We start from the raw sequence: 575,011 nt of genomic DNA on the forward strand, positions 1-575,011 counted from the left end.
AGATGCAATAGAGTTGCCTTAGTTAAATGAATATTACATGAGGTGAGAGGCAGCAATATACCCAAAAACACACTCACTCTCTTGTACCAGCTAGTGTTTCCCTGCTATAAATATGTTTGGAGGCTAAAATTATTTTATAGCTCTAGAAATAAAACTTGGAAAGACCAGATTCCATTTATTCTGCTGTGGGTGTAAATAAGTGCAGGGGCACTGAAGCCTAGAGAAGCACCTGCAGCCTCCTGAGCAGGTGATAGTGCTCACAGGTGCTGCAGGGGCCCTTGCTTTGGCTCATGAGTTAACAGGGGCTGCCAGTGTGGGAACTGAGCTGAGCCCCCTTCATAACCCATGTGTGAGCTGTAGGGAAAGTTAATGAGGCTGGTCTGTAGCTCAGAGGTTCCTCAGCCCAGAGGAGAGCTCTGGAAAGGTGATTTCTTGGAGAAAAAGATGCCTTGGGCTAAGATGGGAGGAAGATGGAGGAATTGGATACCTACGCATGGAATTCTGCCTTGCGTGGAGCATCTGTATGAGGTATGTGCCTGGTTACTTTATGTTGGCAATCAACAGTGCCTCACTGTGGTCTCACCAGTTTTAAAATGTTTGCTTTTTCTGACAACCCTGGAGGAGGATGAGGTGGTTTTGAGTCTGATGCATTTTGGAGTTCCCAAGAACATCTGTTGTGCTACAGTTGTTCAGAAGCTGAAGCGGTGGCTGTGTTTCTCCTGCCCCTGCAGGAGCAAACCTGCATAGCAATTTTATTTCAAGATGCCTCTAGTGCAAGCTCTGCTGGCCCAGCTGGCTGTGACTTTAGTGCCCAGGCAGTGCCAAGGAAGGCAGCAACTAAGGAGGGGGTACAGAAGCAGTGAGCCATTCTTACAGAAGGGTGGATATATCTTACACATCTTGGGGTCCCCTCAGGAGCCCAAATTTTGTGAGGCAGGGTCCTGCTTCATTAGTAATGTCACCAATGGCTAGAGACTGATTTGGTCCAGGTTTATTTTTTTCTAAGGCCATTTATCTCAGCTGCGCAGAGTGAAGGTTGGTGAAGCTCTTCCCTGTCTACTGCACATGGAGCCTTGGCCACTCCCTTACCACAAAGTGCTGCCTCCCGTCTCCTGCTGACACGTGTCAGCCTCAGACCTCCCCTGGGCAGGGAACATGGTGACAGCTGATGCACAGCACATGGTCCCTGTGGTGCCTTCTGCAGGGAGCTCACTTCTCCTTCTGGCAGGAGAAGTGGCTCCCGGAAGGACATATTTGAGTTTTTACCTTTTAGCATTTTCTGGAAAAAGCAGCACCTAGCTCACCAAGGCTGATGGGTCCATTTCTAGTATTTGGTATCTTTGCTCCTCACAATGAAAGCTTTTAAATTATTCTCAGCCAAATTATTCTTCTTTCCCATTTGCTCTGACCCATTTGCTTCACAGGAAATCCTCTGCTTTGTCCTGTGGGCTTTTTAAAAGAACTTGGCTAATGTTTATTTGGTCATTTGGCTTTGCAGTATTGTTGCACTGCAGTGTTGCAAACCATCTAAAAAAGGAGGTGTGATATAGAAGGGTTTGGAGAGTTGTTAAAAACCTCTGAGGAGCAAACACAAGGACATAACTGTCCTGGAGATGAACTTCCAAGAACCAGGTTGTGGCTGGCAGCAGTGGGTTGATAAATGCTGATGCAGCACGCAGGAGTGGAGGCCTGACTGTCCAAGTTAATCAGCCTTGGTCTTGGCACTCTTAAACCCTAAGGGAAGTCAGTGCTCAGTGTTCCTAGAACATGACAGAAAAGGGTCAGTCCAGGGGACTTCAAAGTTTTCCTAGATGTCTAAATGCTGCCTTCTAACATCGAGTTGATTTTTGGTTTGAAACCTGATGTCTTGATGGAGCATACTGGCCACAGGCAGGAGCCAGATGCGATGGTAGGCAGAGCTCCTGGGTCAGCAGCTGTTATTTGCTGGGAGCACGTTGTGTCATAAATTTAAGCGCTCAGAACTTACGTGGAAATGTCCCATATTTAGGTTGTGAGCTTTCCCTTAGCTGCAGGAAGCAAGGCAAAGGCATGTAGGCATTTCCTGGCCGCTGACTTTAACACTTTTATACAGACCTTCTGGATGGGAAAAACTTTATAGGAGGCTTATGTTCTTTGTTTTTCCTAAGCAAAATGCAAAGCTCTTCCCCATGCAAGGAGTCACACTGACTGTGAATCAGGAATTTCTTGTGGGAAACAGCCTGCAGCAGCTTTTTTCATCCCTAGAAGAGATACAGCAGCAGGTTTCTGTGAGCTGGCTGCTCTCAGGGTGACTGGAGGGCCATGGCAGCAGACTGCACAGCTCTCACTGTCACCATTCAGCAGTTCTGGGTTGCTTCCCACATTCCACAGAGCAGGATAAGACCAGAATTGCAGACAGAGCCCTTGTCTGCTTCCCTGTTTTTTAGGGTTTTAAGCCTTAAGCAATTTTTACCTCCATATCTGTAGATTAAAAAGTTCCTTTGCAAAATAGAGGTAGCTAAAAGGATTTACTCTAAAGTACCTACAGGTTAGGTGTACACTTAGGAAGGATGTTGCTGGATGACCCTTTGATGACCCATCTGTTATGGTTGGACACTGGTGTAATGTTAGCGTCTTTATGAAAATGTACTTTTTTAAAATAAATGTTGTGAGATGTTATGAGGAACAGAGTAGAGCAGGTCTAAGCTTAATAATAAAGGAAAAAAAACTTTATTAAACTATTACTAATACAGAAAACACATAAACTAAATCTAGGATGAAGACTCTTTAAAACACCCTTCCTCTTCCTAATTTCTAAAAACATTTAGTATGAAACATTACTTGGGATTCTTGATTAAATTACTACTCTTTAGATAATCAATACTCAAACTATCAAGAGAGAGAGAAGTCTCTCTTGTACCACAGACCCCCCAGGAAACACAGCTGCCCCCCTGTGTTTCCCTGTCACACATGGTAACCGCCCGGAGAAAATCTGCCAGTGTGACACTCTTCATTCTATGTCACAGTGCTCTCACTACTGTGCATGGACAGACTGCTCATAGGGCTCTTTTAAGGATGCTTTGCCACAGACCCAAAGATATAACAGTTCAGTTTCTCATCTTGGGACTACAGTCCCCCCCCATTTTCCCCTGGGGCCGAGGGGTCCAAACAGGACTCATCTTCTTCCTGAAGACAGAGGGTATCACTATTCTTTCTTTAGCTTTCTTTGTTTCTTGCTATTCTTGTGTTGTTTAAAGCTGAAACAGGTCTCCCTGGGTCACTACTGCATCTCTCTAAAATGTAGTTTCTATTGCAGGAGATTTTGGTTTAGTCTATGGTTAACAAGAAAAGTTTAGCTAAAAGCTACTTCATTATCTTTTTTTACTTAAATATTTCTTCTTCTAACATTTCAGGTTCTGGACTATCTCTTTTCTACTACAAATTAAGGAGGAGTAATACTTTTAAAAAGCCTTCATTTTTTGGAAAGGGTTAAACGTTCAGACTCCTTGGATGGCTGATATCTCGGTCCGGTGTTCCGCCTCCCACGCTGGCCATTCCCCCCCTTCTCCTCTGCCGGCAAATTTCCAGGTGCCGCCAGGCTCTCTGTCTCTTTCCCTCTTGGTGGGGGGAGGGGGCGGGCAAAGGCATCTCCACTTCTCTCCACCCTTCCGTCCACAGGAGCTGGCTGGGTTCCAGACCCTCAGCCCCTCGGCCTACCTGGACAAGGCCGCGTGGCTTCCCCTCCCCCACCCAGCCCGTGGCTGGGCAGGGGAGGTCTGCACTCTCTGACGACTGGAACTAAAAAAGAGAGTTCTCTTGGGAGTTCTTGCTTTTAACCTCCTGTGTTCTCAGAGGCGTGTCCATACTTTCAGTGGTCACTCTAGGTGCCAATATCTAAACTTGACTACTGATTGGTTTGACCTAACTTCTTGGAAAAAATTCACTTCTATGTCAAACCATGACACCATCCTTCTGGCCATCTCATAACCCTCCACAATCAGGTGTTCCCAGCTTGAAGGATGTCCAAATGTCTATCAGGTGTGTGAAAGGCCTCATTTAAAAAGGAAAGAAAATGGAATGTGCACAGACCTGAACTGCAACATTGCTCAAACTTCATGTGAAAACACAGGGAACACTAGGGTCTCAGAGCACTTTCCCACCAGATTTGAGGGAGTGGCCTTCAGGGAAGCTCTTCCTTCAGACTCCTTACTTCCTTGTCCATAGCCAAGAGAGGCTGCCTTGCAGCTGAGTGGTCACTTTGCCTCCCCCCATTCCTGTTGCCTGAAGTTCTCAGCAGGCTCCCACAAAAGCCACTCATACGTGCCTGGCTGGGCACCTTGGTACTCTGGCACACCCTCCTTTGGGGGAACCTTAACTTGATCCCTTCAACTGCACAGCTGTTGTTCCTTTTACCGACCAAGGGCGCTGGGAGCTGGAGGAGTGTGGACTAGAGAGAATGGGAAATGGGGAAGGACAGAGATGAGACAACAGATGGAGGAGTGAATCACCACTGGAGGCTCTCCACATTGTCCTGTGTGTCTGGTGACATATCTTGCCCATGCCTGGAAAAGCTTCTTGGCTGAAAGTTATATAGGAAGATAAAAATACAAGAGAGCTTAGCTTTAAAATACTGCCAAGAGGAGAGGAAGAAGAGGTTGACTTACAGATCACCTGTGGATGTTTTGGTGGGTGAGAGTGAATTTACTTACTTTCTAGGCTCAGAGATGCATGATATGGTAGTGAATATATTCCTTAGATAAAATGGAATGTGAAGGACTTGGATTAAAAAAATGCAGCCTGATGGATGAGTGCTAGAGACCAGGACAAAAGTCAAACAAGACAGAAATAAGCCAGTAAACTGGAGAAAACAGCCTGCCAGGTCTCTTGCTTAGAACGTGCCACAGGATGGAAATTAGGCCCTGAAGTATAAATGTGAGACCCTCCAAGTGTCCTTTTCAGAGCACTCCTGGATCAGGGCCTGAACACGAGCCCAGCTCTGCTGAACTGGAGTAGCTGTGAAATGGAATTGCACAGATCCAGTGGAGAAGGTCCCTGCAGAGTCCATCCCACTCTGACCCCGGGGGATGGCAGGAGTACCGTGGCTTCATGCCAGCCCTTCCTGTGCCACCATCTGCATTTCTCCCGCCACCAACTTTTTTAGAAAATTTTCAGGAATTTCTTCTTTTCAAAACCATGTCTATACAACCTGACCCTGCTCACTCATGAGAGCCCTATTTGTGCGCTCTCTGTCCCTGCTCTTTCCTTCTTCACGCTGTGACCAGTGCAGTTCCAACTTCAGCCTCAGTTTCTTCACTTCCTTCTTCTAAAGAGCTGAAATAATGCTGTACTTCACCATGGTTGTCCATAGACACCTCAGAAAAAACATGTTTAAAGTGTCTCAGAGGCCCTGTGTGATTGGGAGAGATACAAAACATTTCAGCAGCAGCATAAAAAATTAATTTGGACAACTTCAATGGGAAGAGTAAGGATACGCCTTGAAAGATAATCCCGGTGACATCTTTCTGCAATGGAATCAATGTAAATGAAAGGGTTTAAAATTCAATATCCAGATTTTCTGGATTTAATATAGACTGTGAGAAGTCTCTAATTGTTCAGCAAAGCCAAAATGGATTCTCCCTTCTGTATCTCAGACACTCATTTTAAACTGCATACTGAAAAAAACCCTCTAAATTAATTTTGAGTTAATATATTATGGAAGTTATTAAGACACTTTTAAATGACTGTTCCCTTTATAAAACCCCAAACTGAACAGACCAACAAAAGAAATAAATAACAAAAATCCCCCCGAAACAAACCCAGACAAAAGAATTGTTCCAGCTATTTCCTTTTGCCTTTCTCTTGGCTTAGACAAGGTGTCTCTCAAGTTCCACTCTGACTCATGGGTCCCCAGATTTCTATCCTGGTTTCCAGCATCAATGATTTCCATTTTCCCCTCATTTCAGAGAACCTTGGTGCTTAAGTTGTTTCTCAAACTGCTGGCAGGGCATCCAGCTTCACAATCCCGGCACTTGAGTGCTGCAAAAAAACTTCAGAGCTGCATTGGTCCTGCAGATCACCTGTAACAAATGTGAGATTTATTCAGTACTGAAATACACCTGCCAATGATGGCTGAGGGCTGTGTTTCACCCTACTGATGCTGTACAAGGGGTGTCAGGGATGCATGGGGCAAGGGAGAGCAGTGGTGGTTTGGGAGCCTTTGAAGGGAACAGATTACAGGCTGTGTTTTCCAAACTTTCTAGCAAGGGAAAGGGAATATGGTGTGATAATACTTAGCAGTCTTGCAAGGAAAATAACAATTGACTTTTAAAATATTTCCATTAAGAAGAGCCCACAACCCTTGAATGTTATCCTTACTTACACATAAGGAGCTGAGCCGTAAGGAGATGACGGGACTCCCTGGAGATAAGTAAGCACATTTTATAATGTGAGAGGGGATGGGGAGCGCTGGAATGAAGAAGCAGCAGGGGAGGGGGGATTTTGGGGGTGGATCAAAGTGTTAAAGTGGAACATTTGCAGTTGCCATTTCCCGCATGGATGGTGCTGAGAATTGCATTGCAGCAAAGAGGCTCCAACGCTGCCTCAGACCATATCCTAGAAAATAGGAGGATAATTTCCTCATGAGCAGCCAGGCCTTCTGACTGAGCAGGGAGAGCCATACCCAGTGTAAGACTTCAACAGACCCTTCGTGACTCCAATCCTAAGTGATGTTTTTGAAAAAGAGTCAGAAAGGTGCCTCTTCCACACACAACACTTCAGTACTCTCATCTCTGTCATTATTTTGTCTTTATTTGTAAAAGTTGTATAAAATGCCCTTCAAAATTGGTCTGGTGAAACAGGAAGGCTTTTCCAATGCCAGACAGGTTTCTGTACAGGAATAACATAGCAAGACATAGATACAAACCAAAGCAACCAAGCCAGACAGCCAGGAAAGGCTGCCAACACAACACTGACACCATGAAACCGTGCAGTGACATGAGCTCACTGCTGTCCACACACTCTATCACAGAACTTCAGTATCACAACTCAGTAACCAGCCTCTTCACAGTGAAAAACAAAAATTCAGGAAAATTTACAAAAGCTACACTTCAAAATTTAAACACTTTTACAAAGGAGGAATGATGTGATACCAAAACCAGAAGCTGCCAGCTTCGCCTATTGCTACATATTGATACTAAGCACTTCCAGACTCCAAACTTTGCACCAGGCAAATCTATTTCTAGAATGAAGAATGGAAGTTTAATGGCACCTACTGCTTTGCAAAAAAGGTGATGCAGGTGTTCAAGTAAAGCAAAAAGGCCTGTGGTAGTGTTTAGAGCTACAGAGTGGTAAAAGAGTCTGGCCCTGCAGGCATGGCATTTTGTGGCAAAACTGTGACTAGCACAGCCTCTTCGTTTTGAGGCTGCATTATGCACATGCACTTTGATTGTAAGATGCTACTACTGGGGGAGGATGCAAACCACTTTGCTTATGTAAAAGTCATGGGAGAAAGGCAAGGATCTCTCCTGTCAGAATAAAATCAGTTCAAACTTGTTCTTTTCTTAAAGAAATGTCCCTTTTGCATACCCCAGGGTCAGCAAAGTGAGCCAGATTTTTCCACAGTGTAGCTCAAATGATTTCTGCCCAGTTTACTCCAAAGACAGCTTTTGACTGTAATCCTTGGCTTGACTTCAGTCATGTGTGACTTTCTTGCTGTTTCTGGCAAAGGAGCCAAAACCTGGAGCACACGTGCGGAACTGACTGCAAATGGTTCCTGTCAGGCTGCTGCAACAGCTCTGTGTCTGCTCTGCACAGCTCTAAAACAAAGCTGGGCAGGTGAAGTCACTAGTGATCAAACTAAACAGCCTGAAGGAGGAAAGGAGAGAAAACACCATACAGAGGCTGAATGGCTTTCAGCTCCTGAACAATACTGACAACACAAAATTAAGGCTGCTGCAAGCAGTTCTAAGTTCCTGCCTTGAAAATAACTAAATTTAGTAAATTTATGCTTGTTGAATGCATTTTCCTTTTTGCAGCAGTCAGCCAGCCACTGCAAACAATCTGCAATAGTATCTGAAAGAGGCAGCTGCTTTTAGGGGATTATTCGTAAACCTTCAGACCTCTTAGCCAACTGTCACCTTTTCCTCACAGATTGTCCTATGGATTAGAAAACATATTCTCAAGATTTTACTGAGCATAATGTCTGGTAATGTCCTGGTGTAAAACAAGGTGGGAGAGTTATTGCATTTGTTACATTAAAGAACAGGATCAGAGGGGAGGTATACTGTGGCTCAGGTCCATGTAAATGTGGTGTGGAGGAAACCATGGCTCCATCTACTCACCTCATCCCATGCCAGGCCTGTTACCAGTGGGCAAAAGCAGCAGGATAAGAAAGGGCAGAAGTCCTGTCCCAAGGCTCCCATTAGTTTCTGCCCAGCCTCTCTGACCACAGCTGCTTCCCAGGGACTCAGAGGAGCCCTTGTAAAATTCTGTCTACTAAAACAAAACCCTTTGTCAGAATACTTTGACTCACCAATTCTATAATACTCCACAATCAGAAAATGTTGCTTATGTAGTAAGTTCTCCTGCATCATCTAAGTTATTAATCATGTGACTAGAGAAAGCTCTTTGCTGCAAGGAGCTTTCTTTCCTTAGTCCTGGATATAGCACCAGCAGTTAAAACAGAGGTAAAGTTGCTCCAGAGTGGTGCAGCACTTCTGTTGGAACACAGGAATAGGGCACTTGAGAGTCATCTTCTCTCCCCCAGTCACACCTTGTTTCTGAAATGAGCTCTGCAAGCTCAAGCTTCCTATAGTGTGGTCAAAAATGTGACCTGGTCCTCTGTAGGCTCAGGTGATCCAAAGAAGGAGTGTTGCCTGCTGTGCTGGATCATGGCCCTGTGTTCCTGAATTTATTTAGAACCATAGGTCATGGAATCACAGTTTTGCTCGATCCTCCTTCCAAAACACTGCCATGCTGACTTTCCTAGACATGCTCTGCTTGTCCTCAAAGGAGGGAGGCCCTTCCCAGAATTCAGCTTACTGAAACATGTACTATACACATAAAGATGTAGAATGGTGTAACTTTTTGAGGGAATTAAGGGAAAAGCTTTGCTACCCACTTACAATCATTAAATCAGCACTACCTACCTTTTCTCTCTTTTTCAAACGCTAATCCTCTCACTAAAAAAAACCCTGAAATGTTTTGTAATGTTACAGACTTCAATCCTGTGGCACAAAGACCTGCTTCTGTGCACTGTTTTAAAACTTTCTGTTTTCACTGCAATGATGACTAAATGGGAAAGTTATGCAGACAGCAATGCAGCATAATCTACAGCAGTTGTATTGCTATGAACCGTGACAGCTATGACCACAGATAAGGCAAACAAAAATGAACTAAGGGGGAATTTCTCCTCTGTCTCCTTTTATCCACCTCTAAACCTGGGTGGGAAAAGGCAATATATTACAAGAGACAGCACTGAGCACTATACCAAGCATACAAAACAGAGTAGATAGTTAGACAGATCACTGCAGAGGAATTTCTAAGCCAAATTTTACAAAATGCACAATCCCTTTAAAAAATAATCAGTATAGAATCACAATGCAAGAAGACATAAAGGGGCTTTTTCTGAATTCCACATATTCTGGCCACTCTTCCCTCCCATTCCTTGTAAGTCCCTTTTTTGCAAGCTCTAGGAAGTCCAGTTCTACATCCTGACACAGTAAGTGAATGGATGTCTAATACTGTTAATTTATGAGATCTTGGAGCTCCTCGTCAGTCAGCTCATTGACTTCCATGATCTTTTTCAAGTGTTCCATGTACCGGGCGTGGTCTTGCAAAAAGTGTGGCACCCTCATGTTCTCAATCACAGCTAAATCTTTCAGGCGATCCACATCCTCATATGAGATCTGTAAGGAAAGGTATGGGTCAATTTAGCAGTACAGTCCCATTGCCTCTCTGCTACTGCTGCTACAAATTCTCTCCTGTAAATGAGAAAATATGTCAGAGCAGGAGAATTTCAAACCTTAGAGAACTGTTTGAAAACATGAGCAACTGTGTGCTTCAGTGGAAGATGCAAAAGCAGTGTAAATTTAGCAAATGCCTTCATAATTCCTGATTCTGCTTTTGATTCAATCAGTGAACAGACTTGTAGGAATGTGAATGAGAATCATCTATAGCAGCTGCAGGAATAGAAAGGGAAAGGATGGAGCATATGTGAGTCCTGGAATGTCTTCTCAACAAGGCAGAAAGATTTACATGAGAATGGAAAAAACACTGTGCAAAAGACTAAGGAACTAGAAAGGGAGGGCAGCACAGATATGGCACAGGAAACAATTTGGGAAATGCATGGTGCCAGCTGACCTGAACTCTGCTGTTTAATTTTCACTAGTAAATGTGCTTATGCAAAGCTAAATTAAAATGCACCTCTAGTAACTAACTACAGCATGAACAATACCTAAGCATCCCAATTTTAGTGGTTTTGTTTTCTCCATTTAATAGCAGAATGCAGACTGGGTTTGCCTCGTGGCATCAGAGCCTTCTGGGTATTGGTGTTGAACTCTCATTTCACAGCTATTAGGGGATATGATAGTTTTTTTTCCTAAGGAAAATGGATATTTCTATCTTCACAGTCTTATGATTCTAAAAGCTAGGACTTCTAAACAGTAGCTCAAGATGCTGTGAATGCTAGTTCAGAAAGGATGACTGCTGTGGCTGGGCACAAGCTGCCATGGGAGCACAGAGCAGGACTCCTTGGGCAGCTGTCCAGTGTGATGAAATTTGTGTGGTTGTTGCTTTGTCTCCAAGCTCTGTGTTCTGGGCACCCTGCAGACAGCAGCATGTGCTCTGGCAAAGCCCACCAGCCTCGCTGTGCTTCACACAAGGTTTGTGCCAGGTGGCTTGAGTGGAGCCTGCTCCTTCCAACCTTTTTGCCTCATGTTTCCTTTAAGGAGTCGAGCCCTGTACAGTCTCATTTCCCTGGAAGCAGCCTGCCCTCTTGGCATGTGATGGTTTCTACTCGGCAGTGATTGAAGTGCAGATGAAGGATTCACCAATGTGCAAGGGGCATGGAAGGGCTTCCTGAAAAGACGGGACAGTGCAATCCAGATTGCTACACCTGATCCATAGGGACAGGTGCATATCTCAGTGATGATAATTGGAACAAAGCCCACAAAGAAGATCAATTTGTATCTGAGTACACAAATGTGCTTTTCTAGTTGCAAGGACAAGATGCACCCAATTAAAAAAACAGACACCCATGCCCAGGCTTATTCAAGTTATCAAGATATTACTGTTTGAAGATTGTGTGGCATTACACCTAATTAACTTAAAAGTGGATAGAAAGGAGCTCTACAAAACCATACCATCTCCCAGTCTGGAGACGCAGCATCACATGCAATCAAATTATACCTCTTTTCCTGCCTAAAGAAAGAAGAAGGATCCTTCCCCCCTCATATTTATGTTCAGAGGTTTCTGTTACTGCTGCAAACAAGAAACATGTATCTATAATCTGAGATATGGTTTGAATGGGATGCATTTCCTCAGTCCTTGCAATTGCTAAAAAATTACCAAAGTTGATATCCTGAGGAGATCAAAAACAATCCCATCCTATGGTGGAAACAAGTTGTCTTCCTTACCACATTTTATTAGTCGTTGCACTAGAGAAAAAAGACTGAAGCTAAAACAGGCTTCCTTATGCTCTTCATAATGTGCTCATCTGTTTCTTGGAAAGCACAACAGTAAGTGATATTTTGCTGCTTTTACTTTTTCAGACTCTGGTAGTTATGCTATACTCAAGTGCACCCAATATCTGCATTCTATTTCCCTTTGGCAATATTTGCATGCAATTACCACATGAATATTTTGCAGTGCTTCCTGTATTTGATTCTTTCCTGTGACGTTCTAAAACTGCTCCTTTTAAGAAGCACCTCTTCTCAGGTTTCAAGTGTTTTCCTTAGTCACTTCTAGGTATGTTGAACAGCTTGCATGTATCCACACCACACTCTTCTACGCTGTAAGTAATGTCAGAAGCAACAGGAAGGCAAGACCTGGAAAATGTGCCAGCCCTTAATACTCCCTTTGGAACAACCTGATCCTCCCATTCCACCCTAAAAAACCAAGTAAATCCCCCATTTAAAGTGGTGATAAACCACTAGGCTAGATCCCAGTGCAAGTTTTATGCTTCTCTCGTTCCTGAGAAGATATATTGGAGTGGGCCCAATGAAGGGTCACTAAGATGATTAAAGCATTGGACCACCTCTCCTGTGAGGAAAGGCTGAGAGAGCTGCAACTGTTTAGCCTGGAGAAAAGCAAGCTCACGGGAATCATCAGTGTGTATAAACACGGGAATGGGGCTCTTCTCACCAGCACACTGGCAGGGCAAGAGGCAGTGGGCACCAATTAAAATGCGCAAAATTCCTCTGAACAAAAAACCTTTTTGTACAATGAGGGTGGAAAAACACTGGCACAGGCCACCCAGAGGGGTTGTCGAGTCACCATCAGTGGAGATATTCAAAGCCCAACTGGACATGGTCCAGGGCAAACCGTTCTAGCCGACACTGCTTAAGCATGGAAGTTGGACTAGATGATGTTGAGACATCTCTGCAGAGCTCAACTAATCTGTGATGCTGAGAGCAGACATTGGTCTGATAAACAAAATTCCAGCTTGACTGCAGATGTCTGAAGTTAAACCATTCAGAATACATTTTAAGATCCCTTGATTTTAAAAGTTGTAAAGTCAAGCACTTATAAATTATCATACTGCTAGAAATAAATTGCTTGTAGACCTTTAATGTGGGTGACATGAAATGTGGATCACAGTGGAATCTATAATTTTAGGAGGAATGACTTAGTGTGTTTTTCAAGTGGTCTCAACCTGCAGACTCCCTGAAGAGAGACAGGCATAAAGCAGTAAAGGAACTGTGTGTTCAGTGGTTTAGCAGGCAGAAGCCATGTGGAGTTAAGCAGGCTTAAAGCAAAAGGAAATTTCAGACAGAAAGTTCCAGACTTATGTGACAGTGTGATTTTATTTTCAATGCTTCCTAACTTGGTTCAGTTACCTAAATAGCTCTTGCTTATCAATAAGGAAGATTCTGACAGTAAAGAGAAAACTCAAATGTGGACCAAAACCCTCTGTCATAATATGCCCTTTCCCTTTATCACCCATTGATTGCTAAGTAGGCAGAAATGTTGGTATACCAGCTCTAAATTCAAGCTCAAGTCATTTTGACTCTCTGTTTATGTGAGTATGAACCCTGTTTAATGAACTGTGAAAGCTCAGCAACCCAAGGATTTGGTTCAGGAAATGTGACAAAATTTCTGCACTTTTTAGGATGAGCTGAGAACAAACAAGCCATGACAGTTAGAATGCACCTAAAACTCACTCACATTCTATGAATATAGAAATACCATTTTTCTGGAGGAAAAAAACCCTCATTTTTTAAAAAAACACCTACCATCAGTGAGAGAACTTTGAGATTAAATACTCTTTGTGGTAGAAGGGGGTGCATTAATATCAAATGGTTCCTTTTGTCATCTTCTAGGACCACTGCCTTTTCTAGTACCTGTTGTGTTTGGCCAAGGCAATCTGTTGTACTGCAAGTCAGGTGGTACCCCATAAAGGGAGGAAAGTCTGAGAAATATGACCATAAAATCTTAATCTGATAAGTGAAGAATGAGGACAAGCTGGTAGAAATTTTTAGGACCTCAAAATACTTGCAACTTGCACAGTGTAACTGAAGGTGCTGTACAGAGCAGAGAATTCTAGATCAAAGTAAAAGCACAATGACTAATAGTTCATTACAGGCAGGCTTGCTGAAATGATAAAACTGTACCCTTGGGAATAATGAGTTCAGTCACCTTTCCAAGGGCTGTCAGAAGATGGAAATCAATGGACTCCCTGTATCTCAGGATTCGGAGGATGCCATCCAAGTACACCTGGTCCTTATTGAAACAGCCTGAAAGGAATGGAGATACATTGCACTCTATAAGTGTTCAGTCAAGGCATGTTCTCAGAAGCCATTATGAGCAGAACAATTTTATTTTTAAAAACTAGATATTTATATCCCTGACTTTGAACAGCTTTCCAAAAACTAGCTAGAAGGCAAAACCCACTAGCCAGAAAAAGAAATCAAACATAGAAGATAGGGCCTGTGAATAACCACAGGCAACATTACATCTGTGGAAAGCAGGTCAAACTGTGAGTATGAATTTTTTCAAAGTTTTGTATTTATGGCCCACTTCCACCAAAAAAAAAAAAAAAAAAATCCTTTACTGATTCAGCTTGAAGGTCTCACTCAAGAGCATTTTCAGCCTTGTTTTCCATAGCAGAATTCTTGAGACCCCATTTCAGAAAGTGTGGAGTCCGATTTCTCCCTTTTGCAAAGGTTTTACTGTGTGACATGATTAAAGGAGCTCTGTGCATGTTCTGAAAACCCCCCTGAAGTACAAAAGAGGAGACAAATAGGGAACTCACCTGGTTGTGAGGTGTCAGTCCACCCTCTCTTGGCCCGTACGCAGTAATCCCACCTAGTATTGGGGTCCTTGACAAATTTCCCCACATCCTGGAAAAGCTGACTGAAGGACATTTGGCTGGCCTGGTACACCGTGTAGTAGAGCAAGGCAGCTCTCCAAAGAAAAGGGTCTTTGCGGAACAGGACGCTGTGAATGCTCGCTAGCCCCTCTTCTGTAGGGTTGATTGGTTTTAACCCGTGTTTTCTACGGCCATTGCGGTTGCACCAAGGCTGGCTGTTGTTGTTAAAACCCCGAAAGTAATGAGTTCCTGAAAAAAAAAAAAAAAAAAACCCAGAATCTGGCACTTAGAACAGTAGCATCCAATGATTAACAAAAAGTTATAAGATATATAAGGAGATGCCCATTTCAGAACTCTGAGCTGGTAAGACTGGGCACTGGGAAAAGCGATGACTTTAGCCTTGTCTACAACAGACAATTTTGTCAGAGATATATACACCATGCAAATATTCACCTGCTGACTGCAAGTGAAATTCCTGAAAATGCTTAAGGAATGCAACTATCAGGAGGACTTGACTTTCTAAATCTGTGGAAAGGAATTTTCTGAACTCTTACAAGCTGAATTGTCTCTGGCATAGGCTAGGCATTGTAGGGAACAGCAGGAAGGGAAATCAAAGTAAAAGGGCAGAAATGTTGCCTCCTGAAGGTGATTAAACAGCACTCCTGCAGCCTTGGAAGATGCTACGTCCCCTAAAATGTGAGTAACAGTGGTTCTAGGCAATTGCAAGGCTTATTCTTCAGCTGCTATTCAGGCATTAGCCAAGTTTATCCAATTTTCATGTATTTAGTTGAAACAGATGCACTGAAAATTTTGTAGAAATTTTCCACAGGGCTGGGCCAACCTTGTGTAACGCAAAACCATAGCAAGTTTATACCAGTTTAGGGATCACTGGGTAAATTCTTCATACCTAAAGCATGCCTACATCTGCAAGCAGTGCAGTGTGACAGGAGCAGGTCTGTAAAGTGATGTGGCTGGAGCTGAGGCTGAACAGTCACACTATTTTTATTTCCCCCTTTTTTTTTTTTTAACTCCAGAATAGTTAAAAAAAAATTGCTCTCATGAGCAAAATGGCCCTGAGCAGTGACAGCACAGAAGGTATGGCCTGAGGCAGAGCCTCTGGCCTAGCACCATCTGAAAGGATTACTCTTTGCCTACTCCAAGATTCCTTTGGCATGGTAACCTCAGTGTTAGAAGTGGGACTGGCTGGTCGGCTTACTTCAAAAGCTTGCTCTGGATCTGACCTAAAATGCTAATGTCCATGAACCCTAGGAATCCTTTTACTGCATGCTGCAGTAACAAAAAGGTTTCTCCTTCCCTTTAGCACATCTGTAGCACAGGTTCTTTGGATAGGGATGTTCCCTCTTTCTGTACCTGTCCAGTGCCTGGCCCACCATTGTGCCATAAGTAAGAATGCATGCAAGTACTCCCCTTTGCCTGCAGAAGGGATGCGATGCTCATACCAATTTCGTGTCTCAGCATCCCCTCCAGCCAGTGCTCTCGTGCAGTGGAGACATTGATGGTGAGAGTGGGGCGGCCGTTCACCACGGTCATGGAGGCTCGGGACAGCAGGTCCTCTGTGAGATGGACCACAATCTGAAGAGGAGAGAGTTCAGGTAGGACTGAAAGAGCTCTCTTCTCGCTCCTGATCCTGCTTTTTCCTCTGGCTCTTCCATGATTTCATTTCTCTTTGGTCCCTTGCCCTCCACAACTCTGTCTTGTGATCAGCAATCACCTGAGAGAGCCTTCGGAATGAGTTCATCCTATTCACCTGTGCTACTGATAGAAGATGAGTAGGATAAACTCATTCAGAAGGCTCTCTCAGGTGATTGAGAGAGCAATCACTGAAAAAATTAGTATGGTAACACTGATTAGACTCGGAGGGCAGGGAGCAAGCAATTGCATGCACAGTAAAGTAGAGAAAATACCAGTTTTTGAACTGTGTTGAATTATCTTAGTATTACTGAAAACTGAAAAATACAAGATAAGAACATATAAAGTGACTAGACATCTCTATAATTAGCTGTCTGAAAGCATTTCAGTTGCAATTCTGAAGTCACTTGAATGAGAGGGGGAAGTACTGTGTACTTTTTCTCCTGCTACATGATGCAGACTTGAAATATTGAAATACTGGTATTGTTTTGTTCTACACAGCAAAATAGTTCTTACTTTCCTGTTCTCTCTTGGAAAACCGGTAATCAAAACAAAAACTGGCAGAGAAGGAAACTAGTGCATATTGATATATTGTATTATTTGACTTCAAAAAGCCTTTTTAAACAAGTGACTGAGAGAGAAAAGTGAAACTCTGTTGAAGACTAAGCACCTTTCCTTCTTCATGTAAAGCCTAACGAAACAGTACTGCTCAGAAGAGTACAAGGGAGACCACTTTAAAGAAAGATTACTTTTTTAGTATCCAAAAAAAAGGACCCAGGGATCAAAGGTGTGAATATAACACTTCCCTGTACTCAAAACTCACCCTCAGCTTCAAGTTCAACAGCAAACCATCAGTCCCATAAAACTTGCATTTTAGAGGCAGTAAAAACAGGTAAATCCCAAAGCATTTAGATTGAAAGAACAGGTGCCACTTAGCTTTATTAACACCTTTTCAGCTGGAGAGAGTATTTTCATATTTTAGACCATCCTAAGCATGATGTATTAACCCTATTTTCAAAGAAAAAGTGAAGGATTTCATTAAGAAGGACATGGGTTGCTGGACGAAGATGTAGAATCCAGCTGCCATGAAATCAAACCAAGCCAAAAATGAAGAGGGAGATAAAAGCACAGGAAAAGATAAAACATACAAATGTTTCCTGCTTGCTCTAAACTGTAGTTTATTAATCCCACTCTTAGAAACACTGGTAAAGTTTGGTTATCAGTGTCAAATCTGGTTATCAGTGTCTCACAAAAATGTGTGGTGAGTTTAGCAGTTTCTCCTAATAATATTATGTTTACCAATTAAACCTAGTTTCTGGGAAATTATTTTTTGTCTCATGATTCCAGACTCCTCTTGCTCAGTGCCAGTGATCTCATCCAAGTCTTTGACTCTGTCATCTGGTGATTTCATTTGGATTAATCCCTTTTTTATACATTCAATTTCATCTGACTTTTCCAAGCAATTTCATGTAACTTCATCAAACTGGTCTTCTAAAACGCTAAAATTCTGAATAAAGAAAATAAGTTTTTTTCGCAGGGCTCTAAAAATCAAATGGTTAAAGCCAGGAAAAAACAGCACTCAAACCAACTCAACAAGCTCTTTCAGACATTTTTATTCACTTATGTCACTTTCATTTGTGTTGCTTCTTATAAATCACTCTCTTGGGTTGCTGCTTATTTTTCTTGGCCTTTTCTTAACTCTTTCCTTTGGTGTAAATAATTTGATACAGGATAACAGATGGCAGAACTGATGAATAAATGGAAATGTGCTGGTCTCCATGTAGCTGAAAAAAGGAGGGAAGGAAGGGTGTCGTTCTTGGGTACTCCCAAAAGAAGAGAATTTAAGAACAAGCATATATGAATCAGGAAACAGGCTCAGAGAGATGACTGAAGCCTTCACAATGAATGTGTGTCGTTTCAATTGTTCAAACATTAGACTGGGCTTAGCCATGAGAAAAGTATGACGTAAGGAATATTCTTGTAATTATGGAGGAAGGGCCTCCCAGATGGTCTCCTAGGTCCATCCATGTGTAATGTCTAAGGTCTACACGAGTGTTTCTTTCCTGATCAGTGCAGGACTTACCTCACCAAGACAGCCTTCTTTCACCATGTACTTCCTGACGTGATTCCAAATACGACTTTTGGTCAGCAGGCTGCCTCCAGTGGCCTGTTCAAATTTTTCATAGCTTCCATATTTCTGCAATGTCCGCTTCATGATATTAATGGACTATAAAATGGAAAAGCATAGCAAATATCAGGGTAGTAAGATCCCCATGTCAGACTGACACTTGTATACTTTCTCTCCCTTTCAATCTCTCTTTTTTTCTTAGTTTAAAATCCTCCTTTTCTTAACTCACTGGCAGTCACTAACAGTAACTGTAACTAACTATACTCATTTAATACATGCTGAAACACTCTGCAATAAATTTATACCATCTTCAGATGTACATTAATGCCAAAGTACTGAAAAAAGATTCTGATCAACTCAGACCCACATACATCAGTGTGATGATTAGATGATTATCAGTCCCATCTTCTCTTTAATTTTGGCAATGTTGTACAACTGCCTTGTAAAATAGATTTAACAGGTCTCCAGGACATTCGCAGTTTGACAGCATGTTTCTTTTTATGTTTTTCCAAAGAATTTGAAAAATATCAACTATTACTGTCATCTCACTTCATTTCTTGGCATTTTCTAATTTAGGAACACTGATTAAGCAGATGTGTAACTATAATTTTAACAACACTTCTACCAAAAATGTCTCCTTACAATGAAATCTCTTGTACCATGGGTGTCTGTCTGAGAAAGGAGGAGAGAGAGCAGGAACTTTTATTTACAGAACTTTCATTTAAACTTTTCATTTAAACCACAGTACTTCTTTAAAACCCTCCAAAATGAAGGCCTATTTCAGGAGATAAATACAGTAGTATCAATAATTCTTCTATGAATTGCTGCTAGGAGAAGTCCCTTAAGCAAAGCTCAGCACAATGCCCATAACCATGATCTGAACTATGCATACTGAAGATTTTATTGATGGGTTGAGAAATTCTCATCCCTAGCTATCTTCTTTCCAGCAAGTCATTTCACACCCTTAGAAGAAAATGTGGTATGGAATAACTTCTTTGTCAGCAACAAGTCCAGCTACAGGGAATAGCTTTTTGTCATAGACTTGATAACAGAAGCTCCTGGCACTACCTTAAAAAATTAATGCTCTTGCTAAGAAAATACCACTAACAATAAAAGGTGAAAATCCTGCAGACTGAATTTCTTTTTGCATTATATACTTATATCCCTTCACGAACACGTTTGTCTTCAGCTATGTAATTCAGACATTGGCAGGTTGACTGATTTTCCACAAAAATTGGATTAATTTTTTATCTCTCACAGCTATCAACAATCCTTCTCTAATGTTTTTCAAGCTAAAACTAATCAAACCTGAGAGAGTTGCTACTGAAACCCATAAATGACAGGTAGACATGTCCTTAAAGTCTAATAGCTCTTTGATGAAGGAAATGTCACTTACCTGAATGCCAAAGAAATATTGCACCTAATGTTCAGTATTTCTTCATCTTGTATATTTTTCCAAACCATTTTTTCCTTTTTTAAAATTACCTATGAATTTTAACATCTAAAAACATTGTCTGTTTTATAATTTTTTTAGTGTCTGCACATTCTGAGGCATTTGCCTGTCTCATACAAAATCCTTGGTTAAAGAAGCGACCTAAATATTCCCACCCTTTTCCCAGGTAGTTTATTCTCAGCCAGCAGCCGGAATAATTCATGGTAACAGCTCTTCAGTCTCCTTTGCCAAGTGCCAGATCCTTAAGATATTTATGTCACCTACTAGTTGTTTGGTATATCGGGTTTCTATGAACAATTAATTAACTTTATTTGTTCACTCTGGAAGAAGTCATCTGTCAAGCAATCTTCTAGCATGAAATTTGTCTTCACAACTTGTTGATATTAAATTTCAATTACATCTATAAAACTAAGTACCCACTTAAATTCTAGGCTGCCTAAGTTCATTTGAAATGAAATCCCAGAAGACTCTCCGACCTTAGCTGGCATGCAGGCATTTTCTAAAATCACCTCATCACAACGAGCAGTGAGAAAATGAGCACTGAACACATCAAACCTCCTGCTTGGCTGTCTGTAACAGCAAACTCCCTGGAGCTGAGACCTCCATGCTACAGAAAGCAGCATGATTTTGGGAGTCAAGAGACCCAAGTTCTTACTGTACCTTCCTGGGCTGTTGAAGACTTTCTTAAATGCTGTGAGACACTTGAATCAACAGCACAATACAAACAGCAGGTTTGCAGACACAGGTCCTCCTCAATAAACACAGACCCACTCCAATCTCTCCTACCTCAACCTGATAAGAGTTCACAGCTTCAAGGGGAAACTTATTTCTGTGCCACCCTAGGTAACCCACATCCTGGCATTCCATCCACATCCAGATAGGTGTTGCAAGTTTGAACTCCTGCATACTGAGAAGTCATTAAGCTTAAGCCTCCTCACTGCTGAACAGATATTCAGAAATTACTAAGAAGGGTGCTCACCACTATCACCTCTCTTGACTCTGTTTCAAGTGAAACAGAAGAAAGTCCTGAAAATTCTTTCCAACTGAGCAGGTGTATCTCTGGAAACACTGAAACAACAGGGAGAGCCATCACACACAGACACATTGCACCCAAATCCCTGGGGACTGGCAGATGGCCCTGACACTGGGATGAGCCCCATCCCCAGGGATGTTCCTGGTTTGGACGCTTCTTGCCACAACCACTCCGGCTGGGGGTGGTTCCTGAAGGAAAAAGGTTTGGGAAATGTTTGGTTTCCAGGCACTGACTACAACACCAGGCCCTTAATTTGGGATTCTGCACCTGCCTCCAAGGTGAGATGACTCAGTGTTGCAAGAACTTGCTGGAAAAGGGGAAAATCCAGACCAGCATGCCAGCTGCTGCCTACTGCAGCATCCAACTATGAGCTTATTTTCCAGCCTCCAGGCCAGCAGAACACTGGTAGTGCTGCAGTTCCTAAGGTAAACTCTTCAGCAACAAGTGAAAAAAAAAAAAAAAAAAGGAAGAAGAATTGTCTGGCTGTACTAGGTTACTGGTTAGGAGTAACAATTCCTGTTCTTTTCAATATTAGCTAAAATGTCTGCTTATCCCTCTGATCACTACCAAAGAGTGCCAAAAGAAGTAGCAATCCCAAGGCAAGCCCCCTTGCACAGCGAACACTCCTGATGCTCAAGAAAGCAATGACACAGAAGCACTAATGAGAGCAAGGCAAGGCTGTTTAATTGACTGGTTTAGGTTATGGTGGTGTTGCTTTTTAAAACAAATTATTTACAGCCAAGTAGGTCTCTGAATCTCAAGTCACTGGTGTCCAGCAACTCAGCTCAGTGGTTGAGCATTATTGTAGGAATATGTACTGATAAGACTTCTTATGAGTAGTGTGAGGCAAGCAAGTCAGACAAGGGTCTCAGTGATCTAGGAGTCAGCCCCCTATCTGAGTCAGCTCATCCTATATTCAGAAGCAGCTCTGCTGCAAAGGGGTTGCAGTCTCTGCTGAGATTTGTAAGACAGACAAGGTAGATACACACCACTGCTCTTCTTCCTGCATAACTTATCAGCTAGGGGGAAAAAAGCTTCCATGGTGCATCATTAGGTAACACTTAGTATCAGGCAGAGCTTGTTAGTCTAATCAACAGCCATAAAATGGTGGCTGTTTGGGTCAAGAGGAATGGAGGGAGGAAGGTAAGTATACATTTCTGAGGCTAGTCCACTCAGGCAGTAGTATTTGGAGTTTTGTTCAGTGTTTATAGAAGCTTTTTTTTTGCATGCTTGTTCTTAATGGTATAAAGGTCACATTTAAGTAATTTAGAGCTGGTAAAAATATTTTTAATTAAAAACTTTTAAGTTACTTTGTAAAGAATTTGAAGTTAATACTCACTGGGTTTTTGTATGAGACTCTGCTCTGAAGTAAAGCTATCTTCCTACTGTGGTATCGCCAGAAGTGATCTGTTAGTCCCTTCTAGGGGACGAGAGATATTTGTGCCAGACCCTGAGAACCTGTGCCCCTTGGATGGCCTGACATGCTCTGTGTTATGTATTAGCACACCTTATCTAAAAATCCTGGTTAGCAAGGGAATTTGTTACTAGTGCAGTATGAAGTGTTTAACAATTAAGTGCTTTATACAGTGTCATGTCCTTGAATCTTCCACATGCCTAAGCTGTGACATCACTTGGACATAGCAAAGGATTACTCAGTGTTGACTGCCACGTTGTTTAGCCTTCCAACTCCACCTATTTTTTTTTCCCAACATCTGATAAATTTGCTAATTGTAGGCTACTTTTATTATTGCCTTAAAAGGTGTCACACAAACACTTGTAATGTGGCATAACTGGTTTATTTATGAACTCAAAACTGCTATACTCTTATGAGTACAAGTGAAGAGGATGTATAACTATGGAGGATCACTCATTTGACAAAATGGTTGGGGTTTTTTTGGTTTTTTTTTTTTTAATGTATATAGAAATAGAATTTTTGTTGCCTTGTACAATTCAAAGAAACAGGGTACCTAAAATTGCAACTTGCTGATTTTGGTTCAGCAAATTGCAACTGTTAAGTTCATCTGCTCTGCAAACACCGGGAACAACTATTTCTAAGCAAATATTGCCATCTCTAGCATCTAAGCAAAAATAACAACACTTTGAGTGCTAAGAAACTTCACAATGAGGAATAAATAGTTTGAGCCAGAAAACTTTTAGAGCACAAAGCTGCTGCAGTGACCTTGAAACACAATGGTAAGAAAATTAACTTCTGTAATATCAGACATGTTAATCCTTGTGAAGAGTGCAAATCTGCATGCTATTTTCTATTCTCCAGTTTACTTCCCTAAAGGCACTTTACTGTGTGACTCATGAAAAAAACTTATTATGAAGAAAATATAATGTAGGTATGAAGAGAAAAACAAACAGAAGAGAGTATGAGAAGGAAGACACTATAATCAGCATTTTTCAAAGGCATTAATAACTCAAAAATGTTCTCTCTATGTCTGTGAAAAGTCAATCAATAAAAGTGTTGGGCTGTGCCCAAGGTTTAAAAGCTCTGATTTAAGTAGAGGCATGGGGTAAAGTGGGTGGTCATAAGCCTGTGTGTTCCCCACTACAGCATTGCTGGGTTAAGGTTTGCAAACCTTCAGTGCTCTCTGCCTTTAAAAAAGTAAATAAATGAGGCAGAGTGTAATTTGTCTTCCAGACATATTTCAGTAATGCTATATTAACCAATTTCATAGACGTGCACAAATGCAGAAAGGGCAATAAGAAAACACAATCTGTTTTAATGTCCTAGCAGGCTATGCACAGCTGTGGGTAAAAAGATTTTTGACATGACTGAAAAATTCTCTAAAATTCTGAAATGTCAGGTTTTGAGCTCATTTCACTTAAGTATCCTAAAAGCCCCCTATAAACATGGTGGGTTCAGTTAGTAAGAGCTGGGTTTATAGCTTTTTACTCATAAAAGAGCAGGCAAGTGTAAGTTGCCATGAGCATCTTTTGTAGAAAAAAACAGGAATAACTGTTCACAGTTACCAAGGCTTTCTAAAATAAGTGGAGCAATAAACAGAAGCCAAAAATGCTTAAAAAAAAAAAACCAACAAAACTGAACTGAACCTTCTTGTAGCAAAAAGGATGACTACACACAGTTGCATTTTTATTGCAGACCCAGCTCTTGATACTGTGAGTACTTTTTTCTCAACTGAAGTCATCCTTTCTGAACTTCCTGTAAGATACCTACGTGTTTCTTCTGACAAGTAAAATCTGCGTGAAAAAAAAAGTAGCAATGAGGAAAAGCAAGTGCTCCCACAATACTTCCTGATTAAAATTTTTGATTAATGCTGCTTTTTCTGGATAGTAAATTTGCATGAAATTAAATTCAAATTTATGTGGAGCTGAAAATTTCTAAAGCTAGTTGTAGATAAAAGAGAGAGAGTGACACCTGCTGGGCTTGGAGCTATGTTAAAGCTGTTGGTTTGGGCATTTTTAAGTGCAAGGTATTTTTGTTTGGTATTTTTAGGAGCTGAATTTAGAATACATGCTTTTCTAGACTCAAACTAAATCTTGTGAAACAATTTATATATTCCTTGTTAATTGACAGAAATATACTTCCTTGAATATTAAATCCTTTACTGCCTTTTATGAAGTTGTTACAGGGCCTTTATTTTCCCTTACTTTTTATGGACAGGGAAAAAGGTAGAGTTACAAATCAGAAAAATATTGAGGAATCATTCGTTATTAAAATATTCAGTATTTACGCTTATGGGCCTTTGTTAAAAGAAGGTTAAACCAAAGACAGGTTTGCTCCAGAAAATCATCATGCATAAAAAGACTTTTAAGGCTCTACTAGCCCATACTAAAAGGGATAATTTGTATTAAATTTGGTTTCTCAAATCAGTAGTTGTGGATTTGCTGCCATCTATGTTGCTAATATTGCTAAAAAAATCAAAGGAAAGCCTATTAAAAAGCTCTAGTCAAGGGGCAATTTTATTTGGTGTCATTATGATTTAGTTCATTGTTTGGAAGTATTGAAGAAGATTTTGAGAATAGAACAGCTGTTCCCTTTTCTCATAAAGAAAATAAATTTTTAATGAAAACCCAGAAACTGAGTTGTTAAAATATACAGATGCTTTCAGTGTGAGAATGGAGACTATCAACACAATGATGTAACGGGTAATAACACTTTTGTACATTCTTGGATTTAGAAAAAGAAAAAAAAAATCAGTCTGTTCACAAGTCTGGGATCAGTTCTTACAATCCCTAATCCTTTTAATTAATGTATCTTTGCCACCAGGAATTTTAGTTTTAAGTGAAATATTTATATCGCAAAGTGAAACTCATGGAATGGCAGGTTGTCTTCGCAAGTCAAGTATCACTTGAATACATAAGAGTCCATGTTTAGAAAAGCTTGTCAGATCTAAATAAGACCCAAATCACTTTAATATTAAAAAAAAATCTTCTAAACCATTTAAAAATAGCAAAAGTGGGAAGAATACTGCTTCTACTGTACAGATAAGCACTCGGTTTTGTCACTTAGGTCAAAGTTGAAAGCAGGGCTTTTGTTGTTTAGGTTTTTTGCAACTCAGGTAGGAAGCCAAGGCAGTTGCACAGAATGGGAATGTCTGTAGCTATATTACCAGTGTGGCTGCAAGTTATGAAAAACCAAAATTGTCTCCTTAAAATTTACTGCGGCGGCGGTTTTTTCTCTCCCCGGCTGCACGCAGCTCTTGGGAGCCCGGCTGTGGCGTAGCTTCCACGTGCTGCCGGGGTTTGCTGCCGCGGGTTCCCGGACACGGCTCCGTGTCTCGGGCGCGTGGGCTGGCCAGTCTCTGTTACCGTGCGCTAGGGACCCGGCAAAGAGGAAGGAATTTGTCCATTTACTCCGTGCTTGGCAGGAACGGTTTATTGGTCACGTGGCGCGGTTCGATGGAAAGACGCGACCGCTCCCGGCACTCGCATGGGAGCAAATGGCGCCTGACTGCCGGCGGGATAGGGCTTTATAGAGGGGCGGGGCGAGAGGATCCACGGCCTGCCGGCCAATAGGGGCGGCTGCCGTGGCGGTGACGCCAGCAACAGCGACCAACCAGAGAACCCCGCAGGGGCGGGCACCGAGCCTTGGGCTGAGCGGGACCGTGTGGCTCGGGGTGGCCAGCACGGGGTTTCCCGGGGCCGGACGGCAGGGTGGTTACAGGAGCGGCACAGGGGTAAGGATCCGGCAGCAGGCAGCATGGGGCCAGAAACCGCGGCGGGGAACAACACGGGGGAAACGCGGGATTACAGCACTTGACTTATTTTAACATAAATTAAAAACCCTCATCTAAACCCAAACTCCGGGATGCAACAATTTACCTCTCTCTGGAATGGATTTTGGCTGCTGCTTGACTGAGTCTAATGTATATCCAAATACCCTTTCAAAGCTGATTAAAACAAGGAACATCAACATATACTTATCCAATAACTACAAACTCAAATAATTGCTATCCCCTCTCAATCCCTGTGTCACCAAGAGGATTGGCAGGATTTCTGTGCTGCCTTATTCCTCTCCCTGTTTAGGCACTGTATTTTTCCTCTACTGGACCCTGCTTCATTGCATAAAAAGCTTTCTTGCTTTAAATTATGTGTCATGTAAACCCATTTAGAAGGAACTGTGCCTTTATCCCTTAAAATCCTGTAAATTTCAGAAAGATTTTAATTAAAAATATTTCATTTCAGTTCTCTAATGCATTCTCATCTTTGATGCATTTTTCAAACAGCAGGGGAGAATAAGGAGAAAATACTTGCTAGAAACAAACCCAAATACCACGTAGGTATAGGAAGAAATAATCACTGGAAACGGAGGGGAATAAAAGCAACTATACCTGCTTAAGAAATCTGTCAGACGCATGGCTGTGCTTAGCTAACACATTTGGCAGAGCAGGGTTTTCATATTCAAACTGAGGATTGTACGTGAAATCTGAGTTGAAAAACTTAACCTTCTCTTTCTCCACGTTGGACGGCTTGATCGCAGTCAGTAAACAGAGCTTCTGGCCAGCGGCATCGCCTTCCTGCCCATGGCTTCTTGAGGACGGGGACTGCTTTGGCTTTGCGAGACTAGAATGCTTTTTAGCTCTGCTCCTGGGCCGCGGCGGCGGTGCCGGGGCGCTGCCCGCAGCCAAGGCGCCGCTGCCGAAGCGGAGGCCGGTGGCCGCGGGGCCCGCGCCGAGGAGCGGCGGCTGCCGGGGGCCACAGCGCCGCCCGCCCAGCAAGGGAAGCGGCACCTTCCCCCGGCGGTGCTCGCTGCCCCGCGGGCTGGAGGAGCGCTTGGTGGTGGTCTTCCTGTGTTTCTTGTGGTGGGAGGAGGACTGCTTCTGAGAGTGGTGTTTTTTCTCCTCTTTGCTCTGCAGAAGGACGTTGTAGCTGCTGGTTCCTGTTGTGAAAATGTCCTTAAGGATCCCAGAAGGCGGATGCTGGAGGCTGTTTTCATTATTAATGTTCAGCTTATGTACTTCCAGACTCAGGACTGATTTCCTAGAAAGCTCTGTCTTAGGCCAGTGAAGTTTTTCTGCATTTAGAGGGGAAAAAAAAAAAAGGAAATAGTGAGGACAAACTTGATTTTCACACAGTGATACTAATCTCAAGGACTCAAAACTGCAACATAAAGGAAACACAAAATGTCTTAACTGCAGTCACATCACATTAATCTTGACTTCTAGGTATGGAGGAGAACTGAGCGCGTATATCACTTTTGGACAATTAGACTGGGACTTGTAAGATCCAGCTAAACGAGTGTTTTATGCTTGCATCTCCATGCACAACTACACTGCTGGCAGCTAAGAACTTAGTTGTTTAAAAAAAGACTCTGCAGGACTTCATGAACATTTCCTGCTACATTAACAAATGTGTCATTTTGAGCTGATTGATCTTCACCAAGGGTAAAGAAGGAAGGCCTTTTAGAAAGGAAGGCTTTCTGTAAGGATAAAGAATAACTTAAAAAAGAGGAAACTGTATAGGAGCATGTGAGCAGTGTTTACAGTGAAGTCCCACAGGGATCTGTGCTGCGATACAAGCAGTCTGGTGTGATCTCCTCTGCAAAATCTGATTCACGGAATTTACTCCCAGAAAAGGGTGAGAACATTGGAAAGGGCCAACCACTGTGAACAATTTACAACAGCATATGGGTAGTAATATATGTTTAAAAGACTTCAGTTTCATGTGTTCACTCTTAATACAGGCAATAAGCTATATTTAAAAAGGCAAGAGAGATCAGCTAATTACACTCCTGAAATACCTTAACAGTGGGTATTTCATCTAATCAAAACTGTTCTACCACAACAGCTGTCTTAAAATAAACATTTGAGAAGAAACATTGTAAACTAAACTAAGTGCAAAAAGCAAATAAAGTTTTTTTAATGAGTGAGCCCTCCTTTCTTGCTCTGACCCCTGGCATAGCCTTCGGGGGAGTCTGGTCCCTGGTGCAGAGCAGCTGCACGGAAAAGTCACTGAGGATTAAAGCTGAATTTAACATTTGTGCTGGTTTGTTAGAGAGAAGTGACCTCACTTCACTGGTTCTAACCATCCCCTCCTCTCGACAACCAGTTTCTCCTAGAACATTAGGCGAGCTGAAACTACATGTACAAATAAATTGTGCCACAGTTTAAATGTTTCCTATTTCTGTACCTAAAATAAAAGGATTCACAGTACACGAGATATGGCTGTGGCATGATTAAAGACTGCAAAAGGGATTTGAGCTTCATCCCATAGTTATATGTAGTTGAGCTGTAATTACTTTACATACAGTAATTATAGTCTGAATGTAACAGCAGCAAGAGATCATTAAATGCCTCCAAGGCAGAAAAAAAAAATCAACAGTGGCTTAATTTCAGCTTTATTTTCACAGGAAAATTCAGTTTTGCTCCCATGACAACGTATTTCATGCTATCGGACCTCTGTCAGTTCCATATCAACCTGTGTTCCTCAGTTCTCCCGAACATCCTGTCCTAAAAACAAGAAGACCAAAGGTCCTATTTCCATGAACATATGATGGGTAATCTGCAGCCAGGGTGTCTTCTCCACTGGAAAGAAGAGAGGTAGAAGCATTAGATTATTACCCTTCACTAAAGCATGTGTATCCTATGCAAACTCAGTTTTCTTCCATCATAAGTCTGTGAATCCTCTTTCTATGGTTGGCACAGGAGCGTGCTCCTTGGCATTCCTGTTCAAATTCTGTCAGATCATTCTCATCACATACGTGACAACCTGCCTACATGGCTTATCTTGCTCTCCCATGAGCTGTCGTGGTGAGAAACCACAGTTCCCCATCACAAGGAGAACAACATCAAACTAAATACATAAGAGAGATGCATTTTTTGGGTGCAACAGAATAGGATGACCACTCTTAAATTTCTGGTATTTGAGACTGACTTCAGACCTGTATCAACTATTACAGTATAAGAATCCTTACTTTTAAGAAGGGTAAGTGAAAACCAAGGTTTCCAGAATGTTTGAACACATATTAAATTTCAGAGCATGACTTTGCTTAGGTAGACAAAATTGGAGTTGGAATTCACACAGCTACTTCTTAAAATATACACAAAGAAATAACATGATACTAGAGGCATTAATGCTTCACCTTCTCTACTAACCAGCTCTTAAAAGCCACAAAGAATATAGAAGCCTTAAAATGCTGCTATAATGGAACAAATAGAACTAATATTACACATGTATCTAGGAAGTGATAAATAGAAAAGAAAAAAACCAGAAATTTAATTCAAGGAAACAATTCAAAATGACCCTAAACCACCCATTCCTTCCCTCTCCCAATGCTTGTGTCTGTCTAATACCAAAAACTCATGACAGCAAGCTGTTAGAGCTAAGAGGTACAGCTGGCCATTAATAAATGCTTTTATATGTAGACAATCGCTGAACGCTGTAAATCAGAATTCTCCTGGAAGTGTCACAAATGGTGGCTGAGTGCTGAACATGCACTGGCAGGTTTCAGATGCACATGGCTGATATCAAAAATAGTTGTTCCCCATCTGTAGTTACTTTATAAGTGCAACCTCATAGCAAAGTGATTTTTCAGCTGCCAAACTAAGTGTGGCTGTCCTTAATTTTCTTCTGACTAAAGGACACTGTTCCATGCCTGTTTGTGCTGGAAACCTAGAATCAACAGGTAATCTGGCACATTTGAAATATTATAATAGATAACAAAGCAGTTTTCACAGAAGTAATTTAACTGCTATTCTAAAATTTTGTATAGGTCTTCTAAACATCATTATTAAATAAATTAGAAAATAATATCTGAGATTATGTCAAAATCATGTTGCAAAGCACCAAATTTAAAATTCTTTCTCTAGTACGTTTGTTTAAGCTATAACATATTTTAAACTCACATCTGTAAATCAGACAGCATCAACCAAATTAAGAATGTACTGTCTTCTAGGAAACTTGTCTTACTACATTCAAGAGTTTGCAATTATTAGCAATACCTGGTGATTGAAAAAGAGGTCTAGTATTCTGAATATAAAACAAATTCATTGCACAGCCTGCCTCCTGAAATTTGTTTCAGTATTTCAGTACCGAGATACTGTGCTGCTATAAAGTAGACAGCGGGAATGGATTATCAACCCAGATTAATTGCTTGAATTGCTTAGCAGATTCCCAGCTTTTAAATTCTGGATACCATTGGACAGATTACTTCTAAAAGATATGAAAAAGGCAAATTGAAAACCACCATGCTATAGTGTAATGCTACCCTGCATACCAGAATACAGATACCATGCTACAGATCTCATAGGTTTTATCTTTTGTATCTCATTCACATGTGCTACATGTGTTCTGAGAGGTACAAATCTGAATTTCCTGACTTGACTTATTTCTATTTTTGCAGTACAAAACTGTCAAAGAACATATGCCCAGAGCTCCAGTTACCTTTGAGAACCTCCCTCATGTGATTTATGTTACCAGGATTCTTTTCATTGTTTTCACTTCCAAACACTTAACAGTCACAAAGCCACAAGCCCTTTAGCAATTAAAAAAACCCCAAAACCCACAACAAAACTAATACAGTCTCTTCCTAAAATATTCTCCATCATGTTTACTTCCATTTATTTATATCTTGTTCCTTTCTGCAACAACGCATTAATAAAAACATGGTCCTAGAGACACAGGTGAAACATGCAACATGCAACAATCTGCCACATTTGGGGTGCAAGGTGATGGCAAGGGATAACCAAGGAGGGGACAGAAGGACTGCCTGTCCCTGTTTTGTCATAATTTAGGGTACGAAAGAACAGGAAATCCTCCTGTTAATGGCAACTTGGGCCAGAGTAGGGCTCTACCCCTCTTGAGTGCCATGTTGTTCGGCGTCTGCTGTCCCATAAGCTGGGCTAGCAGGGCAGCCAGCCAGCCAAAGGCAACCACCCTGTGAGTCTAAAGAAGCTCACAAGACAGCAGGTTGTGCCCTAGCCAAAATCCCAACATTGTCAAGACATCAGCTGGACCTGGCAGTACTGGACTTACTCCATCCTGCAGACACAAGTGTACTATGTGCCACAGAACAATTCAAAACACCACAGGCTTGATTTTGCACAAAGAAGAGGATCTCTAACTTCCATTTATACACAAGTAGCTATTCCAGTGTCACAGCAGTACTGGAAAAGGATGGAGTCCATGAAGGGTTAACAGAATATGTGAGAACCACAAATGTCATGACGATTCTGCACTAATGAAACACGTTCACGTATAAATTGTATCCCAGTCACTAGCCTGGAACCTTGCACCACTGCAGACACTGCCTAATCTTGTCAGAGGTTATTTGTTAAAAAAAATGTTAGATTTTATGTTATGTTCAGGACCCAGTTTATATTATTGGTCTCTGTCCTTTAGAAACTGATGGATTCAGCTAATAAGTCAATAATATGCATGGTGAAATCCCAGTGCAATAATTTTCCTAGCCTTTGGAGTGTGTTGTATAAATAATGCCTTCCTCTAGGCCACAGGGCAGCTGCTATCCAAGCAGCTTCTTAAATACCTGTTCCATAGGTGGAATGAGGTTAATGACAGGTATTTGTGGGCATGGATATCTCTGTCTGGTTAGCCTTGCTCTAAAATAGCAGAGAACTCCTGCGATTTTTTGAGCAGCTGTCACTCAGGTTATATAAGCACAATGGACAAATCCTCTCCAAACTGCAAGTGTGACTAAGGTGCTTAGCAAACATGTTCATGGAGCACTTCCTTCTGTCCTAGGGATGTAATGGTCTGAGGCACTACTTTTGTTTTTAAGATTACCATTACCATGTTAGAATAGCGCTGAGTTTCTTTTTGCTCAAAATCAGAAATCATTCCAAGGCTGACTTCAAGTTTCAAATTTATAGGAATGCAAATAATGTATGTGATCTCTCTACAAGCAATAGTTAAGTTTGAAACTGTGAGATGAGAAGGAACTACACAGATGTGACAAGTAAGATTCTTCCTTTGACACACTGTGCAAAGGTACAATTTCATTAAAAAGAAATGTTTATCTCCAATATTCAGAAAATTTGAATAGAACCACAACACCCTGTAGTTTATGGGCTCTAGACTGTATGGTTCGTGTGTGCAGAGAAAGAATATTCTGAAAAAAAAAAAAAAGCAGGCAACATAGAGTGTTATATATGAGCCTGTAATGTTCCACTGCCTCTCAAACACTACATGCTTGTATTTGTGGCGTTAAGTGATTCTGACCACAATCTTATATTCTATTTCCTCACCACTGGAAACCCCTTTAAAGTTTAAAAACACTCCAGTTTTGAACAGAAGCTGTCAGGCAACTTGAACTAAAATGCACTGGAAGCTCTGTCTATAATGATTGAACATGGTTTAAGAGCAGAATTAGGCAATGAGTTTCTGTAAAAACACTGACATTGAGTTACCTTCTATTTTCACAAGTATCTTAGTTATTAACTAGAGCCTGTATGATATTGGGATCTTTTACATTTAACCTAAGACTCTTTTTTTTTTTTTTTTCCACCAAATAATATCCACCTATTTCACCTATTTACTTTTCTCCTGCAAAGGTGTTATCTGTCATCCAGCTTTTAATTCTGAGCTTCAAAACCAAGGGCAGGTTTCAGCTATCAGCCAACTTGTATATCTGATTCATTAGCTGCCAGTGTTTGTAAGTAACTCTGCATTTTTAGGGATGATTGGCAGTGTGGTTTTTCGTCTTCAAAATGACAATGCTATTTGAGGCTTTCTAAAAAAAAAAATGGACTGACTAGCAAGCAGTTTCCTGCACTTTTACTTCTGTATTGAAATACAGTATTATGTAACTGACTCCAAATTTGGGCCCTTCAAATTAAATTACATAGGCACAGTAATAATAAAAGTGAAGGCTTGGCTCTAATGAAATCAAGCAACAAACTCCTACTAATGTAATAAACTCAGGATATAATCACAGAACATGGGTTCATAGGCAGACCTGCATAGGATGAAACTCATCCAAGCAGGTCTCTGGCTTCTTCTACTGCAACACAGAGTGCAGTCAGGAATATTTGATGGAGGGATATGGACTCAAAATAACTATTCTTCACAAAATCTCATCCTTTAAGACTGCAGTGGCTATTGCACATCTCCAGGGATACTCTGATCAAACCCATGAACTTTATTTCTGTTCCCATTATCAAAAGTAACACTCTATAGTCATATTCATGCACAGATGGAACAGCATATCAATTATGCAGAAAAAGAGCAGCTGTAAGAGATCTTAGTTATGATTGCAAGGGTATTGAATGAGGGCACACTAAGACACCTCCAGCAGATTTCTTGTAGATAGATTTCCCCATGGACAAGTAACATTGGCTTGAGCACCTGAAGTAATGACACATGAAAGGATGTCAAATTTAAACAAGGAAAACAACTGTTTTCAAGCAGCAACTGTATTGTACACAGCACAAGAAGACAGTTTTGTGTGGCACCTGTCTATATTATCGTTATATAGTCGTAATACAGTCTTTGTATACACACATACTATACGGATTTGTTAACTTCTCTGAGAACACAGCGAAGGGTAGAAGCAAAACGTGTGAGCCACTAGATATTATCAGCAGTAGTTTTACTAGCATTCTTCCTTGCATGGTCTGTCCCTGGCTCCAGCGGAGGGGGTGTCACCTCCGCACTCCCCCGTGTCCCGGGGCAGGGCCCGCAGGTGACACGCTCACCCCATTCACCGGGGGGCTCCTGCTCCTGGAGCCAGGCAGGTGTGGAGCCCCTTCCCCCGTCCCCAGGGGACACCCCACCGACACCCGCGGCGCCGCCCGGGCGATGCTTCCTCCTTCGGCGGGGAAGAGCTGGCGGCCCGCCGGCTGCCCCGGGCGCGGCGAGGACCGCGCCGCCCCCGCTCCCGCTCCTCACCGGTGACACAGATGGACTCCAGCATGGTGCTCCGCCGGGCAGCGCCGCCGCTCTGCCCCGCCGGCTGCCCCCCGCACGGCGGGCTCCCGGCTGCTGGGCGGGAAGCCCAGAGGGGAGGCGGCGGGGAGGCAGCGCCCGGCGCCGCGGGATGTGCCCACCTCGCCGCTTCGGCGGATCCGGGGAGCGCGGCTGGCCCCGGGCCGGCAGGCGGGAGCCGCGCCGGCAAAGCCCCCGCCCGCCCGCCTCTGCAGACTACAAGTCCCGGCGGGCTCCGCGGGACTCGAACGCTGAGGGGGCGGGGCGCGGGCGCGCTGCACCCTGGGATCTGTAGTGCAGTAGTCTGTGTCCCGGAGTGCCGCCCCACCGACGCCACCCGGGAACATCAGCCCGCTGTATCCTACCGGCACGGCTGGTCCCAGGCGTCAGCAGCATAGGCGAGGCTTTAGTGTCATCCTTTGCAGGAATCTATCGAGCATAGCTCACGCAGAGACCAGTGCTGCAGTCCTCTGATAATCATCAGCTACCATCATCGCTGCAATTGGTAATAATTGGTGTGATTGGTAATTTTCTACTGGATCTGTGGCAGGCAGAGGAAGGACTGCATGGGGCAAAGGTGCTCAGCAGGATATGTGCCACCCTGGGAGACGGGTCTAGTGCTTGGTAATGTCCCATGTAAAGAGAATGGAAGAATTGCATCAGGGCAACGGTTTAGGGCTGTAACTGATGGTTATCATACACCGATAAGTAGTAAATAGAATTTAAAGCAGAAGGCGACACCCTCCTGTCGCCTTACTTGTTGTGCAATCTGTTGCTTTGCTTGTGAAACCGTTCACTCCTTGAAATACAATCTGTGCGTTTTAAAATTGAACATCAAATAGGAACAAGTTATTTTATCTTAACAATCACGGTTGTGTAACACATTAATGTAGGCATGGTGTAGGAAGGTTTTATACTTTTCATGAAGACTTAAGGGGACTACTGAAGTCAGGTTACACCTCGATACATTTTACTGTGTTAATAATGTGTTCACTTTTCTTAAATGGTCCACATTTATTGGCGAGAGCAATTTAATTGAAAGTGACTTACCAGCACAATAGTGCTTAACATAGATTATGGGAGTGTAGTGTTCTCCCAGGGAGAGGAGAGCTGGGAAGTTGTGTGGCGCTTTAGCTGAGTATCTTAAATATCTGCCACATTCCATCTTATCAATAAATTAATATCTGCAATGTGCTCTACAAAGAGATTCCCTCCATAGCACTGTCCAATAAGACCTGGCTGTATCATCAGGGAGCAGTGGAGGAAATTCTACAGAACACAGCTTGTTGATACTTCAGAGAATCCCTTTCTGCCTCTTACCTGGAAGTTTTACTGAGTTTCATGAATCCTTCTTAGACAGACATACATACTTGCAAGTATGCAATCACAAGACTGAGTAAATACTGCTCAGAGAGCTCTGTCTGCTTTCATATCAGTCTTCACAGGCAATTATTAAAAAAAACAAAAACAAGAGTTTAAAGCAAATGTTTTAATTGTATTTTCTAATGCCTCACACACAGTCAAACCTAGGTACTCTTAAGACCAGTTATGAAAAGACTGAGGTGTCATTTTTCTCAGTTGGCTAATGAGGAGCCAGTGCTGAAACACACTTCTACCTAGCTGACAAATTTGATGTCTCTTTTAACTTAAATTCTTTGAAGATCTGAAAAGATATATGCTCTGTCAACATGTCCAAGTTTAACCTAAAATACCCTCTAAACTATTTTGCTAACAATGTAGCATCTGGAACTGGCAGGCTTGTCTCCAAATCTCAAATTGCAGGAACTGAATAAACATTTTTAAATTTAGAGAGACAAAGCTACCCCTAATTGGTTAGAGTTTGCTTCTGATACATGGCAGTTACAGGAAAAAAACCCAAAAAACAGTGAATCTGTTCAAGCACTACAAATAATTAGCACAGCTGATAAAGAAATGATAGACAACTGCTAAAATATAAAGTCAATGTACCATTTTAATGAAACTTCCCAGTGGTTTAGCTGCATAGACCCTAATTCTCCTTCTAGAGATGCTATTTTATATATACTTAGATGCCATAGCAATGAAATCAATAACTATCCAGCTATTTATGTGTATTTTACACATCTACCTCCTCTCCTTGCTCCATCCAGTGGATGCCTTCTCTCCATCTCTCTCATCTCCTGTCTGCTTCTCCCTGGTGTCCACGAGACCCTTTTCCCTGTGTGCTTGGGTAGTCAGTCACCCCTGAATCTGCTGCTTCCACTTTGTTTTTTTCTCTTTCCCCACTAGCCATTTCATTTGCAGGATGGCATGAAGGTTTTTTTAGGTCATACTAGCTCCCGGCTGTTGCAAGAGGATGCCAAAAGCAATAGCAGCAGAAGGCACAGAGGAGGGATGCTAAAAGGCCACCTGTCCCAGCTTTCTGCTTCATCTCCAAGCAAGATTTGTCACATTTGTTGATTAAAAGCATAACATGGAAAAGGCAGTTGAGAAAAACATTACTGAGCATCTCATTACAAAAATGCTACACACACACACACATATACATATATAATTTTATAATTATTTTAACATATATATATACAGTGTACCTCTAGCAGTTCTGACCTTAAAGACATCTTAGCTTGTAAGTCTGTCTGGAAAGACAGCAGGGGAAAAGACAAGCTACCCTGTCATGAAAAAATTTCTGGAGGCTATCAGTGCAGCTGGCACTGATCACATTGTAGCAAGATGAGGGAACATAGGGACAAATTGTGATGTTTAGATGAACAACACTGTGGAATACAGCTTAAATGACACAGTTCCACAGTCCAAATGGATCTATACTCATGGTTAGGAGCCAGAATTAAAGGTGACGTGCATCTTGTATTTCAACTTTAACGTAACATTACTTTCACAGATACTTTCAGATTTACCTGGTCATGTCTTCAGAGGCAATGTCATAGTGACTTAGTCAAAAATACTGCAGTGTCTGCACACAGAGGAGTATCTTTATAAAAACATTAGCATCAACAAGCTCTGCAATGTGTACAGTCTGGAAGAGTAGTGACACATTTTATTGATCTCTGTATCTGTCAGAAGCTAACACTGCAAAATTCTGACACATACACACATATATAAATGCACATACATATAGATGCATATATAAATAGATATAAATATATATCTACACACATTCCAACACATACACACATATATAAATGCACATACATATAGATGCATATATAAATATATATGCATGTATCTGCATTTGGATTTTAAATATATATATATACACACTTGTTTTAACATTGGTTTTATTTGGTTCCTCTCGCATATTCACACTATCTTTCCACCACTTCTCTATGACAACAAAGAATCACTGATGAACTATGAAAGCTGAGAACGAGAATCCTTAACTAACTCTGCATAATTTGGCACAGCTTCAGGCCCTTCAGAGTGACAAGGTCAGCCTTTCCTCCCTGCTTAATGACTCTCAGCTGGCTGAGTATCTCCTGACCAAACAATTTCACTGACCAGGTGACTCCAACTGACCACCCTTTCAGACATATTCTTTCTAGAAGCTCCTTCAGAAATGTCCAACATTGCCTTCTGATTCCATCTGGGTCCTACACTCCTAGTACCCAGCAAATGCAGCACATGCTTATGGGAGCTGCTTACTCCTAGACTTATTCAATGGGACTGCTATTTTAAGATGCACAACTCGATACAGCTCCAGTATTCAGACTGATTTATCCACTGAATTTGTACACACTTTATGCTAAGGAAGCTCAAAACCATACACTCAATGCAACAAGGGCAAACAAAACATAGGCAAACGTTGCAGTAAAGAATAGAGAAGTGAAAGCAATGTAAGATCCTTGTGATGTGAACCTATGAGTGCGTCTGACTGTTGTCTGCTATTATATGAGGAAAGAAATCTAAGACATTTATTGTACACTCACAATTGCACTTATACCTATTAATAAAAAAGAGGCTGCTTTCCTATGGCAGAGAAGTGGGTTATAAAAATATAATAGTCACAGTAAAGCGTTCACCTCTTTCAGTGTGGACTGATGGACCAACTCACCCCTCTTGACCTTTCCTCCTCTAACCATCTGTCCACTTGTGCAGCAATACCTTGTCACTATAGGGGTCCTTTTCAGAAAGGCAGGGTGTTGCCTTTGGCAGTGGCAGGCAGGACTGGCAGGCAGAACTGGCAAGCAGCCAAGCACAAGCTGCCTGCTGAACTGCAAACACCAGCAGATAAATCACAGGTGCCTTGCTGTGGCAACACAAATACCAGGTGAGGCAGCACAAGAGAATCTGCCCTGTGCTGATTCTGGCTGGGGTAGAGTTAATTTTCTTCACGGTGGCTGGTGTGGGGCTGTGTTTTGGATTTGTGGTGAACACATGGTTGATAATATAGAGTGGTTTTCTTATTGCTGAGCTGGGCTCACACAGAGCCAAGACCTTTTCTGCTTTTCCTACTGCCACGCTGGCCAGGAAGTGCATGGGAGATTAGGAGGAGATGGAACCAGGAAAGGTGACTCACACTGACCAAAGGGACATTCCAGACCATGTGACATCATGCTCAGTATATAAAGTGGGGGGAAGAAGGAGGAAAAGAGGGATGTGTGGAGTGATGGTGTTTGTCTTCCCAAGTCACTTCTGTGTGTGATGGGGCCCTGCTCTGCTGGAGATGACTGAACACCTGCCTGCCTATGGGAAGCACTGAATTAATCCTTTGCTTTGCTTTGCTTGTGCATGCAGCTTTTGGATTTTTTATCAAGCTGTCTTTATCTCAACCCACAAGTTTTTCTAGCTTTTGTATTTCCCATTCTCTCCGTGATCCCGTTGGTGGGGGAGTGAGTGACCAGCTGCATGGGGCTTGGCTGCTGGCTGGGGTTAAACCAGAGGCCCCAAAAAATGACAATCTGTTACACATTGTACTTTGTGCCTTTTGAAGTTGGTCAACTCTTTTGTGGTGCTAGGATAATTCAGTTGAAAACCAAAGTTTTCCTAGTAGTGCATCATCTTTTTGGCTTCTCAGATAAGCAGTTCACTTATTTCTTAACCAACCTGAAAAAAAGCCCAGTGTTCCTCTGTCTATTGTCATTCGTTTCCTTATCTTTCCCTTTTCCGCTTTATTTGATCCCCTATTTTTTGCTAGTCCAAGCTATACAACAGACTTATAAAATGAGAAGGGGATATCAAAAAAACACAAAACATCTCCTTAGCAGATTTTTACAAGAAACAAACTTACTGCTTGTGCAGTAGTAAGTGTGAGTACATGGAGTTTTGGAGGTATCTCTCACCTACATGCTGGGTCCAGCACCCTCCTGCAGCAGGAGCTCCAGTGCTGGGAGCAGGAGACCCATCACAGCTAACATTAGGGGACAGTGATGCAATAGCTGTGGAAAGAGTGATGATGTACTTCTTCATCAAATCATTTCATTTTGTGGGACATCCAAATTCTCACAGTTAGGACAGGATCTGTAGAGCAGAAGGGACTTTTCCTGGCCTGGAGAAGGTGGTCTTCCGGTAAAACCTGTTTTCAAAGAGAAACACTGACTCAGTGAGGGACAGAACCCAAAGTATAAACTCACTCTCTTTTTCTAGTTTCCAAGTACATGCCTAGCACTGCTACTGAGCTTTACTTTGCAGATTCCCACATAATTTGTGAGGTTAAATGGGGCTATAAAACAGCTGAGGCTATTTTATTTACTCTGTGAGGAATAACACTGATACCAAGTGGTATCAGTGACAAATTCAGCCAATGGAAAGTGTTCAGTAGTGTTGGGGAAAAGAGTAAACCAAACCACAGGTATTTTCAGACTTTACTCACCTCCACCTCCTGGCTCGTTTTGGAGATTCCCTAGCTACCTCTTCATCATGGTGTTAATGGAGTCCTAGAGTTGGAGCTGTAGTGTCTCTGAGACGGGGACAGAGGAGGGAAAACACTGTCTTACCTTATTACAGACCTGCCGAGTTCAAAAGAGATTTTGGATTAGACATATAAGAAGATAAGCTGCCCATACCAACCTGCTTGCAAACAGCTGCTAGGGAGCAGCAGCTATCTTCATGGCCCAAGATCTGCACCGTCTCCATGTGGGCTCTGACTTGAGGCAGCCAAAGGCCCTGGAGATGTAGAGAGACACATTCAGAGTTCTCTCATTTCTCATCACTACGGGAAGAATTAAAGAAGAATTGTTTAAAATAACCTCTTGGCCATTTCCATTCCCTTTGCCTTTGTCATAGACTGCTAATTTAGGTTTTACTCTGTCAGATGCTTCTGTCCTTCTCATTAACAAAATCCATGGTCTTATTTTTATATTCCTTTAGTTAGTCTCTTTTCTGTGTCATAGCAGTTTGTTAAGCAGAAGCAGATTGAAATATTAAGGATATTTACTCATCTCTAACACATCCTCAGTGTAATTATATATGTAGTTTGTACTGAAGCTGAGATGATATAAGGGACCAGTGTCCCTTTTGGGTATGTGTGTGTAAAATAAAATTTGAGTTATGTTTATTTATATTTCAGTAGAATTTGTCCCATAAGAAACATCTGTTTCTTATTTCAGATGTGCATTTTCCCCAAATGTTGAAAAAGGGATCTCCAAAGCAAGACACTGAGCAGCCGAAAATCCTGTCCAAGTAGCACCCTCTAGTGTAAATAAGCTACTTCTGCAGAAAGGATTTCATTATACTGTATGGCTGTTTTTTTTCTAAAGAACTGACATAGAAAGTGAAAAAAACTATCGTGAACTCACGTAAAACCCATTTTGTATCCTTATCATATCCTTTCCCTATTTAGCAAAGCATCTAGACTACATTTAATTTGAAGCACCTATTTTGGTTTTAAAAACTTCCAGGTGATTTCGTAGGTAACATTCTTGGCCTTCCTTAGAAATAAATTATTTTATGTGTGTCCTGTAGTTTCATTTATTTATAATATGATGGCAAGAGGTCAGAAAATTATCACCTGTTAAGCTTAGAGCCTTAGAAAAAAAACCTAGAGCTGATACAATTTTTTTTTTTGTTAGTGAAAAATGGTTTCTCAACAAGAATGTCCTAATTTTTCCATTGTTCAGAAAAAATTCAAAAACAAAAAATGCAATACAATTTGGCTGGTGAAATTGCTAATATGATTATGTGATTACTCCATTTGCACTATGTTGTAGTTGCAAGCAAGTCTCAAGTACTGAGAGTGATATCCTGGTCTAAATTAACATAGCAGCACTTAAGTACTCTCATGCCCTCTGCTTAATTTCAGAATTTTTATGTCAGCAAATGGTACATCTGTACCATATAGATAAAGAAAGAAAAGGGGGTATTTTACCTTGAGACACAATAGAAAGGAGTCTAATTCTCCTTCTCCTGTGTAAATGAGTTAGGAGACATAAATGAACAGCCCTGAGAAACTTTCTGTGATTTAGTGATACAAATGCAATATTATACTGACTGAAGACAATAAATCTTTTGAGAATACATGAAATGCAAACATTTCTTAACTCCCACAGCCTTGTAAAAAAGTAGAGTTCAACCACCCAGAAATCTTTTTCTGAAACTGAGTCCACTTGACAACTGTCTTTTGCTGTTAATGAAATATGATTTTTATCTCATTCCTTGTTTCACTACTTCTCCATTTTAGTGTATCTTCTTTCTTTTCCCCTGTTTCTTTGTTATCCTCCCTTGTTGTCTGTCATTTTTCACTCATCTTGTTTTAGTTCTTTATCCCCATAATCATAGAATCATTAAGGTTGAAAAATACCACTAAGATCATTGAGTCCAGCCATTAACCTATAATGTTCCTTGTTTTTCCCTCCAGCTTTGACTTCTGTGAGATTTTTTCCTTCAGTTGCTCCTCATAAGAGAGCTTCTGTAATATTTTCTCCCAAAAAGCATCCACTTTAAGGATTTTCCTCTCAACTACACTTGTCAAGGCAGAGTAATGAATGAATCCTTTTGGTAACAGAAAACAAAGTCCCAGGTAAAAGTTACACTGTAATGGCTAAGGGGTCTCTCATTGTTTTAGTCTGGGTGAGCTGGTTATGTGTTTCCCATTCGGACTACTAGGAGAGAGACCTGTGCTCTGAGCATTGCTAATTTAAATCCATGTCACACGTTGGGTTACTCGCTCACGAAACCTGTCTTGTTCCTGCCATAAATATATTCCTTTACTGGATAATGTCAGTCTAAATTGCCTCTGTGATTATCATAGGAGCTGACAAAAGCAGTATAATCACCTTTGGCTTGGCTTAGAGAACATATCCTAAATGCTGCCCATCAAAATGTTTTTGATTATGTAACATTTGTAATAGAAAATACAGATTAATCCAAACAGCAACGTTTTGCCAGATTACAGATCTGCCCTTCTATTCACTGTTTGGAGGTGAAATTACCTTTTTCCAGGCCAGCTCTCTGGCATACTAGGATATTCAAGAGGATCTGAGGGCACAATTTGCTCTTAATTTCAGAATCACTGAAAGGATGGATATTATATTCCTGTTGCTCTTGTGTAGTGCAGGAATCCCTTATTACAGGGGTCTTGCTGGGGAGCCTGGGAAGAGAGGAATTTCCTACAGAATGACTTCAACTCAGACATAGCCAAAACACTGAGAGTCAGACCTGTGCCAGACATGCTCCAGGATCCAAGAGAGGCAAAAAAGAAGGTGGGCTAGGGGAAGGAGATAACCTCAAGAAGCTCTGAAAGGGCTGTCACCTTGTTTCTTCCCCAAGGTTATTCTTCCCTCTTTGTCTGAAGTCATGGGGAAGAATTAATTCCAATTGGAACTATACCCCAGAAATTATGCTGCATACCATCATGTGCTAGGCCATACATTTGCTTCTCCTCTCTGTGGATTCCCCTGAAATCCTACTACTAGGTGGGAAATGGCTTTCAGAATACTGACAGCTCTCCAGCTGACTTTGAAATGCTTTGGAAATGACCAACTGTGAGGCCACTCCCCAGAGTAAACTTCATTCAAGTGTTAGCCAGTGGATTTTTTCTGGTAAAAAACACCTTTTGAAAGGAAATCTACACTACAAAGAATACTACTCTACTGTATTCTAATTTCCATGCTACAAATTGAATCTGCTTGCAAGTGCTGGATGGGTGAGCATCAACTTTTGAGTTATTAAACAATGAATAAAAGGAAATTACAAGACAGAAAGTAGTGATTTTATCTAATTGACAGGATTTTTCTGTGCATCAAGGAAGCACTTTGCTAATTTTTCCTTTGGAATCAGAATTATGAACTCAGTTTCTCAGCAGAAAGTAAGTTTTAGGAAATATTCTCTGACAATTACATAATGGAGCTACACAGTGGACTACAGTGGGATTAGCATTTTCAATGTCAATATTTTACATTTCTGATTGTATTGATATTGTAAGGAAGCCAAAGATATAAAACACTTTGACAAGTGTTCTCCTTATTAGTTAAGAAGTGCTCCAGTCTTATTAAAAAGTGCTAGTGCATTGATAACCTTCTGAAAATGTATCCCTGAAAACAGTCATTATGCTTTAAAACTTTTTGAAGGAAAAACTGGGAAAGTAAAGATGTTCTACTTGCCATGTTAAGAGAAAAATGACTAGTTCCAGTGCCTAAGTTCTCAACTCCCATGAAAACTGCAAGCCAGCAAAAACTGTTCCCCCACTGCTTTGTATTGTGTTATTTATTGTTACAGAAAGAATTTCTTTTCATTAGCTTATGCCTGGCAAGAAGACATCTTAAACCACATCATGTAAGGGGAGGAGACAGTGAAGGGTGTGAGTCATAATTTTTGAATCCAAAAGTCTGGCATAAAATATAAAGCTGTTAAACAGGCAGAGCTGGCTCATTGTTCTGGTTTCACATGCTGGTTTCACATGGCATTCTTTTCTCTCCCTCTCTTATTCTTTGTGCCTTCACACTGTGAAAGACCAGTTGATTTTTCTTCCCATAAGTTGCTGCAGAAATAGTTTTACTTATTTATTAAGAAAAATATAATGCCAACTGAAAATTCCATTGCTAAAAGCTGTACCCCCACCACTATGCAGACAACAGGCCTCATTTTTATATCACATTTCCTGAAAAGGATTGACTTTCTTTGGCTCCTTAGAGTGGTAAAAGGATAAGATATATTCACTATCCACTGGTTCCTGGAAGACAGATATAATTCCTTGACAAGATGACAAACTAAGTATTCTATTTATTTCTAGCAGGACCTTGATGAGTCTGGATCAAAAATATGAAGAAATTAGTGGCTTTTTAGAGAGCAAAAGGGAAGGACATTTGTCACATATATACTGCATTGATTTAAGCAGTTATACACTCCTAGGAATCTCCATTTTGCTTTTCAGAATACACATTTTACAAGAAATTTATTGCACAGATTAAGAATCATGATTTTCCTCTTTTTAATAATAGTAATTAGCATATGTCAGTATTATTTACACATCCTTACATACACTAACACTGCAGCCACCCCCGTTCTGTTGGCCCCCAGGCTGAGCATCACGTGCTATGCTGTGTCATTTGAAAGACACCAGCAATGGATGGAGCCACATTTTCCAAATGCACCAAGGACAGATGGAGCTGCACCATATAGATCTCACAGACCCACAAGTAAAGCAGAAAGCATGTTTAGATTGCACTAATTCTGTAATATTTAAAGGGTTCAAATTGTACATGACTTTTCTTCCTTTGGGATGGCAGGGAAAAGAAAGGACTTAATGGTAATTCTCTCAATTTTCTGCCAATGACTTTGAGCTCCATATTGGCTATTTTGTCTTCTGGGGTTTTCCTGCATTCTCTACTGCTCCATTAAAGGAATTTTTCTGTTGTTCACCAGTGATAGGTAAACCTAGTTTCTCTTGAAGGAAATAAAGTCTGTTCTTTCTAACCACTGAACAGACTGGTTCATAGATAATGAATGAGTGACAAGTCCCATCTAATAAGTCCTAATTTTCTGCCTGGTGTGTGAGCAAGTTCTGATGCTGGACCTCAGACTGCTCCAACCCACGTTTATCTGAGAACAGTGCAGAGATGTTTGTTTGCCAGAGTGTCCAATCTTGACCATTTCTTCAGAAAAATATTATTTGATATTGTATTTTTGGATTCTGCTGAATGCTGATGCCATAGTGTTTGCAAATAAGACACTGGAAAGATTTTTTTTTAATGGGGACAATTAGAAGAGTGTTGGTTTGTTTAGCAAAGCAAGATAAAGGCTGAAAGAAGACTGCTGCCTATAAATAATCGAAGAGGCAAGAAGCACAGCACTAGTGAAGAAAAGCATTCATGCAAGGTAATGAACACTATTTGCATAGGAGCAAAAAGGTCTAAAGGGGTGCCAGTATGTTTGGACAGACAGGAAAATTGACAAGACTTATTCATTTGGGCAGGCAAGCCTATAGTAGCCTCCCAATGGGAATGGCAGATATGAAAAGGACAAGCTACATTATACTGAAAACATGTATGTGACGGGTGTTTGGGGTGGTGCATGGATAGCAAGGAGTGAACCTCAGCAACCAGTGGGTCTCTGCTAATTCCACATTCACTGAGAAAAGTGAAATGGTGCAGGGGACAGCTGTAGGAAGTGGTGGGTGAGGTTTCATGAGACCCACTTCATGCTAGGCTGTAGCATGAGGAGATACTCAAGAATCATGAAAAGGATCCACACATTTCACAGCTGCATTTACTGTGCATTTGCTTTGTCACAAAAATAATGTTTTCTGCTGTCATGTCAATGCCAGGTGAAAAATTAATCTTCCAGTGAAAAAGGGTCAGGGCACATTCCTACTGAGAAGCTGCAGCAAGATGTGTGACCAACCAGGCACCTGCCTGTAAAGGAGGTAAAAGCATCTTAATTTTAAGAGGGGCTGTCAGTGAGGATGAGCGGGAAGGACGAGAGGACATCATAGCCTTTAAGCTGTGCCAGGGGAGGTTTAGGCTGGATATTAGGATGAATTTTTTCACAGAAGAAGTGACTAGCCATTGGAATGTGCAGTCCGCGGAGGTGGCAGAGTCACCATCCCTGGAAGTGTTAAAGACTGGACGTGGCACTCACTGCCACGGCATGGTTGGCAGTGTTGTTCCCCCACAGGTTGGGACTCCCTGATCTCAGAGGTATTTTCCGAACAAATTCTGTGACAGGGCAGCCATGGCGGGGTGGACTCCGGGCACACAACACAAGGAAGCCCTGGGCGGCAGGGCCGCAGAGAGCGTCACACGCAGAACCCGCGGTGCCTACACGAACCCAGCCGACATTCCCAGGCCGGGAACGCGGGCTCCCGCTCCCGGGCCGCCGCCAGGCCCCTCAGTTTCCCTGGGCGAGCGCGCGCGCTGCTGCCGGATTGGGCGGCGCTCCTGTCAATCAGCGCCCGCGTGCGGGCACCGCCCCCTCTTCCCGTGGTGCCTGCGCGCGGCTGGCGCTGAAATTCAAATCCCGGCAGCGGTTGGGGTGGAGGTTCGGCCGCTCGTGGTGGCCCTGGCGAGCGGACCCTGCGCGGGCACCGGCACAGCGATGGACCCGTTCACCGAGGTGAGGGGTCGGCCTGGCCCAGCACGCCCGGGTCGTCAGCTGGGGAGGGGGCGCAGCCGGCGAATTGTCAGTGTCGGGGACCTGGGGCAGGGAAGGGGCCGGTTTGGGTCTGAAGGGAAGGAGCTGCTCCTTGCGCCGCGCTCTTGAGACGGGATAGTTGCTCTTGGCTGAGCCCTGTCAGCCACCCTCGTCCCCGCTCGCCGGGGGATTTGCGGGCTTGCAGCGACCCTCTTTAAAAGCTCTGCAGCGGGGTGACCCTCGCCGCCCCGCCCCTGGATCCTTGCTCCTGCGGGTGCCTCCGCTCCTGGAGCCGCCCGGGTTGTGTCAGATCCTGCCGGGAGAGGACAGAGCACGGGTCCTTGGCGCAAGGGTTTGCGGAGGAGAGGCTCTTTCCCAAGCCGGGAGTTTGTCTTCCATGCGCGTCTGGCAGATAAGGGGGACGGAAGGGACCCCGGCAGCAGACGGGAGCGCTGTTGACACTGTGCCTGCCATACCTGAAGGTCGAATCATAAGTCTGTCCAAAGAGGAGACCATCTGATAAAAAAAATGCATCCTATTTGGCACGATTGCTACCTGCGATTGGTCACTTTCTTTGGCAGGCCCAATTCCTTTTTTTTTTTTTAAAAAAAAAAAAAGGGCTGTTAGTTGTTAGAGTGAATTAGCTGTGTACTTAAGTTTTGCAGAAGCAAAACTGTAATGAAATGAAGACTTGACTGCCTTGAATCTGTATGAAGGTTGAAAGTTTCTTAAAGATGCTATGCTGTACTCTGATTTCATGTTAGAGGTGTAGTTTTAAAGCTGTCTTGTGACTGCTTTGAGAAATGTAATAGTAAAAAGGGCCTTCAATCCACAGCCTGTGTAAATAAAACCTGAACTAATTGAAAAAAAAATTCAAATCAGACACACTGATTAAATACTCTCTCCTCCCCTTGTAAACAGTCTGTTTATCAAACTGACATTCTTTAGATAATTTGAGTGCCCAGAACAGGTAACTGCACAGACCTGATTTTAAAAAAATGAACGTAAGGTGTTGATCTGAACAGATTTACTAAATGTGTTATGCTAAGGCGGTCCTACCCTATCCCCATGTAAAGTCTTGCTAAGTGTAAACATCTAAAACCTCCTTCCTTAATTGGTAGTGAGTGACATGATCCAGCTCGTCTTAAATAAACTTTAAGTACAGACTATTGAATCAACTTTAAAATGGTTTTGCATGCTGGGAGATATTCCAACCTGTACACGCCCTTCTTGTACATAGCTGATTTTGGAATACTTTGAAAATGACCAATAATGAGGCCACTCCCCAGAGTAAACTTCATTCAAGTGTTAGCCAGTATTGCAGAGTGCATAAAAAGTCACCCTATCAAGAATATTTCTGCTGTGGAGGACATTCCACTGTTGCGTAAATTCTGACCAGTATTAGTGTCCTAGTATTGAAGTTTAGTAACTTTTCCCAAATTTCTGTGAAAAGAAATTTTACCGCATATTTTTAAGTATTTATGTTCTGTGGCTTGTGTTGCTATTTTTTTTTCCTTTTTATATAACCTTCCTTTAGGTTAACTGCTTTAAAATAATCTTTGTCTACACATTGCCATACTCTGTTACTTGCAGGGACCTGGTGAGGCACTGTAAGTGTTGATTATGTAAAATGTAATAATTTGAGCCTTAACTGGACAAAGCATACTGTTAATTCAGTGTCTTCTGATCACTTTGCAGTGGCAAATTTTGTCTGTGTTTAATGAATTTAAGCTCAAATAAATGTTGGCGTAAGATTCAGTGAAATGCTTTCAAAACAGTTCTGAAATAATGTTTCTTTTGGTTAATCTTGCAAAAAAAAAAGGCGATAACCTTCTGAATCGCAACCAAATTATTAATACAGAGTGCACTGAGGAGATGGTACAGTGGGTACTTTCTCAGGATCACAACAAACATACTATTTGTGACTTTGCATTCATAGCTGATTTTATAACTGAACTTTCTTGCACAAAAGGGTTTATGTTTGTTACTATGGGATGTTAGAAATAGTCTAGGTTATTTTGTACTTTGATGTAGTTTTTACCATTCATAGAGGCAAGGATGATTTCCTAGCATGGAGGATGAGCAAAGAGAAATAAGTGATGCAGTTGTTTGGGGAAGATTTGCAAATATGAGGTCTGAAGTTAACTGTTCCTTCAATTGCTCCCTTCGCTCTATTCTGCTAGTAAAGCAGCAGTTAGAACAAATTCTTGTTTAAGACCATAGTCATATATGATTATATATGGGCCTAAGTATCTTCTCTAATGTGTACTTTAAAACATACTTTTGAAAAACTGCCCATTAACATTTGAGGTAGGAAAGTTTTTTTCTGATTTTTAGAAAGTGCTTTTGTAATCATTAATCCACTTAATCTGAGGACTTTGTAGTCCTCAGATTCCTTGATGTAATAAAATAGGTGATGGTCTCGCACACGCTGTATGATTCTTGGGGCTGTTCTGTGCAGGGTCAGGAGCTGGACTTCTAGTGGGTCCCTTCCAACTCAATATACTCTAGGATTTTAAACTTCTATGATATTCTGAAACTTTGTCATCAGAACAGTTGTAGAATGTACTTGTGGAAAATACCCCGTTGATGAACTTAGAAAGTAAGCCTCAAGTTGCGGAGTGTGGCTTACTCATCGTGTGTAACAGCACCGTTGGAATTATGGCAGTTGAATGGAAAATTTGAGATGCAAGAAGCCAATAGGAGCTGGAGCTGAACAACAGAGGCGTGCATTCTTGGGAAGTGACATCTTATATGTAACAACTGAAACTCTATTTTGCTCAACTAACAAAAGAGAAAGGAATATGCCTCTATTTAAATAGAACTGTAGGAATACTGTTGTAAGACATATTCAACTTTTTGCAAGAAGCTGTTAATTACCTTTAGGATTTTTTAAATGTGAGTACTACATGTGCTTTGAATCTCTCTCTTTGCATTTTGGAAATAAGGAAAGTTGACTTGTGGACACAACTAGCATGGAACCTGCATTGAAGGCATTAAAGGCATTTCGTGCATTTTGGTTTTGGTTTTTTTTTTTCCAAATTCCTCCTCTTCTGTGAAAGTTAGCAAAGCTGAGATTTGTTTCCACAAAAAAACTGTTGAGATTGACATTCTATTTGTCCTGTGTTGCCCTACAATAGAACATTGTTTAAGACTTCAGCCTTAGACAGTTAAAAATGTGAAATGTGTATTTAATTGCTGTGCAACAGGACAGATAATGGCTGGCACAGTTCTCAGAATAATTTATGTACCACCAAACAAGTGCAGTTTATATGCTTCCCTTTAAAGGCAATTAGTTCAATTGCACAATTTCTTGTCTCAACCTTAAAGCCTGTATCAAAAGAGTCATTAAGTATCCTTTAGATGTGATTAAACTGAATGATAATGACTTACAAATGCTGTATTTAAAACCAACAAACCAGAACCTATTTTAAACCTGAGTACTGTAAGGAATCACTTTGTACTAGTGTGAAACATTTACTAAAACAGCTATTTTATATGGAATATAATCAGGGTACTCAAATTTCCAATGAGAAGGAAATTAAAAAGAATGTTATATAGCTTAATTGATATCTCTTTGTATGTTTTTCTCTATGGAGATATGTTAATAAACAAGCTATTTACAATAATATAGCTAGGTATAATATCAGTCTATTCTTAAAATTTAAGCTTGAGGCAGAAATTCACTTTTTGATTTAGGTGTAATAGGATTTTTTTTTTTTTCATATTGACAGCCACGCATTTATTTGTTGAACTTTTTTATGACCTCTTGACAATTGCCTCAATGTTGTTTATTTTGTTAGAGGGCTAGTGCCAGTCAGGTGACTTGACCAGATGCTTTAGCAATGTGTCAGAAAACCCTGCTATCAAGGCTTGACAGATCAAGACTGTCACGTGATGATTCAGGACAAAAAAAAAAATTACTTTCAAACATTTCTGATGACTTTGGGGTCTATAGGAGCCCCTCTTATTTAATTTTGTCACTGCTCATGTCTCTTTAGCCTGATTTTTCTTTCAGCACCAAGCTAGTTGGAGACAATAGTTGATTTAATGACTGAAATTTGGAACCTACTGGCTATCTATGCTACACAGAATTCTGTCATCTTTTACTCTGAGCTGTTACCAGTTAACACACTGCAATGTCTGGTAACACGTGACTTATTGACCACTCAGAAACTCCTTGAGAGAACCCGTGCCAGGCGAGAGAACCTGCAGAGGAAAATGGCAGAACGGCCGAAGATGGGGGCGAGACCCACAATGCAGACCAAGAGGGCCAGAGAGCCTTTGGCAGAAAGTGGTAACCAGGCACCTCTTCCCAGTGATGAAGGTATTTAGTGGCATGTTTAATAAAGATTGTTTTGATACCAGTCCTTTTTTTCCCAAAGGGAAAGTGAAAACACTGAGCATTTCTCTTAAACTAAACAGTGATGGATGTAGTTATTTGGCTGCTAGGACTAGCTCATGTTTAGCTAGTCCTGAGAGCAGATGTGCCAAGTCATTTAAGCTATTTAGAAATAATTGCATAATGTCAGAGAGATTACCTTGTGCTTGGTAGATTTGGGAAGGGCATTTTTTTGGCAAGCATATCAGTGCATTCATAAATCATAGCTTTATTTGTACTACAATTTTATGTTGTTGGAAAATATTTCAGATTGTTTGAATACTAATTTGTTTGAATACTCTGACCTATCCAGTAAAATCAGATACAAAGCCATCACCATCAAAAAGACTCTGCCCTAATGATATAGAGACTCAAGCTTCTAGTTCAGAGAATGTACAGCCAGCTCCTTCAAGTTCCACAAGCCATGATTCTCCTCAGATGACTTCAGAATCACACGAAAATGCTTCTAACAGAGCTTTGTTGGTTCAGCATCTTGAGAAAGTAAAACCAAACACCAAGTCAGAAACTCCTGCGGCCCTTTCAGTGTCAGTCAAAACACGAATGCAGAAGTTGGCAGAACAACGGCGCTGCTGGGATAGTGAGGGTATGTTTCACTTGCTAAGCATCATTGGTGTCTCTGTGTTTGCATTGATGATTATGTTGGCTAGAAGAAGATAATGTTGTGTGTGGGAAGTTTAATGTTTTGTTAAAGAATTCTAAGGCAATACTAGGGCAGGCCTAAAATATTGAAGCTGTTATCTACAGCTTAATTTTAAACTTTTCTCTACTACTCTCGTGCCTTGCTCTTCACAACACTGACCAAAAATTAGTAAACTGCTTGATTAAAAATGTTTAATTTCCTTAGTCTCAAAGCCTCCGGGGCTAGTAGTTTGATTCTGTTGATGGCAGAAACATCTGATTGTTGAGAATCTCAATATATAGTATAATGTAAAAGGTACAGCTGTATCTCAATATAATTTGTTAGCAAAATAAATGTGTTTGCTTTTTTTCCAGATCCCTCTGAATGTGTTCCTCTGTCTCCTCTCCAGTCAAAAGACCTGTCTGTTTCTCCACCTAAGCAGACATCCAATGCCCTGGCAAGCGAAACCCCTATTGGGAGAAGAGGCCGTTTAGCTAACCTTGCTGCTACAATTGGTTCCTGGGAAGATGACCTAAGTCATCCATCTGCAAAGCAAAACAATGCACAAGAACAGCCTGGTACTACTTGTTTATCCAAATTGTCCACTACAAGTGGAGCATCTGCTAGAATCAATAGTAGCAGTGTAAAGCAGGAAGCTGCATCCTGTTCTCAAAGGCTTGTTGAGGCTTCTATTAATAAACCAGCAAACTCAAAGAGAGCGGTGAGTGTCTAATATAGTTGATGATTAAAAATTGATTTGAGTATTGTTTTGGGGCAGGCAAATGTTAGCACATAACTGTTTAATCTGAATTTAAAGATTTGGTGTGAGCAGTCTTAGTCTATTTACAGCTTTTGCTTTATTGCAATCCCACATGCTTTTTTTTTAATAGCAGATCTGAAACAGCTTAGAATTCCTTTTACTGCGACTTAAAGATGAGAGTAGTTATGTGTTTTGTTGATGTCAATGTACTTGATTGCTGGTCTTGACCATCAGAAGGGGGGCTTGTCACAGAGATAGTGGGTTTCACTCTGTAACTTCTTATAGTTGATTTACTGAAATTGTGAATGTTACTGCTGTACGAAGACTCAATCAGAATGATGAAATAAGTAGTACCAGACACTTATTGATCAAATTATGCAATTTCTGCAATGACAATATCTGCCATGTGCATTCTTGTTTAGGGAAATGTGAGATAATATTTGAAATAGCTGGCAAGAGCATCTGGAATAATGAAACAATTTGAAATACTGGATAAAAAGAAGTACTAAAAGCTTAACACTTCTTCTTGACTTTTTCTTTTGTTGAAGGAGTGGGTGTATTAGATGCTATGCAGAGTGCTTTCATTCTTTTTCCTCTTGAGAGAATAAGAACGTAAGTCTCATCTTTTATTTTTTTCTTTTTCCCTCATTAAGGATCTAAATAATTTTTTAACGCAATCTTCAAGAGTCACTGCTCCCCATTCTAAAGAATCTGAAGTACAACAACAGCCAGCAGAGAATCCCTGCAGCCCTCAGAAAATTGAAGAGGGTACACAAACAGCGAAGTCAACTTTGCCTCAACCAGTTCAGTCCAAAGCAGAGCCAGTCAAAGGAACACATGTGCAACTTGAACCTAAGGGTAAACCCACAACACCAGGTAGGCTGATTTTTAGCTTCAGTAAATATTCATTCAAATTAGGCCTATATGTGCTGTGTTGAAAACATCATACTAGTTAATAATTTAAGGTACCATACCAGATAATGCCTATTTCCACCTGTAACTTGAATAAAATGCTGTTGAGTTCTGTGATCATTATTTTAAGTTATACAGCTTCTGTATTTTGCAAGGGATGTTTTCTTGGACATGGTTTTAGTAATTCTTAAGAGCAAAAGCAGCCTAACATGTTGAGATTATTCAAAATTTATTTCAGATTGTTTGGTATTGTATGTATCCATTTGATATAACGTTAAGAGCCTGCATATTTAGAAGACATCAAAGCTTGTTGCCACATAGATGCTCTAACTTTGCAGTGTCTTTATTTTCAGTGATAGTATTATTGTCAAAACAAGTGAACATCCTCAGTTTTACATTCAACTGCTTGTTGTGTTAGAAACCTGGACTAACAGCTTGAACTCTTAAAAATGATGGCCAGAAAAGCAAGTTTTAGATATGCTGACAGTTAAAGATAAGCTCAAAAATGTGCTTACCACACTCAATCAAGCAGGGTGGGTGCCAAACGACATATCCTCCTCATGTACTAGAATACTTATTTCTGTGAAAGATCTAAGTGGGGCTGGTTGTAGAAGAAATTTGGAAAAAGCAAACCAGTTTAAATAACTGGTGTATTACATACGGACTGTAGTAAGAGAGAGACATCTACTTGCTTTGATTTACTCTTCTATTAACATCACTGTTATGATTTACATTTCAGGTTCAGTTTGTACAAAGTATAATGGAGTAAGGGCTGCTGTAAAGGAGACAGCTTAATTCCTTCACTGGGAACCTTCATCAGGGTACAAAATTGCAGTGATTTCTTTAATTTTGAGAGTTTCTTTCAAGGCAAAACAATTGTTCTTGTAGGGGGATCTGGAATTAAGCCCTTCCTGGAACGTTTTGGGGAGCGCTGTCAAGAGCGTAGTGCACACAGCCCTGCTACGAATACTTCAGGGTGCAGAACACCCACTGTTACCCCAAATACAAGGACAATCCAGGAGAGGCTTCTCAAACAAAATGGAAATTCCTCTACTGCCAGTTTAGCACTTCAGCTTAAACAGGTATGACTTGTTATGTTCATAGCTAGCTTATACACTTGGAGAAGGTTATTACTGTTTGCCCCTTCCTGAGGAATATGAAGTGTTGTGACATCTTAAGGATATCAGTTTTTCTCCCATTTCCCTTCATTTGTTTAGGAACGTGAACGAGAACTTGCATGCCTTCGTGGCCGATTTGATAAGGGCAATCTGTGGAGTGCGGAGAAAAGTGACAGTTCAAAGAGGAAGCTTCCAGAAGCTAAAATGGTAATGTGTTACCTCATCAATCAAAATATGATACTTTGAACTGCTTTATATTCTGAATACAGAGTTAGACGTGGAAATGTATATAAGGGATGAAAACCTATGCTTTGGGAGTGCTTGGGCTGTGCAAGACCATTTGTCTAGTGATTTGTATGATTATTAACAAATTATTAGTTTATTTACCTCTTGTAGAATCAACTAAGACAAGTGATACTGCTTTGAGCCAAGTGATTTTTTTACTTTTTGATGATAATTGTGGGGGGTTTTATGTTCTATAACTGCAAAAGCAAAAGAGCTCCTCATGCAAACATTTAGTATTTACTACTTCAGTTAAATATCTTGGGTAAATAAATAGGGTACTGGATAGGCAACCTCTTTTTCCTAGCAGATGTTAAAATGTATTTTGTTCTGGTAGTTTTTTAGTTGCTTTTAACATTACCTCCTGAATGCATTCTGATTTTATTCTTGCCAGGAAAGCCAATCTCGGGCCAGTCCAAAACATCCTCCTAGTTCAGATTCCTCTGCTCTTGGATCGTCAGAAGATACATCAACAGGTGACAGGCCACCAAAGTCTCCTAGCATGGAGTCTTCGGGTGAGAACTGTCACAGTTTGCCTGTGACTAGTGCTGGACAGGAGCACTGCACTTGATATTCTTGAGCAGAGAATGAGGCCAGTAACACTGATGTGGAACTGGACCTCTCCTTTGGTTACTGGTTATCTTATCTAAATCTTCTTGTATGATAGTAGTACTCTGCACTCCTACACCACTTGGAAGGATGGCAAGGCAAGACTGTCTTTTTGTTTTTCAATGGGTATACCTGTGTTTCAAACGTTAATGGAGGCTAAGTGCAGGGAAGTGAATGAGAATAGTCAGTTACATATTTAGTCTATCCTGTACCTGAGTAACCAGATTTCCACAAGAAGCTAAGGGGAGGGAATTCTTCCCTTGTCAGTGTCCCTTTGTGATATTAATTCTTATGGTAGGATACCTGAAAAGAATTGTGAGGTGCTCCTGGCATCCTTTCTGGTGCTTACTGAGCAGAAGAGTCTTCATATCTTTGTGAAAAAAGTGTGAACTTAGTTAACGCTCTTGGTAGACTGTTCGCTTGAAAGATCTATCAAATGTCCTTCTAGAGAAATTGCATTTGCGTGCAGTGGTTTGTGTAGTGGATTTTTTTGTTTGTCTTTTTAAAATTTTCCCTTTTGCTCTTGAGTGTCTGCACTCTGCTATGGTTTCAGCATTGTTTCTTGTGGTGCCAGTTTTCTGATAAGATAGAAGTCTAGATGTACAGGTTGTAGAGCGTATTCTAAGGGTTTTTTTTGACATGTGGCTAACTGGAATATTTAATCTAGTAGTCTTTTTGTTAGTAAGACTTCTAAAATTCAATAACTAAAATAAAGGCTAGACATAATACTACTTTTCTTTATAAACCCTTTAGATACTTCTAAATATGAAGAGACTGATAAACCCAGTCCTCTGAAGACTGCCGAGTCAAAGAGCCCTGTAAAAGCAATGTCTGTCTCAAAACTTGAACAACTAGATGAAAAACCAAAAGGTTTGTATTGAGTAGACTTATATTAATGACTCAGCTCTCTATGACCCCTTGTCTTGGACAGTGTTAATAGCCTTCAAGTCTGAACAATGAATTCACCATCCATTTGCTGAACTCCATGTGTTTTGTAATGAGAGTTATATAAAACAAATTAGGAAACTTGTATTATCATACATAACCCTTCTCTCTTGACATTCAAGTCTTCAAGGAATACTAAAAAGCTGATATTAAAAGCTCAGTGTAAAAGGACAGAAATTACTGCCCTACTGTTTGACTTGCAGTTAAGTTTCAGATGTATTTGAATTAAATGGTTGAAATTTGTCTAAAATGTGCATTTTTCATTCCCCTTCTGCTTTGATTATGCAGTCTGTGTAAAAACAGTATGTTAAAATAGCCATGGAAGTGTACATTCAGGTTCTGTATGCCCGACTGCAAGAAGTGCTTTTTAACCAAGCTTGCTTGAAAGCAAAACAAGTTTGCTTCTGTTTGTTTAATGAGAGCCTTGATGGTACTAATATATTTTAAAATGTCACCCTTCAGATGAAGTATACAAAGGCAAAATGCATGTGGATGATGAGATGAATAGCTCAAAAGTGATAAATGAGATTTTTGAAATTCTTCAAGAAGATGGTCCAGACATAGAAAAGCTGAAGAAAGAAATGAGCATGAGCCTGGAAGGTGAAAGTGATGAGGATGAGCAAGAAGAGTCACTGAACATTTCATCAATGTCTCTGTTAACCCCTCTAGTGGAATCTGTTGGTTCAGAGGTGAGAATTCAGAGAGAGTGGGGAAGGGCTTTTTTATTACACAGAAATGTCCAATTGGCTTGGGAGCTGTGATGTTTTGTAGTATTAGGATATCTGGACAAATAAAGAAGTTACAAATAGTATTTTGCTAATGAAAGCATAATGGGGCCAAGTTATTTTTCTCTGAAAATAGTGTAGCATATTGGATGCTCTGCTAAACAAGTGGTCTGTGAAATCAAACCTGTTACTAGTACTGGACTTGAAGTGGTATACATGCATTCAGTGGAGTGACTTCTGATGAAAAAATCTGATTATGTAACTGTACTGATTTGGAAGCTAAAGGTGGCATCTCATTGAGTTCAATAATCTGTTAGTGTCCTTAAATAAATAAACTTGCTCTATGTCCATATTTGTAAAATATCATCTGTTAAATAGTATTAAGCAAATTAACTGTTTATATTAAAACAAGTAAAGGAGAGAGAAAACAGATTATTATTATTATGCTAACAGATAGCTGTAATATCATATTTTCTTTTCCTCAGGCCTTTGGTTCTCCTTCTAAGTCAACTGGGGAAGGCAGCAGTATCAGTGATGTCAGTCTGAAGTCCGAGAAGTTCCAAAGGACCAGAGTTCCCAGAGCAGAATCTGGAGACAGTATTGGCTCTATGTCAGAAGATCGCAATCTTCCTTACAGGTAATAAATGCAACCCCCCTGACCCCTGATTCTCTAAGTGTTCAAGTTAAAACACTGGCTTTTTTAACTCTTCTAATGATGCATACTGCTCAAACTACAAATTAAGCTTTTTTTTTGTAAGATCTCAGCCTTTGTCAAAGATTGTGTAATCTTTTATGTTGCTTAAACTTAAAATCAGCTGATAGAATGCTTTCTTTAAAGCCATTTAGGCAAGCTGGAAGGCTTCAATGTATGATACATGTCTATGTATGTATTAAAAAGAGCTTGGCACACCTGTGAAACATTTTGTGGGGTTTCCTTTTTTACAAGTGTTGATGCGTACAGATCCCAAAGATTTAAGGAAACCGATCGTCCTTCAATAAAGCAAATAATTGTTCGCAAAGAAGATGTGGCTTCCAGACTAGAAATGAGAAGAAATGGCCCATCTGATCAAGTCAACATCAAAAAGAAAATGCAGGTACCTAATATGCTTCTTAAAATTCTTTTTCTAATCTACTGTTTCCAAATTTAATTGCCCCTGTGAATGTCCAGGACATTAACATACTGCTTAGAACTGTAAAATTAGGTGGTTAGGTTATCTATATAGTGCATAAATATCTAATGGTAGGGAATGATGATGCATAATTTGAACAGCTAATGCTTCTCTTATAAGGATCATGTTACAGATTAAGTTTGGAAAGAAGAAGCCCTTTTCTTAAGGAGACAGAGAATCTGTGTCTTAGCACTGCCTTTGAATTAGGGAGAATTTGTAACTACCTACTTTCAGTAGGTAATAGTCTGATCTTTACTAGTGTTTTGTTCATCTATATTGCTGAATTTCTGGTTAGTGCTGCTTCCCCTGGTGGAGGGAAGACTATACGGGATCTGGAATATAAAATATTGGAGTCTTTCACTCTCCACCATACCTCTGAGATAAAAAAAAAGATGTTCTTTTTGCCAAAGTAACAATAAACTGTAAGGCTTTTGTAGTTTGCTATCTAAAGGATCTGATTTTTTTTGTAGCCTTGCCCCCCAAAAATGCTCATCTAGTCACATTTCCTTGTTTGAACACAGCACTAGATCTCTCTTCTTGGTAAATATTTTTACTATTGATTTACTCTAGGAACTGAACAATGAGATCAACATGCAACAGACAGTGATTTATCAAGCCAGTCAAGCTCTGAACTGCTGTTTTGATGAGGAACATGGAAAAGGGTCACAAGAAGAAGCAGAAGCAGAGAGACTTCTTCTCTTTGCAAGTAGGTTTTTATACTCAAGTTCAATTCTTTGTAATGAACATTTCAACAGGGTTCATAATTTCCTCCCCATGCATTTATTGTGTTGCATTGTGACCATTTTTTAATAGTTTTTTACCTGGAAAAAAGAACAGGATAGTATCTGTTCTGTCTCAGCTCATTTTAGAGGCAAGATGACATTTTTAGTATCTTTCTTGACCCTTATATTTCTCTTACACTGTAAAATTATTAATATTTAAGTTGCATTTTACACACTTAAGGCAGAAAAAAATTGTTCAGTACTTTTTCTTCTGTAGAATTGTAATTCATTTCTTTGCACAGCTGAGAAGAGAACTGCTTTATTGGAAAAACTGAATAAACTGAAGAGTGAGGGACCACATAATAAAAGAAATAAAGCTGCTTCTACATCCTCTGAATTTGCTCCCTCCAGGGGATCTGTTTCCATTTCAGAAATGCGTCTACCTCTAAAAGCAGACTTTGTATGTGGTACAGCTCAAAAGCCAGGTAAAACTAGCAAAAGCTTATTTCTTTTCTCCTCCTTCCTCATTCTCCCAACATGTATTTCTGGTTCATTCTCCTTGAATTTTGGGGGTTTTTTTTTGGGTTTTTTTTGGGTTTTTTTTGTTTTTTTTTTTTTGCTTTTTTTTGTGGGTTTTTTTTTTTTTTTTTCTTCTGCTTTGATGTTCTCAGAAATCTAGGGGTAATGAAAATTTAGCTATTGCATTCAGTTAATCTGCTTCTGACAAATTTTTCAAGGTTTCAGTGAAAGCTGATATGTGGTTAAGCTGGAAGACCTAAGGAGTATAAAGAACTAAGATTATCTGCTGATCTGACTGAAAGTTCCTGTTCCCTTTCACACGCTTAGTGTAGTTCTGGCCTGAGATGCCCCAGGCAATAAAGCGGTTGCTGTGAATCCTGTGGAGACAACTTTACTAGTACACCCAGCATAAAGAAAATAAAATTGTTTCAAGCTTATAAGCAAGTCTCAAATGTAACTAAATGTTTTAAGTAGGGTGAAACAGAGATGTGGTTAATAGCAATGCAGTACTTGGGGATTTTTTTAGATACTTGGCATCCTCTGGCTAACCCAACCATCTGATGTGTACTTACAGAAGCAGGAAATTACTACTATGTAATAATACTGAGATCTGGAGCAGAAAACATGGTTGCAACTCCATTAGCAAGTACTGCCAGTTCCCTGAATGGAGATGCTCTTACTTTTACTACGACATTTACTATGTAAGTCTAAAAAAACTCTTGAACCAGTTTTAACTCTGGTGGAGCATGCATAAAAACATTTAAAGCCTTAGTTATACGACTGTTATATTCTGCAACAAAGTATGGAGAGATTTTGTGGGCTTCTTCAAAAAATAGCTGGAAGGCACTTCTCTCAAAAGAGCAACCTAGACTTATTCAACCATCCATCACCTATTTTATCTCTTGCATTTTCTGCATTTTGTTCCTTCCTGGAACACCTGCAATGACAGATGGATTGCTGTGCCTGAGATGTGGTTTTCTCTTTTGCAACAACTAACATTTTATATAGCTATTTGGTTTTGGTATCTGGAAAAATAGTGCTATTACAACTATAACTTCAGTTCTCACATGTCAGCTAAATAGGCATTGTGAGTTTAAATGGCTGTTTGCTAGTAAGTCTTAAAAATAAATAAACTCTGTTTTTGAAGTTCAGTTGTAATGGAATTTTCAATTAAAATTATTTACTCAAAAAACCCAATCTGTGACAGGGGAGGATGCAATCTGAGAAATTGTAGATGCACATTATCTGCCCCTTGTCCTCCCCTCCCCTTTTCTTTTCTGAGTTCCAGAAAATATTTTTAAATAGTAATACACTAAAATCTTCTTGCTCCTTGGACAGTTATAAGGAGCAAAAAGAGGGAAGAAGTGAAGAGTAGCTTAAAACACAACAAAACCAACCAAAACAAAAAAAAAATCCCCAAAATTTTGCCACAAACCAAAACAAAAGCCTTTTTGCTTCACTTTATTTAACTTGTTTTTTTCTTTTTCCCTTTTAGGCATGATGTGTCAAATGACTTTGAAATAAATATAGAAGTTTACAGTTGGGTATGTATCAGTTCATGTGAAGAGGAGGTGTAAAGGAGAATGATTTGCTGTACTTTCTCAATACCTTCTTGCCTTACAGGTGCAGAGAAAAGAAGCTACAAGCACTGATAAAAGGAAAAAGACAAATAAGTCTAAGGTAAATGAAACCTGAAAATCACTGTGTAATGTTTCAACAGAAGATGCACTAGGAAAACTGACTGATAGTCTTAGACAATCTGTTGCTTGCTTTTACTCCCTTCTCAGAACATCTGCCATGACAGATGGATTATGGAGACCTACAGCAATTAGTAGATTGGACATGCAGCACTTAGTTGAGTCTGAAATATATTGGTGGGGAAGAAGTCTTACTAATGCTGCAAAATGCTATGCTTTGCAGACCTTTATTTATTAGGTGTGGGGCATCCAATAGTGATTTATTGCCCTTTTTCTCCACTTCAGTTAAACTATGCCAGTCAATATGCTCTACCCTGGAGCTGGATTTGTCTTAAAGGTTTTATTGATCAACTAAAAACTCTTTCTCCCCAATATTAAGTATAAGCACTAGATGCTTACTTTTTAAAGCAAACATTATTTTAATAAGGGTGCACATATCAAGTGTTTGTGCTTTTTAAGGATATGTAAAGATATGTAACCCTAAACCAGCTTTCTGGAGGTAGTTTGGGGTTTTTTTTTGTGGTGCTTTGTTTATTTTGGTTTGCTTTTGGGGCGTGTGTATGTATTTTTCTTTTCATTCTAATAGAGCACACAGTGAATTAATGGCATCAGGACTGATTTCCTCCTTGACAGGATATCTGTCACTTGGCAAAAACAAGAAACTTGAGTGTCTTTCAGAACAGTTGGAATGTGTATTTAAGTCCTGTGTCTGCAAGCAGAAATAGGAAATTTCTTTATTCTTTGATTTGGCACAGTGAAAGCTTCCACCTATTCTATAATAAAAGTTTCAAGTCCCAGTGTTTACATCTCTCCTGTGCTGTACTTTAAAGGAATTTTTACTTAAAACTGAATGATTTGATGCTACTGTAGGTATGTTGCTGATAGGAGGTTATAGGTTTTCCAATGGCATCCTCTGTCTGCTTTTTAACAAGCTGCTTAGACTTGTCTTTCAACCACAATAAGAGTACATAACTCCAGTTTGTGTTTAATATACACAATATGTTTAAGTCTCACTTAAACTTTGAGATTTTAATTTTAAAATAATTATGTATAACAACAGTATATTGAACATATCCTTACATTTATTGTTAACTCTTACCTTTAGTTAAGCAAATGTAACTTTGAAATCCCAATATATAGGTAAAAAGGCCTACTAAGACTGGTTGTCTGCTTTAACTTTCCTGCAGTAATTATTTCTTTGCGATGTAGCATTTCTCCCACTGAGATATATTATGTCTAGTCAAAATCCAAGACTTACTCATAGTAATGAGTACCCATTCAAAATTTGAAATAAGTAGCTCACTTCAGTAGTTTCACTGTCTAGTTTTCATGGGAATGTGCTGGACAAATTCAGTAGCAAATGCATTTATCTGCTTGTTGTCTTTTGTAGGTTATTACTCCAAAGAGATTATTAACATCTATTACCTCTGTAAGTATGAATGTAGTATTGTAACAAGATCTGACTATGACCCCTTCCAAAGGGCCTGTTCTCACAGATTAAGATTGTGCCCATAACAGGTTCTTTCTGTTCCTTATGTAAGGCTCTATAAATTGTCCAGTTTTCTGCCAAATTTTTAAGTCATCAGCTCAAGAAACAGCTCTGTTACCTATGTAATGCTGGAAATACGCATTTATTTGGACTTTCTTTTTGATTTTTTTCTTCAATTTGATTGGGTTTTTTAAAGTACTTCAAATCTAATTTCTTTTTACCTTGGCTTTGTCTTCAGTAGAAACTCAGAAGTACTCTTTCACTAAGCTTTTATTTCTCTCTCTTTCTAGAAAAGCAACCTCCTTACTCCAGGTAAGTAAAGTCTAAACATCTTATGCCAGGATGAATAATCTACACTTGCTCTCAAAACTACTATATCAATAAATAATACTTGTAACAGATGACAATTTGTGAGTAATAAACATTAAATTTTCCAGCCCAGAAACTGGCCCTGTGCTTATTATGTTACCATTATGTTCAACAGAAGATATCTTTACAAAATCAGAACTAAAATCTGGTATCAGATACCCATGGTTTACATTTTTTTCCAAAAGTATGAATTCAAACTACTTGAATGATTTTAAAAGTAGATAGAGTCTGCTGTCAACAAAGTAATACAGCATAATTTGAAAATATGAACAGATACTGAAATATTGCTTGTGTGTAGTTTTTTTATATATATTTATACATTAAAAATATATATAAATTTGTTTATATATTTCTGGCTCTTGTCAGGGAAAACCAGCACCTCTAAATGTTTTTCTAAGTATCTAAAAACATTATACACTTATCTGACTAAAGTATGAGATACTTGAGCTAGCTTTGGCAGAAATTGCAGCAATAAGGAGCTCATGAACTAAATCTGGAATGTGTATCATGCTACTGCAACTAGTAAGATTCCTGAGCTACAGTGTGTGTTTCTCATGATATGAGTGCAAAGGAAAGGCGTACAAGTTCTGGAAGATTGCAGTGTGTCACTTGAGAAGAGGTTAAGAGATAGAAAAGTCATGTTCCTACTGCAGGGTATGTGTGCTTTGTAGTGTGCCCCAGCATGCTCTCCATCCCCCTGAGATTTAAAATGCTTTGTTTTCTCCTTTGTGGAGGTTTTCAAACCCTGTTTCTGAAAGAAAAGATTTGCTGAGGAGGAATGGTGTGTATCAAGATTCTCTCTGAATGCGTGACTGGGCTGCACTGCAAAGAGTGCTTCTCTTGGAGTACTGAGCAGGGCATGCATACAGTAGTGCAAATAAAGTACTTTTTTTTTAAGTCTTGCAGCATCCTGATTGTGTGTTTTGGTACAACTTCACTTTAACTTTTCTCCACAGCCATGGCCAGTCCAGGTGGCCCAAATGCCATACGCAGTACGAATTTCATCCTTGTTGGATCCCACAAGTTATCGCTGTCTTCTGTGGGAAATACCAAATTTGCACTGGACAAGGTAACGGAAATTACTGGTAGCTAATCCAAGGGTAATTGCATGCTACTAGAAAAATAAGAGTCTGGGTTTACTTTTCAGGTGGAAGTACCATCCTAGAAATGAAACATATATAATGGTTTATAGATAGGTTATTTATATAGACATTAAAAATTACACAAAAAATTTTACTTACATATAATTTCATATTAATTAAATGTAGTTTTGAGATAAACAGGGAGACTTTCATTACTGTGCCATGTGCTCTTTCCTTTCTGTAGCTCAGTATAAGATATGGTTGTGCACAGGAATTTGATTACTGATTTGCTTTTGCTGGCAAAAAATTGAAGTATACAGTTGACATTTCTATACATGGTTTTCATATTATTGCCCCTAGTCTTGCAGTTATCACTAAAGAAGGCATTAAGTTTATATTAATGATAATGAAGTATTTGAATTTTTCTGCACTTAATTGACCTAAAAAATGCCGCTTGAATATATTTAGGAGCATGAGTTTTTCCTTTCATATCCAAATTTTTCTATCTAAATTTATAGAAGCAAATTATCTTAAGCTTTTCTGGAGAGCTCTTATTGAGTTTTATCCATTAGTTCCTTGTCTAAACAGAATGTTTATTGGCTTTTGCTATGAGAAATTTAAAAAATGCATTCTTACATTCATTGTAATCTCTAACCTTGTAATATCGAATACCTAAAACTTATTTTAATAGGTGTTTATGCCAGTAGCTATGCTAAGCTAGTTTAAATTAATTCAAAAGTTACTACAGTTTATGGTAGTACTAAATCACAGCTTTAGCTACCCAAACAGCAGCATAAGAGTAATTGTCTTTTTTTTTGGCTAATCAAGTCTTATGGTGATGATAGTATTATTAAAATTACAGCTTCTGATGAGACATGAGAAAACAAGAACTAGTTGTGTTTGTGTATAAGCCTTAAACCAAAATATCTCAATAATCCCAACTTGTATTTTGGAAGTTTTACTTTTTGTAGCTAGAAGCAGATTCCTTTACTGAAACAGCTGGCAGAACAATGGTTAAATTGCACTGTTGTTACTGACTATGTGAATTTCAGAAGTAGCAACTTTGGTTCTTTAGCATAAATGTTCCTTTTAACCAGAACTATATATAGAAATCTTTGTGTGTAGCTTCCTTTTTGGAAACCCCTTGTTTTTGGAGTTAATGGAATCAGCTTTTGCATTATATTCAGCAGTTCAGGTGTGGACTTCATTGGTTTGCATTGTATGACAGGACACTGGACTGGACTAGTGAAATATAGCAAAAGCACAATGTTCAAAGAGAATTCTGGGGAAACTATCACTTGGTTAATTTTTTGCAGATGCAGTCTTACAGTTATCTGGCAAAAAGGGGAATTCTTATTCATTATTTGTTTCAGTTTTTTTGTTAAATTACTACCTCAGTAAAATTTCAGTTTTGACTTGGCCTGCGGCTGTACCAAACAGCTGCTTGCTTCATGTATTTCTAATATGGAACAAACTGATGCCACAGTGGCTTTTTTGAGTGTCATTCCTCTCTTTTACCTATGTACTGTTAAAATGCAGGGGATAAAGGACCAAAGTATACTCATGTATAATTGTGTCCTTTTTTCTTCTAGACCATAACTTTATATTAATTGCATTGAGCATGTTTCTTTTTTCCCTAGATAAACTTTGAAGGGGAGGAAAAAGAACTGTTGGGCTATATGTTCCAGGACAAGGTTGCTATGATCCTGTAGTTTCTAACTTAAAATAGGAAAATGCTTTCTAGTGCATGTTGCTTATTTCTGTCTGGCCTTTTTTGCAGCTTTTTTTTTTTTAATTCTTCTGAGAAAATGCTTACAAATATTTACTAAGAAAACACAAGATGATAGAAGCCTTTAAGACTTGCAGAATTCTACCCCTTGTCTTTCACAATAATAAGCATGCTGCTAGAACTCGTTTTTTTATGTTGCCTAGGGTTTTTCCTTAATTAGCATGTTTTTTCTTTTCTTCCTTGATCATTAGAGGAGGGTGTTTCTTGCTTCAGAGCAAAACTATGTGTTTCCTAAAGAGTTCTAGTCAGGAAATTTGAGCCATCTTCTTGATGAACTACATAGAATCAGCTGCTGTGCTGATAAGAGAACCAGAGAAAAATGTCTGCCAGCCTAAATGTTGGTTTAACTCAACTTGTTGCTGCTGAAGAAAATTAAAATATCTCAGGACCTAATAATCTTGCTTCTTATTCTAACCTTGTTCTGGCAAGACATTTGTTTTTTCTTAAGCAAAAAGTATTGAAAATAAAGTCAAATAAATGAGGTCTTTATTTGTACACAAATGTGCACTTAAAATATTTTACTTGGTGTATCTGTTTTTGGCTTTAGAAATTATGTGTATTGATATCCTTAACAGAAACAATTTGTCTTTAACCTATGAAAAGTTTTGTCTAGTTAATAGTTTACTTGAGTCCTGCAGTGTTTTAGATGAATTTACATCATTTGAGTTTTCTCTCAAAATTAAGCAAGTGATAATTTTAGTACCCATTATCTCCTATTTTTAATCAAAAGTCTCCTAAGAAACCAGTTTTTCAAATGCTGGAGTTCTTGAGACCCACTACAGATAATCTTCTATGACAGTAAGCTGTGTTCCTATGGCAAATAGGTGAGTGAGCACACCAGGACTGCAAGATAGCCTAGTCATGGGCTTTAGTTTTCTTTCTATCTAGTTGGGTATTTGTTAAACTGCTTTCTTTCCATATCCTTTAACCCTTTGAAAGAGATATATTGTTAACTAGAAATTTAACTAACTCAATATTTTCTCATTATGTGTACAAGAGGGTGTTTTGAGACCTGTTTTAGTCATTAGTAATGGTATTGTAGGCTCTGCAAAACTGTGTTGTTTGTTATACAACCTTTGTGCTTTGTCTGTCACACAGTTCCTCACGGGTAAACTTCATAAACCGAATTCTTCTTTTCCAGCATAAAGCTTAAAGGAGATGCAAAACCCATAAACTTGAAGTGGGGAATAGCCAAATATTCTTGAAGTGCTCATTCAGAAATGGGTTTTACTGTGCTTTATTAGGGTTATATGCCATTATTCCTTGGTGTAGCATGTAGGGTTATAGTTGTCTTTGTGGATAAGATGCATCAGTTGCATCAGGATTTTTTATTTTTGTTACGTGGAAGTGTTTCACTATTTTTTTCTTCTCAAGTGGTCATGGAGACTCCTACCTAATGCTTAGAATTTTTCTGTGCTATACTGTTCGTGTTGAGTACAGGAGCAAGCCATGCAAACTGTGTTACTTGAGTAGATCTGACATATGGAAATTATTTGATCACCTGCTTGTGTATGTGTGTCTTATATGTGGGAGGAAGCTGCAGGATGTCTGCTATTCAAAGGTGATCAATTTCTAACCACAAGACCTATTTTGGTGTTCTTCACGACTCACTGAGGCCCACAGATGAGCACTTTTAACTACTGAGGGGTACTCCTGTTCATCTTAACTACTAGCAAAATTTAGTTCCATTTGAATGGTGTTGATTCCATAGTTCTGAAAGCTTTTTGTTACTGTGTAGACATGCCTGTGCCTATTCCCTGGAAACAGTTATTTGTATTTGATTGGCAGCATTGACCTTCTTGGTTTTTCTAGTAATACAGAAGATGAGTGTTTCTGATTTTTTTTGTCAATTTCTTTTCAAGATTCTTAGCAGTGTTGCTTCTTCAGATTAGCAATAAAATATGGCCTGTAGAATGCCATGCAGGTCATCATTTGCTTGTTGAATTGGCAGTTTGCCTCATTTTCCTTGTGAGGGGGGGAAGAAAAAGAAGGGATGTGATTTCATGGGAGTAGTGAAGATTGTGAGGCATTATGTGTGGAGGGATTGGGGAAAGCTCAAAGGTAGACCTTTGTTGCATGCTCTTCCTCAAAAATCTTGACTATCAAATGACTGTTTCACTGACCTCTGGTACAGTAATCAAGCTACTATTATTTTTCCAGTGGCAAAAATAGGACTGGGAACTTTTCTGTTAGAAATTACTTAACACATGTCTTTAACACCTCGAGTGCCAGTTGAGAACTGTTTTCATTACTTTTCCCCTTTCTAGGTTTTCTTTTATACAAAGATTTATGAGTAGGCACTACTATATCAGTATCTGCGAAAAATGCTTATGGTATCTAAGTACCATTCCTGTTTAAGCTCACTTTGGTATTTTCCAAACAACTTGGTGTCAAACTGAGGCAGAAGCTTGAAAGGTGTGGAGTGGTGCCTTCTGTTGTTTCTAACCATGCTTGAAGAGCCTGTTTTCATATCTAGAGTGCATGTTTATATATATCCTGATGAGCAAACTAATAAATAATTCTTGGAAAGCTTCTAAATGAACTTGAAACCAAAAGTGATTATTACTATCTTGCTTGACTCTGACTTACTGCTTCTTTCCGGCTGAAGGTCCTAAGAACAAGACAGTGCTAACATCTTGGTGCAGGTGGCTTGCTTGAACTGGTAAAACTTAGTTGAGAGGTATCAAAATTAAATGATTCTTTTACATTTTGCAGGTTCCCTTTTTGTCTCCTTTGGAAGGTCATATATATCTGAAGTTGAAATGCCAAGTGGACTCTTTGGTGGAGGAGAAAGGGTTCTTGGTAAGGTACTTACTGTATTCACTTCAAACTCCTGCCTTGGAAATTACAGGTTGTATTAAATATAGTAATTTTTTGTCACACCTGTGTTTGAAGCTTAAACCTGGCTCTTTTTTTTTTTTAATCTGAATGAGATCATAAATGGTTTTTAGTTTCTCTTCTGAACATGTCTAAGTTAAGAATTTGTGTATCTCTCTTCTAAACACCTGATTATTAGTTATTTTGAACTTCAGTTAACCTTCTCTTGCTAAAATCTGTGATGTTAGATGAGATTTTAATTTCAATGGCAGAAATTTTTACAGGACTCTTTTTCTGTGTGTCTAATTAAAACAAAATATTTGGTCTTTTTCCACTGTGTTCACAGCTTTTCTAAATGGCAAAGAAACAACAGTACTTTTTTTGAGAAAAATCTTGTGCCATTCTCTCTAAAACTGGACCTAAAAAATGCAGCTGATACTTGGGCCTAGGAGCTGGAACTGTTGAAATGTCCACAAGATGGCAGTAAATGTGCTATGAAAATGAAACATTAACATTTGCTGTTATTTTGGTGTTTCCAGAAATCACGATTTCTTCAGACTCTTTTCAAACACTGCTTTCTGTCTCCTTTCCCTTTACTTAACTGAAGTCGAACAGATTTCATTAGATGCAAACATTTCACATGCTTATGGTATTTGCTGTCCCATGTTTCTATGTACTAATTTGAGAAAGTCCATATTTGCTTCTACTATACAATATGTAAAACCTGAAGAATGATGTACATGCATACTGGATTTGTTCAGAGTAAGGGTTTGGAAACTCCCTGCACCATTGAAAATTATAATCTGAATTGTGAAGAGTGAGAATCACAATACACACCTTAACTGGGAAAAAACTTCTGTATAAGTTCAAGAGGTATCAGGAATAGAAGTCAGATACTAAACTCTCCATTCCAGTTCGGAGGAAATGGGGCTTGAAATTTATGAAATCCAGCATCCAATAAAAGAACTGCCAACACAAACATTTAAAAATCAATTTCTAATTTCTTTTGAACGGACTAAACTTTCTTGAGTCTGGCCTCTTGAATAGCTGCATGTTTTTTTCATCCTGATTTGTAAGTCAAAAATTACTCAAATATCTAATAATAAATTGGATTTTGAACATGTTTTGTGAACCATTCATACTGTATATACTAGAAATAACTGTTCTTTACCTTGAAATCAATGGGAATGCTTGTCATCATCAACATGAAAATCTCGTAATTTTAAACAGCAATGATAGGTGCCTTTTAGCAAAAGGCTGCAAACCTGAGAATGATAGTGTGAGCTAATTTTCTATGCCATCTGGAAAACAAATACACTGTCTGAGTAGAAGCCTCTCTCAGTATAATTATTTTCCTTCTCTTTCATTTAGTCCTATGAGGGGTTGCAGTTACAGAACCATTCTGGTAGAAAAATAGTCAAATACAGACCAAGCTCAAGGTACAAAGTTACCCCATTTAAGTTTTTGTTTTTAAGACCATGTTTGAAGATGTCAGTGGATTTGGAGCGTGGCATAGGCGCTGGTGTGTGCTGTCTGGAAATTGTATCTCCTATTGGACATACCCAGATGATGAGAAACGAAAGGTAATGCTGTTTTGTAAAGCTTAAGTCTAAAGTTCTGTAATAGCCTACACAAGTAGTTGTTCATTTTTAAGGACAGTAATGTTTAGGCTTTAGACTGGTAAAGCATAGGATTCAAGTTCCTAAAGCTTCATTGGAAAATTGAGGGGACTTGTCTTCATAAAGCTGACCTAAATCATGGCAAACTTAGAAACTGACTTCCCTATCTAGTAGGAAAGAGGGAAAAGTGATGGAAGATCCATATTTAATTTCCCCTTTAATTTTAAGGCCTTCCATTGTGCTCATCAAATCACTAATTATTTAAGTGAAATTTGATTGGACTTGTACAGCTTAATAAGCAGACTGTATCTCGTTGCCTTAAGTTTTAGACAAAATGATGACTAACACTAAATATGGCAAAAAATTAGAGTGGGCAATCCTTGTATATTGCAGAAGCATAGCTGTAATTGTGGACTGTCTTATTTGAAGTCCTTGTCTTCTTGCAGCTCCACATTGTAGCTGGAACTGGTGCTTCTTAAATGGTTTTCACAGAAAACTAAGTTCTTGTTGGGCTAACAAGACAAATCAGAGGTTCCTCTGTCACTGAGGTGAACCTTCTTGTCTCCTTAGTGTCTTCCTACAGTGTACTAAAATGTTTCCACATTCTTTTAAAGACTGCTTTCAAGAGGGTTTTTCTGATTCACTGAAGTTATTTACCATTAAACACTTGCTTGTTTAGTGGCAGAACATTTTCTTTCCCAAACTCTGTGGCAAACTCTGGTCCTTTTGGGACTTTTATGTGAATCCAGATGCCTGAGTTTAGTTTCTTCCCTGCTAACAGAGGAACACCATATGCTGATAGTTGACATTGCCAAAATACATCAATGTACTTTCTTTCCTTGCCAGGAGAGAGGGAAAAATCTCTGCCTACTCTTAAGACAAGATAGTAAAAAAAAAAAAAGTTAAGCAAGAAGAAGGTTCTTATTTTGCTTTTGTCTGCAAGCAAGAAGCTTTGGTTTGTTTTGCAGGTTCTGTTCTGGAAAATCTTCTAGACTTGTTTCACTACTTTTCAGAGAGAGAGAGTCAGCTGTATTTTGGTGATCTACAAAAATATTAAACTTACTAAATGCATCCCCTCACCCCTATTATATCTGTTCCCTTGTGCAGAGATAGACATCATCCAGAAATATCAGTATTAGTCCATGATTACTTTAAATCATGGGATGTTTTTTTAAATAAATTTCTTACAGCTGCACATATATCACCTTTTTGTATGGAGTAACTCACTGAGGGAAGGTGTGTTCACTTAATATCATCGAAGTTGTCAAAGCATATGTTGTTCAGAATTACTCTTGATTGCAGTGTTCTTGACGGATGAACTGATTTCACTTTCAGCATCCTTTCGGCCGGATAAACTTGGCTAACTGCACTAATCATCAGATTGAACCTGCCAACAGGGAGTTTTGTGCCCGTCCCAACACTTTTGAACTAATAACTGTCCGACCTCAGAGAGAAGATGACCGAGAGACCCTTGTCAGCCAATGCAGAGACACACTCTGTGTTACAAAGTGAGTGCATAAAATCATGGAGGTTGTGGGGAGGGTATTTTACCTCATGTCATAGTTGTAGTAATGTAGGAGCTTTACGGCTTTGTCATAATGATGCAAAGGTCATTTAAATGCTGAGGTTTTGGGTGGCACTTGGAACTGCTTTGTTTGCTTTTAGTCCTAACTGCTTTCTAGAATTGGAAATGAGAGGTGGCTTGGTAGCAGGATTGTGGAATGTTTGACTTAATTTTTAACCCTACTATATCTTCTGGGCTTCTGTGGTTGATCAGCTTGACATTTGTCACAATAAATAATTGGAGGTGGAGAATAATCCATAGGGTTCATTGCCTTCTAGGAACTGGCTGTCTGCTGATACTAAAGAAGAGCGTAACCTTTGGATGCAAAAGCTCAACCAAGTCCTTATTGACCTTCGCATGTGGCAGCCTGACGCCTGCTACAAACCTACTGGGAAGCTTTAAACTCGGGAAGGGAACTATACAAGAAAAGAATTTAAATGAAAATGTGGGAAGTCCTCTGGGTCACTTATGCTTTAAGTTTGAGAGAGTATTTAACATTATACAGGACTATTGTTATGCAGTATTTTTATTTCACTTTAAAAATTTCAAAACCTTCTTGCTTTCTAGTTTTGAGTATGGTAGGAAGCAATTAGCTGTTTATAAATGTGCTAAATATTTATATAACTCCTTTTTTGGAAGTCTTCTAGCTAGGCGCATTCTCTTTTAAACAACTGAATTATTGCAGGAAATCACACTTCAGAGCAGGAAGGGGGGCACTAGCTAGTGAAAGACCTTTCTAGATAACTCAGCTCCCTGAAAGAAACAATAGTTCAAAATACAAGAATGCTGCTAAAGCATAAGATTTAATGTTGTAGCATTTGTTGGGGTTCTTTTGTAATGATCAGGCATAAAAGTAACTAGTCAATTTTATTCTACAACATGCAGTATAGATAATTCTGCTTGTCCAGTGTCCTTGTGGTCAGAACAAGACATGCACAACATATTCATACTACTTTTTGCAATTTCTTATACAAACTAGTGTGGATAAGTGCATGGCATGTACACTATGTGATTTGCAGGTGGGGAATTAAGTATGCAGTACATTGCACTTTGATAGAAATAGAAGGTCTTGAATATTTTTGTTAGGACTGCTATATAAAAAATAATCAGACAGAAAAATTTAGGTTTATGGTTGTATATGTCAGTATTTCCTGAGACTTGTGGTTTTTACAAGCTAGAATTCTCCATTTGAGAACCAGGAATAGGTTAATAGGTAGTAAAAGTGCCCTTTTTTTGTTTTGTTTAATAATAAGACTTTACAAAGCTGCTGTGTACTAACTAATACTCCTCTAGCTGAAAGAATGGGTCTTCCTTCCCTTGATAGACATGTGCACCAATGCATATAAAAGCAGTACTTCAGACCCATCATGAGAATGGCAACATTTCTCAGTTAAAACTTGCAGTTTTCACAGCTTTTCACTGAGCTTATTGAAATACCGGCTCATTACTTCACTAGGAATGCAGTAGTGGAAAACTTAAGATTGTTATTGCAGTTATATATTCACACTTGAAACACTAAATTCTGTTACCTTATACTGTTTTCATCCTGCCCCTTTTGTACTTGTTTCTAAATCGAATTTTCTCTTCTGATGTCTGTCTTTAAATATTTCCAAACTGTGTATTGAGATTTATTTTATTCCTTTAAAATAAAAAGTAAAACCCTTCCTGCTTTTTTCATCTATGCAATTTGAGGTACTCCTTTGTAGGCTGAAGAAAAGCTGGACTCCACACAGTGTTTAAGGAAGGATTCTATTCTGTACATGTATCCCAGAATTCCACTTGATAATGTGAAGACTTGGACATAGCTAGCTGAATTTTGTAGTGGGAAGCCAGATTGTCCATGTGCAGCAGCTCATCAAATATGAAGAGTAGAGACGGGTGGCTTTTTTGTGACAGAGACATGGCAACAGAATAACAACAACATGGACAGTGCAAGAGCAAATTTCAGCAGTGGATGTGTGGTAGGCTGTCTTCTTAAACTCCCAAGTGAGTGTTAAAAACCATTGATTTTTGAATTATGAAATAAGTCCACAGAAAGGGGTTAAGAACAGAACTGGATGACATTCAAGGAAACATTTTTTTAGGCTAATTGTACTACATATTATCCCTTATAGAAACCGATCTGTTTGTTCATTGCCCAAGAAGTTCTCCTCATAAAGGAAAAGGTGTAAGTGCAACAGGTGGTGTTAAGTTAGAAAAGCTGACCTGTGTAGTGACTTTTGGGCTCATGAGTAGTGAGCACATGGGCTCCTGCAGCCAGCAGACACATGGGATGCAAGCTTAGCGGGAAGCCTGCGCTTATGGCTTTCCTGGCTGGCGCTGCTGGGTGCTGCCTCCTGCCCTCCAATGTTAATCTGCTGTTTTAAGGCTTTTTGGTGAAACTTTGCAACAGTGGTTACGTAGTTTTTCTATGTTTGGAGCAGATTTTTTGTGAAGAGGCCAGACTCTGAATTCAAATAGCTTCAGGTAGGTTTAGATGTTCTATACCTCAAAATGAGTTCCTACTGTCTGATTTGAAGCAAGAGAACCTTCCAGCGTGCAGGACAATGGACCCAGCCAGTGACATAATCCCTCCTGAATTCAGTCACAGGCTCTGACTCTCCTCAAAAAAAGACCTTGAAGACCATTTTTTTCTAGAACTACATACTGCTAACAAACTTTGAATTGCACGGAATTGTAATAAGCTTTCAAATAGAAACTGTATTCCCATTAATCTTTTCCCCATGCATTTTTCAACTTCAAACAACCTAACCACCAGGAGACAGTTAACCCACTGGAATCAGGACCAATTCCCTTTCTCCTGGAGCTGCTGCGTCAACTTCTGCAGCCATGCTTTGCTCCAGCTCCCTCTTACTCTGTCTGATGGCCAGCTTCCTGCATGTCAAGGAAGGCCAGGCTCAGACTCTCCCAGCTGTCCTGCTGGGCTGAGTCTAACTGAGCCTGGGTGCAGCCGGGGCTGGAAGCAGGGGCAGAGATCGGGACCAATTCCTTCTCCTGGAGCTGCTGAATTCTGCAGCCACAATTTGCTCCAGCTCCCTCTTCCTCTGGCTGCTTGCCAGCTTCCTGCATGTCAGGGAAGGCCAGGCTCAGACTCTCACAGCTCTTCTGCTGTTTAATTCAATCTTATCCCAGCTGCTGCCTAATTTGTCACTGCTTTAGCAGAAGTAAGCCTTTTCAGCAGTGTTTTTTAAATATAGGACATGTATTTTTATAGTGGTATGGGTAAGTGATTGATGTTTGGGGGTGCAGATCTTCAGCTGTTTTTTGCATTTGAAATAATTGATACATAGTGGTTGTTAAAGCTGATGTCTTATTTGTCCCAAAATTCATCATTCTTTGATAAAGGTAGATAGTTAATACATTAGTGACATATAAGGTTTCTGCATGCAGCTGGATTTCAAGGTGCAGAGCTCACCTTGAGGCACAAGGGTATGTGCTTTGTGTAGTGTGCCTTCAGCCAGGGGCAAGCCTATTCCTTGTTGTCCCTCAGAGACCCTGTATCCAGCATGGAGCAGTTGTACTGGGCAAACTTTTGAGAGGCCTTTGCTTTGGGATTTGGCTATGGAGGTTTCAGATTGTCTTTGAAAAGATGTTCTAATTTTATAAGAAATCTTTTTTTCCCCACAGTTCAGAAATTCAGTAAGTTCACAAGTAAGAAAGTCTGTAAGAGAAAAATGCTTTCCTCTGGGAAATGTAGCTTATTTTAGTTGAGGAAATTTCAGTTTTACTATTTAGCAAAACTCCTAATTGGTGTTATTAAATCCCAACCTCAAATGAAATACAATAATTTGCAAAGAAATTGCCTTGAAAATTAGGCTTCCAAACATGACTCCCTTCCTGCTTTTAATTGCTACACTTCTGTGTGTTGATGTAGAGAAAATAATCTGATATTTTGTAATTATTGCCTGTGCTGTACTTGGGCTGTAGTAAAAATGTGTGGATGCGCATGTTTCTGTCCTCGTGTTGTATTTAATGAAAGATAAGAGTCCTGAATAAGTAATACAAAAATAGGAGGTGCTTTACCTGGCCAGGGTACATGGAATGTTATGTTGTTTGAAGAGAATTTCTACAGGAAGCAAGGGGATTTCCTTCTAATGCTAAACAATCTTCCCCAGGTGTGCCTCTCTGGAGTTGAAACTATTCCTTGGGAGACTGGATATTTTGGCAACATCTAAATGCCTTTAATGAATTGGGGCCTTATTAACAAGTATCATTCAATTAAGGAATGTATTCCCTTCTGGTTTCCTAAAGTAGGTGACTTGAATATTTGCTTAAGTGTTAGCAGTCATCCCAAAGGAATTTATATCTTAATTTCTATCTTAATACCTTAATAAAAGACCCAGCATTGACTGTACCCTATAAAAAGTATCAGGATCTAGGAAAGCAATAATACATGCTTCAGTCAAAGTAGTATTAGCCAAGTCATCCCCTGCCTGTTCAAAATGCTGAGTGGGTGCATGTCCTACAGCCAGGTTTTGGGTTTGGACCACAGCCCAAGAGCTGCCTCACGTGTGACAGCCTTGTGTAAGGGCTTTGCTCAGAACAAGGAGCAGAGCAACTACCTGAGCTTTGGGCTGTTGGGGTGGGTTTTAGTCATGTCATGTTAATGCTTGCTATTTGCTGGATCTTTTCCACCTGTAATTAATGCCGTTTTATGCTCTCTGATCCCTCCATCCTCAGTAAGGTTGTAAGTAGGGTAGAGCTGTCTCTCGTTTTTAAATTTCTTTATTTGGCTAAAAGCATTGGATAAGCTGGTGAAAAAACAGTCATTCTCCAACTTCAAGTGTGCCTTTTAAGTAAGGGCTGCCCAATATTTTCAGTGATTCCCTTGGTCATGCCTGTAAAAGACACAGGATTGGGCATATTATTTTTCTTAGGAGGCAAAAAAAAGCATAGATATATTACAGGTTGAAAAAGGGACCTGTTTTTTAAATACATTAAATGTTGTCAACTTAATATCTTATTAATGGAGGAAGAGAACCTGTGCTCAGTCAGTCTGTGCTGATGCTGCCAGACACATTAAAATTGTAGTGCCTTGTTATTCCTGGCACACTTTAATAAGCAAATAGCAGCTAAAGAATGTATTGACAGTCAAGGCAATTACATGCACACAATTTATAGCAAAATAACGAGTTTTGGGTCTCCCCCTCTCCTTTTTGGATCAGATTAACTATTGAAACACTACAAATAAAAAACCTAGAAATGTTCTGTAGAAGGAAAAGAAATTAGGTAGGGGTAGGAGTTTGCTGTATATGGAAAAAAGAAATATGGATTTCCAAAGTGATTTTCAAACAATAAATGGTCTAGCTGGCAGCTATCCTTTGATTTTTATTTTTGTAGCTCCACAGAAAAAGCATAACCTACTTGTGCAGGTGAGATACAAACTGAAAAGAATGCTCTTGTGTTATGTCCCCTGCTACTGGCTCTGATAACTTCCTCTCCCCCCTTTTTTGTGTGTATCTTTAATCATCTTGACTTGTAGAAGCACCACTATAAATCACGTGCGGGTGTTCCAGCAGTTGGGAAGTCAGTGTCCACCTTGATCTTTGAATATGGCTTCAATCTGATCGTTGAATGGATTCTCCTTGCCAAGCACTTGAGGCCACTCGTGTAGCGCCTTCTGCCAGGTAATGCCTGTTCCAAGGGCTGCAGCAATCTGCAAACCACAAATGCTATCAATTTCTTGTGCCTCTATAATGTCAGAGGTTAGAAGACCCCCACCATAATGCATTCCAGCTGCTTGTGCAGGGCTAAATCCTTCTGAACAGTAAAAATAGGGTGAGGGCCATATATCTGCAACTCCCTGACCTGTCATTTGTCTAATAATGATAGTCTGTCTCCAACCATTTTGAGATGCCTATGGTGTCTAGCCCATAAACTACTATTTAAAAGCCCTGAAGTCTGATTTTTATTTTTTTTCTCCAGTGAAACATTTTGAAAGTATGTCAAAAGCACTGCCTGGGTATAATGCGTAAAACTCTTGCAAGTCCAAAGGAATTCATGCTCCCAAATGCCTTTGGTACTTCTAATAAATGTTCTCTGTGCTCTCCTGGGAGGAAACCACAGGTGTTGAGGAAAAAGAGGCCCAATTATTTCTAGTTTCATAACTAACTGTGTCTGATGCTCTAAGTTTGCACCTGCTACTGGGTTGTCTTTAGAGTTTTTTTTTCCCCATGAGACCCGCAGAAATGACAGAATAGCTTTTCTCCTCAATATCAGTCTCCCTCCATCTTTCACAGAGGTTTTTGCCCTAGAAGTTATATACCAAAGAAAAATGTTATCTGCTGTATTTCCAGGGTGAAAAACATCAGTGGTTGCAGAAAGGGACAGAGAGAAAAGCCTGAGTCTTGCTTGGCCAAGTTTTTATACCCTTCTAAGGCATTTTTGTTATATTCCTGACCTGCAGTAATATTTGGCCTATATGGGAACTTTATTTTCAACCCAAACTTTTCAACACACTGATACTGATTGCAATTATGAGGTTTAAATAAGGCTAACAAAGCCTTTTTTTTTTTTTTTAAGGACCAAGGTGGGTTTATGAAATCAAACTATTTGAGTACTCTTGTTTTGGAGTTTGGGAAGATACTGGAGCCTGTGGGGAATTTTTATGTGCTACTTTTTAAATCCAGCACTTTAAAAGAAGCTCTAATGATGGGATGGAAGACAAAAGTCTTTCTTTTAATTAAGGGCTCATGTTCAAAGAATAACATTTGTGGGGTGGAGGCTCTTAGACTCTGGTCACTCAAAGTCTTGTTAAGCTAATGAAGGAATTGGGGCAGGGAAGAGGGATAGTGGAGATTTGTTCATTAGAGGGTTTTCTCCTGGTTGAAGTTTCTATTGTGACCAAATGTTATTCTAGGACACCCTACGGCAGCCAGGGGTCTGAGACCAGTCCCTGTCAGAGTGGTCCATTCTGGCATGGTAGTCTCCAAACCTCCTTCACAAACCTCCCTAAGCCTTCCATGTGGGTTTTTTAGTGGGAAAGGTGGGGTTGGTTAATTGGTTGGGTGGATGGGTAGTTTAAAAAACCCTACTGTCTTTGCATGGTACACCCTTTGCAAAGGTATCACTGAAGGTATGCTCTACAGTGTTCAGACTAATGCTGACTCTAATTTAAGGTATATGTGCTTAGACTGTCCTAAATTGAATTAGGTTCTGCACACACATAATTTCTTGATGTCCCAATGATTTCAATAATTAATTCTGTATGAGCAGTTTAGCACAGAGAAGGGTTTGTGACTCTGGAAATTGTTTTCTTGCAGGTCTTTTTTAAATTCCAGAGTCCTTGTACTTTGAGATGTGGTATAATTTTTATAAGCTTTGCAATTTTTTTTTTTTTTTTTGTGAAGATGACAACCCCTAAGCAAGTTTTTAAAAGGAAGTATTACCCATTCCTCACAGAGCCTTGGGTGGCTGCAACTTGGAGGCAGCTGTGGTTTTTCAGCAGCTTCTGGCTAACTGTTTTCCCCTTATGCATCAAACAGGTGATAGGCATGATTCTCAGCCAAGTGTAAATACCCAACTCATCTAATATGCGTCACTTCAGCTTTTCCTCTTTATTTCTGGCTGGAACATGCTTTGCTATGACTTAAGGAAGAAAAAGGGAGAAACTAATCACACTCAAGCTATGCTTTCCTGCCTGTACATAAATGTTAAGAATCTTCCAAGCATCTCTGGTTCTAGTTTGTGATGCTCAGGGCTTTTGCATTCTCCCTGGAAACATCATAAAAGCAAGAAATGAAGCTGTTTATCCAGGATCCTGTTGAAATGCATGGCCCTGTCATCCAAACAAAGCAATCGACTGTTCTAGAGGGAAGTGGTGTCCTTGAAGCCATCTGGCATTCACAAGGATTTGTAGTGAAATTCTGTAGTAAGGAAGAGATCCTGAAGAAAATCCCTGGGGTCCCTCTATAGTCACTAGGAAGAGAAAGTCAGATTTTTTCCAGGGACAACCAAGCTGGACTTTGGGAAATGGTGTCTCAAAAAACAACTCTAGAGGGAACTTGGGAGGACTGAGTGAATCACTTTGCTTTTCGGTTAAAAGTTAATAGTGTGAATTTCCTCCACCTCCATGCTGAGCTGCGTGCTTTGGAAAAAACTTTATGGAGGCAAATTTTAGCTTTGAAACTTTAATGTAATGCAGTTATGCCAATTATGAATGTTTTGTTTGCTCCTTCCTCTTTTGCAACTTAAAAAAAAAAAAAAAAACATGCAGGAAAACCCTCTTCCCACAAGAAATTTACAGGAAGAGAATGTGTTTCTGGGCCCAGCTCAGCAAATCAGTACTTGGTGTTTATTCCATCTTTCATGATTTTTTCACATAAAATATTGCTTGGAGTGGGGACCATGGGGGCTAGTTTTTCCTGCAGGAGTGCCTAACCTAGCCCTTCTCCAATGCATGAAAAACTGCACTAACTTTGATGGGACAGGGCAAGTGTGGCCTTTTTTCTTATTTGCTTTTCCTTCTCCTTGCAAGGTATGCAAGCTTTAGTTAGTAAGGTTCAATTCCCTCCCATATCCCTCCAGAATGTTTGGAAGACCTCTGGACTCCTGGATATATGTGCTGACACCTGCTTCTGCCATGCTGCCACATTCTGCCCATTGCTGTAGCACATTGATTAGGGATCACCTAATGATCACACTGCCAGCTCAACCTTGGGTTGAAAGGGGCACAGAGAGTGGTTCCTTCATCCCAAACTTCAAAATTTCTTTGCATTGAAGGCAAGAGCTAAGGTGTTTATGCTTTCTTTGGAGTGCTTCTCAATCCAAAAATTGGGAAATATTTGTCAGGTGCTTCGATATCTACAGAGAGGGAAAATTCAGCAGAAATGTGCTGGCTAGGTATCTTATCTGTTGTATTTATCAAGCTGCCTGTGAGGTGTGGGGAATAGCTGCAGGGATGGAAGCAAGAGCCTCTTGACGAGCTGCATGGAATCAATCCTCTCCCGCTAGGCACCTCTGTACGCTACCAAAACCATACCTGGCTAGAGGCAGTTGTGTCAGGAGAAAGTAAAACTTTAAATAGAACTTGTATGAGGAGTGAGTGAATTTTTTATCATTTTCCTTAAGAATGCTCTAAAATAGCTGTCTCTGCTCACACTTCCCCTTCTATTTATGAAGAGAGTTACTCTTTTGGGGCAGAGTGCTACGTCTCAGTCCAAATAGTGGTATGTTGATAACAGACTTCTCTAACAGGAAAAGAAAAATGGATTTACAATGGTGGATGTTTGGATAAGGCCAATTAATAAAACCTAGGAGGACAATAACTCACTTGAAGCAAGGCATATCTACAGCTGGCACCTTGACTGTAAGGAAAATGTACCTATAAAAGCATTAATGTCATCCTAACAGCAGGAGGGAGAGATCATAATCACTGCAGGAGCCAGGTCCAGAGGAAGTGAAATATGGCAGCGCTTGACTGCATCCTGTAGCTCAGCACTCTGGGGGCTGCAAGCATGTTTGTAGCTGCCCTTTAATGTCCTTTTGTAATTTTCTTGTGGCATAGGAAGTATCCTGTTAAATAGTTGTTGCCTTCAACTCTGTGCTACCTTGCAGCTGCTGGTAGGATACAGGATGTGGGCAGGAGGCTGGATGAAAAGCTGTGATAAGACAAGCCTGGCTGCAACTGTGGCCTGGTGCTGGGGGTTATAAGAAACCTCAGGCCAGCCTTAGGCAAGGGAAAGACAAGAAAATAATGCAAAGAAGATAATGCAAAAGTTTCCATTGCACTCCAGACTTCATATTGCAGTTTCCCCAGATGGCAGGATTGTGAATGGGGTTTGTTTCATCACTGTTTTCACTCTCATGTCATTTGCCAGGTTTTCTCTAATTGCTTCCTTGCAAAAGGCCTGCAGCAAAAAATCAAGGCACACTTTCTCCATATCCCCAGGCTGTGAGTTCATACTTTCATGCAGCTGTCTCCTGGTACTTGTAAGGTAGAGAGGCAGGAATGTCCCTCTTCAAATAGGAGGATCTTGTAATTTGGCAGTGCTAAGCATGGCACTGTATGGCCCTGAGTGATTAACGTAGTGTAAAAGATAGTACCTAAAGCATCTATTTTGCCTTTGTACTTCCCCCTGCAGGTCTCCCTAGCTTAATTGACAGAACAGTCAATGGAGAAGCTGCTGAAATGCTGGAATCCAACAGTGCTTGCAGCTCACTCCCGTGGAAGTGCTTCTTCATGGACTGCTCTTTCCCAGTATGGAAAGCAGCATCACATTGGGTCATATGGAGGTGGGGTTGTTGGAGTCAACACATGCAGGGCATTATTCCACAACATAAAACTGGCCCATAAAATTCCCCCATGATTCTGAGCAGGGGGAGCTAGCACGTGGCTGGGCAGTGTGGTGGGGTTTGCTTGCAAAGGAGACTGCTGCTTTGCTCTGCACCTGTGTTTGAGACCTTCAGGTAGTGTATAGAAAACCAACCAGCTTTGTTTGCAGCTGACTGCAGAACATGGTCTCTCCATGTGTTTTTGTCAGAAAAAAACTAATTTGAAGTGAGCATGGTGGGAAGAAGGCAACCCCACTCTGGATCATCAAACCCAAGCAAGGACTTACAGCGGAGCAGCTGATTCTCCTTCCCTTTTGTTTATTTCTGTAATAAACACACTGTAAACCTTCTCCTTCCACCTATCCTAGGAGACCAAGGAAGCAAGTGAAAAAGTAGTAAGATGTAGCTGCTGACCAGAAGCAATTTAAATTTATAATTTCAAAAAGAATCTTTGTTCCAGACTGTAACAAGCAAACCTTCAGCCTCAGAGGCTGCAGGGCAGCAGCAGGGCTGGAGGGGGCCTGTCTATTTTCTGCAGTGCTGCCTTATTGTCCTGATCCTGCAAAACTCCCATGGGTGTTTGGGCAGGCGGCTGGCCAGCTTAAGTGGCAAGGATCAGTTTTTGTGCATTAAGACCTGTTTGGCCACTGGTTAGTGAGGGAAAGAGCAGAAGACCTAGCAGGAGTCAGAGTGGAGTGCAGCCATCAGAAATAGCAGAGATATCAGCTCTGGGGCTGCAGCCGTCATTTAGATTGGCCAAAGAAGGCACCCTGGCTTCTATCAGCAGTAGTGTGGCCAGCAGGACCAGGGCAGTGATTGTCCTCCTGCACTCAACACTTGTGAGGCTGCACCTCCAATCCAGTGGTCAGTTTTGAGCCCCTCTCAACAAGAAAGACATTGAAGTGCTGGAGCTTGTCCAGAGAAGAGCAACAGAGCTGGGGAAGGGTTTGGAGTACAAAACTTATTCAGGAGCAGCTCAATAAGGGAACAGAAGTTTTTAACCTGGAGAAAAGGAGGCTGATGGGAGATCTTAGTGCTCACAACATCCTAAAAAGATGTGATGAAGTGGGGGTTGGTTTCTTCTCCAATGAAACAATTAACAGGACAAAAGGAAATGGCCTCAAACTACACGGGAGAGGGATTAGATTGGATATTAGGAAAAATTATTTCAGAGAAAGGGTTGCCAAGCATTGGAACAGGCTGCCAAAGGAAGTGGGTGCACTACTATCCCTGGAGGTATTTAACATGTGCTGCTTTGGGACAGGGTTTACTGGTGGACCTGGCAGTGTTAGGTTAATGGTTGGCCTCCATGGTCTTAGAGGTCTTTCCAACCTAAATGATTCTATGACTTTCTCTCCTTTAAAATAGACAGATTCCCCAAATCTGCATCCCTGTGACATGCCAGCTGGATGCCTTGGGCAGCAATAGGCACCGGAATCCCACATGCTCCCGCATCCCACCTGATCCCACCCATCTCCTGGGGCCAGGTTTTTACCTGGCTGGGGTGGAAGCCATCAACTGGTTCAATCAGCTGCCAGGGCTCACCTCCCATCTTGCGCCACTCCTCGGCTGCTGCAAAGAGCACAAGCAGAGGGGTTTATCACCCACGAGCATGGAGACACCCACCCAGAGAGGAACCCCCTCCTCCTCAAAGCATCGCTGGTATTTTTAGGCACATGACAGCTCTGTGTGAAGATTATGATAATTCACATAGAGTTGTCAGAGCCTATAGTGTGTACAATCCCCTCTCCTTGGGGCAGTATTTAAGCCTTTATTGTTATTTTTTTTCCTCTGCGATATTTATGCAAGGAAGTGCTTTGAACATAAATGATTGTAAAACAATTCACTTTCCCTCCCAACTAAGATGGATGCTGAACCAAGTAAAGCTGTAAATTATTTAATACTGACTTAATACTTTTGCATTTCCCATGTTAGTTGCATCTTCAGCAGTGCAAAAGAAAAAACAGAGATTAAGAAAACAGCACATTTTAGAGAAAGAGATGGTAACAGCATATTCACATGGGCTGAAGTCTGCATGAACAGACTGTCATTTTTGGTTACTTATCTTCCAAGTGGTCTTTTTCAACTCCAACAAAATAACATTTTGAATTACATAAGCATGACATTCAATGCAAATGATGCTGTGCTGTAAGCCCTGGAGCCATTAGAGAAGTAAAAAGCTTTCTCTCTTCAAAAGGGCTGCAGAGTGATCAAACATGGGACTAGTGGATATGGCATTAACAGACTGTAAATTCAATAATTCCCTTCATAATGACAGATTAAGAGTTCTTAATAGCATTATGCAAGCATCCTGTCAGGAGGAAAATGTTCTCCATTCAAGTGCCACAGTTTGATCTGGGCTCACTGCTGGTTTTCGGACCCTGGCTATTGTGTCAAAAAGTGATTTCTGGGTCCCTATGCTAACTCTAATTCACAGAAAGGTGATATTCCTGCTTTGACTGTAGAAACCCACTTGTGATGCTTGAGGCAGTGCCCAATGTAACCTGTTTCAAGACATGGGGCTTGTAGGTTTGTTTCAAATTTGCAGTATGTTGGGCATAACACATATTTATCTTAGATTCCATCATGCAGTGCACATACAGATGCACAGTGAATTTACCTAACCCCTTATATATGATATTGTACATGGAGTACAAGGCTATGTACTGTGTTTTAGTACATTTGTAGTTCATTTGTAGAGAGACTACTGTTCCAGTGCCAGAAACAGCAGAGGAAAAAGTAAGATATGTATCAAGATAGGTCAATTTATACTATTATACCTCACCTCCAAAAATCCTAGAGCAGTCGAGCAAATACCCACCAGTTGAGTATGTCCAGAGCTTGTCTTAGAAATGCCTGTTGCCTTGGCTGGACTAGACTAGAGCTTGCTCCCATCAACACCAAGGAAAAGGGATAATAAGCAATCCCTCTCCCCCTCTTTATTGCACTGCTTCATAAAGAAACCACTAGTTTCTTCAGTCAAGGTCAACATGTGAGCTTGAGTGCCCACTTAAATCTAGAATAAATGCTAATACACTCAAATTTTACTTGGAGAAAACTGGGAGCTGCTATGTACATATATATGCCCAGGCCAGCCTGAAATCTATGTACTCAGTGTGTAACCACTGCTAAATATTTGATGTCTGGAGAGTTTAGGGGAGGATTTGCTGCTTCCTTCAGAAAGAGACCAGAAAAGTAGGTCAGCAGCCTTAGCTGGCTTTTGAGCACACTCACAATCTGACAGCTTTCCTGATGGCAAGCTCAAATCCTTGGCTGCAGGGCTGCAGGAAATTTTGAAAAGTGTCTTTCAAAGCTGATGTTTGTATATGCATGTGTGATTTTGTTTACTTCATTTATTGAACATGATGTAATCAAGAACAGCAAATTATATTAAGATGTTTCCTTTTGTGAAAGCAAATAAATTAACTAAAGTTAGTAATTTAACTTATTAAAGTAATTTGCCTACCCAGCAGGTAGTTAATTCCAAATCCTAATGACTTGTTAAATATTAAGAAGCTGAGGCAAAAGCCACCAGGAGGCTTGGACACCCTTGAAACTCTGTGCTAAGAGAATGAACTTGACAGTGGAGCCACCTCTCTGACAGAAACTTTTGGACAGGAAGACTGCCTCTCCCACCCTCACTTTTTTACCTCCTCATCCTCCATATGGTCTTCATGAGACCCAGAACCAGCTTCCTGAATTGGGTCGTGTAGGGTAAAGTAAGTTTGTGAATTTTGATAGGATTTGGCTGCAAAAGGAGATTTTTTAATATATAATAATCTTAGGTGCTGTGGCAGCTTCATGCTTTCAAGGACTGCCAAGCACTAATGGGGGGAAGCATTAGAGAAGTACACTTTAAAATACTGACAGGTTGCTTCTGTCCCTTTGTGGCTTTGGATTTAGATGTTTGCATGCTGGGATTTAAAATATGGTCCCCAGACAAAATTTTTCAATAAGGACTACATGGAACTACCTCTCTATGTGGATATAAAAACAAGGAAATGCAGATCAAGTTTTTTTCCTAATTATTATATACTACTTTCTGAATGTAAACATTCAGGCTATCTGAGAGAGACCCCAAGGTGGCAAGGGCTGGAGCTCCTGCCTGGTGAACAGAGGCTGAGGAACAGGGACAGAACATTCCAGGGAAGAGCCTGTGGGAAGACAATGAGGGTGGGGCCAGACTCTTTACAGCAGTGCACACTGGGAGAGGGAGAGACAAGTTGTAACATGGGAGATTCAGGCTGGATATAGAAATAAAAAGCTGTTTTCTGACTTTCCCTTCACTGTCTAACTACTTGTAATATGTTGCCTAACTCAAGCCCTCATCTCATGCTGATCCTTATTTTTAAAAAGGAATGTGTTTCTCCTTGTGATGAATCTGAGCTGATGCCTGGGTGTTGTCTCAAGCTGGACCCCTGTGCATCTTGCGACGCAAACAGAGCTGAGAGGGATTCAGGGACAGGTGTTGGTCCCCAGCCCCACAGGGACACTGTCTACTCACGCTCATGTGTAATGACAAAAGTTTCCTGGGTGTTTTAATTTATTTTTAAGTGTCAGTTTCAGAGGAAAGTGATTTAGGTAATGTGTTTACCTAATGTCACTAAGGATCACAGAAGGACGAGTTTTGTAAACTCTTCAAGTCAAAAGTTACAGTAGTATGCAGGTGTTTAAAGAAACATAGGAAATATGCCAGTTATTCCTGACAGAGCTGCTTCTGCTTTTGGAAGCAGTGAGAGGGTGGCTGTGTTATCGAGGCAGGAGAATGGCTGATGAAAGATCTCCTTCCCAAGGCACTGCTCAGCCTAGAGGATGCAACATGAAGCCCAGTCAGTGATGAAGTAAACTACATCTCATGAAGACCACTTTGACCACTACAGGTATGCATCTTCGGCCTATATAACCCACTATAAAAGCAATGTTCAAAAATAAAACCAAACCTTACTGACCAATATGGTTTGAGATTTTTTTTTTTTCCCTTCATCAGCCTGAGAAGCTGCAGTGGACAAGCAGGAGGCCTTCTTAGCAGAGGCACATCTCTTGTCCTTGTCACTTTGCTACCCTAAAGAAAGTGGCCAGTTTGCTGTGCATCACTGGGTGGTGGGTGCCAGCAGCTGGGACCAGCAGGGACGCTGTGGTTGCCAAGGCAGTGGTGGGATCTTGTCTCAGGAAAGGTGCCTGGTTACTCCAGCCATGGAAGCCAGGAGAAGCTGGCATTAAGGATACTTCCTTGGCTACAGCCCTGACAGCAGGGTCACCTAGGCTGACTGACTGTAATGCCCTTCTCCTGATACAGAGCCAAAATATGAGGAGCATATCAGCAGGCCAGAACTTGAGTAAATGCTTTGTGAGAAAGACAGGGTAAAAACCAACTTACTTTGTCTCAGTGGGAAATCCATGTAGAAAATATCAAAGTTGGCAAATTTCTCAGATCTTGCTATTTCTTTCAGGACACTGGAAAGTTGTAATGCTCTCTGCAAAAATCAAATGGTTTAATGTCTTCATTGCTATTCATGTTGCTTTGCATGGATTCAGCTTTTGTCACTGATGTGCAGGCAGGAATTTGAAAGCTAATGTTGCCCTTTCTTCTGGGAGACCGGAGGTGAAATGAGGCTCTTCATCAGAACATGGACTTGCATGAGCACCACCAGCCTTTGGACTACCCAGTTCATCCTCACAGACTGCACTGAGGCCTCAGCTGATTTCGTGAGTTTATTACAGCATATGATTATTTCACTGGAGACCTCTTTAAGTAGTGCCCCTACACTTATATAAAAATTCTAAGTTTCTCACTTTTGGAGCTGTTTCTTAAATAAATGCAAAACTTTTCTACAAGAGAAATGTCCTCTTTTCCTATTATCCTTGCCACTACTAAGATGGGGGTGATAACGCTTATCTACGCAGACCAAATTCCACCCTTACTTTCAGAAGACTAAATTAGCACCACTGAGTGTCTGCCTGATACATCCAGTGTAATTTCTGCAGCCATAACAGAGATCAGGATCTCCTAAATATTTAAATTGTGCAGTTTGGATAATAACATAGACAATTAGTTTCAGACAGGGGCTCAGAATGATTAATTCATACCCTGCAGACATATGCATTGTTCATGGACAGAAGTTACATGTACTCTATGTTCTGTATTGTTGATATGAATATATAAGCTGCAATCCTGCAAAGGTTTAGGAATGTACTTAATGGCCCCTTCTGAAGTCAAGATGGACATGGCATAAAATGAAATACGTATCTAAGCTTTGGTGAAATTAAGGTCATATTTTGTTGTTTAGTGAATGCAAACATTAATATAACCTACACAGAGATGACACCTTTGATAATATTTGGTTACTGTCTCCCTTTATGTGGCTGCAGGGGACTGCTGGGATTAAAAATCAGCTTGGTACCATAAGAAAATAAATGTCTGGTTTTATGTGTCATTCACTTCTGCAGCCAGATATTTAGGATGAGTTTTAAGACATCTCTGTTCTGTCCATTCCCATTCCTGCACTGAGCCTGGATGCTCCCTGGTCACACCATCTGGTGATTAAGTCCACAGAAACGTGTCTGAGGATGATTAGCACAAATCCCAGATGAAAACAGGGTAAGACTCTTGCTCTCAGGACCTGATCCCACAGCCAGAAAAATCTATGCAGCTGGCTTGTCATACCAACAGTTCACTTGATTCAAAAGCCTTTCCTTTCTTAGCAGGCACATTTTCTTCTTAAAGAACATGAACCTGAACAGTTCTGTCTTGGGGAGATCACATCCCTTGAGCATAAATTTGGGTAGCTGAGCAATACCTTTACAAATCCTTTAACTTGAGCATGCTGCCTCCCAGAGCCTGAGAGGCATTTGAAAGAATAAGTGTGGATGTTTCCACAACTTCTCCTTGCATTTGGAAGAAAAAAAATGTTCTGACATCTTGCCTCTGAGGCAATTGGGCTTCTCTCCACAGACACAGGGCAGCATCTGAGCACTGGGGTGATCCCATTGCAGCCCCATTGCGACTTACCTCGGAGGTCAGATTCCTGAGGGTCTCATTGGGGGTCAACCAGCCGCTGCAGGGGCTCACCTGGCAGGCATGAGGAGAGGGGCTTTAGCAGCAGACCAAGATGAAAGGGGGGCTCCTAAGGTACATCAGCAGACCTTACCTGGAGGCAGTCAAGGAAAGAGTAGAGTTGACTGTACATGACATCCTTGTTCAGTTGTCCTGCAAAGCACAGAGAGCGAAATATCGTGTGCCCGATGGTCAAATGTGACTTCATTCTGCACATCTGTGCATTCCTGTGCCTTACACCCCTGGGTGGGAAGAGGCACCCCAAGAGCCTCATCACACCCTCAACCCCCAGGGTACCCTCCCACCACCAGAGCCGAGGTGCAACAGAGGTAGCAGCATCAAGGCATCCTCCTCCTAAGATGCCCATGTCCCCTCAGTGTGCAGAGACCCACACCTGCTTTTCCCACATCCCTCTCCTACCTTTCATAGGTGATTTGTCTCACATGTGGAGTTAGTCATCACAGCCTATGCCAACCTCCAAAGTGCATGACTGATATTTTCCCATTAACCTGTCTCTCACCCGCCAAAGAAATGCAGGGTTTGCAAAGCTGAAGGGTGCCTGTATACACTCTGAGTTTCGCATTTACTTCGCAGAGGTTGGCCTTAAAAGGGAGAAACAATTTTGCTGTCATAGAGGGAAGTGGATATGCTTGTGTGGGTGAGGAAATTCGAGCACCAAGTCAAGCACCCAGCTAATATTCTGTAAAATTCACTGTGCTATGCAATAGCCTGCCTTGCTGAGGAAATGATCAATTTTCTCAGTCTTTTCACTTCTTTGGTAACTACAACTAAGATGGGAATTAAATGGCCGCATTTTTTTGTATTAGTTGTTTTATTGTTTGTAGTACACTGATCATCCCATCAGGATTTGATACTTTTGCAGTACTGAAATAGGAATTTCTTATTGTTGTTTTTAGGAACTGCAAAGTATAATCTCTCCCAAGTGAAATGGGGTTCTCAGGTTGCCTTGCAGTGTCTCCCTGATACAGATGTGTTTCCTGCCTTTCACACAGCTGCCCAGGAAGCAAAAGGTGGGGAGTTCAAAGATCTAGGAACACTTCTGGCTATTTGGATGTTCCAGATTCCTGTAGCTTGAAGCATCAGGCCTTGGGATGGGCTGTTGTGGGGACCAGGGATTTGGCAGAAAGACAGACTGATGTCTGGTCACAGCTGACTGGCAGCCAAATGGGGAAAACTGCTCATAGTCTGTTGAAGGATGCACCAGAAGGGATCCCTTGCTGCAAAACGTGTTGCTTAGGATTAATTAGGCCCCTCCAAGGCAAATCAGCCCCTCTGAAAATTTTCCAACTGATCCTATAGTTAATCACTCCTGATTTGGCTACGTGTTGTCTGTGATAATTAGATACCTAGTCAGAGGAACTGTTGCTCTGTTGTGATAAACATGCACTCACAGGAAGAAATGTATTTATGTGACTAAAAATTAATTATGACAGGTTTCCCCTGCCTTGAAAGGAGTAAGATTTTTCTCTTTTTTTTTTCCTTAATTTTTTTATCAGTACTACTATAGTGGTTATAGAGAAAAATATAGGAATAGAAATGGGAAAGATGTGAGCCCATTGGTAATTACTAGGGGATCTTGGGGAAACCACAACACAGCTGCAAGCTGTGTTACCCAGTGGTTGCCAAAATCATCTGAAGTTGTAATCTACCATTTTAATGATGTGATTTAGCTTCTCTCTCTCTTTGCTGGTGAGAACTATTATGACAACAACTTCCTGCTTGTCAGATGCAAAAAAGATTCTTTTACTCCAATACAAGTAAGTACATGCTTTTGGTCTAGAAAGCCAAGGAATGAGTGGTCTGTTAGTGGTCAGAGGTACTGTGCCATTCACACCCTGAGATGATAGGATCCCAAAGGCAGCCTCCAAATCTCTGAAAAAAAATGCCCCAAAGCACTTTACACTCTGAGGGAATGTCCCAAAACGTGCCTGCACACAGTATGAGGTTTCAATCATCACATATAGCTAGTGTAGGAGGTGCCAGGCACCCAGCACTGGCAGAAAATTTATTTCTCTAATATAAAAAGTGTCTTTTGCAACCCTCTGACTTAATCTTCTGCCTTGGTCCACAACATCCACTGGTCAGTGAGTGTAAACCAAATGCCCATCTCCACCTGTAACAAAAATCAGGATGAAGTGCAGGCAGTCTCGCCACAATTTTGGGCCAAGACTGAGGTAGAACAGCTTGTTTATATCACCACAACATGTGTTGAGTCTGGTTTAGAGCTGGGTGAGTATGGTTTGTGAGGGAACCAGGCAGAATAAGGGTCTAACCTGTCCTGCACTAGGAATGGTAAGAGCTGTCATTCCTACTTCTGCAGCACAGCCAATATCTGCCTCATATTTCTCAGATCTCCACTCAGTCAGGTTTGCTTGAAGTCATCAATGGATTGATAGATTTTTAAGGGAGAGAAGCCAACATGAACGGGCAGTTATCCAGGAGGCACTCCACAACACTTCAAATTTACCTAGAGGATGGAATCTATCATGCAGGTTATCCCAGAGGAAGCGGCCGTCTACCAAGCCTGTTAAAATCACATGGCTGCCATTTGGAAGACGGGAGTCCAGGTATCGCAGAGCTTGCACCACATTGGAGAGCATTTCTTTGGGTGTGGTCATGTGGGCCAGTGTGTCACGTTCCCTAAAGAAGAAGATGCCAATATGACATTGTGTCAGGAATACTGTGTCCCCAAAAGGGTGCCTGAAACAGTGTCATTTTCTCTGTTTGCTGCTCTTCCACATTAAGTCAGCTGAATAAAACATCAGGAAAATGCTGTGATGTCTCTCAGTTGTCATTGCCAAAATCAGATATGATATAAAACCCCCCCTGTCTCAGCGTACCCCATCTCTCTGCTAAAAACAGACAAATGAATCCCTTTCTTATAGAGTGGACTCCTGTTGTGGGTTAACCCCAGTGGACAGCTAAGCATCACACCGCTGCTCACCTGCTTTCCTTCCTCCACTTCCTCCCCAGTGAGACAGGGGAAGAAGAGAGAGTAAAAGCAGGAAAACTTGGGGGTCAAGATGAAAAACCAAACCAAAGCAGTTATTGTTCAATAAGTGAGGAAGATATAGAAGAAGAGAGAAAGCAAGCAAAGAAGTAATGCAAAACCAATCCCTCATCACAGCTGGGTGAAAGTAGGACTTCTTTCCCCATGGGCTCCTGTGCATACCTTACCTTCAACATGCTCTCTGATTATGCAAGGTAGGAATATCTAAGGTAGCTTTTTCTCCCACATGTCTTACACCTCTTACTACAGCTCTCCAGGAGGGCAGGAGAGGGTTTTGGACAAATATGTGAGCCTGAAGAGAGGTGATACCTAAGATTAAAATAGTCCATTGGGGTACAGGAGCTGTGTCAGTGTTCCACATGGACTGAATGCCCACATTTTGTGACTCATTGTCAGGCGTGAACCTCTTCAATACAGATTCCCCAGCCCAGGCTTATCCTTCCCCTCTCTTGTATTTATCTGTAAATGCTGCAGGAGTGTGAGGGGAAATTAAGTCCTAAAGTTGAAATACATTTCAATTTATATAAGAAAAATAAACAAGCAAAACCACCCCAGGCTGCCTGGAGAACACTGCTCTATTTATGTCATTATAGCAACCACTTTATTACAGAAAAAGCATTCACGCACTCTCCCACCCAAGAGCTGCTGCTGTGCTCTCATGATGCATGTGTCCATAACAGGGGCTGACAGCAAGGGGGAACACAGCCCTGAGAAGGTTGTCCCATCCCATCAAGAGAGGATCCATCCACCTTGGGAAGCAGAGTCTTGTGACAGTTTTCATTCCATCTTGGTGGTGTGGTTCAGCTGAACAAGGTGTTCAGAAAGAAAGGTCAAGAAGAATGACAGGGGATGTCCTTCCAAGCAAGAAGGTTGCACTAATGACCCCCTCATTGTTTTAGTGGTTGCCACATTTTGTCCTCTTACTTGTGCTCTTTGCTTGTAGAAAAGCAAACACCTTAGTGGCCAGAAGGCTCCATCCAGATCCTTTCCTTAGGGTAGTCCTTTCGTCTCTTTCTTGGCTTCCCAGGGGTAAGAGAACAGCAAACTTGATGCTTGCAGTGCTGGGCAAGCTGCTGGTGAATTGGGTCAGATTCCTTGTCAGTGAACACCATAGAAGCAGGAGCTTTCCAAAGCACTGTTGTTTTGTCTTGAGGCACTCAAAATATTTAGATTCAGAGGAGGGGAGTGGATGCTGAATCCTGGGTGGGAGAACCATGTTCCCTTAGAAGGATTTGGGATTCTTCAGTGAGCTGCTTTTTGCAGCAAAATAATAATTGGATGAGTTTCCTGGCCCCAGAAATTTATCTTAATGTATGTAGTATGTGCTGCTGAAGTGTTTGAGACTTTCTAGCAGGGAGAACTGAAAAACAGCATTAGGATTCAGGTTTATCCTTTTGACAGCCACCAAATCAAGCTACTTTTGAGATAAGACTGTGGATTTGCTCTGAAATTACTTCATTTCGCCTACAGGTGTTGGAGCACTTGATTTCAAAATACTGGTCTGATGTAAGGCCTCTACCAGAAGTAAACATGTCAGCACAAGCCAAAATTAATATGGCATTCATAATTCCACTTTCTCTTGTCGTACAGTGTTGAAGTAATGCAAATATGTCTTCAGATTTCTTTTCTGTGCCAGGCTATGAAATTAAATCCAAATGAGAAGAAAGCAACCTTTTAGGCATGTTCAATTTTGGCTCTGCCATAAGGACTCCAAGGTGCCTGGGTGAGCACCAGGGCCTGTTGTGATACCCTCACCTCATTCCCTTGGGCTTGCTTCACAGGGCTGGTATGCCCAGGGGATGAGGGCTAGAGGTGCTGCCTGTTCACACACTATTTTTAGGGCAGAAGGGGTGCAGCAGCTCTTTGGTGCTGATAGCTGTACAATAAAGGGGCACTATGCTCTTGCTGGCACTGGTGTCACTTTGTACAAGGTCCTTTCACGGTGGGTTGCTGCTCACCCTTCTTTGCTGCTGCCACCTTGCTGTTTGTTGCAGATGCCATACATGCAACTAATATTTTCATTAACTGTACAGCATTTGAGACTTCTGGTGCTCATTATTTTCTTGTCTGATTTTTTTTTTTTTTTTTTTTTTTTTTTTTTTTTTTTTTTTTTGTTCTAGGTCTCTGTATCCCATATTTACACCTCAGTGGGCTGAGAGATACATTGCCATCTGTCTTTATTTTTCTAACCCCCCTGTTTGGACACCACAGTGTGGAGACTAGGGGGAATGTGGAACACAGGCTGCCAATTTCATTATCCTTTCCCTCTACAAATATCCACATTATTCATTGCCCTGCTCTTCGCATGGGATGAAATACCTGCATTTTAACAGTGCTTTGGGAAGAGCTGTGTCTCCAGTATGCTCATCACACCACCCTCTTTTGAAGCTAAAATACAGGATAAGGCCAGGAAGGCTGTATTACTGCAGTTTAGAGCTGTCCTTGAAGAGGTTTTTATTTGCCAAGCCCCAGATTTGAAGTCAAGCCCATCAGATGCTCTGCATCCTCTGTAACCTCTGTAGGTACATCAGAGCCAGGGCAACTACACAGTAACTGGACTCTGAAAAAAATCTCTCTCTGCTGTCCATCCCCCTCAATGGAAACAGCACAATGCTACAGAAGCTGTGGCATCTTTCCTTGCAGGAGTCACAGGGATCACTACAGCCTGATACCTCTTTTGATGCTGTGAATGTTTTGGAAGAAAACAGACAGAAAACAGCAGTGAGAATTTGAGCAGACAACAATGTGTCTGCCAGATAGTGAATGCTGGGATAAAAAGACATCAGAGTTTCAAGCAAGCATTAAATACTGCTCTGGAAGGTTTTGGAATATACAAATGGGCGAGGTAAGGTCAAAATGGTTTAAATTTCTGGAAAATTTCTTTTTATTTCAGATGAGTAGAAAGCAGTGTTAGAGACAGGGTAAGCAAAAGGAATAGCTTGCAGAATGAGGAATTAAAAAAAGGAAAAAGAGGTGCTTTTGGCAAAGGCAGTGACACAGCAGAATTGAAATATGTGCACAACAAAGCCTGGGCCAAGCCTGTGAGAAGATACCTTGAAAGTCTCCATGGCAGGAGCCATGGACTTCAGCAAAGCTGGAAATTTTATTTTTTGTGGAGGGGGAAGTAGGGCCTTTTTCATCCTGGCAATGGATGCAATGATATCTCCATAGGCTTCCCAGTAAACAGATCCCCAGGACAGTCTTGTCAGCAAGTACCAGGAAAGCTGTGACTGCTTTTCCCTCTCAGTCAGAACAATGGTAGCATTGCTTTTGAGGGTTTGTGCATCTTTCCCCTAACAGGAGCAGGGTGCTGAGGGCAGATTTGGCAGTTCTGGGCAGGGGCTCAGAGAGAGCATGAGCACTAGAGGGTGAAGGTGTCTGGGAGGTGATTTCTGCGTGCTGCCTGCATGTGCCTAGGGTGAGGGTCATGCCAGGAAAGGACCTAAAAGGTGCCCCTGTGGCCCCACTTCTGCCACAGCTGAGGGCTCCCAGTTTCTGCAGTGCCGAGGAAAGCCTGCCTGGCTTTGGACATCCTCCTCTGGAGCACAACACCTGGCAAACAAAGTTTCAATGCATGAACTGCCTGTTTAGCAGTTTTAGGACACCAAACCTCAGCCATTTTCATGGCTACATCTGACAGCCTGCATATAGCTTCCACTTCATTATACAATCTGCAGGTGAGAATTTTCAAAAACTTTGGCAGGAAACTTCACTGAGCGTGCAGCATTTATTGAAGTGAGTGTTTTGAAAGTCTCTGTGTAAGTAAGATTGATTTCTTCCACATATATGAAAAGCTGAAGATTGACCATGGTGAAAATAATGTTGCACTAGCAACAGCACTCAGACCTCCTGCAAAACCAAAACTGCAGTATGGATGTGCTGTGCACTGGCCTGGTTGCAAGGTGTTTTCTGCCTTCCCACTACCAGGAGGAAGGGAAGTATCCAGCTAGTGACCTCTTGGTGTCCCTGTGAGCATTGCTAATGGGTAGTACCAGAACTATCAGTTTAGAAAGCTTCAGTTCATTCTCCTGCAGAGCTCCTGCAGAGCTTATGGTGTGAATAAAGCCAGAAAGACAAAACACATCATCAGGAGAACACAGCAAAGAGTGCAGGCAGCAGAGGCAGGGTGAAAACGGACCTCAATAGGGGATTATGTTGTCATTCCTCAGAAATGATGAACCAGTCATGCTTTTCCTCCTCAGAGGAGGTGGCACAATGGGTAAGATGGATATACATGCTTTTAAACACTTCCCCCCCCGCCCCCCATTGTTATTATTAATTTCCTCTGCTAAGTTAGAAATAATTACTTCAGACGTACCATTAGTCATTTTATGACTGGCTTATAAAAGAAAGAAAGAAATGCAAGCTCCAAATGAGGACTGGTAGGTGCCTATGACAAATACAGGTAAGGAAACAACAAGTATTTTCAGCAGAAAATTAACAAAGAAGGACCAATTGCAAAGAAAAATGCCATCATGGAGAAGCACAAAGCAGTGAGACATAAATGTCCAGGCAGTAAGAAGTACTCTAAAGGATTCAAATTTATGCTACTATAAATGCTCATTTAGTTTAAACCTTACCCATTGCAGACATCATTCCCAATTGTAGCGTAGATAACTATGGCTGGATTGTCCAACAGCTGGTTTCTGGCCAAACTAAAAGGTAAATATGGGCGATGTTAACTAGGAAATACACTCTCAGTGTCTGAATCACACACCATGTTTTTGTGAGATCATATTTGGAAGTACCCTGGTTGGATATGGACAATACCCAAATGACTGTGCTCCTATTGTGAGAGGCTTTTTTTTGTTTTGTTTTGGGTTTTTTTTGGGTGGTTATTTTTTTTTTCACTCTAGTTTTATATTTTAGTAAAGTGACTTAAATGAAGTTATTTTCACTTCTTCCTTTTGCTGCTTATGGACTTGTCTTTTTCACTGTTTTTCCTGCTGGCTTTCCATTTTCTTTGTGTTACTCAGAAGCCAAATCAAATTGTTTCACTCTGGGGCAAAGACATGAATCAAGATGGGATTTTTTTAATCAGAGATGGGAGAGGAAGACTAGGTTTAGCTGACAACTAAATCTATGTGTAGAATTGAACTCAAGATCGAATCAGAATGTGGTTTGAATCTCAGTGCTAGAGGGCAAGAATTCATTATTTCTTTTTCTGGAGGAGAGAAAAATAAATCCTTTAGGACACAAACTGTGTCAGTGTCAAGCAAACTAAATCAAACCCAGCTGACCCACAACCCACCTAAATTTATCTGAAAAGGAGAGTTGCAGCCTCTCACTACTCAGTAGCTACTCAGTTATATCCATATGGAAATAACAGTGGGGCTGCCCATGTCTATATTGCTACATGCAGTTAAGGGGACCAAACACACAGATTTATGGAAAGGCTTAGTCTCTCTCCTAAAAACACTGTAAATGCTCCACTGGCTTAACAGAGCCAAGTTCAAGTCCTGGAGATGATGATAGCCACACTTAAACCCAGTTTTTCTTCTGTTTATTAATGTTTATACTAGAGAAGAAAGAGCCAGCACTTCAGAGCACACTGGTCAAAGGAAGCGGTGCTTTTTAGAACTTTCATGGATAATATAATCCTCACAGTGCTTTGCTTGTTTCTGTCAAAGAGGTTGAACTTCATCAGTGCTCCTGTACCTTGAGTAAGCTCTTGAATCTCATTAAGCACTCACCTTTTTATTAAAGAGAGGAGGTTTCCTGAAGAACCACCTGATCACACATAGGGGGAACAAGAGAAATAGTACAATATTGTTATAGAGACAAAAAAAACCCTGAATGCAAAACCAAACTACATCTCATATTTCCAAGAATGTAGAAGCACTAAAAGTAAAAATGGAGCAACAATTCATCTCTGTAACCTTTTTAGGTGTTGGCACCAAGAAGTAAAGCTATATCCAGGGACCTGCTGCCTCCTTATCTGAGTCGCACACTTCAGCCTGTAGAAAATCAAATATTTTCAAGTTCAGGGTTATTTGGATCTGGCTTTTAATCCAGATCTGGAAGCTTCTTCCCATCTGTTGAACATAGTAGTCTCCTGTAAACCAGCCAACCTGACTTGTCAACAGTTGATCTATTTTAACTTTCCCTATAAATTGCAAAGGGAAGTGTTCTCACTCTTCTGAGAGAGTAAGTGTCTCACAGCTATACCACATTGGGACTGATTCAGGTCCTAAATATAGGCACCAAGTGCCATTTTTGACATCCCAGAGTATCCAAGACACCTGCAGCAGGGCTGGCAGACAAACTATAAGATGCATGAGAGATTGTGCACTTCTGGAGAGACAGCTGGAGGTGGGAAAGATACCATAAAGCACCTTAAATAGCTGTAGACACCAATGTTTGGGTTCCTCCTGCACGGCTCTCCCCACGAGTGTCAGACTTAGAAAAAGTAGTATTAGGCCAGCTGCACTCCTCCCAAGAGGCTCTGCATTTCAATAGCAATTCATCCAAAGTGTTGGATGAAAATCTTTCCTCCTTGAGGAAAGGAGCTGGCTACACCTAAACATCTGTGAGCATCTGCATTTATCTTTTGAAAAGCATTCCCATTTAGTAAAACTTTTGTGCCTTAAATTTATTAGCAGGTCTTTAAAGGCTATGCATATTCATTCCAACCATCCTCAGCACACAAATCAAACTCCATCACCTGCAGTACAAGAGAGATAGCAAACAAGGAGCCAAAAGACTTTATGCTTTGGTCAAGATGAGACTAGGTCTATGACTGCAAGAAACTCACCTCATAGCAAGGTACAGAAACATAAACTTCAGAGAAGCAGATCCTACAGGTAGTACATGCTCTTATTTTTCAGTATTTTCACTCCTCTTTTTTCATTCCTTCTCCTCTTTTATTATCCTCCTCCTATTCTCAGCTGAATGCTTCCCTGGTCTCTCTCTTCTCTCTTCTGCATTGTGCTTCTGAAGCTTGCTTTAAGGAGTAAATCCTGCCCTCCCTGCAGCTCTTGAGGGGAAACTTGTGGAGAGAACATCATTAAATCCCTGCTGGATTGGTATGGGGGAAGAGATCTAAGATATAAACCCCTAAGGTAGCGATAATACACTTTGCATTTTAATAGTGATGCCTTTGTTATTATCACTCACAGTGATGCCAACTGCATGTATCAAGGAATCCTTTATGTTTTGAATAATCCAGTTCTTCCAAGCTGAAAACAAATGTATCAATCTGCTGCTTCTCTCCTGGGGGTTGCTGATCCATTCAAAAATCCAGCCCTTCTATTGAGAAGCTCTTTTCAGCAGGGTAAAAGCCCCACAAAAACCTCAGAAACTATGGCTTGGAACATAACTACCAAAAGTTGGGTTTTTTTCTGTTTAATAGCCCTTCTTTCAGCTAGAGCTGAACACCCTCTGCTTAAGCCATTCTGTCACAAGGCTCCCTGGACTGCAGCTGTGGTTTCAGCATAAATAAACTAGTGGGACCTCTAGAAATTAAAATGTATTTACAAAAAAGCAATAAGCTGTTCTTGGGTATGTATTACCTCCACAACTATGGGTAGTTATAAGCAGCTCTGTGGAAAGCATTAGCACAGTTACAAATCAAAACATCAAGAAAATGAATGGGTATCTTGTGAAAGAGTTTTTATGGGTAAATTGAGTCTTCAAGGAAGCTTTTATGATATACAGGATGCAATCTGTGATGAAAATATTTGAGAGAGAAAAGGAGATGAAACAGAGCAGTTACCCTTACACTGTTCAATGTCCTGGAATCTACTCCTGGATTTTTCCTGCCTCTCTCTCTTTGTTTCTTTCCAAATATTCTCAGACCGGTGAGGGTTTTTTTTAGTTTTGGTTGAGAAATCAAGGTTGGGTTTGCTTCCAGTTGTGAGGGAAGGGTCCACCACCTCCAGAGGATAATGGGAGTTTTTAAGAAAGAGAAAGCAGAAATCCTGCCTGGAGAAGGCTGGGGAAGCCTTTCTCCACATTGAAAATGCATGTCCTCAGAAGAGCAGTGAGGGAATGCCCTTTTGTGCTAAGTCTGACACAGTGCTGGTGCTTTTGTAGGGGAGCTGGACAGGAACATTGTTCTTGGTGCCTGGCTTGGCTTGCCATGCCTGGGCTCTAGCTTTTGGCTGCATATCTCCTCCACCAGATCAGCATCCTTTCCTTGCACACATGTGGGGCTGTGAAGCATCATTTTCAGAGGAAGGTTTAGTTGTCCTGGGTGGGGTTAGGTCAGGCTGTTCAGCTGTTTGCTTTATTGACCCTGAGGGTAGCTTTTTAAATCCTCCCATTCTGGGAAACTATTACACCAAATGAGGCAATAAAAGTGAACCTTTACAATGCAGTGTCAGTGTGATGATTTAAAGATATCCTGATATTCTTCTCTTACTAGTAATTTTTCCCGTTTTAAATTCACTTCTTAATTTTCTGCAGAGTCTTTTGCCTTGACACAGGCTCACCTCTTTTTATATCCTGCAGGTGTCTGTAGTGTAAGTGGAAAGGGGATATGTGGAGAGAAAAAGGAATTATGAACACAGTGAGAGATTATAAAAAAATCTACAAGGGAATTGGGAAAAGGAAGCACATGAAATACTACTCCCATTAATGAAAAAAGAGTAGAACAAGATAATTAGGGTATCAGGTACTGAGGCAAATTGGATATAAATGAGAAGAACCATTGGTCTAGTCATCTTTGACCATCTAGTTTGGCCCTTTTTTTAATTCTCTTTCACACACCTGGGGGAAAGAGAAAGCCCACCTGGGGGACTGCAATGATGGGAGCCACCAACTCTAGCAACCTGCAACTTACAGGCAGGAAAGTCAGAAGCACCTGACTGATGACACCAAAGACGTTGTAAAACACTTTCACCGAAGACTCAAAGCCTCAGGAACACCATGAGTACCACAGGGAGGAGCAAGGCATCTGAGAGGCATTGCCAGTGTCATTGGTGCTGGCACCAGAATTAAGGTGAAAATGCCCACCTGAGCCTGGAAGTGATCCCTGCATCATGATATCTGTCTGTGCAACCTCTTCTGCCTGGTAAGATCACAGACTCATAGAATCACTGAATTTTTAGGATTGAAAGCAACTTCTAGAGATCATCTGGTCCAACTCCCCTGCCAAGGCAGGGTCACCTCGAGCAGGTGACACAGGAACAAAACCAGTTGGGGTTGGAACGTCGCCAGAGAGGGAGACTCCACACCCTTCCTGGGCAGCTGTTCAGTGCTCTGCCACCCTCAGTGTAAAGATATTCCTCCTAGTGCTGAGGTAAAACTTCTTGGATTTTATCTTATGGCCATTGCTCCTCATCCTGTTGCTGAGCACCACCAAGAAGATTTCAGCAGTGTCCCCTTGGTACCTGCCTTAGAGATATTTATGTGTATCTGTTTGTTGGAGGTGGAGGGCTGGGGCAGATCCTTTCTGATCCCATTTTTTTTCAGGAAATTCCAACCATTTAATAAGTTTCTAAGTAGTTCTAGAGACAGCAGGGCTCCTCATTTGTAGCCAGCATGAATCATCTGCTGGAAAGAAAGAACATCCCATATAGCCAAATTATATACCCAAGGAAAATAAATTTTCCCAAGCTTCTGCAGCCAGTTTTCTGAAGCATGAAAATTAATTAAATACAATAGAAACAAAAAGGCATAATCACAGCATAATCAAGTGTCTTTCAAGCCTCTCAAACCCACTGCTCTTCCCTGCTTAGCTGCTTCTCTACCCACTTCTTATTTCTTGCATTAATCTTCCTCTTCTTCACATTGGGATACCATGCAAGACCCTTTCCTTAATTCTAGGTAGATCAGGTCTGCTGCATATTTATATTCATATTATATATCTCTTTATATATCTATATATATATGTTTTTAAATAGAAAGATGATGTCTGCCAGCCCCACAAAATAAATTAATCAGAACCCAACAGTGTTAATTTTTGTTTATGTCTTTGATTACTTATTAAAAATCTGTTCTGAGAGCACATTAAGATGCCAGCACCACTGGGTTAAGTGCTGAGTTAAATAGGTGCTGTTCTTTATTTTTCCATAAGCATACAACTAAGAAGGGGCTTCTCTTTGTTTCTGACAGATGTTCATTAATGCAGCATCAATTATCAGCACTAGTAATGTCAAAAATAATAATAATAAAAGAAGTTTAAAGAAGTTAACATACCATTTTGGGAAATGTTCTGCAAGTCTCTGTGATTACAGCGATTTCTCTTCCGTAAACGTAGATACAGAGAGTCTGTCCACCCTCTGAAATAAATTGAGAAAATGCAATCTGCTAAAGTGATATGATAATGATGAAAACACAGCTGATATTAAGAACGAAGTATGCTCTTGTCTGTGAAAAACTCAGTACACCAGTTATGTATATGCTTCTATTTCACCATCTCTCTCTTTTTGTGGCCATAAAGCTTTTTAATCTTAAACAGGGTGGCCTAAAATAAAGCAAAGATACCTGCTCAGAAACTATAAACTGATGAAGAGTTTCTCTGACATTGTTCCATCCAGGAACAATGCTTTTATCCTGGTCTTTCAGACAAAGCATTTAAAAACCTTTTTGTTATACATCATTTATCAAAACAGTTCTGTTGGTTGTTCACAAATTGACATTTCAATTGGTTGTTATGGAGCAATAAGTAAAAGAGAAGAAATATTGGCAGGGCAGTCATTTCCCAACATCATAAATCTTGGACAGATTAATCTGAAAACAGGTTATGCTTGATTGTTATAAGTTCTCTTCTTTATTTTGCACTGTTGAGAAAAATGGAAAAAATAATGAAAAGGATAACAGCCCAGAGGGTGATGAAAAGACCAAGCTCCCAGCCATGAGTACATGGTCATTTCTACCTGGGCTGCAGCTGTTTGTTTTTTTTTTTTTTTTTTTTTTTTTTTTTTTTTTTTTTTTTTCTTTCAGGAGTGGAAGAGATTAAAAACTGAACACTGGACCAAGGCTTATCACTGACAACTTCAAGGGCTAAGCTCTGATCACTTGTGAGCTTCAGATTCTTTGGAGCCCAGACAAGTAGTGTGTACTGAGAGACTGGGCATTGCAACAGATTTTTAAACATCAGTTTTGCTATGGCTCTGATAGAGAAGGCTGCACAGATCTTTCCTGTTGGCTTGTCAAGTACTAAACTGCCTTAAAGCAGATACTGTGTGAATGTAGCTGAGGCTGAGAGCCTGGATTTTGCACAGGGAGCAAAAAGGAAACAAAAGTCCAAGTATATTGTGCAACAGATATTTTTCCTGGAAAAAAAATGTTATTCTGCCAACTTTTAAATTCTGCTGGTAGAAAACCTTTTCAGGCTTGAGCAATGCTTGGTTTGGCATTCAGCAGTATTCCTGACTTATTCTAGACATAAAAAATAAAAATTATTTGAAACTTAGGTCAGACCAGGCGCTGGTTGATGATTGTATCCTGCAGCTCTTGTAGGATTCAAAGGCCTTTTAATGCTGGACAGAGAGATGATTAATAAAAAGCTTTTTTTTTTTTTGGGGGGGGGTGTGTTTGGTTTTTTGGGGTTTTTTTGTTTGGTTTTGGTTTTTTTTTTTTTTTTTTTTTAATTTCACAGTTACAACTGCAGACATTTCAAGGTGTTTTGTGTTTTGGACTTTATTTGCCTTCCCTTCTGGCAGGGAATTTATTTTTTCCATTTATCCCTGCAACCTTCCCCATCCACATGAGCCAAACTAACACAGCAAATTAGGTCACAGACTCTTTCAAATTCTCCTTTTGCTATTTCCCTCTAAATGTGTTTAAGAAAAAAAAAAAAAAAAAAAAAAAAAAAAAAGATTTCCCCCCAGTAGGGAACACTATGAAATAACCATGGGGACACCCTTTATTTCACTGTTTCATCAGCAAAAAGGAAACATGAGGAAGAGAGGAGGATTTAAAAAAAAATAAGAAAAAAGAAAGGCTGATTTTTGTTACTTTCAGCAATGCTCTCCTTCCCCTGAATTTTGTAAAAGAACTAGTTTATCTTTTATTTCTTTGGGGTTTTTCTCCTTCTAAATTACAGTTTGACTGGTTCTAAAACCTACCCTGAATTTCAGGAAGACTTGCTTATATATTTTAAATATCTTTTAAAACTCTGGATCCAGGATTGATCTTGGTTTTAGAAAGAGCAGATGCAGAGTTGAACAGTATTTTTCTCTTTCCTTTCAAGTACTGTTTTGTGTTTTTTTCCTTGCAGTGCTCTGAGTGACCTAGAGACTCGCTATAACTTGGGCATCCTTTCTGTTGGCTTACCCGATGGTGGAATTGAGAAATCCAGTGATCTCTGAGAACTGGGGCCAGTCAAACTCATCACTGAAAGCCATGGGGAGATTAGCAAATGATTTCTGAAAGAGAAATTTTAAAATCAATCCAGTATCACCCTCACAGACATAAACAATTAGCAAATTTGAACACTTCTTAGCCAGAGCATTAGCCAGACAGCAGCAATCGTAACTACCACTAGTAGTGGTAATTATGTATGCATATACTTAAAAAGCTGGCTTTTGTAAGACAGGTATATGAAGGGATGGAGGAAGGAAAAGCAGAGGACATATCTGAATTGCAGCTTTTGGTGCCATTTTTTTCTGAAAGAGTCCAAAACTCCTCTTTATGTGAGCAAGGCCTGCAGGTGCAGACCCCCAAGGCAGCAGCTGATTGCTCCAGCATCCATCCTGCCCAAAGGTGTGTCAGCCTTGGGCCCAGGAACAGAAGACAGCATGATGTCCCCAGAGAATATGGCAAAGGCATAATGTCAAATTCACTCAATGCTCCCCTGCCCTCTACAGCAGGATGAGCTGAGGACATCCAATCCCCTGAAGACCTCTGCCTGGTACTCACTAAATTTTGGGGATGGCACTAAAGCAACAGGGTCAGAAGACCTCTGAGCATGGCAGGGACAAGGGAGAAAAATACATCTGACATAACCTACCTGTGCAAATACATGCATGCTATACCCTTCTCTGTTTTGCTGATATTGGTCCCTAATGCTTTTTTACAGCAACTGACACCCTGCGAAAGCCTCTCTACAGATGCCATGTTGCACGTTTAAAACACAGTGCCCTGTTCTTTCCCACTTTGTTTTCTGAATGTCCCAAAAATCATGAAAGGTTAGGAAAATAGCCTTGATAAATTGTGCCACCTCAGAAGGACAGAACATGGAGTAAATTTCCAGCTTCTCCTAGTCTGGGGTATGCTTGCAAAGACAAATGTGTAAATCCAGTGTGCTCATAAAGAGGAAAACTGCTGATGAAAAAGGTAATAACCAAAAGAAGGTCAAAACATAAAATCAGAGAACCTACAGGCTGGTTTAATCCATATAATTTATTAGCTTCATTTTCTCTTCAAGAAATTGTGGGGTTTCCTTCAGACCTCACTGCTATAAACAACAAGCAGGTGGGTAATTCTTTATCCAGGAGGCTCAGAGTAACTGAGGAGCTAGAGTACAGCTAAATCTTGTGCTGCCCACCAAGTTCTAATTCCAAGAAAATATTTGTTTAGGGGAATGGGAGTTATACTTGAGGATATGGGTTGAGTATATGTCTAAGGGCTTTGACTGTAAGAGGATGGAGGGAGATGCAGGGAAAAGGGAGGAAAAGCAAGTAAAGGGGGGGTTGTGGGGGACAGAAAGTCCTGAAGCCATGCTCTGAGCAGTCTAATGCACAGCAGATGCCGTTTTAAGCATGTAACAGCACATTTGACCCACTTACAGTACATCTGCATTAGTTACCAAGGTGAAAAGGGGCCTGTCTTAATTATCTTTCAGTTTGTTCTCTCTTTCTCTCTCTCACATACATATATGTGTCCTTGTGTGTATGTGTACATACATATAAAAATAAAAAACATTCATTTTTTAGGGCTGCAGGGGAACTTCAAATTTGCCTTCTTCAAATCTGTTAGTTTTGTGTGCAAACAAGCCAGTAATCCAAGGGCACAGCTATGAGCAGAAGTGGAGCGATACAGCATAGCTTGGCCTTTTGCAATATTTTCCTCGTCATAGGTTTGCATTGGAGGTGAGAGAAACAGTCACCTAGGACAGAAAAAAACCCTGCAAATATGATCTCTTATAAGTGACACATATATTAGAGTATAAAAGAGATAAGAATTATTTAGTACTTTTAAAACAAATAGTTTTATGAACAATTCTCTCATTATTTTCAATTAGCACTCCAAAACAATATCTTCATTGGACAAGTCCCGGTAATTTTTAACTGTTTGGTTTCTTTTCCCCTGCAAACTTAGCTTAAATATGAATTTGCCAGAACCTAATTGAGTTGCAAATTGATTTGAAGAGGACCGATTGAGCCCAAAATTATAGTTGCATTTGAAAACTGGATATGCATTTAGCATTGACACTGCTCCAAGAAAGCACTTAAGGACCAGACTTTTGAAGATATTTCAGCTCCAAAGGATGAAGATGAGTAGTTAATAGAAAATTCAGAAGAATGCTGAACCTTAAACTCTGCATTGATGTAGCTTGGAAAGTACAGCCTAACAGACTGTGTTGCTTAGTCTCAGATGCAAATGTGTCCCACTCTAGAGGTGCAACTGTGTTGACTTTTAGCATAAAACTCTTTTGAGCACAGCCTTGTTTAAATACCATTCTCTAGACTATTCTGGCTGAGAAACCTACTTCAGCCCACGTGCCAGATTTTAGCACAGAATCAGTAGAAAATTATTCCAGCCTAGCTTCAAATGCCATATTTTAGCATCAACTGCTTTAGATAGGTCTCATTCCAGTGAACATCCTCCTCTCCTAGATGTGCCCTACCTTGAAGTATGGGGCAGCCAAAGCCATAGCTGATGCTAAACACACACATGCCAAGCTGTGCTTAAATGGAAGAAGGTTCAGGGCTGGTGTGGCAATAGATTTTCAAATTCAGAATACAAAAAGGCACTGGAAACCTAACACTTATATAAGTCCATCCTGGAAATCCTGGAATCATTGAGGTATACCTTAATTGAAATGAAAATTGGGTGATTCATTTTATAATGATTTTAATGCTGTTCAAATCCTGGTGAGAGTACTAAGTACCACAGAAAACTTTATTATTCTAAATGTACAAATAAGCAAACCTTTAACTCTCAAGAAAAGCACAGCCTATCTTTTTAAAAAGCACAAATTACATTTCTACTCTGTAAAGCTGCAAGGGATAGAGGTTTGAAATTAGCAAAACTATTACCTTATTTCCCACAAAATGCAATGTCTTAGTCATGACAGTACTAGCTTGGAGAAATCTGCCTGCATTTCAGTGCATCTAGAGGAATGCTAGATAATGTTTTTAAAAAGAATTGCACACATCAAACTTCTGGTTTTTTTCTAGTGGTGTGAAAAAACAGAAGTCAGTGGGATAAGTGTTTGGGACAGCCTGAATCCACATTTAAAGAAATTAGGAATTCTGCTAATAGGAAATAAATAATATGAAACAGTTACTTTGATGATATCTGAGAACCCCTTGAGTTTGTGAGCAACTATGTATCTACTGGACTATGGATAAATGTAGGATTTATTCTTCTCTTTATTCAGCAAAAAAATAGAGATCCAACAGTTTTAAATTGCATCTTTCCAGAAAGGGTATTATTTCCATCATGTTTATAAATATAGTGCTGTTACCTCAAAATAAAAATGTCTCTAAAACGAGATATGAAAGTTGCTTCTATTCCAGACATACAACAAAAAAATGCTGTAATTAGTAGCTATTTGGAAGTCAATAGTAAGCAGATGGACAGAGCAGCAGGAGCACAATATCCATCACTAAACATACTAGTGTTTTCAACATTAGCTTTCTGCAAAAAACCTCTACCTCAAAACACTACCCAGTATTTCTTCTGCTTTGCTAAACCTTATAAAGTGCATGTCTAGTGCATTACACTTCATTTTTAGTGTCCAGATTTTCAGATTAAAGGGATGAACATTCAGCTCAATTCTTGCTGAAACTCTTAAAAGTGTGGCAAACCCAAGAGCTGTTGATAACCAGAAAGCAAAAATAAAGTTGATTCGACCCCTTCTTAGAGATGTAGCATTCTCTTTGTGTAAGGTACCCATGACTTTCCCGATATAGGAAAGAGTGGTGGGTTTTTAGTTGTTTTGTTTGTTTGATTGTTTGTTTCAACTGGAGAAATAGCATGCCTGAGCTGCAGTTTTCAAAGATGTTTCCACCTCATAATGGGTGTTTCCCACACCGAGTAATGTCCCTGTGTGCTCTTTCTGGGAAGAACATACTCTGAGAGGGATGCTAACTGTATATGTGAGTGGCTCCTAGGTAAAGGCTTTGGAAATAACACTGGAAAACAAGAGTGCTCCCTCTGATATTTAGCATGCCAGAGGACTTGATATGGGAAAAGTGAATGATGCAACTTGATGCATCCCATACAACATGAGACATATAACAGAAGCAGTCCCCCTGCACCAGATTACACTGGGGGTTATGACCCTTACAGGACAGAGCTAAGAGGGCAGTAAGTTCCTAATTAGACCAGGAAATCCAAAATCCAGTGTATAGCATCTTGCCAACAATGCTCTTCAAGTCAATGGCATGGACACATGAATTCCAAAGCTGTTCAGCCCAAATACCCATCTTGTCACCCCTGTGCTGAATATCCAGCTACCCAGACCACACCCTGAGTGAGTTTCTCATTCACACTCTCTTTTCTTTCCGTACTCATCATAGTCTCTCCTTTGCAAGGTAGACTATGTGCAGCAAAATCAGGGAAAACAACCATTCTGCAGAGCTTCTTAATTAAATACTCAGTATCTCTCCTAAAAAAATTATTTCCTCACCTAATTAGCTTTAAAACTGGAATTAACAGCTGTCACTGATGTGGTGCTGATTAGCAGATCGGCCCACAGCATTGTTACCAAGTGTAAATTTTTCTTTACACCTGTATATGCAAACACTTGTATATGTAAATAGATAAAAGGATAAATATAAATAAGAAATATGTGAAATATAGAAAGCATATAAAATGAATATATAAAAATATAGAAAATATTAAAGTAATGAAATAATACACAGAATAAATCTAAATTAACAGGCACACAACTTTTTCCTGTACACATGATAAAAAATCTGGACAGGGCAGGGGCAAGGAAGTGCTATTTGAAATTCCATGAAGAGGTTTGAGGTTCTATTGAAATGAAAATTAAAGCTTTGAACTTACTCTAGTATTGACTGTGGATAAAACCATTTGACAAACTAATATTTTTACGTGTCTTATCAAAAAAATTTTGGCAGAATCAAAGCCAAGTGTCTTGAGTTAGACAGCACAAGGGAACAGCAGGTACACAAAGATGATGCCTTTTCCTCTCTTCTCCAAGACCTAACTTCAAATCCTTGCTGTGGTCCCAGATTAAAGATGTTTCCTGTAAAATTAGGACATAGACCCTCTGCAATTTCTCTGGTCACAAAACCATCTCTGGATGTGTTTCAAAATTCTCCTTGAGAGAAGCCTTGCACTGAAAAATTATTGAAGCCAGTTAATTTGTTAACTAAGCCTAGAGATGAAGGATATTTGCCAGTGGCTTTTAATACAACACAAGAGACAGCAGTCTTGCACCTTCACAACCCCAAGGCAGTTAAATTGCTGCTGTTGACATCCTCCACAGAGAAAGCAAGACACAAAGGACGAGGAAGAGGCAGTGATAAAGTCTGAATTAGTTCAGAAATGATATTGCTAGTGCTTTTGTGCTCAGGTGACAGCTTTCACATTCATGGTGAGCTCCAAATTAAATAACCTTTTACTTTTGCTAGAGTTTAATCCCAGATAGTAGTTTTTATACAACTGAAATCTCTGTATGGCTGCATTAATATTTAACTGATGTATTTTTGCCAGGTTGGTAGGAAAGCTTGGAAATAGTCCTAGAAAAAAACATGTTGTTTCCTATCCCAAACCTCACATATATTTTTTGGGCCTTACACAGAGTGCACCAATTCCCTCCCCATGCAAGCTGCTCTGCACTCATCAGACAGTAACAAAGAGCCTCCAAAACTCACTTTTGTAATCTGCACTCCAGCTCCCAATCTTGAAGCTTGTGCCTTGGCATGCTATTAGCAGACCTTGACCCATCCAGCTGGTGGATCAGCAAGCTTCAAGCAAGAAAAATTCTTTCTAAATCTTCATTACAATGATAACAAAATGCTGACATAGTCTAAAACTGGTCTTGCCTACATGGCTTTACTACCAGCCTTACTGTCAGAATCATCCTTGCCATCAGTATTATGATCATCTTTATTAGATGAGATAATCTCAATTATCATTAGTGCTAATTTATTATGTTCCTCATCAGCTCTGTCATCAGTGTCATTCATCTAATTGTTGCTCATAAGCATTTAACAAAGAAAAACAATGGCTAATCTGCAACATTTAAATCAGCTCTGGGAGCAAAAGTGGAAAAAAACCCATGAAACTCTCAGACCTCCCATAGCACTGCAACTACTAACAGTCTGGAAAAATAATTGTTCTCCAGAAAATGTCTGTAACCTTATTCTACAGATATCTACAGACAGTGGATGTATAGAAGGTTTTCATCAGGAAGGGTGGGCAGTGATGATCTGTCTGCTCACCCCTGTGCAACAGACGCTTGTGCAGAGAAGGACAAGGTACAGTCCTCCCTGGCTAGGGACTGACAGCACTTCAGGATAGGAAACAGCAGTGAAGGTCGGGAACATACCTGTGCATTTATCTCCACCCCATAATTGCAGTTTGCTGGAATGATCTTTTCCTCTTAATTATTTCATTACGTGCCAGTGAGCTGCAACAAGCCCAGTATAGTTCACAGTCAGGGGCATTTTGTTGGTTTTTGAAAATAGGAAATGCTGGGATACCACCCAAGGATAGGCATCAGTGTGGCAGTGATATTTTATGGTGACAGGAACTCTTGCCTTAAGGACAAATCTATTATAAAGTCTTGGATGACCCTCAAACACCTGCAAATGCATTTGTTCAACAATCCTCAAAAACAGAACACTGGAGTTATGAGACCTATTTCACATATGCCACAGGATGAGGGAAAACAATCCAGGACATGTCATTTCAAAGCCAGATTCCTAAAGCAGAAATTCCCCAACTGTCAGCAGGGTCACTTCTGCAAACACTCTCAAACACTCTCACAGCAAGGAGCCATCCCAACCAGGCTGCTAATGGCAGGTCTGATCCCACAGACAGCACGGGTCTCCTTGAGCTGCAGGCACGTGTGTGGAAAGCCAGATGTCCTGGTTTGTGTCTCTGGCACAGCACCGGGACTCTGCAGCCAAACTCTTCCCTGACCCAATTGCACAGATGCCGGAGGAGCGGCAGTAGCACAGGGCTATGCTTTTTTATCTTCATAGGAGCAGATGCGGGAGGGGACTGATACACGTGAGACCATAACTACAAATTCCAGTGCAGCAAAGCATTTTACACTTGTTTCCCTTTGGCAACCTGCAGCACAGCAGAGAAAGCAAATGGCAATCAGTGGTTTTGGCAAGCTGAACGTGATTCCTCACCGCTGACATCTGTGTGACGGTCATCCACTCGGGAGGGATGTGGAAGTGAGCGCCAGCTGAGTCTCCCAGGAGCACGACCCCTCTGGAGTCTGCACCTGATGGATGCATTTTGTTAGTCACATGTGCAGAAAGAGCAAACTGAAACCCAGTTTGGAGAGTGCTTAAAGAGGAACAGCAGTAGCAGCTGATGGAGTCACAAGGGTGACTGACTACACCCCTCTTCACATGGCTTAAATGTTCAGACATTGCAATTGGATTTTCACTTCATCTGCAGCAGAAACTGTCTAAAAGGCATTTGCCAACAACCCTAGAGAAACAACTGGGGACTGGGCATGAAAAACAGGGGGAGGTCTTGCTAATCAGAAAAGAATCCTGGTTGTATTCAAATTGTGTGTTATTTCAGCAGAGGTTCTGCTGTGCAGACAGTGTTTATTTTTACTATCCATAGATTATGCATTAAAAAGTACTTAAACATTTAGGGAAATCGGATTACTCAGAAAATTGCTCAAAGCTCCTTATAACAGAACTGGGTGGCGGATATGCTACTCATATGAGTATTTCTGCTAGAACAATCTGTCTGGTTTATAATTAATGTCACTTAACATTTGTAGATTAGCCTTTCATCTAAAAATGTTGAGGAGTCTTGCCAGGCAATGGTTCATCCCCAGGATACTGATTTCAATGTGAGGTGAGGTGAGTGGCAATCACAGTCACTGCTGGTTTATGAGGGTCTTATTTGTGCAGTGTGGACACACAGGCACCCACCCACACCATGGTCAGGGAGATCAGCTGATGCTATCGCTTCACCCCTTTAAGGCCTTATCTGGAAAAAAATGCATGTAATTATGGCAAGAGGTAAAACTGGACAAATGTAAATGTTAACCTGCTTCCCTAAATCTCAAAGCCATTACTCTGGGTTAGTCTCCAGGCACCAGAGAAGATACAGAGCTGACATCTCAGTTTGCTGCTGTCCCCGATCTATGTATTTGACTTCATTACTGAGCTGGCTTTTACCAGGAAATTACCAGCAGCCTATTTTTTTCAAATTTCATCCTCAAGATTAAAAAAACTCAATAATTTCACTTTTCTCATGATGTTAAAAAGCCTGTTGTCTTTCCCTTGCCTTGTAAATGTGCAAATATTGAAATATTTATAAAATTAATACATAAGATACATGGTTTATTGTATTGACTCTAATGATTTACCTTTGCAGAACTTCTCTTCATAGGGAATTCCATCTTTTGGATCCACACCCTATTGGAGAAAAGAAAGGGTAGATAACAGTACCTATCTAGCACCTGAAGAAAGGCAGTGCAAAACAGAGACTGAGAATTTAGTTATTCTTGAATGCTTGCCTGCAGGAGGCACTGCATCATAATAATGATGTATTCCATTACATTCTTTTAATAGGCATATCTGCATTTTAATTAATCATATAAGCTATAATTTAAATAATCATAAGCATCAATAAACAAAATATCAGCTAATAAAACCAGAATAAATAAAAAGGAAACATTTGTAAACTAAATCAAAGACTAAAGAGGACAAAAGAGAAGCAGCAATCAGGAAGATGCAACTTCATTTGCTTACCCATATGCCATTGCAGTTAGAGTCACCTTCTGCATCCCAATTATCAGGACTAAAATGGAGACACAAAAGGATAAGAAATGTCACCAAAAAAATTTGGGAGATCAGATCCTCACTACCATTTTTCACCAAAATTAAAAAGGAATTAGAAATTCCTTTCTGCATGGAAGGGTGGGGTTTTCCCCCTTTTGGATCTAGGAGAGGGAATTTTTCCTAGCAAAATGCAAGCGCAAAATGCAACATTAATGTAAAGTTAATACTAGATGTTGATGGATGAATCTTATCCTTTTAGTCAGTGGCATGGTTTCCCTTCCCACCTCTGGTCTGTCTGACCAATTTTAGCTGCAGATGCTTTAGAGAAAGGAAAGAAATATGTGCACCACCCCTGCAAATGAGTCCCATCCTGGTCTTGATCATCCCCTCTTGTCTCCCTCACAACAAAGTCAAGCAACCGGCAGTGATGTGCTGTCTAAGAGTATGGTCAAAACAAAATCTGGAGCTCATTCTTCTCAAAGCCACAGTTAATAAGAAGCCTTTAAAATAATTAAAATCTTTACCGCCTGCCAGGGTACACGGTTGTGTTTTTGTCGTTGCAGTCTCTGCCTCGCCAGTGATAGCCCCTCAATGTCTAAAGGCCAGGAGAAACACGCAGATAGGACAGCCATTATTACTCTTGCACTTTTAATTTAAAATATCTAAAATGAGAATCTAACTCAAGGTGTAGGAATAAAACCCAGTAAACAGGTTGAATTCCAGAGTTCCTTTGCTAAGCTTTAATAAGTGACACCTAGCATATTTTGGTGCAGAAATAAGACAAGTTGGCAATTTATTTTTTTGTTTAATATGACTTCACCTCTTATTAATTCAGTAAACAACCACTCAGCAGCAGAGCAATTTGCTTCTGCAGGGAGCACAGCTTTATGTGTGCATTTCCCCAGGTGGCACACATGAGTGATTGCTTTTTCATCCAGGAAAAAAACCCAACATTTTATGACAGAAAAACCTTCCATTCATTTTATTCCTATTCCTATTTTCACATGAATGGATAAGGCTTTGCAGAAAGTAGGAGGAATCCCAGAGACATCCTCATTATCAAGGGATTACTGTACAAAGGAAAGGCTTTGCTTACAGGAAAGGTACTAAATTTATCTCCATCAAAATCTTCAAAAGGCAGTTTATTTCTTAGAACACTGTAAAAAACAGAAACAAAACCCATAGTGTTAACATACGGAAGGGAATCTATTAAGAAAGTAAAAAACACAGTGAAGTGTACAGAACAGATAATAGCTGGCATGATATTCACTGCTCTATATTCAGTTGTGCCTCTGTGCTTGTACTTCAGCAAAGTGATCCTGCCCAAAAGAGCAAATTCTGTATTTCAATATCCACTGACTGAAATGTGGAGGTGAGGCTGATGGACTCCTGTATGGCTTCAATGTTGAACCTGCAGTCTCTAAAACACACTAGGACAACAAATCTGTGGTAAAAGTTTGGGTTTTTTTTTTTTTGTTTGTTTTGTTTCTTTTTTTTTTTTTTGTTGGTTTTAGTTTGTTTTTTTTTTTTTCCTTTTTTTTTTTTTTAGCTACAGAAAGAGGAGACTAAAAAACTGAAAATGGTGAGAAAGAGAGAGAGAGAGCACATGAGGGAGAGATAAGAAAATCTGAGTTGAACACATGCAATCAAACATATGATATACAATTTCATTCCCTTCCACTGTCCGAACTCACAGGGCCCAAACTCAGCGTATGTATTCTGACCAACATTTCATCTCTAAATTGCAAGATTTTTCATGTCAATCAACTAATTCCCAATAAACTCCTGATATTTGCAGTTTCAGTTAAATGAGCAGAAATAAGTGAGCAAGTTAGTCTTGGCAGTTGAATCAGTCAAATATGCAGCTGATAATCCCGATTTATTCTTAGACCTGCTTGAGTATTCCTCCAAGTCATTGGAGTACATTGACAAATATGCTTTACATGTAATCACCCAGCTCATGTCCTTGGCCTTTCTTAGAAACCGACTCAAAGTCAGCACTGTCATGAGTTGTTTTTCCTGGATGCCATCCACCTGGCTTTCTTAAACACCTCGGGATTGTTCTATGCTTCACAACTGACATTAAATTTGGGTTCCTCACAGAGTTATGCGAGTGCTGGTGGCCTTCCTGCACTGAGACATGAGTACCACAACTGGGTGAACAAATAAAGTGAAGAAGTTTCTTGGGCTCAGAAAATCTCAGGAGAAAAGTGGCTTCCTCTTGGAGATGCTTTATCTATGAGTGTGTCACTTATTTGAGCTCTGGGACATGCTAAAATTGAGCAAATAGTTTAAGCATTAAAACAACCACAAGGATCCCTGTGAAGAATATTACTGACCTGAAATCTGTGCAGGCTCCTTCTGTACTACCTAGACAGTGGTTTTCTAAAGGAAACCAACATAGGTAAATATGGGAAGCTCTGTTAGCTAAGGATGAGTTTTGAAAGAAGCAAATTTACCATGTTCTGCTTCTGGTTAAGGACTGAAAATGTATACATACTATTTAATCTTCTCACACAGGTTAGCCAGAAGAGGAAATGTGCATACACTTGAGAACCCCATGAAGCTTTTCTGGAGAGGAAGAAAAATAAAAGTAGATGGATGCATTAGTTCACAGAGGTGGTGTAGCTTGGGATATTCAGTGTAAATTACAGAGCTAAACCATGTATTTTCTGCCTAGAAACATCCAAAAACTCCAATGATGCCAATAAGGATGCTACATGGCAGAGGATTTAGATCTGACACAGCAGTCAAGGATTAAGGCTGAGCATGTTACAAACCAACTATTCTTGCTTTCAAAGACTTGTAAAACTCAAAAAGGAAAGAAAAAGTTCCGGTCTTCTCTTCTCTCTGTCTTCTCTCATGTAATCAATTTTTTTTCCATTCTTTGTTAAAATTACTGCTCTCATGTTTGGTAAACATGGTGGCACCTGACACAGTGCAAAACTAGTGAAAGCCACACATTTGGAGCCATGAGTCTGATTTCTACATGCCAAAGGCCAGGGACAACTCTTAGAAGAGGATCCAGACTGTGCATAGAATACTCTTTATTTTTTAAATGAGATTTTTACCTGGAAATCTAGATTTTATCTTGGCCAAACCTGTAAGATGTAAAAGCCAGCTGCTGCTAGAAAAACTCCTTCAACATTAGTAGCCCATAGCCTTGGGCCAATCCAGTTGATGTTCCAGGTAGCCAGGAAGATTCAGAAGCTGAAAGAGACCTTCCTAATGAATTGTGTTGCATGGGCAATTAATCCCACAAACACACTGCTCATGTGGCTTCACTGTAAGTTCAGTTGATCTTGAAACACTGAGGGTGCTCAAGTGGTCTCTAAATGCAGGGGGCTAATTGGTGCACAGCCCAGTTCTCGGTATTCACTGGGGCTACATTTACCATATAAATATGGAGCAGATGAGCAGATGGGCATACTCATAACTTTATGCAAAGAAGGGTAATTGTTTACACAGGCATAGTATTTGAAAGCTCTGTCCTTGGACCAACTGCCATGTGTTACATACTTTATATTCATCGAAAAGAAAGAGTAAGGTATTCCTCAACCTAATGATATTACAACCCATGCCCGTCGTGAAACAGAAGGTAGAGCTTGGATACAGCTCAGTAGAGGCCAGTGGAAGGTTATTACACACCATACAGCTCTGAATGACAAAGGAGAACTTTGAGACAGCACATCAAGGCCGTGAGGCCAAGGAGCGTAGGGCATCGCCTTGCAGCTCTGAGGAAGGTGTTGGCTTGGACAGGTAACAAGGGACAATGGAAATAAGGGTCTCACACTGCCCAGAGAAGGAGGTCAGGCACAGAAATATGCAAAAGCCAGGATCCCAGGGTGGAGAGGAGAACTGGGCTAGTGGAGAGGGGACAGAGCCCATAGTACAAAGATTGCAGTACAAACATTTGTGCTGGTGGCTGAAGTGACCATGCAGCAAGATGAAGATGAAGAACAGTGGTACCTTTCTCAGGTACCACTGAAAAGGAGGAGGAGGAGAGATCTGCAGTGGAGTAGGAGCTGTAACAGTGCACTTTCTGAAGAAGGCAAAGAGAAATCAAGGAGAAAAAAAAAAAGGAAGGCCAAGGAGACAAGAAACCTGAAAAAAGCCACCAATTAACTTTCTTCAGCTCTGTCCAACAAACTCAAATGACAAAGCTTTAGTCACACTAGGTTGGAGGGGGAGGAGGTACTGGGGGCGTGAAAGGAGAAACCAGAACACAACCACAAAAGAAGTGTGGAGAAAAAGCCAAAAGCAGTCAAGGAAGTGGGGCCTTTCCTTAGGCTGAAAGGCCAACCTGTTTCCACTGCTGCCCGTCCAGTTGCCCTATGCACTTCCCCATCCCTCTGCACCTCTGTATTCAAGCTATTGGCTGCCTTAGGGCTGTGTCCTGCAGCATGGCTGGGACACAGCCTTCCTTTTTGCTCTGTGTGTATTGTCAGGTGGGCAGAGAGCATGAGAGAGGCACAGACAGGATGCCAGCTTTTTTCAAAGAGATTTACAAACCTATGAATGGTTCCTGGAAAGAGGAAAGGAATCACTTCCTCCCCCTCTTCATGTAGGGCTAATCCTGCCAACAGAAGCACCAGAGATTCTTTAAGCCTTCCATCAGGCTAAGATTTGCAGGGTCTTCATTTGAGCTGTCAGCTTTTCACTTCAGCCTAAGTCACAGTATGCAAAGCCTTTGAAGTTAGGGTACCTGGAGCCAAAACCGCACTAGAAAGACAAACTACAGGGCTTGCAAAAAATAAGTACATAAGTAAAACCTTCTTTTATTCTGCTCACAGGCTGTGCTAAAAGTTTACCCTTGGCTGTAAACAGAATAAAATATTTCCTTTTTTCTCAGCTGGTATTTTGAAAATTCTTGCTGACTGGCTCTCCATTGATTTCAAAGGAAGGTTATTCTGCAGTCCTAAAGACTGCTCAACTTTAGTGGGAGTGGATGCATGATTATGACCTGGCAATGCTGTTGCTGAGGACCAGCTGCAGCAGCATTGCAAAGACCAGCAGCCTCTGGCTCCACAGCTTTTATATTCCCACACCAGGTGAGACAGTGAGATCTGGAGGTAATGCTGTAGCTCTGCTTGGCATTGTGCAGGAGAGCAGCTCATCTGATCTTTAAAGGCTGTTTTGGGCTACTCTCAAAAGGCAAGGAATACAGGTATAAAAAAGGAAGGAATCTTTGTGTGAACAGGCACTGTTGGGTCCTTCCCAGCAGAGACAGACTACAATGAGTTGTTGACAGAAGATGGGCTACTTGCCCCTGTGTAACATGAGTGAGCGGGCAGGAGATCAGCTTGTGTCCTTCTCTGCCTGTCAGCTCGCTTTAGGCTCCCTCCATGGCTTCCCACTTGTCCCACTGCTAGGTTGTGACTTGCAGGGACCTTGTAGTCATGACAGGATTGTACAAATGATGCCTGCTCTCATTAAATGACAGAACTCTAATCACCATTCTTTCATTGCTATTGCTCAAAGATGCCCCTTAATATCTTATCCACCCACAAGAAAAGTTAATGCTAGAAGTGCTCACAGTGATTGATAAGACTAATATCCTATTCATTGCCTGTTAACATTCCCTAATGACATTTCTGTAATTATTTTAATTGGTTTTACTAAAAAGAATAACAATGAGCCCCTAATGCTTGTTGGTGTTTGGTTTAAGCCAGTGCCTTACAGATGGCTCACTCCTTTTAATGAACGGAGACATTTATTAGAATTTTTTAGAGTTGTAGCTGCTTTCACTGCATCTCTACATCTTCTGAATACCTTTTTTTTTTTCCCCAAACTCATAATGATCCTAAGAAATTCCAAGTAAATGTGAAATCCTGGGACCTCCCATTCTCATTACAACAGTCATCTTCACATCTCTTTTTTTGTGCAGTCACACACAGCTGCCATGCCAAGGTGGGGACAGTTAACTTGCAAGAACTTCTTCAGAAGGCTTTCCCCAAACATGCAATGCAGCAAAAGCAACCAAAAGAGCAGATATGCGAAGAATTAACAGATCTAATTTGACTTTTTTGTCTAGCATGAGCCAGAGCATGAAAGAGTCCAGATGAATGTTTTTCTTTCTTCACTGTTGTTTATGCAGGGATGTCCTACCACAGCTGGGGTGTTTCTGGTTCCTCACCCACACACTCAGCCAGGTAATCTTCTCCCCAGGCAGTGAGAGCACTTCAGCTCTCACTAAGGTGTATCTGCCTGTGCAGGTAGGATCATGATCTGGGAGCCTTGAGACTGTGCAGATGCTTTCCTTACTCTTTCATCACATGCTGCTGCTCTGGGATACATGGCTTATGCAAGCATGATTCACACTGTGCTCGTCCCTCCTAGAGATTCTCTTTTGTGTTTCTTACTGCATTGTTTTTCTGAAAATAACTTCAGTCTGGGTGAATGGGAAATTGCAAGCTGAAGTAATACCTCTAGAAATGTTATTTTCTATTTTCCAGGTTGAAAATAAGTTTCAGCCAGGGTCATTACAGGAAACACTCTAGAAATAACTGCAGGAGAGGCCTGAGCAAGCATATGATACGTGTTTCAATTTGAGTTGACCTTGCATTGTGCAGGAGGTTTGGAAATACGTTGAAACCCAAGTGTGACCTTTCTGCTTCCAGTCTGTTTGTCCTTCCCGCTGGCAAATAGGCAGCTAGGAGCAGGAAGGGGCTGAGGGCCAATGGAGATTGAGAGAGGTATCGGGACATTGAGCAGTTTTGAGGATATGTGAGAGTAAAGGCAAAATAGGAGAGCCTATTGCACCCAAAGATTGATGCCAAGCACGCCACCCTACCCAGGACAGCCTGAAAGGATGTGGCATGCCCATCCCAAGAAAGTGGGATGTGGCTGCCCATGTGAGGGACTCAGCCCAATATACCAAGGGTATAGCACATGCAAGGAAGCAAAGGAATTTTTATCCCACAGGGCAGCACCCCCATGCCGGTCCCTCTCCAGCCCTGTGCCTGTGCCCGATCTCCAGCTCAGAGAGAGGACCTGCTTGATTCACAGCATCTCATTACAGGTGTTAACATGGGGACTTGCTCCAGGAAAAGAAGAATAAAAATTTCATGTAATTTGAGCAGAAATTTCAGGCCATCAGTAGCACAGCACTGAATAGGAAGGGAAATGAGTAAGAGATCCTGCTGGTTGCTGTTCTGTGGGAGCTGAGGCCCTCTCAGACAAGCGTCCCTCCAGTGCTTTGTTTATTTCCCTGGCCTAGTAATTTGGCAATTGCCCAAAGGCTAATTAGGCACCTCAATTTTCACTTTTGTGACTAGCATCACAGTAAGGATTCAGGAATAAGCAATATAAATAATTTTTTCACAAACAGTTAAAGCATTTCCTCTTCATTAAGTGACTTAACTGGAAGCAAACTCTAGGGCTGAACTGACTCACCTAAGTGAACCTAGCAGAATAAAAGCTGCTACCCTGCTCTGCTACCCTTTAGAGATCTTCTACAAATCTGAGAACTGTTGGAGGCAGAAAGATTTCAAATCCCATTTTTCAAATTTTAGAGGAAAAGGCCTCCTCTATCTCATAAATACAGGAAAAATACACAGAATTTGCATTCAGGCCATTGCTTGAGTTTCAGACAGCCCCAAAGTACAGTTGCTCTGCTCTGAGGCAATGGGTCAGTTCATGAGGCACTCACATACAGCTACAAGGTAGCTGCATTTTTCGCTATTTTTTATGCTCCCCCCATACTTTCATATTTTTTCTTTATTTCTCCCTCTCTTTCTTCCAGTGTCACCTGATAGAGAAGATCCTGTATCAAGTAGGAGTGAGTCAGCAACCAATTCAATGCTAATCAGGAGGATTCACAGTCAGACAAAACAAACAAGGACTCATTCCTGATAAAATGCCAGTAAAACACCCTAATGCCATCAATTTCTTACCAGGTCCTTGGAAGTCTTCAAAATTCTTTTTGCTTTTCTTATTGCAACATTCAGTCCCACCTAGGAGAGCAAGAACAAAATGAAAAACAACCAGATCAGCCTCACAGTATCCTACCAACTTTTCTCACCATTTCCTACCATTTTTTTTTCTATTTTAATATCAGTCACAGCACAGAAATGATGTATGAGTCCACAAACTCCTCATCAGTTACTTTTTATTGGACTAACAATCAATTATCCAGTCACCTTCTATGAAACTCCAGTAGCAAGAATTCATTTATTTTGCTCCAGGGCATCATTTATTTTCCAAGGAAAAGTCCAGATCAGTTGAAGAGCTGAAATTCATATCCTGACTGAACTGCATGAGCTGCAGAGGACATACTTCTCTAGCGACTCCTCCTGAAGGAAAACTCATTCATTAAAAGGCTAAAAGAGCATTACTTGTGTAACATCAGTCTGACTTGCTGTGGGAGGGTACAGAGGAAGCATTTGCTCTTGCATGGATAAGGGTTATACTCAGCTGAGGTTCATCCTGGCAGGGGAGCATGGCATGCAGGAAGGTACAAAGCAGGGAGCGGAGTTTGGAAAGAAAATCCCCTGCTTAGGATCCAGGAAGGTTAACTTTTTATTCTGGAAATACCTGCCCTGGAGAGCAAGTTCTTGCTGACAGCAGCAAGATAGTTTTTCTGTTGGTTCCATGCCAACTGTGCTGAAGAGGCATTTTGGGATACCTCCACAGTGTGGATACTTATATCTACATTGAAAGAAAGAGTAGGAGGACCATTCCAAGAAAAGGTCATGAAGAGGCATGAGGTTGGCCATCATAAGGCCATGGGTTACAAATAAGTCAACTACTAGTGATAGAAAACTAAATCCTGAAATCCCTTTGTACACAAGCTCTTTGAAGGAGTAGAGGAAATTTTGTGCAAGGGGCACCATCCATGAGTGTGAGTGACAGCCAAGGACCAGCTCTGCTGGCAGCAGGAGGACAGATGTGCCATGTGTGGTGCAGCAAGGTCAAGTTGCACCCTGATGGCTGCTTGCCATGGCCAGGAACTGCCAAACACTGCCACGGTCCTGCTTCCAAGCTTTCCTCAAGGCTCTGCCATTGCAAAAACCTCAACAAATACATCTTTGCACCCCGTGTGGTCCACAGTCCTGCGTGCTGCCTGAAGAAGTGTTGAGGCATGGGCAATAAGTAGCTGCTGTTTCTGCATCCTGCCATTAGTTGACCTGGCCTCAAGAAATTTGTATCACAGCACAGAAAAATCACACTGCTTCTCCTGCTACAAGGACTCTTCCCAGTCATGGAGGTGAGGGGATGCCCCAGATATGCTCATGCCATCCAAAATATTTAACAACTGTTTAACAACTCTGATGAACAGCACTTTCTAAATTCAGCCATATCTTTCCATAAGAAAGGAAGTGCTCACAGCTCCAGTTTAGGGAAAAAAAAAAAAAAAAAAAAAAAGAGAAGAGACAGTCAGAGGAGTCTGGGACAGTTGAGGTAACACTGGTGTTACCTGCTGCTCCATTTTCAATTCAGGACAATATTCTTGTATCTCAGTGATGACAATTTCCATATGTTGTGCTGCATTTATTAGGCCACCTTTGAAAACAGCCATATCTGTGAGATATGATATGTGACATAACTAAGTGATGGCCTCTGTCTTCCTCCTCAGCACTCAGCATGAAACACTGCCTGTCTGCTCTCTTTCAGCAGGAATAAGTACTTATGTTCTGTAGGCCTTGAGAATTGGCAAACCCCTCCAACCTTAAAATAAAAAAGGAGCTAAAAATCAATTATTTTTTAAAATGTTTCAAATGGACAGAAATTCCAGAATATCACAAACATGTTAGCAACTGGTTTCTGCTCAAAACTGTTAGTGGGGACAAACTGTTCTGTCTGAAAATGACCTGCTAACAGTCCCTCCTACAGCCCAGCCTAAGGACAGCCAGCCTAACATCAACTGGGTCTGAGGACTGTGGGATAAAGTCAGCACAAGTTTATATTTATCTGGACAGAGCTACAGGAACTCAGCAAGGGGGAAAAAAGGGATGCTTCAGCAAATGTTATTATTACAGCATTTGGAAAAAAAAAGAAAATGTCCCTCATGTGATGGCACCTTATTGAACAGCAGCATGCCAGATTAGAATACTAAAGCAGACTTAATTTGTATTTAAAGTAATCATTGCCAGCATTTTTGTGCTGGGGATAAAATTTAGCATGTCATTATAATTGATTTAGGCAGTGATCAAAGCAAATTAATTAACCGTGATATTCAAGGGTCAAAAATTTATGGTGAACAACACAAAGAGATACGGACGGATAAGCATAAGCAACAAGGAACACAGACTTCTAAGCTGCTGGGTTTTAATATATGTGTCACATTAATATATGTAGTTAATATATGTTTAATTCATGGTGTCTATAGTCTTCTAAAAATCAGGGTATGTCACAAATAGATGAGAGAAGCTAGCAACGAGCCAAGACATTGTTTTCTAGTTTCTTCCCCCTGGGTAACCGCTGTCCCCAAAACCAATCACGCATCTTACGTTTGCCATAGTTATGTTGTACAATACCAGCTGCTATCATTTCTGCAATAAAATTACTTGAGAGGCAGATGTGAAAAATTGCTTGAAATTGAGTATAATAGAAGGAAAATTCCCAGAGAGGTAGGATTTATCAATCCTTTTCTGCTGGGCAGGGTGGGAGAGACCTTTCCTGCTCACAGTAGCAATACATGAGAAATGCATGCTTCAGAAAGCTACAGGAATATTGCACTCAGAAAGCAGAAAACAAGGGAGGAAAAGGCTGGAATGACCTTGCATGTAGAAAATGCTTTCTCTGAAGCACTAAAGTTGACACCTTCTCTCACTTCACAAGTTCCTTCAGCCAAGACTCCAGGTTGGACTGTGGAAGACTGGCAACTGTAATACCCACCGGGAAGAAAACACTCCTGGTTTCATGGGTCATCTGTAATCCCTGGCTGACACCATCATGTCAAGCCTGCCACTGAAGGCCATACCACCCATACAACCTCCTCTGCTGCACCTTGGCTTGCAAGGAGCCTCCTCTCTTTCCCATGGCATGAGAACACCACCAAGGGGGGGTTCCCTAGGCTTCAGCAGCAGATGGATGAGTCCTGGGGAGCAGCCAGCACCATTCACCGCAGCTGGAGCAGCCCTGCCACCCTGTGTGCAAGATATCCAGCCATGAATGGGGCTGAGGGCGGGGTGTCACTGGGATTTCATTCACTGCCTTCTTTCAGTGTTCTCCACAAAGACCACATGTTCCCAGTAATGATTTCTTTTTTGGCAAACAGATGTATTTCTCATAGTAAACAAATGCATGAACCAACTCTAATTCTCTCTCATTTATCATCCTTGTTAGCCAGCTTTTTCCCAGGAGACCAGATATTTACAAAACACTCCAAGTTTTCCTTCTAACTAATTTTCATCATCCTTTAACCAAGAGTAGCAAGATAGCAAAATTGTGCAGAGCTTGTCAAATATCACAGCTAAAAGTGGGATTTATTCACGAGCAACGCTTCCTTGTCCTCACACTTTTGTCTGCCACCTTCCCACCCCAACTATCTCTGTGCCTGTGGGTTGTCCAAGGCTTGTTTTTTGGGGTCCTGCCTGAGACATATTCTACATTGGCATGGCACAGCTGCATGCACCATGCCACCCTACTTCCTTTGGATTTATTTGGTGGAATGTTGGGATTGTATGATTTGGCTTTTTGGGGTTGTTTGGGTTTCCAACTGGGGTAGGGTTTATTTTATTTTATTTTCTGCCAGTGAAGAGGAGCAGATGAAATGCAGAGAAACAAGTAAAAGAGGAGGAACTAGCACTCAAACTGTGCCTTCTGCTATTACCTGTGTATAGGTAGTTTCTTCAGGGCTCAATTCTGATGCAGCAGAAACTCACATTTCAGCAGATTTTACCTGTTTCCAAAAACAAAGGCTAAAAGGAAGGCATCTTGCTCCATAGGACCTAACCTACCTCCTAGACGCTTGCTTTACTGCTTGTGGTCTCAAAAGAAGGAAACAGGTCCCAGTCACGAGGTCTACTTTGGACTGGCAGCCTGCTCTTAATCAGGAATGCAGAAGCACTCCCACCCTGGAGTTTGATTCTGTCTCACCTCTAAGGAAGAAGCTCACATTTTTACTGAGAAAGATTAATGAAAGATAACAGCAGAAATCTTTTCATTTTACTGAACCCCAAAGAGTTTCTTTTTTCCACTCAGAATTGGTTGGTTCCTACTTTGTCAAACAACATGCTGACCACAGTAATACCCATGAGGGATATGGCTTTGTAGAAAGTCAGTGAAAGACCTGATGGAGGGTACACAAACCAGCATGAGTGCTTGTGGCAGTGATGCTTATTCTGGTAAGATGAAATTATAAGAATATAAATAGTATATTTTTGCTGATGAAAAATTACTTCCACCAAAATCCTGTTGATGGAGTTTAAGACAAAATATGCAGCCAAAAGGTCTCTATAATCTGGAGCATAAAAGTGATGGGAAGCAGAAGAGGCACCTTGAAAGGCAGAAAGATGGAGTACAAACGTCCAACACAGACTGTTGTAGTGATTGCTAGACCACTACCACAGTACTGAAATTGAGCCATTATTCTGGCCCCAACAAATCAATTAAAGTATTGCCATTTAACCAAATGGGCCAGCTGGCTTAAAACAATCTAGGGACAAGCTGAGAATAATCTCCTGCAAACCTGTTTGTTCCCAGGGCCAGAAAGGAATCTTGGTAGGCACTGCGTAAAACTCTTCACCCTATTTCAGCCCTTTTCACTCACTAGAGGAACATCCCTGTATTACACAACCTAGTGCAGAAAGTCTTCCAGCATAAAAGCTGATAAACATTTTTGGCTAAAACATTATCCAGTCATCCTAAACCATGTATCTTGGATACCTGTACTACTGTCAGTCTTTTGGAGTGATGCTGCAGCCCATGTTAGAATATCTCTTGTTGATGTGGCTTAAACTACAAAGTGCATTACAGATGTACCTTGAACCACAAAGCATTTTACAGCAGCTTCAGATACTGTCCCCTTTTCAGCCACCTTTAGTAACCCTTCACTTCTGATGTGCCCTATTAGTTTGTCTCTTTACTTGAAGGAGACCCCAGTGTTGCTGTCCTCATACTAAAGGGCAGAGGAGAACCTTTGCTCTGCTCTACAAGCCACTGGTGGCAAGAAGGGGCTCACAGGACCCATTACAAGGGACATCTGGTTGTATGGTCATGCTGATGATCCAGGAGCTGCAAGGGCCCCTTCCAATCTTCCCTACCAGCATCAGAGGTCTGCCCCTGAAACTGATTCCCAGCAGAGCAGCCACCATGCCCAAGCCCCAGCAACAGAGGGCTGCCCTTGCCCAGGCTGGATGCCCTTCTCTTCCAGCTCCGTGCTGAGAACACTGAGCTCCATGCGAACGGAGTAATATTTTTTATTCATAATTAGAGCAAAGTCTTCCAGAATAATCACAGAGTGCTAATAGCTCCACTCAGCTTGGCAAAAAAAAAAAAAAAAAAAAAAAAAAAAAAAAAAATTGGGCTAATTTGTCAGAGACCAGGGAAGTATGTAAAATGATGCACATATCATTTACATGGATTGTAGCCATCCATTAAGTCGACAGTTTAAAGGCCTCTGAAGCAGGGGCACTTCCTTCCTCAAAACACAAAACCTCACTAAAGCAACAGTGCACAAACAGAGGAAAATATGGAAAAAGCATGTTGATATTTTCCACTTTCCAATATTTTATCTAGAGGTAATTAAAATCTGAGCATTATGCTGCCATCCAAGGACAGGCAACACTATTTCTTTCACTCCCTTTGCCAGCACAAATATGATACTAATTCTGAGAAAATGGGCATCCAAAAGTCTAAATGAAGTACCTGAAAAATCAATAGAGTTGAACAGAACAGTCATTAGTATTAAAGTCTTGTTCAAACACTCGGCAGGGGACAGCGCCAACATTTGCAGACTCATAAAACTGAAGTGATCAATCAAATTACAAACTAAAGAAGCAAATGTGAGGTAAACTGCATTTTATGCACCTGTGTCTCTGACTGTATATTAATTTTTTTTGCCCATAACTCATCTTTACTCAGTCTGACAAGTCACAGAGTTACTGTGGGCAATTTATCAACCACTTGAGCATGAATTCCAAGCACTGCTCTTCTCCCATCTCCTCATGCTCTCTCAGGGCACAAGGAGAAACAAAAAGAAGGGCACAGTCAGTGTAAAAAAATTGTTTTGTTGGTAGAGTTCCATTATTCCTGTTGCGAAACAAATACCTTGACAGAAAGGGGTTTAACTACCACTTGGAAGGGAAGAAGGTTTGCTTGAGCTGCTTACTCAGAGGGACAGTCTCCAGGCTATGCAAAAAAGAGTCCAAATTTTGTATAAAAAAAATAAACCAAAGCCCCACCACATTCAGCTGTTTTCCTCGTGGACAGTGCACTCACTGAAGTGGTTGCTGGAGGTGGAAGGAGACAACACCTTGGTCATACACTTGCTCTGGGAGATGGGTAAGAGCTCACAAAGATGTGACAGCAACCCCACAAATGGCATCCTTTCCCCTCTGTCTGATCAGCGTAGCATTTCAACACAGGTGTTCTAATTTCTTCTTCTTGATTTAAACAGCCCCTCTCTCCAGGCTCCTTAGCCTAACTCACTGTGCAGCCATGGCAAGCCCATCCCTCTCTTTCAGTGCAGTTCATTTCCTGCATCCTCTTTCACTTCAAGAGGCACCTTGCACTTCTGACACTCAGTTCAGGATGGGGGATTTCTGATGGCACCTGTTTGATGGAGTTTGGGCAATATTCTGGTTGAGTTGAGTTAGTGTGGGCCCTCTCTGCTGCTTGCACTTGTCTTCTTTGACCCCTGTGTGGTTGCACACCCATAGATCTCTATGTTGACATATCGTGGAGCACAGACTCACACCTGAGATAAAACAAATGTTACTGTCATTCTTGGAAGGCAAGTGTTTCCCCAGACCTTAACACTGGCAGAACTAAATCTATCTTGGAAATGAACTGCAGATCATTAAAGCCCATAAAAAGATTGCCTGATTTCAATGACTGCTGGACTAGACTGTGTGAAACATTTCATGCAGACCAAACATGCCTTTCCCCATCCAGATGCAGGGAAAAAGATTTCCAAAAATAGGTGCTGAAATGAATGGCTTGCTTTTCAGTACCACCAAACAGCCCCCATCACTCACTGGTTTTAGTGTGACTGGAGGTGTGTGATGGCTGGGACGTAAAAAATTACTCACAACCAAAAGAATCCAAAACAAACAGCAATGTTCAGACACCTATGCAGATATGCATGTATGCAAGTATAGCAGAGGTCTAGGACATGCAATCAAGGACCTGCAAATGTTGTAGCAAGTAACTGTACATCACAGAAGCGGTGATAATTAAATATGAATTCAGCCTGTGGCAAAAGATAACGCACATTAGCTTAAACCTCTTGCACTGCAGACTAATCCAAGTCAAATAGCCCTGCATTTGTAGCAGGTAACTTGTGCGCATGCAGGCTGTCACGGCAGATCAGGCAATGTGGGGATCACTCGTTGTGCCGTGGTAACATGGTGGCACAGATGAATCTTAGCTGAATATCTGCTTTGGGTTATTGTACTGCTTAACAATAAAGCCCCTACTCTTCCTCTCTCATCCAGACTGGCACAAGAGAATTCGACCCTGTGACTCCTATGCACCCTCAACCCAGTGGATGAGGGTCCACAAAGCTAATGTGTGTTATGCACCTTTTGTTCAAACAGACATTTTTTAGGAATGTCCATGCTCTAAATGTTTGTTTCCTAGACAATGCATGTGCAGTGCAAGCCTTCAAACTGCTCAATTCCAGCTTAAAAGACATTCCACAATCAGTAGTTTTAAGAAAAGTGGGAAACCAACTCACCTTTGGAGGAGAGTAGAGATGACAAAGCGGTTGTCCTGGATCCTGTTTACACAGCCTCAAGGAATGGCAAACCACATCGGCATTCATTTCCCTGTCTATGCTGAATGAAATGGTGCATAAACAAAGACTATTATGTTTTTCTGGGCTCTTGAAAGTAGAAGCTATTTCCATGGGAAGCTAAATCTTCCCAACACACCACACAATAATCTCAGCTCACTTCACCGTGGCCCATAACCGCTGCTCAGTACAGTGTTGGGTTCTAACAATTTTCTGCCACGACATCCTACTCAGCATTTAAAATTGGAACCCAGGATGATGAAAAAGGACTGTGCTCTACATGCAGCACCTGAATCAAATGCATTATAACTATTCTAGTTTTTTAATCAATCATAAGTCTGACAAAGACTTAAAGGTTAAAGTTAATACATATGCAATTTGGCACATATGAATGTTCAATCATTAACTCAACAACATAACCAGAAATCCTTCCAAGATCCTTAACCTTTAGTCACCAAGCACGAGTGCTAGGATTGTTTCTTCATTTTTGGGACACACCTCTGGGCTAATTAGGAATTAAATTAAAATGTTTGATTACAACATTTCTTAGTCCTGTAAGCATTTTGCAGTCCCTTGGCTAGTTTTAAAAACAAAAATAAAAGCCCTAGGGAAGAAGAAGGTCTAGTAAAAGCTGTGTTAATTAAACTAAGAACTTTCAAAGAGGAAAAAATGACCTACATTTTATTTTTTTAATCACTTAGATTAAATAGTAGGCTTCCCCAAGAGTGCATATCAAGGTCAGGTCTGAGAGCATGTAGGGGCTGACAATTAGAAAGCCTGATTAGAAGTAGAATGGAAAGCAAGAGCCAAGCAACAACTGTCTGATTTTATAGAACCTGTCTCACACACACAGGTTATTCAAATTCCTCCCTCAGCCAAATGAGCTGAATTTCAAAAGATAATTATATCAGGTGGGCCTGACTTGAGATTTAAATGGAATATCAAAATGGTTACCAGTGGCAGCCTGTGTTTATTCACTCAGGAATAGCTGTGCCAAACGCCAAACCAGAATCACTGTGAAGCACCTCTGCTTTAAAAATAATGTGATTTTAGGACTGAAATCCCTCCACTTCAACCTGACAGCACATCTGTACATGTCAAGAACAAACTAAGCAAAAATCTGAGAGGACACAGCAATACTTACAGTTCAGCTATGTGTGGACCGTAAAGTTCAGCAAGCACATAACAGAAACCTTGCAGTTTTTCTAGAAAACATAATTTTTAATTTTTTTTTTTAAGTAATTGAACATGGTGAAACTGGTTTCATAGCAGTCAAAATACAGAAGCAGTTGGTTCATTAAGGTGAATGCTGATTTTCCTGTGAATGTCTGACCTCAGTGCAGCACCAGAGAATGGGAAAATCTGAATTTCTAATCTTGCCTAAAACCCTTCTGGCTTTAGGTAAGTCACATGATGAAGACTAAAAAGGATAACTAGCTTTTGTTAATTTTTCTGACTATGGCATAATAGAAAAGTCAAAAGAAATTGTGCATGCCACAGAATCTTTGAAGTAGTTTAAACAAACATCTCAGTAGGTTTGAAAGGAGAAAGAAAACAAACACATAAATCAAAGCTCAGAAAGTGATATTGGGCTTGATGCTACTCCTAGAGCTGCCTCGGAGCTTCTGGGGGCTTGTGGAGTTAAGAGAATATGTTCTGTGTGGAGCAGGAGTTGTGCAGGAGTTATTGCATTCAAAGAAATACCTGACACTTTTCATTTGGCTTCCTTTCACAGTCTACAGTCATGTGCCTTTTTGGGATGCTGGCTCAGGTGGTTTCCTCAATATGTGTGAAGCATGTCATTGATAAGACAGTTCATCAGAGATTTCTTTAAGGTACTGTTGTAAAATAACAGGGGATCCATGCACCTGAGCAATGACACTGAGGGAGAGTGAAGGTTTGAATACAAGTAGGCCACTGATCTGACAGTTCCATGAAGGAAAACTGCCTGTTTCTTGGCCTGAACAGACTAGAGCTGGTTAACCATGCACATAACCTGCAAAGGAGGTGCCAGGCCTTGCTTCAGCTGGGGTGGTGCTGTGAAATGTCCTAAGAGACAGGTTAGCACAAGTGCCGTGACAACAAACTTGCAGCTCCTCAAACTCCTTAGAGTTGTCGTTTTCTCTTGCACCTCAATTACCCAGACAGATAACAATCTGTACCTGGGGAAGAAAGCACAGAGTATTCTCATCTTTCCCAGGGAAAAGCCATAGAAACACCCAAAGCAGTCACTTCCCCCCAACTTTGGCCTGAATATTCCATTTTAGCCAGTGCCAGGCTGGACACGCCCAGGGCTGGGGGGCTGCTGCATACAGGGTAAGTTGTTCTGCTATGTGGAGGGTACAAATCTTTGTGGCAGGGACTCCACTGGTGGCCATGGGTATGCTGCTGCTCCCACAGCTGCTCTTCTGCCAGGACTGCAGGCACCCTGGCTGGCAACCTGCACCTGAGAAAGGAAGACTGGCACCAGGAAGGCATATCAGGGAATAAAGAGATAATTTTCCCAACACCCTCCTACTCATGGTGTTGCAGGCAGCTTCTGTAACTACAGTAGCTGATTTTTCTTATCTCATGACAGGTGTTTTGTTTCAATCAAGTTATTAGCTTCATTTCTTTGCCTCCTTTGCCACATAACTTCTCACTATTGGCTCTTTAGAAGCAATCTGCAAGTAAAAATTGGTCTCCTGATTAGAATTAGGTTTTATTCTTGTTCACCTAAAATGAAAGATGTCGGAGACATCAATAACCTGTGTTTGGCATCACTGCTGAGTAGAATACCCTCTGATGAGGCTTAACACTGGGGTACCTGGCTCCCTAAGGTAGCCTGCAGGCAAATGTGGCTGGTTTCCCCAGCACCTCCCCAGTGCATCACAGGCGATGGTCTCCTTATGAGTTTCCCAAACCAGCTGGTTTCCACAACATTTTTGGCTCTGGAGGAGCCAGCTGGCTGCTGTAATCTCTCCTGGTGTCTGAGAGCAGAGTTTGGCTGCCTATCAGCTCTGGGAAGCTGATAAAGGTGTTTTGCTGATCGCACTGTTTTTCTCATAGGAATAATGTTAAATTATCAGTGAGCATGTAAAGTCCTTTTGGAAGATTCAGATGCCATTTAGGCTTTGGCTTTCAACAAAACACCAAGACCAAAGCCACAGACTGTGTTTACAGGACTTGCCATTGGAGCCAGGCTGCATTCATGTGTTCACAAATCTCCAGCTCTGCTAATGCACACAAGGAGAGGATATTGCAAAGAGAAATCTCTGTTAGGAAGAAGCAGTGTAGGTCAGAAAAGAGGGGGAGAGAAAGAGAAAAATGATTAATAACTGTGGGTGTACAGGGGCAAGAAAAGAGCTTAAACAAAATGAAATGCTGGAAAATTCAGAGAAAATGTAGAGTAGACTTGCTTCAGTTAAAAGAGATCCCCTAAAATCCCTTAGATCCCCTAAGAACAGTCCAGAAGGTTTTCATATATAGCTTCATAGTCCTGGAAACACAAACCCTGGCTGAGTCCCAGAGGACAAATATTTGCAAAAAAGATGCTATTATCACGTTGCCATTTGCACTTGAGCTCTAAGGTGTTTACACAGCAGTGGTCAACACAGAAGCAGAACATGACTCAGAGGCAAAGCCGAAGGCAGAGGGTCTCAAAGCACATTTCAGGTATCAGACACGTCTGTCCCATCAAGCAGACAGTCAGTATCCAGGTAAACATACATTTTTGCTAAGAACACCACTTACGCTGTAAATACTGCCCCTTCCCCCAGACCTGGTCTTTCTATCTGCTCAAGAGCCTTCTTCACTCATGACATACTATTCTTATTTTCTTAGGTCTATTTGCCATGTTGCTTGAATCACACACATTGCAAGTATTTCCATACAAATGAGGCTGTGGTTTTGTTTTCGACACAGCCTGTGAGATTGAGTGGGACTGACAGGTACTGAAATTTTCTCTCTTTTTCTCTAAGCATTTTTTGTTCTTGAACATCACATAACTTTACAGAAGGCTTGATCCAAACCTGACTTGATTGTAGTCACAATTATTGGAGGCCTTCAAAAACACCACTTCCTAAGGTTTTTGGAGTCCTACTCCTTTTTATGCCTTAGGAAAAGCCTCACTGCCATTAATTTGTTGCTGTTATTCTTGCTATGGATTGTAGGCGTGTGCATAATAATGAAATTGTTTCTCCGTCTGAAATGCATGACCTGCTTTGGTAGGTTTGCTCCTCACGAGCATCCAAACCTTTTCCAACGTTTCAAGCAGCAAGAGGAAACTGTTGATTCCTGTTGGGCTGCAGTGTTCACCTCCCAGGAGAGGATAAATCAGGTTACACTCTAGCTCCCACACAATCCATAGGATTTTTCACTCCTTTCAACTTCAGGGTCAGGTTTTTTTCTGCTGGATATATCCATGCATCTCACAAGGTAACTGGATTATACAGATTAAACTAAAAGGATAATAGGATTTTATGTGTATAAAGAATGGCAGCTGAAAAGAAATATCTTGACATGTCAGAAGAACAAGGTCCACTGAGTGAATCATGAACACAGACCTAGCATGTCATAATTTAAAGAAGAAAATTGTGTTTTAATAGCAGGATCAGTGCTTCTAATTGCAACTTCATGGTTATGTGCCTGTAATTTACAACACTGAGGATATGACTTATGGAATAGAAATCAGATAAACGTCATTCTATCGATGAATGAATCCTAGCAATTAGCTCCCTGCCCCATTCTGCCTTGGGAAATCCTTCCTTGGAAAGGAGGGAATTAATATTCTGCACATATCCTCTGTGAAACTGGGGTCTGCAGAGCAAGACGGTTTCTCAGAGACACAATTCATGAAATCATATAAAAATGACATTTTAATGAAGAATCCTAAGCCATCTTTTTACATTAATAACATTAAAAAGATATCATGAATGTGAGATCTAGCTACTTAAATAGTTATAGGGTTAGTGTGTGAGGCACAAAACTATTCTGGCATTCAAACTGTTCTCTATTTAGGGGTGTGCCTGTGGAGCTCCAGCCTCCTTTGGGTAGATAAAATAAGGAGCAGAAAAAGGGGAGTCTTACATATATTCGCATGGAATAGATATTGCTTTTGAAATTTGTATCACCAATTACTTTTCAGAAGCTTTTCTGTGCACATCAAATGCTCACATCTTGCACCTGTCAGCCTCATCTCATTTTTAAAATGTTACAATAGCAGTTCCCATACCCGCTGAAAACATTTTCATCTTCACTGTTGCTATAAAGACCCATATCAACAAGCAGGAGGAGTGATGGGGCATACAGTGAATCTATTCTTAAGCTGCTAACAAAGGGACTAAGGGGAGAAAAGGGAAGGGAACTGGTCTGCATGTGTTGGTGCTCACATGTGTGTGGGGCTTAATATAGCCCCATTCACTCTAACTTTTGGGACAAAATCCCAGCTCTGAATCTAAGTGAAGCCATGTCACTGACTTCCCTGTAAATAGCAACTTGCTATCTCCCAGCTACACAAATTTGAGGTACTGCACAAGAGGTAGATAAAGTTTTTTCAGACTTCCCATGCGAGTTTTTAATTAACAGGGAAATACATCAGCACCAACGTGGCATATGGCACATTATTTGGTACTTACCAGGTACGTAGTCACACAGTCTCTCCACAGCTGCCTTTACTGTACTGTTGTGCCACTGTGCAAGCTGTTCGATGACAGACACCACAAGCACGCATCCTTCAAGAAAATAAAAAACCAAAAAAAAGGAATACCATTATTGGTGAAATATTATGAAGCACCCTGCAACACAGAAGTATTTCTGGCATCTTTGGGCATTTCATTTCTTGGGATAGATGCTCCATGGCAGATAGGTGTTCAAGGGGAAAAAAACATCAGTGAATTCCTGTCTTCATTCAAAACCCTGTGAGTTATTAGAGAGAGGATGCTCATTCCAGAGGACCACAAAGAACAGCCTGGCTTTTACAGCACTGTATGGTGCTCCTGGAAAAATGACTCCATTCTTTCAAGGTTAAAAATTGAGGAGTCAAAGGGATAGCCATTGTTACAAACTGCCTGCTTGATCACCTGCTCTCTCATTTTATCTCACAAGAAAAAAGGCACAGCTCTGTACTTAACAGGACTTTTATACCTCTCCACACAACCAGCACAGAGAGGTACAAAAACCGGAAACCAAATGTTTGTGACTGCCTACAGAAGAGAAGTCACACCAAAGACATATATGCGGACCATGACAGAGCATCCGTGGCATCATTTCTTCACAGACTTTCCTGCAAAGCCCAGTGATGCTCAGCACACACAAGGCTGCTGAGCCCAGCTACACATTTGTTAAAACCAAAATGTCTTCACAGTTCATTCTGCTCTGCCTCTGTGGTTGGAAAGAAACCACTTCCTATGACCTATGAATCTGGTTATTTCTCATCACTTAGTGAGTGTGAACACGGCTAGCAAAGTGTTTCTTGAGATGTGCAGCACTTTTCCCTCTGCTGTTTTGGGGGATTAAGTAGATTCAATGTGATCCCCACAGAACAGTCATTCGAAATCCAGTTGATGAGCATTCATTTCAAGTCAATTTTAAATTGCTGTAGATCAGCATTGTGCTTTCTCTGCAGTGGCTTCACCATTTTATGAGTAATACAGCTTTGGTGATGCCAAGTCTGCCCACTGTAGTCAGACCTGGCAGCCAGAGTGCTGGCCCTGCCTAGACTCAGAGCCTGTGCAAGAGAGGCAGGTATCCCAGGCAGACAGGAGACAAGGAGCCAGAGTACCAGTTTCCAGCAGCCTGAATAAAGATTTCTGTTTGAAATCCCTGTAACAGAATTCTGTTTCCTCTCCTGTGCAAGCAATCTCATCTCTGAGACCTGTTCTAGCAGGGTCTAGAAATGGAGGTGAGCTGCAGCAATTTGATGTGGCTGCAGACTCACCTTTCTCCAAAGCTCAAGAACATTAATGTTCAGGTTTTCAGACTGGCACAACTCTTCAAAGTGAGCTTCTAAATTCCTTCCTTCCTACCTATGTGCTATTATATCAAAGTGTTGTTTTTCAACGTAAATAATTCTGATGCTTCTATGGCAAGTAAAAGAGAAGGTAGGGCAATTGGAACTTGCTGTAAGAACAATATTTTTGACTCTTCTATTACTTCTTCTATCCCAAATACAGTAATCCAGAAGAAATTACAGTGAACTTGTCACCGCTTTTGCAGGGAGAAAAGCCTACTTCTCCATACTTATTAAATAAAAGGCTCATTCAAGATCCTCTGCAGAATGATTTATAAAGCATGTTAAGAACCATTACCTCCAGTCAGCCTAAAAGAATTGAAGAACAAATGGAAACAGATACAACCAAGAAAAACCCTGAAGCAAGATATTCCTTCTTTCCTGCCCCCTTCCCCAACTCCCCAAGTAGCCAGAGGCTAACTAGTCCCAAGAATTAACAGCTAATTAAAAACACAACAGCTGGGGAAAAAAAAAAAGTTGAATAATAAGCTAATTAAAAACAACAGCTGGGAAAAAAAAAAGTTGAATAATAAAGACCCAAACTAAAAGTAAAGGGAAGGTCCAAGATGAAGTGTATAGCATATTCAGAACAGGTCAGGGTCCTCTGGTCCAGGTTTAAACTTACTACAGCCTTATCATAAAATAGTTTGGGTGGGAAGAGCCTTTTCTAGTCCAAGGCCCCTGCAGTAAGCAGGGCCATCTTCACCTAGATGAGGTTGCTCAGAGCCCTGTTCAACCTGATCTCAAATGTTTCCAGGGATAGGACATCCAGCACTCCCACACTTGTGGGGGTGCACATTAAAGAGTGCAAGAGCACTCTTCAGCTGTTTTAGTGCAAATCATGCCCTGCACTGGCCTCAGGGACAGAAACAGACCCTGGCTCCTTTGCCAGGGTAGGGTGGTAATAGCCTTGCTGGACTGACTCCAGCCTTTAGCTCTGAGATGGCACTGCACATCCTGAGAACACACCATAACACATCTAAAAGTCATTACATAAAGGCTACATTATTAACACACATGAACAACCTGCAGACAACAGGGACTACCCTTGCCCTGTCCTCTATGTCTATTTATTCATGAGGATGGAGGCTCAGAAAAATTAAATTACCTAAATGATGACTTAACCACAAAACAGCACAATCTTTCTGTGCTTTCCTTTCTACTCTTACCAAGGTCAGATGTTCGTCTATCAATCATGCTGTCTAGAAGTCAGAAAGACAAAAAGGAGTCCAAGCAGAGAGGCAGGGAGAAGCTAGTCCTTTCATATTTTCCAAGCACAGCTTGCTTGGACAAACACAGCTTTTTTTTTTTTTGTTTTACCTCTTATTCTTTTGCCTCATGAGCTTGAGGATTCTACAAAATCATAGAATTTTTTAGGTTGCAGTTGACAGTGTCACCTACTGCAGCAGAGAGAAGTGTTGCTCTTTCTGCCTGTGCTGTGTAACCCAGTGCTCCTGCACCTGCACCTGCAGCCAGGGGCTGCGGAAAAAAGGGATTATGGACAAACAGCTCAAAATCCAAGAAGTTGGGCTGAGGATAAAAATGCCATTGATATTTTCATTTTCTCTGTTATACAACATGACAGTTTCCACTGAAGATGTAAGGTACTCTCTCATGTTTGTCAAAGTACCGCAGAGGGAGTGAGAAAAAAAAAAAAAACAACGATTTTTGGTTCAGCTCTGCAAAATAAATGGAATTCCTAATCACAAACACAATCATGCAGGTAGCCCCACTCAAGGAGCAGTCTCACAGCAATTAAAAGAATTTTTTTCATGTTGATTAAGTCAGATAGACACTTTTGTGTCTATTGAACCAGGCCCAAAGGCAAATCTGCTTCACATGAGGATTAACAGAGCCAACACTGAGTCTGAGCAGTACTTAATGCAGTACCTCAGGCTACTAGATGCTATATGAATATAAATAACAATAATAACAGTCTGACTATTTGGGAAAAACCCACAGAGCTGAACTTCAGAATATTTGCTCTCATAAACTCATCTTCACTATTCAGAGAGGATGTTTCTGCTTGTGCTATTACACTCTCCCCACTTCGGACACCTGCAGACCACACCTTGGTTATCCAAATGCTCCCTCCTCAAGTGCAGCTATTCCACATGAAATGCCACACTCCATGGGACAAGCTGATAGAGAAAATCTTGGCTGATTTTCAAAAGGATCTGCTGTTCCTTAGGCACTGCAGCTGGAGTCTGGAAGTGAATTTGGAGAGTCTCCCAGGTAGGAAAGGTGCTCCCAGGGAACACATTCCACCAACACATGCTATTGGCTGATCCAGTCTCTGTCCTCCCCATCTACCTGGGCTTTCATCAGTTGCCCTTGGCTGACCTTTCCTTGTGAGCTGTGCCCTGGGGGATGCTTGCTTATGTGTTGGTTCTGCTGATCTCAAAGCCTTTCATTTAGGCTGATGACATCAGGAGCAGTTTTTGGGCTGGAGATTCTAAAATACTCAGGAAAAAGGTTGAACCCTGTGAGGAGGGAGGGAGGAGGAATGTTCTAAGGGGGACTCACTGCACCAGAGAGAGCTTAATCCACCTAGGCTCTACCTGTTTTTTTCATGGAAACATGCCTCCCCGGTAATTCAGATTTATCCTTTAGGAGAACTTTTGTCTGGTGTTGGGCTATAGGTAAACTTCAAGAGGTTAGTTTCTATAAATGAAAGTTAATTCAGACTATCCTTGCTTTTACTACAAACCTGCTCTCTTTTTATCTTCCTCTGCATTGAGTGGCAGGAACAGAAATGCTAAACAATTATCCTAGTATTTAATGGGTCTTAATTCCACTGGCTAAAAATGGAAAATAATTATATAGCTAAAAAGGGCAGGAGGAAATCAGATGTCTTTGACTGTAAAAATCTCATTGCTTTAATTACTTATCACATGTGCAAGAATATAAACTTTTAAGTACTCTGGCATCAGTGGAAAAGCACATCCAGATCTGGCCAGTCATTAGCAGCTATTGCTTCCTTTTAATTCACTAGATATTTAGATGTGATTTATTTCTCATCATGATCTGGACACATATAAGGCAATGTAAATAAGCTTCATCATTAAATAAAGCTCATTTTTTTTTAACTGTTGCACATGATTTTCCTTAGAAACAACTTTCAGTAAGTTGATTCCGCTGTCTCACTTCAATAATAGGTTTCAATACCTTGACAGGCTGAAGGATGTTTTTCTCTGGAAGAAATTCATTGGCATTATAATACCTACCAGGCATTAGAAACTAGACTCTGGCATTAATAAATGCCTGTCGCTTTTAGCAATAGCTTGTCCCATCTGCTATTAATTTCTGAAGAGATAAGACAAGACCATAACCATTTGGCTCAGTGCAGTAAGGTGAAAACTCACACATCAGGAAGTACTTCTTTCCATATATTTGAAGGTAGTGTGTAATAAAAATATGCCATTTCCAATAAGCTCAGGGGAAAAAAAAGAAAACATACCCCAGTAATAAAATCAGAACTAGAGGAATTCATTGCTTAGCTGTGAAGCCCCTGGCTGTTTGAGCAGACTATTTAACTCAATCTACTTCTGCTGCACAAGTTTGAAAGGCTCTATAATTAGAATTATACCTAAGGATGTCAAAAAGTATCTGGATAGTGAAAGCTGCCTCTCTAAGTTTCAGATTTGTAGGTATATTTGTCTGAGTAAAATTCTCTTCAGTGGGTTTTCTGGCACCTGGCACATCTTCCTTTGCCATCCTTTGCTCATGTTTCAGGATGCTGGATTTCTTTCTCACCCCTACAGCCATCAATTAAATGTACCCCCAGAATACAAGGAAGACATTAAGTCCAAAAAATGGCCTTGGACACAAATATCTCTCTGCAAACCCTGCTGACAAGGCTGTGGTCACCCTGCAGCCATTCTGCTTGCTCCTGGTGGAGCAGGAACTGGAGCCTTGCTTGGTGACGTGGCAAACCCCTGCCTCAAAAATCCGTCTGCTGCAGCAGGGCTCTGCATACATGAAGCCATTTATCACATTCCTGGCTTTATACAGAAGATGAAGAGTTTCCCAAAACACAGTCTTAGCTTCTTCCATTTATAGATGATCCTAAGCTCCAAGGCATCTCTTAAAGCCTACAGGTGAGGAGACCAAGAACCTGCCTACAAAAGAGGATATTGCTAGTCCTTGTGCTGATGCTATTGTTCTGGCATAAAAATACCTCTTTCCAAATTAGTCTAATCCAGTTCCTGTTCAACCTGGAACAAGACATTTCTCTTTGAAATTCATGTGGGGAGATAATAAGAAATAGGGTTTTCTCCTCTGGGATGGGGACATCCACGTGAGTATTCTAGGTGCAGGCAGACCATAGTTATGCAAACTTACAATACAGGAATGTTTTCTTTTTCATATAATCATAGAATGGTTTGGGTTGAAAGGGACCTTAAAGATCATCTAGCCTGAACCCCCTGGCCATGGGCAGGGACAACTTCCACTGTACCAGGTTGCTCAAAGCCCCATCCAACTTGGCCTTGAACACAGCTTCCACAACTTCTCTGGGACACCTGTGCCAGCATCTCACTTACTATATATTCCTTTCCTAACAGGGCCCAATATCCATATTGCCTTTCTGCACTGCTTCTCATTACTGAGCTGATGCTTTCAAAGAACAGCCCTTTATAACCTCAAGATTTCATTCCAGCTCAATGAAATATTCAGCTCAAATGACATAACTGTATATGCAAAGTAAGGACAGTTATCTTCCCATATACAGACAGAGGATTTGTTGCTTTGAAAGGTAATTTGGAAATGGATCTGAGTGATAGTCTTTTAACTCAGATTTTGCTTCCTATCCCATTTACAGAATTAATGTATTTTACAGAGATACTGAGGTGATGGAACATTATTATAGGTATCCATATTCAAATATGTTGGCATATACAAGACCCTTTCACCTTTAATTTGCTAAGTCTTATGAAATATCTTGGAAATACTAAATGGTACACTATTAACAAACCTGTCACTGGGCATTAAATTACACATAGTGTAGTGGCTAAAGAGATTTTTAAAATATTAATATCAAAACAGCAGCATTTTGAGTGCATTTGTAACAAATTCCAGCAAAACTTGGAATACTAGTTATTATTGCTGTTGCTCATGTAAAAGCAGTGGGTCACCTCAGGCACCCTAACTTCAGAGCTCCAGTCATTCATTTTTGTTTCATTTAGACATACAACAAAGACTCTGATATAGCTATGACAGAAAATTCAGTTTCCATCTAGTGGGAGACTCTGGTATCCATACCTGGCAGCCAAATGTATCCCTAGTGTTTCCTACATTACACTTCAAAGAGCCCTATTTAACAAAATCTATAACCCCAGGCATTTCCAATAGAAATGTTTTCTGTATTAATTAATATGAGAAAAGCCCCTGTGTATGTATGTGTGACACTAACATATTTTTCTTTTCCAAATCAGGAAAGGGTATTGAAAATTTACTGAAACCAGAATGCTGGCAGAGGGTGTTAATGTAAGTTGATAACTTTATCCTCGTTGCAAAGGCTTCCCCATTTCAGGATTCTGAATGCAAGAAACTTTTTTTCAGATCTACAATTCCTAACAGCAGTAAAAATGATTGCCTTAAACACGAGCAGTAGTTCTCTGTAGGGTTAACACATGAACAAGAGTGGGAGGCATACATGTGGGAATCAGCATCCAAATAGACAATCAATAAAATGATTATTATACTCAAGGCAAGCATCAGTAATGTAGAATGTACAAGACTACCCATGTGTACAAATGCACATAGATGTGATTGTGTATTTACACACACACAGATATGGATGTGTTGGCATGCTGAGCACATCTTTTCATTGTGATCAATAGATGTATTTGCATTTTATGGTCATAAGCTTTCAGTAAGATGATGATTTTGGAAAAGAAATTTTTACCATCAGTTGCTGAAAAATTGCTGAGTAGCTGCTTTAGTATCTCTACTTTACTATTCCTATACCTGTGTTTGTGCTAGCTAAAGTATAATCATAGGCAAAATGTTAGGGTCAAATTTAGTATTTATTGCTGGTCATCAGGTCAAACTTTGTTGCTGATTAAATGCAGCAATGCTGGTGAAATGGGCAGAGCTGCTATGGCTTGGAACTGACTAAGCTGTAATCAAAGTAGATTCCCAGCCTTTTAGAGTAAAATACATTGTGGTGTTACACTGATATTGAGCTAGGTTTTTTTACAGAACTCACTGAGCTGTAAATTATATGTTCTGTCATGGTGTCCCCCCAGACAATATGTGCACAGCCGCTCTGCCTGAGCACAGTTGTTAAAAGCCTCCAACTCCATTTGGCATGTTCCATTGTGTGAAGTTATTGGGAACTCTGAACGTCACCGGTCCTGCTGCCTCTCCAAGGGGCATATTTCATCCCTGCACTCATGCACAGCTAGACAGAGGCAAACTGTTAAGGACAATGACTACAACGCAAATCAACACAGGTAGAGGTTAGCGTTTTACTCTGTTGGTAGCCCAGAAACACCCGTTCTTTAATGCAATCAGAGCTGAAAATACGTTTCGAAAATATGCTTCTTCATACGCTAGTAACTGTGTACTCCTGGCTGAATGGAGGTGGTGACCCACAAAGGTTGCTGAGAATGGCATTATATCGAACACAAAGATGGGGAAATTTGCTTTTCTGGCTGCTGACCCGCAGGATCTCTGCTTGCTAGCAGAGAAAATGGAGAGCACTGCTGTCTGGCCTTATTGAGGGCTCCCTGACTAAACGCCTCGCTCTGAAAAGGGCAACCAAAGTTAATCGCCAATAGAGCAGGACAGTCTATTGTGGGGGGGAAAACAAATAAATGCTGCTCTTTGCAAATGCTTCTTGCAGTCACAGCGCAGAAGTCCAGAAATGCTGACCTGGAGTAAGTCCTCTTACAAAACCTCTGCCCTAACAGATGATATAAACCATCTCAGCCATTCCAAAGGAACAGGGCAGACAAAGTTTGTAAAGGGTCTTGTTATGAGGTCTTCTACAGATTTCTCAGGAACTTCTTACTCTGCTCACTTATCACTGTCACAGGAAAATCCTCTTACTAATGTTCCCACTAGTACCCATTTCTGTTATTTCTTGGAGAATGGATCATGCCTTTAATGCTTTCATGGACAGATATATGTTTTCTCAAGTTTTTCTTCTCTAGACTAATTAACTCTAATTTATTCACTCTTCTTTTATAGCTTATGCTTGTTTTTCTCTGAAACCTCCTGTCACTCTGCATCATTTTTGATGCACAGCCCCAAAAGGGAAGGCAGAAATTCCTCTAAGGCTTTGTCAATGCTGAGAAAGGTAACAGGCTACTTCACATGTCTTGCAAGCTGACTTCTGTTCGCACGTCTTGGTGTGTGCCGCATGTACATGCCATCATTGTGCCACTACAAGCCCAGATGATCTTCCTTAGGGATGCCACCCAGCTGGTTGTTCCTCATCTGCTGTGTGTGTCATTGACTATTTCTGCTGAAGTGAGTGCCTTCAGCATTCCCAAATTGAAATTACCTTCTCAGACGCAAGTACTCCAAGTTGTCAAGCTTGTTTTGAATTTAATTCTGCCCTCTATTTTACTTGCAAACAATTTCAGTTTTACATGAACTGATTTAATTTAATAGTACAAACTTCATTATCCTGGCTACTGAAAATATGGAATGATAGTATGTTCAGAAGAGAAATCCAAGAAAGACCTGATTTTGTACATCCTTTTGCTTAGGGAGTGAGCTACTTGTAATTTCTCTCTGAACAAGACGACTCTTCAGTTTTGTTCTGCCCTGTAGAAGCTTAATCACTGTCACACATCTCTCAAGCATAAGATTAGTGCTGAGGTAGTGCCAAAAGCCTTACTAAAGCCCAGCTATAACATCTGCTTCTTATTCCGTGTCTACATGGCATTATCCCATTGGCAAAGAAAATTAGATTGATCTTACACTACTTTTGAAAGGTGTTTTTAAAAAGTTTTGTTAGCTATTGAAGGATTTTTCTAGGATTTGATGTTTAACTGACTAATCTACCATTCCCGAAATTCCCTTTCTTACTGTGTTGAAAAGAGATGAATACAGAAGTTCCCATCTGTCTTTCAGTGTCTCCCCCATTTTCTGCATACTCCAGAGCAGCTTCTGCCTTTCCTGAGGTTGCTTCAGGTACCTCTGGATGAAGTCACCTTTGCTAGAGAGCAGAGCAATTTGCAACAAACCTTTAAGGGCTCTGTGGTAAGTAAAGGGTGGAATTGAATAAAAGCTTTAAAAATCAGTAGAAAAATGATGAAACATTAACACCAGTGTCAACAGTTTACCAGTGTTACTGTACTGTCTTTGGGTATCTTAACATTAACTTAAGTAAGACTTTGCTTGCCTTTTGAAATGGGCAGCACTTTCCTCATTTGGAAGATGGGAAAGTAAAGACCTGAGTATATGAAAGGTTCATTCATGCCTAATTTTTGAGAGAAAAGTACACAGCATCTCTTTCTCAGGATGAAACAGTCAGGCTGCACTCAGCAAAAGGATTTTTAGGTCTCATCCCAAGTAAATCCCTTAAGTCATGCTGCCCATCAGTAACAAGCCCAGAAAGGAAAGCCAGACTCAGCATGCAGCTCCCAAACCCATGCACAGAACAGAACCTTGCAGCCTTTGCAGGAGGAAAACAGCTTCACAGGCTTTTGCATGTAGGAAAGCTTACAAAAGCCCTTTTACATCTCATAAGGAAAAACCAGAAAAAACAGATCACATGCAAAGTGTGCAGAAGGCCCAAAGGAAGGGCCTGAGATGATTTCACAGAATGCAAAAATGGTGGCATTTTAGCAGCCTGTGGAGACAGGAAATACTGATGGAGGAAAAAGACTGTCAGATGCTGGGAAATTTTTTTTTTTGTGACAAGGCCAAAGAAAGGCCATTTATCTGGTTGTGGTTAGGTACTGCTTCAGACCAGTTATCTTAGATGGTTAGGAATTGCTCAGGTGTACTACATATGATCCTGTGTTTGGGAGGGTTATTTTTGGGTGCTTTTCTCCTCTTTGCTGTAACTCTAAAATGCAGCAGTATCAAACCCCTTTTCAGGTGGGAACGCTCCAGTTGTTTTGTTTGTATGTCAAGGCAATTATGAAAAGCCTTTCCCTAAATGAAGCAGCTACATTTTTCAGGAAAATACAGAAAAAAATGATGTGACTCTTTCTACAGTACAATTAAAATTATTACAATTAAAAGTTTAGGTACAATTAAAATTGCTACCTAAACCTCACTGGAGGCACACCCTCCACTCCTCCAGCCCTGTTCCATATTGGCACATAGGTGCCTACCCAAAATACATTTCCCAGGATCTGCTAAGGGCAGGGAAGCCCCTTGAATCACCCAAATGGTTTGCCAATACGATTGGAATATACTGGGGCAGATGGTGGTACCTACCCAAGGAGTGCTGCAAGCAAGGGGAACAGAAGGAGGAAGCAACCAAGTTGTATCACATTTAACAGAGGTACCAGAGCTGCACTTAGGTCTCCTGTCATATTATTTCCACATACTTCTTTAAGAAGTGTGATAATCTCAGTGGAAAAAGGCTTAATGGGAAATATTTTCTTGGTTTTGTTACTGAAAGAGCATTCACTTTCTGACTGGCTTTGACTACTAACATAGCAATCTCAATCAAGCAGGTGGTAGACAGGAGTGATCAGAAATTCAATGTGCAGCCACCTCATTTCACTCAGAAAAGTGAGGCAGATAACTCTGAAAAATTAGACACCTGACCACACATTCAAACTTGCATAAAAAAATAATTTCTTCAAGGAAATCTCCTATGCATTTAGCAATAGGAATCTCTCACATTAAAAATTAGATAAGATTTAAGGAAGAAATTTTTCATGGTGACAGTGAGAAGGCACTGGAACAGGTTGCTGAAGAAAGTTGTGGATGCCCCATCCCTGCCACTATTCAAGGCCGGGTTGGATGGGACTCTGAGCAAGGTGATCAAGTAGAAGCTTCCCTGCCCATGTCAGGGGGGTGGAACTACAGGATTTTTAAGGTGCCCTCCAACCCAAACTATTTTCTCATTCTCTCTGATTCTATGAAATCATCTTGGCCTTGATCTATAAAGCCAAGAAGACACAGAAGAAGTACTCATGTCTCTTTGTCATTATCTTCCCAGATGGCAAATGACACCAACTAAGTATCTGGGGTCGAGTTGTTGGAAGGAAATCACAAGCTGATCCTGCCTTACTATCTGCTCCTAAGAGAGCTGGTCAATGAATCAGATGCAAGAGTTACCCCTGCTCCAAGCCATGGCAAGTGAAACAATCAACTCCTCTGTGCTTTCCCTTTCTGCTTGAGAAAAGGAAGGGACACAGTATTTTCAAAAGCTAGTTATATGAGCAGCTAATCAGTGAAAGCCCAGAGGGAGCCATTTGGGCTAGCAGCCACCAGCCCTCCCTGCCAGGCTGGCTCATGCCCTTTTAGCACTAGCCACACTTCATTTTTATCTTGTGGTTTACAGAGGTGGGCACAGTCTGTTTGGATCCTGACTCGAGCTCACAAGGATGTTTTTAGCTGAAGGGACACTTCAGAAAGATAAACTAGTGTGGGAGGCAGAACAAAGAGCATGCTGAGTGATCCCAGCAATGGGGCTAGCACTGCTCTCCTCCCTTTAGGAAGGAAAAAGAGGACAAGTTATCTTGCACAAGGCAACTTCAATGCAACATGTGGAATTTAGAACTTTTCTGAGTCAACAGGATGGCAAGACAATACTCACAATTTGACATTGAAAAAAACACCACTGTAAAAATCCCACAGATGAGTGTGGTCACTGCCTTTCCTGTGCCATCAAAACTGTAGCTGCCTTAAGATCTCACCTCTAAACAACACCACTTCCCCCTTGCTCTGGCAGCTGCTCCATCACCACTTGCATGGCTCCCAGCCCAAACAAGGACAGCCCCTCACAGCCATTTCTGCTTTTCTCATGTTGGTTGGTTGAACCCCCTCACCACCCTGACTCTACTCTGCTTTTGATTCACCCTGCCCCACCAAAACTGGGGTACTGTGGGTGGCTCAGAAGTGAAGCAAAAAACTGCTTTTATCAAGTTTAGGATTATTATTTGTAACTGTATTCCCCAAGCCACAGTGGAAAGAATTATTTCTTTCAGAAGGATGAAGAGCTGTGACAGGGTTTATGTTTCCAGCACAAAGGTGCCTTGGGAAGCTAAAAGAATCATAGAAAATTTTAGGCTGAAAAAAGCCTGTAAGATCAACAAGTACTGCTGATGACAAAGTAAAGCATTTGATTGTAATGCATAAGACATATCCATTTGCACACATAAAAATTATAAGCTACCACATCTCCCTAGGTATACGGAGTGCCATGCCAAGGGCATTTCTGGTGCAGAGATATCCACAGTTTACATTGATTCCAGTATTACCAGTCTTGCTCTGGGAATCACCTGAGACTTTAGAATACCTACTCCCAGCTATCAGTACTGTGGGGATCACCACAGTCACTGAAGTCATGTGAAAAGGGGGTTGCCAACTTGCCCCAGTTCAGTATGGGTCATGCAGACATGTGTGCACACCAAAAGGAAAGGAAATGTGAGGAAGCAGCCTTTGCAATCCAGCTATCCAGAGATGACTATTCAGACCACAAAGATCTCTGGCCCAAGTATGGACCAACCACTCTTAAGAATAGTTTTCCAGGAACTGAAATCAATAAGGAGATCCTGGACAAGTCTGAAGGGAACTGTGCCTTCCTGCCAGTTAAGCAAAATGCATTGTGATCCATAAGAAACACTAGGACTTTATAACATCCTATTTCCAGATCCCAGACCTGCAGACATTAAAGCCAACTTTTCAGATGCCATTTCCCACAGAACGAAAACATGAACTTTGGGAAGCAGCCAGTCAAAAACAAAATCATAAAATAATTCCAGATCCCATGACGGCCTTGCAAAATCTTCAGTGACTGATTCAGCAGAAACTACAAGTATTTAGCCGTACAGCTGTTGAAATAGATAAAGGAGCGATTTATGATGTGAATAGCAGCTCTCAGCTCACCAGTGAAGTAAAGAATGAACTAGTCCAGCAGGCAAACAAAACCTGGATACATACCAACACAAGTGTGTCCTTTGTACAGCCCAAATGGGAGCAAAGGGGCTCGTGGGTCTTTTCCACGGGGTAGAGGGGAGGAAGAGGCAGTCTTCAGCAGCAGCAAGAACCAGAGGATGCAGAATAAATTAAGGAATGTTTGCCTGGACTCCTTCATCCTAAGTAAAAAAGGAAGAAATCAGGCAGGAAGGGTGCAAGTGGACCTGTATTCCCTTAACTCTCAGGGAGTATCCTGCATTGGTGCAGCTTGAAGAGAAGGAGACTGATGTGCCTTGCAGCTGTAAGTAACACAGGGACAGATTCCCAGGTGGGGACAGAGACATCTGCCCTCTCATGGAGTGCGTGAAGGATCCCACACTCGCACATTGCAGGTGCTCTCCTGGCCCCTCAGCCCCTCTCAGGCCCTGCCACCCATCAAACCCAGCAGGTCCCACAGGCCTGGGCACGCTGTAAGGATGCCCGTGGCCCTGGCCCCAGGCTGCTCTCCACACCCCCACACAACCCTGCTGCCCCATGTGCAGCTATTCCCAACCTGCTGGCCTGGGAGGACCAAGAGGGTTGGATGAACAGCTCTGGCTCAGCGCTCTGTGTCTCCTGCAGCAGCAGCGGATGACTAACGACCTTGAACCACAGGAATTGCCAGACCCACTCAGCATTAATAACACAAGACACTCCCCTGAACAACTAGTGTTGCAAAAAAGGGAAAAGAAAAAAAACAACTCTACAAACCCTTCCCCCTGTGCCGTCACTCCTCTGCCCGCCTCCACAGAAAAGAAAGAAAATATCTCTCTGGCTGCCTCTGTAAAATTTCTGACCAGGGTTTCCATTCCGGAGGACTGAGTGTGCAAAATGAAAGAAGCTGCTCAAGACTCAGCCACAGGGCTGGGAGGGACGGGGCTGCCGTGCTGGGGTTTTGCCAGGGCTTTAGTTCTGCCGGGACTGAGGGATAGGGATAGGAGACAGCTGCCAGAGTGAGGGTAGTTATGGGAGCTGAACCCCTGCTCCCATCAGCTTTGAGCACATTTGCTTGCAGCCCCCAGCTGCCTGAGAGCCTTGTGAAATCCTGTGCTGTTCCTGCTTTGGCAGTCACAACAACTAAAGGTTTCCCTAGCTCTATTTTTTTTAATCCCTCAGACAAGGCATAAACCAGTCATTCCCCAGCCTGAAGCAAAAGCAGAGTAAAACATGCTTAAATTATGTGAATTCAGAGGTGGAACAAGTCCAAACAGCTACATTCTAGACTCTGTGGGTGCAAGGATGGCTTGAAGGAGGCAGTTTAGGACTGAGGCACTGGAGGGACGATGCTGTGCCCTTGCTCTGCCTCTGCCTTTTTGTATAAACCTGGGCAAGTCTCTTCCCCTCACAGTGGGCAATGGGTACTCATCTTTCCTTCCGATTTCTTGTCTGTCTCTTTCAAAAGCGGCAGGCCAGTGACATGGGTTGCTAAAGGACAATGAGGAACCTGTCTCATAAAGTATCCCTACATGCTTCCCAGGAATAATTAAAAGAGACTTATAAATAGTGTTGCAAAGAGAAAAACTAGAGAAGGTATTAAAACCAGCAATTTCCAGCCAGTTCCTGCAGACCAGCATGATCACACTTGGATCAGATTTGCTTCAGTATTTAATGTGTGTTTTACAAACCACTTCCTTCCTTGGGAGTCTCTCCTATGACTTTTTAAAGATGGTCCCAGAAAATTTGCCTCAACTTTGATAAGGAGGATTTGCCTTGTGCTAATGATGACATAATCCAGTGGCTCTGGGGAAAAAAAAATAAGAATATAAAATCTTCAACATGAATACAAATCACTCTGTATTTTCATTCTTTAAGCCAAGCCATTTGCTTTCAAATGTATGCTTTCCTTTGAAAAATATAAAAAATAATTAAACCCAAAATGAAGGTAATAGCTGTTGTCTGAGTTTTGCAGAACTGTTTCTGCTTATCATTCTCCTTATAGCTAGCAATGATGGTTTTCTTTATTTTTTTTAAGAGCAGATAAACAAAAATCATAGTGCAAAGTACCTTATCCATATGCCAATCCTACTGAAATCTGCAGGATGTTTTTCTTAATGCTGTAAAAACTTGCTATAAAAAGACACTGCTACAGCAACTGCAGCTCCATTAAACCCTTTTTAACACACATATCACTTGGTTCCCAATGACACTTTGAAGTCCTTTAAAACTCTGCATATTGGCTCATGAGCACTTGCTGCAAAAGCAGAGTGCTAATAATAGGCAAGAAAAACCTTCCTAAGCAGAGAGGTCTCCGGAATGGCTTCTGCTTTATATCTATTGCAAAACACAAAGCAAAACAACGGCACTTATAAAATACAGAGATAGATCCCAAGCTGCTCCCAGGCATGTAAACCTGCAAAGCATGTAGCTCAAGCCTGTAATCAGCTGTGTTATTTTCTTTCATTTTAGCCTGGAGAACAAGCGGTGAGATAACTCTGTGTGTAACACAGAGCTGCTTTGCACTGTATCTTACACGTTAGTCAATCTCTTAAACCAGTTGAGGAAAAAAGCCCCCAAAGCTTTTAAAATATGCAGTCTAGTCAGAGAAATAAGGGGTTTGCATACTTAGATTTGGAGGCCAGCTGGGAAGGTGAACCCCCTTCCCACTGGCCCCTCCCCAGACTGGTGTGAAATTTTTCTTCTTCACACTCAAATCAGATAGCAAATCCTGCCTTTTGCCAAGCAGATTTTATATTACTTCCAAGTCCCTGACACATTAAGACCTAAAGCTGTCTTGGTACAGGAGCAGAGGAGCACTTGATGTTGCCTTTTAATCTTAGTAAGTGCATAAATGATGTAAATAGGAGGTAAAAAACAAATTAGATCTGTCCCAGAGGAAGGGATTTGATCATAAATGCTTCCATTAGGTTGTGCTTAACACCCAAGTCAAAGAAGCAGACCTAGGTCAAGGGTGACCAAGGAGATGCTGCCTGCCTAGAAACAAAAAATATGAGAGCTGGAGCAAAGGGAGCTCAGCCCTCTGCAAAGCATCAGGTGCAGAGAGGTGATGTCTGGGGTGTCCCCTGCCCAAAAGGGTCTGGCAGGGTCACCCTGCAGCTTTTGACCATCTTTGTCTCCTCAGCTCTATTGTTTTTTTCAATGTGTTTGCAATCTAGGCTTGCAGCAGATCCAGCCAGGTGGCAGAGGAGTGTAGTTCAGGTGGGTTCTCAGGGCTGGTGGGGCTGTTCAGGGTTGTTATGGCCTATGAGTGCCTCAGGGCCCCGACACTTGCCTTTGGTGACCATGAGAGCCAAGTGGGCGGAGGAATGAATGCTGCAGAAATGCTCCTGGATGCCCCACTAGGCACCTGCCTGCAGCATTACCCACCTAAGTAGCGCTGAGAACGCAGTCAACATTTTGTCTCTCTGAATCTCCATGTGTAGCTTTTGAAGAGGAGGCAAGGACAGCACAGAGCCAGAGGTGCCGTGAGTTCACCACCTCTTGCAGATGGGAAACCCTCAGTGCCCTGAAATAACCCAGCTCCACAGTCATTCATGTGTTATTAGGCAGAAGACACAGAGTCAGTTGATTTTTTTCAAGGTTGAATTTGGACTAGTGATAATATATGCATAAATAAATACACATGTAAATCCATGATATATGCTGGCCTACCTGCTGCTGCTTCCTGCTAAGGAAATGGGAGGGCCCACAGCTCCCTCCATTCAGCACGCAGATCAGGAGGGATGTACATTACTCTGCAGGGTTTTGGCTAAATTCTGCTCAGAAGGAAAGTCCTGCAGCTCCCTGTATTTACTCTCAGGATGCCAGAACACATGGAAGAGCTTGCTCAGCTCACCCAGCTTGATCCAGTCTATGTTTTTTGGGAGTTTTAGCATATGTAGGGGTCCTCAGAGCTAAATCTCAGTTACCGTATCCCCATGTACAGGCCAGTAGCAAGTGTGATGTGACACACCACGTAGAGGAGGGCTTTAATTGGGGGTCACCAGAGAGGCCACAGGGGCTAATGGCCCATGGAGTGCCCCACTCGGTAACTCCCAGCCCAAGCACTCCAGGCACACCCTCAAGCCTCTCTCAGTTTAAGCAGACCTGAGTGAAACTTGCACACATGATGGCTGCCAAAAACCTGATGTAAAACACACAAAGTCAAGCCTGAATTTGCATGATGGCAGAGCAGTGTTAGGGTACATGCGTAGCGGGTAAAGAAATACAATCCTCTAGGCTGATCCCAAGAGAAGGAGTGTGGTTTCTGGAGTTTGAAGGACCCACAACACTTCTGCATTTCTTGTGTTTCCATATGAGTTCCTGACACCTGACGTACTTTGGTTTGGGTGGTGGAGCCAAATCAGCTAAGGGACAGGTACGGTTTCAGCCTCCATCTTTGCTGCCCCTGATAGAGATGCAATGGAACTGAGTTAGAGTTTCTGATTTTCTGAGTAAGGTCTTAAACACGATTTAAGAGTCACCCCTTCCCTGTAGGGAGCAATACGTGATTGCCACTAGAACTGTGAAATGAGATGTGAGGATGAAGTTAGTTTCAATGCTGCTTTCTATAATGGGTCCCTAAAGATCTGTTTATGTATACAGCAAATACATTGGAAAAAGCCATCGAAAAGAAAAGAGAATGGAAAATACTTCAATGAAGCCCCAAAACAAGACAAGTAAGAATTGATTTGTCATCTGTCAGGATTAGAGGCCACTTAGTAGAAAAAAGAAATATGAAGTAGTTATCTTACAAAAGAAGATCAGCTGGCAGTGTATATTTATCTATCCTATTCTGTCCAAGTCACTGCACACACTGCACACTGCATTTTTTTTCCTGTTTGGTTAGATTTTTTTGTATATTGATTTTTTGTATATTGATTTTTAAGATATATGCATTTTTTTTCTCTTTGTCACATTCATGCATGTATTTTTATGATGATTAAATGTTATCTTGGAAGGTTTTCTCTCTCTTTCTTTCCTCTTTGACGTGCTGTTCAATTCTTAAGGGAATAGATATAAGCCTTGTATTTTTGTGTCTGGAGAGATAAAAACTGCAGGAAGAAGCCTTTAGATCAAAGATCCTCTCAGTCCCTTTTCTTCCTTTTATTTTCAAAACGTTGTCCTTTGTGCCCTTTGACTCTGAAGTTCCCAGTGGTTTCTTGCATTGGTTATTTTTCATTACTGCTCTCCAAATTTCTCTGACTGTCATAAGCATCTCTGTGGTTGGTGCATTATCACTGGCACGGATGAACATTTCCAGAGCCCCATGTGGATTTGCGGCTGCACCACAGCCAACTGAATCATTCCCTCTGCCCCAGTTTCCTTATCAGTTGCTGCTTGCAGTTCAAGTTATGCGTCTATTTCAGAGTCTCTCCATCTCATTGTCATTCAAAGCTGCAGGGAAAGCATTTAAACCAGTATTTTCTTACACTCATATCCAAAAAATTGTTCCAAGTTATTGCCATGCTGTAGCTGAGATGATTATCCTTTATTCTGCCACCTTTAATGAAATCAACTGTCCCAGCTTGCAAGGGTGTTGATATCTGGGCTCTTAGAAATGTAAATCACTGATATAACTTCAGTTTGGATACAACAAAATATAAGAACAAACCTCAAGGTGTTCAAACAGGGAACCCATGAAAAATACAGCTACATCACCTTGCACACTTGTTCACAGCAGGTTGTACACTTCTGGGAAGGTCTGGCTGTTAGGGTTGACAAAAGGGGGTGAGTTTGGATTTTCTACTAAAGATGGATTTTTGTAAAGCAGAGATCAGATGAACTGTATCTTCAAAGTATATTTCTCACTACTACCTGTAAGGAGCCCTATGGTGATTTACATGGTTTAGTGGTGAATTTGACAGTGCTGGGTTAACAGTTAAACTTGATAATCTTAAAGTATTTTTCCAGCCTAAATGATTATATGACTCTGTGATTTTGGGTGATGCAGTACTTTTCCTTAGTTGTTTGATACTGGTGCAGAAAAACAAACCTGGCTGTGGTGTTCTTACTCTGTGCAGATAACCTTACAAGTCCAGAAGTAATCTTACTAACATAGATTTTGCAGTTCAAGTTCAGTGGGCACAGCTGTGGGCCTTTTCCAATCTAAAGAAGACCTAATTCTTGCTATTATCTAGACAAAAATACCCCAAACCCTCAACTCTGGTAATTAAGGAGCAAGACAGTGTGGCAATATTACTGAAAGACTTGTTAGAGGCCTTAGATAAGAGAGGCACTCAGAGCCAGCTGTAAATGCAAGTCAGGAAGCCTGGGACTGACTCTCTGCTGCCCTGCAGTTTGGGTACTCATTTAAATCCTGGAGAAGTGAGATCCAAACATTACCAACTCAGTGTGATTATTGCCTTGCCATAAATAGCTAATAACCCACTGGGCAAGCCAAAATCCTGTCTACTGCATCGATCCCTGCAGCGCTATTGCTATTGCATTGGGTTTTGTCAGAAATGCAACCCCTATCAGGTTCCCAGTTTAGTGCTGATGAAGCTTTGGTGGAGGGTGGCAGGGCAAAAGCTTGCCCCAGGTGCTGTCAGGTTGTAAGCACTTAAAAGGGGAACATCACAGCATCAAAGAAGAAGAAAAATAAATGTTTGATTATATTAGTTCCATTTGATCTTTCCTCCAGTAACGCAAATAAAAGAATTTCAGCTCAACAGCCTCTTAATCTCAACACAGAACAGGTGCCAATAAAAGATAATTATTCCCAGTGTTTGGGCTAGGAAACAGTGTCACTGGAGGCATTTTTAGCACATACGAAAGTTCACAAGATTATTTAAACATATTGATTGAGGCTTGCACTGGGACTTCTGTGCTCAGAAATGGGACCTCTACAATATATGTACTATGGTGGCACTTTGCCATTCAATAACAGGGTGGGAGATGTTGTGGTTTTTTGGTCTTTTTAAATAGATGTTTCACTTATTTGCTTTGATAATAAATGACCTAGAGCTGTGCTGGACAACTCCCCTCCAAAATAGCCCTTCAGGAATAGTATCCATCATCCACAGGTGTATATGAAAAGGCAGTGCAGGCTGATTTTTCAAATATTGATTAGGCAAGTCACTGGCCAGCCAGTTGTGTACAGAGTCTTCATGCTCTTTAGAGAAGTCAGGCTGTACGAAAGAACTCAAAACACTTGGAGGAATATACGTCTTCTAATTCAAGAAGATGAGAGTGATGTAGCAGTCAGTAACGTTTGTACTGATAATCTAGTCCTACACAGACAAGCCAAACTCAGGCATGAGGTCATCCCTTAACATTTCACCTTTCAGATCATAGAATCATAGAATAATTTAGATTGGAAAAGACCTTTAAGATAATGAAGTCCAGCTGTTACTCCAGTGCTGCCAAATCCACCACTAAACCATGTCCCCAAGCACCACATCTACACATCCTTTAAATACCTTGAGGGATGGTGACTCAGCTGCTTCCCTGGGCAGCCTATTCCAATGCTTGACAACCTCTTCCACTAAGAAATTTTTCCTAATATTCAGTTTAAACTTCTTCTGTCACAATTTGCCTAGCTCTATCATTGAAAATGCGTGGAGGGTTTGTTTGCACTCGTCTGTCTTTTCACTTGTGTCAGATTTTATGCTGATATCTGACACTGATGGTTTAGACTTGCATATATACAAGAAGATGACAAGGGCAGCCGTTTTTATCTACCACTGTTCATAGCCACCTCACCATAAAGCAGACACATGCCTCTCCAAAATGGCTCTCTATTCAGAACACCTTTCATCCTTTCTGCTTCCTTACCGTGACTGGGCATCCCACAGATTTACCCCTTTCCTCTACCTTTCCCTTTTCCTCTAGCTTCAGACTCAGAGCTGTATTTTCATTTCTTTTCTGTCCCATTCCAGAAATTACATGATTAGACAAGATACTCTGTTAAACACAGCAGTGTTTGTTCAGGCCCCTTCTTGAGTGATGTAGAAAGGTGAGCAGCTGGGGCTTGATGCAAATCTGTTGCATTAATTCATCCCAGAAGAGACTTGAACCTGGAGAAGGCGGGCATGACTCCTGCCTTCACAATGAGGAATGCCCCCATGAGAATCAAAACCAGCAGCACAAGGACCATCAAACTGTTAGTGAGGGCGAAAGCAGGCGCTCCATCACTCTTCTTCCTCCACTCAAGCTGTGCCTTAAACACAGAATATTTCTGCCTGGTCAGCTGCCTGGTCTCTGGCCCCTCCACACACGATGGAGTCATTAAATCATCCTTCAAGACACCATCCTTCATGCATAGTGGGACGGCTGCCTGCCTCCCTCACTCATTATTGGCCTTCCACAGTCCTTTTCAGCCAATTCAATGAAATATAAATAGCATTTCAGATAAATGTTCACTCTCTTATAATACCTCTCTGACGTCTTTCTGCTCTTGCTCTGGATGCATAAAAAAGAGCTGTAATATATTTCAATAAGTTACTTAATCCTTTTCGAACCCTGATATATGCTCAGTACAAGGTTATTTAAATATGAGGGGTATAGGCATAGGCTTTAGCAAAACCTACCCAACTAAATTGTTCAGAAAAAATGAGCAGGCAAGATTCTGCCTTCCAAATCTATCTGTTTTCCACGATGGACTCCAAGCCTGCTGATTCTGGACCAACCTCCTTTTCCTGCACCGGAATGTCCACAGCCATGAAAAAGTATGGTTCAGGCTTTCCTGTCCCTTTTCCTTTTAATTTTTTATTTTTTTAATTTGTATTTAAATTAAGCTGCTGGACACCTCACCAGGAATTCTCTTTTCTTTGCCTAAATAATGTAGAGTGAATGCTGTACAACCAAATGATAAAAAGAAAGAAGAGGACTCAGGAATGTTACCCAGGGTTTTACTGGAGCGTGACACGGAAGTAGTATCTCCCCCATCTTCCTGGCTTAGAGAACAAATTAACACTGGAGTATTTGTGTAATTTTTCTTCGTGTAACTTTTTTGCCACCATTCATCATTTGCCTTCAGTGTTTGGGTATATTTAAAGCTACCAACAGAAATTAGCAACAAAGCTTGAGGGTGTTAAATAACCTCCAATAAAACTCTTTCCTCTCACTGGAGTATTTTCTCAAAATTAAAATATCTGAGTAAACATCTTGTTCTAACACTATGCACGGAAGTGGGGACCAAGTGACTTTCACCCCCCAGACTACATCTCCTGAAGGAAAAGGGCACCTCTTCATCACTTCTGGAAGAATGGGTAAGTGGAAATGCATTTTGGGGACCAAACGACAAATGCAGCTCTCTCAGTCTCACAAAAAGGTGGCAGACAGGCACCCCAGCAGCAAGTCTCTCATTCTTCACTAGATCCCCATCGTGAATACAACAGAGAGTAGATATGTTCTGGAGATCTCCGAGCTCTGAATTTAACACAAGCAACACATGTCACCTTCACAGTCACTTTCAGCAATGATCAGATGCCAAGAAATTATTTTCAGGAAGCAGAAATGATAATAATTGTATATCTGAGTATGCCCAAATCTAGTCCATGTATATTAGAATCAGGTCTTTTTGCAGTCTCTGTATGTGCTTTGCTCTGTGCAGCAGAGATGCTGCAGAACCCCCAGCAGGAAGCCTGAATAATCTTGCCTCCGAGCGATACAGTGATAGTGGTGTTGGGAAATGTCCAGATAAAAGATAATGTGCAAGATAGGGAATTCCATTTTGTATTAGGAGCTGGAATGGTAGCAGACCAAAGTTTCTTTTGGGCTGGGACAGAAGTGAGTCACAGTGTATAAGCAGATGTCCTTCAGTGAGTCTGTGTTAACACCAAGTGCGGTAAGTCTCAGACCTCAAGTCGGGCTAATAAAGTTATTTATGCAGCTATCCAGTGATCTGGCTATCTAGCTCTCACCAATGTTTTTCTTCTACTCAACCCTTTCCCCTTTTCACCCTCTGTAGCCAAACTCCTTGAATGCCCTCCAGAAAATTCCCCAAAGCTCTGATGTGGAAACCATGAAAGTTGGTTAAGAAATTTTAATGATGCTACATTGCAAGTTTCTAGCATTTAGCAATGAGGAAGTAAGAAGAGGTAGAAAAGATACAGAGAGTCATGCTTCTGCCCAAAAGGAACCATCTGGGTTTTGTTGTCTTAGTTTTTAGTTCTCTATTTCCCAGATGACAGACAGGTTTTGGCAAATGCTTACCACCAACCTTCTGAAAATCAAATCCCAGGGAAGCCTTTCAAGATGAGCAGCCAAGACCCAAAATATCACTGTGGCAAAATTTGTATAAAGAGTTTAGGAACTATTAGATGCCAAATAGATAAAGTTACCCATTTTTTTTTTTTTTCAGGATAAAGAAAGAAACTATTTATTTTCCCTGAAGTTGGTGTCCTTTCCAGTCCTTCAAATCTAAAGAACACTTGCCCTAGATGTATTTAGCGCATCACACTATTTTAGGCAATAATTCATGATGCAAAATTCATAATTCATGTGTGTAGATCATTCCTTTGCTTTAATCCCACATCCAGTTTCTTTTGATGATTAGCAAAAATAACTACAGTCACTGCAGATGAAGGTAAGCTGTAACTTTTAACTAAAACTCTCTGCCCATATTTATCAGGCATCTGCTTGTGTTTTCAGAAAAGGGACTTGAACCTGCTTCCACCAAGAGTGCCAATTGGTCCATGGGCTCCCAAATGCCAACTTTGCCAGTACACAACCCCTGGGATGGTATCCTTGGCACTCTCCAGCATCCCTGAGGAGGATCCACCTCACTAAAGGGCTCCCTTAGTGTCGGAACCCAAGGTGTCCCTCAGACACTCTTGGATGTTCCGGGCCCAGGGCAGAAGCCTCTGAGACCCTGGCAGGCGGCCAGGAACCCCTGTGGTCTTGAGTCTGACCCATGGAACAATTTACCAACCTTGCAGGAAGAAATCACAAAAATTTAGATATTATAATAGAAGTAGTCACAAAGTGAAAGGTAGGATTTTTGAGTGCTGTACAGGGGGGTTTTAGGCCTTGTACAGAGGGGTCTGAGTTTTGTACATGGGGGTCAGAGGTTCTAAGAGGGAGGGATTTGGGCGTGCCCTGTCCTCCTTCTTTTTTCTTCCTATTCCCCATGTTCTTGGTGGTGTTGGCACTCACAGATTGGTTTAGAGTAGAAAGTCACTGTTCAACATAGGTAATAGGCATTGGGGAAAAACTATAAACACCTAATACGTAATGTGTGATATAAAAGATGGCACCAGCCCCTCGAGAGACAGAGACAGGGACAGAGACGGAGACAGAGAAGAAGACGAAGAGAGACGCAGAGAGAGACGCAGAGGGAGAAGGAGTCAGGGACAATGTCAGGGAGTCTGTGTGCCTTGAGATAACATGCAATAAACTGCCTTGAGACCAGACGACTGAAGACTACTGAGTCTTTCTTTGAAGGCATGGGTTGGAGGAGAGACTTTACCACCACCCGGAGTCACCCCAATCTGGGGGAAGGCTCCGGCACCTTAGCACTGTGGGTCTGTTTTCCTCAGAGGATGCCAAACAATTCTACCAAGGATGCAAGAGGGAAGATGCTTTGTACCACTACAGCTCCTCCATGCTTAGCTGTAGCTCTCAGGACAACATCAGGAGAAAACGTCAGAGCATTCCTTTGCCCTAGAGATGTGGGCTGTGTGGGTGTCTCCTGCACACTGCTGTTGAGCTGTCATTCAGGCTGTCTCAAGGTGGTTTTCAGCCCCCCCCCCTCCCAGAGCAGAGGACGAGCAAACAGGCCATAGGAAAGCAGGCTGATGGTGTGAGAAAAGCTTATCTGATGTGAGATTACAATATGCAGGTAAGAATTAATCAGTCCCTTCCTCTCACAAGATAAAGAAGGACACAGGCAAATATGGGCTGTCTGAGGTGCTATTTTGGATTTGCTTACAGGAGGAACAAGCCAGCATGATTTCTAGCTGTATGCCCCCAAAAAGATCTGGCAAATTTTAAAATACTGAATAGCTGGGATACCATGATCCAAGACTTTACTAAAATTTTACCTGCTAATTGACACTGTTTATAAAATCAGCATGTCATGTAATCTTTCCATTCTCACCTTAACTCTGTACTTTGCTCTTCTTGGCATAGTGTGGTCACTCAGATGGCAATTTTAGCCTTCAGGGCATGAGTGGTGGGTCTTCAGCCTTTTCAGTGGTGCTTTCTGCCTTTCCACTCCAGCCATCTGGGAGCACACATGTTTAGAACTTCCCCTCGCATTGTAGCTCTCTCATAAGGCATTTCTGAGAGAGAATAACCTCCAACAGAAGCCATATACTATATTTACCCAAATGCTTAATTTTCCCAGGTAGCTAAGACTTTCACCATTCCTTAAAGCTGCTCACTTCTGCTTGGAACACTTGGGACACACCACTGAGCAATCCTGCCATAACATAAATATTTGATTTCAGCATTTTTAGAGATGGGCAGTGAGACAGGCAGAATTACTGTCTGATTTTTTTTTTCCCAAAGGAAAATTCCACATGCACGCATGCATGCACACAGACCAGATACATCCTGGCAGAAAAGACTCCTATCTGGAAAGACATTTCTTCTATCACATTTATGGGGAAAGGAAAAAAAAAAAAGGAAGCACATTCTTTTTCTCTTTGACTAAAGAAAAATATCTCAACAGGACAAGGGCTTATTGTAAATGTTCATTTTAAAATATTACCTGATTGTTTGAGTACATTTATTTCTTTGGTGATTCAGCTGCGAGTGGGAAAGGTGTTGTGACCCATTGAATGGCCAATCCATCACATTTACTGACCTCTCTGTCCAGGGACCATCAAACCCTGGCTGCTGGCTCCATTTGTGTGTCCACTGCTTGGCCCCTCATCTTCCCAGGTATAACCTTGTGCTGTGGTACTGTCTGAAAGAGAGGCATGAGACCACAATGTCAGCCTGCCCTTGAAGTGGGCAAGCATGCACTTGCTAAGACTGTTCCCAGGACAAACTGTTTCCTGCATTAGAAGCAGGCTGGCCACTGCAGTGGAGATGAGGACAGAGCACACCAAACCGAAAGAGCTGGTGGGGACCAGCTGAAGCCTTTGGCAACAGACCACATCTCAGTGAAAAGGATGATTCATCCCCTGCCTCCTTGAACAGCAAAATCCCCTACTCCTCCTGACATCATTTTCTTCCCTCTTCTTCCAGATCATGCTGTCACCCATGGATGAAACCAAGCATACATACATCCCTAGAAGGTGAATTTTGGCTGAGTTGTGAGTCTGTAGCACCAATGAGTAACAAATGCCATGTCTTAGCTACACTGGGGAAAAGCCGGCAGAGGTTTTCCAAATACTCTCGCTGCTTAAGTTTCACATAAAATCCAGTAATTTTCTTCTGCTGGGGATTTGGAAAGTGGTGCACCTCACCAAAGTCAGCTCCTGCCCTGCAGAATCAGACCCTAGACTGAGTATAAATCAGTCACAGGTGCTTGAATTAAGAGAATTAATTAATAAGACATTCCCATCCCCTGGAGGTTCAGGGGACAATGAGGAAGGCATGGCACAGGCCAACACAAACCACATATATTAATCCTGCATTTGTCCCAAGTGTGACAGACTGCTGGGAGCTATTCTTTGTGCTCATACCAGGGGGAATTGATGGGACCTTATTCTCTGTTTGCAGGGAACGGTTCATGCAAGAAATTACATTTCCCAATGCCATTACTAAATCCCATGATCCTCTTCATGAGTTATTCAGCACCAGTTGCTCCAGTCTTGCACACCAGTTTTATCATCCTCACATCCACCTCTGTCTTTCAGCGATGAATATTAATTATCTTCATTCCAACGGTAGAATCCAATCCTCTCCTACCTTGCTAATGCAGTTCCTTTCTTGAAGATAAGCATACCTATCTCCCAAAAAGAGATAGTGTGTGCTGGAAAAAGACACAGAACATTACCAAACAACCCCGGGAGACAGGGATGGCTGCCCAAAGGAGTCTGTGGTAGGCTTCAGAACCTGGAAAACTATAAAGGGGGCCAATGGAAATGGGCTTTCACTAGCTTGTTCAAGATGCTGCAAAATGCCTTTTTAATGCACTAATCTGTCAGCAAGAGAATTATGAATCCATTAATAAATGGGGAACATCTAAAAGTTCTCATCTCACCATACTATAATATTTTTCTTTTTCAATGCATAGCATAAAATTGTGCTTCTATAGCACTTTGGGTGCCCTGATTTGCTGCTAGTAAGACAAGGTGGTGTCAGTAGTACTAAGGTACTAATTGCCATCAGGAGCTTGGCCAACCAAGCAATTAGAGACATGCCTTCCTTTTCTTCACAGTGTGGAAAGCACAGCTTCAGCCCCATCTATCAATGATGGGGTGTGAAGGAGCCACCTTTAATCTCCTGGACCTGTCATGGGGTGTGAAGAACTCACACACCATAGGGATGCTGGCAGCATCAGGAACTGCTTGCTCCCCCAAGATGACTTTCCTAGACAGCTGCTGCACTCAGCAGCACCACTGGGGAGCCATCAAGTGCCTGGAGATGGCTCCCAAAAGGCAAAGCCACTTTTTTCAGCCCTCAAGGAGCAATTTGCATGCTGTGCAGAGGGTGCAAAGCCATGGAGACTGCCTCCTCTGGAGCACTCCACCAGCAAGGCATCATGCCAAAATACCTGCCAGTGCCTCTGATTGGGGGAATCAGATTTGAAAGGCCCTGCAGAGGTGCTGTAGGAGCACCCTGCTCAGTCCTGCAAAACTTGGCACCAAGGGTCTATCAAGACTCATCAAATCGTGAGAAGAAAGCAGTGCTCCCGCTACACCTCCTGCCTGCTTGACAGGTTTGCCTGTCATTGTGTAAACCTCTAGGAAGCTACACAGTGGGAAGTGCTAGAAAACTGCAGGTGACAATTCCCTGCTGCCAAGGGCTCGCCTTGCAATTCAGGCTATTGATGCCCATCCTGGGGTAGACAGGACTGCCTGCAGGGTATCTGTGCCCAGGTCCAGGCTGACCATTGTGCTGCTGCTGGCTGTGTTTAATTTTTTTGTTCTGCATGAACAAATTTATTAAATCCACAACTTTTTCTTTTTTTTTTTTTTTTTTTTTTTTCTTCCAGACAGGGTGATTTGAAGGAATACGTGCTAGTCACTTGACTAATTAGCTTAATTCAAGAACATGTCTTTAGAAGCCCATTGCTGAGAAGCCTCCTCAATTCTGGAAATTTAAAAGTGACTTGAGTTTGATTAAAATCGAACCAAACCAATGAAGGCAATTGTTACTTGCTTTCCTGTTTTTTTTTTTTTTCCCACACAAAGACAGCTTTGATTCATGGCTACAGCTGGTCCTGTATATGCCACAATAGTCAGGGGCTTGGACTGCTGTTTTCATATTAGAAATGTATTTAGGTGAAAATACTGCCATTCATTCTGTATGAATTGATGGAGCTGTTATGTGTCCCTTTCTGCAGTAAATCATTTACAAGGCCGGGAGGGATGGTTTTCCTCAGGCCATGCAAGTTTCATGATGGAGGTTCTAGAGCTGCATGAAGGTCAGAATTTCTGATCAAAGGAGGGTATCGAGAATGCTGCAGTTTGACTTCTTCTCTGGGGGGAAAAAAAAACAACTTGCTAATAAAAAGTGAAAATATAAAAATTGACATTTTGTTTTTATTCCAACTTTTTACAGCACTTTAAATCTTAGAAATAAAAAAAGGCTCTGAAACACTAATTCTTTTCAGAAGAACCATGACCCAGTTGGGACAATCCAAAAGTCAGCTGAGAAGGAAATTTCAGTCACTTGAGCTTCTCAGTTTTCCTTACTGAATCAGTGATTCAGCTAAATTCACACAGTTTTTGTGTGTGTTAAATCTTCCTTCAGTGGCATTTTCCAACAGAACCACTGCCACTTTCCTGGCCAGCTTAGCATTACCCCAGTGCTCCCCTTGCCCTTCTGCTGGGTGGAGTGCCTACACTGGCACTGTGCTGCTTCTTCCAGTGGACTCAAGGTGATGAAAACACAGTGATGCAGCTCACCTATCTAAACAGGGCACTTCCACAAGGCATAATAGCCATGGTTCAAAATAATAATAACATTAAAAATCTAAAATAAGGTTGCTGTCCTCCCATCATCTTTTTCCTGAGCATGGATGCAGGTATACAATATTTTTGGTGGGGAGCTGGCTTGTTGCTCCAACCTCCCCTCCTCACATCCCATCTCATCCAGCCCCACAAACATGCCAGCTGCTATCAGCTCTGATATTCTCCATCCCCTCTCACCTGGATGCTGCCTCCTGGAACATCCAACACTGCCAAGCTGTAAATGAGCTTATTTCAGGCTTGTTTCGGGGGAAAGGGAACTGAGGCACTTGCCTCCTTTGTGTGCATGTGCATGTTTGTGTGCATGCATCCACCTGCGAGCTGCTAGATTTGATGAGAAGCTGGAGGCTCAGAAGTGGTTTTATGAAGAGTTCTGTTGAGGACTCGGTAAAATTCCTCATTGAAGGAAAAACCCTGGCTGAAAACAACCTTAAGAGAAGCTGGAGAAGCCACCTGTACACCAGCCCATTTTAACACCTCAGCTTTCAATGGACCTCAGAACATGCTGGATTGAAGAGAACCAAGAGTGTCAGATGAAGGTTTATGTAAAAACCAGCTGGGCTGAATTGCACTTTGGCATAAACAAAAGGGTGGACACGTGTAAGGTATCACTGCATGCCCCCTGGACTGGGGACAGAAAGGCGGAACCCAGGGCTTTGAGAAATGTCAGAGATTGACAGAGGGTATTGTGAGTGAAGGAACATGTGCAGGGGGACCTGTGCGGGTGAAAAACACCCGAAATAATTCTACTGGTGCTCTTTAAATGTCATACTCCTGGCAAAGAAACCTTTCACATGTTTCTCTGCTCGCATCGCCAAGCCTTTTCAAATGCACCAGGCTTCTGTTGCTTGATCGGGGGAAGAGGGAAGCTATGCCCTGGAAAAACCCTGTGGATGAGCCGTTTTCCTCTGGGAAAGATGCAAGCAGTCAGCAGCTTTGCACAATGTACTGCACCCGCATCCCCACTGTCCTCATTTTAAGATGTTGCACAGAAAACTTGTTTTGAAGCCTGGCAGATTCCTACATGGCTGCTCTCGACTTCTTCCAAAACTACCCTGACAATACAAACTCCCTTGTCAATTGGCAGGGAATGAAGTCCCACAGGCTCAGCCTTCCACATGTGCATGGCCTGCTGGTAGGACAGCAAAGATCTCCAGGGTGGATTTCTCCCTCGGGGAAGGTGGGTGGGAAGGGGATATTAAACCTGAGGCATTTCAAGAGAAACCAAGAAGATACAGACATAGCTCATAAAAAAAATACTGTCTCTTATTAAACAAAAGACAGTCAGCCTCCCTCTCCCTCATGATAACCAAGAGGAATCCCAAAACATAATCAGTTTAAGCTGAACACCATGTTGCTGATGAGATTAAAATTAGACTCATGAGGTTTCATCATGGGAAAATTTAACTGTGGCACTCAATCAGGCTGCAGAATCCTCCAATGACAACTGAAATAAAGTCGTTCAAGACAGATTCTTAAATGTCACAGGAAAGAAAGCCTGCCCTTAGCTTCATCCCTTGGCAAAATTTTACTAAGCATCTCTTTTCCCTCCCCTCATCTACATGCACTGCTCTCTTGTGGCCATACCCTCCCCGGGATGAAACTACAGGTCAGCATGCTGCTTGGAGCACACAGCACTGGGTTCTTCAGCTTTGTGGCTGTCCCATAGGTCACATCTTATAGGAAACATCTATAAACAAGAGGCAAATAGGATGAGAGAGGGTTTGCAAGAGCCTTCCAACATAGAGGCTTGTTTGGCTCTTCCAAGAGAGTATAAAACCACAACAGCTGCAGTTCTCCACATAGCACCTCCACTGAGGTGCCTACAGTAAAACTGAGAAACTCTGTTGAAAAAAACACATCAGTTCAGAAAACTCTTCTACTTCCAACACCAACTTTTCTACTTGGAGAGGGATGGCTTTTGAGATGTTTCCTTTGCCCTATGTGTGTCCCTGCAAGCTAAGCATCACCAGCTCTGCTCTTCACTGATGTTCAAGGTCTCCCAGCAAGAAGTGAAAATAAAAGAGTAAACATATGTCACTAAATGAGCTTGAAATGGTCTCCTGTACTTCTTAACCTTGGCCTCAGGAGGCTGTTGCAGGACAGCACTCCCTGACTCAGCACTTTGAAATCACCTCATTATCAAAATTCATGGCTCTCCCAATATCCATTTTATGCCTAGTCTTGCCCTAAAAAAACTTGTGCTTTTAATGCCACTGTCCTCTCAAGTTGCAGCCTGATTTCATCCAGAAAGTGCTCCTGTTTCAATTCTTTAACTGCTGTTTTAAGTCCCAAAGATGCATGAAGCAGCTGGAGTAATGTGGAATAATCAGATAGCATCCTGCTTAGTCCCTTGCAGTGACCAGAGGTACACATTCCAATTACATGACAGACAGAAAAATAATTATTTGCATAGCCTCTGAGCATGTAGCAAAATGTCAGTAACAGGTAAAATTGCCTTCCTGCTTACACAGGCCCTGATCTAGCTCGGTCCATGAGCACTCACCTAAATTTAGGTGCCTGTTTATCAAACTGAAATCAAGCATATTTTGCTGCATAGGTAAGTGCTTTGTTAATCAGGGAATTTGCTTAAGCCATGTGGCTGTTTAATATTCAAATATGATTATAATCTAGGGAGGGAAGGAGCACTGAGCAAGTCTCATCCTGATTTATCCAGCTGCTGGGAAAGCAATGACAGCTCAGCCAGCAGTGTGACAAAAACTCTGTCCTATGAATGTCTTCCAGAGTTTGCAGGGATTTTACCTTTACTTCCTTGGGGATGCTTTAAGGGGAAGGGCTGTCATACACTTAGCATTCCAGACAGCTAAGACATACCCAGGTCAATAAAGGCTGGATTTATTATTTTCTTTAACTCTGAAGAATGGAGCAAGAAGGGAGTAAAATCTCACACTAATCTTATTGTACTCCTTAGATGAATGACTTTCACATGACAGTGAAGCTAATTCCATTTACTTGTCAGTGAAGCAGCAACAAAACAGAGAGCAGGGGGGGATATGGCAGTTAAAGAGTGTCCTCCTGCTCCCAGCATCTTCCTTGCTGGTTATTGCTCAGGATTAGCAGCTTGAATCACTACAGAGCTGGATGCATCAGAGGCACCTTATCACTGGGCCCAATGTAATGACAAACAACTGAAGAACATATGCATTCAGGGGCATTTCATGCCCATGCTCTTCTCTCCATCTTCTCCTGAAAGGAGCATGTTTCTTTTCTTCTTTCATCCCTCTTTCTTTTGAGAGCTGGCCAGAGGCTGTGGGATTGCAGATGGTAGCCTACATCCCCAGCCTGAGGGGATGCAGGTCTCCCTTGTATTTCAGCTGTCTGCCAGAGGAGAGATTTGTTCTGGGCAGTCAATCTCACCAGGTTTCCATGCAAGCCTTCATATTCTCATTGATGTGACATTGATGACAAGCACCCTCGGCAAGAAAAATGCAATTCTGGGTAGGGCATGAAGACACAAGAGGATTTCACAAATGAAGTAATTAGGATCTTGCACTGTCATTTTGCAACTGAAGAGTGAGTCAGCACCTACCTGCCTCTTGGCGTGAGGATGTTATTTCTTCATGTAAGGTTTAATGAAATAGTTGTCCACACTGAAAAAAAGAACAGCTTCTGAAAAATGGTAATAAAAGTCCTGTTTCTCTGACACATAGCTTGTACAGGATTACTTAGAGTTACTGCTCTTCTCCTTGTCCTTACAAGTAGAGCAAGCAGTTGACTTAAGAAGATATGTATTTTTCTTGATTCAAGTTTTCTGGTAAAAGAATATATTAACTTTCAAAAGCAAAGTCACTTCCAAAACAGGAGATAAAATTAGACTGATTTTTTTTTTTTTTGTTCTCTCTCTCCTTTATGGCTTTTACAAGCAATTACCCACTTAATGTTTTGAAATTATACAAGAAACTTCAATAGCAGTTCTTTTTCCTGCTGCATCTCCTTGAATGTGAAGATTTAAAAGCTTTTCCGGAACACAACAGCATGAGCAAATGAATTTGCCATTTTCATCCTCAATTTCTTTTTTTTTAAAGAATGGGAAGCAGCGGGATATTTCTTCATCATTTAACTTTTTTTTGTTTTAAATTTCATAATGAAAAAGTGAGCCTGTATGACAGCTCTAGAAACCGAAGGCAGGATTCTTCTTTTGCACCACTCCCTTTCAGGTTGCTGTGGGAGTGCTGCTAAAATAGTTGGAAGGGCTATTACACCAACGCATCTCTTGAGCCTCTTCTTTCTTATGGCAGGGTGGCAGATACAAATTTAGCATTCCTGCTTATGTGACCATCCCACACTGTGCATAACCCCTACAAAGAGCCAGGCCATGTGGGGAGATGGGGATCCTACAAAGTAGGGCTTCAGGAAGTAGTGAGGTAGAGCCACACAGCAGTGCTGTGGTATCCCCCAGGTCAGGCTGCACCTACCCTGTCCCAGGGCAGGACAGAGGGTCTATGTCACCTGCTGTGAAAGGAGAGGGCTCCCAGCTATTCATACTTAAGAGCCCCACACTGAGTGGTGTTGATGTGCCTCAGTGTCATGTGGATGGGCACAAGCTGTTGGTAAAAACAGAGGGCTGGGTTGCCAGCTGTCCTCTCACCAGTCCCCTGGGCTCTTGGGTTGGAATTAGGGGCACTCACCTTAGTGGAGTAGGCAAGTTTAACCTTTATCTCTTGCTCAAGTTGTCCCCTGGAGGAGGGGTTTTGTTTGCTCCTCTCTGATTGTCATGCAGATGTCTGCCTGCTGAGACCACAGCATAGGAGTACAGCTGAGCTGGCAGTGTGTTTGGCTCTTACAGCTTAGGAGTGAAAGGTGTTTCTGTTGCCAGCAGAGCAATACCCATCTGAAGCACCAAGTATAAATCTGTAAGTAAAAAGCAAATCCAGCTGGGTTAGGGAAATTAAAACAACTCGGGCTCTCCGTTCTGCTCCAAGTTTTATCTGCATAAAATTGAGAGGCAGCATCAGCATCTGGTAAAGAAACATGTTCCTACCTCCATCCCTCACCCCTGGGACCCCTTAAAAATCCCCTGTGCAGGCAGTGCCTTTGCTTCTACTATTTCCTGACCATGACTACCTTTGCTATAGTCTGACAAAGCTTTGGAGAATAAACCATCTCAAACTCATACAACTCATGTTGTACATTTCTGTTCTCATTAAGACCGAACCTCTTCTCAGTTCACACTTCACCTTAACTTCTCCCTCCAGAGTTTAACGCAGTCTCTCTTATTAACTTACTGTATCATCCATTACCACCAAAACTAACTTATATCTTCTGTTACATTATGGCATTCATAAAATACTGCACAGCTTCAGGAAGGCACCTTCCTTGAGACTTTGATTCTTGCATTCATGCAATGTTCTCATCATCTTCCTTTTTGTTGCACCTGCAGGACATCATTTCTCTCCTCTACTGGTGTGAGGCCAGTCAGGATGTTTTCCCCAGAGCCATCTGGATGGAGCAAAGGTCACCTCAGTTGAGAACTTCTATGATTGTCAGAACTGGAACCACCTTCTGGGTTTCTCACTAGCACAAGTTCTGAGAAAACCCCTTTACCATCTTTGTCAGCTTGGTCTCAGCAGGAAAGAAACTTACACTGAAACATCTGTCTTCAGCATGTGCAGTAGGAGGGAAAGAGCTGGCAGGTTCCTCCAGACTCAGACTTTTGCAATTGAGCTTAGTGAAATACCTAGAAAAAATATGAGGATAGAGGGAATCCATCTTGCAAAGCTCAAACCTTCCTAATACCAATTTGCTGCAGCCATAAACACTCTCAATGGAAAAATGGAAATACAGGGAAACAGCTGCCCCAGCAAAACACAGGAAAGGCAGCAGCCTTGAACTGACCGTGAGCACATCAGTATGCTCGGATTTTGGATTTCACAAGGGCCCTTCTCACAGGAAGGCTCATGTAACCATGGCAATGGAGATCTCTGGATGCATTTCATCCTTGTCACCACTAACAAACAAGTAAGTTAAATCAGATGCAGATAAGAAAAGTCTTCCCACTCCTCTTTTTACTAAACAGTTCAGAATTTCTAGGAATCATAAGGAATAAAAGACAACTTCAGAAGAAAAACAAAGTCCCAAGAATCATCACAACTCAGATTTTTATTCAACAGTGAAGTTGAAGGGAACGGTGTTTTTTCCCCTTCAGGGCAAATGTTCCAAATGAAAATTAAGTAAAAATATTGTTCCCCAAAAGTACTCACAATGAAACTGGTTTTCATTAAATATATCTGTTTGGCAAAATAAAATAAAAAAATTAGAACCCGTACAAAAAAAATCCCTTGCAAATTTCTAACACTGTAGCAATGACAATGATGTAAACCTGGATGTTTGGCAGTTGTAATTAATTTTTGAAAATTACTGTTGAACTTTGGACCAAGGAAATAAAAATCACTTCAAATAGCAACAAGCCAATTTCAGAGGCAACTGAGGCTTAGGGAATGCTATAGGAATGGGACACACTAGTGGCTTCATACACGGTTTGTGCGAGTGATATGCTAGTGTGGGGCTATTGTAAGAGCTGGGAGGAAAAGAAGTTAAAAGCTGTTGCAGCATTGCAGCGTATGGTACAGCAAAAACCTGCACTTTCCATTCTGGGAGCCGATCGTTGGGTGAAGGCTGGAGGCAAGAGTTGAGATGACGGTGGAGAGAATAATGACAGTGACGGATGGTGCAAGCACTGGGAAGCAGTTAACGAATTTCATCATCACATTGGATTCAGTGGTGAGCAGACTCTTGTGAGTGTCTGGGGAAATCTTCTGCTTACAGTAGCTGCTTTTGCTCCCTACCTCCCTCCTCCTTCCAGTTAAAGCCTCTGCCCTGCCAAGTGGGTTTCACAGGCATGCAGTTTGATAACAATGTCCTTTAGTTAAGAATGTCTATTCCAGTATTAAAAATGTAAAAAAAGTCCTCAGGAGGGTGCTTCTTAGTGGCAGTCTTTGCCTTAAGCAAGGCCAATGGCCTGCAATTACAAGTTAATTAAAGCAATGTGGATTTGGATGAGCAATGGGGAAGATGGGAATGGGGAAGGAAGGGATGCAGGGAACAGGGAGGAATGCAAGTGTTTCTACATCCCTCCCCAAAGCCAAGGTGCAAAAGTGGGTTTCTTTTTTTCCTCACACTCTTTTTTTTTTTTTTTTTTTTTTTTTTTAATATCTCTCCAGTTATAATGTATTTCCAGTTTCAGAGCAAGTTTCAATGACTGCCTCAGTTACAGTCATAAACAAAGTCGTAGTTGCTGGGCTCCTTTGGGATAGGTGGGGGAGCATCTGGGATTTGTATATTTTCCAAGTCAAGGAGGCGTAGCTTTATCTCCATGCTGAGCAGCGTGTCTAGGTCGTTCCGTGTTAGGTCACTCAACATATCCTTTCCAAGGAGGGCGTTCAGACCATCGGTCCATACACAATACTGCACAGGAAAAGGATAAAAAATCTGATTAATAGACTTTTCATACACAAACTCCTTGTTTGGTCTGGTCCTCTACAGTTAGTGCTCCCATGGGGACTTACAAAGAGACCTAAAATTAGGTTGATGCATTTTATCAGCTCAGATCTTGAAGAAGGCTTTCACTGAGCTGCTCAGAAAATGGAAAAACATTCCATAAAATGGGACAAAATGACAGTGTTTAGTTGTTTGACAATTTGTCACCTCCTCCAAACTACTTGGTGAATGTTCTTCTGCAATTATTGGAGAAGGAAACAATAACTTAGGACAATGAACCTCTGGAGAAATCTCCTTCACTCCTCTCATTGTACTCCCCCAGTATCTATTAAAAAAGCCTAAAGATTATCTTACACTAACTAAACTTTTAATTCCAAGACAGTTAAGTTAGGTGAACTAAATCCCACCCCGAAATCCTTCTTGACTCTTAGTGTAAAAATCCTGTACTATCTGCTTTTATAATTGTTTGCTGTCCTATATATGAAGCTGTTGCAATTGATAGTCTCACATAATTATGCCTACTTTACCACTATTTTACACAAAATAATATATTGTGAAAACTACAGTCAGTTTATGCTATGTCCTTCATGAAAATTAACTACCAAGCTGCTTGGCTATAATACTGAATGCTGCAAATACTGAACTGACCTCTAAAGCCTTTTCCTTACTCTTAGCTTTTTCCTTACAGGAGATGCCATCTTTCCCAGCAGCTGACAGCTTGTGATAAACGTGGGTTGAATAACCATTTAAAATCAGCAACAAATTCAAGGGAGATTGGTGATCTAGAGTCAACTTCTATTGAATAAGTCACTTTAATTTATTACTACAAGCCATTTATTCAACTATGAACAGAAGTACTCAAATGCTGTCATCTAAAAATAAAGGTTTCAATCATGAACTTGTGTCCTAGTTTGCAGGAGAAAAATTAAATTAACTGTAACTGCATTTTTATCTTACAAATACTTCTGCTGGATTTCATGCCAAAATAAAGGGTTTTAAATTTAGCTGACCATTTGCTACATGATGCCGCTGAATTTAAAGATAGCCGTGGTTGACTTCATCCCACAGCAGAAATGAGGATTATTTTTAAGGAAGAGAGAGAAGCCCCCCTCTTCATGCAGAAAAAGGGCATGTTTCAAAAATAGGATGGGTTAGCACACTTCAGCATCCGAAGTGAAATCCAACCCACTTAAGTCAGTAACAAAACAGTAGCAGAGGGAGCTTTTTCACCTAGGGTGTGGGCAAGCCAAGCCACAGCTTTAATATGAGATCAGCTATATGGAAGAGACTTTAGAGTTCAGGTTGCCCTGCTGACAAGTACTAAATAAACAACTTAGCCTGCCTATTCTAGGCTGTCAAAGTATGCCACTGAAGACTTTTAAAGCATGCATTTTTTTTTTGAGTGAATGCAGAGTATCAGGAAAAGAAAGAAGCTATTCTCGAAAAATAATTACATTTGAACAGACTATAATCTTTTATGATTTACTTGAAATCTTTCTCTGGGAAAGCTTTCCCTGAATTCATTATGAAGAAAGGAACAGAAAAACAAAAGTCTCTGCTCACGTTACAGGAGACCAGAGAAACTTCTCAACAGATGCAGCCCCTGATGCAAATCATCCATCACCTGCGCAGTGAGTGTGGCCAGCTCTTCCTCTGGGGAGGAATCCCAGAGAGCCAGAAAGCAGAACTGCAGTTCTCTCCTCTTCCAGATATAACTCATTCAGGGCCCACAGAAACCAAATTCTGGCCACAATTCTGATAAGTGCAATGGCCTGGAAAAGGGGCTTCCTCTCTAATCTCCATATTGGCAAATGCAGCTAATTAAACTCCTGCACATGTTGAGCAGAGAGACATCCTAATGAGATGGTGAAAAAACAGAGGCATTCATTCAGAAGCTTTTTTCTTTTTAATATGCAAAAGAGACTAAGAGCCACTGAAAAATTAATTTATGAGATTCATTTTCATAAAACTCCAATGAAACCTAATTATGGCCTCCCTCATCAGTTTCTCTGTCAAAAATCATGGATAAGATTAATCCACCTTTTTTGCTGTGTAGCTGAAACCAGTTATTAGTATTTAAATGAAAAACAAATACAATGGAATGATCTCATAGTACTGAATCCTCTGGCTAGCAGTAAGCTCCAACAGATGGCTAAGGGAATTCACAAACTTAAGTGTGCTAGAATGAGGTCCAAATCTCAATGATACTGGTTCAGTAATGAGATTTTATCAAAGAATTACTTTGGGAGACAAGAACTAGAAAGCTTGCACAGGTTTCATCCATCTGGATGCAGCCCTGAGCAACCTGGTCTGAGCTCATTACTGACCTGCTTTGAGCAGGAGGTTGGACTTGAGACACCTTCAGGATACCTTGTAGCCAGAATTATCCTAAGAGCCTCGTTCAATTTTTCTTTTTAGGATACATACAACTCCCACATTTCAGCCTCACTCTACAATCACGAGGGCTGCACAAGTACTTAAAAAAAGCCCTGCAAGTCTGACCTGAAATTGTCATGTACCAACATCATTCCTGATGCTTCACACAAAGCTTTCAGAATCTTGAGATGTCACCACCAGATCTTCCAAACTGACAATGCTGCTAAACTATCACTTCTATCAACAAGCATCCCAACTACTTTGACGAAGAGTCACAGGCTTCACAACATACTACTTCCCTTTCCTTGTGGGTACTTCCTCTGAACACTTGTACTTTCCACTTTAATCGTAAGTCACTCTTCTGCAGGCCGTGGAAAAATACAGAGGACGTGAGATGTCCTTTTAAAAACTTTCATTTGAGAGCTGTCAAGTGGCAGCAGAGACTGTTGCCTCTGGCCATTTTTTTGGAACATATTAGTTTTGTTTCAAAGAAGCTGCACAATACCAAAAAGAGATATGAAGATAAAAGGTGTGTTAACGCAATCATAAGCAATTGGGTTAGTGCATCTCACTGCTACTGCCTGTCAGTGGGATGCAACAGCAGCTTTTCAACATTTGAACTATTAAAATCCACCCGTAGCTATAGGCTATATTTGAGATACAGTGGCTGAAAAAATTGTTGGTTTTCATGACCATTTGTGCTTCTGAGCTGAAACTGTCTAGAATTCAGTTTCTGGAGAAAAATACTCGAACCTATGTTCAGTTCAGAGGATGATGACAACCATGTGTTGCTTACAGCTACAGCTCTAATGGCACATTTTGCCTGGGATACTACTGGTCTTTTCTCTTACATGAAAACTGACCAGCAAATACTTCTCTGGAATGAACATTCTTGAAAATGACACTCAAATATTAATCCACAGAAAGACCCAAATGGGCATAACTGTATCTCCTCTCCTAAAGTTAACATTTAATTGAAGGTTTTAGTCCAGAGCAACAAATTTTGAAGTGGCATAGCTAATACACTTCACTTGTACAGCAATTTCACGCGCTTTTTTAACACTACAGTATAATTCAATTTAAAGCAATCTTCTTCATCATCTCAGCACAGGGTCCTGAACTGAGACCAAATGTGATATCTAAAATTAAGTGTGAAAATGGAACACAACTCTTTTGCTTTAGAAACAAGAGGTATTTTTTTTAATATAATGCATTCTGCTAAGCCTTTACTTGAAATTTCTTTGAGAGAAACACATCCAATGATTCAACACAATTAAGGTAAATTAATCCCATCACATTCCAGAAGGCAATGATGTATTCTATTTCTTTGTGGCTTTTACTAAGAAAAGGGAGCAGGGAAGGGGCTATCAGTCATCCTTGCTATTGGTATTTACATTGTCATTATACAATTGAAAGCTGCTGCAAAACACTGTCATGTGGAGATGGAATGAATACAGGAGGCCTTCTACGATCACTTGTTATGAATGGTCTTAAGCAGTATGAAAATAAGAAAAAGGGGATATGCCATTCTAGAGAGCACAAGTCTTTGGCTGAAATTGAGACCCAATTATGGTATAACCACCCCTGACTAGGGGGTGGTTGTCAAAATTCATTTTGACAGTGAACTGAGTTCATTGTCAAAATGAACTGAGGCTGGCAGTGATTCTTTGAAAGCTTGACTGTACAAATTCTCAGTGTTGAAAGTTCACACAGCAAAATTCTCTTGTGTCTGAAGTACAGCAGACCACAAGAAATCAGGAAATGGTGAGCGAGGTCTGTAGAACTTCAAGGTCTGCCCAAGCTTTCTTATTTCTGTTTCTTATGGCTCGTATTTCGGGAGAACTTAAAAACACTGGTCTGTAATTTGGAGCTTCATGTGCTCTGTGATGTAGGAATACAAAACATGTTTCTTCTGTGTCTCAGATATGCAAAAAAATTGCAGAAGGTCTCGTTCCTGTACTAATCCCTTGAATTTGTCAATTTGTTGTGAGACATAACACTGATTTAGATGGACCAATACCCTGGGCCAAGATGCCTATTCTTATGTTCTTACAAAGCCATCTGGTGCCTTAAAGCAACTAAGATAACTTCAAATAAATTTCTGTGCTCTGAACATTACTTACCTCATGCTTGTCTGGAGCAATGAAATTCAACTGGCCGCTTGAGTCATACAATATAGAGAAAGCAAGCTCTAGCACCTCCTGGAACAATACAAAGAAACACATATTAATGCTGCATGAGAGAGGCATCCGTACATCCAGGTCTGTCTTTCTTTCCTAGCCATTATTCCCCAAAATAAGTTGAAAAACAGTTTATGGTAGTCTCCTGTCTGGCCAAAGCTGCAGCAGTACCAGACCACTGCAAGAGAGAGGCACAGCAAGAATACCACCATGGTTGCTTCAGTCAAAACAAACTCACTCACCTCAGTGCTTACTGTGGCACACTGGGTCATGAATTACATTACCATTTGAGTTTAAATTTGAGCTAGTCAATGGTGAGGATTAAAATCAATATAATGAATAACAGTACACTTGCAAGAAACTCTTCATGAAGACTCACAGTTTTTTTCACTTTGTATAGATTAAACTCACAAAGTTCTGCAAGGTTCGACTCCTTGTGTTAAAAATCTTTTCAAGACAATGAATATTCTGGTATATACTTATGTTCTTTTCACTGCTGGAAATATATTAAATTATTCCCTCACAGGAGATTTCTGTAATTTTGTTTCCATCTGAACCAGAATCGCCAGCCTCAGTCAAGCCAAACTATGCTGGTTACCTAAAGACCCAAAGGAATTTCGGGAAAGGAAATAGCAATCATCTTTTTGTCCCCTCAGCACTGAAGCTGGAATTGTAAAAGATACCAAGGAGAATTCATAAAGTGCTGACCTTCTCTAAAAGTCACCTGGACTTGAATTTCCCTGAGGAAACCCAGGCAATCTGAATAAACAATGATCTTTCAGTGGCCAGCAGTGAGCATGCAAAGATGTTGTCTTATCAGCTGCCACATTATGGTTTCTGCCTGCATCACTATGAGTGCCATTATAAGGATCTCACAATCTATACCACAATCTCGGTGGTATGGATATATTAACTGTGGAAAAAAGACCCAGCTACATAGCAGAGTGCTGACTTGTAACTATGATCTGTATCACATGTCCTGTTCTTTTTGCCTCTTGGCTTCCTCAGCCTTGTCACACTGATACCTTTTGCTGACCCTCAGCTGACAACAGTCCCTGCACTGCCAGCGGTGAAAGGAGAACAGCTTCCTAAATTTGCAACACTAAGTTTTAAAATGGAAGAACTGACTGTGGGGACTGCAGCATAAACATTGTTCTAGATTGCTACCCCTGAGCTCCTGGTCTGAGACAGACATAGATATTTGGATTTCTGTAAGGGCTTTTTTGGTTTTGACCTTGTATGATTAAGTGCAGAGTCTGAACCATAAAACTTGCAATTCTTACGGATAATCTTGGATAATAAGAGATTAGGCTTCTCATGGGAATGTTCTTGTTTTCCTTGAGTTTAGTTACTAGGTTTGACTTGATGTATTGCCAAGGCTACAGGAGACAAAGCTGTATTAAGTCGTCATTGTGTTAAATCTCCAAGGAGGCTGCAAGTGCAAACAGTGCTGGTGCGCTCAGCAAACCAATGGCTCAGACTCACATGGCCCTTTTGTGTTGTAGGCATGTCTCTCAGCCACACCTTATTAAGAGTGATGTCCCTCATTACAGAAACAAATCTACCTCTGTCCACATAAATCTGACATTATCTCCTCCCACAGTGTTATAAATTACTGACAGAATACACCAAGTAATGCCACTGTGGTTGTAGCTCTGAAAAAAGGGCTTGTGCTGTTATATACTGTGATGTTCCTGAATTTAATGAAGGTCAACAGTCCCATAGGCCTGACCCCTGTAATTTTTCCTTTGGGAAGCTCCAATGAATATACTTTCTTCTTCACCTCAAAGAGAGAAAAAGGGGGAAAAAAAATCTCTGCTTGGAAGAGGCATGTGTCAGGATGTCAAGGGTTTAGTCATTTCCAGTCAGGCAGAGAATGAGAAAGGACTATGGTAAGGGCACCTAGCTTCTCTTTCTGGGGAAAAATATTATTTTGGCAGCCCTGGCTACAGCTCAGCTTCTTTGCTGGCTGCCCTGGACTCTAAAGGCTTGGGAATGATAACTTCCAGGTGCCAGCATCTCTGTTGCTTTATGCACAGCAAACTGTCAAGGAAAATGGAAGCCAAAGGAGCTGGAGTTGCCAACTGGCCTTCCACATTGACAGTAGTCTCAGTGGTTGAGCTGGCTGACTTGTCAGGGACCCCCACCTGGTTTTGATACAGTCCCATCACTGACAAGGAGGAGCTGGCAATTCTTAAATGAGAACTGGTCAGTCTTTATCAGCCATCTGTAGTTTTCCCTTCTTTTCTCTGTTCTACTTCTTAACCTTTCTCACAGTAATTTTTCACTCAAGCTGTTTCCACTTGTTTCTCTATCCTTCTGGTCTTTTTTATCTCACATTCCCTCCAACCTGTTCCTTCCTTCTTTGTTTTGCTTTCCTCCTCCTGCACCTCAAGCTGCTGAAACTCACTCCCTTGGCACTCCTAGCTCCTTCCACGTGTTAGACCTCTGCCCTTCCCCAGATGCTTCTCAAAGGTAACAGCACTGGGACCCACAGTGCGCCTCTCTTCTGAGCTGTGCTGAAAACGGAACAAGAAATGGCAATGGCAGGCCAATACTTCCCACTCCTTGGATTCAGCTCTGTGGGGGAAGCTGTCTTAGGTGGTATGAAGGGAAGGTTGCTCTCCCATGTCCCGAGGTTCTCTCTCCCCCAGTCTCCACTGGTCCCCAACACAGGCCAGAAGCAAGCTATTTTTCATGAACAGGAATTTTGGGTGCCTATGGCGAAGTGATCCCATGCTACTTTCTACTTTCTCTGTCTTCAACACCCTCAAAACACCCATGTCTTTACTGAAGACTGAGGCCTGGCCATGTTGAGCTTGCTTGCCAGAGTCAGAAGATCTGCCCCAAAGAGCTCTCTAGATAGGCAGCAGTGGGAAATGAGAGGAGAGGAGAGGAGAGGGAGAGGAGAGGGAGAGGAGAGGAGAGGAGAGGAGAGGGAGAGGGAGAGGGAGAGGGAGAGGGAGAGGGAGAGGGAGAGGGAGAGGGAGAGGAGCTCCATTCATCAGAGATGAACCATTTTAGCTGACTAAAAAGGCACAAAGCCTGAAACCTGCCACATCAGCAGATAAAGGGTGATAGGAGAACACTTCAAAATATCTGGCCATTTTCTTTTTCTAATTCTTTTGTCATGCTTTATTTTGAATACTGCAAAATCTGATGTATTTCATTTCCTTGAAAATCATTGGTACTACTTGGGAGACAGAAATAAGGATTTAAAAATTAAGCCTAATTTAAAAACACAAGCAAGACAAACAACAATGGATTCAGATCTGGTCCTGTCACATCTTTTCAGCTTCATATGCATGCAAATTCCAATTCAGTTTAACCCTTATTTCTTTCTAAATTGTCCTGCTGAAAGAACAATGGCCATGTGCTGGCAAATGAAGAGATGCTGAAGCCTTTGTTATGGACATTTTGCCAATTCCAGCTATGCTCATAGCATGGCATTCTGCCATTCAATTTTCTTTTCTGACAATGAATAAAATTGAGGTGGACGTTATATATGTACAAAGAAAGCTCAGAATGAAAAGATCTCTTAAAAATATATTACTGATTGTGAAATTTCAGAAAGTGAAAGGTTTTATACACCAAACTCAGCTGAATTGCATTCTGTGTCTGCCTTTTTATAAATTTTAATTGCCTAACCCATATATAACTTGATATGCTGCATCCAACATGTTATTCCTATGTCAGTTAAATAGTTGCAATATTGTGCCTGACAGTTTGATTGGGGTGACAGATTAATTCAAAAATTCTGATGTGCTTCTCAGGGGAAGAAATAAGGAATTGAGGAAATAAAAAAAAAAGCCAAACCCACCAAACCAAAACCCCTGCACCACATAAGAAACAGTAAAGCCATCAAAATTGCCATTGTCTGGGTCACAGATAGAATGGCTCCAGCCAAGGATGCAGCCATGCTACCTATGAATTCCAGATCTTCACATTCTCAGCCAGAAATTTTATACCAGTCCAAAGCAATTTTACCTAAGGAAATGGGGCAATGCTGAGAGCTGAGGACAAACTGATCTGCAGCATTTCTATTTAGCATTAAATACTATCTAGACATTACTGCGCCATAAGGATGACACATTTCCATCACTGCCACCCACTGCTTTCCATCTTTCCCTTTTGTGTGGACATATGAGTGCTAAGGCAAGGAAGAACTAAAAATATTTTATATGCATCATATAAATGTCCCAGCCAAATGTGCTGATGGTTCAGCTGTAACATGAGGTAGGAGTTATACGTAATCTATTGTACTCATGTGTGTGTGTTTGTGGCCTGATTCAGAAAATCAACAAGGAAAAATACTCTGGGATATATTTTTTCCTCACTTGACTTTTTCCTTTCCTATCATGTAAAGCCTATGTTGAAAGGAGAGCAACTTCTCTATAAGAAAACAAATGCAAAAAATAATCAGGTTGCTTTGCCCATCTGTGCACAGTTAAGGAAAGAGAAGTTGAAGCTGTGAAGGTGCAACTAGTTGTGTGATGTAGCTTTGACAGGACCTTCTCAATTTTTATGGCTCCTTTCAGAATGGCTTTTTCAATTTTATCTAAAGTGTTGAAGCAGAAACTCTTAAATTCACTATTTTGTCCATAAAAATCTCCTGGTCTGACCCAAAAATTTCTCAGTTTCAGGTAATTAGAAATTCTGATTTGAAACCTGTGATCTGGCTCCCAGACCTCTCAGAGTGCTCTTCTAGGTCAGACTGAACACCATTAGAGTCTCATTACTTCTTGTAAGGTGAGAGAGACAACCTGATAGAAAATTTATTTACATACCTCATAGAATATGGTATTCACCACTAACGATGCCAGACATTGCTAGTAACTCTATTTCTTCTTGATGTGGTGACAATTCTTACTAACAGAAACTCTGCAAGATTCTGGCACTGCACAATTTTAGTACTACTGTCAGCTTACAGTTCTTGCTCTGAAACTCTGAAAGGTAGTATAAATTTAATTTAAGCTGAATATTGTCTCCTACACATTTTTTCCCAAATGAACTGCTAAGCACATCCTTATATGCCTCCTTAATTGACCAGGATTTACCTTACAGCCTTTTGTTGGCAGTGGTTTTTCTACCTGACTGGACCAGCAGGTATCATCAGCTGGACATTAATTGCAATTTTGGCATGTGTTCACTAAATGTGGGTTCATCAGAGAACACAGCTGGAACAAACTAGTTATTTATCAGACACAATATAGGTAGGAGTAGGCACCGACAGCCATTGCTGCTTTGCTGTAGAGATAGAAAACATCACTACTAAAGACAATTACAGTTGTGCCCTGGGCATATCTCAATGCACATCTGCCATAAAATATGAGTAAAGAAGGCTGCTAAGCTGGCCTAATAATTTTACTCAAATGGTCTGAGGTGGAAACAAAGGGTATACATACATGGAAATATTGCAGGCTGGAAAGAAAAATACCTGTATTATTTCAGGGAAGGTCAATTTGACAAGCTTTGTATTCTGCACAGTATGTGTTCATAACAGTTTGAGAACCATACCTTGTTTTGTTTAAGAGCTCCTTTCTCTTTCATATGTGGGCAGTCTTTCCCAGTCACAACAGCTTTTATATCTGCCACTGGCACTGCATTAAAAAGAAAGAAAATCAAACCCCAGAAAATTAGTTAGAAGCAAGGTATGTAAAAGTTACAGAGTCTAAAAAGAAGCAAGACTAATGTGTTAAAATTGCCATGTCCTTTTCCATGTCCAGCCTTTTGTAAGAAAGAAAACTGGAAGAAAATAACTAACACAGGAACCAGTGAATCTTGACAAAATTTCAGACATCTGGATAGAAGTCTGAAAATGCTCTTTCTTGCCTATTTAGACTACCTTGGGTAAGAGTGTTTCATATAAATGCATACCTGTGCCTGGACAGTATGTGTACTCATGGATCTCAAAACCATATTGTTTTCCTCCTTGTTAGTGTAATGTGCCTGCTCTGTTGTTGCTCTTTCCTAGGCATCCAGGTAAAGTCTCTGCTGGAGAGAGGATGCTGGGCAAGTTGGACCCTTCACTCAGTGCTGTTTTCCTTCTTTTAAAAGCCTGTAGGATTTTTTTTAAAAATAGTTTTCTATTTCAGTCCCATCAGCAGTTTAGTTGCTTTCTGGTACTAGAAGGAATAAGGAATACTAAGACTTATAACAAGCCATTCCAATTGCTTCAAAATGTGACGTGATCAGAAATGACTGGGGGGAAAAGAAAGGTAAGGAAAAATATTGGAATCTGCTGACACTCAGAGTCACAGAGTGAGGTCACCAAAGCATAAAGATAAATTTCTCTGAGTTTCAAGCGGAAGTCAATTTTCCAAAGGTAATTACATTATGGAGAATCTATATGCTCTACAATACAATATGGTCCCTGAGTGACAGTTTCTACGATCTATAAATAATCCATTATCCTTGTGGCTGCAGAAAAGTATCTTATATATAGAACAGGATAGTAATATGAAAACCTGTTACTGCCCAGTTCTTTAGAAACTCTAATGGAAATAGTGAAGAGAAGAAATGCATTTACTCTTCTACTGGGCCCAACAGCAGCATATATTTTATGACAGATTACCTCAGCACTAAACGGATGGCATAGGATGTAAAAGACATTCTTAAAGTATTTGCTTTGCATGGAAAACTGAAATGAAAGGAAATAATTTGACTCTTCACTACTCAGCTTCTGCCTTTAGTCTCAGAATTTTATGCTGTGGGTCTGCTGACTTTTTATGCCTCTGACAGTCCCGCTTTGAAGAAGAAGAGATACTGTTTTTGAGAGGAGAGAGTGAGCTAGAATAAACTGGGAAATTAAGGAGCTATTTGACTGCAACTATGGTAGAAAGGTCTTCCCAAGAAAAGAGTTCCTGCCATTTTTTGAAGAAGCCCAGGAAAAGAATTTCTCTGTTTGCATAAGATAAGGTTTTCTGAGGTCAGAGCTCTCAACCAAGAAGGCTTTTCTCCAGGTTTCATACGCTTGATCTGTGTGATCTGGAATACAGTTACTATGGGAGATCACAGACTGATGTGACATCCTAATCTTTATTTATCTGGAATTTGGCTTATGCCTTGCTTTAGAAAAATATAATCAAAGACTTCAGGAGGTATCAGAAGTTGACTACAAGATGCTGGAGGGCGTAAGCACAGATGTTATGTGCTCACAATGGATAAAGCCTTGAGAAGGAGGGCAGCTGTTTTCTGTCCCAGCTGGAGTCTGCATGGCTTGTTAACTCTGCCAGCCTGAAGAGAGGGGTGACACTCACAGAAGTTAAAAGGTTAAAAACCCACACATTTATTTTTAGGGAATGAGACTAATTATTCAGACTTATTATTCTCAGGCAAGGAGAATACAAAATGCTTGATGCTGCTTCTCTTGGTTCCATTTTCTTACCCACCTATTCTCTTTATCTACGTATCTGGCTCCAAATGCTGAGAAGTTGAGCATCATATTCAAACTTTAAGAATTCAAAAATCAATAATCTGTCCAGAGAAAACCAGAATATTTATGAATGGTCTGGCCCAATGGTTTCTAAAGCAGGAGCCCTGACATTCCTGAGTAGGTTCAAGAGTGCACAGAAAATGCAAGTGCCAGATGATGCTCACAGTCAGGGTCAGGGGTTTGTGCGTGGAAGCATGCTCCAAGCAAACAAATCTGGGAACTGCTGCTCTTGTAACTGTGCCTGCAGATCAAGTGTGACTTTCATTCTTCTGTCACTCTGACACTATAACATTCTATGGCTATTTCTCTGCCTTGTCCACAAAAACAGTCTCTTTCTGTGCCAATGCAGCAATGTGAGGCCCTGTCCTACATTCTGCCAAGACTGCAGTAAGACTGTGGAACATCCTTGAGGCAATCTGTAAGGCAAGGAAAACAAGAGAATGTGACTGCAAACTGTCAGGGCTCCAGCATCACACAGGCTTTTCTTCTTTCCCTCTCAGACTGCATCTGGGAGCACTTGGACATTTTAAAAGGAGCTGCCTGGAGACAGGTTAGGGGAGGAAATTTCACATCATTCCCCAATTTTCAGGCTGGAAAAATTTCAAACTTCTGAAAAATTAGTCTTTCTGCCATTCCATGAAAGAAATGGAACTACCAGATGAAATACCTGTATAAGCGGGTCTAATTTGATAATGCCAAGGATTTTCAGAAAAGAACAAAAATAAATTATTCCTTATTCAATGCTGGATTTCTTGAAGTCACCTCCCAGTGACAGAACTATAGTCCTTATTTCCACTATCATAAAAAAGCTTCTCTGGATTACAGGTTAAACCCCTACAACTTGTGTTGAAGAACAAAGGAGAAATCACTAGAGTGTGATGGTTCTGAAGAGCTCCAAAATTACTTTTAACCATAAGAAAAATCCCAATAAATCCCCTGATAGGATCTGGCACAGAGACGTGTCTTCTCCCATTTGGCTACACAGAAACAGTGAGGTCCTCTCAATGCTCTTCACAGTGACCTGTCACATTTAAGCCCACTCCTTACAATAACTAAAAAGACCTCTGCACTTATCCTCCTCCAGTCACTAGACTGCCTGTTTCCATGGACAGGCAGTGCTTCTGAATATGCCCAAGTATTTTTATTTGACATCCGCAGTTAGATGAGCAATGAAAATAAACTGTGTTCCTCTCTAGGAAAGACATGATCTTTCCAAGCTGAATGAAATTATAAACTCATTGAAAAGCTTAACACAGTCCCCACACATACTTGCCAAACCCAGAAGAGTGGTGTTTGAGTGCAGGAGGAAATGTCCCCTGCTCTTTAACTTCATAAAGAGAGCTGTGCATAATGTCCCATGTTAAGAGAAACCTACTACAGGTTATAAAGAAGAACTAGCATAAAAGAAGCAGAAGTCACAATCTTTGTGCATGACTTACACTTATCTTGCAAGGAATCATGAGGGACTTCTCCCTGTGGACTTTCTTCCAAGTCTCCGTAGTGCAAGACCTTGTGATTAGGTGAAAGTCGACAATACCAAAATTTGTCTGTTGAAATAAACACATTAAACAAGGTCACTGACATGTATTCATCAGCCTTACTAACAGCAGAGGAGAAAGCTTACTCAAGCAAGGTGCTACAGGGAAAGGCTGTCTTTTCTTTCAGAAGAAGAAATGTGTAGGGTATATATATAAGAAAGGTAGGGACTTTGCTCAGTAATTTTACTTAATTAAATGAAGCTGGCATTAATCTACAGGGGTTTTGGTATTGACATAGTCACTGGCTCAAAAAAAAAAAATACTACAGAGAAAGAATTGACTTAGTTTTTCCAGATATTATATACCCTCATGGCCAGAAGACTGGCAAAGTAACTACTTTGCGTGGATAACTTTAATTTACCCATAAAAGATTCATTTTTAGCACCCACTTTGTGAAAATCAAGCCCTACCAGCTGTCTTGTGTGGGACACCCAAAAACTGATAAATTTGAAATATCCCATACTTTATGAAAATTATGACTCATGTCTTTTTTTATAGACATGGGAGAACACCCCCATATTTATGGAGAGACTGGACCTAATAAACATGCAAGGACTTAAAAAGCAGACATTAAGTCTCTTGTCCTGCAGATAACTCAGTGCTTTGCATGGTCACAAATATATGTGTGACCATGCAGTTCACACCCCAGTTTGCATTTTAGTCCTTCCTAAGAGATGTACATTTACAACTCCTGACAACTTGTGCTTCACAGGACATAATTCCCCCAAACAACATTTGTTAAAATCTGCTCCTGTGAAGAACATCACCTTTGCAGAGCCAGTCCACCACACTGCCTAGTGTGCAAGGATGGTGCTTGCCAATTCCCTTTCTGAAATGTCAAGAAAGAGGTTACCCTTCCTTGTCAGAGCACATTCCATTTAATAAATAGATCACATAATGTTAAGCTGTCAAAAACACAATCTTGTTACATCCAAACTAAATCTCCAAAAGCTCAGAGCAAGGCTGGATGTTAAAATGCCAGTGGAGGGGGGCAGAGGGCTTCTGTGGCTCTGTGCTTCTCTCGTACTGGCAGTGCTGCTGCTGTGCCAAGCAGCAGCCTGAGGGACAATTTCAGGGAAATGTTAGCACTGACACAGCCCTGCGGTGCTGCAGTTGCTGGGAGCCTCCTTTTGGATAAAACATTGGAGAAGCAGTAGAACCAGCATATGTGAGCTCATCTGGGGTGTTAGCAGAGAAAGGGCTTCTTGGCTCTCTGAGTAAAACACTGGCCTCATAGACCCAGCTGTGTCCTGAAGGACACTCCAGGCCCCTGGCAAGTCATTTAAAATACAATGCAGTAAAACACAGGCAATTGAATGATAAAAATGGACTTTCACATGCCCTTTTAAATTTATTGTCCCAGTGGATAAAACGGTTTGGCGGAAAAATCTTACACCCTTCTAACTACTTTCTGAGTGTGCGGCCCCTTGTACAGAAAGGTTTCAAAAAACCTTACAAACCTCTCTAGCAAAGGCTCAAAATGGCCATGGGAGAGGTTTTGGCTATCAACTTCACAGGCATGCACAGCACTGAAAGATTGATGGTAGAGAGCCTGAGATTATGCTCTTGTGATGCATACAAGAAGAGTGGCTGAAATATAAGCAACCCTGGACTATAAGCAGCAGAACATACAGTATGGCACAGTATAGGACTGAGAAGAAGACCCCACCTGCAAAACTTTTGCAGGGAATTGAAACTAGAGCAAGTAGGAGCCCTCATTAAACAGACTCTCATCTGAAGAGCACACACACAAGCAACTTACTAGGCAGTTTGTGTATCTCAGAAGGATGTATGTGAAAATTTTCTAGATTCATACCTTTTACAAGAATTCTACCAGAACCTTAGCAAAGCCTGACGCTTAAAGAATATACCCCATTGAATCTGATGGTTGACCACTCTGCCTAAAGAAAAGCCTCCAGTAACTGCAGCAGGAAGCTTTCACAGCTAGCTTTAAATGCAACCTCGTTGTTTATTGGGCTGTACAAAGTAATACAACTTTTCAACTCTAAAATTAAAACAGTAATTTTTTTTCTTAGTAGAATGGACATGGTTTCACTACTTTCTCAGTGACCTGGGCAAAAAGATGTTCTAACTGAAAAAAAAAAAATTACCGTGGATTCCTTTCAATTTGTCACACATGGGGCTGGTGTTAGCAAGGGTTTGGCTCTTCTATCTCCTAGGGGCTAGTATTTTTGTAACCTTGGCTCTTTCAATGCCATGCTTCAATAATAAAAAAGGGGAACACCCCTCCATGAAAATATCTTATTTTGTTTTGGGAAGGGGTGGCTTAATGGGAAGAAACCTAAGCCCTGAATTTTTGAGGAGCTTTTTCAGCAATTCCCCATAACCCAAGTTTAATGAAAAACTAATGGCCAGAGACTGTAGCTTGAAGCATGTCAGGCACAACGCTCCTGAGGGCTCACTATATCTCTGCTCTGCCACAGCCTTAATGTCAAGGGGAAAGCCCTTCAATGAAAGCTACAAATGGAACTAACAAGGTTTCCTCAACTACAGCCACTAAATGACTGCACCAGCCAGGCTGAGGAGGGTGATAGCATGTTGCTAGGAAAAGGGACCCTTGTTTCTACAGACACCTCAGCCTTACCCATCCAAGTTTTTGCTTCAGCTGTACATGATGCTACAAATATTGTATCAGAAAATATCCCACTCACATGAGATTGGAGGGGAACCTTGGAGGGGAACAGTTTGAAACTGGATGCAGCTATTTTACTGTAGTGCAAGTGCTGAACACAACTCTATTGGAAAAGTAATGTATAGAATGATCCTGCAGTCAAAACAAAAATTATATGAAATTGCTTCCACTGAGAAAAAGAGTGAAGAAGTCTGAATTGTAGAACAGCACATGGGAAGTAGCCAACACTTACTTTGAGCTCTAAATTGATAAATAAAAAAAAAATTAAAAAAGCAGAAGAAAAAGTTCTTTTCTACTATGACTCAAATGTGGTGTTTATAAAACGAAGAAAAACTACTATCCAAACCCTCCAAAACTCTCAAACCAAAGTCTGCAGAGCTGAAGTGTTACAAAAGGCTTTAAAGTTGAGACAGACCTTCCCTATTAGTCCCCTGTTAGCACTCCACATCTGGCAGATCCATATGTATGTGCCCAGCTGGAACAGGGCAACTGTGTGTTCAGGAAGGAATGGGGTTTCTTTTGGTTTTAGGCCCAGGCATAAGAATTTTCCCCAGAGACTAGGTCCCCTCTGTGGCCTGTTTTGTATCCAGTGTTACTACACCTACCTCCTACTCAGAACAAGAAGCTGCAGGGAGGGCAGTCACAGAGATGATGTGGACTTGATATTTCATCAAAATTTTCAGACACTACATTATTTACATTTCCCAGCAACTCCTTATGTCTTTCAGCTCACTGACCACTGATGTAATCACATTAGGGTGCTAGAAATTCTTCTTTGGGAAACAGAATTATTCATTCTGGTTTTTAATCTGAAAAGTTTTCTAGGAAATTGTTCTGATTTTTCAGATATTTCCTAAAGCAGCCAGCTATATCACAGCATATTGCTGAAGATTATAGAGGTTATGAGGTTAAAAAAAACCCAAAAAATCACCTACAATTTGGCTACAAAAGTAATATTCAAAATTGTGAACAAATAGCAGAGCACAGAACATTTTGCTGATGGGCTACAGAGCGCCTGACCATTCACACAGTGTGTTTCCAAGTGCATTAATGGCCAATGACTCATATGCCTCTAACAATACTATTCCAGGTAAAGGACTGCTGTGGTTAGTACAGAAGTGCTCTATTGTTAGAATCTGGGGAGAAAATAGCTCAGCTATGCATGAACAGAAGTCTCAGAATATGTATTTTTTCCCAAGATACGTTCAAGGTTACTAGTTTTTTGTTCAAATAAAAACATCTTCACAGATTTAGCAAGAGGAACCTGCTTTTAAATATATCTGCGAAAACATGCATTTGTGTAGATTTTATATCTATATGTGCATGTAGGCATGCATATTTTTTCTTTTTATTTTTTCTCTCTCTATTAAAATTGTTACTGACATTTTCACTCCAACTTGTCTTAACTGCCTAGGTCAAGCCAGGAAGCCCTCCCAATAACTGGCAAATAACTGACCTCTGGCATTGTTGGAGACATATTTGGTTAAGTGGCTTGTCTCCGCGAGTCTCGTGCTCACAGAATATTAGGTTTTTTGTGGGACTATGGAGACTAGGATAAAGTAACAGTAGAAAAGAGCTCAGCAGAAAAAAGTCAAAGGTGTGAGTTACTTATCCTAGCAAGACATGGAAAACCTGTATTCACTTGATTTTTTGTTTCAAGTTAAGGTTTCTGTTTCCAGTTACTTTCATGGCGCCTTGTGTTTTTAATTTAATGGTGTGTATCACCAGGGTTTCCCTTGCTTCCAAAAATTACTGTTTGAGAAACCTCATGTTGGCTGCAAAACTACTTCAATAACATGCAATTTCTCTACAATCTTTATAAAGGTAAAAAGGGAATTTATTTTCAGGAGTGCACCCAGCAGCATATTCTACAAATGTACTGGATGACAGCATTAGAAGTATCTATTATCCTCAATAAAATGCCTTTATCTGCTACTTAACTGTACTGGAAATAATAACTACTGGGAGTGTAGAGTGCTTGGCAGGTTTTTGCTTTACTCTTCTTCCTTTTCTTTTAGGAATTATCTAAGGAAGGAGAAAGCTGAAGAGATCTATCTTTCAGCAGATGTTCATGGCCCAGGAATAAAGTGGGGATTAGCAAAGCATGGTGATCTGCTGTTGAACAGTGATCAGAAGGATAGCTTAGATTTTGCTGTTTCATTTCCAAATGATTAAAATACTCAACAAAAACCCAGGAGTTACTGATGCAGTTGTCCTATGAAAACCTTGCAAGGGAAAGGCCATGTATTTTTTTGGAAGTGCTAAGGTTCCTACTGGGACAACAATGATATTTCTGAATTTCAGCTACAGAGAGATCCTGCTATGATAATCCTGTGCTGAAACACAAAAAGCTGAGATCTGAATATAGATACCTCATGGCTTAATCTTCAGTATCCCCTCAGTGAATCACCTGTTGGATTGGAGGCTTTCCAATGCTAAGTATATATGAAAGTGTTTAATCTCTTTTCAAAAGGCCATAGGAGGCTGTAAACTCCCTTCTAATTTTTTTGTAAGTCAATTTTTTCAACTTACCGTGACTAACCATGTGTGTCCTACCACATGTTCAAACAACAGTCTTAATAGAAATTTGCTCTGGAGTCTTTATCATGGGCTAAGGCCTGTTAATTGTCTTTAAATAGGCAATTTAATGCTTTCAGCTTCTGTGTAGGGCACGTTCAGGTTCTTCTTGTACAATATCTGCAGATTCATGACATTTGTTCCATGATTGTGTTAAGGAAAGAAAAGAATCATAGGAAAGGCAAAAAAAGGATATACATGCGTTAGTATAACTCCTACCTGATAATGCTACTCTTACAAGTAGATTGACACATAACAGGCAAATTGTAATGCCTCAGAGCACTATTCATTTCTCTTTCAGTTCCATGTCAACCTGGATGGACCATGGCCCTTTTAGAGCCTTGGTAATGCTCTATAATAAGTGGATTCAGTTGGAGCACCAGGCAGGTGACAAGGACTCCTGAACCCCCTGAGGTATCTGGGGCACTTGTAAAGGGAGATGGGTTACAAGAGAGGAGATGGGGATGTGGGACAATGCTAACAGAAGACACACTCAGAATCTGGGACCTCTTACTATTTTTATCAGGACATTCAGAGGAATTATCTGAAAGATTGACTGTCATAACATTTAGTATCATTAGCTAAACCTTGGATCCTCTGTTAATTTTATTTCATCTTCTAATTCTTGATATCACAACAGCCCTGGTTTTATAGTTTGTGCTGCTTTGGGGAACAGGAGACCCTGAAGGATAAATGGTTATTCCAAGAGAGCTTCTTCCACTCCCTGTGATCTGACAGTATTTGTTATTTGGACTGTGCCAGGCACTGTACATACCTAAAAAAGGATCCCAGTTGAATGGCTTACAAGCCAAGCATGCTTCATTAAATCGCACTGTGTTAGGTCATAGAATCACAGAGTATGATGAGTTATTGGAAGAGTTATTGGAAGAGATCCATAAGGATCATGGAGTCCAAATCCTGGCCCTGCACAGGACCATCTCCAAACATCACAACCATGTGCCTGAGAGCACTGTCCAAATGCTTCTTGAAGCTGTGACTACTTCCCTGGACAGCCTGTTCCAGTCAGTGTCTGATCACATTCCACGTGAAAAACCTTTTTCTAATATCTAACCTAAACCTCCTCTGAACCCAGCTTCAGGCCATTCCCTCAGTCCTGTCACTGAGCACCACAGAGAAGAGATCAGTGTCTGCCCCTCCTCTTACCCTCTTGAGGAAGTTGCAGACTGCAATGAGGTCTCCCCTCAGTCTCCTCTTCTCCAGGCTGAACAGACCAAGTGACCTCAGCTGCTCCCCAGATGACTTCACCTCAAGGCCCTTCACCATCTTTGTTGCCCTCCTTTGATGCTTTCTAACAGCTTAATATCTTTTTTTTATATTGTGGTGCCCCAAAATAAACACAGGACTCAAGGTGAGGCTGCCCCAGCTCAGAGCAGAGCGAGACAATCCCATCCCTTGCCCGGCTGCCAGTGCTGTGCCTCATGCACCCCAGGACAGGGTCGGCCGTACTGGATTTAGTCCTGGTGGCCTCATGCATCATCATCCTGTAAATGGTTTTGTGTCTACTACCTCCCTCACAAATGGTATTTTACCCTTCTGTTTCAGGGAATACAGGAAGTCTATCATAAAGCATACACAATTCTCCAAGGGCATGTGGAAACATGACCTCCTAAATGGGCTTCCATTTGTGAAAAACAATCTATTTCAGTGAAGATAATGTTCTTTGAGGCATGGTTGCGTGTTTTATTTGTTTCCAAAGAATCATGAATTATTTCTGGCCCTGTATAAATATGACATCAAAGCAATTAATCTCGTGTCCTATAGAATTCACTCCAACGCATGATAGGAAGCAACCTTCTCAACTGAGGACGAGAAGATTACATTGATTTTTAAAAAAAGAATTATTTTTTAGCTTCAACCGTACTCTTATAAGTTGAATGAATTTATACTCCCTAAGGCTCTTGATCCTATAAATCATAAACTAACAACAATTTAAGATAAAATAAACAGTCCTATCTTCCTCTTGGAGATCAGCCAAAAGAAGAATATTTGCTACAAATCCTGCTCCTTCCCTTGAATTTGAGTAATTTGGATTAGGCTGTGAGAGGAATAAAATAAACAACCCTCACTACTGGTAGCCAGACAAACTACATATTACTTTACCTACTTTCACTTTCTGAGTACATTGACGAAGGAAAGACATGTATCATGACTCTCTATCTAGTCTGTACAGAAATTCAGAGTGGAATATTGACCATCTTTCTGTGCAGTGAGCTTCATAGGTGTTTGTATGCATGACAGAGAGATTACAAATAACCTCCCCACATTAAGGAAAATTGCCTCCTTGTTTCTAAGAAAGGAGGCATTGCAGGGATACTTCTCTCTGTGAAGAATGCACTTTTCCCTAATTCATCTGAAGGCCTCAAATATTGATCTTTGTCAGTTCTTACTCTTAGCTTTTGTAACTTTCTAATTTGTTCTGTATTTACAGAGGAAAACAAACAGTAATATGAATCCTCACAAAATGAGGGGTTTAAAGTGAAATTTTGGATATGACTTCTAATTAATCTGCTGAATTTACTCTATGTCCCCATTACATTATCTGGAGAAAGAAACTCTGAGGGAAAAGAGCCATAGGGAGTTTTACTGTATAGAATGAGCAATGACTCATAGAATTGGGAAAATAATCTTCCCATATCAATTAAGTATTCATATGAAGGTACACAAATTACTGAAATAAATGCTTTCAAAAAACATGTTTAAATACCATAATAAAATTATATGGCAATGTAAGACTAAACCAAAGGATGGGCAGTATTAGAGGGAGGGGTGCAGAATGAACCTGTTGCATACATAAAGGTGATCAAAGTCTGGAAGATTAAAATTCAAGCTTCATGTGCTATTCCTGCAAGGACATTGTTTTGAGATGAACAAGAAGTCTGGACATTCAGGCAGAAATCAAAATACTAATTTCAGAATGTGAGACTGCTGCTTAAGATTTTGGCAAAGGCTGTACTTGTTCCAGATCATCTGTGTGATAAGGCTGCAACCAGTTTCAGGGAAACAGAAAATCCTGAAAATTTGTAACTTGGAGATGCTCTCAGATGCCTCCTGGTAAAAGCAGTCAAGACAGCACAACAACCAAGAATCCTGTCAATGAAAACAGTATTCTTCAGTTCAATTTACAGACCAAAGTGACAATATAAAGCCAGACTAGGGAGTCTGAGCTGTACCTTGCCGACGTCGACTGTTGAGTTTCCTAAAGCAGGTGCCCTCCACAAGTCGATTGAGACGTTGCTGCTTGATCAGTTCTAAGATCTCTGGCTGAATCTTCTCCTTTAGTTCCCTTGGGAGAGAAAGTAGGCACTTGTAAAATTCAGTCAAAGACCATCCTCCTTCCTCTGAAACAGAGTCTCACAAGATGTTTCCGTAAGGCGTTTGAAGAGGACATCAGTCACAGACAAGCCCAGGTCAGAATCTAGTCTGCCCCAGAAAAGAAAACCCTTTTTCTTTTAGCAAAGAATGGGAGTTAGGATATCTTTGTTGTAGACATCTCCCTCCTACAACATCAGTGCATGACTCAGGCAAGTTGCTTGTTTTTATATTACTTTATTCATTCTAAAAATAACGCTTGTTATAATGCATCAACAAGATTTTTCCACAGCAAATAATGCTCTTTCATCATAGGGGCCCTGTGAAGCTTATTTTAGGGTATGTCACCTTTTGTTTCATGATCCTATGCTGGTATACTTCTCTAGCACTATTGTTTAGGGCAACACAAGAAGGCTAGTACATTTTGAAACAATAGTAAAAAGCAGGGAGCAATGCCAATGAGTGAAACTAATAATGATCAATGCCATATTCTTGCTCTTAATTTCATATAATTTGATTACTTAATTATTATCAGAATTTGTGGAACACTAACTCATGACTAGGGAACAACCAAAGATCCAACTTCACCTTTGCCCAGGAGTGCAGAGACCTACAATACATCTAGAAATAATCTCACATATCCCTCAGAAAATCCATTTTCTCCATCTTACTTTGAAAAGAGTTCAACATGTCAAGAACTAGGCAGAAAACATATGCACATAATATTTAAAGTTTAATTTCATACATCATCACATGGATTCACAGATGTCTAAATTCTTCAGTTATATCCTCACTTAGATTCATTAAGAATACATAAAAGACAGGTTTAAACATCAACTCGACAGCAAGCCTAGTAAGATTAAAAAGAAATAACTGAATGTGTAGAGGATTTACAAAATATGAAGTTTGTCAGAACCATAATTTTGCACTGCTGTGCAAATTGGGTAATACCAGAAATCATTCTGTCTGGCAGTATGTTCCAGCAATCATCATCAAAAGGAAGCTAAGCTGTGGTATCCCATAGAGAAAACAAAAAAAATTTTCTCTTCTCAAAAACTTAGGAAGCCCATTCTCTGCTGATTTCCACATTCATTTGGATCCTATGCCTTTGATCTGCCAGACCCCCACTGAAATCACTGCAAGTCCTCTGCTACAAAGATCAGGCCTTTAAAATAAAATGCCCTCTTTCCCCTAGGTGTCAACAAAATGATTGGATGCATAACCCACTGCATATTTACAAGCTATGAAAATCTAGCTGGTCAAAAACTCAAGGAAGCATTGTAACTATAGAAACAGGCCATCTTTTGGAAATGTGTTATTAGTCTTTTAGGACTTGAATTTTCAAGCACTGTTGTTTTCTATTGGAATCTAAGATATAAATATGTTGAGTGGTTTATGTTTATGTTATGGTTTAAATAATTTTGTGCTTGAATAAATGTCTTGCCTTTACTGAGCTTGTGAGCTTCCCTATTCCTCAGGTAAAACCTGAGAGCAGGGGCAGAGGATAACAGTGTTAAAACATAAGTGTGGATTACTCAGCAGTCCAGGCTGCTGACTAAATCTCCAGCTGGACTAATTTCAAACATTCAAGAGTGGTGTAAATATCAGTTTGATATTTAGGTAGTTTAACTCAGAAACTGGATGGTTATCATTAAGTAGGTGTAACATACCATAACATTATATTTGTAAGACACTACCAAAAAAACTAAAAATGAATGGGCCACCCAGCACATTAACATCTGAATGTTTGCTCCTACAACATTCCTAACATTGTGTCTTCTGGCCTCTAATGCCCCACCTGCCCTTTACAAACCAGAGGAAGAGAAGGACTTTTTAACCAATCCAAATAGAAACAGGTAATCTTCTCTAAAATACTTCAGTGCCTAAGGCAGACTTTGCATGAGAAAAGCGGTGGTAAGAAAGAAGGGACCATTGGTTATGTTCTGGAGGCCCCCTGCACACATACATTTTTGCTCTCACAGTTGTGAAGCTCAGTGTGCTACTCTCTTCTGTTTGGTGGTCCTTGAACTTGATCACACAGAGGTTGTGGAGGCAACTCATTTTTCCATGCAGAAACAGTCTCTGGTAACTCTCGACTTAGTGAAAGCCTTTAAGACCTCAAGCCCTTGCCATGGTCACTAACTGCACTTACTGTTCTCAGCAGCTCATGCCAACACATGTTTACTCTGACTTGGATGGTTCTCAGCCATGTTTCTGACATCATGACTCCAGATGTATTTTTGCAAGGTGATCCTGCTACTCAGTGCTCCTCACTGTCAAGGTTTCTGTTGCACCATTTTGAGGCTACAGAAATGGGTCAGAATAATCAAACCAACTCTATATTTCCTTCTGAAAGCTATCTGAAGGCAACAGAGTTCTGTTCCTCATGATCTAAAGACAGGAGGGTTAGGAAAAGAATTTTGCGTAAGAAATAGTTCCTCCTGCCTAATTTTAAAATCCATCAGGAGCAATCAGCTAAAAGAAGATCATAAATGCAAATACATTTTGTGAATATTTATTTATTGTCCCTCAGATGACATTTGCTTAACAGGTTGTGCTTTGTGAAGACAGAGAACAGACTTAAGTCTAAGAAGACAGTGACTTTAAAAACTGCCATTAGTTTTGTGCTGTTTCTGGCCCATAAGAATGTAAAAAGTTCGCGTGCTGGTGAGACAGAGGGGTTTGAGGGAAACACACATTAATAGATATGATTGCTAATTTTGTGATTTCACTGGTCTTCACACTGTAAACAATTCTAACAGCAGTTATTTGTTTTTGAAATATCTGAAAATCATTAGAAATTATTTTCAAGTTTTTCACATCACACAAATTCTTCTTCAGCACCAGTTAAATCTTTTTCCAGTTTTACCTTTCCAGCTTATAGTTAAGACTCACTCTATAGTGGTTTTCTTTCCAGGATGGGGCATAATACAGACATTTAAATTATTACAACAGAATGGGAGAGTAATCCCAGAACTGGTTTAATGTGTTTTGCCTTTTTATCTTTCTGGCATCTAGCTATGCTCCCTCTCCGGATAATGCACTCAGAGCAGGCAGTAGTGTCTCTTTCTAACATTGCAGAGAAATACGTAAGCTAAAAAGCAGAAAAGCATCCTGACACCTTCCTCTTTTTCCCTGTGTGTTGCTGATTTTCACACAGATGTTACTTAGTAATGGCTTCCTAGTTGCCATTAACTCTCCTTTAACCAGCAAGTCCCCAACTGGATGCCAAATTTTTATCTAGCATTAACCCATCTCTGTTGCCATTTAATTTGTCAAGGAGATCTCTGGTTCTCTCTAGGCCCACAGGATTCCTAGACCACTTCTTCTACAGCCATTCAAAATGAAACTGGGATACTTTAACATTTCATTATGGAATGGCAGTCTGGATGATCAATAATGATCCCAAATCCCTGAATCTATTCTGAAGGACTTTTTATTTTTCTTAATCAAAAGTAGGTATTGATAAAGCTTTATTTCACATGATACAACAATGCTCATATAAAAGAAAACAGCTAATCCTTGCAAAACAAGGTAGTTGTAGTTATAAGGAACTAAGGCAACACTTTCCAGTTTACATTCAAACACAACTTCACTGAAGCTTCTCTTACCCAGCAGCTCGAATACTTAAAAGTACAGTGCTTCATACAATGAATAGAAAAATAAAGACTTCTATCATGTTCAAGGCAGGAAAAGCCATTCCCTGATTGCCATATTCTCAAGCAGAAGTAAACAAGGTCTGCTGATGTTACAGGCACCATTGTGCACAATCTCTTTTAGCATATCTGCAGGGCTTTAAAATATACAGCACTGCCACGATTGCTCTTTTCACTCACAGTCTCTTTCCCTACAATGGGGCCATGATTCTGTACTTCTATCAGCTGTGCCATCTATGCAATTTGACAGAGTTCAGTACAGGGAATCAAATGAAAGCACAAAATGAAAGGACTTTTTCTTTTCACAGTCAAGAACAAGTGATCATGGATGTAATCAAAATGCAAATGCATGGAGTTAAATCTCTGCAAATGCAGTTGTGATTGCTTAAACACCTTATTGATTTACTTAGCCTTTATAGCCTTTAGGCTTAGCCTTTATCCTGAATTTGAAATGATTCTCTGGTAACACTTCAGTTGCTTTTAACTATTTATGTTGGCTGTTTCACTTGCTCCATGATGGAGAAGGAGACTGCACTGTGGCAGCAACTAGCCAGAGTGACACTGGAAATGAAGAGCTTGCACAGGGCATTGGTGAGTCTTTCAATGCTAGGTGATGGTGCAAGAGAATATAAATAATTGACCTGTATCATACTTAAACTGTTGAGTCATAGGGAAAGCAAGGAAGATGAGAAGCTTTGGTGACAATCTTCCCAGTTCTGAGCAGCTTGGAACTGCTAAATGTTGCAGGGGATTTGCAGGGACTTTCTGAGCAGTGTAACAATACAAAACTAACTGGAACCATTTGCAGATTTTTAATTGATGCATTACTACGAGTGACATCAGTTCTAAATGGGCATTAGGTTGGATTTTCTAATACACTGGAAACATAAAAGAAGCAGTCCCCCTTTGATCCACACTGGTATGGTTAAAATTTAGTTTGTAATTCTATTTTGCTTACACTTCCACTGTTGCCCTGCTGGCCCTGGAGGAATGTGTCCCCAGAGCTTGTACTTAGATATCTGTATTCTTTAGAAACAAATCCAAATTAATATCCTGCTTCTGAATCCTGGAATGCTCTGGTACAAATCCATTTCTATATCTTTGCCCTGGAAAAGGAGATTTAGAGTATCATGAACCATTCCACTTGCAACAGTCAGGATTTCATGACATTTCAGCTGATGCTTCTGGAGTCCTCACCATTTTTCAGTTGATCTCAAAAGGTTCCTGAAAAGGTTCCTGCTATTCTCAGTACAACATTTGCACAGCACAGGGTCTGCATCTGTCCTGTGTCATCAATTCAGCCACAAGCTCAGACTTGGTCCAGAGCCGAGTGCGGCCTCCATTCCTCATATAACAGAACAAAGAGTAATCTGAGAAATGAGAAGGAGCTATGGAGGCAATATTAGCCTTCCATACTTTGCAGTAAACAACAAGTGAAGGATTGGCTACTTGCCAGAATGTTGCTATTTACAAATAAGTAAATGAATGCTTGTCATTAACACCAATTTATAATGTTCTATACAAGGACAACTTTTTTGGAATGTTGGTGTGTATTGGCTCCTCTTCTTCTGGGCTTCTTCCTGTCTTGCTCAGAGAGGCCTTGAACAGAAGACAAAGTTGTGGTGTTTGATTAGTTGGATTTTTTTTTTTTTTGAAAGCCACTACTAGCACCAAAATCAGGCTCACAATCCTGCAGAGCTAGGAAATGTCAAAGCACTGTTTCATATAAATAAGCCATGTGAAATCCTGCTGGGATTTGCTAAATCTGGTTTCACTGAACTCAAGGAAAAAGTTATGATTCCCAGCAGAAGAAAACATAATGTACTTTAAGCAGATGCCTCACTACTGCTTTTGAGCACAGATCCCTGGACAGCTTTTCTCCCTGGGATTCCCCAGAAGAGCTCACAAATGTCATTCTCCCTTGTTAATCCTTCCATGAAAAAAAACAAGTGGGGAGAGAAGACAATACTTACAGAATTGGACGAGACTGGAAATCTTCCTGGTTCATTCTTTCAGACTGGCGTATTTTCAGTATTTCTGTGTAGCTGAGATTCTGAAGTTTGCTCTTGAATTGATCCAGAGAGCTAGGCTTGGTAGTGAGTGCTCTCATTATCTGTTCTTTCACTACCTGCATTACCTGCAGTTGACAAGGAAAGAAAAAGAAGCTGTGTTAACACTTTCTGTGTTTTTGTTTCAAATCTTATTCGGGGTCACACTAAGGTTTCTAGGTACAGAACATGATTAGCCTATGTTGTCTCTCAGACAACTTTTCAGCAACATAACCAGAAAATAAGCCAACTTTTGACAGGGCCTAGATCACAGCCTAGATCAAAAAAAGCTCATCTAGTCTGTGACAAAACTGGGGTTTTTTTGAGGGTGGTGGAGAGCTGCTAACTGGCCCATTGCTTCCTTTTATCCCTTACACAGAGGCAATGGGCACACACTGGAACACGGGAAACACTTTAAACACCCTTTAAACCCCTTTGAGCATCAGCAAACACTTTTTCACTGTGAGGGTAACCAAGTACTTGCACAGGTTGTCCAGGGAGGTGATGGATTCTCCACCCTTGGAGACACTAAAAAAATGTCTGGACATAGTCCTAGGCAACTGTCTCTGCATGGCCCTGCTTGAGGGAAGGCTGACCAGATGATTTCCAGAGGTAGCTTCCAACCTCAACCCCTCTGAGATTCCATGAGAGCCTTACACTGCAGGCACGTTGTGGGCATACACAGTGAAGGAAAAAGAACTCACTAAAAGAGACCATTAGTCAGGGAAAGAGGGAGATCACTTTGCCAAGGATATTACAGGATTGCTTTTGAATAAATGCCATAAACAATGCAAACCAAAAAAAGAGAATGAAGGATGGCTAGGCAACAGCCATCTATTCTGCATAATAATTATTTTTTTCAGGACAAAACTGCTGAGACACAGTTAACTAAGGAGAATTGCTTGGATCTAGTTCAGATAAATACATATGAGAGATTACTCTCTCTCTCTCTCTCTCCATAATCCTACACTCATTTCCTTCGTGATGGTGCAAGTCACACATTTCAAAATATTTCTCTGATGATGTGCTTAAATTAGCTGAAAGAACAATTCATCATACTCAGAAAAGTCCATCTCACCCAAATGCCAAAGCTAAAAACCAGTAGGAAATGGTAACAGCCCCCTGTATCAAATGGTAATGACAGAAATAAACAGTTACACAAACAGAAGCCAAAGTTTTTACTGTGCTGTTAATTTTCCTCTATTCTTTCATCTTCACCATGTATCTTAAAACAGAAACTCAGCCCTTTAGAGGTTCCCTAATAGTTCCAAAACCTTCTATTTTCATATAAATATTTAATTGCTTCACATGTGTTGCCTCAATCTTCTAACTCATTGCCTGCGCTGTATTCTATTTTGCTTCCTGAGATGTACCTTCTTTCTCAGATGCGATCTAAGCACCCATTTTAGCTGTGTCCAGCTGGTGAAACTAAGCAATTAAAGAACTGAAGAATTACTTAGCTGGTCTACCAGTGAGGATTAGCTACTTCCCTATTGAAAGATGAACTCTTGACTGGCACCTGACTGCTCAGAGGAATTAACACCTCCTCGCCTGCATTTGCAGTGCAATCACTAGTCCACGCCAGTCCAAAAGGTGCTGTCACACCTCAGAAATGACAAACCATTGAAAAACCCAAACAACCTGAATGTTGATGGATAATGCCCAGCAAGGTGAGTGGCATAATTCTACTGATTTCACTGGGTCTTGGTTTAACAACTAAAAGGGCTTATGTAAAAACAACATGTCCACAAAGGGAACATCCTCAAAACAGCAGGAAAGAGTGAAACAGTAATTCTAGTGCCAAGTTGGATGTTTAAAAATATATTCTGTCTCCCCCTGCCTTCTTGACAATGACTACCTATCGCTGCTAATTATTTTTAGATATAAATATAAGTGTTATATGCACTTATGCATGCATATAATTTCGGTTTCACGAGTTTGTTCAAATTTCTATAGAGATCTGATTTTTGTTGCTTAAATATAGATTTAGTTTCCTAAATTCAGGGACTCACTATAGGGAAGCTGTTTCTTATGAGCACTTTTTCTCATAAAACAAATGGACAAGCAAATTAATAAATACTGTATTTTAGGGAATTGCATGCATGAGGATCTTTCTCTGGTCTCTAAACCATCCACATGAAGCAGTGCTCATTCTTGGCTAAACTCTGAAAAGGTTCAAATTCAGTAGATTTGGAGCTCTGTCGCTTAGGCTTATTTGCAACACCCTTCTCTGCAATTCATTTTTAGAGTTAACATGCAAACAATGAAAATTCCTTTTCTCTGCTGTTGTGTGGAAGGTCATTCATGGGGTATCATGAAAGAGCCCCTTGGTCTGGAGGCTGCCCTTGCTCCCAAGAGAGAATGCAGGAAGCGTATGCCCCAGGGCCAGCACGTAAGGGGACGATCTCTTGCCTTGTAATGTTTATAGCAAACACTATTTAACTAGCTGGCCAAAGTGTGAAAGCTGCTGCTTCTAGTGAGTCTCCTGAGAACTAGGGAATCATTGCCAAGGACTTCTAATGTGTTCAATTTCCATTGCTCAGTTGCCAGCCTTTGATTACTGCTCTCTGAGAGACAGCATCAACCTTTCCTCCTCATGTATCTGACCTTACAATGAAATTAAATGTATTCTCCACTCAATGTGATTGCACGTAGACACTGTAGACAGTTGTTTTAATTACATTATACTTTGCTACTCTTACTGAGAAAAGAATGTTTCAGAGGATGCATTTGCTTTAAACCATGTGCTTTTTATCTGATGACCTCTTGCATGGGTAAGAGAATCCAAGTTTTGTGTTGCAACTAAGACAGGTAAATTCACTGAAGACATGAAGAGAAATACAGTAGGAAGAAAACAACAATATTTTTTTTTTCAATTAAACACAGAGGACCTTATTCCCCAGAATTTGAATCCACTTAACATATTTCAACAGTTGGTATCCTACCATGACATGTTTTTCATTAAGCTGTTTTAGTCTAGTTTGTTATGTGTTTTGCTTATTTGACCTCATCATTGTCCTGTCATATTCTGACTACTTTGGCTTTCCAACATTTACCCCCTCTCCTCTCTCTTTCTTGCCTTGACAACTTTTGCCTGTGCAAATAAAATCTATTCTTTCTGGATGGAGCAGAGGTCTGAACTTGGGCTCTACAACAAGGGGTCAAAATAAAAAGAGTGAGAAATTTTATTACTGAAAGGAGTGTTTCACCAGGGCCAAACTCTACAGCAAGCTTCTCACTGAGCTTTTTTCAGCAGCTTGCTTGCAGCTACAGAAAGTACAAACTTCTCTACTCTATTCATCCCATACTGATGCAAAGTTTGCTCTTGGTACTGACTGGAGAAGCCAGGCAGCCCTCTCAGACACCTACTATTAGCCTGCAGGATTCTGGAAATTTAAGTCTGAGCCTTCCCCTCACCAGATACATTCCTTCTACAAACTCACAGCATCAATCTTTTCAGAAACCTCCCCCAGAACAGCCTGGATGCCCAGATGTTCACAACAACCCATCTGGGGTGTTACCCAAGTGGTAGTGGCTTTGCACTGAAAAAGGGTAGGTTTAGATTAGGTATGAGAAAGAAATTCTTACTGTGAGAGAAACAGATTGCCCTGAGAAGTCGTGGATGCCTCACCCCTGGAAGTGTTCAAGGCCAGGATGGGTGGGGCTTTGTGTACCCTGGTTAAGTGGAAAGTATCCCTGTCCATGGTGGTAGGGCTTGAACTAGATGATCTCTAAGGCCCCAGATCATGCCACGATTCTCTGATCTGTGGAGCATCAGATAGGAAATGAACCTTTCTCATACTTGCCCCACAATATCAATGTTTCACTTGGATAAGCACAGCCTTTGATGTGCAATGACAGCAGCAAGAACACGTCTGGATGCCATCAGAGAAGCCTCTAAGTTGTACCTCTTGTATTTTGGGGGAGTGGTTACACTGATTGCTGCTTGCATGGGTGACTCAGGGGCTCGGGTGTGTCAGCATGTAATGCTGACCGACTGCTATTAATCTTGACAGTTCACTTTCCTTCTGCACAGACAAGACTTAGATATAAATAACCTACATTACAATGATGTGCTTCGTTCAGTGCTTTCCTGATTTGGCTCAATATTATCAAGTACTGCAAGGTGTGATTCCCCCACCTCACTGCAGCACAGGATAAAAGAGCAGCCACTGAACTGTCCTTCCTCTGGAGACTCCTCTCTACAATCAGACTTGAAGAACCTGAGATATAAGAAGTTTTAGGCCCTCATTCACTAGCTTTTTCACATGACCATTTAAAAATCATCCAGCCAACAAACAGGGAACTGGAGGAAAGACATCTCTTTGCTAATTGGTTGTAAAAAATTCATACTTAGCTTCCTTCCTATCTAAATGTTCCTGAATAAAGTAGCTTGGTTAATATAAGTGAAAAATGCAGGTAGAAACATAATTTAGTGATTCAGATCCAGCTTGATCATTTCAGTGTCTTCAGTTAAATCCACAAGGCAGGCAAAAACAAGGTTGTACAATGAAATAGCCAAATCACTCTTAATGAACAGTGCTTACTGACAAAGGAGGCTGTAAAGAAAATTTAATTCTGAAGGGAAAGGAAACGACTTCAGTTTACCATCAGCCTGCCAACTCCTTTAATGAAAACTTTACATGTTTAATGTGTGCACCAGGTAATTTGAAACATTTTTTAGACTGTTCCAAAGGATAAATTGTTACAACTAGATCAATGGTTATGTTTTCAGATTACTCAGAAGAGCCATCCTGAGAGGCTTCAAGGTCCTTGTAAGATAATTTAATGGTGATTCCCCCCACCCCCCGCCCCAATCTCCACATATTGCGGTCTGTGAATTCCCTACACCAGTCTCTCAGTCACAGTCTGTACCAAACATTCACTCCACATTACTTTAGAATATTTATCTAAACATGCCCTCATACACAAGCAAATTTAAACTCAGTGCTGGTACAATCTAACCATTGACAAGAGACTCCAAAATTCCAGACCATTACTTCTATTACAGTCTGTGTACTCTGGAACTACAAAAACCTCCCAGTTTTCAATCTTCTTAGCTATTCCAGAACACAAGGACAGTTACTGTAGCCAGCGATAAAGGGGCAACTCTAAGCCGTCTGGATGTGCGTAGTCACAGGAATAATTAAGTTGATTCATTTTCAGGAAGCAGGATGAGAAAGCAGCTGTCAGAGGATTTAGCACATATAAGCTCGGATATATTTTATCTCTTCATTTTTCTGCAGAATTTAAAACCCATTGCAAAAAAGTTTGTGTTGCTGCTTTTCTTTCTTTCCTTCCTTCTTTCCTTTTTGCTTGTGATTGTAATTTCCAGTATGAACCAAGATATTTCTCAGTCTGCAGAAAAGAGACTTGTAACAATGCAATGGTTTTGATCAAGCTGAACAGTCTGTTTCCATGCAGGATCAGTATCAGCATCCAGTTCAGCAGTGACTATCATTTTGCAGAACAAATGAACACACCTAGCAGATGTGACGATGGTGCTGAGAGATAGGAGATATGACAGCAGTTCCACACAAGGTGTTTAACAGGTCTGTAGCAAGAGTCAGAAAACCTGATTCTGTAGCAATACATCAAAGTGAAATCTTGTTCAGAGCCTCAGGACCCAAATAATTGCCTGCCCTCGTAAGAGAACTTGAAGAGCCTGACCTTGCATTGGATTCCAAGATACAGAAGGTCAAGTAGTAAAGAAAGAAAAGGCTGAAGATTGAGTGGTCACAACTGTTTTACATTTCAGAGAACTTAATTTTTCTGATTTCTATTTTCCCTTGACTAATGAATCCCAGGTGTGGGAAAACAGACTGAAACCACACAGTTCCTGGGAACTGATAGGCTGAGACTACTCTTAATTCAAGACTATGAAAGAGGAGATAGAGGATTCTTTACATTCTTGTGAGAAAGATGTAATAAGAGCATCAGGGTCACGAGCACAAGACTAGTGAGCACCGTGAAACAGAGTGTGAAAGGGAAGCTGAGAAAAAAGCCTTTCCTTTCTTTGTAAATGGTCTGAGGAGTACCTCCATCTGGAGAAGCTGATGTAAAAAAGTTCCGTTCCCTGCAAGAGATTCCCAGCTTACTGTGCTATTGCATGTGCACACCTTGTAAATCATGTTCAGAGGAAATGGACCACTTATTGCTGAACTCCATCATATTACATCCCTGGGCTACTCCATCTCTATAGGAAGGGTTTATGGCCACAGCTTGACTTAGCACTTTCCAAAAGCTCCCAGAGTTCTGTTAGCTGCACTGATTATTTTTCCCTTGGATACACAGATCCTGATGGAGAACCACTGGAGGCCTCCAGTTCTTTTCTAACATTACTATTTATTTTCTCAATTACACCCAGTAACAGTGGCAGAAGATTTGGCTGGGAGCAAGAACCATCTTGAACTTAATTGAGAAAAAGACAAAGAGCTGTCACAGAATTCCACTGAAGGATAATATGGCTAAAGGAATGGGCAATAAGATGATTTTTACAATAAATGGGAACAGACTGGAGTAGACAAAGGAAAATGAAAGCAAGCTAGTAGGAAGGGTGTTAAAAATATGGAAAAGTAACCAGAGAAGAAACAAAGGTTCCAGTGGGAAGTATTAGCATGAGGAAGAAGGCATCTGGAAGATGGCTTGCAACAAAATAAATAAAAATAGGGACAAGTCTGAAGAAGAAAAAAAGAGGCAATGATAGATATTGTATTTCAACAGAAAATGAAATCTAAAGGAAAAGAAGAAATGAGATTTTATTAGAAATTCAGTTAAATGGAAATAGGAAAATAGAGGGTAAAATATGGGGGAAATTATATTTTCTAAAATGATGGCTCAGGAAGCAGCTGACTGAAAGGAAATCTTCCTTAAGGACTGGCCTCAGGAAGTTGAGGATAAAATTAATAGCAACAGAAAGGGAAGTGAACAGCAGTCCTCTACAAACTTGAAATGCAAGTGGGTTTAGAATCATCAAAATACATGCAAACACTCTCCATAATTTCTTTATTTTGATAAAAGACAAAGTGGAACAAGTTCACTGTCTTCTTTCAGGACTAAAATCAGAGGCCACACACAAATGCAAGGGTTCCATTCAAAACAATGCTAATCTAAACACACAGGTCAAATACTATTTTCTTGGGTAATACAGGGTTGAAATAGGAATGACTGATAGACAGGAAACCTCTTTCTCACATTAAATATTCGCAGAAAACTATTTGCATCAGAAATAAGGATTAAAATTATTTTCCTGTTTGTGCTTTGTGCCTTGAGGTAGACACAGCAGGAAATAAGTGCTGTGTGACAATGTTTCTACCCCAGTAAAATGATGTGCAAAGTTAATATGACAGTTTTTGTAAACTTTCTTGTTAGTTAATTGAAGTCTTAGGTCAGACAATATTACATTATTCTCCCCAATGTCTGGCAACCTCCTTTGGCAAAATAAAACATGAACAAAATCATTTGTGGGTGGCATTTAATCCAGGGCTTTGCACAGACAAAATGTACTGATCTTCTCCAACAAAATGTTAAGTGAATGGAGGGGGGAAATGAGGAGATGTTTCTATCTTTAGTCATATACTAACGTAATAATTAACATGTCAAATAATATGCTTGTAAATTCTAATGAAAAACAATATGAGAGTTACCCATTATTAGGAACATACATTTGGGTGCTGCTTCCCTTAATTATATTAAATGGCATATACTAAATGAAAATTAACTTAATATATTGGCAAACTGATGTTTCTACAGGAGGAAAACAAGGACAAGATTCTATCAGACAGCTTTTTTCCCCTAGGAAAACATAAAAATCAAAGAACTCAAGTCCTACATATTAATGATGAATAAAACATGAATAAAATTATGATGAATAAAAAACTCTTTAAATGGGTAGAAAAACAGGAGAAGTGGCAGAGCAAATTTTTTTAAAAAGTCAAACAGAAGGGTCTGGAATCATTGCTCAGTACATCTAATAAATGGATAAAACTGTAACAACAACATTATGAAAGATATGAAACAACAGTTTCATATCTTCCTATCTTCTTTAGCTGAGACACAACCAAATAAAGGTGTGGCCAGCTGCATTGCTGGGATGATCTCCAGGCTCTTTCACCAGTTGAAACCACTGTGTTGAGGTCCCTCCTGTCCAAGGTATGAATGGCCACATGGCACTGCGGGCGGTGCAAGCCTGCCACTGTCCCGGTTTGTGTTGTACCTCTCCTTGTCTCCAGTCAGCTCCAGGGACTCTCCAGTCTAATTTCTAAATGGAAGGGGAGCCAGTGTGCCAGGTTCATGTCTTTTTAATACCAAGAGAAATGGAGTTCCTTAGTCATCTAAGTGATCAACAAATACACCAGCTAGCACAAAGCACCAGGCAATATAATAATAATAATACAGCCTCTCTACCTTTCAACTGCATACCTCTCCTCCTTGCTAAGCTTTTCCCAAACCTGATAGAACTGGAAAATCCATCCAGTGTGTCCATGAATTCCATTTGTTTGCAGTAGCAAATTCAGCCAAATTTCCCCATGAACATTTTTCACAGAGAAGGAGATTTGCCTGTGAAAAACGTTTAACGATTAAACACTCTATATGCAAAAGCTCTGCAATTTTGCCAAGCTTTGCTTATACTTATGTAGTACTTATGTAATACTTGCTGTTCCTTCAGCAAGTCCAAAAGTTGGCTCACCACTCAAACAGTAAAATTTCTTATTTAATTAAAAGTATTCCCCCACATTTATTCTGTTACTTACATGAACAAAAGAAAAGAAAATATAAATAGAAGCTGAAAGTTTCAGCTTTTGTTTTCTGGACCTGACATATAAAAAAAAGTGATGTTTTCTGGACCTCACTTTCCCATATTTATAACACCCTTCCTACTAGCTCACTTTCATTTTCCTTAGCGTACCGACATAAATTACTTTCACCATTTCATTGCTACCTTCTTATTTTCTTTATTGTTTGTTTGTTTTGGGCATTGTATTTTATTAGAAAAGTGAAACTTCCAAAATTTCTACCTAACAAAACCATAAAAGACTGAAAATGTGGTTTTGGATTCATTCCTTTGAATTAGAAAGCTAAATTACATATTTAGGCTTTTCTGATGAATGCATAAACCCAGTATTTGGTATGAATGCATAAACCCAGTATTTGGTATGTTCATGTTAGACTATTTCATTCAGTCCCATTATTTGCATGCCCTTACAGTTAAGGTAAATGATCAGGCTGTGCATCTTGGAATTATGAAAAAGTCAGTTGTTCAGATGTGCCATGCCTCTGAATGAGCCTACATGCTATTTTACATCATAATTTATAACAAAAGTAAGCTGTAATTATTTTTTAGGTAAAGCCTTGTATTCATATTCATGTCCCTGAAGAAAAGTGAGCTGACCAACATGCCTACAGAACACCAATTTTTTAGCACATCTCATATTAATAACTCTTTCAAGTGATAATTGCATTGTTTTCAGAGATTCCAGTGTGTGCCACAATAACAAAAATAACTACGTGAAATAGCCGCATGATTCACAGGAATACACAAAGCAATGAAGAGGTTAAACCCATTGCAACTTGTGAGATTCTAGTTACAGACACTATTCTGTAAATCTCCTGCTCACAAATTACTGACTTGACAGATCATAATAAGTGCTGTCAGGACTATTACAAACCAAGATCTACTTGGAACTGCCAAACATACACAAAATGTGTATGTCCAAGAGAAAGGGAAAAAAAGTCTTTTCATTGCCATTTTAAATTGTTCTGAAATAACTGAATAATACCTTCATTAAATTCTGAATTTTTGCAGTCAGTCCAATTAGATTTCTGCCTCAGGTAGTTATATCATTACTGAGCTAGTCATATAAATAAGAACAGCACATATTATATTTCCTCCTGAGCTGTGGCAGGTAACCCAGAATATAAGGAATTCAACCAGACTATTCTTAGAAGAAGAAAATGCACAGATGACTTGTTTTGCCATATCTCATTTTAAGAACTGCAGTGGAATGGTTTATGGCTTCAGAAACCTGTATTTTTCATTGCTGCAAAGGAACAATATTTTCTCCCCACAGATCAAAGGGAAGCTTTTTTGGGATCTACATGCAGTACTGGAAAATAAACTACTCCCCAAGACAGAGAGCAGTGATTTATATGACACCTAATACTAACACCAACAATTCAAAAGCATTCAGTCACCTCACTGTGATTACAAAACCGATCTGCTAGCCAGAGAAGGTGGGAATGGAACAAACTACTTAGGTTACCCAATGCTTTGGGAATATGATAGACTTCCACAAGCACAGGGAAAGGCATCCACAGTTATCTGAAATCTTAACTAAAGACATGTATCAGTAACCATCAGGACTGGTCCCATTGCTCCATCCCCTTCACTACATGCATAGGAAGCATCTGAAAAAAAATCACACATTTTTCTCCTCCAGTGAATACTATGTCAATACCACATTCACAGTTTATATTTTCCCTCTCTCCCTTTCACTCATAGTAAATCAGAGCCAAAGGATTTTTTTCTCACAAAAGGATTAAACAAGATTGGCTTCAAGTTTACTTCCCATTATTGATTTGAAACTACCAATGACATATACAGAAACACATCGATCCTACCCAGGAGGCTAAATAATGTCTTAAAATAGTGCTATTTCTAGTAACTAACTAGTGAGTTATGGGTAGATAAAGGTTTACAATCTTCCAATAATGAAAGATCCTTTTTCTGATAACTTAAATACTACCACGGCACTTTTTTCCACACTGTCACAAATCACTGCACTTCTTTCCATATTGTCATTAATCCATATTTCTAATCAGCCAGCAGACTCCTTCTTTCCTACAACTCTATAATTATTTACTTTATGTTTTTAGGCAAGAGATAAATTTAGAATTAAATGCAAGATATTTGTTTTCCCTTGAAAGGTTAGATTCAGATTCTGTGCACTCCAGACTGCAGCAGTTACCAAAAAAAAAAAAAAAGACATCACATTTATCCTGCAACCCTACTGCCTCATATGTGACTACACAAAGGATTTGCTTTGGTAAGTTTGCTCAGGTCCAGAAAGAAGACAAATTGGAGATGTCATGCTAGAGTGAACATACTCCAGGGGCACAGACATGGCATGTCCAGACATTTGTTTCACGTGTTGGTGACAAGGAGACTAGAACTGAGGTTACAGATATAAGGAGGTTAATCCCCCTACTGATTCTTTGGCTCTATGGAGTAATTAGAGGGTAGAATGGGATGTGAGGCAATGACAACAAAAGTTTTTGTAAAACTTTGCTACTATTTTATCCTAGTAGAAGTCAGGCAGGAATAGGGAGGAAACTCCTGTAAGGGAAAGACTGGTGGGAATGATGGAACTTGAGTTTCTGTGTATGAATGGTTCACAGAGACAATATGGTAGAGGCAAGAGGAAACCACTGTGTAGAGGCAAGGCACACAAGGTGGGATGAGGCTGGTATTATTTGGGCTGAAAAATCAGAGGAAGGAAATATTCAGGGAGGGAAAGGTGATGACGGCCTAACTTGGAAATAACTGCGTGAAACAAACACATCTGGAATAAAATTCTGCCTGATTTTTAGGATAAAGGATGTAAGCATGGATGAAGCTGGCATCAACACAAAGTGAGTGTTTTCTTTAAAACAAGATACACCCAAAATTTAAACACCTGATTCTTTTGGAGATTTCCACCCCTCTGTCACATCAAAAATGCATCAATTCCAAAGGCTGTTGAAAACAGTCAGCCATCTCTGACATTTTCTCTAAACAGAGTACTCTTATCACTGGCTTTCCACTGAAAAAATTGGATTGGCCAATATTTTCTGAGCAATCCCAGGTCTGCCCAGCAGAAGGCAAATGACTTCAGTGTCATTGCCCCATACGGCCACAAAGCCAGTTCAGAAAGAGCAATATTCCTATACAAAACCACGTTGTGTTTTTATTTTCTCCAACTGCCTGCTACAGGCTAGGATTTCCCTGACCTTCCTGGCTTTTTTTCCTTCCTTTTTTTTTTTTTTCTTTCTCTTTTTTGAGTTCAGAGGCAGTCCCAGGAGCATACTAAATGAGCCCAAATATCGCCGCACCAGCCACACACAGAAACATGCAACCTTCTATTAGAGAGACAGGCTGGGGGAAGCCTCATAAGGATGCTATTATAGTGGGAGAGAGGAAAATAGCAGCTCCCCACGGCAGCTGTGAAGCGGGCGGAGTGCCCAGGGGCCCGGTGGCAAGGGGCAGTGAGTGCAGGATGGCTGGTTTCCATCGAGGAGGGAGGCAGGAGAGGCAGCTGGCGGGAGGTGCTGCTGCTGGCCGCTGGCACGAGCAGGAGCAATACCTGCTGTTATTTCACCTACCATCAACGCCCACGGCTTCAGGGGGCTCACTTCAGATCTGCTTACAGCTTCTGCTTCCTCGGTCTCATCTCCTCTGGGGGAGGACCATGACTCAGAATACATCGTGCTGTGCCTGGTTTGATGGGTTGCAGTGATTTAAAGGAACACAAACAGCTAGGCCTGAGCTTTAAATAAATAAATAAATAATCTAGCGAAGCAACACAAGCCCAAAGCTGACTGACCGGTGGCTTTTGGCACCCTCTGTTCTGTATGAAGGCCCTGCAAATGTCTTTTGCACATCATAATTCTCTGCCAAACTAAACATCATCTTAGCAGAGCTAGTGCTGCAACTCACAGGCCATTACATATCAAGCAACAAAAGTGATGGCTACTGGAGAGACAGCCTATTCACAGTAGGATTCTGCCAATTACCAGTATTTTTCATAGAGATAAAAATAAGAATCTTCAGTGCTGATCCAGTACTGATCAGCATCACTGTAGTCAAGCCCTGAATCAACATTTAGCTGGGGCATATATTTTCTACATATTGAAATATTACTGAATTAAAGTGATAGTAAATCTGACTCCCCAGAATGTTCCCTTGCACCATATAAACCATTTGTTCTTGTGAAAGCAGCATGCACCTGCCTCATGTCAGATTTTCTCTGCTGTAGAATGGGTAGAAAAGTATTTATTGCATTTAGTTCATGGTAAGACCACAAGATCCTTCCAAATTCTATAATACACATCTGAGTTCATTAGATAGAAGAACTTGTGTATGTGCAAAGCCCAATGACAGGTTTGTTCCCATTTTTGTCAGAAGGAAATGGGGGGGGGGGGAATGCTTCCTCTTAGAGCTTCTTGGAAAGGCAGTAAACTATTCTAGTAGAAATCTCAGCTAAGTAGCATCCTCTTTAAGACAAAAGAACTCTGATGTGAAAGCACAAAAATTTTAAGAACAGCAAATGTCTTGTTGCCACATACATAAACCCGACTCCTCAAAACTGCTCCGTGATTCAGCCACCTCCACAACCAGCAGGACAGGATCCAAGATAGGTAAATATTTCCTAAGGAAAACAAAATTCTAGTTTTCTTATAGAGTGTTCTTAGCAAATACTGCTCTTGATATAAGTTCAGGCAACAAGGATGATTGGTGGGGGATCCTTGAGCTGCTGAGTACAATGACAAGTCCTTCCCATCGCAGTTACAGCCTCCTGCCCTCCCTGAAGCCATGCTCTTCATGCATCTGCAGAACATTGCTAATAAAATTCACCAATTCTCTGATACACCTGTAAAGAACACAAGTGGCAACCGAATGTCTCTCCCAACTATCTGCTGGCATTACTGACAGAAGTAACACAGCACATTTGGATGCGAACACTTCCTAATAGGCAAAAATGTTAAAAATGCAACCAATGCCGTGGAGCTACAACCTCTATTAACCAAGATACAGTGCTTTCTGTCGAGGAAGGTACTGAGGGAAAAACAAGCCAGCAAATTCCCTGATAGCACACTGCCCCCAGAGCTCCTGGGCACTTGGATGTTGGAGAGATCCTGGTCCTGGGTACCCTGCACCTGAAGGAGAGTTGGTGGCCATGGGAGGCCAAGGCAGTAGACAAAACAGCTTGCTCCAATCCATGCAGCCTTTTTAAACATGCACGATTGGCTCCAATGGCTGCAAAGAAGAAAGATTTAAGAGGGCTTGAGTGGAGACCAGGGAAGTGCTGCTGCTCTCTAACAGATTTTTCTCAGACAGCAATGCAAGCCTAACTTCACCAAGAGAGAGAAGTGCAGTTCCCTGTGGATGTGGAGAGTTTTCACCTGGACACAAGTTCACAACAGAAAAATCCCTGATTTACACTGATTTCCAGTGCTTTCCACTTCCATGGGCTGCCTATCAAAATGAGATAGCAAGAAGAGAAATCAGGAGGCCAGACTCACCTTTGGGGTTACTTTTATCAACATAATGACTGGGAAACCATTCAGGTTCCTTTAGATTTATGTTTTTTGTGCTTCCTCCACAAAGTAATACAAAACTTGAGGAGAGAGAAACAAAGCAAAAGATTGAAAAGAAATATTGATATCTGACAGAAACATCGGGAAAGTCCCACTAACACTGGATTTAAGAACCTGGTGACTGCTCCATTCAAAAGTCAACACATTTGAAGAGACAGCAGGCATTGGCCGAAAACCCATCAGTCAGCAGTCTACTGTATACAACCCTTTCTATGTATATGTATAGCTGTCGCATACAACAGGCTTCCATCTAGATGGCCATTGCAATACTTCAGTTAATTTGGATGGTTTTTTTCATTATCTCAAACTCTTGTCCACAAAAACAGTCCAGTAAATCTATTTTGAAGGGCTTTTGTTATCATAAGTTAGTTTTTAGGGCATTTTATCTAAAGAAGTTGGATACATCACTGAAAAAATACAGATATAAAATTATAATCAACCTCCTCCTCAAAACACTTTAAAAGAAACCTTATTTATTTTTGGATTTTTGTAAGACTGCAGCCTACATATTATTTGTCATTTTAATCTCTTTGGCCAATTTGATAATTTAAATATTTTTTATTTTCCTGCTTGTGCCTCCAGAATGACTTCTTTAAATAAGGGAAGCCACAAACCAGGAATCATCAGTAAAAGAAGGCATCAGGAATATTTCCTCATTAGAGCTACTTAGAGAATCAGTAACAAATCAGTGAAAGAACATCAGATATAGGATGGCCTAGAAAAAAATTATTAATTCAAATAATCAGCTTCTAATGGGTTTTTATATGCCATTCAGGAGTAAGCTGCCAGTGATAACACTTCCATACATATCAAATTTGCTATTAATTACAGCAAGTAGTTAAAAGAGGTGAAACTGAACACAGAAGTCTGTGTGTGAGTAAGTGACTTCCTATGGTAGGACATGTCTCCAGAGTGGTGGGTGATACCAACCAAACATATCCACAATATACAAACCTGTGAAGTTAAAATGCCTTCAGCTCCCAAAAGATTTTAGGGAACAGGAAACATTCAGGCATATGCTCAGGCTAGATGAGTATGGGATGACCACCCAAGGACAATCTATCAGGAAAATGGATGTGACTCCTGGGACAAGGGGCAGAGATCACTGAATGTGTAAACTTCTCACCCCACTAAGAAGCCCCCGCCTTCAGCTTCCCTCTGTGTTTAAGTATCACTTGCTGCCCCAAACTGGGACTTGGGTGTGTAGCAGGCAGCACAAATCACAGCCAAATACAACTAAGCAAGAGGAGGAAAAAAATCCTATCTCAACAGACAGCTTAAAAACCAACTCCCCAAGCCCAGCAACCAGAACAGGCTGCACATGGAAGTAGCACCAGCAGCTGAAACTCTGGTGAGGAGACTCGTGTGGGAGTTGTGCTCGCGCTCGCTGAGGGGCTGTGGGCAGGTGGGAGGAACCTCGCTTTGCTCAGGGAAAGGAAGGTGACAAGAAGGAACGGGAGCCCTGTTGTGATGTGCCTATGCTGGGGAACATAGAGGATGTAAATTAACATACTTTTACCTCTGCATTCTTCATGACTGATTTAAGAAGCCTAACAATGGGTAGTAAGCATTACTGGGGCAGGCCACTCTCAGGCTCTGAGGACATGTTGCTGAGGAACAGTAATATAAGGACATGGTGTCTCTTCAGGTCTGGAAGGCAATCTGCAAGGGTTGGGTTGTCACAGCTGTAGCATCCTCAGCAATGCCTTGCCAGCCCCTGGATCTTTTACATCCAAACAGAGCAGGCAGCAGCAGAGCCCCCAGGAGCCCTCCATATGTTTCTTCGCAGCACTGTGATTGTCAGCAAACCTAAGGGGGCACCTGACAAGCACTCCCCCTTAGAGATAAAACTTAGGATTGACCCCTCTTACCTCAACTCTCAATCTGACCAATCACTGCTTCTCTTGCAGTCCCAATTCCTCCTCCCACTCCAAGGATTTGAGGTATTACAGTGAACACCTCCAGCACCTCTGACAACCCCCCTCTTCCCAGACTGCTGTTGTTACTGCAACTGCCTAATAAATTCCCCCAAAACATTCTCCTACCTGGGAAAAGAGGGAGAAGGATTCTCCACTGTTCACAAGGATGCTGAAGACTTGTGGGTTGGAAGGGATGGATGTCAGCTGGAGCAAAAAGACCATGCATGTTCCCCATTGCAATGGAGGCTCTGGCTCAAAGGAATAGAAAAGCACCCATGCACTCACAGACAGCAAGCGCTTCTTGCAGAACAGCGGATTTTTGGGGCACAGAGGGTCAACCTCTGCTACTGGGACAAGGTAGAGCCTTTTAATTATGGGCTCCCACAAACAGCCCTCTCTTACTAAGGCCAAACTAACAGGAGTTGTTGTCTAAAGATAGGTGTGTATGTTGAGCCCTTTTACTTGCCTTGTCCACTTCTAGCACTATGCTTTCCAGAGATAGATTGCTTATCTTTGAGCATGAGTCACACCTGGAACACGCCACACATACATAATGGCACTCCTGTAATTCTCTTTCCTGGTATTCTTTTCTCCTTTAATATCAGAAGAGGCTAGCTGTGTTTCTGAATGACTGTAGCACAAATAGGTGTGAGAAAGATGTGCAATTTTTTCCCTTCTAAACCATCAGGAATCACATTTTCAAATGCAAACCCCAGTGTTTGGTGCTGACATCAGTTACACAGAACAAGTGTGGCTTCAGCACTAAGACCTCTGATGCACATGCTCCCCTGCTGGGGAAAGCCCTGTCTGAAAAGGAGGTTTTTCTTGGTATACAGTGAAAATTTAATTCCCAAGAACTGTCCAATGTCTTATCTTACCAAATGAACTCAGCAGTGTGCTGCAGAATTTTCCTCTTAATTTTACATTTTCTACATGGAGAAAAGCAAGTTTTAGGCTCCACTGGACAGAAAATAGTATGCTAGACAGGACAGACAGCTCTCTATTTCAGAGAGTTGATAAACCTGCATATCTCAAGGCATCTCCTTCACACTTACTAAATTCACTCATTGAAAGGAGCAGATGTTAACTTTCCAGTTTCCATCTAATCAAAAGTGAGAAAGGGAGAAAGCTTTTCCATGCCTGAGATGCTATAAAATTTGGCCAGCTGAGACAACTTCTTTAAACTTCAGAGCACAATGCAAATGTGTCTGAGTGTAGTTGAGAGGGAAATCTGTTCTTAGGAAGCATATTTCTCTCTGTATTTGCAGCTGTGCCACACAGAAGCCAAGATGGCACCTATGTCAGAGGCACAAGAAGAACCAGTTTTGATGGTATCATTTGTCCCTACTCAATGATCTCTGTGACTTTATCCATCCATTGCAATTCCATAGGCACTGCAGCAAACAACTCCTGTTTTATCCTACAAGGACAACTGATTAAGCAATATTCCCAGTAGCTTTACTGAAACAATAAACAATAGCATTTTATTTCATTTCCACTACAAAGGAGTGAATCCCACAAACAAACAAAACTGAACATCAAGCCAACTCAACAGAGGCAAAGACTCAGTCTCAGGCTTTTAACAGGTTTCCCAGACAACAGAAGAGAGCTTTAAGGTCCCCTCTTATCTCATAGCTCCACAGGCCTAGAAACAAGGAGGTCAAGGGCACTGCAAGAGTGAGATTCCTACCTTTAAGGGCTGGCAGTGCTTACCTCAAGTCATGCAGAATCAAAAGGTGTTAAAATGACAGCATTTTCACCAATGGGAATGTTAAATCATTCTTGTAGCAGTTTTACATCAGTTAGAATTAATCTTTCTTTCCCTATGAGCCCTGGATTTTTTGACTAAAGGTTAATCAGGCAAACTGCCTTTTAGTTGCAGGAATGTATTTTTATACTTCCTAATTCACTGCAGAAATAAGATTTTTATAATACTGCTGACCTTCACAGAGTGGTATTAAGATTTTATAATCACTCCCATGAGTGGCCTGCATAATTAAACTATGCCTTCATCTCTCCTGGACAGTGGGGCCATTGCAAGCTCATACAGACCACTTATTTGCTGTACAGCCATTTTTATACCCACAAGACACACAGAGTAGGAGGAAGATTTACAATGAATATGTGAGAGAAGGAGAGATGAAAGGACAAGGGCAAAGTGAGTTCAGCTAACTTAGGTGCTGATGGCAAACATGTGAAACAGAGACTTCCTTACCTACATAAAGTATTGGTATGTCTGTAAGCCAGTTCCCACCCTGCTCATGCCCACCCACCGTGCACTATTCTTGAATCAATTCTTCTTTGACTCTTGGTGCCTTCTGCTCCCATTTATGCATGGCAGCACCAGCAATGAAATAATTTCCCTATTCATTCCCCAGCCTAACGTCTTTCAGCATCATTTAGTTCTGCAGGAAAGCCGTCCCAAGGTTCATTCACTTCTTTTGAACTTCTCCCTTGCAATTACCAGGTCTCCATAATAAACTTAACTGTGGTCATACATCATTATTTGTGAGCACTGTTTAACCCACCCAGGTCCATCAATACTAAATTGCCATTCTTAGGAAAGCTGGTGGCATTACTTTGGGCACTTGGCAAATATGGCTGCTCCCAGGAAACTCAGAAAAAAATCTCCATCAAGACAGTGCCACCAAGCTAGCACTGATCATCACAGCAGACAAATTACCACCTGATTTATTCTGTCCCAACAAATGTCTGCAAGGGCTGCCAGGAAGCAGAAACATTTGTTTAATCAGAGCCTCTGGAAAATTAAACACTTTTGATGCCTGTGATAGGTATCACCTTCCTCCCCCTCTCTTGCTCTGTTCCCCAACCACGGTGCTAGAGATGCTCTCCTCCTCTGCAGCACAGTGAAGAACGGAATACAGATGAACAATTCAGAGCCGATAAATCCATCTTGTTTTACTTATTCTTGCTTCCTCCTCAGCTTTCCTCCCACTGCTGTCCCTTGCCACACAAATACACATACATATAAGTACTATCTTAGCTAGGTCAGCATGATTTTTTTTCCTCCTTTTGTCCCACAGAATGTAACAAATCAACCTCATCAGTATCAAGACTCCCACCATGCCTACTGCACTCTGGCTGCTGCTACATCATTTGGGTTCATACTGGCCTCTTGTGAACTGAACTCCCACTGCAAAGGATGCAACGGACAGTTATGAATTCTAAAGCATACTCTTGCCCCTTTCTAAAAAGCTTTTTCTTTCTAAATCATGATATTAAGATAAGATTAATCAAGGAAGACCTACTCAGGGAAGAGCTAATTAAAAGGTTTTTCCCCGCACTCTTTGGCAAGAGACCTAGGGAGTGACAACTGGCTAATTTGGTTGCAGAATACTCCCTGCATGGTGCTGGTACACAAAATTATCACAGGGAGACTGGTTATGAATTCCGCTTGACTTCTAGCTGAAGACTAAGTAGTTCTTGCTGTTAAATACTTTTTTGATCTTCCTTGGGTGTTAAGAAAGTATTAGCAAAAAGAAGTATCCCTTTAAATCCTACCAGAAAGAACCCGGGTCAGGCCAGAGTGGTTCACAGTATACACATAGATCAGAAAAGAAAGGTTTTTGCTGCCTTTTTGCTCTTTGAAGTGAGGAAGATGAGATTGATCAGGATTCACAATTTGCTACAGAGCTGCTCACAGCTGCTGATGGGAATAGAGATGCTTTTTTTCTGTCAATACAGAACCCATCCTGTGGGGTTTTACAATATTCATCTGCTGTTTTGCTGTGCCTCTGTCTTTGATTTTTTTAAAAAGGGCATACTTAAATTGCTATTATCTTCCACACAACTATAATTTAAATGAAAATGAGGTAGTTTTCAGATATGTCCAGAGGACTTTAATTCAAAAAGGATTTTACAGGCATTTTTACTGTGAGAAAGCTGTTAAGAGTTCCTCAGAAAGGAAAGGAACACATGGATCTGTTCTTTCTATGCAACCTCAAATGTGTCAGAGCAGTGAAATAAATGATGCTATTTCAGGCATAACATGTTGTGTTATTTTTGGTAGTTCCCAGCAGTTTGGCAAAACGGGAAATGCAAACAACCACTGTGAAAGGTTCTGTTACACTTTCTTTAACCAGTAGCACACATGGATTTTTGCCCAGTGATGACAGTATTTAACATCTCAGGTGTTTGGTAGCCATGCTGATTTTATTGTGGTCATCAGAAATACCTGCAGTAGCAAAATACTTCCATTCAAAGACGGCCCAATGTGGAACTTGTGAATGTGACTTTTAAAATATGACAGAGAGCACAGAAGTCTGTATATCTGCAGTTGTAAAAGTCATATTAACAAACATATCAGTGGGCACTGTTAGAGGCACTTAACTCTGGTTGGTTCCCTTGCTTTCATGTTCTGGTATCTCCAGAAGTTCCAAAACCTGATGCTCACTACCAATTATACATGTTATAAATGAACCAGAATTGTGCAGGATTCCCAGCCATAAGCACAGAAGCAGGAGTAAAGAGTAAAGGAAAATCATATTAGTAAGAAGTACAAACAGCACAGACAGATATTCACTGGGTAATATAATGCAGTCTTAATGGAAATTTTAGAGCAGGACTGCCCTATTTGCTAATGTTTTCTGCTGCAACTGCTATGATACATCTGACAAAACTCCTTTTTGGGGTAAATAACCTTAGCTCCATTGAGTACAAACAATAGCATTAATTTATTCCAACAAAGTTTTGTCCTGCTTATATTAGGATGAACTAGAAGTTAAATGTGATCCACTTTGTAGAGGTTTTGTTACATTATGAGCAATGATGCTGAAGGATAACTCTAGGGAATAGGCCTCAAAATGATGTTTTATCTCTACGCTTTTAACAGGAATGCTGCATCATATATAGCTTGTCATAAGAATTCTTTTTTCCCCTGTTCTTGTCTCAACTGAAGTTGTTTCTGACAGATGAATGAGGTGCACATCTCCTTTTGAAGCTACTATTACTGTCCAGCTATGGCGAATATTGCAGGCTGCTGTGGCCAAATGGCCATCTCTGTTATAGGACACTGCCCAAATTTTGCTCTCTAGCTTGAGAAAAAAACAGAATGCAGTGCCTAATAAAACTTTTTACTTCATTTTTTTAAAATATTGTAGCAGCTGCAATGACCTCATTTCACTTTTCTTCAGTCTTGGTAATCTGATATGCAAGGTTCAGAGCCTTTCTGTTCAGACAGAACCTTCAGACCATCTAGTCTGAACCCCCTCAGACTGCCATCTGGCTTAGATAGGAAGACACTGAGAGGTGTCAGGGAGACTGTTTCATCAGTGTTTATATCTCCATCAGTTTGGTTTTAGAAATAACACTTAACAACCTATAATGGGCCTTCTGTAGCTGTATTCAATAGACACAAAATTGGCAAAAATGCACGAAAATTGGGGGAATTACAACAGAATAAAACAAACTTCACATTCTTGCTAACGGACTGGGAAAGGCATCTAATACTCTTAAATTTTCCCTCTTTCTCTGTTTAAGAACCATCTCTCATCCATATGTACCTACAAATGAACACATATATCTTCTACTGGACAAGGTCAAGACAACAGCTATTGTAGCTTATAGCGGGCTCCATGTCCTAAATTGTACATTATGCACTTTCTGGTTATAAATCTCTGGTTATAATTTCCTGGTTATAACTCTCTGCAAGAACAGAGTTCACCTTCTATGAGAAAAGGAGCATCATTTTGTGGTTACGTTTTTGCAATAGACCTTATTTATAATACGACTTTCCCACGTACAATAGAATAATTAACATGAAATCAACTTAGAAGTGATCATTGTGCTGACTTTTTTTAAAGGCAATTAAATGACAGGTTGTATTATTGGTTACTGAAGGTCATTACTTTTTATTGCAAATGCAGAAAGTATGTCCAGATATTTACTTATAGTATAAATTATAGAAATTATAATCAGAAAGGAAGTAATGCATACCTAAACAAATGCACATATAATATACAGGGCCCAATTTAGATGCTTTTAAGTCTTAGCCATAGGTGGGAGTGCATTCATGCTGAAAGTGTGGTATTACTGTGGGAACATATTGAAGATGCAGATGCTGCCTTAGGCAGCCCTTCTTCCCACGCAAACCCTCCTTTGCCAACACTTGGATCAGTCTGCGTGGATGTAAGGTGAGATACAGTAATGCGGGCTCACACATGCCTCTTATGTCGGCTTCAAGCCTGCCCTGCAACACTCTTCTCCCTGGCTTTTGCCATCAAAGTGGGAAGGTATGTTTTCTCAGGTTGGCTAGTTACTGGGGTTTTGAAGAATTGTAAAATGAAGTTCAAAATCCAAAACTGAGCTAGCTGCAATTTTTCTCTACCCATCTGCAAATGCATTAAGTGGTGGTGTAAGCCAAGACAGAGAATATTAACAACATGAGTGGCAGAGCACATTTGAAATTGCACATGGAAGAATTTAGGTCCTGAGCTTGATGGCATAATGATGTGCTTCAACTGTGGTGCTCTGACAAGAACAAGACAACAAAACAGCAAATACTCTGGCAAATTCCCAGCCATGACTTGTCAAATGCTTAAAATGACCATAAACAAGAAAAGTGCATACATATTTCCTGATGTAGGTACGATGTTCACTCTACCACACTAAAATAGGCTATCTCTGCATCTACCCTTGTTATACATACTCTAGCTGCCTTTTTTTTGTCTTTTCTTCTAATACTAGTTTTGCAATATGAGTTTCACTCTTCAGATATCAAACCTATTGTCTATAATCTTATCCCTTCCCTCTCAGCTGAGCTTTTCAAGACCATTTCTGCAGCTGATGGAATCCAAAAAAGAATGCTGTACTGCACTGTCAAGTAACTGACTCCCTGAAATTTTCACCCATGTATTGTATCTATCACCTCAAAAGTCTATTCCATCAGGTTTTCCAGGAAAATGAGTGTATAACCTGTCTTCCTACCCCATCGTCCCACAGTTCTGTTTCTGCCAACCACACAGAACGCACGAGAGAGAACTTTCCAAGGCATCATCTTGTTTCTTTATGAATGTGCTGATCATCTTGTAAGCAAGCAAGACACTTCCACACTGCAGGAACCTGTAGTTTAGATCAGGCAAATAATACAGTGTAATACACTCATGAGGAAAGAGAAATCACAAGGCTGTGCAGCAGCTCTCTTTGCCCCTAAGACAGAGTTCTTGGTCCTCACATATTAATTCATATGAATCTCCCTCTGTGTACAGGGTATTCTAGAAGCTGCTGGGTTTTTGTAGAGAAAGTGGAGCCCAGAACATGTTGAACCTCTCAGAAGGCTGAATCGCATGGAATTATGCTTGTTCTGACCATAAACTCATTACAAATATTAAAGAGAATAGGTCTCAGTTTATGAAAATATGGAAGCTACAGAATACCAGCTATTAAAAAGCATGCATTTGGGAAAGCAGATGAGGAGAACCCTTGAACCACTGTTCTTGCTCACATTCAGTGTAGCACACACTGTCACCTACCAGTCACCAGAGTACAGCCTTGCCTCCACTGAAACACCTCTCAAAGCCAACAACTAGCTTTTCAAATTGTCAACTTCCCAAATGGCAATGAAGCATTAAAATTCAGTATGGGCAGAAGATGAAATGCAAATAAATCTGTCTTATTTCTTTATGTTTAAGAATGCTTACTTACTAAACTTGTATTACATTCAGTTTCACTAGGGAAGATACCTACTGACACATTCCAGAAGTTAACTAAACATCACTATGTTTCTCATTACTCTTGGAAAGATTTTGTGGATTGAGCTTACAATTGACATGGATCGCATACAGTGGTTTTCTATTGTGTTCTAGGATCCCTGGGAATAATTGTTTGCCTCCAGACAGCATGAATGGAAAGCACGTGCTGGGTCTATAGCTGATAGCTGGTTTTTTTCTTAGTGATTAGAATACAAGTGGCTTGAAAACTTTTACCTTTCCTCACAGACAGTGAATCTTTTATTGAGAGTCCTTTACATAGCCTGATACCCACTGTAGTGCTCCACACTGCTCCATCTGGCATATGAAGCAGATTAGCAAACACTCCTTATTTGCCATTTTTGGGAGTTCTGTCTTGCAGCTCTCTGGTCCCTAAGCCCCATGTACTGACTTTGTGTAGCTTCTCACGGATGCTTAGCCTGAACTTAAACATCGGAGTACATTTCGAAGCTGTTAGCTAACAAAACCACATCAACAGAACTTTGGGGAAACAAAACCTCTGCCCTTAAATGCATCATCATTACAATTCACCCTGTTAGTACAGGAATTATAACCAAGATTGGCCAGCTGGGAAACTGAGTGTTTTTCATATCCAAGTTAGTTGAGATGCTGATCTATTTTAAATGTCACTGACCACTGAGAACATCCTGCTGAAGGGCAGCCTTCCCCTTGGTAAAACACCTTCTGCTTTCTTCTTCTTCTCCCAGAGAGTGCTCTCATACCTGAAATGAGAGTAGGAGACTATGCTCCTCCTGTATGCAACCAGCATAAAGAGCTACCATAGAACACAGAACAGAGGGAGTATATGACCTGGAATGAGCAACTATAGTCTGTAATAAGGAAAAGGGCAAATTTTGCAATCTAATTCACCCAGCCATTCTTGTTTTTAAGATGACCAAGAAAGGAGTAAGACTATCCAGAAAATTAAACATGTTTATTGGAATGGACTGGTGCCTAAATGCTTTTGGCACATAAACAGCCTGTGAGAAGAATAATTGGGAAGATATAAATGAACACAGGAGCAAGTAACATTTCAGCTAAATATTAGAAAAATAGTGTCAGGCTGTGGAATTACCTTCCAATATAAATAGAAGAAATATCCTAGGTTGTTTAAAAGTTAGCTGGACAAATCACTTGCTAATAAGTCCATGCTCACTGAGAACCCAAAAAGTCTTTTGTTATCCACAGTGGACATAATTCTATCTCGATTACAGATGTAAAACATATTCAGATTAAGTAATAATGTAATTTGGTATATTCTACTTTGGGTGCATCACTTATCTAATGGAATATCTCCTAGGAAAGCAATTTAATAGTGCAGCCAATAACAGTGTCTGCAGTTTAAATGGGACAGAATTAGCATAAATTCAACTTAATAGGGACACGTTCAGCTAAGACCAATTGTGCTATATCACAGCAAAATTCTACAACCCTGAAGTTTTATAACCACTACATGACACTATAGGAAAAGCGCATATATTAAATACTTGACTAACAGAATGGGTGGTTTTAAGTGCAGTGGTGCACTTTTTCATTGCTGTCACATTCTGTTGCTGTTTGAGGTGTTTTTATTCTTTTTTTTTTAAATGGCCTCTTCATTTAGTTGGTATGGGCACTTATCAGAATGAGCAACTCTCCAAGTACTTGTACATACTGTTCTACCACAATTCGGAAACCCATGCCTTGCTATCCTCCTGCACTGGAAAAGAGGTGGTGGATGGTTGCTGCACTTCAGCAAATCTCCCAAAAGCATTTAGATTCTGAAACAACTGCTTCTAGTATTCCTCACTATATTGCAGAAAATGACCTTTTCACATATTCCAGATTTTCCTCCTCCTCAGCAAGATGAAAGAGTCAAACAAAAATTAATCTGCCAGCCTAGAGATCCAGACAAATGCTATTGGTTTTTGTAGGTGAAAGAAGAGGTCCAGGCTTTGTTAAAGGGTATGAGCAATCTGTTAAGAATAGATGATCTAGAACCCATAGAAGTACATCACTGCAAGAATGACTCAGGCAGTAATCATCACAACTAAACTTATAAATAGCAGACAAAAGTACTAATTCAAAATGAATTCTCATCTCATAAAGTCACGGTACAGAGCAAGCCATGTTACCAGTTAGTCTGTTACCTGTCTCCCATGCCAATTCTTGATGGAAAAGCTCCTCACACTCTAGGTAATTATAGGAAATTTTTCTTCTAATGTTGGCGTGGACAGCCTGCCAGTGGCAAATTCCCTACAGTTAACTTTCAGTTGTCAGATTGTCAGTTAGTTTAATTTCTGTTCCTCTTCCTCAAGAATATGACAGCCATGAGGTTACTCTATAAATACCTACAGGAGACAACAATCTATTATCTCTTGGGTTTACTATTGAATGAACCCGTCTGTCCACCAGATAAATACCTGATATCCACCAGAGTTAATAATATTTGAAGCACCTCCTTGTTCTGAGGTGATCGAAAAGACATTTCATCATCTAACCTGGTTACCCATAGACTGGATGGTTGGCTGCCATATTCCTGAAGAAGAAGAGGTATAATAAGTAGGTTAAATGAGTGAGGGGGAAGGCATGCAGTTATAAAAGGGATCTGTAGCAGCAACTTAATACCTTCCCACGTGGAACAAGAAATTGTAGCATCAGTGCTTAACATTTAAAAGTTCAGAGTAGTAACTGGAACCATTTAATGGAATCACTAGAAAAATCACAGCAATTATATTTGAACAACTATCAGTTGTTCAAAAGTCTGTACAGGTTCCATCCCAACCAGTTTGTAATGAGCTTTTGTAAAGTACTGTACTCTGTATTTACCTCTTTCTTTCCATGAATGAAAACTATAACTCAAAGCACACAGGGATAAGTCAGAGGCAACAGATGTCAAATGCCAAAGACCCTGTTCCCCAGTCAGGAATATATAGGGATATATAAACTTCTCATCAAGTCTACATTTTTACCACTAAAATTCTGATGGGTTTCCTTCTGCTGAGTTTCTATTATCACTTCAGCATTTGGTTTTTCATAATTATTTTTCAATGTAGGGTGATCAATCTTTAATAATATATTTGTATAAAAATTTAATCAGCTCATGATACTTGGATTATGCAGTTTAGGACATAATATATGGTAGGGATTTAATTCTTTAAAATCTCTAAAATCTAATTAAATTTTAATTAAAGGTTATGTCTGAAAAATCAGGGCTTCAGCCAGATGTGATTAGAAATACCCTGAAAGCAGCTGCTTTTAAAATTGTAATACTGAAATACTCTCACAATTACTTGGTAGGGAGGGAGATAACAAAGTGTGCATGTGCACATCTTTATGTATGGTCATACTTTTGTGAAATGAGTGAATATTTAAGACCCCTACCATGAGAATTCTGATCAGATTATTCACTCATTCCTCAAAAAAGAAATATTATATATCCTAGTAAATAGGAAGTTAGACAATCTGGAGAAGAACATGAGATACCATACTGTGAACTGTATTTAAAATAAAATATTTTCAACTGTTTCTATAATAAACCTCTTTCCATTATAGTCCTATCAGTACCTTTGGTAAAAGTAATTTAACTGGGTGATGCAGAACTGGAAACAGTACTTAGAATTATTATTTGAAATACATTCATTTAACCTGCCTGCTGGCTTTATTAATGACTGCTACTTGAACTTTGAGTAAAGCCAAAAATATGTGTTTTTTCTCTCAAAAGTGTTATGAAGAGTTACCTCCACCCAGGTTTCTCTCAGGCTTCAACCAGTTATAGGGAACACAAAAATAAGTTATGCCTGTGTGAAAATTCCATACCCCTTGGCCTTGAAATTTCAAGCATGGCAAGTTCCACTATGAAAATTAAGAGAATGATTTTTCCATTTCCAATTAGTTCTTCAAAAAGAAGTTGTATGAAAAATAAAGGGGAAGGGGGATGATCTCTGCTCTCAAAGATGTAAGGTCCGCTGACTGCAGCAGGAAGAACTGAATGCTAAAGCTGAGCTCCATTCATTTGATTTCTCATAGAATGCAATAATCAGCTGAATTGTCTCAGCTCATGATTTAAATAAAACTTCACCTATCTGAAATTCTGGTCCTGGTAGTTAAAGCCCTCTAGAAGTTAGGACCTGGCTTCTGACAACAGACGAATTTAAAAGACCTCCCATGCCTCATCAAGAGATGAAGTGAGGCCAGAGGACACTGATTGCAGTCATCCATCTGGAGAGGTTATTGAAAACAGTAGGTTTTTCAGGATGTCCTAAAAAATCATGTACTAGCACCTCAATGCTTTGAAAAAAAAAGCTGCACTCTAAACAAAGAGGAAAAGAAAAGCTGAAATAAATGCCTGGTCACCTGTTGACCTCTCCATGCAGCAGCACAGAAGAAAGCCTTTGTGACTTATGTATGGCTATATAATTTACTGTTTGAGGAGTTCTGCAATCATTATCCTTAGAATGGAAAGAAAAAAAACCTGAGTTACGCATTTTCCTGTGAAAAAAAGGGACGAAAGTTTTCTGCACCTTGGTGATAGCTTACATCGGTTACCAGCCATGCTACAATTCCTATTAGATGCCTTTCACCTGAATTTTTTATTAATAACATTTCCTGAGGCCCCATATTACTGTCCAAATAAATTTTTCCCATTGCCTTTCCTAATGTTTTCAGTCTTTAATTGAATGCCTTCAAGTCACTGTCTTCTTGTAGAAAAAAAAAAGCCTCCCTGCAAGCCTTCAAATGCTGCACCCAGGATAAAAATAAGTAGAGCAGCTGAACATACCTATCAAATCTATGACATGCAAATTTAAACAAACCTAAACTTAAGCAGACAAACAAATGCATGCCAATCTGTATGAAACACTCACTGGATTGTTCAGATGGTGCCTTTACACTACAGAATATTGCCTCCCAGACTTCAGACAGAAAAAGGAAAGCTTATTAAAAATTCAAAGGAATGCTAGGTTTGTTTTTCCCAGCTGATGAATTTGTTGAAAAAGTGACCTTTTAGCTCAGTTTCCCAGAGCTGTGAACATTTTTTTCATGCTGTTGATATATGTGCCAATTTAAAGTACGTTATACACAGTAGGTGTTTCTAGAAATATTAAAATCTCAGAGCTTGCTTGGACAGCCATTTGAAAACAGACTGGTGAAGGAAAAGGAGACATTGCTAATTTCTCCCCTAGAAAGGCACCCTAAACCTAACTTTTTTCCTAATTATATATCACTATCAACATCAGACTTTCTAAGAGATAATGACATTAAACTATCATATTGGTTTCAATATTAAATATCTTCAATAATTCCTTTCTTTCATGACATGTTTCCAGTACAAGTGCCTAGACAAACTGTGTAACAAACTACTTTGAAACAAGCAGAAGACATTTGTCTTAGTTTAGATAAGCTTTCTCAAAAACCTGTTTACCTTGGCAGTAATTTTCAGTGAGACAAACTGTCACACTGAGTCCTACAGGCTTATATTCATCTATTGAACTGCAAATAGCGTTAGCATTAATAGAGGCCACATATGTACATTTCCCTCAATATATCAAAACAGCGCTGCTATCAGGCAGAGAAAGAAAGGCCATCATGAAGGAATCCGTTTTTTGAAGGCATTTCTTGCAGGTCGGAATCTTCAGAAGAACACTAAGAGTCTGAAATAGATGCACAAAGACTGCTTGACTTTCTGGAGCATCCAGAGAAAGCCAGCTTCTGAGCATGATTTGTTAACTGCCCAAATTTGATAGAAAAAAACCCTTTCAAAACAGAAAGAGACTGAAGGATGCCACTTCTAGTTGCATAATCTTGTCCATGAGCATCTATATCAAATACCCAGAAGACTTAACAGCAGACACCATATTTGCCCTTTGTGTACTTTCCAAATAATTTGATGTATCAGACATTGTGTCTAAATATTTCCTTTTTTTTTTTTTTCCTGTTGAAAGAAGTGTTTTTCTTCTTTGGGATTTTGCTAGGATTCAGTTGAAGATTTGTATCTCAGTGTTTTCCTTACGTATATAAAAAAAAGACCAAAAATTATGTGAAAAAGAGGTCAACCCATATCAATGTTTCTGTCATTCATTATATAGATTTAGGGCAAGAGCACACTACACACAAGAAATGTAGGTCAAAGGCTCATCACTGCACATGCTAACAAAATAAACCATAATCATGTTCCATTTACATAGTTTAATCTTCTTTCTTTCAGAAAAAAAAATGCCCCAAATAGGGGACAAGAGTCAGTCTGGGATTTTAATCTGCACAATTAAGTAACTTATTATGCAGCATTGTGGCAGCACTACTTTAGGGAAGGAATTTAAATAATGGGACTCAGCAATATCCAAAATGTGTGTTTTTTATGTTGACATGAAAAAGGGATAAGATTTCTCCTTGCTGGTGCTATGTAGGATACTGCACTCTGTGAAACAATCTGGTGAATTTGAAGCCCAACAAAAAAAGAGCTTTGTTGAAGTAATCAACATATAGTAAATACTACCTGCATAATGCAAAGTACATATGAAAAATGTTTCTGTAATTAAATTTTAAGAAGGCAGTGAAACATATTTCTTTATTCTCTTATTCTCATTTATGATTGAGCAAATGGTATAAAAAGTAAAAATAGCCATTTTTCATCTCCAACCAGGCGAAAGCTCATCTCTCTGCTCTGCTGTTGCTGTGCCCATGGCAACATTTACCAATACATGGGCAGATTAGCGATTAACCTAGGAAAACATTAGCTTAGTGGAATGCATGACATGTTTTGACAGAGAGATGAAAACTCATTGGCCCAAGAAAATACTACAGGAGGATGTACAGGTCTGTTGTTAATGTATATTAATATACAATATTGTATATACATGTAGACTAAGTACACACTGCAATTAAAACATGAATTCATGCAATATATTTGCTTCAATTATCAATGGATGATATTTGCATATTTTTCAATTGGCATTTAGATATTCCCTTTAATTGTGAGAGTTTGAGTGGAAATCATACACAATGAATATTATCCCTTCTTTTTCTCTCTTAGTTATTCTGGTCTCACAGTCATAAGCTAGAAGCAACTTTCGTGACTTGAAAACAGAAAATAACCCTGAATAAAAATGAAATTAACTTAAAATCTAATAATTTCTCTGCACTAGCATATGCATATATATTGTGGAGAGGCTTTTAAAATTCTTTAGGTAACTACATTGAGCATAGAGGTTCATTTCTACCTTTTAATTTTATTCAGTGTTTTTATCCAACATTTTGGGGGCTCCTATCAACCTTAGTGTTGTAATTCTGAACAATCTCTGTTATAGCTATTACAATAACATTGCATCCAATACTGCTGGCTCTGTATTGTCTACTAAGATCTATTAGAAAACACAAATTCATCTACTAAAAAAAAAAACAAAACCCAAACCAAAATACACCTCAGAGAAAGCTGGAAGTATCAGGCAGGTGGTTACTCATGTAAACAGTCCACATCACCAGCTACAGAGTTATTAGAATTAGTACCAAATTAAGCTTTGACTGGCTGCTGGGAATACTTTGATGTTGCTTTCTTTGAACGCATAACTCTTCCCTCTCTTCCCCCAGGTGAGGTTTAAGAAAAAAGACAGCAGTAACAGCACAGTGGAAATGCCACAAACAGTACTTCAAAAGAGAGAGCAAGGAAATGGTAGCTCTCAGGTCACCAATGTACAAGGTCATGAGTATAAGGCAGTGACAACTGGCATCACTTTGCATTATGCTCTTACAGGATGCCCTCCTTCCTCCCCCCCACCCTTCTCTAAGCAGACGCAAATAGATATTTTATTCCTCTGTCAAATCTATGGCATGAGAAATGGTATTTCAAAACAGAGAACGGACTCTGTTTTCAGAGACAGCTTGGAATTAGGTATTTATAGTAGAACAACATATTTATATAAGGAGAGAGAAAAATCTAACAAAAAGCTTGAAATGTGTTCAGCACTGGAACCTTTAGCAGATCATATTCAGCTCCGTTGGTAGTTTGCATACCTCATCACATGCATTGAGCTGCCAAAGATAAAGAATTCAGCATCTAAACTCACAAAGCTCTGGAGAAGCTGGTGGCAATGGGGGTAGGATATGGGTGCCTCAATGTCAGCGTGAGTTATGTGGGGCTCAGCTGCAACCACAATGGGCAACAGCCACACACACACACAGAGGCACAAAGCAAGCTTGTTGATTTGGAATCATAGAATCTCCTGAATTGAAAAGGACCCCCAAAGGTCACTGAGTCCAGCTCCTGGCCTTGCACAGGACAGGCCCGAAGGTCACACCATGTGCCTGAGAACATTGTCCAAACACTTCTTGATCTGTACTTGTATTTGTCAATTAATTGACTTACAAGTCAGAAAGCAAGATTCCTTCTGTCTGTTATTTCAGCATATCAAGGCAGAATTTTAGTATGGGGAAAGAACAGCTTTGGATGGAACAATGGTATTTCTTCTACAAGATACACGTGAGATACCTTACTCAATACTCAAACAAGCTTTACAAAAGGCAATAGATATGCAGACTATCTAGAAAGGCTGGCATCTAGCTTCTTCAGCCCAGCAACACTATAACTCTGACAGAAGTATCTTCTTGACAATTTCTTATGCCCTACTACTTATAAACAACCCAATCTAGGTACACGTTGTATGTTTATACTTTGTATAATAGTTAAAGTAATGTCAATTGTCTAAAAAATTCTAGGTCTGTTACACAGTCCTGTTTTTTCACGTTCTCCTATAAAAGATTCTTGGTCTATCTTGGGAAAAATCCCTTCTCATTTGGCAACTCTCATTTTTTTTCCAAAATCAAGATAGAACATGTCAAGACTGAAATTTATGTAAGCACATAATTCTTGATTTATAATTTTTGTTGACCGAACTTTCTTCTCCTGTAATAATTCAAAACGCAGGCAGAAGCAGGACTAATGAACAGACCTAGGCCTCAATCCAGGTAAGCACTCAAAAGCCCTGAAAGAAGGAACTCTGATGAAAATCGTGGGCCAGCTCTCTTGCTCCGGACTTCATAGCCAGTCCATGGGAACTGAAACATAGCCTGCACCACTTAAAGTCCTCAAAATGAACAAAAAGATTTAAAAAATCCCAAGATTAGACATCTATTTCAACTGGTCTGGATACCTACTTATTAATTTTTTTGCCATTTTAGTTATGTAGTTGTTGTTAGATGCTCTTTAAGGTCCCTTCCTAAAACTCTTCTGTGCTTCTGTGCAAATGTAAAAAATTCAAAACCGAAAAAGCCCCAAACCCAAACAACTGCAAAATCAAACAGATCAAACAAAAAACTCCAATGCTACCAAATGGGACAAAATGACCACCAAAAGCTACACCCAGTAATTCTGTGCAAAATCCCTCATGCAGATGTAGCACAGAGGCACTTTCATTGTCTGGGTTGATTGTATAACTACCCAGAAATTACACAGAAAAGCAGCAGAAAAATGCCCTCAAATGGCGTACGCTGTATCTGCCCCAGGAGATGCACAGTTCTGTTACAAATGAGCCCTTGGAGCAAACCTGCACCACAGGCAAGCATTTTTATGGAACTGAGGTTATGAAGTCTTTCTAAGCTGTTCCTTTAAAAAGCAATTCTAGATATTATGCCTGTAAATCAACATTTTTGTTAATGAGACAGTGGTTGCACTAGCTGACTCTACTGTCTGAAAATCATAATCCTGAGATTTAGACTGCACTCAAATGGGTCATACAAACCCAAAACCTAATCACGATAATTTTAAGTGTTTGCCTATTTGGCTGGTATTTATAAGTTACTTCCAGCTGCTGGAGATTTTTGGCAGAGTCACCATTTGCACATAAAGCCAGTTCTACTCCTAGCACCAGTTCTACACCTCAATTCTAACCTCAGCCTGTTACTACTCATCATGTACAAAATCTATATTGTCTCCTCATAAGCTTTTCCTGCCCTTCAAGCTCCCACGATGGTTTCTGGGACCACTCTCTATAAACCACTCCTGTGAGCTCTCTTAAGTTACCTGATACAGACTAAGACAGGTTCTTGCTGGTGTTTCAAATGCATATACACTCTATATGCATATACACTCTATTACTATCTCGTGTTTCAAATGCATAAACAGCGTTCTTTATTGTTGCTCTTTGCTCTTGTTTATTTTTTGTTGTTTTGGCAGGTTTTTCTGCCCAAATTTCTTTTGGGTTCTTAATCTTCATCTCCACTTGCCAAAGAAAAATGGTGAACAAGGCACGCAGCTCTCAGCAGGAGCAGCAGCAACACTCAGAACCAGAAGAACAGCAAAACTGACAGCTGTGCTTTTCTGCACTGAGCACAGTGGGTAAATCAATACCCCGTCAGCCTTGCTGCCATCTGTGGAGTTTCTGGAGCAGACTGGTTATTTATAGAAACTTGTTTGCACAAAGCCAATATTTACCTGTCGGGGCTGTCAAAATTTGCAATCCATCTTTGCTGTTACCCTGCTGTTTTTCATGTCAATAGCGGAATTTTCCAAAAGAAAATACTGTAATGTTTCCCCCCTCATAAACGTTCCCTTCCTGCAAGGGTTGGTTACGTTAATTGTTGCAGCAGGAATGCATCTGGTTTCCATAGGGCCTTGGGGATCCTCCAGAATGCAGGAAAACTATAGGGATGTCAAATCTAAAGAGCCCATTTTTCTGTCTTGTTCCAGCATCAGCAGCATGGTATTTGCCTGCCAAGGCCAAGCTGAGATTTAATGCTACCAAAAAAACAATCATTCCCATTCTGCAAACTGAAAAGGTTTTCTTTTGGAATATTTGGCTGCTGGTGCTGCTACTGTTGTAACCATATCCATTATTTTCAAGCAGACAAGAAGGTTTAATGTGAAATTTCAGTGTATTTGCCTTTAAAAGTGAACTCAGATTCTAAGGCAAGAATGAAATGTATGGGTGATCTCAATCCTGACTCCTTACAGACTGACATTTACATCACCAACCTACAGGCATGTCTGAAAGAGACGAGAAGGAGGAATAGACTTCTGGTTTCCGTACCAGTTTCTTCAGGTCAGAGACTGGACTGCAATGCCAGAGCAGAATGAAGTACTGGGAATGGCTTCTGCCAGTACCTTTGGGTGGCTGTTTAAAGGCTGTCACTAACTAGGACTGTCCTCACAGAGATTTCAGTTGTCAGTTTTCTGAAAATAAAGGGTCCTTCGTAATCAAAGACCTATTGAAAATGGCAGTCAAACCCAGCATCATAAATCTGTATCATTTTCCATTTCATTGAAAAAAGTGTATCTGCTGTTGTAAATCACTGAGAGGCTTAGGGTGCAAAGCCAGCTCTTGAGAACACCTGGAGTTTAACTCTAAGGGAGTCAGCACCCAGCCACATCACTGGCCAGCAATCTGTGCATCCTTGCAGGACAGGGCTGGAGAAAGCAGGGCAGGACTTAAAGTAGAACAGGGCTTAAAGTAAGGCCAGTAGAGGCATTCTTCAATAAATGGTTTAGAGAATTAAGGATTAAATTATTCTGTCAGATGAAGAATAGATTCTGTGATCTGTACAGCAAATAGCAATGGAAATAGGACAGTGCTTAAATACATGCCAGGCTGGAAGCCATCTGAAAGATATGGTGAACAGGTGAATAAGGACACTAAAGAGAAGGAGAAAATCTTTTCAATTTGCTTCTGTTTGTTGTAATATTAATTACTGAGCCCTATGACAAACAGCTTCCTAGCCTTTGGCTAAGAAACGGTGTAGAGCCAGAAAATGGAGCAGGGAAATTTCTCATTCTTGTTTTCTCCACTGAGACTCACAAAAAGGTTCCTCTTTTATATAATATGGTTTCAGATGGCTTTTGAATATTATTTAAAGAGCATGTCAAAGCCACAACAAAGTAATTCTTCCTCTCAGATAGGTCCATGAACTCCCCCCAGGGCAAGTATTAGAGAGCCTGCAGGAAAACTGCTTGTTAGACAAATGGAGCCACAGATGTTACTTTTATCTGATGTACAAAGCAAGGATGTTACATACAAGACACAGATACCCAATTATGAAAAGTACTATTTTTAAAACGACTTTTCTCCAAAACAAAAGTCTCCTAGATTTTTTTTTTTTTGGCGGGGGGTTGAGAATTTTTTAGTCTGGTCTCCTGCACTAGTAATTGGCATTAAAATTTTTCAGAGCTGATAATGCTCAGGACCTCACAAATTCAATCTATTGGTGACAAATGCTCTTGTCATATGTGCACTATATCCACAACTGCATAATTCTTTTCCTTAACATAAGCTTCTGAAGCATAGTATGGAACCTGCAGGGCTCAGAGTTCTGCATTCAGATTTATCCATAGCCAGAACATGGTACTTTTCATTGCACTTCATTATTATCTAAGTTTTATGTTTGTAATATCAATGCTTCTACTGTGCTTTGACAGATGTAGTCTAGTGACCACTGTGCTATTGCTCCATGTTGATTAGATAAATGTTTGTTCTATCCTGCCAGAAAACAAACAGTACCCCTATCCCAAGTCTTTGCTGGTGAAGCCATGCTTCTTTTGTTAAGCTTTGGTGGGTCTCACAGCAATAAGAACACTCTATCAAAAGAAGAGCAGTTTCAAAGAAAGGGTAATAGGAAAACAGTGGCTGAATCTAAGTACTAGACTGGAGCTCACAATGTCCATGAATACCCAGAAATTCTCATTAACTACAAATAGCACAATATTAGCAATTTGCACTTCTTGACTAAATGTTAGTTAAAACCTTAACAAGCACCACAGTCTGAAGCTTCATATCTCACTTAAAAAAAAAAAAAAAAAAAGTCATCCCTTTAATTTATGCACTGTACTAACATTTAGGTTGTGTATATATAATTGCTGACTGCTACAGGTGCCTTTGAATGACCTTGGACACATAATTTAATCCTTCCATGTGTTCATTATCCTTTTGTTCATACTCCCCAGCACTGAAGACTGGCAATGACCGCATCTAAGAGAATAAAACTAATGCTACAGGTAGTATTACTATCTCTCGTGCATACCTTGCTGCCACTCAGGGTTTAAACCACTGCCACTTTGGGCTACAAGATCCAGGAGGACAACTGAAAATGTTGGGTACTTTTTACCTAAGAACTTAATCTAAGAAATGTAATTTTCAGATACTATTTCATTTAAGAAATGAAATCCTGAGATAAGCAATTGCTTTGATTTATACTATGGCACATAATATAGGCACTTAGTTCTCCAAGAGGATCCACATGGCTTAGAGGACATTGGGAAATGTTGTGTCCTGAAGCATGCAGCAAGACAGATGGAATAGGAGTTTAATGGTGTCCTCTGCTCCAGTGTCTATTACTGAATTCCATGAATGGGACCAGGATGACCCAAGTGATCCTTTTCAGTTCGGTGTTCATTAGTCTTTCCCTCATGAGTTCAATTTGAAAGAAAAAAAAAGGAAAAAATGTGATTTCAGCCCTCAGCATACTTGTGTGATTAGGATAATGAGGAAGAGACCATTTTACAAAGCAGTTCATGGATTCTTTCTCTCTTTCAGATTTCAGAATGCAGCTGTTTCAAACTCCCAGCTGGCAAAGAGGGGACTTCATACCATAAGTAGTCCGCTTAATCTGGGGACTTCTCAATCAGGCACAGATGAAGTAGTGACATGATTACAGGCCTTGGTCAAGTGTTGCAATGCAAGATTATTTTTACTAATCAGCATTCTCTAGAATCAGTGCAAAACAAATCCAAGACAACTACAGACCTTGAAAGAAGTCTTAGCACACCTCTCTTTCTTTTGTCTGAAAATACCATCTTGACAGATCTTAGCCAAGTAATCAAACATTTACATGTAGCACACAACACATCCTGGCCATCAGAAACATCAGTGGCATCTGTTAAACACCATCTGCAAATTCCCTTTTGGTGTTCACAGGTTAGTTTCGACCATAAGGAAAACTTAACATTTCTCAAATTTCAGTGCAGTGGTGCTCCCTATACCTCTAGAGATTTCCAAGATGTCAGAAGCCATCCACTGTTACCCATGACAAAAAAACCCTTTCTGTCTCTGCTCTACTGAACACTGAAGTGAAATGCTTATGCTAAGACAGATGTGGAAGTCTCCTGATTTGTGAAGGTATCAACTACTAAGCATGGGCTATTTTAAATCAAGCTTAAACAGCGATTTACAGACAATTTAGAGGGCTGAAGAAGGAAAAAAAAAAGATGGGAGAAGTGGATTTTGCTGGTTCAACTTAGTTTTTTGGGGCACTGTGGCATAGAAACCAGATGCTTTCTTGCTGTGATATCATGATGGCAACTTCTTTTTCTCCCTCAAGTCTATTTTGATGCCTCAGAGCAAAGTACCAGCCTCCACTTGGTCGCTATGTGTTATCTGCACACTGACATGTTAGAAAGAAGGATGTGAGAAGAGAAAGAGAAAGAGAGGGAGAGAAAGAGAGAGGGAGAGAAAGAGAGAGGAAATTTACTGCAGTCAAAATTCTCAGAATAATGGGGTGACTTTGGATCAGATCTGAGTCTGTCTCTCACACTGAATTAAAAAGCCAGGTTTTGGACCCCAAACTGGTATTATTTGTGGACACTGATGTATTTAAAATATTAAATAACCTGTTTTGAAACCTTTTAAAAATATAATACATAGGAACATAGGAATTAGAACAGGCATGTATTTCAAGCTGCCTGCCCTGTATCAAATGCCAGATGACCATATGGTTTAATGCCTCACATTCACCTACTGCAAAAAAGCTCTGACTTACTGGCCAAATGTGAGCCATGCCTGTGACTCCAAAAAGGAATTCAAAATGTTCCTCACATCATAAACCATGCCCATGCCAGTTCTATCAGAACATGAGCCTTTGTGCTCACAAACGTGATCAGGGTCATTAAGATTCCCTCATTAGCAGAGTTTTCTACTGTCTCTGCATCAGCATGGATGGGCTGAGAGAGGTCAGACACTGGAACCTCCTTTATTCTGCACAGGAGAGCACATAAGCCTGGAGAATGGAGAAGGTGTTTTTAATTAATCCAACATAAATAAAAGTGCCTGAAAACATAGTGAGGAATAGAGGCTCAGCCTTCTGTAGGTCAAACCCAAAGGCTACATTTGTACCCTGGGACAACTTCATTATCCTCAGCTGAGCTGCACAAGGGAATAATTTAACCCTCAGAAAAAGGTCAAAAGAAACTGGGAGAGAAACAGAACAATCCATTAATAAGAGCCATAAGAATATATGTCCGTAGAGTTTAGTTCAAATTCCTCCTTACAGCTGCTGTTTTTAGTGCAAGCAGGTACACATTGTAACACCACAATTTCTATTCTGCTCCATCTGCTGTTGTCAGAGCCCTTTCTTCTATTACATATTCTCAATAGATTTTAATTTAAATCATTTATATTCTCAAAACCCTAAGATTCTGAAAACCCTAAGAAAAGCCTGAAGTACTGAGGCTTGTTCACCTGTCTACTTGAAATTTTTTCTTTTGCTTCATTTTAACTAATTCTAAAAATGTATCTGTAAGCCAGAGAACATTTTTTTTTTTTTAATGAAGCTAATTGTTTCAGCTGTGGGCTGCAAGCAGTGTTCCTATTCCAGAAGGAGAACACTGTCAGATTCTAAATGTGACTGCGTACCTTAGGTGTAAAATTGTGCAGTAGCTCATAATTGTATGGGCTGCCACTACAAAGCTAGAAAAAGAAAAAAAAGGGTGGAAAGACAAAGCATTAACAGCAGAAACATCCTAGGACTCAGCATTTTTTAAGATCAAGGACATATTTTTGGTAGCTATTTATATTTCCAATCTTCCCTTCCTTTAAGATGATTGGTTTTTGGTCAGCATGGTGAAGATGCCACATTGTCTTTTATCTGTTTTGATGAACTAAAGCATCCCAATGTAAATGTAAGCACTGGAAAATGTAAATGATACAGAAGTTACTTAAATACTTTTTCCAATTCCAGCACTTGTAGAAACAAGGTGGAAAATACCTCTGTAATAGATACCTAATTGAAGGTGTCCAAAACATATGGCCTGTTCTCTCTTCTTCCCTCTCTCTCTTTTCATTGAGGTTTCCGTCATTCCCTCCTCACCAATAAGCCAACTTGCACTTCTTCCCATCACACAGCAGGCTGCATCTTGCTCCAAGAAAGGAGGTGTGCACAGCAGGAGGAGACAGTGGGGACACTCCAACTATGTAACAGCCAAGCAGCCCATGACCTGGAACTTTTATTTGATCCAACACATCTCAACAGACAACTGGCATCACTGGTCTAGTTTAAACCTTGACAGTGCCCAGTTATGACCTATCATTTCTTTTCACGCGTTGTATAGCATGCTTACCCAAATTTTAGCTCTTTCAGACCCAAATTTGGCTCTAGCAGTAGTAAAATTGAGTTTTGAAGAAAGACAGCCCTCATTTGGATGCAGTGAGTCAGAAATAAGTTGACAGAACAGAAGAAACAATTTCAGGGTTATCACATAGTGTTTCAGGGTTAGCACATAGTGTTGGCTACTCCTGCTTCTCTACAAAACCACCTGTGTCAAAGGAAATTTCATATCTCCTGTAAGAAATTAGAATCACAGTATTTTAACTACAAAAGCATCCTTGGCTAATAAAATGGGTTTATATCTATAAACTTTATTGTAGCTCATTTGCAGGGAAATCTTAAGCCTAAGGGCTCAAGCCTATTTCTGCCTGCTCTGAACCACAGCATTGAAACTTCAGTACCCTTTACACCTGCAATATCCCATTAAGTAAGAACAGTGCTACTGCTCAAGAGTGGCAGAGGCAGAAAGCCAAGGACCAAGAGGCAAGTTCCCTTGCTTGGTTCAAAGAGGTACACCAAATCTGTGGTGGATAGAAGGACTGAAGCAGATTGTGTCAGTTTGATGTAGTCATCAACCACGCCAGGGCTTTCTCGTTTCCTACTTCTCAGAGATAGGACGCCTGCCAAATACAAATAATATTTTCTTGCTCAAGGTTGGTCTTAGTGTTTCCATTCTGGATATGGCATGAATGTTCTCTCCTTACCTTCACAACACACGCTGCCAGCTTGAACAAATCTTGGCTTACTGTTCTGCCTTTCCCCGGTGTTCACTCTTCTTTGCCCTCAAGGGCTGCAAAGATCTGCATCCCGCTTTCCTCCTCTGGATTTTGCTGAGTATTTTCTGGCTGTTATTCTGCTCTGGTAAAACTCAGAGCAACTTTACTTCACTTTCCCAGAGTTTTAGAGACAAGTCCTTTTACTAGCTTTCCTAGTTTTAAGTATGTATACTAAAGATTTCCAGAAGAGATGTATCAAATTAGCCTTTATGGAATAGGAAACTTGCCCGCTAGTGTGAGGTATGTCTGCAGCTTGCTCTTGCTTGGAGTGTAGCTTCTAAGTGATCAATTTGGCCAACAGAGAATTTATTATGCCTCTCCAGCCACAAGTTGAAGCAAAACTGAGTGTCTCCTGATCTCAATGGAAAGCTACTAGATGGCCTCTATAAACATCTTCAGCCTGACTCTGGTACTTGCACTACTGAAAACAGGACCACAGGCTTTATAGCATCATCCTGTTACTTTTGCTTCTAAAGTCCTTTATCTTAGGACTGATTTTCTAAAATAAACTAGAAAGGAATGTAAGATGCTATGATGTAGTATTTTAAAAGAGAACCATCTAATTCTGAAGGCTCATTAGCAGCTTCTGGATGAAGAAGAGGCTGCAGAGAAATATGCCTGAGAATTGGCTCCCCTTCTTGTTCTCCTAATAGCAACGTACATTTACAGTAGGATATCTGCGCTGGAGGTGTTGTAGCCAGATCATGCTGATATTTGCATGAAATTTTGGTGGTTACCATGAGATGTCCTCTCCTATGTACCCTGTGGCAAGACAAGCTATATTAAAGCAAAGCCTTGGGGGAGACAGTGGACTGCCAGATCAGAAAGTGAACAGCCTGTACAGGAAAGCTCTTTTTCATGATGCTAACTGAAGCTTTGCCAGAGGTGAGGTTTCTAAGCAGGAATAATTTTCATCATCACAGAAGTAAGGCCACCCTCAAAAACCCAAAGAATGATATCTGAGCATTACACTGAAACCAACTATTAAACCAGCCTTACTCTTTTAAAAGAAAATTCAACAAAATCTAACCACCTGCTAGGTTAAGCCAGTTTCTATTGAAAGACCAGTAACTCCAATGTGGCGCTTGATGAGAGGAACACAACTGACTGCAGGGGATTGGCTTAACATCTTTAGAAATTGATGGTTAAAGATCCTGAAATACCACAGGATTAAGAGTAGGGCAGACAGAATCTCAGGTGAGCAAAATGCTGCTGTCAAACACACATAGTTTAATATCCCTTTCTATCAAACCCAAAAATATGCATAAAATACTGGAAATCTGCTCTTTTTCTTTCTTTTCAAACTCATACTTCTCTTGGGTATTTTCAGAATTCCTCAAGACTGAAAATAGCAGGAAAATAACTTAATTAGTAGGTAATATCTTTATGTTGTTTTACAGCTTTGTTTCACTTAAACATTTGTCAGTATGGCATATGTATTAAACTACTCTTTTTTTGCCTTTTAAATCTGCCTAGAATCACATGAAAAAGTAAAATTAACCTGGAAATACGGAGATCTTAATCTTCTGCAGTAATTTACATTTCCAGTGAAGATCCTGTGAGTTGTATTAGTAAAAAGTCTTGTAGGACTACAGAGCAAACTAAAAGGTGATGCATTCCCAGATTATTTATAACATCTACACACACAGAGACGACTATTTTTCTTTTTGCATCAGTAATGGTAAGCATGCTAGTTATCTCCTCCTACTACATAAATCTGGATTTCCCATTAATTTCTAATTGGTTGCATGCATACTAATATCATATTTAAAAAAAACCTCCTGTCTGCAAGACTAATGGACTCAGCTTTCCTAAGAAACCTCTTAAACTTTTCAAAGTAGCTCAAATCATGCTTGCATATTGGAGTAATACCACTGAAGTCCATATAATGGCTCCTGTGACTAATTCTGTTCAGCATAACAGACAGCTCAAAAATTTGTTATTAAGCAACCCATTCTTAGACATAAATTAAATGTGCTTTGGTTAATTATGTCCTCTCTTTCTCATGTACACAGGGGAAAAAATCAAAGAAACAGAGAACTGAATTGTAAAACTACAAATAAAACCTTTCTTTTTTAAATATATAGAGTAACTAAGCAGTATCCTTTCTGGCCATAATATCAAGACTTGTGCCAATACAGTGCAGAGTTAAAATAAATGTAAAACATTACAGCCAGAATTGAAGAGCTAAACATTCACAGCAGGGCTTGATTGTCAACCTATCATGATCTAAAACACAACATCTACTTCTGCTGAGTCAATGTAGTTTTAAAAATAATGGATTCTTTTTCTAAAAAAAGGTTCCCTACATCTGCAGGGCTGTTGAGGTTAACATAGACTATTTATAGGCATCAATGAAAAGGAGGATCTTTTCTTTGCTCAAACTTACTTTGCTCTCCTACTGTTTGCCTACTGTTTGGTAAGAGTAGCTTGCAGGTTTTCTGCAAAATCTCTGTCATCTCTTGACAAAACTGGAATTATCAACAGGGGACAATTGCATGGCAGCAAGATAAATCAGTGACATTACAGAATGACTTGGAAGGATGAAACAATTTGATTGACTGTGCTGCTGGACTGTAGCAGCTAACTTGGCTACAAGTATGCACCTTCTCTTCCTTTCTCTCTTGCATTCCAAGAGTAAAGCAAGTAACAAGCTGGTGGAACACTCTTTTTTGTATATCAGTAATCGAAATTGTTACTTGTTTTGCGACTGACTCACACAGAGCTCTCTGACATCTTTCATTTTCTTTAGGAGGAGATGACTTTTGACTGACTTCATGGTGCAATTTGACCACTTCAGCCCAGGAGGAATTCAACCCCTTAATTCTGCAGACCAGCCTAAAAATTATGCGAGTTCTAGCCCTTGTTTCAACAGTGCCAAGGTTTTGCTTTCTGGACTGGCGGTCTTTTTAAGCAGCTCCTGGAGTTTGCACCCTGACCATCATCATGTAAGTGATGAATTATGCTGAGGTGACGGGAATTGTGAAGCAGGACCACTGTGCTGTGCCCCAAAAGTTACCCACGACCTGCCGTGCTCATTTTTACAGGTGCTCTGTGGCACCGGTGACACGTAGATGCTCCAAATGGGCTGTGACATCAGGGATGCACAATACCCTTGCTAGGTTAAATGATTTGCCAGCAGCAATGATGCAGAGGCAGTGATGAGAACACCAGATTGAGGGCATGATCTGAACAGATCTGGATTCAGGCCCAGGTGTCTGCCTGTGCAGGAGATCATGATGAAATGTGCACGTTTCTTCACAATCACAAGAACCACACTCTGTGATTATCTGCTGCAGACTGCAATAAGCTCTGGGATTTTGGTGCAATAAAACCTTTAAATCATAGTTCAGGCAAACTTCTAGAACAATCAGCAAGTGAGCTCTGGTGTTTAAGTTGAAAGTCACAGAATTAGCTGGGGAACTTTCCTATACTTTTCACATCACGAATCTGTCATTCATCTTTCTGACTGAAAAAAACGTCAAATTTCATTCAATTACTAGTACTCAATAACAGTTAACAAAATTAGAAAGGCGTCTCTTTTATCCCTTGTTGAAACCTGACAGAAAATCCTTTAAAAACCAAAAAAAGGGGACACAATCCAGCAATTGTTTATCTTACCAGGTCAATGATAAACCTTAATGGTCAGAACTGTATGCCTGAAACACTTGATATTAACTCCACCAGAGACATTCTTAGTCAAAGTTTCTTGCTTATACCTTATATTTGTGTATTACAAATTCAAAGCCTTAAAATTCACTGGGCTAGAACCTTTAGCAACAAAAATTGTTATTGGGATTGGTGCAAAGTTCATTCTGGAGTAGATGCCCATGACTGTAGAATGATGGAAATCCTGCATGCAGAGGTGAACTGATACATATTTTCATGCATGAAAAACCAGAACTTATTTTAAGACTCACTTGTACCTTTTCAGTACAATGAAAAAGAGCATAATTTCACTTGCCATTGAAAATGGAACTTATGACATTCTAAGCATAATGGCAAAACACTGTGTTGCTGTTTGAGATAGGGCGACAATTTGAATAGGGCATTTTAAAAGGTAAGTTGGGAAGTGAGAATAAAGGAATTTACCTGTGAAACTGCTGTGAATAGACTTTCCACTCTTCTATTAAATATTAAACTGGGTTATAGTAACATTTAAAGGCAGAAAAATTCAAGACCAACTATTAACATATAACCCAGCCCCTCAGTGCAGTTACAGAACATCAGAGGTGTTCCTAACTCAAGCCTTTGCTTATTTACTACTCCATGCACCAAAGCAACTGGTCCTGTAAAACTGAGAGGTTTCACAGACATTCTGTATCTCTTTGCAGCTGCAGCTGTTCCTAAGCATGACCCTGAGAGCTTGAACAAACAAGAAGGCTCCCATCAGGAAGGCCCCCCTTTCTGAAAACTGAGAGGAGCTTCTGTTGGCCAAGTGGCTTAATTCCAGCCTCCAATGGTGAGTTTGGGGAGGGAGAGAGCAGAGGGTCCCTTGTGAGGGCACTGTAGGGCTCAGGAGAGAAGGCTGGTTGATCCACTGTCCTTCCCTTCTCTGTGGCTAGGGCCACAGGTACGTTCTCACTCCTTGTGTTGAACACAGTAACTGTGAGGTAGTTTCCTTGCAGGACAAGGACCTTCCATACACAACATTCCTCAGCACCATGCTGAATTATCTGATGTGGAGGTGATAACCTTGCGGTGCTGCCAAAAACTGGGACACGCTTCCCTTGTAGGGCATTCAAAGCTTTAGCTCCAGCACGTTCTGGCACATCCCAGCTGGCTGAAAACCAAGGGCTCTGCTAAGGCTGGTTGTGCTGAGGCAAGGGAGCAACACAGCAAAAGGCACACCTTGACTCTGCTGTGCCTTTTGCTGATGATCCATCCACACGGAGGAAGGACAAGCTCTGCAAAGCCTTTCTGGTGCTTTCACGCAGAACAGCAGGAAATACAAGCAGACAAACAGAGCTACATTTCTCAATCTGCAGATACCTTCTCACCAGTCTTTCAGGAAGTGTCTACCAGAGCTGGGATAAATCTGTGACAACTTACAACTTTGCTAGAAAAAGGGTGGAAACTGGGAAAGACACCACACCTGGATGAGGAGCTGCAAAGGTAGAATGAAATAACACCATCTTTTGCAGTGGCTTCTGTTAGGCACCAGACAGAAACCCCGGTCTGAAGTTAGAACCTTATTAACTTTCATGGCAAAGCACTTGCAGAGCTATATTTGTAGGGATATAGAAAATCTATTTTTGTTTATGTTTTCAAATCTGTTTAATTAACTTGGTGAAGCTAACAAATAAAGAAACATTCTGCAGCTATCCTGAAAGTCTTCCCTTTGCTTCCAAGATCCATGGGTTCATGTCTTTCAGAAATGTGAACTCATTCAAATCTTTTCACAATTTTCCCCATTTTTTTTTTCTATATCCAATTCTTTCTCACAGGTGTCAGAGTACAATAACAGCTTTGATCTTATTGGAGATAACGGTAGATTCTTTTTCTTGAAATGCAGAGTGGGAGTGGATGCAGAGGTCAAGCCAGAAGGTTACCTATATTTGAAAACCACACTTACAGAAAATCCCTTTGTGTGGCTTCTAATATGCCTCTGGATGTGAGTCTTGAAATACCTAGCTTTGAATGCTGCACTCTGTATCACGATGTTCCAAGTCTCAAGAAAACTGAAGTTCAAAGAGAAGGGAAGACTAAGAGAGCTGGGTTTGTAGCTATGGAACAAGCACTTTCTTTGCCACATCAAAAACTCTGATAAAAGCAGTCCAGTAATTCAGGATAAGAGCATATTATTTGATGTATTAATTTGACAGTGGGCTAGCATTAGTAAGAAGATCTCATTTTTCACCCCATTACAAGACTACTTTTGTGCATTACAGAGGAGTTTAAAACACCCAAGATAGAGCTAATCAAAGTTCTAGTTTAAATGAAGGTTACACATGTCCTCGGAGGTCTGATTTTCACACACTTAATTCCTACGTAGCAAAACCTGCTAGAATTTTGTGAAGTCCACAAAAAAAAACAGATCTGTGCTCTGCAGACTTTTGAAAATGCTGAGAGTTTATTGCAACATGTATGGATTCTGCAAGTTACCAAAACCAAGGATGCATAACTGAATGAATATTTTAATATTCAGAGTGAACGTCATGACCCTTACTGTACTGAAACTTTATTTAATTTGTGTGAGGTATGTATGCAGATGATGCTGCACTGGGAAGTGTAAGTATGGAAGACAAAAACTTTCAAGTTACATGGCCTCTGATAAAGAACTTAAAATTTAATCTCTCTGACACAAAATCAATGTTTCTTCCCTTCATAATGCTTCTCCTCACAGAGGCATGTGTCTAAGGGGGGCTGTAGCTCCTAATGATGGGGAATGTGGGGTGTTTGAGCATTTTCTTAACAGATGCTCCAAGAGAAGGAAGTACCAACAATACGGTCTCAAGAAAAAGGGAGTTAAAAACTTCTGCTTGTGGCTATCAGTGCTGCCATCCCCACTTTTCTCTTTTGAAGAAGCAGCAGGTGGAGGGGGGGTATGATTTCATTAAAGTTTTCTGGAAGATATCAAGTCAAAATGTAGAGAGAATATACCGTTTTTTCCTTTTACATTTTTGCATTGGAGAACAGTAAAAAGCAGTGGTTTGTAGTTGTAGGTTTTTGAATAGATAAAATAAGTGAGATCCATAAGAGCAGCACACTCATATGGGGAAAGACATGCTTCCAGGAACCTGTGCTGGCCTGAACTCTAACTTCAAATGATAATATCCATGAGGTAGTGCCACACGATTCCTCTTTACGAGAGTAGTCCTGAACTCCTGCCAAAAATACCTCTATATGCCACTTAGTGCTTCAAGACAAGAAGGATAATGACAGGTCTGTAAAATCTGCTGGAATTGACAGTTCTTATTGTCCTGAAAAGTTTTCGTGACACACAGGAATTTTCAGATCAGCACTGCACAATGTTGAACAAAATGGGTGTCAAGCAAATCACAATTCACATGTCTATGTTTTACTGCTGTTCCATTTTTATTCTGTGCTTGGTGTTGCTTTGTTGTGTGCATGTGCCATTGGAGATGTGAGTGTGCATGCATTGAACAGGGAGCAAGAGTTTTCCGCGGCACGATCCATGTAAACCAAGGCTTAGCATGGAGAAACTTTTCTTAAAAAAGTTTTTTTTTTTTTTTTTTCCAGACATAAAAATAAGGAACTGTTTATATTTGTGTGGTTAGTCTTACTTGGAGTTACAACTGTCTTCAACTCATTTGGAGGTGAACATATCGAACCACCTTTTTTACACCTGTGTGTAAAAATTTTACACCTGTGTGTAAAAATTTGTCCCAACTCATTTGAATAATGGGGTGAAAACCATATACAACAGAGGCAAAACTGAAGACTGGTGGCTCTAGCATCTGTTTACCTAGAACATGAATGACTACCAGGGTTTTTGTAACTGAAGGAGGGTTAAAATCCAGGAAAATAATGAAATATTCAATTTTAATATCTCTCGACACATATAAAGCTCAGTTCAGAATTTCTGCTCTATGCTTCCAGTATAGACTGACATATGGGTATGAGGCTCTACAAGCAGATAAAAGATAATCCATTAAGGTTAAAGCCCATAGAAACAAAACAAAACCTCTGGAATGCCTATTCCTTTTCAGTTTTCAATTTATCATCATTGAGACAAATAGAAAGAAAAAAAAATAACTTGCTGCCTTTGTGAAAATCTCACTCTTCCAAGAAAAATATAAGCATAAGACTGAAGATCAGATCAATGCCTGGTAGCATCTCGTGTAAGTCAATGGAGTTATGCCAATTTGGTCTGGCACCAAGCATTTTAGAAGACATATGAGCCCATCAAACCAAGTGTTTTCCAATGCAACCAATTAAAGCTACCCCAAGATAGCATTTTTTTTCAGCTTCTGCATCCTCCCAACTGCTGCCAGGATGCCACAGCTCTCACTGAAGCCTACTCACTCCTCTGTTGCTGGAACTCTTATACCCTGGGAATCTGAAATGCCTCTCCCACATAGATCATTCCCAAGCACTAACGACGAGCAACAGTTCTCTGCACCATCAGGTCAAAAATCTAACGCAAGCATGGCTTTGACTGCAACATGAGTTTTTCCACCTCAGGCACCACTGAGGTTTGAAGCCCTCAGACTGATCCAGTGCTTAGCAGTTATAGGCTGTCTCCCTCCCTCCCTCCCCAGCCCCCTCCTTTTATCTGCTAATGCACAGGGATAGACAAGCAAAAAAATCCCTTCAAACAAGGCTATGGGAGAGAGAGGAACTCCATCACATACAGTGTTTGCCTAACACTGGTGACCAAACTTGAGAGGTTTATATTGTTTGAACTATATCCCTAGAGTGCTAACAAGAATTAAAATATCATCCTAAGAATTACAGTCACCTTAAAAGACAATGTTTTCCTATGCTTTCACATCAGCAATCATAAAATAAAGCAGAAGGCAGTAAGTATGGAATTAAAAACACTCAAAGGTGCAATTAAGCTTCATTTTGATGCAACCCAAAGGTGTTCAAAATGACCAGCCTGGAGCCAGGAACAACCTGTCCCCAGGTGTGCAAAGGTCCAAGCTTTCTCACAGATTTTTATGGAATATTTTAGCCTAGATCAAAGCCTCCACCTTCAAGATGGGGAGTGGGGACATCTCTTTGCCTAGACTGCCGTACGCAATGGGATTTTCAGCTACACCAGTGCTAAGTAAATACAAATGAATGATACAAGACCCTGGGGAAGGTGATATAGCAGCAAAATACCTTCCTCATTGGAAAAAAAAAAATCATTCTTGGCACTTTCATCACTGCTGAACAAAAATAAATATTGCAATAAGAGCTAACAGTTATCTCTTTTTTGCATACCTTAGAAAAATGCATTTTTTTTTAAGCCCAGTGCCATAGGATGCCTGGGGCCATCATTTCAATAAAAGGTGACCCAAACACCCCTGGGAAACACAGGAAAGAGTGATTTACATCTGTGTCTTCGGAAAAAGCAGTAAGTTAAGCTTAATAAGGGGTCCCTACCGCATTTGTTATACATCGGGTTAAACACTCAAAACCACACACAGGAGTAGTATTACACACCACACCAATAGACACTCTCCCTGTATTCATGCATTGAATTCTATGTTCTCTATTTTTAAAAAATTTATATTGATCCAGCAGTTCTTCAAAACACTGACAATTTTTTTTTTGGCATCAACTCTGAGGCAATGCTGATTCCTTTAACTGAAGGGATAAGCTCCATGTACACACCTTCCTGCCACAACTTGCAAGGCAAAAGCAAAGCTGACCAGTTAAACCAAATCTAAAGAAACTTACACCCTCAGTCTGAGATTTCCAGGCAGCAATGTGACTTCTCAGCAGCTCCTAATGCTGGGAAATGAAGCTATGTGTTAAGTTCTAAAATGAACACAAGACACCAAAAATGGATCCCTAAAATGCAGCCAGCTTTATACGATGTTTGCAGCTAGTTTGGTTACTATAAAATACCTGATACACTTGACGAGCTCAGGCACAGGGTGAAAAAACAAAAAGTTTTTTTTCTAAATCTTTTTTTTCTGATGTCTGCCATTTCTCCGATGGATTTTCACAAACCAGATAAGATGACTACGGTCTCTGAGGGGGTTAAGCGGAGACAACCATGAGCTCCATGCAGCAAAGCTCCCTGTCATGATAAAACATGAACAATGCTGAGCCAAATTCGTGGCTGGTGTAACTGAAGTAACCCCAGAGGGCTGCAGAGGGACAGATTTGCACACACACTTGCCTCCCCTTTCTAAATGTACTGTTTCTGCTTAACAGAATCAAAAGCAGAGTCCCAACAGGCAAAGAAATCAACTTCTAACAAATGCCCCACAATGGTGAAAAATGAAACTCTTCACACTTTTCATGTACTCACAGGTTTCATAAACAAAGAGGAAAGCTTTTGAATTAAACATAGTTTAAAAAGCCTTTGAAGAAGAAGAAACCAACTGGAAAAAATAGAAAAGGTACAGGAGGGGTAGGAAAAGTAATGACTTTTTTGTGCTGAACGATGAGCAACTCATGTTTTCTTGGCTCAGGGTCTGAAGTGATGTTCGACAAACCACTGTAATAACATACCTGTTATTATTATACTGGCACCAGAAATACTGGTGACTTCATACGGACACCTCAGACTTTTGTGCCTGCAATATTCTGTTCCATGTGGTTTGCTTTTCTTTTCAAACACAGGGGTGATCTGAAATACCCCGAAGAACACAGCATCCTTCCACAGACTAACCTTAACTAGGCTAAAAAATCACCCAAGGCAATGCAAACAGCTAACTAGCTTGTCCGATGCCTGAGACCATTTGGAAGAACACATCTCGCTACACGCGAAACAGAACCAAGGAATCCTTCGGGCTATTTACAGCTGCTACTAATTTGCTTTTGCCATTCCTCGACACCATCAATCGCTCCATGCCCGGGCTGAAATAGCAGGATAAAGTACACGGCTTTACTTACAGAGATCTCGTAGCTCCATCGCTCCCGATGACAAATTCACCTCCCACACGGCAGCGAGCGAATGAATTAATGCTGCCTTTTGCGGGTGGCACCGTGCTCCCGGGCAGCGGCGGATGCTCCGTGGCGAGGCTCTCGGCGGGGAGCCGCTCCCGGCGCGGCCATGGGAGAGGCGCTGCCCGGCGGCCGCGCACCTTCGCCCGCCGCGCTGCCCGCGCTGAGCGCGTAGCTCCGCTTATGTGCCGGGCGCCCGGCGGGCTCCCATTGGCACGGGCGGGCGGCGGCAGCCAATGGCAGCCCACTCCCGCGGCAGGGAAACTCCTGCCCGCTTATTTAGCATCTCGGGAGACCGTATTTCCGAGGAAGGGCGCCGCTTCCCTCGCATCCTGCCATCGCACGGCGGGGATGAGTAGACCAGAGATCCCCGTCTCTGGTGCTCCCCCCTTCGCCGCCCGCTCGTTTTGTCCCAGAGCCCGGCGTTCACCCAGAAGAAGCGCTGATGGGGACCCCGGCACCCGCGTCCACCTTGGCGGGGGCCGCGGGGGAGCGCGCCGGAGCTCCACAATTACTCGCTCCATCGCCATGGAAACAGCCTGGATGCAGCGGGCTGGATTTGTGTAGCACATCTGCTGCCAGGCTCATAATCAACTGCAATCTCATCTTTTTTCCCTCTGCTCTCCCTGCTTATTTGATTGTGAGTTTGTGCTCTCTTTTCATATATGCTGGGAAAGTAGACACAGACAGAGCTGTGTACACGTTGGCCTTCTCCCTGTGCAAACACACCATGACACACGTATGTGTGTGCACATACCCCAGGAGTACTCGCTTGTATGCATGCATGCATGCATATGCTAAGGAGGTGCACTCTCTGTGTTCCCAAATCACACAATCATAGAATAGCTAAAGATCCATCACCTAGTTCCAACCCCCCTGCCATGGGGAATCCCATGATCCCCTGCAGGGATAGCTTTTATGTGTGCTGGTTGCTTGAAGTACTATCCAACCTGGCCTTGAACACTGCCAGAGATGGGGCATCCATCTGTCCATCTGTCCCAGTGCCTCATTACCCTCACAGTAAAGAATTTCTACCTAATATCTAATCTAAACTAATCCCCTTTCACTTTAAGAATATTATGCCTTGTCCTGTCACCCCATGCCCTTGTAAAAAGTCCCTCTCAAGCTAAGGAAAGTGCTCTAAGGTCTCCCTGGAGCCATCCCTTCTCCTAGCTGAACAACCACAACTCTTTCAACCCTGTTTTGACAGGAGAGGTGCTCCAGCCTCCCGATAATCTTCCCTCTTTTGGACTTGCTCCAACAAATAGTACATCTTAGTCACATTTCAAGTTTAAGTAACTGACCAGTAGAAGACAAGACTACTGCAAAAATACTGTATTTTCCTTTCCTGTTACATATATTGTGTCTCTCCAAAACAAGGTGAAAATCTGAGAGAGCTTTTAGGAAACCTCCAAAAATGCATCTGGCACCCACACACAGTGACCTGAATCTTCACACAACTAACTCTACACTGGGTATTTCCCTGTACTGTTCAGGGCCTCATGAAACACACCACTAAGAAATCTTTATGTCCAAAGGGTTGCTAGTCATTGACAAAAGCTCTGTCCTGACCTCTGACAATATAAGGAAGGAGAGCTCATTAGAAGAAAGGAAGCGACACTGGAGAGAAAGAAAAGATTCCTAAGCCACCAATGCAGTAAGCAAAGGAACAGTTTGGCAGTTAGAGGAATTTTCTGGCTGTTCCTCAGACTTCTTCTGGGACAACTGAAAAAAAATATTTCATCCTTTCCATGTTTCTGTTACTGAAACTGCAAAATGCAGAGAAAAATCAAGTTCATGCATTTATATTAAAAAGATAACTTCAGACAAACCATGAGACACTGGCATACTATTATTGTAGTGTTAAGAAAGAATTGCAGATGGAAAAAAATGAGGATACATTCATTTTCTGGGAACACTTACCTGCATTTGTTCGACCAAAAGAAGATTAAAAAAATGAAAGCCCTTCTTAAAAAAACTCAATATTTCTATATTACACTAATAACAGGATTCCACTTCATTTGCCATGGTAAATAGAGGTAGATTAATCACGTTTTACAATGAATGCCACTCCCTGTTAAATGTCTTCTACCTGAGTCTAATCCAGAGTCCAGGAAGGTCTTCCAAGCCTCAAGAGCAAGGCCATAAGAGAAAGCTACTCCAGAGACTGGGCTTTTCAGGGCATCTGTGACTCGATTACAGTTCTTGAGCTTCTGAAATGAGCTTCTGAGAGAACTGTATTTGTAATGGCTGAGGATGCCATAAGGGTTCACTTCTGGCAATGCTGTACTTCCAGCTTTTCATTTGCCTTTGGAGCAGCACCATCACCATAAGGATTACCCTGAGCTTGCCAGCTTTTGCGGTCATTCTTTAATTTCTGAAATATTAAATTGTGAAAAGATATTCAGTGTGCATTTTAAGGGAATGAGGGCTAATTAAAAAGCCTAAATTTGCTGACAGATCTTGCTGTGGAAAAAAGCAGTCTGACCTGTTCCATCCTTCTCCCACCCCTCCTTCCACCTAAATCACACAGGGGAGAGGGTGGTCTGGGAGTGAGGAGCATGCTCTGTCATTTGTCTGTGAATGGTGAAACACTTCAGCAGTTCCAAGGTTATTCTTGCTAGCTGTTATTGTCATGTCATGGACTGGAAACAGTGTCAATACGTAGAGCTTAAAATAGTCATGCAAATCAGCAAGTTTAAATTCTACTGGACAACAAAAACCAAATGGCACATTCCTAGGAGGTCTGTGCAATTAATATTTTTTAAGCCAATATTAAATTGAAGAGGTTCCTAATGAAATAAATTGTTCCTTTCTGTTATGTGATACACAGAGTTCAAAACTATTCAATAGGCTGTGCTTTGTTAAACAAAGCCCCACTGCAATCAAAAATAATGATTAGCAGTGCAACTTTGTTGTATCTGGAGAAATTTTCCCTTGGCCCAGTTTCCAAAATTCCCATCTGCATTTCACATGCTTGACAGGGAGAAGGTTGTGTCCCAGATTAGGGCAACCAGTCAAGAACTCAGAAGACCCGTTTTTAAAGTCTTTTCTTTCATAGGAGAGGAGCAGAAGTGACACAGATCTCTCTACTGATGACAGCAAGCCACTAGATTTAAGGTTATGAAATCTCCCCTTTGTCTCTTTATTTTCTTAGCAATCTCCCCTGCAAATTTCATTTCTTTTCCTCACAACATTTTGTTATGAGAATAAACACACTAAGAATTTCATTGCAATCTAAAGCATGATAGGACACAGATATGTAAGAAAGCTTTTAAGGGAGATCAAAAATTCAAGGCTAGAAAAATCCAGGCATTTCAAAGCAGCATAATAAATAAGATTTGTGAAAAAATCTTCTAAAATAGCAGAATAAAATGATGCTGTTCAACTAAAAGGATAAAAGATTTCCAGGAAGGCTTCACACCAAAGCAGCTACTTGTCAATCTGACAGCAGCTCCTGCCAGTATTCTGTCATGGGCTAAGACCTGTTTGTGTGTGGGAACTGAGGAACAATCAGTGATGATATAATGCTTACTCATCCTACTAGATTGTGGGGTTTTCTTTTTTTAGCCTAGATACCTAAAGGGGAAGATGGTTAACCTGCTAAGATTTCCCCAGTCATAGACTTGATGGTTGGTTTCCAGTGACTCCTCTTACAGTGACATAAATTACCTGTTAATTCGGAGTAAACTGTCAAGCCCTTTTAAAAGTCCATTCATAGAAGCAGCTGATTTGTACCAGGAACAGCTAGTTCTATTCATTTATTCCAGGAAGACCTACACATTTCCATTTCACATCTGTATTCTTGAAGCATCAATTAGAACCTATCTGTAAGGTAACACAAACAAGTATTTCAGAGACTTCCAAGGCCATATTTCACATTTAGTTTGGTTTTTCCCAAATCTTAGTATCAGAAAACCTCATAACTCTTTTATCAGGAGGCCCTACACTTTATTTCAAATTAACAGCTTTGAGGGTTTGGTTTGGGTTTTTTTTTCTACTACTACTGTATCAGAAAGAAGTTTCTCCACAGTAACATATAAACACAAATTAAAATGAAAATGCTGGGCCAGAGCATAAACAGACATCTATCTTGTCTGCCATTTAAGACAGTTTGACTACAAACCAGAAAGCTTATCTGACTAGGAACACACAAGTGATATATAAGCTGCTGAAAACAGTCAGTAACACAGCTAGACAAATCAGATTAGAGGCGACCTTCAGAGGTGATCTGCCACCATAACACCCAGAAGGTCTCTATGAATTACAGAACCACAGAACCTTTCATTCTTCAAAGTATTTCCACCATTCAAGCACCAATGAGTGCGTTCAGTGTTCACTACCTTCCCTTGTGCTTTGACCACAGGGAGCACCCAAGTCTCTTCCTGCACCACCAGGTAGGTTTCCTGCATTCTGAGGATGCATACACGTGTTAAAAGACTTCAAAATACAAAGATGTTCATTAAGGAAAATCTCCATTTGTCTTATACAAATGAAATCAGAGCTTTATAGAATTTCATACAATAGTCCTGGATGTACACAAGAGTAGTCTGGATGATGACTGTCTAGGGGTGGTGAATTTGCAATTCTTCTTCATCTTCCCTGACAACTGAAGCTCTTCAGCTAAGCCAAAGACAGCCTACAAACAATCCTGAAATTGGCTACAGGAACTGACATGAATATTTCTCAGTTTTCCTATTGCTAAATGATTACACGTAGTCTGAGTAGTGAAAAGAGACTTCCTAGTCTAGACAACATGACTGTAGGCTCCATTTGCACCTCCAATGTTAACTCCAAGAAGATCTAAAATGCCTTGTCTTTGATACAGAACCAAAATATCCACATCTTAGAAAAACAAAACCCAAAAAACCAACTAAACAAAAAGAAGAAAGGCACCACAACTGCATATAAGAAACCTAGTCTGAAAAAGGAAGAAAGAGAAACTGGGTTGCTTAGAGGAAGACCATTCTGTCAGTGAACAAATTTGGAGTTGCAGAGTTTTTGATACATACACAAAGAAAAAAAAGAAAATTATTTGTAACCTTGACAGTGGGTACAGCAGACAAACAACCTCAAGTGATGTTTAGGCAGCATCATATACAATCATAGTTTGTCTTTGGATAGCTATCATATTAAAAAAGCCCTTAAAATACACAAGCCCCCGCAGCTGTCTGCAACCTTTAAGTCTTGCCATTTCAAACACACATTGCAGTCATATAGCATGGGAGGGCACTGAAGAATTTCAAATCAATTATAATAAATCCAGACAGTAGACAGCAGAAGGTTTCACAGTACACATCATTGGCTTCAAGATTCCTCACATAGCACTCTTAAATACAAAATTGCAAGAGGCTCAGAAATCACCTTGTGAGTTTTAAAATTTTCAGTACATTCAGGCCATATAAGCACTATCTGCCAAATCTATCACATATTCTTCATCCACTGTTGAGATTAGGATATTCCCTGCTCCCTCCTTTGCCCACATTGTTCAAATGCATATCAAAATTTTGTATCAAAACCCTTTGGAACATACTGAGAGCATTTTCAGTCGTGTCGTTGTAATCTCAGTTCTCTCATTCAATCACTCTGTCTGGAGTACACATGGCCAGGTCAGAACAATTTCACATCGCTGCAGCATTTTCCTTCCATCTTTAGCTACTTCTCCAGCTTGTGCTTAGCACAGGCTGCCAAACAAGCAACAGCAGCCAGGTTTATCTTCAATCCAAACAGTCTAAGACTTCCATTTAATGCTTGTTTCTCCATAGGATGGGCACTGTGGAATGTACATCATACTAACACTGTTGAAACTAATTATGGCCCGTAGGTGCTCGGTCTTGCCTCTCTTACAGGCATGCATGCTCCCCCTCCATCTTAATCATTAGTGCACTGTGGTTTTCTTCTTCTGGAAGATGGTAGTTAAAACTCTACTCGATCATATGAAATGGCAACAGAATGATTTCTTAAGCTTTTTTGATTTTAACAAAACCAAAGTGCAATAGGATGGACAAAATAAAGGAAAAAGTCATCTGTCTCAGTTATCTGAACTCAGTCTCATGCTGTCATGGCTCACTGTTTAAATAATGATACATGATTTTTTAATATGTTAATTACATCAATAGGTACTTAGGAACTACTTAAACAGAAGATTATTTACCCCATTGACTAAAGAAACCCATGTGTCAGCACACCTGCTGCACAGGAAGATTAAATCTGTTCACACAAAACTCATGCTCTCCCTTGCTAATGGAGAAGAGATTAGTAGTGTGAGACCTGAAGCAGGGGCCTTGGGTTTTATCCAACAGATCCTTAAGACTGTCACAAAGGATGACGCTAGCAAACATCTCTGGATTTCTAAAAACCCGGTATTTACTTGTCTAGGCATTCTGGAAAAAGAAATGGGATTTTTATTGAAAAGAGCTTTCTATGTGCATGTTTTGATTTTAAAAACTTCTGCTAGATGTTATTTAAGAGTAACAATCAGACACCCAGCAGCTTTAAGAGGGAATTGTATTGCTTTGACTGTGCACCTTTAAGGCCAGACTGACAATGCTAGTTGATGATGTTTAGAAAGAGTATACTGAAAACAACTCAATTACAGAGTTATCTTCAAGGTTCACCTTCACAGCTGCTGCTGAAGGACCTTCAGACTATTATTTTAATAGCTGTTGATGAGAGCCAATCCATGTTTTTCACATCCCCTTAGCACTGCTTTTGCATTCCAGGCTTGCATGGAAGGGTAAGTGTCAGGAGGCTCTGGTGGTGTAGAAAGGGATTGCCAAGACTACAGCTAATGAGAAGAACAGAAAACACGAGTCCAGTTTCCAGGTCCAGCAAGCACACAACAAATTTTCCTGAGAAGAACGTGTTCTGTCTGCTTCCACCTCATGCAGGAATGAAAATCAAATGAACGCTCACATAAGCTGAATGAACACTTAGGGCTGTTTACCATGGAGCTATTGCAAGTATGCACTTAGCTTCAGCTAGAAAGGGCAATATCCTCCATCCACACCCTCATAAGGTAATTCGGAGCACACAAAATGATGCTTCTATTCTATGTAAGCCTCTGGCAGCAGGCATCTGTTCCCGAGGATTTCAATGTCTCCCTGAGCTGGGCTTTGCAGACATCCCCTTCTCAGAGACACTAGCAGCCACTTTTTCAATCCCTGTACATGGAAATGTGCAGCCAAATATACATACCCCAAACACGTGTCGCATGCACAACAGAAGCGTGCCCACACACGCCCATTCACAGCCAAATGTAGTATAAATAACCTCGCTATATAAATAGGCTTGCTTAAATGAAGTCTCTTGCTTAAATAAAGCTGGCATAAATACTTTTTCTTTATGCTGCCTGTTTCATCTCATGTTTAAGTCTGGAAAGTGGCAACTCTGTTGGAATGACCAGAGAAACTCCACTCAAAGTCAATAGATAAAAAGGACAGGTGAGCTCAGCATCATGATATCACTGGTGAAGATTTAGTGAAAAGAATAAAAGGCAGGCAATTTTCTTTTTCTTATGTCTCTGATGTCAAGATAGATAAATATTAGTAACATAGGCAATAAGGTATTGCAAACAATCAGAGGAGATCCTCAAACACTGAAGCAGCAGCCCACACAAAGCTAAAGTTATAAAAATAAACCTTGCATTGTCTGTTTAAAACAAAAGTGAGGGGAAAAAAAAGGAAAAAAAGTATTAGAAAAGGAAAAGTAACTTTCCCTCCTTCCTGGCATCTTTAGAAGGACACCAGATGACTGTCAATACTCCTCACTATGCTCATGTCTGTATTCATCAATACAGTTTTATGGACATTTTCTGTCCTATCCTTTTCAAAACATTTCAAGAAGCCGTTAAGACTGCTTTCTATGAAGATGGGTGGGAAGGACCGGCTGTCAGAAAGGACTCTCTGAACCTCCCTGCAGCAACCCTGCTTCACATTCAGCCTACACACCAGGCCCAGCTCTATCAGCGTTCTGGCTCACTTTGTCAGGGCTGTTGGATATGCTCAGAACTTCCTTCCCGCTAATGAGGCTCTCTCTAATTGATCTTCAGAGTACATATTTCTTCAGACTCGATCATCCACAAGCTAAAGATGCAATTGCCATCGCACAGACAAGTCCCGCCTTGTACTGTCTTTGCTGAACCCTCTGCTCTTTGCACGTGGTAGGTGGAATGATTACTTCAACTTCCAAGTGAAGAGACAAATTTATAAAGGTCAAGCAATGCAGGGGCAGTTACAACAGTGGGTACAAACTCCAAGTGTTCCTCACTCTTCATTATTCAGCCTCTGAAACACAAACATATCTACAGTGCTAAGCCAGTAGTATTTCTACCTGTTACATTACTGCTTTGTTCAGGATTGGACCGTTTTCATTCCATTAATGCTTTCCTTTAAAAACATTTCAGAATTGGTTTAAAAAAAATAAAAATAGATGTTTAAAAATATTTCAGTCTTCCTTAATCATGCAGGGATATATTTTCAAAGCCGTATGCCAGGAGTATTCCACGTGACTCCCATTCATGTTAAAATTAGAGTCACCAGAATAAACCCCATATGCTGCTTTGAAAAGGTACTGCAATGTATCCAAGGAAAATTTTTGCAGCTTAATGCTGCTTGTACAATTTTTTGCCTGCTTTTCTTCTTTGGATTCTTTTGATTTATAAATAGATTTTTAACATCCTTTTTTTTTTTTTTTTTTTTTTTTAAATAACACTTTGTACTATCTGGAAAAACAGAGAGAAGGGATTTGCTGGTTTTCTTGGTTTCTCTGCAGTAGTTTTATTTTAAAATTATCAGTTTAATCAGAATAGCTTAGCTTTGTAGGATGCAAAGCTTTTGGAAACTTTTTTATAACTCTTTTTTTAATATTGTCACTGTGGACAACCTTTCTACCCAAGCCACAGCCCGCAGTGAGGTCTGGTTTCTTGCCACACCTGAGCTGTTGTCCTTTCAGTGGTGCTCAACATTTTTGTGTTAGCCAGAAACTAATTCTCACATCTGGACAGTGGGGAACTTTTTTCCAGAAAGGCCAAGGCATAGTCTCTCCTTCGCAATAAGAGCACCCCTGCTTTGTGCTGGAGCCAGGCACCATGAACATACAAGCATCTATATTCAAGGTCCTGTCTTACTTTCTACCCTATACAGAGCGCCTCTAATACCTGTGGCAGCCACAGAATCCCACCCCCACAAATCCAGCTGCAGTGCTGGGCTAACTGTGGGCACAGTGTGCCCTGGTTTGCCTTTGTGAGCATTGCCAACTCTGTGCTCACGTATGCACATACTGGTAAATGCTGGTGAATTATTTAATTTGTCCTTTATGACTGCATTCTTTCTGGTCATTTCAAGAGAGAGGGAAAAAATATTTCTGGCAGCTCTGGTTCTCTCATAATTGCTCTCAAATTTTTACTGCTTCTAACTGTGCATGAGAGATTGTGCACAAAAAGACAGTGTGAATGCCATCTCTTCAGTTTATCCTCATCCTTCTTGTTACTGTCTCAAATTGCCAAACAATTTCATTTCAGCCATTTACACCAAAGGTGCAGCAAACACTGCATCTAACCACTTAATTACTTTAACCTTTAAAAGATGTAAACAAAAGGTAAATATTTTGCTTTCATGTGGAAGATGCTTCCATCACAGAGGAAAAAAAAAAAAAACCAAAAAACTCTCCTTGCTAACAGAATTGTGTATCAGGATATGAGAAAAGAAATCAAGATATAGTTGTCCTGTCATCAAAGCACTGAAAAGTGAGGTGTGGACTAAGTTCCCATCTCTACCATTAACTTTTCAGGTAACATGCAGGAAAACATCATTTATACATTCTTGTTATCCTACTAAAAATCACTTAACATCACCTTTCTGCATTTGTATATTCTGTCAATTTAAATGGTGTTCTTCTTTGGTCATAAACCCATGCTTAAAGAAATACCTGAAACTTCCTGGAATGGTGAAATGACAGCTTGCATCTGAAGCTAGAACCAGTAAGCAATGGAGCTTTAGCAAAATCAAGGTTTTGGTACAAGATAGGCACTTATAAAAAAACCCCAAACCCCAACAGCCAGTCACAAACAGCAAGCATCCCCAAAACCAATCCACTAGTAGCCAAACATGGCTCTGCAACTTCTACACACATTGTCTGCTTTAAGTATTAGGGTTCAAATGAGCTAATGAGTTACTGTGGTTAGAGAAGTTACCATGTCAGCTATGCTCTCATATAGCCAGCAGTAAACATTTAGTAAAACATACTTTTGTAAATGCTGGCAAGAAAATTTTGAAAAAGTGCTTTCAACATCACATTTCTGAAAGGGTTTGAATGCCCCTGAGTAGGAGCAGAGCTAAGACAAGTTAAAACTGCTTTAAAGGGATCACCACAGTTAATGGGGAAAGCCTGACTTCTTAAAGGGGCCATGGAATCCATCACAATGATCTTTTATGTTTTATTTAACATTAGGAAAATTTATGAGCTTGGCTGATGCTCCATCTGAATTTGTTTCAATAATGATTAATTATATGAATTACCATTTCTTCCTATTTGGATAAGATATCCTACTGCATGAGAAAGTAGCTTTTACCCATGACTCAGGTTCCTAAACAGTTTTAGGCAAGTTCTGCAGACACAGCAAAGCTAATTTCATACTTAACTCAGGTTCCTCAGGGCAGTTATGGGCAAGTTTTGTTTTTTGCCAGGGATAAAGATTTTATAATGTCTCTATGCAACTGGTTCAAGAACTGCAGCAGTATCAGTTGTTGGAGTATTTTATCCTTACATCCTAAGAGTTTCCTGCATTGCAACTTCTATTCTTTCTCTGTGTACTCCTGAGAAGGGTGTACATCTTTTCCTCAACCTTCTTGTTCTAACAATGGCAGGAGGTACAACTGGATCCACCCTGGATTCAGCCTTTTCCAGGATGAACAAACCTGGTTCCTTCACATTCCCTTTGAACGTCACATGCTCCATCCTCAATCATCTTGGTAGCCTTTTGCTGGACTAGCTTCATTTCATCAGTTTCTCCCCATTTCTAGGGCACAAAACCGGACACAGTCTTCCAGTTGCTGCCTCATAAAGGCCAAATTGGGGGAAATAATCCCTTCCCCTGCCATGCTAACTGTGCTTTAGCTAATGCAACCCAGCATGCAGTCAGTCCACACTACACAAGGGTGCACTGGTGATTCATGGTACTCATCAGCCCAGAGACTGTCCTACAAGCAAGCACCTACAGTGATATTTGTAAAACATGAAATTAGCCTTTCTGAGTCCTCAATTTGCTTTGCCAGTCACCCATCCTTAACTTTTAGTGTCAAAGAAAACATCTGCAGAAATTAATATCAAAACCCTGGCCATCATAAAAATCAATACAAGAGGCTGAAGTGTTACTCTAGTACTAAAATTAAGAAGTGTAGAGAAGGAAATGAGAATCATCAAACTCTTTCAAATTACAATAACTAAGGCAAATTGAGCAGCTATGAAACATCTGATCTCTGGAGCTTAAAAGCATCAAGGCAATAAAACACCCTTAACCCATGCAAAGGTAAATATGTTTTATGGAGAAATTTTCTTTCTTTTCTCCTGAAGTAGAACCATCAGTTTAAAGATTTTGCCTTGTACTTTAAAGATTTTACACAGCAAAGGGCCATTTAGGCGATGTATATAACTGAATCCATTTTCAGGCTGCACAAATAAAATATCTTTTACCTGAAGTTCATCTCCCAGATTGGTGGAGACAGTTCTTTTCTCTAAGTAAATTAAACTTTGAAATCCACTGTGTGCAGAATTAGGCAAGATAAAAGAATATCTTGTTCTCTGCCATCATTATTAAAATGTTGTATTTATACCACTCCTTCTGAGGTAAGACTTTTTTGTCCATATTGGATCAATTTTTAGGAAGAAGAAACGTGTATGTGCGTGTAATTTTGACTTTACAATTTTAACAGCGGCCTTCAGATTTATACCACTGCTGAAAATACATAGCTGCCAGTAACACCCATCCTGGCTCCAAAAACTGGCTTCCAATATTCTATGACCTGAAAGGGTCTGATGTCTTGACAGATGTGGTCGCCCAAAGTAGTCAGTGAGTGTCCCCAGCTAGAAAGTGAGAAAAGCCATTAGCACCCTCCTTAAGGCAGGTGGAAGTACTGTGAGGCATGCCATTGTTCCAAGGAAAGAGGATAGGCAGAAAGAAAGTCTGGGGGAATAAATTCTGTTGGAGATTGGAATACTGAACACAGAGAGAAGCTAAAGGAAACTTCACTTAAAATAGAGAGAGAAATTCAGTAAGATTGCTACATCCGGTCACTAGCTTTTAAAAAAAATGACATATAGGCCTTAAAATGAAGAAGTATCAGTTATATGATAATCAGATCAAAAAAGAAAATTACTGGAAAGAAAGCAGTCATTTAACAACTTCCAGATCCCCAGGGAAGGAAAACAGTCCTTTAAAATTTTCCAGAACCCTAGCTTACATAAAAATGAGTTTTTGGAAGGAATCTCAAAATATTGACAGCTATGAGATTACATTCTTTATCTAATACATCTGATTTTACAAAACCAAAGATATTTCATTTTTCCACTTGGTGACTTTAGAGATGTTATTTTCACTATGAAGGGCCGGTCAATTGCTTCTGAAGAGGCTGACAATGTAACAATGATATGATGACATCTGTGGTTTCCTTTGGGCTCTTGGTTAAGTACAATAAAAAGTTCTAGGCAGCATGTACTAGTCAAGCAAATAGACAGAACTGCAATTTTTAAGCTCTTGCTGCTGAGGTTCTAATCAGTTAGTTTCCCTGAGACAGAAAACTGATGCTTGAAATCTGAAGACAAGTCTTCAGAGAAAAAAATTGCCATAAAATTCAAAGCATGCGTGAAAGCTGGTTTTCCAGATACTTTCACAGAAGTCTTTTAGAAGCAGACTTGACATTCTTGATGCAAGGATTGGTTCTTGAGCATTTCATTTTCATGGCCATGGCACAAATATCTTCAGCTGACACGGCAAGTTCTAAAATCATCTACACAAATGTCTTTTTCAAGGATTCTGATATTTGCTCCTTCACCTCTCTCCATTGTTTGGGTTGATGTACTTTCATGGTATCAAATCTGTCTCCATTCCTGTGCTCAGCTTTTAAAGTGATACTCCTCAGCTTTCATATGTATTACTGAGGGCCTTGCTTCTCTGCTTACCATGACCAACATATAAAGGCAACTTGAGGAACTGGGATGGAACCTCCCAATTAATTACATTTTAGTCATCAATAAATCCACAAGATTTTTTGCATACTATTCAAATCCACAGTGAAGCGGGGAAAGGGCAAAGAAAAAAGAGCCTTACCACTTTCAGAGGCACACACAACACCTTCCATTCCTCAGTAAGCTATTTAGCTCTCAGTGGAAAAGTGGCAGAGCCCAAGTTCATGCATCTAAGCTTCACTACCATCCCAAATAACAACCTTCACAGCCTCTGCTGTGGTCTCAAGGCCAAATACTCTGTGGGGCAAAACCTAACATTGCCTTCAGAAAGTACATGCTAAACCTCTCATCTCCTCCATTTTCCCTCTCATGCAGTATCTGGGAACTTGAGGACAGGTCACACTAGCACACCAAGGCCCAGTTTAACCGGTGACCACCTAATAAAAGTAACCTACAGAGAGCCAGCAGAGGCAGCACAGGTACCCGAGTTGGCCCAGTGTGCATGGTGTGGATGCGGATTGAGACAGATGATGTGGGTAAAGGAGAGGAGAGCCCATCTGCACCCACACACCATCCTCTCCTTCCCTCTCACACTGCCTTCCAGCAGCCCTCCTCCCATCTGCCTCTATCACAGCCAACCTTAATTTACACTGGTGCATTGGGTAGCAGGATCAGCTTGTCAGCTGCTGGCCAGTTACCTCATGTGCTAAAAATAGAGACAGGCAGCAGCAGCACTGACTGGCAAACGCCTCTTTAATGGTGACTGACATATTCAATCAAGACAATACGCACGATGCAAGATGCAAACAATGAAGGACATTTGTATAAGGACAGATGAGACAAAAACAAATAAGCACCCTGGCTTTGCTTATGAGACACATATGAAAGATTTCTGCTGCTCTTTTCAACCATGGTGCTATTTAGATTACAATTACTTAAAGCAAACCAACAATAATACAAGCTCTTCCGCTACTCCAAGAGAGGCTATAAAAATCTCATTGTCAGCTGCATCATTCATCACGATAACCTCATTTCAACTGAAACAAAATATCCGAGACATCACCTCTCCCCCCTTCCTTTCCTTTTTTATTTGCCTATAATAAGGTCTATAGTCTGGGGAGCTTTCAGGCTGAATTCCATGCATTGTGATTCACAAAATGAAAATCTGGTATTATATGCCCACTGACATTCACATCAGCAGCAATTCATGCAGCAAAAAGCCATATGCCATGCACCTCTGATTTAACTGTACTACAAAGATATATGCTAGAAAGAATAAATAAAAATATAGAGACAGGAGTGGTTCCCGGGATCTGATTATTATCCACACTTTTAGACAGGAATGACAGGGGCAATACCACAAACTATGCTGTTTTGGTGACAGTTGCAGTTAGGTTATATCATTTCCCTTCATGACTAACACACTCTACATGCAACTGAGGCATTTTTTTTTCCAGTGAAAAAGGTTTCTGTGGAGTAGAAAAAGAGTGGTTAGCACAGATAACCTACACTCTCAGTGCTTCTCCTCTGGTTATCAGGCTTTCCACTCAGTCATCTTTTTAAGGCTGAGAAAGTTTATTGGTTTGATCAGCACCCACTGAGATGAAAATGAAGAGTGCTTTGAAAGTATGAAGTACCAGCAGCTTTAAAAATTATCATCTCCAGGGTGTTATACAGACCTGTATGTATTCTACAGTAACACAGAGACTTCACTAGAAATCTGGGTGATAAAATCCCCTCTGCCAGCAATGGCTAGGTTTTCCACAAATAAGAGATTCCACTGCTGAAACCAGCATAGTGTTTCATCAGTGGGGAAAGGACTAGACAAGCTGCTGGCCAAGGAACAGATTACACTAAAATACTCTTTTCTTGTTTTAAATAACTGATGTTTTGTTGAGACATCCCTTTCCTTGATTTTTGGCTTTCAGACCCCATCTCTTTGTTGGTGCACCAATCCGGGAATATAAATGGACAGAAAGCAAGCTTGAAAATTATTTTCCTTTTAAGGCTATGCCCTCCATTAAATCATTGCATATGTGATCACTGGAGAAGGACTGTTCACCTGTAACTAGATATGACTCTACTACTAAAGACTTCCAAAGCCTTGTGGCAAAGACAAAATATAGTAAAGACACTGTTTTAAATGAAAAGTGTCTTTGAACTAGAAAAAACAGTTCATAAGCTACAAAGTGCAGAAAAAGGACAAGTTAGACTGCTTCATTATGCAGTCTAAGTACTTAATTTTCACAAATCCGTTTTTAAAATGTATTTGCATTCTTGACAATGCTAGTTCAGACTGAATTTTTTTTCAAAAGGAAACAACCATCTAGATTTAAAAATGTGATGCTGTTGTTCAGTTCTTTTGAGCTTGACAGCCCTGATTTTTTGGGGTATGAATACTTAAATCTGATTTTTACAGACTGATGCCTCAGTAAATGGAAAGATGCATCTTCAGCATCTTAAACACCCCTTCTCAGGTTCCTGCAGCCAGGAGCAGCAGATGAGTGCTATGGCACAGATCTGACAGGGGGACATAAATGCACAGAGATGGAGAAGACTAAACAGAGCCATTCCTAAGTGAGCAGCTGATGAAGGCATACATCTGGAATATCTAGTCCAGAAAAAGCATAGAGGTAACACTGACCAAATGCTAGAGAAAGGTCTTAAACACTCTCTCTCTGCATCAATTCAATTGTACTGTTTAAAAAAGACCTTTCTGAAGGAAGAAGTTATTGATGGAATAGACTTGACAATTTTTCTGCACCCAAATTATGCTTTCTAAAAGATTCTTATTATATTTGAAGGGAGTAATTTCTTCAATTAAAAAGTCTCATTTTATCTGTAATCTATGCAGCAGACTTGCAAAATGTTAATTGCCACAATTTCTTTTTATAAATTCGTGCATTACACAATTAATGATACTATATATTTATAGCAATTATCTATTTCCAATAAAAGTTAATAAAGTGCTATTGGCCTCAGGTGTGAAAATGTGGGATTTAATTTGTGCTAATCTGCCCCAGCCTGGGGAATACTGAATTCATTCTGTGTGAGAATAATTTATTTGCAATATCCCTGTGTGATATAAACAAAGCATTCTCAAGGGAAGGTGCTATAAAGCTAACAGAGAGGTTCAATCATTCCACTAGCCTGGTATTTCCCAATAGTAAAATCCAAACAGAACAGCCTTCCAAAGCTTCTCCCAAAAGAAGTTAAATTCATCTGCTTCAGACCCATAAGAAAACAATAATGCATTGGAGGGCATCTGTGAAGAGCTATTTACCATCCCTTTCCTTTTTCCTTTCATTGCATTGAAAAGGAGGTGACAAATAGGTTTAAAGACTGACAAAAGGATTTTACTTTCAAGTTTGCCTGAATTACTTTTTGTCTTGTTTGAGGTAATGCTTCTTTCATTCTCTGAAGCTACCATTTGCAATCCTTCTCCAAGCCTCCCTGTGCAGCTGAGTGGGGAGAAAGAGAGGCAGAGAGAGAGGAAAGCACCCCTTTGGGGCTGAAGCTGTTACTGCATCTGTGGCAGGGTGATGGAGGAGGCTAGAGAAAGTGGCCAGACATCCTGGTTCTGATTTTGACCCTGCAGCTGCTTCAATGCCAAGGCACTTCAGCTCTGGGTGCCTTTGCCTCCTTCCTGTAAAGTGCGGTTTATCAAGACTCGGCCAAGCCTGCAAGGAGCAGAAAAGTGCAGAATGTTGTTAGTGCCACTAGAGGGGATCACTTGAGCATGCTGGGGACCTACTGCTCCCACAAGAGTGAGGCAAAGCCCTGTCACTTTCAGGTCAGGCACAGAGCTGCCAAGGCAAGGACTAGCATTGAGACAACAAGGTTGCAGCCAGGGGGGCATTTTGGACAGGAGTTGTGCAGAGTCTGGTCCTCGAGTCTCCCCAGTTTGTAGTGGACCCAGCAAAGCTGGTGATAGCTCCTCTGCCACATTGTTGTCCTGGCCCTTTCAAAATGACCCCCTAGGCCTTTGCTTCCTCATGGGTAACTCACATTACCTGATGGTGGGTTTGGCCCACCACGTTTTCACACAAACCACCGCTCACAAAAGTTTGCTTCTTAAGAGCCTGCCCTTGAACACTCAGTCATATTTTGAACCCAGCCTTCCCCAATTATTCATCCCTACAGCAGTCAAAGACACGACAACACCAGAGAAGCTGAGAAACCTGTGGCATGGCATTTCCAAGCCTCCACCAAGGAAGGAAATTGTATTTTTCATTTTTATGTTACGCCTGGTTACCTTTTCTGTTATCTTGTCAGTGAGCAAGGAAAAACGTTTACAGAGCCTGAACATGAGCCATAAACATCTTTTGTGGTTATCAAATGACTCTGTTTGCTTTGCTATTTAATTACTGGACTCACGTAGGGCATTTATTGTTTGCATCTGTTGCTGCTGTGAACAATGTCTACTCTTCTGATCACCACAAAGGCAGTTTGTTATGTGCATGCCTGTCAGTGACATATTTTATCGTCTTGCTGAGCAGACCACCCTGCTGCAGGGGGATCCAGTGCTGCAGCTTTGTGTGTCCCTGAAATAGCCAGGTACCACAAGAGCAGTTCTTCAGCAGGTTGCCACTGTGAAATGGATACTAGCTGAATGCTGAAACCAGTTTTTTGAGGTTTCTAATAATATTTTTCTTATTATATTTTTTCTTCTTCTATATTATATAATATTATTCCATATTCTTATTACAAAATATGTTTTCACAAAACATTTAAAGGCTCATGTTTTATACTGTGATGATCTCAAACACATGGCCAGAAGGCAAATTAACTAAATCTCTAAGTAACAAGAGAAATGCATTGGCAGCATCATTAGCCAACTTCATCCCACTTTCCTATTCCTCAAACCTGTAATTTTAGTGAATGCAGTGGATTTTGTTTTCAAGCACCTTATATCACAGTACTTACAATTTTTTCAGTTTTGGTTCCTCCAATTTCACTTTAGCCATGTTGGAATGATAATCTGCATCTTGTTATGAGTAGTCATTTTTGGTCATCTAAAACCCAACAACTATGCTAATACTAATAAAAGCAGCCACACTGTGCCCATTCTCTATAATGCAATGTTAACACCCTGCTAGCCAAGTAAAAAAATTTGTCTTTTTCCTTCCACACTGGACTGGAAGCAGTTATTTTTACTCTTAATCTGCTTTTTTTAAGATGGTACAACACTAGGTACAGAATTAGCAAATTGCTCATTCTGTTCTGCAGGTTTAATAAGACAAGTAATGGATGCAATTAAAATAATCCATTTGCTCACCCTTCCTCCTATTAGCATGTGAACTTCAAACTTACGAAAAGCAGCTGACTGAAATCTCTGGGAACCAGAATTAAGATGATAATCTTGTCCCCTACATGATGTTCTACTTGCTGTCTCCTTGTATCCCAAGAAACAATATGTGTACTTTACAAGAAGATCACTAAAGAGATAGCAATCACAATGTAAATCCACATTAGGGCAATCCAGGTGCATTTACTAAAGTACATCTAGTGGGGATCCACAAAAATTTGGGAGTATGCTTTCATTTGGCCCCATGGGAGGAATTTTACTGTTGGGTGGGTACTTTGAATTCCACCTACCACTGTGTTGAAAAGAAACAATAAACCCCAAACCAATGTAAGTACATCTCAGACTGTGTGGCAGCAGCCTGATTACCCTTAGCAGAGTGTAGGGTGGTCCCTATATGATGAAAATCTGACTGATGTGCACCTATTTAAATGGGCAGGCTGCTGCTGAAGGTTTCTAGATGCTGGATGTGAGATAACTCAGGCCAGCTTTCTTACAGTCAGCATTGATTCTAAAAATCAATACACTATGCTTTCTTCTGCTTTAATAAAACATGTAAAAGTATGTAAAGCTTGGAGACTAGATTATATTTTCAAAGCTGTAAACCATGCTGTCTGCTCACAAATGACTTTGGAGAAACTTGTAAAGCGTCCTTTGATCATCTGTAGGCTCAAATAAAACAAAAAGGTTTCAAATGGAATTGTTGCCACTTGCATGTCTATCTATACAACAGCATCTTAATTTCTCTAGGAAACTCACAAAACATGAATTATGCATGTCTTAAAATGTTACAAAGGCATAATATAAGCTTAGCTGCCTGTCTGAATTATTCTCTTCAGACATCTACTAGTATATAGAGAGACTGAAAAAAAGGTTTTAGGTCTGACAGTGTCATGCTATCACCATAGACATCAAAGAACTTTTTCTCATGCAAAAGTTGACAAAACGTGTGTCTTTTAATGAATAAGAATTGGGTAAAGCATGAGATCATCAATGTCTCACTAAAATACCATAAAATTCTTCCAACCATGAGCAAAGTGCTGGTTTAGTTATTTTTGAAACTTTAAAAATGAGCAAACCTATGTGGAATCTCCATAACATAAAGTGAAGAACCACGATGGCACAGTATGCCATTTTGTCTTCAAAAGAAAGTCTTAATATGTGGCTTAAAGAACCCTTGAGAGCAGGCAATAAAACCTGAGGGGAAATTAAATCACCTTGCCTCTTTTAGTACCTGTCATTCCCCAATTCAAAGAGGAGGAAATAATTCTCTGTATGTGCACACAGACCTCCTACAGACTCTCAATGTACAAGTTACTGTGATTAATCAAAAGTTTGAAATTAAACTAAAAAGCTCCTTTTCTTCAATTATGATTAAACATCAAAGCGAGCAGTCTAGATTTTTTAGCAGAATGTCCAGGTCTCAAGAGTTACCCATCAATATACTGAGAGCGTCTAATTTTGTTTTAGAGGTTTTAAGGAAGGAAGAGACGGAAAAGGGAATAAAACAAATGATCCCATCAGGCAGGGGGATAGTAAACTGTAACAAAGTGGTGTTTCATACACTACCATGACAATCCAGTTATTGAAACTGAAAAATAGTAACACAAAGAGAAGATGGAAGATTTTATTTTGCTTTCACACAAGTAATTTACTGCATCTTGTGAGGTCTGCTCTCTTCCCATTCACTTCTGAAAGGACAGGCTGAATGCTCCCCCAGGCCCACATGGCCCTTGCCTGCCAAGTTTTCAAAAATGACTGCACAGAAATGGGTACCCTTAGCACACAGGGAAGATGCAGACAGAACACTAACATGCTGTGATTGCCAAAGCCTCTTGCCAGGTAAGGATGAAAAATGGTGGTGTTTAGTTTGGAAAAGCCATGGGCTGCACTGGCTACTGTCACCCACCAGGCAGATGGGTAAACCTTGGATACCACCATATAACATATCAGCCCCCACAAACCCTCAAGTGCTTCACAAGCCCACACAACAACCCAGTTTACTTCACTCACAGATCCCTTCAGATATTTATCAGCTGAGTAATTCACATCACCACCACATGTCATTTGAAATGGATAAGAGCACAAAAAATTTACTTATGACTGTAAGAAAGGATTTAGATCAGCAAAACATAATTAGAGAAGTGTTAGAAATGAGAGACACAAGAGCTTAGAATTCCCTCCCCTTTACAGAAGCAGTTACAAAATCAAGAGTGATTTCTGCAGGCAGAGATCCTGGGTTCAAGATCATGCAGCACAGTGCCACCACCAGACACAAACCTTGGTAGACCAATGGCAAATGTTTCGGGTTTGCCCCATGGAGTTAAGAATTGCCCATGTCTTCAATGACACATGAAGTAAGACACAGTTCCAATGTTATGAACTTGGCAGAACTGATAGGCAGTCACAGGACTATCAGCAACAGAAAACACAAGTAGCAAACTAGTCATATCTGAGAAAAAACTCCCTGATCTCCTATGAACCTCCACAACAATGCCTAACACTGCAAAGTAAATTTCTTTTTAGGGTAACCTGGGCTGGTGCCAGAAATGGAGCCATTCTTTATCTGAATTCCCTAGGATTGCTAATAATTTTTCAACTCAAGTTGTGGGAGATTATGCAGACAAATCCTTCTTCTACTGAGATAGAAGGCCTGTAAGTAACCGGAGCTGTTAATACATTTATTTAAAACAACCACATATTATGAATTAGTCTTTATAAAGTTGCTTTTTAAGCTCTTGATTTTAGCAACTCTATATGGTTCAGTGAATTTATCTTGCTATTGCTCCTTCTGTGTTCCTGGATCGTGAGGTAGGAGAAGCATGTCAGAAATTCCATATGACAACAAGGCTCTAGGTCATCTGGCTACGACAGTGTGCATTTTGGACTTCCTTTATCTCTTTAGCCAGGGCTCTGGTACTGCTGCCAACTAACTTGCCTGAAACTCAACAAAGGTTACTCCTCACTGTGACCTAAAAATTCACCGTCACTCTGAAGTAGAAAATGGACATTGGGACCACTTCAATAATAGACAGTTCCAATTAGAAGTCAGGCATGATTATTCCTACTGGTTCTAACATGACATTTGAGTCTAGTGACTTCAGAGCACTTGTAAGGCATGTGCTGACAGAGCAGCAGTCTCACTTTTCATTCCCAACCAACAGTTCTAAAACCAACATCTCCCAGGGAGAGGCTCAAGATCCAGACAGAGAATCCCAATGAAGATAAGGATGACAGATGGCCATAAAAGCATGAGTTTGCCATACTTAGAAAATGCCCGAGATACTGTTCAGCCTCATGGTAAATTGGGTAAAAATTGGATGCCTAGGGACCACTAAAACAGACCTGTTCCTTATTGCTTTTCTGAGGATTGGGAGATTGGCTGAAGCTTCCAGAATTCTTACTGAGGAGCTTTTTGGTTGAATTTTTATTTCACTGGTTTTCAGGTTTTTTTTTTGTTTGTTTGTAGTTTTTTTGGGTAGGTTTTTTTTTTTTTTTTTTGGTTGGTTTGGGTTTTTTTTTTTGGTTTTTTTTTTTTTTTTTTTTTTTTTTTTTTTGTTGGGTTTTTTTTGGTTTCTTTTTTGTTGTTTTTTTTTGGGGGGGGGGGGGGTTGGTTTGTTTGTTTTTGTTTTAGCAAACTAAACTGCACAGCACTCTGTCATGATTGTGTCCACTCTTGAATATTTTATCACTTTACTGCTCACATGAAATGAAAGGGATGCACAGAATTATAACTGCAGTACTCTCTCTGCATTATTTACAACCTTGGAGGCTGCAGCACTTCAGCATAATATTGCTAACATAAAAAGGCAGAATTTCCCCTCAAGCCAGGATTTTAGTCTCATAGTCTGCAGTGCAACATGACTGAAAAAGGTCCATGAACCTCCTTACATCTCCCATCCTCTATCCATAACTTTCTAAATGCTGGCATTCCAATGTCCAAAGCATCCAAAGAGATAAATCTCTAGGCTTTCAGCAGAATGGGAATTAGTAAATCCCTGTGCCTCTAGAGAAGAATATATGGCATTGTTTCACCATTCTGCCCAGTTATTCCCCCCCCCACCCTTTTTCTTGCCTTGTTAAAGTCCTCTGAAGTTGCCCTCATTTCCTTCCATGTCTTGTTCAAAAGCTGAATGCAGATACAGAAGAACTCCTCAAACGATCTGTCATGGGTGAAGAACATGGGATGGAAATCGTTGCAGGTCTCACTGGCTAAAAACAGAAAAACAAGGGGGGGTGGAATAAAACATGTACAGGCAGGAGCTTTGAAAAATAAACGTAAAATACAATCAGCCATGAAATTTAGAAAGTAGTGTATTTGAGTGAAATCCCAGTTCTTGGAGCAAAGGGTATCAAAACACTACTCTGAAAAGCCAGCCTTTGTCTACAGTCTTAAAGACAACAAAACAAATATAGACCCTTGTCTTTAGGGGACTGATAGCAAGAAGAGGAAGCAACTACCTGTTTGCCTGAATATGCTCTCAATGTTTGTTGTTTGCGCCAAGTTTTGTAGCTCAGTCTGGGACAGAGAGACAAAGGGAAGAAGCTCATCAAAAGAAGAACCTTCCCCACTGCTATAACAGCATGGCCCATCTTGACTGCTGAGAACCAAACACCAAGGCCCATCACTCACAAAACAGGATTAGATCAGTGTACACACTGAAATGTGAAGCTCTGCTGACACAGCAGATGATCTACCATATTGCACAGAGGTAACAAGAAAAATGTTGACAGATATAGAGAATATAACTGATTAAATTTGTTCTTTGAAAATAACCAGAATCAAAAGCAATGGATCTTCTATAATCTATCTCTTATCTGAGACAAACATAATAAAAACCAAACAAAACCAAAAAAAATCCCCAAACATCTTTATTTTTAACCAAATACTGGCTTTAAGGAAGTAAAAAAAAATCAAGGATCACTGTAGTAATGATCCCAAAATGGAAAAGCAGGAGTGTGCTGTGATTCTCCTTGAGCAAAAAAAAAATAATTTTCAAAAACTAAGAACTGAAGCAGTGCTGACCTCTGGGCACATCTGAGCAACCTGAGTAGAGAAGGGCCTTCCTTTAGCCAAGGACTGAATAGAATCTTCAGACCTGCCATGACTTGCAGGGCCACTTCAGTAGGTTGCATATCTATGTTCTTAAAAAGGCAAAGAAAAAAGTCAAGCTGAATAAGCTTTTTCTATATACCTAGTCCCCAAATCTCTCAGCTTCACCTTTCACCCCTTCAGGAGTGCTCCTTTGAACTTTTCCGGCAGTCACTCATATGCTTAAACAGCACCATCTTTCCTTACTTCAGGATCTAACAGCCACTACTTAGGCAAACTTCCTCCTGTGCAAGAACAGCAGAATTATCAAGCACTGGGATAAATCACATTTTCCCGGGACTGAATCACTGTCTGACATCTGCTTTCTCTCACTGGAATTAGAATGAAGACCCTGTCCAGGAGGATGTGAATGACTCAGCCAGGCCGACTCTCTGCACCAGCTGCAGACACTTGGACTTCGTACCTCTTCTAGCCACAAAACTCCCCTTTCATTGTGTTCAGTTACCTCTGCTGTGGGAACATGAATTGTGTTCAGAATCACCTGAACCCTTAAAAAAAAAAAAAAAGTTTCTGATCTTTCCCAGCATGCAATATTCCAATTAGACAGCAAAACTGAAGCTTATTTGTAATTTTGAAGCTTAATTTTAACATCAGATTTACTAAGATCTAATCAATTCTTCAGCTACATGGCAAAGATGGGAGTTAAATTTGGAGCACAGGTTTAATTCTAATCAAGTAAACTCCATTTACTTCAAAGGATTTGCAGCCAAGGGGGAATTAGTCAAAGCAGAGACCTATATTTATGAGGAACAACTCAATCCCTTCAGAAGAACAAAATGCCTCAGGCATGCTTTTCAGAGCACCTTCAGCCTCCATTCATTCCACTGGAGCTGCAAGGGCTCAGCACTTCCAATAATCAGAACTTCAGCCTGATAATAATGTCAGAGACACAGCAGAACAGATTCTCAGAGGGCACTTGTCTTTAAGTCATGAAATACTATAATGATGAGTAGAAATAAAATAACACCAAGCAGAAGAGTTCAGCCAGTACCTTCACTGTATAAATCACAGCACGAAACAAGGCAATAACCCTCGACACGCACTGGCCTCTCTGATCCTCCTCAAAGCCTGAGCTTCTCACTGCTCCTGCTCATAAAAATCAATAAATCAAAATTAATGGAAAGGCTAGGTATTCTCAGAAAATTGATCATCGGTTCTAACTCATGCCTCTTATGATAATCAACCTCTAACTGTATCTAGTATGCTCACTGTTCTGCATGCAGAATTAGAGATGCCACCTCTCCCCACCTTATTTTATAAGTAGGCAATGGATGGTGTTTTATGCTTTTCAGTTTCAAAATGAAAGAGTAAAAATCACTGTTACTGATATAAACTGAGAAAACTGGGCCTTTTAGAAGACAGGATGAATATCTTAAAGCACAAAGAAATCCTAGGAATAATTCAAAATCAAATGATAAACAGCTTCTTCAAAACTCCAACCATCATCCAGATAGCAGAGAAAAGATAGAAATCCAGTCTGCTTCAGCGGTAGCCTTTTGTATGCCTTGAAAATTCTATCCACACTAATACAAAACCATAGAATTCAATGGAAAAAATCTTCAGGCTGCAGCTCTAGTTAAATCTGTGTCCTGCTCAGAGTGTTTAAATATCTAATGAAGGATAACCCTTGCCCCAATGCTTTCCTTCTCCTTTTGACAGGTGAGTTGAGGATGAAGGAAAAGGTGATGCTGTTGTTGATAATGTGTAGAGACCAAAGAAAGACTAATTTGCAAACTGCTCTCTTTGCCCACTCTCTCCAGCCTCAAGTCTACATCTCCAATATCAGAGCACTGCCTCTCTCTGCAGAGTAAGCAAAATTAGAGGCTGCTCAGTTTTAGTAATTAAAAACTTATTGAATTTATTTTTTCACCAACTTGCAATTTGACTAGTCAAAACTGAAACAGAGGTCTGGTCTTGGGAAAATTTGTGACCTTCTGCATAAGAGCTACGTGCAAAATTCTAGCCCTTAAGCCCAGTACTTTCTAACCATTCTTTTCACAAGCAGGGACCAACCACATTTACAACCACATAAAAACAGCCACACGGCTACAATGTGGGGACACAAATCATCATGATTATTCACCATCAAGTTTTAATTACGCCTCTGAGAGATCACCTTCGAAAGCGATTCCACAGATGTCTAGCCTACATAAATCAGGTGAAGATCTTGTTGATTTTCCATTCTTGGCACAATTCTTGGAGCTGTAGATCAATATGCCACCTCTCAGGATACAAGTAGTCCCTAAAGTTTCTAGCTGATCTATAGCTGGAACTTTGAGAAAGAAGCTTAGTTCATTTCTCATTATAAATTGCACTGGGAAAAAAAAAAAAAAAAAAAAAAAAAAGCAGCTAATTTGTACCTGCGAGTTTATGTGGTTCCTTCAGTGTGTATTTTTAGTGTCTACCCAACACAATTCTGTCTGTCAGTTGTTTCCTAAATTACAATAAAGACATGCAAGCATCCCAGACTGTTTGAGGAGTAAACAGATTTGACATGTTACGTTGTTCCTCTGTGGATTAGTAGAAAGCAACAGGGGAAAAAAAAAAGTGAGAAAGAAGAAAAGAGTACCTTTATGAATGAAGGTACCTTTGTACTCCATCTCTAAACACCTTTTCCCAGGAGACAGAATATCATTAGATTTTTAGCTGTGTCAAGAACAGCTATGTATTTGCATATTTGCATAAGCCTGTCTTGAAAGGGCACAGATTATGTGATGACATTTCAATAAGTGTTTTGCTTGAAGTACAGCAGAAATTCAAATTTCAAAGTTGCTGTGGGGAACTCAATATGGGCAACACGGATTTCTCCATGCAGACTCCAGGAAAGGACCAGTGCAGCAGACCAGGCAGCAGGTTGCTGTGTCACCTCACTGTCCAAAGCAGTATGCACTAAAGGCCACTAACTCAACAGAAACTGACTGATTGCTGTAAGAGATCATTATATTTTCCCCCCGCATTAAAAAGTAGACTACACGTAGATATCTTCTACACATGGTTTCCACTTGGAAGCAAAGGAAAAGATTGATACAATTTCTTATCTTAGATTGTTTTGTGGAATGCTAGTGAGTAATACAGAGATAAGATCATCATGCCCCCAAAGCTAGAACAGCAGGCAGAGATACAGTGATACACCTTTGTAGGCGAGGTACTGCCCTTGAACTTAAGAAAACTCTGCTTTCTTTCTGACTCTGCTAAACTGCTGTGTTGATACTACTCATCCCCCACCGTGCCTTTGAAATGGCATGTGGTCATTCTGACCTCCCTTGTGGAGTTCTTGAATTCAAGAGATGAAAAAGATTGTACTGGTATGAAAGCCATATCCATCATGAAGGGAATGTTTGAAATTAGGAACCACCCAATCTATTATTTACAAAATCCATTCATGATGCTATGGAGGATCGAGATGAGGTGAGTTAAACAGTAAATTATCTGTAAATTTAAGGCTTGGACCCATGAAATTGGGAATGCATATGAAAGACAATCACAAATGAGACACTTCATTCAAAGCTGTCAGCTATGTACAATCGTTCTGCAAAACAGAACTTCAATAGACCTGATTAAGTAGATAATAAATAAAAGTGATAAGGTTGCTGTGTATTCTCAAATATCTCAAAAGCAGGGAGTCAGTTTAAATCAATCATATTATTCAGTCAGACATCTAAACACAGTCAGCTGGCAAAAATGCTGTCACGCAGAGAGGCAGGCAGGCACCTGTGTTGAGGAGTCAGCCTCTGTGCCAGGGGTGGTACTAACAGATCCTGTGCACCCTGAAACTTATCTAGAAAAGCATCCTGAAGTTGCATCAGAACAATTTTGAGGTGAGGGAAGCAGTGATGCAGAATCCTGGGAGGCAGGTTTGCAAAGTCCCAGGGAGAGAGGGGTTCAAACACCTCTCCCTGTCTTAAAGGTACCTGGGAGTCATGTGATCCCATTTTCAAAGAGAGCTGTGCTTTCTCTTCCTGAGCTGCTGCTTAATTCAGTGTGAGTCATTTATCCCTTCAGTTGTTTTCCTGAATTTCACAGAATGGAGATGATAATATTTCATCAGAGAGGAGGCGGGTGGAAAGAACCATTGCACTTTCAGAAGTGCAGCAAGATCCACAAATGAAGGGAGCCATACGGACCTTGGAAATATCATCTCCACTTGGCATGGCCTCCTCTGGGATTATTATTTGCCAATAAGAGAAGGACCAAAGAGCAAGTAATTCTCACTAGCTCTCAGGAGGAGAATTTTGCTTCTCCCTGATGATGTAGTACAGCAAAAATAACTACTGCCATGACCATTTTTATATACACAATCAAAAATTCTCTCAGTAATACAAGAACATAGGAGAAGAAGAGCACCTAATACTGCAGAAATACAGTGATTGCCAGGTTTTCTATACTGCTGATCCCTGTGGTCTGCTGGCAATAATTTGAACCCTTGGCTACCTTTCTGGCACATGATAAAGAAACAGTGTAATTTAAAGCAAGGAAGGTCACTGGTAGTGGCAGGGCAATAATGAAGTAGTAATATTGCTGCCAATTGTGTAATTTTCCTTCCTAGGGAACAGTTCTTTTTAGAAGACTCAACTGGTATTAGAACAAAAGCCACCAAAATTGCCTAGCAACAAGAGAGCTTCAACATTTTACCTTACCTGATCACATATTTAGTCGGAATAGAAACTATAAGAAATTGCTAAGCATGCAGCAGAACCCATCAACTCAAACTCCTGGGAATATAAGGCAATACCATGTCTCTGAACCTGTGAGATCCATAACGGTACTATGGAGGGAAACTGGAAAAAAAAGCACACACAAAAGGAATCCTACAGTCTGCAAGTTTCTCAAGGCTGAGAATAAATTTTAATATGCAATGAAAAACAAGGATTCCATGAAACTCTGAAAGGTCTTCAGTAATTTCCCCAGATTTGCTTTAAAGGTGACTCCACCTTTGTCAAAAAAGCATATCCTCTCCCCAGTATATCATTAAATAAAAGAGTCACTCTAAAAACCCACCTCTCCCACTGTCTCAAAAAAAAGTGGTGAAAGAAGACCCCTGACTACTGCAGCACAACTCAATAAAGCCCTGCACTCATCACTACCAACAGATCCAGCAGTCCAGAGGTGGCAATAAGAAGGCATCAGACTCACTCTGCCACATCCAGAGGTGATGGTGAACTGAAAGAAACCAGTGGAGACAGTGGTGTCCACACAGGCAGGCTGACTTTGTAAAGATAACTCCCTTTGCAGCTCTCAGTAAATACAGAGATTTCACTGCCCCTCTCCTGCTTAGACCAGACCTGAAGACTGAACACTGTAGTTTGGAAATGCAAACAGAAAGCCAAAGTACAAAGAGAATTAAAAAAAAAAAAAAAAGGTTCTTATATGCAACTAGGAAATGAGAAAGATTACAAAGATTGTCATGCAGATAAGAGTTCCCCATCTTGTTCAAGAGCAAGCTATTTTTGTTTGTGACAAAACAGGTGCCAATTATAAATAAATCTGAACTGCCTCTGCAATCTGTCATAGCATACTGCTGGGCAACAGGAAAGTTCTCTGCTTCCCTCTTGATTTCTCCACTGCTTCCAGTACTAAAAAAAAAAAAAAAAAAACAGTAATCAATAACAATAAGAAAATGTAGTTTTAAAACCTGATGGATAAATTGGAATATCATTTTCAGAAGTGAGGGAGCACTTCATATGAATTAGTCATGCACTTCTAGGAGAAAACTCCTTGAGAGTGGAAATTGTATGAAAAAACAAGGGCTTAAATTCTTCATACCAAAAATAAAAAATTGTATTCTTTTGGGAAGAAAAGGACATAGGTCTGCAAGTACATATCTCTAATTATGCTCTGGCATTTTTATAGTATCCCTGAACAACATATAGAATTATCTACATTGGAAAAGATCTTCAAGAATATCAGAATGTTAATTGATTAACATGAGAAATTTGCTTGGGGCCTATGAAGTCTTTATGGTCACTTCTAGCAAACATATAGAATAAGAGGTAAGTAGATGTATCAAGAAAGATCTGTAGAATGTTGGTTACCAAATAAACATATTATACAATACTTTCTTAATGCTTCTCTGTCAGGTTCCTGACATCTTGCAAAGCACAGAGGGTAATGATGCCCACATGAAAGCTTAAAAAATACTAATCAAACCACCATATAAAAAAGCATTTCTCACAGTTTTTACTTGAAGTCCAGCAGACACAGGTAGTGGCACTCACAGAAGGCCAACTAAGCTCAGATCTATGAAGGCGAACACCTTCTCACATCTGTTCCAAGTTGATATCCTGTTCTTTTACCTGTTGCACCCGTTCTCTCTTAAGCCCTCAAAGAAACTAGACTTAATCTCATCTCCAGACAGATCAGGAAGAATGCCAGTGGCAATGGGGGAGGTAGATATGCAGCATTTATAAAGAGCAGTGTAAAAGCAATCACTCTGTGCAACCACCATTTTTAGCCATAAAGTATGCATTGGCAATGTTTCTTGCTAAATGCTACATTTTGGCACATTTTCTAATAACTGTTGCAGCACCTCAGACGCAGAACTCTGAGGACTGGGATCAGAAGCTCCTGGATGCAGAAGAAGCAGACATTTGCTCTGCCCCTGCTTGTGCATCTCCTTGATGTCACCTTCCACAAGCATTGCAATGAGAAACTGCCTTTCATGGCAGAACTGCTGGCTTTTCATGTCTTACTCTGACTGGTTTAGAGAGCGCTAGCTTATTGCTTCTCCTCCTGAAGGGATTCTTGCTAAAAAGCAAACACTTATCTCTGATTACTCATTGTCTTTATTAGGAAGTTACACAGACTGGATTACAGGTTATAATTCATGCCTCTTCAATGACTTTCTGTGAGATACTTCATACAGAATATACTCTGGTTACCATGTGAAATACAGACCATGCTGTTTTGATTCACAAGAGAGGAGGAACTGTCAGTGAAAATTAATTCTGCTTTAGGTAGGCTGGCTAAGGCTCCATCTGTAAGCAAAACTTAAAGGAGCCTATGAAAGCCTGCATGAAAAACACCACAAACCATAACCTGGGGAGTCTATGGATATTTTTAGGTTACCCCTTACTACCTAAGCAGCTCCCATTCCCTGTTCCCAGACATGGACCATCTCATTAAAATTAGATCTTTAAAACTATACTACAAAGAAACCATGTAGTCCTTGTGTAAGACAACTAGAGTAAAAAACATATTTCTAGGGGGTAGTTGGTTTTCCAAGTGAGAAAAAGCAGGACAACTACAAGGAGAAAAATCAAATGAAAAAATGGAGAAGTGACAAACCAACAGTCAAGTCAGGAAGGAAAATAATATTTTCCCTGGAACCAAGTCATTCCTCCATTAGAAAAAAAAAAGTTACAACTGAATTTCTCATGCAGACCTGGCACAAACCATCTGTACTCACCATCAGAGGTGTATGTATATGAGATGCCTGCTCTGCTGCATTTTTATGACAGGCTGTTAGGCTGCCTTCAGTGCCCCCATGGTGGGGTATCAGACAGCTGGCTGCCTGACACTGCTGCCTAGTCAGTCAGGCCAGCTTCCAAAATGTAAAAGCTGTGAGGACAAAGGTCCACTTACCTAGAAAGTGAACTAAACTCACCCAGCTCCTCTGCCATCACAGAAAATGGAACAGAACAAAAGCACTCTTAGTTCAACCACTTGCTTTGAATCAATCCCAGATATACCCAAAATATCAAACAAGGTAACAGACTGAGACACAGGAAGAAATTACATCAATATTAATAAAAAAAAATATTTTCTGTGATTAAGGTGAGGGAGTTCACTCTATCACACATCCTAGGGCAATGGCACTTCATCTTTCATGCCAGATCTGTTCTGAGCTATGCTGAAACTACATTGCTTGCTCAAGAATCAGGAGATGCACACCCAGTATCTGCCCTTGACTTCTTTGAAAATATGTGTGGTGCCACCACTACTACAGCCCCACAAAGGACAAACCACCTTAGCAGCAACACTGCTCCTCCCTCCCCATCTGCATCTGTACAAACTGTACCTCTCTTTAAAATATGCATATTTATACATGCTTGCACTAAATTGCCATATAACATCTTTCCCCCCTGCCTCTTTGTGAAAATAAAATGTGGGGAAGAAGAAACTGGCCACTGGATACAACTCTGCACAGGCAAAATCCTGTGCAATAAGCCCCAGGCTGGGAACACTCCTTAGCATGTCTGCAGCCCACTCTCTATTCCATTCTTGGTCTGCCATGGGCAGTCAGCAGCTCTAAGCTTGGCAGCGACAACATGGTGATCTGTGGGGAATTCTGTGGGCAAATCTTCCCACTCCCAATTCTTCCTGGAAGCCAGATGGACTTGTTGAGGCAAAGGTCATTAACTCACTGTGAAAACTGCACCTTACTTATCTAACTGCAACCACCTACATTATTTTCTTCCCCTACAAATAGTCTTAATCTGTAAATTATGTTTTTAACACTCTGGGCTAGAGTCCCAAAGTCAGACTGATATAACAAAAATAAAACTGCTGAAGCATACTCTTTTTAACACAGACCAAACTGAGTAATTGCTACTTACAAAATGGGAAAACAGTGATGTGGCAGGGTGCAAGCTGCTCAGGAAACACTTAACCTCAGTCCTTGTTAGTGTTTTTATCCAAGATCATCACCAAAACATACTAAGAGCCAAGCATCTTCAAATGGCTTTATGAACATTAATCAGCCTCTAGAAGGACAGTAGTTAACACTCACTCTTCAAATGCCAAGCTTGGCCTCTTCAAAGGCAAAGGGAAAATCAAGTTAATTAGGCCACAGTCTTAACAAGAGAGGCTATTTAAATAATACATTTCCAAGTGGCACATTCAGCTCATAAGTTACTCCACTGGAGTTTTACGCTTCATAGACCAATATGAACCAAGCTGTATGCCCCTACAGCTGACAGAGCATAGTTTTGGATAGGTAGAACTACTGTCATCAAAAGTTATGTTTTAGAAATGTTTAATTAGGCTGTAATATTGCCCTACTTTATGTTATTGCTCTTCTTTATAGGCTGAAACATTAAACCAACATTTCAGTTATATCACTATAAAAATAGCATATTAAAACATTGCATTCTGGAAAAACAGATCTCTTGCTTAAAGGTATTCTAAAGAGTCCAAACATTTTAAAATTGATTCCTGCCCTATATCCTACAGCATTTGCATTGTATACTGACAGGTATAATTCATTATAACTCCAAACCTTATCATTTCTAAAGAAGCTTAGAGAATCACCTAGTTCAGGTGAAGTCAAGTAGTGCAGGTTGTCTCCTCATGATGCTGGAAGAGAAAAAGATTGCAGGGTGCTGGGAGATAAAAAGCCCTTGAGTATAAACCAAGTGAATACATGGGAGACTGGAAGAGGAAGGAGGCCCAGACAACACATTGCTGAGGTCACATTTTTGTAAAATATCTGAATCAGAACAACAAGGACGAAATTTAATCTACGGTATAATGTCTCAGGTCAGTATTCCCCAGGAGCTTGTTCCATTACTTGTGTAGTCTCTGGTTTTACTGTTGTCATTGTTATTTGAGCTTTATTTTCTCTTTTGTATTGTAAATCCATTATTTGTTTTGTCCTTGTTGACTACAAGAACTGAATAAAATAATTTTTACATCATGCCTTGAGGTTCCTGAATACATTTACATCTTTTCAATCACTTATTCCACCCTGACCATGAGTGATTGCCTAATTTTCCCTTGAGTACCTTATTTGGTCAAGTGTACTATCACTCACTCCAGAAATATGTCTGTATGCTTGAGGATCACAGAATAGAGACACAGAAAGATTAAAATAATTATTTCTCAGAGCAAACAAACAAATAAAAAAGAGGCAAGCAAAACCCTTCAGCTGTAATTTCTCTGTTGGACTGTGGTTGTACTTGGAAAAGGATCTAAGTTAACCTTTTTAGAAATTCTCTCCTATTACTCCCATTGCACACACTTAACAATTTCAGACAGGAAAATGAAAGTCATCTTGTATATATAAGACCATGCTTTGTTTCTGCATTTCAAATTAAAATTAGTTCTCAAAATTTAGGATTATTGCTTGGCTGTTTTTTACAAAGCATTATCCCATTCATGTCTCAAGAGATATTGCACATGAGGCAAGTGAACTATCCTCACTTTTATTAAAATAATCTCATTCATAACACAAGCTAAACAATATATATTCATTTGGAAAAAATACTGTCAAGCCCTAAGAAAACATTTGCCAAATTTTCTTGACTGAATCTGACCATCTGTGACATCATATACAGGTTATTAGCATCAATTCAAAAACTGTGAAGGAATACATTTGGAAAAAGAAAGTGTTTCCCAGTCTACAGTGACAAGTTTGAGAAATAGCATTTCTAAACCAACCATCAAGAAATAATTGAGATTTCAAACGTTTTTTTTAAGAAATAGCTAAATTTCTCCATCATAAATAGGACAGGTTGGGTATGTTAGTTTCAAAACTACTAAGGCAAAAGAAGCACCAGACTAATGCTGGTGCTTATTTAGAAAAATAAGTGCTGGTGCTTATTTAGAAAAATAAGTGTCAACTCCTTCCCATTTATATTTGTAAAAAGCAGTAGAAACTTTTCCTATGTTAGATTAAAATTCAGCAGCCAGGAGTTTTTCCCAGCAAGGAATTACAGAGAGTATGAACTGAATTGAATTCTAAACCTCTGTGGTTTTGGTTTAGGGATTGTATTTGGATTATTTTTAAACTGGAAACCAACCTGGTTCAATATCTGGAAATATCTCCTGAGCATGAACTGGCACAAGGAAGTTCATTGCTTTTGGCAGGTCAGCGGAATGGCTCAAGTGAAAGTGGAAACACTCTATCCCCAGTTGCAAGTTGTTCTTGCAACAATTTGCAACTGGGGATAGAACTTGGAGAACTATAAGCTGGTCACTGCAAATATTTCTGCTCCTGCTGAAGAAAACTTGCAGCCAAACTGCTCCATGTATCTGTGTGTATCTTGCTATCACAGGGTCAGAGCCCTTCCCTTCCCTTCCCTTCCTTCCCTTCCCTTCCCTTCCCTTCCCTTCCCTTCCTTCCCTTCCCTTCCCTTCCTTCCCTTCCCTTCCCTTCCCTTCCCTTCCCTTCCCTTCCCTTCCCTTCCCTTCCCTTCCCTTCCCTTCCCTTCCCTTCCCTTCCCTTCCCTTCCCTTCCCTTCCCTTCCCTTCCCTTCCCCCTTCCCTTCCCTTCCCTTCCCTTCCCTTCCCTTCCCTTCTCCTGTCTCCCAAACATAGCATTAGCATCAATCCCACTCCCACAGTACAGCAGAGGAGTTCCAGCTTAAACTAGAACCATTACAAAGTAGACTCAACTGATTTCTTCTTGTGTTTCCCATTTATATTTCAGAGATTAACACCTCCTCAAACAATGAAATGCAAGGGGTTCTACTTTTCCCTAGTAGACTTAACAGGAAGCTAAAACTTACACTCTTCTTCTTCTTCTTTTTCTTCTCATTCCTGAATGACATGATGGAAATTTCTTTGAAAGTAAAACCAGCACAGTTAAGCTTTTTAAGATGTGACTCCAAGCTAACAGTGGCTTTTGACAGCACAAGTGTCATTCCAGCTGAAGCTGTGCTCCAGCAGATGCCCACACCAGCAGAGGAGGGATTTCTGCCATCTCCCAAAAGGAGCAACTCGGACACACAGTTAGGGACATAAAACCACTCGGGGTGCCACGTTTCTGTGCCATAGCCCTGATGTGGTGCCTGGCCTGGTCTCCCCTGGGCCCAGAGAATGGGCAGCAGAGGACCTTGCTCCTGTCACACTGAGACTTCAGTCCCCCAGTTTGGTGGTCACAATTGTAAATAGCCACAGTTCCTTGATGCCCTCATGAGGGCTTCAGGTCTCACAGAAACTTCAGTTTTCACAGCTACCGGCATGAAGGTACCCCAGTTATGTGCTAAATTTACTGCTACATAATTTGCAAGAGATTCTGATTTATATCAAATATCCTGTTTCTTAAAATCATGCCACTTCCTTCACCATAAAATCCCCTTTCTCTCATGAAGTCCATTCTCTTTGACCTACAGGAGTTCTTGCAAGCAAGACAGATTTTTAATAACTTCGTCATGCAAGAGGAATACAAAAGCAAACACAAGGCTTATACTTAACAAAGAGAGGAGGGAAAGGTGGGGAAAGTTATTGTCATGGCTGATCTCAATAGCAGGCACAGCTTCAGAACGAATTTTGAAAGTAAGTAAAAACATACTGAGGTGAATAGAGACTGGAATCAGTATTGCACAGGCTTACCAGGAAGGGATCAAGTCTGATTCATGTAATCTTTGACAAAATAACTCTTGTTTTTCATGGGTGAAATGTAGTGGGCTTTATCAGCACAGCAGATGATTTAGTTCTCCTGCATCTGACTTAAGAAAAATATTTTGATATAACTCTGTGCCAGGCAGAAAATCAGTTATTCATCTGGACAAAATAGGATTTGAGACAATCAGTGTGGTGGGTGAGGTGCAGACCATGTATGGAAATGACAAAAAGAAAAGGGTATCAAACTAAGGGCAGTACTGCTAGAATTTCTCCAAAGTCAGTCTCAGACTCCAGATTTCTGTTAATCACTTTGGCACAAAAATCTAAGAGTAACTACAAAATTTGCTGGAGCCCAAAACTGGTGGCATTGCTGATGGAATCATAGGAGAAGATCAGACTGTCATAAAGGAAAGACTTTGAGACCTAGAGAAATCAGAATGGTATGGCACTGAAAAGATTTTGAGTAAAAAAAAAAGGATTTCTGCTCTAATCTGAGACTAATCAGTTGTAAAAAAAATAAAATAGTAGAAAAAAAGACAATTTGTTTACAGAGCCATCATTACAACAAAAGCAGCTGTAATCCTAAAACACAATCAGTGAGAAATTTCTCGCCCAGGTAGTGAAGTATAAAAATAATGTGATACAGGGCACTGGCAATACACAAACTGCAACAACACCTGCAATTCTGGGCACCCATACACAAGATATAGGGATTTAAATAAGAATACAGAAGGAAGGGCTCCTAAAATGGTCAGCAAGTGGAGAATGGTATTGAAATGGACAGAAATGTCTATGTTGGTTTAGTTTGGCATGGTGAAGGTTGAAATGAAATAATATACATCCATGGGGGAGAGGAGAGAAACAGAAAAAGAATACCCGTTAAATAAAGAACAAATCTAGCACAAAATTTACAGATTTAAACTATTTCTGAATATATTTAGACTGGAAATGAAAAGGTTTCAAACCCTCTTGTACATGAAAAGAACAGTGATTAGTGTAAGGATGTAGTTCAATAAATCCTTGAATGGGAATATATGTTGTGTCTACCTGCAGTGATCTAGTTCTAACCCCTCATTTTCACTTCTGTGGTAGTGCTATTTTCTACATTTATCATTAAACCCAGACCAGCTACCCTTTAGTGCCTGGGTATCATGGAACTGCTGCATTCATTTGCTCTACCTTAATTTGACTAATGTTGATTTACTGAATCTACAGTAAGAAAATGTACTGACCATAAAAGGCTTACACAAAAAAACCTTCTGTTTTAAGAAAAAGAAGTTACTCATCCTGCACAGTGCCAGAAATCCTTTTTATTTAAACCTTTGTAATACTTACTGGAGAGTAAACTGCATCATCAGTCACAGCAAGCATTAGGGAACTCAGGGACAACTCAGAACATTTAAACAATCATTATGACATTGCCATCTTAACAAACAATAATTTTGTGTAGTATTAAATGTACAAAAATGGAAAGTAAACTAAGGAATCTGCCCTGCACTCACGCACTGTTTCTGACAGTTTTATAACTATTACAAATATTGCATTGTTACTTTTTCTCCTTTCCCAGTTTCAACTACTTTTCTCACGTGACCACCTTTGAAAGTGTCAGTATGTTAAGATTTTCTAACTTTGTGCTTTCAGTTGAAGTGGCTGGAATTTCAGGCAAACACTACAATACCCTCTAACCTTTGGCAACAAAGCTCACACCTCCTCTGCAGTGTCGAAGTGAACCAAAACCATCATCATCTACAGTAGGTTTTGCTTATCAGCTGTGGACCAGAATATATCAACTGGGACTGAAATGATTTGACTTTTTCTATCTAAGATAAGGATCAAGCAACACAGCTCCATTTCTTTGAGTATAGAATAGGGTTAATGTTTCCTTTATTCCTCTGAGAGTGATTTTTCAGATGGTCTAATACATATCACTTGTCATGGTATCTCTACCAGTATCTACCAGAAAAAACATTTTGTCCTGGGCACTAATCATTCAGGTCAGTCTTGGCTTGATGGGAGGCAGAACACTCAGCTATTCTAACAAATCAGCTCTCCAACACTCCAGAAAGATGGTGTAAAAGTCAACTCCAACCTAGACTCCCAGTGATAGAAAAAAGAACAGGAAATGAGGCACAATAATTCTACGTATTAAGTAGATTACTTACTGAATAGTTTACCAATATTTTCTTATTAAAGAGATTATCTCTCTGATAAATCATCACAGAGAGTCTTAATAGTCACCTCTCATTTAAACACCAGTATTTGAAAGCTGGTGCATTATTTTTTAGTAAATCTCTAAATTACATAAATGCATGGAAATGTTGACCCCAGCCATGCACTCCACAATGATGGTGCTGCCATATCTAGTACTGAATCTGACACAAAAAAGATTCTTTAATTGTGCTCTGAATATATTGTTCACTGCCTACAGACCTTCACTTTCCCCATGCTGAGGGTCACTACAGGTCTCCAGCTGCCCTAAAACCCTTGCCAAACTAAGCTAGGAGTTACTCCAAGTATCATATTTGAAAAAAAAAAAAAAGCTGGAAATAGGAAAACTGCTTTTTAACAGAGTGTAAAAGAACACTTGCTTAGTATGAACATGTCCCAGAAGAGCCATGAGGTAAGCAAACTATGACAGAACTAAGCAGAGTAGTCCAATGCATTCCTATATCATAAATCTCCTTATTTTATTATACACCAACATCTCCATGAGAAGTATTTTAGCTGTGATAGGTATATTATTTATATCACAAGAGAAGTTTATTCTTTTGAAGCATCTTTTAAGCCGTTTTTATTTATTATGCATGGTTTTGATTTTGCATGACTCATGGCAGAGAAGTTGCCTGCAATTTGGTAAACTTTGCTGAATTGGACATTAAAGATTCAAGCTTCATCAAAATAATCCTAGCATATAATGTTTTGGTTTGGAAGGGACCTTAAAGGTCATTTAGTTCCAACCCCCTGACATGGGCAGGGATATTTTCACTATACCAGGCTGCTTTGAGCCCCATCAAACCTGGCCTTGAACACTTTCAGGGATGAGGCATTCACAACTTCTCTGGGCAGCCTGTGCCAGTGCCTCATCACCTTCACAGTAAATGATTTCTTCCTAATATCTAATCTAAACCTACCCTCTTTCAGTTTGAATCTATTCCCCCTTGCAAATAGTTCTTCTCCATCTTTCTTATAGGTTCCCTCCAGATGTTGGAAGGCTGCAATTAGGTCACGCTGAAGCCTTCTCTTTTCCAGGCTGAACAATCCCAATTCTCCAAGCCTTTCCTCACAGAAGAGCTGCTCTATCCCTCTAATTGTCTTGGTGGCCTCCTCTGGACTTACTGCAACAAGTCCAAGTCCTTCCTGTGCTGGGTCCCCAGAGCTGGATGCAGCACTGCAGGTGGGTGGGTGTGCCTTTCTCTCTCACTATTATCTCTCCAAGTGGTATCTTCCAACCTGCAGTAACAGACCTGTCAGATGTCTGACGTGCAAACAGAGGAAGACCAGAGGGACAATTGTACCAGACCAACCAGTGTTTGTCAAAGATAAGCAACTAACTTCCAGACTTAAGGAAGAGCTTGCACACTTGGGAGCATTTCCTTTGTTTCTGATACAATCAGAGAAATGCAGCAAGCTTTTTGCTAAAAGCTTGTCATATTATTTTGTAAAAACTTTTTCCCCCATTGTATCCATTAGCCTAAAAAAATTTACTTCTCTTAACAAACATTGCCTGATTCAGAATAACACACACAAAAAAAGCATTTTACCTGTGCATAATACTATAAAAGCAAATAGCTGGCACTATCTTGGAGCTCTTCCTGAATTTGACTGGGAAGAGCTAGAATTCCTTCAGAGAGAGATGGAGACATACCTGTGCATGATCTTTCTTCAATTTTTCCTATTTGCAAATAAAAGCACATGACCAAATATTGTTCAAAAGATAAATATTTATTTTAGTAATCCTATCAGGATGTCTAGAAATGGACACTAAGCTCTCAAAGAACTTACAAAGTTCACAGGTAGAAAGAAATCTCCCAAAAAAGATATGCAGGTCACACAATTTAAAACAAACTGCAAAGACTCCACAGAACACAAACTTCCTGCAAGACGTCAGCTTCCTTTTAATGACATTTAATGAAATTGAAGAAGGAATGCAAAATGTAATGATAATCTCTACTCCTCTAGACAGCAGTATCAATCTATTCACAATACCAAAGACATAGGTAAAACCACGAAAATTTGCGGTGGCTTATTTTCACAACAAATCAGGCCTCACTATCAGTACCTTGAGACACTGGATCTCCACTGCACTGTGCCTATTTCCACAGGAGGAACCTGCTGGCAGGGCTCCTGACACTGATCCCAAGCCTCAGTACTTGGGCTGGAATCTCTTCCTCTCCCAAGTGATTAAAACAATTATATTTTAGCATGAGTATCATCTAAAGCCAAGTGCAGAAGAACCCACAAGCTCCTGAATCACATGAGGACTGGTAGCAGCAATTTTGCTAGTTCCCTGAAGGCAGCAATGGGGAGCAGGTAACGCTTGTGACAGTCAGCTGCTATCATGCCCAAACCAGAAAGTCTCAGTTTTGTGCAGGTCAAACTCCATGAGATCCTACATACACAGAGGAGGCAGCTGGTTGGTCTGGTTCAGAAGTGCAGCAGCACTGACACATAGGTGGGGTGGTTTTTTAATAAAGTAGCCCAAGTACTGTCTAAGTCACGTGAAAGAGTACTTGAGCTTAGCCCACTACTAATGAACACAAGACTAAACAGGAACAAAAAGAAACCCAGAGAGTCCTGAGCACAGATTTTGTGGTGGGAATTCAATGGGGGTGGATAAAGGAAGCAGTTAGAGGGAAGTGGTGTGTGTGTGTGTGTGTGTTTGGTTGCTTTTTCTTTTTAAACTTTCTTCCTCCAGTTTAGAAAATAATTATTTGTATATTTGCTGGATACAAGCCATTCTTATGACTCAAACACTCCTGCCTAAGAGATTGAAAATAATTTTTAAAAAATTATACTGCTCTACTAGCAGGCACAACAGAATTATTCACAGAAAAAGGCAGAGCATTGCTTGACACAGTGAAAAAAGGAGAAACACATGGCACTTGTGATCAGGGACCTGAAACATCAAAACAAACCCTTTAATGATAGAAGAGGGAATTTTCATGATAGAAGAAGGAAAAGAGCATTTTAATGATAGAAGAAGGAAAAGAGAATGTGAGAAATACTCCTCCTGTTCTACTAGCATTAATCTATCTCAAGACAGAGTACATCTTGCAAACATTTCCATAGGAATGTCTTCTAATTAATTTGAAGAGCAAGTATCTAAAGTCAAAGAGACTATCCACATAAAAACTTTGTTATTGCACATGTATTGAAACAGACAAGTGTCAGGAAGTCTTTGGCAACAATGTTTGAAGAACAGCATAAATACACTGCTTTATGGGCTGGCTTTTTTCCTCTCTGCATATTCAGCTTTGATTAAGTCTGTTATAAAGTCTAAAGAAGATGAAGCATTCTTGCACAAACAACAGTTGAATATATTTTGAGCCCTGCATTTATTATAGTACTTTTGGAGGTCTTTCTTAATTGTGTAGGACTAATTGGTAGCAATCCAAGTGAAATTATACAGGCTTAGATTCAGGATTCAGTTTTTCATACGGAGGAAAAACTTTTGCTAAAACTGATACATGGGAAGTTCCATGATCTAGTCTGTAGGAAAAGGATGAAATTATATACAGACTCAGTAAGTAGTATCTTAGTTAACCCATGAAAGAAGGATAAAGAATAACTTCTGAGAACATCCCAGCCTGTGATCTCAGTAGAATTGGTAATTTACTTTTTTATTTTCCATTACTTTTTTTTCTATTTTACATAAAAGAATATTGATCTGATTTTTTTTTTTCTCAAACCTTCTCACAACTTTTTGAATCATTTTGGGGGTGGGGGAAAGCAAAGCTAATTTCCCTGAGAAGAAACCAGACTTTTATTGATCCATGTAACATAGATATGATCTGCTTTAGACTACTCTTGTCAGTGATGCTAAACTGGGTTTTTTGCTTGTTGGCTGTTTTTCTTCAGGTGTTTCTTTTTGGTGGTGTTGGGTTTTTTAACAACACAGGAGGGGGGAACATTAGAAAGAGCCCAAGAGGCTCAGTGATGGAAGAAAGGATGGGAGAGTCTCTGACCACTGTGAGTGACTGACCTAGCCTGTGTCTGACAAAAAGATAACCATACGAAAGCTGGTGAAGGTAATCTGCCAATATGGAGCCATAAGATTGAGTTGTGTGAAGAACTTTTTTTATTACAGGTTGACTTGGCCTAAAAGCCTTCCAAAGTTTATCTACCATATAATAAACAAGCAAACAACCCCTCCCAAACTAAGCAAACAAACAAAAGAAACCCCACAACACCCCCCCCCGACCCTACACACACACACCAAATCTCTGTATATTCAGGATCTGTCATAAACATCTAAGTGGGAGACCTGCTCTCTAGATCTCATTTCCAGAAGGTGTTCTTCTCATAGAAAAAGGACTGAGGCACTTCACATCTCCTAAAAAGCCCATCCATCTCCTGATGAACTCAGGGGGACATGTCTTGGACATCTAAATAGTGTTCAACTTGTACCTCACCTTCCAAGGAGAGTGGCTGACAGGTCAGTTCTTCCAGACTTTACTTCATCCAATGTTGCTCAGGCTTACTGTTGTATTTGCAGAAGTTCTCATCAATCATTTTGGCAGTTTAGATTTACAATGGTGTTGGACTCCCATGGCCCTATGTCAAAAATTTTCTACGGATTCAACATAGGCTGAACTCTGCTTTTTGTAAGGGAATCCACACCTTCCTCTGCATTGCACCAAATGCAAGGGTAAAATTTCATCTTTTATGTCCCTCTGCATAGAAACAGAAGCAAATATGAGGAAGTTCTTGAGGCACAAGTGTTTCCTGTTATCAAGTGTCCAGACACATATTCTTTTTCCCTATAATTATTACTTTACTCTTCATAAAATAAAAATTGCATATTTTGTATTTGGCACTCCATGGTTGGCTATGATCTAGAGGAAGTATAAACCAACTGAAGTGATCAATGTTATATCAAGCAATTCAATAATGGTATAGCAACCAACTGTAATTCTACTGTGCCAACATCCATCTGATAAAATAATTGATTGTGCCCCAATCAATTGGTGTAAGGGAAATAGAGTCATTATATGCTGGTACTGTGCCAGGGGATCAATATCTCCTTCAAACACAAACATCTCTGCCTGGCTTTGACATTAATTACCCACAAATATCTCCACATTGATATGCCAGTGGGAGACTGTTATCCTATGTCAGCATTTAATAACTTTGGTATTCCCCTTTAATCCTCACTGTGCTGACCTTACCTCTCTTGACAGCCACCCCTTCAGGATATCTCTCAACTCCTTCACTTCCCACAAAAAGGATTTGTAATCACGTTTGTGTCTCATGCAATTTCCTATTCATCTTCTCTTTTGCTGAAAACTTATACCCACCAGACCTGGATGTTCATGAAATTTACTTCATAGACAGGGTATATGGTAAATGCCAGGAATTCCACTGGGACATCAATGGAATTGCTAGCCTTCATGTGCACTTTATCTACTGTAAAGTCATTTGTGTCACCTACTATCAATATTTACATTATAAATGTTGGCAGTGATTTTTGGTCTGTGATGGCAGCCACATTAAACTTTCACCTGAAGCCTCCCCAAAAAAAAATCAATAACATAAGAGAAATAAACATTATGGAAGATTTTATTTTGGTTTTCAGAAGGATCAATGAGAATTGTCTTCTTGTGGATTTAGACCTCCATTTAAATCCCCAAGATCCCACAAGAATCTGTTGGTGTCTAACTAAGAGTCAGATCACTACAAAGATGTTCCTCACACTGAAGGAAAAAAATCTACTGTTTTCAGAAAGCTATTTCCTCTATATTTTTATGACTTCACACTTCGCTTTGTTATTTTGGGTTGAAATTGACGAATGTACCCAAATTATTAGGAAGGACAGGCACAGATAGACAATAGGTAACATCTGGCTGATTTTCTTAATAAAACAGGATAAAAAATCTTTGCCTTTTAAAGTGTGGAATAAAACTTAAAAATATGAACTCAAAAAGCTGAAATACACGAAGGCAAAACATCTAAAGAAAAAACAAGCCCTAATGACAAGATAAAGAATTATATGCAAGAGTCATGGTGTTAAAACAACCTCACATCTTAAAGCAAACACAACAAGTAGCATGAGACTTGAATTTGTGTTGTGAAGACGAAATATCTAATGCAGCACCACAAGGAGTGATATTCATTATGATATGCCAATGAAGCAGACTCAGATGATGAAAATCATTAGTCTTGGAGCTGTTTCTATGGGTTGTCAAAGAGAAGCTGATAAATGCAACAACACCAGCGAATTCTCACAATGAAAAACAGTAGAAGCGTATTTTCACTGAAGAAAACAACTGCCCCATATGGTGGTTGCTTTTTTTATCTACAAGAGACCTACTCTTCTGCATGCTGATACTCCCACACTTCTTGCCACCTCCTATCCTATACCTTCAGTAAAGCTGTGTCTCTTTCTTCTGAAAAGGTTGTTTGTTTTTTTTTTGTTTTTTTTTTTTTTTTTTTTTGTTTTGTTTTGTTTTGTTTTTTTTTTAATTTGGAGATGGTAGAGAAAGCTACCAGTCTGAAAGGTAAAACCAGAGATGATTTGATAGATATCCTCAGTGAGCTATTAAAATACACCCTGAATATTAGGGATGCCCAATTAATCCAAATTATTTTTAAGTTTCACAAGTTGTTGAAAACATAGTAAACCCAAGGTACCATAACATGAGATAAAAACTGTTTTAAATCTTATATTGGTTTGCAAGTAAGATTCTTAAGAGACTAGTGGAAGAAAGCAATTCACTATATTGCAGGCTCTTCCCTGATTTTTTACCAGCAGGGCATAGTTTAGATAAACAGGAAAGAAGAGTGTTTCTTGTTTCTCCTGACATCAGACACATTCTGAAACATAAGCACAAGCAAATTGAAGTCTCCATTGAGACAAGGGGGACAAACTTAATGTGCAAAATTAAATGGGGAAATTGCATTTTATAGTATTAAATGGGGCTTTTTTTCTGCATAATTCACATACTCTATCCTAGACATCTCATAGACAAACCCTAAAGGATAAAGAGACTCCTTGAGTTTTCCAGGACTGCAAAGCTGAAATTCAGTATGGTAGCTCTTGTCCCAGTCCTGCAAAATACAGGAGTATTTTGCAAAAGTCTAGCGGTTTCTACAACATTTGTTTTCCTCCTGCAATATAAGGAACAACACAAAACAGACGCCAAGGTTCATTTCATATACAATTGTTTTAAAAGACAGCTCATATGTTATAATGTTCAGCCAAGTTGCTTTTAAAGTATTCATTTTTTTCCAAAATCTTGGGATATAGCTGGAATCTCATTTTATTGCTATGTGCTGTAAAATCATTACTCACACATTTGGTCTTTGATTTTCTCAGACCCTCATGTCAAAAGGTTAAATTCATTTAAACACACAGAAGTTGCACAGAAATAAAAATAAATTACTAACACTCTGCTCAGGCTTTCTGTATTTGCATTCCCTAAAAATTTAAGCAATTTGATTTCTGGCTTACTTTTAATTACTCATAAGTGGACAATTGAAATTACTTGGGAGCACATCTAAAATGTCTGAGCTGACTCATTTGAACAAGCCTGAAAAAGACATGAAGTACTTTTAAATAAATATTTTAAAATAGTAGTAGTTACATGGCAAAAATTAATACACTAAAACACTTAGCAAAAGTAGGCTGCATACATCCACACTTCCCTTTCAGAAGTTTAAGTAATGAAATACAAGTGTAATGAAGATAGAAGTTCACTGAATTAATATGCCTGTTTAGTACAGTGATTATGTTAATGTCTGTTTCTATTTCAAACCTTCCCTACATACAGAAGTCAGAGCCTGGCATCCAGGTTTCTGCATTACTCACCCAGTTCAAATGCCTCAGCAATTGTAGGAAACAGGCTGTGCCTTCACATTTTACACTGTGTCTACATTCACACACCTCTCCCTTCACTTCTGCTTGTGTGCAAATGATGATAGTTTCTGACACAGGATATTACGCATTTTATAGAGAGAACATACTCATTCTGTGGGGAAGATGCAGAATTTCGATAGCTCCAAGGTATATGGGGGAGTAACAAAGGCTTATATTCAAACGTCCATATGTGTAAAAAAAAGTATGTTCCTTTGAACTCCACCAGTTTTCTTCTAAGTCTGCCTTTGGGGCACCCCAAAGCCATTCTGACTGCTGGAGAAGCACTGACTCCCAGCGCTGATCTGTTGCTGCTCTACAGAGAAGTATTGCAGGCCCAACATGTGTTTCCCTACAATGGCCAGGGAGCAGAGCTCCTGACTGCATTTGGGAAGAGGCTGTACAGGACAGCCTTAAGCTCTGTATCACCTTTCCTGCACATGATGGGCATGCTGCATTGATTCCTTTGCCATTAAATGTAATCATGAGCATCCTTTTCTGTCCATGTCACTACTAAATGTAGGCCATGATGAAGATAGCACCCATTGGGTCTGCGTGCGCCAGTTGTCAGGTAACAAGTGAAAACCTGGCTTTTGTTGATTTATGCTGGCTTTTGGTTTAAGACAGTTTTTTTTTTGGGTTTTTTTTTTTTTTTTGTTCCCTTGAAATATAAGATTTAACATAATACAATAGAAGGGCATTTATTGTTGCCAAGCGTGAGCTCTCAAGATCAAAGTAAAACAGCCAGTTTCACTTGGGTTATCTTGATGCTTGTGCTTAAGGAATATTAGCAAAACAGGTGATTAAATGCTATGTGCAATATATGAACCTGATACAAAATACAATGAAGAGTAATAGGCAGACACAAGACTAAAAATAATAAGTTATTGTTGTTGTTATTATTATGCTTTGTCAAGCTGTCCTACAAAACGTAAGATGAAGTTAAATAATAACTGAAGTCAAATTTAAAAATGAGGCCCATAGGACTATCTTACAAGTGTTCTGAGTACAGAATATTCACGAGTTGATGGTCTGTTGTTGCAGCTTAGCATTTCCTGAACAATGACAAGCAATTATCACTGATATAATGCTCCCTCTTAAAAGTACTTCTAATAAGAAGATGTGAGAGCCATCTCAAGTGGACTGTGATTTCATTGGAACTGAGAGATTCGTCTATATTTTATAAATCATCTGGAGAACCACTAGATTTGTAACCATTTTCCCCCTGATTATGAATTCATGGACAATTTTGCCATGCCCAACTGTCAGCATTGCTCAACATCACAACAGTTAATCAGATTCATATTCTCCTAAAATAATTGTGTATGCTTCCGCTATGTTTAAAAGAAAGGGAACTAATGTTTTTGTTTCCTGAAGGGACATATGTGTGTGCACAGCTAAGAGCCTGAGGTAAAAGTTCTCCCAGGAGGCCTCTCAAAGTCTCTAAGAACTTGTGTGAACTATTTAGGTTATAAATGCTTAATTCAGATTAATGAAGCAATTAGAAGGTGTATAAGGTTTAGGTGCCAAGCAAGTACCTAACTTTGGCATGCTGCAGGTAACTGTGTTGCAACCCCTACAGCTTTCATAATGTAAGTTAGATTACATTCAAACTTGTCAGGTAAAATGAACTCCAATCCTGCTTTTGCTTAAGATACAGTTAGACAGTGAGGTAAACTGCCTTTGCTGAATAAGTACTCTCAACGTTTTCTTGGCATAGCAAATTAAAAGAGATTGTTTTCACATTCATACTTGGAAGCAAACAGAGCAGCTTCAGGGAATTTTCCTTCTCTATCTAGTTAGGATAGTTGTTGGATCACAAAAAAACACCTTTATAAAAAAAGAGGATGAAATTAAGCATGAACCAGCTGATTTTTGTAAATATACAAGACTTAAAAATTCAATGCATTTGCATTTGTTTAATCTCATTTTAGCTTCAGACTCAAGTGAATATTCAGGGTAGTATCACCAGACAAAAAGTGTAAGTCAGTATTCAGATCTTTTCCTTGCAGGATGTCTCAAAAAAAAAAAAAAAAGTTCAAACATAATTGCAGAGTGCAGCCAAACAAATAATTTCCATAACAATTCATGGGTTTATTTTCAAATCCTTTTATTTTACCTCTGAACTTGATTATCCCAAGGGAAAGGAAAAAGAAAACAACCATAAGCAGAATATTCCCCTTTATGCTTCACCAGTCCTTCCTCACAGCTGTGAATTGCGCTGGGCCCTAAAAGAAACCAAACTTCTAAATCCAGCTTGAGATTCTTGTGATCTTTCAATAACTTGTGCCATAGCTTATTCACACAATTGTTTATTCTCACTAAATGACCCTATCTTAAAATAATTACTTATTAGACTCCATCTTGTAGTTTTTTGCTTAGTGTTTTCCCCAAATTGTTTACTTGCTTGCTTTTTTAATTTTTGTCTTTTGTTATTGAAGGAAGAGGGAGGGAAGTAAAGAAGCCACATGTAAATCAAGGCAAAAATCCAACAAAAGGTCCCCAAGAGATCTCTGTAATCTTTTGCACAGAGCCTCCATTCCCAGAGGCTTTGTCTCCCCAGGCAGCTGCATGCACTGAGATCTGGTTCTAACTCTAGATACCAAAGAGACATTTCCTCTGCTTGGCACCACCTCTACTCTCTACACGAGTGTTCTTCTACTTCCCCAACCCAGTTGTGCCTCAAAGCCCTGATCCAGTTGTGGCAGAGCCTGACAAAAGTTGCCTGGAACAGTCAAGGCACTTCCACAGACACCCCACTTAGCACCCCACTCCAGGGACTGCTAAGCTTTGTTTAAGTGATTCTGGCCACCTCTGTACCCACACCTGGCCTCATCTCCCTTGGCACTAATAATTCACAAAATACTGGGAGAATTACTGCCCTGGCCCTTAGTTACTCTGGAGTAGCTGGATTATGGTATTAAGGTATGTCTTACTAAAAGCCCTAAGAAAAAAAGACGAAACCTCCACTGAAATAACCTGAAATGTTTCATAACAAATATTAAAGGTTTCCAAGAAGGCAGAAATGTTAGGAGTCATTACAAGAATATTTAGGCAATCATAACCTTCATTGCACCTCACATAAATGTGCCTCAATTCAGTGAAAGCTGGACTAGAAACAGCTCCTTAACTACCAGGATTTGATTTAGAGAATCTTTTGTGACACCTGCCTCAGCAACATCTGGCTCCTGCCCTGAGTGCCAATACCACGCAGGCTATAAACCTGCCAATTAGAAGTCATACACCGAAAAATTAAATTTCATTAGTGGAATTGAAGTTGTGAGCTCAAGCTGGCAAATCTACATCATTTAATAAATCAGCATGAGCCTACAAGCATTCAACATGAAGAAGACTCAACACATTTTTACACAAAATAGCTCTTCCCCTTTGCCATCTTAGCCACATTTGCATTAGTTACTGATCCAGCTGTGCCACTGTCACACCTGCTCCTGTCTGTTCTTTTGAGAGGCACAGATCAATTTGATTTCTGCTCCTACCATCACAAATTCCATAATTTCTTTCCTTTTCTAGCCATATACATCTATCCACTGAAATTTATTTTCATTCAACACAAAAGTTAAACTGGTTTGCCAGAAATCAGTTATCCCAAAGCCAAATGATAAATGCATACCATAAAACAGAATGACTTTAGAAGTAGGAGGCAGGAAGGAAAGACCAAAAAAGCCTTAAAATTTAATGGAAAACTAACTTATTTTATTATTATGTGCAGTCAGCATCCATTTGCATCATGTACTTAACACCCCCTTCTGTTTCTGCTCTCCTTGTAATCCTTCTTCCTTATAACACTGTGCTCCTACAGTTGCTTGGGATTTTCCCATCTCTCCCATCTGTGGAGGTTGTACTTCCCTCTAGTCAAGGTGAAACAAGATACTGATAGGTTTGTAAATTTTCCTTGAAGGGGATCTCTCAGCAAAAAGATTTAAATTTGGTACAATAGTGATATTTCATCTCCATAAGTAATGACTTCAACATATGTAATACTGCCACTGTTACATTTTTCCTAGAGGAAAAAATTGCACTCAAATCTCATGTGTTTCAAAGAGACTGTCAATCTCTCCAGAGCAGAAAAATCTCTACCAAATCTCTACTGAGTGCATTAACGCTGTTTTTTAAAAGTTAATTTCTGGTGCTCTGCCTGGGTGGTAAAGAGCAGCAAAGGACCTGTTTTCTGACAAGGTGATTCAATACTCTGAAAATTGAGCCTCTGGACTTAGGGCCCAAAGTGCTCCAGAACTAAAGCATTCAAAGCTACTAGTCATTGCTGGACAAAGCTTCAGCCACAGTCTAATTCCTAGCTATTTTTACTGTTATGTATCCATGTCTACTGCACTTAAAAGACATCCCCTAAACATCATTTTTACAGCTTCTATTAAAAAAAAATAATTATAGCTTCTAGCACATGCAACTGCAGATAAAATCTTCTCAAGAAAGTTGACTTTAACCCACTGCAGAGCTGCTGGAAACAGGATTACACAATATGAACATGTACAAGGTAGAACAAAACTGACAGCCATCATTTTCATTTCAGACACAAAGGAGACACAGAAGAGATCTTAATTTTTTATAGAAGTAGGTCCCATGTATCTCATACTTTTTTCTTTCTCTTCCAAGCACAGTAATATCAATGAACATCCTTGATCTGACCTTAGAAATTCAAAGTTTAATGTATGAGAGAGCAAAGGGGTTTTAATAAAAAAGATAACACATCTGTGAGAAATGGGAGCAGGCTGTTTATAATTATTAAAGGTTTGTCATTAAATAGATTCATTTGCATCTTAATAACATGATCAGCTTTTTGTAATGTGCACCAAAATGAGACCAGTTATATTTTCTTAAGACCACAGGATTGAAAACACCATCAATCTGTTCTGAGTGAATGGCACTCCTGAGATTTCCAATAGGGGTGTAATAAAAGTCTGTGGCACTTTGAGAAATGCAGGTGGTAAAGGGGAAAAAGCTGCAGTCTTGCTCCTGGGAATTCTCAAATCATAGCTCACATCAACTCTGAAATGTCTAAGTAATAAAACAGAAGTCAGAAAACAGAAGTCCTATTGCTGTATCATTCTTTCTGTTTCTCAGAAAGAAGTGGGAAGAATGAGAAATGAGCACATTCTCCGTCAGATCTCAGAAGGATCTTTCCACTGCTGCAACAGGTCCTGCAATAAGACTTTTCTGGATGGCAATACTGCAAGACTCAAGACAATAGAACAAATAGGTCTCTGAAACACTGTATGGAGGATGTCACTCAATACTAAGCAGGGCACAACTTGAAAATAGGATGAAAAACTGTGATATATAAGCACATGACAAACAAATCTTGCTTTGCTTCACATCAGGGCTTAGGTGCAATCAATACAAACCATCATTACTGTAACTTAAATGAACAAATTTCTCATTATTCATTGATGGCTGTTATGTGTGGGAAAGAATTTAGACCATTCCAGACAAGTTTTTGAGTGCATGCAACTTCCTTTTGTCTTCCTGAAGCATTACTTTTTTCCTCCTGCCTAAGTCTAATGGGAATTAACACTAGACTGAAACTGAAATCCTTTGTGCATACACACAACACACACAAATCAGGCTACCTTGCAAGAAATGGGAGCAGATGGGCTCCTACTAATGAGATGACTTACCCTTCAAAATGAATGCTTGATAAAAAGGAAATAAACCAAGCTTGCTCTACACACTATTTTTTCCCCCAGTACAACTATAGCAGGACGTTTTTTTATTTTTACATTTTTTAAAAAAGATTAGCTGTCTTAGACATGATAAATCATAGGGTTCCCTGAAACTGTCAGTGGGATGCAGTTTTGGCCTCCTCTTTTGCCTTCTGAGGCATTTTGGGGCTCTTGAAAGGCTCACGGTATTCTGTGAATCAGACTTAGAGGATGATACAGGGAACACAGACTCATACTGAAAGCTTGGAAAAGGTCTCAGATCATATCTCAGCATATACAAAGTACAAAGACAAATCCTCAAAAATCTATTGGGAACATACCTCTTCTCAGGTAGCATCTGTGTTTTAAACCTCACTGCCTATGTTGCCTTTGCTTAATCTTTAAGCAAAGATTAAAGACTAAAGACTAAAGACTAAAGCTTAATCTTTAGTTCAGCTGGAAGAAAAGCAGTTTCATCACCTCACTTTTACCCTGTTTGCTGACCCATGGTCTTTCCTGTGGAACTGATAATGGAAAGACATTCAGGACAGCAAATCTTCACAGTTGATTACTATCTACAGCAAATTATGAAAATTGATAGAATTAAGGTACAAACTTTTCACTTAACTACAAAACCTGACAATATTATAGCCATGCCTGTAAAAAGCTTTCTTTGCAGTGTGAGGTCAAGAAAATTTGGACACAAAGGGGGTAGAAACAGACTCTAATCCACATTCTCTTATATCCCAGCATAATAATGGTATACAAAATCATCATATGAAATGTAAATGTTTTCTCCACTGGGGCAGTTTAGCCTAATGAGAATGAGCCGGAATGGTAATTTTTTTCCCCCTGCATTCTCATGGGGACAAGATGCCCTTCATTTTTGCTTAGATTTTCTCATTCTTCAAAAATAATACATAGGTTTTGCTTAACCATTTTGGCTTCAGAAATTCTTCAAGAAATGCACGCTGCAATTCAATTCCTTGTGCAACTTATACAGCACTACATCTCCTTTGTGAATGAATAAACATGAGCTCAATAAATCAGGAAAAAATCCTGGGGATGTTTACTGTAACTTTGAATTTTATAGGGAAGTGAGAATTAGTATCCCAGTAAATTGGTTGTTAGGTGTATGTGTGTGTGCTACGAGGGGTGACATCTGATCCCTTCTCCAGCCTCTACAGCTGCCTCCCTTGCAATGCTCTGGCAAGGCTCTTTGTGAATATTGTCCCCTGCTGTACTAAGTGAAATCCAATCTCCAATAAAACCCACCACTTGTGGTGTGGCTGTCCATGCATGGGAAGATTTGTTTTCCATTAATACTTGTATAGTAATCTGGACCTCGCAGAAGTTCATTTAATGAGAAAACAAAAGGAACACACACACTGCAGAAGAAGTTTTAAACTGGAGTGATTAATAGAAGTAAATAACTGTGGCAGCTTTACCAAAGCATCTACAGAAACACTTTAAAAATTCATAATTTAGTAGTGGCAGGGAAAAATATTTTTTTTTAATTCTAAATGAATAGGTATCTGAAAATATATCTAATCACTTCAAGCTGTCACCACCCACCCCTGGAATCTGAGGGTGGAAAAGAGAAGGAAAGGAACTGTTGATGATGGAAATGCTCTGTTATTTGTTCATTGTCAGTGAGCAGGGACAGAAATAGCTCTTCCAGTGCAAATTTTTCTGTCTGAGGGTCAACTCATCTCTTTCAAAGCTAAGTGTAAGATGCTGCTGCTAACGCAGCTAACTGGGAAGTTTAAAGGATATAAAATCTACAAAATTTTAAATTCTAACAGTCATGAAAATCCTTGAAAATTCCAGCCTAACACATCCATAATTACCTACAGCTCCACCTACCTAATGCAGAAGTTCCAACAATGGAGTTTTTCTAATGTTGCACCATATTTAGTGTCATCTTGAAACTCCAGGTACTGCAATCAGAAAAATTGCACTTTTATAGCTTTTTTCCTCAGCTCACTTTGATAAATGGAGAGAAAACAATCTCAGATTTTGATCCTCAAGGAGGGTCAAATAAGAGAGATCTTAAGATTTTTAATTCAGTCTTGGGATGTTCATTCTTCATTTAAAAATAGAAATACACCACCTCTTCTCCTTGCTCTCAATTGCCTCGTAAAGAGACCGCTTTCTACATAACACAATTTTTTTGTGGATGCAGAGATAGGAACAGCTTTATGTCCTCGCTTGAGCAAACAAAACAGACCATTAAGGTGTCAATTATTCTCAGTGCTACTCCACGTGCCTATCTATGAATGACCACCACAGGAGCCTGCTGCAAACCAGAACGCCTAGCACACCAGTGACTTGCAGCTTCAATAACACCAAAGGAAGTGGCTTCAGAACATTAACAGGTAACATTCCTTAGCCAGAGTTATCCTCAGGGAATTTTTAAATTTTATTTCTAACCCCATAATTCCAAACTGGAGAGCTAATCTAGCAGAAATACCATACCAACAAAAATCCCTCCCACCAAAAACCAAAAATACTAGACGACACCAAACAAAGAAACCCCAAAACAAGAAAACTAACCAAACAAACCACCAAACAAAACAAACAACCAAACCAAAGCAACTCCTCTGAAAGCCCAAGAAGGCATGCCTCCTCTCCACCATTTTAGCAGCCTTTCTGAAATTCCTATACGGAAAATATAAAAGTTAACTATCAGCAAATTTCATCTCCCTAGCTGGTAGTAGCTTTCTACAGTTACCCTTAAAGTCCATTTCATTTGATAATAAATTCATCATGATATCAAATTTACATAATGTTTTTCAATTACTTACTAATATGCAAATATTAGGGAAAAACAGACTGAAAACCCATATGTCCCTAAACCAGGAAGATATGCTATTTAACAATGGGCATGGGGTGAATCAAATGGAACCTCACCATTGCACAAACAAAGCATAGCCAGAGCATACAAGAGACTGAGGTCTAGACCACCTGCATTGAAAATCCTGTAGCTGTCCTAGGCATTCATGAAACCAAATATGTATAATTTTGAAACACAAGGAAATAATTATTAGAACATATTACAGCTGCATGTCACTATTTAGAAGAGGTAGGAAAAGAAAGGGGTAGATGATAGCTCCACTGTTGGAAGCTGAAGGAAGTGAAAAATTCCAGGACAGGTTTCCAAGCACGTTCCTGTAAAGCTCAAGAATACTTCACAAATAATCCTCAAGACTTTTAATGCCTTTAAATATAGCACATGATCAAAATACTCTTGTAGATCAGTGGTCCTCTAGACTTTCACGATGACATCCTTATAACAACCCTAATAATGAATTACTGTATGAAAATGCAGTGAACTTTCTGAACTGGAAATAGATTGGACTCTGGAACATTAATTTAGGCAAAGACTAAAAACATCTAAGCCCTTAGCTGCTATCAGGGCCATGGGATCTAACAGCACCTTGCAGCCGGTCATGGTAGGAATTGCTCACAAGCCCCTCACGTAACATATCTGGGAAAAAGTGATATAAGAAAAGTTGGCAATAAAAGTAAAAAAAGAGGGGTTTCCACTGTCCTTACTGTCCTTTTTATAATAGACAATTCACTGTTTTTCATGGCAATGGTCAGCTTGCACCATAGCTCCACACACAGTGTCTTTGATACCTGCAAAACTGTTACCTCTGAAATCTCAATGCTTAATATTTTAAAAAATGGAAAAGAGATTGGACATTTTCCACTTTTACTGATTAGATCCCACCAGAGATTTCTTAAGAATCCAAAAGGAGACATTTCTTGTTTGTGAGTTGAATATTTTTTTTTCAAGTTAAGAATCTTATTTTTGTATTGCAAAGCATAAAAATCAAAGCCTAATTTAAAAGTAATTGTATCCTGATTAACTAATAAAACAGACCTAGACAGACATACTCAAAACTATTTTCTGTGGAAAACCATTCACTTCCTCATAATCTCTTTTCATTGGCACTGGCTCTGATGACTTTTTCCTCTGAAAAAATGGTTCCGTTTGTTTTGATAACAGCATCTACCTTAAACAAAACTAGCAATGACAGTCCTGTGTTATGGCTCAGTCAGTTTTTTGCCTGTTTAAGACTTAAGGTAACTTTTCCTGATTAGGTATCTCTCCTGAAGTTTCTTTGATCTCTCAGGTACTTGCCAGCACTCTAAAAACCTCAAATGATTAACAACTGAGCTATTCACTGAGATACTGCGCAGCCTACCTGGAAAATGAGAATTTCAGTTCTACAGGCTCTGCTGCACCCTGTGACAAAACCATGCTGAATTCTATAGTGTTCCATTTTGTACAGCTAAACAATGTCCTGTTACTGATTGGGATGAACATATTGTATTCTGTGCCAGATACCAAAAACTATGGAGAACTAAACACATGAAGGACAAAATATATTATCAATAACAAGATGAACACAAGTGAAATTTGTGGTTATAAAGCAATTTGCTGTGCTTTCTGTATTGGTAAGTTTGGTGCTTAATTGTCATTCAGAGCTTGGAAAGGCCCAAGGAATTCACTATCAGAGATCTTCTCCCAGACTTTTGCTAAGCAAATATTTGTGCTAAAAAGCTACAAACATAAAAATGAGGAACAGCCAATCAAAGCACAATCAAACAGAACTTAGTATCCACCAGAAGAAAATTTATTGCAAAAAACTTGAGAGGCAGCGTTACACCAGCAACCTCTTTCCCACTCACATGTACACAAACAAGCAATGATTTTCTGTGTCTCGATAACCTACTTCAGATGAACAAAGAGTCCAACACTTATCAGTCACTTCATACATGCCTGTAGCTAACATCATTATGCTATGTTTTTTTAAGTGTCTGTTAGCAAGTGGGTCTTTGATGTGAAGAGACAACAAATCTGGACAGAGCTGATGGATGTTTTAAGTCCTTTATTAAAGGCTTGATAGAATAATTAAACTGATGCTCTGTAGTGGTAATTAGGGGAGAAAATAGAGCTACCAGCCAGTTTGGGGAATTATTAGCAAGCTGTGCACATATAAAACACAAATGCTCAGGAAAAATAAGCACAGTGCTTAGTCCTGAAGAGTGGGAACCTAGAAGTGCTGGAGGCCTTAGGTCTTTTAATGCACAACATTTGAAACTGCAAGAAAAAGAATAAACTGTGTGTACAGACTTCAGTAACAAATAAAGCATAAGGGAAAAATAGGATATATCTAACTGGGGCCACAGTTTTTTCCTTTATAAAATACTTGGAAAGATCCAGAAGAGAGTCTCAGCACTCTGTGCCACCAGGACATACATAGTACATTAAAAGGCGTTCACTGGCAACCAACAACTCTTCTGTCAGATAGCATTTACATATCTAATAATTCTTTTAAAAAAGCTCAACTTTGGTACAATATCCCCAACAGAGGAAATACAAAATCACAGGAGCCTAGATTAGTATAACAACCTGGCTTCAAAGACAAAGACCAAGCATCTGCATGGGTGCCTGCATTCGTGTCTCCCTATTAATGAAATACACACTGTAATGAGATCCTGGAGTAAGCATGTAATTATATTCCTCTAATGACTTAGCAGCACACATAGGCACACAACTAATGTACAAAGAATGCAGCTCCAAGTTGTCCAAAAACTGCTGAAATTACAGGAGACTGCTGTTTCTGAGAGGTGTCCTGAGAGCCTATATGGACCTCCTGACACGCTAAGGAAAGGAAATATGAGAGGAACTGTAAGGCCTTGAGAAGAACTAGGGCCATCATGTTTCAAAACTGTCAGGAAATAACAAAATAGGAAGTGCAGTTACATTAGCTGAAAACGTGCCAGTGGTGCCATCACTTACATTTCCAGTGCCCTACAGGAGTGATGTGACTCATATGCAAAGTTTTCAGCAGGTCATGGCTTCACCTCCTGTCTCCACCCCACAACACTACATCACAATTACAGTTGTTATAATGCCATAAGCCAGTTTTTTGGGCTACATGGAATTCCTCTCCAAAAATCAAAAGCACTCTTCCCTCTCCATTTCTTTCAGGTATTAAAGCTTTTTATTTAAAAATTACATAGAAGCTATTTCTCATTTTATGAAAGATAGCCATGACATAACTTCAGCACAAAGAGACCAGAAATGTTATGAAACAAGAAATTCAATTCCTTCCCACATATAAAGAAAAATACCATGAAAATTCATTCATGACATTTAAACATTTATACAAAGTTGCTGTCAAGGAATATGGAATAGAACTTGTGGAGTAACAAAACAGAGCTGAAAGGGCAGTCTTAAGCATGGATTTTTAAATCCTTCTTCTTGGAACAGAACAAAATGCAACCCCACAGACTCCTGTTTTCATTTGACTTAGCCAACACTATTTAAAGCTGTTGCTGAATGTGAACATCTCTAAGGCCTGTGAGAGGCCTGAGGGTCTGTAGCTTTCTCCTGCCCCAGTTCCAGCCAATCTATGCTTCTTCAAAAAGGGCAAATGAAATTTAATTGTAAGAAGCTATTTTTCTTAAGCTTTTCATTAGGAAGCATTTCAACAAAAATGAAGGTGACAGATGGTATTTCAACACATACATAACATTAGTAACCCAATGTTAAAAATCTGTGTCACCTTCACAGCATAGCTCTAGTCATTCAGGTTACTGACTATTACTGTTATTTTTACTTGCAAAGAAGAGTTTGACTGTCAGAGTTTTACAACAAAATACATTAAGGGCAGTTTGACAGAATTAAATATTTATAGTGTATGGTAAATAATTTACAGAAAATATATTAAGACCTCAGGCTCTAATTATTTCGTTTTCATTGTTTTGATCACCTCTGACAAAACACTCTTGCAAAGAAAAAAAACCAAGCACATGCCCTTTTCTAAGATATTAGGAATGATTGATGGCTAAATATAACCTTTCCATTAAAGCAATTCTACTACCAGTTTCAAGTGGGTATATGATCAGTAAGTTTAAAGTAGCATTCCACAGTATTGTGTGGTGTCAAAACATAAGCACAATTATATCACAAAACTTAACTAGTCTCTGGTTTAATCTTTGGTTAGTTGTTTTTTTTCCCCTGAGAACACGTGCATTCACCTGTTTGGTCCACCAAGCAACAGAACCAAGGTTTTTGTATCAGCCTAAATAAACATTAGCAGTGTGTTTACAGGGCACAACATGTGGCTCCAGAAGCAGCATGTGTTTATCAAAGTAAAGCTTCAGACAGATGTGTCTAAGCTGTACTCAGGGCCTGCCTTACCCCTGGAGAGTACTGCACCAGGGCACCCTGTCCAGGCTTCTCTCTCAGATGCCTGGCAATCTGCATTTGAAATACTTACAGAACTCTGAAGCTCCCCTTGCAGATTCAGAGTTTAAAAAGGTATCTATTTTTCTTAAAATAAACAAAGTTTAAAAGCCTAAGAGAGTAAAGCTTTCTGACTGAGGACCTAACAATACAGTCAACAGCAATCCAGAAGTGGCTCCAGTGCCTTGCAAGCATCCATGAAGCTTCCTGTGCAGGGATAACCATAGACAATCAATGGTGCATTGACTACCTCAAAGGCAAGCTAGTAAAGGACTGTTAAAGGATATTCAGCTGCTCAGTGAAGGGAGTATTCTTTGCAAGGCCTTGTGCATTTCCCAGAATGCTAAACATTTACTGGCCCTTGCAAGTCCAGCCTTGTCTTGGGAACCAAAAGAATCAGTAGTTTGTTACTACAGGACACGAGAAAACATGATGCGTGCCACTGCTATTGTAAAGGTAAAAAAGGGAAGTTTATTTTCTGACTCTAGCATTCATAGTTTTCCAAAGGTGCCAGTGGATTGGAGGGTGGAAGTGCCACCTCTCCAACAACACTGGACAAACTACTAGTCTATCAAATTCTCCTCCTTTATGAAGCAATGTAAAAACAGTAAGTTATTTACAGAAAGTGTGTGAGAAAGTTTGTTACAAGAATGTAAACTCAGAAGGCTTTAGAAAATCTTAAAAAATCAGGGTGACAGTAGTTAATGCTCATTTCATCAGAGATCCTGCTAATGCAATTGTCCTCAACTCCCAAAATCATTCCACCTTTCTTTGGAACAGGTGCACCTCTTCACTTGCAACATGTCTTATCTGAAAACCCTTTACCCTTGCCAACACAAACATGTCTGGAATACACAAAACAACATTAATGTACACTAAAACTTGCCATTTAATAAAAAATTGGATTTTTATATATTGCTCAGTTCTGTGTACAATTCATTAAGCAACTTTACTCTTCAAAAAGGAGCAGCTGCAAAATTTCCAGTCTGATGCACAGCACTGCTGTGAAACCTTAAGGGCTAACTTTAGATTTGAAGCATAGTTTGCTACAAAATACAAGAGATTATGGCTACTTTTAGCAAATCTATATTTACAAAATATTACCATAAAAAGAAATTAGGAGGTAAAAAATGGTTTCAAAGATTATTTTTCTCTTAACTTCAACCTGCTCAGAATTGAAATGTCTGTGAACAATGAGTTGCCTTAAAATGTACAGAAATTGCTCCAGAAAAGCAGCAAACATCTCAGCTCTCTGAAGCTCCTTTCCTCTGCATTTCAAGTGAATTTTAAACTCCTGAATTTTATTACAAGGTTTTGTCTACTGCTTTCTTCTTCAAGGCACGATTAGAATCACAGAATCATTAAGGCCAGAAACACCTCTCAGGTAATCAAGTCCAACTGCAAATCTAACACTGCCAAGTCCATAATTAAACCATGTCCCAGAGTGCCACACCTACCCATCTTTTAAATACTTCCAGAAATGGTGACTCAGCTACTTCCTGGACAGCCTGTTCCAAGGTTTGGCATTGCAAGAAAGAAATTTTTATGTTCTTGGGAAACCAAGAAGCGCCAAACAAACAGCTAACAAAGCTTTACAGGCCCAGAAGAGATGCACAGTTTCTGAAATGGGAGATATTTTGGAGATTTTTTTAAAAATATTTTTTCCTATGGAAATAAATAAAAATATTACTTTAACATTTCTTGTTTGTTGTCACATCTGCCCAGACTTTTAAGTTGCTACATTATGCACTATAGCCTATCTTAAAAATTTCAGAAATCCTAGAATTGAGTTCCAGTAATCACATTGAAACAAATTACAGCTGTTATTCTATCATGGTATCAAATTTGCCCAAGCTACAACTTTCAGTAACTGCAGAAAATCAGCATCATGACTTCTTTTTTCTCCTCTCATCATTCTTCAGCTTTCTGTTCCACTAGTTCCCTAGTTCAGCACCCTTACAGCTAATGCTTACACTTTATTCCCAGTTTGAATTTATTAGATTTTAACTTTCAGATCTTGAAAGTCCTCTTGACATTTCAGATCTTGAAAGATCTTTCTGCTACCCATTTCAATACCAGACAAAGGTGTTCTTCAGTCTTAATCAAACTACCTTTGTTGTCTTTTGGATACGTTAATCAGTTTCTTAAAAAAAAAAAAAATCCTCACACCCACATCTTTTTCTTGCCCTTAAGTGTTTTCTGAATTGCTGTCCCTGCACAATGCTCTGTAGTATTAATAATAATATATAAAACCGAGTAAATGCAATTTAAAAGAAGCTAAAGAACCGCGCACCAAAACCTCAATAAGATTAAGCACTTCACACCTACAAAACAAGTTATGATCCCTGCTCCAAAGAAATCAAAGACCAGACATAGGGCAGACAGTAGCAGGTAAAAACACTAGAGGAGAGTGGGCAGGGCAGCATTTCCAGCTAACTGACCCAGCAGGCAATGCTGTATCAGCTTTGAAGCCATCAGTACCAGGTATAAAAAATAACATTCCTAAATCTGTCTCAGGCAAAAGTCAAACATCTTGCTTAGAAGGTATCTGCAGCTCCGTTGCTCATATGCTCACATATTACAGTAGAAATTTTGTAGAGACTTCACACTTTGCTATAACCATGAAGAGACTGAGTCTTTTTAGAGTAAGAAGAGGTTAATTGCATAGAAATTATTATCTCCCTAGAAAAATAAAGCTTAATTTTCTCTCTCCTGTAGGATTGTGCTAGCAAACAGTGAGCTCTGTTCAATCAAATAAGATTCTGCTTTCATACAAAAGAAAAGTACAGTTTAGACTACTCAGCAAGTTATTAGTTTTGCATTAAGAAGGACAAGCATATTTAATATCCATAAAGTCAGGAATGGCTAATTTGCAAGCAATGCTTCCAAAGGAAATATTCCCCCCACCCCCTTCCCTGCTACAAACCAGTTTTCCAATGTTGCTTATATTATAGCCTTCACAATTTTTGTTGTGAAAAGGAGTTATCTGTTGTGGTGATGGTTTGGGCAAGATGACAAAAAGGTGGATAGGTAGAGAACAAATGCAGCAAAAAGCTACAACAAAGGAGGTTAGAATATCTTTTTAATTCTTTTATGGTATTCATAATGAAAGCTCATGATGAAAGAGAAAATTGCTACCTTTCACTAAATAACTCTTTGACCAGAAAAGTTTTTCAACTTCCTAACAAACATTTGATTCATAAAATTCTTCGCTCTCCAGAAAATGAAATTACAAGAAGAAATGCCAGAACAATGCCTGTAAATGAAAATCTCTTCTTTTATTTATTCTTTCTAGGGCTTTATTCTATTTAAACTTAAGGAGATGGAAGAGGAGCATAAAAAGGCAATTAGCTTTCAAGCAAGGGGAAAATCATTTCAAATATGACATTCAGTCATAAAAATATTGCATTTGTTGTAGCAAAAGGAAAATCAAACCACATGAGCCCTCAGGTCTGGAATGCTGATCCTGAAGTGACCAATGTGCTTCCAGGGAAAAGCCAATAGAAACAAACTACACTGCACACTATGGATTGTGCAAGGCAAAGGAAAAATTGTGCAAAGAGAAAAATTGTGCTTCCTGACCCTTGCAGCAATCAGCTTATTCCTCAAAGCATGAGATTTGATTACCTTCATCTCACTGGGCACAACCATGAATATCACTGTATACCTTCTAATGCTCAGTGCATTCTAGCTGAAAAAGGGACACCAATGTAAGAATTTCTAGAACATTTTGATTGTGGAACCTGGGCAATAACTGCAGCAAGAAATCTATAGCAAAAACATGCACAACTGCATCAAGTGCATGAAAATACAATTGCATTTAGATCTTCTCTTTTGAGGAAAAAAAATCCTGTAAATTAATTTCACTCTAAGAAATCTCATGATAATTAAATTTCCCATGCCAGAAAAGCAAAAAATCTCAAACCCAAAACCTCAGTGAAGATATTTATCTGATAGAAGATTCAGGACAATCCATACATAGATATCTGACATGTGGCATATACCTCTGTGGTCTGTCCTAAAACTTGAGTGGAGATTTTTGCAAAAGCCCCAAAAAACACCCTCAATCAAAACAATCAAATAGGAACATTGGCAGTTGAACATATATTCTCCTCAAAAATGTACTGAAAAATAGATGAAATTTGACATGCCTTAACTGCAGAAGAACTTCAGGCATGCAGTAATAATGGACATATATAATCATCATAATGTTATGATGATGTATGCTAATAAATATTATACTGTTATGAACATCTTTAGACTACTGCTCTGTTGGTAGCACTGTCTTTCCTCAGTGTACACAGTATTAATTTACCATTCCTCTGCCAGGTGCAAGCCTCTTCACCTGCTTCAATGCTAAACAATTTCATTAGAACCTGTATGGAAAGAAGGCAACAAGTCCAAGTTGTTTTACTAGTTCTGTGTAAATCAGGCAACATGTTCCACTACCATTTCCCACTAGGAATGAGAGTTTCAAGGGACGTTGAGGGTAGAAACAGTGTCACATGCTGAGCAAAGGTGTAGAGAGCTGGACACTGTAGGCTCAGATCAGAGAGCATTTGGGTTACTTATGCAAAATGGTGAGCTTCTCACTCATGACAAGTACTAGGTTTAATGAACACCTAATCTCCCATTAAATGTACTAACTCCAGTTCTGGAAGGTCAAAGGCTTTCTGGATCTCATTTTTAATTTTTACATTTATCTGCAATGTTACTCTCTTCCAGCAAAGCTGGCAGTCTGATCATGGGTATTCCTTCTCCTCTGAGCATATATGACATGTACTAAAACTTGAATAAGAGGGAAGGTGGAGGTTACCTCAGCTTTCATAGCTACTTAAGAGGAACTATGAATGGCTCACCTTTTCTCCTCTTTTAAACCTGTCAGTGTACTAGGAATAAGGAGTGTCTAAGTACCTAACTATACAGGAAGAGGAAGATTGACCACTGGGTCCCAGCATTCCTGTCTGGTATAATCTCCAAGATACAGAGGACAAAAAGAAAAACCTTTTGTTCAACAGGATATACAAAGGAAGCTATTACTGCAGAAATCAGAATTACTACAGTGTTTGCTAAGATGAGTGCCTGGGCAAGTACTCATTGAAGACATTCTGTCCTATGCAAAATTAAAAGATTTATGGTTAAATATCCCACTCTTTCCTGAATCAGAAGTTTTAGTGAAGAGGCTTATATGTTGCATTCTAGCTTCCATGTTACCAAAACACTACACCAACCTTCCTCTTAAGTTTTACCTCCTCTACTCTGCAAGTCCACCTCTGTAAAGCATTTACCATATGCTCAACTCACAGCTTGCACTTGAGCTTTCTCTATTTACACAGGATCTAAACATACACTTAAATGCTTTGCTGAAAAGGAGATGAATTTTCCAGTCATGGACATTTTGGAATCAAAGTCAAAGAATTAAGCAGTCCAGAACCTTGATGTGTGGATATACAAAAAGTAGAATAGCATGCCTTTAACACTGTCTTGTGAGTCCTTTCTGGGATGAATGTGTGCTTGAGAGGACCAAAAAGAAATAGCAAAATGTCTTCTTGTTGCCCAAAGGTATTTAATATGGTGGAGCAAGGGGAATATAATCAGCATTAAAGTGCTCTTCATAAATAATGGACAATCTAGCAGCTTTTATCTACTCTGCACTTTAAAATAAAGTTTCTACTCCTGAATATTTCATGAGCAAAAGGTCATTTATTGTGGCTTTGAAATTATACAATTCAGAAACTGTTAGGAAAAAAAGTTCTCCATTGCAATGCAACAATGGTGAGTTTTGAGTATCTGGAGAAACATGGGCCACCTTAAATACATATTTTGAAACCTACCACATACAAACTAATGGGGACATCTTTGCCCTGAACTATAACTACTGGTTTTTAAGATGTCCAAGCCTATTCAGCAATCCAGTATTTAATCTCAAGTGAAGCATAAACCTTAATGTACATTCTCCTGAGCTGTCAGTTCTAGTTTGCATTTCTTATCAAAATATACTGCTGATCACAGGTCATTTAAATGTGCATCCACGACAGCCATTTTCAGGAAATCTATTTTCTGCACATTATTTTAAAGGTGTATTTTATTACAGCCTTTTCAAATTACAATTAGAGTTACACATAAAAAAAAACATTAAGGAAGCACACTGGTGAACAGGTGAATTGTCAAGATGAGTTAGAAGTAACCTTAGCTCTGTCCTCTGTGAATATGAGGCCACAACACAGACCTATTACTGCATCCAGAGACACATGTTCTGTGGGTGTAGATCAGCATGACTTCACAGAAGTCAGTCATGTTACATCTGGTTTCTATCAACAGAAGCACCAGTACACTTCTCCTTAGTACCATCACATTTACAACATCCCACACCTATAAATGACCACTACAGGAGCCTGCTGCATATCAGCACACCAAGCATGCCAGAGACTTGCAGCCTCAGCAACACCAAAACAAGTGGCTTCAGAACATTAGCAGGTAACATCCCTTAGCCAGAGCTATCCTCAAGGAACTTTTCAGTTTTCTTTCTAACCCCAAAACCCACAAACACCCCTCCGCCAAAACAACATAACCAAACAACCAACCCACAAACAAAACAAAAACCAGATTTTAAAATATGACAATTCATTTTGTTTTTAAAACTAAGGTATTTTCTACATATGGTAACTGAGCCCCAAATCCTCTTATTTTATTCACAGTCGCCACTTAAAAAAAAAAAGGAAAAAATTAAAACATGAAAGGATCTATTTGCAGAAGTTAGAAGCAATCAGGACAAACAGTATCATACATAGCAAATCATCAACATACAGCTCCTTGCATATACAGATGACAGACCTGTCTGTGGCAAAAAAAAAGTTTATTTATCAAATGAATTATCACACTGCAAGGAGGAAATGTGAGACACCTGGCTAACCTCAAGATCAATCATCGTTTTTAGCAACAAATTCCAGTGCAATCCCATGGAGTGATGGGTCATGCATTAAACACCATGTACAAAGCTGTCCTTTTGATTTTAGATATTCCTCTGCGCATTTGTAAAAATAAAGTTGATCTTTAGCACTTATTTCAAGTAGGCTTACAGTTTTATTGAGATCATATGTCCCTCCTACATTTACCAGCAGAAAAAATCAGACAGATCTGTCATGCGTGATTTGGCATTAGACACCTCAACTGCAGCAGTAAGGTTAATTTAAAGAGTCGTGTCTGCTACAGTCTGAACCTTATACAACACACTATCATTGCCAAACATCTAAAATAGTAGCTAAACTCTTTATTTGTAGACATAGTGAATGTGGTCCTTTAATATATCTGGTTTACTTAGGATGGTATTCAAAAGCCAATATTGTCTCATTTGTCCGGGTCTGTCAAACACAAATATCAATGTGGAAGCTGCAAGAAACGCACAGGTTTTATCCTGGCCCATTGCACAGAGAGAATGTCTGAGGCAGGTTTTTTTTTTTTTGTTTTGGTTTTTTTTTTGGTTTTTTTTTTTGTCAATAAATTTTCTCAAGGCATTATATTTAAAAGCTTCAAGTATATCAACAGCAAAATCATACTTTTAAAACACCTTTTGATGCCTGTTGCAGGGCTAGTAGGAACAACGATACCTACAGGCTCTCTTTCTGCCTTTTACATTGCTCTTCTCTCATTACATTTCATGGGCTTGGGTGTAAAGATAAAAGAAAAATATCTTTAGTAGGGAAAAAAATTCAAAAGGAGGATGTCTCTGAGGGAAGCAAAGTATCTCAGTTGTGCCCCCTGCTTCTGCAAGGAGAAAATGAAACCTGTTGGTAGAGCTTGCCAAAACAGACTGCAGCTGGGTCCAAAATATTATTGATGGGTAACTGAAATTTATACATATCAATAAGCACAAACATTCCAGGCTAATGAAGATACAGGCATGCTCTTCTGTTTGATATTATCTAACAATTTGTCAAGGGACTGTAATTGAAGCTTGTTTAATAACAGCTTGTTTACTCTCTATTAAAATACAGTATTTCATATCACACTTTCAGAGTAAATTATATGTCTATCATCTGATATTTAGATAGAGCTTCAGATATCTAATAGAAAATGGGATGTATCAGTTTAGATTAGCAATCCCACAAAGAATGATCGTGATACCTATATAAAAACAACCTATGGACAAGGTTATGGAATGTAGCAACCACAAAGTCTCCTCCACCAAATTACCTGATGGGAAATGAACTGAATTTCCTCTAGAAATTATGCAACTGTCCTGCTTCTTATAGAAGAGAGACAAAGAATAGATCCCCATTTCCCCTATTCCACCCTCATCTCTGTGATGCCATGAACTAGTAAGAGAGAGAGAAAACAGACGTAGTCATTCCAAGTGCCACTGTTCTATGTGTAACTATATGAAGAAATGCTTCTTGGAAGAAAATTCTTGCATTGCAAAAACTCAGGTATCACTGAACTCACTCCACAGTTTGTAGAGATCAAACAGATCAACTTACGTAGCTCTCCTACTTTCAGAATTTCACACAGCATCTTTGTCAGCTCAATGCTGCTTCGACCAAATGGGCACTCATGCTTGTCTTCTCGACTGCTGTTCTCCAGGACAATCTGAAGGTGGAATCAAAATGGAAAATAATCAGTTTGAAGAACCCATGAGTTGCGACACTGTTCTCCACATCCAACATTTACAAGACATACCAGACTTAGTCTAGGAAACTATATGGGGAATTCAGGAAAATGTATTTTCATAAATCTTAGTCTTCCCTGCAGCTAAATTACCTATGCCATTTATGTCATGGCTTCAAGCTGAAAGAGAATAGGTTTAGATGAGATATTAGGAAGAAATTCTTTACTGTGAGGGTGGTGAAGCACTGGAACGTTTCTTAGAAAAGCTGTGGATGCCCCATCCCTAGAAGTGTTGAAGGCCAGGCAGGATGGGGCTTTGTGTAACCTGGTAAAGTGGAAGATTTCCCTGCCCTGAGGTTGGAACTAGATGATTTCTCAGGTCCCTTCCAAACCATTCTCTGATTCTATGTCTGAGGCAGTAAGCAACAAAAAAACAGTGCTGCTCCATGATCAACTGGGAAGTTTTGCCATTGCTATGCAATGTTGCTGTTCTGCAGCACCCTGAATTGAAGAAACTGAAGTAGAAGACAAATAAAAAGAAATAGTTTCATTTTAAATGTGCTGGTTAAAGGAAGTTAGGTAAATTATTGGTAGGCATGAACACACCTAGAAGGATCTATAAAGCCAAATTTGGACAGAATTTTCATCATTGGATTCAGTCTTCAAAGTCGGCTCAAGTGATAAAATCAAACAGCGCACAAAGGAAGAAAATGTCTGCATTCTCTCTATTATGAAAAGAATTTTTGCTTATGTGCAAAATATTTCAGGGAACTATCACTCTTGTATAAAGCCCATGAATGCTACAAAAATGACTGAAGGAGAGCCTTTGCATTCTCTATTGAGTGACACTTTAAAATAAATGGGAGAAAATAACTCCTTCCACATTTTAATACCCATTAAGTTCTGCCATATCTGATACAGTGGAGATAAAGTTTTCCTTGGCACTACAACTAAATAAGAAATGAAAAGTTATAAAAATACTATAGATTTCACTGAAGCAGTGAGCCTGAAAAAAGAGCAAAATAGGGTCTGGAAAAAAAATGAAATTGTCAAAACAAATTTGAAGTAAGAATTGGTTTTGCAGAACAAATTGTGCCACTTTACAAAAAGAAACACCTCATCCTAAACAGCTGCTGCATAGCCTAGAGATGAGGGACAGAAGAAGAAAATTAATTTCAAAGGTAAGATATTTTGCCAAGCAGCAGAGAATCCCAGACGATCTCTAAATTTTTCTCACAGGCAGGTGTTTAGACATTCTCTCTGCTTTGCATTACTCCTGTATTGTTAGCTCTCATCTCCATCATGTTTTTTGTTTGTTTGGCTTTTTTTGTTGTTTGTGAACTTGTTTGTGGTTTTTTTACTTGTCTGTTTTAAATGTTTCCATTTTTACAAGCAAAGAAAACTTTGTAAAGGGCTTCAAGGCTGGAATTTCACCCAAAACCAGGAGGAAAGGTGGAGGGGAGGAGCAGTTCAGTGCTGGATGACACTAAAAACTTTCCCTCACTCCCCAGATCTTGATTTTCACTGTTTATGTCTAGAAGGAGACCTGCTTCTAGACCTTCTTTCCTGTGAAGGCAGTTACACGTGGGAAAAGAGTGAAAACTCTAAAGCAAGTAGGAAAGTTATGTGCTTCACACAGCATGCTGAAATCTCTTCAAAAAGCATCTATTTTAGCCCTACAGTACACAAAGGGCAGCCTCTAGCTGCTCCCAACCCGTCACCCAGGGATGTAAAAGGATGGATGCTCTTCTCTGTGTTACAAGAAAGCGTGATCTCTCGGTTTTGTTTTCCAGTGCTGATGATGTTTCCTTTGATTGCTTACACTTCCCACAGAAGCTTAAAAAGTCATTAGGGATATGATATATACTTTATCACCACAAATTTTTACTGGCCTTTTGCAATAGTACTGTGTCATGTATCAGAGTCTGCCAAGAGGACTTTTCCTTTTAGAAGTTTTGGTTTAAATGGCATGTAATTATTCCATGTTGTCTCTGGGTAACAGAAAATCAGAGAAACACCCCTGCTATTTTTGTTTTACGTTGCTGCAGCTGCTGTTCAAGAAACATGTGAATATGACTTTATATTCTGGATGAGTCATGTTGCTTCATTCTCTCTCATGGAGGATAGTGCTACAGTTCTACACCCAAAAGCAGAAGCAATGATAGAGTAGCACCAGCACAGTGGAAAGCTGTGCGTCTCAATACCTCCCTAAGATCACTTCTCTCGTTCTTTTTATTACCCTATTTTATCTCTCACATAATAAAACATAAAATCTGCATACTGGAGCAGGGGGTTGCTTCGACACAGATTTAGATACAGCAGAGAAACACTGGTAATAAAATCAATGGAGAGGCAAATTGAAAGGGCAAGGGGGAGGGAGAGGGAAGCATGGGGATGTATTTCTGTTCGCTGCTGGCAAATGTACTTTGTTGAGTCTCACATTAACCCGACATATTAACATTTCATGAGCACATAAATATTTAATGGTGACACCATATATGCATATAATGTAAGACAGAATTACAGCAATCAATAAGAATGCCAGAGAAATAGTTAAGGCACTGTGTATTGCTATACAGCAAATTAAATGGCAATTTGAGTAATCAATATGTAAAGCAGCCTTAAAATGATCCTCAGACACACTCTCTACAAGCACCAGTTTTTTTAGCATTTGCTGTACAAAAAAAAGCAGTGCTGCCATGTCACATTTCTTTAAGAAAGTAAGATGGACGGCCCTTTACTGCATCTAAATATCTGTAGGCAAATTTGACAGATATGGATCTTCTGCAAGAAACAGCAACAGTAAAAAGAGAAAGAAAAAAAAAATAGGTTCTTATAAATATCCAAAGAGAAATCAATCCTAGTCTTGGCAACAGATTTACAACATTCATTATTATATTTGTAATACTCTTTTCACGACTTCACGACTCATATCCTGTTCCAAAGTAAAATGCTATAAATAGAGCTGATAAGGACATGGTTTTAACGTTATTTCCTTTATCACTCTGGTTACAGAGAAGAAATAAGCAGGGAATGGACACGTTCACTTCATAAACTGGTGAAAACAATACCAGGGAAAGAAATATAACACACTGCCCAAGACAGAAAACACTTTTATCTATCTATAGAGCCTACTCCTGGCTCGAGTCACGTTTTTATCACAACAGTTATTTTACCACTGGAAGGAAAGTAGTGAGGAAGTTGCAAGCCCACATAACCTTCCTTTAAACAGAGGTCTATCATTAATGCTCATTAAGTGCTCCACCCTGTTATCTTCCTTCTCCTCCCCATCAAAAATCCACAGTGACTTGCAGATCCATCAGACACTCACAACCAGCAGCTACAGTGGTTAAATTTTTCTTGGGGAAAACAAATATTCAAAAGCAGAGACCATGGACATTGCAGTAGAATTCCTAGCACCACAGAATCACAGAATCATTTAGGTTAGAAAAGATATTTAAGATCATCCAGTCCAACCATTAACCCAACATTGTTGAATCCACCACAAACTAAGCCATGTCTCCAAGTGCTTGCACCTACATGTCCTTTAAATACCACCAGGGCTGGTGACTCAAGCACTCCCCACTGCCCAGAGCAGGCTGTTCCAGTCCTCGACAGCCTTTCCCATGATGAAATTTTTCCTAGTATCCAACCTAGACCTTCCCTAGCACAACTTGAGGCCATTTCCTCTTGTCCAGTTGTTTCTACCTTGGGAGATAACAACTCCTACCTTGCTACAGCCTCCTTTCAGGGAGTTATAGAGAGTGATAATGTCTCCCCTGAGCCTCCTTTACTCCAGGTTAAACACCCCCAGATGCCTGAGCTGCTCCTTATAGAACTTGTGCTCCAGACCCTTCCCCGACTCCATTGCCCTTCTCTTGACAAACTCCAGCATCTCACAGCTTCTTGCAGTGAAGGGCTCAGCACTGAACACAGGATTCAAGGTGTGGCCTCACCAGTGCTGAGTGCAGGGGGACAATCACTGTCCTGGCCACAGTATCGCTGATCCAAGCCAAGATTTTATTGGCCTTTTTGGCCACATGGGCACACTGCTGGCTCATATCCCACTTCAGTACTATCTTGACACTGGTTTACTTAGCTGCCCTTTATTCTGATACTACAAATCTATTTCTGCTAGTTTTTCCTGTCTTCAGTCCTTGTGAAGTTACAGAATTGGGTAGGTCAAAAATGGAAATGTAGCTTATAATACACTAGGGGTTACACAGTTAAAAACCAAAATGAGCTCACAGTACAGGAGTATTAAATTCTGCAGATCCTCTTCTCTTGCTCTTGTGTCTTTGATCAATACTGCCCATTACCATGAGACAGAAAAAAAATCCACCATAATGTGTGGTATTCAACAACAATGTATATTTTTTTTCTTTGGGGAAAAGCAAAAAAGTCCAGAAAAAAATCTCAATAGAAAAACAAAAAATTACCAAGAGAGGGCATGTTCTTTGTAAAAATAAGCAAGAACAAAACAATAGCAGTTCAGAAAATGGAAGGAATAAAAGATGAAATGAGTGAGAGAAGCATAGAATCAGAAGGAAATTAATGAGATTAATTGACTAGAAGAGGTTCTAAAATGTTTTTTAAAAATGTAAGGAGGTGAAATTTTTAGGAAATCAGTGTTATCCATTTTCTCAACAGTTCTACAGATGCAAGTAAGTCCATAGCCTGTTAAGGCATGAGAATTTGACAATATCTGTAGTAGAATACAGTTCTGTACAGTTATATTTTAAATTATCTACTATATATGTCCATCTATCTATGGAACTAAATCCAGCTGGTGTCCAGTCACAAGTCGTGTACCCCAGGGATCAGTATTGAGCCTAGTCCTGTTTAACATCTCTGCCAATGATTTGCATGAGGGGGCTGAGTGCCCTTCAGTCAGTTCACAGATGATGGCAAGGTGTATGGCAGTGCTGATCTACTGGAGGGTAAGAAGAAGGATCTTGACAGACCAGATGGATGGGATGAGGAAAACTGAGGTTTAACAAGATACCTACCAGTGGCCTGGCCATAAAATAAAAAATTTGTTTTTAAATCTAATTTAAAAACCCCCAAATTTATAATAAAGAAAATAAATATATAAAATGTAAATATGCAAAATTAGTAAATAAAGCACTAAATGTTATTTTATAAAATTTAAAATAAAATAAATTTAAATATCATGCCAAGATCACAGAGAAATAATGCAAATTGCCCAGTACCAAAAAAACTTCTTACAAGACACCAACCTGAAAATCAAAAAGATTTTTTAAATTTATGGCAGTGTGCCTTTATGATTTTCCATTGAATTATTCATTGAGTCTGTCACTACCTCAGGAGCCCAAAATAGAAGGCAGTGGACTAAGTGAAGGATTTTCCACACTTGACTGCCATGGGTTTTAAATCTGCATCAGCTTCAGTAGTGAAGCTTATACCTGTATCTAAGAGTTAATGACTGACAAAAGGCAAAATTTTGAAGACAGGTATCTTCAAAAGCTTCCTCATCAAAATCCAGGAGACTGAAACCACCAGACAGAAACATTTCTCCTTCACAGGGAAGAAATATCGACTTAGCCCGTCCCTTAATCCTTCACATTAAAGACGAAATTGTCTCAAAGCATATTGCCCATGGCAACTGCAGATGTAATTCTCAGATTCCTGAGCCAAAATCAGAGCTTGGCAATGAAACAGAGATTCATTGTGATTAGGAAATAAATACAGAACTGGAAGAAAGGCAAGATCCACTGTAGCTGCATTAATGCTTCTAATAAGTCCCAGAGCAGTCAATTCAACTAATATTAAAAAGGAGCATTTCTACAGACCAATTTTGTAAAATGATCCTGTCTTAATAGAGAACAAGCTTTTTAGCAGTCTGCTGCAGGTTAATATCAAGAGGTTCAGAGAGCTATTTAGTAGAGATCATAATAACCTCCTTAGACCCAAAATGAAAGGTCAAGCAGCATTTAAATATCCAGAAATTGCAGGGATTCTCTTCTTTTTCTTGACACTTTTTTTTTTTCCTCCTTTAAGTCTCCTTATCACATATGGTAGGCTTCACCATTCCCTCTTCATTTAGGTGCTTTAGGTAAGTCTAAGAAGCAAATCTTTAAGATATGCTTACTGAGAAGGGCAAGAGACTACTCCGGACAGACTCAGTTCCCATTCATCCTCATCACCAACTTTGCTTTCTTCCTAAGGCTTCTTGTCATTTGCTTCAGCATCAGCCTTCTTCCAACATCCTTCACTCTGCCCTGTCCCCTCTGACGCCATATTTTTAATTCCCAATGCTTCCTCTCTCCCTTATCTCACTCTTCCTTGACATTCTTGACTCATTATAGAAATTTCTCATGGTAAAGCTAAAATAAAGCAAAAGTTATTTCTGTCTGCCTCTGGAAGACACTAGAATTGCAATTTAAACGAAGATCTGGAAGAAAAGTTGAGACCTTCTACAGATATTGAAAAATAAGAAAGGACCCACTTATATGAGATGGCTTAACAGTTCCAAAAGTTGGGTTTTTTCTTGAAAATTATGATGAAGTTATACTTTTCAAACAAATGTAGTGCCAAACTATCTCAAGCTAAATATGCATAGTTCTGCAGGTGCTCACCTAGTAATAAATTTTCATTCTCACACAAACACCTTAGCATGAAGCATGACTTCAATTTTTATTTTCCATCTAAAGATAAATGGTGGTTTGTCTTGTATCTTCCTCCTTTCTTTGCAGAAAAACTTTTTTCTCTCTATGAAGAACCAACCGAATAATCATAAAGCCTGGTGGTAAGGCCCAAGACAAGAAGGCTCCATTGCCCTGTCATCTTCAGAAGCAGCACCAGAATGTCTTCATTTTGTAAGTCACAGGTACATGAGAGGGTGTTGAACTGGTCCAGTTTGGAAACTACCAGTCAGGTATTCCTCTCCCTCCGTGCCCCTCATGAATGTAAGAAGGCAATGCTTTTCCTGAAGTTCTCTCCTGGCTCACCAGTGGCAGAGGTGGAAGGCAGAAACCTGCAGTATATGCAGAATATAGCAAGCTTTTGAATTTTTTTTTCTTTTATAATGTAAAACAGGCCCTATGGGTGCCCTAATGTTATTGTGGTATGGCTATAGGAGAAAAACATCAACCTTTATAACACATCAATGGCCCTGGCAGCCAGAGTCACATCACAAATGCTCTGGACACGGGGTAAATGGGAAAACCTGTGACAACCAAGAGTTAGTTTTCTCTCCTCATGCATATGCATCTCAGCTTTGCAGGTGGAGGGACTGTGGCTCCACAAAAATTAGCCCAATCTTTGTATGCTACTGCTGCAACCTTGGTGTGATTCAAAACCTTTTGAAGACAGTTGCTAGGCTTGCAACAATTTCTGGGCCCTTTGGATCAGGACATCATTTAGACAACAGCTGCCATAAACCTGGGAAAGTTTAGGAGTGCTGTGAATGGTGGAAAGTGATCTGAATTCACACTGATGCCATATGTATCCCACTGCACATTCCACACAGGGCTGTGCAGAGAGTGCCATGACTCCATTTCGATTCCCTTCCTCAGCGCTAATTTTGTGTTTATGCAGCAATCAGCCACTCCAGGATTTTGCATCTTTAACTGCAGAGGGACCCATCTCAATCCGTCTCAGCGATGGAGGCCCTCAGGGTTGTCATGTAAAGGAGAAACATTGTGGGATATTTGGGAAGAAACAAAACACAGGCAGAAAGACACTTAAATATGGGAGTGCAATGGAAAGCTTGGCAGAGAGGACAAGAACACATGAATAATCTGGGAACCCAGCTTAGGCAATTAGGTCCCTTTGCATTCATTCACGAGACTCACCAGGAAGACTCATGGAAAAAACTTCACTTTTCTCTCTACCTTCTACAGAAAAAAAAAAAAAAGTTACATCTCTTTTACTACCATTTCTGGGAGGGGAGGAAAGCATGGCAGAAATCAAGCTCATTTTCATTTCAGAAAAATGCTGAAATTATATGTCGGACTCCTCATATCTGATCAGGAGAGAGTGAGTAGGCACGAGGAGACTTTGTGAATTGATGGAAGGATGTGTAGGCAGCATCCTATACAACAACTGCATGGGTTAGAAAGTATATGGCAGACAGTCTGACTGTGACTCAACCCATTTAAGTTCTGAAAGGTCTCTGCAGGATGCCAGCAATCTTCCTGCCTGCATCACTGGCACTTGCAAACAGCACCTGCTCCTCGTCTCTGACTTCTGAAAGCTTCAAATGCAAAAGAGCTCCCTCCTCAGCCTCCCCAAATGTAACTGCTGGGGAAGAAGTGTCCCTGCATTACAACTGTGTGAATAACCAAATTACCAGCTCAGCAAATTCAGGGGAAGGGGGATTTTCTAGTACTAACCATAAACCAAGTCAGCTTCTAATTTTCAGGTAATCAAAGTAATTCTTGGTGCAACTGAAGTCCACATGTAAACTTGTTTTAAAAATGCAAGAACAGAAAATCTAAAGCATACCACTAAGTATCTTATTCATCACTCACAAAAATTTAGAAGCATTGGATCTATTATAAAATGGTTCCAATTTTCAGCATGGATTTCAACACTGCCTCCCCACCCCAGTGATAATCCTTTATATGGAAAATCTTACATCCAACATCAAACAAATATTTGAACAAAAATGATAAAATCAGTAGGAAAAGGGATAAACTTTCTCTTCTACAGATGAGACTTGGATTTTCAGGCTAGAGTAAAATAATATTTTTCCTACCGATAAAGAGCCTACTAATCTAATAAAGAGCAAAGAACTGGAGGTAAACTTAGGCAGCTACCTGGACAGAACCCAAAATAGGTGACCAGCCAATGTTCAGACCCAAAGCTGCTAATTTTATTTGCATTTTCTGCCTGAAGCACCAATCCCTTGTGCTTGAACAAAATGACGAGTATGTGTTTTCTCAAGGCAGAAACTGACCCCAAAGCAGCAGTGGGTCCTGCTAGAATATAGCTGGTCAGAAACACAGAAGAAAAATATAAACAAGCCACCAATTTGTCAGTCATCAAAACCAAATTCATTAGAATGAGAAAGGTTTTTCTACAGACTCTCTTTACAATGAAAATAAAAAGACACATTGCTACATGTTACTTGTAAGAAAAATTTCAAGATCAAGATGGCTGTACTGAATAAAGTCTGTCTTCAATGGTAAATTATAATTTTATTTTTAACATTAGTAGAATGTGAAGCTGAAGTAGTTTTGGAAAGGAATAAATTCAAAGTGGGGGAACACATGACTTGTCTGGTACAAAAGAACAAAAAATTATCTGTCACAAAGCTTTATTCCAATCATTTCCTTCTCTGTTAAATTTAATTATACACTCTAGCTGTCCTATAATTATGGAGCTTGGGAAGCTGACAATTATTTCCTGTGGCAAATTTAAAAATTTCTTGCAGAAATTCAACATTACTTCCATCAATGCATTCCATATACTATGTCATCACCTTTTAAAAGCCAAGCCTCTATAGTCATTGATTATTTAAGTGCAACATGAAAAAACCCCAGCATATATCAGTCACTGGTAGCACCAGACAATTAACTAAAGAGAAAGAAAAGATAACTCAACAGAAAACTAATTCAATAGGACACTTAAAAAAAAAAAAAATTATAGCTAATGACATCATACAGTGAAAGAGAACATGTTTGTTTTTTTCCATTCACTAAACAGCCTTTCTACTGGAGGCTCTAGTACTGTTATACAGCAAACGAAACCCTGAGGTTCAAAATCTTCTAACTCAAAGTTTGTATAAACACTGTGTTTATCTGAAAGAAGACAGCAAATAAAGAAAACATATTACTACAATTTCATGAAAAAGCATACAACAGGGAAAAGGTGAATGAAAGAAGTGGATTGTGGGGAAGTAGTTAAAAAATTACAAAACAGGGGGGAAAGTGTGGTTATTTTTGTTTCCTCCTTCACCGTGTGACACCCTGAAATGCCTTTTACTTTCAAGACGCAGAGTTGCCCATCTGCTTCAGTGCCTTTACAAGCATGTTCGTTAACAAATTGCAATTGTATTTACTCTTCCTACTTTAGTGTAGGACTAAAAGGACATTAGTTTCCTACTGGTCTTTGAAGCCCCACTTCCAGCCCCCAAGAGGGCATCTCAGTTTCAGACAGCCTTCCTACCTAACTAATCTATTTATTATGCAAATTACTTCTAAGCAGAATCTCTTATAAGAAGCAGAACAAGGATTGGAAAGGGAAGAGATTACTTATTGACTGTATTCTCTTCTAACTTCTGCTTATCCACTATTTTCATTAATACAAGAACTAAGGGTCATGGAGCAGGGGCATCCTAAGAGTCACAGGTCAGACTGCAGGGAATTGTGCTGCCCATTAAAATGCAGCACTGCCAATACACTCACTGAAACCATTATGACTTCCTGATAGTGTCTCTGCTTAATATATCACATTATATCAGGGAAAACTTCAGATATTCCCAGTTCGTTTAAAGCCAGCTCTGATTTTCAACCTCAATTTCTAATTACTGCATAGCAGAGATAGTATCTGGGGCTTAGGAATTAACCCATGGCACAGGAATCAATTGAATTGCAAAGAGACAAGTTGAAAATAATCTCTCCTCCTAGGAACCAAACTGTTTCAGCAGTGAAAAGAGAAGAGCTCCTGTCAAACAAGTTTTTCAGGACATAAGTGTATAGCTGACTGTATAGCTAACAATTTCTTGTGGAAACTTTAGCTTGACCACAGGAGGAATTTTATTAGGGTATAGGAGTAGAAATACATCTGAAAAAAATAAGCAAGGTCAACTGGCTGTAAAAGTAGAGCAAATTGGCATTGTGGAAGGTTTGGGAGCTGAAGGCCATGAAGGAAAGGTAATGTTAGATGTGAAATAAGGAACTTGAAAAAGGAACAGGCGTGTCAGGGCCCACAGGAAACTACTGTACACCAGCTAGCAAGTCGAGGAGATGAAGAGAGAGAAAGTGGGTGTATTTTGCAACCAACGACTATCAACGCTGTAGGAGTTGCACACCACCATCATCTCAGAGATGTTCCTACTGCACCAGCAATGCTGTATAAACACTAAGTAGAACTCCTCAGAGTGGTGGATAGACTAACATACTCCCAAAGCACATTTACAGTCCCCAAAGCAGCTTTAGGCAAGCAATTGAATCTGAGAGTGCCTCTGCAAGGCACTTCTAGCGGATGTGTACTCTTTCTCAGGAGGGAAATACATGAGGCAGTCAGGCACTCTCTTAACAGGAACTATGCAGGAATAAAAACAGGCAGCTCAAAACAACAAAAATTCTCAGTAATGCAGCAGCAAAAATACTGCATTATAGAAACAGGGCTGAGCCGGCAGCAAAATCCTTTCCAAAAAGTGGCTAATTACATGCTTCACTGAATCCAATTTTTAAGACAGTATTTGCAACATGAACATGAAAAAATAAGAAAAACTTGAGAGATGTCAATGAAAGCCCTATTTCAACAGAATTTTTGTCCTCTTTCAAATGTTTCAGACTTCTTTAAAACATGTCTGACCCATTTGAAAGCACTGGCTACATCTAATTCTCTAAACAGAATTTTCATAAGTATGAAGTAGGACAGTCCAGATCTTATCAAATTCTAATGAGAAACAGAAAGCAATTCTCTTTTTATAAACAAAAACATTATTCAGCATAGTTTCTCCAGAAAACATGCTCTTTGTTCATTACCTGAGATAGTCCTTGATTTCAGAAATTTATAGGGATTGATAAATACTATTTTATTGCATACTACTACAGTGTCTTTTTAAAGAGTTATTGCTAGATTCAGACAGAGAAGAAAGATCCATTTAAAGAGCAAATCTTACAATCTCATCATCTGGTATTATGTCCATACATATCAGCAGGCCCTTTTGCAACCCTATTAGAGCTTTGACACCAATTTACTTCAAATAGAAAACAGATGATAACATATATTAAAAGATCACTCTTGACTTTTAGTGGAAATGATTGGTGCGTCTACTGTTTCCTTGCTATACACAACCTTCTTTAAGCAGGTTTGCATGAGCAATTTTCTTGGGGAATTAAACCACTCCTATGAACTCCAGACACTGATTTTCGTGACTACCCTCCCTTCCTATCTGTGCTTGCTTGGTTTATACTTGGCAAGCACTTGATTTCAATAAAGTTCAGGAAAAGTTGTTCCCTTCAGAGGCAGGTATTATTCAGCTGTATGCCTTTTCTTGTAGGGATGTAACACATAACCTCCCCTAACTACCTTTGAAATAACCTTGAAATAGTGTAGGAAGTGGAGTGGGCAGGGGGCAGGAATGGATTATACAAGTAAATCATAATGGTTTGTACATATTTTACTCCCAGCATGACCTCTCCTACAGCAATAGTTTTAGTGGAAGCATCTTAACTCTCAGTACCCTGCCAACTCAGTCACCTCTCAAAGCACTTGATCTTCAAATCCTCCTTTACACAAAAAAATACTGTCAGTTTTTGGTAGACTTGGAGTAGGTCAGAGATTTCTGCATAATTACTCCTTTCTGAGTTTATAGTTATCCATTATGCATCTGACAAAAGCACAGGCTCATTTCTCTTCTCTTTGCAGGCCTAAGCAAAAAGGAGTACTTGCAAAAAGTAATATCTAGAATATTTGACTCAGCAATGACAGAAAAGACACCTGTACAGCTTTCTCCCAGAGCTTTTACAGACTTACATCATGTTTTAGTGTTATGTGGTTTGTCTTCCTAGAGTTTGTTGTTAATGATATCAGGATTTTGAACCTCCTCTCCAAAGTCAACTGCAAACAGGACATAATTAGTATGAACAGGCAACTGCAAAGATCTCCATGAGAAGAGGAAGCCTTACCCGAATATAAGCATCCTGGTGATGTTTGGCAAAGTACAGCATGTTGTCAAGGGCCAGCATTCCAGGAGGGGTCTGTGTGAAATCCATTGCTGGGTTTACATGATTCTGCAAAAAAAAAAGAGCAAGATCACTCAGTGAGCACCTTTACAAAAGCTACCAGTTCCCCAGTATTGGTAAGCACTGCGTTAGCGTGGTGTGTCAAAAAATTTTCAGGAACAGAGGTCTTTTCGCTGAGGAGAAAACTCTTAATAAGGAAATTGTGTCGAAAAACTCTGCAACCAAATGCAGCCATTATGAGGTTGGCATGTCAGTAATTCACTTCTGCAGTTGTGGAATGGAGTTTCTCAAAGGCTGAATGCTTTAGAAGCACAGACACCCATGTCGTTCATGGAGATAGACTCCTTGGTGGCACTACAGACTAAAAGTACATGAAAATACATATAATTTAGCCAACAGACACCAAAACACCTATTTATACAACTGTTATGGAACTATTTCAAATAAACCACAAAGAATAGAAAAAAACCCAACCACACTAAATTGCTGTATTAAGTCTATTGGATCTTGTGGACTCCTGAACACAAAGGGACTCAGATAAAATTTTATATGAAAATAAAGAGATTCATCGTGTGGAATTCAGGAACATTTTTAGTTACTTTCTGAACCTATTAATTTCATCTATGGAATTAATGAATAAACATACCATATATAATTAGAACTCATTAGCTTCCACATGCACATAGATATTGTAGATGTTCAGTTTCACACACTACATGAAAAACTACAGATGCCCAAAATATTTACTAACTCAGCTGATTTTTTTATTGAATGGAATAAAATGTACATTTGAATAAGCTTCATGTAGTTCGTGGTTTAGACATGAAAATTTGCCTGCCTACACCAAAGAAGCTGCTCAGAAGTCCCAAGAATATATCTCCATCAAAAAATGCCTCCCTTCTGCTAAGCTATTTTTATCAGTATCACCTTTGCAATGTCTTCTTCTCCACTCATCATTCTGACACAGAAAGATATCCCTAGCTCCTTTGCAATGGCATTTCTATTCTGCAAGACCCAGCTGACAGGGACTTTAAAAGTGCATTTACTACCAGAAAACTGGCAAAGCTCAGCACAGGTTTCTTCCATTACTCTGTTTCTGCAGTGTGCTCAGGGTCTGATCCACCCCCTTCACTGATAAAAGCATGGGTTTTACTACTTTTCCTTCTGTTGAGTCTGTCAGGCCTTAAGGTGGTAGAAGTGAGTGATTCTACTTTTTTGCCCATTTTAACTTCAGATGTATCATATGTTGGTTTTAGCCAGTCAATAATTCACAGTCTCATAAAAGATTAAAAATAGTAGAAAGCAAAATTTATACATTAAGATGCCTACTACAACTTCAAAAGTAGACAAATATATTATTCTGAGGACGGCATGCAGAACCTGTTGGTTGTACTTTTCCAGATTAGGGCTACTGGTGTACAAGCAAAACAATCACAGACTAATTAGGGAATCAAGAGGATGCCTGGAACCCTAGATTTTATCTAGAAATATCTATGTGATAAATATTTCAGAAGGATAGTTGTAGTTTAGGAAGGGAAAACAATGTCTTACTGAGTTGTAAGTTTCAAAACCTCTCCCTTAAACTTTTTTTTTTCACTTTCATCAGCTGATCTGAATGACAGACAATCACCTTTCATTGCTATTTCCCCAACTCAACCTTTCATCTTCCACATTGATGAATTTATCAGTCAGAACATTTAAAATCAGTACAAAACTGCTTCACAAACATCACAAGCCCTACAGACTTCAGCTTCTGGGAGGAGAAAACTTCCCTTACAATTTTCAAGCATTTCAAAAGGGGCATTTTAAGAGAGGCTGAGTCGCACAGACACACAAATGCCCCCCCAACCCAGCATGAATATCTTACAGATTTTTCTCTGCACTTGAAACTATCTCCATTTTGGCCATAAAGTACAAGTCCTGAGGAGCAGTGCTTGATACTGCACTGTGTCATGAAGTCCATAAGGTCCATTTCCTTGGGAAAGTTACTGGAAACCACAAGAAGCACCGGTCAGCAGGGAACACTACAGCGCCAGTTTTACAAAAACTTATGGAAGTAGAGCTACAGCATAGGCCTGAATGTGCACTCCTGGCTCCCATGCTACAGCACAGGTAGGGTACACTTGGATAAATACCTGACCAGCACAGAGAGTTTCAAGACCCATCTACATTTCTTCAGCTATTAAAATACTATAACTTATTTCACTGGCATTTACAATGGTAAAATAAATGCAGAACACAAATAAAAAACCTGACCTACTGTTGCTTGAATAGTTTTTTGCTTCATCCCATTCTAAATCAACAAAAAACCAACAAGGACATGAGGAATCTCATGACATTTAGTAAGGATGACTCGTTTTGTCTCTTACCGTCACTACTAGTTCCGTGTTCAGTCAGAAAAAAACATTTCTCCACCACCTTTACTTTGTCTCCAAGTCAAGACTATAAAACCAGCTATTTTCACTTTGTTTCTGTTTTTCAAAACTTTCTGTCACATGGAATCCCAGTATAACTAGGGCTTGATCTTCAGCTCTGTTGATTTAAATAACTAGAAATACAGAAGCAGATAATAGCTGAGGATCCACAAGACAATTCTGGCATGTGTGAGACAATACATTACCTTCAGTCATACTTCAAATGCAAAAGGAATGTCAGACACTTTGTTCCCTTCCTTTTTTCTCCCTCCCCCTAAAATCATCCTTTTCTTTACATGATGAATATTTGTGGTTGAAATATTAAGTTATTGAGAGGGGGTTCAGAAATGAGATACAAAGCTACGTTATCTAAAATGCTGTAGTGAATAATTCAGAAGTAGGCAAACACCCCACCTACAATATAATTTATTAAATATATGGAACACAGTGCTTCAGGCGTATTTATTGCATCCATTTAGTACAAAATCTATGGTATGTTTTGCTTTATGAAAAGCAAAGAGTAAGAAATACAAATGAAACAGATTTGTTACCTCACATTTTTCAGATAATTTTTGATTTTTTTCCACTAGGCTGAGTAATATCTTTGCATTTTTCAGCTTCAGCATCTATGCGGTATTTAACAGCTGATGCTCTTATGCCATACATGTTAACATACCAGAACATTCAAGAATTTGTTAGCCAACTCAATAGGATACTGTGGAAACAAAAGTTCATTGGTTTTGATAAGATGAAAACTCAAAATCACATCTGCTTATGTCATTTAAAAAAAAAAAATTAAATCATGTGGCATGTTTCACAATATGACAGCTATTCTGGCTAAATCCCAGTGCAGTAATTACATTCAGACAATCTAGCATTCTAATGCAGTTCTGGCTGTGTAAAGCTTTCTTCTCTATACTGAATGGCTTCACTGTCTTACTCCTGGCTTCTGCAGCAATCTCTGAGGGATGTATAGATTTTAGTGGTAGGTACATGTCCTCACACTGAGGTGCCTATTCACAGCAAGGGTGTACTGTCTGTAACTGCTAATGGCATAAGGACCACTTATTCCTTATATTATTCCTAACAACAGCCCCTTCCACATGAACATGCTGAAGCACAGGAACTATTTATTTCCCTGCATTTCTAGGTCATTAACCTGCAAATTTATTTCTGTCTTGACAGGTATTGACAGCTTATCACAGATTTTGCACCAATGGTGTGTGCAGCAGCCAAGTAAATCAGTCGTCAAATCATGATAGTCTGTCCTTAAAGCAGTATAGAGCAGGTGTTAGACCCAGTAATAGTTGTTTTCCCAATCCCAAAGCAGGTCAAGTGAATCCCTATTCTGCATGCCTCACTTCTGTAAGTGGCATGGCAAAAACACACCAGAAGTTTCCAGGGAAGAGTCAGGATTGTAAAAGAACTAATGATAGAACAACTTCCAAATGTCACATGAATCCAATTTTAATGGTACCTTTCTAAAATGAACCCTCTCAAAACTGGTCATATTTTATGATTTTTTTTACAGAAAAAGGAACAATCTGTCTAGCAAGGTAACACCAGGGACAGCAATTTCTTTCTCCCATCTTCAATTACTCGCTTACTCATTTTCTTTGTCCTTTTAAATCTAAACCACTGTTCTCTGGGCTGGGAAGGAAAGCAATTACCTACCTGGTTCTACAGAACCTCTGCAAAACCTTCCCCAGATCAAACTGGGAAATCATAGTAGTAAATACATGGAAGTTTGTTCCTCAGAACTCAGGACAAGAGTGGCAACTTTTTAAGTGAGATTTAATGTGAATTATGAATTGACAAACTTATGCTAAAAGTATCAACGAGCTCAAAGACTCACCATTTACCCCTTCCCTAAATAAACCTGAAGTTTTACATGCAAAATGTTCCCATCTGTTCATTTACACAAAAATTAAAAATAAGGGAAAATACTACATTAAACCAACATCTGTGAAGAGGTAGTCAGCTAAAATTCTTAATGAGGAAATATTTTTGTCATTTTATTTAGCAGCACTGTATTCAAAGAGATGATGATGTCACACACCACTTCCATCATCACACTTAATGAGATATAACAGTGGCTTTGGAATTTTCAGCCTCTATGTAATCAATGAAAGCAAGAACTAGCAGATTTGTTTTTCTCTTGATAACTATTTGAATATGCAAATGTGGGGTTTTTTTCCTTCCAAAGCCTGTTTTTTTAATTTACAACAGAATTCAGTGCTAGAATGAAAATGTATCTGGAGGATTCCTGAATTAAAAAAACAAAAAAAAACCAAAAAACAAAACAAAAACAAAACAAAAAAAAAACAAAAAAAAAAAAAAAAAACAACAAAAACAAAACAAAACAAAAAAAAAACCCAAACCAAAACAACAACAACAACAAAAAAAACCCCCAAGTGAGAAGTATCTAAAACTCAGTAACTGCTATATATTTTAAAGAATATGAAGAAAATAATTTAAGATACTTTCAATGCGAGTCATTTAAGTCACATCCCCACTATTCCACCACATATAAAGAACTCCAGTATATTTGTACTGGATATAATAATCATGAAGATTTACAAATTATATCTGCATATAATGATGGTGATTTTTCCTTGAATTAATTTTTAGGTCTTTTTAGCTTTGTGTTTTGGCAATTTTTTGTCCATTTCTACTAGCAGGTAGAAATTTTGAGGTTTGTTTTTCCTTATTGTTTAGACAGCTTTGGGATACATATTAGTAGACTACAAATGTTATTCTCCAAAAAGGAAACACATTCCTATTTAGGTAACATGTTAAGCATATTAAGTCTGTTAAGCATGTTAAGCAACAGACTTGCTGGATCAAGTTTAACCTCACCAATATAAATCCAACCCTCTCAATAGCAAAGAAATTTTAATTTCTGTACAATCTGCTCATCATTTGCCCTACAAAAGATAAAAAAAGCAATAATTTGACTACCGTATATCCTTAATTCATTGAGCTACTATGTAATCTAATGTAAACAATAGAGTTCTATGTAAGTCACCACCAGAAATCTGTCCCAGTCGTGTAAAGATGCTATAGTGGTAAAAATTGCAAAAATCTGAATGTTAAGGAGGTGCAATTAAATCACCTAAAAATCACTAAATAGACCATAACAGGCATGTAGAAAACACTACATATTTGCAGTTATGAATGAATTACACATTGTAAAGAAAGACAAAAAGCTCTTGCATAATTCTTTGTATTTTACACATGCCTATATTACATGGAGCTAATGCTTTGGATTCCAAAATCTTAAGCCCTACAGGCTGTCAATAATTTAAAAGCCTAGAAGAATCCAAAATGACTGCTGTAACTCAAATGATCACATCTTGTCCAATGCATGAAAAATGTGAGCCACCTTTCATGTTTTATTTCAGTTAATAAGAGGAGATTTTAAAGTTAGATGCATGTTTAGCACTTCACATATTATTGACTTCTTACTACTGAAGTAATGTTTACTGGGCAAATATAGTTATCAAGCAGTAACACGTCATGAACTCTTTCAGGAATATATAGAATGAATCAATGGGATGGGGTAATTTCAATTAAATTTTTTCAGCATGGAAAATTACTTTCAGATATCTCACCATATCCACTAAGCTTACAGAAAAATGGAATAAGCAGTCAAACATCCAGTTACAGATATAGTTGGGACTGGGTCAAAAAACTAAAAGCCATAATAGTTTATTTACTGAGATTACCAGATCATTTTACAGCCAGACCCTTCCAGATTTCCTGTCTACCCCAGCTTTTAGGGCAAAGTCAGTCCACTTTAGATCGGCTGCCAGGTGAGATGTGAACTAATCCAGATGGCTTTCACTGCAAGGAATTAGGGACCCTTCCCATGAGATTTTCTAGAGGCTCAGCTGCAACAGTGTGAAGCAGGTGTCCCTCCAGCCAGGGCTGCTGGAGAGCAACCAAGAGCTACAGCTTTTCAGAAAGCTCCAGCTCTTACAAAATCACAATGGAATATATTACCCAAGTCCTGGCCAGCAAACCACTTTTATATTGTTTGAACTACAACACTCACGAAGTACACTGGGAAGAACTGGCACATAGTACCCCCAACCTCAAAAGAACTACTGGTATAAATACAGGCTTTTTTATGACTTTGGAATGTGTTGGGTGATGACTGCTTTAATTTTTCCAATGTCATTAAAGCAGTTTGCCCTCTCTATACAGATAGAAACTAAGGCATGAATTCTCATCCTGCCCAGCAGGAGAAATATCAAGCTAGCAAGAAGACAGTATTGTGAGAAAACAGTGTGAACAGTGCTAGCGGGAACAGCAAGCCAAAGAAATTAATCCATCTACACTTGAATACTGCAAATAAACATGGATTAAATGTTTGCGACTAGACAAAAGTCGTACCCACAAGACTCAAAATCTACCTCAGCAATTTTATCGCTGTGATTCCTATCAAATGTGTCAATTAGTTAGACTTAGTGTTCCTAAGTCAAATTTTGTCATGAAAAGCTTTTTTGGAGTTTAGGAAAGTTTAATGCCTGTTCAGTAAGGTAGATTGTGACTTCCACTCATTATTTAAGCATAATGGCTGCATAATTCTGGAGAAATCCAGAGCTCTTCAACAGACCTTTTTTACAAAACTTAAGGAAAAGATACAAAATAGTTAATGAGTGTACATATATATTTTAGCATAAGCTCCAAATAAATGAGTTACATTCCCTATCAATAAGGAAAAAAGAAAACTCTCTGTACCTTTTTATTAAGTAAAAATGAAAAATTCAAACCCAAATTGTGCCAAATATTGGGCTGCTTGAATTGGAATTTTCTAAGCCTTAGACTACTACAAGAGCCTATATTTGATTGTTTTAGTTACACTCCAGGCAGTTTTATCTAAACTCTTTGACATAATATTTGCTTCTGAAATTTAAGGTGCATTAATTAAAACAACTTTCAGTTATATTCCCTCTTAAAGAAAAATTACTTAAATTATAAACAATAAAGTAAAATCAAAGTCAGTCAAATAAAAATAATCATTAGAGGATGATTATTTCCTGAGGATGTGCAGCTATAGGGAGGTCACATGTGAAGCAGCCACTTTATTGCTGCAGTGGGCTCTCTCCTATGACACCACTGAAGAGTGAAAGTCTGAATGGGATCCTTCCTGCTGCAGCAACTATCATCTCCAGTAAAGGATACGATGCTTGTGTACTATGGTAGGCACAAACACAGAACAAGAACAATGACACTCCATTTGAACAGTGAATTATAGTTCTCTTGGAATTTCATGACTACCAATGACAGCGGTGGCTGGGAACATTCCCACATCTTTACAATCCGTGCTGCTTTGAGAACAGTGAGCTTGGAAAGGAACCTAAACTCAATGCCAAGCATCACGAGGTAAGCTGGGATAGATCCTGCTCTCCCTTTAGATATTTTTGTAGAAAGGTTTTGTGATTTTCCTTTTCAAGCAAGCTGGCTAAAACCTCTGTCATGTGCAAAAGGAAAGGCCCAGGCTGTTTTTAGTTCAAATATAGTGGAGAGAAATCAGCCCTATGTCTGAGAAAACCCCAGTTCAAAATGAATCTTCCATGTGAATTCTACTGGCTGCCTGACAGCCAGATACAACGGCTGTCCAAATTTAAAATGGAAAATTCTTTCCCAGAGCTCTGGAAAACAGAACTGGAATGGCATGTGCAGCCGGGCATATGGACCTGCAGAACTGGGTGAAAAAGCCAGCTACCATTTAGGAGCTCTGTGGTTCACCCACTGACATTTATTTTATTACCTGTGACCAGGTCAAGCTTCTAATAATCCCAGAGGATAAGATGAAAACTAATCTACATCAAAGGAGATGTCAACAAATCTGATTAGCTACCTTTGGATGGACATTCTCAAGTATTAAATTACCAGATCCACAGTCAAATTTTTCCCCTGCTAGAGTACAAACAGACAAGCTCTGTAGATGTCAGGGACAAGTTTGGAATACCGGACCAATCCTTCCTAAAAACTTTCAGTCCATATTCTGCCTTAAGTCAACAATAACCTGCGCCCATCCTGTAGGATACTCTCATCTGTCTTCAATAGCAAGGTAATAAAAAAAAAAAAATACAATAAAAAATCCCCAAAACAAACCACAAAGATTAAAAAACCACTGGATCCATTCACAAGAGAATTTCAGTTCCCTTGACTTGCATTTTTCTTTGCCTCCCTCTCCAGGAATGTGAAGATCTTCTGACTAGAGTTGGGCTCTGCAAAATGCTCCTGTGTGTTGCATGTCTGGGTACTGTTCTGCTTTGCCTTCAGTCTCCTCCAGACAAATGCCATAAAGAGGATGGAGCTGCACCAAAATGTAGGGAGATTTTTTTTAAATATAAGGAATTTTTAAAAGGAGAGATATCTCTACTATTCTATGATTTTATGTGAGGGTTGTGTGTGTAACAAGTGGACTACATTTAGCTACCAAAATATTCAGAATTCAGCTATGAAGGTGTTTTTAATTTGGGGAAATAAATTGGTTATTTAAAAATAAAGTTCCTTTCTCCCCTTGTCTTTGAATTTATTCTCAAGCCTCAGTTAATGAAATCTTATATTCAAAAAGAATGTTTGTAACTCTTTGTAACTGAAGAAAATAGAAATATTTTGTTTGCTTTGCTATTTACCATTCTTTAAATATTACAACATGCAAAGAAACCCCATGAGGAATGAGACGAGGAAGAAAAAAGCAATATGCACATGTAAGTAACACACATACCTGTTTGCAAGCATGCATACACTGAAAAATTTCATAAACCTAAATAAAATATTTGCTGTAATTAATATTAAATTGAATTTACACAGTTTCACAAAACTATCATCATTTAATATTGGGCAAGGGTTTGTCTAGAATCATCTATCCAAGCCAAGTCTTGTGAAACAGATGAAGCTCACATAACAAAAGAATTGAGATATTGAGATGTCATTATGTCTGACCGGTTTTGTGGGGGTATTTCTCCTTTTTTTTTTTTTTTTTTCGTGCAAATTCTGAGATGTGTGGTACATAATATCCAGAGAAGGAGATCCAAGATCCATCCATCTCCCAGTGAAGGAATCAGAAAATAATTTTTCTGTTATGAAACAAACTTGAAACAAACTATTTAGCCCAACTACATTAAAATCCATGGAGCTTGCCTGCCCCCACGAGTTCACAACTGGGATGCACACGACAAAGAAAACTATTCAGTGAAACCATAAATAGTATATATATAAAAGAAAAAAAACAACCAGAAATGCAGTACTCCATTGTGACTAAATTAGCACAATTACATTTATTAGTGGATTTTCTTCAAGAGAAGCATGCTTTTTCAAATCACAAAAAGTTTAATATTTTTATCTTACAAGTTCACAATTGAAAATCCTGGAAAAAGTATAAAAACTAAAATACCAGCTCTTTATTTCCCCCTCTCAAAACAACTATCTTCATTAAGAAACTGATTTAAAGGATAATTCCTTCAACTAATACTTATAATAAGCACAAAACCATGATATAAAGAATTTTAAAAATCAAAACACAAAAGGAATTATGTTATACAGAGCCACACAGACACACAATCACAGATATTTCATTCTGGGTAGTTTTAACTTCATTGTTGAAGTGATACTGAAAGGTCAAAGAAGCTCAGTGGCCCATCAAGATTTTTTTTTCCTTTCTTTTAAATCTGTTCTCCTCTGGAAGGACTACAACTAAAAGGAATTCAGGTGCATATGGTAAAAGGCTTGTTTATTAATTTTATCAATGTTCAAGTTGCTAGATGCCCATAGCTCTGGACAAATAGTCCTGGGAAATCACATGCAGCTGCATGGTAAACAACAACAGCAGCTTTAACATGTGGATTTCCTGGTCTCTCTTATTGGTCACTATAAAGATTCATCTGACCCGGGACCTCATCCTGTGTATATCAGCTCAGATAAACAGCATCAAGTTTATACAAAATTAGTAGATTCCCTACTGCACAGATGTCATCAGGTCTGTCTTTCCTGGTTACAACATAACCCATTTTCCTTAATAAGAAAAAAGAGTTCCTCAAGTTTTCTCCAAGTCATTTAAAACCTCATGCCTCCAAACAGCATTCATTCTCTTGCATTCTTCTGTTAGCACCCAGGATCTGCATACAGCAGTCTGACAATGAAGAAAAATTGCACTGTCTTTGGGATTTACAGATAATTTTCAGTTTTCACCACCCATCTAATTTTTTGTCATTCTCTGCATTTATTCCACACTGCAATAACACTTGGCTGAGAAGATGTGATGTCCCCCAACAGCATGTGCCCCTGTGGCCACAGGAAATCACCCTTCTCTTGGTGGGGTCGTACCCTCACTCACACAAGAGGGCAACCAAGATGCTCCCCTGCTTGTGGCAGACAGGCATCTGCCCAAACATCCTTGCACTGCTCAGAGCGGTCCAGGGGCTCAACCAAGAGTTTTGTGGCTCAAACACTAACCCTGGGGCCTACCCTGCTCCAGGTTATACCAGAGGAGATGTCTCCCACCACCACACACTGACTTGAATATCTCAGCACATCCAAGTGTCCGTGTGAAGAGTGGAGTTTCAGCACGAGCTTTGCCAAGTTGCAAACCTCAGCAGGGAGTGCTCCATTCTACCCGCAGGATTCCTCTTTTCAGAACAGCCCTGCATTTCCACAACCTACCAACAAACACATGCCATGGCATGGAACCATGGAATGCTTTGTTTACGGCAAACAATAGCTTAGAACTATGAAAGTCTGCTTATGGGGAAGATCACAATAGGTCACACACCAATGAGTTCCTAACAGCACCAAGCATCAGAGTAAACTTGAGGGATTTCTGGATTTCTGCCTCTCAGGTTTGAAAAGAGATTTGCTGCTGATGCTCACATTTGCAGACTGTAGTCTGAGTTAGAATCAAATACAAGTTTTTCTGATTAGATCTATAACTACATTTACAAATTCCTTTGTTTTACAGATTTGTAGAAACTCCTGGCAGGTAAAAACAACCAAAACTAAAAATCCTAGACTGTAAGAAAGCATCCCTGCCACAGAACCTACACAAGGCTGAAAAACACTCAGAACACAGGAACAAACTGTTATTTGGGAGGATAAAATATCTCACCAGTAAGTGACAGAAAGGAAAATATTTACAGTGCACTGTATAACAAACCATAATATGCAAGCCAAATTAAGTAACCCACAGAAGTATCATTTAGCCTAAACATCAAACATCTGCTGGTATTCAACTGAGAAATGGGAATTTACAGCCAGAACAGATATTTCTACTATTTCTAAGGCTGAAAAGAATGTGTCCATGAAAGCGAGGTGTTGAAAAACTTTGGTGAGCAACTGACATCTGGTGTGATACTGTTACCCTCTGCTGCCAAATATTACACTTCAGTTACCAGCTTGCTTTTAAAATGAGATTCTGATGCACTCCAAATAATATCAAGCCATATACAGCGGGGAAACCAAGTATTTCTATCTGTAGGTGAATTATAAAGAAAAACAATCCTGACAGACATTCAGTATTACTGTAAAGAGAAGATCTAAGCACTCTGTTAGAAAACATTCTGTGGCATTTCCACATTGTGCTTCATATTGTAAAACAATCTAAAAGATTCATCTAATAAATTAAAACATTCCTTTATTTTTCAGTAAGCAAAGTGAAGACTTCAACAAATGAAATGGAACCTTTGTGGGTTTGGTTTTGGTTTTCTTTTTATTTTTAGGAAATAAACTTTAAAAAGTCAATTTTCAGACTGAATTATCTCCATATAGGTACAGAAAAATTAACTGCAGAATTAACAACTGGCTTGCAGATTGCAGCTCCTCCAAATGCCAGTATAGACTAATAAAATCATTAGCTACATCTTTAGTATCATCATCAGTTCATTTATATATCCTTACTTTTCCATTCTTTTTTTATTTTCTTGTACTTCATGTATTTTGTTCACCTTTCTCACATAGCCTTCAGCACCTTTCTTGTGGTTGCTCTGCCTGAGATCTATCAAGCAGCAATGTTCACAGAAACATCAGGAAAGCAAGATGCCAAAAGCAAAGGGAAATTTGAGAAAAATATCTAAATCACAGGTAAATCTGGTTGTGCCACCTGCAGTTCAACTTGTCTGTGACGTTCCATTTTTAAACTTTAATTTCAGGTACTTTAAAATTATTTTAAGTGTTAGAATAGAATACCTAGCATTTTCTTTCTGTGCAAAAGCATTAGCAAGTTTTAGCAATTATTTGACCATTTTAAAGAATGTTTTCTTAAGCACTGCATTGCTCTAACTAAATCAATTTTTACATAATTGCTTGTCAAAATCCAAGCCCACTGATTCTATGCAAGGAAAACTTCTAAGACCTGCTCTTGTCTAAGTCTTGAAATTCCTTTTGAATATGGGCTGTGTTTGCTTGCAGTATACATACTTAGGATTAACTGGATTTAACAAATCTCTTTGGAGCACACTTTTTCTGAAGATGTTGCCTCTCTTGAGCATTTCCTGGCCCCATCTTCCAGGCTTAGAGATAAAAAACGAACCAGGAGTGGAGTGGAAAGAGAGGGTAAGTAGAAGGGTACAGAGAATAGTGAGAGGTGAGTGTCAAAGTCAGGAATTTGTAAGTGAAAAAGCTTAGAAGTGCAGGAGTGCTAGGGCAGAAAGCAAGACATTGCACACAATATTAATAAAATTCACAAGCATTTCAAACATTCACATCAGCTTAGATGTTTTCACTGCTTTAAGGTCAATATTACTTGAGGTCCTGGACTGTTATTCCCAGTGATCATATCTTGTTCTTGTGATACTCCTGTACACAGCAAGAGGATTACACAGGTAAATATTACTCTGTGAAAATAGAAATGACAAAACTCACCCTCAAGATGTGATTTGTCTCAGCACTTCCAAATAAGTGTTTATGAATGTAAATACAGTCATATGAAACTCCAACTCTGTGTCTTTACTTAAAATATTATCAAATCCTGACAGTGACAGTCACTATTACAACTACACTCTTTCTTAACACCAAGAAATAAATATGTAGGATTAGTCTTCATCGTCCAAAACTTACCTGGAAGAATAAATCAGTAATGGCTTATTTATAGATAGCCACCGAAAAATTTTAGCTTCAAAACGAAATGACGGGAGTATGAAGCTCGCAAACGGCAGAGAAGAGCAACCTCTGGTGGTTGTAAAGGTAAAAACGAGAGGAGAAATCCTATGTACAGTCCTGACTTATCCCACTGGGTCCCAACATTAGGGGTATTCCAGTGGCAAAGGGCAGAATGTAAAACATGGATTTTGCTGCGCTGAAAGGTGCTTAATTATTAGCTGCCACTACTAAATGACAAAGGGTTTTGCATTAGAAGGAGCCATATTTACATAAAGAAATATGGCAACTGACCTGATGGTCTGGCACTGCATATATGAGTAGCACAGCAAAACAAAATCTTTTCAGTCTTTTCTGGGTTTTTTCCACAGCAACAACTGATTTCACAAGTTTTGAAATAGTAGCTAGATAAATAGAGGGTTGTAGGAGTAGAAAGAGTGGAGGAGGATGGAAAACTACTAATAGCTTTCAGTAGTACAGACGATCTGTCATGTATGCTGTTCTACCATTAAGCCAGTGATTAAATCTTATCAATCTAAAATTTAAAAAGGATCAAGTCTAAATTTTAAAAGGATCAGATCTAGTTTGGCACATATGCAGCATTGTTCTAAAAATGTTCCTCTAGCACTGCCAAAGCCAACAAGAAAATCTAAATGTAAGGATTCATTGCTTTTATTATAGTTGAAAAGCTTTCCCAAATGATAAAAACCTATGATCACTGCAGAGTATCATCTACCAAAGGAAATAACTGCAGACAACAGCTCACAATCTTTGTGATGAGTTTTTCAGCATTTTAGACCAGTTCCAGATTTCAGTCTCAAATCACAAAATTTCAGTTTCCCGTTCAGGGCTTTCACAGTCCTACAACTCATAACATTGTAAGACTTCAAATATTCTGGCCTTCCTTTTTTTAGGAAGAAAAAGGATGACCATCCTCAGGTCTTCAACAAGAATAGCTAAGTAAATGCATCATATGGCGTTTGCTGCTGTCCATCTCCCTCTCACCCACTCTCCTAGGAAAGTTTTTCCTCCCTAGCCAGGCAAACTGGTACCATTGATCTAGATGACCAGCTGGAACAAGGGGGCATCAGAGATCCAGCTGACATTAGTAAGTCCATAGAATTTAAGGACTATTCATATTCCTGCACGGTTTGGCATCCCAACTCCATCCCAATCTTGCCCTGTGTTAACTTTTTAGAGCTCAACTCAATCTACTGTGTAATTGACTAACGTTCATTCACACCATGCAAATTCCCTAGAATTGTGCACTTTGACTCTTTACTTTTCGTCAGTCAATAATAAAGGGTGGATGTTCATCACACAACAACTTAATTCTTACTATCTACTCACTATCTATCACTATCTACTCACTTTCTGTCACTGCAAATCTGAACTTTTTTTGAATACGCACAGATCATCACCAGTAAATCTGTGACTCAAATCTTCACTCAAATAATTTATCATGAATAGTAGGCTGCAATATATCGACAGTTGAAGTTAAATTGTTCAAAACTAGGTTGCAACTACTTCACAGACTAGAAAAATAAGCAAAAGGTAGCAGCCTATCTTTAGAATAAAAGAATTGAACTGTAGTTGAACTATTCAAGTCAGAACCCCACACCTTATGGCAAAAAAAAAAAAAAAAGAAAAGAGCTTTGCCTATAGATCATAAGAGATGGGGCTCATCGTGCTATTATTATAATGCACAACACTTCCTATTTCTAGATGCTGTTCCCAGCTTTTAATGTCTTGGACAGCATTTATTAGGCAAGTGAAACTTTCACACTGAGACAAAGATTAATATTTGGTCCATGTGCCTAAACCTAGTCCATTCACTTCTGAAAATAAAATACAGAAGAAATGCAATTTGAGTCTGTCTTTAGAAAGTCCTGACAGCTTTCAGTGCAAAAGTAGGAAATCACTGAGCAGGCTTCATACTGATGGAGGAACAAACAGGGTTAGAGGAAGAGGTGGAGAGAGGGACACTAGGAAAATCCAGAGGAGAACCACCTCACAAGGAGGGAGTGAGGATATAAAAAAGGAAATTCAGGGAGAATGAATGAATGAATGAATGAATGAATGAATGAATGAATGAATGAATGAATGAATGAATGAATGAATGAATGAATGAATAAGAGTGATCAAACATGCTGGAAGGAGATAGATCCAGCTGGATATCAAAATGGAAGAAAGAGCCCAAGGGGAGTGGGAACACAAAACCAAAGACCAGGGTAAGTAACTGAGAGAGAAAGGCCAGAGAATCTAAGAAGTTGGAAAGCAAAGCATAATAGCACAGTACAGGGAGCCTCCAAACTATCAAAGCTCAGTGTATAAACCCAGAAACAGCCTAAAGACAGAGTTAGCAAAATACAGAAAGGAGGTGTGATGTGTCAGCCTTGGCCAGCAGCCATGCACCCACCCAACTGCTCACCTACTCTCCTCTTCAACAGAGCAAGGGCAGGAAAAGGATGGAAAAGCTCACTGGCCAAGATAAGGACAGGGAGACTGTTCCATCATGGGCAAAACCGACTTGACTTCTGTAAAGCCAATTCAATTCACTGCCAATTAAAACAGATTTGAAAAGTGAAAACAAACACTAAAACAACATTTTTCCCCCATGTTTTCCCAAAGCTTAAACTTAATCCTTCACTCTCAAATCCTGGGGCAGGGGTGGGACACAGAGAATGCCATGAAAATGAGAGAGGGGGAAAAGAAACTCCCAGGTGAGCACAAGGAAATTACACACACCAGAGGTCTACTAGGTAGGTTGAAGAGGTCAGCAATTAAAGGCTGGAATCATTTGAGTTTGTCCCTCTTGCAGGTAATGATTACAAGGTATTCATTACATTATTGCAAATTATTTTCCCGATAACATCCTTTCAGCAGAGTCAAGGGGCTCCATCTGGGGAATATATCAGGATGTCAAAGAGGTTACTGTGGACAGTCAGCTAATGAACTATTCTAGGAGACAATGAGAAGCACCACTGAAGAACCTATGAGAAAACTCTTAGTTCTTATCTTCAAAGTGCTGCTTGGATACTGTGCTGTACAACAAGGGATTTTTGAAAAAGTTAAAGATAAAAGACTTAAGATAAAGTAGATTAAAGATAAGCAACTTAAGATAAAACAAAGTAGCCACTCAGCTGGGACACGCAGAAGAGAAAAAACTACAAGTCTGAAAGAAATCTCAGAAGATCCTTAGGTCTATATTTTGCCTAAGGCACGCTTTAGCTAACTCTCAACTGTTTCTGAAGCTTCTTTCTAAGACTTTTTGGACAATTCCTCCATATTATCTGTGCCGCTGCTGCTTCTCCTCATGATAGAAAATTTTTGCAATGTCTAACAAATCAACTATGTGGCCATTTAAGTCATCCATCTAATTATTCATGTCTTACTTCAGACTGCTCTAAGCAACCTTGATTGTTGGTGGTTTTTTTCCTTTCACACAGTCCTCACATGCTTTGTTTCCTGGACCCACAATTGTGAAATATATAAAATGTCACATAATAATAATAATGAAATATATTCATTATTTCCATAATGAATTGACCTCCATTTTTAAACTTGTGGCAAATTTTGTCCCCATCATTCCAATTAAATATCTCTCCTATAAATGAAATGCCACCACTGCCTTTTACCTTACACACGGCCTCCTCCCTCTCAGCATTGCCACACACACACTTGAGATTTCCACAGCGTTCAAACTGGCTAAAAAGGCAATCTTTTTAAGTCAACTCTTGTAAGACATCTCCCTCCTCACTGCAGGAGTCTCACCCTCTGCACACAACCTGCATTCAGTCAGTCCACAAGCCACTGCAGAGTTTCCTGAAATAATATAGTGTTCTATATGATGTTTAAGAAATGCAAACATGGCCTCAACAGTTCATATGTTCTGAAGATATCTTTCCAGATAAATCCTAGCTTAACATTTAACTTTTTTAGTAGCTACCTCACATAATCTCTCTTATCTTTTCCCACAGACAAAATATTGAATGAAGATGAAATTTTTGCCAGGGGTCCTAAATTAACACCATTGCTCTTTGTATGACTGCATAAAATGACATTATTTCTGTTTGTGTAACCCAAAATGTCATTTAATTTGTGAATGACTGTCGCCCTTTTCTTTTAAAAGTTGTAAAGTTCTTCTAAAATTTTTCTATGCCTTCTGATGTTTACATATTTCTACTGGAGTTCTCACGCACTAATGATTGTTTTGCATTCTTCTTTGTGGGAGGAGAGAATTGATAGACTGTTGGTTTGACCAGTGTGGTTGGAGAGGCGGCAATTTCAGCCTCCAATCCACTGTCACTTTTAGAATTCTATATATTGTGAGGTCAGAAATAAAACTTCTTTTGCATCTTGAGTAAAATACGTGAGTTATTTCTTGTCGTAGTGTGACAAATGACATGGTGATTCTTCCATCACTGCTTCCCATATGCGTTTCATCAGAAGATTTCTTCAGCATATGTTAACTTTCTTATGCCACCACCAATATCCTGAAAGTCAAGCCCATGGCTGCCTTTTAGAGAACATCCCGCCGTTCTCAATTCCCCTTTAAATTGTCACTTTTTATCAGACAGTTCCTTACTTATTTCATATCTCCTTCATTAATCTACATTTTATTTTGCTACACTAGCAAATTCCAGTAAAATACAGCAAAATTATGAAATCATTCACTTCCCATGTTGGCTTTTTGCATTTATACAAACCATTTATATGTAATTTAATAAAATCAAAACAAAGCAAACAAAAATCCTCAGAAGCTCTACACATTGAAAACTTGAGAAAAACCATTCTAGAATACGATTATTGGAGTTGCTTTTTCCAATATGTTAAGTTTCTTATCATTTGTTCAGAGCTGCCTATAAACACATTCATTACAACATCTCAATGACAGTAGTGCCATTTAAGGAATTATGATGAAAATATACAGGATTATGAGTTTTTTTGTAATTATTTTCCACCTCAAATATAGGAATTAAGCTTACTCAAATACAAGGGGGAGTATTCAGGCTATTTAATTTGCAATTGACTCAAAAAATAATAAATAATTCAATAGGGTGGAGTGAATCCCAGATCTCCTAATTGGGTCATCATTTTTGTTGCATTCATCAGCATTTTAATAAATCTCAGAACTATCTCATCTAAAAATCTCTTTACTTGGTCATCACAATCATCTGGTGGGGTCCTGTGGTTGCTTTAGCTGAATGTAGGTTTCTAACTATGCAGTTTTACAAATTACATTACAAGCTTCTGAAACCACGTCTGGACTTTGTCTCTTTTTGACATTACATTTGTAGTGGCACAAGGTTTTTGATGAGGCTGAGAAAAATAAAGAGAATTCTTTCATTTCCCGTACAAAATGAGAACAAGCAGTCCAGGAACAACTTAATAGCCAGACATGGCTTTACTCTCTCCCTTGAAATGAATATTTAATCAGCTCAAGAAATTGGCTTCCTGACCATCAGCATCAGGGGAATGATGACAGCATTCCAAGTCAGACTCTTGTTTGGCAGGTTCCTTGTGCCACGCAGCTGAAGCAGACAGGAGACAAACCTCACACTGATCATGATCAGTTTGCTAATGTAACTCTTTTCCTGCAGCTGATGAAAGCACTGAAGACATTTTGTTGAAAAGAAGCCGATGGGGTGAAGGCAGCTGGGAGTCAGAACACTGCCCATGTATGAGGCTGGGGATGAGCAGCCAGGTTTCACAAGAGGTCCTGCTCCCTTTCCCAGCCCTGTGGGGAAGGTAGTACTTCTCTTCAGCTGTTAAAAAGAGTTGTACCTGCAGTGTCACCTGGACTCTTAGCTCAAAGTAAAGCTTCTGTACAAGAGTAGAATAACTCTCCTCACAATTCACTGTTGACATTTTTATTATTTGTACTTTGCCTCATCATACTGCTAATAGAATAGCCTGTCTCCCTTCAGGGCTCTTGCTATGATGCTTCTTTCACAGTTTACTTTCACATATTGCTTCTTATCTCCCACTATGCTTCCCTACATTTTCTTCACTGCTTTAATCCCAGTTCCCATTTCCTCCTAAACTTTGCTCCCAATCCCCTTTTGAAAGGCTATCATAATCAAACTGTAAACACTGCTGCAGTTACCCTTGACAACTGCCAGAGTGTTTTCAGTAGGCTTCCCAATGAACAGCTTAAATGGGAGTAATGAAGCTGAGGGATGAGTCAACAAGACAAAAAAAAACCAAAAAAACCCAAAAAAAAAAAAAAAAAAAAACCACAAAAAACAAAAAAAAAAAAAAAAGAAAACTCCCACTGAGCTTCAAAGGCTCCTTCAAAGCACTAGTTTTGCTATCATGCTTGCAACCCCAAAATTCTAGTTTCCTCCCTTGAGGAACTATTTACTTGATTACTCCTTACAGATACAACAGCACTGATCCAGTGTGTACTTACCACACCAGTGGTAATTTTTTCCTCATTCATCAGTAATGAAAACAGCTAGCAGAACACAGAAAAGCTCTACTCAGTTCCTTTGTGGTTTTGGGAGAATTGAGCCCTATGCCACAGAGCTGGGCAGAGCACTCAAACTGCACAGCAAGCGCTAGTTTGCACCAAGAGTGCTGAAAACCTCTCTGTCTGTAACTGTGGCTACTGTACAATATTCAGTGTATATCTGCTAGGCCAACAGGACAATGATCACAGGAGATATGAAGCATACCATTTTACCTAAGGAGAAAGAAAACTGCATACTAACCTAGAGTAAGCAATAAATCCAGATATTAATTCACAATATGTGTGTGCACGCTCTGTTTCCAGAGGGGAAAAAATGCACATTATTAGTTAATATAAATGTGCGCAACAGTTCAGCCAGATCGTGCTCTGCTCCCCAACAGAGTTTTAGGCAAGCCCAGAACTCCAATTCATCTGATTAAGTCAGGGTAGAAGAGATTCTTCATCCCCTACTCACAGACTGAAGGACTTTAAGCAAACAAAACACAAGGTCCTATAAGGGAGTCCATAGAGTCATACCTCAGATTTATTCTGTTCATAAGTCTATATTATTGCTAACAAACTACAGGGACTTTACAGGGCTGTCACAGATCCATTAGGCAATGCCTGTTCATCCAAGATATCATTAAAAGTTAGATTCTAATGGTGGCATGTCATGCAAAACTATGTGCTTAAACTTCAGGTAGTTATTTCTTCCAGCAAGAATCATGGAATTGTTTAGGTTGGAAAAGACCTCTGAGATAATTGATTCCAACTGTGCTATTATCACCACTAATCTATGTCCCTAAGAGCCACATCCACACATCTTTTAAAATCCTCCAGGGCCCATGACTCAACCACTTCCTTGGGCAGCCTGCTCCCATGTGTGACAATTCTTTCCATTAAGAAATTTTATTGAATACCCAATCTAAAACTATCTTGTCCTGTAACATGTTGCTTGGAAGAAGAGACTGACCCCCACAAGGCTACTGCACTCCTTCCATGGAGTTGTAGGGAGCAATGAGGTCTCCCTTGAGCTTGCTTTTCTCCAGGCAAAACACCCCCAGCTACCTCAGCTGCTCCTCATCAGCCTTGTGCTCCAGACCCTTCACCTGTTTTGTTACCCTTCTCTAGACAAATTCCAGCACCTTCCTATATCTTTCTTACTGAGAACAGTACTCGAGGTGTGGCCTCACCAGTGCTGAGTACAGGGGCACAATCACTGCCCTGGTCCTGCTGGCCACACTACTGCTGATCCAGGCCAGGATACCATTGGCCTTCTTGGCCATCTGGGCACACACTGGCTCATGTTCAGCTAGCTGCTGACCAAAAACCCCAGGATCTTTCCCTTTGAGCAGCTTTTCAGATACACTTCCCCAGGTATGGATCATTGCAAGGGGTTGCAGGACCCAGCACTTTGCCTTACTTAACTTCATACACTTGGCCTCAATTATCCTCCACACACTCCAAATATGTCCTAGAATGCTTCCTTTCTGCTGTATCATATTTCCAGCTGACATCTGGTAAGGTCAAAGTACCCTGTGAGAACAAGGATTAGAGATCTTGAGAATTCTCCCAGATACTTGTGGAATATTTTGCCTGCTTCTTTATCCTGGTTGGGTGGCCTATAACAGACTCCCACCATGAAATCTACCTCACTGACCTTCTTCCTGGTCCTTACCCATAAATACCCAATCCTATTGTCACCATTATCAAGCTCAGGGCAGTCAAAACACTACCTAACATACAGGTCTACACCACTACCTCTACTTGCTTGCCTATCCCATGTAAAGAATTTATAGCCTCCATTCCAGCACCCTGGCTTCTGCTAAAGCTGCCACTTGGAGTTAGTAGGGTTTCTGGGGAAGGGCAGGAAAGTTATTCCCTTTAAGGAAATAGACAGAAGACCAAGTAAGAGAAGAGACTAATGAAAAGATGTACTATAATGGATGCATGCATTCACTTTCAGTGGACTATCACACAAAAATACTCACAATAAATCCAAGTTTTTTATAGTCTCGAGTGTACATAGATTTCCGTTTCTCCATACTGCCACTGCTGTTGTTAGGTTCAGATTCGGCATCAAATGCAATTCTTCTGAGTTCAAATATGATATCCCGCTGAGCCTATGTTAAAACAAGGTTAACATAAGGTTAAAAAAAGGTTAAAAAATTGGTTAAAATAACTGATCTCTCACTTAATTAAACAATACCACAATAAGTGTTTCAAACCATGGTATTCCTGCCCACTGCCAAAAGTTTTTTTGTCTAAATTCCCTACTTCATACTTAGAGAGACAGTCAGCAAGAATGACCTCACGGTTCCCACTTTCGAAAGTCCTCACATTTATGAGATTCACACGTGGGTACTTAAGTGTTGACTTCCAGAAGTGGGACCTATGTTAGCAAGGCCTCTGACTGCACAATTTTAACCACAGAAGCCAAGAGATCACACACATTTAAAATTAAGCTGATGATTAAGCTGGTACTTAAGCACCTTGCTGGATGAACACAAAATGACTCAGCACTCTGCATTCATTTTGGTAACTATCCATTTTTGCTACTGCAGAAATCGGCAAGAGAGGAATTACTGCAGCTGGAAATGTCTCAAGACAGTGATAACCACCCTACCAGCAATATTAACAACACTGTGCTAGTCATTTTCTATGGAGATATGCACTAATTGACTGCATGTACATTCCCAAGAGTCAAACTCTTCCATCTCAAACTTAGGAAGCATAAAATCCTACAGCATGATGTTACTTATGTTTACAACTATCTCACTCTCCCACCTTCTCTTCTCCAAATTATTAGCAAGTCTTAAGATAACTTCAGCTTAAAATCAGGTTCTTCCTTGTACAGGGCCTAAATGGAAGCCACAAAAATTAAAGAAACAAAACACATTATCCCTATGACTCATCAACCCTATATTTAAATCTCTTGAATATCTTAGGGGAGTGTCACTTTTTGCACAATGAACAATATCAAAGTCAATGTCTGCACACAGTGAGCAATAAACAAATGAAGTATTTTATAGGTTCCCGGTAACAAAACCAGGGTTTATTGTTACACAATTTAACGTCAACTCTAGTTTGACAGATAATTTTAATGCAAACATTTAATTTAGCTCTACAGAAGTACTTTCAGGAAGGACCATACATCTCTAATGCTTCTGACAGGGGCACAAAGGAAACAAATGCTGGACAGCTGCTCAGAATTTCTGCTCAGGAAGACAGAAAATTCAGTTCATGGAACTACATGCTAAGGAGAGTTGCCTGGCCATTTTGTTATACTTTTGCACAAGGAATGAAATAGCCTGTGCATCTTCTTAGAACCAAAAAACATAACCCAACTTCACAGACAGAGAAAATGAGATGACTTAGGTAAAATGTTGCTAGCAAGTGGTTTTTCTCCTCCATGAAGAGTTTTAGGTACATCAGTGAGGAGTTGTTGTCTTCCTGCTAAGACCAGATCATGCCAGATGCTTACTTGATCTTGTGGATCCATTTTTGTCATCATTCTATCTTCCAGAAGATTAAACGTAAGTACTTGCAGAACATATAGCTGGTGTGCCATTTCATTATTGATGGCCCTCTGTGCCCTGATAACATGCTGCAAAGAAAAAGAGGCAGACTTTGGTGAATCAGAAAATTGCAGTGCATGCAGTCAGGTGTTTTCATTCCTATGTATGTGCTTGATATGCAGTAGTGTTTGCTGCTTACTTCAGAAATAAAAAAAAAAAAAAAACAAACCCAAACAGCCAAAAGAACCTCAAACACAAACCCACCCCCACCCCTGAAAATCAAACCAGGACTAGCACTACTGATTCAGATACTTTTTAAATAACTTAAGGAGACAGGACTTTACACTACATAGGGTCTGTGCCTATATTGAAAAGTAGCATAAAAAAAAAATGCTGAGAAATCACTTCAAAGAAAATTAATTCTACCCCAAGAGTTTTAGAGCTCTGTATTTTATTTTGTTTTTTCTAAGAGATAATATTAAGAAAATATTTAAGAGAGTAGCTGTCTGAGCAGAAACATATTCAGGCTGCAAACACAGCCAGAGAATACAGTGAATAGAATAGCAGGGCTCAACAGAGAGCCAGCATCACACCACACAATCCTGCCTCTACTAGACAACTCCAATCTGTATGAGGAAGACTGCCCAGAAATACGTTAGTATATGATGCCCTATATGTGCAGAACTATCCCATTCAGAAAGCAAACACAAAACTGATGGACAATTTAAAAATCCCTGGTGTGCCAAAAACACCAAGTAGTTTTATATGGAAACAGACTCAGGCCTCCAAACACAGCAAAGGACATAAGGAAAGAATCATCAAATGGGAGCTGGATATGTCAACAGATGTTGTACAGTTCCAGAGAATAAAAGAATCTGTCTGCCGAAAGGCACTGGAGAATTTTATGACAATAAATAAACACCTAAGAATATTATCCTTATGATTGTTCCAAACTTCTTTAGAACTCACCCAGTGTACAAACATGCCTTCTGAAATAAAAACTGGGGGTTTTATATGCATCAGTGAAAATCTGATAGCAAATGAGAAAGTATGAGGGCTGTTTGTTTGTTCGGTTAGTTTTACACTCACTAGGGAGAAAGATTTTCCCTCATTCCATTGGAGAAGTAATCTAGTCAAATATCAAAGGCAAAATCCCTGATTTTCCATGACAGCAGATTCAGGTGTTCAATATTATATTAATTATTTCATTAGCTTTAATTCATTCTTCTTGGGTGCAAGTCATGATGAATTGTGTCAATCAAGACAGAATAATCAAAATAACCAAAAAACACAGTGGTATTTAATACTCTGTTTTCATGAAGAAACCACAATTTCTGACTTGGAAAATAACCCTTCCAAAAAGCAGTTTTGAACCTATTCAAACCACCATTCCAATATTATCTTCTATATTATAAGGCTTCCAAACATATCAAAATACAAAGGCAATTAAAATATATTAAGATAAGACCTATGAAAACCAAAAATGGAGTCACCTTTCCTCTCTCCTACTTAACAGTAACTTTGACAACCATATACTTACAGTTAAGATGATGGAACGAAGCTGCTTTTGTGCCAAAATGTTTGCCATTTCCTGATTTAGTAAAAAAAAAAAAAAAAAAAAAATTAAAAAAAATAGCCAGAAGCAGATATTTTAATGTCATAGCTAGAAAAGCACACTGGCTTAAAAGGCTTACATTTCTGCACTGTTACTTATAAATGCAAGGAAGCAGCATATCAGCATTATGACTGTATGCATTATTTGGGGAATCACAAAGTCAGAATACCATGAGAAGAGAGACCAAGATAGTACATCACAAGCTGAGGGTTCCAGTGATCCATAACCCTCAGTGAAAGACTTCAGAAGAGACCTCTGTGGGTTCAAGACAGTATTTAAACACTTGTTCAAGCACAACCTTCCTCCATAAGCAATACAGAAGGAAGCACGGACTGGAAGCCAGCCAGGACTTTAAAACATGACAAATAAAATGCTTATTTACTTTGATATTTCAGCTATTTTAAAATCAAGTGTTCTAACTTCCATTCAATAAATCAGTCTACAATTCAGTACTGTTTCATTATAACAAATTATAATTCTCCCCTGTATTTTAGTAGCAATGTTGCCATTGATTTTGATTTAACTTAACTTGTCTTTCTAGACTGTCTGAAATCACTATCAAGGCAAATATGCTTTTCCTTTAATGCTCAAGCAGCTCATCCCAACTGTCCATGCTGCAAACTGCCCTACAGTGCATAGGAGGGCATATTTTATACTTACCAAGCATAAGAGTCTAATCTTAACCATACCTACAAGAGCATGCCCTATTTTTAAGTTCCATGAGCTTTTCCATCAGTATAGAAATGTGTGTATGTGTCTGTATGAGAGATATGCTTGCACATGCAGTGCGTTCCTGCTGAACTTTGTGAGAGCCGAAGACTAATGTAGAATAAATACTAGTAGCTTTTATATATAAAAAAAATCCCGTAGAAGACAGAAAAACTGAGACTATAACATTAAACATACAAAGGATGGATGACTAAAAAACATCTGCAGAAACAGTGTAAATAAACCAAGTGTTAGGTGAGAACTTGCTCAGAAAAAGAAAATAATTCTTTGTATATTTATTCTCAAATAGTTGTGAGATGGGAGGCATCAGAGATATTGAACTCTTCTTTGTACCAGGTAAAGGGTGCTGCAACAGAACATGGCAGCGATAAAGAATGAACAAGGGACCAACGACAAGAGCAACTCAGCTTCAGGTTTTAAGTCTTTTCTGGCTGTGCAGGTTTCAATTGCACATAACAGCAAAGGAATGGATGATATAGATGCTTCCATCTCTTCCAGAAATGCGCAACTCAGCTCTAGGGGGAGTGCCAGGCACATTATATACTTCGATGTTGCTTGGAACACACTGACTGGATTTTTGTCAAACTATGTATCCACTGCCAAAAGATTAGCAGGTACATAATATAAAATGTCATTTCTGCATTCAATGCAAAGAAAATGATAAAAAGGAAACTTTTCTAATTACATTTTAGAAGATTATCAAATTGTTACTTCTTTCTTATAGCTATCATTTAAAAAGCTGTTATCGAGATACTGGGTTTTTTGTCATTGGACTAAAATTGATTGAAGCAACAAGCATTCAAAAAACCAATTATTGCATCAAAATTAACTTTGTCTCCAAAAAGGCTATATTAGCAGCTAATAAGCTGCCTCTTCTAATATAAGCACTGTCCTAGCTGATGAGAACAAGAATTATCTGACCAAATTTGCCACCTCATTTCCCATAGCAATATTTCTGCAAAAAATGCAGAAAAATGAGAAAGAAGTGTTTCAAACATTCACAGTATCATTTCAATGCTCAAACTCTCAGCTCTTTCCCAAAAGACCTTTTTATTTTCTTCTTTTATTAATAACCTAAGTTTCTCTAGATGATTTGGTCCTTGACAGGGGTAGAAGAAGCAGAGCAAGCAAAGCAACCAGGGAGTCCTCATTAAAAAGAAAAGTCTTGGACTTTTTGGGTTTTGCATTGCAGAAACAGAGAGACAGGAAAAAAAAAAAGTGAGGGGAAAGAATTTAGACAGCAGTGCCAATTTAAATCCCTTCCTTAATTGCAGAGCAGCCATCCACATCATGCCTGTATGTCGGCAGCAGAGAGGGTGCCAAAGCTCCCAGAGTCATATGAGCTTTGGTGCAGCTTCTCACTTCTAACCATATTAAGTAGTGAGTGGAACATTAACTTTTGAGTGCCCATCACCAGATAATTGCATGAGACTATATCACCTCAGTTCATTGTCTTAGAAAGACAGAGTTCAGTAAGTGCCATCTGTTAATGCATTTGGAAGGCAATGGACACCTACCTTCTCTATTGTATGGTTTACTAATTAACCACAAGACAGACATAAAGAGAAACCTAACACATTCTGACTGCATGTTCTGGGTTATTAAAGGCTGAGGAAAAATTCCTGCAAGTGTCAGAGCTATTACTCTTCAAAGCCAAAGCAGATCATTATCTCCTGGTGATCATAAACACAGTGACTAACAGTTTTATGTCACAGCACCAGGTACTACAGGTGAAGTCTGTCTGGCTCACTGCCAGCCTCACTTGGTGGTTACACTGTTGGCAAGATGCAGTTTTGCTTGCTGGCAATACACTGTGTTACTGTCTGTCATTCAAGAACACAAGCCCACTGATTAATACTAAAGTCTTATCTACATGTGACACTGTTCCTCCACTTCAAATATGACAAGGCATATTTTTCACAGAAACACAGCAGCAACTATTCACAAATGCAAAAACCAAAATATTTGGGTTTCTTACAAGAATATATTATAAATTTATGCCAAAATTGAAAGAAAATATTTTATTCTAATTTTTGGTTATTACGTGCCTTCTTGCCTTAGTTATAGAAGACTGTATTGGAGGAAGAAGTAAAAAAAGAGAGGGTAAGGGGTGGAAGAGCCTTTTTTTCCTAATTAAACCATGGTTACGCTTTTCCCTGTTTACAATGTTAAAAATATTTTTAAGAACAAAAAACAAAGCCCAATACCAATCAAACCCCCCTGAAAAACCCTCATTAGGGCTTTGATGCTTGTTTAAACAGTCACCAGCATTTAAAAATGTAAATAAATCTAAGGAAAGTCCATGTCAGAACTGATCAGCAAATATCAGTGAACTTGTTCTGGACAGTAACAGTATGTCACTACAAGAATTATCATCACTGTTCCTGGTGGCAGAAATGTTAAATACATAAATGCATAAATCTGTTTTGACACAGGCTAGTAACTTCATAAACATGGATAAAACTTCACTATTTCATAGCACTTCACATTCCATGCCCACTTAACATCAAGTAGCAATCTTGAAATATTTCCTGATATCTGGCACAAAAATAGCAGACTGTAAAAGTCATTAAATGCTTACACAGCAAGATATTTTTGTTTTCAAAAGAAACAAACTTTTTAATAAAAAATCTGGGGGAAAAACATGGTACCAAAAAATAGCCTGAGTTTACAAGCTGTGCTGGCAAAGAGTTCAGTACAAGAAATACTACAGTCAGCCACAGTCAATATGGTTCATATGAGGTCAAAGGGAACTACAAAAGCATGGAAGAATGCTTAATCCCTCCTAATACTGGTACAAGATGGAGGTAGTTCCATGAAAATGAATTATATCCCATCATGAAAAAACAGAACTAGTTTCAGTTTGAATTAACTGCAGGAAAAGTGTGATGGGACAACTGCAGGTATGAATATGAAACACTTTTTCTCCTACAGATGCACAGGTATACAGGCCCCCTCAACTTACCTGCCTCTTGTCATCCGGTGCTTTAAGGAAGAGTGCATTTATCACCGCAATGGTGTACGTCTGGATTTCTTGGTCTGTCCTGTTTGGAACAATGTTGTTAACGTGAGAGAAGAACACAAATGCCCATGAGCTGTAGAAAATTATCTTCCAGCTGCATTTCTGCAGGTAGAAGTGGAGGAGCTGCTTGTGCTTCATGTTAACCATGTACATTAGGTAACCAAGGTTGGTCGTGACCAGGCTTTCTTCATTATTGAGAGAGAGATGATGTCTTGAAGGGAGACTCAGAATTCTTAAAAAGTGGAATGAACTACTCCTTGAACTGCCATTGACCCTCCACTGATCATAGTAAGAGTCTGATAACCAGTTTCTGTCAGGTGCACAACAGCTGGAGATAGGAAGAGGAATCTTCCCTAAAGGCTTCTGGAAATGAACCTGCTGGTATTAAAGTTTTCAGGTACATTGAAAATGTCACAGGTGGGAGACAAGCGTAACTATGCACAGTACATTACTCTATGCTACACGAGGCAGCTTCCATCCATTTAAGCACTTCACATTACTATTTAAGAAAAGCCCTTCCTTTTTCAAATATACATTCAGCAAAAGTTGAGCAGCTTTTGTCTTCCACACTTCCCAGAGTCTGGCAAGCAAAACAACCCCATCTGTATGCTAATTAAGCATTTCATTACCACAGGGTGCTTTTCTCTTCATTCCCCACTTCCAACTACATAGATATCTTATAGAAAAACAAACAAAACAAAATTAAAAAAAGAAACTAAAACCTAACAACCAGGCAACTCCAGAAAGATTGCTACCTGTTATGCAGTCACTTGTAGTGGAGGCAGGAATCATAAAGGAGATCCATCGCTGGTCTTTATGCTACTGGCTTTTCTCCAGATTTTTTGGGGAAAAAATATGCACCATATCAAGTGGTAGTCAAAGACACTCACCCTTGCAGATGTGGGATTAGCTGCCCAATTGTAATCTCCTGCGCTACCTTCTGGTACAAGTCATGGCTATTGAGCACCATCGATTCCAAGATTGCCAGCGACCGTTGCAAGATAGAGATGTCTGAGGCAAATTTGTTCACATAGCTTGCTATCTACAAATACAATCATTCAGAGAATTTGCACCTTGTCATGAAAACAGGGAAAGGTAAGAAAGAAAACTGTCAGTGTGATTCAGAAAGGCATTAGGACAAAAGGTAGTCTTGTCCACATTCCAGTTATAAGTGAATACCTGAAAATTATCAACTGGGCACAGTATATACCATCAAAGAACACAGTGGCATAGGTTCTACAGCTGGCTCAAGTCACCAAAGGTTATGATCAATATTCACATGACTGAAATGTATGATAGATTAACGTTAAAAAATTAAACAATTCTAATTTTTGTGTAGAAATCTTTGGAAAAAACAAGGAAACTAGTTCTCATTTTCTCCAGAAGAAAACTGGTACTGGCTAAAAATATCTAGGCTTAAGGCAAATGTTTCAAAAGAGAAATTTATAACCTAGCTTTCTGCAAAACACAGTCTAGAAAAACATGCCTTTTTCTTCTGCTTGTTGTTACCAATAATGCTGAAAGCTCTTTCCAGGTTACCAATTAAAACTCTGTTGATGATCAGGACAAGTGGTTCCATAACTCTGTCTAGAGTCGAGCTTTTCATTAATAACCTTCCCTTTTACTGCAAGCTGCCACAAGCAAATGGCACATTAATTAAAACCAAGTTTGACCTCTGCTATTTTGCAGTGTGGCAATGACAAGCTGCACGCTCATCTGCAGAGTCAACACAGCTGTGCAGTAAGATGTGGCAACACATGCTCTCCAGCATGCTGCCCAGCCCATGTACCCAGCTTCCCGGGAAGAAACCTGCCTTCTGCTGATGCAGAGAGCAAGAATTGCAGGGGTTTTCTTCAAATACACCAACACCAGCACAGACAAAATGAAAGGCGCCAAGAAAGCACAGACAGAAATGTAGTGTGATCACAGTTACGTGCACTCTACAGCCAAGTAACAGACTACAGTGGCCCTGTCTCAAGTCTGATATGTTCCTTCCAGAAAACTTCACGCATCTCTTCAGGATTCCTGCTACAAGCCACTACTGTAGTCATAACTACTGTTTCCAGTTCTGGATGCTTGCTGAGACCTAAGAATTGTTTCCCTTTAGGAGGAAGGAAGGCCCGTTCTATGCTTGAAAAAGCTGTCCAGCTGCCTGTAAAAGTCACATTAAATATGTGACAACAGCATTGTTTTGCACTTGTGACATCATAAATAGTACTGAAGGAGCAAAACACCCAGCTTTGGCTGGAGACAAGAAAGAAAGGGGGATTTTTCTTTTTCTAATCTATTACAGCACTTTTCTTTTTGCTGTTTGCTGTGCTACTTGGTTTGCATTACCACAGCAGGAACATCCTACACCAAACGAAATTCAATTCACAGAATATACATTTACTTTACTTTCTGTAAATAACCAAGCCATGAATGCATAGAAAACAGGAGGAGAGAGCCAACTCAATTAGCCTTTTTCTGTTTTGGACTCTCAGTATCTTCTCACAGCAAGTCCTGAGCCAAATAATATTTACAGTAGTATACAAAGCACAACATGCTTTTTAGAGCAACAATCTGCATGTCAGAAGCACTGTGCTACCCCACCTCTGTTAATGGTAATCCAGATGTGTTTTGATGCACTGCAGCCAGAGCTGCCAGATCTCCACAGGGCCCACAACAGGGGCAGTGTATGCACACAGCAACTCTGCACTGCTCACAGTGCAGAGTTATTATTACACTCATTAAACCGAGTGTCCCCCTGGATGCTTCAGTTTTCAGGCATCCATGGATTGCTTGTGTAGCAGGAAAACCATGTGTCCAGACTGTGTCCCAGATTGCCAGATTTCTGTCATGTCTTTAGGAGCCCTGACATTTATGAATTATTCTTGGTGCAGCAGCTCCTTCAGGTGGCAGTTAATGCTTCACTGGGATATACTATCTTCATATCAGGAACCTGCAGAAATGTACCATTATAGATAACTGGAACCTCCGCTAAGAAAGGCTGCCTCAGCCTCATTTATTCTCCTGACCTTGGACCATAGCATCTTTTAATCATAAACACAAACACAAGGTATAAAGCTGTCTTGTGTGTTTAAAAAGACATATCACACTGAACATAGATGCAAAACATATGCTGGGTAACTTGCATGTCAAGCTGTGTGTATTCATAAACACCTTGCTGAAGCATGAAGTCTGGCCATAAATAATAGGCTTGTCTACCTTGAAAAATAAGTCATGCAAGTTCCAGGGAGAATAAAACTGCATTAAAAAAAATTCTATTCCCACACATGAAGTTCTGGTGGGGAAAAAAAAAAAAAGAGGTCCTTCTTTAGAAGAGACAGGAATCAACAGGAGTTCAAATTTGTGTTATTTGCTGTTTTCTGTTTATTAAGCACCATACACAGAGAGGGCTTTTAACATCAAAAAATAAACCTGCATTCATTTATCAAAATTTCTGATGATTAAAATAACGCAAGCTCAGCAAAATACTACATATTTTCCAGAAAGAAGCAACTTGATCACTTTGCATTTCCACATGAAGACCTATCACATGGGTGTTTCTCATTAAGAATAAAAATATATCTTCCGTAAAATACCTGTAACCTTAAAATCTGCATAATCCTCTTGAGACATACATAAGAAGAGTCTGGGTGCTTAACTTCCTATCAGTTTCAAGGGAAATTAGGAATCGGACCACGAATTTACGTATTCATGCTCTTTTGAAATAGGAGCTAAATGTGTAAACTGAGAGTAGAAGAAAAACCTATAGCAAACTAAACTACATCATCTGAGTTCTCCTCCTGGTTCAGCATCACTTAAGGCACAAGAGAAAATTCAAAAGTTAAATAAAAAGTTGTTATATACTATTACTATTTATTACTATTACTACTTAAAAGCTGCACCAGCAAAAGAACACATAGGGAAAAAACAGTGAAAGAAACAGACCTGATTTTCATTATGCATGTTCATTAGTTATTTGCCTGCAGTATCCTGTTGTCAGAAATGTACAGAAAAATCTGTCCAAGTTGCGGTCTCTGTTAACATTTAATGCATAGTAAAATTTTAAAGGGTACATATAATTTTAAACTAAGGAACTAGAGCTGCACTTGACTACAGAAAAACAACTGACAGTTGTGGCACACAGAAAATACTTCTCTGGCTGCCACCCTGTTTTCTGCACAATATATTTTAGAAGGTAGAGTAAACAATTTGTCAACATTAAGTCTCTGCATCATACACTTATGAAACAGCAATTATGTAAGTAATTTTTAAGGATTTTGTAAAAATATCTCAAACAATACTACAAACTTTATTGATCCTCTTGTAGGAACTAAAGATGGAAGTACCAAATTTGTGTAGTGCATTTTTGTCATGGTTTAGGAATGGTATTTCCCAGTTTAGTGCTCCCATTGAACACCCCAAACAATGCGTCACTCACTCACTCCCCTGTACTTCCTGTGGCAGGCCTGAGGAGAATTGGAGGCACTAAAGGTAAACATCATGGGTTGAGATAAGAGCAATTTACTGGAAACAGCAATGAAGCAAGAAAAAGAACAATAATAGCAAAGCTATCAAAAACAGAGGGCACAAAAGAGATAAACAATTCACATGCGAATGCTTACAACGTGGGAACCGGGAATATCTGAACCATTGCCACGCTACCCCTACCCAGAAGGAACCCCTTCCCCTGTCCCCAGAAAATGATGTGAGGTGGTATAGAACAACCTCTGAGTCCTAGCTGCGCCCACTCCTTTATACTGCAAAAATTAACTCTGTCCTGGCCAGACCAGGACAATTTTGATAACCAGTCATCGCAACTTTTTCTAAGAACTTGGAATCCAAATCCTTTAGGCAACTGTGAAATCTGGAAATGAACTATATATCATCATAAGCAAGAAAAAGGTCTAGAGAGAATTTTGCATATTATAAGGAAGTTTTTCCAATGATGCTATTTTCCCTTAAAATAATGAACAAAGTTCTCCTTGAAAGCATCAGTCTTACTTGCTGCAGTTAGAATAGAAGTCTTTAGGTACCCAAAGGATGAGAGAGCACCTGCATCCAACACCAAGCACTTATTCATTAGAAGGAGTCAGGGGCTCCCCTTGAGGTTTCCTTCAGCTTTTACATTTTTAAGTTAAAAAACTACTCCAGAAAAAATTTGTACTAATTCAACCCCACTCAAGTTTAGCTTTCATTTAACATGAAAGACAGCTTTAAAAGGCAGAAGCACTTGATTGCAAGATTCCCCTCAGCAGAAACTTATCAGCTCCCTTATCCATCCTGTCAGTCACTTGAGCAGGCCAATCAAGGACCTCAAGTGGCTTGTCAAAAGCCAACATCAGAGAAGCAAGTGAGGATGAAGTTGTAGATTGCTGCCACAGAGATGAGACCTGGTCCAAAGGTGCTCTGCTAGGTTTGTCCCATGCCCACACTGCACCACTGAGGGATCTGCCTTTCTGGCTTCCAACCACATCTAGGTCAGAACACTCCTAAGCCTCTTTCCCCATCCTCTGTCATTCTCTGTCCTCTGTTTCTCTTCTAACTCTCGGTGATCTAATGAGAAGTTTGAACAGAGAGAAATTAGAAAGATGAGAAACCTCACCCCAGGAAGAGAAGAAGAAAACCTCTGTTCCCAGAGATGGATGAAGAGAACTTTTGCTTTCATGCTAGAACAGCTCATCCTTAAAATAGCACCCCATAAGTTGACATGGCCCATGAAAGCAGCTATGGTAAAGCTGTAAAGCATGGGAGGGACTTTCACACTGTGAACAGATTTCCCTTTCCCAGGTGGCTGATTCGCTGTGACATTGAAGCCACAAGAGAACTGTTTCTTGTGGAGAAGTCTCCATAGCATAGCAAGAGAGACTCCTCTCCCTAAGAGAACTGAAGAAAGACTATTCTAGAGGTGGTAAACTGACTGAAAGTGCCAGATTTTGTCTCTTTACGTTGTCAGTGGGAAAGAAAAGAGGGTGTGATGGGAGAAGTATTCTGAAGGTTTTATTCTGATTCTTATTATTCTTTCTTTTAGTTATGTTAATAAAGTTTTCTTTATACTCTTTAAAGTTTTGATCCTGCTTTACTCTTCTCCTAATTCTTATCTCACAGCAGAAAATGAGTAAATAATTCTAATAGGTGCACTGGCATTTGGCCAGCATTAGACCCACCACACTCTCCTATCATTCTCCTTGGTCCCTTTCTTGTTCAACAGTTTCACTTCCAGTTTTACCTGCCAGATTTGGTTTATATAGGTACTTTGTGAAAATGCTTTTGTTTTTGTCTTTTGGTTGTTCTGTTTTTGGTTTTGCTTTTGTTTTTTTTTTTAATTGAGTCATTATCAAGGGAAGCCTATAGAAGGGCCTGACAGAAGAGATGAGCCGTTAACAAGGGGACCACAACAATTTCTTCTATTGTTACAATAAAATTCACAGGGCAAAAGTTGGAAAAAGATATTTGTTTTGAGCCAATAACAAAGTAAATGCTCTAAACTAACTTTAGCAAGTTTCTTCACATGCTCCACAGTAGGTTCCCCTAGAAAGTAAGGCATTCTGGATTTTGTGTTTCCTGCAGTCAGTTAAAATCAGTTGTAGAATTTTCTTTGTCATTAAAAGGTAACAACAATTGTCATCACAACCTACCTGGACTGCTGTGAGATTGGAAAAAAATTTAAAAACCAGACCAAAACTCAGATCAGCTACACTTTTTTTTTTTAATTATGTCCAAAACTGAGGTTTAATATCTAAAGTATCTAATGCTTTTTTCAGAGTTGATCTTTCATTCACTTTTGGCAACAAAAATAAATTTCTGCTTTACTTTAATGGTAGCAATTTTCTAATGAAATTTGAAGTCCTTGCTCTGACACACTTTGCTAAAATGAAGGTTTCTCTGCCACAGATTTCTGTTTCTGATATTATTTTACTGAAGTAACTGATATCTTTTGAACCTGTACAAATATACTTTAAATTATGATAAATTCAATTAGGTTTGAACAATCTTTGTAAAGAAGAATTATGTGGTTTTGGGGGTTTTCTTCTCCAGTAAATGAAAAATGTTGAATCAGTAACAAAATTTTTTTGCTGAAGTCTTGTAAATCTCTGTACCTAAAGAGTACTACCATGTTTCTGCTGCTTTTGTGCATATCTGACATGTAAGTAAAGAAGGATATGTTGCAAATTGTGAACAGATCTGTTTCAAAACCACATACCTCAACTGCAAGATTCAAAAGGGCAAAGTTCAGCTTGATTAACTCGAATATCATCCTCATTTCAAATTGTAAACTAACTAATTTCTCTTATTTAAATATCCCAGAGGAAACATTTCAGTGCTGGGTTTTTTTCCTAGAAACATGGCATTACTCATTTTAGTTTACATTACATCAAAATATTAATTTTTTGCTTTAAATATATTTTATCTGCACAGGGAGGTCACAATGTAATTGAATAAGCAATTTCTCATGTAACAAGCCTAATACTGTGTTGATCCCAATTCACTCCAACTGATTTCCACAGAAGTTGAACCAGATCCTGCAGTACAAACATTTATAGTTTGAGACAGTACTTTAATCCCATTTTCATGTATCTTTTTTGAGAAGTAATGTACTAAATAATGTACCTGGGAAAAAAAACAAAGGAGGGAAAAAAGAAAGAAACCCAAATTACAACTCACCTCAAATATTTAAACTGGTATAGAACAGATAGCATTGATTACAAATTTACCTTTTTAATGAATGCCACAGAGAATGTATCCCACGATACAATCCCATGATCCATCAGCTCAACAAATGCAGTCAGTGTAAAGGACAACATATCTCCAAAGCTGCAAGAGACAGGAGTCATGACAACATTTACCAGTAATGCAGCAGGGCAACGACCAAGGGAATAAAACAGCAGGAAGCTTTCAGAAAGGCAGGAAAATGAAGCCAATTATGGACTAAGAGGTAGCAGAAGAGCAAGAGAGGCTGTGCTATAGGAAGTCTCCAAAACAATTTAGCATGGATAACAAGGATAGTCTACTGGAGGAAAGCAGTTGCAAGAGAAGTAATCCCCAGGAGAACATTGCATGCAATGCTCAAAAAAAAAAAAAAAAAAAAAAAAAAGCAGTCAGTCCAAATTAAACCTCTCTCATAAATTTAGAGATTAGGTCTATCAGGAAAGAAGTGAACTTTTTCCTTAGCACTTATGAAATTCTCCTAATTGAAGGCCATGTAGAGGTGTCATGTTTAGGTACCTCTGCATCAAGCAAATTGGTGCGAAGTTAAAGCATTGTTTATTCCTTCTCTTACAATGAAGTAAATATATTTTTAAAATGCACCAGAAGAGACTATATATATTAAGCAGCAATGTTCTAACAGTTAATGCTTTGATTTCTTTCTTTAAACCTGGAGATGCATCTCTTTTACTTTATCTATGAGTAACCAAATTGCAAAGCGTGCAGTTCAAATTATTTAGGTTTTGCAGGCCACTACCCTGCATTTTACACCTGTAAATTTGAAATTCAACACATCTTTGTATGAACTCAAGTAAATTCAAAACGAGTTTAAACTCAACAGGGATAATATGACTAGATGGACAGGAATTCTTCATGTTAAATCACAACTTTTAAAGATTAGCTTAATTTCTATACATAGGGCACCAAACAGTCAGCAGCCACAAGAATTTCAGTGAAGCCCTTCCATGAAGTAACTACTCAGTACAAACAGCAGTGCAGAGATCCTGAAAGGGTATTACCTTTCAGGGCATGTCAGACTGCCTGAAAGGTACTCTGCCAGTAAGCCATTAAAAAGCAAAATTATACAATCAAACAGCATGAATAGTCCCAGTGATTTAAATACAGCAGCTTACACCTAATAAAAAGATAGAATTAAAAAAAAATCCTCTGTCAGATTGGAACTGCAAAACTTAGGATGTTGAAAACCTGAATCAAATAATACAGCTGTAGTTAATCAATGTGATTAATTGGTGTTCCTTGATCTGTGGTTTATCCTACTGTCCTGCATGAACCCAACACAAAAAAGTGAACATCCACTCAATGGAAGACATTTACAGCAGTACAGAGGAATAAGGCAGACAAATCAGCTTCAATATAGCAACTCCACTAGCTGGATTTAGTTTAATCTGTCATTTAGGGATATCTGATGGCAAGATGCAGCCTTTAATGGCCACTTCATTTAAGAAAAGACATTTTGCCAGAACTACTGAGATACCCTACACCAAAAATACCCTTGCCATTCCTGACATTTTGTGAGTAAAACCCAAAAAACACCAAAACACCTTTCCCTTCAGTAAATACAGGTATGCACAGTAGCTCTGATTAATTATGACAAAATGAAAAACCTACACCAAAGAGCAAACAAGAAAAATAATGTCTCTAAAAATCCACTGTAATTTCACAGGGAATACTTTCTTAAGCAGAGAAGCAGTCTAGAAGTTCTGGGGTTTTTGGGGGGGCAGAGGATGCTCTTTTGCCATTTTTTGTCTTGTTGTAATTGGTTTGTTTGTTTGGGATTTCTTTAATATTGCAAATAATTTAAGAACTACATTAGATTTAAAATGTCATCATTAGCATTCCAAATAACCAAGGATTTCATACTAAGATGACAATAAGACTCTGAAGGAAATTTAATCAGCTCTGGTCCTGTCACATTCCCCAATTAATTCCTTTTGCATAATATAGTTATTTATGAACCCACAAATAAAACAGCAAACCTAGGAAAGGCTTTCTTCTAAAAGCTTGCACCAAATCCTAATGCATCTTCATGACAGCATACTTCTACAGGTACAAGGAATATTAATATTATTATTATTATTAATTAAAACTAAATAACTTTCAAATATTTTTTTAAATTAAAAAGGTAGGCCATATAGGTTGAAGAGTAGATAAAAATCTCTCCCACCATTAAACTAAGCACATAATCTGGCAGAGATAAATTTTCTCATCTATTGTATTAAAATTTAGCCAGTTAACCTGTATTTAGTATATGAATGCTCTTCAATAAACAAATTGTACACAAAAACTAATCCCCATCAACAAAAGGTAAGGTTTAGAGGGCTTACTTAAACTGCATTAAACTTGTGCATGGATATTCACCTTCAAAACTGCAGTGGCTGGAATGTAAAGGGATCAAACTAACCTGGATTCACCAGTCTCATTAAGTCTTCTCATCAAAACTATGATCAATCCTACCAGATTAATACTGATTAATCCATGCTCCTCCACAGCTCTGGGGAACAAACTGGGCTAATGGGGCTGACAATTCTAGTTGGAATGTAAAAACCCAGCTTTAGTAGATCTGACAATGGTACAACCATTTGGGATCCAGAAGGTGAAAGCAGTTTTCAACTTAAAATGTTCAGACATCTCATCAGATGCCATTCCAGCGACTCTGCTTCAAATAATTAATGACTGAAGAAGTGCAGCGCTGGGACTAATCAAGCAGCAAGAAATACTTCAGCTCTATTATTATGCAGCACTACACATACACACTATGTCCTTCTAAAATATATGGCTATACACATGCACCTGCCCACGCACGTATACACCAAGTGCCATTGCAAAAGTCAAAAGCCAGGCTTAAGGGATAAGCATAAGGAGTAGCGCAGCTAAAGATGAAAGCAATCTGCAGGGTAACTAGGGCAAGATAAGGATTAAAGCATCTGCAGGGGGGAGGGGAAGGGTGTTGATTCATTGTTAAGTGCTTAAACACAAGCGGATAGCTAGAAATAGACTTTCAAGTAATTTGTTTCAAAACACACACACACAGACACACTCACACTAATAAGAGTGGCAGAGAGAGGCTAGAAATTTCAAGGTAATCAAAGCTGGTTTATAAAATTAGCAATCTTAAAAAAAAAAATGGTAGGAGCTGCTTAACTCAAGGCCTCTGTAAGGGTTTTGATCACACAAAAGGTCCAAAAAATAATGGGGCCTCTTTCTCCATAAATTTTTTTTAGAATAATCTATAGCACAAGGCACAACAGTTCTGTAACTATCAAACTCTTGCTGCTCTGGCTAAATTACTTAAAAATTTGAGGATAATTCCTAATGAAGGTACTTTTTAATGCAGCAAGAGGAGAAAAATGATCAGAAAGGTGCACTGTGTAATTGCAGTTTCATATCTCATTAACACTGATATCTTAATAACCTTTGCTCTCAGGCAAGCTACTTCTACAAGCTCTCCTGAATACTGCTCTGGCTCTTGGATGCCTTACATTGGGACAAATGATGAAATTTCACTATTCTTTGCTAACTCTCCTCTTGTAACCCCCATTGTGAGAGCTGGACATGAAGCATCTCCTCTCCCACAGCAAGTCCTGGCAAAAGTCTGTTAGGCAGCAGAAAGCTGAGGTTTGCAATGCCATCAGCTGTCCCAGCATGAGTCATTCCAGTGGATGGCCATGCTCTAATACAGGCTGTGGGTTCTCAACAAACCAGCCTGAAGATTAAGGCAGCAGCCACTTTCTACATCTCTAGGCTTTAGAGAAATACCAGGTCAGAGCTGTTAATTTAAATTCCTAAGATTTCTCTGCATTCTTACCTTAGGAAATTGTGAAGGAAAAAAAACAAACCCAAACCATTCCACACATTTTGATACTAGTTTTCCTTTTCTGAAAATAGAAATGACAGGAATGTGCCTGTGATCCTGATTACCACACCTGTCTCTTGCCTTCCTAGTATCATTTCTACAGGCTAAACCATTTTTTTTATCCTATGTGCTTGTTTTGAAAGATGTCTAGAGAAACTTGGATTACTTTTCAAAACAAATTAATGGCAGTTTAGCACCCAAATCCCCTAGATGTTTTTAAAAAAGAAATTTTAAAAATCTCAATCCACATTTCAAACACATAACAAAATGAACATTTTATCACTGTTATGGAGGGAAAAATACTTGGCTGCTCATATGATTATGTAAATCAAGATAATTAGTCAGGCTCAACTGTCATCAGGTAACAAACAAAGGAATACAAGCTTTTATCAAGCTAGATGGAGTGTCTCATGTTTTATATGAAAAATACCTTTGTGTAGTGGAATCTCTAAATTAATTGTTGCTTGTGTTGCAACCAGTGTACAGACAACAGCCCACTGGGACTAGAAGCCAAAGAACGCGCACCTTTACACTAACCACTTTCATGGGCGAAACAGAACCAAAGCTGAGCTCTAATTTTGCAAGGGAAAGCAGCAAAGAAACAATTTAATTGGGCAGGAGGTAACAGGAGAGTAGCAGCCTACTACTAAATGCAGGAGTGGTTAACTAAGTCCCTTATCTGGGCTCACAGCCTAATACTGGGCAGCTGAAAGGCCTGACATCACTGAGGTCAACATCAAAGGGTAAGAACAGCTTTTTAAATTGGAGCTGTCATGGATAAATGGCCATGAATAAATTTAAACAGGGGAACAGAATATATCTAATCATCAGAAGACAAGAGCTCTGGAAAAGCCATGGGGGCCAGAATCTAAGTCTAAAATGAAGACTGATGATGTAGCAGGATGCTTTGCCAGCACATATTGCTATGGCTCCTCTTCACTGCTTCTACACTGCCCTGTTTCTTCAAGCAACTTTTCCAAGGGTAAAACTAAGCCACTGTCAAATCAAAGCAGGAGCAAATCACACTTGGTACTTAGTACAGATGAAAATGATGGAACAATCTGTGTAGTAACTGCCTCTATTTTTCTAGATGATTACAGAAAATGCACTCAACTGCTACACAGCAATCGACACAGATTTTTTCTTTTTCATTGTGCTAGCTAAGCACTACCGAAATATTTCTTTGTGGTACAGTTTCACTGCATCATTAAAAGGGGTCAGCCTTTTAATGGGAATTAAACCCATAGAACCCTTGTTCTTGGAATGCAAGGGATTTCAAATTCCTTGCATTTCAAGAACATGAAATAGCTTTGTGACCCTAGTATCAGAGTTTCACTATTAAAATTTGAAAATTAATTTTCATTGAAGAAAAACAAGGTGTGAATTTTAAACATAACTGTAAATATTCTTGAATAAATCCAAGTGTAGATACTCTTACTATGCAGTATGACTAAATCCACTTAAAGGTACATTAAGCATAGGAAACTAGCCCAGAGGAACTATTACACATGGAAGATGTGATTAGAATTACCTTTTTTGTCTTATTCCCCATTTTTTTAATTCCTAGTTTTGTTCATTTCATGGCAATTTCCTCGAATGGACTACTTTTTCTAAAAGCCCAGGCATTACTATACTGGAAAAACACCACTCTCCAAACCAGTTTGGTTTGACTACAATCTAGCACTCCAATGCAGAAGTCAATTAATAGAGCTGTTTCATGGGATTTTTAAAAATTTATTATGTCATCCTGTACATCCAAAGTAATTTTTTTTTTTTAAATTAGCATTTGGTTCCTTTAAGTATCTTTAATCAAGAAGACAGGAAGTGGATGCTGAGAAGTGTTATAGTTTAGTTCATGATATCAAGCTCTATGGGGTATTTTATTGTTCTCATTTCACTGGATCTTTTCCCACTAATACATGAGGGAAAAATAATCAATAGATATTAGATAGCTACACTTATAGAACACTAGTGTAAACACTTTGCCTTCAAAACATATGAGCAAGAGAGTTTCCAGAACTATTGGTTTCACATCCTCAACAATGGCTCTGGTGTCTTTTTCAGTACAAGTCCCAAATTCAATAATTTTTGTTACTTAATTGTATTATCTCACGCACTACTGCTGGAAATTAAAATATTAATCTTGAGGAAATCATATTAATATCTGAGTATCTCAATGTAAACTGAAGTTTCTACTGGTAGGATTTAGCTTCCAAAGCTAGAATAAACTTTAGTCATAGACACATTCTTTACTACTGTATTCACTGATGTGATACATCTACATTGACCAATAAGGATCCTCTTAATAAGGCTCAAGTGGGTAAAACCTTGTTCTCATGAGTAAACAAAGCTAAACTGTGTAAAAAAAAAAAAAACTCAGGTCATCAGTCAGATCAGGTCAGAAATCCAGGGTGCAAAGTAACAGTATTTCAGTACTGTCCTGAGGACAAACTTAATCCATAGAAGCCTACTGTGTAATAGAATTTGGAAACAGAGGTGCTGAAAGACTTTAACTATTCTTCCACAAAGAACTATTTTCACAACAGTGAGAAAATGCCGTCTAAAAGGACAGGAGATACTTTGTCTCACCAGGGGTGATCATAGAATCAGAATTTTTAGGGTTGGAAAGGATTTCTGAAGATCATCTGGTCCAATCTGCCAAGGCAGGGTCACTTGGAGCAGGTTACTCAGGAACACATCCAGGTGGGGTTGGAATGTCTCCAGAGAGAGAGACTCCATGAACTCCCTGGGTAGTCTGATCCAGTGCTCTGCTGCCCTCAATGTAAAGAAGTTCTTTCTCATGTTGTGAAATTTCTTGTGTTTTAGCTCAGAGCCACTGCTTCTTGTCCTGTTGCTGGGAACCATGAGAAAGAGTCTGGCATCATCCTCTTAGCACCTGCCTTTGAGATATTTATCTGCGTGAATGAGATCCTCTCTCAGTACTCTCCACACTAAACAGGCTCATCTCCTTCAGTCTCTCCTCTTGAGATGCTCCAGACCCCTAATTATCTTCATGGCCTTCCAGTGGACCTGTCCCAGGAACTCCATGCCTTTCTGATACTGAGGGGCCAGAACTGGACACAGCACTGCAGATGTGGCTTCACTAGAGCACAGTAGAGATGGAGGATCACCTCCCCTGACCTGCTGGCCTCAGTCTTCTCAGGATATCAGACATATATATATCCCTCCTGGCCCCAAGGGCACTACCAGCTCATGGTCAAATTGTCATCCTTCAGGACTCCCAGATCCTTCTCTCCAGAGCTTCTCTCTACTTGATCAGTCCCCAACATGTACTGGTGCTCGGAGTATTCCTCCCCAGGTGCAGGACCATATATTTCATTTATTTGAACCTCATTAGATTTCTCTCTACCCAATTGTCCAGCCTTTCACAGTCTTGCTGAATGGCAGCAGAGCCTTCAGGTCATGCTGCCAAGTGGATGCTGACAAGAATTCCATAAGCCTCACGGCACTTTAACAATTTTCCTCATAATCTAAACTTATCTATTATGAAACAAGTTACTTTGTATTAGGTTAAGAAAGTGAACTTAGCAGAAGGATTTCAATTTCCTGCCAAATTTATTCTTACTGTATAATTTATTTATTAAGCAAAGATTTAAAAATAAATGTTTTGGAGCTTGGTTTACAGCAGATTTGTGAAAGTATGATTTAGCTCAGGTTTGGATGGGGAGCTGCATTTCCTGCACGATAAATTGCATCAAGCTCTCAGAATTAGACATACGCTTAATTGATTATTCTGTTGCTTCATTGGGTGTTAGATATACTTGACATGTCAAATTTGCAAGCCAATCAAGATATTAGAACATCTATTGGGATCCAAATTTATCAAACAAAGCCTGTGCTTAACTCTGAGCAAACAGAAGTATTCTGTTCAAAGTCATTGGGGAAATAGGCAGGGAAATTCTGATATGAGGGCGTTCACTAATTTACAGTTTTTCTTTATGCAGCTATCTGCAACAACTAGATTAGCTGGGACCAGCAAATAATAGGAATTAAAATTGGGACAATGACCTTACTTTTCATCTCACTAACACAGACCATTAAAATTGCCAACTATCAACCATATAAGCCAATGAAATTCAAGAGAGGAATTGCGAAAGGTGGGGAAATTTTTTTTTTTTCTGAAATTAGAAAACAAAAGCTTTACTTCAGAAATAGTAAAAGTCCCTGCTGAAGTTACAGAAACGAAGCACTCATTCCATAGGCAAAGCAAAAAAAGGCTTCATCAGAAAATTTTAACAGGCATCAAAGAGCAGAAAACAGAGAAGATTGAAGACTTGCTGATGCATATGCACAGTTGTATTTACATATAAAGATTAGCGAAAGGGCCTGAACTCAGTCATGCAAAAGAGGAGGAAGTATGCAAGGTGATGATCTAATCAAGTTCTTACCAGGGCTTCATTATCTTCTGCAATTTCTGATATCGTCTGCAAAATTAAAACTTGCAGGTGAGGAAAAACACTTTAAAACATCTGTACTCTATTTACTGCATACAACCCCCCCCATACTTGAGCCATAAAATTCACAGACATGCATACAATATGAGGCAGTAAATTGCTAACAATTTGCTGTGAACAGAAACAGTTCAGTGACTGGTAATGAACACTCCAAATCAATTTCAAATATTTGTTCAGAACAACACTTGTGTTAACTTCTGTTAGGAAAAAAAACATATCTAGACATTCTAATTTAGTAAAACATTTGTGTAAAAAGCCTTTGATACAAAACAATAAAGGCTTTTTACACGTTAAGCATCTTCTATCCTGTTTCAACGACATGTAACACCTTGCCTGTAGTCTCCACCACTAATACTGATGTCAGAGTCATCAGCATTGTTGAAAGTTGTGTAGCTAGGATGGTAAATGGCACCAAAGATAGATACCCTCTTTTTAAAACACCACTTAAACATATAAAATTAACAGAGCTAGAAATAAATAAAAAGAAAAACAATCCACCTCTTACTTAACCATTTCTTGTGCCTCCTAAATCTATTTCACAGTTTTATTTCAGAGGCTTGACTGCAGTTCCATACTGGGCAGGCGAGTGTAAAAAGGACAAAAAAGAGGTCCCTCTTTCCTTTCTGCACCTTCTCCCCAGGTCTTCCCCTTTGCACTTTCCCTCACAGCAAGCTGCACAGCAGTGTCATTCAGCTCAGAAAAGTACTAGGACTACAAGCTCTCCAATCACTGATTCAGTTCTCTAATTCTCTCTTAGAAGGCAACTACAGTTTTGGGACTTTTTCCCCTTTTGGTAAAAGCAATAATGCTTCCCACCTTTTCAAGAGGAACCAGTCTCAAAGAGGGCAGCTTTTGGGCTGGCTTGTGTGAATGCCAGTGGAGGAAACACAGAGATCACGGGAACAGTGGTTTCAAGTCCTTCTCTGCCAGCTGTGAGCTGTAATACTCATGCCTGAAGACAGTGCTGGCACAATTTACCATGTATCCACAGACTGGGCTACAGCCTAACTCAAATCAGAGAAGTGACAAGATTTTCTCCTTGGATTTCATGCCCTTGGTTCTTTTATGCTACAACATCTATATGTGTAGCCAGTAATAATAAGTAAACAGAAAACATCCTGATGATCAGACAGCCTTAACAAGCAGGGGAAAATACCCTCAACATGCTTTTATGAGCAGTAAAATTCAAAACAGTTTCCACAGTAGGAGATCCAAGCTTCAGCAGAATGTCATTCCTGTGCTTCTGCAAACTAAGTGCTTCCATGCTGTGGCAGATTCTGCTAAACCACCAAGACAAATTGCCACAACAAATGGGTTTTGTCATCTCCCAAATGTGCATGGATCCTTGCAACTTTCTGCAGCATGTCAGACAAACTTCATAGCCAGGCCAGTTTTTAAAATAGCTGCTTTCTTCCAGGTGCTGAGTTTGGCTAAACAGCAAACAAACTTGAAATTAGCACTGTGTTTTTCTGATAGAGAAACAAGTGTGGTGTTTGCAAACTGGTAGCACTTCAAAGGACAGATTCTGTTTTGCCAGAGATTTCTCACAACAGGCTCTAATCAGGACATTTTCTCCATGACTGAGACAGGGATTACAGAACAAACATCTGAGTTCTAAAACAAAACATTTAGACAGCAACTCTCTTAGCATTTACAGAGCTCTCATCCATTCTGAGTTAATCAACAATCAGTTAACCTGAGGTCAAAAAGTGTGCAAAATAAAAGAAAATATAAATTTAGAATAATGTGCAGAAATAACTGAATTATATAAGAAATTTCTGGTGAAGCAATACAAAGACAAAATTTTGACTTCAGAAGAAAGATAGCCATTGTATTAAATCAAACAATTTCCACTGATTTTTCTTGCTTTGCTGTGACTAGAGCAGCAATCAATCTAGGACATCAAATGTTGCAGCAATACATGATTATAGGCTGACTTTTACTACTGAAGATGTGGATGAAGGCTGTTCTCTAAAGCAACACATGCTATTTTCATCTATCATCAAACCAAAACAAAAGGAACTGGCATGAGCAGGAGTTCCTCTCATATTTACCCACAGACCATGCAAAAGTCACCAAGGAGGAACCAAGCTTATTCTTCCAAATCAGCAAATCAGCCTGGAAAGAAACTAAGTACAGTCTGCCACCTCCATCAGCTTTCCTCTTTCTATATATACATAGCTTTTTTTCTCCAGAGGGCTGACTCTGTGGTAGCAACCAAACAGCTCTGTAGAGCCCTTCCTGGTGAGTTACCAAGGTAGGGTCAAAAATGCTGAAAGTCTTACTGATCCAGACACTGTAATTAGCTCAATACTTGTCTGGCCTCAAAGGAATTTTGTGATACACTTCCAAATTAATCCCAAGGAGCAGCAGTGAGTTCTCTTCATACTTTCTCAAGCACACAGACTTAGTACTTGCTCAAATACTGCAGGTTACACCTTGAGCAGAGACCAGCTTAGCAGGGACCCGACTAGATCAACTCCTATCTCTTCATGTGCCAAAACTTCTGTACAAAGACTAAAGATACCCCAAATCTAAACCCCAGCTGGAGTAATACACAGTGCACAGGAAGGGCTTGTCTGAACCGGGGAAAAAACCTAAAACATCCCATTATGAGAGCAAACGTGGAGCCACTGTAGCTAATGATACCAAGACCTAAAGCAGTCACACCACTTCAGCACAACAATTGTTTCTGAGCCTGCACTGTTTGAACATGAGCAGAATTGTGTAAGAGAGCCACTGAGGATAAAAGCTTTTCGTGCAGTATGACCCCAGACAGGGCCACTGTTACCAAAGATGGAAGATATTCACAAAAACTTCCTCCTCTACAGAAACACTGATGGGATGATGGATGAATGACCTGCCAACCACATTAAAGCACCATTTGGCTATTGCTTTTCAGGCAAACACAAGGATAACACACATTCTAGATAACAAGCAGTGCTTAGGAATACGATAAGAAAAATTCAAGAGTACAAATTTCTGGCTTCTGTTTGTAACAGGTGTGGCTATCAGAAGCTTATGAAATCTGGGAAACACTTTGACTTGGAATAAGCTACAAAATTAATATTACTATTAAGTTACACAGCAGGCCTCAGACTCCTCACAGCCACCACAACATCCCACAGCTATACACAGTCCAAAAGACAAAAACATCCTGGAAAGTTGCAGAAGTGGAGATTTTAAGCTCTTCCCCTTATTTTTCTTGGTTTTTCAAATACTACAGTTTTGTCTGGAGATAGCAAAAAATTAAAAATTTATTTTGCCCACCTTCATACTCCGGAGAATATCTGGAAATATAAATTCACTCCTGGAGTTACTCTTTTTATAACATTTTACGAAAGTAGTTGCCAAACAAGACCCAGTATAACTGTCTCCTCTCCCCATCCCTCTTCCTGTAAACAGCGTGTTGATATCACCATTTTAAAGGGGTTATTTAAATGCTAATATTCCCAAACACAGGCAAAGTAAAAAAAAAAAAAAAAAAAGCCTGGAGAAATAGCATTTAGGATGGAGGGACCAGCAACTCTCCCTGTCTTCCCTCCAAAATGTGATCTTTGACAGTTCCACCTTCAGATGACCTTGAGATTGGCTCAGTTGGTTAAAGCACGATGTTAATAACACAGAGGTCTGTGGGTTCAATCCCTGTAGGGGCATTCACTCAAGAGTTGGATTCGATGATCCTTCTGGGTCCCTTCCAAGTGAGACAATTCTGTGATTTTATCTAAAGCCCACAGTGTGTGCTTTGCATATGTAAAAGATGTAAGAAAAATTGTACTTGTGTGTGCTGAGAGGGAGGGTGTAATCCAAGCCTGAAGACTGATGGGGAAACAAACCCAAAATAGAACAAGCAGGAGAAAAGTAAACCAACAAAAAAAAAAGCCACTCCAGAAAAAACCCTACTCCTCCTTCTTTCTTTATGGAAACTGCACTGAAAGATGGAGCTGCAGCCCTTTCTCATTTTCCTGCCATTACCATCTCCACAGTGGTATAGTAGGATTATCTGATTTTATACACTCTTGGATTTCTGCCTCACAGACAATAGTCACCCTCTCCCGACATTACAGAAGCACTAAGAAATTAAGATTACGTAAAATCCCTGTTGGACAAGAACTGATTTGGCAGCAATGTCAGATTAAGTAATCTATGCTTCCAGGTGAAGCTTCACAGGGATAGTTGAGCCTGTTTAAAACCTTGTGCTGTCAAAAATACAAATTAATTTCCTCCCTCCATTGGCTGAGTTTCTGACAGTTTAGAAAATTGAATTGCATCACTGAGGAGTCAAATAAACATTGGAGATGAACAAGAGAGGGAGCAGGTACTACGCAGCCAGTAGCCAGGAAGGGTGGAAAAGGACTATGCTATATAGCGGCAAAAATCTACTAGCTTAGTATTGTTCCTATCTTCTGAAAATTCATTTTCCATTTATCTAGCGAGTTGGGCTTTCACAACTGTTTTCTGGGGCAATGCTGTGAGCTCAATCAGGGAACTAAACTGGGTTAAGGAATATTGTATTAAAAGTAGCCTTTACTGTCACTTTTCGTAACCTACACCAATTTCCCAGTCCAGCTTGGTAGAAACAATACTGGTATAACTCTTCAGACGAAGCAGGACAGGAACAAGTTACTGTGAGCAAGGACAGCTTAAACGTTTTGACAGCACTGCTGAAATACTCATTAGACTGGGATGGAAAAAAATCACCAGCAGGTATTTGAGCAACTGTCCCAAAAAGTGTGCTAAAGTCGGAACAACTCCAAACCAATCTGTCTTCAGTTTTCCACTGGGCTGGTATACAGTATTATCTCTGTAAGGCAAGCCAAGAGCTAGAATTTCACTGAACAATGCAATTTGTCTTTAAAGCATGCACAGTTGATCTCTTGGAGACTTCCAGCTGTACAGCAGCCAACTCTGGAACAGCATGTGCTCAATAGAAGGCTCCTCTTCGTCAAGACACAAAACCCATACAAATATACATTTATTTACAAGTTTACATGAACTTGACCTAGCTGCATTTATTATTTCCAATAGGAAGATGGCAAAAATTAATGACTAAAATTAAAAGCAAGGTGTTTTTTTCTCCAATTTGCATATTAAGCAATTATAACTTCCTTATAATTAAAACTATCTGCTAACCAGGCTATCTGCTACCTTGTCTCAGCAGCATCTACTAGCATGTTCCTGTGCTATGGCAGTATGACAACAAAGCTGCTCAGCACAGCCTCATCAATGAAGCAGATGTCTGGAGAACAATCTTCTCAACAGCAGCATAAACAATTCTGTTCTGGTTACCATCAAGACAGCTAGGCTTAGCATAGTGGCATAGTGTCTCTTTTTTTTTTTTTTTTTTTTTTTTTCCAGAAACTGTCTGTTATTTCAGCCAAATGGCAAGTCATAGAGATCAGGATAATGCCAATAAGAAAAAAATCTGAAAACTCTGCATAGGCCTTCCTCCTTTCCCTCCCATGAGACCACCCTTATTATTATTACTAGTAATAACAAAAATAAATATAGATTCCTTTTATAAACTCTTTGGTCTTTCAGTATTTACATTTTCTTTTCTTGCTTTATAAGGCATTATGAGGATTTTTTTTCCATCTAAGGAAGGCTGAGAGTCTGTTCCAGTCACACAACTATTCTGATACATCAAGTAAAAAGTCCTACAACTTTAACAGTCTTCTGCTACATCAGAAAGATTATCTGTGCAGACATGATTTTCTGAAACACAAGTTCTAGGCTCGACTATGGAATACAGCTCTGAATGAGAGAACTATGTTATCACAGTTGAGGTAGCAAGAAGACATGACTCCTTCTTCCACCTTGATTCCTGGAAATATTTTTTATCCATCATTAGGATACCTAGGACTCAGCAGCATTGCTCATTTTTGCCCCGTTTTAGGGCAGTGCATTCTGAGGGGGAGTGGAAGCAGCACACCCTTACACTTCCCCTTTAGACAGTCTGTACACCTAAGCAGATGGACTGCACAGTTAGCTCCTCTTAACTAGGTATGGACTGGCTTCTGAACAAAAAGTTTAGCATTAGGAGTGCTATGGAAATCACTTTCTGAAGTCTCAGAAAAGAAAAATAGCTGCCTGCACACATCCACCCCACTCTTTGGTGATACAAATGCACAGTCTGAGAAACGATTGGACATCATGGGTAATTATAGGTTGGAATCAGCATTTTCTTGTTCATCGTGCCTTGTCTTGCAGTCTTTTCTATAATTTATAGGTCACCCAAACCATAAAAACAAACATAAAACTAACTTTTTTTTCCCCTTTTTTCAGTTAATAAGACTCATAGCAATGCTGTGGAAGTAAGAATGTGCCTGAAGGAAAAACAAGATAAGCCATCTCAATCAGCAAGATCAAGATACATGTGGATAGTTTCTGAGATGTTGCATCTCTGCTGATATAAAGATATTCATACTGACAAGATGCACTCTCAGCTTCACTAGGGCCCATGCACGCTACCAAACCCTACAGCTTTGTGCTTGCACACACCATGCCCATAGTTCTCTATTCTCTAACACATTCTAATTTTCTTCAATATTCAGGAATATAACATATGGAAAACTAACTAGGAAACACTTATTTCTTATCAACTTTTTATATTACCACGTTTCGTCACCTGTGAAATGAAAGAGAAGCAACTAGAAATCCAGGGATTTACATTCTCTTACTCTGGTCACTGTACTTTAATAGTCATCAGTTTCATTCACTGAAATAATGACTAAGTAGCACAATAAACAAAGCCAACTATAAATAAAACATAGGCCTCTTCCTCAGTGAAAGTTATATAAAAAGATGAAGTCTTGTTTTCCAGAGACTACCCAGTAAAACTTAATTACACACTCAAATTATAACTTAAGAGCCGCCTCTAACACAAAATTCATGTGCAAAGAAAACCTCAGAGCAACTTTGCACTGAGCACGATGGCACTTCTAATGAGCACTGCCTGGCCCCTCAGGGAAAATAGAGAATAAAGCTTGAATTAACAAAATTCATAGATTTCTAGCACAGCTGCAGCACACCGTGAACAGAGGCGCCACTCAGCCTGGCCTTACAGATGTAGGGCTGTTCCCAGCTGCATCAACCCACAGGCAGCGGGCACAGCACACAGAGGGGATCCCTGCAGAACACCAGCAGCCACCCCACAGGGTATGTCCCATTCCTGCTCTCCCAGAGTCTCAGTGCCAGTCCCCAGGGTGCAATACAAGAGCAGAGACAGCCATCACCCTCACACAATTTCACAGCACATCTGCTCTCAGATTGTGGCTCAGTGATACACCTAGGGTCTATTGCCACAAAAAAGGGCCTTTTCTGCATCCACTCATTACCAGCTCCTCTCTTGTTTCTTCAAGTCCCTAATTGAGCAGAAAACTAATTTCTAACAGAGTCATGTACTTTGCAAAAAGTTAACAGGCTGGATTGGCTTTGTGAATCACACAGACACTGGAACCAACTCCTGGAATCAGCTCCTGGAAAAAAAGCAGGACTGGGCTGAAGAACAGGGGTTAACACACAGGAAATGGGAGAAGGCAGCAGGGAACTGGACCATCTCTCAGCAGCACCAAGACATTAGGTTTGTTTCAGCTGTAGGGGTGACTCATAGCCCCATTCAAACAAGGCTGGCTCTATAGGAGTAGCACCAAGGTGGCTAAGATAACTCCATAGTGAAGATATACCTTAAATGCATCTTTATAAAATACATTGTCTTCTAAAACTGGGCCATGAAAGAAGTTTCTGCCCCACCCCGAAATTTCTGGCTCCTCATTCCTCTTCTAAGACCTGCCCCCTGCCCTTTATAATGCTAGTGTAATTGTTTGTGTAGATTCACCTATGGAACAGAGAAAAGCTTTATGTTCTGAAGCATTTTGGTGACTTTGTCAGCCTCACAGCCCACAAGGCCACATTGCTGAGGGTGCTGAGCCCAGGTTGGGAGCAATGGCAAGGAGGCCTTCAATTTGATTTATCTGTTCAGTGAGCATCTTGTGTGGTGCCTCTTATTAACAGTAGTGCAGAAAGTCTAAGCAAAAACAAGAACAGATCATAAGAGGACAACTGACTGATTCCAGCTGCCTTTCTTTGACAGTTTAGGGCACTGAATAAAAAAAAAAAAGTTTCTTTTCTTTCTTTTGAGGAAGTAGTTTGTCTGTTTGCTTAGTGTGCTGACACAGTAGCAAGTGACAGACCCTGATGTGAGGGAGCAGATTCAGTACCTTGAAGTGAGATGAGAAAGGAAAGCAGAAGCACCATGGCAGGCTTAGGCTGCTGTGCCTCTGTATGTTTGCTCCTTTCATCAAATCCCAAGTTCTGTTAAATATGCACTCATCAGCCAGTGATGCACAGTATAAAAGCAGAAGGGAATGTACAGCATAGCACAGATGTTCCTGCTTTACAACTCCTTCTGCAAAACCAGACTTGGAAAAAACTGACCGGCTCACACTCTCAGGAACTGCAGAATGTCTAGGCTGCTGAACATGAAAGACTGCAGTGAGTACTAAGAGCTCATCAACACGTGAAGCTGCTGGAAACTGTTACAGTCTGAGTCTTTGTCCAATGCCCAAACCAAAGAGTATTTCTCCCCACAGACAGAAATACTGATAAATACATTAGACAGGTAGATCGATCAATGCATATTTGATGACACATTACGTCAGCTAAAAAGAAAAAAAAATTAATCCCTCAAAATGTAGACACTTTAAAAATAAAATAAAATAATAAAAAATAAAAAGGCAGTAAACTCTGCTCATATGTCCAGTTTACAAGCCTGCTGTGTGGTTTGGAAACTTATACCTTTGGTCAGGACTTATTACAGGGTATAATTTGCAGTTCTTTCAACAGCAGTGTTGCCTTCAGTAGTTTCCCTCCCAGATAGTTATTTTTAATCCAGACCAACTTGGGTCATCCCACAGCTACAAAACAGCGGTACAAATGCATCTGAAGGGTGAGGAGGACACTTGCTTTAGTCGTAGTGCAGCTAAAAGAAAAGATTATAAAAAATGTGAATGTTCCCTGTCTGTTTCAACTGAAAATGAAATGCTTTCATTTAAATATTTTCTGCAGTGGAGTAAGTTAAACCATTAAACATGAATAATGTCACAACAAAATAAACCACAAGGGTAATGACTGTTAATTTTCCTGTGTTCTGATCTTCACAGGCATATGTGAGCCTGTCCATTTAGAATACCTTTCATTAGAACAGCAACTGCATGTGTATGTTTATATCAACTTAAACTTGTTTTTCCTTTTAAACTTAATTTGGTCAATAAACAACAAATACCACATGAATAAAAGACAAGCTGAAAAATTTGGTAACTAGAAGCATTTATTTTTAAAGTTGCATAACATGTGATGTGTGCCACAGATCACATCACTGCAAAAAAATAAAGACTATAACCCCAAAATGCTGAAGATTAAACCACGAACTTTTAGAAAACTAGTATGTAGCTGTAGTTAGAAAATAAGGATTCAGAGTTCCATAAGCCATTAACCACACAATTGTTTTTACACTGCCCAATCTATGGACTACTGGATTCTGGAAAGTAGTTAATTTTTCTGTGGAAAATACACAGTAGATATTGTACAAGAACCTCAGAGACCAGTTGTGTTCAACTTCAAAGACTACTTACTACTTTTGCTTTACTTCCTAATACTATTTACCTCCTTGAAGCCAAGGGAACATGAGCACATTTGTGAGGGGATTTGAACTGATTTCAGTTTTCTTTCTCTCAGGAAATGGTGTGAGTATTGTTGACTTCTTCCTGTGTAGTAGAGCTTGTAACTCAGTGCAAACCTCTTACTTGAAATCAAATGCTTACTGTTAGAGCATCATTTAATAGTGCAACAATCCAGTTGATACTTTTCTGCTGCACACTCCACATTAAGCCAATGGACACTCAGGACTTTAGTCCTGAATTTCACCAATGATGAAATTTGATAAGGCATTCTCATAAAGAATGAGTGTGTTTTTAGAGGTCAGCTTTCATTTTTATGTCAAAAAACCCGACTGGTATTAGAAAAATCCCATTCAAAAACAAAACAATAAATTGGAAATAAAGTAAAGATTTTTTTACATTTGGGTTTTACCATACATGTTCTCAGTAGCATGAAATTTAAAACACAGTTTTTAACTGATATCCCTTAAATAGCAGCCTTAAATATACTTTCAATGGCTTATTGAATAGAGAAGAAACTAGGACCCCAGTCTCCCCAAACTTTATGGCATAGGTAATACTTGTGACTTCCTACTTGCTCATCCCCAGTCCTGCCCAGCCCGTTGTTAGGGGAAATTAAAAAAAAAAACAGTATCTCATTGATAATTAATATACTATCCTAGAAGTCTAGACCTCTTGAGCTATTTAATTTCTCAACTCAGAAAGAGGATCATGAAATTACCCCACAGGGAAGGAATGCCAGATTTTAAGCAGAATACTCACTCTGTGCCACTTTCAACCATTTGCGTTAGGAGGGAAATGCCATCCAGGTTTATAAATTCTTGGGCAAATGTAACATCTCGTGAGTAGTTGGCTAAGTCTTTCAGTGCTTCTAACTTTGCATCCATACTAGAAGACTGGATCCTCTCATGGAGCTGCTGTGCATTTTGAGTCTATGAGAGAAACAAAACACACAAAACAAAAGCAATAAAACAGCTTTCGTTACAATGAAAATCATGTGTAAAATGTCAGTGTCAGCAGGAACAATGGCCATGTTTAATATCAATGATATTTAACTTCCATGCTCAGAAAAGATTAAGTAGCTCAAATACAAATTGCTTTTGTAAAAGTATATTACTCCTGTATTACTCCATTATTACTTATAATTATTTGGACTCTTGCAGAATCATTAGCTGAGCAATGGATAGATGTCCCATTGTCTCAGGCAAAATGTGAGCATTACGAATAACAGCCTTTGGCTTGAAGAACTTATGTGTCACATCAAAAAAGAAGAAATCAAAATAAAACAAACTGCATCAGACAATCTCAGTAAAATAATAGTGGCACTTCTTTTCCTGTCAATGCTTACTCAGGTTACACACTTCTCATCACCTTTAGCAGCAAAGACCACATACTGTCCTAACCATGTTACATCAAGAGAGACCAGCTTCAGACTTTCTGCTCCTTCCTCCCCCTCTTCTTTTGTTCACAGTCAGTTCAAACACTCACATACCCTCTTAACAAGGAGTGCAGAATACTTCCCACATAACACTATGATATTATCTGTCATACATTTTTTTGCGTGTTCAATAGCCTCATGTTAGGCTATAATGTTTCAAATAGAGGATGAGTTAGTGAAATTCAAAATGGACACTGATGATAAAAAGCTAAAGAAATACTTAAATAATGCATATTAAATTTCCTCTCTCTTTAGCCGTACAAATACTTTAAAATACATCTCACGTTTTCAATTTGATGCTTTCACTTACCTGAACAGAATACCCAAAAGCTTCAGTTAATAGCTAGCTAGGTCATACTTTTCTTAGAAAAATAATCCTCCTCCCTACATATAGAGAGATTTGCAAAATTCTGTTTCCTAAACTTCATTTCTTACCTGCACCCAAGGAAAGGTGAATGAGAGGTTATGTGTCATTAGGGAAACAAATTAAATGTAAATTCTGTTGAGAGTTATTTTCTCTGAGATGATGTTTATTCTTTCTCAGCTGGAGAAGAAATAGTGAAGAAAGGGCTCTGCTGACAGACAATTCCTTTTCTGTTCAAGTAATGAATGTACTCTTCACAGAGATGGTCATCTCTGAAGATAAAGATTCTGAGAAGGCAGTCATTTTTAGTGCAAGTGAACATTTAAACAAGGAGCCCAGAAAAATAACCAGCATAGTGTTGTTACAGATACAACTGCCTAGCTACTTAACTTTGATTGTTTCAAAAATATGAATAAATTAAATGTCCCAATCACCTCCAATATCAGCAAGATTGGTTACTTGTTTTTACAATGGTGGTGGCAAATGCATAGTCTCCAGTCAGCATTTGATCAGAACAAATGCAGTAAGGAGCAGGTATGTGGGAGAAATGTCTTCTAGTTAGTGTGGCTGTGATTAACATAGTATTGAAAAGAAATGGAATATCTTTAGTCCTGAGGTTTTTTTATGCTTTAAGTATAGGGTAATGCAGCCATTGCAGTTCCATTACGTATAAAAAGGCAGAATCCTGTCATCCAAAAGATCTTTCTGCCACTGAAGGTTACCTACTCTATCAATGGATTTGACTTGTAATGAGGTAACAATGGTTTATACAGTCTCTCTGTAATGGCAATGGCTGTCCAAATGGAAACTAAAAGGCTATTCTCTCAAGCTTAAGCAGGTGAAAAGGTAAATCATTTGCTGAAACCCATAGAAGAAGTAAAAATAGATACCACTTACTTTCAACTTCCAGGATAACTACCGAATACTTCCCCCAGCGCTTTCATCAGAGGGGGTGAAAAAAGCTTTGCTAAAGTACTCTTCTATAATCAGCTACAAAAATACGCCTCTATTATTACCTGAACCAGAAGTCCAACAGCCAACTCCTACCTTATCAAAGTATGCCCTTCATGGAGCCATTCCATACCACTAAACTCCCCACTATAGCAACCCAGGAAGACTCGGAGATGCAAAATATCCTCAAAACATTGCTGTTTCACTGAATATATGCAATGTCTGAATTCCTGCCCACCTCAGGAAAGAAACACTCTGAAAAAATCTTCAATACTGCCACGGCAGCTGCATTCCCCAAACTTTGGAAATGATTGCTCAGATTTAACCTTAAACCTATTAAATTTGTATACATGGCTTTCTCTAACCTGCCATAGCTCTTGATAGTTACCACTCCCACTATCTGCCCACTAAAGGAAGTTCTACTGAACTGGAAGTTCTTCTGGCTTTCCACAGGAACCCAGTCCTCTAAAAGCTCCTGGATTCAGTGAAAATGGAACAAATAGGAATGGTGAACAAAACTACTGGTTCACAATGACCGAGCAGCTCTCCTGAGCTGCTCTACCAATAAGTCTGAGTGGGCAAACCTTGGGCAGCAGAGCTGTGGCCAAACAGATGGAGATTGTAATTGCCTGTGTATCATAATAGCAAGCAAGAAAAACATGTGAGCAGAGCAAGGGGAACATCTCCAAACCCCTCCACAACACTCTGTGCTGTGTAAACAACGCTTTGTCTTCATACGTATTGACAACAGATTATTTATGGTCAGGTTCACCCTTCCTCTTGAGGAAAGTCCTGTCCTGCCCCCAGCAGAAACACCTGGGGCTGGTGAACTGCTGCTGTCGTCCAGTCAGACTTGCGTTACACGTGTATTCACACCAAGCATGGAAAGAACTCCCTCTCACCATACCTGAGAACACCAGGGCAAGGATGTATATTAGCAGCTCACCTACACTGCACAACACCAGCATGAGCAGGACCAACCTATCAACTGAGATATGTTCATCTTCTTTCCTCTGCAGAGAGTGAGAGCTTTGAAATTCACCAGACTAAAACCAAAATATCGTCTTAGATCAGCTTGGAACCCTCTACAGAGCACAAAAATCCATACTACAAAAGTGGTTCAGGCATGTTTTAAGCACAAAAGAGTGCTTACTAACATCTAGGCTTTATCTGACTATGCCAGTGTTCCGTCAGCAAAGTCTACACACAGTTGCAGTTTTCTTACATTAAAAAAGTTTTGCAAGACACTACATCCAATAAATCTTGCTCCTTCTACCCTCAGATGAGAAAAGAACAGACAAATGGTAGAGGAAATATTGATTAAGGAGGTAAACATATATTTGTCTCAGCAAGAGTGCTGGCACACGTCTCACTGGCAACATGGACAAAAGTCATATTGTCTGTTGTCATCCCAAATGCCTGACGCATGAAAATATTGCCTTGGTTAACACCATGCAGTTCTCACAAGCCTTCTAATTCTTGTTGCCATAGCACTCATACATGCTTATGCAATGTACAGCTCATTTATGACTGCATTAAAAAATGAAACCCGGATGAAATATGCTCCAAGTGCTTACCAGGGAGCTATTTTAATGATTTGCAAGCCATCAGTGGATGGACAGAAAGCACAGCTCATTAAAGCAATAGCAGAGCTGGCTGCCATGTCTGCATTCTAACTGAAATATTCAGGTAGGAGTAAATGTAAATATATAAACCTTCACAACTAAGAATCATTAGAGGGAATCAACAGAAATATGGCTGCTCAAGGAAATGAAAGGCAGAACTAACTGCTCTCCTCTTTAGAAAGGAAGGAAGGAAGATGGGAAGCTTGTAAAACGTGTGCTGTTGAAGTCCCAGCATTTCAAAAGGCTGGCAAGTGGCATAAGCCACATGTCTAGTCTTAAATGACTTGCTCCAAGGACATCCAGAAAGGTTGCCCTTAGGGAGTAGCAGTGCTTAAAAGGAGCAGCTTGATGAGATTGTCGGCTTAAAGAGAAAACTAATGACCTAAATCCAGGATGTGACTTTCTTAGAGATTCAAATAGCCATTTGGAGGTTAAGAATCCCAAGATCATCCTAACAAGGGATTCTGCTGATCAAACTATCATTTCTTTGCCACTGAATACTTTGTGCAAAAACTTTGAAAGCAACTTATTAACCAGATATACACAGGGCTTCTGTACAGAATACAAAATAGAGCGAGTAAGGACAAGAGGGAGGACACAGATCCAAATGCAACCACTATCAAACATTAATGTACCATAGAAGAAAGTTGCACCATTGATTTAAATTGCTGATTTTTCCATTATGTAATCAGTTGTCTTCCTTATCCTTTACAAAAAGCAAATAAAATAAGAGTATTGCGACCTACACTGTAGATTTCGTCACATTAGTCAATATGTTGCTAGAAAAACAGCACAGAGACGATCAGTAACTACCAAATACAGCTTTGTCCTTACCAAACATTGCATTTCTGTAGTTTAATTTAAATCATTCAGTGTTGAAACACCATGGTGGCTTTAAGTGTGCCTTTTCCTGGATTGTTATTGCCATTTCACCTACAACTGCATATATGTCAGAGAGCAATAGAGGTGTGGATACATTATATAACCATCATTTTACACATACACATTCAGCTTAGACCCACCAAGACTGACTAGCATGTGATGCCAGGTAAGCAATTAGAATCTATTTTAATCAATACATGCATTAATGGCTAACATTTTTTGCATAAACTCTGAAGAACAGTTTGTATATCTAAAGCCCTGTACAGATGTGATACACAGAGAGGTCCTGTGGAATCATTAGAGGCAATTAAGGAGGCAGAAACAGGGAAATAGCTATCTCTAGAGTCTTGCACTAAACCACTGACAAAAGCATAACAGATGCATAGCCAAATGTATTACATAAATATGCCTTAAAATAAGCATATACAACCACTAGCCACTTCTCAATGCTTTATAAGCATTTTTTTCTTCTATCTGCATTTGAAACAATCTCTTGCACTTACTATTCAAAACGGACCTTTTGAAACCTGAAAACATCAGATTAAACCTTTCTCTATGAATAGACAAACGCCAACTCCACTTCTCAAATCTACTATGAGCAGAAAGATATAAAGGTGGCTAATTGACCCCCATGGTCAGTGCTTCTGGTATAAGGGTTATTTAGCAACTAATTTACCATTACACAGTAAATATAATCACAATTACAGGCTAGAACTGCAAAAAGTTGTGCATTTACAGAACTTCAAATACATGTTCAAGCAATTGTAGATCAAAAATTCTAAACTAGATCCTCAAAATTTTACTTAGAGGACTCAGAAGTATAAGCAGAAATAGATTAAAAAAAACCTCTTTATACTTCCTAGCCCATTTAGATCACATGTAAAGAACATATTCCTCATATCTGTAGAAGCATTCAGAGAAAATACTATGATGACTATCATTGAACACCTTTATTTACATGATTGCTCATTGTACACATGCTAATTCATCTGCTTACAAATGAGTGACAGGTTTGAGAACTCAACTGATCTATGACCTGGGGATCAAAAAAAAAAAAAAAAAAAAAAAAGCCAAAAAAAACCCAAACATGACAAAAGCAAATTATCAGGCCCCACAAACGCCACATCAGAAAAACCCCCTTCACACAGGTTTTAAGGTAAATACCTCATAAGCAAGGCATTTTTCTAAATGCCCAAGAAACTGCTTTTAATAAATAGTAAGTGCTCAATGTTTGAAAACCATTAAATTAAATAAACTACACTAGTTCCTTCAATTTATTTTTCCCAATATTTTAACATCTTTTTAAAATGATTAGTCATTTGAAAAAGGATTTGCGGGAGCTGCCTGAAGGAATCCTGCAGTTTCACACACTAAAAGGTTGGACTTTGCTTGCTGCATTGCAGGACGTGAAAGTCCTTTCGGATCAGCCTCACACTCAGGAGCAATTACAGCTCATTTATACACCTACCCACCATGCACTGGAATATGGTTATCACAAAAGAGACAGTAGCACTACAGCATTTCAATTGTCACATATGTTCAAATACAAAGAAATGTTGCATAAGAAACTTTTTCATGCGTCCCTTCAGAAATGCAAATGGACAATGGTGGAAAACAGGTCACGGAAAACTGCAAAAACACACAATAGCCCAAAGAATTGGCAAGAAAGATGATCAGAGAGGTTAAAATAAATAAGAAAGATGATATAGGAACAAAGATAATATGGGAGAAATTCAATCTGCACTCAAGTTACCTAGGAAACAGAGCGTCTGTGTGGTGAGCAGTTTATAGAGGAAAAAATAGCATTGTTTAGGAAAAAAACAGCCTTTCAGAGAATATCACAAACTTAGCAAATAGACCTATGGAAACAAAGAAGCAGTTCAAATTCCCACCAGGCCTAACAACTGGCGTTTGCAAACTTTTAACTCAAAGAAATTTAAAATAGGCACATTGTAAATCTCTCAAGGCAAGCATTTATAATGGATTTAGCAGCACACCATAACTGCAGTTCTACCCCTGCAGTATTAACAATGGTTTTCAGATAAAGGTCCCTGTATAGGCACACAAAATAATCTAAATTCAAGATTAAAAACAGAAAGTATTTAACATTTATATTAATGGAGTTATATTTCAAATCCTCATTTTAAAAAAGTCAGTCCAAAAATGCTGGTTTACTATTTCTAGATAAAACTACCTTTCTTTCCTCTCTCTTAAAAATCTTTTGTAGTACCTACTCTGAGTACATGAGCAATAAATAATTTGAGGCTAATGACAGCAAAACTCAAAAAGATTGCATCTCATCCTTTTCACCCAATTTTCTATGACTTGGGCCATGCAGCCCTAAAGGGTACAGCCAGACTACTGGCTGTCATGGTTATAAGCTGCATAAAAATTAAGGACTAGAAAAGCATTTTAAGCTCATGCAGCCTTCAGAATTGGTCAACACAACTCCTCTCAGCTCTTCAAGGAAAAAGGTTTCCTCAAAAGGCTTGTAAATTTCAGGACAATTTTTTTTTCCCCACGACAGCCAAAAAGTAGGCAGCTCAGGCCTCTCTGAAACTACAGGGAACACATCCCAGAAACTGCATAATGCATATGTGGCTTCTCTTAATTTCTCTTAATCTTTCTCTCCTTTCCTAGATCATCTACCTTTTCATAAAGCTTTTTTTTTTTGAGTATTATTTTGGTTTTTGTGGGGGGAAGATGAAAGATAGTTTCAGCTTTATCCTGTGTAGGATAGAAAAAACAGAGGGGGTAGGGGGAATTCAGAATCTTGATGTTTTCATATGATGAGAAAAACATTTCTCACCCAGCACTAACAGCTAGGAAAGCATCTTTCTCATTTTGTAGGAGTGTATCATGCAGCCTGTTCTTCACATTATCTCTTCCAACTACTCTTGCTCTCATACAGAATTTCAGAGCAAATATGGAAACAGATTGCCTGTTAGTTTTTCAGGGTAAATGACAACCATTGTGTGGGTCACCAGTTTAAGAACCACAGCTTGGAGGCCTTTATCTATTTTAGGTACTGCTATGATTACCACTTTGACAGTACCTTACAAAGCAAAGAGACTATTGTAGAGTGAGGACATGTAGAACTTCAATTTTTACCTATTTAAAGAAATATTTGCTAATCTGACAAAAATTAATTTGTTCCTCCTTCCAAGATACCTCTCTGATTCTGGGAAAAGTTAATGTAAAATTTTAAAACATCAGGAAGTAAGAAAATAAGCACTGGTTCATACATAAATATCACTACTGGAGAATAGAGAGTAGGCCAGCCTTCTATCTTAAAACAGGATGGCTGAGTCATTCATAACTGCAGGCCAGTGCCAGAGCAGTCTGTAATTTGTTAGGTAACAGGCAATATCCTAAGGACTCCTGACTTGATTAACTGACCCCAAGGCAAATTCCCAAAGAAACAGAACAAGCAGATGATAGTCCTGTGCAAAGCCCCACCATCCTGACCATTGGTAGTAGCAGAAAGTGTTGTATATCCAAGATTTGTCTTTTGTGTTTGTAGGTCCCATTTCCAATTGCACAAGTGATCATAAAGCCAGTCAGTCATCTCCACAGATCACTCACAGCACAGCCTCTCTTCAGTGAGGTTTCACGATCCAGCTGGTTGTGGATTTTGAGATGGGAGAATTCCATGAGTTATCTTATGCAGTTATTCCATGTTGTGTTTACACCAAAACATGACGCACTGTATTTGGACTACATTGGCTCCTGATGAACCGCAAACTCTGTTTTGGTTTCAAGAGATCCCAAGTCTGGACAGTACTGGGGTGGATATTTGTTATTAAGAAGTCCCAGAGGTTAGGAGGAGCTGGTGCTGGGGCTGTCTGTTTCTGAAGAATATCCATCAAATGGGGTTTATTCTACCAAAAGTGGTTTTCCCAATCACAAGGCTGTTTTGGTAATACATGTCAAGAGACTCTGGAATCACACAAATCCTGACAGAGCTATGGTCTTAAACTGCTGTTTATTTTTTTTTTTATGTCTATAAAACTTTGAATATAATGACCATTGAAAAATATGATGAAGGCTAATGGAAACCTCTTGTCTTTGCCCAGCTGGCTACTGAGAAGTCCTTTCTGTTGAGAAGCTACTGGGTGGCAAAGCTTGGGCATAAGAATGCTTCAAATCTGCAGAGGCTAGAACACTATCATGAAGAGGTAAACCATTTTAATGGTACACTAACTACATTTGTCAGCAAGGAAATTGGATTGCTGCTGCCTTAGACATACATCTTCCAGGACTAATAGTGGCTTTCAGCATGTGGCACCAGCACTGCTCAACTCAGCAGGAAAACAAGCCATTATAGGGCAAGCAGCAACTCTGCCATGCTTTTTAGGAGCTGGCAAAGAGATGGTTTAGGGGGAAAAAAAGTCAACAACAAAGAATCCCCAGTAAAATCTCAACATTACATTTGCTATTCACTCAACACAAAACCAGAGATCAGGAAAGCTCTGACCTGAGCCACCCAGCAGAGCCCTCCATGGTTCAAATCCCTGACCTTCCTCCTGGCTTCCTGGTTTTGAGTACTGAGGCAGAAAAAGAGCAACTTGAGGGAGGCTGCAATGCCAGCAAGGAAGCAGGGATATCTTGTATGTGAAAACTGTTCCCAGTGGAAGTGAGACACAAAGACCCACCCAATTCTGCCAAGAGTATCACCAAATGTCACTCAGAGTTATTACTCCTGCCTCCATAACTCATAACGTTTCCTCCTGAAGGATTGTGTGATACATTGTGGATAAAGCTTAAAAGTACACACATTAGTTCACAATGATTTACTATTTGGATTTTCACTTTGAAGGAAGAGAAGAAAAGAACACTGACTCACGGGAGATGTTGTTAATCGAAGGATGGCTCCATTTTTTATTTCATTGCGATTCTGAAAGAGAAAAAACCAAAGGCTTTACTTAAGACTCACTCACATAAAAAGATGAAACATGCATTGAGCAGAATGACATGCTAAACCTGCAACAGTGCTTTCCTCTGTCTGCATGCAAAAGTTTCCCCCTTTCAGATGTAAGCTAGCATCTATTTTCCTCACTGAAGCATTAGCTTAAACAAATAGGTTGAATTCACATGACACTTAACCAACCTGAACTCTTTCAAGAATGACTTAATGTTTTTCAAAATTTAGCTTCCACTGGCAACTTCTAAATATTTTTTTGAAATATGCTGTCCGTCCATGGTGTCTGGCTCTGGTACTGTACATACTTGAGGAGTTCGTAAGTTTGCTGAAACCTGTCATTAAGCATCTGCAGGATTTAGAATTCATCCCACTGGCTCTTTATTTTCTATAACAAGAACATGCTGACTTAAACCACTGGAACCTACCACTGAGCTTTGCCACCGCGACTTTGCATTCTCCCTCAAAGTGAAAAAAGCATCACTGTTAGCAGAGTAAAGTTCAAACATGCCATAAGTCCTTCTCCTTGCCCAGCTGTCAGAAAGAGAGAGCATTTAAAATTTTCTTTTGGTTAGGCTCACACAGCCATGGCATAAGCTGTGGTGTACACTTACAGCATCCTTATAACCTTGTGGTCAAAGCCCATGTGCAAAGCTTTCCCTCTTTCTACAACTACCTCCTATCCACTACAGGGTAGGCGAATAAAGTACCTACAGCAGTGAACATGCTGACAGGCACTGACTGTGTGCAGCACAATGCACAGTCACAATGCCAGTCATGGTTCAGTAGCTTGCTCATGAACTGACACCCTAATCTGTCAGAGGAATTGGAGGAATCCCTAACAGTTTGAGAGAAAAGAGCTAATTTTGTGCTGAAGACCACGTTGCAGGCTTTCTGCAGACTGGTGTTTAGCCAAGAAAAAATATGAAGGTGTATTTCTCCTCTGGCAGTTTTTCCCAAATTTATTTCATCTTTCTTGTTCCCATTCTGATGCATCTCAAATCCAAAATGCTAAAAACCAGATAAATCTTGCCTGAAACCAGGTCAAGTAGTCCCAAAATAAAACTCCAGTACGTCGTCTCATTCTTGGTATCCAAGTCATCTGTGGGATTGGTTCTAGCTACCTCAAAGATCACTCTCCACCCACAAAGACTTTTTCACTCTAACTGAAATAAATGAAGTGCCAGACAACACAGGGGCTATAAGAGAGAAGTTTTCTTACAGCATCTTTGCCTACATATGCCAGGCTACACTCAAAAGAGGGGCAAAGAAGGGTGAGCAGCTAAATACTGGGTGACTTCCCACAGCACTAACAAAGTGCCAGATTTTCGCCACTTGTAGTGAAACAGCACCAGACCCAGCCACATTTCATCATGTCTAAAGAATCTGTGTGAAGTGGCCATAGTGCATTTATGTGGTTTAATCTCAATCAGTGCTGAAACAAACTCACTTCACAAACAGTTGTGGTTGCTAAAACTGTTACCACCTCCTGGATTTGTGGAGCTGAATAAAAGTAATTACTTTGGGACAGACAACTAGCATAGGCTACCTCCATCAGCAGCTTAGACTAAGCTACTGGACTTTGGCTGCATTAGGCCAGAGCTTTTGCATGTACACATACACAAGGTTCCATCAGTTTTACTTGGAAGGCAGCAAATTCCAGCATGGAACAATATGAAAACCAGGAAATCAACAAGATTTAAATAACTTGAACTGTACTAATCACATTCAGAAGTTAAAGTTCACTGACCTATTTATAAAAACACTGGAGCTTAGAAGTAGACTGCTCTTAAACATAAGTAAGAGCACACAGAGAGGTTTATTTTTTTAGGCAGTAAAAATTTAGGCTTAGTTTCTCATGTTTCCTGCTGCAATTAACATGAACTATCAAATCAGATGTACAAATGAGTTTGTGGTTTATTTTTGACAATTTAAGTCACTTCATCTGGGCCACAATAAGCATCTCTGCAAACAAGAGGGACTGGGCATAGCACGAGCAGGAACAGAGGAAACACAGAGTAACACACAGAGTAATTAAAAGCACCACTGGACATTTTCTTTGGAGTCTTTCTGTTTAATCATGAAGATGAATCTAAAACACCAAAGCTTTCAGACTCAAAGGTGTAATGGTTGTCAGAGCCCACAACTCACAAGCCCATGGACCTTTCATCATGTCTGGCTCAGAACAAGGTGTGTACATCTGGTCTATACTGTAAATTCAATCATGGCATCACAACAGAGAGAGAGCTCAACTTCAACTCCTTCTTTAGAAAAAGGCTTAAGGAAAACTGCCCATGCCTTATCTCTGAAAGTATTCAAAGTGTAAAGTCTCTAGCACAGCAAGCTAGCCAAAATTTAGAAATGGTTAGCAGTTACCCAATTAAAAAAATATAATTTTGTTTATCCATTCTAAATATTGGCTTAATCACATACTAGGAAACAGCGTGTAAGAGTACAATTAAGCCAAGAGGCTTTCCTACATTAACTGCATGATGCAGTAGTCAGCATGCCAGTTAATTTTAATTGCAACATTTACACACAGTTAATCCTCTTAGTATTAAGGATAGCATCCTGTGGATTTCTTTTCCAAGATAACAGAACATCATTACAGCAGCCCAGCTTTGGCAGTCATATTTAAAGGCATCACTGCTATTCAGGACAGAACTCACCCCCCACTATGGTAGACAAATTAAAAAAAAAAAAAAAAAAAAAAGACAAGAACAGGGCAAAACAAAAAAAACTCTTTTCCAAGATATTCCTGACCTGTTTCTCAAGTGTATGTGATAGATATTTTTCATGGTGTTGATCTGTATTAGAAAAGCTTAATCCTGAGCAATGAAGGAACTAGTGAAATAGTAGTATCCAAAATGTCCCTAAAAAACTCCCTAACAGGAAAATAGATCTGTTGTAAATGTTATCCAGGACAAAGACAGCAGTTATATCAAGGACAAATAAACCTCCTCTTCAATATTTTATCTAGCAAGATATATCACAAGATGACTTTTTTTCTAATGTGGTAGGTAGTATTTCCAAAATGAGATTTCAATCAGACTAGATCCTTTCATGAAGACACACAACGAACATAACACAGCAGGAAGTAGGGGACACCTGGAAAGTTAATCTTGCATTCAGATTTTAGGACCCTCTGCCTTCTAATTTCACCAGCTGGAGCATTGTGAACCTAAATGACCATAAATGTTTTACAAGGCAGGAGAAGCAAGTGGAAGCAAGAAGGAGAGGCAGTGGGGTAGCCCTGTATGTTGGAGAGTTTTCCATTCTCAGAGAGGTAAGGAGGGGTTTCAGTAGAACTGCTATCCTGGAATTCTGGAGGGGAGATTTGTGCCTGCTTAGGAGCCTGGTTGACAGAATCCATAACCCATTGGGAGGCAATCCTGAGGGTCAAAGGGGTCGAGGAAGGCTGGACATCCTGCATGAAGGAAATCTTAAAAGCACAGAAGCAGGCCAATGCAAGACAAGCAGTGGGAAACACCAGCCTGGCTGAGCACAAACCTTTGGCTGGAACTAAGGGCAAAGAAGAGAGATTACAAGCTATGGGAGAAGGGGCAGCACACTCAGGAGGGCTACTGGGCTGCTGTGAGGTTATGCAGGGAGAAAATGAGAAGGGCCAAAGCTCAACTAGAACTTAAACTGGAGAACTGCAGGCCTGTCAGTCTGACCTCTGTGCCAGGGAAAGTCACAGAACAGATCACCTTGAGTGACATCATGAGGCACATACAGGACAAGCAGATGATCAAGCCCAGCCAGAAGAGGTTTATGAAAGGCAGGTCCTGCTTGACCAACCAAGTCTCCTATGCAAAAGTGACCTGCTCAGTGGATGAGGGAAAGGCTGTGGATGCTGTTCACCTGGGCTTTAGTAAGGCCTTTGACACTGTCTCCCATAGCATTCTCCTGGAGAAATTGGCTGCTCATGGCTTGGATAGGTGCATTGCTGGGTAAAAAACTGGCTTGATTGCCAATCCCAAAGGGTGGTGATGAGTGGAATTACATCCCCCTGGTTATATCTAGCAGCTGGTTGCCAGTGGTGGTCCCCAGAGCTCAGCAAGGTGGAGGTCAGTCTCCTTTAAGTAACAATCAATAGGATAAGAGGAAATGGCCTCAGGTTGCACCAGGGTTTTTTTTTAGATTTCGTATCAGGAAAAAATTCTTCATATAAAGGGTTGCCAAGCACTGGAACAGGCTGCTCAGGGAAGTGGTTGAGTCACTGTCCCTGGAAGCATTTAAAAGATGTGGCACTTGGGAACACAGTTTAGTGGTGGACTTGGCAGTGTTGCGTTAATGGTTGGTCTTGATTATCTTAGAAGGTCTTTCCAACCTAAACAATTCTATGTTTCTGTGACTATCTGCCAACAGATTCTGCAGATTCTCAAAGCTCTGCTTTTCTGTGCCACTACTTTGCCCAAAACACATGCAGGAGACTTGCATCTAGAAAGCAGGCCTCAAGCAATAGCAGAGTCCACCAAACCATGCAGAGGGATGAAGGTAAGCAAATTCACTTAAAAAAAAAAAATCCTATCAAAAAAGTGAAGCTCTTTATTCAGAGTTTGCTGCAGGGACACTGGAAAGTTTATCAGGTAAAATAGGTTATTTTGCTACACATTTGTCTTATCATTTTAATGATCTGTTATACCAGTAAAATGCCTCACAATTCAGCTCACTCTAACTGTTTGGAATGGAATGTCTTCTTAACATACTTGAGGAAGACCTAGAAGCATCTGTTCCCATGGTTATAGCTCACTCAGCCTGTTCTTTAACCTTGACCAAACAGCTTTCTTCGGACTTCTCTAACCACCCTAGACAATAACAGCCAAAAAATCTAAAATTCTTCTTGTGTTTATTACCTTTAGTAATAGATTCATCCCCATTTCCATACTGCTGTTATTCTGTTGCACTTTCCTCCAAATGGACATAACAACAGAAAATTAGAGCTGTGAAATACACTTTAAGTTTATGACTGCATTACGTTTCCACAAGGACGAATTTGTGCAAATTGTAAATGAGGACAAAATGACACAGAATATTAGAGTTATAGAGTTCATTACTAAGTTAACAGCTCAGGAAAGAGAAGGAAAGTTCTTGTCAGCAGATCTCCCTTAAAGCACAGATTCAGTGTGCTACAGGATCCAGTAAACACTGGGTGTCATCAGAGGTGGCACCATGAACAAGACAGGGGCAGCACTTTACCACAACACAGGAACTCTATGTACCCACCTACAGGGCACTGAGTGCAGTTTTGATCTTCACATGTTAGGAAGGGCACAGTAGTTTCTGAGAAAATGCAGAGAAAGGCAAGTGTCCAATGGGTTTCAGCAGCTGCCTCTAAAGGCAGGGTCTCCTCAATTGGGAGGGACAAAGGACACAGGACAACTGGAATGAAGAACTGTTTTTATGAAACCCTGCAGTATGACAACTTAGGGGCACTTGATGTAATCAGTAGGAAGTCAGTTTAAAGCAGATAGACCTCTTCATTCAGAGGGCAGAAAATTCTTTAAGCTTGCTGTCAGAGGTTATGGAAGCAGGCTATACCAGCAGGTTCAAGAAGAGATGAAAGAGTGGCATCACCTTTATGCAGGATATTAAATAGACTAAGTGTAGGTGTAGCCTCCAATGCCTGTAGTACAACAAATGTGAATACTGAGGAGGCATAAAGAGGCTGAAAGTCACCATCAGATCGCTACCCTGAACATCATTTGCTACTGTTAGATCTGGAGGCAGACTATGAGATGGGATTTCATTTGGCTGACTTGGTAGGGAATTTCTTAAGTTTATTTTTAGTCACCAAAATATTTATAAGATGTAAGCTAAGTGATACAGGTAATTACCAACATTGTACTACTTGGCATGACAGAACTGTACTGTTTTAGAAGAAATACTGATGCAAGTAATCTAGTGATAAAATTTCTTTTCTGGGAAGTTATTGAAAATAAGGGACAATGTCTTCTGGTTTTTCATGTTATAATTTGATTATAACCTTTTACTTAAAAAAATAAGTAGTTTGTCTGAAGTTTCTAAAAAGAGGATGTTTTCTGCATGCTGTTTATCTGTCTATTCAAGGATTATAGAAGCTGGTAAATAAACCAAGTTAGACCAAGAGGTGAAGTTTCAGGCTGTGCATTAGCCAGTGCAATTCTACAACCTACAAGAGGCACAATTCTGCACATATCCCTCCAGTGCATGGGTCCCCAACACCTCCCTTACATTGGATCTACCACCACACAGCAGCACAATCTGCCACTTGACCTTAAAAGGTTCCTCTCCCCTTCATTCACAAAAAGGAGGAAAATAAAAAGTATTCCAGAGTTTTCTTTTGTCAGATCTGTGACTTGAACAAACTCACCATCCAGCAGCAGTCACTAGGATGTTAGTGAAGCAAAAAGAAGAAGCAGAGTATAAAAAGAATGCTCAACTACCTATTTCTCCAGCAACCCACAGAAATACCAACTTGACTTCCACTTAAACCACATCCTAAGAAAAAGACCAAACTTTGCATGATTTACCCATCTGCAAGTGGAGTGATCTACAAGGACATCATTACCAGGCACCACTTTTTCTACAGAGCACCAGTGGTATTACACTTAGAGCAGACATCCTTCTGACACATTGAAAGAAGTTACACACAAGTTATTTTTAACCTGGATCAGTTCCCCAATTCAAGCAACCACACAGACACACAACACAGTTGTACCAGCAACAGGGAAGGGGTGGGCCCATGACAAGCAGCCCTATCATCCTCTGATAAGTTCCAACAGAAGAGCTGCACCCTGAAAAATAAACATAAGGAAATGACTGACTTAGCTATGCTCCTGCTATTATTAGTAAGATGATGTGGAGAAATCAGAACAGGGCTGGTATGGATACAAAAAAACCCAGAACAAAAATCCACCAAATCCAACTAAGGACTGTCAAATTGAAGTCAGCTCTTCAGCACAAGCACTGAGGGTCAGCATAGCAGCAGTGGCTGCTTAAGCAGATGCTCAAAGAATAGGTGAATACTGAAGCCCAGACTGTGGCTCGCAGTGTGGCTCACTTTTGCCAAATCAAAGCACAGTTGCCCAGTTTGCTACCATAGAGTCTTACTTTTCAACATCTTGCTCATCCCTACTACTGTTATATGTGGCATAGACAGTTGTATCAGTCAACAAGGGAACTAAACCACATGAAAATTTTATCATTTTGGGGTTTGCCTGGTATGCACAGTAGAAGACAGGAATAAGCAGTATATTATAAGCAGGAAAAGTGGGCCAGCTCATTTTTCAAGCACCACATTTGGAATCACAACACCAAAACTTGTTTAAGGGAAAGCCTGCAGGTGTTTGTGCTTCTCTAGGACATACACCCCACTCCCACACCCTTCCTGTGCCCTTCCTCTCACTCACAGAAGGACTGCAGGTAAAACATCCCTTTTCCATTTTTAACTACAGTTGGAGCTTGACAAAAATTTGTTCTACGTCAGTTTAAGCCAGTACCAGAAACAACTGAGGGACAGTTCACAGCTGTTAAAAAAAAAAGCAAAGTTCCATTCTTCTTTCTACCTTTCCTTTACTTCTTTGTTGTCTACAGACTATTCCTGGACATGATTCAAGAGTCCTGCTTCATCCCAGCATCAGATCAAGCAGCCTTTTACTAAGCAAATTTAATGAATTAAAACAGCACAAAATGATCCCCTCCTTGCCACCACCTTCAAAAATTGTCAAAAAAAAAAAAAAGTTAAGTGGCAGGATCTTCTGGGGAAAGGGAGAAGAAATGAGAACCATCCTCTTTCAGTGCTGACCTGTTATGTCTGTTCACTGCACTTTGGTAAACTACCCATCCAAATAGGTTGTTCTTTAAGTATAAAGATGAATTAAAGAGTATTTTTCTGTTGGCCAAATCTTACACAGGCCCATTTGCAATCAGCTGAACCCAAACAGTTGTACTGTGCCCCTGCTATGCCATACCCATCTTCAAGTGCTCTAACCAAAAGCTGAACATTTTCAGAGCCTTTCCTCTCTAGTGATTAATTGTGAGGCAAAATTAGAAACTTAATTCAGGAAAATATCTATACAGATTTTTTAAAAAAACACCCCACTTGATCAATCTCATCAGCCTTGATATGGAACTAAGGAACTAAACAGAAGATATTTTAATAGGAAGCAAGCAGAAGAATTAAGCTGTTTGTGCTGGGGCCAGAAAGTATAACAGGTGGACAGGACATAATTATTTTCTTTAGAAAATTTAGTATAGACCAAAAGTTCTACAAAAAGAGTCCTAAGAGAACTAAAAGGATAACCATTATCACTGTTCTTGAAATCAGCCTGAATGAATGAGGACTGAAAGTGATTTAGTATACATATACTGAAGTTTTACTTCTGTTCACTTGAAAAATATACTAGTGTTCTCTAAGATTTTACTGGAGTCTACAGAGCAGTGTTACCAGCATCCATCAAGCAGGCAGGAGCACAGCCACCCAGATGCCATATGTTGCCCTTACTTTAGAGAATTTCTGCAGGGCTGTGCAGATGCCCCAAAACAGTAAGAAATTTGTGAATATGTGGGAAATACCATGTCTTATAAGTGGCAGAGAAAAGAGAAAGACGGGCATGGTTTGAGCCAGGTGAAATCTACAATCTACCATTTATGTAGCACTATTAATAAAAGTATTATCAAGAGTGATGCAAAATGGAAAATGAAACAGCTCTCTTAGTACACTTCTCCAGTTCCCACTCTTCATGCTACTTTTCATTCTCAGCTGCTTAAGAAGCACCAGGTCCTTCAGTGAATCAGAAACCTTCATTATTAAGAATGTTTTCTTACAACTCACTGAAATCAATTAATCAGTGAAAACAGACAAATATGAAAAACATAAAAACTCAAAAAGCCCCAACTGTACAAATAGCTCATTTCTTGTCCTATTATTTGCATACACTCCCACGCAGGGAGCCTATAAAGGCATGGAGGAATTTCACATGAATATACAATTACAGGTTGTGTTCAGCAGAAAATAGGTCATGAGCAAAATCACCTTTGAAAAAGAACAAACACCAGGGACTTCACTCAGGTTCCCAGCACTGAGAAGACTGGGGTTAGAAAGATGTCCTATCTTCAAACACAGTACAGACTTGAATAATTACAACAAAAGGAAGGCGGAACAGCTCTTCTTGCAAAATAGGATTAAAAGTCTCCCAAAACTAATGGAACAAATTCAGTGTCTGCTCCCTTCCACTTCAAGCAATAAGAATGAAAGGGAAATGTAGGAGATAGGAAAGAAAAGAAAAAACCTCATGGGAAGTTTTCTGATGCATCAGATGAAAAAAAGAACAACAAAATTGTGACAATAAAAATGGGTTGCATTCAATATACAGATGAATTAAACATCCTTGTATTTAAAAGATAACAAAAACATGTCACTATTGTCACCTCTGCATGCTCAGTGCTGGCTCATAAACCCCTCAGCACCAGCAGCCGACCCTTCATTTCTGAGATTTGCTCAGGTGGAAGGTTAAGAGTGACCACAGTCTGCCTCCAGCAGTGAAACCAGCTTGAACACCATCCTTCCCCAGGCAAACACAGGATCTACCAATGGATCTAGAGCTGGCCACAGTCTGTAAGGCCAAGGGTGAGCAGTGATGAGGAACCAGCCATACCCACCAAGGTGCAGCATCAGCCACTCAAATGTCTGTCCCTGAACTGCTCCTACTGCCAGCAGAGAAGCACAGCTAACAATTATCTGAGCTGTGGTTTTCAGCCAGGAAACACACATAGCACACAAAATTATACAGCCATTTTCTACTCTTCATGTAGAATTTTCTTTTCTAAACCTGAGCTCCCCCAGGCTATGGTGCTCCTGAGTCATTGCACCTGATGTACACAAGCATCTAATTCAGGTACAGCCTGGATAGACTGAAGCAAAGGTGACTTATTTATTCTTATCTTGTAGTATCTAGCATGATAAGGTCCCAACACAGAAGTCAGGCTTTTAGACATTTGACCTACCAGAGAAATGCTCCTTCATGATAAGCAAAGCCTTTAAAAAAAACCACACACAACTATTAACATTAAAAATTAATTAAAAATAAACACTTTGAGATTAGAACATCAGACAGCTTTTAGCTCAGGCACTATGAGGGCTTGGTTTTCTTGTCTACATACCCTCTTATTTCCCTAATTTTTAGAAAAAAAGGCTAAAAGACATAATTAATAATTTTCACTGCCATTTCAGGGGCACAGATATAGCCATACCATGACCCCAGAAGCAGCAGCCAAAACTGGATCTGCTATGATAAGACCTATCTCTAGTAGGAACCCTGTCTGAATCAAAATTTGTTAAAAGACCTCACTTACACTGCCTGAAGGAGTTATTGCTATATCTGTAGAGGCATTTTTCCAAATAATACAGCCAAAACATAAATAATTAGGAGACAGAACTGCTTGGGTGTTGTTTTTATTTATGCATGATATAATTGGGTCCAGCTACAAAAGATAAAGAGTTCTGTATATCACAGCCAAAACACAGATGGGCTGTTTGCCTCCAAAAACAGAACCACAGTTGTAAGCCGTGTAACATTTGGGACATTTTTACTTAAAAGCTTCTTGCTACTGTATACAAGAATTCACTAATTGTTTTTCTTTCTGGTAACTTTAAACAGAGTGATATTTTAAAGAGGCATCTCTACCTGGAAGGCAGTCTCTGCAGAAACATGACCTATAGATAATGTTATCTACATACATACAGACATACAATTCACCTTTAAGAGCTGTGAAAAATATTTCCTATTAGCAGCTGTCACTGTCACAAAAAAAAGCTCTGCTCATGTCCATTAGTAAAAGTCAGATTACAGCAATGTGGATTTTAACAGTTAAGTGTTGTAGCTTCCTTGAAGTGACTGTGTTTTTCCTCATGCCTGGTGATTTTCACGTTTTAATTCAGGCCACAACAATATCCTACTGAACAAAAATGAGGGAAAGTATGTGGAAGGGTTGATGGCCTATATAAGCCTCTCTTCACAGCCACTATCCAGCAACCAGCTATAAACAGTGAACAATATCTAATGAAAGTCACAGACATCTGAGTAATTCTAGTGGCATTTAGAGCTCTTCTCTCTTATTTATGTGACTCAGAGTCAGACACTCTGCATATTTCCAGTAGAGAATAAACAAACTCAAAGTCCTCTCTGCAATACAATCCAAAATGTCCTAGAAGACCATAATTTTCCATCCCTGTTGCAAGTTAAAGGCAGCCAAAACCCATCAGGCTCTCTTTTATATGGAACAGAAAAGTTTTCTCCAAAGCTGCAGAATCCTATCCACCAAAGGTGGAAATAAAGCCTGAAATATCCCTCCAATTGCATCAGGACAAAGACCTTGAAAAAGCTGAAGTTTCACTCAATCCCTATTTCTTGGAAATACTCACTGCACAGAGTTTAAATGCCAACAGGCAAATTCAATTGTGTCTGCTTTATTGGTAAACATTGTGTCACCATTGAGGGCAATTAGTAGAACAATCTCACTATTTAATTTGGTGGAGGCAAAACACAGAAGTCAGTAATTACTTCAACAGGTTTCCTTGTAGTGGCCTTTGAAGTGTCTGTCAATTGAAACTTGAAAAGAAAGGAGAGGGAAAAAAACCCCTAAACAACACACAAGCAAAAAAAGTGGAAGATCCAAAAAAAGAGGGACATATTGAAAAGGTTGTCCAGAGTAGCAAGCAGTTAAATGAAAAACTGAAACTGGTCTGTTAAAAAACAAGCAAAATGAACAAACAATAAAACAAAACAGGAAAAAAAAACAAAAACAAAAACAAAACAAAACCAGCACTATCTTATGAGCAACTGTTCTTGCTGTCTTGTTAAATTTAGTCTTCCCAAATGCTTAACTGTGCCTAAGTTTCCTTTATTTCTTGGGTGTGGGTATGAATTACAGCAAGAGAAAACTTAGTTCATGTCTCAGTCGTATTAGCAAACCCTAAAGAACTGTAAAACGCAAACCAGAACCAAGACATGTCTCCACTTAAGAGCAAGCCAAACTAAATTGATAACAAGGTGGACAAGAGACATCTGTATCTATGCAATTAAGCTCAGGTCTTTTTAGCTCAGAATCCACCAAGATTAGGGAATTTGCATGTGGACTTCAGCAGGTTTTAAACAGTGTCCTTGTGCCATTGCTTAGAAATTGTACCTCTGCAGTATTACACGTGCAGTCTTCCAAATAATCTTTTTTTTTTTTTTTTTTTTTTTTTAATTTCAACAATTTTACCAGTAATGCTAGGAATGCTACTTGGTCCTGTTCACATGAGCATGTCCCACATATTTATACTAGACATTCCATTTTTATTACTGCTATAGCCTTTTTATTACTCTGTGTTGAAATCATTGCATCACTTGATGAATCACCTATTGCCATGCTATATGGGGACAAAAAAAGTAAGCCAACAGAACTTAACAGAACTGGGTAAGGACAAGAGAGCAGGCAGGAGCGAGTAGCAAATATTACCCAGCCACTGAAACTTATTTCTACCTGCTCAGCCAAAAAGGAAACTGACATGCACTGAAGGTCTCCTCATACTTCAAAGAGCCCTTTCTGTTTTAAATATTTCAGTTTCCTGTACACCACTTGTTAGCAGAATATTAAACACACAAGAGTACCAAAGTTGAAGGGCTCAGTGCTCAAGTCTCAAACTTAACTGACATGAAAAACTTTGCACATTTGGACTTCTATTTGCTTTTCCTAACCGAAGAAATCAGTTAAAAAGTCATTTAATCAGGTCTCCCAGTACCTACCCTATCAGTGACATTGTGGAAAGTATATTTTCATATATTATAATTTAAAATAAGTGATTGTGGCAAATATTTTTATGGGCTATGCAAGAATTGCATTGAACGATTTACCCACCTTCTCGGTGATGTAGAAATTAGAACTATCAGCATGCTGCAGTGCAAATTGGTCATGATTTGCAAGAGACCACCTTAGAAATATGAAAATAAATTAATCACAGAATGAAATCTTAATAATTCAAAAAGTACCCTTTTCATAATTTTAGTATGACCAAAAAAGCATCTGTCATTCCCATGTATTTCTCATACTTCTCATAGTTTTCCACGGCTTTCAATGATGAGTTCTAAAGTTTAAGTTAAAAGCATGCTTACAAAGCGAAAACTTCAGTACAAATATGTCCTAGCAATCTTTTTTTTGCAATAAGCAAGATCACTAAGTCAGTAAAATTGACCAAAAAAGAATTTACAGTACCAGAAATTTATGCTAGCTTATACAACATACAATGAATATAGTATTAAGTTGATATATTTCATTAGGCATAAAATATAACCTTTTTAGCTCAGCAGCAATTTGATGAATATAACTAGTTTCTCCTGCATAGTAGCACTTGCTTAGAACAGCTTTTTTAATTAATCCATTAAACTTTAATCTAGGTATTTGTCTTAGCCAATCATTACTCTATAATACAGAATTTGCAATTAACATTTCAGTTTCATATTAACAGTCACATCCACTGGACCAGCTTACAGCACCCACTGGACTCAGTGCTCAAAATTCAGATGCACAGGCAGTGCTTTAGTCCCTTAACCCATGAACAGCAGGGACCACAAGCCAAAATGAGTCAGTAAAATGCATCTCTGTGCAGAAAGGAAGGAAGGAGTCAAAATGAGAGTCACCCACATGATGGAGCTGCTTTGATAGAAGCTTTATCTTGCAAGCAACTGATCCAAAATGCACTGCAAATTCAAAATTTGAAGCTAGCACAAAAAGATTTAAGAAACTAATGACTAGTGACACAGGATATCTAGATTTTCTTTGGAAAAAAATATCTCCTAGGTGGTTTAATACTTCAAAAAGCACTGTATGTAGTATGTACTATATAGCAGAACTTACCCATCACAGACTTCTTTTATTATCGAGGACAGTGGCTTTTTCTGGTAAATGAAAAAAGAAAGAAAAAGCAAAATCACCAAATTAGAATAACTCTAGAGTTCTAAGAATATGATTCTAAAGCCAGTAAATGCAAAGAACAAAACTAGTAGCATTTCATTATTTATTTAATGTCAAGTGTGAATGGATCCCAAAATTTTCTTCTGTTTTGGTCTCATAAAGGTATAAAGATAGCAATTCTAGACATATGCATTATGACATTATCCATTATTTTTGCCAACCTTAGCCTATATAACATAAACTCAGTTTTTCAACTGAGAAATCAGAAGTTTCTTTTGTGTACACTGTATCGCATTACCCAACAGAAACAGAAGATTCAGATATCAACAGGAGCATTTTCCAGGAATGAAATCTGAAACCAGAAGACATTCAAAAATTTTAAACCTTCTTTTGTTCCTTTCAGAGATGGTCATAGGATGACAGTAATCCTCTCTCTTAAGTGCACACATGCAGGTTCCCCTCTGATAAAACACCACCTGGAAGGTGTTAGAATCCCAGATGTCTCAGTTCTGCTTTTTTTTCTACATCTGTGAGCACAGGAGCATTTGGACTGACTCAAAACAGCTCTCCTGCTTTGGGTCCCAAAATAGAAAAGAAGAAAAGAGTCTAGACTGTTGATGTTGCAATGCTTTGAACACTGTTATAAACACAGGGTGCACACGTAAGTGTTTTTAGAAGATTTCTGGCTAAGAGCAAATGCCCTTTTAAGTCCCAAACCATAGACGAAATTGCACAGCAGAAAGAAACATGCGAAATTTCTCCAGCTGAGTGACTCCTGAGCCTTTTCCCCCCAGTACTGGGTGACCACACAATGTCACATATATCTATTACTTCACAAAAACTTCCCAAATCACCTAAACATCATAGGATCCCCCTCTCTAGTTACTTCCAGTAATGACAGTTCACTGAAGTACTAAAAAGGAAACAAAACAAACAAATACAGAAATCTCACCATAAACCCACCCACTTAATTCAATGCTATTGTCAAAATAAGCTTTTTACCTTTAATGTAAAATGATTAGTGAAAAAATTAACTCAGTATTAGGGCATGCTATGTGAAGGAAAAAAAAATTCCCTTGAATTTGTTTTCTGTGATTCACCACTGCATTGACAGAAAGCCAGAGACAGGACTCCTTGGCCAGGTCAGGATCAGAGAAGGATTTATTATTTCAACAGTCCAGTCAACTAAGCCAGTTAATAAACAGGCAGAAGCATAACATAAGACCATTTTAATCAGACAGGAATGAAAGCACCTGCTGAAAGCATTCTGTTCTGCTTACCATATTGTCTCAGTCCTTGGTTTCCTTCCTTCTTTCACTGCCATTTCTGTTTTCACATGACCACCCAAGATGATCCACACCAGGGAAGTTAATCAAACTAAAAGTTGGAGAAGGAGGGCGGGGGGGAGGGAAATAGTTTTCCCCAGGACCAATTTCCTCATCTGCCTGGCTATGTACCTATATGAGTAGCAAACACCAGCACATGGGAGAAAAGGCAGAAGAGGGAAACTGCTCCACTCTGCAGCAGGAACAGGTTCCTTCTCCACAGCAGTGTCTCTGTTGCACTGGCTCAGTTTTTTGCATAGCTGCAGCCAGGCTGTAAAGCAGAACAGGCAGATCACATTAGATAGAAAAAGTGGTGTTTTCTCCCAGTTTTTTGGACTGATCTGTTCCTCAGTCTGTGGAACTGCATCACTTATGTACAACTACTTTGACCTGCTGTCCTCCTCTCTGAGGGTTTTTTCAGCTTCTGCAATTCTGTAAGAGCAATCCTGGCATCCAACTGCTTTCTTTCCTCTACCTTTTAAGAAACAACAACAACAACCACACCACCAAAAAAAAAAAAAAAAAAAAAAAAAAAACCAAACAAACAAACAAAAAAAAAAACCAAAAAAAACCCCACCAAAACAAAATAAAACAAAAAAACCCCACATTTTTTTGTGGAGGGACAGAAGGAGAAGCACAACTTTGTCTGGAGCTGGATAACTTCAGTTTGCCTTTCAGCACACATGTGCCAGCCTGTAGGCACACTGCTGCCAAGCAGAGTGCACAGCATGCTGCATCCCCCTTCACCTGTCGGGATGCTACTGTAGATCCTGTCAAAATATTTCCATATTTTGACAAAATATTTCCATATTTTGACAAAATTTCATCAGGATTATTAATTCCTTTTACAAAGTAAACAGAAACCAGCTAGCAGATTCAATATAATGGAGGACAAAAAGAGTAACTGCTTTTTCTTCCCATTATTTCCCATAGGATCTATAGTTTCCCATTAGAAACTATGACAAAAAAAAACAATTTAACAAACTAAACTAGCAATAATATGTGAATAATATAATAATAAACTAGCAATAACTGTGAAGGCTGGATTAAATTACTTTTCAAATCATTATTTTGGTATTTCTAAGTTCTCTACACCATTAACTTTTATGTCCTTTGTCAATCCCATTCACCTACCTCCTACCCCCTTTGCCTATTCTACACCACCTTTGCATTATTATATGACAACATCTGAAACTAAAAACTTGGACAAAAAAAAACCCTGCAACAAATCAATTAGAATCTGTGAAGTACAGCTAAAAGAAAAAGCAAATGGATCCTCAATAATAAAAATTATTTATACAGCCAGCCTCTCATGGTACAGCTTGGTCCTCCTTCGGCACTACTGCTACAGCACTGATGTGAGTAAGCACAACTCGTGATGAAAGAGGCAACAAGATAAAAAAAAAAGTGCAACTCTTCTGGGACACGGAGTTTGCAATTAGCAAATTGATAACACTTTACAAATTGATAAATGTAAAATAAATACCACCACAGCAATATTAATAAGTACTAGCAATACTAATATGCTGCTGCTCCTAATAATCCCTTGGGCTGCACTCCCACTACGTGTAAGTCTCCAGAAAAATTATTTTCCCTTCCCTTCCCTAACTGGGAGAGAAATTGCCACGAGCTCGTTGTTCACAAGAGGGATGTCCCTGCAAACAGTCAAGGGCTGCCATGACCCTCTGTGCACTCTCCCAGGTGGAGGCTGGTTGGCAGGAGGCTGCTGCAGGGACACTCTGGCAGGCAGCACACAGAGCTGGCAGCAGCCGCAGCAGCCCTGCCACCCTGCCTGTACAGCCAGGCCCCCTTGCCAGCAGAACCCTGCCTTGCTCTGGGAGTGACAGGCAGGTGGGTGAGTGCCCAGTTCCCGCTGCACTTCCCAGCTGGCTTACAGCCACCCCCAGAATCCTGCCGCAGTCTGAGAGACATGAAAATATGTTTGGGTACCAGTGTCAGGACATGACTGTCTACTGCATGTATAGGACCACAGCACTACTAGAAAACAAAGAAAAGCGAGCTATTATATTTTTTCCATTTTTTTTAACCATGGAAAATTAGATAAAAGTCTATTTCCATTCTCTGCAGAGTAGTTCTACTTGGCAGGCCATTCAAAGTCTCTTTTTTTTTTTGCCCCTGGCTTTAAATATCTGCCAAATGTCAAAGAGCATAGATTTGAAGTTTTTGTTGCCTTAATCTTAATAAAATTCCATTTATGGAAATTTACTTACCTTTGCTGCATTTACAGTTCCAAAAAGTCAAATTTACCTTATTAGTCAATGTACTTCAAAGAATTTCTTACAATCAGACCAAAAATATTTTGAAGTTTTTCCTTCATAGAAATAAGTATTTTGTGCTAGTGCTTTTTTTTTTTTCCTCTATGTCTCCTCCTAGACTTGTAAAAATGAAGTGAGCTTTTACACATGCTGAGATGCTCATTTAAAGCTCTAAGAAGATCAGGCTGTTGCTTTAATGTACAAAATAACAGAGATCAAAGTAAACTTTGTGCTCCCTACAGAAGATAACACCTTCAGCTACCTTATCACAGTATCTGCACTGAACACATTGGTTAGAAAAAGAGTATTTTCTTAGGGTAGTTATTAAATTGACAGCTGAAGTTAAGTGATACCACGGCATTATGGCCTCATGACTTACTGATCTGCACACAAGGGGAGAATCCTGACAATGACACAGAGCACAGGCAGCACTACAGCCAATGTGAATTTACACACCTGGTAAAGCTCTGTCTGCATTGACTGGTTAGCACACATGTCAAAGATTCATGGCCCTAACAACATCCCCCACGCAGGTCACCAATTCTGAGTTCGCCTGCAAGTATCTCAGCTGTATCTCCAGGTTTTGTGTGCTGGGATGCACACAGATCCCAAACTTGGTCTTGAGAACTTGCACTTGCTACTTGTGCAGTACTTGGTAGTACTTCCAAAGTAACTTGCAGACCACAGACTGAGATTTCCCACTCCAATTTCCTCACCAGTTTCATCCTTTCGTGCCTACCCCTATGGAGAACTCACAGGGAACCAGTCACCAGGAGAACTAAGCACAGGTGTGCAAGACTGTAAGTTGGTCTAGTCCAGACCACTGTTTTGTTCCAGAGAAATCATGGGATGAAAAAAAGCAAGCAAAGAATGTCCAATATATCAATGCTGACCAAGCTCTAGGTCCTGTTCAAACCACCATTAGTACTCCAATTTGGGTTTAAAGCACTTCCAAATCAAACAGCAAGTGAGTGTGTGTGTGTGTGTGTGTGAACTGTAAAGAGGACAGAAGCCTAAATCCAGGTGGAAACCTGCATTACATGTGCAGTTCTGGTATACCTTGTGTAATACCAGGAAATTGTAGACAGGTTTCTTTTAGGCCAAGTCTGAATATCTTTCCTTTCCACATGACTGACAGAGATTCATTGCTTTTTCTTTTTGCTTAGGTTGGTTGATTTGTTAGGTTCTTCTTGTTGGGGTTTTTTTGGGCCCAATAATTGGGATATTCCTCTCCCTGTCTGACACCTTTTAACTGCAGAAGTAACAAGAAAACCCTTAACTTCACTGTCTTTAAGCCTATCAGAAAAAATAGCAGATGTAGCACATCTGTTAGTGCGAAAGAGCATTGAGGAAAAAAATACAATTGCTGACCTGTGCATCTGTCAAAAAACAAACTTTTAGTCAGTAAATACAACATTCTGTCTTATAATTAATGCTATCATGACACTAATAAATCTTTCAGTGCTAAAGTAGTTTTTATGTCTATTAAAAACCAGAAAAACAACTCCCTTCACAATCAGTGGAGGCTTTATCTGTTACTGTCATACACCAGGGTCCACAGAGGACTGGTGGCAAACACCACATTCAAGGACTCCTGGATCCATGAGTCACTAATCCAGCACTGGTTTCCTGTGGTGTAAGAGACAAGGTCTTTTGAAAGGGGGAGATGCTGGATTGCTTTGGACTTCAGCCTTCTCAACCTGCTCTGAACCACTCTCGGAATCAACACCATTGACTACAATGGAATACTGGTGAGACCAGACTTGTTAACTTATTATCAGGCATCTGTAAAAGATGAACGGGAGGATTTCTCTAACCAAGGGGAGCACCCCAGAGAATGAATGCCTGAAGAACAGGGACTCCACAGTGCTACAGCAAAAGAGACCATGAAACCCAGCCAAGGCCAAGCCAACACCACACAGGTGTGCCTGTGCAGCAGCACAGCCCAGGGCTGGAAATATTAGCACCTCAGAGCCGACAGGCAAAACCCTCAACAAGTGCAGCTGCTGCTGATGGGAGAGAGCTTTTGTCAGCTCAGTTCACAGCTCTTAAGGTGGTAGCTTTAGCATGTCAGTGGCAACACCTTGGTATAAATTTAGCACTAGGAGTTCCACAGAGCGCACAAGACTTAGGGAAACCCAGGTATTCATGTCCTCTCTCTCTTCGCTCTCAGCTGCAGCTTCCTCAGTTACTCCCCTCCCACCCCCAAAGAGATCCTCACTCCTAAGTCTGCATTTCACCTAATTTAACCATTGAGCCACAGATCACATGTTTAGGATGTAACAGTGACTGTAGAACAAGGAAGTGGCAAAATATAATCTTAACAAAAAACCTCAATAAAAAAATAGAAAACCATAAACAGAATTTTGCAGATACTTCATATCTAGTGTCCTAACAAGCCATAACACTCCCTCTTTTCTCAAGTGTAAGTAGGAACACTAAAAACTCCCAATCAAGAGCACAGAAAAGTTAAAAAACACCTAGGGACCCATAGTTATGGATTTCACCGTGTTTGCATGCAGCATTCTTGCCACATATATTTAAAATACAGCCAAAATACACTTTTAAATACAAAGCAAGGCTTTAAGATGTGGCTTTTCACACAACCTATTAGAGAGCATGCTTTTGAAGACTGAGTGAAGAAACGCCAAACCCTCAGCTCATGACTGACACATTTCTGGCCTACAAGGGCAGAAGTTTCTCCATGAAAGCAAAAAAATTTATATTGTGGGATTTTTGGTAGTACTCTCTTTTGTATTACAATCTATATGTCTATAACTAGAATATAATTGAGTCATAAAGTGTGCCTAGGTACTCCAGCTGGCCAGAATGTGAATTAATTCACCAGTCCATAACTTCAGAAATCTCATCATTACACATTTCCCTTTAATAAGAGCAGAATTAACTTAAGAGATGGGACTCCTGCTGATAGTTAAAAAATTTTATGGATGCAACAACCTTAAAGTCATGTTTAGCCTTCATCTTGAAAATGCCATCAGCTGCAGGCAGCAAAATTCAGACTCTAACGGGGAGGTTCTGGCAAGAATTCTGGAGCTAGTTTTAAAAAGTGCTTTATCTCTTTCTTAAAATATTATTTTCTGAACATCCTTTATGCTGGAGATCAGGAACACTAGGGTATTAGTTCTGCAGACCTCAAGTGTATCCTGGCTCTACTTGCCCTTCTATTTAACAAAAAAACAACCAGCCAACCAACCAACAGAACCCTGTCTACTGCATTGAACTTATGGTTCTTAACCTAGAAGATAGCAGCAAGAAGAAAGCTTAAATAGCATCCATTAGACTGCAATTCACAAAACATTTCTATTTATTCTCCCCCTCCCTTTCATTTACAATGCCTAAACCTTCTGCACAGCTATTACCTCTTCCATCTACTAGGTCTTGCTGCTGCCTATTAAACAGAAGCAGTAAGACAGAGTTTTTATGTATTTTTCAGTGATGAGGTCCCAGCTACACACTACACAGGACATAAGTTTGCAGCTTTGAAAGAATCCAGCCAACCAGTGGGAATGTGGCTTTGGACAAGCCAGACTAATAAAATGTAACATGTGACAATAACATTGCCTGTTTTATCCCTGCTGGCTGGCTGCCACCACATCAAAGAACTGAGGCTCTAACGATGACTATTTTAATGCCACAGTTATGTAAGAAAAGGAATCATATTTTTCAAACTCCATTGCATTTAACAATTGGTTCATTATGTTAACGAAGCATTGTCTATGTATACAAGTGCGCCAGTGCATTGAATTATATCCAGTGCACTAAAAAATTTGCATTATTGTTTCCAAGGTTATTCTTGCTGCTGAACAGCTTTTACAAAATAAATAAAAGTAAAAAATGGAGACCTTTCATTAGTCCAACAAAGGAAATGGAAAAAAAATCACATAAAAATAACAGATAAGATTTCTTTACCAGCTCTATTAATAATATTTTCACTATGTTTATATGCCAGTCAGCACCTGCTTTACAAACAGCTTCATATTCAATTTTGTGAAGCTGAAATATGACAGGTACAACAAGGAGCAATAAAACTCCAAAAGCATCTGTTTGGCACCTAAACATTGATTTTAAGCAAGGCCTACCTTTAACAAATTGTCTTAAGACAGCAAAGTGTTTTTCAATTCTTTTTGAAAAGGTAGCCACCTTTTGGTTCATCCATCTTTGGGCAAGTCTTCCATCAGCAGCAACTGACATCCTCCTTCAGAGTGGGTGAGATACAGCTGCAGTGGTCAGCCCAGAGCGCTGGCTCCTTCTCCCATCTGACAGAAAGGAGCTGCTGCTCCTTTCCTGCTGCAAATCCAGGCAGGGAATGTTTTTATAAGTCAGTGGGGGTTTTTCTGTTGGTTTTTTTTTCCTCTCCCCATGAGCTGCTTCATAGTCCTCTATCTTCAAGAAACTGCTATCTTGTCAGCTGTTAAAGGCACTGACATTTCCCTTTACTATAAACTCAGGATGTGCAATAACATTGAAAATCATTCATACCAAAAATCTTTACTAGTTCTAGCTACTGCAGTACCATTACACTTTCTGGGTAAGAGTTCATATAAATTTGCAGGTTTGTGGGAAGGAGGCAAGAGCCTCTTTCTTCCTTCCTTCCCTTGAGAATTAAATGCCTCAAGTCAGAGTCTGGAGCCAGAATGAAGCACAGAAAGTGACACTTCACAGTACGGTAAGACAGTGAGACATCAATAATCCTTTCTTGATCACTGCTTGAACAATGCTGGTGCTCACTTAAATTGCATACATTTAGACTCGTGATGCCAGGATTGTCTTGGTATACTGCTATTACTAGTGACAGTACTTGCAGAAACTATATCTATTCTTAGGCTACACACATGGCAGAAGTGATGTGCAACTTTCTTTTCTCTAATTAAGCATTTCACAATCCCTTTTGAACTTCGTTTTTCCCCACAGTTTAAGAAACACTGCACTGAATCAATTAACAAACCCCAATGGTCCATATTTAGGTCTGAAACCAGATTTAGGTTTGAAAGCTCCTTTTAAAAAAAACAAAACCTTACTGGTGACCTTTTAATATGCAGTGAAGTACAATGACTTCTATAAAGAAGACAAAAAAAACCAACCACAATTAAAATGACACTGGCAGAAGAGAAAAGACAACTTTAAAGAGACTCTTAAAAGATAAATTTGCTGAGTAAATCTAAACTTTAGAGAGAACATAAATGTAGAGCAGCCCATGGCTCATCCATGGCTGCATTTCTATTAACATGAAATTGTCATATGAAAATGCTCCTGTAAATTTTGCTCACCATATGAGATTTGTGCTTTGAAAAGAAAACACAGCTCTCGTCCTCCCTCCCGCCCCCCCCCCCATTTCTTTTTCCTAATGTAAAGATTCACATCTGTTAATTGAATCCATGTTTAATGATCTCATAGGTAAAAGCAAACCTGGAGAAAGAGACTGTATGGCCAATTTTAATTATAAACTGCTCCTTTCTATAGGAAAGCCTTGTTTACCTCCAAGGCTGAGGAAGTTCATCCCCAAGCTTAGAGAAATCTGGTTTTAGTACAACTTGTGTTAAGACACACGAGTGGATTTGAATGGGATAAGCCAAAATAGATGTCCCCAAATATCCATCTTGTGCCTCTCATGGAAGCTGCTTCTCCTGCAGCAGGAACAGTGTAACTGTAAATCCACAAAGTATCCAGGTAACCTAAAATGAGCATTGGCTTACCTAAAATAATTTGTGCTGTAAAAAAACCCCAACAGCTAAGAATTATACATAATGGGCACAAATTAAAGCATGCAGGCTTTCACTGAACACAAGAAATAACACCCTCTTATGAAATAGCTATTTCTGGGACAATCAAAGAGAAGACAGGATAGACTAGCCAGCATCCTGGTTCACCTATACAGACCCTGTGCAGTCCTATTATTAACATCTTCTAGAATAATCATCCAGAAGAGTGAAGAAAAAGATAACAGACAGTCAGCATCTACCATTCATTTTTCCCCAGACTGCATTGCTAAAAAGCCCACAAAAAGATCCCAATGCAAATTCAGACACCAACTCATTTCCATTCCTCCCCTTATATGACAGAAAGACTAAAGCATGAAAGTTCAATGCTACACACAGTTCTGAAGCCACAATCAAATCTTCATATTAAAAATTAATTTTGGGCAGAGTTTTAATATTGCTAGTACAGATTTATGGAGGAGGGAAGAGTCTGGATGCTATATTTCTAATTGATAATTGAGAAAAATTATGGAATTGGGGGGAAAACCCAAATAAGCCCCATGTATTCTGTAAGAGAGTAACTGAATTCAGTCAAGTTCATCTCTCAAGAAGAACATGATTTAAAATCAATTCTAATCCATACAGGCATCAGCCACCTGTGAGGTTTACTGCAACTTAATTAATTCACACCTGGTAAGAGAGACAGGGTAGTAAATAAGAGACAGTTTTGCCCTCCTTGTTTAAAGCAACTTTCCAAGAAACAAGCACTTGTGAAACACTGACAGCAAGTAGTACATGTCAATGTACTATTGAAAATTTTCTTTACATTCATTGGAAGCAGACACAGAGGCTAATTCCAAAAGGCACTTAATTATATATTAATTTTTCTTGCAGAGAATCTCTCTGAGTGAGACTAATTTTATATGATTAAATTTAAAACCACCACTGGTGAACCCAGGTTAACAAACCTATAGAAATGAAGTGGGAAGCCTCAACTTGAAAAGGCTCTGTGCCTCCTGAAGTCCAAGTTGTCAGAAGTCACGCAGGGGAGTGTGAAGTTTAATAACATTTGGTGGGAAAAATACTCATGAGCTCTTTTAAGGCCAACACCTGCCAGCACACCACCATTAATGGTTCTGGTTTCACAGCGACATTTCTTCACTTTGAGAATATTTTACTCTCTCCATTACTAAGCAAAACATGCATACACGCAGCAAGTAAATTAGGATATTGTGCAACTGAATGTAAATAAGTGCGTCCAAGTATATGCAATAAGTAACCTTAAAAAACCTCCCAGATTTTCCTTTGATTTCTTATACAGTATTTGAACTTCAGTTTTTGGAACAGCCTCAGTACCCTGAAAGACAAAACACCTGTGTCATGCTACAGTGATGGGGTTTTGTGGGTTTTTTTTAAGTAATATTATAGTGCTGTTCATTTAAATACTGTTTTTCTTCATGGTAAGAAAGAGAAAGAAACCAGTATGGGAAAGTTTTTAGGATTTTCTGAATATATGTCAAATGGTGACTGAATGAGCAGGTCCCACCTGGGACACAGGCACTGGCTGCAGTGTCTGGTCAGTGGGTAAGTCATTTATCTTTTCCGTCTTCCTCCCCTTTATCATCTCCGACAGCTACCCATCTGAGGGATGAATCATCTCCTCCACTACAGCTCTTCTACTGAATAGCTGCTTTAAAGGAAACGGATTGAGGAAAAGTTAGCACTAAGTGAATCAAAAGCAGAGCTGTGTGCTCCAAAGTATGTATCACCCTATGTATTTTCAAGGTTCATTCCCACATTGCTTCCAACCTCGAGAAAGGTAAATATGCGTGTTTGTGTGCATGGGTAGAAAGAAGGGATGTTTCTTTCCCATCTTTCCATGTCAGAAAGGGGAGGGATGAGACTCTCAAACTTCATTCCCTCATTTCTATTTCTCTCTGCATCAGGAGCAGGCTGCTGTTAAAGTTTTCTCCATTTTGGCCTTACTTTCCCTCTCCTTCCTCCTGCTACCCATAAAGTGGCTTGAGGAAGCTTGCAGATAACTTGGCAGGCTGTGTTTGAGGAGTTTTACCCAATATAATTCTGCATTGATCTTTCTTGTCTCCTTCAAATCTTACATTATAAAATGAAAAACAAGGTACTAGGAAAGTAAGCTAATATTACAGATAAGGTATGAGGGTTTTTGGAGAGTTACTTTAAGCTTTTTGTAAATAAAACCAAATAATTTTCATATTATTTTGCTGCTGTTTGAAAGGAGACTTCATACTATTTTTTCAGTTTTGTCCCCACTGTACTTGGTTCATCATGACTAACATGCATCTTTCCCTGAACACAGTGTGCAGTGTCTACTATTTGTTATATAAGAAGAAAAAAGTAAAACATTCTTCACTCCAGAAGGCAAAAGATTTCTATGCTTATTGAAAAATTTCAGCATATGAAAATGGAAAAGCATGGCAGGTCAAAAAAATCAACCTACAAAGTTTGATTTCACTTGGGAACTCCCTTTTCCTCTAAGGGGGCCTTCAGAATGCTTAAAAATCATACTGCTGTGATCCCAGCCACCCTCTAGGACCATGTTTCTTTAAATTTCACACAGAAATTTCCAAGGCATGTGCCACAAAAGAGTTAACTACAAGTGAAACTCATTGCACTGCATGAAGATATTACTAACCCATTCCAGTAATACATTTTCAGTGTGAATTCAAATGCTCTCTTCTCCAATAGACCTTTATAATGTACTGAGTCCCCAGACACACCAGGGTCTAAAGCACATTATAAAATGCTTTTCTTCACTCTGAATACTATTTACAGAAATAATAATAATTCTAACCAGGTAACATGTTGCAGGATTTCAAAATGTTAAGGGTAGGCTGTTAAATATTAAAGAGATTGCTTTTAATATTAATACATGGGCCACACAAACAATCTCAGAGAAGTCCAGAATATAAAACACTGCCCTTGTATAACTTGTTTTGTTTGTTTACCCCCCCACCACAATTCCCTAAAAAGAGTTTTTAATTCATAATTTTGAATTTGTTAATTTCTATACACTGCCTCCAATCCGTCCACGGGACCATTGCTTTAGAACTAACCAGATAAACAGAACAACCCCTGAGATTCCTGAACAGAACTACAAACGTCCTCCTGCTCACAGTGCATCACTTCTTAAGTTCCAAAATCTGCACTTGCTGCAGCCATTCAGTATGATTCTACTCCAAATACAAAGCACTGACAAAAAATTTGAAGACTTTCCAACCAGAGGTAAAACACTACCACAATCTAACAGTTGAAGAAACTAAGGCACAAAAGTATTAAGTGGGTCACACAAGCAGTAAATGCCTTATTCAAGCAGCTGTTCAGAAAGAAAAAGCAAATGAAGAAACCAGCTAAAGACATCAAAAACCTTAAGCAGTAAGAGAGGAAAGAGGGCTACACCCCTTATAAAAAACACCTTCTAACCCACATACATTCACAGAAAAATGCACATGCATTGAAGTAAATATAAATGCAGAAGAGAACATGCAAAGAACTTATTCATGAACAGGGCCAACTCAGCACAGGTACACAGGCACTTACTTGATCTATTTCCATTAACTTGGGGAAGGCACCTGGCCATTCAATTGCCACCTTCACTATATCAGCAGGAGGGGGCATTGCGACGATGCTGTTCTTTGGAGCCAGTACAACTGGACACTGCAGAGAGCCTCTCTCATTCACACCTGCAGGGAGAGAAAAAAAAAAGAAAGAAGAATATTACAGCAGTTCAGGCAGAACTCCAGCACTGCCGCTTCAGTCTCCTACGTTTCCCCTGGCTGGGCAGATGGATGAAAATGTATGTGTGTATGTATGTGCAGGAGCAGGAGAATGGCACATATTACAGGAGCAAGCACAGGACACAACGCCACGACACGCTGCACAGCTCGACAGCCTGTTAGAAAGATGGCTGAAGCACTGATATGTACTGTGAATAATAGGCATGCATTAGATTTAAATAGAAAAACTATTTTTAAATATTATTAAATATGCTGGTGGGGAAAAAGCGACAAACTAGAGAAAGCTCCTGTTACAGTGTCACTTCTGGAGTCCCAGGGAACGTGACCAATTTGGCTAATGCTGGCGCTTCAGGAGAAGAGATTGCCCAGGAAGTTATGGCCAGGAAACACGGTTTCTTTTAACTATAGCAATGATCTTCTGGGTGTTCACAAATAGATCACTGCACTATAGCAACCAGTATGTCAGGAAGAAGGCAGAACACACAGCAGTTTCCACATATACATACACACACGCACACACACATCCTCACCTCACTGATCCAGAGATACCCACATATAAATACTTTTTCATGGTACATCTCAGACACATGAATACACAAGGATGTAGTGTACATTCACAGTGACATAATCAGCTACATAACACGTCATTATTCTGCAAGAATATGAATATCAACAGAATCTCGTGTCAAATAGTGCGAGCTGTGAATTTCAGGGAAAGAGGAAAGGGGAAGAACCAAATCCTCAGGTTTTGCAGAATTTAAGTTCTGTCTCTTCTGACTCATCAAACTTTATAACCTTCCAACAACAACAATAAATGTTTATAATGAGTGTGTAGTGCCTCTCTGGGCTTGCAAACAAAGCTTCTGCACTCCTCTCTCAGCTCGGTGGTGGCAGGACACCCTCTCTAGTAGCAAAGCTCTGCCGTGCTCAGACACAGCAGCCCATGCACCCTTCTGCATATGGGAAGGTTCCTGCTGGCTTTGCCAAGCCCTCCACAACAACTGTGGTGTTTCCTGCATGCTCTGCTGAGACCCAGCAAAGCGCCATCATGTACCACAAAACAAGAGAAGCTGTAGAAATCCCCAGCGGTGCAGTCCCACTTCTTCTTACAGAAAAAGAGAAGGAAGTGGCGAAAGCATGGAGACATGTTTGCACATTCATCCTTTCAAAGAGCCAAGGCAAGAGAGGAGCTGGCTGAGTATACCAGACATCCAAAGACGCAAACAGATACGGGTTAAAAAAGGCTTTGATCACCTTCAGTTGCTGTTTCAACTAACCTGGTCTAATGACCTTTCTTCAACTGCAGCAGAAGCTGGAGCTCAGATCAGTCTGAACAAAACTGTGAAATCATCTCTTTAATGGGAAACACTGTACCTTTGCCTCAGACTACTTTTATAAGTGGGAGCTCATCCAGCCTTGTGGATGTCTCCGTTTTTCCTTCTTTCTTGTGTCTGCTCTGAAAAGGCTCAGTTCTCTGACTCTGCAAGCCCTGCTACATTCTACATAAGGCTCTCAACACACAATATAAAAGCAATTTATGAACTTTAACACTCCAGCAATTTATTTCCAACAATGGCAGTTCTGACGCCGACAGGATCGCACATCACCACAAAGCAAAGCGCAAGGCAGTAAATGAGACAATGGACGGTCTATAAATAAGACTGGATTGCAGGAAGAGCCTTGAAAGACTAAACAATGTGATTAAGAAACACTGTGATATTGTCTACATTTGGTAGATGTTACAGGAACAGGGAATGAACACAATTAAAGCATGCAGCTGGCTTGCTGCTCATTGAGAAAATCAGACATTTACTTTTGGCTGTCTTCTACCCTGTAGAGCCTTAGCAGATGCAAAATTCCCACAATTTCTTCCCAAAATATCAAACATCCACCATTTGCATCTCCAGCCAGTGGTCCCCTTGCTGTGCAGTGCATTGGCTGAATCTACCAGCCAAAAAAAAACCCCAAAAACCAAAAAAAGTATTTTTGGTTATCTGTTTTTTACCATGTTTGAGTCAAACAGCTACTCAGAGGTGATACAACATGGGAGAGGGAGGAGAAGCGAGTTCTCTTGGCAGCAGTGAGCTGTTAATCCACCTCAACAGTCAATTGAAACTGAGACCTTGGCACCTTCTGCTCCCACACTCACAGTGAGAGTGTTTCCCACCTCCTCAGCAGCGCAGTCCTTGATACTCTCAGCCCGACGATGTTTTGGTATTAAGCTGTCTGCAGTGCTTAAGTGGGGCTGACTCACCCAGTGCCTGACCGACAGGCTACTCCCTGCATTCCCTGGCTTGGCACCACATCCCTGGCAAGAGGGATGCTGGAAGCCTCTGCCACAGCCTGAGTTTGCTGGCCACAACACAAAAAGAGCAGCAGCAGCAGCTCCTGCCAGACAAACTTGACTGAGGATGGCTTCAGCTGAGTAAGCCTATATTTTCAAGAATTTTCCCCCATCATGCTTCCCCCTACACTTTTAAAGAAAAAAATCATCTGTAAACCACATGTCTAAAGAGATAGAAGGTAGACAGATAAAAAACACAGAATCCACCTATTGCACGGGCAAGCACAGTTTCTTTTGACTGAGAAGTATCTTGTGGCCCAATACCTTCCCTCCAAAATTCACCGTAAATGCTGTAGAAAAAATACTGATTCATGACCACTGGCTCTAAGTACAAAAGTAAAACAACATTACACAGCAATAAATTTGCAGAAAACTTCCATTTTCCCATACATATGAGGGCATTAACCCCCATTTTGCTGTAGCAAGTTGTGGGCTATCTTGACTCACACAGGAAGAAAGGTTTAAGAAAGAAGAGTCAAGGAAAGCTGATGTTAAGTTAATCAAATTCAGCTATGGAAAATAAGCACTTACATTCCAAAGCAAGGTGCAAGAGAAGTCTGCCACAGCATTCAGCAGACAATTTCATTGTGACTAGTTTTAATGTAGGCTAGCACAGATCTCCTACATAATTATAATTATTACTATACTTGTGCTTATACAGTCATAAAACACAAAGCAAAATGGCAGATCTTTAACTAATACAAATGGATGTAGTCCCACTTCTCCCACCAGAAGACCAACTCAAAGATAACAATGTGGTCTAAATGCAGAAAAGCATAAAATCATCACTTGGTTTCTGTTTCTCAGTGGCCATCCTAGCTAAATGTGTTGACTTCTTCTTTCCTAATTTATATTCTTATGAATCCAGTGCAACATACAAAAGATAATTTCATTTCATTCTACCGACGTGGCAATGTCAGAAACAAATAATTTTTCTTTTTAGGTTTTTTTTTAAGGCCAAAATTGATGTTCAGTTGTCATCCTAAAACCAGGACTGTAAAGAAAATTCTAAAACCTACAGTGCTGACTGTTCAAAATTACCTACTATTTATCCCCATGGTACAGTGTGTTAGACACTGCCCAGCAAAATAAGGAAGGAAGGCACAAATCCTGGTTTGAAATGGTTCTAATTTAGTAAGTAATTTTCATTATGTGCATGAAGAACTAGAACTGTTTTCAGCTGCTTTTTGTTATGCCAGCAGCAGTCAAACAGTGAAAAGGATAGGGATGTCACTGAAGGGTCTAGTTATGGAGTTTTCTCAAATACAATTCCTTTTTCTCTCCCAGTGGGATCTGAGAAGCACTGACATGTAAGAACAACTTTCCAATTCATTTTTTACAACCTTTATTTTCAAGGCAGCAACTGAAGGCAAGCAGGACACATGTGCAGGCATGGGTGTATGAAGGGAAGGAGGGGGTCAGAGGAAAAGGAAGGCAAATTCCCATTGTTTTCCCTAACGCATGCAAGGAGATGTAACCCGAAGAATGTTTAAGCAACTTACATGCTCAACAGCACACTATTTTATAATTTGAGGGGGGAAAACCACAACCAAAGCATGTCTACCACTTGAACATACTTTCTTCCATTAACATGATTTTGCAGAACTATAATAGATTATGCTGTTAAAGTGTCAATTTTGCAATTTATTGCTATTACCACATGCAGTTACATTTATGCATTTTGACTATACTATGAAGGATTTCCTGTGGTTTACTAAGTCAGAGTAATAAACATCCAAGTTGGAAATCAAAGTATGTTAAATTTAATGTAAAAATGCATCAGCACAGATATGCAAGCTCTCAATTTACCTGCCTGGCTCTGAAGGATGCATTCAGCACAAATGTCAGTAAAATATATTGAATTTTCCCCTTCTACCTATGCACTGCATGTGGAAAAAAGGATTTTATTTGTGCATGAAATTAGTTCCTGTGGAACTCTTTTTTTTTTTTTTTCCAACTAGTTTTGCAATTTCATTGGCACTTTCCATACAAAGACCTCAAAGTACTTTAAATAACTAAGTTATCAGAACACATCTCTCAAGAAATAAATTCTATTCTTACTGCACAGACAGAAGAAAAATGCAAGGCTAATAGGAGCTATATGACTTGCAGCTCTACTCACAAATGTAAACAGCAGCCTAGAACAGCTTATTTCTTCTTTTACAGAAGAGAGGCAATATTCAAAGAGCAGGCCAGGTCATTTCACAAGCAGCTCGAGTAAGAAAATTAACGATTAGAAAGTGACTGAAGGAATGCCACGTGCACTTGAGAATTTAATAAAACAAAGCATGTGTTTCTCCTGCCTGGATAAAAGGCAGCACATACAGCACCTGGAGCTGGCACAGATCCTGCCACCCCCTGACATGGGCAGGTTTTTGCATGGCATTTCTTGAACGTGATGGGAAAGCAGGGCAGTGAGGGCAGCAACGCCAAGCAGGATGTGGTGGATGCTGGCAGGGGGCTGAGCCCTGGTCAGGCCCACAGCAGGACGAGAGGCACAGCTCCCTCTGCTCAGCACCTTATGTAAGGAACCACTTCTTGTCAAACCTCATCATCTTCCTCCACTTCGCTCCTGCCGCCCCAGCAAACAGAAACTAAGTGGCAAGTTCAGCTGGAAGGTCCCTTGGGGACCAAGTCTGATTAACGATCTTAGAAAGATAATCCAACACTGGATTAATATCCCCCAAGAGAGTTATTTTTGGAGTTAAACTGCATGACTGAACAGCTGAGTCTAAGGAGCTGTAAACATGCTCTACCATCTCTACAACAAATGAAAACAGGGCAGAGAAGCCAGGGGGCTGGATGTATACTTTGTGTACATAAAAAGGCTTTCATGCTGCCTTTTTCCTTCTTATGCATTCAGTGCTATTCCCCACTGAACCAGACAGGAGTCAAAGGCCCAGCAGACACATGTCAATAAAATCTGCTGATGTTTTGACACAAATGGAAGATAAAGCTGTACAGAAGCTATGAGCTATACTCCAGTAAGGGATGATAAAAGAGCAGTGGTCTCAAAAAGCAGGCAACCTGGGTGGGGGTGCTACCCCTCTGCAGCAGCCACCAACACTGCAGGAACACCTGATCCCCCTCAACTGACTTCCATGGTTCAGAGCAGTCCATCAGCTTCCAAAGAGGAACATTTATTTGATGCTGAACCCTAAGTCTGCTGATTCATAAAGCATCATTAGACCAGGAGTGAAATATTTAATATTAAATGTCAAAATGAGCTTTGGACTCTTCAGGTTTAAATACACCACCCTTCCTCCCCAAGATATGTGGACACCTAGAATTTGAGATTTTAGGATTATGGGTGTCAAACATACAGAATGGGACAGTTTTTGCCACCGGTAAAGCTGTCCAGGAAAGACAACTAGTATTTGTGTGGTTGTCATCTAGCTCATTCCCAGCTTTCCCATAACCTTTCTTGACAATTTCATTCAAGTATTTTCTCTATCCACAGTCATCTTGTTCCTCTTCCTGGGAAGCATTTTATATGGTTGAGGTTTCACTATGTTTGACAGGCCAGACCAGTTTCAAATAAAGCACTCTTCAAAACTAGAGAGTAAAAAAGGCTTTAAAGAGTGCTTCAAAAGAAAAGGTGGAAGAAAACAAAAAGACTGGGTGTACTCAGAATATAAGCAAGAAGACTGTTTGGTCTTGCTTTTAACAGACATATTGAAGCATATCAGAAAAATTTGGGTACTTCTTTAACATTAACTCCCCCACTTCTTGGAAGATCATGCTCCTTTTACTAAGGAACTCCTAGTTACATGTCTGTAATTCATAAGAGGACGAAAAACTTCGTTTTGATTACTCAAGTTTCTATTTGAAATTTTGTGCCAATTTCATTAACTCACATACACTCAGTCAGATAAAGATGTTTGTTCACTAAAGACATTAATATCTGAGCTCTTCAAACTAGAGACCAGGAAAGTATCAAAGTTGAGCACTCAAAAGACAATTCTAATTAATTAATTAAAATACTAATTTTAAAAATTTCATTAAAAACTTTGATGAAAGCAAAATGCACCACCACATCCCCTACACCAACAGCAAGCAGGCAGTGAAAGATCCAAGGCTTCACAAAAAAAAGCATGATTTTTCAACCATGCTGAGTACCTCCTAACATACAAAATTTAAAGACCATGGCAGGTATCTAGTACAGAAACAAAACAAAATGCTACTCTGAATACAAACTATAACTTAATCTACTTAAACTTTTCACAGTTTGTCGGGGCTTGCCCACTTCATTTGGGGTTGTTTCTTGTCATTTGGCTTGACTCCAGATATTTCTAAACTGAAGCAAGTAGCAAAAAAATATCCCTTAAAATCCAGTTAAATATAATTTTCTTTTCGTACCTCTCAGGGTAGTCTTACATAAATAACCTGTGAGGTAGAAAGGAAGTAATGGGGAAAATATAAAACCTCAGTTTCAGCCAGTGGTCCTACTGTTCTTAAAGAGTTGTAAGTTAAAATCAAAGTTCTTAGCATAAGAAATTTGGAGGGCAGAAGAAAGGAAAAAGGACATTGACACTGGGAAACAAGAAAATAAAGCAATGCAAAACATTACAGCTCAAAAGGATGGAGGAAATTGAGTTTTTTTCTTTGGGGGAAGGGTAGCAGGTAAAGGGGTGGTGCTTTTTAATGTTTAAACTAAGCACATTCCAAAGGAGTCCCATGAAACTGAGAACTGAAAAACTTTATTACAGGCTGATTGAAAACAAGCTGAAAAGAAACAGAGAAAGTTCATCAAAAGTGCTGTGAATGTTGAATAAAACACAGTTAAGGGTAAAAAATAAGAAAATATTACATTCCTCTTTTCAACTACTAGCATGATCTGGCTATGGTACCTCATACTTTCCTGGCATTTGGATAAATCAGGGGGCTAGAAAGGACACCAAAAAGAGCATCTTAAGTCAAGATGATAATACAGCAGAAGCTGAATCAAAACAAGGATGACTGGCTATATCCCAAAGGAGATAACAGATACAAGAAGATAAGCTCAAAGTTGGGGAAAGCCTGAAACTTCCTGCTGGAAGGAAGATGAAGCAGCAGTATAAAAAAACAAAGAGAATTTGTTACCCTAACAATGTTTATTATACATCCAGAGGAATGAATGGAACTGCTAGGAAGTTAGCAGTCAAATGGAGGAAGAGAGGGCAACAGAGATGTGTGAATGTTAAAGGAAACAACCAAGTTAACTGACAGCACAGACAGGACGTTGAAGGTTGAAACAAACAGCATTATTTTCTAATGTAATCATTCTGCGTAGAAAAATCCTACGAAAAAGAGTAATATTGATATTCCACAGTGCATAAGCATAATACTCATCATAAGTAAGAAAAACAGCTAAAGAAAGGGTGGATACTTCTTGCAAGTCTGGGGAGGGCACAAAATTTTGAAGACAGCAGCCTTTTGTCAGGCACTGACACAGCTCTTCAGAGATGTGTGATTTTGAATGCCACAGTATAAGAATCATAAAGCTACTAGAAACTGTCCAATGGAGGGCTGTGAAGAAGGCGAAGGATCTAGAGGGGAATTCATATGAGGAGTAGCTGAGGTCACTTGGCTTGCTCAGCCTGGAAGAGACCTCACTGCAGTCAGCAGCTTCCTCTTGAAGGAAAGTGGAAGGGCAGGCAGATTTCTTCCCTCTGGAGGCCAGTGAGAGGACCCAAGAGAATGGCATGAAGCTGAGTCTGAGGAGGGTTAGATTGGCTATTAGGAAAAGGTTTTTCACCCAGAGGGTGGTTGGGCACTGAAGCACACTCCCAAGGGAAGTGGTCACAGCACAAAACTCTGAGTTCAAGAAGTGTTTGAGCAGTGCTCTTGGGCACATGGTGTCACTCTTGGGGTGCCCTGTGCAGGCTAGGAGCTGGACTCAGTGATCCCCGTGGGTCCCTTCCAAATCTGAACCTTCTATGATACCATAAAAGATAACAAAAAACAAGAGAAGGAAAGAAACCATCTGTCAGTAATCTTGCAGCTGAAATACTGCAATCCATGCATCAAAACATCTAACAGACATAATGTCCCATGTTTTTCTGACTTCCCAGCACTATACAGTCTCTGAATCCAACCCTGCAGGCTCCTAGCTCTCTGTCAGTTTGCTCTTATTATAGTCACAAAGAATAATTTGTCCTTAACACTTGTGGACTTCCCAGTGCTGCCTCTCTGAAGGACATTCAGCAAAACTAGACAGCATATGGAAAAAAACAGTGATGGCCACTCAGGAAAAAAAATGCATGGCACAGTTAATATTAGAGACTTTGCCTATAGCTAACATTTGTTGAATAACTTGAGCTATTCTGCATTAAATAGAATGTCAAAACTAAGCCAGAGTTTTAATAGACATCATAAAACTCACTTTGGAAACAGAAATACTAAAGAACAAACATAGTCACATCCCAAAACAACTACTGTGTCGGAACCCAAAGCGTCCCTCAGACACTCTTGGATGTTCTGAGTCCAGGTCAGAAACATTTGAGACCCTGGCATACAGCCGGAAACCCCTGTAGCTTTAAATTTAATCCATGAAACAATTTACCAACCTTGCAAGAAGAACAAGAAATCACAAAAGTTAAAATATAATAGTAGAAGTAGTCACAAAGTGAAAAAAAAATTTTTTTGAGTGCTGTACAGGGGGATTTTAAACCTTGTACAGAGGGGTCTGAGTTTTATACATGAGGGTCAGAAGTTCTAAAATAAAGAGATTTAGGTGTGCCCTGTCCTCCTCCTTTCTCCTTCCTATCCTCCATGTTCATAGTGATGTTAGCACTCACAGATTAGTTTAGAGTAAAAAGTCACTATTCAATATAAGTAATAAGCATTGAAGAAAAACTATAAACATTTAACACGTAATGTATAATATAAAAAATAGCACCAGCCCCCTGGGCAGTCAAAGAAGGTGTCCGAAACAGTGTCAGTGTGTGTGTGTACCTTTACCTGACCTACTGAAAGAACCGCAGCAGTTCAAGAAGAAAATCTTTTAGATAACATACAATAAATTACCTTAAAACCAGATGACTGAAGACTACTAAGTCTTTCTTTAAAAGCCCAAGTTTAAGAAGAGACTTTACCGCCTCCTGGGGTCACCCCAATCTAGGAGTGAGCCCCGTCACTACTGTGCATATGCCCGTCCTTAACACTGGTGCCACCCTGCTTTCCTGAGTACTGCTCAGTTGGTGTACCTGCAGGCCTGGAATCCATGTTCTGGGGACATCTCAAGGAGATATCACCCTCCTTTTTAATATGGACACATACCTTGGGGACGTTGTTTATAATTCTAGATCAAGAGGAGCTTGCATACCTGAACAATCATTTCAATTATACAGTCAGGTTAACCATAAGATCACTGTAAGGTAAGATACAAGCAGAAAGATAGCAAAGAACACAAGAACAGGGCAAACTTCAGGTTCACACAGCCAGAACAGAGATCGTATTTTGGATGGCTCCAACAAAACTTTTGGAAAAAATCTGACTGCAAGATATTAGCAGTGCCAACCTGCTCACCCAGCCCATTTCCAGGGGAGATTTGTCCTGCATAAAGCTTGATAAACTGCATTAAATGTGACACATAATAATGGGAGATGGGTATTTTAACATGACGCTATCCCTTACTCATCTCTCTACTGCAAAACTGTGAGCAGTAGATGACCCTGTTTGAACAGGGCAGTTGGCCAGATGACTTCCAGGAGTCCTTTCCAGCCTCCACCATTCTGTGATTCCCTAAGTACACTGATGTGTTGCCTCTAAGCACTCTTGAAGTCCTAGCCTGGCCATCTACATTCTAATACTGTGCCTTTTCTGTACTTAAGCGGGCACAGCATGAGCAAAAAGACCTGCATTTGTAGCAGGTTGCCTTCTATGCCAAAATACGATTCTTGCAACACACTAAAAGAACCTGTTACAACTTAGGAAAACAATCTCCATAACTCTTCCCATCTGGCATCCAAGAGCAGTCATTCAAAGAATATCCCAGGCTTCCATAACCTGAACAAAAATTTTAAAGATCGAGGTGGAACTTTACTTCTGACAAGAAAACTGCCATAAAATGTGTTTGTGTTACAGACTAATACATGACATTCAAGCACTGGGTACAATTTGTGGTCACCCTATAATTTTACTGCACTCTTTGTTCAACATTAAAATCTGCATGGCCCAGGGAAAGAGGAAAGAATGATGCAAACATCATCCTTTATTGGTTTGAGTCATAAACTCTAGGGAGTCATGCAGTTTAAGCAGCAGACAACGGTTGAAAAGCTTACTGTCTCTCCCTTTTAGCAGGGACAGCAAGACAGGTAATGAGTTTACTCAGAAATTACAACCCACACATGAACTTAAACCCCCATAGAATCTAATTTATGCTATCATGCTGGACTATTAAAAAAAAGGGAAGGGTGAAGGGGGAGAGAATAGCCACCACTTCAGCCACTGCAATTGAAGCTATACACAGGTGTTATTAATATCTATTGTCTTACTATTAGAAAAATGTCGCCTTCTTAGTAGTACATATGATCTGTTTCTCCAAGTCTCTTACATTTCATAAGGAACTATAATTTCAAAGGTTCTCTAAGACTCCTGAGATGACTAGAGCTAATACTCTGTCAAAAGTTGATGACAGCACAGTTGTGTTTCCCCATTGCCACGCTCCAGTTGAAGCTCCTGCTCCAGCCTCGCTGGGAACATACGGAGTTATGCCAAGAATGAGCAAAACACTCACTGTTTCCAAATTGGCTAATCAACGGACTGAGTGCTTAACCTCCCCACAATACATGCATGCAGACAAGCAACAAGCACTGAGGACTGAACAGTGCCAGCCACATTATTCAGCAAGACGACTTGTGGCAGTTTTCTTCCCAGGAGCCAGAACATCAGTTGTCACAGACGATGCTGCAACTCAATCAACTTATATCAAAACACCCATTCAAAATGAGCCAGCACTTGCTGTGTGATGCTTTACTATATTATCCTAAAAACAAATAAGAGTGCCTCAAATAACTCCTGCATGGAACCAACCAACTTGGTTCCATGGAGGAATTATTGCCCAGCACTTTACCTGCTAAGAACTTAAAATTGCTAACTGCAGAACAGGGAGACACTGGCAGCAAAAGGCAAAAGGACACTATGCTTTTGCTCAATAATAACATGCATACCTCTAACTTATAATGTAGCCCAAAAAATGGATCCTCATAACTCTTTCATGTTAAAAATATTGTATTACATATACATGATCCTGAGCCACCATCCTTACGCTCTCTAGTAAAGTAAAATTTTTCTGCTCCAAAAAGCTCTCTGAATGGCAAAGTCCAGTTGCACAGCAGATCTGATGTCTGCTTCCCCAGTGTCACAGCTTTGCCTCCCTCTCCCCAGTGCCAGCACTGGCACTTGTCCAGAATACCAGTTCAGAGAGATGGAGTGTCTAAAAAGTAACCCACAAAACAAAAACAAAGACAGATTTTCAGACAGATTAGCCCCTTGAATACGTTCACCATGCACTCACCGAAGCTTCAGGACCACAATAAGCAATGTGTAATGCTAAAGAGGAAAACAGGAATATAACCTGCTAATTTTAAACTTTTTCACCTGTGGAAAGTTCATGGCATACAGCTGAGATTCAATTCCATAGAGAAGAATGATGTAAAAGTATGCAATTACTAAGTTCATTACAGTATGTCTCATTAATTCAATGAGCCTGCTTTATAATTGTAACAGACATTAAAAGATTAAAGTATTTGGATTAAAGCCAAGTACATTTTCAGCACTCTGATGATTGCCAGAGTCTGTATCTTCAGAAATACAGAGTAACACCCCTTCACCAAGTATCCTGTGAGAGAAACCATTGTTTATCCTTCTTGCTTTCAGATTTGCTCCCAAATTAAATTTTTCCATTGCACTTGGGGGTGAGGGGTGGCAAATCCCTCAGTTCAGGTAACTGTCTACTTCAGTTTGACATGTTGGAACTGTTTCCAAATAAAGCTGTCAGCTGAAGCTGACCATTTTGAACTTCCTGGAGGGCTAACACCTGGCTGGAAACTCCTTTGTGTGCAAACAGCAACACAGAAACAAAGCCAAACACATAACTCTATGGCACCTTTCATCTGTAATTCAGTAGTAATTCAACATCATTAGATCTCTGCTGTTCAAGCAGTAAGGGCGATTTAGGTATCAATCACTTTAAAAGAGAATTTAGTCCCCTCTGCTCTTCAGTCAAGCATTTCTACTCTGCTGCGGAGACTAAAGCAGAGTTTCACAGGTTTGGCAGCATGGCAACAATGGCAAGCACAGAGCCTTACGCACTCTCAATTTTACACAAAATTAAGCAATATTCACAGGTTGTACAAGATTTCAAAAAAGCTACAGTGCATATCTCTACTGAAAGAATTCTTCATTTTCTTGTCATTGATGCAGTCCTCGAGCTGCATTCTCAATCAAGACAGAGCCCGTCAGAAGATGTTAATCTGGAGTAATGAGTGTGATCAGGAAAGAGGTGTCCCATTTCCAAAGCTGACAGACAACCTGCCCTGTAACAAGTAAATGGACTCCCCATCTCTTCCATTCTCCCCTTCTCCTAACAAGGGATTTGGCTGTTCTGTCAGAGCTGGATCTGACTTCCTTCTATCTTGCCTGGAAGATACATGTAGGGCTCACAATGACATGTTCTCTGCAATATGCAGCTCCCAACTGCTTCTTCTTGATCTGGGCATACAAAACCTCTTAACGTAAAGAATAACGGAAAATATTCTTTTGAAATTTCCTTTTCACCTGTTTCATTCTCCAAACTCTGAAGCAGATTCCTACAGGCCACACCAGCTTCACAAGCTCTTTTGTCAGTCTGTTAAAGAATTTGATTTTTTTCAGCCACATCTCTTACCTTGCTGGTCTCACCCACTGTTCCAACAATTTTGACTAGGACTGGGGTCGGAGGGTGGGGGGGGGGAAGGGGCTGGAAAGATGATGCTAATTCTAATTAAAGTACTTGAGGAAAATTCTGAAGGAGAAGTGTCCATAGGTAAATATGCTGCATCAGTGTCCAGGACAAAGTCTAATGGTCCCATATAAACAAGTCAGAAAAATGTATTTTATCATTTGCAAAACAAACCTCTTGAGACACAAGAGCCCCAGATTCTCATTTGACCTTGGTGTCCTTGAGAAAATGTAATCATTAGCAGCTAGTATAAGAGACAGACCACAAAAAACAAAATTAAAAAACCCACCTGCAAATGGATCCTGTATCTTCCAAGTTTGTTCCCCAAAGCACTAATTAAAGAGGACTCTCTACCACATGTAGCAATCACACTGTTTAAAGGAACAGTGAGTTCTGCTTCAAAGACAAAGATGCTAAACTTGGAAGCAAGAACGCTTGTTCTTTTTTCTTTTTCTTTTATTCAGAGGCTTGGTCTGTCACCATGTACTTGCCCTTTGGTTCTCTGTGCCTCCAACCACCAAGCATAAAATGGAGCACCACATTTCCTCAGAACAGTTGAGAGGCATTTAGAGGCTACAGGAGATTGTACCCAAATCACGCTGACAGATTACCCAGAATGGTCAGCTGCCTTATTTATTCATGTGATTAGACAGACTACTCCACCAGATCTTCCTGTATTCTACCCTTCCCAGTCCTCAAGGCCCTGAAAATAGAGACTGCCTTACCTATTTCTTGCTACTATCCTTAGACTCAATAAAACACCTTCCATTAAAATCAGATGTAGAAGTGAAGATGCAGCTTTGGGGTCTGCTGGAAATGGTCTGTGCTCTTTTTGAGCATTTCAGAGCAATTATCCATCAGAGAGGGCTTCTCACAAAGATGCCAGATATGCACTCTGGAATGGGACAGAAGGGACCAAATCCTTTTTTGGCTATACTTATTTTCCAATGTGTTTTAATTATCTTACTCTGCCAAACAAAAAGATTCATTACCAAGACAAAGTGACAAATACACTTCTAGGTAGCTACATACTTTAAACCAAATCAACAAGGGAAACCATTTTCCCAGGCAAAACAAAAACATCATTTTCAAGACTGAAAGAGCACACAGAACATACTGTACAGACCAAGTCTGAAGCCTCATTGCCATTTTCTTTACATATAAAGTTGTAAATATTTTCTTTACATTAAGCATCCCCAAGGCATGCAAAAACGTCTGCAGATCCAATCAAAATGCAAATACTGTGAAACAGCCAAGCAAGCAACTACTGCTCGTCTCTTCATCACATTCTTTGTTTTACTCAAGCTTTCATAATTTAATACAAGTGACTTCACCAAACACTGTGTGCTTTGGTCTTAGAGCACCGAAAGTTTAAGCTGTTCTCTACTCAGAAATAATCTTGTCATCTGTTTCATTGATTAAGCCATTCCTTGCAACTGCTTACTTCAGCACACCCATGACAGGAAGAGACCCCTGTACTGTCACAGTTACCTCTTTTTAGACCCAAATAATCTCTGTAGTTTTACACAAAGGGATTAATCCATGGCTGCTGGCTACTCTACTCTCCTGTCTTTGCTTTTAATAATTTCCTTGTGGAAGTGGAAATGCAGATGTTAAAAGATACAGGCACATGACACAAAATGCTCACCTCTTGCTTTGAAGATCCCACAGCTACGAAGGATGCCAATTTTCTCAGGAACTGTTTCATCTCTAACAAGATCAAACTGAACTATTGCCAGTAAATTGAGGAGGTGCCTGTTTTAACAGTTCCTTTCCTAAATCTGTTATTATTTCCCCATGTTCATTAACCAGCCTTATTTAAGAAAGAAGAATCCTATCTTAAAAGGAAAAAGGCAGCAAGACAGCTTTGCATGCCACCAGCCAAGTCACCTCTATACTATCTATTGCTGCATTCAGTTAGGAGAAACTTAACCTTGCCAAAGGTTGGCAGTTTCCTTTAGCAGCTAAGAAGTAAAAAGCCTTGTTGAGCACGTTTTCCTTTTGAGCTGCCACAACACATGTAACAATGCATTCAGCACAGCTATTAGGCTGTGTGTGAGAAGGAAAGGCTACAGGTCTCTGCCGGCAAACTGTGGCCATCTAAATTTTCAAGTTTCCAAGAATATATTACATTTCTAAATAGATGACAAAGATAGTAATGATATCCCTGAAAGGTGTTTTCAAGCACTTCTAGATTAAATGTTACCTAAAGCATGATGTGACCTTGATCTGATTTTAGATTTTTTAAATTATCCATATTATAATATTATTATAATATAATATTATAATAATATTTAATTATCCATATTATAATTATCCAATTATAATATGTGCATTAAAAGTCTCTGGAGAAAAAGGCATTTGTATTTAAGATCCTATTTTGCTTTTGCATGACTTTCAAGTGATGACAGTTTTAAGACCCACTAGAGTAAGCATGGATTAGACTTTAATGTGCTTTCCTTGCTTTTAGTACATAAAATTTTCAAATGATCGACTCTTAGAAAGTATAGCGACTGTCAGGAGTTTTACCATGTCCTTTTTAACAAGGATGAAGAGGGGAAATATATAAATATTTATTTTTAAACAGGACATTCATTCATAGAAGAAATCTAAGCATAATACATTTAGCCTAGGCTTTACAATTCATCTCTCTCACCTTTGACTTTTTTTCTCCTTTTCTTTTCTGACAGTGTTTTATTTCCCTTTACATGATCCATTATTTAAGCCATCTTCCACCTTCTCAAAGAGATTACATTCACACACACCAACCATTTTTTTTCCAGATGGAGATTTTGTACCAGCTGCTGAACTTTTATCTCAGCCAAAGTACATCCCAACTGAGATGTAACAGACACATTTTAACCCTCACCAATATCTCTCTGCACTTTTCAGGCTTTTAAAACATGGGGAAGCAAGACCTTCACTGCCAATTTGGGAAATCCAGAAGTGCACATTGATATTTCATTCTTCCTATATATTTTTTTTTGAATGTCAGATCAAAACAACCTATGCTCTGCAGAAGCCAATTACGGTAGCTTTTGTGAAGGTTAAAAGTTCAAAAAAGAAAGCTGATTTCTTCATTTAGCAGCCTCTTTCAACAATACTCATAAAGAGACACTGAAGGGAGAGTGGTTGTGTAGGTATGGCAGCAAGGGAGATGAGAGGATGAGTCTAAAATTCTTTAATTATCTTATTTATGACTTTCTCTCTCTTTGACCTTACCCTCTTCAGGGGACACTGTCCCAAATACTAAGAACCAGCAATGAGAAAAAGAAACACACGTTTCCTGCTGTCTTCCTCAACACTCACAGAGCAAATAGACCCCAAAGCACACTTCACCCTGCAGCCTTTGGGAAGGCATGTCCTAGACACACAAGACATAACCATGCAAATTATAGCTCTTTCTCAAGCTTGCAGGCTCACTACACCTTCTTTCAAAATCCCCTTTCTGCTGACAGATATAAATCAAGCAAGCAAATTCACTCCATGAAATTGAAACTTCACATGGCCACAAAGGGCTCTCTTTTTTTGGTTTTTTTTTTTTTGTTTTTTTTAAATATTAAATTTGCACATGAGCATAAGCACCAAAAGGAATGCACCAAGTATTATCTTGCCATTGGTTTTTCTAATCAAAATACATGGCAACCACAAAAGGAAATGCTTCCAGACCAGTAATGAAGGGACTGATTCATATGCCCCAGAGAACAAGTGCTGAACAATGTCCATTCAGTAAGGTTTTAGCTTTATCCCTTATTAAAATAAAACCACGTGTCTGATCTTTAACCCACTTTGATTTATTAATGTTTCTGCTTTTCAAGATTATGAAAGTAAGTATGAACAGAGGAGTTAGAAGAAAACAATCCATCACAAAACCCTTATACACCAAATGTTAGAATTGCCATCTATCTTACTTCCTTTTGCAAAAATGTGGATTTATAGATTTGAAAGACTTGATGGGAATTCCAGTTTGAAAGTCCCAAAATAGACTGAAGCAAACAGTAAAATACTACATCCCAAATGTAACATATCCTCAGCTACTGTACATAAACATCAGTTGGTCTGTCAACCAACTAAAATGCTACATGCATTTGAAAAATATTAAAATATCAGCAAGAAAAAAGGAAGAGTCCTTTGCAAAGGCCAGACATTTATCAATTCCAAGTTGTGCATAAATAAATTCTCAAATCCAAGGAACAACTGTGTGGCTTTACGACTCAGTATCTTATGTTCCAGACACTTTACCGACCAGGGTTCTTCACTAGAATGCAAATCTGGACTAAAGTCACAATGCAGAACGACATTTTTTCCTTTTGGTTGTGCCCCATTGCAGAAGATATTTGTTCTAAAGTGTGTCACATTTTCCATGGAGCATTCAGGAAACTCCTAGCACAAAAACAATGAACAGGATGTTGCAGGTCAGGATAGAGCTACACTCACTGAATGAGAATATTTGAGGAAGGGGAGGGGGACACTTGGCAGAGTCTTTTATTACTCAGCATCTTCTTGGTTCCAGCCCTATACAGGATTTGGTTTTGTGGGATAAGCAAAGTTTGCATGCAGATCTCACCTGCCAGAGCTGTCTCTTGGTTTTATAAGAATTCAATGCCCCAGACAATTTTATAGGACACACAACTATGAAACAGCTGTGACAGCTTCAGCCAGTTCACTCCAGTTCATGCTCTTGCTCTTGGACCATCTGTGAACCTATCATGAGCATGTCTGACAGCCAACCTGAACACAGGACAGGCCTGTAAATTTGGGGTCGTTTTTAACAATCCTGCTAATAAAACTATCACTGCCCAGTCTTATTCTTGTAAGTTAGATCTCTTACTACATTGCAACTATCTTGTGCCTGGAAATACTTGAAGCATTAATAATCCCACAGCAATAGAGTAGCTACACAGACTGCTAAAGTAATACTTATATGCTGAAGTTTCCTGTGCCCACAGGAGCTCATAAGCTGGTGCTCTACCTCCTCGATAGAGCTTTCCTACAGAGGAAGGCTTCCGCAGAGTACTTCAGTTGGATCAAAGTTTATGCAGCTTCCAGAAACACCTCCAGATAAACATCGTGCTCCCAGCTCTGCTGGAATCTGTGTAAAAACAGGTGCTGTGAGACCAGGGGACAGATCATAGCTCTCATCCTCCCCCCAGCCATGCTAGCTGTAAGATGAAGGAATCACTGAGAACTGTAGTTCTTTAAGCAACTGCTAAGATTCAAAAACCAGTGGCATTTCTTGAAGACCAGTAAGCTCCTGAGCACTGCTCATGCTTTACTAAAGTTATGACCTTTGTTTCACAGCAATGAAGCCCCAAAAAGCATTTTGCGGCAGCAGCAGAAGCAGCATGGATTCTTAGATTCCATATTTCAGATCTGCTTTTATTCATCAGACTTTCCACATGGTAATCCTAGAAAAGCAATTCTAATGCAATACTTTTAGCATCAAATCGAGAGGGCTAATTTGTGGCTACAGCTGTGGCCTGTTATCTGTACTTCATCACTCCAATTCAGCACAATACAAACTCCTTAATTCTTCAAACTTCGACATGCCTCTACACCACAACAGCAATTAATTTGCCTCTTCCAGCCTCTGCCATTAAAATAAAACTGCAACATACCACAATCTGAAAATAAAACAAATTAAGTCCCAGCCCTATCCAACCTCTCTATCATTTAAAGAAAAACCCTGCAACTTCAGCATTTAAGAAGTTGGACTTTTATCAGAATTTCTTTTATTCATATGCTTACTTGTAAAGGTTACTCATAAATCTGACACAGTAACTTCACATTAGCACCTAAACTACAACATTAGCTAAACTTTTTACAGGGAACTTGGCAAAAAAAAATCTTGCCTCATCAAAACAAAAAATAAACATTTGCTGAAATGTTTTCATATTGACTTGAAAAACAAACAAATAAAAGAAACAAATAAAAAATCCAAGCAAATTTCCACCCAAAAACTACTGTTATACAAATAATTTGAGATTAAATGACAGTTTCAAAGGCAATTCAGAATAAAAAATATCATCCTATAAATCTGTGAATGGGGGTTTATTTAATAATACTATCATTAGGTAAGCTAGGGTCATTAAAGCCCTTTCTGGATAACACAGTAATTGGCTTTTCATATAAAGAAAAAAGGTTTTCTTCCTTTCATTTCCAAAGAAAACTCTTAACAGTAAAATAATATGCATCAGATAGAATAACATTTCTGTGTTATATCATAAACACAAACCTCACTTCAAAGTAAAGATTATTTTAGACTTGAAACAAGTAAGTTTTTAATCAAAAAGAAAATTCAAATTAAAGCCACTGTGATTTAATTTGAACTTTTGTTTACACAGATCTACTCTACCCTTTTGCAAGCAAGTATAGCTCATATTAGTTCTCTTATATTCCCTGCTGGAGCATAGGATAAAATCATTTTGATATTCCCCTTAGCAATAAGGCTAGCAAATCACTCAGGAGTCTAAGAAAAAACACAGCAGTTCCAAAATAAAACTGCATTTCATAAAGTAATTAAACATTCTGTGCATGTGGTATACCTTTCAAGAAGCTCTGTGATTTGAGAGTGACCTCAGAATACAAGCTGTGCAAAGGAAAAAGCCAAAATATGGCACACATCCCCTCATAACAGATTCACTGCATTGCCAAGCATTAAGACATGCCCTCCCAAATAGCTGAACCTTTTTGAGTTTTTCTGAGGCTCGACCAAATAGTAAATGTAGCTGCAGCAACCTTCAAAATTATGATTTTAAGTTTTCCTAAATGCCTGTTTCAAATCAACTATTACCTTCTGTAACAGATATATTCTAAAGGCATTTAACCCTAAAGTTCGTTACCCCAGTATCTAAATATAAATCAAGAACTACTTTTCTCAGTGGGTATTTGTTGTCTTAAGGTGACTACTAATTCTTGCTGTTTAATAAAAAAGATAGGAACAGTTTCATGAATTAATTTTACATGGCAATTTTAAATGAACTATTGCTAAATGCACATAGTTGCACCAGCGCAAAATCACATGAGTAGCAAGAAAAACAAATATTATTGGAGACTTAAAAAAAGGGAAACAAAAATAAGCACAAAGAAAATCCCTCACAAAAAACTCCACCACCAGCCTTCCAGAAACAAGTCTTAGATCATAGCTTTAATACATAACAAAAGATGAGATTGAGAGACAATAATTTTATTGCACATTATAAAATGTCTTCATGTTTTACAGACCATATGTAATTGACTTACTCCTTCCCTTACACAACAGCCTTTTTCTTTCTTTTACTTTTCCATCATGCTCTTTACTCTGCAGCTATCAGCTATGCTTTTCTGTCAGACTGATACAGACCTAAGCAAGTTCAAAGCATGTGTTCTCTAACTTCAATTTAGCTTTCAAGTCTTCTGCTTGCACTTCATGACAGAAAACACTTTTTTTGCAACTTAAATTGTTTACCTTCTTCAGGTACAGCAATTAGACTAATGAGAGTTACTACCCTCCCAAACAAAATTTTTTTTAATGCAGTCATTTAGCCTGACAAACTTGCCAAGCTGGTGAGGAGAGCTTTAAACTAAAGCTGCTGGGAGAGGGGAAACTCAATTCATCTGCCACAGCATGCTTTTGGAAAAGCCCATGGCTTGGACAGGTGCACTCTTTGGTGGGTTAAGAACTGTCTGGATGGCCAGGCCCAGAGAGTGGTGGGGAATCATGCTGCATCCAGTTGGCAACCAGTGGTGACCCCCAGGGACCTATGTTGGGCCCAGTCCAGTTCAATATCACAAGTGATGACCTGGATGAGGGCCTACCATTAGCAAATTTGCAGATGACACCAAGCTGGGGGCAGGGAGAGTGTCAGTCTGCTGGAGGGTAGCAGTGCTCTGCAGAGAAACCTGGAGAGGCTGGATAGATGGGCCAAATCCAACAATGGGAGGTTTAACAAGACCAAGACCAACAGACCTTTCTCTCAACTTGTCCACACCCTTCTGGATGCCATCCCTTCCGTCCAGCCTGTCAACCTCACTACATAGCTTGGTGTCACCAGCAACCTTGCTGTATACATTCAATCTCATGGTCCATGCCACTGACAAAGGTGTTCAACAATGCTGATCCTGTTAAAGACTCCTGAGGAATGCCACTCATTACTGCTCTCCACTTGGACATGGAGCTGTTGACCACAGCTCTCTGACTGTGATTTTGCACACAATTCTTTATCCACAAGTTGATCCACCAATCAAATCCATGTCTCTCCAGTTAGAGACAAGGATACTGTGCTGGACAGTGTCAAATGTCTGCACAACTCCAGATAGATTTGATGTCATTTGCTCTTCCATTTTTCGACCAATGCCAAAACCTCTATGCTTTGTAGAGGGTCACCAAATTTGTCAGGCACAAATTGCCCTTAGTGAAGCCATGCATGCCCTCATCAATCAGCTCCTTGCTTTCCATGTGCCTTAGCACAGTTTCCAGGAGGATCTGCCCCATGGTCTTGCCAGGCACAAAGGTGAGACTTACTGGCTGGTACTTCCCACGGTCTTCCTCATTTCCCTTTTTTCCCAAAGGGCAGGACCCTTAAGACCTGTTGGAGCAGGTCAAGAGGAGGGTCACAAAGATGATCAGAGGGATGAAGCACCTCTCCTATGATGACAGGCTTAGAGAGTCTGGTCTGATCAATTGGAAAAGAGAAGGCTCTGTGAAGACCTTAGAGCAGCCTTCCAGTACCTGAAGGGGACCAACAAGAAAGATGGGGAAGGTATATTGTGGTAAGAAAAGGAGTAATGGCTTTAAACTGAAAGAGAGTAGGTCTAGGACATTAGGAAATATATCTTTGAGTGGGGAGGCACTGGGACAGCTGCCCCAGAGATGCTGTGGGTGCCCCATCCCTAGCAGTGTTCACAGCCAGCTTGGGTAGTGCCTTGAGCAGCCTGATCTAGTGTAAGGTGTACCTGCCCATGGCAGGGGGATTGGAACTTGATGGGCTTTAATGTCCTTTCCAATGCCAACTATTCTATGATTCATGAGCTCAGGCTTTTAGAATATCTTCAAGAGTGGATATTTGCAATAAAGCCACAGGAGCTGTTTCACTTACAACTTTTAGTGACCCCCAAATCCTTCACAAGGATGTCCTAAAACATTCCAGTTTACGTGTTATTGGCATATACTATTAGATGTGCAAATATGTACCATTGCCCAGCTACAAAAAGGTATTATGATTCATCTATGAGCTTCTACTTACTGCAGCAAGGGCCAATTTGCACAGCATTCTAGTACTCTACTCCCCTCCATAAAATTACTCATCCAAGACTATACACGATATAAAAGGATATAAGATGTGCAGCTGTAGGGCAGAGGTTCAAGGCAAGACTACAGCCATTGTGAAGATGCATCCTGCTTTGATAGGCTATCTATATTTTGACAAAACATGGAGGATCTCACACACCCTCAAGAGTTCTGCCTCACAGGAGGAGGAAAACATGAACTGCCAAACGTATCATTTGCTCGTATGCAACTTTGCCACATGTCAGCCCATGATATGTTCCTGTTCTGCAGAACAAGGTGCAGATTATCTGCATAAATTCTGATGATAAGACCTTCACACCAAGGTCACACAGAAAGTCAATGTCAGGGCTTAAAGCAGAAAATTAATGCAAATTTCTTTGCTGTTGGTTTCCATGAGGGAAGAATTTCACCGCTTAACTCCCAGCTTCTAGGCTAGAGCTACAGCCAGAAGAGCAGCTTCTTACATACAAAGTAAGGAGGCAAGAGAGGTGCCAAAGGAGACCAATGAGCTACTGAAATGTGCAAAATCTTTATTTCTTTAAGATATTGCATAGATTCTGGAGATGACTAAGAATTTTATTCATGAAAAATCAACCTCAAATAACTCAAAAGAACATTCAGCGTGGGAGGTTCTTTTGCAAAAATTAAATAGCAATTGTGATGAAATAGTATCTTCTACCAAGTTACCAAAGAATTTACATTTTGCTCTTACCTAACTGTAGAACCAGGAACCATACGCAAGGGATAATAGCCAAATTGTTATCTCAAGATGTAGCATTATTTCAAAAACATGGGTGGGAGAGCAGGAAGCAAAAGCAAGGTTAATTTTAAAAACAATCTTAGGGCAAGATTCTTATTTCAGACCTATCCAACAGAGCTAACCCCCACTTCACATCAGTTGCAGATATATACAGAGCTAATTTTAGCAATATTTCAAAAATTGCTGGCTAAGTGCAGAACATATTTGATCTACTTATATTCAAACTAGCCATCATTTGACTTACCTATACCCGCAGCTGATACCTCCTAGCTTAAAACCTGGTACTTAAAAAATGCTGCCAGAAGTTGACAAGAAGAGCTATTAGCACAAACCAGTATTTGCTAAGTATGCTTTCTGTATTCTTTCCTTCTCACTCACCTTTGCTATATTCATAGGAATGTGACTTTAATAAACAAAGCTATAAGCTTCTGCCTTTAAGGTGCACCATCTAGAAGTTTTGTGAACATCAGCAGGTAAACAGAGTTCCAACTTTTCCAATTCTATCATTAGAATGTGTTGTATTTTAAGGATCTTAATTTCCAAAGCTGTTGATAACTTCTGGACTCAGTGATCCTTGTGGGTCCCTTTCAACTTATAATACTCTGTGATTAAATCTGTGATTACTTTGCTCAAACCCTAAAGAAAAGGAAGACTCAGCTATGTCCCTTTAAAAATGTACAAAATCAATTCTCCTGTTTAAAAGGTCATTAAAAAATACTAAAACAATCCATTTGTTCAGTTGAAGAGATCAAACACTGACTAACTCCATCAGTTTAGGACAATGTGCTATTATGCTTCAAAGTCACATGTAGCACATATCAAATGAAACGTCAGAGAAGCAAGGCATTTAAATGCATATTTGACATACTTTTTGCATCTCAGTACATTTCACTTCTCAATGGGGCTGTGGGTGGGAGAGGAAAAGGTTGGTTTCTTGTAGATTTGAGTGTAAAGGCATCGTTTGGCAATTTAAATCATCAGATGTTACAACTGCCCACTGCTAGATGCTGCCACGTACAGGAAAAACACATACAAAGATCACCATCCTGCATATTTAGAAGGAACACTTACAATCCCTGTCTGTCTCCTCAGACAGCAGCACTATACAGCCCTCATACTGCAATGCCAATATGAGTAATTAGTCATTAAACTTTTGAGCCACTCATTCATATTTGTGCATAACAATATTTACTATTCTCAAGTACCCCATGTCACTGAACTTATATCCAGCCTCAAACAATGGAAAAAAAAAAAAAAAAAAAGCACTGTATTTCTGTATTTTTAAAGATCCAAAGCTGCTGCTGCCATTTTGCAAACCAACTTCTACAATGTTAACTACTGGTCAGCCAGAGCAATGTTTCTTTCACATTTTGTCTCCACTTCTGTAAAGGATACAAAACCCCATATTTAACATCTGTTGACGAATGTGCATATATACCCCTCATCCTAGGCTCTACAAAAGACAGAGCAACTTTTTATCTCACACAAAGATACTAAGCCAGGTGCACCAAAAGCAGATGTAGATGCCTGAACTCTATGTAACATTAAAACAACTGTTGGTTTGTGTCTGACATAATTTCACAGAAAAAATAACTATACTAATGGGTAAAGTTCCTGTAAATCATTCATTTTCCCCAATTCAACCCTCACCTTTACAGCAATGAACAAAGCCAACCTTCAGATTTCCATCTAGATGTTTATCAAATACCACCACAGCTATTGCTCAGCATTTCTCATATGGAGAACTCTTTGAGTATATAAAAATCATTACTGACAACTTGCAAATGAGGCATGTGAGAATTATAAGAAGGGTAGAATCAGTAAGTGGTGAGACAGGGTTGGTCAACCCCAGAGTGCTAGTGCACAAGATATAAAAACTATGAATGTACACTGAGCTGGCTAATATTGACTTCTGCTTGATTGAACATTCCTCCTGTTTGCTTACAAGACAAAAATGAATGCAAATACAGATAAACATTACTAAAAGCAGAGTAATAAGATTACATTAAACTTCAACAGGCATTTGAGTATAATTTAAATGCCTTTAATTTGATTTAATGTACTTAACTAAGGAAGTAAAGAAATTAAAACTAAAGCCACCTAAATTCTGCTTAATGTCCTTGTATAGGAGTACTATGTAATTTAATCCACTTTCAAAGCATATCTTAGTCTGGATTAATTCTTCCAAGTGTTCTATGTAGACAAGCCCAGTATATGCTAAATAGTTTCTCAAAGAAGATAAACTATCTTATACTTAGCATAAAAGACTGAGATTACTTATGAGTTGCCGGTGACCTATGAATTCCCTTATAACACACCAACACCCCACTTACATACACTTAAGTAACAGAATTCAGATAAACAGAATATCAATGTTTCCTATCTACTGGAAATCTAATTTTTTTTTTTTTGAGCTTGTAGCAAAAAAACAAAGTCTTAACCAGATTGCTCAGTTTTACTGTCCTTTAAGGAAAGATTTCATATGGACATCTGATCTTTTATTTTCTACTGTCAAGATTGATATTTGCATATAGATGGGATGATACATCTTGTTAAATTTAATTTCATGTAGATTTCTTAACTTCAGACAAATAAAATGTGCCTCCCTCAGCAAATTTGATGTTCAATGATGTCAACCTTGCACAAGGTTTTTGGAGGGCATAAGAAGTGGGCTGACTCTTCTGTGGGCAAAGCTTCCTCATGTATATAAGAGTCATGTCTACAACCCTTCACCCATGACAACTTTCCCTATCCAAGGGGGAAAATGTGCCAGTGGCCAAAGGTGGAGGTAAAGGCAAGAAGGCTCAGCTATTAAACAAGGCAGGAACTAAGGCACAGCAAGCTGGTATTTGAGTTCTTGGTCCTGCTGTGAGAAACCTACAATCCCAATATGGTCAACTAATGAAAGTAAAACACTTATTAAAATAAGTTGTGGAAGCTTGTACAGAAATCTATAAAGCATGTTTCCACTAAGATTTTTGCTTAAGTTAGTTAAGAACCCATCCCTTTTCATAGTTAATTCAAGGATACAGATGAAACTAGAAATGTATCTCCTCCCACTCCTATCACCAACTCCCAGAAAAAAATATTTAAATAGCAGATATTTGTAATCTAGAACAGAGAGCAGTATTCTCTGAAGTATCATCTAATTTAAATAAGTCTCTCTCATTAACTTAAAGGCATTCTAAACAGTTCATCAATGCTTTGTTGTTTATGTGCTATTTCACACTATATTTCCCCAACATTAGTATACACATTTCTATAGATATAAATGTGTAATTGTAGATTTATGGTATTCAGTCAAATCATGTATTAGAAATTGTAAATGTATTCTTAATAGCAGTAAAATATTCTGTAGCTATGTAGTTGCTTTTTTTTGCTGCAGCTCCATTAACTGAGTACTCTATGCTGTTTGCAAAGTCACAGAATTCCTGAATAACTTTAACTGCATACATGCAAATCATCTCTTTGCTTCTAAATTCTTATGTGGGTCATTATTACAGAACTAAATGCTTGACTACTTTTTGTGCATTTGTCCTCACAGTGCCTCTCTCAGACAGCAACACTAGACAGCATTACCAACTAAATCAATAAAGAACTGGTTGGTAATCACTAGCTTTAGAAGCATACAAAAAGAGAAGAATACAGGAGCAAAATCAGCATTCAAATTCATCCATGATAATTTAAAATTACTCAACTTTGGGAGCAAGAAACAAAACTCAGGATCTTCTCCTGAGACATGATCCCAAACCTCAGTTGGTTTTGTGAGAATTACTTTGGGTTGGAAAGGTCAAAAAGATACAACTTCTCACCAAACATGCAAGCAATATAAATGTGACATGAAAAGCATTCATCCTGTGCCTATTAAATGTACCTGGCAACAAAATCTGGCATGAAAAAAGGATAAGCATATGCAACTTAACTGAATATGTGTAAGATGATAACCCAGAGAAATTGATTATTTTATTCCATCATATGCCTGGAATTACTACTAAAACTGTGGCGAAACACAGAGGGATAACTCGCAGAGCTCATGGGGTGTATACAGTATAACATGGAGCAGATGCAACTAGGATTGTTCACTGCACAAAATACAAAGTATTTGCAAATACTTGTGTCACACCAAGAGGTACAAGATTAGTTACATTGCCTTTGCAACAGCAAACTAGTCTCTCTTTCCTGATGTGACTTCTTTGATTAAGATTAAGCTTGGAAAATATTCACTCCCTGACCAAAAGAGATGGTATTTGAAACAGACTCCTCCAGAGTTAAAAAGGTGTATGTGGTGGGGAAATACAGAAAGTACACATGGAATGAAATAGCCATTAGCGCAGGTGGCCTGACAAGGCACAGATGTCTCTGAAAGCCTTTGGCTGGATCTTCACCTAAAGATAGTTCTAAGCTCAAGTCACACTGTGATTTCACCTTTAATCTGTGAGATAATGCCATCACCTTCGGAGGCTGCACCAGTAGAAAAAAATTCCTGTGTGGAGGACAGATGGGATCAACCCTTCACAGGCCAGCCAAGACGATCATGCTATATACCTGCCACACAGCTTAGGTGTAGTATTAGTGCCCAGGTAAATTCCCAGTTCAGTGTGGATTGATGTTCTTCCACACAGTATTTTTGCAAACACAGGCTCCAGCAGAAGCAAAAACAAAGCCAGAACAGCAAATTACTTAGAAATCATCAGAAATGCTTAGTAATGCCTAGATTCAGAGCTATATAGAAGATAAGGGTAAGGAGTTCAATCAGTTCCACAACAACAGCTATTTTGAAGGGGCAAGGTTTATCCTCCCTAACCCAGCTGGCTTCACAGCTATAGTGAGCTACATAATATAAGGTGCCATCCAGGCACCATTGTAATGGTAACATATCTTGAACCTCAGTGGCATAAGCAATTAGGGAAAAAAAAAAAAAAATCCAACCAAAAGGCCCTTCCCAAAACTAGCATGACCAAAAAAAAACCATAGAAACATAAGAAAATCCACTTGTAATATACCTAATTCAGAGCATTGTTTTCCAGTGCTAGACTGCATTGTGCAGTCTATTTTTATACACCTTGCTGCTTTGCAAGGTGGATAAAAAATAGGGACAGGAAATATAAAAGACACATCTATGAGATTTGTGTAAAAACACGCTATTATATGGATATAAATTATTTGGTTTGGTATTTATTAAGTACCTATAAAGTGCTCAATGCTAGTCAAATTACAAAGAAAAATATCTTTTACTTTAAGAAACTGACAATCTAAATGACAAAAGGGAATAGACAAGATGCAGCAAGAAGTGCCATGAATGAAGAATATTTTGATTGTGTTTTGGATTTGATTGCTTCCTGTCAGCACCTCTGAGCTAGAGTTCTTGCTACAGATTTGCTGACAAGTAGGCAAGTGTGATGGAACAAAATTTGGTAAGGCAGCACAGAGAAGTAGAAGTAACACAGAGAAAGCCAAAGTCAAGATGAAACAAAACCCAACAAGCTTGGAGTCACTATTAGTACAGTGACGAGAAGCATGAAGGATGCCTTAAGTAGTCTGAAAAAAGTGTATGATGAGCATAGAAAACTGAAGGAGCTCAAGACTTAGAATATAAACTTAAGACAGAACTGCTGTAAGAAATCACAGCTGAAGCTGCTGTAATGGCAGAAAGATAGACCAGAACAACCCTCCTTCACAAAACTTTTAGAACAACCAATATGGCTATTCAGGAGACTCATCTGATAATGAAGAAATTTGGTATCAGCTGCTTAGCATAATGCAAATAGTTATGCAGTTAGGAAAACAAAAATCAATCATTTTTATGGCAAACTCTCAGCCCTGGGAGTACATTCATTGCTAGAGGTCCAACATGTCACATTTCTTTATAAAGTTTGCGAGAGAACTAGCCAAGACTTCCTTTGGCAGTGTAAAAGCAGTGCTGTCACAGATGGACTTCATACAAATGGGGTTTTGTTTTATTAATGTCTTTTTCCCCCTACTCTGCAATCCTCCACCTATACCAGCTTTCTTCCTTTCTCATCTTACTTATAAATATAAGAAAGAATAAGACATTGTTTGTTTCTTTTCTTTTCTTGATAGGAGACTAGTTTTTCTCCAGTTTGGTGGTACTCCAAGTAAAAAGGACAGCAGATACACTCTTGGCAACTGTACACGGTGCCTTTTTTTTGTTTGTTTGTTTTTCCATAAAACACTTCACTGTGCCAGCTTTCTGAGTAACCTCAGAAATAATATGCTTTTTCTGACAGATGACAGCAGAGTGGAGTTAATAAACAAATTAGACCCATATGAAAGTGTGATTCATATGCAATGTCACAACTCCAAAGAATAAGGTGGTACATGACTACTAAAGAGGCCATCACTCCACAGATTCACAGAACACTGAGCTGGGAGAGACCCACAAGGATCACCGAGTCCAACACTTAATTATACATAAGCCTTCAAATGAAAATTGCTTCTCAAACTTTCACAAAGCTTTTTCCAGCACTTCAGCACTAAACAGCTGCTGTAAAACTCTTCTGGGCACAGAAGAAACCCTCTTATAATGAAGCATAAAGGTCTAACATGAAGCTAAGTTGAACAGAACCATCCCCTCACAGCACCTCATACACAAAGAGGTACTGAATCGTTCCACTGAAACCACATGGAAAACAGAATTTGAAAAGTTTCAGAAAAGTTCAATTTTCAGGCTTTTCTTTTTGCATTAAAAATAACCCCAAAAATCCAGAAAGATGAAAGCAAGCACAAAACTCTGTTATGGTAGCAACACTGTTACTATAGAATGCACAAACCACTGTTTCCTCCTAAGTCTGGCTATGGTACAAAAGGCCTGTAGCACGCACTGCTGTGGAACAATTTGCACTAAGGACAGAAGGATTGATAGCCACCCTGGTTCAAACACCAGTACAGCAAGGGATTTAAGGCAGGCAGCAGAAGTGCTCTCTGTCAGTGTGTGTAACGGATTACTAAAGTTCTTTAGTAACTCTGCTAAAGAATTTTCATCCCAAGACCTCGTGCACGTGCACTCGAAGTGAGGAGCTGCTGCTGGCACCGCCAACCAGAACAAACATCAGTGACAAACGGGTGTCACACCCAGAGCAAGTAAATGTCAGGACACCACACACTACACAGAAAAGTTTATAAACAAAACCCCTTGCTGCTTCCCCCTTCTCTCTCCCGTGTCAGCAGCTTCAAGTCCAGCTCTAGGGGATGAAGGGGATTACTGCAGAAAGCCGAAGAGATTGGCAGTGTAACAGGACCAGGAATAGGAAATCTAACTGACATGGGAGACCAGCCTCTGTGACTGACTCAGCTTCTGGCCCACTTACAGAACTTGGCCAAACTGCTTTTTGGTGCCACTGCTCCTCTCTCAGACTCTGTATGACCTTATTCTGTATGATCTTGTGCAATTAGGCCAGTATCTTCAAGGCAGTGACTGCTTCTTGTTAATTTTGGTGAAAAATAGCCTATAGGCTTGAAAAATATATTAGCTAAGGAAAAAAAAAAAAAAAAAAAAAAAAAAAAGGGGCTGATTTGCTGATTTTACTAGGATCTGCCATGCCAAGAATAAAATCATCTTTTCACTTAAATAATGAAGAATACCCACACAGTTAAACCTGTTAATATTATTTAAAAATATGTACAGCTGGAAGAGTGGCATGTTGCTCTCATTCACAAGTTTGCTACATCTTTACCAACGCCTACGATTTCCCCTATAGGTCTATTTACAGAGGCATTTCTCCCAGGGGCTAAGTTTTCCATTCATGTCCTTTCTTCCCCCTTCTCTCCTGCTTTATCCCCTCCCTCTAGCAGAGCCCTTCAGTCACATTAGGCAAAGCATTTGTGGTGTGACATGGGGAACGGATCCAAGCCTCCAGCAAGCAAAAAAAACCAAGCTGAATAAAACGAAAAGGTTTATTTTTAACCTGGATGGGTTCCCAGACTGAGCTTATTCACCACCACAACAGGTGTATCAACACACCTGGGGAAGAAACTGAGCAAACCAAGCTTCAAGTCTTGCTGACATAACTACTGCTGACAAAGTCAAATGTATATATTAGTAGGATAAGAACATTTTAAAAATATTAATACTGGAGTGGGGGTTCTTACACTGGGGAAATCTTTAAACATCATAAAATGGACTTAATACATATTCCTTATGTTGTTCACAGTTTCCTTTGCCAGTTTGGCTAATTATACGATATTTAAGTTTAAACATATGTTGCCTCCCTTGCAGTGAATCCTCTCCTCCTACATGATACAGCAGTGAAGTCATCTTGCTGACTTCAAGTTGAATCCTGCACCCCCTTCAAGTAGGTGGGCATTTTTAGCTTATCTGGAAAGCAATCCAGCCCTGAGAGCACAGCGATTCTTGTTGTGATAAGCTACCAAGAGCTTGACCACAACAAATATCCTGAAATAAATATTCCAGATGCTCTGTGTATAAGAACCAGCATACCTTCCACCATATCCTGAACATATGGTTCTTAAAACATGTAAGAGACGCTCAGGATGCATCTGCACTGGAGTGGAAGGTGGACCAACAGACCAGAGGCTTTACTTTTGATCTCCTTCCTTCCATACCATCACCAACTGACTTTAAGACTTGGGGATTTTTTCTTAAAACCAAGGCACATAAGATATAAGGAGATTCCAAACATAAAGAAGTGGCAAAAGAATGAGCAAAAAAAAGTATTTAGAAGGGCAAAAAAAAGTCTTGCAGCCCTTTACAAACGTCCATGTGCTGCAGACAGGAAAATCTCTTTCAGCTAGTGCATTCCACATTACAGCAGCCTTTAGTAAGCAGAGAAGCAGAGTACACCACAATAGCTGTGTTTCACTAGCTTAGCACAGAAGAGTATAGGATTTAAAGGGAATAGACAGCAGCTGAAAATAATTGCATTAAATTAACATTAACCCACAAACCCAGAAGAGGCATATAATATTCAGGACTGCTACAGAAGCGGTAACCCAGAATTAATGTCTGTAAAAGACAAACAATCCTGCTCTAACTGGGATTCAAAATCCTAAAGGAAGAAAGTTCACCTCAAATAGTGTTCCCTTAGGTGGGGGGAGGAATGAAAGGAAAGCATGGCCTAGTTAAAAATATCAGTAGGTAGGAACACAAACTGTAAAATGATGTAGTTCCCAAAGGACTGACATTTTTTATGGTTAATACACACATTCGCACACATTCCTTCTCAAAAAGGACTTTGAAATTAAATCTAATTTGAAGATCTGTAAATGAGATGGACATGTGAGAATTTAAATACTTAGGGCAGAAAACACAAAACCTCAGAGACAACAGAAAGAACAGCAGCTGGGACTAGAGTGCACTAAAACACAGCCAAGAGTGACAGCTACATTTCAATTGGTGAATGCACGTTCCGACTGTCAATGAGTCTTGCTACTGCAAGGGCTTAGAGTAGAAGAGTATCATCAAAAAAATGTCCTTAATTAATCTTAAGTGTTAGAATGGGGAGACACATACTAAAGGGAGCATGCTGTGCTCAAAATGAAGAGGAAATTTATGTTAAACATGGGGAGGGGAAGTAATTGTTTAAAAAAATTGAGATACTGACTTAGAGCACCTACTAATTTCATCTGTGAACAGGCACCAGAAGACAGCCATGGCACTATTGGCCAGGAGGAAAAACAAGACCCCCAAGATCTTTCTCCCAGCACCAGCTAGAAAAGTCAGCTTGGTCAGGCCCTTGGCTAGCTGCGGGTCAAAAAGCAGGGCTAAGCCATCAGCTGAGGCCTGAGGAAAATTATAGCAGAAGCTATTATCAGACCAGCTCTAAGACCTCACCTGGTGCCTTGATAGCCCCTAAGCATCTGAATTCACATGGTTCTTCCAATTGGAGATAAATTCTACCTCATGAGCAAGCCAGCGTTTGGAAACAATTAACATCCTATTTTCATTAATCACCATGTTCTTCCCTTCTGCATCCCTGCAGAATTTAAAATGTTTATAAAAAAACAAAAACCGACCTGTGGACTTTACTATTACAGTAAAACTTACAACATACTTTGTGCTTTAGGATGTTTTAAAGCTCCAAACAACTGCCTATCAAACACAAAATTAATGGGCAATCCATCCTTACTGGGCAGTGAAAAATGCTTTTTAGTTGAGCTCTTCATAACAGCAGGATTTTATAACTGTTCCTCTGTATTTGTCTACCATCTGCACAGCACTCTTGCATATGGATGCACAGTGCCTTTTTTTTGGTTTTGTTAGGTCTCCTTCATTAGCAATACTCTTTCATGAACAGAATAAGACTGCCTAAAAGTGTCCAGTGCTTCACTGGAATTTTGAAGTTTTTAATGTTTAAAGTGAGTGCTTGCCAGTATTTTTGCTTAAACACTTTGATGAAATTGCTAGAGCAGCCTGAATCTCACTTATCTAGAGGTTTCTACAACTATTCTGACAATGAAGCTTTGTGTAAAGTCACACCCAGCAAGTTTCAGAGTAGAAGTCAGGTAAGTTAAGAGATAACAATCTAATTTTAGTACAAGTTTTGGCTTTCAGGACTTTCATTTTATTTTTCCTTAAAAGAAGCAAAATATTATTTTCTCATACATATGTCTAACCAAAGAGAGCAAAGAGCTTCCATGAGCAGCAGGGTTAAAGCAAACCCATCTGAATTCCTGGTGCAGGTTTCCAGCTCTTTAATAAGGTTCACCCCAGAACTTTTCCCTTAGAATTTTTGCTCTACCCAGTTTTCTACTTTCAAAGATCTGCCTGAACTTTGCATCTTCAGGACCTCTATTGTTCTATGGACTTGGTTTGAATCAGCTGACAATTTAAAAGTAGAGCAGAAAAGGAGAAAAGAGACACAGATCCCGTACATAGAAGCAACAGGATCTGTTGCTGTTTCTTAATACCAAACTAAAACTTCAGAGGGTGGCAGGAATGACCCAAGCAGATCTGCTTGTTCTCCATACCTAATCCAACACCTTGCCAGCAGAAATCCATCCTGAAGTTTCGGCTTAGCCTGCTGGAAACACCAATTATACCCAAGGTACTCTTTTTTTTTTATTGATTTCAGCTAATACCTCCATTTAATTGCACAAGACCTCCTTTCAGCCCTAGAAAAACACAGCATTTTTGATCAATCTTATCTTTAAATAACTTTTCAAATAAATAACTGAAGTTAAAAAACTCTATAACTGTTGCTATTGACTCATACACTTCCATCAGTTATTTGCATAGTCATTCCCACTCTGATTTAATCATTCCTTTCATGACTGTCTAAGTCTACATTGAAAATGAGAACAGTAAATCAAACTAAGCACTTGGCAGGCATGTACTGGTGAGATCACAGCAAGATCCTGGAATAGCACAGGCACTCTCATATGGAAAAGGCTTGTGGAGTTCCCATGCAGTTCAAGTAACCATCATCTGACTCAGTGAGCAATACTGAGACGGACACAGCCCTCTGTGGAAACTGGCTGTTAACTGGGTGAACACCCAGGGAGGTGGCAGAACTGGCATCCAAACCTTCACAACTAATGTGTCACATTATGTGACCCAGCCATATTACTGCATTAACAAAAACAGCAAAGATCAGAGCTTTTTAATCTAATCACACAATGAAGCTCAGAGGTAAAAAGTCAGAAGCAAGAATATGAAGTCCCCATTAAAAGGTAACCCTGAATACACAAGAGAGGGTTTCACTTCTCTGACTTTCAGTTAAATGAAATACAATGTTTCATGAGGTAGAAAAACAAGGTCTTGTTTAACAAAGATGTACTTGGCCCAAGGAAAATCACAAAATAATTACTTAAAATGTGTTTGTGATTCAACATGGTTCAGTAACTTCTCATGAATGCTAATGTGTTTCAGAGAGATAGAAAGGCTTGTGCAGGTGTGACAGAAACAATTAGTCAGTTATTAGTAAGTGCTGGCTTCACTGGCAGACACACTGTTGGAGCTCCACATTACCTGTAAGCCTGCCAATAACTCTCAACATGCACCTGATATTTAGAACTTCCAAAGAGGCAGGACAACAAGTAAAATCTGCAAACACTCATTTCTCTCCCCTCATTTTGCTTGCCTTTGTGACAAAATTTGCAGTTAAACACTACATGCTTAAGACAGTGTGGGTCCTCTTCAGGAATAAGTGTATATTTAAGTTTATCCACAATAAACTAATCTATACACTAACTCACTGCATTTCTTCTCCAAGACCTTCTAAAAAGATGCTTATTTCAGAAGTATATCTACATGGATCTACCTATATGGAGCAGCAAACAGCTTTGTTTAAATTTACACTTCACCTTGCTTTAGTGTAACTACTCCCTCCACCAGTAGCTTTACAGCAAGCAATAAAACTTTATTTTCTTTTAGCACTCTGGAGATCCGCTCATTTCTACTGGCCTTGCAACAACATTTAGAGAAAATTTTCAAATGTGTTGCCTACTACCCTGATATCTGGCATCCTTTCCTAAAGCAGAAGTCAGAACAGCATGGAGGACTGTTTAATTTTATTTCCTTTCAACTTTTAAGAAAATACACTAAGATCCTTTAATTACAAATTATGTTCAACGCTTAAAAGACAACCCTCCAACAGTTACTTAGGAAAAAAAAAAAACAGCATATTCTGAGAGCAACAGTATAATCCAAGCAATTATGCTTCAACAGCAAGCCAGAGGTGTTTACAGCAGCAAAGAAGAGCCTAGCTAAGACTCTGTGCTTCACTACACACCCAAGATACTCAACTGCTCCAGCATAATGTTCATCCTCACTACAAGACAGACATCACAATTTTTGTAACATAGTGAATCTCTGAAATGAATAACAAATAATTCACTAGTGGCTGAATTTATTAGCTATACAAAATTCTCAGAGTCAAAGGCCAGTGAAATGAGATGAAAACCATTAAGCCAGCAGACTTCAGATTCTTTTGATCAAGAACACAGCCATACGCCTGTGTCCTTTATCCAACCACAGTTCCAATTAAATTTACAGGAACTCAGTTTTTCATCTGGTTTAGTGGCTAATTTCTTAATATTCACTACCACTAAAATAGTAACCATAGACCCCACTGTGCTGTTATACTGCAGGTTTGCACACATGCATGTGGATGCATGGATATAAAAGCCAAATATTTTGATTAAAAGAATGCTTCCTGAGGGCATATTACAATCTATTGTTGTTTAAATAGCAAAAATCTTCATGGGAAGGCTTTCCAAGCTGTTCAGAAAGTAGCTATGGTCAGAAGCGTAGCTGCAGCTGCACAAGATGGGTGGTTCCCACCCCGCTGATCTGACCTGTGCATTTATTTTCTCCATCGTTATCCATACCTGTACTGCAAAAAAGAATATGACCCATATCTGTCTTGGTTTGTGCTGAATTAACAGGAGCAAAAGTTAAGTTCATATTTAATTGTAATTTAATAAGAATCTTTCCTGTCTTCACGCCCACCCACCCACCTTAAAGGACCCAGAATAATCTAGGATTGGCCTTATAAGCTCAGGAGCTTCCTTACTCCCACTTCAGCCTTATGGTAGACAAGCCGTAATGCTGTCTGCCAAGGACTCAAACAGGCTCTGCAACAGCAGACAGAAAGGATGGAGAGGGAAGAAGTAAAAAGAAAAGGAATGAGAAAGCCCAGTGACCATTCTGAAGTAACAGCCAGTTTGTATGTCCCCTGACCTGTAGGACAATACAAGGTGCCACTTCGGTTTCACCACTCTCCCCAGAGGATGCAAAGGTTCTTTGCAAACCTGTTACAGTCCTGCCCTTCCACCAGCTAGTGATTCTGCATCCAGCTGGGCAACATATTATATAAAAATGAGCATATGTTAGAGCTGTGGAGGACTGAGGAATGTGCCATTGTGTTCTGCTCTTCTACTCTTTTGTCAGTTAGAAGTGATACAACGGCTCAGACATTCAGCCTTAGTTCCCATATGCCTGACAGACTAAGATCATGTGACTTTGTGTGGGGGAACCCCCCAAAATTATATATCACATAGATTTAAATTACTAAACTGAAACATTGGAAATCACAAATTCCCTCTTTCAGGCTTATCTTGCAAAAAAGACAGGACCTAAATAAACTCAACAATACCTTTCCCTCCTCTTTTGAGGCCGGCTAATGCTTTCCCTGTCCACTTGTTTTATTTCTCTTTTCTCCTCTTTCATTCAACCTTATTCTACCATCATCAAAAAGCTTCAAGGACCCTGAATGTTTTTTCTGCCATTTCTTTGCAATGCCAAGTTCTGCCTCTCACTGCCACTCTTGGAATCCTCTCCCCCCCTCCACTAGCCCTTCCAAAACTATAATCCATTCTTTTAAGAGCTGCATTTTCTGTTGATAGTGCCAGAGGCCAGGAAGGCTCCTGGCAGTATAGTTCTAACAAAGAGTCTGAAACTGAACAACCTCTAGGGATAAGGAAGTCAAGAACACGGTTTTTAAAATAAGAATAATAATAATAAAAAAAAATGCCTCTGGCATTGGCAGCTTTTAAATCTAAACACATAAAATATCCCTTCCAAAGGGTCAGGTAACGTACAATGCTTTTCATAAGCAATGAATACCTGCTCCTCCTACCTACGTAAAATGCTCTGCAGAATAGAAGTAAAACACGTTACATTGGGGATTCATATACCCACAGATGTTAATAACATTCTGGTATTTGTAGTCCATTTCTGCAGAAGCAAATGGCGACACCAAATGCTACAAATTTCTGCTTCCTAATACCAGCCTTGCTCTTCTTCTAACAATTGTTCAAGGCGAGCCATTGACAACTGCAGAATGAAACTAATTTCTGACAGAAATACTTTAAAATAACTACCATGGAAAGACACATTATTTTATGCCAATATCTCAGCAACCCAATCTTTTTGTCTGCAAGGGTAACATCAGGGAAACTGCTGCTTCTCAGACAAAGTTGCTCTACTAACAAAAAATGAGAGAAGCTCCTTCTCTTCGTAAATACTTACTCTGCTTTAGTAGCATACCAGTGGGAATGAAGCAGATAACTTCTCCCCTTGAGGTATCCAGATTATTCTGCAAATAGCAAAAGCCTTTGCAATTATCACATGTATCACACTCGGCTTTTACTGATTTCCTGAGTTCCTCAATAGGACCAGAAGTAGCTGAAGACCAGTTTTAGACCTTAGAAAGGAAAAAGTAACTCTGCATATTTTAAGTCTGCATCAATTTCTTACACAATTCAAGGAAGGTGCCTTCCTTTCTTTGACCCCATTTTTTTTCATTCAAGACTTTAAGCACTGAACTGTGACTATGCGGACTAATTCTCTGCAAAAAGTTGTTACACACTGCTCACAACTGAAGAAGCAATGTTTACAGCACTGTGTAACTGAGATAATTCTCTTTCTTCTACTGCTAAAGGCCAGCCTCTAAAGGTTTAGCACCACGGTACTGACTTACTTTATTTTAGAGAAACTGAGTTATGCCAGCTATTCACAATTATATGGTTAACATTTTTAGTGGAAGTATTATGGCAAGTTATTACCAGCTTTAGTTGTACAAGACCAAAATGACCCCTGCACAGCTTTCTCTATTAAGATAGCAAAAAGCTACAGATTAAGTTTTTCTTTTGAAATAAACAAAACAAACAAACAAACCCCAATCCAAACACACATATAAAAAACCCAAACATTCAGAGTTTTGTTTCAATTTCAAACATAGATATCCCAACACGAAATCAGTATGAATACAAAACAAAAAAATTATGGAGAATGTCAAGGGTTAGTATTTTTCATGAAATCATATTGCTACTTCATGGTCTTTTATCTATGGACAACCTTTATTACAGAACAATCTGCTCTAATTCAGAGAGGAAAGAGAGATGGTCCTTCATTCATGAAATCTAGATATTTCCAGAGAGTCTTTATGTACACTCCTTTAAGAGCTCATGCCAGTTGTCCAGTAATATTTTAAAACCACCTATGTTCATTTCCTTTGACAAAGTGCCTTCTAAACCATTCCTTTTTCTTTGACTTTATCTTCACTAGGCTTTGTGCCTCCATCAGAGTAAAAAATGAAAACAAAAGCAGATTTCTCAAACTGAATTTAACACTTTTTAAACACTTTTTTTGCCTTTAGCATATACTAAGAGTTTGAGAATTTCTACCTACAGTTGATATGTAGGTTTACTCAATAAAAATACTGAACAGTCAAACCTAAATGGAGCTGCCCTGAGCTTTTCCCAGTGTCTGGTGGAAATTCCACTATATAATTCAATAGATTGAACAGTTCAGTTCTGCCTTTATCTGAAAAAAAATTGATTGCAGATCTTTTCTGCCCTGTTTGGCTAAATCATCTCACCAAAGCACTGCAATTACAGCAGGAACTTCATATTACAATCTGGCACATATTGTCCAATGCTGTCCCTAGGGAAGGCAATTCCAATCTTTTATTCAGAAATACCTTGTAAATATATCTCTTTGTGTCTACATTCAGCCTACTGTCTACCCTTGTATTTTTAAGTTAAGATGCTCAAAACAACCTCCAAGTTTCCTAACCACTTCAGGTTATCTTTATCATTACAGAACACAACCTTGCCTTGCTCCCACATGTAACTTCTCCCATAGAACAAGTAAAGATCAAGCGACCACACTGACCAGACTCACCTTTTTCTTCTGGTACCTACAGTAAATTAAGAGATCTTGCTGCAGCTCTCATAAGTTAGCATTTGACTGATTAACTCTTTTTTCCAGTGGTACTATTTTGAAAAAAAAAAAAAAAATAGGTCCTGGAGTTCAGACTAGATATCTTTAAAGGTCCCTCTCAACTCAAACTGTTCTGTGACCCAGATTAATTTTTAACAAAGATATAAAGGTATTTTTCTCCCAAGGCTTCTCTCAGTCAAGTCTCTTGTCCCATGTAGTGTGCATATGACATGACAACACACATGATGGACCACCACACTGAAAACCCCCAACTCTCTTTCCCCTTTGCTACTACTGATAACACAGTTAATTACGTGTGCAGCTGTAATTATACATCCATAACTAACACTTGTCTATCTTAACACAGAGGAGGCTGCTGGAAATAGACTGGGATGAAGACGCTAGAAGATGTAGAAGATGAGCCTTGTCAACTGGCGTTATGCACTTCTTACCAGAATCTGCGCTGTGTGGCACACCTGAATTCCCCTCTCCGTCTTTCCTGTTGGAACACTGCTTGCATTGAAACTCCGGTATGCAGCCATCTTGAGGATGCACTCCTTCAGGGCACCAGACTTTATCTGACGCAAAGACCAAAACTACATTCTTCCAATATGAAACCAGTGATTTACAATGTCTCTTCCATCATGTTAAAACTACATAGCTGCACAATGCCATTCCACTACAGTTACATATCTCATAGGTAACCTGTAGCAGAAAACATTGGACCTGCCCAGGTACTGTCTAAATTCAAAAGCAAGACATCAGCAGTATGAAAACTGCACTGACTCAGGCTTACCATTTCCAAATTAAATTAAAACTACTGGTTCTCCTAAATGACTCCAAATTGCTACCTCTCCGTTCAATCCACATCCACAGCTGGGGCTTCTTTGTTACAGAGGAGACAGCTACCCACAGGACATTCTCTAAAGGGGGCCCTCAACTCTGAATTTCAATAGATCAAGAGAAAAAAGCCTCAAGACAGGAAAGCAAGGCTTATCGCCTTAGCCAAGCTTATGAAGACCAATGAACACAGCAAGAACAATTAGTTGGAAACAAAGGACCTATGGGTTGACTTAAGTTTGATTTTCTAGTCTAGTTTGGTGGACTATGTACTGATTTAGGGGAGGGAAGTCCAACTGCTTTTTTCTTTATGCCTTCATTCCTATAATTAGAAAATGTAGCCTATAGGCCAGTATAGTTAGTTTTTTCAATCTTTGTATATTAATTATACAGAATTAATTCAAAGCTAAAAGCTTCTCCATCTCTAGAGTGAAATTAATTTTACAAAATGTAAGCAAGTTGGAGCATATCGAATAAACAAAATCTTAAAACCTACTGGTTTAATTTCAATCCACACACCACTGAATTGTGGATGTTTTGATCCCTCTGACCTATGAGCCAGGAGACCAATGTAAAATCCCAGTATAAATAGCCCATGACAATTTTATTTATGCATTTGTATCAAAATAGAACTCAAATTCCAATTTGGATTTAAAATTATGCAGATTATTTTTTCCCTTCTCTCTCAGCAGACATTTCTCCTTAATCATAATGGGTCTTCTGAGTCACTTACAGCTGTGGGGATGAAGTCTTTGCAACCTCTACCTTCCAGAAAATCATCCCAACACAGCATGACATGACCAGCTCTTGTTACCCCAACACACACCCAGACACTCTTCCAACAAGCTAAATTCCTAAGGTAGCTGAAGGAAAAAATAGGCTATTTTTAGCAGGTCAAGAAATAAAACCCCAGACTATTGGATATTTAAAAAAGTTTATGAAAGATGTTGTACGTGGATACATTGTAAGGCTAATCCAAGAAATACAGACTGAAATCACCATTTTATACAGAGGGCAGAACAGATGCCCAAGTTTCCACAGTTTGTCCACATATGTCAGAGAAAAAAAGCCAGGACAGAAAAGGCTCAGAGCAACACAAGGCAGTGAGAATATTCTCCTCTTTGAAAATGTCTTTCCACATTTGCGCTCTTACAAAAGTTTCAATTTTAGCTGCAAAATATGAAAATAATTCCTTTCAAAAAAGACCACATAAACTGACCTAATTCTAACATTAGTTACAATTAAAAAAAAAAAAAAAAAAAAAGAGCAACAAACAAACAACATGGTATTTTTTTTTCAAGGTCTGAATGGATTTTTTTATGCCCTTTCCCTCATTTTCTGGAACTTGCACTAGCTGTCAAATCTTTATTTGTCATAAATACAGTTAAAATTGTATTAAGTGGTCCAAAATGAAAAAGACCTTCTCATTTTGTTTTGTAGACTTTTTGGTTGACTGGCTCCTTTTTGTCCCCCTTTCTCCCTTTTCCTGAGTAGTTACAACCACCACACTAAATGTGTCTTTTGGTGTCCAATGGAATTTCTAACTTGTTCAGATTTTCTGGCCCCTTTTTTTTTTTTTTTTTAAGAAAAAGAAGATTAAGCACAACAAGAGAAGTTATGCATATCTATAGAAGAGATTTTAGACCTACATAAAGTAGAACTCAGAATCAGACCCCACATCTAGGCCTGAATTTTGTGAGTTTGATGAGCAGAAGAGATTTCAGCACATGTGTGAAGAGGGACAGTGGGAGGTGGGGTGAAAAGGTTGATAGGAGGAATGTACTTGAACCACAGGGGGTAGAGCTTCAACACAGGAGTCTGCTGGTGCTTGAAGGGAGGAGAAAAAAAAAAAAAAAAGAAAACTTGGGAGAAGGGGAAAAAAATACAAACACCAATACTCCAACATTTTAACAGCCTAGCAACCAAAGGGGTATACCAGATACCTTTTCCAGAATCCAAGGACAAATACTTACGTATAGGAATTTTATTTTTCACTTGGTTTGGCTCAGTGCTACTGAAAAGGTTTGTGCAAAAGTCCATGTGCTGAGCCAACATTTATTAGGTTTCAATTTCCAGCTGAAGCCACAACTGCTGCTATGAAAATTAATGTGGCAATTGTACCAGAAAGCAAAGCAATGGAAAAGACTGCACTGGTATGTAACAAGTACATTCACTGGCACCAAGAGAAAAAAATTATATTATATCAACCTATGTCATAAACATTTGTCTCTTCTCATTATTAGAGAAAAAATATGCAAATCACATGTATTGTTTGATCAGAGGGTATTATATGAATAGTTATAAATTCCTCATCACCCAACTTCAGTAGATTACTGCCTGTCCTAAAATATGAAGCAGCAATTTAAAGGGTAACCCCTGCTATGTTCACATCAACAAGATTCAATGAAGAATACTGCAAATTTCCAGTCTAGCCAGACAGAAGGCCTGAACTGCTCACATGAGGTATCTTTGCCAAAACCCACGTATCTCTCAAACTTCTGCTGGACTATATGATAAATGTATGTTGGCTGAAGAGAATGAAAAATGGTCAAGCAATAGTTTTATTCAGCTACAAATTCAAGCAGCAGAACACATGCATGTACTGAGAGTATATGAATAGTTAGTTAAAACAAATCTGTATCTATGGAAGAAAGTGTTAAAACAACCACATTTTGTAGGAGTTACTTGAAACATTGGTTTTGCTAAACTCTTTCTATCACTCCAAAACATAGGAAAAATAGTTTTAACTACATTTAAAAAGTAAAAATCACTCTCCTATTTCCCCAACAGTTATGCATCTCCTATTACTATGTAAAAGAACACGTCACCATCAGAAGGAATACAGATGGGTTTCAAGTCTGCAAGCAAATGCACAAAGTACTTACACCATGTGCATGGTCACAGGAAAGGACAACTACATACTGAATTTTATGGAAGTTTCCAACAGACTACATCAGGAGACCTGACTCTTCCCATTTTTACTATGAGGCTGACAATGAGCTAGAAGTCAACCACCCCAGAATAGCACCAGTCATCTAATCTGAGACAGCATATATAAAAATCTCAGCTGAAGGAGGTAGGTTGAAGTGCTGACAACATTATTTGAGCCTGTTGTCAAACCCTGCATATCCCTCCTCTTGTATAACTTCAAAATGTTTGATGTATTTGATATGGGTTGTCAACTTCATATATTTTCATTAAGGAAAATAAGGTTCACACAGAGCATTTTGTCCAGGTTCATGCACACTCTCTGATTTCCAAAAAAGCTCTGGCAAATTAGATAATCTTCAGGCAAGCTTTCTCTGCTGTATTAAAGAACAAGAGTTTAATGCCATCACATCTCTAGAATCTGAAGTTCTCCTAGAAGCAGTGACCTATCATCCCTTTCAATTGAAGCAAGCTCAACAAGAAAAAGAGCCAGGTTATTATGTGTACATCCACACAGCTGATAAAGAATTACACCGTCCCTGATGACACAATATTTCAGAGACAGATTTACACTTCATATGCCAGCCATAAAGTAGGAATGTACAACAAACCCTTTGAGCTAGAGATTTTAAGAACATAGGAGACGATACACACCTCAGGCCACAGCTTTACTTGGAAATCTTAAATAGAATTATTTATGTGAATAATAACCTAAGGGTTCCCAGGATAAAGAATTTAGGGACTGGGCAAAGACCCTGAAATCATGAGAGCTGGGATAGATAAATACCAAAGAATACGGTACCAAAGTAGAAGTGGCAGAGGTGGAGGAAGAAGTTACAAGGAGAGTTTAACTCATAGAAATAAAAATCAGAAGGAAAGCAGAAGCAAAAGAGAAAACACACACAGCCAGGACACAGATATAGTTTTGTAATAAACTATTTGGGAATAATCTGTTTTCTTAGTTTCCACCTTCTCACACCTCCCCCCCGCCACCCCCCAGTCCCAGCCTCTTTACTGAAGATGAAGTTTCACAAATATTTTAAATCAACTTTATTCCATCTGAAAAGGGAAGTGTTTCCCCTAAGTATTGACTTGCAGTTCCCATTCCCTCCCTTCTGCTAGTGCTAGCTTCTGTGGAGTTTTGCAGTGCTATTTGACTATAAATGGAACACAGCAGAAACAGTAGTAAGAAGACTTATGTCCCCAAAGGTTGTAAGAACAGGTCCTTTATCATTTTTGCATAACATCTCCAGGTAATATACTCAGCTTTCTAGAGAACTCCATAGCCTACTCCCTAGAAATGAAACATAGTGAGTTAATTTATACATAAACTAAAACACTTTTCTATAGGGGATCCCTACCAGCAGTACCTACAAGTCTTCATTGCAGTGTGGTTTATTGCAGAACAAAAAATGCCTTGTCCCCTAACTTCTTGCAATTAACTTTCCTCTCCTAGCAGCCATTGACAACAAACCTGCTGCAAACAAATCAAATACTCACACTGGAAACCTGCTGTTAGGAAAAATAAATCAATGCATTCTCAAGGGTTTGCAAACAAGCACCATGTGAATCCCTGTTCACCTTGCTCTTGAGTGCAGGCATGTGCTTTACAAAGCCACCTGCCCAGCAGCTTGAGAATTCAGTACCTTACTTACTGATGGGCACCACATATGTGGCACCAGCCACCAAGTGCCTGTCCAGAACACAGAAATTTTCCTCTGTCAGATCTGAAATGGAGAAAAGAGGAAGCATGCTAACTATCCCCTGGAGCACAGACTTCTCATTAATATTCCTCTTCAATGTTATGATCAGAAAACAGAGGAAGCTAGCAGGAAGGTTATGACATTATCTTCAATCTCTCTTTTGTGTCTCACACTCGCAATAATGAAAGATCACACCACAGAACCAAATTCTTGCAAACAGCTTGATGCAAAAATGCTGAGCGAAAGACAGCTCTGCAAGTTTGTGACTCTTCTTCCATTAATCTCTCTAAAACCATATTCATGAAGTTTATTTGTCACATATATATTACCACCTCTTAGATCAATACTATCAAATCCTTGCCAACATTCTGACTTCTGCCAATTGCTTTTAGTTTCTCTTTCCTTTTCCAGTGCTATATTTGAAGAGAGAGGAGAAAAAAGAAAAGGGAAAAAAAAAAAAGGTGACTGACTTGAGTAGAAGAAAAATTATATTCTAAATCCTTTAAACAGTTGCTCTGTTAAATTGACACAAGTTTAACAACGTGTACTTGGCACATTCCTCTTGCCACGAATACAAGAAACTTTAAAAAAAATCTCACTCAAAGCAGGGAAATCTTTTAAAGATACAGCACATACCTTGCTGAACAGTGGTCTGATAGCTGTTACAAAGCCATTTGTAGATTCAAGTGTTTGAACAACAACAAAGGCAACATAACTGTAAAGGCTTTTTCTTTTTTTGAAATCTTCTTTTTAATAGAATGATGACTGAATGGGGAGTAAAATCCTACTAGCCCATTTTCACTCAAATTGTACATTCCAGACAGTGCAGAGACACAGCAGAGGAGAAAGTCTACTAGACCCAGGTATAACTGTGCAGAAAAATAGACCAGAAGGGACAACAGTACTTTTGCTTGATTCAAGGGTACATGATGTTTTCTAGCTCCCAGGGTTCCCAAAATCCCATCACCTTCTACAAATGTGGAGAGTTCTTTTAATACAAGGACATGCTGCACATTCACAGCCCAGCATGACAAAGAGAACTCATAAATTTTAAAGAGATTGTTTATTTCAAGGAAACTGACTATCAAGTGACAGCAAAATCTTAGCTCAAGAGGAAAACTGTACTTGATGGCCTCATCTAAGTCCCAGGCAAATCCTTATTTGAGAATCACAGAATTATAAACACTGTGGCTGGCAATATATCAAAATAAAGCAAAACAACAACAACAAAAGCTTGTTATTGAAACAGAAGAACACTGCATGTTAGTGTGTAAGTGCGCTGGAAGAGATCTGGGGAAACCTTTTGCTACTAACACTTAAATCTATAGGCATTAGCCACTCACTCCATCACGTACTGAAGCCATCTAGAGTATCAAAAGAAGAAAGCAACAAGTCTTGCATGTGAACATGGGAGCTCTGCTCCCTGTGTATCAACATGGAAAACATGAGATCATATTCCAACACCACTTTGTAGGCTGGACATTGTCAGAACACTTGTCTGTGAGCCCAAACCTTAAAATCAAAGAGACTTCTACTAGGTAGACAAAAACAAAGAGCGGAAGGAAGGGTGGAGCACCATGTTACTCTTGATCTGTAATTCGCTACCTCGCAGCATTGCTGTCAGGAAGTTCACTGCACAGAGGAGTGTTTCAGCAACAGTTACGCTTTTACGTACCATAATAAGCTTTGTTTGATGAGAACGAGGGTTAAAAGGCATTAAAAAATAACTTTGTAGGACAACACAGTATGTTGCACCCAAACAGCAGGAATACAGAAGTACTTGCTTTTAAGATCACCAATGGTCAGGTTATATAATAACAACTGCAGAACTGCAGATACTTTTGGTTACCAAGACTGCTACAATGTAAGCAGGTAAGAGTTTTTACTCTCCCCTCAGCAAAATCTGAACTCTTCACCTAGTCATTTTTTCCTGGCATATGGAGAATATAAGGAAAAATATCAAAATTGTAAGTATAGAAACCAGTTTTCTTTCCTCTACCCCCTCCCCACCCATCAGCCAATCCTTCATTAGAACAAATCCTCAGACAATAATACTCAAAGCAAAGTTGCAAACTACAGAGAGGCAGGTGTATTGTAGCACACAGTGAGTTTCAAAGAGATTACAAAGAGAGAGAAAAGAAAGTCAACTACCCCTGTGCAACCTTTCCAGCATGAATAGATTGTGATTCAAGTTTGCCTTTGGACGAGTCAATTCACACACTCAGATCCACAGACTGCACTGACAGTATCTTTTACTAATATCCATTTTACATCATGTTCCTGTTTTAATGGTACTAATCTTTCTTTTCTCTGACTAGTGAGTTTTAAAAGCTGCTGCAGTACTTTTAACAGCTTTATGATGTGTGTTAATGGATATTTTGCTAACAGTACACAAGAGGGACTTTTACCAGCAAGCTGTCACCGCTGCTGTTCCTCCTCCCTATCTAGTTACCGGTCATCAGATTAGATCCTTACCACCTACTTATACAGCTAAAAAAAGAAAAAGGGAAAAAAAAAAAAAAAAGTAAAAAAGGTGGGAATCAGGGAAAGAAAACCTTAAAAAAAAAGCAAACTTGCAGTTCAAACTGGAAGAACTTCATGTAAATTTCAATGTATTTTCTTTCCTCTGTAATATTCTGCCTAAGCCACTCAATCAAGCAGGAATGACATGGAAAGAATGGGACTAATGTGAACAATGAATGATCCATAAATGTCTACAAGATTATATAACTGAAGATGAGATGGCATGCATGTGTGCATGCATTTGGGGGAAAGGAGGAGAAACAGACAAGGAGAAAGAGGAGGAAACAACATCCCCAGTCATAGATACAGGACTCAGCACAGTTCTTACTCAGTTTCCCTCTCTTCCCAAAAGACAAAGGACAATCAGGCAGCTGAGGGATAAAAGCAAAAGAAAACCTATTTGCTAATGAATACACTTCAAAACATCCCTGGCTGAAATTGCACCATAACTGCAGCATCATGAAACACAGCTCATAGACAACCATGTTTATACTAAAGCAATTAACACACGGTACATTTCCTGCACTGTTATTATCGTTGGCATTCTCTCTGTGTTTGTTACACATTTTGAGCCTTGGCGGGTTAAGAGATATTCTTATAAAGTTAACAACAAAACGTTGCTGATTTGAAATGTACTCACTGTTATTTTTCAGGAACTCCTATATTTACTTTACACCATTCTCAGGGGAGAGCTGAACAGTTGTATTAGTTCTGCAAGGAAAAGATATTCAAAATAAACTTTACAAAGGCTTTGAGCCAAAAAACTTCACAAATGTAACTTTTTAGACCCAGTACCCACTTGCTTTACAAGATTGCACACTGTGGCTTTGCATAATTACCACCCACATTTCAGAACAATCATTTCATCTGAAATTCATCAGCGGTTTGATCACTTGTGTGAGCATAAACTTAGGAAAATGAGCACACGCACCCCCTCCCACCCCCTAAGAAGCTCTCGGCTGTCGGGTCGAGGGGGAGGCATGCCCTCGGAGGCGGCGGCTGGGTACCAGCGCCGAGCTCGGGGCTGGCTGCCTGCGGGGATGCACTTGCTTCAAAGTTGAGGCTTCTCCTCCTGAGCGGCGCCCGCGGCGGTGCGGACACTTGCTGCGGCCGCAGTCTCCGCCCGGGCCTGACCCCGCGCATTAACCCCCACGGGTCCGGCCGCAGCCGCTGCCCCGCACGCCGCCCCCCGCCCCTCGGCCTCCCGCCCCCGCGCAGCGACGCGCCGGTCCCGCCGGATCGGGCGAGGCCCCGCCACCACTCACCCCCCGCGCCCGGAGGTGCGCGGCTCCCGTCCGCTCCCCTCGCCGGCGGCCTCCGGCCACCAGGAGCGGCCGGTGCCGGGCAGGGCTGCCCGGGACACGGGAGGGGGCTGAGGAGAGGACGGAGCAGGAGGAGGTGGTGGCGGAGAAGGAGGTGCCGGCCAAGTGGTGGCGGGGAGAACCGGGAGGCTGTGGCAGCAGCGGCCGGCGGAGAGGGCAGGGCGGCGGGAGGAGCCGCTGTGCGAGGCGAGGCGGGTCGGGCTGGGCCGCCCCCCCGCCGACAGCCGCCGTCCGAGGCCCCGCCGCACTGACAAGCACAGCGCTGCGCTTCCTCTTTCTCGCAGCGACGGCGGCCGCCCCCCGCCCCGCACCTCCCGCCGCAGGGATCGGCTGCGGCGCTCGCCCGGGCAGGTGCGGAGCTCTCCAGCCGCCTGCCCCGTCCCGTTCCTCCTCCCCGGCTGCCCTCCGTGCCTCTCCGCACTCCCCCGCACCGCCCGGCCAGAGCCGCTGCCGCGTCCCCGCGCCGGACCGAGACTCTCCTACCTCCGGCGTGGGCAGCGTCCCCCGCCCCGCCGCACAGCGGGGCCGCTCGGCCGCGGGAGCTGCGCTCCGCTCCGCGCCGCCGCCTCAGTGCGGTGCGCTGGGCTGCCCCCGGCACTATCCCATCCCGGGGCTCGCACAGGCACCCGCCGCTCTCACTTCCTCTTCCTTCCTCCTGCTGGCCGGGCCGCGATGTGCAGCCCCGGGCCGGCCGCCGCCGAGGGGTCCCGCGGATCGGCAGCACCTGCGTGCAGGGGTCGACACCCGCTCCCGCCTCCGCCCGCTGCCGCTCTGCTTCCCCCGCGCTGGGGTGCGGCTGGTGTTCCCCCACCTGCAGCTCCTAAACGAGGGATTTGAGACAACCGCCTTGCCTTTGGAATAAGCTATTTGTGTTTCGATGCCGCTTCTCTTCCCAGGGAGCCGCCGCCGCTGAGCAGCCCTGCAGCGGGCACGCTGCGGCGCACGTCTGTTCGCCCCCGAAGCGAGCGAGCCTCCGGGGGAGCCCAGCCCAGCCGGGCCGCTCCGGGCCGGGGCCCCGCCGGGAGGGGGCGGCCGCAGCCCCGCTCCGCACCCGTGCCTGGCTCCGCCGCTGGGTACCAGCTGCTGCCCAGGCCCTGGCGCTTCAGCATCCCCGCGGCCCGCTAGCGCCGGGGAGAGACGAGTGCCGAACTCGTGGCTTTTGCTCGCTGGAAAAGTCAAAATCAGAGCTCTGATTTTGTTCTCCGTCTCCCCGAAAAAAAAAAAAAAAAAAAAAAAAAGTGATCAATAAGCTTTGTTTTATTTTTCTTTAATGCCTTAACCCACAGTTACTGTCTGAACTACACAGGCTATGTGACCCTGCAAACTATCGAATTATATCTTCTAACACCAGATAGTGAGGATGATGTTTGTTTTCTTTATTTTATTTTTTCTTATGAAGTCCTGTACATTTCATTTTGGTAAGAACTGATAGCCACGAAGCCTGGCTGTGGTATGGCAACTTTTATTGTGTGGTGTAACAAAATTTACTTATTGGGAACTATCCCATCATACATGAAGACCAAAACCTGCAGAATTACTGATTCTAATCTTGCATCTAATTATGTACAAGAGGATCTTTATGCAGGGTAATAATTCCCAGTGATTTCCCATAAAACCACTCTTCTGCAACACCCAAGTCCTCAAACCACAATAACACTGTTATGCATCAGCTGATATTTAAGAGGCTCATTGCTCTGAAAGTCCCACAGCCACTTACTAGGATTTTATACCCAGCAGAATTGCTGTGGGCTTTCCAGAAGAGGAAGGAGACTTTGTTCCTTCCTTAGACTGTAATGCACCATGACAGCAATACACCAGATCTAAACACTTTGTGTTAGATCTGAGCAAATGCGCCAGTGTGAGGCAATAAATGGCATGACTCACCTGAGTCACAGATGACTGTTTTTATAGGACTAGAGCAGAGATTCCACTAAGTGACAGGGGCTAAGAGTAGACCCCAAAACCATGGAAGCTCCTTTTCATGCACATAGAAACTGCCTGCCCAGTCCCCCCTTCTCTGGCAGCTTTCAGGCAGGTGTGTGGCACAGGTGACAGCAATGAACACTGGCGGAGCCGGGCAGCAAACATCATCATTCTGAATCCTAAAACTTCACCATGGCAGCAATTCCCTTTAATAAAGGAACATTTCTGTAAAGCCATTGAGTTTTAGGACCACCTGGAGCACTGAAATTCATGGAGAAGCTGGACTTTGCATAGTGACATGAATATGCTGGTTCCTGTATTAAATATACATTTTTAATCACATTTTCATGTTGCTTTATTAAGGTAGAACTCCAGCACTGAAAATGTGAGGTCCATATGTAATATATTTCTTATTAAATACACTGAAAACACTTATCAAACCATCTCAAGAATTTCTCACAGATGCAAAAGGTTTATTGAAAGAGGGATAATATTAACAGCAAGTAAAGGGTGATTAAGTTTGCATTTGAACAGTTTCCATAGTCCTGAGACTTTTCCCCTGCATTTGTTACATGTATTTTGGTGCTTCACATAGAAACCAGAGTATTTACAACTTAGAAAAGGGCATTGTAAATATAACATACGGTGTGCAAGAAGGTGTTGTTTATTTCATTTTCCAATATTGGCTCAGACCTGTTTTCCAGTATGGTCACAAGGGAGGTAAACATACAGATATACGGTGTTCAAAAAGATGTTTGGAAGAATATTAAGAGTGAACAATATTTAAAATGCAAAAATTTCATTCTTCAATTTTCAATTGAAGAATTGAATTGAATTGAATTCAATTTTCAATTTCAAATGTTTCAATTTTCTCTCACACTCAGCAACAAAAATCATTAAAATTGATTTCAGCTGTATATTACCATAATAGTTGGATTTTGAGCAGTGCAGGAGAATGGTAATTTACCAGTGCTATTGTAACACAGTTTAAAAGAAAACTTGTGAAAAAAATTCTACTAGTTTCTGGGGAAAAAATTCAATGCAAAATTCTACTGCACATTTCAAGAGAACAAGCTAGAAAACTGGGGAGCACACTCCAATAAAACCTTCTCTTTATACCTATTCCTATCAAATATCCATAGTATGGCAGCAATTGCACCAAAATTGGGATTACTTTTGGTCTCCAAAAGTCCAGGGAACCTCTACTCAGGATAGATATGTACAGGAGCACTTGGGTGCTGTGGTTATTTCCTGATTTATTTAGTAATAGTCCCTTTTCTGATGTCTGCTATGAAAGTGCACCTTAACTTTACAGCTGATGCTTTTACAGCCAAAATCAGAGTGGCTCATAAGACATGGGCATAAGGTGTTTGCTAGATAATTCTAGAAAGCCAGAAGAGGGAGTGCAGGAACAGAAAACACCAAGAATGAAACATTTTCATTTGTGTGCCTATTTCAGCTACAACCTTAAAGAGACGTAAATGGATAGATAGATAGATAGATAGATAGATAGATAGATAGATAGATAGATAAAAGAATCCAGGAAGAACTACTATATGGCTGTGCTGACAACAAAGATATTTCAGGACAGTCCTGTAGGTGCTAATCACCTCTAGAAATCCAGCCTATTGAAATCTCCCCTTGACTGACCCCAAAACTGTAGAAATCATCAAAGCCATTAGTCACTTCTGACAGTGAACACCTTCGATCCTGAGATAAAAGAGTTCCTGACAATTTTTGAAAAAGTTTTGTTATAGTACTTCTGGCCAAAACTCTCCTGATGCAAAAATTATCCAAAATTGCCTTTGTTACACCCAATAGGAAAGATGGTTGGATTTTAGTGTGCTTATAGACTTTATGAATACCAGTATTTTAATGGTGTATAAGTAATTACCTTCAGAACCTTGTTCATAACCATTAAAGCATACCACAATGCTATCCCTCATATAGAAACAAGATAAAGAATCATTATTACATTTTTACATTTTAGAATCCACAGATAAATTTCCCTTTATTTTAACAATACAATGTATTGTATTTGAATGAGAATATTTTGTCTATGCATATGTTCATTTCTGTGAGGGGTGAATTAAGCCCTGGGAACAAAATATTAAAACCATGCTTATTGGGCCATTCCTTCTAGTGGTGATAATGCTGTGATGAACCTTTCTCTCTGGTAAATTATTCTGCAACAGATTAAAGAGTGAACATGAAGAAAGCTCTCCAGGTGGAGTCTCACCAGATCAGAGGAGCCATGCTCCCTGGCCATCCTGCCCTTCAGACGTGTCAAACTTTCCATAGCATAATCAGCTTAGGTGAATACTAGGGTGAAGAGACATAGAATATCCCCTTTGTAGGACAACATGTTCAGTATGTAGTACCTGAACAGCAAGAATACAGAAGAACTTGCTTTTAACACTCATGTTCATGAGCAACAAGATCTAGAAGTGATTTCATCACAGTCTGCTTCTATGTGAAAAAAAAAAAATTAGAAAGAGCTATAAATGTTTAAGAAAAACAAAAAAAAACAATTTAATGTTGAAGTTCAGCAAGTTCTGTACTTCAGGGGAGTTTCTCTTCTGTTGCAGTGGAAACAATTAACCATTGGAGCTGCCCAATGGTTATCATATGTTGGTCCTAAACAGAAAAGTTTAAAACAGACCAGGCATTTTACTGTGACACTGGTGCAAGCTAAGTGTTATTTTTATAATTTCACAGAAGAAAACTCAATAGAAGGAATAGCCTAGTAAGTGTGGCTTTCACCCTCCATTCCCAGGGCTTAATTCATCCATCACAGATATGAGGAGAAATAGCTCTTTAGGTAGAAGCATCTTTTGGTCATCTTCAAATGATGGAAAAAAGTGCTTAATGCTTGGCCTAGGGAATGGGATGCTGATTATCAGTCATCTTAGGGAACAGACCATGATATCAGGTTGTGTACCTTGACAAAAGAAAGCAACCAGGCAGGGTCCCAGTCCTGGCCAGTTGGTGGTTGTGTGGCTGCTGGCAAGGCTTGCCTCCTCGCTCTGTGTAACACCAGCTGTTTATCGAAAGTCTCAGAGAAGAAACTGGAGGAATTTTGATCACCTTTCCAAGTCATAACAAAGTTGTTTGCTGCATGCCATGTTTTCTTCTCTATCACACAGTGACTTTCCTAATGTCTGTAACATTTTATGATAAAGCCTCCTATGTGTTTCAACAACATTTAAGTATCAATATTTTTTCTACTCATTTTAATCTTCCTTTTATTCCCTCATCTAGAAAGGATAGAGCTGGGCAGCCAGGGAATGGGGACTCCTGGGTTTTGACACAAGTATAAGCCTTTAATCCACCACAGAATTATGGGTGAACTCTATGAGTTTTGAGAATTTATTTCCTCCTCTGTCTCTTTATTTTCTTTCCTTTTGTTCTGTTGTTGAGGGTTTATTTATTTACTTATTTTTTTATTTTTTAAACTTTGTCAGTTTAAGCTCTAATTTCTCCAAGACAGATTTTTTTCACAGTGTGTTTGTAGATAACCAATATATTTAAACTACAATTTCATCTGGGGTCTCCTGTTACAACTACAGCACAGTTATTATTACCTAACTTAGCTTTGTGAAGACACTGCATTTTAATTGAGATTTCTACTTCTTTACCCCTCTGCTATCCTTGTAAATAATAGTATTACTGGCCAGTACAAAATCTATAGATAACTTAGACAAGAAGAGCTCCAAGACTTAGGGACAGCTCAGTCTTTCAAAAGGCTGAAAACCTTTGTTAATATTCGCCCATATTCTAGTCACCTTGTCTTCTATACAGATTAATATTTGATAAAAGTGGCCTATTTTTATCAATTTAGCAGCTGTGTTGTCTGTGCAGTTGAGGTTTGAAAAGTACAAAGCCATGCCATGTAATACTACAGATCTTTAATATTAAAGATAAGTTCATAGAATCATGAACTCATAGAACAGTTTGGGTCGTAGGAGACCACAAAGATCATCTGCCCTTGGGTGCCCCATGGGCAGGGACACCTTCCACCAGACCAGAGTGCTCAAAGCCCATCCAACCTGTCTTGAACGCTTCCAGGGATGGGGCATAAACAGCTGCTCTAGAAAGCTGTTCCAGTACCTCACCACTTTCACAGGAGAGCATTTCTTCCTAATATCTAATCTAAATCTACCAAACCCCTTTGTTCTATCACTACATGCCCTTATAAAATGTTCCATTCTTTCTGTGGAGCAGCTGTGTTCAATAGGCAAAAAGGACATCAACAAGCAAGAGAGATAATCACTACCCAAACTCAGGATAAATGCTACCCATTCCCCAAAATGCAGAGTTTAACATGTAGGGAAAACAAGCAGGTACAGACAAAATCACAGAAATAGTGCAATGTCTGTTTCCAGCAATGACACAGCACAAATCATTCCTAATCAAGCTCAGATTCTCTTGTCCCAGGTCACAGCATGACAAATAGGGCTGCACTAGCAAACCCTCCCTAGGACTTACTCACAAGCGTTTTGACTGATTTTTCACTTTCTTGCTGGAATTAAGATTGCTCTGTCTATCATCCATTCTAATTCCTTCAACAGCAACTGTTGGCAGCAGAGCAGCAGTAGCTGGAGAGCACAAACTCACTGCTCGAAGGTGTGCTGGATGCCCACTTCTCTAATGAGGTGATTAACTCCAAGTGCTTCACTGAATGAACCCACACTAACAAGTTGCACTCCATCAGCAGCAGAAGCAGCACAAATGCACTTGTGAATGCATTTCAGCATTCGTACTTGGCCTTTCTCCCTTCTGCATTTATTATTCCATTATTACAGAAAGTCACTTTGCCTGTAAAATATTTTGCCCTGCTGTCACATTTTATTTTGCATATTTTTTGAGGAGTGTAATGCTCATGGCTGAAAATGCCTGTCCCTGCCAAAAAAAATCATGACGCTTCAGAGCTAGTTAAAAAGAACTTTTTAAAGCATCCTAACCTTTGAGCACACATTCCTTAGATAGCACAGTATCCTACATAATGTCCATTCCAAATAAACATATGCAAAAACTGGGTGGTAATTTTCCAAACAACTCACTTCAGAGCACGCAATTCTTCAGAGAAGTGGAAAGGCTCTACATTTTATGTAGTATTCACATCGTTGTTGGACTATCCTGATCTAGAGGAACTCTGAAAAGCTCAGGCAAAGGTCTTGTAGGTCTTGTCCTGTTATGAACTGATGAAGGTGATTCACTGGTCTTACTCCCCCATGTTTTAATATGGTTCTCCTAAGTACTTACCTCTTTCATACCTCCCGTTGTTTTTTCCCTTTTCCATCCTTCTTTTATTCAACAGCTCAAAGCACTGTCTGTTTTATTGTCAAGGCCTTAAAGTTAGAGCTTTCATATATATTTTTCATTGCTAATACATTGTGGTCACTGCATTACATCTTTTCTACTTTGGGGTAGGTTTCCTTCCAGGTGACAGTGATAAGGGTGGAGAGGAGGACAAGTGTCAGGTAGGGCTTGGTCAATCAGACTGGTACAGACAGGAAGCAGCAGCCGTGGTCCACAGCCTGGCATTTAAAGATGAACTGCAAATGGGTATTTACAATTATTTATGAGCTGCTGTAGCTACGTGGTAAATTTTCTTTGCTGTGAAGCTTGTAATCTCTGGCAAAGGGCAAGGCAGATGGCTGGAGGCTACAGTCCCTCAAATGCCCTGGCCTGATCCAGCAGAGTTTGAATCCAAGGTTTTCATCTGGAGAGTTACCATCACCCTGTGAATGTCACACAGTTTCCAAACCTGATGTCAGAGACAGGAGGATTATCTATTTGCTGAAGTGTGGTTTTAAGTCAACAACAACTCTTCATTTATTCTTATCAAACTTGTTGGATACTTTGGGTTAAAACATTATTTTTTTTAAAAAAAGAAAATTTTTAGTCTGGCACTTCTAAATGAAAAAACATAGCAAAGCTTGTGACCTTTCAAGACATAAGCTATCTAAAATTCCTATTCTTTAAAACAATGCAAAAAATTAAGTATTTTATTCAGTATAAAATAAAATAAAATAGGGTACCAGAAGGTCATTCTGGTACCACAACAAAATTTTAAAAAATTAAAATACTTATATAAATATATTTATAAAAATAAATATATTTAAATTCAATTTAAAATAAAATATTTTTCAAATCAACTCAAAAAAACCCAGAGCATGGGAAGTATTTTCTAGTTCAACTAGCAAATTGACAGACCCTTTACTGTGAATGTCTAACTCACACCCTTCTTAATGGCTTAACAATAAAAGGACTGAACATCTGCAGCTCCTACTCAAGTTGGACATTTAGTATTTATAAGCCAATAGAATCATCTGGTTGGCAGCAGTTGTGGGGGGATAAAAAACAAGCCCTTAATTTGTCACAAGTGCCTAATTGGTAGTAGAAGTGCTTAAATTTACACCCCCCTGCTAGAAAGCATTGACTACTACAAAAGGTTTGCAATTCTCCCACCTAGCAGGGAGCCTAAACTCCTGCCCCAGGATACAAGATGCCCCTGCTGTCTTCTTAATCTAAACTGGGGGGGAAAATGTGTCCTTTTAGGTCCCAAGGACTAATTAGTCAATGCTGGTAAAGATCTCTGAAGGTGAAAAGTGTATCTAAGCTTTACCATGACAGATGGCTATGCTTTAATTTTAAAGGTTTTCTTTATAAAAGCTTTTTTGTGGAAGCACTTTCTCTCTTCACTGTCCACTAGTGCAGATGATTCATTTTGAACTGGTGTACAGATGGGGGAACAGGATGGCCAAAACCTCTGTTCTGGCTGTGAGCATTCAGAGAGAAGAACCTTAAATATTGATTTACTTTATGAACCAGAGTTCCCTACTGTCTTGCAGTAGGGTAAAATATCATAAAATGCTGCCAGTTACGCTTGTCTCTTCTCTTTCCCATCTGTGATAATTTTACAGGATATCTTCCCAAAAATAAATTAAGTGCAAGACCTCTGGAGAACGGAATGGTCTGTGTGTCACTGAAAGAGGTGTACTACACCATGTTCCCACACCTGTCCTCATGCCCTGTTACAATTAGCATCTTGCACAGATCCTTGAGCATATGTTTGCTTTGTCATCCTGTGGAATATTCCACTACTCTCTACACTACAGCAAGCTGTCAAAGTCTTTGCTGAAAGAAATAATGACTAATGATTTATGCTAAAATCAGCACTGCAATCCTCTGCTGCAAAAACTGCTGTGGTGTAAAAACAGCAAGAAGACAGCTCACAAGGTTTTGCTGATTGTTTCCTAAGGAATGGCACTGAATTGATAAGCCATAGTCTCATGCTTACATACAGCATGTGTTTTATGGAAGAATCCAGAGAGAGAGAATACAAAAATGCAGGAAGGATTTTGCAGGCTGACCTTGCTAACCATATCAAGCCTGCCCCTAGAACTGCTCAGAACAACAGCACTTTCCAAGGGACAATATTGTAGAGTCCAGATTACTCCTACGAATATCAGTACAGTACACTCACTGATAAAGAGTAATATAAACCTTCTAACGGAAATTATAATTAAAAAAAAAAAAAAAAAACTCATAAATAACTGACCATTTTCCACAAACATATTTTCATGGTGCTGTTTCCTGTGAAATTTCCCGCCTTGCAGATTTTTTAGCTGGCAAATGCTAGAGTTGATTTGGGTTTTGGTTTGGTTTTCTTCCCCTCTTCCCCACAGTTTTTGTCTTAATATATATGCATGTTAGGTACATCCATGTTGAGAACAGCTCCCAGGCATTGCTATATCGTTGAGTTAGACATATTCCCTGGCATTTGGAGGACGGCAGCTGATCTGATGTGTGAACTTGACTCCTTTTTTTATTTCTTTTCAATGGGAAAATGGGGCCTACAGGCCTGGTGAAGAGTTCAGCGGAGAAAGGATAAGAAGCTTTCTGCAAGAAGCATGAATTCAGCAACTCTAAAATGCTGGGCCACCAAGTTGGAAAGATATTAAGTCTCCATGCTGCTGTGGAGACTCCCTGTTTTTTTTTCAGCAGGAAGCTGGACTCTTCCAACCTCTATGTTTCTTTCTGATGAATGTTCAACCTGCCTCCTCTGTAGCATATAGGATGTGCCATCCCTCAAAAAAGAGCTTCTCAGATGGCATTTCCCACATTTCAATATCAGGTCACACTAGAGGCATGGGGTGCTCAAGCCTTAGCCTGAAATGCTACTTAGAATTACTACTACTGAAATGGACTTAGAATTTTGATGTGGCTGGATTTTTCTCTGCAGCCACCTGCTTCCCTATTGCTCCAAGTGAGGAGCCAGGCAAATATTTATTTGGAAAACATACTGCTGATCAACTTGCTTTGCTGTGATGTTAACCAGAATTAAGCTATCACATAAGGTCTCTGTCCATATCCTATTTGTCCTGATGCTGGTTGAATCATCTAGATCTTACTCTTATCTCTGACTTCATGTTGTGTCCTGTACCATTAGTCAAATATTTCAGTAATTGCAACTTCTTATTTTTCATTAGAAAGAGATACTAAAGCAAAATCTGCTATCTTTGATGCAGACTTGCCAGTTTACAGAGGATGTAACTAAACTGCATTTCCTTTAGTACAACAGAAATCAAACAGCAGAAGACAAGTTGATGGACTACATGATTTTGTTCATTTATACTTAGTCCAAAAGTTTTCTTTTTATGTTTTGCTCAGTGTTCCAGCTATGTTGTTTGGGCTTTTCTATAACTACTTCTTTGATGTGTCCTGCTATTCATACATTTAACTGTCTTCCAGTGAACACTTTAATGTCACTCCCTCATCTTCCATTGTTGATCCCTGGAAATCTCCTCAGATGGAAGAGATTAATGGAGTGAAGTCAGCCTATTTAATGTTGGTCTTTTGGACAGTATTTGATGCTCACTAATTACTTCTTACCAGTCTTGTATCTGGTTCTTGGCATTTTTAAGACCTGTTTCATCATGGAGATGATTTAAAAACCACTCTGATCTTTTTTTTTTTCCTTTTTTTTTTTTTTTTTTTCTTTTCATATCTTCTCTGCTGGGGGTTTCTCTCTTGGCACTGTCTGAGAAAAAGGGCAAAAAACAATTTCCAAAGAAACATTTCAGTCTCTTAATTACCGAAATTAAATTCACTTTGGGAGTCCCCCAAAAATGTTGAATCTCATTCTTGTGCAGTAGATTGGCCCACTGTCTTGATAAAATTATTCTTAATTTTGTCACAGCAGTTTTCTTTTTGCTCATGCACACATCTCTAAATATTGTTCCTCTCACTATGCTGTTCTTTATGTTCATTTGAATCATTTATCTTGTGGCTTTAGCAGCCATCAGGGCATTTTATTCTCTTCCTTGGGAACCACATTTGTTCAAGATTTTGTGTTTTAGAATTATATAGTGAGGGGACTTATTTTATCTCAGAAAGGCCGCAGCTCTGTCACCCCCTTCCTTCCCATTTTTTGTCACTCATCATCAAAGGGTTGTTTTGACAAGAACCAGGCAGTTTTATTTCTTTGATTTTTTCCTCCCAGGCTCTCTCTTCCCATGACTTGACACTGTCCCACTACATAGACTCACGGATTGTGACACTGACAGTCATCAATAAAACAACAAGTTGTGGGCATCACAACACAAAATCTGAGTCCTTTTTACACAGCAGACAAAATGCATATTTGTGCTCATCCTACACATTGGTAGGAGCTTTGTGCTCAGTGTTGATGAGTTCTTCAGGCTGCCATCTGAGTATAGCAGAGAAAATTCCTTCTTATAAGGGAATCCACTGGCATCTGCTTGTTTATTTGGTACTCTGAACAGTTCTTCCACAGGAGATCAAACCAATCACCCCAGTCAGGGACACTTTCTGGCACCAGGTGTTTTATGAAAGATCATTGCTTATTTGCTCTCCTGGCCAGCCTGTGCACTCACAGGACTGCAGTGCCTACATCAAGCAGGTAATGGCTTTTATAGGGTTTTATTTTGCACCATCAAGCACTGCAAACATTGCTTCCTGGCAGTGTGGTACAGGTGTGCAGCAGGTACCATCTCCTCCCACTACCTCACCTTGACATCTTGCCCATGGCAGATCTGGGGGAATCAGCTGCTCTAGCCGAAATAGAAGAGCAGCTTACTCTGGAGTGTATGTGTCATACACACAGACAGATTCATCCCCTCATTCCCTGTCATTCTCAGCTGGGAATAAACAAAAATTTATGATTTTGTTTCCAGAAAACCCAAACAGTCTCCCCACTGACATCAACCCCACATACAGTTTAGAATAAGGCCCTAGACACACGAGCAGGAGAAACCAGAAAAACCTTTGCTTAATAGAACAAGAATTTTAACCCCTCACTCTCGAGTATGTCTTTTAAGCTTAGACAAAAAAAAAGACTATGTCTAGGCTTCCCAGCACCAGCAGACAATTCTAAAGACCATCCCTCAGTTCAGTGCCTTCAAAATTGTCCTTTTCCCCCTTTTTAAGCTGTTTATATAGCCTATTACAAGCTGTAGCTTGGAAACAAGTAAGTTGTTAAAGCACTTTTAAAGTATTTTTCCAGGAAATTACTCTGGCTCTTCTTGCTTTCTATAATCACAACATCAAAACAATGTCTGCTAAAAATACAGGCTGCTAAAAAAAGTTGGGAAGAATGTGTTCACTTTGGTTTGTATCACACAGTTTGATGCAGTTTTTGCTGCAGAAAGAGAGCAGCTGTGCTGTAATTACAGAGAGAGTCTGGTACAGAGAAGGTGGTCATTTGTTCTAGAAAATCATTGGGGTTTTGGGTTTTTTCCCCCTGGATATGGACTAAGCAAACACTTGCTAGACATTTGTTCTTTTGTGATGTACCATTATTAGCATGTGTTGTTACAGGTTTTCCACTCATTGCAACATAAACCTTCATAAATAAAAAGGGGGATCCTGAAGGCTCTTTGTGAAATATGAAGGTGTTCAAAGATCTACTTTCACTCCCTCAGAAGAGCTTACAAATAAGCCAAATAGCTGTGTTTTGTTTTTTTTTGGTTTTTTTTTTTTTTTGACAGATGGTAAGCCTGAAAATAAAAATAACTACTGCTTGTTAGGATCACTAGGAGGAAGGGGCTTCTGAACAGTTTCTGAGGATGCAGACAACCTATTGTGGAAGGAGTACTAAAACAGATCACTGAATGGATCTGGTGAAGATGAGGAAAACTAATTATTTGTTGTAATTAGTTGCCTCCCAAGATGAGGAGGCTGGATGCTGGAGTGGCATGGCTCAGCAGCCACCCATTAAAATCAAGAGGCCTCAAGTGGTTTTCTCCAGCTGGGGGTCTGGTCTTTGGCTGTCTGCTGCAATCATGGATTTGAAACAGCCCTGTTTGATGTGGGATGTCACAGAATTCACAGAATCACTATGTTGGAAGAGACCTTCAAGATCATCGAGTCCAACCCATGCCCCAACACCTCAACTAAACCATGGCACTGAGTAAAACACAGTGTTGTAGTTTAGCATAGTTCTCTTACACACACTTACAGGAAAAACAGAACACAGTACAGTTCCATAGGATCAGAGAAACTTCATTATTCCAAACTAACACTGAACAATGTCTGGGGTCTTTTTCTAAGAATCAAAGTGTCAAGTTATGTGTGGGTATTGGGTCTTCAAAGAGACAGGAGCAGTTGTTGGTTGTTGTAAAGTTGTTTATTGCATGAATACATCAGCCTTGAAGGCAAAGAGTATTAAAGTCTGTGCTAAAAGCTTTCAGGCATAGAGTCCTGATGTTCTGAGCAGAAGCAGCAGCAGCTAGCAGAGGCTACTGCCAGGTTTTTTTGCACCCCAGTGCAGGGGAACTTTATTCATAAATCATCCAATCAGCTAAAAATATGATCCTAAAACATTCTTCCTACATCTATCTGAGCTTAAATCTAATGTGCAGAAGTAGTGTCAGTTTTTACATAAAATCTACACATGTAGTTCTATCTGTTCATGCAAATAGTTATATCTGTTCTATCTAGAAATGCAAGCAATGTTCTGCTATGTTTTCATTATGTCTGGGGCTAAGTTAGTTTTGTGAAAGATAGCACTACTGAACTTTAAACTAGGCTTTAGGGCTTTTTACTAACTAACACAGTCTCTTAAGGCACTTAAGATATATTTCTACTTACTTAAAACTAAAACTTACACTCCTACTTCATGTCTGTGTGGCTTAATATAGTTTCTGTAAAGGTTCCAATTCAATCCCTACATTCCTTTCTCTCTCTGAGGGACTCAGAGAGGCTTCTATTTCATGCACTCCAACATCAAAGAAATGACAGAGCGGGCTTTAGACCTAAACCATACAATATGTAATCAAAAGCATCACATTTTTTGCAGCAGTTCATTTCTGGAATTTCTGAAAGCAGTATGTTTTTCCAGACCCAGTATCCTCACAGCAGTAGCTATATTAGCTCTACAGAGTACAAATTTCTCTCTACAATTTGCTCTCAAGAACCTTTTAGAATGCATCTCTAGGTGATGAGCAGTTCAGAACTAGTTTCTTTTGAGGTGCTACGTTTAGTCATCTCTTTGTGTGAGATAGAAAGGAGACCTTAAATGAAATACCCTTGAGAAGAGTTCTGGAAAAGGCAGGGGGGGAAAAATAATCAGGATCTGAAAACAAAACGACATAAAGGCCAGAAGTGGCTATATAGTTTTAGCAAGGTTACTGGGGACAAAGGAACCTAAGCAAGCTTCATTTATTCAACAAAGCAAACCATAAAAAAACATTTGTTAGGCATAATGTGATTCATAGTACAAGGATTCAGGATGTATGTCTGCTTACCTGGGGACATGAAGTAGCTTCAAAATCTTTTCACCTCGCATTTGAGGCAGCTGGTCCCTCACTCCTGTTGCATTTAGTATCAATTTGGGGTGATATCATAATTGACTCAGTCTCCTAATCATGCTTGTCACAGATGGGTGCTGCTGAAAACAGTAATTAATTTACAGAAGGTCAGGAATAGTGGAAAAAGATTACTTATTCAATTAAAACTACTGGCTTTGTTGGCTCTGAAATCAAAACTGCTTATTAAGCATTAGGAAGGGATTTCTGCCATGTTATTTTTACCATTTATTGCCTTAGGTAAGTTCATAAGCTACCTAAGGGATATATGGGTGGGATCTATGCTCAGATTTTCTGCTAGCTGAAGTGGACAAGAATCACTTGGAAAGGCAAAATTTAAGGAAAATAAGATCTTTCTCTGAAGGTTCATTCTTACCCATGGAGAATGAGCTGTGATACTGTTAAAATATGGATGAAGGAACCCAGGCTCCCACCAACCCAGCAGAAATCTTGTCATGAACTTCAGCAGGGCCAGGATTTCCATCTTAATGAAAATGCCTTTTCATTTAATAGCCTCTACAACAATCCAGTAATGTACTTTAGAGGTCTGCATTTTTAAAAGTTGCTTGTAATTTTTTAGCAAAGTGCCAATCATATGTCCTGAGAGTGGAGCAGCCCTTTTTACAAAAGACCAGTTTGGGGGCTGCAGTTCAGACAGAACTTAGTGTATTTGACTTTTGTGCCTTAAAACCAAGAACAAGATAGAACACAAAAGGCTGAATTTGGTGCTGATTTGCTCTCATGTAAATCTAGAGTTCCTCCACTGGAAGAGAAGTATATTTTTCTGGGTGTCTCATTTTCACACAGGAGCAGATTTTGGTCTGGTGTCGCTAAACATCTCATATGAGCTGTGACAAATTTATGAGTACTGGAATTTTTTCCTTTGTTAATGCTTGGATGAGTGCTGGATTGCTCAACAAGAAGCCCTCTTGAGAATGTTCTTGCTTTGTTCCAGCAAAACACAATGTCCCTGGGTGACTCCTGTTTTCATAGCATCTTTCACTGTAGAATAAACATGATAATAAACCTGTTGGAATAATAAGTTTCTGGCTGCTGACCAGGAGGTTTTTCCTCAGCATGAGTTAGAGGTTTGCTTTGGGCACCAAACCAGAGGGCTATCTATTTTTCCATTCTTCCCCTTTTAACTTGTTTTATGTTAAAATGTTATGTCTTGTTTTCTTTAAATTAGCACAGACATATGCACTAAGAAAACACAAGCTGGCATTACTCATCCATCATCTTAGGGAGTGGAACAGAAAGAAATGCACCTTCCTAACATCTATTTTCAGGTTTGTCTTGGGGAAATTGTCTGAAATTCTCTATTGCTTGTTTGATCCTGAAGGATTAGTATGATATCTCTTCTCTAAACAAAAATACATGGAGAAATAGCAGGTTTCATATCACACTGAGTTGAGAAGCTAGGGGAGACTAATCCATGGTTCTGCCTTAAAGATCATCTATATCTTTCGGTCTGCAGTGTTTTTAGTTTCCCTAATATGCAAGCACTAACAGTCCACAAAAAACAATGATTATTTTTCTGTGTCTCAACTAAAGAAGTGTTGTTATAAATTTCTATATCAACTGCTTGTCCAAGTTTCATAGTTATGATCTCCAGGATGGCTCATGAGGATCTGAGAAACTCTAGCCCTGGAAAAACACAGCTGCCTGGAATATGAAAAATAATACAGCAGTCTATATTTTGTCTCTGTTTACTTTCTTCCCAGGGAGAATCAACTGCAAAGCAGCAACACATCAGTGCAGTTTCCTCCAGCCGTGCTAGTTTACCAAATGTGTACTGTTTGCCAATTTGTGGTCACATTACAATAATTAGCATAGCTGGAGCACCAGAGAGATACTTTCAGTTTTGGATATTTCATAAAATGAGAGGCTACAACAGATGATACCACTCCCTTATCCAGCATCTTCCCCTTAGCACCTTCTAGTACAGATGCTTTAGTAGAAAATGGGAAAACTACATAATGCTTTGGGGGAAGAAGCAGTGCTTTACCACAGCAAGTAACTCCCTTGTTATACCTGCTACTGATCCTGTACCTCCAAAAATCCAGCTCTTGGTCACCTTAGTTTAGTAATAACTTTCTACAATCCTGGAGTTTGTCATCCATAGAGCACTGCTGACTTAGCTCAGCAGCATACCGTGGCAGTCGCTGGGGTACGGAGCATTCTTAGAGGGAATTATTCAACTGAAGTAGAAAGGGCAAGAAATACAGAGTGGCATGTACCAGTGCTACTGTGAAATTCAGAAGTTTTCCTTCTGTTTATTTGAGAACTTGGTGTTCCTTTTGCAGGGCAGCTGAAATAGTAATGACTATTCAATACTGAAATAATCTTTGATGAATAACCAAACTGCTAATCTGTATCTATCCCTGCATGTTAATACAGAAATGACAAAATATGTGCAGACTGTGGTGTTGTCTAGAGCAGCTTATTTCCACAGGAGTCAAAGGAAGGAGGGAAAGGAGAGTAAGAGTGAGAATATAACTGGGAAAAATGCTCATTGCATCCTAAAGTGGACACAGCTCAGTTCACAGAGAGGTAAAGTGCACAATATTTAAGCACAGCTATAAGCTTTTATTGCTTAAGTTAAGAAAAGTAATACCTTAGGTTAAAAAAAAAAGATAAATTTTCCAAAAATTTCAAGCTGTACTTCATGTATGTTCCTATATAATCAGAGTAACTATGTTTTATAAATACCATTTTAAGTCATTCACTGTCTTGGCTGAGGATCTACTGAGCTGATGCAAATGCTGTATCCCATTGATTTCCTGTGAGAATGCATCAGGCTTTGAATACTGATCCTTTCAGTGGGAAACAGCAATAACTTAATAATAATGTAATTAGTTGTTTGCAATGGCACAGTGTCTTTCCCTCACACATCTCCAAGTGCTGGCGGGTCACTGCAGACCTCACTGCTGCCCTTATGCACAGGAACCTCTATCACAATGAACAACTTCACCAAAATTAATGCTGAAGGCACAAAGGAGACAGGCAGAGTTAGTGGTTGGTTTTAAGTGTAACAAAAAACTAGTGTGAGTGGGGGGATGTTTATTGTACGAGTTTCAGGGCTGGGAAACAAGGTCCCAGTGTAATTACAGAACTTGCCCAAGGCCACAAAATAAGGCAGTGGCAGAGAGTACATAGCAGCTCCCACAGCTTGAGTCTGACACTCGTGCTTCATTTTGCTAACAAATACTTTTAGAAACACAAACATAGTCACATCCCAGGGCACATTTAAATTGCAACATATTAAGACTATGAATGTAAAGATATTCTTCCATAAACTCCAATCCAGGACAGTACCAAAGGACACATACTGCCTGCAAGGTGCTGGTTTTGATTTCCTTCTGCTACAGGTACTCCTTGAAGAGATGTCTTTATTATATAAGTTGTCCATAACAGAGTAACCCTTTCCCAACAAGCAGCTTTTCTGAGTCATTCATCCTGTGATTTTAACTGCAATCAGACTTGTTTTAGCATATTTAGCCATGAGGTCTTAAACATAATGGAAATAGAGTTATTTTTAATGCAGTGTAAAGCAAGATGGAGTGAAGCTTGGTAGGAACAAGTTCAAAACTTTGGAAGGAGCACCACTTCCAGGTTCTTTTCTCTTCCCATGTACAGAAATAGTATTTCAGCAGTTTCTTAAGGAAAAGCCCTGTGGAACTGCCTTCCACACCTATCAGAGTATCATGCCCCAGCATGACTAACTACACAGTGCTGTACTGTCCCCACTGACTGCCCCCTCCAGCAGCCACTACTGCTTAGCACTTGGTGGGCAGATTGTGAGCAAGCAAAGGTACCAGTCTGAAGTTTTGGAACCTCTTAGCCAAATATGAGGCATCCAAACTGTTTTTCAGACCTTGTGCTTACCAGCAAAAGTAAATATTCAAAGTGTCAAATAAAGATATTGCAAGACAAATGCATTCTCCCAATAGCACACCCATCAAGACAAAATCATGCAGCAGTAGAAATCATGTAGACATTTTTGTTGCAGCAGGAGCATGTGACAGTACAGGTTGTCAGTATACTGGACAATGAAGCCTGAATCCAGCCAGAAAAGCAGAATTCCCTCTTGTTTTTCAGCTGGTGCTGCCCTGTGAATTACATGCAGAATGGGGTGAAATAACAGACCAATATGTTAGGGATAGGGCCAAAAACATGCTCCAAAACAGGATACTGTAAAGGTTAAATCCCCATTATTGTCCCCACCACATCAAAATTAGTTCAGGGAGGTTTCAAATAATCAGGGAGGTTTCAAATAATAATCCCTGCAGAAAAGCACAATAGGATGCTTACCCAGCAAGCCATCCCACATTCATGCAATTTTTCTCCCAGATTTTCTTGGATGTAAAGTTCAGGGTTAGGAAACCCCATGGAAAGCTTTGTTGCAACTTGAAACAAGGATGTCTCAAAGTCTATTTTTCAGGTACTGAGTTTAGCCACCAAGTGTTTCTGTCCCATCTTTCTGTGTTTGGATGATCAGACCTGCAGCAAGTCTTGAAGAAGTGCTTGGACTTTTACCTCTCTAAACATTCCCTTCTTGCTCAGGCACATCTAACTGTTAAGTATATTTTAAAAATAAGTGAAGTTAATCTTGGAGAATGGGGCTTGTGTTATTCTAGGGGTTGCATGTGTGTGGGTGGGTGCAAGTACGCTGAGTAATCATAGGATCACAGACTGGTTTGGATTGGAAGGGACCTCAGAGATCATCTTTTTCCAACAGCCCCACCATGGAAAGGGGCTTTTCCAGTAGACCAGGTTGCTCAAAGTCTTATCCAGCTTGGTCTGGAACATTGTCAGGGATGGGTCAACCACAACTTGTCTGGGCAATCTGTTCCAGTTTGTCAACACCATTACAATAATTATTTTCTTCCTAATATCCAATCTAAACCTGCTATCAGCTCAAAGTTATCCACCCCCCTTGTTCTCTCACTACATGGCATTAGGAAAAGTCCCTCTTGTAGGCCCGATTCAGGTATTGGAAAGGCTGCACTAAGCTCCCCCCAGAGCCTTCTCTTCTCCAGGCTGAACATCAACTGTCTCAACCATTCAATGCACAGATGAAACCCAAAGAATAAAATTTGGCTGCTAAAGAGATGAAAAATGTTAACTGCATTCTGGTAGTTGAGAGAAGTGTGAGGTCAATGTCACAGAACGGAAAAAAACAAAAACAGTCTAGTTGATTCAGGCAGATAATTCCCAAACAGTGTATGAATAATTGTGTGGTCCACTGAGCTCAATCCTTTGGAGGGTTTCCAAGGAAAACTTTGATGCTATCGGTACATGCTGGACTGTGCCAGTTGTCCATGGAGAAACAGAGTTTGGGAAAAAGCGTGAGACCTTGTGAACAATCCTTTGTTTTAGTGAGTGGGAAGTAAGAAAAAGGCCTGTTTCCTTTCCTGTCAGATGGCCCTGCACGAGACCAGTCACTGTGCTCTCAGTATTGGCCTGAGCAGCACTACACTGTTGTCACCCATGGGGCAGGGGCAAATGTAACAGCCCACTCCCTTCTGCAAACCCCAGGACCACAGCACACCTAGTCTTTTTTGCAAAGAAAAAAAATCCCAGTTAAAATCAGGGATGTACTGTATACAATGATCCTGGAAACGAATTCCCAGTACCTCATGAAAGTGCAAGCCACCTTAACAAGTTAATTTCCCAGGAGGAAAATGCTGGGAAAATTCAATCTAGGATAACATGACCAGTACAGTCTTTACCTGAACCCAGAGAGATGGGAACTGGCTCTCTCAGAACCCCTGTGCTCGCCTGCCAGAAGGAGAGGGTGCCAAGTGTGAGGTGGAAGAGGAAGCAGATGTGGGAGAGGAGACCAAGCGTGTAAGTCAGCTGAACCACAGCCAGATAAATCCCCAGGCACCCCACCGCAGGCAGCTTCCCTTGGAGAGCAAAGCTGGAGTGTTTTGCTAGAAAATAAAGCCTGTTAAAGAGGCTGTTTATTCTGGTTCACTTCCTATAAGTGACTTGGTGACCTTGGAGTGCGTGTTTGCAGTTTGAGTGGCAGGCTGTTGGCACGAGCACTCACCCCACTGATACCTACAGAGCACAGAGCCCTCAGGAAAGGAGAGCTCAGCCCATGTTTTTATCTTACTACAAATGGTTGAGACAGGCTGCTCTGTTGGCCTGTGCTCCTCAGAAGCTGGACTGAAAGGATATCCTTCAGTCCCTACGGGCTCAGTCTGGCAGGCAGCAGTCCCTCAAGAGAACTCTGCTTGCTTGACATTGTACCGCAGCTGAAAGGGAGACTGAAACTCCAGGTCTCAAACAAGACCAAAACGCAGCTGGCAAAGCCTGTCCAAAAACAACCCATGGCTTTTTAGTGAGGGGAAAGTCATCAGTAGGATTTGGCCTTCTCCTGAAAAGTTACTATTATCTTCAATGAAACACTGGAAGCAAATAGAAGACTGTTGTGGGCACATTCTTCTTTCTCTCAGGATTTTTCATAGAGGAGCACAGAGGAAAGAAAGAGAAAACAACTTCTATTTCTGCTCCTTGTTTTACCCATTTGGAATGTGTTTGGAGAATTGTTTACCTGGGGTGATTGCTTGATTGGATTCTAGTGAGGATTGTTTGAGCCTGGTGGCAAATTAGATCCACCTGTGTTGGGACTGTCGTGAGAGGGTCAGGAGTTATGAGTTAGATATGGTAGTTAGAAAAGGTAGGTAGGTAGTTTTAGTATCTCCTTTAAAAGTATATTAATGTATTGTAGTATAGTTATAATAAAGAAATCATTCAGCCTTCTGACCTGGAGTCAGACATCATCATTTCTTCCCACCAGGTTCACCTGCATATACAATGGAAGACCACCTTCTGCTGAACCTTCTGCTTGTAATCTTCTCCAGAGCAAAACAACCCTTGAAGAACAGGACATACTCCTCCAGGAACACTCTGCATGTTGGAATCACCATGAGACATATCTGCCCTTCCTCATGGCTAAAACACAACAACAAATCCTTCTCTTTTGATCCCGAATCATGACAGACCTTCTAATTTTCCTGTTAGTAGGAGACTGGGTCTAGGATCACATTTCAGCTGTTAGTTGCCCTAACTACTATTCATCTACTATCCGCCTGTGGTCCCAACGTTAACAGCATGCCACTTGTACATTCATGCCTTGGAACATTCATGCTATGTTCACTATTATTTTAAATTATTGTTTATCTAAAAACAGGCAACCCATTGTTAACAAACAGAAGTGGTGAAGAGAAGCAGAGTAATTCTTACAACCCAGCTGCATTCTGAGCTCCTTTTCTTTAAAAGGTCAGAATACCCTGAGGAGAAACAAATAAGAGTCTGTATGATGTCCTGAACTGTTCCTTGGAGAAAAGTGAGCAGTCCTTCTGGCCAAGTGTATGAGGAGGATGCACAAAGGAATGATCAAGTAGGCTCTTCTCCAAGATGCTCAGATCCTCTGCCCAGTAAAGGTGCCAGAGATGGGAAGGCTGAAAAGAAAGGTGTAGCAAAAGTACTATTCTGCAGATGTCTCTGGCTTTTCACAGGCTGTAGAGGCCATATGAAACCATCAGAAAAGGCATTTACTTCTCCATCCTCTGAGAAATTCTCTGGTGGTGGATATCCATGCCACATAATGAGACAGACAGATTTCAGAGACTCAGTGAGTGCATCAAAGCTGTGCTGGGGGATGTGGGAGCCTTAGCAGAACACAGCATTTCTCCCTGGGGGGTCTAGAGCCTTAATACCTGAACTGTAAAGGAGATATAATGCTCCTTTGGACTGCTCCTGTCATGAAGGACCCAGTGGAGTAAGGTGAGCAATGCACGCCAAAGGAAGAAGCTGGCTAGAAAGTGATGTCTCAGAAATTCCTTTAGGAATTTTAGGTTCTCAGTTGTTGGGATATAGGCAGAGGATACGGGGCTTCAGCTCTTTCTCTGCACCAGGAAATGTGAGCAGGCTGTGAGCAAATCCTGCCAAGTGTTCGGTGTTATGACCTGCACTTTCCACACCATAGTGGATCTCACATCTCATTTCACCTGGTGTACATAACCAGTGCACTGGAGATCATCCTCAGGTGACCAAGTGTCTGATGGTAATGGAAGGGGGCCAGGACTTTCCGGTTAGCTTGTTCTCTCCAAATATTTTAACAATACCCACACAAACATCCTTATCAGCTCCATGCTGTTTTTGTGGGTGTGTTTCAGTGATTCCTAGTACAAATTTCTGAGCAATATTTTTAGAATTACTTTTATCTCCTGACTTTTAATTAAAATCACATAACAGAAGTTGCATATTTCTCTTTAAAGCCATAATAATAAATTATCGAAATTTTTCATCTCCTATTTATTACCCTTCCTGCTTTCTATTCTTTCCACAGCTTATGCTGAGTTGTCTGCCTCCTATTTGCATTTGTGCAAGATTGCAATTTTTTTTGCGGTAAACTAAACAGTAATAAATTCCAGAGGCCTTTACTGTCTGTCTTACTGTCTGTCTCCACTGCTTAGATTCCTCTGGCTCTCAGTTACATAATTCTGTCTTGCAGGGACACAGGAACTGCCATCAATGGCTCAGACCCATTCACCCATGGCCTGTATCATGCCTCCAACACTTGATTATCCTGTATTTATAAGAAGCAACCCCAGAAGAAATATTTTTACTTCTTTTGATGCTACTCTTACAGACTTAGACATTGCATAAAATCTCATCTTTAGGTATCATTCCTTTAAAAATCCCAAGAAAGCCATTGCAGCTGAAAACTCTTCAAGTAATGGAGGCCCATCTTTGCTTTCAGTACCTTCTGCTTCTTGTTGCCTGTCCCAGGGTCTAAAGGAGCCCAGCTGCTCACAAGGACAGTACCAACAGTTGACCACTATCAACAGAAGCAGCCATGGCTGATATACACAGCTTTCCTAAAGTCAGCAAATCTCAGTCACCTGGATCTGAATACAAAGCACAAAATTACCCAGTGATGTAAAGGTATCTTAGGTACTAATCTTGTGCCCCTTTCCTCCATGCACAGCTCTGCATGGTGCACCAAATTCCCAGCTGCACCAAAGCCCTGCAGCCCATCTCCTCCTGCTGTGGGATCAGGAAGGGCAGGAGCAGATTCAGGGCACTGGTGGGTGTGGGGCATTGCTGGGTGTAGGGGAGGAATATCAAGTATTTCTGCCCATCACTAGTCCTTATATTATTATATTCAAGCAAGAACAGCCTTATGTGAGTTGGGGGTGGGGGTACTGTAACTTGCCACTCCCTCTGTGTCAAAACTCTTGACTGTAAAGCTCTGGCACTAGCACCTTGCCTCCTGCTACTCTTTCAGATATTTCTCCGTGCCACTGCAACTTTACTGAGCTAAGAGGGATAAGGAAAGGACGAATACCAGGAGTCAAACATGAAGTGCAAAGCTTTAATCCTCACAGGGTACCATAACCCTGGAACATTGTCAAAATGCTATGGATTCATGCCTTGCAAATCAGCCTGACATCCACGTGATGACTAGACTGGGGCTGTACCTCCCCTTTTTTGCATCCCCCCAAAATTCTCTTCTCCTAATTCCCAAACCACTGTTCCCACCCAAACAGGCAGTACTCAGCCTACACATACTATGCCTGGTGACTACCAATAACATATTCTCAGAGGCTGATAGGGTTTCAGACACTTGTTTTCTTACTCTGCTGTTCCCAAGCAGAAACCCATGCTTTAGCACCCAAACATGAGTCAATACAATGTAGAGTGCAAGTCCTGAAATGCATTCATAAAAACAAAAAACAAACAAACAACCCCCCCCCCCCCAAAAAAAAAAAAAAATTACCAAAGCAGCCCACAACCTCCACAACTCTGAATATACTAGTGCAGAGGAAAGCACTCTTCCACCTGTGTTGGAGAGGATGCTTTTCAGAATCATGTCCTGCAACAGGCTAATAATATTTCAAGGAAAGTGGCAGCAGCTCCACCAGTGAAGTAATTCAGAGCAAGGCTCACTGAAGTCCCATTAGGGATACCCTCTAACCAGACTGACACCAGTGTAGTGGCTTCAGTACCCCACTCTAAGCAAGGGAGCTTGGGCTAAGCCTACAAAGAAGGGAGAGAGACATCAGCCCTTTGGGGCCAGCCAACTGAGCCCCAGCTGCTGATAAAATTCCCTCTGGCAGAGGTCCTCTGACCACAGCTTGGCCAGGGAGCCACACTTGCTGCTGGCACTGAGCCCACCCTGAGCTTGGTCAGCCAGGGACATGCTTCTCCTGCCGCTGTGCCTGTGGAGGAGTGAGGAGGAAAGCATGCCAAGTCATGACTCACAAAAGAAAAAATTCAGTGAATATCAGCATTAGGGAAGCCTCTGACACTGAAAAGGACTCGGTCATAACCAAGTTGATTTATCACACAATACAGTTGTTTTATAGCTCCTGTTTTACTCACTCATTAGAACCTGTGTGATCTGATGCTTCATAGTTAGAACTGTATGCGTGTGTTTTTCCCTTACAGTTCAGCTTGAGGGTCTTATGATTTTGCAGTTTTTTTGTTCCTGCTAAGTGTGTGTTTATAACATGGGCTATATCGCCCCTTGAAGAAACTATCATCACCTTGACTGCAGTCCCATCCACATTTAAAAATCTTTAAATAAAACCAAACAAAAAAACACAAAATCACTGCTTCTCCTCCCTCAGCTTCTGTTTTCTGAGGAAGCATACTCTTTTTTTTTCTGCTGAAAACAAGGAATGCAGGGGATCTTAGTCACTTCCTTTTTTTTCCAACCTAAACTGCCTTAGTCTATTTGCTGAACTGCTTAGCAGCAACAGTTGCTCAAAAATTAGACAATTTGTAAAAGAAGAAATTATCTGTTCTCCTTGCTACCCCACTGGGATTCAGAACATTCCCTGCTCTTCAATAGGCTATATATTTTTGCATGGAATAACTCAAGAATAAAAAAAAAAAAAAAAGAAAAAAAGAGGAGGTAGCTAAATAATTGTCTGCCAGGTGTTATTCAGCAGTGCTGGGCAATTGAATCTACTTGGATCCCAAAAAGTGCTGCAGAAATGACCACTGTGAAAGAGCCTGAGCATGTCTCTGATGCACGTATGGAGGCAAACATTAATGTCTGTAAAAGCCACATAGGACTAGTATTTTTACAGCAAAGTAGTAGCAGTCCTCTGAGCCCTCCTTTTGCACACTATACTTCAAAAAAAAAATCAATTTTCTCTGCAAAGTGGTAGAAACCACTCCCCCTCCCCTTGGGTTTTTGTCTGTGGTGGATTTAGCTCTTTGTTCCTTGAATAGAAACCCCTGACTTCAAGCACACAGCAGTGGAAAGACCTTTGAAATGCCAGCCCACAGCACCCTTGAACAGCACTGATGGATCATGGCAAGCCTACAGCAAAAGACTTCTCTTCACATTCCTCTGCCCTTTGGGAACACCTCTCCTCAGCAAAGCTGGGTGCTTTTCAAGGGCTAATTAAGGCTGCAGTTCCCCTGCAAGGCAGATGAACGTCACTTGGGAAAAAGGGCAACCTACTTGTTAACTCATTGCAAATATCTCTTTGTATGAAATTCTTCTTTCTTTGGTTACTTATTTGCAGAAGCATCTCAATTTCTTGTGTTTTGAAATTTGTTTTATTTTATTCCCCCCCCACCTTTTTAAAACTTTTTTTTCTTCTACTCTTACTTATTTCTGATAGGTGCCAGCCAATATCTGGGCTGTACACAGATCCCACCACAGTTTCTACAGTCCAGGGAGCCATATGGTGACACACAGCAAATAATACTGCTCTGCAGCCCAAACTTTGTGTGGAAACTTGGTCTAGAAGAAGAGAGGAAACAGTCAGACTTTAGGATCTTCACATATTTGGGCTCCTGACTTTCAAAGGCAGCTGTTTGGTTTTGATTGTTGAGCATGCCGTACCCTTTCTGACCCACACCTTCAAAAAGCACAGAGCTCCCGACTGCTGGAAAATCAAGCTCCTGCATAGCAGCCTGAGCTCTGTACACAAACACTTTGACAGCCTCAGCATCAGATGTTATTTTTAAAAATCTTTATCTTCATGTGGTCATGTACCACATACCAGAAAGCAGATTCATGTGGTCAGAAGTGAGTGAGCTCCCCTGAAGCCCAGGGATAGGTCTGAGTAGGGGGGTTAATCTCACTTCTTCTCTGCAGCAAAAATGCCTCTGCCAGCAGCTGCTGTTTAAAAGCAGCATCCCAGACTTTCCCACCTGGAAGACACACAGGACAGTTCAATTGTTTAATTAAAATGACTTTAATGGCCAAATGGTTTATGGTGGCTTTTTAATTTCTCCTTTGTTGTAAAGGGTCATTTTGCACACAAGGAAAGAGTTTTGAAAGGTTTCAAATAAACTCTAGTTGAAGCCATATGGGAAATGTTAAATGACATGTCAAAATATCTCTCCTGTTCACTTAACCAAAGCCAGTTTATGCTTTAATTTCCTTTATGCCTTAAACCTCTTTCATGATCAGTTTTCCTCAGTATTCAGACCCTTCTACATTTTGACTGCATTTCATATTAACTGCAAAATACTGCAGGACAAGATCATGGGTTGCCCTCTGCTCTGTTATACACTGTTTTATTATTCAGGTCTCAGATAACCAAACATCTATGAATTGCAAGCACTATATTTTAAAAACACTTTGTAAAAAAAGGCAGTGATAGGACACAGCTGGTTGTAATTTAATGACTACAGAGTATTAAGAATAGAAACAATTTCAGAATGCACCAAAATAACTAGAAATATAAGACCCTTGGCTGACTTAAAGCCTTGCAGTCTCTGTGTGACTGTGTGAGGGAGATGAACAGAGCAGCTCTCTAAGATCCTTTAATTCCAACAAGCAATTGGCAACCATGCTTTAACCTGCTGATGCAAAGTCCTCTTGGCTTTGCCTTTTATCCTGGCTTTTAAGATAGATCTACCCAAGACCTGGCTCACATATGCTCTACTCTGAGTTTATTTCCTGTAGGGTTTTATTACTGTCAGTTGCTGTTGCTGCTGCTTCAGAGGCAAATTCAGATATTAAACGCAGTTGGCTTTAGCTTTGAAGCTGAACACAGCTCTGAGCAGATGTTTGACAGGAAAGTTTTGGATTCCTAACAATTTTAATTTCTGATGGCTAAGGAAGTTTGTAAACAAATATGAATGGTGCAAATGGAATATACAAGGGACAGAAAAACACAGGACGATTCCCTTGGTACTCAAGACTGATACGTATACACTTATTTTTTAAGTTTTTCCACTAATAAATGAATTTAAAATTTCAAATTCCATATTAAACAAAAAAAAAAACCTTCACAAATAGAAGACTTTGAATATTGAATTAATCTCTGTACTTTCCTTATTGTTTGCACACATTACTTTTTCCAAGAGCAAAAAAAAAAAAAAAGCTAAAACCCCCCAAACAACTCCCAAACCCCAAATTCTTTCCTAACTGGTAATGAACTTCAGCTTTTCTAGCTTTTAGATGTACATGTTCTGAGTATCAGCCTCTTAGGAAGGTATGGTGTTCCCTTCAAAAATTCCTTACTTAGCTCTGAGATAAACCTCCTACCAGTCACAGCTGACAGGAATAAGGCTGTAAAGTCCTTCCACTACTTAGTGGAAGTAGCCACATAATTTTCCAGGTTACAGTATCAAAATGGAACTCTGGAGATAGCAAAGATAGTTTGGTTTGTGTGATCAGAGCATAGACGCCATTCTTATCTGGTAGTCCCTGGCTATAAACACGTGCAAAGACACAGCCTGAGGACAGCTGCACATCAGTGCATGCAGGCTACACAAGGCAAAGCATTTGGTGGCCAGCCTTTTGTTTCTGATAGTTTGAAAATATGACTTTTACAACCAGATTTGTTTCATTGTCTTAGCCTTGAGTATTTCCTGTGCATCTTCCCCCTCATCTACTCAGACCAGGAGTGAATTAGGAGAAACTATGGTGCTGATTTCCTGTGTAAGACGGAGTGGGACAGGTAGAGGAATACATCAGGGCTCCCTAATTTGTGAAGAATCCTAGAATATTCTCTGGTCATGGATCGAGGTGAGCAGCTCCAGGGCAATCCACTTCCACATCATGTTGAAAAAGGGACAAGTTGCTAGGGCTGGAAGTTGAGCCAGAAAGACAAATATTTGTAATAGATATCTTATGGACCAGAAAGCCAAATAGAAAAACACTAGTGGAAATCAACAACAACAAAAACTCATTATTACTTCTACTTTACTGACCTTTCTTTTATGAAAAATATGTGCATTGCACAGCTGTACAAAAAAAGCTTTGTTTTTATGTATATAAAAAACTAATCTATGAGAAGTTTTCTGGCACAAGGAAATGCTCTATGGCATCTGTTTCTCAGTGACTTGTCCTGGTGACGTCAGTGCCACCATGGTGCATAGCAGAATCTGCCATGCTAGAATCTAACTTTGCTTTTCTCAAAAAAGTCACTAGCTAGAATGCCTACCATGTTTTTTTCCTGTCAGATATTTTTTAAAACCTGTTTGTACCCAGAATATATTTATCTGCAATTGTCTGAAACCTGCAACTTTTGAACTAAAGTGACATTTTTTGTCTGCAAAAAATGGTCCCTTGTGAAGCTGGCAGCAAGACATGCCTTGAGATGGTCAGGCAGCAAGAGAGGCAGCCCAAGAACAGGTCAGGTCCTGCTCTTTAGGAAATTAGTGTGGGGAGAGCAGATGAAGATGGATAATTATGAAGAGAACGGTGAAAGGGAAAGACAAAGAGGGTAAGAGAGATAACAAAGAGCAGTAGATTGAAATTGAGATCAAGTCATGCTGAGGAAGCAGATGGAGGTAAAAGCCAGCAGGGCCAGGTCTGAAAATACAAAGTAAAAAAATGCAGAAAGACCTCTGAATAATTAGAAGGCTCATTATAACAAGTGATCAATTAGTGTACAGAAGTGAACTCTCACCTCCTGAACTCTGGTCCATGGCTAGACTATCAATAAATCCAGTGGAATTTTTATTGGTTTCAAAGGCATTAATCTTTCTAGTTAAAAAAAAAAAATCCAATGTTGTCTTTCACCTTTACACTTTTGAAATGTTGATTCTTTGGGATTAACAGACAAACTTCTGGAAAAAAAAAAAACTCCTGGTCTCCTAAAATAGGACTTTTGGACTTCTAATTTGCTTATGGACTTTCAGAAAGAGTTACCAGATATACCTATGCATTTTTCAGGAGGATAAGGACTGGAATAGCTCTGGAAGCATGGCTAATGAACAGCCAACAGTCGGGGTTCCTGTCCTACAGTCTTAGATCTATGGCCAGAACAGGAGTGAGAGTGTCAGAGGGATGTTTAATTTTTACACCTTCTGAAATTTGCAAAGGTAGACCCTCTATTTTAGAAATAAATTGTCTTCTTCTCTGAGTTCCTGTTGTTCTCAGTGACAAATTTTCAATAGGTCTAAAAATATCTGAATTTAATTTTTAAAGTGTGTGAGTGGGCCTGTTATATATAAAATTTATGTAAGATTTCTTAGTCCAGAAGTTTTCTGTTGCTCCAGAAGGGGGGTCCCTGCTGAACTAGGCAGTTTTCAGTATATGATATTGTTCATGCGCTCAAGAACTTAGGTCTCTATAAAGAAGAGAGGCAAATTAAGAAAGCTTCTTTTGGGTTTCAGATTTCTCCCCTTGAAGAGTAAACTCCAATTCATCTCCCTGAGCCCTACAGGTGACAACAGCACTGCCAGCAGAACCAAATCCAGCTATCCTCCCTCTCTCATTTCTATTGTGGGCATTTCCAGTCCAACTGAAGCCTCCCAGAACAAGGCTTCATTTTGCCTTGGGTGGAAGGAGAATCTGAGGGGACCACCAGAGGTGGTGCAAGGCTTTAACCAAAAATGTAGTGCTGATATTTACTAGGCAGGAGTGTAAATGTACATGGAGGAAAGCCCTTGCAGAGGGCAATGAACAGTCCCTACCTTGGGCCATGACAGTCTTTGGCCTGCTGAGCCCTGGTGAGCGGTGCAGAGGCTAATGAACAGTGCTCTCAAGTCATACTGCCCACATGGTAGGAGACAGCATTATGGCAGGATGCTTCTGTAAGGAGCTGAGATAACAGGGTGGTAAAATAGTGCATAAAAGGACATATTATGCTAAAGTGGATGGAGCAAGGTACAGCAATGAGGCAATGGCCCATAAAAACAATGTCATTTGCCAGCCCAGTGTCATTTCCAGGGCTGTTAAATTATTTGCTGAACAGAGTCAGAGTGGACTGCTGGCTCAGAGCAGCTCCTGCGCTGGGCTGGCAATTCATCCCCAGCTCTGACCAGTGTGGCAAAGGCAATTGCTGGCAGCCCCTGCTTTGGCTGGAGGCTGTGGGCCTGGGAAGCAAGCCTGGCAAACAGGAATAAAAGCAACAGGAAGCCTTAGAGTATTTGGAATAGTCCTAATTTTTCAAGAGATTTTTCTTTTCCTAGAAATTCCTTAAGATGCTGATTTCTCCTGCTGGTTATAACAAAACTGTGGTCATACTGTTTTTCTCCTGCTTCACAAGTGGAAAAGAAAACATTCTTTCTTGTTTTCCTCAACAGACCTGAAACAATACAGCCTTGTTTGCCGTTGTTTTGGTAGCTCCCATGTTGATGCACCAGCATCTCCACTTGTGCCAGCACAGCTGTGGGAATACACGTAATCCCTGTGTCTCCACCGATCGGTGCATTCTTCACAAGCAGAACTCAGAACAATGTAGGCCCTATAACAACAATGGTATTTGTGCACAGATACAGGACAAGAGGAAGAAGATGGGAGAGCAGAAAAGTTGCTCTTGCATAGCAAGGGCTACCTGCTAATTTGAAAACTCATCCCTCTTTCCCAAATAACACCACATAAATTCAGACCATAAGTTATTTGTGGATTTATTTTGAGTATAAAAGTGAAATACCCAAGGATGGACAGAGAGAAGAAAAAGGAAAAAACATCAGGATAGGAATGCAATCATTCTTATTTATGCAGGAAAGTACAGCTTTGTGGATTTCCCCCATCTGTTCTGTTATATAGAACCAAATTTGAGTTAAATGTGCTTTTAGAATAAATCATTATGACCTAAATTGAACATGATTTACAGGGAAGATAAAGCCATATGTATTACATTAATTTCTCATTTTTGCTCCATCCCACTTCCACTTGGTTAGATACATGTCATGCTCTGTTCCTAAATGGTGTCACTGATGCTGAAAGTAGAAGGTGACACTACATTTTCCAAAGCTGGCTCAATCTTTCAGCTGTCTTTCTAAGAGCAGTGGGAGTGTCCATGGCTCTCAGAGTTTACAAAGGACATTCTCATTGAAACTGCTGCAAACCAGGAGGAAAATATGAGTAAGATAATCAAAGCACAGCAGAGCAGCACCTAGAGCAGAAGGTGAGAAAAGGTGTGGGACTAAAGGAAATGAAGACCCTCTTGCCCTGGCATGGGGCTTCATTAGCTAAGCAGATCAGGAGGGGTGTTGTACTAAAACGGCAGTGGCAGAGGTGAACATCACCCATTCCAAACTACAGGTTAGACTTGTGTAAGGCAGAGTGGTAAGAGTGAGCAGTGTACCTGGAGGAACATTTTCTGCTGGAACATTTCTTAAGTGAAGAAAAACAAGCTTTTCAGGAAAGATTAAAACAGCAGGAAAGTTCCCTAAAGACTCTACTGCTGCGTGTTTACTGGCGAATAAATATCATGTGAAATCTTGTTAGGGCTCTTTTGCAGAGTGCTCAGGCAATTTTTAAGCCATGGCATTCTCCGAAATGGGCAGGATAAGTGCTTGAGCTGAATTCCCCACCTTTTTGCATCCCAACTTCCACTACATAAAGACATATGCTGAAGATATATTTTTTACAGTTTCTTGGAAAAAATTCTTTGTATTGATTATATCCCCTCTGGGAGCTCATATATCTGTGCTTTATATCTGTTTGAAGATCACAAGCAGAAAAGAAGAAATAGTCATGAATAGTCAGAAGAATAGTTTACAGAGTGCACAAAGACATTGCTTTGCATTTTAATGAGGGATGACAGCAAACAGCTCTCTCTGTTTTCTTCTATCTGCAATGAGCTCTTGAATGATATGTTACTTTCACTGATTTTGTCTCCTACGTCCTTGAACTCTTTTCCTCTTAAGTGTTGAGAGGCTGACACAAACCGTGTCTCTGACTTGAAGGTTTATACCCACAGCTCTATCAGCCACACTGTGAAGCAGAGATCACTCAACTGTCTTTCACCTAACTCACTTCAGGACTGCCAGCACTCTGCCTGCTGCAGGCTACTGGAGAAGTTTCTGTCTACTGAATGGAGATACCCACAGTGTTTCCAGTCCCATTTCAACATCCCAAAAAGCTTCTGAATTCCAGGATGAATATTTGCTTTGGTCCTCCGAAATCAGCTTCTTCTATAATACACCTGTCTGTCCCATTTAGGTCGGTGTCACTGGTGGCTGGTCACTGAGGGTTGAAGGGGTGAATTGCAGGCAAAATAGAAATTTTACATGGAACATGTCTGGAGATAGAGTGATGGATGGATAGGCAAGTGGGAAAAGTGTCACACAGCGGAGAACATTTGGAGAACATTTGGAGAACTACCTGTCAGTTGTCTTTTTGCTCAGGTTGTGGGTTTCTCCTGTGGGTCCCCATCCTTCATTTGGCACTGCCTCATGCTCACCCGCTACTTTTACACGTCTCCAGGGACCCAGAGGGAACACTTTCCACCAAGTAACCTGTATGAAATAGGCAATTTTGCATCTTACAGTATTTTTAAACTTGTGTTGGTTGGCCATTTTTAGCTTTTGGCGGCATATTCAGTGATAAATGAAGTTGGTGCTAACCATTTTTTTTCTTGGCTCAGATTCCACTGAGCAAAATATAATTTACTATGGAAAAACACCACTGTATGAAGTCCCACAGGGCACTGGATTTATTTGTTCCTAAACAATTTCCCAATCCAAAATAGTGCAAATACACAGAGTTCTACCAGTCAGTATAGCAGCTACATGAGCTTAAAGCAAACACAAGCAGCCAGTGCAGCATTAGACACTGATGGCAAAGGTGAACTCTTTGGTCTGCTGCCTCCCAGCCTCTCTTCCATCATTGCTCATGAGCAAATGAGATGCACAAACTCTCTGATTGGGTTCACACACCTGCTGTTGAGGGTATTAGGCTGGATTGCAGAGCTTATCTGTCTGGATGCAGATAATTCACAGCCTCTTAACCCCACAGACTATTGAATACCTCACCTGGGCTTCCACTGAGCACAGTGGGCAGGGAAGCAGCTTCTTCACACTGTGATCATGCTTTCCCCATGACAGGGAAAGTACCTCCATTATCTTGAGAAAAGCCTTTGTTATGTGTTCAATGTACTTCTGTAACATGGGATGGAGCTGTTTGAAATGACCCACCCAGCATATTGCAGGAATTTCTGCTGACCTGGGGTGGATGAAAGGCCATCAGAGCTGCCAGAAGGCCACCTTGTTCTCTGGCTCCAGTGCAGACATTCTGCAGGAGGGGAGTTAAGGAGGATGCATTTCTTCATCTCACACACAGGTGGGTACGGACAGATGACTAAAATTCACAATCTTCCTTGCCCATCTCCCCTGTTCACTTGGAGGCTCTGGTTCTGAAATGCTGCACCGCCACATGGATAGCACTTTCTGGACTTTCTGTCCTTCATGTAAATCGCTGCCTTGATTTTGCTGGGTAATAGGAATCCCTGAAGCTGAGCAGGCAGGAGCTGACAGAGGAGGTATGTGGTTGCAGAGGAACGGTTCTTCTGAGAAGGAGAGCTGAGGGTAAACCCATGGAGAAAGTGCTACATCACCTGTGGCCTGCCACCTCATATAACAAGGGTATGATTTGCTAGGAGAGGCACAGAGGAGAGCAAAGAACTCATAAAATTCTCATTACAAAAATAAATGTTCTCCTTCTCTGTGGCTGTGATAGTGTCCAGAGCAGAAACACAGTAAAGATTATCCCCACAAATATGGATGCAGAGCTGCTTAGGCACTTCTGTAAGAGGAATACATAAATAGAATCATAGAAAAATAAAAGGCAGTTCAGTCTTTCTATCAGTATTCACTGGAAAGCACAATAAGGCTGGATACCTAGTCTGTATTCTCAAAAATCTCACCTCTCTGCTGCACACTATTTTCTGTGGCAATCAGGGCAGTGCTAGAGATCTGGCTACCTCAAATTAGGCACAAACATAGTAATGACCTACTTTCCAAAGACATCAAGTGCTTTCAGCTCCCAATAGATCTGTGTGAACTTGCTCCTTTTTGGAAACAAAACCTCATGCTTCTGTACAATCACATGGGAAAATATAGCTGCAGCTGTTTAACTAGGCTACAATATTTTCTCCCAGGTAAAGTCCACAAAAAGCCAGGCTTCCATCTTCAGTTTGATGAAATCTCTGGGTTTCAGCTACTGCATGGGAGTACTGTGAGTAACTCATACCCACTGCTGTTTGGCTCAGTGCATGAAATGCAATATGTAAAACACCAGCCGCCAGGGTCAGCGACAGATGAAGGATTGTATGGTAGAGATAGGAGGTTTGATATCCTCTTCTATCACTTGGAAACACGAGCTTTACCAACAAATCCCAGTTGCTTTTCAACATCTAAATTTCACAGCACATCTGTTGTGTCTCTGCTAATGAAATTTGCTTTTTTGAGAAATGTGCTCATGTCTGGGTCACTACTGTGGGTACATCTGTCGTGTAGAAAATAACTAATCAGAAGGACTAAATTAAGAAAGACTTCTAAGGCTATTGATACACATTCTCACAAACAATTCTTGATTTTCCTGAGTCTGCTTACTATGGGTGTTACAGTCAACTGGGAAGGAGGGAGGGAATAATAAGAAGAGTCCTGCCACTTAGTGAGAAACCAGCCTGTGGCATCCCAAATGCAGGACTATAATGCTTGTTATATTACTTTCCTCTTGCTTTATTGTTAGGGTTTTTTTTCCCAACAGAAACCCCTAGAGGGAACACTTTGTTAAGGCAGATCATGAACGACAGTACCTGAAAAGTATTTCTGTATTAGTGTATGGAAAATATCTAGCTAGAGAGTGAAGGGCTCTGGAGAGAAACTGTTTGAAGGTGAACCAGTGATATGGTCAAACAACAAAAGAAAAGATCATTATTAGATCTGGTGAATAAGAAACTTGTCTCTATATTAAGACATAAGTCTCTATGGTTCCTTTCTACTGGTTGTGGTTAAGCATCTGGAAAGGAAACAGAAATCCTTAAGACAGCACATTGTCAAGCCTCAAGAAGTTTGAAGTAGATACAGTCATGTCTGTGCCCTTCCTACTGTGCATCTTCCAGTGTTACTACTTAGTTACACGAGCAGAGATTTATGCACCATTGATTTTTTCTTACAGCCGACAAGGCCAAAGAGAACAGCAATGGGGAAATTAAATGTAAAATTTTACCTTGACTGGATCTTTAAAAGAATCACTCCACTAACAGCACCAAATTAACTCCTGCAAAAATCATAACTCAAAGGCTCTTGGGCATGCACAACATTTTGTATCACAGTATGCCATGGTAACTTTTATGTCTTATTGTATACATGTACTGTGACTGAAATATAGTTACTGAGGGAACCATAACCTTGTATTATCCTGACTTATTTCAGCATGCCAAGCTCCAGCCACAGGATTGCTAGTGCATGATCTTTCCTATATATAGTGACAAAGAATACACCCTGCTGCTTTTTATTGGTCAAGCCTTATGTTTACAGTAGAGTCATATTTTGGGGCAGCAAAAGAAGCCAGCAGATTCAGTTTCAGAAATTCAGATTGCAAGCACTCCATAAAATACTTATACTTTAGATTTGGACATATCACGGTTGTTTTACAAGATTGGTTTTAAATATCGACATTCTCAATATGTTTTGACTGGTAAATACAGCTAAAGATTCTTGCTGTCAAATGTACCAAGCCTCTCAGAATAGATGCTGAAGGACAGAAGTCAAGTAAATTCTCATTGCTCAGCTGGAGAAAAAATAGTAATAATTACAGTAATAACTGTTATTATTAGACTATGTGGTCTCCTACTGTTTAAGCTGCCTTGCTAACTGCAATTGCTTCAGCAAACAGGTTCTGTTCTCCATGTCAGGTGGAACTGATATGTCCTTCAGAGCAGGCAGCACTGTCCACATGTGTATCATTTACCACTTGATAAAGACCATGAAACTCCTCTGGGCCCTACACAACGCCCTTGTATCCCTAAGGCACAATTATTGTTTTGGTTCTAGTGCTCTCTACCTGAAGTATCTGTAAGAATATGAGGGCTGTGCTGTCACTTACCAAAGGGGAGAATTTTATAGTATGAAACTGAAGTTAGCTATTGCTTCTCTGCGAGAAGTTTGCTGGGGTAGCCTTGGGGCAGTATAAAAAAGCAGGGAGTCAATTTTAGCACAAACTTTTCTATGCTGTCTTGTAGGATATGTCCTCAGGGAAATGTATCCTCGGCACAGCTCATTCAATTTTGAATGGGACTAATCAAAGTGAGACATTGAGGTGAGCAAGCTGTTGGACAGTGTGGCATGTCAAGGGAGAAGGTGCTAGAGGTGGATGATGGTGTTACTGGTGCCTGTAGCCTAAAAAAAAGGGCCTGTGTTGGTGTCAGATAAGGTTATGCCTTCTCCTCATGAATCCCAGGGGCTACCCAGATGAAAAGCAGCTTGGCAGAAAAAGCATTTGAGAGTTACAGAGTACTGCTGAAAAACTGCCCTGGAAGGAGTTAATTTTTTAAGAAGAAAAAAGATAGATATATATATTCTTAAAATATTTTATTTTTATGTGCTGTACAGCACTCCATATGAAGCCAGTACTGCCTGTTCAATGGGAAAATCAACTGTCTAACAATGAATGAATAATGAGTGAAGAAAATGTTTCTTTCATCTGCCTTTCCTCTGTGTGCTAGAAAGGCTCTCATGTCTATTGGTTTTTAATGGGCAAATTCTTGCTAAAATCTCCCGTGCCTCACAGAATGCCAAAAAATAGATTCCTCCTCCCAAAACAAAACAATCCCTCCCCTGTATTAACCATCCAAAGCCAAAATACTGTGGAAAAGAGGTTTCTGCTCTTTCAGACATATGAATGTACAAGATCCTGTGACTCCCAGACAAAACCAGAAACTGGAACTTAAAGTAGCTTTCCCTGGCTTTTGTTTTTCTCTCTTATTTCACACATATATTTGTTTAACTTGTAATGTATTAGCTTCAATTAATTTGAACTTTTTCTTCACTTTGTAGGCATGAACATAAGCAGCTCTGACACATATGCTTGGTAAGGCTATAGTTTCATTGAAGTGAAATCATCTAATCAAGTCAGTATTAGAGTGGCTTTGATTTTACTTGAAATTGCTACAAAATTATTTGAATGGAAGCCTTATAGAAAACAATCACCTTTTTGATTGTTTTCTCAAGAAATACCACAAGATTATCTTGCCCAATAATGTCATCTAAGTGTAACATGGAGAGGAAAGCCAGTCATTTGGGCTCGTGGACTCCAGGAGCAGCTGCTGCCCTGTGCTTGTACTGTTCCCTGCAACAGGTGCAAGAACAGCCTGGCTTTCCATGGCTGACATAAATATGGGTGCTTGGGAAAAGCTTGAAAGGGTGAGCACCTTGCAGGGGACGGTGCTTGTTCTGTGCCACCTTGGCACAGCAAGTGGAACAGAAAATGCCACTAGGCAGAATCTTTGGCTGACACAAATTGCCTTAATGTCAGGAACACCAGCCTTTATTTCACGCTGTCAAAAATCATCTGTCAGAGCAACACAAAACACCAAACAAACCATGGAAAAACAAGCCCATGTACAGTCTGTGGGAAAGAAGCAAAACTTCTTTCTCCCAAAATCAGTCTTTGCATACAGATTTCTCATTTTACACGTAAAATATTTTCTCCTCATAGATATAACAGTCATAGTTATCATTCATATTTGCTTACTGATGGAAGAATCAATATTGCCTGATATATTTGAAACCCCCTTCCAAATATAAGTAAATGCAAGAAAAAGGGATAAGAATTTGAGCACCTGAACCCTTGAAGAGATAAAATCAAATTGTGTCTAACAAACTGATATTGCTTGCTGAAATTCTTCTGTTCTTCCAAAACTTCAGTCTTAATAACTGTAGCTGTTTTATAGGTTAATTATGAAGTAATAATAACCATACTGCTGGTAGCTTCTTTACCCTGGACTTCATATGCTTGCTTCAATCATGACAAAGCATTTTACTAAATAACAGCAAACCTATGACCAGGTTGAAACCTTTGTTTCCTTTGTTGTTCTTAGCATTCAAATATTCTGGTTTTGATTTGCCAAAACATTCCTGAGCCAAAGCTTTGAAACACAATACAACCTGAAACTTGGAAAAAAATTTTCTTCCAATCTCTACAAATCTTTGCTGACAGTTGAGCCAAAAATCTCTGTCCAAAGATCTGCAAATGCTGGGAAGTATTACCTCTAATCCTCACATTTCTGACCCATCTCTAGTTGTACTAAAAATAGGAGACCTGGATGACATGACATAAAGTGCCAGACTATGTAAACTGCTCTAAAATTGCTTGGAATGATTCATTCTCCTACTCTTCTCTTGCTTCTCAAAGCCAGGATTTATGAAATCTTATTTAAAGTCAAACCCATACAATTTTTCATCAAGTGGCACTTGCCCTACATTATTTCCAATCACTTTGCGTCCAGTACAGTCCACTAATGCTAAGAATGTTGCTATTCTCTTCCAGAATTTGCTTTCCCTCTGCCCTGATTTTCTACAACTATTGAAAAACTTCAGTCAGTACAGGATAAAAAGCTCTCAGTTTGCAACATGATTTATTTTTGCTTGACCAGGCCAAGAAGCAAGGAGCAGACCTGAGTACTAGTCTCTCTGCTTCTCTCTGTCCCAGAGAACTGGCTTCCAGTTGGAAACATGCCTGTGCAAGGGCATCGTGTCTGGTGGAAAAAAAAGAGTTAGGGGGATCTGGAGGGATAAGTCTCTAATTGCATGAAGCCATGAGTCCAGTATTCCTATCCTGACTCCTGTGAAGGGCATCCTACTGAACCTGAGACACGCTGCAGGGCATAGGATGGGACAGGGCATAGGTACTTGTTGTCACTTACTTAGATAAAACATAAATATCCCAGTATCAGGAAAGCAACCATTTTAGCAGGGCAATATTATGAAGCAAGGCCACAACCTGGGTGGCTGCAGACAAAAGACCAACCTATACCCTGACCTCTATAGGTCCTTTGAGAATCATATACTTGCCCTGCATACAATGTATTCTTATCTCAGGTCCTCTCAGCCAACTTTTGTCTCATCCCTGGTTATTTCTTTGTGCCAGCTAAGACTGGGGCTGAGCCTTGGGACACACAGGTACCCTCTGGGCTAAGGGTGGAAAATGGGTACAGGAAGCAGGGAGGAAAAAGAAAGAAGTTTAATCAACCTGGCAAACCAAAGAGTTTCTCCTTCTGACCAGCCCAGTTAGGAACTGGGTTGTTTATCCATTCAGGGAAGGTAGCTGTAGATCTAATTCTCTCTTATGTTGTCCTGAATCAGGGTTACCAACATTGGGGTCAGTGAGGGGGATGTAACAAGTCCTAAAGGAGGAGAATTGAAATTCCATGTTCTCTTCTCTTTGTTTAAAACAAGTGAAATCTTTCAGCATAGAATAACATAATAATAATGGCTAGCTATTAAAATACTATCTAAAGCAGCTTTGGACAAGTCACTATATTATCCCTGTTCTCTGCTTTAGACATCTCATTTTACATGCAAGTCACTTAAACAGGATGGGGAGCAACAATTGTAGACATCTTCAAATATTTTGAGAAAACAAGGAAATTTATTGGGAAGTTTTTACCACTGCAAGTATCACAAACTACCTTACAAAATACAGGAAAGGAGCAAGCCTGCATGAAAACTGTCCCAAGCTCTATGAATGTAGAGTATCTTGCAGTGTAGGTCCTGCTCTGGTGAGACTCTGGTCCATGGCAATCCAAGATGCCCTTACATGGCTTGAATTAAACAGGTGGATAAAGAGGAAGATTAAAATCTGATAGTTTGCATCAGAAGTCAGAAAATTCAAATTCAAGAGTGGCCCTGAAATGTTGAGAATCTTGTTTGCTTGTTGTTGGGTTTGGATTTTTTTTTTATAATCACTGAAGAAATGCTAAAGGTTTAACTGTAGAGAAAAAATTATTTATATTGACGTCTGTGCCTCTGCAGTATTCCTTCCTTTGAAAAGAAAGATAATGCTTTAGAGCGAAAGAACAAACTGAGTATAAGGAAATTTCCATAGTACTTTTTTAGCAATAATGCCAACTGGCTTTGAAAATTTAGACCCTGTCACCATCCATTTTCTTGGAAATAACTTCTGAGAAGGCCAAAGACAAATTTCATCTCATTACAGTAATTGTAACTATAGTCAGTCCAAGCAATTCTCAAACGTTTATCTGTCAGCACCATCCACTTAGTCCCTGACACTGTGGCCGGCTGGAAAACTACTGCAGCTAAACAACATACTATATGCAGATCACTTTGATTTCTTCAAATACCTTGCTGCAATGCAGAGGCAGCTTCTCTACAGTTTCTACAGTTTTTTGTGTATTCATGAGAACACTCGCCATGGAGTCCCAAGCAAAACCATTCCCAGGAACAAACAGCCTCCTGTGCTGGCTTATAGAGGGAAAGGTTTGGTTTTTTCTTTTATTGTTTTTTTAGATTTATTTGCACCTGACTGGAAGCCTGACTTGCTAGGCAGAATAGGGGGCTGTCAGAACAGAGGTGATTGATGCTATAAAAAAAGTAACATAATATAATGTACCTGAGCCTATACCTTTAAATTAGTGGCGATTTTGCCTGTGACTTTCAAGAAAAAGTGAGCCAATTTACCCAACATTCATAAGCCCAGGAGAGTGCTGAGAATGAGGTCCAGCACAGTAAGAGGCACAGTCTGCAATAAACCAAGTGCCGCATCCATGGCAACTCACAAAACAGTTAATAATTTTTCAACATAAAAAGAAAGATATTTATCCGGGCCACCGAAGGAGAAGCAATTTACAAAATTGACTGAAGTGAAGGCATTTCACATCTGCTGTGTTTTTCATGGCTCTGGTCTTTCGCTGGAACCTCGTTTGCTCACTGGGATGCTCAGGGAGGGAGGATAGCCTCCGGCAAGCATTTTGCCATCCCTGGGCAGCCGGTGGAGTGAAGTGACCTATAGAGGTCACTCCTCTTCTCTACAGACGCACATCCCTCTGCTGGGGGGCAGTCATGTTGGGCACTCCTTGAATACACAGTGATTCTTTTGGGGACCAGGGCATATTGGGCTTTGAAAATCCTGCCCACTTCAAAAGAGAGAGCAGAACAAATAATTAGGGTCTGAATTTTATAGATATGAAACTGAATCTGGCAGATGCTAAATGTTTCCCCCATGGCCCTGGGCAGAGCTAGGAAAAACTCTCAACATACCCCAACTGTCAAGCCAAAGCCCAGACCAAAACACCATCTTTCCTTTAAATAACCAATTGTAATAGTTGTATTTAATGCAGCATTTCCCATACCAGAGAGATAAAATATTCCTGGCTGATATGCTAGTCATGCTGTTTTGTACTGTGTGCAAAACACTCCACATGTGATATGTACTAGTGTCCATAGTTTCCCAGTAGCATTCAGCTTTCCCTTCTCTGCTGGTGAAAGGCAGCAAAATTGCTCTCATCTCTGAAAGTAGTAGGCTGTCTCCATAGAGTTCCTACTGAGCAGTTGTATTGTATTTTTTCCAAGCTGGGCTGGTTTATTTCTCTTCCAAATTGCTACTGTCAGATTGTGTCGCCAGTGGAACTCAAATGAAAGCATCAAGTCCCTACCATATGTTGATGTATTTGTTATTTTATGAAACCTTGCTGCATCTGGATAAGTCAATCAAGGTTAAACATCCTTTTATTAAGAAGTTCTGTTAAGGCCATTGGCACATCTCTTTCTCTACCCTGTTGATTTTTGTGGGCTGTGTTGGTTAGCACTGAAACTGAGATACCACAGCAACTCCCTTGACGCAAAAACAATGATCTTGGTTCTATCCCTGATTTTGGACAAATCACTGTACTAAAGGCTACAATGAGCTATAAAGAAAAAGCCCTTTTTGTTTCCCTCAAAAGTCATATATAGAAAAAGAACTGAGAATGTTCAATTTCTGCTGGAGGGATAGTTATGTAGGACCTGGCTGCCTCCTTGCAAATGAACTGCTTTCCTCAGAAACACAATCATTTGGTGGTAGCCCTGCACAGATATGTCTCTGTGGGCATTAATTCTGCAGTGTGTATGGAAACAGCCATGAGCAATGCCCAGCAGATGTGCATTTTAAAAATACCTTGAGGCTGTGATGCCTCAAGATTTGGACACAAATCTGGATGGATTGGCTCAAGGGAGGTGGAAATATTAATGTTAGGTGAGGTATTTGCAGAATATAAGAAGTTCAGTGAAGAAGTTCAATAGAAGTACATGCTGCACAGTGCTAGCAATATTTTCTTCGCTACAACCATCATGAAAATCAGGGAGCTAGACCTTCATTTCTTTGCAGCTTGAGGTGTTTTCCACAGACAGAAAAACACCAGTGCAGTCAGACTGCCTAGAGGCAAGGGTGGGTGAAGCCATATCTTCCTGCTGAAGTTAATTTATATACATAAGACAGAAGAATACACCCACTAGGGATCTGCACCTGAAGGCCAACACAACTAATGGAGTTTTAGCAAAAAATATGCTCTTCAGAGTGCTTTTCAAGTTATTTAGCATGAAAAGGGTCTTGTTCAAGCAGTTTCACTCAAGTGAAGAAGCACCGAGTTAAAAAAATCTATAGCACATAAACACTCAAAGCCATTTTTATCAGGAGATAACAGCTTTACCTTATCACCACAATTTCTCTGAACATGAGAGTTTGAAAACAGAAGAGTGAATTGACATGAAAACAGTCTTCGGTGACAAGAAAGAGGCAGCAATGTGACACAAAGAACATCCTTAGGACCAATTTGCTTCCCTGTATATTATGATTTAGGGAAATGAATAGTCATTAATGTGAATAATTTTTCTGACACAGCAAAAAATGGAGTTGCCAGTCCAGCCTAAATGATGTTCAGAATCATGCAGCTATATTAAGAGAGAAGGCAAATGTAAGGTTTATGCATATAAATTCAGTGTAAGGAAATCTAAGGTAATGAGGCTAAGCAGCATAAAAAAGGAGACAGGAGAGAAGGGAAGAGGAAATATGCTCTCTCTGGCCATATGCTTAGGGCACTGAGCAGGGAGACAAGCAGATGGTGTGGCTCAGACTTTAAAGTATAGTTCTCTGACTTTTAACCAATACATTAATGCACACTGAATATATAAGATATTTTAGAAGTCAATGGGTATTTTTTCCATGAAAAGGGCAGAAATTATTTAATCTTCTTTTTTTTTCTGAACCTACATGTTTCTTGCTTGCTTAAGGTTGTCCATCTATGGATATGTTATGAACCTCACTCCGGAGCCAGATTTTTGCCTTATCAAGGCTTCTTTTAAAAGATTAAACTATTACTCCTTCTGATCTTTGGAAAGAAAAAAAAAAAAATCACCCAAAACACTCAAGAGGGAATTGTCTGTTCTGGCACTTATTCAGAAAGTCCTTTGATATGGAAATCATTGGCGTTAACTCTTGTAGCCTCTAGCCGGTAACTCAGATAATTCGTGCAAATGCCTAGACCTGTCACCCACTGCGATCGAGGACTAACGATCGTGTTCCTCTTCAGACCCATCCTCTCCCTCTTCTCTCTGGATAGTTGAGCGTGCCCACCAGCACAACCAGGAAGGACTGGTGTGCAGGTACCACAACAGAGAACAGATGTGAATGTCTGAACAAGAGGCCGTCAGCATAACTGTTTAGCTACACCGTAATAAATGGAAATGCCACATTACCAGCAGATGAGCTGTCAGCAGGCTCATTTGCTGACTGAGGGACACCGTGGTTTGTCTGCCATCACTAATGCTCCAAGATCGAGCAAAGGGAGCTGTGGTGAGACTACCACTGCTTACACAGGTACCCCTGGCAGTGTGTGTGAGCCACCCTCAGAGGTCAGGAAAGGGCTTCCAAAACCCCTGGGGTGACAAGCAGCCACTCCCAGTAAGGTCGAGCACAGTGTCCTACTGCTGCATCATTGCAGTGGTTGCAGGCCCTGCTCTGGACCTTTGTTGATTCTGAGGATTTATTTTCTCTTTCAGAGGGCAGCTTGTACACTCCTGTTTGGTGATCCGTTCCTTGTGACTGTTCTCATTACATAAAGCCACAGTCAGACACTATTCTTCCCTTTCAGACCAGGGGGGCCAGGCAGACCCAAACCACTTTGGTTTTGAGTACTAGGCTTTCACTTTTCTTGATTTGTCCTATTGTCCCTAATCCCACACATACACTTCTGTTTATTTTTTCTCTAGGACCTGAATATTTTGGGGTCAAAGGGAAATGTATTTAATTTTGTTAGGACCAGGTTGATGAATATGTCTAATATGAATAATGTACAAGAATAGTGTCCACAGTCAGACGTCCATGGAAAATTAATAAAAGGACAAAGATATATATGGCACATCTCCTGAGTGCTATCCCCACGTTCGCCTATTTTCCACTCAGAGGATTTCCAGAGCCTAATGCAGCTTGACTATTTAGTCACCTTCAAGAGATTTCTCTTACAACTACTTATTCAGGCTTTCAGATGTGCATCCACCTAAACCTTTTTGCATCCACATCACTCAGTCCTTTGTGGGATGCAGAATATCGAGGCTGTTATTTGGTGAGGCAGTGTTGTGCTGAGGAACAGGTTATGCAAGCATATGAGCTAACGCATTTACTTGCCTAGGGTGATGAATTTCAATGCATTGGAAGATTTAAAAACCCTTCTAGAGCAACAGCAAGCTGCCTTAGAGTCAGAGACAGTAAAGAAAAGATCTCCCAGAGAATGTAAATGGTCAGATGTACCTCTGCATCCCTGTTTTGCAGTGTGCCCAGTTATACCTATACCTTCTCTTCACCTCCTCCAGGCGCTAGCAGGACCGATGGTGAGTATTGAACACTATTGTGTTTCAAAGTTATAAACCACCACACTCCTTAAATAACTTCTCCTGGTTCAGAGAGAAACAGCTACAGAAATTTTGAAGGATTTCTCAAGCAAGTCAGTCAGAACCAAAATGACCACATAGTTCCTCAAGATGATGTGGTCAGATTTCAGCAACCATCTTTTCTCCACCTAAGCAGGGAAGAAGTGGAGAGGAGACAAAACCTTAGAATGGAAATAAAAAACGCCAGTGATGCCAAACCCCCAGAGCATGCTGGACACACAGGTGATACCGCAGAGCCCTTGAAACAAAGCTGTTTCTGACATTAATGGAAGCAGGCTTACATCAGAAGGAGCTCACCTGAAAATCCCATCCAGCATTAAACTGATAATATTTAAAATGGCAGCTCTCCATGCTGCAACTAAGCATTCCTGGAAGATCCAGTAAATCAAGACAGATGCACGAAAACTTGGATTAGCTGCAGCAAGACCACTCTAAGCTACCAACTTGATGGGTCTGATGGAGGGACCAACTGTCCTGCCCTAAAGATTCCTTCTGCTCTGTGGAGGATGAGGAAGGACATGTGGCTCAGCTATGCCCAAAACAGCGCCTTTCATCAGCTCAAAATACAAAAAGCTGCATGAGAAAACTATTGCATACAGTCAAAACTTGGACACTTTTCCTCCTGAAATTATGGGGGAGAGGACTGAAGAGCTGACATAGAAGTTAATTAACTTCCTTTTCATATGTAATGATTTAATCCAGTCCCACTAGAGGAGAGGGAACTGGTCAGATAAACCCAACTGGGAAAAACCATAGACAGAAATCTGTAGCAAATCTGACATCACAATTCCACAATCAAACTTCACTGAACACAGTATGCCTGGGGCATATTAACTGAGTAGCAACTAAAAAAGTAAAAACTTAGGATGTGCAAAGGAAGCAAACAGATAAGCAGTGATGTTGTCTCCCTTTTTAAGTCTTGCACAGTATGTGTTTGTTAATGCATCCATGGCTGGATGTTGGGGTTTGACAGACTGCAGGCTGTTCCCAGCAACACCTTTGCTGTCACTTCCACTGCAGCTCCCTGCAAGACTCCCTCTTGCACATCACCAGGGGGCTGGAAGTGCCCTTCCTCCTGCCTAGAGTGAGGGGGAAGGAGGACGAGCTGTCAGCTGACAAGACAGGAATATTACTTTGGCTAAATACAGCAAACAGGTGCTGGTTTCTCCTAAACACCTCCTGTTGCCCTCATAGGCCCTCCCTACAGCAGCTCCCCACCCACTCCACCAGGCATGGCTGTAAACTGGGCTGTCCAATCAGGTTTTTTTCTTTTGTGCCACCATCAAGTGGCACACTGTTTTATCCTGTGTTTTAAACTCTCTAGTCAAGATGTTCACAAAAATTTACACTTGCAGAGCTGAACAACAGTACTAAAATCACTCCCCACCACACTTTTTTCTGCTAAAAAGTCTCCTGTCACAAGGATCACAACGTGTATGTTATGGTAATTACAAGGAATAATGGAGATGGCTTAGGATTTTTTTTTTTTTTTTTTTTTTTTTTTTTTTTTTTTTTTTGAGACAGAGCAATAAGCAGAATTGTTCGCCTTGGAGCACACTTCCAAATTTTCTCTTGGGCTAGACGAGCACAGCCTCACAAGCAGTGTGGGGAGTTGGACGTAGAGTGCCATTGTTAGAAGCATGCCCCAAGCTGGACGCAGGAAAGCAGGCAGCAGCTGGAGCTGTACCATGTCACATCTCACATCAGTTAGATGATACATTTGCAGGTTTTCACACGTGTTTGTAATGTGCCAAGGCTTTTTTCTATGAATACCTACAAATGTTCTGTCTCATAAGGAGGACATGCTTCGACTGTATCATCCCCTCTTCATAGCTTTAGTGAATTTTCTAATCTGAAAACCCCATTTTCTACATAGAAACAAGACATTTTGTTACAGTGCTTTGATCTCAGCACACTTTTGTTCAGTCATAGATTTTTCATGTGGGTTTTCTTTCCCAGCTTTGATTGTTTAGGCTCATTTCTTCATCAGGTGATGCATTCATGCACTGCCTTTCCTTTACCATGAAAAGCAATCAGGCATATGACGAGACACCCTTGTGAGATACTGTGTCATAAGAAAGTGGTTTTCATGCTCTTCGTAGTATTTGAAAAAGAACAAAAATATCTAGAGCAGGAGATAACATGAGAAAGAAGTTAGAACAATTGTCTGGGTTATTTTGCTTTTTTACAGCTCTAATTCATTGCTGCATGATCAGCAAAAACCAGGCAGAGTCAATGGGCAGTGAATTTGGAAAACCCAGGAAAAAACATGATGTCTGCAAGACTTAGAAATGCAGATAACAGATTATACTTGGCGAAGCACTGAGATACATTTTTTTTAAGCTCACAAGTAGATATGGACTCTGTATGGAAACCATCCTGGTTCCCTTTCAGAGATGAGAGCACAGATATTTGCAACTTGGGCAAGGAATCTGGGTGCCCTTTAACATTGGGTGTGACATTGTAAGGTAGCATGTTTTCCATCATGATTACAGACAGTCTACTTCCAAAAATTATTCATTACAGAGGGAGCACAGTGCCTTTCTGGAAGGTAGAAAATGAGGACATGGAGGACAGCCAAGCCCAGAAGGCAGGTTGCACTGAAGCCTTCTCAGGCATCCACAAAGAGCTGCTCTGTGGGGCAAGTGAGAGCTCAGTCAAGGTTTCTTGTATGCTGAGGTGAGTGGGGAAGACTTGACTGCTCAGTAAAGCACACAGAAGACATATTGATGATCTCTGCCTATGCAGGATGTCTGAAATCTACACCCTGTCAGACTAGTGGTCTGCGCATTACAGGCTCCTCCAAGGTAAACCTGGGCTTGACATGGCCTGCAGGTAATCCCTGTGATGTGATCAAAAGGGTAAAACCCCACCTTCTTCATGAGGGGCTCACTATGGGTGTGCAACAGTATTGCTCTGTGTGTACAAGAGAGGCCATTTGCAGGACTCCTGTCATTAGGCAGCAAGGTGACTGACTGACATCCAGATCCACAGAACTGACTGGGCCTGAGTTGGCCACCAAGCATTTTTTAAAACAAAGTTTCAGCTCCTGTCAGTTATCACTGCCCTACTGATAATGGGGTCATTTCCAGTTGCATTAACAGAAGATCCTATTTAGATTTAATTACAGATTTGCTACACTCATGCCTGTGGTCATGGGGACAGGACATTCAAGGATTTGGGGAGTATATCGGAATGCAGATGTTGAAACACATTTTGCATCTCAGACCCACCTCTTACAGCAAACAACTAAATGCTCTTGAGCATGCTCACTCTTGCTTGAGATACATGGGCTTTAGTTTCTTCCTCTGAGCAGCTAATTAATTTCTCACAGAAAAGACAGGTATTATCATGTGCTTTTAGCATTTATGAATGCTTTATTTTAAAATGCTGGTCTTCCCAGAAACAATACAGCAACACTACAGAAATACAGCTTGTAGTCTTTAAAATGTTCTAGGCTTAGTGTGTCCTTGGCTGATGGCAGATACTCTCTGATATGTCCAGCTGGTATACCCAGGTAGGATCAGGTAGGTGTTTATAAACCAAGAGTAGTGTTAAGTACAAGCAGGCATAGCACAGTAAGTACCTGACAAACAGCCACACAGTGTTCCTGCAACAAGAGAGAAAGAGGGTTTAAAAAAAAAAATTAAAGACACTGTAGAAAAGCTCTATTGATATTAAAAAGTATCAAAGCATATAATCTTGTAATTTTTTGCCCTGGTCAAAGCAGAATCCTTCTTTCCTCTTACTGGCAATATTGAGTCCATCCTTGGCAAGAGTTTAACACTTAACAATGGCTCTTGCCACCAAAGGTTTTGTGGTGTAAACACATAAGGACACAGAGCAGAGAAAATGAATACTATCGTCACTTTACAGGTGGGCAACTGAAGCCTGAAGGGAAGGAATTTGCCTGAGGTCATTGTTAGTCCTGTCAGTGCTCTTGGTCCATACCACTTCTCCATTGTTCTGTTCTGACAAACCCTGCAGTGCTTTTATGTGCTCATTTTGGAATACTATTCCCAGAGGTGAATGCTCCATGTTGGCAGGAACATCTTCTTGATGTGAAAATGCTCAAATTTAAATGGAAATGAAGCTTCACAAACAAACAAACAAACAAACAACAACAAAAAAAGCCACAAGCACTCACTAATTGTGCTTGGCTGTGCAACACTGAAAAAATGCATTTTCTGGAAAACTGTCTGCCAGATCCATCTTACAGCTTCCTTCCATATAGAAGGAAACTGAAGGTTGCTTTGCTTTTACAAAGGCACTACAAAACTATTGTAGAAAGGACAACGTGTGTTGGGAGACACTCCAGCCAGTGCTAGTGGAAAGGGACGAAGGAGATGAGCAAGAGCTGGTGACCCTCACACCACCAGCCTTCACCAGATAATCTATAAATAACTTCAGAGACAGCTGTTCCCTCACCACAAAATGACTAACTGAAGAACTCACTCATAAATATCTTCTTTTCCTCAAACCTTCAGTCAAAACTAGGGAAATACATAAATGCCGTCGCTTGCCCTAAGGCTCAGGGAGTCCACATTACTTTGGTCCAGGCAAGTGAAAGTCCACCAGCAACCCCTTAGTATCCATCTGGTGAGGGGAGTATAGCAAAGTGGTTTGAGGAAGGGCTGATAATGGAGCATGCAGGCAGAGCAAAACAGGAGGTTAAACTTTCAGCCTTCCTCCCTTTCTTCTTCAGGAGGAGGCAAGAAGGAGACATTTGCCAGCATGCACATAATTGCTGCTTTCTCAGAGGTGACAGGTGAGCAGATTCATAAGGAAATGTACCCGAGGCCAGAACAGAGTTTGCAGCCAGATTACTTCAACCTGCTGATCCACTAAGATTGCATACACACCACTGTACACTTGCAGCACATTTCTCTTTTTCTCTTACACTGTTTCTCCCCTGATGTTCCAGCAGTAGTCAAAATTATCTTATCTCCATGGTGCTCCAGGTGTAACTAAGTGTGCATGCAAAGAGAACATTCTACCTACCCAAGAGAGAAGCAGAATTTTTTTAGGTAGCCAGATTTCTGGGTCTAGAGAGGGAAAGAAAAGACATGAATCACTTTGAAAGTTAGTTTTCTGACTTCTAGGACAACAGACATTGAACAATTAATAATTTATACAGTTTACTAACAAAACTTGAGCAAGAAGTGGAGACCCTGAGACAGAGGAACTGTGTGATACAAGGAGCCACTGGGGCTGAAAAACTCAAAAATTAATCTGATGAAACAAGGAGGTTTCCAGCTTGACACAAAGAGAGGAGGAGTGTGCCCTGCAAGTGCGGGTCTAAGGAGAGCAATGAAGTTCTCTTTTACCAGTTTCACCATAGCTATCTTCTGGGTGGGAGAGCTGGGGCAGTTGTAGACTTTCTCTCCTTCTTGGCTGTGGGAAAAAAAAAAAAAAAAACCACCAACAGAGATTGCATCTAACTCAGTTCATTGCAAATGCTCGTTAACGAAAAGCTACATCATGAAAAGGAGCTGCAACCTAACAGATGCTTTGGTTGTGGAGAAGAGTTTCTTACTTCTTCCCATTACAAAGGCAACCGCATTAAAAAGTATCTCACTGCAGCAGTATAAAAGGTAAAGACTAGATTGATGGCAAAGCCAAGCAGTTCCTTTGAGAACTTTGTAACAAATATTTAATTTCTGCCTCCCTCCCAATTCCCTTAATCTTAAATCTAATTTTGCTAGACTGAACATGCTTTGGTTTCTTCTCTCTAAAAGTATATGTTGCTATGTTTCATTTTGAACCTCTCTTTGCTTTGACTGGACAGGAGCAAGGCCCTCAAAAGCATGGTGTCTGGGGACAGCTTTCAAAAAGAATCTGTCTCCAGCAGCTCCCTAGGCACTGGAGAACAAATAAGGATTCCCAAAATGCAGTCAGCCTTCAGGAGCAACAGCAAGGACAAGGAGAGGCACACACTGAATTTTGTGACCAAGCATTGATTATCACTTGACTGTCTTAACAAGATCAGGATTTTGTTTCTTGCCAGCTTTTACTGCCAGGCTGCTCAAACTCCCTCTTCCACCAAAGCATATGCCTTTTATCTTGTGTATTCTTTTTCATCTTTTCCTCCCTTTACCTGCTTCCTGCTCCCAAGGCTTCTATTGGAATCTGCAATTCCTTTGAGTTTTTTCTGTTAAAAAAAGAAGGAGAATGATTTCCATCATGATCATTTCAGGGCTGCTATGCTATACATCCCTCTGCTGCATGTTATCCAACCATCTAGAAAGAGCCTCAAACTTCTTGTGGTGGGATATTGTATCTTCTCATGTGTTTGTAAGCACCTAATTTGGGAACCCTTTTTACTTGGTCCACTTTCATAGGAATTACTGCGTGGAACAACTGAATTCATGTGTTCATCCAGTCTTGGATATCAGGTAAAACTAAGCAATCCTGAAGTTGTCACACAGTGGTAAGAGAATATCAACAGCATAGAGCTAACACTATTTAGATTGTTTCATTGCAGGAAAGAGTTAGTACTACTGGGTTTCCCCCATCAAATATGCTACCATGGTGGCAAGGTATTATCTTCTCTGATGACTTTGCCTGGTGGAAGCACCACAATAATTAGAATAGATCTGTAGTGCCCCTCAGGTGTGGAGATAGCTGTACTATTGCAAGCAGTAGATTTACTTCAAAATGCTTGGTGTTTTAATCTTTGTATTATAATTCAGCCCCTGTTCTCATAGTTAATGCAGTGCATACATAATATTGTACAGCTCTTCTCTGCAGAACACAGAGCACAAAACTGAATCTAAAAGCACTTTAGAGAACTGAAAGAGGAACTTTTAAACTGGTCTCATAGTTCCTGCTGGCACATTGTACTTGGAGCTTAATTTAGGAGTGATTGCTAGAAGGAATACTTAAGCCCTTGTGTTCTGTGGAGTTGGAGGATTTCTGCATTGCAGTGCAGTTGGGAAATGGGAGAGTCAGAGTGAGAAGCCTACTGCTGGGCTCTGTACTTAGATGTAGTGTTTTGAAATTCAGAAATCCTGCATAACCTTGTTACTTAAAGGAAACTACAGTCTAGTAGTGAGGTGAAGGGAGAGCATGGTTTAAGTGTCACTTGAGCTCTGGCCATGAATAGAGAGCACTTGATCTGAAAATAAGCATGTAGCTGCAGGCTTTACTGCTGCTGTTCAGGCTGCTGCTTTTGCTTCTTACTCTGCAAAGTAATGCTATGAACCTCTTACAGGTTATTAGGAAAGAGAATTGAAATTAATATCTGGGGTATGCCCTACAACTTTGGTCTACTGAGTAAAACATAAGCTACTCCTGGAATCTGCTGAAAAATCAGATGGAACTTTCCAATTCTAAATGTCATTTACTTTTCTGTGGTTGGGTGATTATGTGACAGGAAAAAGAAGCTATTCTACATAAATATGAGGTGCCTGTTTGATGCTGCATTAACCGTATTAACTGACAATCCATAATAGCATGTGCTTCACGTATGGCAGATGTGGAAACATTCTGGATACTACAAGAATACAGAACAGGGGACATTACTAATACTTACGACTCAATTAGTTCAGGGTGCTTGAGCTGCTTGTGCAAGTGATTTATTTTTATCTGTATGTCCTTAAAAGTTCAAAGGAAAAACAAACAATCTTAGTATTAGTCCATCGTTCTGCTGTGCAATAAAAGTCAACTCAGAGCTTATTAGCATGAGATCGGCACCAGTGCTGCCCTTGCAGATATTATATCCTGCTCTCCCAGATTGAGTCTGATAGAAATCTACAGGAATCTACCCTCCTGGTATTAGTTTTATATTGCAGCAACTTTCTGGATGACTTATGTTACCAATAATACAAGGTTAGTTATTTTAAAGCACTCTTGCTGGTTTGCAAACTATGGCCTGAAAAACTTCTAACCCAAAACTTCTCAGTGTTGCATTATTTTTGTATAGTGGAAGCTAATGGCCGGCCTACTCTCCACACTCTTGACCTGTGCTAGACCTGACTATTAAGTCTCAATTTGATACTCTTGTACTTACCTTTATAAAAAATATTCTAGAATGGTGATGGTCTAAAGGAAGAAAGAGCACAGACTGTTATATCCAATAAGATGCCATACCTTTAATATTTTTTCCTGGTTTTGGATTAATTCTCTTCTTTCCAATATTCTGTTTTTTTCCTAAAAAAAAGTAAGAAATATAACTTGTTAAGGGAAAAGTTTTAATATTAAAACACTCTTGGTTGCATTTTCAATGTAAAGACACTACTAAAAAGCTACAAACCAGCACTTTATATCCCTCAAACATTTATCAGAAATGAGAATTATGGGATCACACTGTGTGTTTGACAGTCTTTCTAGCCCCAGAAATTGTAGTTGGTCTCAGCAGTGAAGGAAAATCCTACAGAAATAAAATTCCTATCTGTTTGGTAAAAATAGGCAGCAGGATAGGAGGCAGAAGCTGAAGCTGATGTCCATGCTGAGATAAATGCTTTGACGGTGGCTATAACTTTTATCAGACCAGAGAATCTACAGAGGCAAGCTCCTTGTGACCACCGGGAAGGCATTTTTTCATTATCAACAGGAACTAATGCTCTGCAGTGCCTGTGCTACGTGTCAGACTGGTGTGACAGGCAGCTCACTGGGATCAGCAGTGCTGCACACTCACCTGGAGCCCTGCTTAGCCATGCCTGTGCCAGCTAATGCTGAGGGGATGGTGGCAGGGGGGACAACTACCTGTGCAGTCATGGACTTGGGCAAGATGCCACGCATCAACCAAGCTCCTGGCTCTTCTGTCACCACAAACACTGTGCAGGGCTCAGTAACTTGTGGGATGCAGAACACCCTGAGCAGAAAAACATCCTCAGGAGTTGGGGAGTGTGGGAAAGGCCTGGAGGTTGGTGGGACAGGAGCTGAGTGTGAACCCTCAGGGTGCCATGGCAACAAAGAAGAGCAGCACCTCCCACCCCTGTGTGCAGAAGCATGGCCCGAGAGAAGGTGCTCTCTTCTTCACCTTGGCACTTTTTAGACCATGTATGGATGCCACATTCCCCATGGTACCTGCAGGATGTCAATGAATTCTGGTAAGGGCACAGAGTGGCCAGGGAGATGGAAAGGCTCTGTCCCTGGGGTTTTTACAGCCCAGCTGGATGCAGCCTTGAATGCCACTCTCTGAGCTCGTGTGGGAGGTCAGACCAAACACACCACCCACCCCCAATCTGTTCCCACCTGAAATATTCTGTGATCTAATGACTCTTCTGACTCATAAATCAAGATGGCTTGGCTTATGGAGGCCTTTCCTATATAAAAGTGTTGCTTTTCTGTAGCTTTGCATGAAATCACAGGTGTATGCACCATGTCAAAACTTTGCTGTAGATTTTGTTATGACAAGTGCTTGCATTTAATTGTTTTGTTGGGGAAAAGATCAACTGTTCCTACTGCACAAAAAGAAACAATCAGCCAGTCAAGGGGAGGGAGGAGGCAGGAAAATGAATTTGTATGTCAAAACACTCTGTTTTGTTTAGCACTGCACTTTTTGAAATCTTATGATGGTTGAAGGAATATGAAAGATTTTCATTCTAGAAGGCTAATTTAAATCCCAGCTGTGTGTTTAGAAACCCAAGGCACCTTCCACTGGAGAGAGAAACCAAGGTGCCAGCTACCCTCATTCTTGTATTTGTTCCTATGATAAAACACAAGAAGAAGCCTCTTGTCAGGAAGTCATGGTTGTATCCACAAAACAGGAGATTAGGAAAATGTATATTTGAAAACTATTCAGTTACCAGATGATATTTGTGAAAGAAAGGTGGACTGTGTCAATCTCTTTGTGGATAATTGCGTGCCTTGGGACCAAACAATTTGGGATCCACCTTGATCAGCATTAGAAGAATCCCTAAAGACTCAGTAAGTCACAAACTCAAATCTGCTGTGACTCATCCAAAAGTCTGTTCTCAAGACACCCTTGATACAAGGATCTCAAGATCCTTGTATCTTTCCTAAGCCATTGTCTGGACAGAACTGCACATCACAGAGCTGCTCTGACATGATCTTCATTGCTCCAGGGCAAGTCCAAACTTGTAATCTATTTTTAATAAGTTTATGGTTGACTCTCACACTCTTTCATCATATATCATACCTATTTCTTTTTTCACAAGACCTTTTTCATACCTTTATAAGTTTCTCATTCCTTTTTTCCAATATTTTCAATGGCTCCTGCAAACACACCTGTGAATAAAATGGGTTAGCAGTGGGTGAGTGTGGACAGAACAAGACACAAGGAAGTCACAGGATTAGTGAGATGGGAGAGCAGACACAAGCCTCGATGTAAGTTTTGCATGTTTCAATACCTAACTATAGCTATTCTTAACTTTAATTATGCTATTTTGTTTTATTCCTTTCAGAAAAAAAAAAAAAAAAAAAAAAAAACAAGCATAAAAAAAAACCTAAACAAAAAATCAAGCCCTTCCTATGCCAGTTATTTGGGTTTGTTTTACAAAGAAGATGGAGGAAATGTGTGTATGTATGTGTGTGTTCATGAACTCAGCCTACAACCCATTCCTTACTGCAGTTATACATAAAAACCAGTGGAAGAGCCAGCTGAACAAGAAAAAACATCCTCCTGCTTGTTTTTACCGATAGCAGTAACTCTAGTCTCTGGTGTTCTTGTGCTTGTGTCTGAACTGAAAAGCTTATAAAAGAGGAACTGGATTTTTCCCTGTGCGTGTAAAACACCTGGTGTACCAAAGGTTGTCCCTGGTTGAGGACTCTGCATACCACAGATCAGTTCTGGTTTTATTACCAGCCAGTGTCTTCCACCCACATTCTTCCCCAGAAAAATGCTCTTGCTCAAGTTAACCAACCCTTGAGAAAAAGCGGTGTTGGGACATTTCTGGGCACCAGGTGCAAAATGTGTGTGCTACAGAATTTAATTGCCAAATTATTAATAGCAGGATAAGTTATAATTTGACCACTTGCCTGTAATTTTTTTATGTCCTCTGAACACAGAACATGTTGATGCTTGAGAAATTTGTATTCAGGGAATATAGCAATCTAAAAATTGAAATCAAATATATGTAATGAAAAATTTTTAAAAATATACTTTATTAAGAACAAAAACATGCAGTGAAGAGTAGGGTTTTTCCTCCATTGTCTTTATACAGGATTCTTGATTCTTTAGACCTGTGCATTTTGTTCAGAGTGACAGAAAGTTCCCTTGTGAAGTCTAGTCATGAAATCAACTTGCACAAAAATGTAAAAATTTCTAGTTGTCTTTGCAGGAACAGCCATTTTACTTATGCTTCCCATCAAGGACATGATTTTCAAAACATGCCTGAAACATTAAGATAACAATAGGTGTCACTTAAGAACACTGGAAAGATAAAGGCTGTTCTCAAGGTAAGTCCTTAAATACTTTTAAACTTATATGGCATTATTTTCCAGTTGTCTTTAATTGTCAGGAAATTCACAGCTTTTGGAAAGTCCATAATGTACGTACATTCCTTTTTTTTGCAATTAGTTAAAGTAGAATATTGCCTGGTCTCACAAGTTTTTTTTTGACATGTTGCTGTCTGTAAATAAGTTTATGTGTGATTGTATGCATGCTCTTCCCCCTTCTCTGCCCAAAAGCACATGAAACAGAGGGTGAAAGGAATTTCAGATCACCTGGAAAAATTCTGCCAACTTCAATGAGACCAAGGCAGTATAAATGACTTGCTCACATTTTTACCATGAATCAGTTGCAAGTATTACAAGTTTGGGGTCCTTGGCCAATGACCCATTAGAACTCTCCATCCTACCTCTTCTGTCTGCCTATCCAATTCTTTCTTGCCTGTTGGAGAAGTGAAGCCTGCAACATCTTCCTGTCCCAGCTCGGTCTTTGGGAACACAGGTGATGTCTGAAAACTACAGAATTAGAGTGCCAGGTGAAGGGTTACAGCTTGGGCCACTGTTCTGGTTGGATGAAAACAGGCAAGGCAGGAGCAAGAGCATTAAAATAGAAATCCAAATTTCACCATACCCTTTGCATTTCATTCCTGCTCCATCATGCTTTTTATAGTTACATGAGATGATGATGATAAAATAACTGAATCAAGCCTTCTAATATAACACCACCTTAATCCTATTTTTGACCAACTAATGGTTTGGTAAACTTTCCAAAACATTTTATTGTATTCACATTTTTCTGCACTTTTTCATTGTTTGACTCGGCCAAGAAATAGGTGCACTAAATATATAAGGAACAACCTTATCTCACATTTATTTTAGCTGAACAAGAAGAAGGAAGCTGAAAAATTATCAGAAAGAAATTGTGTTCTCCTGGTGAGATTTGAGTGGTCTGGGAATTGCCTGTACTTCTGCTCAGGCCTACCTTACACAGAAAACTGTCTGCCTCACAACCTTATTATGCTAAGTACTCTGAAGTAATTTCATAGAATCTTAGAATCACAGAATCATAGAAAATGCTGATTTTTCAGAGAGAGACTCGCTGGGACCATTGAATCCAACCCCTGACCCTGCGCAGTGACCCCAAGAGTGACACCATGTGCCTGAGAGCACTGTCCAAATGCTTCTTAAACTCTGTCAGGCTGGTTCTGTGATCATTCCCTGAGGGGGCCTGTGCCCAACCACACTTGGGGTGAAGAATCAACTTCAGGCCATTCCCTCAGGTCCTCTCACTGGTGACCAGTACCTGCCCTTCCTCTTCCCCTCACGAGGATATTGTAGACTGCAATGAGGCCTCTCCTCTCCTCTCCTCTCCTCTCCTCTCCTCTCCTCTCCTCTCCTCTCCTCTCCTCTCCTCTCCTCTCCTCTCCTCTCCTCTCCTCTCCTCTCCTCTCCTCTCCTCTCCTCTCCTCTCCTCTCCTCTCCTCTCCTCTCCTCTCCTCTCCTCTCCTCTCCTCTCCTCTCCTCTCCTCTCCTCTCCTCTCCTCTCCTCTCCTCTCCTCTCCTCTCCTCTCCTCTCCTCTCCTCTCCTCTCCTCTCCTCTCCTCTCCTCTCCTCTCCTCTCCTCTCCTCTCCTCTCCTCTCCTCTCCTCTCCTCTCCTCTCCTCTCCTCTCCTCTCTCCTCTCCTCTCCTCTCCTCTCCTCTCCACCTCAGCCACTCTTCATATGGTTTCCCCTCCAGACCCTTCACCACCCTTGTGGACCTCCTTTGGACAGCTCAATGTTTTTTTATATTGTGGCACCCCCAACTGCCCCCAGCACTGGAGGTGAGGCTGACTCAGTGCAGAGCAGAGCAGGACAATCCCCTCCCTTGCCTGGCTGGCCATGCTGTACCTGGTGCACCCTAGGACGTGGTTGGCTCTCCTGGCTGCCAGGGCACTGCTGACTCATGTTCAGCTTGCCATCGACCAGGATCCCCAGGTCCCTTTCCATGGCGCTGCTTTCCAGCCTCTCATTCCCCAGTCTGTGCACACAACCAGGGTTGCGCCATCCCAGGTACAGAATCCAGCACTCACCCTTGTTAAACTTCATATGGTTGGTGATTGCCCATCTCTCTTATTTATTGAGGTCTCTCTGTAGGACCTGTCTGCCCTCAAGGGAGTCAACAGATCTTTCCCAGTTTAGTGTTATTTGCTTTCTGCTTGCTCTAGAAGACAGAATAATGAGGGAATTTTCTCAGGTAGCACTCACCTTTTGAAATGTCGGTTTTCACTGAGAGGCTTCTTGTTTTCATTGAGAAGTTTGGAACCCATCTTGCTGAAATCTGTCTTTGCACTCTGTGGATGAGGTCACATCTGAAAGCAGTATCTTCCTACAAAAAAATTGCACAGAAAAATCTGTTGTTTCACACAAAACAGTATGTCATGTCCCACCTCCTGCAGAACTGGAATGAGATGCTCAGGTGGACTATATAATTTGCTCTCCCAAATTTTTCATGTCTGACAGACTTCCCAGTGGGTTGTCTCATGTATTTGTAATACCAGATTTTTTCAGTGTTAAGACAGGCTGGTACAAAACCAATCTCATACCAAGCTCTAATAGAGCAATACAATTTATTTCATAGCACTGACTGCCATAAAACTGAAAAATGCAAACACAAAATGTCTTGGCTCTTTTTCTTGCTTTTAAGCCACAGTAAGTCTAGTTTTCATTTTGGTACTGTAACTGTTGAATTTATCCCTATTTCCATTTCTTGACAGGACATTTGGGCATAAATAGGCTTGACACCATCATACAGAATACAGTGAACTCTGCCAGAAAGAACAGTCCCCACTAAAGCTTTGGCTGGGGGGGTTGCCACAGGCCCAGGACTACATCCCATGCCACAAGGGATGCTGCAAGGGAGGAGGCTGCAGCAGTTCACTCAGCCCATGCTTAGCAGAAGTACTGCATGAGGCTGTGAAACAATTTTTTTTCCTCTTGATCCCAAGCACAAAAAGCTTTCCTGAAGTTCTGCACAGGCTTTTAAGGACAAAGCAATCTGAAGGAAAGGAGCTTTTGGAGGTATTTCCCACAGATAGCTCACCCACCCTATTTATACAGCAAAGGGATTGAACTCTTCCTCTGGCATTCACAGCAAGGATGACTGCTGTGAATATAAACTGCAGGAGAGAATTTGGGACAGCTGCCCTTCTGAGTGCTGCAGCTGCATGGCTGCTGCTGTGGATGCAGCCTGCAGCCCTGTAAGGGTCTATGGGCAGGACTGGGGGCTGCACAGCTGGGCATAGAACCAAAATCCCCCTGGCTCGCTCTAAATGAACAAATGTATTTACCGGGTGAGAGGCAAAAGATGGGGATGTACACAGGGCGGCAAAGGAAATGTGAGTGCCTCAGTCCAGCAGTGTGAGACCTCTGATATAAATGAAATTTTTACTGCACATGAGAACAAGATCAGAACAAAGATAAAGGAGGTTTCACACAGCACCTCTAAAATGCAGGATAATCCCAGCTAATCTAGACACTTGCACTTTAATCCTAGGAAGGATGACATTCCACACTTTCTCCCCTCTCTAAAAATTGCTTGATTTAAGCCGCTTTATGAACCTTGAATCTTCCCAATTTGGCCATCCAGGCAGAGAAACAACCTTAGATTTTGTACAAGTTTGTCTTCTGTACTACCCAGTAAATATTTGCACTGTGGAGGGGAGGAAGTGAAGGTCCAGAGGACCTTGAGACATGCTTGTACCCTACACCACGTTTCACCAAAATTCACCCCTATGAGAAAAGCAAGGAGAGTGACAAATGTAGTGAAATACATTTAAAAAAAAAAAAAAAATCCAGAAGCCTTTTCTACACTTTCACACCATTCTGCCAACTATTCTACTTACACATCTCCCAAAAAGCTGGACCATGCACCCAAACCAGGAAAAAAACATAGCAAATTAAGCATTAATAAAAACATGGAGTAAAAAGCAACAGCTAGAACTAGAGGCCAGTCAGCCTTAGTGATGATTTCCGAGCATTTCTTTCCAAGCACGGTTCCAGTTATGTTGGGGGTGATATCCAATCTCCCAAGCCTTTGGGTACAGTGAGGTGCTGCAAAATAATAGTTCCTTAATTAACAGATACTACTTGCCTTTGTATTCCTCCAAGATGCCTTTACAGCATCTTGCCTTTGTATTCCTCCAAGAAGAATCAGTGTTGCTCCCAACTGAAAAGTCCCTGCCACTACCCCTGCAATGACAGAGCTCCAGGTGTGGGTTTTGCACCTGTGGGTTTGATGCAAGTAGGTTAAATTCCCGGTGTCCTTGATGGAGGGGTATCAGAGACGGCATGGAGACAGCAGAAGGATGAGTGCTGTGCAGTGTGGGTTGAGCAGGGCAGGCAGGGTTGGTCCTCACACTGCCACCTCAATCCCACCACAGCTCCCAGTCAAACTGCCTCACCTGCAGGGTTTTGCTCTTAGGGATCTCATCCTTTGGCACCTCATAGATCCTGAACCTCCATGCACCCCAGCAAGGTGTAAAACTTGTTGATTTTAGCTTGTTATTTTTCAGCTTTGCTTTGAAATTTCTTTCTCCTGAGGGGCATTCTCTCAGGTACCTGTTCCATCATTGGCACTATTGATTCTTGTTGCAAAGGGTGTATATACTTTCCCTCTTTGGTTTTGTCAGCAAAGCAGCTAGGCTGCTGGAGCAGAGATTGCTGGAGCTGAAGCAATCAATTTTGTAACACAGGACTGCTTCATATTCAGGACCCAGTTCAAGAAAGCACTCAGACAAAGGAATAATGACCAGTTTGAATGGGAATAATAGTGCTTAAAGTTAATTGTGTGCTTTTAAAATTGGGCCTTATATCATGCCAATCAAATAATTAATCTACTCAATTACAAGCTCCTGCTACCAAATACATACCATGGACTTCCTTTACTCAAAAGGGGAAACATGCAGCTAGGGCCTTGAAAAAGCTATCAACATTCAATAGTAACACAGCAGATACTTAAAATAATGTTGGCTTACTCCTTGCTAGCATTTATCAAGCAGAATATTCAGTGTGCCAGTACTTCAGTGACAGTCAGTCAAGTGCTTTAATGAGCAAATGGACTATATATTAAAAACTAAAGAGGGTATTTTTCTCCTCCCTTGAGACAGTCTCAGTAGAAACTGAAAACTAAGTATTTTTTGACATCACGAGTCCTCAGATTTCTAGTATGCATCAGAGTAGGTCCACCAAAAAGTAATCTGAATGACAGAAGGATTAACTGTGCATGGAACAGCAGGAAAGACAGGATGATATCTGCAACATAATGCACATAAAGCTGAAGGGAGTGATTAGAAGTGATGCGTCCTTGTGAAGCCAGATATATTTTTACATGGGCATAGTCTACAAGCAGGATCACGCAATTAGCCATGTCAAAGCTCTTGCTGACAAGCAGATGATATTTTATGCTGTACAACTCTATTAAATTAAGCACAGAAACATCCTAAACTAAATAAATGGAAGAATTTATTAATTAAACCGTGTACTTCTATAGGCGACAAAGACAATGTCAAACTTTTTCAACAAAACCTGTGTGATGGACAAAACCTATGATCCATCTGTGTTTGAAAGTGGTTGATGCAGCAAGCTGCTGGCTCATGACAGCTTCATTTGCCATGCTCTTGCTGAAGTCTGTTTTGAGCAGCCAAGCTAGGCTGTCACTTTTCAGAGACAGTCTCTGAGGAGCTACAGATGCTAAAGTTAGATGCGGTGCTACATGCTAATGTATGATATTCAATAACCTGGATCAAATTATTGCTGCAATCCATGTCTGACCAGCTGGAGCTGGCATTATTTCCACTAGTCCCCAAATTAATTTCTCAGTTTAATTTTAAATGGAAAAATTATTTTTTCTGTTGCTACTCATGCTGTTTTAGATTCATTCTGAGTTAGTTTTGGTGCCTGTTTGCATTTTAGAGACATTCTGAGACTCTGCATCAGCTCCTAGGGATGGGCTAGTGTAGTGCACTGAAGACTTCTTTTGATGTCCACTGCTGTGACTGCAAAATGGGAACCAGAGAGCTGGCTCTCATGGCAATTTGCACTCAGTTTGTGTTGTGTAGCTGTGTGATGTTAGCAGGGAGCAGTTATTTTTAGTTCAGACATCTAAAACCTGTATTCAATGATGTTCAGGTATGGATTATGAAACAAGGCTGTCAAAATGAGGATATTGCTGTGTTTGTGTATGTACATGAATATATGCATGTAAAAGACTAGGGAGACAACAAAATATAGCTGCCTAAGATAAGATACTTTTGGCTTTGTATCTACTTCTGAGAAACCCCAGAGATGGGAATGCCATCCAGCCTTTCAGGAAAGAGCCTTGTTTTAACTGGAGAGGTAGTAGGAGTGAAGCCTTAAGACTTTTTCCCATAAGCAGGGTGGTACAGAGGGGCAGTGACTGAAGCAGTAATGGTGTAGGAGGTGAGACAAGAGGCCTAGGTAATTAGGAGGACATTGGCATGACTCAATTTAAAACAGCCAGAGATATTTCCTTGTAGAGGCACTGTCTTAATTGCCACCTTAGAGTGCCAGCTCTGTCAGGCAGTGATCAACTCAGCAGTGCACGAAACACCATCAGTGCTATGGGGCTCTCCTGCTGAACCCCAGTCCTCAAGCATATCCACAATGAGAGCAGTTTTAGCAGCTGTAGCTCAGGTGAAATATGTTTAAGTTTAGTGCTCAGCTGACTCGATAGAATGTATCAGCCTGGTCACCCCGTTCATTGGCTCTCCTAAAGAAATCATCAAAACAGCATGACTGATGCAAATCAGGGAGGCAGAGTCTTCAGGCCGAGCATCCCAGACAGATATGGCTAACCCTAACAGCTTGCTGGCAGCTGTAGTGCCAACACTCCCCCTCTCTGTCCATTCTCTCAGCATTTAGAGAATTGGAAATGCCGTCTCCCAAATGGAGAAACATGGCTCTAAGAAAAATCTAGACAAGAGAGAGTTGGCTTTGCACAGCTCAAAATTCCCCATTCCCCATTCCCTGAATTTGTCTGCCTGATTTCGCAGTCTCAGTGGAGTTGTATTCCTGACTTCATGCCTTTACTTCTAATTCCTTTTTCTGCTTGTGCTCCTTTACATGTTATGGCTGTCTTCCTTCTTTGAGACAACTCTGTCTTTATACAAACCACATACTTCACTCTGTGAAAGTACTGAGCTGCCACTTGTAATCCCACACTGGACAGCCCTCCCATCCTCTGGAGGAAGGTGAAATCTTGTGGTTACCACATGCAGAGGGCCTCACTTGAAAAAAGCAAGGGTTTCAACTGTTCTGTGGTACACGTCTGTCCCATTTGTGCAGCTGAATGGTTATTTAAATTTCGTTTATACGGAGATTTCTCATTTGTGTATGGGTAAAAAAACCTTCAAATATGAGTTCATCACTGCTCTGCATCCATCATGACCTCTCAAAATTCAATGTCATTGTTCATTCAATGGTATTTTTAAAAAATTCTGTGCTATGTCCAAGTCTGCTCAGAAAAGTATGTCTGCCATCAATGCTCAGACACTGGATGCCTGCATTTTGTTTTTACACAGTGCCTAAAGTACTTCTGTTTCTCTTCCATGTTGTTGGAAAGGCTCGATTTTCCTTTAGGCTTTTTTTTTTTTTTTTTTTTTTTTTGGTGGTTTTTAAAGGCTAGATTTGGCAACCATTAAAACCACATGCTAACATCTGAACTGGAATAAAAAAGATGGATACTTTTATGTCTTTCTTGGATTACCTTTTCAAGTCAAAGAGTTCCCAGGTGCATGTTCCAGTGCTTAAGACTGGTAACCCTCCCAGCAGAAGAAGACTTCTGTGCTTGTTCCAGGCAAGGAGACAGACAAAAGATAAATCTTACAGATGAAGCTTTGGAGCTTCGGAGTTCCTTGCGTTTACAGTTTTCTTTGCAAAATTAAGTCACACACTTGTGCAGGAAAGGAGCTGACATGCTGTGAAATTTCAGAATATATCTCTTTCTCTCAGTCATTTCACTGCTTCTAGTATCTAATCTACCTTTCTTGTGTCTAAGCTACTTCCCTTTTCTCACTGACCAAAGACTGACCAGGTTTCACTGATTAGGAGCACTGGAAAACCCAAATGGCAGAATTAGATTGTTGTTTTCTCAAAACTGGCTGTCTGCCCATAGAAAAACTTGCTCCCAAACCTGGCTACGGTAATAGCAGAAGTAAAGGTTGGTTTCTATTTCACTCCCAGCACAGCAAAAAAATTTTGTCCTTCAGACATTGGAGCAAAAAATGTACCATCCTGTGCTATGGAAAAGGTCCCTTCCTGATGTTTAAGGTCTCTTCCAACACAAGTCTTTCTATGATTTCTATGATAAACCCTCCAGAGAACTCATTGCCTCGGTGGATAATTCAAGGCTTGATCAGCTTTTTTGACCACTGCATGTTTTACTCTTCTGTCTTGTGGAAGATACAAGAAATATTTTTAAAACAAATCCATACCTCCTCTGGCTAGCAAAGGTCAGCTAAAATCAACTGTGCCCTATTCTAACAGGAATCAATAACCTTTTTTTCCTCCAAGAAGGCTAATCATTGGCTTTTCTGTAGAAGTTCAATAATCTTTCCAGTGTTCAAATAATCTGTACACAATCCACTTAATTTTGATTGTGAGGGAGAAACTTTGAAGAAAATAGTAAAAAGACAATGCAGACAAGCATGACTGTACTGAACATATCTGGTAAGGTCTATGAACAAGGAGAAAATTTGTACAAATTACTGAAGACATCTCTCTTGTAAATTCGGTTAACATCTTGATACTGCAACTCTTGAGTCTCCTTGCAGCCTTCCTCAATCTAGATTGTTCTGTATTTCTCATTCACAAAACATCCCTGGATTGATAAAAGCCACAAAGGGCCATGGCTGTTTCTGTTCTTTAAAGTATTATTGACTCTCCTCCTTGTCATTGCTCAAATAGATTCTCAGGTCTTCTGATCTGCTCTCAGCAAAACACCATGCATATATGTTTACAACTCCCATTTTCACCAGATGCAGGCATAGTCCTCACAGACAAGTGTTGCTGAAGACTGACTGGCTCAAGCACTTTGGTGCTGCTCATACTTTCTTCTTCACAGTGAGACAGACATTAATTACAGGGGATTGAAAGGAGTTTGCAGCCTGTGGGATAGCACATCAAACAGATATTGGGTTGACCCTCTGGTCTGGTCTGTTAATGTGCAGCTTCTGGCTGCTAGAGAAAGGCCATGATAATTCAATTCCAAGCTCTGATGTTGTTCTGATTATAAAAAGTTTCTACAACCAACTAGGAGGTAGGAGAATGCCTTATCATGTTCATATGCTTTTAACCCTTCAAGTGTTGCTGCTGTTGATCTGAAAAATAATCAAATATTTCTCATCTGAAAGAATAAGATTGGTAAGGAGCAAGAAAGAAAATGAAAGACTGATAGATCAGGAATCACAGGTCTGTTCTTCTGGTGACAATGACTTTGTCGTCACACCTGAACCCCCTACCCCTTTTCTGTCCCATTTTGCTCCATTGCTATACTTTATCCTTAACCCTTACCCTGCTGTGTTGTAAGACTCTATTTGAATATAAAATAAAAGAACTGGACACCAAATAGATACTCCACAAAAGTTAAATGTTACAGTGGTTGCATATTTGCTCAAACTTTTTTTTCTCTCTTCGTGAATCTATAGTTAGTGGGAAACTTTCTACAGTTCTGCTTTTCTCTGGATGTGACAGTATGAATCAGGCAGTTTTTCTTGTAAAGATTGAGGAGGCAGTTGAAGGCTGGTTTCTAGTGTGAGTTATTGGCATGTGACTGTGGCATGGTAAAAAAATTACTCCCAAAATCACACAGATGAGCAACAGCTGTTCAATTAACTGCTGTATCTTTTACTGCCTACCTGAAGGACGTCTTACTTTGGAGGAAGTATGGACATGTCTGTGCCTACTGGTATGCAGCCTTGGGAGATGTTGCAGCAGGGCTCCCAGCTTTTGTGATGCAAAGAGCGGACTTGGCAGTGAGGTTCCATGCCAGACAACAGCCTTCTCTACACACTCACCAGGGCCCATCTGGCAGCCAGGAAACACAGAACCATAGAATCACAGAATGATGATCATAGAATGGCCTGGATTGGAGACCAGCCTTAAGGATCATCTAGTTCCAACCCCCCTGCCATGGACAGGGACATGTTGCACTAGACCAGTTTGCTCAGAGCTCCATACAAAATGGCCTTAAACACTTCCAGGGATGGGGCATTCATAACTTCCCTGGGAAACCTGTTCCAGTGCCTCACCACTCTCACAGTAATCAATTTCTTCCTAATGTCTAATCTACACCTTCCCTCTTTCCATTAAAAGCTATTGACCCTTCTCCTGTCACTACTTGCTCTTGTTAAAGTCTCTCCTCATCTTTCTTGCAGGCTCCCTTCAGGTACTAAAAGTCTGCAATTAGGTCACTCTTTTCCAGGCTTAACAATTCCAATTCTCTCAGCTTCTCCCCATACAAGAGGTGCTACATCTTTTTGGGCTCATTCCAATGGGTCTGTGTCCTTCCTCTCCTGGAGATCCCAGAGCTGGACGCAGCACTGCAGGTGGGTACTCAGCAGAGAAAGACAGAGGGACAGAATCCCTTCCCTTGCCCTGCTGGCCATGCTGCTTTGGATGCAGCCCCGGACACATGTGGCTTTCTGGACTGCAAGCCCACACTGCTGTCTCATGTCCAGACTCTCATCCACCAGCACCACCAAGTCCTTCTCCCCAGGGCTGCTCTCTATCAGTTCATCCCCCAGCCTGTGCTGATATCGAGGGTTGCCCTAGCCCAGGTGTAGCACTTTGCACTTGGTCTTGTTAAACCTCATGAGATTCTCATGGCACCACTTCTCCAGCTGTCCAGGTAGCTCAGGATGGCATCCCATCCTTCAGGTGTGTCATCCACACCACTCAACTTGATTGTCACCTGTGAATTTTTTGAGTATATGCTGGATCCCTCTGTCTATGTCAAAAATGGACATTAAAAAAAAAAAAAAAAAAAAAAAAAAAAGGGGGTGGAGGCCAACCACATCCTGGTCTGCAATACGAAAGGCACGAAAAGCACAGGCAGATCTTATCTCTCTACACGTACTTCATAAGAGGCAGCAGAAAAATAAGGACGTATATGGTTCCCAGAGGTGACTAGATGTGGGACAAGATGCAATGGATATAAGATGCAGCATGGGACATTCCAGTTGGATGTTAGGAAAAAAAAACTACAGTATGAGAGCAGTCAAACTTGGGGACTAGAGCCTGCAGATTATGTGACCTCCATTTTTTAAGTTATTCAAACTCTGCTGGTCCAGGCACTGAGCAACCTGACATAAGCCAGCCCTGCTTTGAGTGCCTAGTTAACACAGATGACCTTCAGAAGTCCATACCCTATATCCTAGGACTATGCAAATAGATCAGTCTTGGAAAAAAAAAAAAAAAAAAAAAAAAAAAAAGAAAGGATAAAGCTACATTCCCATTGAAAGTGCAAACGTTGCTTGTCAAAAAATCAAATTCTCAGGAATATTTAATGCTACATATAACTGCTGAGGATGAGCAGCTGCTTAAAAACCCATAGCTGCTCTTTGCTTGAGACAAGAGTTACTGGGTCTCACAAGTAAATGTGAGATTTTTTTTCTGGAAACCTTCCTTCCGCTTATTGAAACGCAAAATATAGCCTACAGGTTAAAGCATGAGACACATTAGGTGAGAAGTAGTCTAATTCTGACTCAGGAGCAGACTTGTTAAGTAACTTTGAAGAAAATGTCTGAAGTCTTTCATAGCATCTAATATAGGACTAGCAGGATATCACACAGATGAGACAAATTCAACACTGTTTTTAATTTTTGCATTTGGGTGACATGGAAAATATTGCTGTACTTTATATTTAAGAAAAGGTATTACTATATATTTTTAACATTAAATTTGCCATCATTTTTAAATGACAGATCGCTAAAAGTATTTCTAAGCTTAACTGGTTATTGGAAAAACAGTTTCTTTATTAAACCTTGAAAAGAGCAGTAAGACATTGTTAGAGAAAGTATTATATTTTCTACAACTATTGCTTTTTATCTTGTGGAATCTTAACAGGGGGATAGGACAGAACATTTAATGAGCTTTTGGATTTAAAATCCCCAAGCATATGCCCTTAATTTGGAAGAAAGAGAACATCCTTATTCTGAACACTTTTATTATTCATACTGAGCTCCTGGGAATGCAACATCAAGATTTTGAAATATGAGTTTGTCCTACCCTGCTACTTGTTGCATGGCCAGGTTTTGTAGCTATTCTGCTATATCACTGATAGAGAATGGCTTTTTGAAATTAAATGGGGTCAAGGAATAATTGCAGCTTTGCAGGTACCTGTGTCTCTCTGACAGATTTCTGGCAGCAGATGTATGAAATGGCTACAATTAAGAATAGAACCAACAGTGTATTATAAAGATGATCATGATATCTCATAGCAAATTCAACCCCACATCCTTCTCCTTTTCATATGGTTCATTCTCTTTGTTTATAAAAAGTTTGAGTCAGTACTTTTCAATTATAAAACAACTGGAGTATACAAAAAGCATAGGCAGAGTGGATGCTTACATCTCTCTGGAAGACTACTGTTTGATAAAGCAATAGAAGCATTTCAGGAGTACCAGAACATTTTCAGCTTTTCAGGATGCCCAGCTTCAGGGTTGCTACAGATGTTTTATCACTGTATCCTGAGGAAAGTTCCTTCAAGGGCTGTCAGATCTCCTCTGAGGTATTATCTGAGCAACTGTGAAAATCCTGTTGAGAGGCTGAGTAGCCTTCATACCACAGGAGAGAGATATTTATGTCTATATATAATACTCACATGTGTTATATTCATTTTCACTACAATTAGTTCTCTTTCTTTCTCCTGTAGCCACTTACCGGAAAATGCATTTTGCAATAACTGAAAATATTTATCATATGTTGAACAGAACAAAACATATCTTCATCAATGAACTTGATGAGTAAGATGATAACAACTGGTCTAATCCTGTCTGTCAGCTGTTTGTGGTTGAGGAGCGTTGGGTAGCACTTCAGGAAGCTGACAGAGCTGGGTTGCAGTAGTAGCTCCTCAACAGCACTTCTTTGCAAAGTCCAGGAGTCACATGGAGTGAGGAGAGTGTCCTGCTATGCTGCTGGATAGTGGCTGGGTAAGTGCTGCAAAGGTCCTCAGCAGAGGTAGTGAGGTACTGGAGACAGACCAGGAGGAGGGAAATAGTATTAAACTCAAATGTGAAGGCTGCAGATCTGGATGGAGCTTAACGGTTCCTGGTGGGAGGTAAGATTACAGCAGAGCTGGAGGGAAACATGACAGGGGAGAAGTTAAAAGTACTTTGTGTTCTTAGTCCACTGCAGCAGCTGTGAATGTCATATTTTACAAAATCACTGGAAGTAAAATGGTAGTTAAAAGTGTATTTTGGGAATATTATTGCAGAAGGGGCTGCATCCACACTTTCATAATCCTTTCTGAAATTTATTAAAAGAAAAGAAGAAAGTGTTATTGGTTTTGCCAATTATTCTTTGAGCAAAAAGTAAGAAGGAAATTTCTATAATGATTACACTGGTTCCTCATTGGCTCTGATACTTTTCATTATGAGTAAATTTTTCAGAATCAGCTCAGATGCTGGTCATCTCAAGTCACCCTCATAAAAGGTTGCCAGATCTGCCTTCACTTTGGCACTTTTATACACCAACCCTGATGCTCTAAGGCACTCACACAGCTCAGCAATGAAATGAAACCTCATCATGGGCTGCAGCAGCAAGAGCCCAGTCAGCAGGTCAAGGACTACAGCTGGCAAGTGAAGAATGTGATTATTCCACTCCATTTACTGTTAGGCCACACCTGGGATGTGGTGTCCAGATTCCGTCTTCCTCGTCCAAGACAGACGCTGAAAAATTCAGGGTAGCATAATTTCCACTGCTGAAAATATTCAAAGCTTAGTTTGATGAGACCCTGGATACCTCAGTCTATAGCCCTGCTTTCAAAGGGAGGCTTGACAGTAAAATCTCTCGAGGTGCCTGCCAGACTGGATGGATGTTTTTAAGATTCAACAGTCACAATCCACACAGACTGGGATATGCCTGTTACTTTCTGCAAAGTCATGCAGAGGTACCAAAACTGGCTCTGAAGGAGCTAATTGAAATGCTGAAGCCTCCAAGCCTGGAAAACAGGGATAAATTTAATGAGGGAGTGTCACTCCAACACAGATTTATCACCAGCTACCTATTTAAAGCTAGCTTTAGATAGTTCTACACAGCATTGTGTTCTGAGGCACACATACCTCAGGCTCACATGGCAACATGCATATCTTCTATATCCAATGCTGTACAGAAAGACTCCATAAATTCTACCATTTTACCAGCAGTGCAGGCTGCTTCTGAATCTGAAACAAAAAAAATCCAGGGAAAAAATACTTCAGAAAAAGTATAATATAGTGCTAGATTCTCTCACCAATTTAATGAACTTCTTCCTAGCTTAAAATTGATCTCTCTTGCACAGCTGAAATTAAGTTCATGTGAGGATAATCTTAGGTGTGGGCATGGAATGAGGTCAGACACCCACTAACATGGATAGGGGAAAAAAAATCTGAAAGTTAAGTGGAGATAGCTTTTGATACAGAATTCATTATCTTATTGTAATCTCACTGAACAGAGTGAAATCTTTCCTCTTAAGGTAAAATAAGGGGAAAAGAGTTTTAGCCAAAATAAGAGACATAAGGAAAATCTGGAGTGGATACAAAACAGGCATTGCTTTATTTGCACTTACTGTGCTAGAAGTACTTAGTAGTAAATGGTGAGCTCTCTCACCATGAAGGCTGTAGAAATCATTGAATCACTTCCATTGATGATGCAGAGAGAAAAAGGTAGCAATGGAAATTGCTACCAGTGAGCTGATGCTTCTCATTTTCATCTCAGTTGCACAATTAAACACATTAACTTCATGCTTTATTTTCTTAAACTCTCCAGATTCTTACCATTACCGATATCAACAGGAAAACTATTTTGGGGAAAGCTTTTCTCTGATGATGTACTTGAATTAGTGCTTAATGTGCTAACTTGAGAACCAGAAGCAATGGGGCTGAAGAGGCATGTTGCTGTGGCCAGTCTAATCTATCCTGTTGAGAAGACAAAGCTCAAGTCACTGCCCAGAGCTCATATCTGCATAGTTGTCCACCGTGCCAGGAGCCCACCAAAGCCTCTCTATCACTCCCCTCTGCAACTGAACAGGGGAGAGAAAATATTAAAAAGGGTTCATGGATTGAGATAAGTACCAGGAGAGATGATTCACCAAATATAGTCATGAACAGAACAGACTCAGCTTGGGGATATTAACTGAATTTATTACTAACAAAATCAGCAGGATAATGAGAAGTAAAAGCAGACCTTGAAAACACCCTTCTTCTCAGCTCTACTTCCTCCTCCAGTCCAGTGGCAGGGGGAGATGGGGCATGGTGGTGTGATCAGTTCCTCACATATTGTTTCTTTCCCTGCTCTGATGTGGGGTCTCTCCCCTGGGAGATGGTATTCCATTAATTTCTCCAGTGTGAATCCATCCCACAGGCAACAGTTCTTCACAAACTACTGCAACATAGGTCATTCATCCCTGGGCTGCAGTCCTTCATGGACAGCCTGCTCCAGCGTGGGTTCCCCACATAGTCACAAGTCCTAGCAGGAATCCTGCTCCGGTGTGGGCTCCTCTCTCCACAGGTCTGCAGGTCCCTGCCAGGAGCCTGTTCCAGCACAGGCTTCCCTCAGGTTCACAGCCTCTTTTGTGCATTGAGCTGCTCCAGTGTCGGTCTCCTCCATGTGCTGCAGGTAGATCTCTGCATCCCTGTGATCCTCCATGGGCTGCAGGGGCACAGCTGCTTCACCATGGACTTCACCATGGGCTGCAGAGGAATCTCAGCTCCAGTGCCTGGACCACCTCCTCCCCCTACTTCTCCACTGACCTTGGTGTCTGCAGAGCTGCCCTTCTTGCATGTTCCCACCCCGCTCTTTTCTGGCTCCTCCTCCTTCTCCTTCTCCTTCTCCTTCTCCTTCTCCTTCTCCTTCTCCTTCTCCTTCTCCTTCTCCTTCTTTCTCCTTCTCCTTCTTCTCCTTCTCCTTCTCCTTCTCCTTCTCCTTCTCCTTCTCCTTCTCCTTCTCCTTCTTTTACTTCTTCTTCATCTTTGCTTCTTCTTGTTCATCTTCTTCATCTTCTTCTTTGACTTCATCTTCTTCTTTGTCTTCTTCATGTTATCACAGAGGCATTATCCTCATTTCCAACTGGCCCAGACTTGGCCAGTGGCACATCCATCCTGGAGCTGACTGGCATTGGCTCTGACAGACTTAGAGGAAGCTTCTGGCACCTTCTCATAGAAGTCAACCCTGCAGCCTCCCCAGCTACCAAGACCTGGCCATGCAAACCCAGTAAATCAGGGTTTGTACACATCCTACACAATTTATTTTGTACCCACTTATGTTGGTGCTATTTGGGTCTTCTCTCCACCATGCTTCACTGGCTACATGTGCACTAGTTTTATTTTACCTTTTTATCTATCATGTAGGGCTCATAGTATCATAAAGTAATGTCCTTTCAGTCTGTCTTCAGCTACTGCTTCATTAGAGCTACAGTGAATAATGACATAAAATATTGTGCTCTTATGATTTCCAGTGATAAAGAAAAGAACATTAAATAGACTGGATGAAATGAAAAGAAGGAAGATAGAAAGGGAAGCTATTTCATAACTTATTGTTTTCAGATCTGTTTTTCTTCAAAGAGGTCTAAAGATCAGCCACGTACAGGGACCCAGTGCAACACCACAGCACAGGACACTCCAGAACTGAATAAGAATATTTGGACTGGCAAAACATCATTAAGACTACAAGCAGCATGGCCCAAGATTTTCTGTGGACTCCTGTGTCAATGAAATGGGGAGAAAATATATTAGGAGGACAGTGGGACAAAGGGCAGGTGTTGGTGTTCTTCCACAGCCCAGAACAGTAGCACTTACCATAAGTGTTTCTACACCTATGGCTGGGCTGTCTAGCTGCCTTCTTAAATATTTCAACCAAACTTCAAATAGGCAAAAGTTTAAAAAAATGCATCAGTAATGAGCTTATTGACAAAACAATTGGATTCACACTTTGGCATATGCACTGAAGAGCTTACTTTAATGCAGTTAAAGTTATCACTAATATAATAAAGTTATCATTGCTTATCATTTGCTTAGAATGGAAACCCCCAGATTTAACAGCAAAATTAACCATTTCAGCCCAAATAATTTGATGTAACAGAGCACTTGTGTGCAATCAGAACCTCACTCTAATATGCAGAGTGTAGCTGTGCTGATCAAGGAAAGGCTCTTGCAAACCAGTGTACTTTGAGAATGCAGCATGGAAAAATTCCCTTGCAGTAAATTTCTCCTTTCTGAAATGACAGGAGGAACCTGAATTCCTCTCTAACCCAACTGTAACAGAAACATAATGTATTTAATTGTGTTTATGCTAAGGTAGGAAATCATTATCAGTCAGCGTTGGCAGCAAGTTTTGTTTTCTGTATGGCTCCTAAGCAGTAGGAGCTTAGACTAATGCAGGAGGTTTGTTCTTCAGACAACACAGTATAGTAAGTTTCATAAATATCTGTACATTCAGCATGAAAGTGGTAAAATTATTTTTTTCATGTACCTGATGATAGAGTTTGCATTACCTCTGCAGTCAGAAATCAGATGAAATAAGCAATCTGGGAATAAAACAGCATTAGTAGTTGCAGTAAACATTTTGAGGCTGAGTAGCATTAGACTTCTGCTGAAATCCTTTTAAAAAATATATTCTTCATTACAGGATGCTGCCAAACCCAGCAGGCAATTAGTGAGGTTAGTACTAAGTTCAAAAATACTTCAGGATGAGCACTGTCTTTTCAAGATGAAGGGAAGAGGAATATATGCTTATAGAATTGGCATGGTGCTGCATATATGATTTCTTTCACTGCGGTCTAATGTCATCTTTATGGTAGGAGTAATACATCTCCTTGTCAATCAGCTCCTCCTTCCATTTTTTTTTCACCCTGGTGAGAACAAGCTCCCATAATGAGTGAATTGCTGTGCTGGATTCCTGATTAAAGGCACATCCCCTGAAAAACTTAATGGCTTGCAACAGATATGAACTAGTAAAATCCTTCAAAAAAAAAAAAGGTAATATTAAAGTTGGTGATAGACTGTTAGAAGAGTGCCATTGTTTTTCTCTTTTTGAGAAGACACCTTCTCCCTGTACTTTTCCAAAATGTTCTTTCAGATGTGCCATAGGCAGTATTTCTCACTCACAGGACACCTTGCATTGCCAGGGTGACAGACACAGATCACAATTGATCCAGAACCTAGAGAGAGACATTTTAAGAAACTTATTATCTATAAAATGTTTTTGGCTGATACTGATACTGAATGGTTTTCCCTTTGTAGGTAATTAATATCTTTCTATTCAGGTGCTTGAAATAGTAAAGCACAGTAGAAATATGAGTCAAAAATAGAATTTTGTTGGTAACAGCTATAAGTTACTCACTCTAATTACACACTGCCTTTCCGTTCTTCATATTAGCAGCTGATATTTTACTTTATAATAAGCTTCAAACAACCTATCACAATTGCAACTTAATAACTGATCAGCCAGTCTTACCTACTCACCCCAGGCCCACAGCTGGCACTAGGAGGGACTCTGAGCAGATCAAAAAGCAGGCTTTCTGTAAGGGCTACAAATTATCATGAATGATGTCCTCCCTGATTCTGCGTAATCCAGAGTTCAGTGTTGTCAGGACCTTCACTCAAGCTTTACCCACACCTAACTAAGAGCCAAGTTACCCACAGTCAATTTAAGGTGTCCAGGTGGATCTTATTTTTGCTTTCTGCAACTTAAATAAGTGAAGGAGAAGAATATTTTTCTATAAGAGCCAACCACCATGCTTGCATAGCTCCTGCCACCCTGTGTAGTCCACTTCTGAATAAGCACTCAAAAACCTTGAGTCCTGGCAAAATAAATGTAGACAACAAAACATCTGTGTTGCCATGGTTATGCTGTGTACAACTTTAAGTTTGGAACAGCTGAAAAATCACTAACAGCCTGTATTCTGCCTGAGTATAAAGGGCATGGTTCTCTTTCCTCAAGGACTTTTCACAATCCAGAGTAGAGATACATCGATGCTAATCAGTCTTAAGACAAGCAGTCCTTGAAATCTGGCCCAGACTCTCATCTATTATTAAACAATTTTGGCCCTTGAAACTGTTGCTGCAATGCAAACTCAAACTAGGTAATGGTTGAATCCACATGATACAACTATGAAAACACACTATCACACTTCTAGATTTTCAGAGTATTGCTAAAACTACCAGCAATTACTCAAAACTTGTAAAATACATGCATTTCTAGTATCAGAGTTCAAAAGTGTTGATGCTCTAAAATAATCACATTCTGCCACCAGCTCAGTACATTACAGCTGAAAATCTAAACATGCCAGTCTGAAATCCATTATACATGCTGTTGGTAAATCCTGGGCAAAATTGCATCAATTTAGCAGGGAAAATTAATTGCAATGATGTATATTAAGCATTCTATACCTATCTAGATCTTGATGGTAACTACAAATTAGAGACCAACAAAGGCAATGAGGGTGTCTGTCCCAGATAATATTCTGGTATTTCACTACTTGGTTTAATCCCGGATTAAAGGATTGAAGATTTGCCAACTACAAACATGTGGAAATAATTCAACCTGAAAATCTCTTTTTTTTGTTTTGACTGCTTGAGGAAACAACATTGTTACTTATCAAGAAAATTATAAAACTTGTATGTTATGTAATTATTATATTGCATCAAAAATATATATCTATATACAGCATTAAAACTTTACTTATGTTTTAACTTATGCTTAACTATGTGTAACTTATTTTATGTATCAAAAATATTGTATAATTAAAAAACACATACCTGAAGAGCCTACCTGAAGGTTTTAAAGATACCTTAGCTTTCTTTCCACTGGGATGTATTCACTCTAAAACAAGATCTAGAAGAAGCCTAGACAAAATTATTGATTTGAGAAGGCACAGGTCTTGATTCAAGGATATCTTAGCTTTAGTTCTGCCTTTGCCATGGAGTTTTTAGCTTTTTATCTTGTTTGTATGCCTTTCAACAGATCTTTGAGACCAGCTTATTTTAATATAATCAAAACAGTTCTTTAGCTGTCAACCACTGTTAAAATTGCAAAATACAAAAAGACAATTTCCATCACATACCAGTCTGTTGTGCAGAGCAGGACTTCCCTTGTGATTTTTTAACCAAATGTGAAGCAACAGGATGCAGTCAGTTAAAACATTCTCATGTGAGGTTACATTTAAAAGTTGTATGTCTGTACTGTTGCTTTCAGACCTAGTACACTCAAATATAATCATGTCTTCTGACAGAAAGGTGTTAAGCCAGCAGGAGGGCAAAACTGACCTTGCACAGACTCCTTACAGAGTCTCAGTCCCGCAGTAGGACATCTTTTGCCACACATACACCTCACAGCAACCATCATTGCTTGATGAGCCTTTGACACTGGCATGGCTAATCACTTTTTAAATTAAATCAAATTTCCTAGTTTCCCTTGGCTGGCACTGCGCAGCCGGAGTGATGGCACCATGTCCGGAGATCCAGACACTGAGCTAAAATCAGCCAGATAGAGCTGAGAAATGGTGCTGGGCTGTAGAGTGAGCTTTGTTTCATGCCTTACATTTAGGTGTCTCTGACCACATCCAAACCCACACTTAGTTACAATCTAGATCATATTTTGCTCTTGTCCTGCCCTGTTTTCTCAAAACACCTTCAAATCATCCCCTTCACTCTGGGGAACAGCCCTTCCAAACATGTGTCTTTATAAACTGTGAGGCTCACTTCTGTGTGTATAATTTATCATTTTAGGCAGTAGTATAAAGCCCTGTTCAGAAATGGGAGGCTTTGAAGACCTCTAATTCCTAAGAAGTAGCTGCAAGGTAAGGGATGCTGTGATGCAACTAAAAATCTTCCCAAGGCTGTGTGCCATGGGCAGCCCTACCCTCATACAGTGCAGCTTCAAGGTTATTGTTTTGTCATAAGCTCAAAGAAGGAAGCAAGGCAATGACACTTTAAAGTATCAGGTCTTTTGCTTTTTGTTCTTAGAGCTTACATAGAATGAAGATCCAAGTAAACAACACTTGAAGAGTGGAAAGAAGCTCTAATCTGTAAGTATACATAGAATGAAAAAAAAAAAAACCCTTGGTTTGCAAAGTTTTAAAAAGAATGCTTGCAAGTTTAGGAGGGGGAAGCATTCAGTGATCTGTTTTATTTTGAACCCATTTTCTGCAAAAATGTTTTCTCATTGTGTTTGGTAATTTCCTAGTAAGGGACAGAATTGCTTCATTCTTTTCCATATCGCTACCCTGTAGTTTTACACTGTCTTCTAAAACTGGGAGGCAGTAGATTTTGTTTTCATCCATCTTTTGTGTGTGTGTGTTTGATATCACCCAGTCTCTGTAAGGACAAGAAGGGTTTGTTCTCTCTGTTAAGATACAGCTACGGAGGTAAATAATCCTTTTTAGGAACACTTCATGGTTTCCATTCTTTTGTATAAAAATAGTGGCAATCTCAATTGAAAGAGGACTAACTTAACATATTTTTCCATCCCATTTGTTCTTCAATGAACTGAACTGAAACCACAAAATACCGGTATAATGTTGACACAGCCTGCAAGACATGAACTGTTGAGCTACCAAATGAGTTAGGGGAATCATGAAAGGTTGTTTGAAAAAAGTTGATGTCTAAATGTAAAAATGTGCTTGATATTTAATGTTATTTTATTTTTAGTGCTTTCCATTAAGCAGGTTTTTATACTTCAAACTTCAGGTATGTGTGGTTATTTTGAAATTAAGGAAATTCTGTAATTATTCTAGTGGCAGAGCCTATGTTACAATAACAAAGCATGGAATTAGAACAAATTGAAATGCAATTAAAATGCCCTCAACAGAAAACATCTTTGAGACTAAATGAGGATTTTGTGAAACACATGCAGATTTTAAACAGATTTTGTTAAAAATTATTTGTGTTTTTCACTTCCTCCAGCTTAGTCTAGCTCAGTACAGGTATGTCATATTTCAATTTATTAAGCCTGTCAAAAATAGAAATCTTTCATATGGGTTGAACTTTTTTCTCCTCCAAATTCAAATGAAACTTCTCAGTTGGGTGCATGCAGACAAAAAATGCTTCTTCTGCAGAACCCAACTGTCAGAACACATGAAAATCTGTGTGAAGCCTGCCAGTCTCTCAGCAGATGTGTATGGGGGGATAAATTTTGCAAACACTTGTTATACAGAGTAGAGCTCACTGTTTGACAGGGATTGTAAGAGTGTCATCATTCCTGACAAATGAGTGTTTTTTTTAATAAGTTGATATAATGTTGATGTAACATAATGGTGACTCATAGACTTGGTTGGAAAAATAGCATGGAATGAAGGGAGCAAGCCAGTGACAGGCTGGTCTGGATTGCTAAATCAGACATAAACTAGAATAAGCATTTTACCCCTGCCAAATTGAAGTTGTTCATCTAAGAACCAAGTACAAGTGTAATGGTAACTCACTGAGGAGCCACAGGTATGGCTGGGATCAAGGGAGAATAAGCCTCTTCTGTCTCATATCTGGTATCTGCAGGGGAAGACAAAATCTGACAAAAGGTTTTTAAATCTGAAGACAGAGGCAGAAGCATATAAAATGCCTGGAAACTGAGGTTGTACAAATTCTTTCCAGAAGTATGGTTAATTTTTTTTTCTTTATTACATTTTTTTAATAGTAAGATAGATAACAGTAAGATAAAAGAGAAACAAGTTCCTGAAGATTGGAATGAATATTTCTTACCTGGAAAATTTTGACAGAGATCAAATTGTTTTCATAAATCACACAATGATTTGGGATGAAAAAGGCCTTCAAGATCATCTAGTTCCAACATCCCTGCTATGGGAACGGACATGTTCTACTAGAGCAGGTTGCTCAAATCCCCATCCAACCTGGCTTTGAACACAGACAGGGACTGAACACTATGACTTTTTCTGTCCTGAAGAGAGCAGTCCAGGGAAATCTCACAGACTGTGCTGCACAGACAGTCACATGAAATGAGTGTGATGGCATTATCCACAGTGACAACTGACAAATCTTGAATGCACAAGAATCTTTTTGTTGATCATATTTCTGAAAGAAACTAGCCTCTGGCCTGTTGGCAACCTACCTCCTTTGTCAGACTAAACCAGCTATTTTTGCAATTGTCCCCCAGCCCCTGGCACCAGCAGCTGCTGTGGCATCAAAATGAAGTCGTGCCCACTATTGCCTTGTGGCTCAAGGTTCATGTCTGGCAGAAGTTCAGCCAAGTCATGAGAGGCTTAACACAGAGGAAGACCAAACCTGGCTCCAAGACTTGAGCAATATGACTGAATTGGCAGTTGCTGAAGGGGTTGGGAAGGCACAGAAACAAGAACAGCTGTGTCATGTGAGGTCCACATTAATTCATTTTCTATGTGCCCCCTGCTAAACGCTGGCAAAAGGACTTGTAAGTTGCATTTCAGGTCAGTAGGTTATAGCTTTGTGAAAGTCAGTATGATAGGAAACCTCACTTTGCCAGAAAGCAGCATTTCCTCTGTGAAATATGCTCTGTATTATGTTACACTCTGTATTCATCACACAATGATATTTCAGTGGGATGCCTGTGCTACTGGGGAGCTGATAATCTCCTATCACAGCTGCTAGTAGCTTTTTTTTTTTGAAGGTTAATGAAAATTACATCTGCAGATTCTTAGTATGCAGAGATTTAACAAAGACTGCAGAATTCCGCAGAAACCTGCATTTCATGGACTCAGTTGCCTATTTGCAGACAGAAATAGGTCTCTTGCTGTCCCCTGCACTGGAATGTCTGAATAAAATATCAGTTATCTGACTTCTGCCTATCTGTTCTTAGTGCCTTCAGTTCAAGTTTCACTGTGGCCTCTGAAGGGTGACAAGAGGTTCTTCCTCTCCAAGTGCAGCCTTGCTGCTGGGTCTGCTCACACCAAGCCGCATTTCCAGTGTGTTGCCTTTCCCTCTGTGACACTTTTAAAAGTTTTAAACTTGAAATACGCATTTAAAATCAAAACAGTGTGATAACGCCTCTTTTTAGAGACATCTTTTCAAACTGAAGTTTAACAACTTGGAGAAACTGATGAAGAGCTCTTGCTAATCCCTTCTGACTTGCATGGCTGTGAGGATGAAGTGACTCAGAAACAAGAACAGAACTGGAAGGAACTTGCACCACTTCTGATGCAAGAGCTGCAGTGTGCCAATCTGCCAAACTTTAATAAAAAGCTCCTTCACTGCAACCCATTGTAATTTTCTTAATGTACTGGAGTTAGTTGTCCACTCTGAAATGCAAGACCAAACACAAAAGGTCAGTAATGCCAGCAATCAATACATCAGTTTGAGATATGGCATTTATATTTATACTGATTATAATAAGATATCTGGAGTCTTAGATGCATTGGGATAGCTAGAGAATAACTTTTCAATGTATGAAGAGATCTTGATTACTCTGAGGGCAAGATTACTCTGAGGGTAAGGCTTAGAAATATTGCTAAGAAAGAACACATAACACCTGAGGTGCATAACAGATATTAATTCCACACTATGAACAAAAACAGTTTATAAAACTGTTATAGGCATTTCCTCTTTTCCATAAAATGAGTGGACTGGTAAAAAACTTTTTCACCTCCCAACTTTTAGCAGTTCATGCTACCTAAAAAAAGGAAAATAAATCTGAAACATTACTCATACAAACAGATTACTCATACAAAAGATTGAGAGACTACTTTCTGAAGTGAAAAGCATTTGCGTATTAAATGAAAAAAATCACAAAAACTCATGAGGGAACTCCTTGTTGTGGTGTGGGATTCACTGGTAAAATGGATGACTTACCAGAGTCAGTTTTAAATCACAGTTCAGGCAGCAGTAGCAGTATAGCTGTGATAGTACAGAGCCCAACACCATTCAGTTTTCCCTGCTTCTTTTCTGTAACTGTAATGTGAACATCCCCTGGACATTTTTACAGATGCAAATATGCTTCAGGGTAACACCCTACCTGAACTCTTCCCCTCCTATATGATCTTCTAGTACTTAAAATCCAACAGGAGCTGCATTTAGATTTATAAGAATTATTTCTAATCTCTTTTAAACTGTAATATATTAAAAATTTATAGCATACTTTTCAAACTTGCTATTAACTTGCATCTAGGTTCTGCTTGGGTCAGACAGCATGATTTACACTCACCCAGGATGTCCTTTCCTAATGTTTTCTAGCAGCCCATTTCGTAACACCCGGTTACTACATGTAAGATTTGAAATGGCCCTGAGAATCAGGACAGTACTGCCCACGCTTCTTGGCCTGGCAGGATCTAAGCAGGATTTCCATGAAGTCTGGGTATCCATGGTGTTTAATCCCTTGCTGAGAGAAACTGTCCATGGAGAAGAAGTTGACTGTAATGTGTTCAAAACTCAGCTCTCAGTAATAAACAGAATTTGTATCTTAGCTAGAACAACATATAGTTGTTATCTGGCCCTGGGAAGGACAGATTTGTGTTGCAAATAAACAAATGGATGAATGAGGAACAGAATTCAAACAATATCTCTAATCTTCACTGTAAAAGCACGAAGATGCTCAGATGAGAGGAGAAAAAAAAAAAAAACCACAGCACAAAATCACCACAATGATGTAGTTTCTCTAAGGATCATTTCTCCCCGTGTATTATTGATTCATGTTTGTTTTTAGGACTATGGCTGGAAATGTCATAAGAACTAAAGAAGTTCTCTGCCCAACCTTCTCATCCATTTTCCCCTAGGCTGGAGGATGTTTGGATAAAAGTATAGGTTACAGCTACTGATGTCATCTGTGAGATTTCAGGATTATTCCTTGAGCAAGAGCCAGGTGGGAAGTCTTCCTGGCTTTTTAGGTAGTCCATCTCATTCCTACTTTATCTTAGTCTTTCTGTATTCTTTTATTTCCAGAATATGTACCAGGAAGATTTTGGGAACATGACTGAAGGGACCAGGAACAGCAGTGACCCCTCTTCCGCCTTCGTTCACACCAGCACCATGAGCGCCATTCTGGTCACTGTCTACTCAGTTGCCTTTGCTGGAGGTGGAATTGGGTCCATCACAATGTCCTTTGCGCTCCTCAAGATGAACACTCTGTCTGTGACCACGACTGCCATCATTAACCTGGTCATTGTGCACAGCCTCCTCCTCTTCACAGTGCCCTTCCGCCTCCACTATTATGTCAAAAAGAAGTGGGTATTTGATATGCCATTTTGCAAAATGGTGAGTGCCATGGTGCACATCCACATGTACCTGACCTTCATATTTTATGTGATCACACTGGTGATCCGCTGGCTCATCTTCTTTCAGTGGAGGGACAAGGTGGAGTTTTACAGGAAGCTGCACGCCATTGGGGCAAGCGCTGCTGTGTGGGTCTTTGTCATGGTCTTTGGGGTGCCACTCTTCTACTTTGAGTATGGACGCTCAGGCTTATACAATAATACAACATGCTTCAAGTTCCACAAAGAACTACAGCACAAGAGCGTGAAAGCCCTGAACTACACCATAATTGTAGCTGTTGCCCTCATTTCTTGTGTCCTCTTGAGCTTGCAGATTTTTATCCTGGTAAAAGTGGCGAGAAAATTTTCCACCTCTCTCTGTTCACACCAAGAATTCTGGGCCCAGGTGAAAAACTTGATTTTCATCTGGATCATCATAATTTGGTTCCTTCCCTATCATCTGTTCAGGGCCTACTACATACAGTATGTGAGTGATTTTGACCAGTTAGAAAGCTACAATGAGGTCTTTTTGAGCCTGACTGCCCTGAGCTGTCTGGACCTGCTGTCATTCGTGCTGAGTGGAAGCCGCTTCTTCAAGCAAAATGTGTGGATGCTCCACAGACGGTTGCCGTGCTGCTAGCATCAGCCTCCTGCAGCGTGTGCAGGACCCGGGATAGGACAGTGATGGACAGTCACAGCAAACTCATTCCTCAGCAAGTTGATGGTGTGCTCTGGAAACGGTGCAACACTCTCACACAGGACTCTGCACATCAGCTTCCTGGAATAATAGAACAAACTGCCTCCAGAATCTCAGCTGGTAAACAGGGAGGTGACCTCAGAAATTTCCTCATGGCACTACCCAGTGAGTTGTGGATGGACCTGGAGAAGAGGAAAGAAAGATCATGGGCTCTTCTGTCTTACTGTTTTTACATCAAAATTTGTGAAGTCATAGGCACTAGGAGGAGACTTGAGAATTGCAATGTAGAAACACAAATAAGGAAGCTGGTTTATATGGACTAAGGTACAGATTTTTGAAACTTAAAGATCTATATCATTTTCCCATAAATTTCATATTTATTTCCCACAAGCTCTCATAAAATATCAGGGAAGATATTTTTCTTACTGAGTAGGTCTGTTTCTTTACTGTTAAGCATAACTTTCTAAGTTAATTGAACTATTAAACCACCTATTTAAAAAACTAAATCAGTGATAGTTATTTCTTAAAATATTTTCTCAAAATCAGTTTTTTGAGATGGTATCACTGCAGCAGAAAAGAATTTTATATTTCTCACATTATGAAAATATGTCTAAAAAAATTATCCCTATTACTGAAATGGACATTGCAAGTTCAAACAAAAGCCTGTATTATTATTCACAAAAATTTTCAGTTAAAAATAATATTTTACAGTCAGGACAAATTTTTTTAGATGATTCAGACTGAATTTGTCTTCTCTTCAAAAGACAAATATCTTAGGTATCCAAAGTAGCAATGTTTTTTTGTAAATCTTATGTTGATTTTGTGCATTTATGAAGTTTATAAGTACTTACAGTGTCTTTAGCTTGAAAGCAATTCTATAAATTTTGTACCCTGTACTAATGGAAGGAATGAAAATATTGCTGCTTGGATTGGAGGGATGGAAAAAGCTAATAGATCTAGTGTAGCTAAAAAGCATATTATATCTCAGTGAGTCATTGCCAGTTGCTGTGTCTGAAGACAGAAATAAATTCCACTAAAAAAGATTAAAAATTTGGTAAAATATTTCTATGAAAGACATTGAGGCTTTCATAGCTCAGCTGCTTTATACCTACCCCTAAAAAAGAATATAAATCTCAACTCCTCAAATGCAAGACATCAATGGCTAATAGATCTTTATTTTTCTTGCCATCTGCATAAGGTTACATTTTTTCATCTGGAATTAGTGAGATAATAATTTAATCATTTAAGTAATTAGAGGTTATCAGCTGATCAATTTCCATGAGAGTCTCTCCTCATGATGCTGTTGAAATCCACCTTTTCACCCTTGTGAATCTTTCCATTCCTTTCTGCTTCACCTTCAACATCTCTTGCACATCAGACAGCAATAAAATAACAATTGGTTGATCTTATTATACCTATGCAATCTCATTGTTGTGTTCATTGCTTTTGGTCCCACCAAGATTGTTACTTTATGGAATCCCATCTCTTCTGTAGTCTTTCTACCTTGTCTTCCTTCCTTCTTGCTTCAAGGTCCTTTATATCTATCAGGGTGTTTGATCATAAAAAGGTATTTTCAGGTCAGAGTATGAGTCGTGCTATACAACACCAAAAGGTGGAAATCACTGAAGTTCATAACACAAGTAAGGGGTTGGGCAGCTCTCATGGCTCACCCTTTGCAAACAGCCTGGACCATATCTGTAAAGAAAGAAGTGTGAGAGCTTGCAGTGTGTGTGTATCTGAGAAAAATCTGTCCAAGAAGGCTTTGGTGCCCAAAGAATCGCAGTAAAAAGGATGACAACTACCAGCCAGATTCAACAGTAGTTGGGGAACTACTTTCAATACATGGAGGGAATCAACTTGGATGTGTAGCTCACTACTAGTTAACTGTGTGTCATTAAGAAAGCAATTTGTTTTAAAGCTACACAAACAAATCATATTCTCCTTGTGGTGGGGGGGGATGGAAATTGGCATAACATTTTTATTTCCTCCTGTAACAACATGAAATCCATTTTCTTGGTTAAAGAAAATGGATTCTGTAGGCACGGTGTAGCTTTGTAACATTATATTATAACCCTTCTACTATAATAAAGTTATTAACAAACAAAATGACTATGTGCTGGAAAAGTAAAGTCCCTCCTACAGAAATGCACATAAATTATAGAAGTAATTAGAAGTATTTTATATCTGCATTTGGAATAAAATATAAAACATGATTTTATAAACAGTACCTCCCAACTATACAGACCAACAAATCTTGTTCATGTATGTATTAAAATCACAAGTAATTTAATTCCTGTAAAAATGCAAACTTTCACAGTAGCCTGCACCATAGCATCACAAAAAATAGTAGTGGCTTTTTCCCCCTAATAAAATCTGTTGCTAATGATGTTAATACTAACTCAGCACAATAACAAGCAAATTAGGGGGTCCGATAATTCCATTATTTAAGTTGGTGATGTTATCCAGCACCAAGTCATGCTTTTTATGGGACTGTCTATGCAAACTTTATGTCTACCACTTGTCTTGCTTTGTGAGCGTCGGTGTCTGGCAGAGAAAGCCTTCCCCTGCCCTGAGAGAATGAACTCCCTTAACTGTGCTGGGAGTTGACCACTATAGAAGAAGGGGAATTTCCAGTTACCTTCATCTGCTTGGTCAGAGGCACCACAATCATGAAGGTGACCTTTTTTTTCCCCTAACTGGATGACAGAGGATAGTACTAGACTAGGAGACAATCATGATCACAAACACACTATTACAGAAGGACATAGAGGGGATGGGATCTGAAGAATAGGACTGGGAATGAGGAAAAGAGAGCAGAATATCAGCATAATTCTGCCACACAGCAACAAGGCAAGGTGACTGTGTCTCTGGCCTTCATCTCAGGTTATTTATTTAATCCTTAAAGTTGCTAAAAAGTGGCACTCTCACTGATGGGAGCAAACTTGCCCTCAGCCACTCCTTGCTCCCATTCCTGGATCGCTCTTTCCATATGGCTGGAATTTGCCTGCTGAATGTCTTTCAGCTGCATCAGTTCCCTCTCCAGCTCACCAGGGAATCATGGAAAATCAAGTCAAGGCAAAGACAAATACAGCAAAGACTGCAGTTTGCAGCAATCCTGACTTGAGGTTTTTATCAGACTGTAATCCTACTTTTCTAATTCCCCTTAGGATACTGATCTTTTCTTTCCAGGCAGTTTCCCACAGTCTGTGTCACCTGACATTTCCATTTCTATGTATTCCCAATAACCAGAGTGCCTTAGACTAAAAGTACTGCTTGGGGAAGAACAAACCTCCATAGCTGCAGGCCAAGAAAGGGGATGGGGGTTTCAGGCACTTTATGCTTTCTCCAGGGATAGAGAGAGATGGGCATGAGAAACCCTGAAGGCAGCAGAGGCAGCAGTTTCTGAACAAAAGCCTCAACAGAATTGCAGAATTGGACATTTCTGACCCATAAAGTCACTCATTTCTGCTGTTTTCAGAGAAATAGGACTTGGCATGCATTTTCCTTGTAAGTAAACCCTATGGCTAGGACTTGATTGGAAACAAGGGCTGACTTCAAAAGCCAAGGGGTCATTAATAAAACACCAGCTTGACCTTCCAGACAAAAATTTCAGAAAACCAAACTAAACCTTCTGACACTCAGTGAAGTAATTTTCTTCACTTGCTAACAGCTGCTTAATAAACCAAATTTTTTGCTGAATAAAGAAATACCAATAAAGATAATATACAGTGTCCATTCCCCTGAGGCTAACTATAAGTAATATATAAGTCCTCTTTTCTCTGGTGAGGCAGCAGACATGCCATCTGGCCTGCCTTCACCCTCAACGAGTAACTTCGTCTTTCCTAGCAATGCCTCCAGTTCAGGAGTGCCAGGCTGGTTTTGCTCATCAGCTCTTCCAGCTGTGCCCTCAAGGAATTGTGCGTCACTCACGTGTGGCTGGGGCTCAAAATCACAAAATCAAAGACTGGGTAAGGTAGGAAAGGCCCCCAGTGGGTCATCTGATCCAACCTCCCTGCTCAAGTAGAGTCATCCTAGAGGCCATAACACAGAATTGCATCCAGATGGCTCTTGATATCTCAAGTAAGGCAGACTCCACAACTTCTCTGGGTAATCTGTTCAAGTGCATGGTCACAGCACAGTGAAGAAGTTCCTCTTCATATTCAGATGGAATTTTCAGTGCATCCATTTCTGCCCATTGCCTTGTGTCCTAGATCTTGGCACCACTGAGAAGAGCCTGGCTGCATCCTGTTGGCACCTTCCCTTCAGATACTGACAGACATTGATGAGGACCCCTTTCACACATCACTTCTCCGCCTGAACAGGCCCAGCTCTCTCAGCCTGGCCTCATAAGGGAGAGGCTCCAGCAGAACAGTAGAGGGTGCTCATCTTCCTAGCCCTTCAGTGGACTTGCTCTGGAACTCCATGTCTCCTTTGTACTACCACCTTGTGGCCTAACCAGGGCTGAGTAGAGGGGCAGGATCACCTCCCCTGACCTGCTGGCAAAGCTCTTCCTAATGCACCCCAGGATACCACTGTCCATCTTGGTCACAAGGGCACTGCAGCTTCATGGATACCCAGGACCTCCAGGTCCTTTTCTCCAGAGCTACTTTCCATCAGGTTGACCCCCAGCCTGTGCTGGTGCAGGGGATTATTTTTCCCCAAGTGCAGGACTGTGTGTTTTCCTTTGTTGAACTTCAGAAAAGTAGGCTCACATGACTCAGGTATTTCTAATGGAAATGGTGCCAGTGCCATAGCTGGGAAGGGTAATGCACAACCAGCTGGGGGCTCGGTTACCAAATCTAGAGGCAACCTCACCCGTAGCAGGGTCCTAGTCAGGAAGGGACACATGCCCAATGCCGACAATACAGGCGAGACAGACATTGGCAGAGAAATTTGATAGCATCCTCAAATGCTTCATCTGAACCTGTAGGAAGCAAGACCCTGATTTGTGCTCGACAGGGAACACATGCTCAGGGAAGGACTCATGGAAAAGAGCTCATAGCCCCTGATCTGCCTTAGGGTTCTGCAGCATGAAGAAACACAACAACCAGCCCATGGTTGAGGGGGGAGGCACACCCTAAAGTAAGAATTGCACATAGGACTTTGTCTTCCCAGTACACTTCCTCAGTGGAGCAAGAGTTCACAGAGACTTCACTAATAAAATAACTACAAAAATGTGAGAGAAAATTAGAAAGGGCAGGTTGTGTCTGTGTTAATGGGAAAACACGATGGACAACCTTCAATCATACCCTTGGAGAGGAGAGTCTCACGTATCTGGAGGCTGCATGGAGAGAAACACAAATTCCACATACATGGAGACAGACCACAGTCCCTGTCCTCTGCTACAGAATCAGCAGCTGAAGGAGAATCCTCTCCACATGAAATGTGTCTGTACACTACTAGAAGTAGCATCACAAAACAAATTTTCACATAGGGAAAAGCAGTATATAAGTTAAATTCAGTTTGCAAGAAGAAAACTGTCTTTACAGTGAACTGGCCTTCAGAAATTTAAACCTGAACAGCAGACAACCTGTACATAGTATCATGAATCTGTGAAAGTGGCTATTAAAAAAAACAAAAACAAAAAACTTGGCAATTTTCAGTTCTTTCATGAAATGACAGTTTCAGCCACATAATATGACTGGGTTTAGGTATTTCAGAAAATAATGGCCATTTTATTACACCCCTGGACCACATCCTTTGCTTGGTCATCCCGATCACCTGAAATACCTAATGGTTTCCAGCATTTCATAATACGTTACCTTTTATCACTACTGTTCTAGTATTGATAGAGGAAGGTCAGTCAAATATCAGTCCAAGGAACAAAAAATTTAAAACCCCTGTACATTTTACAGAGTTGTCCTCAGAGGAGTCTTTATTTTAGAAAATGTAATATATAGTGTGCTCGGTAATATACTGTGGGGTTTTAAATAGTCTGGGAAATAAAATGAAAATAGCTCTTTCTGTTATCTTTTAAACCAACAAGTTCAAAAAGCTAGAGGCTGGACATTTTGCATTATGCATGCCTACTATTTTCTGTCATTTTGCAAAATAACTGGAAGTCATTCTGAGAAATGATTGAAAATTTTATTCTTTTTGCAAAATGTGTAGTTTCATAATATGGCTGTAATGTATGTCAGAAATTGGTGCAAGAGCAGATGTACATAAACAGAGGGAGTTGAATCACATTTCTCTCTAATTGCTGAGTAATCATTCCTGAAGTTGCCCCAGGATTTTCAACTTAAATTTAGAGAACAACTGTTCAAAAAGAATAAGAAATGCTCCATATACGTAATCCCAAAGAGAGAATATTGTGCAACTATTGCTGGAATAAAGACAAGGAAGACCATCCCAAGACAAAGTTGAGCCATGAATACTGTCTGCTTAGAAAGTATGGAGAGCACACTAACTCTGTTTTTTAAAGTCTAAATGTATATATCAGTGCTTTCCCCATTTACATACACAGAATTATTTCTAATAAATGTGCCTCATTTCAGGTATGAAATTCTACATGTGGACACACTGAGAAGTTGATTGAGAGCAGGCAAACAGAAAAGGAGTCTCCTTTATGTAAGCATGAATGATATGTACAATATAATCATAAAAGCACATATGGCCGTGGCGGCCATGACTGTGCCATGAAACACTTGTCTAAGTGTGCAAACATCACCAGAGATGCTGTTGAGCACTTCAAATCCTTCTGCGTGGGGTGCCAAGAAAAGAGAAGGCACTACTTGGAATGGTTTTCTGACTGGTCTGTTCTGAACAAGGAGAATTTAGCATAGTGTAAATTGACTGTCAACATGCAGTCCATGTTTCTGGGCAGCTTGAAGGGGATAATGATGCACTAGGAGTTCATCACCAAATTTTGTGTTTTCCATCCACTTACAACAACAAAAAAAAAAAAAAAAAAAAAAAAAAACCAGCTGAGGTGGTTCTACATCTCCTTGACATCTCTCTCACTTTCTACAACCTTTTTTATATTGCAGGATCATGATGGAACATAATTCATTATTCATGTAATGCAAGAACTTGTGTTATTTGTGGTCTCAGCTCAGTTTTGAGCATGGAAAACCAGGATACTGTAGAAGGAAAGAACTAGTAAAGCATCCAAACAGCATAGTAAGGAGATGCTCAACAAGTGCCAGGCTGATGATAATTCATAGGACCAGTCAGTGGGAATATGCTTTGTGAAGTTTGCTAAGAATTCAGCTCATCACTTGGGAAGAAAATTCAAGCTTACAATTTGAGCTGATATTGCTTTTAATTTACATGGGCAAACTTATGTATCAAGTTTTTTTCAAAAATTAACTTAAAAACTGAGAAATAATAGTTCACTGATATACCAGTCTGCATGTCTCCAGGAAAGGAAAGGATGAGGAAAGGAAGCTATTGGGGTTTTTGGTGGAAAGTGGAACAAGCTCAGCCTACCAATAATGCTTACTGTCCCATGCCAATATAAAACCATGATATTGTTTTTGTCACTCTGCCATAATGAAGGAGTTAGAAACTGATATACTTCGGGTTTGTATTGACTTTATTGTATGAATTTAATTTCATTAGGGAGCAGAGTTAATTAGTGGAGCTATTTCTCATTACTAATGTAACCCATATATATGCAGAGTCTCATTAGCTCAGTGGTTATCTCCTCTGTATGCTCTGTTATATAAATAAAGAGGCAATTTACTGTAACACTGCTCTGATATTCAAGAATATGCTCCTTTCAGGGCTGCTGAATGGATGTTGCACGCTTTTGTGCACTTTACTTTGTCTCAACAATAATCAGCCTGGAAACTCAGTCACAAATAACAAAATGAAAAATAACCACTCTTGAAAGTGGGGTTCTCATTCTGTCTGCCACTGAGAGGAGACTGTAAATCTGAGCTGATACCTGTTTCACTGAGCAGTATTAATGTTCAGTCAACTAAGCAGTTTGAAAGGCTGAGTCTTCTCTGGTTCTTTTGAAGAGTTAGAGTGCTTTGTAATGCAGCAGTGGGATGTGGACAATAAACAAGGATGGCAAACACCACCAAACTTAACACCCCAATGAATGTGAAGTACAGGAAGCTGAAAAATTAGAAGAACAAATAAAACAAGTGACAAGGCAGTTAATTCACAGAGAAATAAGAAAATCCAGGCTGTGACAAAATAGAATCTGCAAAAAGGTCTCAGCTGTTTCCTGATTAAATAACTCAAACTGGTCACTCATGAACATATTTAAGTACACAGGGGACACAGAAGAGTGGTAGCAGAGCTATGCAAAGAAATACAGCATGTGAAATATATCACCATAACAACATCTTTTACAAAAATGGGTAGGAGTGTGAAACCACTGCAGTACTTCTGAAGTAAAAATGACAAAAGTAATAATTATGTTGGACCAAGGTGGTTTCACGTAGTTTAATGTCAAGGGGTATTTTTGCTAGAACAGAAAAATCCTGAGATGATACAATAATAGCAAGGACAAAATCTTGTTCTGGAGGTCAGGATGTGCGTAGGAGCAAATGATAACTTAAATTTGTGTAACAAAATGTTCCACGTTAGTAATTGCTGCCAGTTAGTGACTACATTTAGTAACTAAATTTAGTAACTTTAACCTTCACAAACTTGTGAACTCAAAGTAAAGGTGTGGAAGGAACCTCTGTAGTGTTGAGATGAGTTTAGATCACAGCCAAAAATGGATAGTAAGTGATCTCTCAAGATCATTCAGTCCTATCCTCTACTCAAAGCATGGCTAAACTCAAAAGTTAGATGAGGCTGCCCAGAACTGAGTCCAGGTGTGTTTCAAAAATCTAAGGATGGAGGATCCAAACACCTTATCTGGTGTTGGAGCTGTGAGCCTCCTGACTCACAGCTACACCACTCTCAAATTGTTATGAATACCACAGAATCCCAGATTCAATAGAATATGTTGACTTGGAAGGGACCCTCAAGGATCATTGAGTCCAACTCCTCTCCCTACACTGGACACCCAAAGAATCACACCATGTGCCTGAGAGTGTTGTACAAATGCTCCTTGAACTCTGTCAGGCTGGTGCTGTGACAGAGCACTTCCCTGGAGATCATATTCCAGTGCCCAACCACCACTCTCTGGATGAAGAACCTTTTCTAATATGCAACTTAAATCTCCTCTACCACAACTCCAGGACAAGTCACAGAATACCCTGAACTGGAAAGGGCCCACAAGGTACAAAGTCCTACTCCTGGTCCTGCACAGGAGAGCCCCAAGGATCACACCATGTGCCTGAGAGCATTGTACAAATGTTTCCTGAACTCTGGCAAGCTCAGGAATGACTATTTCCTGGGAAGTCTGTTCCAGCATTCAACCACTCTGTGGGTGAAGAACCTTTTACTAATGTCCAGCTTGAACTTCTTCTGACAGCTTGAAGCAATTCCCTTGGGCCCTATCGCTGGTCTCTGGAGAGAAGAGACTGTTGCTGCCCTTCTGCTTCCCCTCAGTGCTCCTAATCCAAACTTTATTCTCTGTACCCAAAGCCCTTATCAAGAAAGAATAAAGTGATCTGATAAACATTATGCATGGGGTTCCATAATCTTATCTTTCCTCTTCTTTACAAAGCATATTTTACCAACAACCACACAGATTGTTGCCCAAAGGCACAATTAACTGAATTACAGCAGGGGGAGGCTGACTACCATTCCCCCAGCCTGCTGAGGTCCCTATGAACAGCAGCCACAGCTGCTGCATGTTACTACTTCCTCCCACTCAATGCTATCCACAAAGCTCTGTCCTGTTACACAGGTCGTGGTGGGGACGCTGGAGGTTTCCAGATCCAGCACTGAAGAGCTTTGCTATCAGCTGACTGCCAGCTTCTCCTGGCAGCTCTTCTTTGGAAGTCTTTCAGTGCCATGTTTGACCCTCACACCCTTGCTCACCTGATATACCCCATCTTCCAGTGACCAAACATTTTTTAACATACCCCATTCTGTCCCTGTCTTCTTTTACCCAGTGAGAGTTTTGCTACCAGAGACAGATCCTTATTGTAATAAGTATTGTCCTTATTACTGGTTCATTCAGAGGAAGTTTTAACCTAGAAAGTTTTTTTCCTGGATTAATCCATATTTGAGACAAGCTTTGCAATTTACTTTTTAATTTTTTTTCCAAACAAAAGCTTTCATTTTGAAATTAATAGTATTTTATTACATATCCAGAATATTTAAACAGTTTTCTTCACAACTGTATTTTTCTTTTCCTGTACTGGCTCTGACTGGGATGAAGCAATTTTTTTCCATAGCTGCCCATACAGGGCTGTGTTTTAGATTAGTAGCAAAACAGTGTTGATAACACACCAGTGGTGTAGCCCTTGCTGAGCCAGGCTTTCATGGCATCAATACCTTTTCTCTTTTATGAGTCTGCTCCTCTCACCCATGGGCTGAGGGTGGGCAGGAGGTGGGGAGGGGACACAGCTGGGACAGCTGATCTGAACTGTCTAAAAGAATCTTCCATACCACATAACAACACACTCAGCAGTAAAACTGGGAAGGGGGAGTTTTGCCAAAGTAGCTGTTGCTCAGAGACTGATTGGGCATCATTTTCTAGTGGTGAGGGATGACTGCTTTTGTATTGCTTAATTTATGTTTCCCTTTATCCCTCTTCACTTATTAAACTGCCTTTATCTTGACCCAAAACTTTTCTTCTCTCTTTTGCCCTTCCAGTTCTCATCCCCACCCTCTGGGGAAATGAGTGAGGGCTTAGCTTAGCTACCAGCCAGAATTTAAGATGCATTTTTAAAGAAGGAGTTAAAAGACTGTAAAATTCCTTAAACTTGTAGTTTAAGAGCTTTAGTTTTGAAAATAAAATTGGATTTTAATACAATCTTATTTTCATTTAAATTGCTAAATTTGAACATGTAAAGCAAAAAAATTCCTAAGGCTCAAATAGGAAAAACCTGTTATTTATTCATTTTTTAATCAGGAGAATTTGGACTATCAGGAGGATAAAAAACAACATTTGAATTAATTAATCTTTATCGTCTCATAGGTAGTAACTGGTTTATGCTGCTAACAGTGTTTTGACAGTCTTGCCTAAAAGCATGCTTAGTAAAAAAAAAAAAGTAAGAAGAAAATTAATTGGCCCTTTCAGTGTCCTCCTTTGAACTGAGAACATAATCCCTGGATTTATTTTTGACAGTTTACATCTTCTCATATAAAGGAACAAAATTTTGAATTTTTCAACTATTTAAGCCTTTAGGTTTATAGCTAAATATAATGTGTTTAAAGATGCTTATTTCTAATACAGTTATTTCTGGTATTTTTTACATTGAAAATATACAATTGAGCACATACGTCTATGAAATTTGAAATGTGTAGGTAAACTTCCTCCCTGATTTTCATCTACACTTTAGATCAAATTACTATTAATCATACTTAAGGCAAATTTTTTCTCTCTCTCAGTCTTGAGTTAACTAACTAACTAACTAACTAACTAAATGGCTTCTCCCATCCTTCATTTCTAGGAACTACTGGTGGTTGAATAAAAAGCAATTAAGTTAATCACTCAATTTTTAGCATTTCCCTGCATCCTATTCTTTTGTTCTACAATCTATTTTTGTTATAATGGAAAGATAAATTCAACAGGACTCTGATACACAGTTCAGTTGGAACCTATCACATATTCCATTTTCAAAGTTAGGTTAAAATATGTTAATTAGCTGCAAAACAAGGAAAAACAAAGAAATAGTGAAAGCTATTGAATGGATCTATGTAGGCAGTTTGATGGCACTTAGGATCATGATCAATTTATCATGAGAGCATTTTTGTTCGTTGTAAATATTCTCTTTGCCAATATGCTGAGAGTATGGGCTGTAAACAGACATACACAGGGCATTCATTGCATTTCATTCCTGTAAACAGTGTGCATAATGGAAGCATAGAGATTTCCCAACTAGCAAAAAAGGCAGCAGAAATTACATTGTTCTGCTGAAACCATGGATGATGGACTTGCCAGCACAGAGGTTCATTCCTGGCTGTTACTGGCATCATTGGAGGAGCCAACAGAACCTTTCCCAAGGCAGGGATTGGAAGGAAGTACACTTGAAATATATAGTGGGCATCTCTTTTTAAGTCCCTTGAGATTATTCCTTCTGCACAGTGCTTTAAGCCACTTCTGTTGCTGAGTGCTGCAGACCTGCTTTTTTCTCTGCTGTATTTTCTTCTGCAAATGACAGTCATCCTATGGACAAGGCTCTCTGAAGGTGAGAGCATCAGTTTTTGTAAATACAGGGCCAGCGCCAAATGGCCACAGCTTTGGAGTTTCCTCTGTTTGTGGGACAAACCCTGTCTTTTCTTCAAGGGGCTTGAAGGAAAAAACTTCTGCGGTGGCATCCACTAGCCAAAATGTTCAAATGTCAAAATCACTTTTGCTTCTTTAGGCATCTTTGGATATCTCACAGGAAATTAAATCAGAAAAGTCTGATATCTTGCAGCATGGTTTTTGTATTCACTTCTCTTTTTAGTGATAGGAACTAAAAAACCTTCTCCTTTCACAACCAGTCCATTTTGTACCCCTGAGAACAGAATGACACATCGCTATTTTTTGGAGGTGCTCTAGGTGTTCTGTTTTGTACTTATATTTAATATATTTAATGTCCTTTGTATCTTAGAATTCATGCTATTGATATTCATTCCCGCCCCCTACCACCCAACACTCACAAGAATAAATGCTAATTCTTTTTCTCTGATTTGCTCATAGGTTTCATTCCTATGGAGCTGATATTGGATACTTCAAATCCTCAACAGTTCAAGATCCTTTTTTTTTCTTACTTTATGATTAACTGACTTTTATGGATGCATATTTTGATGAAATTGGGATGACAGGCCTCTAGATACCAGACTCATCTAAATTATAAACTAATTTACTGACAAATTCAATCATTTTTAGTATTTAGAGTCCTCATCCTTGTCCTCTAGTGCTCTCTCTGCAACTCTATTCAGAACAAAAGCACTTGTTTTCCTTTCAGAAAAATGGGAAACTCGCCTCAGTAAAACTAAGGCTCAGTTTTGTGAAATGTGGCCACAAACACAGTTTTAAGATCTTGGCTAGTTTAGGATCAATGCAAATTTGTGAAAAGAACCCAAACATAAAACCTGATCATAGAATCATAGAATGCCTTGGTGTGGAAGGGACCTCAAATATCACCAAGTTCCAGGATCCCTGACATGAGCAGGAGCACCTTCCACTAGGCTACATTACTCAAAGGCTCTTCCGTCGAAGTCTTGAACATCTCCAGGGATGGGGCATCCACAGTTTCTCTGTGTAACCTGTTCAGTGTCTCACCACCCTCACAGTAAAGAATTTCTTCCTCCTATCTAATCTAAATCTCTCTTCTTTCACTTCAAAGCCATTACCATTATCCTTATCCTACCCCTACTTGTCCTTGTGAAAAGTCTCTTTCCATCTTTCCTGTAGGTCCCCTTTACATACTGGAAAGTTCTCTAAGGTCTCCACAGAGCATTCTGTTCTCTGGGATGAACAACCCCAACTGTCTCAGCCTGTTTTCATAGGCGAGGTGCTCCATCCCTCTGATCATTTTATGGCCTCCTCTGGACTTGCTCTAGCACCTTCACATCCTTCTTATTAACTGCATGAGTTAATTCACTTATATGCTTCCTTTCTAATTGCTTTTCAGTTTAATAAAGATTAAGCCTTGCTCAGCTCTGTGTTGAGCAAAAATTAGTTTCCGGGATCTAATTGCAGAAGAGGCTTGTTGATTCTGTGTATAAGTATCAGGAAAGAATTCAGACTCTGTGGTTGTGATGTTATTTATCAAGCAGAACATAAGAAACCAGGTATAGCAGCATTATGTGGGGCTATTCCTTGAAATACAGACTTCTGCGAAAGGCTGTGAGACTGAAGCAATGGGAAGTTTGAAAAGGACAGTCAGTAGCAGCATGGTCAAGCAGAAAGAAAAGCATTTGGGGTAAGGAAAAATTTATGCTGGTTGATCCTTGACTTACCTGTGGTTTTCTGCAGCCGTTCCGAAGTAAAATGGCTTTATAGTCAGTAATATCAATTTTCTGGAGTAAACTAAAGCAACAACTTTAATTGCCACTACAGGTGTTGGAGGGCAATTAGACCAAATAGTGGGACAAAACTTTAATAACTCTTTTAACTTCTAAACTGGCATGTACCATGACAGAAGAATAATGACAAGTTCCTGAATTTATAATAACAAATCTCTTCTCTTTGCACAAAACCAAATAAATAACAGCTTTGTTTTAAAAGGTAAGTCATAGCCTGCCTGTGATATACTCTGCCAAATTCCTCCACATATTACTTCTATTTATATAAAGCATAATGTCTACTTTTGAGGCATACTAAATAGATATGACTAAGGCAACTATACATTATGATTTCTAATAAACAGAGAAGCCAGACAGCCTCTTCCATCCTGGCAATGCCTGAGAAATCTCTCAGTAAACCTGCAATCAAGTAATTAGAAGAGTAGTCCTAGAATCTGAAAAGTTCTGCTAAACTTGTTGACCATTTACTAGCTGAAGTTAGTAAATTATTCATGATGCATGGGTGGGTGGGATTGGCAAATTAAAAGGATTATCCTGTATGTTCCCTAACTATGGAGTATGATTTTCTTACTATCCAGTACCTGTGACTCATGTCTGACAAGTTGGGAGTGAGACACCAAGAACTGTGATTTCATCTGCCATCCCAGAAAAAGCAGTACGTTAAAGCATAACACACAGAGGTGTTCCCTATTTTACCATTGTTTATGACCAACATGTAGGTCAGTTCTTGTAAGCAGATAGCAATAAAGTATTAATATTAATAAATCATTTCAACTATCAGCAGTTCTCACCCTAATTTGGAAGTAGCCAAAACTGAAAATCTATTCAGTCAAAAAAGACAGGAGAGTTTTATGGCTGTTCAAAGACAGAAAGCAGCTCTTGAAACTAAATGTGAAGCCTTGGCTGCTATTATACTGATCAGAAAAGGCAATATTTTTGTAGACTGATGCAAGGAACAGAGGAAATCATGCAGACATGAAATAGAGAAGTTAGAATTCTACTGTGGACCTGGTCCCTGCTTAGAGGAAGTCTGCTACACGCATGCGTGGGCACCAGCAGTGACACTTGCACAGAGATTCGTCCCGTCTCCAAACACACAACAGGCCTCATTTCTCTTCTCTCAGCTGCTACTTCTTCTTCTTCTGTTTCATTTTTCCATCTCGGTAACTGAAACCTCCACTCTTCTTCTTTGTCTTCTGTTTACCCCAGTGTTGAACCAGATATGCCCAGTCCCTTCCTTCCTTAAAATCTATTTGTAATTCTAGTCTTGACCTGGATCTCTGCTGTGTACAGATGCATTTCACTTTCAATCTTTATTCTCACCACTGGTCAAGGCAAGCTATGTGCTGACTAATTTTTCTCTTGTACTCAAATAACAAGCTAACCTACAACTAAACCTAGATTACAGGGCTGAGTTGCCTGATTCTTAAATTATTTTTATTTATTTAACAGAAGAACATGAAGATACAAAGTTAGAACAGCGTTACCATACAAGTTTCAAGGAATGTTTCAAGGAAAAATAGACTGAGAGGTATGAAAACATCAGTGGAGAAGTTCAGTTTCTGACCTTCAGCAGTTTTGGTGCCAGCTAACAGCACTGTTCCCAAGGTGACAAGAGAATTATCTGTGCAACATCTTTGCTGGGTTTTGGCTTGACTTTACATCCAAAGAGCTCAGACTGGACTCAAGAAGGTAACAGAGTGCACCAGTCTCCTGATCTCAGAGTCTGATTTGGCTCTGTCTGGAGTTCTGGCTGTCACGAAACAGCTACTTGAGGAATGCAATTTCTTCATGTCTCTTCTGGTTTTATTACGTGGTGGTTCAAGGTTTATGGATTCCTTCGAGTTCTGTGGACAAGGCAGCAGCTTTCTCTGCTTCACCCAGAGGCTGTGGCTGTAGTTTCATGATCATTCTAACACACGGAAACCATCGGTGTCTGACATCCAGACTGTTCACTACCTTCCTGTGCATTTCTGCAGACCCAGCTGATCATTTTGCCATCCAACAACCATCACTACAATGTCAGGCAGCAGCCTGTCCTTATGTGGGATTAGGTGATGCTGGAACCACAGTTGGTGAGTACCATTACCCAGGTAGCTGCCCTCCATCAGTGCTCTAATGGAACAATCACACATTTCTTTTACTCCAAGCCCACAAATATGTGCAGCATCCAAAATGGGCATCCCTGCTGCTCTGAATCCTGGTCTAAATTAAATGGTAACTGCTCTCTCAAAGCTTTCAGAGTTTACCCTGACAATGTCTCACAGACTGCTGTTTCCACATCCTTGCTCACCCTCACAGACTTTCCTGTTTCTCTTTCCAACTTTTTAATTTTTGAAGTTTTGTATTTATTTAGTTCTGGTATCTCTCTTTCACATCTTGTTCCTCCTAACACTGTTCTTAGTAGGAGACATGCCTCGCAAAGGGAACCATCCTCTCATCCACAGCAGAAGGTGGCTGACTGATGGCAAGAGCAATGCTAGTTCAACCCTGCTGCAATATTGTTTTTATGTTATTGTTTGCTCACAAAACCTTATGTCTTGCCTATCATGCTTGAGTAGGGATGACTCTGACTGCAGTCTAGAACTTGAGTTGAAAAACAAACAGGACTAACATTTTTCTGTTTAATTTTTGGCCAAGAATCTGCTTTTTAATGTCTCTACAAGAGATGTGACTCAGAGTCTTCTTCTTTTTAGTGAACTGACATGTACTAATGATATGTTTTGGGATCTGCATTCATGCCTTTGATTCAGAAATAATTTTCAAGGCCTGTTGGCTATGTCTTTTTTTTAACAGCAGGAACTGTTAAGTTGCTTTTCATATATGCCTACATCTTGTTTTATGTATAATATTTAAACTGTGAGAAATCGCCTCTGAATCCTTGACAGTCTAATAACATGTTAGAGTGAAATCCCCTGTTAACTCAGCTAAACACTTTGTTATTCTGGAACATTTAGCTTAATTATTAAACATAAAGCAAGTTCATGGGGAAAGTGGATGTATAAGGAAAATATCTTTTCTCAGGTGCACATTTCTTTCCTTGATCAGTGGCACTTCTCACTTGTTTAGCAGCAAAACCAAATATCTTGTGGTAATCGTATGGCTCAGGGAATCACTGCCTGCCTGAGCTTTAAGACTAACCAAAGCGTGGTCAGAGGAAGTCCTGACTTGATCTGTTCTACATGTCCCAGCACAGTGATAGTCTCTGCCAGCTCGGCAACTTTTCTGTGGTTCTCCCTGCATGATGAAAACAGCATTAGATGTTGCACATGTGAGATTGCTACCGCAGAGGAGCAAAAGGAAGGCTTGTTTCTTCCTGTGTGTGGGCTGAGAAAACTCTCTGTCCTTCTTGGTCAAACAGGTCAAAGGCTGTCTTTTTCACTCTGCTTATGTATGCCATATGCTACAGCTGCATGAAATGACACATTTCAGGATGGAGTCACAAAAAGAAGAGATTATAAGGTAAAATTCAAATATTTTATTACTATAAATAGAAAAAACATAATCTATTTCAAAGTGATAGAAAATGCTGTCATTAAATTGTAATTATGCTGTCTAGAACAACTAAAACGTGTATATTTTCAAAGCCAGTTTGAAATATTAACAATATATGTTGGAAAATGAATTGGTTTGTAAAACTTTTGGTTTATCAAAGTTTCTGGGAAATTTCTTGTGCTTGTCTTGGGATTATTAGGCAGGTAAACAATTTTAAACATTTAAATGCTTTATGGTCATGAATTTTAAAAGTGGGTGAACAGAAAGGTTTATATCAGTCTTGGCTTTCTAAAGATGTTTTGCCTGATGCTTCATAAATAAAAAGTTTCTCCAAAAATGTTTTGCAGTTGCAGTCTATCACTTTACAGATGAGTGCAAAGAATTAAGAATTGCCAATTAAAACAGTTCACCGATTTCAAACTTCAAAGGAATCAGACAGAAAAGATGCTGCTTTTTTAAGAGATAATTTTTTAGTTCTTACTTTATTCTTTCAAAACTCTAAGGTAAGGATAAATTTCATTAGCAAAGTATCTATCTACTCCGTGAACTATCCCTGTATATTTGTACAGAAATCTGTATACAAGTCCGCATTTTGAGTTA

The 575,011-nt window shown here is 40.0% G+C and overlaps 5 protein-coding genes and 3 long non-coding RNA genes across 17 annotated transcripts; 4 read left to right on the plus strand and 4 right to left on the minus strand.

Annotated features, from left to right (window-relative positions):
* Positions 1 to 6,766: 6,766 nt before the first annotated feature.
* Positions 6,767 to 34,198, minus strand: MATCAP2 (microtubule associated tyrosine carboxypeptidase 2). The gene is made up of 7 exons (XM_053953942.1): positions 34,085 to 34,198; positions 26,572 to 27,254; positions 18,240 to 18,383; positions 15,967 to 16,099; positions 14,450 to 14,755; positions 13,834 to 13,931; positions 6,767 to 9,884 (listed from the first exon to the last, which is right to left on the minus strand). The coding sequence occupies exons 1-7, from the start codon at positions 34,107 to 34,109 to the stop codon at positions 9,723 to 9,725; spliced, it is 1,551 nt and encodes a 516-aa protein (XP_053809917.1). The 5' UTR covers positions 34,110 to 34,198; the 3' UTR covers positions 6,767 to 9,722.
* Positions 34,199 to 46,512: 12,314 nt separating this feature from the next.
* Positions 46,513 to 87,033, plus strand: ANLN (anillin, actin binding protein). 3 transcript variants are annotated; one of them, XM_053940744.1, is made up of 24 exons: positions 46,513 to 46,603; positions 50,795 to 50,948; positions 51,316 to 51,606; positions 52,017 to 52,363; positions 53,056 to 53,278; positions 54,203 to 54,396; positions 54,532 to 54,639; positions 55,109 to 55,229; positions 56,077 to 56,193; positions 56,731 to 56,957; positions 57,479 to 57,630; positions 57,940 to 58,087; positions 58,733 to 58,868; positions 59,187 to 59,369; positions 59,978 to 60,104; positions 60,899 to 60,947; positions 61,027 to 61,083; positions 62,491 to 62,529; positions 62,880 to 62,901; positions 63,915 to 64,027; positions 68,545 to 68,631; positions 70,122 to 70,229; positions 71,601 to 71,773; positions 72,108 to 73,493. In XM_053940744.1, the coding sequence occupies exons 1-24, from the start codon at positions 46,586 to 46,588 to the stop codon at positions 72,229 to 72,231; spliced, it is 3,318 nt and encodes a 1,105-aa protein (XP_053796719.1). In that variant the 5' UTR covers positions 46,513 to 46,585; the 3' UTR covers positions 72,232 to 73,493. The 3 variants fall into 3 exon arrangements, with proteins under 3 accessions (XP_053796719.1, XP_053796727.1, XP_053796709.1); XM_053940752.1 differs by lacking the exons at positions 46,513 to 46,603; positions 72,108 to 73,493 and adding an exon at positions 86,895 to 87,033 and having other exon boundaries at positions 50,649 to 50,948; XM_053940734.1 differs by lacking the exon at positions 46,513 to 46,603 and having other exon boundaries at positions 50,649 to 50,948.
* AOAH (acyloxyacyl hydrolase) lies at positions 76,471 to 149,035 on the minus strand. Of its 2 annotated transcripts, none has more exons than XM_053940763.1 (22): positions 148,957 to 149,035; positions 148,231 to 148,385; positions 134,774 to 134,869; positions 130,303 to 130,363; positions 129,102 to 129,201; positions 121,153 to 121,212; positions 115,758 to 115,828; positions 114,354 to 114,414; positions 113,782 to 113,852; positions 113,228 to 113,276; positions 112,843 to 112,891; positions 111,638 to 111,732; positions 104,409 to 104,500; positions 102,327 to 102,409; positions 97,880 to 97,916; positions 96,767 to 96,841; positions 91,644 to 91,816; positions 89,250 to 89,308; positions 89,111 to 89,170; positions 87,479 to 87,575; positions 83,597 to 83,673; positions 76,471 to 77,485 (listed from the first exon to the last, which is right to left on the minus strand). In XM_053940763.1, the coding sequence occupies exons 2-22, from the start codon at positions 148,382 to 148,384 to the stop codon at positions 77,357 to 77,359; spliced, it is 1,749 nt and encodes a 582-aa protein (XP_053796738.1). In that variant the 5' UTR covers position 148,385; positions 148,957 to 149,035; the 3' UTR covers positions 76,471 to 77,356. The 2 variants fall into 2 exon arrangements, with proteins under 2 accessions (XP_053796738.1, XP_053796747.1); XM_053940772.1 differs by lacking the exon at positions 148,957 to 149,035 and adding an exon at positions 148,760 to 148,856.
* Positions 149,036 to 170,318: 21,283 nt separating this feature from the next.
* Positions 170,319 to 473,091, minus strand: ELMO1 (engulfment and cell motility 1). Of its 5 annotated transcripts, none has more exons than XM_053942149.1 (23): positions 473,011 to 473,091; positions 471,846 to 471,916; positions 423,074 to 423,216; positions 410,123 to 410,163; positions 409,127 to 409,199; positions 396,167 to 396,217; positions 386,823 to 386,992; positions 376,318 to 376,353; positions 368,043 to 368,142; positions 361,233 to 361,384; positions 360,286 to 360,364; positions 356,517 to 356,567; positions 354,943 to 355,065; positions 353,450 to 353,581; positions 331,428 to 331,532; positions 318,474 to 318,582; positions 273,657 to 273,793; positions 199,393 to 199,556; positions 193,625 to 193,737; positions 185,105 to 185,212; positions 181,748 to 181,830; positions 176,174 to 176,251; positions 170,319 to 171,641 (listed from the first exon to the last, which is right to left on the minus strand). In XM_053942149.1, the coding sequence occupies exons 3-23, from the start codon at positions 423,149 to 423,151 to the stop codon at positions 171,441 to 171,443; spliced, it is 2,184 nt and encodes a 727-aa protein (XP_053798124.1). In that variant the 5' UTR covers positions 423,152 to 423,216; positions 471,846 to 471,916; positions 473,011 to 473,091; the 3' UTR covers positions 170,319 to 171,440. The 5 variants fall into 5 exon arrangements, with proteins under 5 accessions (XP_053798124.1, XP_053798114.1, XP_053798132.1 ...); XM_053942139.1 differs by lacking the exon at positions 473,011 to 473,091 and adding an exon at positions 472,471 to 472,599; XM_053942157.1 differs by lacking the exon at positions 473,011 to 473,091 and adding an exon at positions 472,147 to 472,161.
* On the plus strand, positions 316,321 to 317,060 carry LOC128787766 (uncharacterized). Its single transcript, XR_008430831.1, has 2 exons — positions 316,321 to 316,473; positions 316,695 to 317,060. It is a non-coding gene; the product is annotated as an uncharacterized LOC128787766 (long non-coding RNA).
* On the plus strand, positions 342,687 to 344,844 carry LOC128787771 (uncharacterized). Its single transcript, XR_008430835.1, has 5 exons — positions 342,687 to 342,753; positions 342,873 to 343,021; positions 343,868 to 343,990; positions 344,318 to 344,461; positions 344,641 to 344,844. It is a non-coding gene; the product is annotated as an uncharacterized LOC128787771 (long non-coding RNA).
* Positions 473,092 to 529,511: 56,420 nt separating the features above from the next.
* LOC128787762 (uncharacterized) lies at positions 529,512 to 539,764 on the minus strand. The gene is made up of 4 exons (XR_008430830.1): positions 539,675 to 539,764; positions 532,008 to 532,128; positions 530,171 to 530,276; positions 529,512 to 529,704 (listed from the first exon to the last, which is right to left on the minus strand). It is a non-coding gene; the product is annotated as an uncharacterized LOC128787762 (long non-coding RNA).
* Positions 539,765 to 550,985: 11,221 nt separating this feature from the next.
* Positions 550,986 to 556,819, plus strand: LOC128797508 (probable G-protein coupled receptor 141). 3 transcript variants are annotated; one of them, XR_008434169.1, is made up of 2 exons: positions 550,986 to 551,040; positions 553,995 to 554,135. XR_008434169.1 is itself a non-coding variant. In XM_053960133.1 (2 exons), exon 2 carries the CDS (start codon positions 555,875 to 555,877, stop codon positions 556,817 to 556,819), a length of 945 nt encoding a protein of 314 aa, XP_053816108.1. In that variant the 5' UTR covers positions 551,008 to 551,040; positions 555,872 to 555,874. The 3 variants fall into 3 exon arrangements, 2 of the variants coding, with proteins under 2 accessions (XP_053816108.1, XP_053816100.1); XM_053960133.1 differs by lacking the exon at positions 553,995 to 554,135 and adding an exon at positions 555,872 to 556,819 and having other exon boundaries at positions 551,008 to 551,040; XM_053960125.1 differs by lacking the exons at positions 550,986 to 551,040; positions 553,995 to 554,135 and adding exons at positions 554,241 to 554,261; positions 555,872 to 556,819.
* The last annotated feature ends 18,192 nt before the right edge of the window (positions 556,820 to 575,011 follow it).

Source organism: Vidua chalybeata, chromosome 1, assembly GCF_026979565.1.
Source record: "Vidua chalybeata isolate OUT-0048 chromosome 1, bVidCha1 merged haplotype, whole genome shotgun sequence".
NCBI lineage: Eukaryota > Metazoa > Chordata > Aves > Passeriformes > Viduidae > Vidua > Vidua chalybeata.

Excerpts from the sequence above, each read along its gene's own strand:
- MATCAP2 (XM_053953942.1), bottom strand. The coding sequence starts at position 34,109 with ATGCTGGAGTCCATCTGTGTCACCG. Across the intron at positions 27,255-34,084 it reads GGAGTCCATCTGTGTCACCG|AAAAACTTCACTGGCCTAAG; the intron begins GTGAGGAGCGGG and ends CTCTAAATGCAG. Across the intron at positions 18,384-26,571 it reads CTGACAGATTTCTTAAGCAG|TCCATTAATATCATGAAGCG; the intron begins GTATAGTTGCTT and ends TCCATTTTATAG.
- ANLN (XM_053940734.1), top strand. The coding sequence starts at position 50,672 with ATGACTGAAATTTGGAACCTACTGGCTATCTATGCTACACAGAATTCT. Across the intron at positions 52,364-53,055 it reads CAGCAAACTCAAAGAGAGCG|GATCTAAATAATTTTTTAAC; the intron begins GTGAGTGTCTAA and ends TCCCTCATTAAG. Across the intron at positions 57,631-57,939 it reads GATCGCAATCTTCCTTACAG|TGTTGATGCGTACAGATCCC; the intron begins GTAATAAATGCA and ends CTTTTTTACAAG.
- AOAH (XM_053940763.1), bottom strand. The coding sequence starts at position 148,384 with ATGAAGGAGTCCAGGCAAACATTCCTTAATTTATTCTGCATCCTCTGG. Across the intron at positions 130,364-134,773 it reads ACTGTGTGACTACGTACCTG|AAAAACTGCAAGGTTTCTGT; the intron begins GTAAGTACCAAA and ends TATGTTTTCTAG. Across the intron at positions 83,674-87,478 it reads GGATTTCCCACTGAGACAAA|CAGCCGAGGAGTGGCGCAAG; the intron begins GTAAGTTGGTTT and ends TGCTCTTTGCAG.
- ELMO1 (XM_053942149.1), bottom strand. The coding sequence starts at position 423,151 with ATGCCCCCTCCTGCTGATATAGTGAAGGTGGCAATTGAATGGCCAGGT. Across the intron at positions 361,385-368,042 it reads CTGTGGCATTCATTAAAAAG|ATAGCAAGCTATGTGAACAA; the intron begins GTAAATTTGTAA and ends TTGTATTTGTAG. Across the intron at positions 199,557-273,656 it reads CTTCAGAGGACTTTAACAAG|GTAATGCAGGTAGTGAAAGA; the intron begins GCAAGAAAAAGG and ends TGTCAACTGCAG.
- LOC128797508 (XM_053960125.1), top strand. The coding sequence starts at position 554,241 with ATGCAAGACCAAACACAAAAG. Across the intron at positions 554,262-555,871 it reads TGCAAGACCAAACACAAAAG|AATATGTACCAGGAAGATTT; the intron begins GTCAGTAATGCC and ends TTTTATTTCCAG.